This window comes from Ochotona curzoniae, unplaced genomic scaffold (genome assembly GCF_017591425.1).
Source record: "Ochotona curzoniae isolate NIBS_2020 unplaced genomic scaffold, NIBS_Ocur_1.0 scaffold_4506, whole genome shotgun sequence".
Classification (NCBI taxonomy): domain Eukaryota; kingdom Metazoa; phylum Chordata; class Mammalia; order Lagomorpha; family Ochotonidae; genus Ochotona; species Ochotona curzoniae.
This window is the reverse complement of record NW_024467119.1, coordinates 73,156,227-73,645,594: the sequence shown is the minus strand read 5'-3', so window position 1 is coordinate 73,645,594 and position 489,368 is coordinate 73,156,227. Positions and strand designations below refer to the sequence as shown.

Here is a 489,368-nt window from a genome sequence, read left to right as displayed (position 1 = left end):
CACTGTCCCATAGCCTAGGCCCCCATTACTTGTAGGTCTTGTAATAATCCTAGAATGTGCCAGCAATGCAAGATTGTAAGAAAAGGGGAAACTGGTTGGATGACCCCAGACTCTGTTTCATCCCTGCTAGCATAGCAATGTATTCCCCTGAGCATAAAAGCCCAAGAACAGACTATAATTTGAGGCTCCCTTGGGTAGGGCTGTGCACTAACAGAATAAGACATATTTACCCTGGAAAATGACCCTGCACCTTTGGAGGTAGGCTCACCATGAACCCTAGGTTTCTGTTGTCCCTTGCTGCTAATCTAGGAGTAACGAATTGCTTCATTTAGTGTGTGTGAGTGTTGCATATCTCAACAGACTTGTACAAAGTGTACAAAATGTCCAAGGTATATTGTTGAAATGAAATCAAGTGATAGCCATAGACCTAAATCTAAGAGCTCTAACCATGGGGCTCACATGTGGTATCATCATCATGAGTTAAACCATGAGTTAAAACATGATGACTATGACTATGACTGCCTGCTATGCCATATGGGTGCTGGTTTGAGTCCTGCCTGCTCCACTTTGGAGCTCGTTTTTTGTTTTTGTTTTGTTTCTGTTTTTGCTAATGTGCCTGGGAAGGCAGTGGAATATGGCCCAAGTGCATGGGCTCCTGCATTCATGTGGGAGACCTGGAAAAACCCCTGGCTTCAGCCTGACCCAGCCCCGGCCACTGTGGCCATTTGGTGGGGAGGGGAGGGGGGAGCAGTGAGCCAGTAGAGGGAAGAGCTGTCTCTATGTCTGTCTGTTTCTCTTTGTAATTATGCCTTTCAAGTAAATGAAATAGATTCTTAAAATATTTATTTTTATTGAAAAATTACAGAGAGGGGGAGAGAGAGATCTTCCATCTGTTGGTGCACTCCTAAAATAGCCACAACAGCCAAAGCTGAGCCAGACCGAAGGCAGGGATCCATGATTTTCATCTGGGTGGGTGCAGAGGTCCAAGGCCTTGAGGCCATCCTCCGCTGCTTTCCCAGGCCAATAGCAAGGAGCTGGAGCAGAAGTGGAGCAGCCAGGATAAGAACAGGCAAACAAAAGGGTTGCCAGCACCGCAGGAGAATTAGCTTGCTATGCTATCATGCCAGCCCCTAAAATAAATCTTTAAAAAGCTAAAATAAGAAAATTTCCAGAACAATATTGCTATAATCCCAGGCTAGCCAAAGGACAAAAATATGTAAACTATAAAAGTAACATGTATTTTGTCAAAATAAAAATGTCAGTTCTTCTAAAAAAATTATAAAAAATAAGAAAGATTATTAGAAAAAGTAAAAAAAATCAAAAGTTCTGCTGAGAATGTGGAGAAAAAAGAACCTAATATATTGTTGATGAGAATAAAATTCATTGCTTTTATATAAAACAGTACCAAAATTATTCAAAAACCTTTCGTTTCTGGGAATATATTCTGAGGAAATTAACTCAATATATGAAAGAGATCCCTGCACTCCCATGTTTATTGCATCTTAATTCATAATATTAAATGCATAGAATCAGGCTACACACATCAACAAGGAAAATGTGGTATATATACATGATCACACTATTACTCCCCCATAAAAAGAGGAACTCTTCTTCCTCATTTTATTGTGTCATGAACCCCACTCTGTGTACTGACATAGCCACCTCTACTTTCAAATAAACATGTACTCATACACATGTGTATTTATTTACATTATATACAGACAAATATGACAACATATTTTGCATGGTTGAAATTGTGCTGAGTGAAATTTTCTTCACACTTTATTTGAAAGAAAAAAGCTATTAGTATCTATTAGTACACACTGGAATATATTTGCAAAGCAACTCTAATAGAGGACTTGTATTAGGACTGGATCAAAAAGCAAACATTATAACTCAGTAATAAGAGAAAGCATGACATTTAAGAAATGGATAAAATCTTTAGACAGGTAATTTAGGAAAGAAGATACACATACAGCAAATAAATACATGAAAAGATTGTGAATATCATTAGTTATTAGAAATATATATGCTAACGCCATAATGACACAACCCTGCATAGCTACTAAAATGTGAAAAATTAAAGCACCAACAAAGGTACAGAACAAAATGTTTAGAATACAAAATTGAATGACTTATTAGAAAACATTTTAACATTTCTAAAGATACTCTCAAACACATTATGACCCATAACCATAATCCACTATTAAGTATTTACTGAAGAGCTATTAAACTATATTCGCACACAAAAATTTATATGTGAATATTTATGGTAACTTTATTCCTAATTTCCCCAAAACTGGAAATAACTCAAATGTTCAGAAGTAGTTGAGTGGGTAAATGTAGTACAGTTATAGACTAAAACAAAGCTTCACTATAGAATGAAATAACTGCTGCCAAAAGATAACAAAGCAAATCAAAGATTATAAATACAAAATACGTGTTTATAAATATTCTGGAAAACAGAAAATCTTAGAGTAGCTCTCAGACCAGAGCATGCCAAGAGCAGGAGTTGAAGTAAAAGCAGTAACTATAGCATGAGGAAATTTTCTAGGGTCACAGAGTTGTCCTATACTTATCCTGTAATAGCAGTTGTACAATTATATAGATTTGTAAATGAAATATTGTTGCATACACTGAACCATTCAGGATGTATTCATTACAAGTCAATAAACTTATGTCTAAACAAATGAAACAGGGACATTTGGTGCAACAGTTAAGACTATGTGGGAAAGTCACTTTCCATAGCAGAGTACCTTGGGTCAGCTGCTGGCATTGCTTCCAATCCCATCTTTCTGTGAAAGAATAGTCATGTAGGCAGCAAGCACTGGCTCAGATACTGGGGTCCTTCGCACACACATGGGATCGCTGGACTGAGTTCTGAGAGCCTGGTGTCAACTTGACGTAACCCTGACTGCTGCAGGCATCTGGGGTGTGAACCAGCAGATGAAAGATCTGTTTGCATTGTTCTGCCTTCCAAATGAATAAATTTTAAATGAAACCAAAAGGAAGAAGAGACTATGGAGCAGTTTTAGCCTGTTATTTAAATGTACATGTTTGTGTATTTAAATACAAAAATGTTATTTAAATACACTTTTGCACTTGTGGTTATGTTTTTATTTACGTATGAACAAAAGAGATTTTTAAATCATTTAATCCTAAATGTGAACTGTAATCTTCTGGAGAATAAGTGTGGGACAGTTTTGCCACATATACAGTTACACGTTTGAGTTTTTGTTACACACAAATCCAGATAAATGTGAATTCTATTCAAATATGAATGCTAAAGGCAAAAGAGTATCTTCTTTTGTGTGAAATATTCCTTGACTATATTCTAAAAGCCTCATGTCACTATATGTATGTATATATATTTTTTAATTTAATGCAAAAGAGAGCAAGTGGTTCCATCTTCCAGTTCACTCCCAGTTGCCCACAGGAGCCTGGCATTCGGTCTAGGTCTCCCAAGCAAGTAGCAGGGCCCAAGCACTTGGGCCTGATGCCTCCATAAGTGTGCATCAATATCACATTGGATGCAAGCAGCAGTGCTAGGATTTGAACTATGCATTCTGATACGGAGCTTGAGCTTTCCAGATAGTGACTTAACCACTGTGCCCAGTGTGTCCATGTCCTCTGTTCCCTAATTTAAAAACAAGATTAACACAAACGAGACTTGTTTCCTGTTATTTAAAAAAAAAAATCCTGGCTTTGATTTCTAAATCCAAATAACAAAACTCATTTTTCTCCTTTGAATCCTTTGCTATAAAAACTCCCTTTCCTACAATGTCATCTTAAATTTATTGGAAGAGCCCTTAAAAGGGGGCCTGAAAGTTTTTATGAGATATTTTTAACAAAAATGCTCACATCTTTGAAAACACTATTGGAAATTGGAGCCATCAAGCATAAACCTGTTGGGAAGGTCAAAAGAAATCAGAATTTACAACCAAATGCTAAGCAGCCACATTGCAATACCACCTGAAAGACCTAATCAAATGGACTCTGGTGCTTTCTCCTTAAATTCCAATTTGAGTCATTTTTCACTAGTGAAACCAGAAAAGAATCTGAAAAAAATTCAAGGTTTTATGGATGACAGATGCAAATCTCAATTGCCTCAAATGTTGGTTTTATCCATGAAAGGTTCCCCCATAAACAATGCAGCAGGACCTCTCATCAGGAATAGCTAAGTATTTACAACAAGCCCGCACTTACGCTTCTCAAAATGACAGTAGCTGAAATTCAACACTCTATTGTGTCTTACAATTAGTTATGCCTTAATTTGTTCACCTTAAAAAAAATGTGTTCCCCAACTGCAGGCAACAGCTTAGGTTGCATTGTATCTAGGCAAGTGTTACACTGATGGGAGATAAACAGCTACTAACTGGCAGGCATCCTGGGCCTGCTTAATGCCAAATTTGTATTAACTATACAGGTATGCCAGCATAGCTGCCTATTCTTATTATTTTTTTAACATCTGTTGAGGGCAGATGCTAGCATGTCAACAGACAGGGTCTGGTGACCTGTGTATAAGTGTATGTGGGCCCTGGGTAGGCAGGCAGAGCTCCAGGCTGGCACAGCACAGCACCAGTGGACTGTACACAGGGAACAGTGGATTGCTCAGGGATGTGGGTCTGGAAATGTGTGGGAAGGAGAACTGTTGAGGGAGAACAGTATAGCTGAGGAGTGACTTTTGAGAGACTTCTACCAACCTGACCACTATACTTGTAGGTAAATAAGGGGGCTGAGATTGGGTAGTTTAGAGAGGAAAACTCAGGAACCTTTTGGGGCCAACATAGTAAATCAGCTTATGTGGGAGACCTGGGCTGGGAATGTGGTATCAACCATCACCTACCAGCACACACAAAAAGCCATGGCTGGGGAGCCTGCCTGACAAGGCTCAACCACACTACTTGTCAGGGGTGTTGCAGCAGGGGACGGTCCATGTTAGGCTGGGCCAGAACACTAACCAACTCACAAGAGGACTGGGTCTGGGAGCAAATTCTAAGGGGGATCATGGGCTCACTTCTGTGAGAGTGCTATACTGGCTGGTTTTCTCAGGGGCTAGGGTGGTGACGAGCTGAGCTAGGCATGAACATGAAAGTCACCAACACCCATGGGTACTGGGGCTGGAACAGGCTGGGCTGGTCCAAGCTATAGCACCTACAGGTGCACCTAAGAATGGGCTGTTGGGTGGGCCAGGCTGCAATATCCACCAGCACACTCAAAAGCTGACACTGGGGAACAGACTGGATAAGAGCATAGCACCTGCTGGCAAGCATGAGATCTGGTTCTGGGAGTTGGGCCTGGAGGGGCAGAACTTGGGAACACTCCTGATGGGCCATTATGGCTCCTGCTGATGAAACTATAAGTTAGGGCTGGGTGTTGGTCAGGCTGGGCAGGGCTGCTTCACTTGTTGGCCAGTGTGTGGGTTGCTTCTGAAGGAGAGTGAACCAGGCATGGCTAGGCCAAACAGTAGCACATTGGCAAGTGCAGGAGTCAGGATGTGGTACAGCCTATGCCAAGTTAGGCTAGGCTTTCACACCTACTAGCTTGCAAGAAAGCTAGGAACGGCGGCAGGCTGGGCAGGGCTAGGCTGCAATACCCACCAACAAGATTGAAACTAGGGGTCTGTAGCCTATGAAGGCAGTAAAGAACAACCCAGAGCTTTGGGACCCTGCATCTGCATGGGAGACCGGGAGGAAGCTCCTGACTCCTGGCTCCTGGCTTCAGATCAACTCAGGTCCGGCTATTGTGGCTACTTGGGGAGTAAACCAGTGGATGGAAGATCTTTCTCTCTTTCCTTCTCTCTGTGAATCTTACTTTCCAATTAAAAAAAATAGATATATGGGCCCGGCGCAGTGGCGCAGATGGTTAAGTCCTCGCCTTGCACGCCCGGGATCCCATATGGACGCCAGTTCTAATCCCAGCAGCCCCACTTCCCTTCCAGCTCCCTGCCTGTGGCCCGGGAAAGCAGTCAAGGATGGCCCAAAGCTTTGGGACCCTGCACCCGCGTGGGAGACCCGGAAGAGGCTCCTGGCTTCGGATCGGCATAGCATCGGCCGTTGCGCTCACTTGGGGAGTGAATCATGGGACGGAAGATCTTCCTCTCTGTCTCTCCTCTCTGTATATCTGCCTTTCCAATAAAAAAATAATAATAAAAATAAATCTTTAAAAAAATAGATATATACTTCTTTCCTAAAATCTTGCTTTTGTATCTAACTCTGCAAGTTCAAATCCAACTAAAACATCTTTGCAGAATCATAGTTATGAATCTGTGACATTGCAATTGAGCATATTTAAGCTTTTCCAGTTTCTGAATATATATAAAATACCTCAGGATTTTAAGATCACTCTTATTAGTTATTGAATTAGGTAATTTACACTTTCCCAGGCTGAATAAATATGGCCTCACAGAACAAAATGCTAACTATAGCATCATCTCAAATTCTTAAATATGTGCTGCATCCACTAGTGATCAAGAAATACAGAAAAATTGCTTCACCATATACTGTAAATTATAAAGTAATCATATCATTAAAACTATAGTAGTTATAACATCATTATCCCTTCATTTGATCAAGATATGAAACAAAGTTTTCCAATGATACAGATACAGATATTTTTTATTTTTTGTTTGCTTTTTAAATTTTTATCTCACCTTTATAAGGAAGAATATGCATTATTTATCCTTCTAAGTCTGGCTTATTTCACTCAATAGATATTCAATTATTGTTTATAGCCATTGCCTGTGCTCCCTCTAAACTGAGGTCTGTCTGCTTTTTGGGTGTTAAACTTGTTATTTGGTGAAGTTTTAGGACTTTTACTGTGATCTAAGTGAAGAGTGTGTCTCAAAAGTTGAGAAAAGTGATAGCCCAGTTGCTAAATCCTCACCTTGTGTGTGCTGGATTCCCATATAGGTGTTGGTTCATGTCCCAGCTACCCCACTTCCCATCCAGCTCCCTGCTTGTGGCCTGGGAAGACAGTCAAGGATGGCCCAAAGCCTCGGGACTCCACAACCACGTGGGAGATGCAGAAGAAATTCCTGGCTCATGGCTTTGGATAGGCTCAGCAATGACCATTGTGGCCACTTGAGGAATGAATCAGCAGATGGAAAATCTTTCTGTATCTCCTTCTCTGTAAATCAGCCTTTCTAATAAAGATAAATTTTTTTTAAAAAGCAGTTTTAAAAATGGAGGAGAGAGGGAGGGCAGATGAAGGGAAAAAGGAGAGAGGAACATCATTATGTTCTGAGAATTGCATCTAACCTGTTAAATATTAATTAAAATTAAATTTTAAAAAGGAAAAAAATCTAAGGAAGTTTAAGGTTTTTTTAAAAATTACCCAACTTCCCCTCATCCTACACCCTGAATGATGGATAGAACTGGGAGAACTGGGATAACATCAGGTAGCCAACACCCATCCCCAGGGTACAGGGCTCAGTGGCTTCTCCGCTGATCTCCCTCCTTCCCCCAGACACAGGAAGAAGAAAAAGGAAATTTGGAAACAATGGTCTTACCCACTTTCCCTTAACCCTCGACCCTTCCCACCCTAATTAACTATGTAAAAATCATCAAAAATGAATTTTAAAAAAATGAAAACACAAGTTCTGAGAAAACATTTAACTGCTTCAGTTTTCACTTTGTTTAAAAGGCAGAGAAACAAAGATAAAGACATCATCCATTCCCCAGCTGCTCACATCTGCAGCTAGATCAGGCTGAAGTCAGAATTCAGAAACTCTATCCAGGAAGATCTGCATGGGTCATACTGATTACCAGCCCACATGGGAGTTGTGAGATGGGCTTGTTAGTGCAAAGCATTGCTGATAGTCACACGCCAGCCCACATGAAAGCTATTGCTGGGGGCCTGTCTAGCAGGGTTAGATCCCAGCAGCTGACTGACTGTCAGAACAGACGATGGGTCGCTTTAGGCATGGCCATGACACCAACCAGTATGTGAGAAAACCAGGTCCAGAGATAGATTCTGAGGGGGATAAGTGGGCCCAAACCCGTGGAAATACAAGTCCTGCTGGTTGGCTCAAGAGTTGGGGTGATGATGAGCTAAACCAGGTGTCATCATGGAACCTGCCAACACTCATAGGAACTGGGACCAAGAATAGGCTAACCAGGTATAGGCTGCATCACCCACATCTGCATCCTAAAACAGGGTGTGGGGTGGGCCAGCCTGCAACATTCACCAGCTAATACAAAGGCCAAGATGGAGAGGCAGGTTATGTCAGACAAGGGCCTAGCAATTGCTGGTGCATGTAAGATCTGGGTCTGGGAGTTGGCCAAGTGGGGGAACCTGGGAAAAACTCCTACATGGTCAAAGCTCTAACTGGTGAGCACATGGTCCAGACCTGGGGTTCATGCAACCTAAGCAAGTTAACTCCATCTGTTGGCAAGTGTGTGGGTTGGTTTTGGAAGGGTGCAGAACAGACTGAGCTGAGCAAACAGCCCACTGGTGAGTGTTGAAACTAGGCTGGCACACAAATCATGCTGGACTAGGCTGTCACACCTACTAGTTTGCATGAGCCAAGAATGGGAACAAACTGAGTAGATACAGGTGCCAATACCCACCCACCAGTGAGAGTTGGGGATGGGGGCAGGCTGGATCAGGTCAGCGACAGCATCCAAAGGCAAAGGCCAAGACAGTGAGGGACTGCATCAAGTTGGGTCAAAGAAACCACTGGCATATAAGATCTATAGCTGGGAACAGGCCTGGTTGGGGAGTTAAGGGGACACACTGGCTGGGTTGTGGTTACCACTGGGTAAGTGCACAGGTCAGATTGGGGGCTGCTGTTGGGTCTGGACATGGCTACAGAGTCCCTTGGCACAAGGGTGGACTGGATCTGGGATGCACCAAACTGGGCCAAACTATACCACTCACTGGTGCTTGTGAGAACCAGGGTGGGTATAGAATGGGCTAGGCTAGGTCTCTGCCCTGCTGAGCCATGTGTGAGCTGTGTCTGGGTGTGAATCAGGCTTGGCTGAGCTATAAAGACCAGAATGGGTGAAGGCCAGTCAGGAAAGGCCACGATTCCTGCTAGGACAGGAGGTGGACTACATAAGGCTGGCCCATGGACCCACTGATGGGAGTGAGATCTGGCACTGGGAGAGGTTCTGATGGATGGGCTTGGGAAACTCCTCTGTTGGAACACAGTATCTACAGGTGAGCACAAGAACCATGATAAAGAGCAGCCCAGACCAGGCCAGGTAATGGTATCTACCAGCATATATTTGGCTCAAATTGGGAGCAAACTAAGCTGGGCCAGTCCATATCACTCACTGGTGATTCTGAGCACCAGAATGGAGTGTGGGTCAGACTGGGTTGGGCCACAACACAAGCCAGTTCACATGAGACAGGACTGGGGGCCAGCTGGGCTGGGCTAGTCTATAGCCCCCAGCAGTGGGAGCTAGAATTGGGGGGGGGGGGCAGCTCCAGCCAGGATATAGTACCCACTGGCAAATGAGGAGAGGTGGGCCATGCTAGACTAGGCTGCAACACTCAACCACCACATGTGAGAACAGGGGTAGAGGGGCAAAGCCAATAGTGGGGGATGTGGAGGGCTGGTCAGACTGGAGAATGTGAGATAAATGGAGGCAGATCAGGCCGGGCAGGGCTACAACACCTGTGGGCCTACATGTAAGCTGGATCAGGGAAAAGCCAAGATGGGTTGACTGTTCCTACTGGAACACACATGAGACAGAGTGGGTGAGGGTTGGTCGGGCTTTGCCACAGCATCGGCTGGCAGATGCTGGCACAGGGGGCAGATTCTGTCAAGTTAAACTGCAGAACCACATTGAGAGTACAAGGTCCAGAAGTGGGCCCATTAGAGAAACAGTGGGACACCTCCCTCCAGGGTTGTCACTTCAACTGGTGAACATGAGAGACCCAGAACTGGGGTAGACAGGGGTAGACAGAGAGGGGTACCTGCCAGCAGGGTATGTGGACTGGATAGTGGGGCTGGTTGGGTTGAACTAGGCTTCAGTGCCCATTGACATGTATGAGAGCTGAATGGGATGTGTGACCAACTGGACCAGTTTGCAGTACATACCAGCAAACATGGGAACGAGTTCAGGGGTTAGGCCTTGTGGGGTTATTGCTGGTTGCTCCAACTAGGTTTGTAACACCCACTGGTTTGCATGAGGGCTGAATGTGAAATGGGCATGTTTGAAATGGACTCTAACAGTCATTGATTTGCATAGAAGATAGGCTGGAGACAGAACTGACTCAGCAATTGTAAGTAACTAACAATGCGTGCAACAGACTGTGCCAGACTCTGTATTGGCAAGCACACAGAAGAATCAGGTCTGGGATCACTTCAGATGAAGTTTTTGTGGGGATCTCCCCTACTGAATTGCCGGACTCAGAACCCAACATGGAAAGGACTGCAGGTTCCATGGTCTGACTGTGGAGTGCATGTGTCAGAGCTGTCTCCTCAGTGACTTAGAATGGTAAATGGCATATCCAGGTGCACATGGGGAACATGGCAATACATTGGATCCTGCAGAGGACACCTGGTACCATAACAAAGAAAAGAAGACAGAACAAATTGATCAACTACCACAACCAAGTGTTGCCACTAAATATTCAGTGGTTGAACTATGCCAACCAATGGATTCTGGAGAGATTTCATCGTGCTTGGAGTAGCGAGATCAGCAGTAATTCAGAACTGTGGAACTATCAAAACCTCTTGAGCAGGACCCTTGGAGCTCATCCTAATCTGGGACTCTGGGACAGTGTGAGATGGCTGTCCTTCATCCCAGGGTACAGAGGTGTTTGGGAGGCTGGGTGTGGCTTCTCACCTTGTATTCCCGATTCCCCCAAAGGCAGCAACAAGAACAACAAGAGAGATTGTGGAAACAATGGTCTCACCCACTTTCCTGTAGCCCTTGACCCTTTGCACCCTCTTCCCCCAGATGCAGGAAGAAAGAGAGAGAAGGAGAGAGAGAGAGAGAGAGAATGTGGAAACAATGGTCTCACCCACTTACTTGTAGCCCTTGACCATTTGTACCCTAATAATCTATGTAAAAATCAGCAAAAATGAAAATTTTAAAAAAACCTTTGATGGAGTTCAGAGCAGAAATAAATAAAACCAAACAAATGAAAAATAAATAGGAACAATACTACGAAGATCAAAAAAATGAAAAAGTGGTCTTTTGGAAAAGTAATACCTACAATTTTAGGATACACTTAAAGAACTGTTTATGAAAGACTATACTATTGTACTAATATGGGAGAAATTAGTGGAGGGGAGGCAATATGGGGGAGTGGGGAGGGAAATCCCAGAGCCTATAGAACTGTATCATAAAATAAAAAAGATTTTTAAAAAGAAAGAGGTTTTTCCCCAAAACAAACAAAAATAGACAAACCTTTACCACCCCACAACAAAGAAGGGAAAAAAACCCCTCAAATTAGAGGTGACAAAAGCTATCTTCTGATACCACAAATTTTTTTAACAATCACTTAAATAACAGGATGATGGACATGTGATTGCTGTTGAAGGACTATACTATTGAAAAAATCTAGGGGAAATCAGATGGAGGGGAGGGGGAAGGGAAGAGGAGAGGGGAAATCCCTGAGCCTATGGAATTATATCATAAAAAATTAAAACATGAAAAAATCATTAAAAATTGGGAACTATATGCTAATCAATGGGAAAAAGAAAACTGAATAAATTCTTGGGTCATTGAACTTAACAAAATGAAATAAAAATGTAAAAAATCTAAATAGATCAATAACAAGTAATAAAGCCGAAGCAGTAGTTAAGTCTCCCATCAAAGAAACATCTAGAACATGATAGCTTTACAATTTAATTCTACACAGCACATAAAAATTTTTCAAATTTCTCAAACTATTCTGAAACAATGAAATAGATCAAAATTTTCCAAACACTTTTAATGAAGCCAGCATTACCAAACCCAACAAAATACAATGAAAGCAGAAAGCTCCAGAGGCAGGTATTTGGCATATTGGCTAAGATGCCTCTTGAGACACACATTTCATATTAGAGAGCCAGGCTAAGAGTATGAGTTTCACTCTCAGTCCCAACTTCCTGCTAACACAGACTCCAGAATGGATGCAAACACTGGGAATATACAACCATGATCACATGCGATTTATCCTTGAGGATGCAAAAGTTATTTGAAAGGCATTGTTAAGTCACAATCGACAGAACTTACTGATGTGTCCAGTTGAAATGGTAAGAGAAAGGAAAAAATCAAGCTGGATCTTAGAGTTTTTACTGATACCATTTGCTAAGAAAGAAAAGGCTAATGAAGAACAGAGTCGTGGATGTACGACCGCTTATGAAGGACTATTGCAATAGTATGGGGGAAATCAGTCATGGGATAGGAGTTTGGGGAGGGAGCAAGGAAACCCCAGACCCTATGGAATTGTATCACAAAATCCAAAACTAAAAGCAACAACAACAACAAAAGAAGAGTTGAGGGTGAAATCAAAACCTATATTTCACAAACAAATTCAAAGTACTCCATCACTCTTACAAGTGAGACCAAAGTGGCAGTTGGCCATAAAAGCTCAGAACTCAAGGTAGAGTTCAAGCTAGAGATAATAAATAGGCAGTCCATTGAATAAACATGGCCATTGGACAAAATGGCCAAGGTCAAGCATGGACAACTCAAACTTTAATTATGGTATGCATGAGTATGGGACAAGGAAATCAATTATATTAAATATCTTTAAAAAGTACACTAGTAGCTCTCCCCTCCCAAATCATTAATGATACGTAGAAAGGGTTTGGAACTAACCTTTTGGAACTAAAGTTAGAATCCAGGATTATTAGATCAAAATGAGAAAAAGATAATTCATTCCCTGAGAGAGAAATTAAACTCGTTTCTTATCATAGAATTACTTACAACTGAGTAGAGGTAACAAAATTGTGTTAAGAAAAGCCATCATGAGCCCTACAGTCCCTGTGAGCCCAGCTCTGCCCAGCCTAGTGTTTTGTGATTGAATGTAGTAGCCACTGGGACGTTAAGCTAAAATCCTTGACAAATTTATAAGTAATAGATAATTACAGCAAATTCATAATGTTCTTAATTCCAAAGACATTAGCATGTTTTATGTGAAACATTTATATACTACAAATGTCTAAAATATGAATGCATCTTAAATGTTTAAAAATGAAATACAATGAATTCTATAGACATATATGAGTTGATGACTTAGTAATAGATTTTTTTCTCTAATTTTCAGTAGATCTATTATTGGGAGATATTTCCAAAATTCAAATTGTCTGACTACTTTGCAAATTAACATCAAATGTTCAGCTAACCAAACTTACTTCTTAAAGTTTTAACTATATATATATATATATGTAGTGACAATATTTAAGTATCACCTCAAATATGAATTGAAAACATTAAATTTGGGATATTTAACATATTTATATATGTAATTTTACATATGTAATATACTTCAGAGTATTTATATGTTCATCTATCCAAAATTCACTTGAGTACCTTTTGAGTAAAGCCATGTGCTAAACACATAGAGTACATAAAATACAATTCCTACCTCCACAAAGATAAAAATATTAACCACTTTTCTTATAACCAGAATTTGAATCTGAATATAAGTGCAATTAATAAGCATAGGTCATATTACACAAAAATCTGTATTATAAGTACAACTTTTTTACCATTCTGAAAATTTTCAAGCATTCAGTGTGACTTTTTGCCATGATGTGTTCCTTTAGAATACCAAATTCTAAATTTTATCCTGTTTTTTTTTTATCTTGTAACAGATAACTTGGTAAGTACACTGCACTAAAGCAGAGCAAGGAGGAACATTGCTAAGACACAGGTACTACCAATCTTAGCAACACAGACTCCATTGCCAGACTATCTATGCTTGCATAATGGCTCTGCCTCTTGGGGGCTAGGTAACTTTGAATAAGCCCTAACCCTCACTATGGTTCAACTTCCTTATCTTAAAAGATTAACACATAAAGAACTCTTACAACTAAACAATAAAAATTACCAATTTTAAGGGAGCAAATAATTTAACTAATTTAAGTATTACCAAAAAATCAGTACATCTGAACCACAGTGAGATAGTGCTTGATATCTATTTGAGTGGCTATGATCAAAAATGATGGACAGGACCTGGCATGATAGCCTAGTGGCTAAGGTCCTCACCTTGCATGTGTGGGGATCCTTGTGGGCACTAGTTTTTGTCCCGGCTACTCCATTCCCATCCAGCTCCGTGCTTGTGCCCTGGGAGGGCAGTGGAAGACAGCCCAAATCCTTGGGATCCTGCACCTGCACAGGAGACCCAAAAGAAGCTCCTCACTCCTGGCTTTGGATGGGCTCAGCTCTGGCCATTGTGACCACTTGGGGAGTAAACCAGTGAAAGGAAGGTCTTTCTCTCTGTCTCTCCTCTCTGTGGTTCTGACTTTGCAATAAAAATTTTAAAATAAATTTAAAAAATGATGGACAATAGCAAGAAGGGTTGGGGAGGATGATGAGAAATTGGTGCCTTCTTAGATCGGTGATAAGAATATAAAATGGTGGGGACAGTGTTATGACACTACAGGTGAAGCCTTGGCTCGTGATGTCAGCATGCCACATGAAAGTGCTTCCTTAAATCCTAGTTGTTCCTCTTCCAATCCAGTCTCTTGCTAATGTACCTGAGAAAGCAACAGATGATAATCAAAATATTTGGATCCTTGCTGCTCGCATGAGAGACCTGTATGGAGTTCCCAGCTCAGGATTTAGCTCAGCCTATCCCTGGCTATCATATACATTTGAAGAATGAACCAGTGAATGGAATGTATCTTCCTTTCTATACATTATTCTTCCTTTCAAATAAGTAAACAAATCACTTTATATTTGTGTAGTTATTTGCTTGTTTTAATTTCTTTAAACAGCTGCTATGGCTGGGGCTGCACCATGCCATAGCCAGGAGCCAGAACTTTCTTTGGATCACCCATGTGGGTGCAGGGTGCCAAGGACTTATGCCATTCTCCACAGCTTTCCCAGGTGCATCAGTAGAGAGCTAGATGGGAAGTGGAGTAGCTGGGATGCAAACCAGAACTCAAATGGTATGCTCGTACTGTAGAAAGCAGCCCAACCCCCTATATCACAGTACAAATCACTTTTTTAAAAAGAATATAAACTGTTATGACTCAATGGAAAGCAGTTTGGTAATTCCTCAAAACAGTCAGTTATATAACTTACAACCCAACAATTCCACTACTAAGTACCCATGCAAAATAACTAAGTACATGTTCAAACAATTTTACACATACATGTTCACAGAGCAATAATCCATAATATGTGAAAAATGGAATGATGAAAATGTCTGTGAAGTGATGACTCAATAAACTAAATTAGCATTGGCCATACTGAGATGATCAGCATCAAAGAGGAACAGATAGCTGATGGATACTATGACATGGATGCACTCTGAAACATTAAGTGAAAGACACCAGACAAATCTACGTTCTACCAGTCCACCTGGTATCCAGAATGGGCACATTTATTCAAGCAGAAAGTAGGTTAGTGATTTGTTGGAACTAAAGGACAGAACTTTGAGAGAAAGCAGAGTGATATCATTAGTACAGGATTTCTTTGGAGGATGATGAAAACTGTGTGAAAGCAGTAGTGATGGGTGCACAGCTTTATATATGAACAATTCCTGAATTCTGCACCTTTTGAAAAAATAATTGTTTTATTTATACTTGAAAGTCAGATCTACAGAGACAAGAGAGACAGAAGGATCTTCAATCCACTGGTTTACTCCCCAAGTGGCTGCAACAGCTGGACCTGAGGCTATCTGAAGCCAGGAGTCAGGAGCTTTTTCTGGGTCTCCCACATGAATACAGAGTCCCAAGGGCCTGGGCCATCATCCACTGCCTTCCCAGGCCACAACCAGGGAGCTGGAAGAAAAGTGGAGCAGCTGGGACATGAAGCAGCACTCATATGGGATCCTGGTGCATGCAAGGTGAGAATCCCAGCAACTGGGCTACTTCACTGGGCCTGAATTCTGCACCTTTTAAAGAGTAAGTTTTGGGGCCAGAGCCATGGCTCAACAAGCTAACCCTCCTCTTCAAGCACTGGCATCCCAAATGGGTGCCATTTTTTATCTGGTTTCCCTGCTTCTGATCCAGCTTCCTACCTATGGTCTAGCAAAGCAGTAGAGGAGGGCTCAGATCCCTGGATACTTGTACCCACATGGAAGATCTAGATGAGGTTCCTGGCTCCTGGCTTCACATCAGCTTAGTTCAGACCACTGCAGGGACTGAGGAGTGAAACAGTGGATGGAAACCTTTCTGTCTCTTCTTCTCTCTGTAAATCTGCCTTTCTAATAAAAACAAAATAAATCTTAAAAAGGTTCATGGTGTGTGAATTGTATCTCAATAAACTGTGATTTCTTATGTAGATGAGAATGGTACCAAACTCTTGAGTTCTTATAAAGACTTAAGTGAATTAATATTTATAGAATGTGTAAAGAAAACATTTGACCCTTTATTGTGTAATATATGCATTAAGTAAAAGTATTTTCCATCAAGATAAAAGTTCATGTTTTTGCACATGCCCACTCATTCCCACTACATAGCACTAATAATGAAACATGAAACTAATGTGCGACACATGTAAAAAATCATATGTCCATCATTGCAGTCATGGACAATGGCAGAGTCCAGCATATTGTTAAAATACATTAAACAGTTTCATTGGGAGTCCATCTTTGATCTGAAGTAGAGATTCATACTGCATTGTATCCTAGCATCTGGATATGCTAGTCTCCATTACACAGTTACTATAAATCCCCTTAAATGAAATACCACAAAACGTAATCAACACAGGAAGAAAAAAGAAATTAACAATGCCATGAATTTAAATAACATGTTTATTTGAATTAAATTGAGTTAATTGAGTTAAATGAATGGCCAATGTGTCGCTGAAGAAATGAAAATCAAGAATCTTCTTGAAGAAAATGATGCTAGTATGACCTATGAATCAGTGAATATAATAAATGTTTTGAAGAGATGAAACTAAAAAATTATACAATCTATGAGATATAGTTTCTGCTAATTTTTGTTCAAGTGCATCTCTTCTAGACAACAAATAGATGGGTTTTGTTTACTAATCCAGTCTATTAATTTATGATACTTGATTGATTGATGCATTTAAGCCATTTACATTCAGGGTAAATATAAATGAATGGAAATTTGGTCCTGTCATTTTAGTAATGAGTTGTTCATTGAATTAGTCTTCTGTTGTTATTTCACAGGGACGTTCTTCAACATGTTTGCAAGGATGCTAATCCTCTTCTCTGACAAGAGAACATCTTTATATTTGTAGGACAGGTTTGGAAGAGGCATATTCTTTAATTTTCCTTACTGTGGAAGAATTTCATTTCATTTTCAAAGACAAAGGAAAGCTTTGCTAGGTATGTTATCCTGGGCTGACAATTTTTTGCTTTTAGAACCTGAAATATGTTGCTCCATTCTCTTTTGGCCTGTAGAGTTTCCTCTGAGAGGCCAGCTATGAATTTAAATGGCATTTCTTTATATGTCAATTGATTTTTTTCGTGGGCACATTTAAGGATCTTTTCCTTATATTCAATTGAAGAGAGCTTGATTATCATGTGTCTTGGTGAAGATCGCTTTTGATCAAGCCTGTTGGGAGTTCTGTGCCCCTCCTAGATTGGATGTTGTTTCCCAATTCTTTCTCTAGATTAGGAATTTTCCTTTATTATTTCATTAAATACATTTGCAAACTCGGCTTCTCTTTCTGCACCTTCTGTGACTCCCATAATTCTTACATTTGATCTCTTCATAGTGTCTTTCAATTCTTGAATACTTTTTTTAGTTTGACCCAGCTCGGCTTCTAGCTCCATAGAGTAGAATTGGGTAAGGATATGTTTGAACAAACAGAGAAACATTAGCCAGTGTAAAGCAGAGAGGGAACATTCTAGGAAATAGGAGAGGACAGAACAGTAGAGGGACAGCTGGAGACTGACAGACACTGGAAAGCGTGAAAACAATGGTGTGGTGTTGCAGTGATCAGTGGCATTCAGTGAACAGTGATCTGAACTGCATCAGTAGCCAGAACTCCACCAGCAAGAAGGTGGGATGGGACATTCCCCAGGAGCTCAGGAGCTGAACCCAAAGAACTGCTTGTCTTGCTGGTCTGTTTGATTTTACCAGGAGCAGAGACAGAGCAGCAGGTCCTAGACAGGTGGTGTGGGAACAGGTTGGATTTCACAACCCAGTCTGTCTCCTAGAACCAAATTAGGCACTATTTCAATTAGGGAGGCAAAGGATATGGGACAGGACTGCACATGCACGGAGTTGAGCGTGAACTCATTTCTGACTCAGTGAACTAACTATAACAATGAGGCATCCTACAGTTGCCACGCAATATAGGTCTGGGTAGCCCTCAGACCTGATGGCCAGTAGATCAAGAACTCTAGTAATTGGCACATCATGTGCCATTTTGTACAGTGTGGCAAAGGTTTTTAGACTGTAGGGGCAACAGTGAGCTGTGCATGTGCTGAGCTGGGAGTAAATTCACTAAGTGCGGTTTGTTGCACTGGTCCTACATTGAAAATAATATCAATTCCAGCATCGTAAGGTTCAAAATAAGTCTGTGTGGCCCCCAGATCTAACAACCAACAGGTTCAAGCAAAATTAGCACCACCAACAATCTAGTTATGTAGGGAACCTGGTGTCCCCCTAATCCTGGGAACTTCAAACCAGAAGTGGGAGAAAAGTTGTAGAGAACGTAGCATCAGCACAGGATCACAGAGGTGGAGACTGGTGAGCCAGGAGCTGGGACTATGGAGACCACAGTGGAAGTTTAACATAAGATCCCAGACCTGGAACTCACTGGAGGGAGTGGCACAAGTGACTGCAAACCAAGATCCATGTAACAACCACAGTAAGTAAAATAAATTGTAGATGTGTGGGTGACAGAGCTTCAAACCTACCCCAAGGAGAAGAATCTGATAACTAGAAGTACAACAACCAAGAGCAAAAGAGGAGAAAAAGTTACAATGAATATTACTAAAGACTCCCCTGCAAAGGAGCAAAAACCTTTGCCAACCTCAGAAGTTAGCTGAGGAATAACAGAGAAAATGGGGGACACAGAATTCCAAACATTTGTTATAAAGCTTCTTACCAACAATGAGAAGCATGTAATACAGAAGTTCAATGAATTTAAGGAATTTGTCACACAGGAAATGAATAAAATGGAAGCTGATGTATCAGAATTAAGAATAAAGTGGAGCAAATTAAAACTATAGTGGAGAGTCTCCAAAATAGAAGGAAACAGAAGAATCTCAAATTTTGAAGATTTTTCCTGTCACCAGGGGAAAACATATTTCTTTATACCATATTTTCAAAACTCACATTCACTAAGACAAGTTGATTGAAACATCAATTTTATAACACAATACTGAAGTATTGGAAAGCCATCATGCTCATGACGGCAAATGTGTATTCCAAAAATTCTAATTCGTTCTTAAAAATTCAAATTTTGTCACTGGTAGCAAATACTATCAATTAGTCTTCTCGATGAGACAGACTTACTGTGTTTATTTGAAGAAAATGTCTGCTGGTTGCTAATCATTCTTTCAAAATTGGGGTTCTATGAATATAGAGCAGCTAGATAATCCCACAACTGAGTTTATCAAATGCTTTTGCTCAAGTCAGCCACTGCAATGTGATATGCACAAAGGTTTTATCCATATTTTGTTTTGTGACACAGCATATTTCATAAAACCGATGAGGATTGAAATTTAAACAGAACTCAAATATTTTAACGTTTTATTGTAAATATTTCTAGTTCAGAAATATATTCTCCTCTTTTAATGTGAGAATAACACGCTGCCTAATAAAAGGGTCCATGAGGCTGATATTTTGGCTCACAGGTTAATCCTCCAGCTTCAAGCACTGGCACCCCATCTGGGCATGTGTTGGCTCCTGGTTGCTCCACTTCTTGTCCAGCTCATTTATGGGCGGAGAAAGCAGCAGAGGATAGTCCCCATTGTTTGGACACTGAGTCCACGTGTGGAAGAAGAAATCAGTCCATCTCCAGCCATTGAGGCCATTTGGGAAGTGAAACAGGGAACTAAAGATTTGTCCCTCTCTGTCTCTGAAAACCTGGATTTCTAATAAAAATAAGTACCTTTACAACAAATAAACAGATGGTTCATTCACTGAACATTCATATCTTTTTCTCCTCCCACCCTTCCCCATCCTAGAAGCACAGCAAATGGGTTCTCGCCAGCTGAAACCTTTGTGTTGAATTTCTAGCCTTAAGAACTGAGGGGGCGAAATGTTGCTTATACACTGCCAGTACCAGGTACTGTGTTAATGCAAATTTGAATGACTGAAACAGAATGCCCCTTTTGTTATATGAAAGAAAAGAAACAAAAATATTAACTTGTGTTGGTTGAACTTACATAAATAAGCAATGGGAAGAAACATAAGAAAATGATAAAAATGTTTCTGAAAAGGGGATCTGATAACTGGAAGATAGAAACATAGCTGAAAGCTATACCTGACAAAGCATATTGTATTAGATTTTTAAAAGTACAGCACAAAATGTATTAATAAAACACAACAAAATAATTAACATAAAACACATAGTATGAACCTTTTGTAAGGACACATAGCTAAAAGTCTGGAAGAAAATAGAGTAAAAGGTTAATGGTTCTCATCTCTTCATGATTTTTGTCTATTTACTTCTTTGTAATTTTCATTCTTGTTGCTTACCTGCATGTATTTTCTGTGTTTCGTACAATAAATTTATATTATCTGTGCAGTCTTCAGTGTTTTAAACAACCTGTGATGCCACTTTCTCAAATTACTGGGAAATAATTTATGCAACAGCGTAAGCATTTTCAGTCACTTAAGGAGCACCAGGAATCCCTGAACTCCCGAGGAAATTCTTTTTACCTGTAACCTACTGAAGCATACCATCAGAGCCAAACACTGTGTGCTTAATTTAAAGGACAAAATGCTCAAACTAAAAAATGCACCGTTTAATTTAATTACAATCAATTTATATTTTTTCTGAAGTCAATTTTTCTAATATCTAGTTACTGAACAGAAAGTTACACTGTACTCCAATGACATATTTTCTGTGTCAAGAGATAACCCCAAATATCTAGTTTTTATGGATTGTCTTCCCTAAAATGACTTTTTTGGTTAATCTCTTCTTTACTGTTTCAACTCATTTAGATTCTCTTCCAATACATGTCCACACATAAAAAAGAAAAGTGTGAAACTATTTTATTAGAAATATTGATTTTAAATTTAAAACCATTGAGAATAAATTGCTTGTTTAAGAAAAGCCAGAGGGGAAACAGCGAACCAGGGTGTTCTGTGTAAATAAGCACCATTAGGGCATGCCATTCCCTTAACAGTCTCTATGAGGAGAGACTGCGTGATCAAGTGTAATTCATGTCTCAACTTGAGCCGAGGAGAACTGCGTGGCACAGGATTGTCATATTTGATGTCTGTCAACAACTTCAATTCATGGCACACATAGAATACCTACACATTCATCGTGCTCCCTCCTCGTCAACTAAACATACTGATAAATAGCATTTGACCAGAGGAAGATTAACAAACTTTGCAACATCATCTGTGGAAAAGCAAAAGGAACTTTTAATCAAATCCAATAAGTGGGGATCCGACCAGTGCCTTCAGCAAACACTGCTCTTGCCTCCAAAGACCCGTTAGTGGCCAGAAAAAGAGTCACCTATGGAGTGTTCAAAGGAATCCTGATTAGGAAGTGATCAGAGCTCGCTAGCTTCTACAGCCTTCAGGACAGAGACAAGCTCTGTCTCCAAAAGCCTGCGCCAGAGTCCATGCAGCAGGGGTGGGAGCATTCAGAAACAGCACACGCTTAAAAACAGCACTTAAACACAGCTCACATTGCAGAGGCTTAAGGATAAAATAGGAATTCATGCTAATATTCAGGCTAATATTGTTTGCCTGGAAATACTCAGCAACTATGAAAATATGCAAAGGGATGTTTGAAGTGTAAAAAATGAAATTAAAAGATAATTTTATTTTGTTGTATGAAAGTTGAAATCCATGCATATTTTTTCATAATGCACATTTCTCCATGAACTTTTCAAGCTCTCAAACATTCAGGTTCCAGTTAGCAGTCCTATGTAAGTGAGTATTACCACAACATAGGTCATTATCTCAAAGCTACATCTCTTTTTATTTGAAATACATTAAAGGAAAAAAAAATTATGGAGTGGGTATTTAGCCTAGCACTTAAGATACACACTTACTGCACTGGAATCCACGGGTTCAAGGACCTGCTTAAGCTCTGATTCAAGCTTTCTGGGAGGCAGAAATGATGGCTCAGGTAATTGGGTCTCTACCAGCTACAAGGAAGACCTGAACTGAATTCTCAGTTACTGAGTCCAGCCAGGCAAAGCCCTGGTTCTTGATAGCATTTAGGGAATGAATTAGAGGATCAAAATTTCCCTCCTTCCCTCCCTAACCCCCTGGTCTCCTTTTTTCTCTCCTTCACTCGCAAATATATTTAAAAAAATACTTTTGAAAAACTTATTGTAATATACCTTTGGTTTGTAAAAACAAAAGAGTATAATCAAAATGTTACTGTTTAACTCAGACCAAAGCCACCATGCAGTGGCTGAGTCCCTGGCTTCTCTAGGCCCAGGAGCAACCATCCCTCAGGGTGAGTAACCATAGGAGAACTTGGGAGCTGGATTAATGTCCTAGCTCCTTCCTGCCGCCAAAAGCTTGCAGCAGGACAAGTCAGAGTGGATTCTGATCTTGGGGCTGGTTGGGGGGGAGCTCTGAAAGTGCTCACAGGGTGGCAGCTGTGGGGGATACTCCTGTCAGGCTGGATCCTACTGGGGACTAGGGCAAATGGTGCCAGGCTCCGCCTGCTGGCCACCCAGCGGCAAGCTCTGGGGTTTTTATGATATGAAATAGCTGCTTAGGGACACCCATGACTAAGGCCAGCTTTACTGTAGGTGAGACATGAATTCCTGGTGATTCCCACATACAGGGAAATGAAACTTTAGGACAAGCATGAGACTGAGACCTGAAGGTTGGGAGGGGAGCGCCCATAAGAGCTATTTGAGCCAGATTGAAACACCAGCCAAATTAGGAATCCTGAGAATGGCTATTAGCATAAGAGTTCACTGACTGCCACACACTGGTCCACACCAAAGTTATGGACAGGGGCCTGTCTAGCTGGGCACCATCACTTCACTGGGTAGTGGAATAGTGGACTGATCACATTTAGCAGGGTCCATACACTTACCAGCACATGAGAGAATTTAGTCCAGGGGTAAACTGTATGGGGGAAGTATGGGCCTAACCAGGTGGAAATACAAGTCCTGCAGGTTAGCTCGCAAGCTGGGGTGGTGAGGGGAGAAGCTAGGAGTGACCATGGCACCTGCCATCACTTATGGGTAAAGGAAACAATGGCAGCCTGGGCAGGTCAAGGCAGCATCACCCGAAGGAGCATCCTACAACAGGATGTGGAATAGGCCGAGCTACATCTGGAAGAGGGCAGACTGGGCAGGGCCAAACAAATTTCACCTCAAAATAAAAAGAATAGAAATCAGGATGGAGCACATGTTGTTCCAACCTAGGCTCTTACACCAACTGGTCTACAGGAGGCAGGGATACCAGGCTACAACATTGAAGGCAAAAGCTGAGACAGATGAGGGGAACACCTGTGGGCCTCATGTAAGCCAGATTGGTGAAGGGCCTGATTGGGCTGACTGTTCCAAATGCTGCAAGCAAAATTAGAGTGGGTAAGTGTTGATAGGGCTTTATCACATCATCAGATGGCAGAGACTGGCACCGGGGGCAAATTCTGTTGAGTTAAAAGCCAGATCCACCTGCAGAGTGCGCAATCCAGAAGTTGGAGTGGCCTGGTAGGGAGATAGTGGGCACCTCCCTTGTGGATAACTACTCCCACTAGAGAGCATGAAAACCAGGACAGGGGCAGGGTTGCTAAACAGAAGGGCGCCTGCCAGTATGTGTGTGGGCTGGATAGTGGGCTGGTTGGGTTGAACGAGGCTTCAATGCACACTGATAAGTATCAGAGCTCAACGGGAGAAGGGGCAGACTGAACAAGCCTGCAGTACATACTTGCATGCATGGGAACTAGGGAAGGGAGCAGGCCTGGTGGGTGTTATGGGGAGTCATCCCAGCTGGGCTGAAGCTCCCACTGGTTTGCATGAGGACCGAGTATGAAGTGCGTAGGCTCAAGCTGGACCACAATACCCATTGGTACAAGTGGATGACAAGGCTGGAAACAGAACTGACCCAGCGGAGACTGGTCACATTAAGCAGGACCATGAGATTAACAAACACACTAGAGAAGCATATCCAGGGAAAGAGTCTGTGGGGGATGTGTGGGCCAAATCCTATGGAAATTCTAACCCCACAGGTTACTTCAAGAGATGGAGTCATGGTGGACTAAGCTAGGTGTGACCAGGAGCCTGCTATCGATCACAGATTGGAGAACGGACGGCAGTCTGGACTAGAGGAAGCAGCGGTGCTCGAGTGTACATCCTGAGAGAGCTGTGGGGGGTGGGGGGGGGGGTCCGGACTGCAATGTTCACCAGCTCATGCAAAGAGGATGAGCCAGACTATGCCAGGCACTGGCCTAAAGCCCAGTGGCATGTATGAGAACTGGGCCTGGGGGTATCGGGGGAGAAACTTGGGAAGATCCCCTGGCGAATTATAGCTCCCTCTGGTGAATAGGTGGTCTGGACCAGGGGGTAGGACAGCCTGGGAAAAGTAGCACCAACGGCTCGTCAATGTATGAAAAAGCGATGGAATGGGTGCACTGGGCAGTATTGAGCAAACCTCAGCCCACAAGTAAGATTGGAAACCAGGGTGGAGCACAGGACATGCCCAGCTAGGTTTTTGCACCAACTGGTCTGCATGAGCCACAGTATCGAAGGCAGGGGTCGGGACAGGTGAAGGGCTGTGCCAAGCTGACTCAGAGCAACCACTGGCATGTGTGCAATGTATGGCTGCGAACAGGCCCAGTTGGGGGCTAAGGGGACCCCCTAGCTGAGTGGATTTTCCCACCAAGGGGCGCACGAGCTGTAATTACAGTTGTAGTCTCCCTTGGCAAGTGTGTACTGGGACATGACTCAACAGGCCAGGCCAGATTGCAACACTTTCTGGTGTTCTGGAGGACCAGGGTAGATATGGGACAGACTAGGCTAGGTCTCAACCCCTACTGAGCCAAATATGAGCTATATGTGGGTATGGACGACCCGTGGCTGAACTTGCAACATCCAACAGCAAGAACCAGAATGGGTTGAAGGCCAGTTAGGAAAAGCCACTGCTCCGGCTAGGACAGGAGGTGAACTGTGTAGTACTGGTTTATGGACCCACTGGTATGCACAAAAGCTGGCACTTGGAGGGGTTCTGATGGAGGAGCCTGGGCAACTCCTCTGGCAGGACACAGATCCTGCAGGTAAGCACAAGAAGCATGATAGAAAACAGCCAAAAGGTCATGGAATGTATCCCACTGGCATACATTTGGCATGGGTTGGGGGCAGACCAGGCTGAATCAGTTCACGTCATCCACTGGCAAATCCAAACACCAGAACAGTGTGGGTCGAGCCAAGTTCGGTCACAACAAAAGCAGTACACAACATGGAATGCCAAGGTGAGGGTGCCTGTGCCAGATGTGACCGCATAACCCACCCAGCACACGCAAGAACCAGGAAGGGAGGAGGCAGAACCAGCAGGGGAATAAGGGGTGGTTCCCTTGCTGAACAGCTACTCCCATCAGAGAGCATGAGCTAGGATGGGGGCAGACCAGACTAGGCAGGGCTACAACACCTGTGGGCCTCATGTGGACCAGATCAGGGAAAAACCAGGCTGGGCTGATTATTCCTACTGGTGCAAACAAAATTAGAGTGGGTGAGGGTTGTTGGGGCTTAGCCACAACATCAGCTAGCAGATTCTGGCACTGGGGGCTAGTTCTGTCAAGGTAAACCACAGAACCATCTGGAGAGTGCATAATCTGGGAGTAAGAGTGGCCTGGGAGGGAAATAGTGGGCACCTCCCTCTTGGGTTACCACCCCCAAGGGAGGGCATGAAAACTAGAACAGAGGCTGGGGTGCCTAGACAGAGAGACACCCAACAACGTCTGTGAGGCTGGATAGTTGAGCTGGTTAGATGGAACAAGGCTTTAACACCCATTGACATATATGAGAGCAGAATGGGATGTGGGACAGACTGGACTAGTCCGCCACACATACTGGCAAAACAGGATAGGGGGCAGGCCTGGTGGGGGTTATTGTGGGTCACTGTGGCTCCCACTGGTTTATGTGAGGGCCGAGTATGTGCTGGGCAGAACCAGGCTGGAATGCAAACACCCATTGGTTCCAGAGGAAGACAGGGATGGAAACAGAACCAACCCAGCAACTGCAACCACCAGCTGATTGGGGCGAAGGACTGCACTGGGCCCTGTGCTTGCATACAAGAATCTGGTCTGGGAACACTTCAGACAAAGTTTCTTTGGGGACCCCCCCAGTCGAGCTTCCAGACTCAGAACCCTGACCATCAAATGACAGAGGACAGAACAAGTCAATCAACCACCTCAGCTATATGTTGGCAATGAAGCATATACTGGGCAAACAGAGACACTATGATGGACTATGTCGATCAGTGGAATTTCCAACACACGCATCATGCTTGGAGTGGTGAGAGTGGCAGCAATTCAGAACTGTTGAACTATCAAAACCACTTGAGCAAGACCCTCGGAGCAGGCCCCACATCTGGGACCTGGGGTGGGTGGGAGACTGAGTGGGGCTTCTCCCTTAACATCTCCTTTTACATCAGATACATTAAGAAAACAATATGGAACTGATTGTCTTACCCATCTTCCTGTAGTGCTTGAAGCTTTTTATCCTAATTATGTCAAGATTGTCAAAAATAAATAAAAATAAAATAGAAAAAAATGAAAAATAAAAAATATATTACTATTTAAATCTATGGAGACTCTTGACACTATGTTAGCCTGCAGCATGAGGCTTGCAGTGTTAGCTAATGAGTGCTATACAGATATGACCACTAATGACAAAGCTTTTATCATTTTCCTTTCATCTTTTTGCATTTCCTGCCCTTCATATGATGTGTGCTATTATTTCAAGTGATACATGAACTTCTGTTTCCAACATGGAGCGAGGGTCTAATGGCATTCTAGACCTTCCTAACAGAGTCAAATGCTGGTGCTTGGAACAAGCCTTCAGTGCTCCAAAATCTCAATCAATGACTTCCAAGGTTAAGAACAAGTACATTACCATTCAAGTCTTACTTCTGAAATAAAGTGATGCATTTATTGAATATACTATCATTTGTAGTTACCATTTGAACATCTTAATCTGCATCTTGTCTCAAGAGGCAACACCACATGTAAGCCAAAGTCCTACTGTATTGTCTGCTCAATGTTGTTATTGTGTGTCACAGTGATAAAATCAGCCAGTTTCTTAGGGTGCAGGTTACTCGTATGGGATAAGGTGAGAAGCACTATATGACCCTAGTATGGGGGCCATTGCCCTGGGACCTCCCCAGTCAATACATAAATACTCAGAAGTCTCTCCAGCCTAGTTTGGGTAGCATATCCTTTTACATCAATTACTATCAATTGCAGGGGGCGTACCTGCTGCCCCAACGCAATTTGGCGCAAGATAAATCAAAACAGGGCAAGTGTTCTTACCAGAAGAATGACTCAATAGCTGATAAAAATTCAGATATCACAACCAGGCTTTACATTTCAGTAAAGCAACAGCAATTGGACAACATAGTATCAAGAATATATAAATATATACTTCTTTCCATTCTAAGAAAAAAAATTCACAAGGCTTCTGTATCCAAAATTACACCATGATATTTTTTATAATACTAAAACTTATCAATCTTGGGAATCCAATAAAAGGAAAACATAGGTAAGTAAATTATGGTACAGTCTCAAATATATGATATTGCCTTAATATGGAAAATTATTGGCTACCTGGAGCCTCCCAATCAGTAGGTCTCCTGACCAAATGAAAAGGAAAAACTAGGAATATACATATATATCTGTGTGTGCATTTTCATACTCATATTTTCTATAGTAGACATAATTTAAAATTTGAGAGTCAGAGAGAAGGGTTGTGAGCAAGCATCAGAGAGGCGTGATCTCAGCCATTAGTTCATTTCCCAAATGGTCACAACAGGCAACAATTGTGACTGGGCCAGACCAGAGTCACAAGAACCCAAGCCCAGTATCCCACATGGTGCCAAAAGCCCAGTAATCTGGAGCCATTACTATTAACTCCCAGAGTTCACTTCAGCAGGAAGTTGGAAGCCAGAGCTGGGAATCAAAGCAAATGCTCCAATAGGGCACACAGATGTGTTAACTGCTAAACTAAATGCTCACCCTAAACTTCTATAAGTTTAATAATGAGAATGCACTCCCTTCTGGTGCCAGCACTGTGGCATAACAAATGATGCAATGTCTGCAATATAACCATTCCAAACAGCTTGTGGTCCAAGTCTTGGCTGCTGTCTGCTAAAGCACCTGGGAATGCTGCAGAAGATGGCTCAGGTTCTTGAGCCCTGCACTCACATAGGAAACGTGGAAGAAATGAATCAGCCCAGAATTGGCCATTGTGGTCTTTTGGTGGGGGGTGGGGGGCGGCGAACGAACAGATGAAAGATCTCTACCTCTCCATCTGTCTCTCTAGAAATCTGTATTTTAAATATATAAATAAATATTTTTAAAGAAAAACATTCACTTAAAGATTTTTTAAAACATGATAAGTATTAAATGAGCAAACTTTGAATTTCACAACTTCCCAGGTTTACAAGGCATACCTCAACATCATTTATATCAAACTACTGTTGTAAATGATGTGGCTCCAATGGCCTTTACCTACTCTCTGAAGAAGAGGAACATATCATTCTATATTAGGTAGTCAATTATAAGACAAAGGAATACTTGCTTCCTCAGTCTCTTAAAATCCATTCCATTCAGAGAAAAACACTGTTTTAAGTCAGCATGCACAGCAATCCAGCTAAGCTTTTTTTGTTAGCAGAAATTTAAAGTATGTAGAATAGAACAGATATTAGGCCTTTTTATGAATAAGGCAAGGTCTAGAAGCCATCTCCCACCCATGCCTTCGAGCTCCTCTCTCCTGACCCCGGGGTCCCGATGTGCCGACATCACCAACCTTTGTCGCGATGCGTACGCGTCCCTCTTCACTCTCAACCTCAACATAACCCTTCTGCATTGCGATTCACATCACTCCTCAGGTGTCTACTCCGGAGGATGAGGAAGGTCATTAAGGATGATGTGCCAGTCAGGAGGTCAACAAGGCTAAACGGGGCAAGAGGGAAGAGAGCGCTTTGGGAATGGCGGTGCACTCAGAAGCTGCCCCATTCTCATTATGCTACCCAGACAGAGACCATTTCCTTGCCATGGTCTCTCAGAGCTTAATCTCACTGTCAGCAAGACAAAAAAATTGCTTTGACACCGAATCTGATGAAGGAGCAGGGACAGTAGTTCATATCATAATCATTATTTTGGCTTTTCATCATATGATCTTATCACGTAATTATCTGAAGACACATAACAAAGACTCATTTTTATCTAAATTATAACATAACCTATATGGCTAAGTTGCTATATGACCTGGGATAAGTCACATCATCTCTGTTCCTAAAATGTGAGAACTTTGAATTAAGTCATTGCTTAGACTTCTTTTGACTATATCATGTTATCCTTTTGTAGAAAGAAAGAAAGAAAGAAAGAAAGAAAGAAAGAAAGAAAGAAAGAAAGAAAGAAAGAAAGAAAGAAAGAAAGAAAGAAAGAAAGAAAGAAAGAGAAAACGAGTTTTCAAAAGCAATCTTTGGTCCTAGTGTGGTAGCTCAGCAGCTAAAATCCTCACCTTGCATGAGCTGGAATTCCATACAGGTGCTAGTTCTAATCTCAACAGTCCCACTTCCCCTCTGGCTCCTTGCTTGTGGCCTGGGAAAGCAGTCGAGGATGGCCCAAAGCCTTGGGATCCTGCACCCACGTGGGAGACCTGGAGGAGGTTCCTGGCTCCTGACTTCGTATCTGCTGAGCTCTGGCCATTGCAGCCACTTGGGAAGTAATCAGTAGACAGAAGATCTTCCTCTCTGTCTCTCTTCTTCTCTGTCTATCTGACTTTCCAATTAAAATTTTAAAATCTTAAAAAGTATTGTGATATGGCAGATAAAGCTGCCACCCATAATGCTGGCATCCCATTTGGGTGCCAGTTCAAGTCCCACCAGCTCCACTTCCATTCCAGATTCCTGCTTAAGCATCTAGAAAAGCAGTGAAACATGTCCCAAGTCTTTGGATCCCTGTACCCATGTGGGAGACCAAGAAGAACCTGGCTGTTGGCTACCCTGGCCATAGTGGCCACTTTGCAAGTGAGCCAGTGGATGGAAAGTCTCTTTCCCTCCTTAACTGTCTCTGTAATTATGTTTCTCAAATAAATTTTCTTTTAAAATAAATAAGCAGATATTTGCTTATTTTTAGGTATTTGAGAGTAGAAATAGAAAGATAAAAACAGAAAAAGAGAGATCTACTCTGCGGGTCACTCTATAACTTCCCCCAGGACTAGAACCAGCCAAAGCTAAGTGATGCAGGCTCCATTCTAGGAACAAACGGGTGGCAGGGACTCAAGCACCTGAGCCATCATTTACTACCTCCCAGGATGCATTACCAGGAAACTGGATGCAAGTGGAATAGATGGGATTCAAGCTGGCATTCCAATATGGAATGCTGGACTTCCGGATAGCAACTAAATCCACTATTCCACCATCTTGGCATGCTATTATTCTGTGAAATTTTTCTACAAAAATGAATGTATTGTGTTTGAAAATAAAGGGTACCATCAGCCTAACATCTGTTGTTATTGTTTGCTGTTTCTCCAGGGCCCTTCCCACAGAAGAGTTTTGGTCTTCTCAGTTTTCTCATGTGCTTATTACATATACTTAGCTTTTACAGTCAAATATAAACTTAAAATGCAAATACATAAAAAATAGAAACATTTTCATTTAGTATTTCACAGAAAATTGGCTATTAAAATTATGACTAAAAATAGCTACACTAATGTAAAAATCGGCTTCAGATAAAAATTTGTGCCAAGGAAAATAAGAAAGAATAGTGATTTTGAAGTTCCTATTCTACTTTATTTTAATTGGCATAATATTTGATATTGTGGGAACTGAACACAAGGAGTCAGAGCAAGAGGATGTGTGGGGCCTGGCACCGTGGCCTAGCAGCAGTTAAGGTCCTCACCTTGAACGAGCTGGGATTCCATAGGGTTGCCGGTTCTTATCCCGGCAGCTCCACTTCCCATCCAGCTCCCTGCTTGTGGCCTGGGAAAGCAGTCAATGATGGCCCAAGGCCTTGGGACTCTGCACCTGTGTGGGAGACCTGGAAGAAGGTTCTGGCTCCTGGCTTCGGATCGGCATAGCATCGGCCGTTGTGCTCACTTGGGGAGTGAATCATTGGACGCAAGATCTTCCTCTCTGTCTCTCCTCCTCTCTGTATATCTGACTTGGTAATAAAAATAAATAAATCTTTTTTAAAAAAAAAGAGGATGTGTGGAGGGAAAAAAAGGAGCGGAAAGGGACATAGTTCACCTTCACACAATTAGGAAGTGACATTTCTTAAGGTTATTTTTTCATTTGTTTTTATTTACTCAGAAGACAGAGCTAGAGAGGAGAAAGAGATCTTCCATCCACTCATTCAGTGCCCAAATGACTAAATGACAGCCAGAGCCTGGTCAGGCTGAAGCCAGAAACCAGGAACTCAATCCAGTCTCCCAAATGAGTGACAGGGGCTCCAATACTGGAGCCCTCATCTCCTGCTTCCCAGGGTGCGTTAGTGGGAATCTGAAATGGAAACCGAGGCAAGACTGGATCCTTGTACTCTGAAACGGGATGCCAGTGTCCATGGCAGTCACTTACCTACCCACTGCACCACAATGCATCCCCCAGAACACGCATTTCTAAACTGAATCACTGACATTCAGTAAAAATTCTGAAGGTATTTGAAGTAAACACAGCTTATGTCAATTTTTTGTCACTTATTGTATTATACTAAGTATCTCTAAAGCCCCTAGGCAATTCACAGATCACATTATCTTCACCATACACATACTCTCCCCTACTCCCTCCACCTCTCAGCAACATACAGAAGCCACTTCTCCCCTTCTAGTGCCTATACCTCGGACTGTTCTATTCCTATTGGAAGATCTGGAACTACTATCACAGTACTGCTCTATGGATAGCACTTCATAGTGCACTAGGCACTTCTTTCCTTCCAAGGACAAAATCCCTTCACAAAGAATCAGTCAACATCAGGTCACCCTGCACCCTCACTTTCAGGGCTTCTCATGATGACAATAAATATTCTTATTGTTCTAAAAAAATTGGAAATTGACTACAGAAAGGTGATCACTTGAGTTTATGACCTCAACCAGTGATCTATAAGAAATAGGGAATTTAAAAGGGGTTTCTGTAGAGACCCTCAGACTAACCCAACAATGGCAATAACCCACAGGTGTAGACATTGAATGTATCTGGATGCCTCCAGGTTAGGTACCTACAGATGTGTAGTAGGCTCAATGAGCTCAAAACCCTTACTGCCTTGATAAACTCCACGTGTGCTGTCCATACCCAGCAAAGCAGCCACCGTTAGGGCCCTCAGATCTGTGCATAAGCCTCTTTAAACTCTTGTGGCTCTGGGATCTTGCTAGTTGTTTACACTATCATGCTAAATTGTTTGACTGTTTATTATTTGCTATTAATATGTGGCTCAATTTGAGCATTGCAAGAGTAAAATTCCATGTATCTCCACAACAAGAAAAAGCAAATTAATTAAAAGCTTAACAGATCCTTCTCGCTCGACATTCTCATTGACTTCTCTCGTGGCTTGGCTGTGAGCCAAGTGTGGGCCCCAGGTACCAGAAATGGGGACAGCCGCAGTGGCCAAGCTTTTCTACAGCAAGAACAACATCAGATCTTCTAGATTGGTTAAACAGGTCACTGGTTCTGAGTGACATGCTTTCATTTTCACTAACAGCACTCTAACATTCTCATCATGCAAAATGATTGTTCACATTGAAATTGTTAAAGCATTCAATAGATGCTTCTCCAATATGACATTTTGCAAAATATTGAAATGGAACTTTTTTTTAAAAGGCGACCTATCCTTGAAGCAGTAGCATGGAAAAAACATTTTCACAAAAAATAAAATAGAAACTTGTTTTCTAGCTTGCAACCTACTAAATTCCTACACAAATGTGTATTGATTCCAAAGCAAAACAAAACAAAACAATGCAAGCTTTGAAAAAATAAGAAAACACTTTTTCCTCCAATTCTAACAGTCTGCTTTGTGGAAACCAAAGAAATGATCTATTTTCATTGAAGGTTTAATGACTAAAGTATTTTCATCTGCACAAACCCAAAATCTCAAGCAAAAGCATCAAAATGTGCATGCATTGAAGTGGAAAACACACTCAAAGCTCAAAAGCCAAAGAGATCTCTCCTTGAACCATGACTATAATTATCTCACCATTTCAATAAAGTATCATGGTTTTACACAGACCGAAACAGTCTCTGAAGAAAATCTCCTCATTCTACCTATGTCAATTCAGGATGTGTGGTGCAAAGCTGGAGGGTCAAGTGGGTTTACCATTGCTTGGTAAAATATAAATTCTGGCACTAGTCTCTAATGCTGTGGTATAGTAGACTAAATCTGGCACTATTTGTTCACCCCTTTCCTCAGGTGTCTTCCTAAAAGACCATTCGCTTTTTAAGGTCTCACATTACAGTCAAACCATGGATATGGCAGCAAAATTCCCTAAACAATAGCCACTTCCAAAAAACAATTTCTAACTTAAATTCACATATAAAATTCAAGAAGTATGAAGGAAACCAGAGAAAGATACTCCTCCCATTTCATATCTGTGCTGCTTTTCACAGTTTATATGCTGAGCCACCGTAAGTTTCCATTTTCTGAGCTCTTCCCTACCTGGAACAGGTCAGCTTCTTCTCCCGAAATCTGGTCTGTTAAAGCATGGATCCTTGCTCATACCTGACACCTGATTCCATTGGAGGCCTACATAGTTCTGTTTGGCTGCTATTTAAATCTCATCATTGCATTCCCACAGCCACTCTATATCTCAGATTTAGCCCTACAGCTGAAGAGTGATCCATTTTATATTTCTCTATAAACAATACAACCATTTATTGTAGCATAGCAGGTGAATCATTTTATCTTTAATCTTCTCCAATAAATGTGATGAACTAATGCCTAAAACACTAGTAGAATCTGTTTTTAATTTACTAATGCAAAATCCTGAAAAGCATATCAAGCAATCTCTCCTTAACTCAAGCAATGTGTGCCTTTTGAGATTATATGTTATGGGAAAATCAAGAATATATTACAAAGTACTTTTCTGAGATATTTAAGGAAGATTATTTTCTGAATTTTATAGATAAATTTAGAATTAGATTTTTCTTAAGTTTCCAAAAAATTAAAAACGTTACAGGTTCAGCATAATAGCCTAGTGGCTAAATCCTGGCCTTAAAACCACCTGGATCTCATGTGGGCACTGGTTCATGTCCAGGCTGCTCCACTTCCTATCCAGTTTCGTGGTTGAGGCCTGGGAATGCAGTAGAGATGGCCCAAGTCCTTGGAACTGTATGCCTACATGGGAGACTTCCTGGCTTCTGGCTTGAGATCTGCTCGGCCCCGGCCACTGAGGCTACCCAGGGAGTGAACCAGTGGATAGAAGATGTTTGTCTTTCCTTCTCTCTGTAAATCTGCATTTCTAATAAAAATAAAATAAGATTTAAAAAAAAAGTAATAGCACAATATTTATCTTGTTGTCATGAATCCTATCAATCTCCAAAAAGATTTTAAATTTCATATCATAAATGGAAATAAGGATAATATTCACTTAGTTCCTAAAATATGCTAGAGACTAAAATGCATAAAGGAGAATTGGTTAGTCTCCTTCAGCCAATGAGAAAAATGAGAGACAGGGAAGTTTCTGCTTCAAGATCATGCAGCTGCGAAACGTTTAGACCCAAATTTGTTCAGAATTTGAACTTAGGCCTATCCAAATCTAAAAATCCATGCAATCCATTTGCTAGGTAGTGTGCTGACTCACATGTGAAAATCAGAAAGCACATATTTCCAAAGCTAAATGGAGCTAAATAATTTTAACAGCAAGTTATAAAAGGCTAGAAGCCAAGAAGATAAATATTCCAAAGATCTTTATTGAAAGATTTTAACCCAAATCTTGAGGAGTGCTATTTTCCAACCAAGGCAAAAGGGGAAATTCTCAAGGGACATAGCTCTTATTGAACAAGAAGACTTGACTTACCATGAAGGAGAAACAAATTACAGGTCCTAGGAAGAATTCCTTGTGTCATCACAAACTGAGCCTCTTATGGAGTAAATCCAAACTGTGTCGGGAACAGGTGAGCACATCAGATCTTCCCTGCTCTAGAGTGGAAAGAAATCACCGAATCCCTTGAGTATTTCTAGCCAAACTTCAGTAAGCGCTGGGAAAGCATTATAAAGTATTCTGAATGTCACAGAGAGGCTGTGTGAGCCTGGGGTGAAGGCAGACAAAGGGGGCCTGCCCAGAGTAGCCACCAACAATAGTACTGCAGACAGAAAACAAGTGTTCTGAGAACTCTGCCAGGGTGCTCTGCCTGCAAGGCAGCAGTTGATCAAAAGCCTCAGAAGCAGGTGTTGATTTTAAGACTTGTTGGAGGTCATTAGGGAAAGTGGTCAACAGCCAGAGAAGGGTCTCAACTGACCAATGCCAGGTGTTGGAGATGGAAGCTGTAAGAGAGAAACGCTGTGTTACAAGGTCTGTGTTGGCAAGGCCAGAGCCCCAGGCAGCACGTTCCTAAAGCAATTGGCCACCTGTTCTTTTCTCCTCTTCTCTATGGGCATTCAGTGATCTACCTGAGGACCTCCTGGCTGGTATGGTGATTAGTCAGGATAAAGAGTCCCACCTATGAACTAAATTGATATGAAAAAAGGTTTCCCAGATGAATAACAGCCACTGGGACAGGCATTGAATAGTTCCTCTCTCTCAAAGAGAAGTCCTCTAGTGTGCGCTTTCAAAAACTTCTTGTATCTTTTTTTTTCTCTCTCTCTCATTGCGTGTTGCCCCCTCTTCAAACCCTGATTTTGGCTACGCAGGTCACAACACAGCAAGGCCAATGTGTGTTAGGACAGTAGCAGCTGATATGACAAACAGGTTAAAAAAATTAAGCGGGGAAAAAGAAATCTGACTAAATCAAGGAGATACATGAAAGATCAGACTTGGCTTGTTTAAGCACAGAATTAGCCACCTGCCTCTATCAACGGACATTTCATGTGTTTAAACCCACGCTGTAGACCGTGAGGTAAACAAAGCACCAAGTACACATCTCTGAAAGAGTTCAAGTTCAACTTTTTAAAAATGTAAATTGAAAGTTAGTAATACAGCAAAACACAGAGGAGCAGGAAATAAGTTAGCACAAATAAGTTCTCATGTGATAAAGAGGGCTGATAAATCACTAGACACTGGTAGAATCCATAGGATTCTCAGAAATGGTAATAGATGAAATCTTTGCAACAGTGGCTTTCAAATGCTTTTGATTAAAACTCGAAGTAAGAAAAAGACTTTACACCAGGGCTCAGGAAATCATACACATAAAAATAAAACTACATGTAAAGGGTAGTTATTTGGCCTCGCATTCAAGCCATCAGTTGGGATGGCACATCCCATACTGGAAAGCCTAGGTTTGAGTTCCAGCTGCATTTCCATTTCCAGCTTCCTGCACATATGCACCCTCAGAAGCAGCTAATGCTGGCCCTACTAGGTGGGTCTCGGTCTTTCATCCCCAGCTGCTGGATATAACATGGCCCTCTCCATCTATTGTAGCATTTGGTGGTAGTTGGGGTAGAGGAGTGGGCATAAGATGGGAAAGTCAATCTCTCCTCTTTCTCTGCCTTTCAAATAAATATTTAAAATGATAATAATAGTAAGAAGAAGAAGAAGAAGAAAACATTTAAAAGCACACACACACACTAAAGTTTCATTAAGCAAAACTGGCTCAGGCTCAACATATGGCTCAATTGGCTAATCTTCTCTCTGCAAGTGCCAGAATCCCATAGGGGCACTAGTTCATATCCCGGCTGTTTCACTTCCCATCCAGCTCCCTGACTATGGTTGAGGAAAGCAGCAGATGATGGCCCAAGTCCTTGGGACCCTGTACCTACATGGGAAATCTGGAAGAAGCTGCTGGCCCCTGGCTCCTGGCTTAGGATTAGCTCAGTTCTGGCTGTTGCAGCTCAATGGGAAGTGAACCAGTGGACAGAACTTTCTCTGTCTCTCTTGTCTGTAAAAATCTGCCTTTCAGTAACAATAAATTTTAAAACAAATACTTAGGGGATGTGGTGTAACGAGTAAGGCCAAAGCCTCGGGTGCCATCATCATATCTGGCCACCAGCTCAGGTCCTGGCATTGGGCCCCTACACCCATGTGGAAGACCTGAAAGAAGAAGCTCCTGACTCCCTGCTTTAGAACAGCTCAGCTCCAGCCACTGTGGCCATTTGGGTAGTGAATTAGCAGATGGGAGATTCTCTTTCCTCTTTCTCTTCCTGCCCCTCTTCTTGCTTCCTCTCCCTCTCTTTCTTTGCCTTTCAAACAAATCTTTTCTTTTTCCTTTATACTGAGCACAACCCACTAAGTTCTCTTCATTATCAACTAATGAATTACAGCCTAAAGTTTGAAGCTTCCATGCACAGAAAAGACCCTGCACAGAGGAAAAGAGAAAGAATGAAGGGATTCTCACCTGGTACAGTAGAAGCCCAGTACACACAGACTCATTCCCACTCTTTCTCACAGCTTTGCCACTCCCAGACACAGAGCCATGTGGAAACTGAGCTTTTATATCCAGCATCAGGCAACAATACCTATATCATTAGAACTGCCCCTGGTTCACTGCATGTAGTACGCGTCACCACCATGGGCATCCGTAGTCCGATTCTTAGATGGATATTAAGCTTCCTCACACCAACACAACTGCAGGTTGCCATCACGGATATAACTAGTTCAGAATCCCAGATTGGAGCTAACTTTCATATCCTGAGGCTACACAATGAGGTTTTAAGATTATCTATGTTTCTTTTTTTTTTTTTCCTCATAAGCCAAATGTCATGGAAACAGAGATTTGTCAGGCATGTATCCTCACCATCATTCATTCTTAGTCTCAGTTTTCCAAAGTCAGTATTTTTATAATGGCTCAGATACTCGTCTTATATAGATAGAAAAATGTGTAATCCTGTAGAGTGGGTCACCAAGCTCCCATGAGCACTATGGTGATTCCTACTCAACACCCACCAAGGTTGACACACTTCGTCCAGGAAACATCTTACTCTTCATTCTACAGTTTCGTAGCTATCTAGAAACTATAGATGAAACAAACAAACAAAATCTGACCTAAAGATTTGACCAATGACGTTATGAGTGTTAGTGCCTAGGAACACTTTACAGATAACCCTCAGGTTTTTTTTTTTTTTAAGGAAGAGATGATTTTTACAGATTAAACTGTTAGCTCAAACAAGATAATCATCAGTCTGAACCAGGTGGGGAACAGGTGGAAAACATTTATTGAAACAGGTGATGAAAATATATCTATTGATAAGATATTAAAATGAACCTCAAAACCAACCATCACAAATCTGCTGTCTCAAGATACAGCTTATTTTTTCCACCTTACCATTGACAAAACTTTTTTCCTAAAAATCTTAAAAAAATGATCTTTTTCCTCCACAAATGGGCATCACATGGGTAATGGGAATTCCTCGGCCGGGCTCTTTGAGAAGTCCTGAAGGCACCCAGTGCTCTAAAGGGAAAACGCTGCCTAAGCCATATCCCACTGCCCTGGAAAAAGTGGCAGCTCTTTCAGTGAAACCGCAACCCTGAATAGGCCCCAATTTCCGACCCCAGGCCCCTCTCAGAAAGAACAAGAGGGTATGACGCCTTTTGGAGTTTCAGCTATTCCTCTTGACATCTGGCTCCCTGCTAATGCACCCGAGAAAGCGGTGAAAGATGACTCCAATGCCCGGGCCCGGCCTCCATCCAGGCTCCTGGCCAGGCCCTGGCAGGCAGGCCATTTGGGTAATGAATCATCAGATAGATTTTTTCTGTCTCTCCTTTTTGTATCAGTGCCTTTCAAATAAATAAATCTTTTTTAAGGGGGCAGTGTGCCAGTTTTGATGTCTACTTTGTGAAACTTACCTATGAGGTCGCAGTGATTTGGATCAGAGTTGAGTGTTCCTGCCCTAACGCCAACTATAATGGAAAAAGGTGCACTGTGCCATTGTCTAATCACAGGTAAAAAAGTGAGAAGGAGCGCCTCAACACCCGGACATCCCTGAGACAGAACTAGAGCTCTGGCAGGTAAGACTTACCACACTTGCCTTGCCCAGCACCGGGAGACTGGTACAACAGCTTTCCAAGGGCAAATCACTAGGGCGCCATCTTTTCACCCAAAGCGAGGACCTTGTCTTTCCAGGATCTCCCTCCAGCTACTTCAGAAAACTTGTGGGACGATTGAGTCTCTGGACTGTCTCAGAGGGGCGCAAATGAAGGCCACGGTGGGCTTCATGGAAGGAAAGGAGCTGTGAGCCTAGGAACAGATGGGCTTTGGCCCATGGCAAAGAGCCGAGCCTTGAGCTTCCTCGGCCAAAGTCGCGGGTACGGTGCGAGGGTATGGGGGATGGAGGAGGCATCTCCTGGGTATCTGTGCTACGAAATGGGAGAAATTCCAAATGCAGCAGAGTGTAGGATAGGGCGCAGAAGTGGCTGCGTGCTCAGTCCCAGCGCCCGTGCCCGTACCCTCGCCCGCGAACCGCTGCAGGACGTAGCTGCGGTACGCAAACCACTGGGCGCCCAGGTCGCAGGTCTGGGCGCTGCACCGCGCGGATCAGCGGGCGAACGTGAGACTCGCTCGGGACGCCCCCTGAGCGCCTGGCCAAGCCGGCTGCAGGGCTGGCGCTGCCCGCTTGCAATTTTGACCGGTGTGTCCCGGCCGGCCGCCTAAGGCCACGAGGAGCGGGAAGAGGCCGCGAGAGAAAAGGAAACGGGATGGGGGAGGGGGCCGGGAGCCAGGGAGCGGTGTCATTTCCACCAACTGGGCTCTCCTGACCCAGCCGCTCATCTGTCACCGCTGTCTCATTCCTGTTATTTACATCTGTCTTTAGCATTCTAATTACTCGCTTTATTACTTTAGCCTGGAGGAATCCTGTAAAAAACAACGGAGATGAGGATCCTACCACACAATAAAACTGCCCAAAATCCCCACTGCACATTATACAGAGCACTTGAGAATATTTGTGCTGTTATATGACCTCAATATGTCCTTAAATTGATCTTATTATATCTTTCTTTCTCTCTTCTCTTTCTCCGTGTGTATGTAATGAACTATTTAAGGTGCAGAGCACAGGAATAAGCTGTTCTACAAAGATGAAAATGAGATTATTCTTTAAGGGGGGGGAGGGTTAAGATGAGTGGGGATGGGGAAGACTTGTAAGGATTTGGACCAAACTCTTGGAAGTCTTACGACCTTCTGAGAAAGTAGGGCCATCTTCATACTCGGGCTTCTAAGGCTGAAAGACTCTTGGAAATTTAGAAGGGAAAAGAAAATGTTATCTTTCATTTTCTTGTATTCATCTCCAAGTCCCCAGAAGGTCTCAGGAGGGGAAGTGAAATTAGAGCAAGAATTGAAGTGGGTTCAAAAATCTTGGTTCGAATGTTTTTCTTTGAATGGAAAAGGGTGCTTGGTTTGCAAAATCCAGCTAAAGCCCTGATAACAGGATTCACGGTTTCATGCAGTCTTGGAATAGAAAGAGGCTGATGGAAGCCACCAGAAAATCCAGGACAGTTCTAAGTGTTATTTATTCCTGCTAGTGGAATTATTGTAGCACTCAGTTGCAATTTTCTGTCTGTGCTAATGGTTTTCTTTATTGTGTTACACTAACATAATCTCCTCCAGAAAGAAAATGACAAAATATATGGATTTTCAGATAAATAACTGAGGTAATTTATTGGCCTTTATACTCTTGTGATGGGATGGTTGATAGATAATGTAATAATATGCACATAATTAAGCAGGTTTAGTGTACCTCAGTCAAAATAGGTTCAGGGGCAGTATTTATGTCTTTAGGCCTTGCTTCCCACCACCTTAAGTACCCCCACCCCCGTGGATATTTCCACCCAGTGGAATAAAGAGACCAAGCTCAGGAAGCAGACAGCACAGAGATGTTGCACAGGGGTGAAGATGTCAAGTGAGGACAAAAAAGGAAAAGTGGTGAGCTCTCTGGTTAAAAAAAAAAAAAAAAGTTAGGTGAGGGCCATCTTCCCACCAACCCGCTCCCTTCTGGGGGGTCACACAGTAAGGCACAGGATAATGACTGAGAAGCAAAGAGCCCACGGTAGCCAAACAGATCTTCCTGGAGAAATCAATGAATCATACCCAGAGTGGAGACTGGTCCTTCAGGACTCAAGACACCTCCTGTCAGGACAGCATGAGGACTTGTGGGAAATCACTCATGCTGGATTGGTCACCACGTGCCCCCTTGCCTTGGCTTCTGGAGGTTGCCCATTCAAGGCGTGGCAAACTTGCTCTTCCAAACTCATCTAAATTACATCAATAACAGAGCGCACTCTTTAATGAGCTCTCAACTTTAAAGACTTGAAGGATATTAACAAGCCGCTTGACAAATGGTGCTTAGAAGCACATTAAAGACGCTGCTAATGGAGCGCATAATGACGGCTAATTTTCGATCAGATATAAATTAGAGCCCCAACAGTTATTTGCCTTAAGGACTTTATGTAAATGATCCTGTTCTGTATAAACTGAAAAAGCGAAGAGAGCCCTGCCATTTTGGCAATCCTTATGGATATGATTAATAGATCTGCAAAAGACTGAGCAGAGACAACTGATGGCATTTCCATCTAAAAGTCAGTGTGTTTGGGTAGTAAATATGACGTCTTCTGAAGTAGGTATCTGCTGCTGCTTCACGCAAAAGAGTAACAGTGTCCTTGGCACCTCCTCCAATTGGTTAAAGAGACTCACATAGAAGCAGCACCCACGCAGTCCCCTCTCCCTTTCAGCTGCACCTTACATACCCCAAGGTGCCCAGAACAGCCACACCTGTCTCCAGTACTAGGTCCCAGATTGCTTCTCAAGTTTTCTAACTTCACATCCCCCTTCCCTCTCAAAGACACAGAAAATCTCACTGGAAGCCAAGGCCTATTTAGCCTCTTTTGGTATTCTCCCACTGTGAGATCTTGTTCCTGGCTTTGCATGAAATTCACATTCTTTAAGAATATGCTAGGACGGGGATAGAAGTGGGAGAAATAAGCAGAAGATACAGGGAAGGGTTAATGAGGCTGGTAAGTACCAGTGAGAAAGGAACAAGAGAGGAAAAGAGTCTAAAGAGGAAGTTCAGATAGGAAGGCTGGGAGAAACTGCCCAGTTCCAAATGGAGAGGACACCCTGTTCCCATATTATAAGAGTCAAGTGTCAAGTAATTAGAGTGCACAAAAAAAGAGAGTCCAAAAATTAATTTCCTTCCAACTTATTCCTCTTCTGGTTGTTAATCAGAAGGTGAAAAGAGACACGTTGCCTAGGACAGTGTTACCTGTGCTCAATTTCTTCCTTATCCCATCTGCTTGTTAGGAATCATGACATTATGTCACCGTGGGATGGTTCAGAGCTGCATTTGGTGCAAGTTGAGGGATATAGCATCCTTTCCAGAACAAGCAGAAAGAGTTTGGATGAGTAGATTTGCAAAACCTGGAGGACAAAAAGAGCCAATTCTTACTTGTCACTGGCTTGTTTATTATGAATTGCAAGCGAACAAACCTCAGCCTCACTGCAGCCAGAAAGCCAAGCATGATTGCATCCCAGGCTCGTTTTCTCTGCCTTCCAGGTGTAAGAGAAATATAGATGGGGGTAGAGGTATCATTTTCATAAGGTACTCTTGAGCAGCATTAAAGTTGCTACTGAAATCCAGCCTCAATAACTGAGCTGTCTATACTAGTGACACCAGCTTCTAAGATTTCCTCATGCAAGCCATTTGAGCAAAGAGAGAGTGGGGGGAAGGGGTGGAAAACGGGAAGGGGAGAAGGAATTCAGCATTAAAGAGATTGCTTCTAGACTGATTAAATCATTTCAACTCGCAGTAACTGATACCTAATGGCCACAGGTTAAATGCATTACAGAGTTAAGAAGTAGTTTCAAAGTGGAGTACAATAAATACAGTTTTCCTTTTCTTCCAGTAAGTCTGTTTCACCCTCCCCCTTCTTCAGAAATAATCCAGATGCCAACAGGACCTATGGCGAACACCTCGACATTGCCTGTGCTCCACCCATTCAGAATTCTGTAGCAATGGGAATTAAGAAAAAAGGGCAGTGTTGGCTTCCCCTTTGACAGCAAAATCCTGCTCCTCTGGGCTTCCAGCTGCTTGGTACTTTGTGCTGATATGGATCTGTGGATAGAGTTCTGTTCATAGCACAATCAGTGGCAAAGGCATAGGAGTCTGGTCTCAACTGGTTTTGAGAGGAACGGTGGCTGTGCATTTCAGAATGAAAGGCAATGTGTGCCAGGTGACAGCTCAGAGAACTTCTCTGCTTATTCCTCTTCTGCTGCTGCCCACCGAGAGTGTACATTCAGGCCACCAGGGGGAAAATTTTGTCATTTTCCTTACAATGAGTGAGTGCATATTACCATGACTAATAGCCAGTTACTTCTGTACTCCTGGTGTATGTTGAGGCTACCTGGGGAAAGAGGATTAATCTGAGTCCTTGCACCAAAACTTTTCCTGTTTAATCACAGCTCCATTTTCTCTGTTGTGCATCCACACTGAAAGATCTGTGGCAGAGGGAAACAGCTTGTGTGAATTCTTTTTTCTTTCTCCCTTTCCCTGGGGAAAAGGCAGACATCTCTCTTCCTTTTAACCAATTGTCATGCCCTCACACACCCCCTCTTTACCTTATTCACCTCTCAAACTGAGCGCATCCCAGAGGCGTGGGCATGGGGGGAGTAAGTCTTACCAACCAGGAAAGCTGCATGATAGAAAAAAAAATCAATGAAATGATTTAAGAAATTGGAGAGTGGGCCCCTTTGACAATACTGTAATTAAACTCTCAGGACTACAAAGTGAAAAGTTGATGAGCAAAAACAAGTTGCCAATTGATCCTTACCCATCCCATTAGGACTAACTCAGAGAAACTAGAGACAATCTAAGGATGTGGACCCCAGAGCCCTCAAAGCCACCCTTCTCTCAGTTGGGTCATATGTCCTTCTGATCAACTTGGTATCCAGAAGCTGGTTTCTTTCCCTTTAAAGAGCTAAGACTCTGGGAAGCAAGTGGATTACTTTTGTTCTGGTCACTTCAGGAACTGAGATAGACAGAGACACTTTAACGGAGCACCATAAATCACATGGTACAAAAAACTTGAAACCGGTAGCTAGGCTACCAGTTCTGGAAGCCACCACAAAGCTCTGACAGGCTCAGAGCTGAAGCATTGAACCCTGACTTAAGAGAGAACCCTTGCTGGAATGTCAGCCTCTCACCCCTGCCGAGCCAGCTGCACTGGATCCCTGTATTCTCCTAGAAAGCACAAATGACTTCCAGAAGTGATGCTGACAAAACATCTCATATCAGGCTCTGTGTGAAGAAAGGAAAAACTGGCATGTAGGACACCTATAGCCCACAAGTGGCCAAAGTCTGCAAGGTGCACAAAGCAGAGACACACATCTTAAGTAGCTTCCTAGACCACAAGGGTCCTGGTTAGACTACAAAAAAATGACATTCTGAATGAGTCTGAAATTTTTCAGTAAGCACAGTGAGTCAGGAGCAGGACCCCTGTACCTGTGTGTTGCTTTGTAAATGTCTATCTGTGCTACCACATATGTATATGCGACAAGGAGAGAGTAAAACAGAAAGGGAGAGAGACACAAACCCAGGCAAGAAGTTTAGAGGTGAATGCCAGAGATGAAGTAGAGGATCTTGGCAACTACATCTCCGCCAACGTGCAGCTTGAGGCCAGATACACAAAGAGTTCTATATACTCTGGCCCTCTTCCCTGCTGTAGCATGATTCAATTTATGGCACTACTCAGAGAACCTCTGTGCCCATCAAGGGAAAGGTGTCCCACTCTCCCCTCATTGCAACCAGTAGGAGACCCTGAGGTTGATTCTAGGAAAGTCAGAAGAGAGGATTGAAGCAGAAAAGATACTTGTCAGGAGCCTTCCTGGAAATCTTTACCCAAATTTTTGGGATCCCTAAATTGCTGTTGAGATTTGAGCACAACATGACTGCTTGCAAGAAAGTACTTCACACATCAGACCTACAATTTAACAAAGCAAGACTATCTGGCACTCAGCGAGTGTCCATCGGGTTTAACCAAAATGAACAGTAATTGTTGCCTCCCAAAACAGTAGCAGTCCTCCAAAGAGGAGAGAGTGTTCCACCTGGGTGTATTTAACCCTTCTGGAGATGAGAGTAGGAAGCCCAGAGCAAGGGGGAGTGTAGCATGGGGAAGGACCTTGGGAGAACACACCCAATGCCCTCAGCCAAGAGTGCAGAGGGCATTCAAGTCAGCTTACTTCCAAGCATATCAGTAACTTGTTCTGCAGAAAATCAGACCCCATCAGCTTGACAACAGCTTTCATCTCTTAAGCAGAAGCCAGTTGGTTGGTTTGCTTTCAAAATCGTGGAGATACATAGTTCTCATTTTCTTCCTGCCTTAAATATCTCAGGGCAACCCATAAGACACAACAGCACCTCGATGTCATTACCAGAGGAAAGTGAAAATTGCAGACTGGTACACACGGGCAGGACTTTGCATATGCTGCTGGTTCAGGAACATGGAAAAGTTAGAAGGCAGGGAAAAGAGGAAAAATTGTTACATAGACCCTGGGCAAGGAGAGGAGGGGAGTCCTGGCTTCTGTGGGTACAGGCTGAGGGTGAGAGGAGGGAGCTCGCTTTCCGCCCACTGACAGCTGGAGTAATGGCTGAGGACCCCAGACCCGGGTGGGGGCGACGAGACTGGGCCGGCGAGGAGTGGGGATGGGGGTAGTAATTACCAGGCGGGCTCCCCCGCCTCCCTACGAGAGAGAGAGAGAGAGAGAGAGAGAGAGAGAGAGAGAGAGAGAGAGAGAGAGAGAGAGAGAGAGAGAAATCTTGCTTTTTGAGAGTCCAGCTGCGAGCCGGCTTGCTCCAGGGCCTCGGGGCATTCTGGAGCCCGGATGGGGGTGGGGGGTGGGGTGCCTGCTGGAGGACTTTAAACGAGGTTCCTAAAAGACTTCTGAACTTGAGCTGGCCCTAAGGCCGCACACCTGTAAGCCTGGGTTGCAAAGGAAGGCTGAGCGAACATCGCTTCACGCCAGCAGTCCTCAACCACTTAGGGCTGCACCCGGACCTGAAAAAAAGTGAAATCCGGGCAGTGCCAACCCGGGCAGTAGCGCGGGCCCGGTTGGCCTGAGTACTGCGGAAGCCTTTCCCCGCGGAATGAAGGCAAAGAGAGGCCAGTGCCAAGCTACTCTCACCCCCATCTCTCCCTGTGCCCCAAAGCGCAAAACCCTAGAACGCACGCAAGCTCCAGACGCACACCCAGGGGTGCGCGCGGGAGAGCTGGTGCGGGGCTGGGTTCTGCGCCTCCTCCCATTGCCTGCCTCCCGCAGGCTGGAAGCCTCACGTAGTCTGGGATTTTTTTTTTTTTTTTCAGAATAATTGATGGGTCCAGTTCTCCAGAGCTTTCCCGGTGAGAGCGCGGCAGACCGCGCTAGAATTTAAATAGACGTGATTAGTAAAATGCAAGGGGGCGAGGCGCCCGGCCTCTCTTACGCGCGGGTTCCTGGCTGCGTGCCTGGTGAGACGCCTGCTCCCCAGACTCTGGGGGACGCACGGGGCCCAGACGAGCTCCTCCAGTTCGGGGTGACGGACTCCTCCGCTTTCCACCCCCACCCTTCTTCTCACCCCCTCCAATTCTCCTCTCTCGGTTCCGGTTCCGCGTTCCGGAACCGGGGCGAAGGGGATAGAGAGGCACAGTTGGCACTGGCTGGGAACGCCAGGGCAATGAGTTGGGAGCGAGGATCTAGATTGGTGCGCACAGCCTATAGGAAACCAGTTGGAGATCGCTGTCCACGCACTCTGCTGGTTACGCGTACTGGTCCGCCTAATTCCCTGCGTCCTTCTGGGTCAGCCTCTGTCCAAGCCGCGGAGCCAGAGAGGCCGGACGCAAAACTCAATGCGCCTCTTGACTTACCCAATGCTCCGTAGGTCCCCACTCGCCAAGGAACGCCCCAGCCTGGGAAAAGCCTTCGCTTCCGCGCTCTCCCCTATCCTTGCCTCATCGATTTGTTCCTGAAAAGTGGGCTGCGTATTCTTATAACATCTAAGTCAATTAATATTGCATTAACTCTATTAAAAAAAAAAAACAACAAAAGCACCAGAATACTGCTCCCTATCAAAGCCATCTATTATTCACAGAAATGTAATTGGAGACCTGAGATATGTGTGTTACAGGGCAATGGTAGGAAAACAGAGTCGTGACAATATTTCAGAAAGGAAGGGGATCCGAGGGTGTCTAATATTTAATTTCAAGTCTGTGGTTTTCTAATTCGAGATTAAAAGCAGTCACGTCTTTGAAGCCAGACAGTTGGTATAAATGTACAGTTAAAATATTCTATTCCACAGTCCCTAGACAGAGCTCTCTGCTCGTCCCAGGCTTCATTAAATTTTTATTATCATCCCAGACTAGAGCAGGGAATGAGCGGAAAGACTGTCCATCTAATTGCAATTGATAAAAAAAAAAAAGAAAGCTCTTAGATTCCTCCCCCCTCCCTTATTTTAATACATTAACAGCGGTTTTCTTGGTATGTCCAGGTTTTCGCAACCCTGTGATACACATGACCACATTATCACACAGATACATTTCCCACTTTCCAACAGGCACCAGATTTTGCCCTCTTCCCTGCCCTTTGAGAAGACCTGGGGGAGTGGTAGCTGTGAAGGGAGAAGGGACTGGGGCGGCTGGCTTCAGGCAGTGATGCTGTAAGGGGAAAAAAGAGAGAGCAAAAGACGTCAGTTCTTGAAGCATCTGGTGAAAGATCAACCGGAGACAACATTTGCACTAAGCTGGTTCTTCCTGTGGCAAGATGAAAGCATATTGTTACCCAAACAAAACAAACAGATTATGAGACCAGGCTGCACTTTTCGACAGCATTTCCACTGTGCAAGATGAAAGCAAAGAGCAATATTTTTATTTTATTTATTTCTTTTTCACTGCTCATCCCCACCCCCGCCCCCACCGTGTGCGTGTGCCAGAGAGCACAAATCGTTTGTTCTTGAGCCTTCTTCGTGGGTTGCTAATTTGTCACACCAGTCAACTCTGTGTGTGTGTGTGTGTGTGTGTGTGTGTGTGTGTTTTCAGAGAGCCCATCTCAACAAGGGTGCTTTCAATTCTTTTTTTAAACTGGTGTGAACAAAGATTTTCATCTCCAGGCATTGAAAGTACAGAATAAAACGCACAGTTTGCTTTCTGAGCAGCGTCCTATTATCACATTGCCACTTAATTTTATTTCTATTCTCTCCAAGTTAAATAGAAAGACTGGCTCACAGGGGAGCTGCCATGTGCCTACAGACTGGGGATGTCAAGCAGAGAGACTCACTGTGCAAAGTTAATTTCAATTCCCGCCGAGGATTTCACATTCCGGCTGGCTCTGACCCACAGTAATTAGCTGAGATAACTAATGATTACTTACTTATTCCTTGTAATTATCTGGATTTAATAATTCGTTGTGTAATTTATTAATTCACCATAATAGACTTTCAGTACTGGGAATGGCTCCTTTAAAGGGGCAAAGCAGAAGAAATTTAGCAATTCCTTTCTGACTGCCATAAATCTGTCTCCTGACTTCAGGATCATTGTAACTATGTGCAAACCTATGTCTTCCTTTTTGTCCTATTAGGATACAAATCCAACTTCTGAATTTCCTTCTACCTCCATTGCCACTTGACATGTACAGTTTGGAGATCTGTGTGAATTCCTTACCTTGAGATAGAAATGGTTTTGCCAAACAAATGCCAAGACAAACAGCTAAACATACTTCATGGCTTATCTAGAAAAAACTAAGTTTCATTCTCTAATTATGCATTATAAAATCAAGTGCATTTTAATGCCTTTGCCACCATCTCCCAAAGATCTCCCACAACAGAGAGAACAAAATAAATGGATTGACTTAAAGTTTGAAAATAAGTATTTTATCTCCCAAATTCCAATTCTCTTGGTACAGAGAAGTCCCAGGATCTGTTCTTGATAGTAAAGAGAGATAGCTATATAATGTCATTGAGTTTTAAGTGAATGTTATGGAAAATAATAAAATTTTCAATTGTATGTAAATCCTGATTATTTTCTTTCTTTCTCATACGTTTATTACCCCTCCCAAGCCACGTGTCAATGAAACTTTATCTGGTGAAAAATTTACTGTTTGTTAACTAGCCAGAAGAAACAATGTCCTTCCTGATGGTATGATAATATTTTGGTGGGTAGAGTAATTAAGTATCAGTCCAGGGCTTTCATGATCTTTTCCCTTGTTCATTCTCATTCTATTTCAGTTTGGATTTAGATGATCACTTTTAGGGAATTCTTTTTTTTTCTTTAATGAGTAACCTAATTTTGAAGCATAAAATTTAAGATGGCTAGGTGAGCTGCTAAGTTAACTCACAATATATCTCTTTCCAATAAAGCAAAAATTAAGGACCTTGAGGGGAAAATAAGAAATGAATCATGAAGGCAAACAAATTTGATTGATAGGACACAGGCTTTTAGGCATGTTTTCCACTAATTGAGTATTTTAAGTAATTTGAGTATTTTAACTTATTTATCAATAATTTATATGGCTCTTACCCTTAATTTCTTCTTTAAGATCAACTGTCTTTTTTTCTATATCAGTTTAGTTTGGTGAGGCTCTGCTAGTATATTTCATAAAAACTTTCATATTTCTTTTTAAAACTCTGCTTTTTCCATAAAACATGCATATGAACATTATCTAAGAATGGAAACATGTAGCCAAGAAAGTTTATAAAGTCTTTGTAGTAATAAAGCAGTGAATTTAAAACCTAATGTAGTTTTAAAAGCCAAGAACAAAGACTGCTTGATGAATTAGGGGGAAGCATAAGTCTTCACTCTCAAGTGTTGAAGTAAATGGGCAGTTGCTATTAAATCATTTCCTCACAATCTTGCACTTGCAGGCACATATGTATTTCAAGACATTCCAGAAAGAACAATAACCTGTTTCATTTCTCTTTATTGTGTTTCTAGATTTCTAGTACTTTTCCAGAACTCCTTGTGTGTGTGTGTGTGTGTGTGTAAGGGGCATTTTTGTATAAATAAAACACCAGCATGTCTGTGCCTCTTTCTCTTCAACTAACCCTTCTATGGCATAAGGATTGGGGAAAGTAAAACCTATTTTAAAATCATTTTATCCAGATCATCAAGTTGTGTATGTCACATTTTAAGTCATTTTATTCATTTTCTGCACTCTGAAAAGCGTAAGCAAGCAGGAAGCTCACCAGCTGGCTATAATTGTGTGATCAAGTTTGTGCTGGATGAGGGTTAAAACCAGAAGTGGGTACTGTCCATGGTGCTGAAATACAGCACTCCACATAGTGACATGGGGGACTGTCTCTTTCAAAATACTTTCAGAAAAACTGGGAATAGGGAAAAATGTAAGAACGACATTTCAGCCTCCAATTATTAAACCACCAAGAGCATTATAGCTGCAATCCCATTCCTTCTTCTAATACTCCACAAGTTTCATCATTTTCTTAGGTACCTGTGCATGGTTTCTCATTATCTCTAAATGGACATTTAGATATTTGTTTCTTCAGGCATCTTCCTGATTTTGGTCATAGAAAAGAATATTCCATTCATTCTCTGCCCAACATTCAAACTTCCTTTGTTACAACTGGAAATTACAGTTTTTCAATACCATTTAATCCTAATTTGAGCCACTATAACTATTTTCATTGACTCAAAGAATGCTTCTTAACCTGTTTCCCTTAGACAGTTTCACATGTCAGAGGAATCACAGCTAGAAGTATTATGATTACACCTTTAAGATGATCAGGTTTCTACCTTTTGTTTTATTTGTAGATTAGCATGATGTTCTTGTACCAATTAATAGTATAAACTATTAATAATGGAAATGTCCAAACCAGAAGCTTACTAGAAAAGAAAATTTGTAAAGCCTAATATATTGATCACTTGTTATAGAGAGACTGAAAATATTAAAGTGAACAAGGAGGGGTCTTTAAAGTAGGATCAGAAAAAGAAATATCTGTATCAAGTGAGCAGAATTTTCTTGTGCCAGTGTCAAGTCAGTGTTATACAGACTCTGGTGTCAGGGCAAATCACAATGGAAAACAAAAGTTTGCTACTCTTAACCACCTAGGATTTCTTTCTCTTTCGGCCACAATCCAACTGTTACAGAAATTTAAGCCTTCCTTAAAGTTGAGAGAGGGCAAGCTTGTGCACGTGCGCGCACACACATACACACACACACAGAGGTTTTGGGAGGTTGTATTTCATAATTCTAGCAATCAAAGTGCTTGCTAATCTGTCTTGGTGATTTGGGTCATTGCTCTCCAGAAGGTGTGAATAACCTCGGAACTGTAGTGGGTCAGCCTCTGGGATCCAATCAGGGGCTCTACTCCCTTAACCAGACTTTGACTCTTGCCACTCCCAATTACTTAGGGCTCCTGAAAAATGAGATAGGTTCCTTTCCCAGTTTTTACTCATGAGATATGGAAAAAAGTGGATGATGTATTTTTCATCTCTAATTACAAAGTTCTTTTTTTCCATTAAAGGTGTTGGGAAAGGACTCCAAGGGAGGTATTTGGAGTCAAATATCATTATTCTTTCTGGACAGAAAAGCAAAGCATCACATGAGATAAGCTCTGGCTATTAAAATGCTATTATAGTCCCTGTTCTTTTATACATTGCCAGAGTAAAATCCCTATTAAGGTCAAATCATTCTTTAATAACAACCACTTCCAATAAATGACCACCATGTGCTTCCACCTTAAAAAAAACCCACCAAAATAATTCCCACATAAATGATTAAAGCAGCATCACATTTAAAAGTCATTTAATATTAATAGAATATTTTAATGAAAAAAGCAGCATACTTTGCCAATAAAACATTAAAATGATCTCTTCAATGAAAGACAATCAAACAACACCAAAATAACTTAACACATTGCTATAGTAAATAAACTATTCGCAGAAACAAGAAAGCAGGTCATATACAGAAATCAAGACTTTAGAGAGCCTCAAATGGAACATCAATACAGCAAAGTCTGTAAGAATATATCTATATGTGCATTTTTGAATGAAATATTTACAATAGATAAGGTAGCAGTTATCATGTACCTAATTTTTTTGTTGTTCCAAAAGAATTCTACTAAACAATGTGAACTTACTAGCAGTGCACCATCTTTCACATAGTTCAAATTAGTTTTCTACAAACCAATCTTCAAAAGGAAAAGCGGAAGGCCTCCCATAAATGTCAAATGCAGTCAACAAAGCAATTGAAAACTGGAAGGTGAAATCTCGGAATCTGGAAGGGCAAACATCAAGTGACAGATGCACCTAAAGCTAGGGAAGGAGGCATCAGTCTTGCCTCACATTGCTGCTTCTCAAATGCTGGATGTGTGTTTGCCTGTGTGTGTCTGCGTGGGTGGTGAGGGGCCAAAGCCCCAGAGCTTGCAGAGTGGAGACAATGTGGGAGTCCCCATTAAATATGTAGCGAAGTAAACAATACTTTGGACAGTGCATCAGGTCTACGCGATCAGGACCTTCATTACTGAGTGCTGACATACAAATCCAGAACACTAGCAGTAGAAACAAAGAAAAAAAAAGTTTTCATCCAAAGTGAGAATATACACATGGGCCAAAATAAACACAGTAGTAAGAGAAATCCGTAAAATTTCAGCAAACTCATCAAACAAAAATTCTTTTGAACATCACTAGCTATACATTTCCCCCGTCTTGTTAAAACTAACGAAGTTTAATCAATTAGGATGTGCACAAAATTAAGTTGCTGGAGAGATAAATTAATAATTTACACAGGGTTGTTCTGCAGTAATCTAATAATAGCTTTCAAGATCAGTGAACACAGCAGGCGCGACTCCTGTCTTAAGCATTAACACTCCAGAGGAGGAAGGGGAGGGGGTAAGAACCACAATAAAAATATATATATCATATACAGTGTAAATGCAGAAAATCTGCCATCTTTTTTTAAAATTCAAAATACTTTAGAGATGTCTATCACATTTAGCATCAACTCTAGTTTAAAGTTTCAGTCCTGAATCACTTTCTATTTCTGAAAAATAGCTGCAATGTGTACTCTTAAACTTGAACAAGGGTGATGTCGGTAAGAATAAAAACAAATCTTACTTGGTCGATCTCGTGGACTTGGAAAAGGCTGTCTTTCATCTGCCTTCCTGCAAACACACACACACAAAAACAAAACAAAACAAACAAACAAACAAACAAAAAGCCCAGCTCTGAAGAAACTGAGGCAGGGTTCATAGGAACAACTTTGTTACAACTTTGACAAATCCCATCTTTTGTTTTTCTCTGCTTCTCACCGGTTTGGGGGAGTGTGGGGGGAGTCTCTTGCTTTCACGTTCGCGCCTTCCTTCACACACGCTCTCTCTGTATTCACATTTTTCACGGAATTGTTCCTGGTCGCCAAAGGTGGAAAGAAAACAGACCGGAAAAGAGAAAGGGAGTAAGAAGCGGGCCGCGGCGAGGGGTCCGTCCCCGGAGAGGCCAAGGGTCTCTTAAATGCCGGCAGAGTATTTCATTCTTTTCTGTTTCTGCCTCTGGTTGCAGAACCAAACGCGCACCACGTTTTTCTTTAGGTCCAGCTTCTCGGCGATGGCGGCGATCTTCTCCGAGGAGGGCCGCGGTTGGATGGCGAAGTAGGCTTCAAGAGAACGCTTCTCTGGCGCCGCGATGGACGTGCGCTTGCGCTTCTTCTCGGCGCCGTTGAAGAGCTCTGGCTTGGTGAGCTTCTCACGATGGGACTTCTCGGCCTCCTCCAGCCACGCCTGTAGGATGGGTTTGAGCGCTATCATGTTGTTGTGCGACAGCGTGAGGGACTCGAACCTGCAAATGGTGCTCTGGCTCAGCGAGCCCACGCCGGGAATCTTAAGGTTGGCCAGAGCGGAGCCCACATCTGCCTGGGTCACCCCCAGCTTGATGCGTCGCTGCTTGAAGCGCTCGGCAAACGCCTCCAGGTCCCGCGGGTCGGCGTCCACGTCGCTCATGCAGCCCATGTGCGAGGGCAGCCCGTGAGCGTGGGCCATGCTGAGCGCCGCTTGGTGCATGGGGTTCATGGTGGCCATGTGCGGCGCGTGAGCCGGCGTGGACACCACGGCGCCGTCTGGGCCCGCCATGGCACCCAGAGCCAGTCCAGGACTCAGGTGCTCCAGCAGCTCGCCCTCGAGTGCCTGGTGTGGCTGGTGGTGATGGTGATGGTGGTGGTGGTGGTGGTGGTGCGTGCTCGCCAGCGCAGACGGGTGAGAGATGGGCACGGAGGAAGAGGAAGCGGCGGACGTGCACGGGATGGTGTTCATTGTGTGGTAGGTGGCGTCCGGCTTGAAGGGGCTGTGGTGGGGCGGATGGTGATGGTGGCTCTTGCTCTGGGAGACGATGTCCACGGCCGCCAGAGCCTCAGCGCGGGCCAGCAGACTCTCATCCAGCCCGCCGAATATATTGCTCTGCAATTGCAAGTAGAAGGCACACATTACGCTCAGCAGGGAATTGTGCGCGCGCTCTCCGGAAGCCCCGGCCCAGAGCTCCAGGCGGCCGTCGCGCCTAGCACATTTCCCAGGACGCTAGAACAATAATAATAGTAATCGTGATAGTAATAATCCTGCAGACAGGCCGTGAGGAGAAGAGGGGAGCCTCCGAGAGGAGCTCAGCGTGCAGGAGGTGGGAAGTGAGGCTGCAGCCACAACACAACACAACGCGGCACAACACGCGCACAGGCAACATCCCAGGTCATAAAAATTAATATGAAAGGCAAGAGCCGCTGAATACTTAAGAGAGAAGTGGGGGGGGGATTGGTTGGAGGTGTGGGGTGATTTGCTGTGCAGACATGAAAAAAACATCAAGCAGATAAAGGAGGCTGTCAAAATGTGCCTTTAAGCGGTGATTATGCAGAAATACGCACCGGTGGGGTTGGAAGACAAGCTCTCCGCATCGCCTCCGAGCCCCCGCCGCCGCCGCCGCTGCTGCCGCCGCTGCTACTGGAGCTGCTGCTCCGGCCTCCGCCGCCGCCGCCACCACCGCCGCCGCCACCGCCGCCACCTCCGCCGCCGCCGGCGTTGGTGGAGCCGCCGGGGGAGCTGGCCGAGGGTGCCGCGGGCGCCGAGGAGGCAGGCGAGGCGCTGTGCAGCGCCGAGTACTTGGGCTCCACGTGCAGGCTGCCGCCGTGCGGCATGCTGAACGCCTGCTTGCTGTTCAGCGACATCATCATCATCTTCCTGCCCGCTGGGGCAGCGGTGCACTGCGCCGGACCCGAGCGGGAGCAGGAAAGGGCGCTGCGAAGTTGCGCTCACCCGCAGTCGCCTCGCGGTTCAGCTCTGCGTTTGGCGCTGGCTGCAGACCTCGGCGCCCGAAAGTGCCCCCCGGCTCCTCGGGGCCGCCAAGTTATACTCCCCTCTCCCCGCGCCTGCCCCCGCGCCCCCGCCCTCCCCCGCGCCTCCTCCCTCCCCTGCCTGGCTCCACGTCTCGCGTCGCCCCTTCTCCCACTCTGTCCCCCCACTCCCAACACACACACACACACACACACACACACACACACCCGAGACTCAGGTCCTTTCTCTCCTCCCCGCACCCGCCTCCCGCTCCCCCGTCGGGCTCCCCGCCTCCCCTTCCAGCCCCCGCTCGCTCTTGGCTGCCGCCGCCAGTGCTTCGGACGCTGCCCCTATCCCCCACCCAGGCGGCCAGGTCCGCGCTCCAGTGGCCAGCTGGTGCCTACCTACGGGCAGCCCCTCAGCCCCTCCCGCTTATCCTCCGCTGTCTTCGTCTCGCCAAGAAAAGAAACTCCTAAATAAAGTTACAGCCCATGCCAATCTGGGATGGGTATCCCCACCCCCTCACTTCCCACTGGACTAATCGGACCACCTCTTACCTCCCGGTTGCCTCCTCCCCCGCCTGATGCTTACCGCTCTAACTCCAGGCCTCCACCCCCGCTCGGCCCGCCCCTGCTGTCAGCTCAGGTGACCCTGCTGCCGGGCTCCGGGTCCCCGCTGAGGACACGGACGCTGCGTCCAGCCCGAGTCCTGAGCGCGGCGCTGGCCTCCCGCCCTGACGCTCACCCAAGTCCGCACTCGGCTCTGCGCCCCCGCGGCCTGGCGAGTGCGTGCCGGGTGCCGAAGAGACATGGGGTCGGCGGGGCTGTGGGGCTTTCTCTCACTCGATTTCTCGCAGCTCTCAGCGGATTGGACAGCCCCCCAGCCGGCTCCGGTCGCCTCTGCGCATGCGAGGCCCCCCTCCCAAGCCTCCCCACCAGTTCTGACACACTCTCTCTCTCTCTCTCTCTCTCTCTCTCTCTCACACACACACACACACATCAGCTCTCGCACCCTCTTTTCGTTTCCTCTCGATCTTCCTCCTCCTCCTTGTATCGACTATAGTGTGACTTAGGTCTTGGGAGGCTCCGCCGTCCAACCCTGCCATCGGATTTATAATTCTTCATTAGCAGCAATCAAAAGAAGGGGCAACTGACAGGCAGAAGGAGGGCTAGAAATTACAAAGCGCATGTGCTACAGACCTCCCCCCCACACACCCACCAAACATACACATACACACCCCTCGGGGGGCTGACACAGCCCCACTTATCTTCATTTCAACAGCGTTGAGAGAGCCTATTTTTAGATGACACTTGACTCCCACTTTTGTCCCACGGCGCACCACTTTGTCTAGAAATGGGTGCACATCTTTAGTTCCAGTTGTAAGAGGAAACAGCCTACCTTATACACACATTCCTTACACACTTACACACAGGCACAGACACCCCTCTGCTTTCCGCTGGACTTCGTACGCGGTTGGTGTTAGTCCTGCTAACACCTTCCCCAAGTGCGGATGCAGCGGGGTGCAGGAAAGGGCATGAAGGCCTCCTCAACCTGTACCCGAGAACTCGCGGGTGGCCTGATCCGGACTGGGATGACCGGGAGCAGGTGCAGATCTTGGGCGCCTGGGGAAGGCGAGCAGGTGCGAGAGCAGGCGGCAGGCCTGAGAGGAGCTGACGCGCGCTGGGACAAAAATAGAGTGAGAAAGAGCGTGGAAAAGGGGGATCCTCGGGTGGTCAGGATGCAGAAGCCCCGCGGCTGTGACGGCTGCAAGTAGAGGGTTGCCTGTCCATCCCTGACCTCAGCAGGGTGGGAGGGCGCGTGCAAGTTTAGGAGCGCTGTCTGCTAGAGCCGCCAGGGTACTGAGAAGGAGTCCTCCAGTAGCGCGCGGCAGGCTCTGTCCATGGTCCTTAACCCCCTTCGGTTCTCTTTCGCCTGTCTCAGGCTTCCATTTCGCTTCCCTTGCGTGCAGGAAAATAATAAATAGTGGCCCAAGGGGGTATCCACGAGCAATATTCCCAACTGTGAAGCCAGAAAAAGCCTGGACAGAGGGCTGTGAGAAGACTGTTGACATGAATGAATGTAGCTTGTACAAATGGTTCAAGTAAACGTTTAGGTGTTTAATTTCTACTTCAACAACATCAGGGTAATTTTCAAGGAAATAAAAAAAATGACATTGTAGAGCTCTCCCTGTCTCAAGCTCCGAGAAATGAAATAAATCAAAGTTAAAAGCTTGAGTATCATTTAATTATAGTGCGAATAACGCTTTGAAAGAAGTAGAACAACATCTCTAAACAAATTATGAGTGGGCCAGGAAGGAATTATTAGATTGAAATTTCATTTAGGCTCGGGAGACACCGCGCTTCACTGTGTAGTCTGCTATGCCTCATCTGATTTGTATGCTTAATTCAGCTTGACGAATTTATTAGTTTTCATAATAGTGAAAAAATTGAGCAGCACTATGGGCTAATGCATTGTGTGTACTATAAATTGTATGTCATCATGGAAAAACTGAAGTCTAAAGAAATCTTTTATTAATGTTGGTGGAGGAAGGAGAGTTTTTCTATAAGCCTTGAAGAGGTTTATGCCAAACTCTTTTGCCGCTGCATCTCAGTGGTCCATTAATACATCGTCATACTAATTAGACCACTTCATCAGTGATATAATTTCAAACTTCAAATTATGTTCTAATTAACAAGGGTTGTCCAATTTGCTTAATCTTCAAAAGGCTTCAGATGGTCTAATTAGTATAAACTGTTGAGCATCTCAAAAGCCTAATATAATCCATTAAAATATTTTGGGTGTGTTTTCTATCAGAACTCTGTAAAGGTCAAAAGGCTAAAGTTTATGAGAGTGGGAGAGGAAAACAACTGAAAGACAAATTCCCCATCCACATGGTTCCCTTGGATTATTAGAATGAGTCACACAAGAAACTGTTGGCCATTGCAACTCCTAAACAATGTGTTTATGTGTTTAAATAAAGGCAAAGGACTATCAAGGAGGGAAACCACATGGGGGAAAAATTCTTCTCTTTCATTAGGTGCCTAATTAGATGTAAAGTAAAAAAGCAACCCTGAGGAGTTTCCTAAGCATTGTTGTGGCAACAGTCTGCTGAACTTGAATTGCAAAATCAAATATTTGGGGTGTTTTGAACCTCTCCTTGTACCCTCCCCCTTCACTGAGCTTAATTACTTGCAATGGTTGTTTTAATGTATGTTGTCACCTGGGAGTATTGAGAAATGCATATCGTTAATATGAATTAATCTTGATTTTAATGGCAACTGACAACTGATCTCCAAGATGCTAAACACTTGTCACCACTTCATATGGTAAATAAGGTAGTATAATAAATTCATGAAATAGAGAGGGCACTGTTGGAATGACTGGACAAACTTTGTCTGATGTCAAATTTACTGGCTAGAAACTCTCATGAGAATATTACCGTGATGATAAAACTTGTATAGCATTAAATTAATCTTAATATGGCTTTGTTCATCTTGCTCAGATATTTCTGAGTGATATCTCTAATCGCTGAAAGGAGAAAAAAAGGAAATCCTTATTTTCTAATTATCGCATTGTACTAAATTACTATTCAGTCGTAGAGCAAATCAAGAGCTTATTTGCCCGAATTACCTTCTCTCTAGAAAAAAAAAAAAACACATGCATTTTTAAAAAGTCAAGTCACACAGAGTTAGACCTTTCCCCACTCAAAGTGAAAAATGAACAACAGTGATTGTGTTGCATTAGAGGGAGAATAGAATTCTTCCTTCACCACCACGACTCGCAATCTTGCAACCTCTCCTTTCAGGAGTGTCCAGAATACCAACGTCCTTGCGGTGATATCAATAAAACCCATTTCGGTTTGCCCGCAGGCACCGCTGCAAAGTGCTCCAGCTAGTGCAGAAGCTGCCTTCTGACAAAGAAAGACTCCGGTCTCCACCCCCCACCCCAGCCTCAGTGAGACCTAGGCAACAACTGGAAAGTTGCCACCAAACCCAGGCGGTGGAAGTGGCCCCAAATGCATAAGATGCTTTCTAGCTCTTCAACAGATCCGTGAGGTCCTTATCCATACCTGTACCTCATGTACTTAGAGATCTGCAGAGTAAATGGAAAACGGAGTGGAATTTTCAAAGCAGAGAGACTGAGAAATACATCAGCTGTGTGACTGCAAGAGGAGCTCCTTTCTTCTCGCTGTGCCTCTTTGTTTGACAATAGCTTGCGTCGGGTCCGTGGGCAGAGGTGAACAGATGTGAACGGCCTCCCTAAAGCGAGATGTTCTCGGCTGGAGGTTTCACCGGGGCTTCCCTGCCGCTGGGTCCGGCTTTAGGAGCCCCCAGCCCGGAAATCGGCCCACGCGCCCAAAGCCATCCTGAGGGGGCTGAGTTTACAGTCGTTTTCTTGTATCTGGGTTCTAATTTACTCTTGAAATTTTAAGCAGTGCATTCATATTTTACCAGACCTAATGTGTTTGTATTAAATTTTTAACTATTAAGGGCAGTGTGATTTCTTCGTATTATAAACAGAATTGGATTGAGCTACAAGAAAAATGTATTCTTAAAAAACAGATCTGGTCTCTCCATTCGCACATCACTTCGAGCATACACGGCATAGAGACAGAGCAAAAAGCCCGGTTATGGGGATTTCAGGGAGATCAGCTAAGCTTTTTTAGATTCTTAGTAGGACAGGAATGCCCCCAGAAGACCCCCAAGCTCTCTCTTAGGATGCCCTGGCTTTGGGCAGAAGGTTAGAGGTGGGGCATTAACCCTGACCTCGACTACTCAGAGGAAAATTCAGGTGAGAATCAGAAAAAATTCTCTCTGAAACATGGACTTAAGGGAGCTGGCAGGATTGTGGCCCAAGCGAAGGGTACTGGAGGGGGGCGGGGGCGGGGACCCCCAGGCTAAAGCGTGCCTCGGGGCCAGGATCCCTGAGTGATCGGTGCGTTTCTTTCCAACAACCGTTCATCTTCTGAGCGTGTCCACCAGGATCACCACTACTACTCTGAGGTTTGCCTCTAAGGCTTTTTCTTCAATACCTCTCCGTGAACCCCCAGCTTCCCTCCGCCAAAAGACTTCAAGGAGCCCCATTCCATCCAGGAAAAATGAGGCTACGGAATCTCCAGGCGGAGAGCAGGGCCTTCTGGGTTAATACTCTCAGCCTTCTAGTGCAGGGAGCCAGTGCGTGGACCTAGAAATCCACATCTTCAGCACTTTCCGATTCCTCCCAGATTCGGACTACAACCTCCCTCCCTAGCAGGAAGGCCGCACTAGGCTGGGGGAGGGGCAAGCGATTCTCCACCAGCTCTCCCGAGGGCTTGCTCCAAGTAGGGAAAGGCAAAGACTTCTCCAGGGCCATGGTCGCTGCCGGAGCCAAGTCGGGGAACTAGGGAACGAACAGTAGAATGGTAGACTAGAAAAGGTTTTCTCCGTTCCCGCAGAGGTTCCCGGAGGAGGAAAGAAAGCAAAGTTTAATTCAGCAATAGACTGGAAAGAGGGGAACGCGTGGTGCCACCGACCCCAGCCCAACTGGGTGTCTTCGGGGCTGTGGGACTCCTTCACGATTCGACCTGGTGGATTTGCTGACGCTCACCCTAGCCAGTAACCCAGCGGTGGGGGAAGAGAATTGCACCCGCATTAGCGACTAAGCTTTGGAGTAAACATCACAGGCACCAAGAAACCAGCATCTGCCTAGGGGAAGAAAGGATCAAGGTCCGCAGCGCGCGGCCGCGGGACACGAACTCAAACACAGACACACAGAAGCACATTCAACCGACACGCTCTCACATGCGCGCACGCAGACACACGCATGCAGCCACCAGCGCACCGGCGCTCAGAGACACACTTGCTGCTCCCTTACTCTTCCTCTTTCTGGACCGCCGCTTGAAGGGAATAGGGCTGGGAGGCGTTTAGGAGACAGCGGACAAACAAATTGTGGCCCCAGGCAGGCACCCCTGGTGTTGATTTGCACGAAAGAAACTTACTTTTTGTCGCAGTGAAATTCTTTAGTTGGTGCATTTTCCTTTTAAAGTTAAGTCCAGTCACGAAATCAAACTTGAAGCATTGGAACAATCAATGAAGACTTTTGCAATCCATGGCGCCTTGCGCTTCCTGGAACTAAAATAAATGCAAGAAATCGAAACTTAATTACTTGAAAGAAATCCAGAAATCCCTCTGCATAATTTATCCAGTCATTCTTAGTAGCTTTCGTGTTTGGTGTGGTGTGTGTTAACGCTCTATCTTTGACCAATACTTGGCTCTCTCCTCCATCCCAATTTTGCTCCTGGATTTTGCCCAGAGTCAGACTTTCACCTGCTGTTCCTCTGAGCAGATTAAGAAACGAGTCTGTGCAGACATCACCAACTGTAATGGTGCAAGCACCCGGTGGAACTGAGTGTTGTGTATCATGAATGCGTTTTGACTCTCAGCCATTCTGTCTCCTGTAGGTTTGGGCTCGCTAGGGTTGATACTTGAATTTGTATTGAGTTGCTCAAAACCAGATCTGAAACCAGGCCTCTAAAGTAAACACAAGTAGGGCTACTTCTTGGAGGGAATCATGCAACTTCAAGAAGTACCATTCTGCTTGTGATGGAAAAAATTGATTCCAATGTCAACAGGGAGATTCTTTTGTGTGGATGTGTTGTTATTTTGCTAATGATTAAGTGTGAAGGATCTGCTCTCACTATGGTACTCTTCAAGGTATTTAGATGAAGCAAATGGTCTGGACGTGGATTTTTTTTCTCTGACATCAATTGCTATCAAACCTGCTCCTTTTCTGCTCTCCTACAGCTTCTAATTAACCGAGAGTCTTCATTGAATAAAGAGCTAAGAGGACTCTCACCCTGGGGCACTAAATGCATAGATGATTCTGTATTCAACTTCAAGATACTGGATAAAATTGTGGCTTCTGTACCTATCCTGACTTTGACACTGGGCACCAGTGGGAATTGAGAAATTTGGTGATTACTAGTGCCAGGATCAGTGGATTTGCACGACTGTTACCTCAATGTTTTAGTGTGGTGATGGTTCCTCCAGAAAGGCAAGCTATTCCATACATGCCTCATAAAATGCTGAAGTAATGTTATGAAAGAATGAAAAATACATTGGGGAACTGCTTGGAAACTGAAGTACATTTTGATTTAACTTACATTAACAGAAATATAATGTAAAAGTGAAAGGATCTAACAAAACCATTAATAATTAAAAAATAATTACAGATAGTCTGTCCTTACTATTCATAACCACTCAACAAAGAAAACGGAATATTCTTAATGGGAATGAGATGAGAGCAGACTGCTAATGACAAGTTAACCAAGGACTGTGCATTTGTCAAAGGAGATGAGTTTCCTTAGTTCCACACCTGCTGTTTTTATTTCTTCGGAGTTAGCTTGGGCCTTCATCTTCCATCAGTGTACACATTAAGTGTCAGAGTTTATGCAATAAGAATATTTGGGGCAATAACAATACAAATCTTACTGAGTTCTAAAGATCAGGGAATCAGATGCCCTGTCAATTAACCATCCTCATTGACAAGTGCCTGAGAAATATGTGACTCTGTCACAGATTTTGCTTGGATATTTCATTCTCTCCAAACTTCACAATGGCACTTAAAAAGGAATAGCTTGTTCTGAGTGCTTATTTGAAAGCTCTTTCTTAAAAACAAAACCAAAAAGGCCAGTCATCCTTTAAGAATTCATTATAGATCTTAGTCTTGTACTTTTTACCAAAAACGTGTTGAGCCCCACTATATTTCTTAATAGATACATGATTGTGTTTTTCTGATACCTAAATGACACTTACTTTTCACTAATCATGGATTTTAGAGTAGTGTCATACACATGATCATATCATCAACCTTTAATCATGCAGCAGATCTTTAGAAAAAGTGTTAGGAAGCATAGCCAGTGACTCAATTCTGATTTTGACTGCATATTCTCCTTTATTTTGTTTGAGAGATGGAGGACTTCCCCTAGAGTGCTCTGCTGATGTTCAAGGCACAGGGAGGAAATCAAAGCAGCCTGGCGGAAAGCAAACTTCACTGCCTCTTTTCAGAGATAAAGGGAAATCTTACAAAAGGAGAGATTTGCAGACACACAATTGGAATTCAATGAAGTCATGGCAGAGGCATCTGCTGGGAAGCCACCAGGAAGTGGAGACCCACAGCCCATGTCAAATCTTACGCATCTGAAGAATTTGCAGCCTCCTTCCTTCCTTTCCCATCCCCAGATGAATTTGAAACAAAACAGCAAGCCTTTTGTAGGAGACAGAAAAACCTAAGGAGAAATGCTAATAGGATGGCTGCAAAGATTATAAATACTTCTTAGCTATACAAATATGAACTGAGTGCATAAAACATGTTACATTCCTCCTAGGCATACACTCGTCATTTTCTTTTTTGATTGCAGCAGAAGGACCTTACAACAATGACAACAAACTCACCTCTCAAAGTTACTCTTTTGTGAAGTTTAAACATGGCCTCTCATTTATACTGTCTCATTTATACAGATGTGTATGAATTCACACAAAAAATTGTAATATTTATACCCAGATATATGTTATTGTCCTTTTCTCCCCATGCATACACAGGCAGCCATGATATTCAACTCACATAGAATGACTTACAAATGTTTGCAGAAAATGGAATTAAAAACTGCTTATTTTACTGCAGAAAAATGTTGAAATCCATGCACAGATGATCTTAACAATGTACATGGAAATGTACATTGTGATTTTGCAACTAAGTAAACTTGCACTTTAATTCCATGTTTCTTTTTTAGTATTCAGCCTATTTTATTTTTATTTGGAAGAACCTCGGAGCATACCCTACATGCGGGACCTGGGGAGAGTGGGAAATTGGGTGGGCCTTCTCCCTTAATACCCCCCTTTAAACATGAAGAAAACAATATGGAAAAAATAGTCTTACCCACTTTCCTATAGCCCTTGAACCTTTTTACACCAAGTAACTATGTAAAGATAGTCAAAAATACAATAAAAAAAAAAGAAAGAAAGAAAGAAAGAAAGAAAAGAAGGGAAGGGACAAAATTCCTGAAAAAAAAATTATTTATTTTTATTGGGGCAGAGTAGATTTACAGAGAGAAGAGATGTATGGAGAGGTCCTCCACCCTCTGGTTCACTCCCCAGATGGCTGCAATGGCTAGAGCTGAACTGATCTGAAGCTAGGAGCAAGGGCGTTCTTCCGGGTTTCCCATGTGGGTGCTGGGGCCCAAGGATTTGAGCCACCCTCCCCTGCCTTCCTAGGCAATAAGCAGAGAGCTGGATTGGACAGAAGTGGAGCAGCTGGGGCACAAGATGGAGTCCAGAGGCATGTGGAGGCTTATCCTATTACATCACAGTCCCAGCCTGCTAATTCCATTTCTCTGTGAACCTGAAGTACCCTCACAAACTCCTGCAGATGTCTTGATTATTTTTCCTCCTCACAAGACAGTTTACCCTAGTGAAGATCATTCAAAACTTTCCTCTTCAAAGCACAAATACTAGGTTTGGGGTTGATGAATACTGGGATCAGAATGTGGCATAGTAGTTAGGCTGTTACCTGAAATATCGTCAACCCATGTGAACACTGCTCACATTGTTCTTTTCTATCCAGCTCCCTGCTAATGCACCAGAGACAGCAGTAAAAGATGGACCAATTATTTAGGCTTTTGCCACCCATGTCAGAGACCCAGATGGAAATGCAGGCTCCAGGGCTCAGCCTGACCCAGCCTGGGCCATTTGCAGGCATTTGAATAATAAACCAGTGGATGAAAGATTTTCTCTCTCTCTCTTACACTCTCACATATACGCACACGTGTGCACACACACACACACACACACACACACACACACACCCCTCTCTCCCTCTTTGTAACTTTGCCTTTCTTGTAAATAAATAAATCTTTTTTTTTAAAGATTTTATTTTATTTTCATTACAAAGTCAGATATACTGAGAGGAGGAGAGACAGAGAGGAAGATGTTCCATCTGATAATTCACTCCCCAAGTGACCACAACTGCTGATGCTGAGCCGATCTAAAGCCAGGAGCCAGGAACTTCTAGGTCTCCCACGGAGGTATAGGGTCCCAAGGCTTTGGGCCATCCTCGACTGCTTTCCCAGGCCACAAGCAGGGAACTGGATGGGAAGTGGAGCTGCTGGGATTAGAACCGGCACCCATATGGGATCCCGGTGCCTTTAGGGCGAGGACTTTAGCCACTCAGCCATGGTGCTGAGCCCAATAAATCTTTTTTAAAAACCCTAATATTAATACATATTTTGTATGTCAAATGCCCACTGCTCTTTGGCTTGTAAGAGTGCAGCATGTATTATTAACCTTCTACTCATTTACACATTCGTGTTTCATCGATGTTTTCTGGCCTCCAGTAATGATTTACATAGTTTGGACCATAAGATAATTCATTTCTCTCTTTCTTTTTCAAAAATTTATTTTATTTATTTGGAAAGCAGTTCCAGATATACATAGACAGTGAGAAAAAGAGATCTTCCATCTCCTGACTCATTCCCCAAATGGCCATAACAGGGGAACTGGGAATATCCAAAAGCAGGCGCCCATAGCTTCCTTTGGATCTCCCACGTGGGTAGCAGGATATCAAAAACCTGGACCATCTTCTGCTCTTTTCCCAAACATGGTAACGGGGAGCTGGATTTAAAGTGGAACAGCTGGGGATGCGATTTGGGATGCCAACCCCCACAGCCTGCAGTTTTATGCATTAAGCCACTGTGCTGGTCCTAAGATCATTCGTTCCTATAATGACCTGGTGAGATGATTTGATCTCTTCATTCCCCTGTGTTTAAACCACCCATTTCTCCAGTTTCAATCACAGAATGCTGTGGTCACTGGAGAATAAGTAACCTTTTCTTTAAATTGTAGTTACTACGTAGCTCACCCTCTGCATCCACAGCCTTAACCAAATACCCATGGAAAATATCACAATAAAAATTGCACCTATTCTCAGCACTTAAAGACCCTTTTCTTGTTATTGCAGTCAGAACAATACAGTATTCACAATATGACATTTATGCTTTATTAGGTATTATACATTAAGTAGAGGTGACAAAATATGTGAGAGAATGTGTATAGGTTATGTACAAACACTATTCCATTTTATATAAGAGGTTTCTGTATCCATAGATTTTGGATTCTGTGTAAGTCCCCAAACCTAGCCCTCATGGATTCAGAGAGATGACTATACATCCATGGTATCTGAGAATGAGATGCCCTTATATCAATTCTTTCCTTCCATAATACTTATGGTAGTATGGCATTCAAATTCTCCTCCAAACTCCTTCTGATATAAACTAAAAACCCCATTTCCCAGTCTCTAACATCTCAGATACTGGCTGTAACCAAGTCCCAGAAGTGTTTGTTATTCATTTGCAGCTGATACAAGTCTCAGAGGTGTGGTTCCTTGAGGTTGACAGTGTATGCACTGAATTGGTGTGTTCCTGGACTCTGTCATTTCTCTGGTGTTTCCTTCCTCTCCTGCTGCCTGGCTGCGACGGACCTCCCAGGTTTCCTGACAAGCTCCTTTTACACGGTGGTTCTGGGAGTCATTCTCAGAAATTCAGCCTTTCCAAAGAATCTCTCTCTCTGCTTAAGATAAAGCGGTTTCTGTTCCATGCAACCAAACTTTTATTCTCTAGCCTGATCAGCACTTTTTTTCTGTTGTTCTGCCACCCTTAACTGATGCTCCATTTCATTGCCTACAGAATCTATTGCAGTTTCCATTTTTGCAGCAAGATTCAGAACACCCCGTCTCAGCCTTGCAGCTTACTAAGGAGGTAGTTGACTGCCAGGATTCCCCTAAGTGCTCTACTACTAACTAATCATTCTTCCTGTGTTTTCACCCAACATCTCCACCCATAAGTATCAACCCTCTTCCCTCAGATTGGTCCATGCTCTCATCAATTTTTATCCTCCTACCTCCTTCAGAACCTTGTCCATCAACTTATTCTTTTCCTTGCATCTTCAATTTTCCTCCAATCTTTTCTAGCACTACAAATATATTCAATAGGGATCAACCAGCAGATTTCAACAAAGCCAAAACTTCCTCTAAATCTCTGTCTTCCATTTCTTTCTTCATTCAACATCCAATTTTGGAAATGATCAGTCCATTTACTGCTTCCATTTTCTTATCTCCCAATAATTTTTAACCCTTTGTTGACACTGCTCCTATTTAGAGTATCAGTGAGTTCCCAATTTACAAATCCTGTGGTATTTTTCAGTACTACATATTCCAAGTCTTGTGGTGGAGTCTTGTGCTGACTTTGCAGGTTGTTGGCTCCGATTTTCATTTGTCCCTCTGAAAAACATGGACAAAGGGATAATAGTATTCTTCCCCCAGGTTATTGAGTGGATTAAATGGCATATGGTATGTAAAAAAACCTAGCCCATTTCCCTGTATGTATAAGTACTTAATAAATGTCTTCTAAAAATACAACAGTTTTTACAGAATGTGACAGCTGCCATGATTTTCAGCATGTACCTATAAAGGCCACCTGTGCCAACCTCAGATGAATCATTTTTTTAAACCATATGGGATTCCTTCTTGGAATTCTTTCTCTACCCTTTCTTGCCTATCAAATAGAACTGACTTCCTAAAAGTTCACATCCCCCAAGGCTATTATATTAAAATGTAGGCTAAAGCATAATTTATTCATTAACTCAAAGATCTGATGAAGAAGCAAAGTGTTAATTGTTATTGGCAAATGATTTATCTACATCAGAGAGACCAAAATCTTTGTGATCAGGCTTCCCCTACAACTTTAATGTCATTTCTAACTTATTCTCCCTCAAAAAACATTTTTTTTTTCAGAAATCTGATGCAATTTTGACAAGGGACTTTTGAGTCATGCAAACAATCCTCACAGTTAGGGATGGGGTAGAATGCCCATCCAAGCAAATATTCAACTGCTAGAGTCATTAAAGTCTTAGTCTACTGTGGTGCTGCAACAAAATATCTGAGACCAGTAACCTGTGAAAAACAGAAATTTATTTCTCATAGTTACAGAAGCTTTGAGGGCAAGATCAAGGCAGAGGATGACGAGGGTCTGTGTCTTGAAGATGGCATCTAGCAGCTTTCTGCTCAGAGAAGGGGAACTATGTGGAGCCACTCCCCCAAGCCCTTTGTGAAGAGCTGTAATCTCACCCATGTCTTAATCATCCCTTGAAGGACTCACCTATTAAACCCATTACACTGATGACTATTTCAACATAGAGAGGCTGGAGAGAAAACAGTCATGGAAGCCAAGATAATAAATACCATTCGCTCCTGGGAATGTAACTGAGAAATTATATCATTAAGACATAGCATAGACCTGGAAAGATAGTTTTCTCATATAAATCCTATACCTAGAAATAACTCTTTTTTTTCTTCCTCTATTTTAACTTTTATGGTACAATTTCATAGGCTCTGAAATTTCCCCTACCTCCTCCCTATATTCCCTCCCGTCAACGTAAAAAATAACTCTGAAGCAAACAATAAAATCTGGCCACAAAGATGAAAGGTACTGTTGCTTATAGTAGTGAAAATTAGAGGCATTGTCACTGTCCACAAAGAGCTTAATAAATTTTAGTGTAATAATATCATTAAGTGTGTTCAGTAATGACAATTTATGTTTTCTGAGAAAATTTAATGACATGGGAACATATTTGAATTAAAGCTATCATGATGCAACCTAAAATTCTTTTTGTTTGAAAGCAAAAACAGCAAAATTAAGGTTGTGGTTTTATATTTCATGAGAGATTTTAATTGTCTAAATTGTCTACAATAAGTTTCCATTTCTCTTACTGCTAGAATTACATATAGATAAGATTTAGATGAAGTTACAGATGTAGTTTTCCTAGGTGGCATACTTTTCATTGTAACATTCATTGTTATGTGTTATTTAAAGCACTGTGTGAACTGCCCCATCAGCTGAACTTACTTGTTGTCATTAGCTGCAGTGAATATTTACAAATTGGATATATATTTAACTGACACAAGAATGTATTTTGTCATCTAAGTTTTAGAGTGTATCTCTAAAATGTGAAAAAAGCTCACAGGCTTATTTGGGGGAGCCAGTTTTAACTGTCACACATATGTAATAGGTGAACTGATAAAATGACCCGCTAACTGTAAGCTCAATCCTTTCTACTGCAATCCATATTTGCCCCTTGCTTAGTGTTGGACCCAGATGCTCCTGAGGCAGTTACAAAGCAGGACAAAAGGGAGTATATTATCAAACTCCTTATTCTCACCCTTCTCAGTGCATTATCACAGGAAAGCTCACCTATTTGGTTACTTGAAGCAGGAAAAGACACATTATTAAGGTCTAATTAAAATAATCTCTCTACTCTCAGAGGGAGGAGCCACTGTACTTTCTAGTTTGGATCCCCTGGATGATAAATAACTTGGAAAATTCTTGTAAACTAGGTGCTGTTGTTGTCAATTGAAACTACAATGTACTGTATGCTGGATTTATGTTCAAGATGACACAATAGTTTTTCTTGGACCACTCTGTCAGCTGCAGAGTTAATGGGGTAGGAAATCAGAACTTCCATGACACTCTGTGCTACCATGGCAAACTGAAACATGTAAGCCCTAGAGCCAGTTTTTTTTTTTTAAGGCATCTCCTGCTGTCCTGTAAAATTCAAAGGCCTTGAGACCTTTTGGATTTGTTGAATAGATGGCCAAAGAGCTAAATTCAAAACTACTGACAGGCAGAACTTTGAGGGGACTGGATAATGAAACCCCAGGCTTTTGAGCTATGTAGGGGCACTAGCACGTATTTTGTAGAGGGCTTTACCTATACAAATCATTTGTGTAATACACATTACAAGATTCACAGACCCATGTGAGGTAGGCACACAAATTTATTGGTGAAGACTGGAGTGGAGAAGAGATACTTCCCCACATGCTTGCCGTACAATCAGTGCAGGGGTTATCCATTCTTCATAGGATGCAGGCACTGTTTCTTTTTGTTCATTTTCAGTAGTGTTTTCTTCACCTTCTTCCTTTTTAAAAATATAAGATTCTTTTAAACCACATCACACTCACACAAAATAAGTGGGTTGTTGTGTTTTTTTTTCTCTACAATTTCCTATTATAATTGATTAAATACTGGTTGCATTGTTGTTGGCGTTCTCCATAATCACTCTACTGTCCACAAATACAGATCTGGGCTGTGTCTCCCAAACATCATTAGTGTGATGTTTGATGATGACCTCACACAAAGTATGCAGAGAAACATGATGTACTATCTGGTTTTGGATTATGAAGCTAGACACAAAGAAAAATTGTTAAGGCACATTGTAAAACTTGAAAAAACAAAAAGAAGGGCAAAGTCTGAAGATAACTAAAGGAAAAAGTATATATGAATTCTGAAGGAACAAGGAGACTATTCAGTGACTTTAAGAAAAGTATGAAGATCTTTAAACAGTAATTATCCAATTGCAAACCAATAACTGCTTTAAACGAAAGTTACATAAATATGTAACATTGTTTCAGACATACAATGAAGGACTTTTCACCAGTTAATCCATGTTGAAAGAAATCCTAAAGTGAGTTCTTCAGGAAAAAGTAAAATAAACCAAGAAACAGTCATTGAATTCATGAAGAAATCCAAAAAACATTAAAGGACTAAAATGGGAGTAAATGGTTAAATAGAGATAAACTGCTCCAATATCTTTCCATTACCTAAGAAGTGATCCCAGCAGCGGCAACATGAAAACGACGAGGCATGCTCACTGCTAAAAGCGGCTGCGTTTAAATCCTTCTCTATGCTGGCCCTGTCCCCATTGGCCTTAGCTTTCCTCCCAGCTTCTTTGGCCAATCTTTCCGCCACCCTTGCTCCTGTTCTTCTTCCCATTCTTTCCCTGTCTCCTTTCAGCCACCCTTCTTCCTGCCCCCCAAGTCTTTCTCATCTGCCTTCCTCTATCTATCTGTCTGTCTGTCTATCCGTCATCTGTCATAGTCGTCCTATCATTCATCCATCCATCCGTCGTCCCATGGCTAGCTTTACCGGCTACTTTTATATCATTATCCACCAATCACTTTTCCCCATCGGTCCACTTGGCACTATCTGATAGGCCAGTAGCAAAGACATAATCGCAGTTGGGGTGTTAGTCTATCCCTGTGATTTCCTGTTTACCTGCTGGCAAGACCAGCTCCTCTTCCTGGCCCTGGGACAGCTGCCATCTTGCAATAGTCTCTATCAATTCTGGAGCAGCTTCAGCACCCTGCTACCCACACATACTACACTGCATCCTCATATCTGGATGTTAGTCTCCATTTCACAGCTATTGTACATCCCCTTAAATGAAAAGTCATGACACAAAATCAACAGTAGAAAGAAAAATCAAAATTTACAATGCCTACAATGCCATGAAGTTAAATAACATGCTACTAGATATGACAGTCTCCATTACACAACTACTATACAACCCCTTAAATTTAGAGCCACAAAACAAAATCAACATCAGGGAGAAAAAAACACAAAGAAGTTAAACAACATGCTATTAAATGACTTACGTGTAGCTTAAGAGACGAAAATCAAGAACCTTCTTGAAGAAAATGATGACACTGCATGATGTATGAGTCATTGAATGATTTAATCAGAAGAAAGTGTTTTTGAAGAGATGAAACTAAAAGAAAACAACAAAACCCATGGGATATAGTTTCCGCTGATCTTTGTTGAAGTGTTTCTCCACCAGACAATTAACAAATGGGTTTTGTTTTTTAATCCAGTCTACTAATCTATGACATTTGATTGAGCTTAAGCCATTTACATTCAGAGTTTAATATGTATGGGTGTTACTTTGGTCCTGTCATTTTAGGAATGGGTTGTTCATTGGTTTAGTCTTCTGTTGTCATTTTACTGGGATGTTCTTCCCATTTGCCTTTGGTTTTGGTAGGTGCTATTCCTCTTCTCTGTCAAGAGAACATCTTGAAGTATCATTTGTAGGGCAGGTTTTTCCAAATTTGTATCATTTGTAGGGCAGGTTTTGGCAAATTCTTTTAGCTTTTCTTTACTGTGGAAGAATTTCATTTCATTTTCAAAGACAAAAGAAAGCTTTGCTGGATATGTTATCCTAGGCTGACAATTTTTTGCTTTTAGAATCTGGAATATGTCACTCCATTCTCTTCTTGCCTGTAGAGTTTCCTGTGAGAGATCTCCTGTGAGCTTCATTGGCATTCCTTTATATGTCAATTGATTTTTTTATGTGCACATTTAAGGATCTTTTCCTTATGTTCAATTGAAGAGAGCTTGATAATCACGTGTCTTGGTGAAGATCACTTTTGATCAAGCCTGTTGGGAGTTCTATGCCCCTTCTGGATCTTGTTTCCCAAATCTTTCTCCAGATTAGGGAAATTTTCCTTGATTATTTCATTAAATACATTTGCAAACTCAGCTTCTCTTTCTGCACCTTCTGGGACTCCCATAACTCTTATATTTGGTCTCTTCATAGTGTCTTTCAATTCTTGAATACTTTTTTTGGCCTGATCCAGCTCTGCTTCCAGCTTTTTTTTTTTTTTTTTTTTTTTGCTTCCTCCTGGTGACAGGAAATATCTTCCAATCCTGAGATTTTTTCTTTTGCTTGCTTCATTCTATTTTGGAGATTCTCTCCATCATACTTTTAATTTGTTCTACTGTGTTCTTAATTTCTGATATACCAGCCTTGATTTGCTTTACTGCTTCCTTAAATTCTTTGAACTCTTGCATGAGCCTCTCATTTTTTATCAGAATCTTTAAAATGAGTTTTATGGATTCTGTGTCACCCATTTTCTCAAAGTCTTCCACAGTGAAATCTGAGGTTGGCAAAGAGCTTTGCTCCTTTGCAGGGGCGTTTTCGGTAATATTCATTGTGCCTTTGTCTCTTCTTTTGCTCTTGATCATTGTACTTCTGGTTAGCAGAGTCTTCTCCTTGGGACAGGTTTCTAAGCTGTGTCACCCACAGATCTATAGTTTGATTTTACTTATTGTATTTGGTACACAATTTTTTGCTTGCAGCCACTTGTGCCACAACCTCCAGCGAATTCCAGGTCTGGGTTCTTCTGTCAGATTTCCACCGTGGTCTCCACAGCCCCAGCTCCTGGCTCACCACTCTCCACTTCCTGTGATACCATGCTAAGGCTGCACCATTGTCTCTGCAACCTTTCTCCCATTTCTGGTTGGAATAGGTCCCAGAATTAGAGAGACAACAGGTGTCCTATCTAGTTAGGTTGTTGGTGGCACTGATCTTTTTGGAACCTGTTGGTTGTTAGCCTGGGTGTCACATGGACCTATTTTGACCGGTACGATGCCACGGTCGGTATTATTTTCCTGCGGGACCTCAGTGAGTTCTCACGAGTTCAGCACATGCCCGTTTACTGTTGTCCCCTGCAGTCCCAAAGCTATTGCCTCCATGTACAAAATGGCGCCTGATGTACCACCACTATAGTTCTTGATCTGTTGGCTGTCAGATCCCAGTGCAACCCAGACCTGCCCCAGGTGGAACCTGTAGAATGCTATGTTGTTGCAGTTCACTGAGTCAGAAATGAGTTTACTCCTAGCTCAGAGCATGCTCAGTCCTTTCCCTTGCTCTCTCCTTGTTATGCAAAATGGCACCCAGTTCATCTCTAGGGGGCTGACTGGGCTATGAAATCTGCTCTGTTCTTGCACTGCCCATCTGAGACTTGCTGCTCTGTCTCTGCTCCTGGTCAAATCAAATGGATCAGCAGGGTGGACAGTTCTTTGTCTGGATTCACCTTTTAAGCTCCCAGTGAAAGTCCCTTCCCACCTGGTGGCTGGTGGAGTTCTTGCTACTGATTCTGGAGTATCAGTCACTACAACACCACACTGCTGTGCCTGCTGCTTTCCTGTGTCCGTTAGTCTCCAGGTACCCTTCTGCTGTTGTTCTGTTCTTTCCTATTTCCTGAAATATGTCCTCTCTGCTTCATCCTGATTAAATGTTTTTCCATCCATTTAAACGTGTCCTTATCCTATTCTGCCATCTTGATTCTCTCTGGTCCTTAAACTCCAGCACCTTCTTGTGCTCTAAAGGACCAGGGTATATGTGTGACAGGCTAGGCTAGGTCTCAGTCCTTACTTTGCCATGTGTGAGCTGTATGTGGGTATGCAAGAGCCGTGGCTGGGTTGAAACATCCAACAGTAAGAACCAGATTGGGCTGAAGACCAGTCTGGAAAAGCCACTGTTCTTGCTAAGATAGGAGGTGAACTGAGTAGGGCTGCTCATGAACCCACAGATATGTGCAAAATCTTGCACTGGGAAAGGTTCTGATGGAGGAGCTTGGGCAACTTCTCTGGCAGGACACAGTCTCTGAAGGTAAATGCAAGAGGCATGAAAGGAAATAGCCCAGAACAGGGTATGGAAATTATCCCACTGGCATACACTTGGCATGGGTTGGGGGCAGACCAGGTTGAACCTATTCACATCAACCGCTGCTGAATCCAAGCACCAGAACAGAGTGTGGGTCAGGCCAGGTTCAGTTGCGACACATACCAGTACACATTAAGGAATACCAAGTTGAGGTGAGCCGTACCAGATGTGGTTGCAGCGCCCAAACAGCACATGTGAAAACTGGGGGGGGTGGGGGGGGGGGAGGGCGGGGAGCAGGCAAAGCCAACAGGGGGAATCTGATCTCCCCTGCTGGACACCTCCTTCCATTGGAAAGAATGAGTCAGGATGGGGGCAGGTCAGACTAGTCAGGGCTATAACACCTGTGGGCTTCATGTGAGCTAGATAAGGAAGGGCCAGGGTGGGTTAACTGTTCCGACTGGTGCAAGCAAATATTAGAGTGGGTGAGGGTTGGTTGGGCTTAGATGGCAGAGGTTGGCACTGATAGCTAATTCTATCAAGTCAAATGCCAGAACTGCCTGGAGAGTGCATAATCTGGGAGTAGGAGGGGCCTAGTAGAGAGATAGTGGGCATCTCCCTCGGGGTTACCACTCTCACTGGACAGCACTAAAACCAGGGCAGGGGCAGGAGTGGCTAGACAGAAAGGCACCTGCCAGTAAGTGTGTGGGCTGGTTTATAGTAGGTTGGTTGAGTTGAACTAGGCTTCAATGCCCATTGACAAGTACCAGAGCTAAATGGGGTGTGGGACAGACTGGACAAGCCTGCAATACGTACTGGCAAGCATGGGAACCGGGGTAGAGGGCAAAACTGGTGGGGGTTATGGAGGGTTGCCCCAATTAGGCTGCAGCTCCCACTGGTTTGCATGAGGACCAAGTATGAAGTGGGCAGGATCAAGCTGCACTACAACACCCATAGGTTCATGAGGAAGACAGGGCTGGAAACAGAACTAACCCAGCAATAGCAATGTGCAGCATGTGCATAAGCTGATTGGTGTGACAGACGGTGTCAGACCCTGTACTAGCAAACTCAAGCAAGAATCAGATCTGGGATCATCTCAGATGAAGTTTCTTTGCAGATCCCTCCAACTGAACTGCTGATCTCAGAACCTCAACCATGAAGAGACTATGTCAGCCAATGGACTCTGAATAGGTTTCATTGTGATCGGAATGGCAAGATTGGCAGCAATCCAGAACTGTTGAACTATCAAAACTGTTTGAGCAGGACCCTTGGAGCTTGCCTCATGTTGCGGATCGGGATGGGTGGGAGGCCAGGTGGGTCTATTCCCTTTGTTTCTCCCCTGACCCCAGATATAGGGAAAAAATGATAATATTAGTGTGGAAACAATGGTATTACCCACTTTCACCCTGTAGCCCTTGACCCTTTGTATCCTAATCAACTAAGTAAGATTATTAAAAAATATTAAAAAAAAAAGAAAAAAGAAAAAACGAAGACAGTGCTTCAAGACTTTAACATTCACAAATTCACATACAGGTAAGATCAATGGAAGGAAACAATTGCAAAAAGAAACCTATTCACTTCAAACTTGTTCCTTAGATTCCTAATAAAGCCACAGCAAATAGTCATCTAAAATGATTTGAATTTCTACCCACAATGATTGACTGCCTCACTGAATTCTCTACCATTTGTACAATTTGAGCAAGATAATTGAAGGAAAAAACATGTCTTTAAAATGGTTAAAAACAATACGGAGTATAGCTGGAATTCACCTCTTAGGAAAGGTCTTTTAACATTTCTGCAGTTCAAAATGACAGCAAGTTGTTTCTTAGTGGGACATAACCACTTGAATAAAGAGTAAACATACATGTTTAGATTCAGAACTAGCATTTGACTTGATTGAAATAGCTACAGGGCATGGGTGGGCCAGAAGTACTGAACCGTGAATGTAAAATGTTGAGCTTTGATTCAGCATATAAATAATTATTAGACTGTGCCATATGGTGTTTTTGCGTTCTTGTCTCTCATTCTTTGTATCTTCAGGTTATTTTATGGAGTTTAACTGTGGGAAGGAGGGCCAGCTGGTGTAGGAGTCTTGTCCTTGTTTACTTCTAGTTACAAAGATTCTGAATGCCTTCATTCCTGAAGTCAGGGAGTCAGCAGTAGATAAAATGTGTTAACCTTTTGCAGATTCAAGGACATTTTACATCAAGCTCCTTTTGTCCCCATAAAAAAATAACTGTATATAATTGTATTGTGTGTGTGTGTATGCCAAAATTATTGGGTAATGCAGGCTTTTCTTTAAGATTTATTTATTTTTCTTGTAAAGTCAGATTTATGGAGAAGAGATACAGAGACAAAGATCCTAAGTGCACAGGTTCACCCCCCAGGTAGCTGCAATGGCCAGAACTGAGCCTATCTGAAGCCAGCAGCCGGGTGCCTCCTCTAGGTGTCAGACTTGGGTGTAGGATCCTAAGGCCTTGCGTCATCCTCCACTGCCTTACCAGACCACAAGCAGGGAGCTGGATGGGAAAGTGGAGCAGCTGGGACATGAACTGGTGCCCATATGGAATCCTGAGCATGCAAGGTGAGGATTTAGCCACTAAGCCATTGCACTGAGTCTGATGTAGGCTTTTTTTTTTAAACAGATTTTTTACTTATGGAATGAATTTTAATCAAGTAACCCTTGTGTATATCCTATGGTATAAAGCAAATGCTTTGTATTGTAAAATATTTTTAGCTTATTTATTTGAAAGGCAGACTGGTAGAGACAAGGAGAGAGAGAGAGGAAGATTTTCCATCTGCTATTTTATTCCCCAAATGGTTATAATGGCCAGGACTGACCCATGCTGAAGTTAGGAGTATCGAAATTTCTTCAAATTCCACATGGTAATGGGGATTCAAGTATTTGGGTACCTTCCACTGACAGCAAGGCTCCAAACCCTAGGCTAATCATTTGCTGCTATCCCTTCATTAGCAAGGGTATGGATCAAAAGTAGAGCAGCTGGGACATGCACCAGTACTCTGATATAGGACAGTGGCAAACAAGCAGTAGTTTAACTTGACATTCATTTACAAACAAAAACTCGCTGGTGCATGCATTTAACCATCAAGATGTTGCACTTTGCAGGACCTGAGTGTGAGTCCTGACTGGGGTTCCAGGATCCCTTTTCCTGCTAATGCAGACCCTGAGCAGGAGCAGTGAGGGCCTCAGTAACCACAGCAACACCTGTATGTAGTTTCCAGCCCTTAACATTATCCTGGCCTCTCTTTGGACTGTCATTGCAAGCTACTGAGCAATAAACGAACGAACAGGACCTAGCTGTGTCACTTTCTATCTCTCCTTCACTGTCTCAAATTGAAGGATGGAAGGAAGGAAGGAAAGAAAGATGGAAGCAAGAAAACAGCTCTTCACCTACTCAGGATTCAAGTAACTCAGGTTAACTGTTGTGCCTTCTTTTCCTGATCTGCTCTTCCTTTGTAAGGGCCTCATATTTAACTATTGCCTCAGTTGTATAGACTTACTCATACTTCCTGACTTTTTTGTTTACTCATCAGTCATTAAGACAGAAATGTTGAAATTTTTTATTTGAATTGTGTACCTATTAGTTTATCTAGTTTCAAACCCTTCTCTTTTTATATTTTGTAGCGAATTTATCATTAGCGGCATATGGCATAAAAATTGTTATGCCTTTCATTTATAATGAAGTCATCTTTTATTACTATATAATGATGACCTTTATTCTTTTATAACATTTTTATTATTCCTTTGGTACTAATATTTTTTTAAAGATTTATTTATTTTTATTGGAAAGGCAGATGGACAGAGAGGAGGAGGGGAGGAGAGGAAGATCTTCCTTCCCATGATTTACTCCCCAAGTGACCACAACGGCTTGTGCTGCACCAATCTGAAGCCAGGAGCCAGGAACTTGTTTCCGGGTCTCCCACATGGGTGCAGGGACCCAAGGCTTTGGGCCATCCTCGACTGCTTTCCCAAGCCACAAGCAGGAAGCTGGATGGGAAGTGGAGCTGCAGGGATTAGAAGCGGCGCCGATATGGGATCCCAGGCATGTTCAAGATGAGGTTCTTAACTGCTACAGTATCGTGCCGGGCTTGAGACCAGTTTTTGATAAGAAGTCCATTTTGTCATATTAATATAGAAATCAGCCTTCTTTGTGTTTTTTTTTATTCTTTTATGAGTTGATTTTAACTTTTCCTGTTTGGTTTTCCCATTTTGTTATTTTTTAAAGAGGTAGTTCTTAAAATTTCATACTGTATACTTAACAACTGGAATTGTTGTTAAGAATACACTCAGCTGGGGCCAGCGCGATAGCATAGTGGTTACAGTCCTCATTTTGCACACACCAGGATCCCATATGGATGCCGGTTCGTATCCTGGCGGCTCTGTTTCCCATCCAGCTCCCTGCTTGTGGCCTGGGAAAGCAGTCGAGGACAGCCCAAAGCCTTGGGTCCCTGCACCCGTGTGGGAGACCCGGAAACAAGTTCCTGGCTCCTGGCTTCGGATTGGCGCATCACCAGCTGTTGTGCTCACTTGGGGAGTGAATCATTGGACGGAAGATCTTCCTCTCTGTCTCTCCTCCTCTTTGTATATCCACCTCTCAAATAAAAATAAACAGATCTTAAAAAAAGAAGATATACTCAGCTTTCTTGCGAAGTCAGAAGCACCTTAGTTTTCATTCCAGTTCGTTTTTATTCCAATTCTCTCTTGCCAAAATTGTATTCATTTATTTTCAATGGAATAACTTGATTTGTGTGTAGAGAATGGAGGAGAAGAAGGGCAAAGTGGATATAAGGAAGCCAGTCAGGAGTCCCTGGCATGAGTCCATGCAGTCATTGATGCTGGCTTAGATTGATGGGTTGGATGCAGGAAGACAGTGAGGGGCAGTTGCTTCCCAGCATAGGATGAAATCAAAGTCCTATCTCATGTAAAATAGCTGGTTTCCATGTGCATTACAATTAATAACCCTAAGATTTATCAAAGACTGCACAGAAGCATTTAAGATACATTTCTCTCCTAACTCTCACACACAAAGAGAAAAACCCTGTGTTTTTTGTTTGTTTGTTTTTGTTTGTTTGTTTGTTTGCTTTGCCCAGACAGAGAGCCAAGATTGCAGGCTAAGTGTGTGGCTGCCCTACAGCACGAGAGAGGCAAGAAGGACACGTCGTGGACAGCTGAGCTAACATGCTGTGATGCAGCATGAGACAATCATGTGCTGGAGGACAGCCATAAAAGTGCTTTGCTTTGCTTGCTTGTTTGTGTTATATTTCAAATAGGTTAACTCCCCTTACCTTTCTGTACTTGAAACTACAACGTATGTTATACAATTAGAGTAATTGAGAAAAATAGAGGTCTTCTTTTTATTTTCTTCGCGCCCCCCCCCCCGCACTTGTTTTGGTTGTAAGGTAGAGAAGCATATATCCGATTTTTCTGTAAACATATTCCACTCTTGCATGATCGTACAGTGCCTTTTTCACATGTCATGACAACCTCTCAGTTAATAGATATTGAGAACTACCCTCTATAGCTTACCCTCTGTATTGTGAGAAGTGCACATTATCTAAAATCTATGTATGAATTTATTTTAGAAATTATACAAAAATAAACTGAAAATTTTGAAAGCTGCCTACAATCTGTCCTACCTTAAATATGGGTTTTTGGTCAAATAAAGCTTATAAGTAACCAAGCATTGTTAGTGAAGTATTAACTATTGGAAGCCACAGTTTATAAGAAAGTAGTGTTCCTAAAAGATGTTTGCTTTCCAGGGGGCACATTAGCAGGAAGTTGGAATCAGAAATTGGGTTAGGACTCAAATCCAGACACTCCAGGATGGGATATGAGCATCCCAAGCAGGGCTTAACTGCTGTGACAATTGGTTGCTATACTGAAGAACTTAAAAAAGATTTGTTTGAGGGACTGCATTGGCAGGAGGCAGTAGTTAGGAGCCGAGTGCGGGGATCACACTTTGACACTACACCGTGAGAAGTGGGTATTTAACCGATGAAGAGTTTTACTGCCAAGGATCACAGGTTGTTTAGCTTTATATTCCCATTACCCAGCATAGACTACATTTTCAACAAATATTTATTATTGAATTGTATATCAGAAGCTTGTTGGGTAAATGAGCCATAGAAATTGTAAGAACTGGCTCTTTATTTATTCTGGCCAATTCAGAAGCAGGCTAGATGTATAAAAGATGAATCACAAAAATAATAGAATTAAAAATGGATAATAAAAAGTAGAATGATGTTAGTGATTTCTTAATATGATACAAATCATTTTATGGTAAACAAATTGACTGTGTCATTTATTCCTGAAAAGAGGTTTACAAAAGACCCATCCCAGGAGCTAGAACATGATTTTGAATGAGAGAGACAAGGTTTCTGCCTACCCAGCTTTCACTGTTAAGTGAAACAAACAGGCGTGAGCCAGATGATCACAAGGATTATTATGTCAATAAGTAGGCTGCATGGTAAGCAGCGGAGGGTGCTCTGAGAATGTGAAACAGGAGGAGCTAAGGGAGTCTGGGGAACCAGCCAAGGCTTCTTGAGGGATGCTGTTACAGAGAGCAAGAGGGATCACATCAGACCTTTTATTTTTTTAAAGATTTATTTATATTTATTAGAAAGGTAGATTTCACAGAGAGGAGAAGACAAAGAGAGGTATTTTCCACCTGCTGGTTCACTCCCCAAATAGCCACAAGGGTCAGAGCTGAGTTGACACAAAGCCAGGAGCTAGGAGCTTACCCCAGATTTTCCACATGAGTGTAGGTTCTCAAGGCTTTGGGCCTTCCTCCACTGCTTTCCCAGGCCACAAGCAGGGAGCTGCATGGGACATGAGGCCACTGGGATTATAACCAGTACCCACAACGCAGAGTACTAACCACTATACAATCATGGTCATTTCTTTTTAACATTTATTTATTTTTAATTTTTATTGCAATGTAGGAGAGACAGAAAGATCTTGTATCTGCTGATTCAAGCCCCAAGTGACTGCAATGGGCAGAATTGAGCTGATCCAAAGCTAAGAGCCAGGAGCCAGGAACTTCTGGGTCTCCCAAGTGGGTACAGCATTCCAAGGCCTTGGGTCCTCCTCCACTGCTTTCCCAAGCCATGAGCAGGGAGCTGGATGGGAAGTAAAGCTTGCAGGACATGAACCAGTATTAGCATGAGAGCTAGGATGGGGAAGATCATGACAGGCAAGGCTACAACACCTCTTGGCTTCATGTGAGCTGGACCAGGGAAAGCCAGGATGGATTGATTGTACCTTCTGGTGCATATGTAAGCCAGAGAGGGATTGGGCTGGTTGGGCTTTACCTCAGCATCTGCTGCAGATTCTGGCACAGGGGGCAAATTCTGTCAAGGTAAACTGCAGAACCACCTGGAGAGTTCAAGATCCGTAGTGGGAATGGGCCCATTAGGGAAATAGTGGGCACCTCCTTCTTGGCTTGCCACTCTAACTGGTGAGCATGAGAATCAGGACTGGGGCAGGCATGGCTAGACAAAGGGGGCACCCATCAGCATGTGTGTGGGCTGGAAGTGGGCCTGGTTGGGTTTAACTAGGCTTCAATGCCCACTGACATCTATAAGAGCTGAACTGGATGTTGGACAGACTGGACCAGTTTGCTGTACACACTGGCAAGCATGGGAACAAAGGCAGGTTGTGGGCCAGATGGGGGTTTTTGAGGGTCATCTGACTAGGTTACAGGACCCACTGGTTTGCATGAAGGCCAAGTGTGTGATGGGCAGTGTGTGGTGGGCAGGATCGTGACGGGCTCCAACACCCATTGGTTTGTGTAGAAGACAGGGCTGGAGACAGAATTGACCTAGGAACCACCAACATGTGCATAAACTGATAGGGGTGACAGCCTGTGCTGGACCCTGTACTGGCAAGCACACACAAGAACCATGTCTGGGATCACCTCACATCAAGTTTCTTTGGAGATCCTCCCAATTGAATTGCTGGACTCAAAGCTCCATCCATGAATAGAATTGCAGCTTCCATGGTCTGACTTGCGGAGTGCATGAGTCAGAGTTGGGCCCCCTCAGGGGCCTAGACGGAGCAGTGGACAGTATAGCCAGGTGCACATGAAGGATTTGGCAGTACATTGGAGTCTGCAGAGGACACCTGGTATCATAACAGAGGACAGAGGACAGACCAAACTGCTTAACTACCCCAGCCAAGTGTTGGCAGTGAATATCCAGGGAAACAGAGACTCTAAGGTAGACTGTCAGTGAGTGGATTCTAGAGAGTGGCGAGATTGGCAGTAACTCAGAATTGTTGAACTATCAAAACCTCTTGAACAGGACTCTCAGAGCATGACCCACATCAGGGACCCCGGAGTGGTGTCAGGTGATTGCCTTCCATCCCAGGGTACAGAGGTGTTTTGGAGACTGGGTGTGGCTTTTCTCCTTATCTCCCACCTTCCCCCAGATACAGGAAAGAAAAGAAGAGAAGGTGAAAATAGTGGTCTCACTCACCTTCCTGTATCCCTTGATCTTTACCACTCTAATCAATCATATAATAATCACCAAAAAATAAAAATAATTATATTAAAAAAAGAATCTGTGCCCATACGGGATCCTGGTGCATGCAAGGCAAGGACTTTAGCCAATAGGTTACCAACCTGGGTCCTCTATTAACATTTCTTTCTCTGAGTTTCTAACAAAATGAAGAAAAGCAAATGAGATAATTTTTAAAGATATGATTTCTACTTATATTTATCATTATACAAAAAGAAGAAGCATACTTATATTTATTTTCATATTTTGTCAAGAATACGATAGATAGCCAATCAAAAAGACACTGAAACTTCACGTTTGTTTAAAACAACTGTATCAGGGGGTAATTAATCAAGAAAAATAAGTAGGATCCAGAACATACAGGGATACAGGAAAAATAGTGAATATATATGATGAAGTTAATAAAATGAAGATTAATAAACTGGAATAAAACATCAGACAAAATTAGCAAGACAGGGGCTTGTGCTGTGGTGTAGTAACCTAAGTGGGTTCCTATGACTGACATATATGAATGTTAGCTCTGGCTCTGGCTGCTCTGCTTCTAATCCAGCTCCCTTTTAATGTGCCAGGGAAAGCAGTGGAAGATAGTTCTAGTCCTTGGGCCCTTGCCACTCCCATAGGAAACTTGCATGGCGTTTTGGGCTTCTGGTTTTATTCCGGATCAACCTTGGTCATGACAGCCATTTGGAGATTGAACTAGAGAGAAACATCTCTGTCTCTCCCCACATCTTACTATTATTCCACCTGTCAAGTAAAATAAATAAATCTTTAAAAGAGAGAGAAAGATCATGTAATTCAGCACTATGCATAGAGCATCCTCCAGAGACCCATCAGCCAGGGTGTCTGCTTTGGGTAGCCCCTACTTCAGGTGCTCTGGAGACATATTAACCACATTTGACTCTTTTGTTGTGCTTTCTGCCATTGCACCCTGAATGGGAGCACCTCCCCATCAAATAATCCAAGCTGCAATACACTGACTCAATTTGCCAGGTGCAATGGCATTCCAGCTCTGCCTTTGTGCAGCCGACACCCATATCACTCAAGTTGGATTGGGATTTCTGGATCTCCTTAGCCACACATTGTGAACAGTCACTTTATCTGTTGTAGCTAGTCATTTTAGGCATTATATTTGTGCTTAATAGATTTGCTTACTTAAAATTGAATGATATATATATATGTATATGCTTTTTAAAACAGTACAAATGGCCATGAAAATGGGGGTGGGGGTAGAATCAAGAGATCCTGCCCCTGGAACAATATCCATGGACTTAGCCATTGCCTTTTTTTTACTACATACACTCTGGTGGAATTCAGAAGTATCAATGATTGTGCAGTAGAATCTCAGCAGCTCTTCAGTCTCTGGCACCTGTATTTTTAAATCTTTCTCAAGTTGTAAGATTTGTTTGTTTCTACTGCTGGTAAAATAGCAGCTACTTGCACCTAGGAAGAGTGCTTAGAAAATACTTTCTGGCTTGGATTCCTCCCAGGTGTGTTTTCCAGCACCCTATACTCTCTCCATCCTTTATATAGACTTCTGGTTTCTTGCTTATCTCTACTATACATTGTGCAGCTTCTGAAGATTATCTCATCTTTCTTTTATTCCCATCATTTAGTATAGTGGATGTACCAAGTGGTGAGTTCTTGGTAAATCAGTGTTTGTTGAGGAATAAATATCAAGACTAAGTCACATTTACTAAGTACTTACCATAACATGGAGTAAGATAGGTGGAATTAAATCACTATTATAGCAGATGTTGCACACCCCATATGTCCCACCCATATGCTCTATGTCCTTGCTATTTCTGTACTTATAATGACAAGTTCCGAAGATATTTCTTTTCCTGGGGACTTCCTCTGATCACCTGATCCCAAAATGCAAAGGAATCACTGGGCTCACTGCCACCACTACCACCAATAACTCTCAACCCGGCTAATGGAAGTCAGGGAATAAATGCAAGCTTCTTTACCCCAGGGAGGATAATTCTGAGGCATGGATCCTACATTTGCTTCCAGGATTTCTAAACAAGATTATTAAGTACCGTCACTTACAACGGTAACTTGCTTGGTAATACAGTAGCTGACCCCAAAGTCTTTAAGACATCTTGATGTTTCTGACTGGCCTGGCTTGGCTTGGGTTATCTGACCAGCCTGAAGTCATTAAGAACAGAGGAAGGAGGGATTCAAACACTGGAGTCACAATAGAATAAATTCTACCAGAAACACAAATATTGAAATAAGAAAGAAAAGAAGTATCAGAAGCTACCTCCCAAAAGTACTGTGATTAGATATGGAATAGTTATAGAACAGCTGAATTCTATCACAAAGGACTGAGATTCATTGAAAAAAAGAATAAGATGTCTTTAAAATTGAGATTTATAGGTGGTCTGAATTATTTATTAGACCTTCTAAGGAAAGTAGTATTTCTCTATTTCAAATTTTCTTGAAAAGTGCCTAAAACAAGGGATACTTTTCTTAGTTGGAACATGATAACGTACTCTTCCAATAAGGTCATTGGCCAAGCATCTGGACTTTTATACATGTATTTAAATATTTTTCACCACTAAAAGTATTCCTGAGTGTACAAAATTTTTCAAAATAACATTTTAAGGAATTTTTTAGGAGATAAATATGGAGGAACCATCCCGAGAAGCTTTGAGGTGTTAGAAAATCAACACACCTGGAATTCTTACATTAAAAGGTGTAAAACTTCCGAGCTTCCTTTCTGAAAGTATTCGTTTCTTGCTGTCAATGAATTCCTCAAACTTAAAGAATGAACTTTTCTCTGTGAACATTACTATTCTTTTGCTCTCGTAGTTTCTATTGTCCTAGGACTACTGAATTGTGTCTATTCAGTCATTTTAAACATAGTAATGATAATGTCTCACATGTTTAATTTACAATCTGGTTAGTTGGTGAATCTCTGGCTCTTGGACTTGAATGGGTAGCTCAGTTTTCCTGAGAGTTGTGATATTAGGGAATCCATCTTTTTAATCAAGATGTCTAATGAAGTCTCCAGTACACATTCTGAATTTCTTCTGAGTGTGACAAATTGGAAATACATGATACACTACCACTAAAAAGTTCAAGAACTAAAAACACTAATCACTTAATGTTTCACTGACTCATTTTTTTCTTAAAAATAGCTCATGACTACATACGGAATGTTGCTAAGGAAATGGCGGCTAGGAGTTCAGAGAATTGGTTGATTGGTGCTTTCATTGGAAAGGGTCTTTGGAATGCAGGTACAATGTTGAGGTAAGGCAGTGACAGTAACTGAAATCTACAGACTACAGAAACCAAGACATTCTAACACATTCTACAACAGGAACAAATTCTGAAAATACTGTAACAGAAATGAACTTATCATAAAAATGATATTTTGTATGATTATGTTTGTATGAGATACCTGGAATAGGTAAATCTCTGACCCATTAGCTTTTATACATTCTCTAGAGAAAATGCACATAACAAGATTTACCATATTAATCATGTTTTAAAAGCTTTACATATTTCAAAGCAGAGCTACTGGTTTTTCCTTCTCTTAGTCATTGGTAAACATTCCATTCTCTGTGTCCATGAACTTGACTATGCTAAGCACCTTATTATATATGTTCTTCTGTGACTGGTTTGCTTCACCTAGCTAGCGTAACAGCCTCAAGGTTCCTTCATGTTGTAACATAGGTTAGAATTTCCTTCCTTTCTGAAGCTGCATATTTCTACTCCATACATGGAATATGCATGGAGACACGTTTTGTTTTCCCATTGGTCAGTGGATACTTGGATTGGCTCCACCTCTTGGCTCTTGTGAATAATACTTCTGCAAAGTCCAAAACTAGCAGAAATATCTCTGCGAATCTGCTCTTAGCACTGTTGAATACATATCCAGAAAGGAAATTGCTGCATCACATGCAAATCCTGTTTTTTAGTTTTTCTGAGGAACTGCCACACCCTTATCATCAGCTTGTTTTAAGTAGTCAGAAGAGCTTACATCCAATGAAAGCTTTCATCCTTTCTGTTATTTGCATGTAGTCAGATAAACCCTGCCTAAAACACATCAATTCCAGGCTCCCAGACAATGAAATGAGAAACAAGCAGTCTACATTCTCTATCAGTGTTGCTGTTTGTAAACCAGTAAGTTAATGAAAGGCCTCATTTTAAAAATTCAGTGGCTATCATGGATTTCAATCTCACTTTACCATCTGTTAACAACAAAACTGCAACATCCCTGGAACAACCCTTAACGACCCTGGAAGTCAAACTCGTCTTCCTGCTTGAGTTGAATCTGCTCATGAGTGTTCAGGGAAGCAGCCCATTTATGAATGGGTGGTTTTTGCATAGGGCCTGAACACTATGTTGTACATTGAATTTTACTCAGGGAGGATTCAATTTGCATCCCCTAATGGTTTAGTTGCAGTCATGCCTCAAGGCATAGGAATAGACTGGTTTTGTATCACTTTATTTTTCTAACTCATGAGGGAAAAGGCAGATTGGAGCAGATTCCGATTTGGAAAGGAGGAGATTGCCCTTTTTGTTCTACCCTTAAGTGCTTTCTCCTTTCCCCCTCTAAAATGTCACCCTCCTGGGGAGAAAAAAAAACTTCATACCTCCAATCCCTCAATTTATTGCTAACATTTTCTTTGCAGAGCAAAACCATCCAGATGATTCTGGTCCCCTCACCCCCATGGGGAGGTCACTTTACAATGTGAATAACCTTCCTGCTTTAGGGGGATGCACTTCATGCCCAATGCCTCATATAGGTGCGTTTTTTACAAATCATGTGGAAGTGACCTTGATAAAACTTTGACTAAGCCATCTCAGAATTATTCATCTCTCAAATTCCAAACCAACATTATGTCCCTATTGGATACTTTTTGGATTACTTATTTTCTGACTGAAGATGCTCTTCTCCCTTATTGTGTAGAGTGATGGATGTCTTCTTGAGAGTATTGAATTAGGGAACATTAGAAAAGACATTTGTCATTTGATCCTTTGTGATGGAGAAAGCAACTGTCCATGCATGCGAAAGACCATTAAGAACTTTCCTCTGTTTATTGCTAACTGAAGTCTTGAAGTATAAATTCACTGTGGGAAAGTACCTACAGGCCAGGCCTCTAGTGGCACCATGTTTGCCTGCAAAGCCACCATCAAAGTGACAAAGTTCTGCTTGTTGTGTGTGTAAGCCCTGACTTCCCTCTTCAATGCATTCCACTCTCTTCACTCCAATCCATGTCTTTAAATGCTGTCTACTAAGGCCCTCCAAAATTGAAGCCCTATGCCTTATCTTTTCCTCAAACTCCAAATTCATGTAATAACTACATACTGGAACCCTTCCCATGGGTGTCTAATACAATCTCAAATTTTCAATCAATTAAAAAAATACTATTTATCTCCTGTCAAAATCTATCTCTTCTTACAAAATGGCAATATCAGTTAGCTAGTAAGGCCCAAAATGTTGGCATCATTCCAAATTGTATATAATCTCAAATTAATTGGTGCTACCTTTGAGATACTTCCAAAGCCTTACTAACTTTAGTACTTGCATTGGTACCATCATGAGTTACTGCTGATGGCGGCCAGCAGCTTCCACACTGGGATCCTGGTGTGTGCAAAGCGAGGACTTTAGCCACAAGGTTACTGTGCTGCAGGCTTTAACTGGATTTTGCACATGAACTTGAGACAGGCTGTTAAAAAAATAAAGGAGTTAAGAATGTCACCAATGTGATTGACCAATGCAGTTGGAAGGAGGGTATATCCTATACCAGGTTGTAGAGACTGCAGGAGAAGGTGATTTTGGAAGAATTATCAGGAGCTTAATTAGGTTGAGAAGCCTATTATTCATGTATACAATTAAAATGTCAAATGTCAGTTGACTATGTGATCCTAGACAAGGAATTTTTGGACTTTACGTCTAGTAGGTTATATAATTGGTTTTTATCACTGTGATGAGTCGGAAGCAGCCTGTACCTGTCATAATAATATAGAAATTTCAAGCCGAAATGAATTATTCCAGGGAATTTGAAGCCTACACAGTTACTTAAAGGAATGTCAGAAAAAATCTTCAGAAAACAGAAAAGTGAGAATCACTAAGGAGCATTACTGATGATCACCTCCATTTTCTTGATGAAGTGTAAAGTGAAGGAGCATGCTGAGAACAAGAGAGACAAAGAAAGTCAAGTAGGGGCTTGAGGAAGCAGTAGAAATTGAGTTGATCATCATAAGATGCTTTGGGGAGAGATTTTTGGTGCAGTGGTTAAGATGCTTGCTCTCCACATCAGCCTCTCTATGTTCAAATCTCTCCTTTGTTTCCACGTTGGCCTTTTGTCGGTGTGCACCCTGGGAGGCAGCAGGTGATGGTTTAAGCGCCAGGAATCCTGCTACCACAGCAAACACCCAGACTGAATTCCAGATTCCTGGTGTAGGCCTGGTCCGCCTTTGGCTACTGTAGATCTTTGGGCAGTCAACCAGTGGATGAAAGATCTCACTGTCTGCCTTTCAAATAAAATGCTAATACATTTGGAAGATTCCTAATAAGCCTGATTGTATTAAATAAATAACTAGGATTGTAACATACTGCGATTTCACACTCTTCTCCAACTGTAGTATAACTCTCTGAATATTTGAAGTAATTCTGTTTTAGTGTTCTTCCAGGAAAACGTTTGCACACTAGTTGCCAATAAGAGATGCAAGCTGATTCAACTCCACTTATAAATGCAAATCAGCTTACCCCAGAGATTCTGATTCATTAGAAGTAGGGTGAGTTCCAGGATTCTTTTTTTTAGAATTATCTATTTTTATTACAAAGTCAGATATATAGAGAGAAGGAGAGACAGAAAGGAAGATCTTTCGTCCGATGATTCACTCCCTAAGTGACCGCAACGGATGGCACTGTGCTGATCCAGAGCCAGGAGCCAGGAACTTCTTCCAAGTCTCCCACGCGGGTGCAGGGTCCCAAAGCCTTGGGCCGTCCTCAACTGTTTTCCCAGGCCACCAGCAGGGAGCTGGATGGGAAGTGGAGCTGCCGGGATTGGAACCGGCGCCCAAATGGGATCCCAGGTGCATTCAAGGCGAGGACTTTAGCTACTAGGCCACGCCGCTGGGCCTGAGGTCCAGGATTTTTAACAAGTGTTATGCATAGACAATCTGGCATGCTGTGATCAATGCTGCTGAGTTGTTTCTAAGCTGGAATGGCTGCTAGGAACAGCTATGGAAAATGACAAGTACCCTTGGTTCAGGCTAAGGAGCCATAGCCTCAAAGCAGCACTTGGACAAGCATGCTGCTGCAGCAGGATAATCCTCTGCCATATGAGCGCTGGTTTAGGTTCCAGCTGCTCCATTTCTGATCTTACTCCCCGGGAAAGCAGAAGATAGCCTTGAGCTCCTGCACCCACATAGGAAATCTGGAAGAAGCTCCTGGCTCCTGGCTTTGTATTGGTCCAGCACTGGTTGTTGAGGCCATCTGAGGAGTGAACTAGTGGATGGAAGCCCTCTGTTTCTCCCTCTCTCCGACTTAACAGAAGAAGAAGGAGGAGGAGGAGGAAAAGCTGCCCTTGGAAGCAGTAGCCTGCTTTAGCACAGGGAAGAAGTCTTAATGCAACAACATTCTGAAGATCATGGTCCTCCATTATTCCAGAATGAAACATCTTTTAAAAAATCATTTTTTGAAGAAAAAAAAAAAAGAACTACAAAGCAGGGGTGAGAGAGAAGGAGGAGGAAATCTTCTATCTACTGGATCACTCCCCAAATGACCAAGAATGTGCAAAACCATCCCACTTCTTCCAGTGGGTAGCAGGGTCCCAAGTCCTTGGATCATTTTCTGCGCTTTTCCCAAGTACTTTAGAAAGGAGCTAGATTAGAAGAGGAGCAACTGGAACTCAGAATATTAGTGTTGCAATTTGCAACTCAATCTGCTGCACCCAACACTGGCCTCATTGAATCACTTTTAAGGAAGAAATATGTAACAATTACTATCTAATAGCCAGTGGGAAAGTAGTGAATTTCTGGGCATTTGATGTAATTCTCAGCGATAAAACAAAAGCAAACCTCCCAGGTTAAGCTCATAAACTCTGGCATTGAATGCTTTAAAAGTTTTTGTATGATAACCTAGTCCTGAATTGTCTAGCAAGGACAGGGTGTTCAAGGGATACATGGAAAATGATAATTTCCTCCCACCCCCCAGGCCTAATATTAGCTTTGAACTATTTTTGGCTAAATAAGGAATATGGGCAGAAAAGAAATCATATTATATTGTTAATGTTCAGATAAATATCACATAGCCAAACAATCACACAATTACAGATTTTTCTTTACAGAGTGATTTCATTATAAATAAGATCATATTTCCCAGAAGGATTTTTTAATCAAAATGTGTCTATGCCAACATTAAGGTTTCGACCATATAAATAAACCCAGTTTGTCAAAATGTACTAAGTATAACATCCTAAAAATATTTAAACTTTATACTTAGTATTTGCAACTACTTAGCAATCCATATTATTCAGCTCAATCAATTAAATTAGTCTCATGAAATAAAATGTAAGTTAGATATATGAAATCATTTTTATTCATGACTAGAGACTCTGAAGTTTCTTTCAACAAGCTCTGTAAAATCTTGCGGGTGATGTTAAAAACTTCACTGGTCAAGTTCAGGCTCAGCTGGGGCCGAGGGTGGGGACCTTTTGATTTGACATGGTCAACGTGACATAGGGAACGTGAGCATAGGAAGCCCCAAGCCGCACAAAGGAGGCCGGAATTTGCACAGGCTCGTTACCTGAATTTTCTCCTGCTGTACAACTGAGGAATATGAATATGCAAAGCTCATCTGCTCTCTATTTTAGCCTTCCTCCTTCTTTAAAGGAGGTCATTGTGCCTTTGGCTTTCTCAGCTCTGTGCCCTAAATCCTCGGAGTAAACAGTAGAAGGGTGGGAAAGGTAAGTTTTTTGTTTCTTTTTTAGGCAGAAGCAGAATTCGCCTTTTTCAGAGTAGGGGCTTCTGATAAAAACCAGAATGTGGCCCGTGAATCCCCATGAGTTTGCCTATCATGTAATTTGTGCACATGGTTGTCACAGAGGCAAAAGATGTGACACCTTCTTGGCATATGATCTTGAATTGTCTGCAGTGGCTTGAAAGTTCTGATGATTTTCTTCTTTTACTGTTTTTGATTTACTTGTTGTTTTTGTTTTAATCCAAGAAATACAAAATAAAAGTTCTGCCTTTTACATTGTTTATATTCTCGTAACTACCTCTGTTCAAAATTTTTGAAGTCCCTGTCTTTTCTGAGAATTAGTATTTCTTTGTTCATGCTATCAAACATTAATTTTGTCTAGAAATGATTGATTCAGAAAGGCAGATCTCCAAATCTACCTTTGCTATTTTTCCTTTCCCTCATATTCAATCTAGACCTTATTTATCCTTTCCTGCTGAACTGCCACCAGCAACCAAACTATCTTGGGCCAACATCACCACCTACTGGTCATGATGATAAATTACCAAAACTGCGTGGGAGTAAATAAAACTGACTCATACTCAAAATGCAGTAAAATTTCTTTCAAATTTTCTTCAGTTGAAAATTATATGCATCACGCTATCTAGGTTTTCAAAAGAAGCTCCAATCACTTTCTAATCTGTAAGTCACATCCCTATATAATTCTATACATCCCTATGTAGGATCCAATGTTGCACTCTTACCCACAATAAATTCTTGCACCTGCCCTTTGGAACACAGTGTCTGTGAGTCAGTCTATACATTCTCCCCACTTCTTTATTCCATGTGAGACTGTTATTCCTATACCATCGATACTGTCAGCTCTAGAGTCCTTTCCTTCTCCTAAACATCCTTGCTTCCTTGGAAGTGTAGCCACACCATCCCTGTGTCAGTCATTGGCAGATTTCACTCATTTCCCACCATTCCTTCAAGGTTCTCACACTGACCCACTGTCACGTTCTAGAACAGAATTCTTCCCCTAATTCTTGGTGGTTTCAACATCACGGAAGTGATCCTCTCAACAGTCTACCGGGGTGAGGAATGTCTGAACCATTCACCATAAAACGTCTGTGAAGTCAGTTGGTCTGACCCAGCCAAGGCAATTGTAGATGGTACTCCAAATTCAATAAATCTGCAGCAGGCTAACTTAATATGGCAATTTTCTGTGTCCCACAAATGTTATGAGTATCTAAATGGTCTTTGGCAGGAAAAAATGTCTCCCACCCCTGCAGATTCTGGATGCCCTCTCCTTTCATGATCTTGCTGTCTGCATCACTCCAGCCACCTATTCTGCCGGTGGTACCCCAGACTTCCTTCAAGATCTTAATCTCAGACACTTTGTACTCCAGTCACATCTCCATCCTTCTGTCTCACACTAATCATGTTCCAGCTCCAGGAGAAACACTTACCTTTAGATCCCATTGCCTAACTCTCGCCTCTTCATGCACCTATGCATGATAATCATCACTTTCCCTTTTTTCAAGATTTGCTTTATTTTTTATTGAAAAGGAGAATTGACAGAGAGAAGGAGAGACAGAGAGAAAGATTCTCCATCTGATGGTCCACTGTCCAAATGGCTGAAAAGACTGAAGTTGAGCAGATCCAAAGCCAGGAGTCAAGAGTTTGTTCTGGGTCTTCCACAAGGGTTCAAGATTCCAAGGCTACGGGCCATCTTCTACTGCTAAACTTCTACCAGTTTCCCTCTGAGATGCACATGAGCCTTCGCACACACTGGTAATTAAAATCACTGGGTCAGTTCTGTCTCCAGCCCCATCTCTTAACATAAACCAATGGATGTTGTGGTCCAGCCCACTCTGCCTATCACATACATTCGGCCCTCATGTGCACCAGTGGGAGCTGCAGCCTTGTTGGAGTGACCAACACTAACCCCAAGTAGGCACATCCCTGTCTTGTTCAAGTGCTTACCAATATGTACAGCAGACCGGTCCAGCTTGTCTCACAACCCATTCAGCTCTCATACATGTCAGTGGGCGTTGAAGCCTGGTTCAACCCAACCGACCCCACTATCCAATTCCAGTCTGTCTAGCCAGGCCCACCTCCAGGTCTGGTTCTCATGCTCACTAGTGGGAATAACAACCCATTAGAGAGGTGCCACAGTTTCCCTGCTAGGTTCACTCCCAGTCATGGATCTGGCACTCTCCTGGTGATTTTGCAGTCTAGCTCAATAGAGCTTGACCCCAGTCCTAGCAATTGTCAGCTTATGCTGCAGCAAAGCCGAACCATCCTGCACTTAATCTGGCTCATGCATGCACCAGGAGATATAGTCGGTTAGCCTAGCCTGGCTCTCTCCTAACACAGTTCACAATGCTGGCCAAGTAATGTAGTAGCCTTGCCCAGCCTCATCTGCCCCAGTCCCAACTCTCACACTCATTAGTGGGAGCAGAAGGAAAGCCCTCCTCAGTATTCCTATTGCGATTGCATCCCACCCCCAGGTCTCATGTGTGCTGGTGGGCACTGCAGCAAGTCTGATATGGCTTGCCAAGGTACTTTGCATTTGCTAGTGGCTACTGTGGCCTGACCTAACCCAGTCTTTCCCCAGTTCCAGCTCTTGCTGGTGTATGCTACAGTCTAACTCAACCCAGCCAGCCCCAATCCCAGCCCTAATGTGAAGTGACTGGACCAACCCAGCCGATCTTGCACCCTGACCTGGTTCTCAAATCTGCCACTGGGTGTTATGAACTGGCCCAACCTGGCTGGCCCCCACTTATTGACCAGCACTTATTCCAGCAGGTACTATAAACTGGCATGGTCTGGGATGCTCCCAGCCTTGTTTCTTGTGCTCACCTGCAAAGACTGTGTTCTGAGAGTTCCCCAAGCTCCTCTTCCAAATCTCTTCCAAGTGGCAAATATTGGGACTTAGCCCACCTCCTGTCCTGGCAGAAACAGTTGGCTTGCTCAATCAGCCCACATCCATTGTGCTTCTTACTGTTGGGTGCTACAGCTCAACACTACTGGTCCATGCCCACACACAGCTCTCACGTGGTTCCGCAGATGCCTCGAGCTAGCTCAGCCTATCTTACACCCACCCTGACTCTCATGAGTACTAGCAGGTGCTGGAATTTAGCCCAGTTTGGCATGCCCCAGACATAGCCCATACTCATGCCATGGGACACTGAGTTCATGTCCAGCCCAGTTCAACACCCCCATTCCAGCTCTCATGCTCACCAGTGGAAACCACTACCTAGCCAGGTCCTTGGCTCCCCAACCAGGCCTGTTCCCAGCCACAGATCTTGCACATGCCAGTGGTTTCTCTGACACAGTTCAGCTACCTTATCCTCTGTCTTGGCCTTTGCCATCAGATGCTACAGGCTGGCATGACATGGCCCATCCCAAGTCCCAACTCCACTGGTGGGTGCTGCAGCCTAGCCCTGCTCAGTCTGCCCCCAAACCTTGTTCATGAAAACCAATAAGTGTGTGATAGCCTATCCCAGTATGACCCTCACTCCAGCCTGGCTCCTGCCCATGTCACTGTGCTAAGATTGGCCTAGCCCTGACTGATCTGCCCCCTCCAGAACCAACCCACACACTTGCTGACTGGTGGAGCTTCCTGGCCTAGCCTGACCAACACTCAGACCTGAATCACATGCTAACCAGGAGGAGCTATAGCCCACCAGGAAAGTTTTCCAAGTTCCCCCACCAGGTGTATTCCCAGGCCCAGATCTTACATGTCCCATTGGGTGCTAGGCCCTAACCTGGCATAGTCTTCCCCCTCTGCCCTGGCCTTTGTATAATCTGGGATGTTGCAGCCTGGTCTTCCCCACAACCTATTCTTGGGTGTGTCTGCAGATGCTACAGGCTGGACTAGCCTGGCCTGTTCCCAATCCCAGTACTCAAGAGTGTTACAGGGTTCCATGGTCATGCCTTGCCCAACCCATCACTACCCCCTACTCTTTAACAAATTAGCAGAATTTACAGTTCTTCTGAGGTGAGCCCACGTATCTCCCCCACCCCCACAGAATCTTCCCCCACACCTGGTTTTTTGCATGCTGGTTAGTGTCATGGTCCAGCCTAAGGTGACCCATCCCCTGTTCCAAGTTTCACAGGCAGGTACTGTGATCCAGCCCTGCCAGGTAGGCCCTCAGCCCTAATTATAGTGTGCACCCATGGGTGGTGGTCAGCAGTGGTCCTTGCTAACTAGCCCAGCTCAGGTCTCCTATGTGACAGGTATATCAGTCTGATAAGAAAGGTCCTCTAGCTTCCTCCCTCCCTCTAAACCGTTCAACTTCAGCCCCTTCGCTTGCCTGCAAGTACAGTAGCCTTGTCAGTGGAAGTCCTTCAGAAGTCATTCCTCACCTGTAACATACTCCCTTAGTGGTCCTCCCTTCCACACATCCCTTTATCACTTTCCCTGATCAATCCACAGTCCCTGTGTCTAGGTTCCCCAGCTAGTCTTCAGAAACCCAGTCTTCAGGGGGGATGGTGTGCTGGCCTGGAGTTCTGCCTGCCCACTAGGGGCCCAAGCTCTGGCATATGTGCTGGCCAGGGAGGGACCTTACTCCTCTGCCAACCCAAGATCCAAGCCCATTCAAAATTCCGCAAGCCCAGTCCACCAGCACAGCACTCCAACATGCTAACCTAGTGCTCTTTGCTCTTTTACACCACCCCATCTGGGGGTGGGGAAGAAGCACAAGGGGAAACGCCCAGGTTTGCTCCACCTCCTGGGAATGAACCCCCAGATCTCCACACACCTCTACCAGTGTCACGGTCCAGGCCTCCTGTAAGGCCATACCCCTAAGTCCCTGAGCCCACTGCTTGTCACTGGCACAAAGTATGGCAGCCACTTGGTGCACTGGTGAGTCTAGCATTTAGTCATCCTTGGCATACACTCTCTTTCTCTTTTAGTGTCTGTTATGAACATTTTAAAGGCCACACATAAAAACTCTGCATATTGTCAAGTCCCACGTGTTATTTCAATTCATGTACCCCTTGTGTAGTGTTCAAATCAGCACAACCATACTTATCTCCCTGAACATTTGACATTTCTTTGGTAAAACATTCAGAGTCCTTTATTTCTTTAATTTTCAAAAGAAAAAATACAGTACATTTTCATTATGTATGGCCACCTACTGTACAATAAAATTCCAGAACCTCTTTTTTTCCTGTTAGGATTCGTTAATGAGCTTTTCTACATCCCTCCCTCGCCTCTGTACTCATGAGCCTCTGATAACCACCGTTATACCTTTAACTTCTATGAGATCAGTGTTTTCCAGATACCACAGGTTAGGGAGATTATGAGCTACTTTTCTTTCTCTGCTTAGCTTATTCCATCTAATACGATGGCCTTCATTCTTTGTGTATAGCTGAGTATAATTCAAAATTGTGTTTTCCTCAAGTACTAAAATTTGAGGTGTTCTCTCTAATCTTTTGCTATTTTCTTTCTACGCTGACTAATATACAATTATTTGCACACCACTTTAACAGTGATTTGGGTAGTTAATATGCAGCATTTACTAAGGTAACACATTCCCAAATGCAAGCATTTAGGGACTCTTCCACAAGAAATAAATGAGGTTAATGGGCCATGATGAGTGTCCGTTTTTTCCTTAGCGAAGTAGACCAAAATGAGTGTGTTGTTTTTGAAAAGACAGGACACAAGGAGGAAAAATCATATCATGTGTGAAAATACCCAACTTATATCAAAACCCTGCTTGTTCCTTTCTGTTTCTATAAAAGAATAGAGGAACAACTGCCCATCAGTAGTCCCCACAATGACAGAGAACATTGGATGCTCACAGGACCACAAATTCTGTCCTAAGTAAGGACTAAAATCAATCAACTTAGCACCCCACCCCACCTTTGTACAGCCCTTTTGCAAGTCATCACCCAGATATACCGATAAGTCATGGACCATTCTTTGTTGTCTCTTCAAAAGTTGAATATTCCAAAGTGCTTGGGTCACGTTGACAAGAAGATATTTCCACCATCAGGTGAAAGGCTGAGTGTCATTGATTTCTGGTTGCCTTGGCTAAGGCACACTGGAGTAATACTACTCTAATACTGTTGGCCAGCAATCTGTTTCACTGAGATTTTTTTTTTTAAAATCATACCGACTTCACTCTCAATGGTGCTTGCTTGATCCCAGGTGCTTGTGATAACGTTTTGCCTCAAATGTAACTGGAAAATAAGAGGCAAGCAGTTGGTTATCTATAACTTCAAAGAATGGTCCAAGCTTACGTGGAATCTTTCCCAACAGGATCAAAATCCATGGTAGATTTTTCTAGTCAGCCAATAAACCAAAGGGAGGAGAACTGAGCACTCACACACATTTTCTCAGGGTACTAAGTCCCCCTACTCCCTTCCAAGATAATTAAGATGTTTGAAAACCATGGGAACTTTTTTCAATGGTATTTTTTTTTCTTTCAATAGCACAAACTAATGTTGGAGACAAAGATGTTTGCAGAGTCAGTCAGATACTACCCAAGCTGCATCGTGGAGGCTGTTAGCCCAGAAGGTCCGGGGCAGGCAGAGAGCCCCTAGGTGGCGCCGAAAGCTCCCTACTAGACTCATTTAAAAGGAGCCAACCAATCACAAGGCAACGCGTACCTCTACCTGGAGCCCCCATCACCACCACTACTATGCTAGGCGCGTATCAGTCCAGACGCGATTTCAGCGGTCCACTACTTTGCTGACTGGTGAACCTCGCCCAGGGACAGACCCCAATAAAAGCCTGGTTTTATCATCATTCTGGTCTTGGTAGCCCTGCCGTTTGGTGCGATTTTTATCTAACAAAGGAAGCTTAGAAGCAAGTCACTCCAAAACAAATCTTTAAACTTAGGATTTAGATGATAAATCTTGAATAAGGAAATTGGCTGACTTGTGAAACATGTTATAAGACTTCACTGATATTGGCTCTGGCTTCTGAACTCAACCATAAAATTTCCTATTCCTGGAAAGAGTTCTAATAGGCAAACAGCAAAGTCAAACTCTAAGACTAACAGGAAATTGTATCTTCTCAGAGGTCACATTTACTGCAACTTTTGAATAAGGTACAAAAGGGCAAGAGGACCAAAGACCCTGGTGCAATCAGGACCCTGTCCCCTGAAGCCAATGACGGAATGGGAAAATAATTTCATATCCTCATGCCTGGATTTTAAGTGCAGAAAGCAATATAGTGTGGCAAAAATATAGGACATAAATTTAATAAAATGAGTTTTATTAGATGGGACACTGCAGAGCTTCACCTAATTAAACTTCATCCACATGTTAGTGGAATCTTTTTCTTTTGGAGTTGAGCCTATTCTTTATTTCTTAACTTCCTGTCATTCTTTTGTTGGGGAAGCAATTATTTTTACTAAAACTAGCAAACAGAACGCATAGAGTGGCATTGTTTTATCCACACCTTGCATTGTTGAATGATATAAAGAATAAACACACACATTGGGAAAGGAAAAAAATTCTCAATGATTACTTATCATTGTAGATTGTATAATTATTGTTATAACTTTAAGTCTTCTGAAAAGATTGGGAAATATCAATTTCAATATAAAAACAAGACTTGCTTTAGTAGACATCATATCAAAAAGATTTCAAGTTGAAATATTAACTCACAGAACCAAGGGACAATGACACCAGAGATCCTTAAATATATATTCTCTAATGCCTGAAAACTATACCTAAACCAGCCTCAGTTGTTACAATGATTTAATCAAAACATCTCAACATAATTTGCTAGAAATCACAGCTAATTTTGCTACCTGTAAATGTATCTGCAGGGAGAATAAACATATTGTATAAGTCACCAGAAACATTTACAATAAAAATGTGTATCAAGTTTCATTATTAAGTAACTATCTCAGCTATTGAAGATCAAGGGGCAGAGCTGGTGTGGCTTGGCAGACAAAACTGCCACATGCAATGCTAGCATTTCAGATGGCTGCTGGTTCAAGTCCTGGTTGCCCCACTTCTGATCCAGCTCCATGCTAAGGTACCTGGGAAAGCAGCAGAAGATGTCACAAATCTTTGGACCCACTCACCCATTTCAGAGTTCTGGAAGATACTTGCTTCTGGCTTTGGATTGGCTCTCCTCTGGTCATTGAGGCCGTTCTGTGAGAAAATCAGTGGATAGAAGATCTTTTTCTCAGTCTCTTCCTCTCATTCTGCCTGTCTGTAAACTTTATCATTCGAGAAAGTAAATAAATGTCTGAAAAAAATTCAAGGAGCTATTGAGCACTACACAATGGGTAAAGAACAGCACCAACAGTCCTTTTATAATTTACAGAACAATTCACATGAGAAGATCTTAGTGACAAATGTTTACTCACAAATCACTAGTATGTTGATTTGAATAGTGAGGGAGAGTGAGATTTAAGAGAAATTAGGAACAATGAGCTCCAGTTCCGTCAAACACAGTTGTACTGTCATTTGTAGAAGGATGAGGCAGAGTATGTTCTAAACAAATTTATTTATTATTTATTTTTATTTTATGTAAAAAATCAGAAGGACAGAGAGAGAAACAGACATTCACAGACAACATTTTCTAACTGTAAGTTGACTCTCCAAATGCCAAACCAAAGCTGGGAGGCTGGAACTCAATCTAAATCTCCCACTTGGGGAATAGGAAACCAAGTGCTCAATTACTTGAACTGATATCTGGTGCCTCCCAGGGTTTCTATTAGCAGGAAACTGGAATCAGCCTCTCAACTGCCTTGCCAAACACCTGCCCTCTTGCTGTTTCTTTCCTCCTTCCTTTAAAATATTTCTTTTTATTTATTGGAAAGGCAGATATACACAGAAAAGGAGATACAAAAAGAAATATCTTCCGTCTGCTAATTCACTCTCAAAGTGGCTTGGCTGCAATGGCTAGAGCTGAGCTGATCTAAAGCCAGGAGCCAGGCGCCTTTTCTAGGTCTTTCCCGCCACAGATGCAGGGTCCCAAGACTTTGGGCTGTTCTTGACTGCTTCCTATACTACAAGTAGGGAGCTGGAAGGGACATGGAACAGCCAAGACACAATCTGGTGCCTATATGGAATCCTGACATATTTAAGGTGAAGACTTTGGTTATTAAGCAATCATACCTAGCCCTACTGTTTCTTTATGGTAAAACAAACACTTTGAACTGTTGAGTTTTCAAGAGGATAGATTTTTGAAGAGGACCTTTCCTAATTTGTCATTGTATCTACCTGTTGCACTTCTATAAAGAGACACCCAGTTTTGTCTGACAGCAACTGCAGTCTGTTTTTGAAAAACTAAGAATGATTCTCCTGTTCAGATTCTACACTGAGCATAGGGGACCATGAATACTCTGAAGCTGCTTATTCTACTAGGAGTAGTGAAAATGTCTCTGTCAAATTAATTAGCTCCCACTAACGGGTTTTCACAAACTAAAATGCTGCCAAGGATTTCGTCATTCTGAAGGGTTAGAATAGCTAGCTATACAGGAGGAAGGTCACCAAAAAAGTAGAAGTCAAAGGGGTGAAAAGAATTTCAAGGAAGGGATTCTGTTTGTTGTTGTTATAAAATTTTTTTTGCTAAAAATAACTTTTTATGTACAAATATAAGCCGATGATAACCTTTGGACTATGTTAAATAATAATAAATTAATGTCAAGTGTTGATTTAGTGTCTTTTAGCATTGTCATAAAGGAATTGTTTATTTCCAAAATCAGAATAGAAAAATGTTTCACATTTTAAAATGCTCAGGAATATGTTACTATTTTAATAAGCCTTTGTTTATGCTTTGGAGTGCCATTAAGTTACCAGGCAGACACGCCACTATTTTGCCCACTGGGAGACTAGAAAAGTGCAGTGACAATTGCCGAGTAGCTCATTTGGGGCTCACTCACTACTGTGTTCAGACACAGGAACTGAACAAAAGTTGAGAAAATTAAAGTTGTGTCTCATTTATACCCCAAGATTGCTCTTTCAAATATGGGAATGAATAGCTATTTATGATATTTTCAAAAAGCCACCAAAGCTGGCTTTAAAAAGCTCACATTTAATTCTTAAAGTATTTTGTGGTTATAAAACAGTATAATTTAAATTTCTATTTTTTCATTTGAAGGAGTGACTGAAAATAGGTAGTTAATATTGAATACCATGGTTTGCTCTGTTGCACTTGATAGTTCAAAATGTGGCATGGAGTCCAGGTAAGGGACTGCGCATGCCTAACAAAGTAACTAGGAGTCACTAGTTTCCACCTGCAAAATCAAATGTCAATCATTATGTCATTTAGGAAATCGATTCGAACATTGCTATAAGATCCAAGTCTGAATGGATTTGCTATGTTAACTTTAATGAATATAATTAAGTTATAAATAATTAATCAGTTATCAGCACAATGGGTTAATAGGATTATGTATGCTTGATGGATGATCTTGATTTTTTTTCAGCATTTAAAAATAAGAACACAAATCAGAGGTTAGAAATAGTATTCAGTGATTGAAAAGTGACTTTTTATATACTTTCAGATGCTGGAAGCAAATATCACATCAATACAATGAAAATCAGAAAGCAATGCTGGCAAAATTGAGGCATTTTTCTCTGCTAAATGCAAGAATGCAGAGAGCATTCTTAACTCTAAGATTTAGTGGAGATAAATGAGTAACTTGCCCTGGAGGCTTTGTGGAGCAGTGGCTGACAGCTCTAACTATGTCCTTGCTTGGCATGGCTTTGGAAAGACAGTTATTGAAGCCTTCATTCACTTTTTTAAAAATGTTTTTTTTTATTTGAATGGCAAAGCAACAGGAAAGAAGAAGGGAGGGATGGAGAGATGGAGAGGGGAGAAGGAGAGAGAGAAAATCGAGAGAATCTCATCTATTTGGTCCATTCCCCAAGTAGCTGCAGCAGCAAGACCTTGACCAAGAGCTGGAAACTCTGTGCAGGTCTCCCATGAGGACAGCATAGGCTCAGGTATTTAAACCATCTTTTGCTGTGCTTCCAGGCACGTTAGCAGGAAGCTGGAAGAGTCAGAAAGCCCAGGACTTGAAGAAGTTACAAAGTAGCTCACCGTCATAGCAATGACCACTGATATTTATTATCTATCTATCTATCTATCTTTAAAGTTTTTTTTTAATTGAAAAGATAGAAACAGAGAAGAAGGGACAGAGAGAAAGATCTTCCATGCATGAGTTTACTCCTTGAATGGCTGAAATGGCCAGAGCTGAGCCGATGCAAAGCCAGGAACCAGGAGCTTCTTCCGAGTCTCCCATGCAGGTGGAGGGTCCCTTTATGACCAGTGTTCCAGGTAAAACCCGAATGATGTTTGAATCTTTCTGGCATTGATAATAAAGAAAGAAGTCTCTTGTCATTAGCCCCAGGTTATGTGTGCATGTATGTGCATAAACAATACAAGTAAATTCAATAAAATTTTGTAAAGGAGAAATGAATGATGCTAAAGTCATCTAAGAATGCAATTCTGGCTGTATCTATTGAGATTACAAGTACGCACACTGCTTCTCCAGCAACTTGGTAAAGAAAGCCATCAGCACACAGAGTGCTCCTCACCAGAACAGCAAAGGAAACTGGTTTGCTTGCTACAGAGAACGTGTAAGATCTGAAGCAGTTGATTCACAGGGATTTTTTTTATGCTGGATAGTCAGTGAGTAGAACAGTTTTCTAATTTCTGGGGTGAGGACATCCGGATAAGAGAGGGAGGGGAAAGGAATCAACAGTTTAGTGAAATGGTTTTGGAAGTGTTCTCAGTAACAAATATAAAATGAGATTCTATCCAAAATATTACAAAGAAGTGAGTCTCTGCATGGCTGAGGCAGAGGAGATATGTGACAGAAGTAAAGACATTTGGCTCATTTTCAAAATAAGGTGTGTAATTCTGAGTAGACACCTAACTAGCAATAACAGCTTGCAGACAAATAACTAGTTAGCATAACAGCCGGGTTACATGCACCTGGAAAATTCCTAGCCTATCAGGATGTTAGAAGCGGCCAAAACAGCTGAAACAAATGCCAGGTGTTTTGGATCCCGTTAGTACTCAGCCAATGAGGAAACAGGGGAGGGACCTGCATGGTCCAGAATAAAGAAGCTTGTTGCAAACCACCCTGGATGTGCCTGCCCATGTGCGAGACAGTCTTGCACGATCATTAATAAATTCTCACTGCATTTCCCAAGTCTGCTCCCATCTTTTGAGCTTATTTCTCAGGTATCAACTTGTTAATGATGCTTATCATTGGCAATTTATATTATCTCATGTATTTGTAACTTTCTAAATTTATTTTTTAATGTCCTGAACTATGATTCTCTTTGCTTTTTAAAAAGATTTATTTGTTTATTACAGAGAGAAGGAGAGGAAGAAAGATTTTCTGTCTGCTGATTCACTCCCTAAGTAGCCCCAACAGCCAAAGTTGAACTGATTTGAAGCCCGGAGCCTGGAGCTTCTTCCAGGTCTCCCATGACAGTGCAAGGTCCCTAGGCTTTGGGCCATCCAAGCAGGGCACAAGCAAGGCACTGGATAGGAAGTGGAGTCGCCAGGATATGAATTGGAGCCCATGTGGGACCCTGGTGGTTGCAAGGCAAGGATTTAGCCACTAGGCTACTGCGCTGGGACCCATATTTTTTAACATTTGAATTCTTTGCAATACAATTTTTTATTTGTATAGTGCAATACAAATAAAGGTTTAAAGAATTATCAATACAATAAAATCCTCTATGTAACCTTTAAGAAAAAATCTTTGTATATCTGTGAAATACAAGACAAATGAATAGGTTTTTGGAAAGCCAATGTGTTTGTTATGTTTTCAAATGTGAGACTGCATACATATTCCAGAAAACTAGTGATTTTTTTTCACATTTGTCATATTGAAAAAAAAATGCATAAAGGAATCATATTACATTACTCTGGTCCAAGTACAAAATGTACACAACTTGCAAGCCCCAATTTTATTCAAGGGCCTATCAACCCACCTAGACTCTGTCAAAATCCAGTACTTCAATTTGAAAGATAAGGCTTTGTTTAAAAAAATCAGAATGAACAGAAAAATCTGTTACTTCTGGGTAAGATTGCCAATGCCCTCCTGATTCCAGGGAGAGAACGAACCAGCACTTTGGCAACGCCTAAGTTATAACTCCTTGTTTCGGCCACCTGAACATCTGTGTTACAGTGTGGTGGATTTGTCTCTGTTTCGATAATGGTGAAATGAATATCTCACTTGCCGCCTGGAAAGATATCCTAATGTCCACCATTTGTACCATTTGTTGATCATTGGCAGTATGCTAAGTGCCAAGGTAAGTGCTTTCTATGCATCATCTGATGTAATGCTTCTGTAACAAGGAGGAGACCATATCTCTGAATGGCATGCTTGCTCACCTCATTCAGATTTCAAGTGGCAGCACTTCAGAGGGGCTTCTCCTAGTCATCCAGTCTAAGTGAGAATATCTCACCCAGGTGCATTACCAGGGGCTTGGTGGTCCCAGTCCAGAGCCTCCTCTGCTACCTAGAACACATTTAGTAAGTGTTTGTTGAAAACAAAGTTATTTTTACTTCTCAAATGACATAAGGTCATTGTGCTGATTAAGTGACTGGGTTAAAGAGACATTGAAATAATTGGAAAAACATTATCTCTGAGTGTGCCTGTGAGGGATGAGCATTTGCATTAATAGAATGAATAAAGAAGATGTAATGGGGCCCGGTAGCGTGGCCTAGTCGCTGAAGTCCTCGACTTGAATGCGCCAGGATCCCATATGGGCGCTGGTTCTAATCCCAGCGGCCCCGCTTCCTATCTAGCTCCCTGACTGTGGCCTGGGAAAGCAGTTGAAGATGGTCCAAGTCTTTGGGATCCTGCACCCATGAGGGAAACCTGGAGGAAGTTCCTGGCTCCTGGCTTTGGATTGGCACAGCATCAGCCGTTGCAGTCACTTGGGGAATGACTCATTGGACAGAAGATCTTCCTCTCTATCTCTCCTCCTCTCTGTATATCTGACTTTGCAATAAAAATAAATAAATCTTAAAAAAAAGAAGATGTAATGTGGTGAGTGTTGTCCAATCTTTACAGAAAGGCAGAGGAAGGGGGAACTGACTTTCTTGTGCTGGGGCATGCATCTCTGCAGACACACACAGCCCTGGCTCTCAGACCTCCGGACTCAGTCTGAGTCACACCACCAGCTTCCCTGGCTTTCCAACTTGAACATGGCTGATGTGGAACTTCCTACTTTTGACAACATAGTCCAGTGAACACATTTTATATCAAAGTGCATCTTGCATACCTATACATTAACTATGAGGTCTGTTTCCCTGGGCAAGGTTAATATAACCATAAGTCTCAATTTTCTTGCCTGTTTCTTTTATGCATCCATTGGTTTATCAGCAAATATTTATTAGTATCAATTAATTTCCAGAACCGTTCCAGGCCTTTAGAAAATGCCAGCAAGACAAGGTTTCTGCATTGTTGGAGCTTACCTTTGAGTCACGATAGCGTTTTTCCTCATGTAATTTTCATGGATGGCCAGAAAAACAACAACAAAAAAAATCAATGCTGCCTTAATTTCCTTCAAGGGTGCTTAAAAAATACAGATATGCTCCTATCAAATGATAGAAATGAAACATGTCCTTACAGTTCACATATGCCATTCATGTGGGAGACCCAGATGAAGATTGTAACTGGTCTGGCTTGGCCTTGGCCATTCTACTATTTTAAGCATGGATCAATAGATAGAAGGTCTCTCTCTCTCTTCTTTCTTTGACTTTCAAATAAATAAATACATCTTTTTTAAAAAATCAAGGCAGAAATAATTTTTGAATCCATCTTCCCCAAATTTTTGGTTGTATCAATAAATTTTGATGCTTGAAAAATATTTTTTTCCAAACTTAAAATACTAGATACTATTTCCTTATTAGGAGCAAAGCATTGCTCTACAATTGCCTACACGTAGCCCGAAAATTTGATTGATTTGCTTACTTGCTTTTTGTTTCAGTGATAAGTCTGCACAAATGTAGCCTCAGACCACCATGAGTTTCTGAATCATTAAAATGGTAATAATAACTTCTCTGCCCAGATCTACAGGTCTGTGGGAAGAAACTGAATTCCTTTGAGTTCTCATAACTGTCATGTTCTACTTATGTGTTACATTAAAATTTCTACTTGGTATACTTTTGAGAATGAAACATTACATCTCTTAACAACTTCTAATATGCTTTGTAAATGCATTCAACCTTCTGTATCCATGCTTCAACCTCTGGTTCCTGGTCCCCAGATTCAGCCAACCATGGAGAGAAACAAAGTGGTACGGCTGCTGATGTATCCTACATGGTTAGGCCTAGGAAGCCTGCATTTGCACTGAATTTGTAAGCACTTCTTGCTATTCTCTAAGTAACACAGAATGAGAACTCTTTACATATTCATATATACATAAAATATGCAATCTAGAAAAAATTTAAAGTATACAAGAGGATGCACGTAAGTTATAAACGAATAGTATAGCATTTTATAGAAGAGACTTGAATCTGTGGGTTTTGGTATGGTGGGGAGGAGTGGTGATACCTGGAACCAGTCTTGCTCAGACAGTGAGAGACAACTGTGGCTTTATCATGGGAAAATTAAATTTAGTGATAATTCCCAATATGTTCTACCTCAATGAAGTAAATGTAAGACTAAGAAAAAGCAATTTTAAGTCTATGTTTGTCTTAAAGATGGTGAAAGGATAACTCAAAAATGGAATTCACTGTCAGATCAACTTCAAACTTCTTGAAGAAAGTCATCAGGCAAACTCAAGTTTGAAAAATTTGAATTCTTTAGGCATTCTCTCTTAGAAATGTGTGCAAATTAATAGAATTACTTAAAAGTAGTATATCATATTCAAGGAGGATATTATTAACAAGACATTTTAATGCTCGATTTTATTTTTATCTACTTTTAAAGGCAAGAGTAAGCATGAGAGCAGGTGTAAACAAGTGGGAAAGAGGTGTTCTGTTTTCTGCTTCACTTTTTGAATGCCCACAATGGTTGTGGCTGGACCAGACAAAACCAGGATCCAGGAATTCAACCTTGGTAAGAGTCCAAGCTCTTGAGCCATCATCTCTCTGCGTTACAATATGCATGAGCAAGAAGTCAAATTCAAATTGGAGGAGCAAGAACTTGAATCAGTATCCCCAATATGGGATGCTGCTTTCATAAGTAGTAGCTTAACTCACTGTGCTTCAACAGTCACCCATAAAAAGAGATTCTGAATCAACAGCATACGATTAAAATGTTTGATGCTAATGGGATAAGCATCAAATTTATAACTCAGGCAGGAAGGACTTGCTCCACAACTCTGCTGAGTCTGATTTCACATTCCAAAGTGCTCCTTAGAATCCTTAGAATCAATAGCTCCCTTAAACACAGACTCATCCCTTCTGCAAAAGAGGCACAGCAACCTTTAATCTGTTGGTTGAATTGCTGGGTTTTCTGCACCTGAAGCACTGGGGAGCTTGAGAGATGCAATAGGAGAGGCACCTCACTTATTGTCCTGGGGAGGCAGTGTGAACTTCTTAGGGGAGGACAACTGAAGTGAGCCCAAAAGCATTAAGTAGAAATTGTCACAAGGAGCAAAGCTACTAGGAAAAGAGATGAAATTTTGCTTTATAAGCAAAAGGAATCATTTTATACCAAGGAGTTTGGATGCACCTGAAAGGGAAAGAGCACCTTGATTGGTTTTAAAAGTGAACAGTTGTAAATAGACTTAGATCCTAAGTATGCAAGGAACCTCAGCTGACAGTTTACTATGGAAGTGCTGGTGGGTGGTTTATACAGAAGGCCTATTGACAGCTTATGTAACCGTTTCAGGCCTCAGTGTCTTAGAAGAGAACTAAGAGATGCTGTTTCCCCAAATCCAGCATGAAATGAATTGTACAGATGATGTTATCCAAGAGTCCCTGGTACACCACAGACCCTCACTTCTTGGAGAAAGAGAACTTACTGTCAGCACCCTTCCTCCCCAATTCTTTTTGCTGAGGTACATATAGTTATCAAAATTTCTACTGAGTAAAGGGTCAAATCAAACTGATTAATCCCAGGAAACAAAGGTTCTTAGTGGATTATCCTAATTGTTTGAATGTGCTATAGAATAAAACCCAGTGGTGTTTGATCTGGAATCCATGTGAGTTTTAAAAGCTTGCAACAGGATTGACAGTTCCTAGTTCATATTCAGTTACCCTGCACTTCCCTTTCCTGCACCTAGGAAAAAAGCAAAGTAGAGAGAAATGGTTTTCAGCACAATGGACTTCTGCTTCCTCTAGCCACTTACTGTCTATAAAATCCACTCTGCTATTTTTGTGGGGTGAGGGGATGATAAAATTATTCCCCCATCCCTTTCCTAGAGCCTGGGCTTCCCTCTACAACCCTAACTGGCTTATTCTTGGGCTTGTGTGAGCTGCAGTCTGGCCTCTGGCAACCCTCTGAGTTGGACCTTTGAGTGCTTTCTTTGAACAAGAAAAGTGGTGATAATGGGAGAAGGCAATATGGACCACTTTCCCTCACAGAGATATTATCAGGATAAATGAAATGATATTCATACAGCACTTTAGGATGTTCTTCTGAAATGCACCTTTGTAAATATGAAGCATTCTAAAAGGCCAGTGGCTGCAACGCCTATTTAAAGTGAAAATTGCTGACAACCATTTGCATCCTGGAAAGCAAACACATCAGCTTGAACTTGAAGTGCACTCTGCTGGGGAGCAGCAGGCTGATGGTGTAGGTGGGTGCTTACCACAAATAAGGCTCACTGTTAGCCTGCATTGTTGGGTGCAGTTCCTCGGGATTTGCTCATCATCTGGTATTTAAAAGCAATGGGAGGCAAGTGCTCAATTCTCTGTTCTTTCTAATGCAGTGAAATTGGAAAGTGTGGTTCAGTCTTAGAACTTGCAAGGACATCCTGGTCTATCTTGAGAAAGCCAGGGCTAGAGACACCTACAGATCTGCAGCTACAACAGGTTCCCAGGCTGCTCCTGCAACTGACCATGCTGTGCTACAATGGAAGCAAATGAAAGCCATTCCTTGGGATTTCACGAGAAACCAAATCAAAATGACTTTCCGAGAAACAATCCACCTACAAACATGAGCAAAACTCTCGGCTCTTGAATGGCCAAGGTCTGGGATTTAAGCCTTGTTCCTGGACCAGGTTTGGAGTGGAGCACTTGCTTCTGTCATTTTACCTTTCAAATAAGTAAAATAATCTTTTAAAATTTTTTTTGAAAAAACAGTACATTTGGATTTCAGTACTGTTTGTTAATTCATATATAAATATATCAAATAAGAATTTTGATGTTGAAACTTGAATATTTTGATTTTTTTTATCTGTCCTTACTTGGCCTTATGGACAGTGTTAGGATCTGGGGGCTTATACATCTACTTTTGTTAAGGTGAGAATCATTGTGTAGTATTTTCCCTATACCAAGATTCTAGAAAAGTCTTAGATATCTTCTCATGGCTTTGTTTACTGTTAACACAATTGAGACTTTCATCCTATTTTATTTCCAAATCCATTCTGAAAATACTGATGTTCAGGATCACTGCGAATTTGTCTCTTCTTTAAGGATAGAAAAAAGAATGAGATACAAGAGTTAAAAAATGAATACTTATGTTCTATCTATATCTGTTCAAGACCACTTTATAAAATCAGTATTGCTAGTTAAGACACATCTTACTGGGGGGGGGGTAGAAGAAGCACTTAACTTTTATTGAGAGGATAATATACTTTTATGCAATTCTTAAATATAACAGGATTCTGGGCTTCATATGATTTTTTCTTCAAATTCATTCAAAATTTTATTTTAACAATGAAAACTTAAAACTCACATGTGTGCATGTTCTTTGTATGTAGTTCTCTATCGACCCACATACACATGCCCAGTAGGAAGTCCATGGCCTACATCAACTTGCAAATGCTAATTTGGTAGGGATGGGCTAATGGAATTTTATTTATTTATTTTTTTTAGCTTAGTCTTATTTAATATTATTGACAGAGTACAATACAAAGGTTATATATATATTTGATTTACTGCAAATGCTTTTTTTCCCAAAGAAAAACAGGTAGGTATGTTTTGGGGGGGAGGGGGTAGGATTATAAGTTCCATATTGTTTCCTTCATATATCTGAGGTAGAAGGAGATTTTTAAGGGAGAAGCCCCACCCAGTCTCCCACCCACCCCAGGTCCCTGATGTGGGGCATGCTCCGAGGGTCTTGCTCAAGTGGTTCTGATAATTCAACAGTTCTGAATTGCTGCCACTTTCACCACTCCAAGCACGATGTGGTCGTTAGAGATTTCACTGATTGACATAGTCCATCATAGTGTCTCTGTTTGCCCAGTATATGTTTCATTGCCAACATATAGCTGAGGTGGTTGATTGACTTGTTCTGTCCTCTGTCATCTGATGGTCAGGGTTCTGAGTCTGGAAGCTCGATTGGGGGGATCCCCAAAGAAACTTTGTCTGAAGTGTTCCCAGACCAGATTCTTGTATGTGCTAGCAAGCACAGGGCCCGGGTACAGTCGAATGCCCCAATCAGCTGGTGGTTGCAATTGCTGGGTTGGTTCTGTTTCCATCCCTGTCTTCCTCTGGAACCAATGGGTGTTTGCAGTCCAGCCTGGTTCTGCCCAGCACATACTCGGCCCTCACATAAACCAGTGGGAACTGCAGCCTAGTCAGAGCGACCCACAATAACCCCATCAGTCCCGTCCCCTACCGTGGTTTGCCAGTATGTGTGGCAGACTAGTCCAGTCTGTCCCACATCCCATTCTGCTCTTATATATGTCAATGGGTGTTAAAGCCTTGTTCCATCTAACCAGCTCAACTATCCAGCCCTCACAGAGGTTGTTGGGTGTCTCTCTGTCTAGCCACCCCAGCCTCTGTTCTAGTTTTCATGCCCTCCCTTGGGGAGTGGTAACCCAAGAGGGAGGTGCCCACTATTTCCCTCCCAGGCCACTCTCACTCCCAGATTACGCACTCTCCAGGTGGTTCTGTGGTTTACCTTGACAGATTTAGCCCCCAGTGCCAGCTTCTGCTAGCTGACGCTGTGGCTAAGCCCCAACAACCCTCACCCACTCTAATTGTCGATTGCACCAGTAGGAATAATCAGCCCAGCCTGGTTTTTCCCTGATCTGGTCCACATGAGGCGCACAGGTGTTGTAGCCCTGCCTAGTCTGGTCTGCCCCCATCCCAGCTCATGCTCTCCAATGGGAGTAGCTGTTCAGCAAGGGAACCACCCCTTATTCCCCTGCCAGCTCCACTTCCCTTCCTGGTTACACATGTGCTGCTTGGGCACTGCGGTCACATCTTACACAGGCATCCTCACCTTGGCATTCTGTGTTGTGTACTGCTTTTGTCGCAACCAAACCTGGCTCAACCCACACTGTTCTGGTGTTCGGATTTGCCAGTGGATGACGTGAACTGATTCAGCCTGGTCTGCCCTCGACCCATGCCAAATGTATGCCAGTGGGACACTTTCCATGGCCTGTTCTGAGCTGTTTCCTTCCATGCTTCTTGCGCTTGCCTGCAGGATCTGTGTCCTGCCAGAGGAGTTGCCCAGGCTCCTCTGTCAGAACCCCTCCCAATGCCAGATTTTGCACATACCAATGGGTCCATGAGCCAGTCCTACTCAGTTCACCTCCTGTCCTAGCAGGAACAGTGGCTTTTCCTAACTGGTCTTCAACCCATTCTGGTTCTTGCTGTTGGATGTTTCAGCCCAGCCATGGTTTGTCCATACCCACACATAGCTCATACATGGCTCAGTAGGGGTTGAGACCTAGTCTAGTCCATCGCACATCTACCCTGGTCCTCCAGAACACCAAATATCTGTAACAGCCAGATATGGGCCAGATTCCATCCTGGTTTCCCACAAGGGTGACAGCCCAGTACATATGCTATCTTTTGCTTCCTTTTCAAGTGAATTTGTAGGAAGCTAGATCAGAAACAGAGCAGCTGGGATGAGAACCAGTATTCTGACATCAGTTGACAGCCGTACAAACAGAGGCTAAATACTCTACCACAGTGCTGTTATTATCTGACAGTAGCACCTCTCAGATAATAACACTGCTCCTTTACCACTCTGTTCTAACAGTGAAGAATGAGGCCTGTAACTGTGGGTAGGCAAATTTGCAAATGGTAAACATATAGTTTGAAGCTCCCAGGTTTTCACTCTGTCTTGATTTCTTGAGTGTTGTGAAGTGGGACATTTCAACCTTGTTTTAGAAGCACATTCATCTGCAATCACCACTTACGCTTCAAAATAAATCTTCAGGTAGACGGCTAAAGTGATCACAAGCAAGTCATAAACCATGTAAATGGAACTATTTAAAACACATTTATTCTTTATCTCTTTGTTGATTTTAGAGTTCTGATTTCAGAAGTTCAACAAGTGAGAGTAACGTGGCATAGCTGTTTGTAATGTGGTGGCAGGTGAGGTAGTACAGTATTTCAAGAAAAAGGGGGAGGAGGAAATGGATTGCTTATAGTACTTTCCTTTTTGCTCTTTTCCATATTCTTTTAGAAAGTAATTGAAAAGCATACTTATCTTGACTTGTAGTTAGTTATTGCTCAATTATACTTTGATTTCTTGACTTAGCTAGCTGATGGCCTTAGGAATGCTCTTTATAATGCATCCTTCAAGTATAGGGACCCAAGTTGTGAAGAGATCAAAATATTTCTCAGATATTCCCAGCCTGCCTTGAAGCTAAATTGGGTTACAAAGATTTTATTCTTTGAGAAACTCTCAGTCTTTCTATATCTTCCACAAAGCAAAAAATCAGAAACAGTTTTTTTTTTTTTTTAATAGTGGGGCTGGCATAGTGGGATAACAAGCTAATCTTCTGACTGCAGTGCTAGAATCCCACATGAGTGCCAGTTTGTGTTCCAGCTGTTCTACTTCTGATCCAACTCCCTGATTATGGCCTGGGAAAGCAGCAGAGTATGGCTCAAGTCCTTATGTACCTAACCTGAAGGAAGCCCCTGGCTTTGCATGACGTCAGTTCCAGCCATTGTGGCCATTGGGAGTAAACCAATGGATGGAAGACCTCTCTGTGTCCCTCCTTATCTCTAAGTTAGTCTGCCTTTCAAATAAAAATAAAATAAATCTCTAAAAACAAAGATCGCTAAAAAAAATAACTGATGACAAATCTGGTTCTGGGTCTCAGAGGAAACCTTTATTTTGAAGGAAAGTTGATGATATTCTCAGCTCTCCATGTTTATTGTTAAAACACCATTTATTGGTGTTTTAAACACCAATAAATAAATAAAACACTATTTATTGGTGACTAATGGCTAATAAACAGAGCTCCTTGCCTTTCCTCCAGCTCTGAACAAAGACGAATTCTATCAGTCTCTTTTCCAAAGCATTTAGGACCATGCACCTGTACTTAGCTGAAGAGATACAAAAACCATTACCTGCTACTCACATAGAAATAAAGAAGTGAACTTGGGCAGAAGATGTACTATTGCAACCACAGAGAAACATGAACATATAAGTGCTAATTAATATTGCTGAAGATTGACAGTAAGGCTTCTAGCTTCTAGAAAGAAAATCTCTAATAGATTTCATATTCTCTCATGTGGCTTCACAAGGAAGTATGAGAACACATTGGTTGAGACCACTTTAAGGAAAATAAATATCCAGGTATATAATATAGAAAACATGCAAAAATAAAGGAATAAAGAGAAAACTTAATGACTGGGAGTTTAGATGAAAAGAAGATTACACGCAATTCAGGAAAATAACCTCACAAGGATATAATCATTAAAACAGGAGAAAAATGCTAATGAGGCTTTACTCTTCTTTAATCTTAATTGTAAGATATATTTGAGCTATCATAGTACTGTTACGTTACATTCATTTGGCAACCAGTACATACACACTTAACAACTAACTTCTTGCAAATGAGCTGAAGACTGATTCTCCAATTGTCAAGACAACTCTAAGTCTATAAGGTTTTGCCCTTTTCTTTTTTAAAGCTGTTTTTTTTATATATAATAATCTGAACCATCAAAACACCTTTTCTGGAAGGATTTTTTTCTCAGTGCAGTGAAGGGATAAATTGTAGTGCAAGAAAGAAGTAAGGTACTAGGTAATTTGTTAGTTACATCACTACATAGCCTACAATTTTATAGCAGGGGGACAATGGGTCCTATTTTAATAGGCATATTGGATTAGAAATATTTTAACACTGGTTTTCAATTTTAAATTTCAAAAAATTCCAGGAAAATGGTGGTAAATTCAAATGGAATACTTCACTGACAATTTTTCCTTGATAAACACTCATACCAGAAACATGTGAAGATAATTTAACAGAAGTGAATAACTAGATTACAAAAGTCTAACTCTTTTGCCTTATCTGAATTAGTTTTGCATACCTTGTTAGGCCATCTTGACACTTTTCCTTTGCATACACACATACATACAGACACACAATACATATAAACATTTATATATATTAAACATTTTACATAGTTATGCATTCTCTAAATATATGGAATATATTCTATATATACATGTATATCCATATATCAATATATATGTATATATGTGTATGTTTTATATATATTCTACATATACATATTTATATATCCACATATTTTTATAAAATTCCATTCTGGGAGACTTATGTTTGTTTAGTTTGAAAGGCAGAGCCACATAGAGGTAATGAGAGGAAAAGAGAGGGGGAATGAGAAAAGGAGAAAAATAAACACTTGCAACCTCCAGGGCTGAGCTAGGCTAAAGCCAGGAGCCAAGAACTCCAACCAGGAGCCAAGAACTCCAACCAGGGATCTCATGTGAGCAATAGATACACAAATCTCTGAGTTCTAACCTGTTTCCTAGATGCACAGTGGGAAGGAGCTGGCTTAGAAGCATAGCACCAAGGACTAGAACCAGGCATTCTGATCTGGAATGCAGGTGGCTCGCTGAGGGGAGACCTAACCTTCTGCACCACAATACTTCCTCATGTCATTTTAGTCTGCCAACATCTGTAACATATTTCCCTTAGCAACACATTTGCCTACTGAATTCTTTGTATGTGTTTGTGTCTTCAATCTTCTGTTGGTTTCATTGTCCTGCAGTTTTTCTACATCTCAGAAAGTAACACAGATTATGCCATGGTATTTTCAGGCTACCCAAAGACATACTTTTCAGATAAAGGTACTGAGTTCCACTAGTAGATTTTTTTTTTTATCAGAAAGAGAGGGGGAGGTTGGTGGTTCAGATGCTTGCATTGCATTTAAAAGGTGTTGCCTGTTTTGTGCCCCAGCAAAGCATGAAAGCTGCATACTGGAGTAGAAAGATCTGGCAATTATCTTGAATTGGGAATGAGTTACACGTTAATTTAATTTTAAGGATATTGATCTTTTTCTTTTTAAACTTAAGGTAATGTCGTATACGCAGGGAACAGCAAATTTCCTTTTTAAAGCAACTCTATCACTGGCTAGATAATAAGTATTTTGGCTTTGCTGAATAACTGTTGTGATTCTCAATCCCACTATTGTAGCAACACAGACTTCGGTAATTCATAACAAATGGCCATGGCTGTGGCCACATCGTAGTACTACTTGTGAAAAAAACAAACAGGATTTGGCTCAAAGGTTTTAGTTTGCCCATTCTTGGCTTAAGATAAAGATTTCTGGGCTAGCAATGAGGGTATAAATTTAAGAACTCTCTTTTGATAAGCTATGTGAGTTTGGAAATATTATGAGTCTGGTTATTCAGTCCCTTGCTTCCAGGAAAACACACGTACAGCAGTGCTTAGGGTAAGAGAAGAAGGTGCTGCTTCTCTTAGAGAGTACTAGTGGCACTTACTCTATAGAAGAGTTTCAGTGCAGTTCTCAGTCACTCTGAAGTCAAATGTCAGCCTTGTCACTAATGCTAGGAGATGCAGTATCCTCAAAGAGAGAGTTGGTGGATGCCTGACTCAGTATTTTCTGAGGTGTCTTTAGCTATGGCCTCTGAGAGTTTTCCTGCCCCAATTGGGTGCGAATTTTTATTACCAAAATAGGTAGGCCAATCACAACAGCCAATTCCAACCTTACTTTTCTATTTGATAACCATGCTTCAGCAATGATTCCTTTTCAGCTGAGCTGTAACTTCAAAAGATCATATAGGGGCCAGTATCCTGGTGTAGTGTGCAGCAGGCAGCCTGCAGTGTTTTCTACTATTGGAAACCTACAGCCCTTCTCAGTCAGTCCACTGTGTTCTTTGAAATGTGCCCTAGTAGGGCACTCCATGAACCCATGGAGTAGCACATGTTGGTCTACAAAGCACAAAGACATGTCTCTCCAAGTTTTTTATATTTTTGTTTCTTCTTCAGTCGGACTGTCCAACTGATGCTCCACATTAGAGGATGCTAAGAGAGAGCAGCTATATATACCTCTCTAGGAGGAGAGAAAAATCCCCTCTGGAGACTTTTAATATGTCTGGCATTTCTCTCAGGAATATGAAGTAGACTATCACTCTATAAATGATCTTGATCTACCCAAGAGGATTACAGGAAACCATATTTTCCCAAGAAATCAGCATTAAATAATTATGCTGGCAATTACCAATTTTTTGATAATGGAAGGCAAGGTTGAATTCATATTTTTAGTTAATTTTAAGCAATAAAGCCTATATTACTCTAACTATTTTACACACACACATACACACACGGGATTTTGCATTTTTTGTTTATCTCAGTTATCTTTGACTAACAGTGCCAAGTTGTGCCTTTGTTTTTAGTTTAGCTGGTGTTTCCACGTGCTTCTATGACATTGATATGCACAGAGTGTGGGCTTAATTTCTTTTATTCTTCCTATCCTTCATCATTTATTAATGACACAGATTGTGTGATGAGGAGTTGTCAACATTATCATCTTTCTATATTTACAGGTATAATAACTGCCTGGAAGTAGATTTGTCATCTAATAGCCCTAAATGATCTGTCTCCTTCCAGTTGCATTTCCCTCCATTATTTACTGTGCTTCTCCATAGCTTATCATCCACTGCTGTCTATTCTCCTCTTTCCCTTTAATTTCCTGAGACAGATTTCCACTTAAGAGACCAAGAAACTATTAGCTGGAGAGATTCCACAAACCACCAGAGCATTACAGTCCTCGTCAGAGGGACAGGTTCACCCATGATGGGTTAAAGAAAGTAAGTAGCACTATACCCTCCCCACGGACAAACCCAGTCTCTGGCAATGAAGGAAGGCAACAGAATTCCATTTGAATGAAGGGAAGCTGCATGCATAATGCTCACTAACACAAATACCAAGGAACTAAATGCCTAAATTCCAATGCCGAAGGAAGAGAAGTGCTTGCACTTGTAGTCTAATGTAAGGCATGGCTTCCTATATTTAAATATGAATTTTAATAACTGTTTAATATTAGTCTATGAGTTGTTCCAGGGAGAGACAATATCAAAGAAGAAAATAGTACTCTATCTCTATAAAACATTTTAACAGTGCTCTGAGAAGAGATGACAAATATTTATTTTGGAAATTACCTACCTAGCTACATTATATGCTTTGAAATCATGCATGCATGGTTAGCACTCTATTGGAAAATGGCAAGACCACTATATGTCTTTAGTATATTTTGAGCACAGAAAAAGAGATGAGCCTTTTCTTTCTTGGTGATATTTTGAGGCTAATGGCATTCACTAGAATGAAAGGCATTCTTTGAATAAAACAGTTGTTCTTAAACATTTGTTTGAAAATCACTTAGGCTTTTGTGGCTTTTGCATGTGATTTTTATTTACTTCCATTGACAAGAAAAACAAAAAGCAAATGACACACACAAATACACAAAACAAATTACAAGAAAAACAAAACCCAAACCAAAAAACTGAAATGAATTGATCCATATAAAGTTTAACTCTTGACATGTGATGCAACAATAACAAAAATAAATGAACAATAATAACTGCAGAAGCATAAGCAACCATCATTTCTATCACTACCACTCATTTCTAAACATGTATGTCACAATATGTATTTTGTCACCGATTTCTAAATATTTTCTCAAGGTACGTATTTTATATAACTTTTTAGAGCGTATGTCCATAAACCACATTTTCATTGGTAAAAAAACTGAGTCATAGTTTTACTGGGCCACAAATTTATTTTTCCTGATGAATAAATTGACATATGAGTCTTCATGAGCTGAGAACCCACAGTTCTTAACCAGTTATGCTAATATCATTCTTGGTTTGCCAGTGAGGTCCTGGTTAGGTGGGAAGGCAAATCTGGATGCATAATTGCATTACATTTTGAGTTCATTCTAAGCTGAAAAGATGCTCAATGTTTATTTGAAGGTCACAGCTGGGGAGAGCATGTCTGTGGGGTCATGGTTAGAACATAAATATGTCTTATACAGCCTCTACCATTCCCTTGATTACTGTTATTTCATGATAGCTATGATCATCCAGGATACTTTAAGGCATCTAGATGTGGGGATCAGTAATAAAAATGAAAAATCACATTTTCTTGTCTTTTTTTTTTTTCTTGGAGTGTCAGAGAAGATGTGGGAGATTGCTCTTGCATCTCCACCTGCCTAGCCCATATGGGAGGCCATAGGCACATGGCACACTGTGTCCTTGGCTGACTGAGGCCCCAACATGGCCTGTTCACTGGGCATGAAATAAGAGTGATGGACTGCACCCCAGATTCTTCTGTGCCTCTTTAATGATCTGTGCTCCTTTGTAAACAACTCTAGAAAGTCAAATATTACATTAATCCTACTTTTCAGCAGGTAACGAGTTTGCCCTGGGATACAGCTTCCTGGGCTTCCTGTGCTTCCTGATCTTTAACTTCATTGAACGTTCCAGAGAGATAGATATATCTATTAGCCAGTCACAATGTTGTTGTTGGGTGAAAGTACTGTCAGGGTCGCCATTCTGCCTGCCTTCTTCTCCTATATAAGCTTGTGACTTCTTTCAAATAAACGGGGATCCTTCACCACCAGTTTGTCTCCAGTATCTCTGCTGCAGAAGCGCACTGTCACCTAACCATTCAGTGGTCTTGAGGTCTGCTGGATAGAAGACCACTGAGAAGTGGAGACAGAGAGAAAAATCTTCCATCCGCTGATCCAGCCCTCACGGATGTTGTTGGGTGTCTCTCAAGCCATCCCAGCCCCTGTCCTAGTTTTATGCCCTCCCATGAAAGTGGTAACCCAAGAGGGATGAGCCCATTATTTCCCTCCCAGGCCTCTCCCACTCCCAGATTATGCACTCTCCAGATAGTTCTGTGGTTTGACTTGACAGAACTAGCCCCCAGTGCCAAAATCTGCCAGCTGATGCTGTGGCTAAGCCCCAACAACCCTCACCCACTCTAATTGTCGATTGCACCAGTAGGAATAATCAGCCCAGCCCGGCTTTTCCCTGATCTAGTGCACATGAGGTGCACAGGTGTTGTAGCCCTGCCTAGTCTGGTCTGCCCCCATCCCAGCCCAAGCTCTCCTGTGAGAGTAGCTGTCCAGCAAAGGAACCCTCCCTTATTCCCCTGCCGGCTCTGCCTTCTCCCTTCCTTGTTCTCACACTTGCTGCTTGGGCACTGCGGTCCCTTCCAGTATAGGCACCCTCACCTTGGCATTCCGTATTGTGCACTAGTCTTTGTTGCGACCGAACCTGGCTCGACCCACACTGTTCTGGTGCTTGGATTTGCCAGTGGATGACGTGGATTGATTCAGCCTGGTCTTCTCCTGACCTCTGCCAATTGCATGCCAGTGGGACACTTTCCATGGTCTTTTCTGGGCTGTTTCCTATCATGCTTCTTGCGCTTACGTGCCAGGTCTGCATCCTGCCAGAGGATTTGCCCAGGCTCCTCCATCAGAACCCCTCTGAATGCCAGATTTTGCACATACCAATGGGTCCATGAGCCAGCCCTACTCAGTTCAGCTCCTGTCCTAGCAGGAACAGTGGCTTTTCCTGACTGGCCTTCAACCCAATCTGGTTCTTGATGTTGGATGCTTCAGCCCAGCCATGGTTTGTCCATACCCACACATAGCTCATACATGGCTCAGTAGGCGTTGAGACCTTGCCTAGTCCATCGCACATCTACCCTAGTCCTCCAGGACACTAGATGGTGTTGGGGTCTGACCCAGTTCGGTGCATCCAATCCCAGTCCACACTTGTGCCAAGGGAGACTACAACCGTTTCCCATTCAGAACGCAGCCCCCATTCCAGCCCCATGCCCCTTGGTGGGAACCTCAACCCAGCTAGGGCTGTCCCCTTAGCTCCCCAACTGGGCCTGTTCCCAGCCATAGATCACTTGCATGCCAGTGGTTGCTATGACTCAGCTTGGCACAGCCCCTCACCTGTCCTGACCTCTGCCTTAGACACTGTGGCTTAGCGTTCCTGGCTCACGCAGACCAGTAGGTACAAGAGCCTAGCTCGGCATGACCTGTGCTCCATCCTGGTCTCTAGTTTTGCTTGTGGGCTGTTTGCTCAGTCCTGCCTGATCTACCCTGTTTCATTACCAATTGACACATTTGCCAGCTGTTGGAGCTATTTTTCTCAGCTTGTCCGACCCCCAGGTCTGGACCACATGTTTACCAGCAGGAGCTATGACCCGCCAGGGGAGTTTCCCAAGTTCCTCCACTTAATCCACTTCCAGACCCAGTTCTCATACATGCCATTGGGTTTAGGCCAGTGCTCAGCGCAGTCTGGCCTTGCATTTGGCCTTGTATGAGCTGGTGAACATTGCAGTCCGGCCCACCCCACATCCTAATTAGGATGCACAATCGGGTGCTGCTGCCCTGACCAGTCTAGACTATTGGGGGTTCCTTTACCTGTGATTGATGGCAGGCTCCTTGGTCACAGCTAGCTTAGTCCATCACCACCCCAACTCATGAGATAACCAGTGGGGCTAGAATTTTCACAGGATGTGGCCCACACATCCCTCACAGAATTTACCCCTGGTTATGGTTCTTGAGTGCTAGTTAATGTAATGGCTTGCTTAATGTGACCCTTCTCCTGATCCATCATCATGTCAGGCAACAAGGTATAATTCTGCAGGACAAGCCCCAAGCCATAACTTTTGCATGGACTGGTATTTGGTGGTCAGCATTGTTCAGTGATTACAAGTTTTACAAAGGAAGAGTTACTGCCAATGGGAATCTTTACGAATGCTTCACGTCCTAAAAGCACAATGGGTTCAACCTGGAGCTACCTAAGCAGCGACTCAAAGAATCAAAACCCCAGAGCTCTTCTGCCTGGCGGCCAGCAGGAGAGCCTGGCACCAAATGGCACACTGGCCCGGGGACAGCTCACCACATGCACATGGTGGCTGTCATCTGGGATAATACATTTATGTTGCTTGAAACAACCAGTTTTGGGTGTTTGTTACATCACTCACAGCATATGAACACAGGGCTTAACAGGACGGAATGCACAGAACAAGTAGGACAGAGTAAGCAGATGAGTATTCTTTTCCATTAAAAACAGAACAAAACAAAACAAAACCTTTTCATGGGTTAGACTGCTCTAAATAGTTGACTTAGTAAACAAGAATTTGTGAACAGCCATAAAGTTGAATCAGCTCAATTTCTGTAAACATGTTTAATGATCTTTTAGTACAAAAGTATCTCTTCAATGAGTCAGATGTATGAGTTTAAGAACAAATTACTATAACAAAGTAACTGTTGGAGCCAGCACCATGGCTCAATGGTCTAATCTTCCACCCTGTGGTGCCTGCATTCCCAATGGTTTGTGTCCTGCTTCTCATCCAGCTCCCTGTTTGTGGCCTAGGAAAGCAGACTAGGATGGCCCCCTCTGCCCACCAAAGCCTTGGGGCCTTACAACTGCATGGAAGACTCTTCTCTCCAATATATCCTCTCTAAACTTTCCTTATAAGTAAAAATGAACAAATCTTTAAAAAAAGAAAAAGAACTGTTATAAACGATCATGTACCGCCACTTACCTTGAGACTGATAATTATTTTATATAAATCTTATCACACCTCGTATGCTGATAGTTTAATGTGGTCTGTATCTCTCTCTTAAGTTCTTTTTATCTTGGAACTAGCTTTTCTCCATGCTGCCTAATGTATAATCACACACCAGGCACTGTGCAACCTACAATCGGTAGCCCAATTGCTTACTCGCAGCTTGGATTTTGGGATTGCAAGTCATGCCACCAAGATAGAGTAAACAAAAAATTTAAAGATTGGTCCCTCAGTCTTTGAACAAATTCAGAATTAAGGATCGGCATCAGCCAGCAATTCCTTGCATGCCTCCTAAAGTTTCAGAGTTAACCATTTCAGTGGAAGGGCTCATGCTTATTCAAAATACCACAGGATGTTTCACGGCTTCCTGTATTAGGGTGCAAAGGAGAGGAGGTGACATTCCTGCGAGGTCTCCCTGTAGTAAGCCCATTCACCACACCACCAGGAAACATTGCAAGGAAGAAACCGGAGGGTGGGCAGCCAACAGGCCCCTCTTTCCCCGGGCATCACCACGTTTGCGCAGGAGCCTGTAAGCCCCTTTCCTAGAGTGTCCCTGCTGCCTCAGTGGGTCGGTTCTGGGGGTGAGGGTGGGTGGCTTCGATGGTGAGGCGGAGCCTTCAGCACCCAATCACCGCCTGGGAGGGAAGAAAGACTTTCAGACCCCTGCAATCCTCCCACGGGCTGAGGAACGGAATCCACACGCAGGCAACTGACCTGATGAGGTCTGGCCCACCTTCCGCCGGCTCCAGCGAACGCTGGAGGGCGGAAGGCCTGAAAATGTGGGTACCCAAGTACCACTCCAAGTCTGCGCCTCAGGTCGGAGAGCCGTCTTCCTCAGAAGGTGTCGAAGCGGGACGCTCCGGCCCGACCCGGGAGACCGCTCCCCTCTCCTTGCGCACACGTCAGCGCCAGCGCCGGGGCAGCGCCGTAATGCCTCGACAAAGTGTACCCTACAAAAAACCACCCCCCACCACTGCAACTCCCAAGCTCACACCTGCCAGTCTCAAGGGATCAAGGCAGAGAGAAAGAGAGTCTGCTGGTCCCCTCCCCCCCCACCCCCCCAGAGACGCGGGCGGCTGTCTGAAGGTTTGTTTTTTAGTGAGACTTCTGTCAGTCTTCGTAGTTCTGACGTCCACGACGCATCACCACCCCTTTCTTGCGAGTCTACAGGTCTTGCAGGTGGTGGGCCTGTTAACCCTGCCCAGTGGCTAGACATCTCTTCTTTGATGGCCTGTTCTTGTGTGCCAGGCCCCAGCCTCCATTGCAAATCCCCTTTGCTTGGGAGCCCGCGGCTGGAGCGAAGCGGGTGTGTGCGCAACTATAAGAAGGCGCGTGGTAGAGATGGCGGCGCTCTGTGAGACTTTCCTGTCACTGGATACTACTACTCCCGGCACCTCCTCAGCGCGGCCGGAGCAAACCCCCAGGTCTTTTAGTTTACAAGTGGCAATTTGACTGGCTCTGCTGCATGTCTGGAGGGACCGAGGAAAGTGTGGACACGCCCCGGGGATTCAGGGACCGCAGCTTCAAACGAAAACAAGCCAAACCAACCAAGCAAACTCACCCACCCTAAGCCAGCATGAGGCTGCTGGAGAGAATGAGGAAAGAATGGTTCATGATCGGAATTGTGCTGGTCATCGCCGCCGCGAAGCTGGAGCCCTCGATGGGGGTGAACGGGGGTGAGTGCTGCCCCCGCCGTGCCCCCTTCAGAACTCTTCATTTGTGAGTTGGGCGCGGAGGGGCGAGCCGGCCAGTGCCTGCCTCTTTGGGGGTCGTGCGGGTGGGGGGCTCTGGCCCCGGCGTAGATTCACCTCCCAGAGGGGGCGGCCGAAGGAAGTGGAGCGCAGGTGGCCTGGGCTGACTTTACTGTCAGCAGTGGGGTTGCCAACGCTGAAACTAACTCCTCTTGCTTTCCAAGTGGCATCCTGCCCCCTCCTGGGACGCCGGCAAGCGGGGAGTTCCTTATCTAGCTTTGAAGGGACCTCGTTGTCCAGGCTGTTTCTGACTTCGGCTCCCGGGGTCCCCCTTCCCCCTTCAGTGGTTCCTGCTCCACGTGTGTTGCAGTCGTTGCCACTCCAGGAGCTCCTCGGCGGACTGACACGTTGCACTCTCTCCTTAGAGGAGCCTGTTACTTCCGTGTGCTGCAGGGAGGTTGCAGCTGGCCCAGGCGTTCTCATTCACACAGCCACTGCGTGGACCACAAGTGCATATTTTGGCCAGGAAGTGTGGAGGTTCCCCCCGACACCCTTTCAGCACACTCCGGTCCCTTGAGAGTGGCACTTTTGTAAAGTGGCCAGGGGATGCTGTGGGGAACCCGGGGACTGTATCTAGTGTCTTGGGTGCCTCCTCCTCCCCAGAAGTCTTACTCTACTTCTCTGAGACACGGGTTGACCTTCTGAATCAGTTTCTAGGCTTTTTGAGCTTGCAAAGTCAGACATACCTAGGGCAGATTGGGACAGAAGTGAACACACACACAGAGACGCTTTCTGGTAGAACTGCTTGTAAGTGAAGTCAAGTGAAGTGACTTAAAACTCACTGAAATGAATAAAATGAAAGTTGTCTAGATTACCTTGTTTTCTTCAAACCCTCCCCCCCCCCATTTCGTAGAAGCATATTACAAGAAATTGTTTCAACAAAACTGGAGATTAAAACTGTGTTTGTTTTAAAGAGTTTTCTTCTAGTCTCAAGCTCAGAAAGGGTGGGGTATATGACAGGGAGAATGAAGCCGCCATTCGTTATGGTTCTCCCTTGGAAAATACGTTGCATTCACACAGTGTCTTTTTGAGCCTCTGGAAAACATTTGGGGAAGATGATATTCCAGGTTCTGTTAAGTGAGGAGATTCCCTCTCTCCTGGGAACCCATGGAGCAGGCAGATTTAAACTTAGCATATCTTTGTGGTGGTCTGCAGTACAGGGCTCACCACCTGAGTGATTCCTGTTAGAGCTCTTGCTGGCTCACTTTTGCAGGGAAATGATAGATAGGTATGTTTGAAAGTTTACATTTGCAAGGATTGGATTTGACAAAATGCAAGGGTACTTCCAAAAAATTCGTGGGAAGTGAAATTGAAAGTAGGTTTATTTTGTGGCAAAAAGTTGAAATCAATGTATGGGTAACGTGGATTATGAAAAAAGCCTAAATGCATGAATTTCAACTATTTTTTTGTTTTGCACCAAAACAAGCTTATCTTTTAATTGCATTTCCCATAGGTTTTTGAGAAGCTGAAGGCTTTGGGCACGAAAGTGTTGTTGAATGCTGAATCCATTCTCTAAAGCCACAGAGATTCTATCCTCTTGTTCCCTTGGACTTGTGCTTATTGAAGTTCTAATTGGTTCCCATTTTCCCTCATCCTTGTGCCAGTATCCTAGAGGACTTCATTTCTTTAATTGTAGCTGAGTAGAATAAGAGCTGGTGGAATTTTCAAAATTTATTTCGCCAGGCTGCCTCTCTTACAGTTGAAAAAGGCCTGAAGCCCAGTAACTCACCTTTTTAGCAGCTTTGGGAACAGGAGCCTGCTTCTGGAGACCAGGGCTCCCCCATGTCTCATACCATAGGCAGGATCCATACTGATTGTTCTGGCTTCAAATTCAGTAAAATGAATATTCCTTCAACGTAAGGGCTTCCTCCCCCTTCCTCACCACACACACACACACACACACACACACACACACACACACGCTGAGCATTCACCCAATGGAGCACAGCAAAATCGGCCAATGTCAGACAGCACTGTACCATGTGCTGTCTTTGAAAACTATTCCTATGTAAAAGTTATTTTCTGTAAAAAGCAAAATTTGCATGCTTGCATGGAATTTCCGGTATAGTCTGTCAGACTAAGTTTTTAATGGATCTTCACACCTGTTATGCTCGTGAACAAAACCCCACCTTCAAATTTTAATACGTTTACTTCCCTAGTTGAAGAAAAAAAAAACAGTAAAAATTTAGGAAGAAGAGGAACAGCAGCTGAAGTTTCTTTCATATTTTTCTCTTTATAATGGTTTAAGCTTTTTTTCTTGGAGCTTTAAGCTAAAAATTTTCATTTATGGCCTTTGTCCACTAATAATGTAGTTTTTATACATTTACATAGGCAGGATGATTTTCAATTGAACACTCTACTAGACATTTTTAAGTAAAACAAGTTTCAGCAGTCTTCAGTTTTGTTGTGATGTTTATAGTACCTTTGCCTGTGTGAATACTCTAATGATCACACTGTATTTAAAGTATAAGTTTATTTACTTAAAATTTCATAAAAATGTGTAGTCTGACTTTCCTTAAAAAATCTTTGCATCTGGCTGGTGAGTTAGTGTGGCAGGAAATGTATAGGCGTAGGAATCTTAAAATTTGAGACCTTCAGTTTCTGAATGGGAAGAAGCATAGCAGACTGCAGCTTAGATTATTTCATTGTTAATCCACGGCTCTGTTGACATTTCACTTTTAAATGCTTAGGAGGAGTTTGAAAATAAATGGCCCCACAAGATGGCTGTTTCTAAAGACCTAGACATTGATAGTCTGTCCTAAGAGACACGTGGCAACCCTGAGCTAAGGAGTACTTTAGAGTGCATGCGTGTTCAGCAATGTGCTGTTTCTCTTTGGGAAATGAAAGGTTTATTTCTTTGGAAGTGCAGAATAATTCTGTTACTTCTACCTGAATCTTAACCTACGTTATTGCCCTGCATAAGTCATTAAACCTTTTTCCATTAAAATATATCCTGAAACATTCTATGAGCATTAAGAATGTTATTAGCATGAATACTTTACATTAGGTTTAGAAGGGAAATTTACTTTGCTGATGAGGTGCTTTTGTGAAATGATAATCATTCCTGGCATACATATGCATTCCAAAACGTTTTCTTTCCCCCTCTAATTAAAAAATCATTGGTTTTGGAGTCCAAATATTGTTTCTGGTTTTAGAACCAGTTTTTTTTTTTGCATTGTGCTTCCCTATTTTGTTTTTGTTGATAAACGTATTGAACTTTTGTTTAAAGGAACGCATACTTCTGCCTTGAGCTTTGTAGCCATCTTAAGATCTGAATCTGGTTCTTTTTTGACTTGGAAGATGTAATTGTTAGCATGGGTTGGGAACAAATAAAATTTCAACCGTAACTTCTGTGCAAATATTTGGCAACTTTTAATTTCAGTCCTGGGGGATTTCCGGTTCCACATTTCCAACTTGGGCCAGCTGTTAGCTTCTCAACTGATGACATTCAGAGGAACCTTAATTTGTTCTAAATAAAGATAAACTCCTGTTTTCCCTTTGCTGGTACCTTCTAGGTAGTCCTGGAATGTCCTCATCATGCCTTTGATGGATTATTTAAATGTGTTGTTAACATAAGAGATAACATAGCTTGTGTTTAGGATTGAAAACGTTAAAGATCAGGAATCATTACATTGACTTATGCCAATCAGTTGTGTATGTGTGTGTGTGTGTGTGTTTGCGGGGGGGGATCATCTAAAGTAGATGCTTCACTTACCACTAAGAAACATATAATCTGAGCCAAAGCCAAGTGTTTGCTTTCGAGTGCAACCTTGACTGTGTGCTCCAGGCTCATCTGCAGCCACGTTGCTGACTCTAACCCCTTCTGTACAGAAATTCTGGGACATCACTCTGGGCAAGACCACAGTCACCAAGAATAATGGTCCACAAAGCAAGTAGGGGACTCTGAGGAAAGAAAAATGTGAGTCATGAAACAGGGCATTTAAAAATTCCTAGGGCCCTTCTGTCTATTTTCCAAAGAAGCCAGATTTCTTGATGCTGAGATCTGCTTCTGAATTACCCTCCTCAGCTGTCATAGAAATATTGCTTCTGACAGTGAGCTGCTGAGACAGACTTGCAAGTATAAACATTACATACCTTTTTCCAAGGTTTTCACTGCCCTGAAATGAAAAACCTTTCATACTGGCCTTCACCGATTTGCTCCCTTTTCTCAGATCTCAGCAAAACCATCGGTGTGAAGGGCAAATATATAAGAGCATTTGTGGACATGTTTAAGGAAATGGGCTTGTTTGGTTTCACAGTGGTGCTACAAATGCCTGAGATGTAGTAGATGTTGCAGAAATCTTTTTTGAATGAATGCGTGATCATTTTTTTCCCTCCATGCTTGGATTTCAAGGCATTTATTGAGCAATGCCTATAGGCACGGGCAAAGGATTTTGTGGTCCTGTGGTTTGATTTAAGAGGGAAAGGGCAAGAGTTTCTTGGGCCTGTTAGAAAGATGACCATGAACTGGGTGACTTGAAAACAATAGGCATTTATTTCTGATGACTCTTGCAGGCAATAATGTGAAGTCAAAACACCCTTTGAATGCTCTGTAGAGGTGTCTTTCCTGGCTTCCTCTAGTATGTCGTTGTTGCCAGCTGTCCTCAGCATTCCTGGGTGTGTGGCAGTCGAACTCTGGCTGTTTTCCTGTGGCTAACCTCCCTGTGTGTGTATGTGTATGTGTTTGTGTGTGTCCAAATTTCCCTTTTCTTGGAAGAATGTCAATCATTGGAGTAGTACCCACAGTAGTCTAACAAGACGCCATCTTTACTGGATTGTGTTTACAGAGACCCTATTTTCTGAAAAGGCCACATTCATAGATTCTGGGCAGACATGAGCTTTGGTTAACAAATCAAATCAGGCAAGATTGCTGCACAGAATGTCAAATATGAAATGATCTTGGGGTTTAAAATATTGGGATGCACCAGCATTCCTCAGCCTGAGCGCTAGTGATATTTTGGATGTGATAATTTGTTTCTGGAGGTGCTGTCTTGTGGCTTCCAGGATGCTTAACAGAATTCCTGATCTCTACTTACCGGATGTTAAGTAGCACATTGCAGATGTCTGTGATGGCTCAAATTGCCGCCATTGGAGAACCACTGACACAGGCATAAAGTGGCATTTGTGTCAGAACTGCATTTGTTGAAGGAATGTTACTCTTGTGCCGATGGTTTGCAATTCACACAAGATGCTTTGAATATCAGGATCACCCCTGTTGTCCTCACAGCATTACCATATTTAAGCTGATGCCCTCATGTCTCCAGACAGGTCTATCCTTGTGGGATTATCACCGGGCTTAGCAAAATTCAGTAATAACTATGGTCATGGAGCTATATTTGTAAGTTCTCTCTAGTTACTTTCTCTTTTTCCCATAGTAAGTACTTAATACATACTAGTAGAATGGATACTCTTGGGCCAAACTGAATGCATACATGGACACAAACTTTAATTTCTCACATCCTATTGCCAATAAAAGTATTTGCTAAAGAGGAAGAAACTCCATTGATTCTCTTCTTTGGATTTGGACGGAGGTATTTTAGTTATTATAGCAGCAGTGAGCCTAGTGATATGGTTAGGACTTGTGTAGAAGGTGTTGGTCTATCTCCTCTGCTGTGAGCTTTTCCATTCTTCTCTGCTTGCTGTGAGTACTGTGCTGATGCCATTAGACATGGTCCCTGCAACTGGAGTGTACTCTCTGGAGCTAGGCTGCGTTGTTGCCAATGCTTCGCTCTGTCAGCACAGTGGGACACGAGAGGCAGCACTGGGATCTAAAGTACCACTGCCTCTCGTCCAACTGCTCCTTATCTTATCTCAAGTTATCTACTGGAAATCCTTTTCTAACAGTAACTAATTTCTCTATTTTTTAGGACCACTGAAGCCAGAAATAACTGTATCCTACATTGCTGTTGCAACAATATTCTTTAACAGTGGACTGTCATTAAAAACGGAGGTACTGTCACCTATGAGACATATGAATAGCAGTGATGAAAATTTAATTTATACCTATTGGTTTGGGATTATAAAACCATTCACAGCTATGGTCCAAAAGCTTCTCTGTAAGGAAAGATAACGTAGACTTATGCAAAGATTATGTGTTATGTTCTTATGTCTGAGGATGTGGTTATCATGAATATTCTGTGTGTTTGTGTTTAAAGATTTATTTATTGGGGCTGGTGCTATGGCTGAGCTTGCTAATCTTCTGCCTGTTAGCACAGACATCTCCACTTCCAATCCAACTTTGCTTATGGCCTGGGAATGCAGTGGAGCATGGCCCAATATCTGGGACTCTGCAGATGCATAGGAAACCTAGAAGCTCATGGCTCTTGGCTTTGGATTGGCTCAGCTCCAGCTATTGTGATCATTTGGGGAGTGAGAGAGTGAATGGAAACCTCTTTCTCTGTCTCTCCTTCTCTCTGTAAATCTGTCTTTCCAATAAAAATAAATGCATCAAGTGTTGGTACAGTAGCCTAGTGGCTAAAATCCTAGCCTTGCGTACTCTGGGATCCTACAGGGGCACCAGTTCATATCCTGGTGGTCCTGCTTCCCATTCAGGTCCCTGCTGGTAGTCTGGGAATGCAGTCAAGAATGGCCCAAGGCCTTGGAACCCTTTATCTGCGTGGGAGACCGGGAAGAGGCTCCAGGCTCCTGGTTTTGGACTGGCTCAGCTTAGGCTGTTGCGACCATTTGGGGAGTGAATCATTGGACGGAAAATCTTACTCTGCCTCTCCTCCTCTCTATATTTCAGGCTTTCCAATAAAAATAAATAAATCTTTAAAAAGAAATAAATGCATCTTTGAAAAACGATTTATTTATTTATTTAAAAGGCAGAGTGACAGAAAAGGAGATGAATGAAGTGAAAGGTCTCTCATTTGCTGGTTTTCCCCTAAATGACCATAGCAGCCCGGGTTAGGCCAGGCTTAAGCCAAGAGCCAGGAACTCCATCCAGATCTCCCTCATGGGTGGCAGGGTCACTGGCTCTCAGGCATTCTTCTACAGCTTTCCCAGGCATATTCACAGGCTGCTGCATCAGAAGCAGAGCAGCCAAGATTCAAACTGATGCTCCAACAAAGGGACGTCATGGTCACAAGCAGATACTTAACCCACTATACCAAAATGCAGGCCCCTGTGTGTGTTTGCTTATTAATTTTTATTTATTTATTTGATTGGTAGAGACTCAGAGAGTACTCAGTTCCTAGCACATTTTCCAGTTGATTCCAACACCTAGCTGGGATCCTGGAATTCCTCAACTCAGGACAGATCTCTCCCATGGATGGGTGGTAGGGAGCCTACCAGTTGAGCAACAGCTGTTGCCTCTGATGGCATTTTCAGGAAATTGGCATCAGGAATGGAACTGGGACTTGAAACTAGAGCCTGCTTATGCATGTGAGCATCCTAACAAGAACCAGAACTACTAGACCAAGCACCTGCTACTTGAGTCTGTTTTTAATGATATGTGAACTGAAGCATGTACTTCAGGTCATCCTCAAAATTAGAGTGATATTTCATGGAGTTTCCTGTGTTGGGGCACATTTGAGTTACTAAGCTTAGTTTTATTTCTATTAAGTTTTGTGAATCACCTTTTATTATCAGAACTCATGCTGTGCTGCTAAAGCTTATTATGTCATAACCTTTGACTACCATTTTTTGAAAAGCATATTCCTGTTTATCATATTGATTAAGTATTAATAGATGCCTCAGGACAAATATTGGTGATTTTTCAGAATGAGTCACAATCTATCACGCAGACATATAGGTAACACTACTCATTGATCCCAGTGAATGTGAGATTTTCTTGGGAGTTAAGAAATCTGAACATTTTATTTGTGTGGGAAGTAGGATTTAGGATTTTTATTTGACATAATAAAAGAAGAAAATATACCCATTTGATAGGAAGAAATTGTTTAAAATTATCATTCTAACATGCTTATTCCATATAAATAAGAAAATCTTATTGTAAGTGAAAATTATGGTTCAGCATCATGTCTTGTTTTTATGTATTTTGAGCTTATTTTCTTCTAAGTATGATTTTAATGAAAGCCAAATTTAGTTATTTCCTTCTGGATCACCCTGGTGGCAACATGGAAGAAAATAAGATTTTGCTAAATTTATGTATTCAATAGCAGATTGATATTAATTTTTCATTGTAGCATGTATGTGTCTATGTTTAAATGCATGTACAAAATCAATGTGTAGTATCTACACATGGTAAATTATGTCTTTAAAATTCTAAATATTCTGGCTGATTTCCTGATCTTTTAAAAGTAATCAGTGTGGTATGAAATGTGTAGTTGTGATTTTTATAAATCTATATAGACATCAGTGGGCCATGGTGAGTGCTAACAGGGCTTGGGCTTTTTCTGTCAGCACTCAGGTACTAACATGGTTCCTCAATGTAGGACTCAGTAAAATAGAAAAATAGCATAATTCCATGACCCCAACATGGTGGTGCATTCTCTTGCTTGGCAGTCTTAATGCTGGCCTTGGCTAATGTTCTTTGTGGAGCAAGTGCCTTACCCCAGGTCTCTATTCAGGGCAGCTCCCTAAGTGTGTCCCCTGATGACGACAGCTGCTATTTACTCCATGAGAGACTTGGCAACAGATGTGTTTTCTCTCACTGCTTAGTTTCTTTCCTAATGCTGTTCTGTATAGCAGCCAACTTCATGGATGTAGGGTTGAAGAAGGAAGATTGCCACAACCCCTGTCAGCATTTCTGGAAGCGCCTGTGTAAGCATCTAGGAAACCTTTAGATTCATCAGCTAGTTTGGGTCTAAGGATGAAATGCTTTGATCCTGTGCTTTATTGTGATGTCTAAGGAGCCGTCAAAGCCATTTCCTCCGTCTAAGGTTCTTTTCAAATGAATACAACATTAAGTCATTTTAAAAAGCCATTTAACTTGAGATGTCCTTCATTACATCACTGTGTAACATTAAACTGTCTATAAACCCTGCTAATTTCCTGGGTGACCAAACAGCTATAAGTTAGGAGGCAGCAATCTTGTTACTTGATTTCTAGTTAAAAATGCTGCTGGGACTGTGGTCTATATCTGGGTAGTTCTAGAATTACACTTTTCTTTTTTTCCATAAAGGAGTTATGTAAATTAATGCTGATGTGAGTATTTTTGTTAGTTCCATTCAACTTACCCTGAACCTTTCATGTAGTATTTTTTACATATTGGTTTACTGAAGTATATTTTAAAATGTTTTACTAATTTATTAAGATTATAAAGGCAACTGTACTAATACAATACCAAATCTTCCGTATCTAGTTTCTGAAATATCTGTTGGAATGGTTTCTGAAATTTTGCTATATTAAAGTGAAATAAGATTACATTTTCCATTTATTTTATATTGAGCTACCTGCAGCTTACAGTTTCAGACAGACTTTGAAGCCTCTTCATTAAAAGTAGTACCTAGAAAATGCCTTTGGGTACAAGGCACTGTGCCTGGTGCTGGGCCTGGAAACAAAAATGAGTGGGAGGTGCAGGGCCTGGAAAAGAGTTCTGAATACTCAATTTTTCTAAGCAGGTTATTACTTTTTTAATCCCATTAGCTGCAAAGTAAATACAACAAACTTCTAAACTGTGGGCCATGCTGCTTGCTTTAAGCCCAGAGCTATGAGGCCGAGTCTCTGAAAGTGAATCAGATAAAGGTCAAACAAGGGCTAGAAGGGAAATTGGTATGTAATGAAAATATTTCTACATCCCAGGCAAAGCTCTGGGTTTAAGCCATTCTTGATGCTGTCAGTGAGACTGTGGTATAATCAGTACATTCTGTGAAATATCTCCCTCCTCTTATTTTAATGGAATCTGACCTGTACTACATGTGAATAAACAAAATGTCATGCAGAATCAACTTTTCAATTTTTCATGATGGTATTTATTTGAATATGTGGTCCTACATTTTACATGGAGATATAGGAGTAATACTATTTGAGATTTTATAGAGTTTGCTTCCTTTTCTTTTCCAGTGTTGCTTTTATTTTTTCTTTGTATCTATTGAAAGAATTTACAGAAAATATGCGACACTGGGCTTTTGTAATGGACAACCTGGAGTCTTTTTCTGGGAGGCACTTCATGCCTGTTACTTTCCAGTCATTAAGGACATGGTCATGGTCTATCATAGGCTGTTGGAGCTCATTTTGCTAGGTTTTTGTTTTTTTTGTTTTTGTAAAATTAATTTAATTTATGCATTTGAAACGCAGAGTGGCAGAATATGAGAGAGAGAGACAGACAGATAGACAAACAGAGACAGAGAGAGAGAAGAGAAGAGATCTTTTATCTACTGGTTCACTCCCCAAATGGCTGCAGTGGACTAGGCTGAAGAGAGTTCCATCTGGGTCTCTTATGTGGGTGGCAGGGATCCAAACCCTAGAAGCCATTTTCTACTGCTTTCCCAGATGCATTAACAGGTACTGGATTGAAAGTGGAGCTCCTGGGATTTGAACTGGTGCTTCGGTATGGGTTGCCTGTGTTGGAGGCTGCAACTTAATGTGCTGTGCCATGATGCCAGCCTTTTTTGCTGTGTTCTTCAATGTACCAATATGCTGATGCAGTGTCAATTGTTTCTAATTGTCATTTACTGAGTCAGCTAGTGTTTATGACTTCATTTTAGTCTTCTACCATTTTTTCTGATTATAAAAACAGTGCTTAGTCTGTGCAGAAAGATGAAAAGAATAAAAATTGCTGCTGTTAACAATTTGGTTGTTTTTGTTCCTTTTCTCCACTAAGCAATTTTCAGATTTCTGTTGGAGATGGAGAGAGAGAGAGAGAGTTTGTATATGCTATTACTTTCCCCAAATGCTTGTGAAAGTAGGGACTGGATTGAGAGCAAGGCCAAAGCTAAAGATGGGAATGGAATCCATGTCTGCTGTGTGGTTGGCAGGAACCTGGCTGCTGGAGCCTCACTCTGCCTCTCAGTGTCTGTATCTGCAGCAGCTGCAGTTGGAGCTAGAGGTCGGTTTGGAGCCAAGGCAGTCCTAAATGGGATGCCGGTGTCTTAGTTGGAGACTTAACTGATAGGTCAAATGCTTATCCTCTGAGACATGGGTTTATATGAAATATAAAAAATACATATATATTAAGGATTTTGTTTATTTTCATTGGAAAGGCAGATTTACAGAGAGACCGAGAAAAAAGTCTTCCAACTACTGCTTCTCTCCTCAAATGGTCACAACAGTCAGAATAGCGGGAGCTGAGCCAATCCAAAGCCAGGAGCCAAGAGCCAGGAGCTTCTTTCAGGTCTCCACATGGGTGCAGGGTTCCAAGGCTTTGGACCATCTTCCACTGCCTTCCCAGGCTATAAGCAGGGAACTGGATGGGAAGTGGAGTAGCCAGGACATGAACTGGTGCCCATATAGGATGCCAGTGCTTAGAGGTGGAGTATTAGTCAGTTGAGCCATTGCGTTGGCCAAAAATAAAATATATTTTTTAAAATAAAGTTCTGTGCACATCTATTTCCATGTATTTGCAAACATATATATAATCTTATCCTATTTGTTCTACCTAGTGTTTTTCATGTACTTAATATTGTCCATTTTTCTTCATGTACATATTATTTGTTTACTTTTGGGAACATAGATTTGTTTTTATTGTTTTCTTTTTTTTACTTTTGCATTGCTTTCTTCACATGGTTCAGAATTAAAACATACAAAACTGTACATGACAAGGAGCTTTCCTTTCATCTCTCTACTTGATTTGTCTTCTTTGGAAACAAGGAAGATGAACAGCTTTTGTGTTCTTTTCCAGGTAATTTTATGTAAAATACAGGCATTTAAATATTAACTGACACTTTACTATATCTTATTATTTTAAGAATTATTTATGTATTTGAAAGGCAGAGTTACCGACAAGGGGTGAGAGAGAAAGAGCGAGAAAGTGTGAGAGTGAGTGCAAGAGAACCTTCATGTGCTACTTCATTTTGGTCTGGCTGGGCCAGACCAAAGCCAGGAGCCAGGATTCTGAACCTCCTATGCTGGTACAGGGACCCACTGACTTGGGACATCCTCTGCTGCCTTCCTAGGGAACTGGATCAGAACTCAAATTAGTGCCCATATGGGATACAGATATTGTTTTAACCTACTCTGCCATACCACTGGCTCTTGTGACACTTGACCATATTTTATTTAAAGCATATTTTTGCAGACTGTTTCATATGATGAGATAGAGAACACAGTTTCTGGGCCCAGCGTGGTAACCTAGTGTATAGAGTCCTTGACTTGCATATGCCGGGATCCCAGTGGAGCTGATTCATATCCCAGCGGCCCCGCTTCCCATCCAGCTCCCTGCTTGTGGCCTGGGAATGCAGTCAAGGACAGCCCTAAGCCTAGGGACCCTGCACCTGCATGGGAGACCCGGAAGAAGCTCCTGGTTCCTGGGGTCGGATCGGCTCAGCTCCAGCCATTGCAGCCACCTGGGGAGTGAACCATCGAATGGATCTTCCTCGCTGTCTCTCTTCCTCTGTATATCTGCCTTTACCAAAACAAAAAAAAAATCTTAAAAAAAAACCTCAGTTTCTTTCTGTGTGCCAGTTAATATTTTCTTGTATAGATATATCATGATGTATTTTACTTTGTCCTCTGGGCTCTTTATTTTAAAAATAAAACCTTTAAAAAATATATAGTAGATGCCATTTAAGTTGTGTTAGACATTCTAAGTGCCTAGAATGGTGCCAGGTACTCAGTGAATATTTCTCGAATTATGAGTTGCCAGATTGCTCTTTCTTTTTTTTTTTTTTTTAAGATTTATTTATTTTTATTGGGAAGTCAGATATACAGAGAGAAGGAGAGACAGAGAGGAAGATCTTCTGTTTGATCATGCATTCCCCAAGTGGCTGCCACAGCCAGTGCTATGCTGATCCAAAGCCAGGAGCTTCTTCCAGATCTCCCACATGGGTGCAAGGTCCCAAAGCTTTGGGCTATCTTCCACTGCTTTTCTAGGTCACAGGCAGGGAGCTGGATGGGAAGCAGGGCTACTGGGATACTAACCGGCTCCCATATGGGATCCAGGCATGTGCAGAACCACAACTTTAGCTGCTAGGCTACTGTGCCGGACCCTGCCAGATTGTTCTCTACAGATTGTGTCAATTTCCACTCTTTTTGGTAAAGTAGGTGAAGTAGAATCTCTATTCCAAATTCTCACATGGTCATTATGGTTTTTATAGCTGATAACACTATCATTATTTTTTAGCTTACTGAATTCATCTCTAATTTTTGGACATTTGTTTCTAGATTTTGGCTGTAACAGATAATGTTGCACATCAATTCTGTGTGTAACTGTAAAGACTAAACAAAAAATTTGGGGGTCTAAGAATATAAATTCTATGGCAGTCCTTGATATACATTCTCGAGTTACTTTGCAGAAAAGTTGTACCATGTTATATATGAGCTCTTTAGAGCTCTTACAAAATATAGGCATATAGTGAAAAACCTGTGCATAGATTCAACTCTTTGCACACAAGTGAATCCATTTATTAATTTCATCTTCCAAAACCTTTTTGAAGTATCATCCTGTTCCTGTAAGAAGTATTTTCAAAGTCTAGCCGGGACTTCCATGAGTGGCAGAGAACCCAGTCCTTAGGCCATCTTCTGCTGCCTCTCAGGGTGTGCCTTTGCTGGAAGCTGGATTGGAAATGGAAGTGGGACAAGATCCCAGACACTCCAGCAGGAGATGCAGGTATCCCAGTGGACAGCTCGACCCACTCTGCTGCAGGACCAGCCCTCTCCTACCCAGTGTGAAAGCCCTGAGCCTCGGCCAATGAGTCTCGAAAAAGCTCGCTCAAGCTAGGAGGCCATTACAGTTCCATGTTTATAGCCAGTGAAAACTGATAAATTTGAAAATACCTATGTGATGATTTGCCTGTTAATTTTTGTACCACGTTAAAAATTTGTTTTATTTCAAAATAAGCACAGAACAAATTCAAATATAAATGCTTGTTATTTCTATATGTTTGAACCCCACAGAGTAGGTAATTTTTCCCTTTTAGCTGTGAGATCTGTAACATGTGCTTAGTTTGTCATGTTGACTGCATTCTTTTTACGCTTGAGGCAGCTGTGTGACACAATAGAATGAGCAGGGGTGGGTTTGATCACATCCCAGAAATTGGTTTAGTTCTGATCTTTACTGAGGAGGAGTTCATATTCTAAATGGATTGTTGTGAGGATTAAATAAGATAACATGCCTAAAGAGACAAGCTCAGGAGCCGGCCTGATGGCTAAACAGGCTAATCTTCTACCTCCAAGTGTTAGGATCCTATATGAATGCTGCAGCTGCTCCACTTACCATCTAGCTCCCTGCCTGTGGCCTGGGATAGCAGTGGAGGTTGGTCCAAAGTCTACCTATGTGGGAGACCCAGAGAGGGCTCCTGGCTCCTGACTTTCGATTGGTTCAGCTTTGGCTGTTGCCACCATTTGGGGAGTGAACCAGGAGATGGAGGATCTTTCTCTGTCTCTTTCTCTCTATAAATCTGCCTTTCCAAAAAGACAAAAAACAAAACAAACAAACAAAAACTTTTCTTTTTTAAAGACAACTCAGAGCCTAGCATTTAATTGATATTTAATAAATGTTAATAAAAAAATTCTGAGGAATAGATGGTAGAGGCAAAAGCCATCTTAAGTTGTAGACTATTAGGAAAGCATTGAAAAATTATTGTTCATAGATTCAGTGAGATAATGTCAATTGAAACCTAATTTTGCTGTAATGGAAATATGTTAATTATTATATTAAGTTAAAGTGGAATAAGTTGTACTAATGTTTTTTTAAGAAGATTTTCTTTTTCTGTAGGTAAATGTGCCCATTTGTTTATGGCACAGACAATTCCCGTATGATGTACAAAGTCGTATACTGGTGTAAATATAGTTAGTTTAGTCCTGGCATTTTGAAATATCAGGACTTACTTTTTGCAAGAAATTGTACAGTCTTTCAGATATGGTATGAAATATTATATAAATCATCACGAGTAATATTTTTATTTTGAAATTGGCCCTTTATATGTGTGCTTGTAGATACAAATTTTAGCTATAAGTAAAATTAAAAATGAGCTAATGATATTATTTTAGTAGTGATCCCTCCAGCAGTAGTTTTCTCACCTTTGTTTATTTTGTGCCCTTCATATTTTCAGGAGCTGACCAGTGCTTTGGTTCATATAAAACTGCATCTTTTTATTCAGATCTTTACACTTGCATTCTTCCCTGCAACAATATGGCTTTTTCTCCAGCTTTTATCCATCACACCCATCAATGAATGGCTTTTAAAGGGGTATGTATGTTTAAATCTTTTGATGAGTCAAAGGGGGCATCTCTACTGATATTATTGCTTTATGGCAAATAAATAAAAGGTCTTATATGCTTTTTTTCTGAGTTTTAATTAATCAATTTTTATTTAATTTAAAATGGAATGGGGAGAGAGAGAGAGAGAGAGAGAGGGAGAGAGAATGAGAAAGAGAGAGAGAGAGAAAGATTGGGCCATGTGTGGTAAAGCCTAGAGCCCAAACGTCATGCCTGGTTTCCCACATGGCATCAGGGTTCTGACTACTTGATCTACTATGACCTGCCACCTAACATGTGAATTTACAGTTTTCTAGAACTGGAAGTGAAGCTGAGTCTTGAACCCCATGACTCTGTGGATGCGGAGGTCTCATATGTGTTATAAAGAAATAAAAATCACTTTTAACATTAACAGTGGTATTTCATCAAACAATTTTATCATGGAATTGTTGAAAAGAATATTCTAGGATGGACACTTTCTAAGGATTTGAAAGAGTGGTCTTGAGAGAAAAAGGCAAGGAAGAATGCCATGCCTGGATGGTGTAGGCTGTCCCCTGGATGCTTAGATTTCGTATTTTATTACTTCAAAAATGTGTGTAGATAATGGCTGACTCCCTGTGCTTTTAAAATGGAAATGAAAGAAGGAAATGTCTATATTTGAGATATTCAATTTTTCATTTGTTTAACGTTGGATAAAATGGTTGAAGTAATAGTAGATTTTTATTAGAATATTTTCTTTCATTAAACATGCTAACATGTTTGTTAAAGGGATTTAACAATTTAAAAAATTATTCAAAGGGTTTTGTAGCTAACTGCATTTTAGTTTGATATTATAGCCCAAACTATGAACTGTCCGAAGATTGAGTTCTGATTTAACTTTGTCCTGAGTCTTTGACTTTGAGCAAAATCATTTAGTAGTTTTGAACCTCAGTTTCCAGGTTTGTAAAATTAAAATGATCATTCTTTTGCTGTCTCCTTAATAATAATATTCAGCCTATCAACTGAGATCACTAATTCATTGATTTATTCAGATCAATCTGTGGCTTCTTGTGTGTGTTACAAATGATTATGGTTGTTCAGAGACCAGTTGTGACCAAAACTAGTAAATTGCCAGTTGATTTTACATGGAGGAGACTTGGAACCTGTAATTGTCAATAAACAAGCAAATAGTTGATCAAGGTAGAGATAAATAATGTAAGAAGATTAAAACAGTGTGATGTAGTTGAAAGTGGCTTGCAAGGCAAGTTACTGCTTAATTTAGATTACAGAATTCTAGGGACAGAATGTTCTAGGCAAAGGAAGTGATGTGCGAAAGTCCTAGGGGCGGGAACAAGTCTGATAGTTGCGGGTCAGTAAAGTAATAATGGTATCCAGAGCTAGGTGGTGTGGGAAGATAATATGACATGTATTTGGAAAAGCAGACAGGAGCCAGGCATATAGAGACTTGTGGGCCATGTTAAAGCATTCCAGTTTCATTTGGCATGCTACAGGGAGCTTCATGGGAAAAGGCTTGAATTGAGGGTTTATGCATTGTGGAGAAGAGAAAGTCAGGGGGGCTGGAGAGAAAGCTAATAAGGGCCCAGCCTAAATACTAGAGTGGAATAGAAGCAATGCATTATAGAGAAATGAAAATGTATAAGAGATTTTAGAGGTAGAGCTCTCTGAAAATGTAGATGGAGAAGATTGTAGGATGAGAAGGAGAGGGGAAATCAAGTATGTTATTTTGGATGTTTTATAGGAAATACTGGGTAATTATGGCATCATTTACATAACTAGGGAGAAATACAAGGTGGTGGCAATAGGGTTGTTTTTGTCATCTGGTGTTTGAAAGAAAAAAAAACATGAAATTCCAACAAAAAGCAGAAAATATCACCTGAATATGATGATGTTGTTTTAGATCAACATGTGTTATGATTATTAAGAGCCAGTGTTTACTGAATATTTAACATGTGTAAGGCACTCAAAGGATCTGATATTAATTTCTCTTCTTTTGTCCTCAGAGTAAATCTAATGTAGTTGGGTATGTAGGTCATACAAACATACGTACATACATATATATAAGCTTTAGACGTACCTAACTAATTACTTAAATAACAGCCACCAAAAATGGGTTAGTGCACAGTATACCCCTTGAATGGTATGATTAGGTTAGCAGAGTTGGATACTGCTAGAGTTCAAAAATGAGTCCAAAGTGGGAGACAAGCTGAACTTGCAGATGACCTAGACCCCTGGAGTTAGAAGTTTACCTGTGAAACTATGTAGATGATAGAGAGAGAGCCCCTAAGGGTCTTTGAATAAGAGAACATGGTAAGAATTACATGTTCAAGATTAACCTGGCAGTAATGTACTGGGTTTATTGTTAGGAGAGTAGTACTTACAACTTCAGTATGCTAAATGAAACAGATGTACAGTTCTCACCTTAAAGTATTAAAGGAATCACACTGGCCCTACCACAGTCACAGAAAGCTCTTTCATTTTGTTTCTCTCTCATTCTCGTGATATTTGAGAGTGCACACTTAGCATGTTAACTTGGGGAGGTACAGACTCCTTCTACCTTAGAGTCATGGGTAAGTAGCCAAAATGAAGATGCTCTGGGTACAGACTCCCTGCCTTTCTTTGCTGAAGGGACAGTGTGGAGGTAAGAGAGTATTCTGCAGGTCTATGTAAGTGTCCAGAGACATGTGTGAAAGCATCTGAACAGTCACGAAGAAGAGTGGAAAGCTGATTGTTTTGACCAGTTGTGTGTGAGGAAAAAGTGGAGTCAAATATAATCACAAAGATTCAAACTAGATAGTTAAAAAAACAAAGTAAAACAAATGAAACAAACAACAACAAAATCCAAACAAAACCAAAACCTGATCTGGAATAAATGTTTACTACTTGGGAAACCCATGTCTCATTTCAGAGTACCTGATTTTAAGTCCCAATTCTGTACTGTGTTCTAGCTTCCTTGTGCACACCTTGAGGGGGCGGGTCACAGATGTTGCCTCAAGTCCTGCTCCTGTTTCCTGATTTTGACCTGGACCAGCTACAGCTTCTGTGGGCATTTGGGAAGAGAATTAGTACATCATTGCTTTCTGCCTGCCAGTCTCTCTGTTTTTACAAAAACAAAACATATCAAGAAACCAAAATCAAATGAAACTAAAAATGAGTCTCATTGACAGAATAGCTAAATTCAGAGTGAATGTTGCATTTTTATAAAATACATAAATCTGTTCTGGAGACCTGCTGGATAACATACTAGCTATAGTTAATGTATTTTATATGAAAAACCAGGATGGATAACTGAGGGAATGAATGCTAAATTACTTGATTGTGCTGATGATTTTATAATTCTTATAGGTAAAAAATGTTCTCTGCAAACATACACAATATTAACTTGTCAGTTTTACATCAGTAAAGTTAGAGAAAAACCCACATACTTATTATAAAAGATGTGTTTAGTTTGAAGTCCTAATTCTAGACAGCAATAAATTTAGGAATAGAGGTTAAGGCAAGACATACATTTGAATGTAGATATTACAGACAAGAATGCGATTGAAAAGAAAACAAAAAAGAAAAATCAGCAAAAAACCAGAATAGAAGGAAAGAAGATAAATTAGCATGGTGATGTATGATACTAACCAAGCAAAGACAATGTCCCGAGAAGCAAAAATGGTAGCAGAATGAATATCAGGAAGCAAACCTTAGATTTGAGCATCTGAAAATCACTGATTACTTCTTAAGTTGTTACTTTTTTTTCTGGAAGAGAGAACAGAAGTCCCATTCAGAAGAGTAAGGAAAGAAAGATGTGTGGCAGGTGGTAGAAGCAGAGCATTCTTTGAAGTAGGCACATAGAGAGACTGTGGTAGAAGGAGGATTCTGTCTTGAAGAGGCCATGGCCCAGTTTCTCTGTTAGTTGTGCACATGTTTGTATTGAGTCTTCTGGCTCTTTGAAGGCAGGAATACTTTCTTTTTTATACCTTTGTGTGTCATTCTACCCACAGATGGCATATTTATATTTCATATATATGTGTTTTTTTTCCTTTTTATACATAAAAGGGACAGGGCCAAAGAGAAAAAGCCAGAAAGATTAGAAGTACACGAGTGCCCCTATCCCTGAGTTGTAACCTTCGTCCTGGTCTGCCAGGCCCTTAAACCCTCTCCACTGCCTTCTAGGGTCTCTGGTTGCACAAAGCCAACACCAGGAGATGGTCGCTGAAGTGTCAGGAGATGCGGCTTGGGGGCATTCTAAGTGGTCCCTTCATTGCTAGATGAAATACTCATCCCTGATTTTTGAGTTTTACAGAAACAATTTAAATACCAAAATCACTTAAAGTCTGAGGGATGGAGTGAGAACTTTGAGCCCTACATGGCCTGTATATTTTGCATCATCTTCAAGACCTTGTTGCCTCATGTAGAATGATCTGAACCCCTCAGGGCATGTTGTGTCAATGAATTCCATCCTGCTTTCATTTTTTGAGGTCTGCTATTTTTAGGGTAAATGTAGTAAAAGCTATTTATGATCGAAAAACCCTATAATTGAATGTTCTTTTATTTTTCAGTTTGCAGACAGTAGGTTGCATGCCTCCCCCTGTGTCTTCTGCAGTGATTTTAACCAAAGCAGTTGGTGGAAATGAGGTGAGTCACAAGGGCTTCCTTTCCATTTCAGTGCATGCTGTGTTTTGAACGTAGTTTAAACCTGAATGAGTCATGTTGCAGAAAACTCATAATCACAGCCACTGATGAAAGGAGTGGGTTAATTCATGCACCAAGGGGATGCTAAGATTGGTGGTTATGCGTGGAATTTAGAATTTGAAAGAGAGAAGCCAAGGAGATAAAGAAGCCTTCATGATTTCCTGTACTTTAGTGGGAGCTTGGGACACACAGGACTGAGGAGTCTGAGGAAAAGGACTTTTGTTGCAAGACTCACAGACTGAGGACACCTGCGGTGGCCATTCATTAGTTCTTAGGAAACTAAAAGCCATAAAATTGGTGGGGAAAGGTTGGTAATGATGATAAAAAGAAATCTGGCTAGTTTCCTATGACAATTTTAAAGAAATTTTCCAACTACCGGGGGCTATTGACAAAGTACACTTTTGTATTGGAGTAGCTATGACCCATCTCAGAAGCTGCTTACGGGCGTTGCTTTGTGGTAGAAGGCTTACTGACTTCATACTGAGGGACTTTGGGGACAGCATATTCCTTCTTTTCCACTTTTATCCTCTCCTTCAGAATACTATTGAAAAAGGAAGATCTGTTGGGACCCTGCTTCAATTCATTGTTAAGGTTATGCTGCCTTAGCATCTGTTTTCATTTTTACCAACTTAATCTTTCTAAAAATAATTGTGAAGCATCTGCTGTATTCTTTTATTATAGTAATTTTATTAAAGTATGATTAAAACTATTGATGGACAAGCCCTTGGCTCCATGGTGATTTGGGATGCCTGCATTCTGGGTGTGGTTTGAGTTCTGGTTTTGCTGTTGATAAAGCTTTCTGTCAATATTGTACCCTGGGAGACAGTGGTGACACCTGGCGTATGAAGGCCCTTGCCACTCACTGGGGAGACCAAGATTTATTTCTAGGCTCTCTGTTTTGGCTTGGCCCAGTCTTGGGGACTGCAGGTATCTAGGGTCTGAACCAGCAAGATCTCTTTATCTCTGTGCCTTTTAAGCAGATTGCCTTTTAATTTAGAGTTCCTGTTATATTCTTTTTACAAGTAGGCTTAATAAGACATACAATAAATGAAAAATTGTAAACAATTTAATGTTTTGACATATGTATATACCTGTGACAGTGCCACTGAAATCAAGATACCCAGTCCCCTCTGAAGTCCCCTGCACCCTTTGACATCCCTTCCTCTGGTGCTCATGACTCCTCTTGCTTTGGTTTTGGTCATGACACATTTGTTTGTGCGTTTCCTGGAGTTTTCTATAAGATCTTCATACAAGAAATATTCTTTTTCCTTTTCTGACTTCTTCTACTCAGCACAGTTATGTGTTTTGATTCAATATTACCATTGCGTTTTGGTAGTTCATTCCTCTTTATATGCCACAGTTTATTTATCCATTTGCCTGTTGATGAACCTTTGGACATTTCCCAGTTTTATGCTGTGGGTATCAGTGGACAAATATTTTTGTGGATATATGTGCTCATTTCTCTTAGGAATTGGTAGGACTGGGATGGCTGAATTATCTGGTAGATTTATGTTCTAGAGCAAGGAAGAATCACCTTTATAAATAGCTACAAATCATATGTAAAGACCTTCTGAGATGGATGATTTAATCAATATATAAGCTTCTTTTATCACAGATAAATGTCGATTTTGTAAGAAGCTGCCAAACTATTTTCAAACTGTATCATTTCACATTTGAATTATGCTACATAGAAGTTACCCATTACATTGGCCAGAGTGGTTTTGGTAGAATGCTGTGTCACAAGCTTGGGAGTAGGCCAAAAAAAAAAAAAAAAAAAAGAGAGAGAGAAAGAAAGAAAGATGAGAAGACTCATAGGTAGCTTTGAGGTTCTTAATGATAAAAAGGATTAGAATGGGAATGTGTTTGGTAGGGATGTGGGATCAGGATTTTTTTCAAGTGCGGCTATGACAGTATATTTTCATGATGGTAAGAATGGTACAGAGAGATAGAATTATTGATGGAAGTGTGAGAGACAAAATAGTGGTATAGTATATTTGGCCAAATGAGAGAGAATGCTATCAGGTTTCATGAGTTTCAGTAGGGATTCAGTAGGAGAGAAGCTGGAATGTACAGGCATAGGTGCATGTAGATGGACGGAGCGGCATACTTGGCTGTTCTCTGTTCTCTTCCATGGCTTTTTTTTTAGTGAAGTGGGAAGCAGGGTCAGCTGGGGAAGAGGGAGGTGAGGCAGTACCAGTGTTTGAAAAGTGTTTATTTTTATTGCAAAGCCAGATATACAGAGAGGAAGATCTTCCGTCCAATGATTCACTCCCCAAGTGGCCGCAATGGCCAGCGCTGCACCGATCCGAAGCCAGGAACCTCTTCTGGGTCTCCCACATGGGTACAGGGTCCCAGGGATCTGGGTGGTCCTCAACTGCTTTCCCAGGCCACAAGCAGGGAGCTAGATAGGAAGTGGAGCTGCCGGGATTAGAACCGGTGCCCATATGGCATTCCAGTGCATTCAAGTCGAGGACTTTAGCCGCTAGGCCACGCCGCCGGACCCAATCACATAATTATTTTTATTTGCCAGTAATTAATGAGAGATAGAGGATTTGCATGTGTTTTGTACTAGAAAAGAAAACTATGTTTTGTTTTCCTTTTTTTGTTTTGCCTCGGAAGAGTTTGATATTTAGGTCTGTTAGGGTATGTGTAAGGTAAGTGTTAATTGGTTTGAGGGTGTCATTTATTGCTTTCTTCTTAATGTAATCCTTTAAGAGGTGTATAGTCTATACTGATGTAAATTAAAAGATTAGAAAATCTTTTTGTTCCCAAATGGCTTTGGCACAGCTTCAAAGTTCATCCACTTTTCTGACATTAAAATGTAGCATTAGATTCTCCTGGAGTGTATTTGCATGTAAGTTCATTAGTAGATATAGTATTACCTCATTAATATAAGAACTTAATAATGTGGAATTTAGAAGTGGCTTTTTTGTTTTCTAAAATTGTTGACTTACTACTTTAAATGTTTACATTGTGCAGCCTCAGGACATCAAGCTGTTTTGTAGACTGGAAGAGCAAAGTACAGTTTTTCACCAACCTTGATAATCAACCTTCAGAATCAAGTCTGTAGGGGTCAGTTTGGTCTCATCTTCTGATGTGAAGTGAACAATTTCACATGTAGATTATGGGAGGAAATGGTGTAAAAGTCAGGGCAGTAGATTTTATGTTTATTATGCTTCTAAGTATGTTGGATAGTTGATTAAGTGCTTTTATTGAAGTAAAGTTAAGGGCCAATTCATCTTTTGTATAATGTATTGGGAAAAAAATCTAATCAAAGACTGGAAAGTGGATCTGTTGATGAGTGTAAATGAAGCAATCCAAAGCTGAATCTTGTGCCAGGTGATCAATCAGGGGTAGTGAACCTATTTTCTGCCGAGAGCCATATGGATATTTATAATGTCATCCAGGGACCATACAAAATTATCAACCTAAGAAACTAGTCTGCTGTGGATTGATTGAATTATGAATTCTGCCTGCAGTTGCCTAGCCAGGGTGAGACCAAATGCCTTTACTGGTCTTTCATGTCCCTTGGGCTGGGTGGTCCCCATCCCTACTAGATGAAGGCTTGGATCTCACTCCTTGTGATTTGCTGTTTGGTCCTGCAGGCAGGTTTTTTTGTATGTACATGAGTCTTACCATGATAGTGAAATTGCCGTGGCACATTTCCATGTTGCACTGTCTTCTCAACATGAGTGTGCTTGACAGTGTTTACGACATGTGCAAAAAACTTTTTCCCTCTTCACCAGTTCCTGCCATGTCCATGGTGTGTGGGGACTGGGGCTTACCATTGGTACTGTATAGCTGTTGTGACATTTAGACACCTCTCAGTTAGGGTGAGGGGGTCAAAGTTCCCTGCACACATGACCCAAGATCACAGCCCTAAACCACCACCCTCCTCCCATTCCCTTCCAACAAGCTGGCTGTTGTTTAAAAGCAAAATTGGGAAAGGACCACAGCTCTGGGCACTCCAATTGTGCCAACAGCACTACCCAAAAATGGCCTTGAACACCAGAATGCCAACTGGCTGGAGACCTTCCAGGCCTCACTGGGATGGTCTGAGCAGGGGCTGTGGTTTTACCACCTGCCATCCTTTCTCCAGGGCATCACACACACAACACACACACACACACACACACACACACACACACACACACACACACACACACACACACACACACACTCTTTCTCTCTCTCTCTCTCTCTCTCCAACCAATCCTTTTATCCCATAATAGGGCACTGCCCAGGATGTCAAGGTTGAAAATAAAGGAATCCTAAGTGCTGAAAACAAAACAAAACAAAACAAAACAAAACAAAGAACCGTTTTCCTTCAGGATTCTGAGTCAGTAACTTCTTTATGTTATGTTTATGTTCTGGTGTAAGTACGTACCACAACTTTATGTAAAATATGTGCATGTTTATTGTATACACTTAGGTAGTAAGGAAAATGTATGGTTGTGCAGCATGTTTGTTTTTAATGGTTTGGGGATATATACACATATAATGATATTATTTGAAATGATTTATTTATTTTGTTAAGTGGTTAGTGTAGTGTAGTGAACTTGCAGTTTAGATTTTGGCAAGAAATAGCCTTCTTAGTTTTTGTTAAGTTTAAAAAGTGATTTCTACTATTGTAACTTAGGTTATTTTTGCTTCAGTGAGCCAACTACAATTTATGATTACTTTTGTATCAGAAGGAACTTAATGTATGTTCATAGTTCATAGCACTACTTGTATCTCTTTTAGGTATTTATGTGAAACTGTTTTTAGGACTGGCAATCTTGCTTTGTGCCTTTTCAATTTTAAACTGTTTTTACATAAATACTTGATAGGCAAGTTCTTTTCGTGATTATTAATATTCATTCCATTTTAATTCAGTTTTGAAAAAATACAGAATCACCCAGTGTACTGCTGACATAGGCTAGCTGGTGAAGAAATCGTGAGGACATGAGCTTGGGGATAGTTCATTTTTTCCCCCATTTTTCATACATTTGAAAAGATAGAGTGTGTATATATATTTCTGTGTGTATGTGTGTGCACATGTGCGTGGAGAGAGAGAGAACAAAGGAGAGAGTGTGAAAGAGAAAGAGAGATCCCATTTATGGATTTATTCCCGAGATACCTATGGTAGCAGCATTGGGCTGGGCAAGACTGAAGCTGGGAGCTAGGAATTCAATTTGGGTTTCTCCCATGGATTGCAGGTACCCAACTACTTGAGCCTGCTGCCCCACAGGAGGCATAATGTACAATTAACATGTACATATTATAAATGCAGATGTGCTGTGTTCATACTACCATGATGACCCTAGGTAAGGAGCTGAATCAGAAGAGCCGTGGCTTTAACCCAGGCACTCTCATGAGATTCAGGCATACCAAGAGGTTTCTTAACTGCTACGCTACATGTCTACCCCTACTTCCTTTAAAAAATATTGTAGCAAGTAACAAAACTTGGCAAATCCTAATTTTATTACCAAATATGAGAAAGTAGATGAAATATTTTTATGTATTATTCTAACCCGGGAGACGTAGAATAAACTCTTATTCATTGTTTAAAGCCATGTATTAGTTTAATATAAAATGTTATTGTAAAATTTAGTGTTTTCCAAAGGTTTGTAAAGTGTTAAACCTTGTGAGACTTTTTAAGAAAATCATTGCATTTACATTACAGTTACTCTGCCTTAATATAATTACCAAAGGGATTCCTTTTTTGAAATTAAATTTGACAAGGGGAATAAGAGAGAGAAAGGGAACACACCCATTCCCCAGGTCACTCCCTAAATGTCCTCAACAGCCACAGTAAGACCAAGGTTCAAGGTGAGAGGCAGGAACTGAATCCAGGTCTCCCGTGTTAGGGGGCAGGAACCCTGTTAATTGAGCCTTCGGTGCTGCCTCTTAGACACCCTGTGTCAGATCTGGGCATCTTAACTGCTCAGCCAGATGTCTTTCCCAGGGTCGCTTTTCTAGAAGAAATTCATTTTTTGAAGAAACTTCAAAGTTAATTCTATGTGTTTGGGGAGAGAGTCAAGTGATTTTATTAGTTACAATAGAAATGTTTCGTATCTCTATCATTTCTGTTGCTGTTTAGTGAGAAAGAAGGTAGGGTTTGCACTAGGAAGCACTGAATTCTTCTTTTTTATTTTTCTTTAAGAATTATTTCTTTTTATTGAAAAGGCAGAGTTACAGAGAAAGGACAGAGAGTGATCTTTCATCAGGTGGTTCACTCCCTAAATGACTACAACCTCTAAGCTGTCCTGCTTCAAAACGAGGTGCCAAGGTCTTCCATGTGGGTGCAGGGACCCAAGGACTTGAGTCATCCTTTACTGCTTTCCCAGACCATTAGCAGGGAGCTGAATCAGAACTGGAGCAGTGAGGACTTGAACTGGAGCCCATATGGGAGGCTGGCACTGCTTTGTCTCAGTGCTTCTTACGGAAGCTGAGAAAGAGAAGGAATCAGCTATGAGCTATTGCCTAAAAATGTAAGAGAATATGAGACCTTAACTCTAGAATAAAGTGGCAAAGCTATATAGCTTTGTGAACTTTTGAAATTCTAGACATTAAAAAATGTAGGAGAGAAATATAATTATGGATCTATCTGCAAATTGTGGGATGAAAACAAAAAGAAAGACATTAAGGATCATAATAGATATGAGGCAGGCCAGGTTATAAAGGCACTCCCAAAGAGATCTAGGGGTGATATTTAGCTAAACTCTATGTTTTCAGTGTTAAGATGTAGCCTAGTAATTTAAGCTGTGAAAATGGGCAGGTTGACCACTACAGGTATCATGCTGATTATAGACATGTTACTTATATTTATTTGTGTCTCAGAAAGAATTGCATGGATGTCTTGAATTGGCATTACCCAAGCAACTGGAAAAATAACTTTCAACACTGCATGTCTACCCTATACTATTGAATTAGAATGTGGCAAATGGACTCCAATCTTTTTTTTTTTGAAAATTAAAAAGCCTAATTGTATCTACAAAAGCTGTGTGAAACTCATGTGAGCAATTTAAAACATAATAAGCACTTCTGTGCCCACCAATTATCTTTAGAAATACAGTGTGGAATTTAGCTAGTATGCTGTTTTCTACCATGGAGAATAAGATTTGTCAAAGAGAAAAAGTTGTCTCTTCCTAACCCATCACAAAGGTCCTGATAGACTGATTAACAACAGAAAAAAAAACCCAGAAGTCATTTGTTTAACAAAAGTTTTATGTAAAAGCAGTGGATAGCGGTGGGTGGGTGGAAAGTTTTATGAAAAGGCGGTGGGAGATAATATTAATACACGAGGGTGGGGGACTTAGCAGGGCTTGTTTGTTCAGATTCTTTTCTGTATTTCTGCAAGAGGTTCCTTCTTTCCTAATCCCGCCAGATACGATGGGAAGGGCACACTAGGATTTTCAGCTTCTATGTCTCATTTTCTGGGAGAGGAATTTTAGTTTCTATGAGCTGCTCAGAGGGTAGAAAGGCAGGCAAGACTGGAGAGCCATAGAAAGTCATGGGACCTGTCTTCAGCACTGAACTAGCCAGCATACCCCGGTTTGTGTTCTGAATCCTGACTGCCCGGTGCCTACGTCTGAGAAACTTACATTTAGTGTGATTTCATAGTATTCAAAAACCTCTGTTTAATTCTAAACCTTATAAAAACAGGCAGCACACATCCCAAGTGAAGTCACATCTCCCAGCTGTGCTGACAACTGGGATATCAGCAGAGAAGTTGGGGTTGTGGTGCTGCTTGTAAGCATGGGGCTGCCATCTTGCCTCGTCTAGGATTGAGACAGTATGCGTGTTTCATGAAACAGATTTTGCTGGCATTTTTAAAATTGTATTTCATTTAGCAGCTTGAAGCATTTTAGAATCCTTTGATAGTCATGTCGAATTTGAAGTACATGGTTTAAAAAGTTTTGATTTGGGCTGGAAAAATTATACATGTGAAAGTGCTGTGTGTATGTGTGCACAGGTGTGTGTGCACTTATGCACTTGATTTAATCAATAGAGTCAGTGCCCAAATCTGTTCAAAGTTAATTTCATAATGTCTCCTGAGCAATGAAAATTACCACATGTGGTGAACTCTTTAAGTCGTAGATGAAGGTCATGACAGTCCAAGTGTATTGAAAAAAAATAAAAAGATTTTCTATCTGCTTGGAAAGTAAATGAACTCTCATTACTAACTTTAAAAGTATAGCTATGAGATTTTTGCTAGAGGTGAAAGATTAAATTATCACAGACCAAAAGGAGACTGAAAGTTCAATTTCTGGCTTATCAGAGAGGCATGAACTATTTCAGGGTTATTTTGCATTATCAGTAGGGAGTTAGTCTTGCTAACCCAATGCATGAAGATAAGATTCATTGAAACATTTATAAAGGTAGTTTGAGTAGATCTAAGCATCAGAGAGAAAAGGAGGGAAGGAGGGAAGGAGAGGAAGAGAAGGAACCAAAGGATTTGGAGGGAGAAGGTCTGACCTGTCAGTTACTGTCTTCCCCAACAGGAAGCACTTGACCTTTTGTTGCCTTTTTCTTCTGTTAAAGGAAGTTATTTCTTTTGGGAAGGTTCCTGACATCCTGGAGGTGTCTGGTGTCTGAAAAAGGTTGTCAGTATTGACCCTTTGCCTGCTGGCATAAGTGTAGTTCAGTCTCCTGTTGCTTACGCTGTTTGGAAAAGGCAACATGCTTCCCTGTTTAATAGGTAAAAAATACAGAAGTTAACAGCAGTAGCAACAAGAAATCTGGCCCTCATGCTTCCTCCTGACCATTCCTTCAACTTCAATCTTACCTTTTTAGCTGCATTGGAGTTCTTTAGGGACACTAGAAAGACTGCACTGTGCTTGTTTTAAATTGCTATAAACTTTGGAACACCTCAATTTCCCAAGGTTTTGTGAATTGTATGATTCTAGTATCTCTCAAAATTGCTTTGCTTTCTGCTATTCTAAACCCAAAAGGTCTTAGTAGTGATCCGCAGGGGTTTATGGTCACTGAGGCCGCTGGCCAGTTTTCAGTTCTCATCTTCGCTGCCTTCACTGCAGTCTCCTCTTTCTGCTTCCCTAATACCATTCTCTACTGATTTTCTTCTTGTATCACATTACTGCCTTTCTTCTCTGGCTCCTTTATTGTCCCAGCGAAATGCATTCCAGTAGACTGGATTTAGACTTGAAAGATCTTGTGTAGCTCAACACAATTTCTGCTTCTGAGTTTCCCTTTTCTCTACAGCTAAAACCACATGACCTCTGCTGTTGGTCCAATGCTGACATGAAGACCAGGCTTAATCTTGGATGAAGTGTTTTTAAGCAACTCCAGTTCAATGTCCTGTGGCATGACATCAGCACCTTTGCTGATAGGCCACCAGACCTTGAGCCGAGGTCATTGTTGCCTTGGGATCAAGCCTGAACTTGGGTCCTGCTTTCCTCATCACTCACCTATTGGTCTCCATGAACTCAGGGAAGCTTGGTGTCACTGTGTGAGGAGCCATATTTGCATATTTACTTCATAGGATTGCTTACAAGCATCTTATGGATTTGCACAGGGAAGTACTTATAAACTGTGAGAGAACATGGTGAGCAAGTATCCTGCATGATCTAATGTTTTTGAGTCGTTGCCATTGATTTCTCAAGAATTTTTTCTTCATCCACTCATTTATTCTCTTCAGTCAAAAATAAATATTGAGTATTGATATATATATGGCTTGGTACATATCTAGAATATTGAGTTTTCTGTTTAGCAGGAGGTATAAGATAGAAAATTGCAGTTAAATATGCTATTTATATTGACAAAGTGAAGGCTATTTCAATAAATTTACTGATCTGGATAGTCTGGGCTTATTAGCCTGTGCTTATAGTTCTTGATATTTTGGACCAAGTATTTCTTGCCATAACCTGGATTACTTGTGTCAGAAATCCAAGTAACTCCTTCTAGTAATAAAAAGATATGGGAAGCTAAATTAGTAGTTGGAAGTTTGCTTTAAGAACTTAGAAACAAAGATAGGGGCTTGGATAGATTTATGCACTGATTCCCTTAAACTATAAAGCTTGGAGAAGTAGCCCAATCCCTGTCAATAAACAGCCAAGCTACAAAAATGATCATATACCATGTCCCGCTTAAACAGGTCTAAGTAAACATTGACAACTTGCTGCTCATCTCATTTGTGTTAAGCATCAGAAAGTCTGTATGTGTTATTATTGGAAAGGCTTTTTGTGAGAATTTGATTTAATAGAATGAATTGCATTTTAAATATCAGATTTCCTTTTCAAGTAGTTCCATTAGTGGTTTTGAAGAAACACTAAATATACTTGTTTTTTTCTTATTTTTTCCAAAATAGATTTATTTTATTTTTGATGTTTACATAGTTGAGAAAGGTGCATGCCCCTGTGGACCATGGATTAGAGGGGAAGGCGTAGCGAAATGGGGAAAATGCATGAGACAACTACTTCCAATCTTCCCTTTCTATCCTTCTTGCATTTTGGGGGAAGTCTCTGAGTTCTTCTTTTTTATTTTATTTTTTTGAGTTTCATAGAATCTTTCATTCTTTCTTTTTTTTTAAATTTTTGACAATCTTGACATAATTAGGGTAAAAAGTTTCAAGCACTACAGAAAGATGGGTAAGACAATCAGTTCTGTATTGTTTCCTTCATATATCTGATGTAAAAGGAGATTTTTAAGGGAGAAACCCCACCCAGTCTCCCACCCACCCCAGGTCCCTGATGTGGGGCATGCTCCGAGGGTCTTGCTCAAGTGGTTCTGATAATTCAACAGTTCTGAATTGCTGCCACTTTCACCACTCCAAGCACGATGTGGTCGTTAGAGATTTCACTGATTGACATAGTCCATCATAGTGTCTCTGTTTGCCCAGTATATGTTTCATTGCCAACATATAGCTGAGGTGGTCGATTGACTTGTTCTGTCCTCTGTCATCTGATGGTCAGGGTTCTGAGTCCGGAAGCTCGATTGGGGGGATCCCCAAAGAAACTTTATCTGAGGTGATCCCAGACCAGATTCTTATATGTGCTAGCAAGCACAGGGCCCGGGTACAGTCCAACGCCCCAATCAGCTGGTGGTTGCAATTGCTGGGTTGGTTCTGTTTCCATCCCTGTCTTCCTCTGGAACCAATGGGTGTTTGCAGTCCAGCCTGGTTCTGCCCAGCACATACTCGGCCCTCACATAAACCAGTGGGAACTGCAGCCTAGTCAGAGCGACCCACAATAACCCCATCAGTCCCGCCCCCTACCGTGGTTTGCCAGTATGTGTGGCAGACTAATCCAGTCTGTCCCACATCCCATTCGACTCTCATATATGTCAATGGGTATTAAAACCTTGTTCCATCTAACCAGCTCAACTATCCAGCCCTCACAGATGTTGTTGGGTGTCTCTCTGTTTAGCCACCCCAGCCTCTGTTCTAGTTTTCGTGCCCTCCCTTGTGGGGTGGTAACCCAAGAGGGAGGTGCCCACTATTTCCCTCCCAGGCCACTCTCACTCCCAGATTATGCACTTTCCAGTTGGTTTTGTGGTTTACCTTGACAGAACTAGCCCCCAGTGCCAGCTTCTGCTAGCTGATGTTGTGGCTAAGCCCCAACAACCCTCACCCACTCTAGTTGTCGATTGCACCAGTAGGAATAATCAGCCCAGCCTGGTTTTTTCCTGATCTGGTCCACATGAGGCCTCAGCTGTTGGAGCCCTGCCTAGTCTGGTCTGCCCCCATCCCAGCTCATGCGCTCCAGTGGGAGTAGCTGTTCAGCAAGGGAACCACCCCTTTTTCCCCTGCTGGTTCTGCCCCCTCCCTTCCTGGGTCTTGCGTGTGCTGCTTGGGTGCTGCAGTCACATCTTGCACAGGCACCCTCACCTTGGCATTCCGTGTTGTGTACTGCTTTTGTTGTGACTGTACCTGGCTTGATGCACACTCTGTTCTGGTGTTTGGATTTGCCAGTGGATGATGTGAACTGATTCAGCCTGGTATTCCCCCGATCCATGCCAAATGTATGCCAGTGGGACACTTTCCATGACCTCTTGGCTGTTTCCTTCCGTGCTTCTTGTGCTTGCCTGCAGGGTCTGTGTCCTGCCAGAGGAGTTGCCCAGGCTCCTCTATCAGAACCCCTCTGAATGCCAGATTTTGCACATACCAGTGGATCCACGAGCCAGCCCTACTCAGTTCAGCTCCTGTCCTAGCAGGAACAGTGGCTTTTCCTAACTGGCCTTCAACCCATTCTGGTTCTTGCTGTTGGATATTTCAGCCCAGCCACGGGTCATCCATAGCCACATACAGCTCATATATGGCTCAGTAGGGGTTGAGACCTAGCCTAGTCCATCCCACATCTACCCTGGTCCTCCAGAACACCAGAAAGTGTTGCAGTCTGGCTTGGTCTGGTGCGTCTTGTCCTAGTCCACACTTGTGCAAAGAAAGACTACAACTGTATCCTGATCAGAACACAGCACCATTACAGCTCATGCACTCTTTGGTGGGAACCTCCACTCAGCTAGCGTGTCCCCTTGGCTCCCCAAACGGGCCTGTTCCCAGCCAGTGTTCAGCATGCCAGTGGTTGCTCTGACTCAGCTAGGCACAGATCCTCACCTGTCCCAACCCCTGCCTTAGACACTGTGGCTCAGCATCCGTGGCTCACACAGACCATTTGGTACAAAAACCTAGCTGGGCATGTCCTGTGCTCCAACCTGGTTTCCAATCTTACTTATGGGCTAAGGTTTGCTCAGTACTGCCTGGTGTGCCCATTCTATTACACATTGCACACATTGGGCAGCCATTGAAGCTACTGTTCCCAACCTGTCCTACTCCGAGGTCTGGACTACCTATTCACCAGTGGGAGTTATAACTTGCCAGGGGATCTTCCCAAGTTTCTTCCCCTGATCCCCCCAGACCTAGTTCTCATACATGCCCCTAGGCTTTAGGCGAATGCCTGGCACATTCCGGCCCTTCTTCTGGCCTTGCATGAGCTGGTGAACATTGCAGTCCTGCCCACCCCACACCCGACTCAGGTTGCACACTCGAGCACCACTGCCCCGACTAGTCCAGACTGCCGTCAGTTCTCCAGTCTGTGATCAATGTCAGGATACTTGGTCACACCTAGCTTAGTCCACCATGACTCCATCTCTTGAAGTAACCTGTGGGGCTAGAATTTCCACAGGGTTTGGCCCACACATCCCACACAGAATCTTCCCCCAGATATGCTTCTCTAGTGTGTTTGTTAATCTCATGGCCCTGCTTAATGTGACCGGTCTCCGCTGGGTCAGTTCTGTATCCAGCCTTGACATCCACTTGTACCAATGTGTATTGTGCTCCAGCTTGAGCCTACGCACTTCATACTCGGTCCTCATGCAAACCAGTGGGAGCTTCAGCCCAGCTGGGACGACTCCACATAACCCCCACCAGGCCTGCTCCCTTCCCTAGTTCCCATGCATGCAAGTATGTACTGCAGGCTTGTTCAGTCTGTCTCACTTCCCATTGAGCTCTGGTACTTATCAATGAGCATTGAAGCCTAGTTCTACCCAACCAGCACCCCTGCCTCTATCCTGGTTTTTGTGCTCTCCAGTGGGGGTAGATACCCACGAGGGAGGTGCCCACTATCTCCCTACTGGGCCACTCCAACTTCTGGATTGCACACTCTCCAGGTGATTCTGGCATTTAATTTAACAGAATTTGCCCCGATGCCAGTCTCTTCCATCTGATGATGTGGCAAAGCCCTACCAACACTCACCCACTCTAATTTTTTTTTAAAGATTTATTTATTTATTGGAAAGTCAGATGTACAGAGAGGAGGAGAGACAGAGAGGAAGATCTTCCGTCTGATGATTCACTCCCCAAGTGAGCACAACGGCCGATGCTATGTCGATATGAAGCCAGGATCCAGGAACTTCTTCCAGGTATCCCACAGGGGTACAGGATCTGAAAGACTTGGACCATCCTCAACTGCTTTCCCAGGCCACAGTCAGGGAGCTAGATGGGAAGCGGGGCCGCTGGGATTAGAACCAGCGCCCATATGGGATCCTGGCGCATTCAAGGCGAGGACTTCAGGCGCTAGTCCATGCCGCGGGGCCCTAAACCCACTCTAATTTTGCTTGCACTATTAGGAACACTTAGCCCAATCAGGCCCTTGCCAGATCTAGCTCACATGAGGCCACAGGAGTTCCCCTCACCTGTCTCAGCCTTTGCCTTTAATGCCGTGGCATAGTATCCCTGCCTCCTGTAGACCAGTTGGTGTAAGAGCCTAGGTTGGAATGACATGTGCTCCATCCTGATTTCTATTCTTTTTATTTTGAGGTGAAATTTGTTTGGCCCTGCCCAGTCTGCCCTCTCCCAGATGGAGCTCAGCCCACTCCACATCCTGTTGTAGGATGCTCCTTCGAGTGATGCTGCCTTGACCTGCCCAGAATGCCATTGGTTCCTTTACCCATCAGTGATGGCAGGTGCCATGGTCACTCCTAGCTTATCCCCTCCCCACCCAAGTTTGCGAGCTAACTTGAGGGACTTGTATTTCCACAGGCTTAGGCCCACACTTCCCCTATAGAGTTTACCCCTGGACCAAATCCTCTCATGTGCTGGTTAGTGTCTTGACCCTGCCGAATGTGACCAGTCCACTGTTCCACCACCCAGTCAAGTTATGGTGCCCTGCTAGACAGGCCTTTTTAAATTTTTTTTAACGTTTTATTTTATGACTCAGTTTAATAGACACTGGGATTTTTTTGTCCTCCTCCCCAAGTTCCCTCCCATCCCACAGATTTCCCCTCTAGTTGTACAATGGGAGTCTGTCATGAGCGTTCATACGTCCATCTTGTTGCCATTGAAGTGTCTCCCAACAATGCAGGCATGGATAGTGTCGGAGAGTCCAACATCCGACCATCAGGACGTGAGCTTATCTAATCTGATTATTCATTTTGTTCTTGTGTTTTTTCATAAAGAACTTAATTATTTTACTTATTTTTAAAGAAATGAACCTTGTAAGGTTTAGTGACAGGTCTGTAGTGACTGTATGCTTGTTACACATTTCTGTCAATAAAGGGATACTAGGGATGGATATTGTGGCGCAGTGGCACTGCTTGAAATAGCTGCGTACCATATTAGAGTGCTAAACTGAGTCCCAGAAACCCTGCCTCTGATCCAGCTTTCCACTAAGGGATCTTATGTGCTTGAGTCCCTCCTATCCACATGGTAGATCTGACTGGGATTTTGCCTCCTGTCTTTAGCCTGGTGCAGTCTTGGCCTACTGTACACACTAGGGAGTGAACTAGTGGGAGAAGATACTTCTGTGTTTTCTTCTCTCTGTCTGTTGCTTTTACTTTTAAGTCAATGAAAATAAATAAATAAACACTTTTTAAAAACTTGCAGACTTATGCTGGAAATTTGGTGAACCATAGACTCATGGAAATGCCAGTAAGTTAAACTTCAGATGATTCAACATCTTTTAGCTCCATCCTTAACAAGCCCTGTGACCTGGGATATTCTCTTTTTTCAGATTTTTAATCAATTATATGTAGGCAGAGTTCTTTCAGATGTAAATATTTAGGTGAAATATAAATAAGAACCTATTTTAAATGATCTGTTACTTTCAACTATGTATCTCTTGGTGAAATATAATCTCCTTTATTGTATAAATTAAAGATCTTTATGTGCTCTAAACACCTCAGTGCTGCATTATACGTGTGTCTTTGGCATGAACACATTTGGCATGTATTACAGCGTTTATTAAGAGCATGGGAGTTATGGAATAGGCTGACAAAAGCAGGCTTGAATTTTACTGCACTGCTAAGAACAGTGAAAGTGACCTTTTTAAACTTCCCTAGGTTCGTAAAGACAGCAGATTCTGTCTTTGATGTACTTAACGAGAAGATCCAGCTTATTTTACTAAGATTAATCATGGCCAAGAACACTTGGCTCCAAAATAATGGCTTGAACATACTTTGTGAGCACTCTAATCAAGTGCCAGATTATTGGACCCACTGGGTGCTGTAAATGAATGCTTTTCATTAAAAACAAAAGCAAAAAGAAACCCATTAGCCACAGGTAGTATCTGAAAAGTTTCTCAGAGTATAATTACCCTGTGCATAATTCACTCCATTCTCTCCTTTCTTTCCCTCTTTTCCACTTGTTCTCTCTGCATTTCTCCTTTTTTTCCCTTATTTTACCTTTATTCTCTTTTATTTCAGAAATAAAAACACCAATCCATATTCATAGAATTGATCTGTCAGCTGTGGCACTGCCCTAGACCGTAGGGGATACTTGCCATCCACGTTGCCTTTGTCACCTCCTGTGCTGAACCTTTGCTTTATGTTCAGGGGACATTTCTGGCCTCCATCACGTGCACTGAGTTTTTTGGTGTTGGCTTTGACAACACTCTGAATGTTTTAGTCTTTGTGATGAATTTATCTGCTGCTTGTGGTCATCTCATATGACCTGATGCATTTGTCTGTTCTCCTCTTCCCTCATATCTACCAGTTGGGATCCAGGCCATTAGGCAAGGCTCAGCTCAGGCACCACTTGAAGACAGAGATCTAGGCAGAGTTAGTCTTTTCTTCCTTTTAGTACTATGTTTGTACCTCTGCTGTGGCACACATCCTCACATGTTTTTGTTTATATTTGGCTCCCCAACCACTTTTGAATGTTCTTAGGAAGTATGTCTTAATGTAACCTCTTAGTACAGTAAAGTAGCATCCATAACAAAAATGGCAAAAGAGGGCTTGGATGAAACTAGAGGATGATTCAGTTCTCTCCTACTCCAAATATGGTCCTAAGTGTTATTCAGAACAGTATTGAATATTGCCATGAACTAATTTCCAAAGCTGTATTTTCATCTCTCATTCCATGATCTTTTCATGTGTATTTATTGTTCCAGGAAAAAAGATGTGACCTATCTTAGCACTGTCCTGGTTTAGACATAATTATTCTTTGGTGCAAATCCCCTGTAGATCCCATTAAGAAAACCTACTTTGGAAATTATTAAAAGGTGATGATTTGTTGTGCTTTGTATAGAATGATCCACTAGATGTAAGCCCTAAGCAGTTCAGTTATTGGATAGAAAATGGTACACCTTCACAAATGGACAGGCCATGAGAAATAATCTGAGAAAATTCAAACTACAGCATACTTAATGTACTAATTTTTGCTTAAGTGCATAACATTAGTCTATATATTTTAAAAAATTTTATGGCCCTCCTCATCAAGAATAACAGGGACTGATACGTCAAATCCTTATTTGAGTTTCCAATTAATTCTTGTCAAAATAAACCATTATAAAATCTCCTTGCATTTTTGTAATGGGGTTATTAGTATGTACTTAACTTTTTTCACTCCTACAAATCTGCTGTACTAGTTCCCCTACAATCGTTAACCTGATTGTCCTGCTGTGCGTCTTTCCAGATGCTGTCAAAGGTGGTAGTAGATATATTTTGATATTAAAGATGAAAACTGGCATCATAATTAACAAACATCCAGATTCAGGTAGTATACAAAGGAAGACAGGAATTCTGCTGTTTGACGTTGTAACGTTTTTATGGATAACAAAATATATAGAATATTCCTTGGGGAAATTATGTATTTCTTTTAAGAAGAATTTCATCTTAAAATTGTGTTTGAAAATACATTGAAGAGTAATGAAAGAGCCTATGTTAAGGAATAGTTAGTGTGTGATTTGATAAAGTTTTACAGCTTTAGGCCCAATTCATTATACATTGATTATCAATAGCAAAAAGGGAAAGAGATTAATTGTGTTAGAAGCTACTTTTCTAAATAAAACAGCCTTTTACTGACTGGGAAAATCTGAACTCCACATTTTGCAAAGCTTCTTAGAGACACACACTGTTAACACTTTTCTGTACTTTGGAAGGAAAAAGATGACAGTGGGATGAAGGGATAGTTCAGGACTGTCATATTGCATAGTTCCAGGAACACTTTTTTTTAAAGATTTTTTTTATTGGAAAAAAAAATACACAGATATACAGAGAGGAAAATGGGTAGAGAAGAGGAGAGAGAGAGAGAGGAAGATCTTCTGTCAACTGGTTCACTCCCTAAGTGGCTACAATGTCTGAAGCTGAGCTGAGACAAAGCCAGTAGTCCAGAGCTGCTTCTGGGTCTTCCACACGGGTGCAGGATCCCAAGGCTTTGGGCCATCCTTCACTGCTTTCCCAGGCCACAAGCAGGGAGCTGGATGGTATGTTGGACTATTGGGATTAGAACCAGTCCCGTATGGGATCCTTGCATGTGCAAGGTGAGGACTTTAGCTGTTAGGCTACTGCTCTCCAGGAACACTGTTTTAGTTTTTGTTTTTTTTAAAGACTTATTTATCTTCATTACAAAGTCAGATATACAGAGAGGAGGAGAGACAGAGAGGAAGATCCTCTGTCCGATGATTCACTCCCCAAGTGACTGCAACGGCCGGTGCTGCACCAATCCGAAGCTGGGAACCAGGAACCTCTTCCAGGTCTCCCACGTGGGTACAGGGTCCCAAAGCCTTGGGCCACCCTCAACCACCCTCCCAGGCCACAGTCAGGGAGCTGGATGGGAAATGGAGCAGCCAGGATTAGAACTGACGCCCACATGGGATCCCGGTGCGCTCAAAGCGAGGACCCTAGCAGCTAGGCCATGCCACCGGGCCCATAGAAACACTTTTAATATGAGTAAATAATTCCTCTGCTCCATGTGGATCCAAAAAGTGAGAAATGATGATAATCTTAGCTTTTGCTGTCAAATTGATAAGAACAGCCAGTGCTGCCTTGTTTTCAGCAATTCACACATATCACAGTCTTCACGCAGCACTTTAAATGTATGTTGCCTTATTTCTTGTTACAGTCTTTTGAGATAGGTACTGTCATTATTCCCACTTTATAGATGAGAAGATTTACACAAAAGAGATTAGGAAGCCTGTTACAAGCTATGGAGCACAAACAGCCAGGATGCAAATGGAGGAATCCTCCCCGTCCCTTCCTCCCAATCTCTGGGTTAGTAATGAAGGTGCTACAAACCCTCAGTCCACCCAATCATGTAGGTGGGAAAAGTAAAGGTCTGCACTGAGGGTAGACCAGAAAGCTAGTAGCCACATTTAAAAATATCTCTTACAAATTATGGATGTATGATATTTATGATTGATTAGAAGGCTCTTTTTAGGAAGCTTTTTTCTTACCTCTCAAGGTCATTCACATAAAACACCAACTATGCTTGTGTATCTTATTGGAGTGCTCACTTCATGCCAAGATATGTCCATTTCTGATTTACAGTTGTGTCATCTGGGATGTATCCTCTTTGATGTTATATCAGATTAAAGGAATTACTATTTTTGAAGAAATTTCTTTAAATCTAGGACTAGATTAAACTTGTAATATTAAGGCAGTCATTTATAGTCAGTTATTCTTTGTGCTAGGTTGAAAAAGCTTTTTTTCCCCCTTTAAAGATTTATTTATTTATTGGAAGAGAGCAGAGACAGAAATCTTCCATCCACTGGCTCACTCCTCATGTGGCTAAAATGGCTAGGGCTTAAACCCAGCTAAAGCTAGCAGCTTGAAACTATATTTGGATCTTCCACATGGTTGTGGGGGTCCAAGTACTTGGACTATAATCTACTGCTCTCCCAGGCATGTTAGCAGGGAGCTGGATTGGAAATGGAGCAACTGAGATTCAGACAAATAGTGGTCTGTAACTTCCACTCTATAATGCTAGTCCCCATTCTCCTCCTCCTGCCCCCAAAGAAGGCAAGTTAGGGCTTTCTGGGTAAATCAGATATACAATTCTTTGTGTTTTATAATACCTGTGTAGTCTCAGTAATTCATGTTCATTCTGTTTTGTTTGAACCTTATCATGGCCAGTCCTTCAAATGGCAAGAATAATGCCGAGAAAGGAACTGAAGCCATGTACTTAAATGAAAATATATTTTATGACAAAAATCTTTTGGACTTCACAAGACATTATTAAACACTTGATAAATATATTTTGATGAATGTTGAGGTAGAAATTCTTTCTGATTTATAGTGACTAATGATTTCTCCATGGAAATTTTGGGATATATGGAATTTAAATATATATGAGAATACTTTTAGATCATTTCATATTTTGACAAATTTGTTTTAAATTTTTGTGTCTGTTATGAAATGCCTTTATCTTTACAGCTTGAGTATTTGTAATCTGAAATTCACCATGCTTGTTTGTCAAAAAAAATATTTTGAACTTTGGAGCAATTTATGGTTTGGATTTTTAAATTAGGATGTTCAGCCAGTAAAGTGTATGCAAATCTAAGAAAATGTAAAGAATGCTGAAATTTGAAATACTTCTAGTTCTATGAATTTGGATAGGAATAGTTAATTTGTATTTTTTCCATTTAAATTTCCAAAGATTGTATGAAGCAGGTAAGATTGGTATTATATTATGCTGATTTTGTAGAGAAGCAAATATTGACCCCCTTGCCCATGATACCCCTGTCTCATTATGCATCATCTGTAGTCAGATCTACAGAAATCCAGAAATCATGTGGGTAAGATCAGGTTTTGTGCTGATTTCTCATGAAAATTGAGTGACTTGAGAATTTTCTGAAGGATGAATGTCAGTGCTCTGTACACTTAAAGAAATTATTGCGCGGTTGCACTTTTCAGAGGTCTTTGGTACATCCTGATGGGTTGGGAGCTAGAGGACAAAGAGGCTCAGACCTTGACTGCTTTCACAGAGTGGTGATGAAATGCAAGGGAGCTGCTGGTGAGCTTGTTTACCGGTAGAATGAGTAGGGAGAGGGCTGGAGAAGTCTGTAGAACTTGAAGCAGGTGTACCGGTTCTGGTTGGAAAGTTGCCTCTTGAACATAAAAGGCTTTTAGCTTCAGTGGTTAGGACTTTATGTAGATGGGAATGAGAAGGGGGAAAGAGAGAGAGAGAAACAGATGGAGGAAGAGCTCCAATCTACTGGTTCATTCTCCAGATCTCTAACAGTCCCATATGGCGTTGAAGCTGGGAGCTGGGAACTTGCTCCAGCTCTTCCATGCAGGTGGCTGAAATGCAAGTACATGGATCATCCCCTGCTGCCTCTTCAGTGTGCACATAAATAGGAAGCCAATTGTGGCACTGATGTACTCTAATGGGGAATGTTACGTCCTCACTGACATTTTAACTGCCAGGTCAAATGTGCATCCACAGGGCATTTTTAATAAATTCACCTAAATTATATTGTGAAATCAAATTAATGATTTTTCAAATGACATATTGGAGTAATAATTACTTAGGCAAGTTAACAATTAAGTGTATTTGTTGAGACTTAACATTTGCCACAGAATATCCATGGGCCTCTGCTTTTTAGTTTCCTAACAGTCACTACTTAATCACCGTTTCCCTAAAATTAGAAACAAAATATATTAGTCATCTACAAGAGCATTATGCTTTTTATATCAATAAATAATTGAAAATATTTGACCAGCTGTTTTTTTTGTTTCCTAGGCTTTTGTTATTTTGATTTTTTATAAAGTGAACAAATTTCATGAATTTCATGATATAGATGTAGGAGCATAGTGTTCTTTCCACACCTCTCTCATTCCTTCTTGCAATCCCCATCTTCTCTTCTCTTTCCTTATTTACTTTTATTTTTGTAAAATTTAAGAAATATTTATTTATTTATGTTGGAAAGGCAGAGTTACAGAGAAAGCAGAGACAACATCTTGTCTTCTGCATGGTTGTACTTGTTTACATTCGACCAACAGTGGGTTAGGGTACCTTCTTTCCCACATCCTGCCCAGCACTTGCTATTTTTTGATTTTCGAGTGAAAACCATTCTGTCTGGAATGAGATGAACCATCATTGCGGTTTTTATTGCATTTCCCTCATGGCTAATGCACCTGAGTATTTTGACATGTGGCTATTGGACATTTGAATTCCATCCTTTGAGAAATGCCCGTTTAAGTCCTTTGCCTGTTTCTTAACTAGATTGTTTGTTTTGTTGTTGAGTTTCTTGAGCCCTTTGTGGATTCTGGATATTATCCCTCTATCAATTGCGTAGTTTGCAAATATTTTCTCCCGTTCTGTTGGCTGCCTCTTCATTTTGTTAGTGGCTTTCTTTGCATAGTGCAGAAACTTCTTAGCTTGATATAATCCCATTTGTTTATTTTTGCTTTAATTGCCTTTGCCCACTTTTAAAAGACCTTCTCTTATGTGGTTAAGACAACAAAATGGTTGAAACATCCTTGAATTTGGGGGTGATAAAAGATTTTGTTCCAAAATCTTGTTCCTCATCCTGATCAAGGAATAGAGCTACTTTCCTGAGGAGAAGATAAGCTGACAGAGAAAGCAATTGCAAGTGAACTGATGAGTTGATGGAAAAGTTTTATGGTCACTTCTTGGTGGAATTATGCTGTTTTGTCCCCCAATAAATCTTAATGTAATAACCAAAGATCGGGTGCTTTGGAATGGTCAGGGGCAGAGGTGGTTGTAAAGTTAAGCAGTATCACTTGCTTAAACACAAGGATATTGTCCCTGTCCACCTTGGGGACTGCCATTCCTCTTAGAATGAGAAGGTAAGAACAGAGCTGAACTTTCTTCCTATCCCATTCAGTGTGAAAGGACTGTTGTCCTGAATCGATATTAGTCCCACAGACCGAAATTCTACTAGGAAGCCAATCCCACCCAAGAATGCAGTCATGGGTATCTCTCATTCTCACAAACATCAATGCCAACTGGAAGTGTTAGACACTATGCACGAGTTTTTACTTTCATTCTTGTTAAGTAAAAGGAGAAAATTAAGTGCAGTGCTAGAAACTCGTTTGGTAGGCAACCACTTTCTCCCTAAATCCACACCATTGACGAGGTCACGTGAAGTGTTTTCTGGCAATAAATCCATTTTTCTTAGCATTATCCTGTTAAATGATTACATTAACATGTGTGAACATGCTTTGTGAATTGCAAAACATTATGCAATTACCTTATTGCCATTGCTGTCATAGATCTAGCTTTTAAAGCATTTGTGATTAGAATGGTCTACTGGTTGCAGTTAATTGGTGATAAATTAATCATTGGTTTCTTGCAGCTTATTTGAATGACCTACAGTTTCTAGCTGAGTATTGAATTCTCTTATTGAATATTATGTTATTACTTTATGGGTTATGAATTAAATGTGGTATTTTCTATCTCACTATAGAAAAACTAGTTTTATCATGATGCCTGAAGACTTAATATTTTCTGTCTTTGCTTAAATTGCTTCAGCATTTCCTTTTGTCTTACACAACTGAAGAGAAGGTTCTTCATTTTTTCATCTTATTTGTTAAGCCGAAGCTTCTGTCTATTGAATTGCTCTCTTTTTCCTTGTCCCCTTTCTCCTTTTCTTTTGTCTTTCTTGCTTTTCTTTTTTCTTGTGATTTATAGTTCCTCCACTAACCAGGTCTCAAGAAAGTAAGAATCTTTGAAGGACATTTTTTTTTTATTGTCCTCTTTGGCAAACTCGTCATTGAAGTCTCCTTCCTGGCAACTGTTCTTCAGTCCACAGAGGAGCCATCCTCTCTGATGTCCAGTACTCAACCTGGACTTGTAAAGTATGTATTTCCTTGATCCTGTGTCTTGTTCCAGATGCTGGGGTCATTGGCCATCCTGCTATGGCAGTACTGCTTTCTACAAGGTTTCTAGGACAGAGGGTGGCCTTCAATGTGCTGTGTACAGAGGGGGCACTGAAGCCCTTTAAGGTGTTCTTCCTTCAGCACTAAGTTTGTTCCAAAATTATCTGCTGTTGATAGTCACTTATCTATTCTTCCAAATTATGCTTCCTCAAAATCAATCATTATAGTCATACCTGGATGTTGCTGAAACTAAGGGACTAGAAGATCAAATGAGAGAAACTTGGGCTGTGTGTCTAATTAAAAAAAAAATCTCTGGAGTCAAATGAGATCATTTTATACTCCCTCTTGGGTGATTCCTACATTTTCCTGGTTTTTTTTTAATTTTAATTTTTTTTAAAAGATTTATTTTTATTATTTTTTCATTGGAAAGGCGGATATACAGAGAGGAGAGACAGAGAGGAAGATCTTCTGTCCGATGATTCACTCCCCAAGTGAGTGCAACGGGCCGATACTATGCCGATCCGAAGCCAGGAGCCTCTTCCGGGTCTCCCACGCGGGTGCAGGTTCCCAAAGCTTTGGGCCGTCCTCGACTGCTTTCCCAGGCCACAGGCAGGGAGCTGGAAGGGAAGCGGGGCTGCCGGGATTAGAACCGGCGCCCATATGGGATCCCGGGCGTGCAAGGCGAGGAACTTTAACCACTTGCGCCACCGCACTGGGCCCTTTTTTTTTTTTTTTTTAGTGAAGGCAGGAGGTGGTAGTGGAGTTGTAGAAAATCATTGAGTTCATTCCAGAGGTTACATTGAACTCTGTCTAAGCCAACAGTGAATGTTAATTCAATGGAGGGATCTGCTTGGTTCATAAGTACTCAATTCATATTTATGGGGATTCACTTTGATGCAAGGTTACTGAAACCTTAGTATCTTTAATTGGATTTTAAATGAACACAGTTTTAAATTTCTTATTCTCATTATAGTGATGTATTGGTAATTGCCAATCTTTCACTTATGTTTATCTGATTCCAAGAAGGGTAATGAATTTGTCTTCCCCCGTGCCCCACTTTCAGGATACTTCTTTATTTATAATAATAATTGTGGCTAATTGAGTATACTAGATAATAATATATATGTATATAGTATATAGGTAATGTATACTATATGTAGGTAATATACTAGGTAAAATGTGTGTTGGAAACCTTAGGTTATATTTTTATATCATCCCCCTTCACTTTTAGAACAGAACCCTAACTTTCTGCATATATACTGTTACACACGTAAAATAGCAAGTTTACCAAAATTCCTGGTGTTGTATTTAGCCACGTGGCTAAATTCAGTGAAATCTAAATGAAAGTACTATATGCTGTACTCACAGTATCTCCTTCAAAGGAGGTGGTATGACTTTCATTTTTCTTTCTCTTCTTGCTTACTGGACTGTTGATTGATGACTAGAATTTTAAAATCCTTCTTGGGCCATGAGACTGGTGAATTGACAAAACTGACACTTCACATCCTTTGGACCAAGGAGCTGCCGACTAGCCCCGGATTGCCTACCTCTTTGGTTCTTTTATGTGAGAGGGAAATGGACATCCTTCTTATGTATGATATTGTTATTTTTTTCACTTTCTTTTGCATGTAGCTAAGACTTGAACATAACTCATGAGCTGTGTAATGAAATAACTTTCAAATAGTAACATATAACAAATTATACTTAACACTGAAACTATACTGAATATAATTAAAAATATACAGTTGGTACATGGCTCTTTGTTTGCACTCAGTTGTGCTACTCCCTCCAGCAAGTTCCAGGTCTAGGTTCTTATGTTAGATATCAACCATGGTCTCTGTAGCCCCAGCTCCTGGCTCCCCATTCTCCACCTCCTGTAATACCATGCTGAGGCTGCACAGTTGTCTGTACAACCTTTGTCCCACTTACTGTTGGAGCAGGTCCCAGGATTAGTGAGACACCAGGTGTCCTATACTAGGTTGTTGTTGGTGGTGATCTTGCCAGAATCTTTTGGCCGTTAGGTCTGAGTGCCACACAGATCTATTTTGACCTGTACAATGCAGTAGTTGGTATTATTTCCTGTGGGACCAGTGCAATGCACTGAGCTCAGTGAGTTTGCTCCCAACTCAGTGTATGCACAGGTCATTGTTGTCCCTGCAGTCTTAAATTCTTTGCCATGCTGTATGAAATGGCACCTGATGTGCCCACTATTAGAGTTCTTGATCTCCTGGCCATCAGATCTGAGGGCTATCTTGGGTGAAACTTGTAGGATGCCATGTTGTTGCTGTTCACTGAGTCGGAAATGAGTTCACTCTCAGCTCAGTGCATGCACAGTACTGTCCATAGCCCTTGTCTCCTTAAACAAAATGGTGCCTGATATGGCTCTAGGTGGCGGACTGGGTTGTGAAATCCACCCTGTTCCCACTCATCTGTGATCTGCTGCTCTGTCTTTGCTCCTGGTCAAATCAAATGGACTAGCAGGACTGGCAGTTCTTTGTCTGGGTTTATTGCCTCAGCTCCCGGTAGACGTCCCTTCCCACCTATTTGCTGGTGTAGTGCTGGCTGCTGATGCAATTCAGATTGCCACTCACTGAATGCTGCTGAAGTATCAGTCACTGAAATATCACACCATTGTTTTCGCTGCTTTCCTATGTTTGTCAGTCTCTAGGTACCCTTCTGCTGTTGTTCTATCCTCTCCTGTTTCCTGGAATGTGCCCTCTCTTGTCCACACTGGCTAATATTTTTCCATCTGTTTAAATGTGTCCTTACCCTATTCTGCCATTTTTATTCTCCTATAATTAAAAATATGATAGCTGTCAGAGACTTCAAGGGTTGGGTTGCTGTTTGAGTCTATTACAATTTGATAGTATGTAGATATTTTAAAAATATTTCTTTGTCTTGAATTTACTAATGTTTTGAATTCTTCTAGAAATGCAGATTAAAATTGAGAAATCAGTGTGTTGTTTGACTGTAGTACTCTTACAAAACCAAGATCAGAACTGCAAACATCTAGGGTAGTCTTTAGAAACATTCTTTCTGAAATCTGTTTTGCTGATATATTCTGGAATTACTTTTGTACTTGTCTTTGTTTCTTGGGTAGCGTTACAGAATTGTATAAGTGTGATTGTGAAGGCTTCCATAATTTTGTACATCTTTACCAATGGAGACAGGAAAAAAAGCTCTAATTCTCATTGTCTTGAATTTTTATGTTATGTTTAATAATTTTTAGGGAGCATTGGTAAAATATATATAATGTAAAATTTACCATCATAACCATCTGTAAGTCAATGGCATTACGTGTATTTATGTTGTAGTGAAAGTACCACTGCCTCCAATCTCCGTAACTTTTTTTTTTCACTAAGTCTTAGTGTATTTTTCTTTAAACAAAATGAACTGACTCAAACTCTACTTTAAAAATAATTCAACTCCAATTTGAATCTGTTAAAAGGAGTGGCACTGTAAGGTTATTGGGATATCTGTCCTTTTTTCAAAAATTATATTTATTTATTATTTTCCACAGTATACAGTTTCATTAGCTTAGGGCTCCGTCCTTCCCCCTCTTCGTTTTCTCTCCTCTTAATTCTCTCACTGCTCATCCCTAAAACTTTTTTGTTTTCCTCAGTTGAAACACTGTACCCCTTACATTTGGTAATTCCTTGTCTACTTTCCCTGTGTTTCTGTTTGTATCAGTTTAGTCATGTAAGTAAATTCGTTCAAGGATTCATTCATTTGTGAGTGGCTTATTTCACTTAACAAAATTTTTTTCAATCTACTCAGAAAATTGCTATTAGCACAATTGAATGTTACTGGTAAGATTGTGTAAGGTTGGCCTTCTAACATTTTTCATCATAGTAACTTCAGTAGGTAGTTTTTGCTGGCAGTTTTAGTAGATGATAGTGTTACAATAAAATAGGGTGTTGAATTTGTTAATCTCTGAAATATTGGTACTAGGTAGAAAAGTCCCTATAAAGTTATGATTTTTATTGTTATAAGGATAATTGAATCAAAAACCAGAAATTTCTGATGTTTTTCGGCAATCAGGTGAGTTTTTCAGCAGCTGTAGAACAATATAAATACCATAGTGCAATGTAATTTGTGATTTCACATATTATCTAAATCTTTAATCGTGTTTTAGAAACAAATAAAATGTGTTTTTTAATGGTAAAGTATCAAAGCGTTCAAATGAAACAGTCATTCATCCCCCTTGGCTTACATTCTGTGTGTATAGCAAATGGTGGATTATTGTCTTTTTCAGATTTTATGGATTGGTGAAGGGTTGAACAACTATCCTATAATGGATAATAGCATGTTGGTGATTATTTGTTGCCTTGGGGAAAATATTGCTGATATTGTCATCACCAAAAATAACATTTTATTCCTTTTTTAAAAAATTCATCTCTTGATTCTTTCTGGTTTCCTTAGTATAACTTCCTCGCAGTTTGGAGGCTAAGGTTCTTTAAAAAATTCCCAGTGAGCCCTTTCTTTCTCTTTCTTTCTTTCTTTCTTTCTTTCTTTCTTTCTTTCTTTCTTTCTTTCTTTCTTTCTTTCTTTCTTTCTTTCTTTCTTTCTTTCTTTCTTTCTTTCTTTCTTTCTTTCTTCCTTCCTTCCTTCCTTCCTTCCTTCCTTCCTTCCTTCCTTCCTTCCTTCCTTCCTTCCTTCCTTCCTTTCTTTCTTTCTTTTTTATTTTTTTAAAGATAGGTTTATTTTTATCATAAAATCAGATACACATAGAGAAGGAAAGACAGAGAGGAAGATCTTCTGTCCATTGATTCATTGCTTAGTGGCCACAATGGCCAGAGCTGAGCTGATCGGAACCCAGGAGCCAGGAGCCTCTCCTGGGTCTCCCATGTGGGTGCAGGGGCCCAAGTCCTTGACTGCTTTCCCAGGCCACAAGTTGGGAGCTGGATGGGAAGCAAGGTGCCGGGATACGAACCGGTGCCCATGTAGGATCCTGGCATGTGCAAGGTGAGGACTTTCCAATAAAGTAAATAAATCTTAAAAAAAAATTCCCAGAAAAAGAATCCGAAGTTGTCATAAAGGGAGGCATGCAACTGTATTTGCAAAACTTATACTTTGTCCCATAGTTTTGGTGTAAGCCTTCAGCTGACAATTAAAATCTTTGTTTTATCAGTCATCACCCAACCCTAACAGATGGGTGAAGAATTAATCTGATTTGTATTTTTCCCCACAACTTTCTCCTACACATTGTAATATCCGATGATTAACATTCATCAGATTCTTAAAGATGATGGATGGGCCTTAAAAATCTACACCATGCATCCTATTGAAATTATACCAGGGTAAAACCACAGACCAGAGGTGTTCCTAAGACCCCGGTAAAAATTTGAAGACAATTTTAATACTCTCATCTACTCAAAAAGAAATCTGCTAATACAGTAATGTTTTTTTCCTTGCCAGGACCTTCCTTGCCTGGTGTCATTTCTTGAGCTCTCCTGGGAGGAGATTAGTCTAAAACAACAAAGTAGCCAGATGTCTGGTTCTGAGAGAGTCCCAGAGGCCAGGCTACCGTAGGCAACAGAAACCGCGTGGGGCTGAAGATCAAAGATACCTGAGAATTACTTATGGGCGCATAGTATGTGTCGTTCCCATTATTAACAGTCTGAGAAAATTTGTTTCCCTAATTAACCCCTTTGTTGGAGTAACCTTAAATTTTAGTTATTATATTTCTATTTTGATATGTTTTCTCTTCATGTAGTTTTGAGAGGAGCACATAGGGAAAAAGACGAGTGAAAAAGAACTCATGTGATGGAAATTTCTAAGCTGTTTATTTTTACCCCAGATAGACAATTAAGTATGACATTATTTATCAGTAAATAAGAGAACATTTTGAGTTTGAATTAAAATTGCATATCAGTAGTTAGGAAGTACATAATTTATTTGTACAAGAAGCTGTTTTAAAATCCTGAATCTTTGTAAGCACTGTTATTGAAACTTCACTTTTAAAGGAGAGATTTTAGATCACAGTTTCCTGGTCGTTAAATGAATTCAGGCTAAATCCCAGTGGTGGGAAATCTGTACCTTATTAATAGTTGACCCCTTTCTTTTCACATTGGTATTACTAATGAAATGCTAATTAAAAATTCTTGTTATTCATTACCTGTTTGCTTCATAGGTCCAATTTTATACTGCTTCAATATATAAGTTTGAAAAATGCAACATGAATAAGCCATTTGCTGTTTAAATATGTCTTTCTTAATTCTAGAACCTCTAAAAGCGTTTAGCTGCTTATATTACAAGGATAGATTAGCGTCCAATTATTACTTTTGATGTCTTAGCCTCTGGAAGAGAATCTCAAAAGAGAGAACAAAAGATTTTGGCTGACCTGGTTATTTGTTTTTGTTTCTTTCCCTATTACTATGTAACAGCACAGGCGTGTATAAAACTCCTTTCTGCTTTCTTGAGACAGTCATGAACCATTGTTATCAAGAGCATGATTAGGCAGCTTTAGTGTGTTTAACCGCTACAACCCATTCTTTAACATCTAGCAATATAAACTTGGCATAACAGCTGTAAAAATGTCTTGAAGCCTAATAGGAGATATGTGTTAGCAATTTAGCTCAGAGATTTCATATTCTTTGTGTAGTGGTCAAGGTTTCTTTAACTCCTTGAGGAAAATGGAGCTTCTAGGAACAGCTTTTAAGCATTAATTGACTTATCTCTTTTTCTGTAGATTTGAGTATTGAAACCAGAATAAAATCAGCTTCTTGGACAAAGAGCTCAAGAGCCAGGTGCTTTTTTTTTTTTTTTTTTTTTTTTTTTTTTTTTAAGAGCACAATTTGCTATGACTTTGACGACAAAAGGTGGACTATTTCACTTTTTCCACCTGAGTTTCTGATGTTGGCTACCCCTATGATGAACAGTAACACTCACTCCCATGGAACTAGTTGGTGATCTCTTTTCCTGTTTTGAATGCAAGATAAGTCACTTTTGCCACTGGGCCATCAATATTGCTCAGCCCCAGTTTGTGGACTGTTTTAGGCAAGTATTATTCGGGGTAATGATCAAGTCCTGTACAATACCATCTATGCTTTAGCATTGATTGCTTCAAGATTTGATCTGAGGAAATGAGAGTTATAGTTCCAGGACCAAAATGCACTAGTAGATGCAACAAAACGCTTACTGTGGCTCAGGGAGCTGTTCTTGTTTCTTGTCTTAGGGGAAGTCCACATGGGCCTCCTGTTCCTCCTTTTCTGTAAGACACTCCCTCAACTTTCCCACACTTGCAAACACTGACATTTTCTAGTGGGGAAGGTCAAACAAATCACACTACCTCTCTGCCAACAAATTGCCCATATTGCCCCACAGCAACATTAACCCTTGAGACGATTGCTCTCTGTGTCATCTCTTTGTGGGACATCTTTTTCACAACACTGTGCACAGAGAGGTGTTTAATGACACTTAGATACCCAATTTCAGGTAGTGAAGAGTGTTAGTTTTCTGTTCTCTGCCTAGTCTGCTTTCATATTCATAGATTTCTTTTTACATTGATTGTTTCCTCTTCTACCCTATCACAGTTCCTTTTTATTCATCATTTGGTTTTTACTGATATTTCTTGGTAATTGGCTTTCCAGGAATGGTTATGATTGGAACTAAGGATTAGATTATCACAGCAGGTAATTAAGAGCTCTTTTTAAAGTTCTTTTAGCAACAGCACATAATCGCTTAGTACATAAGAGAATTTGGAGGTTGTAATCTGGGAACTTTCTTGTGATAGAATTATGTGCTAAATAAAAATGCTTGCAATGTAAATCAAGTTGGCTTTGTGTGAATGTGAGGATTTAACATGCATTTTAATTTCTCTTAATTTTCAGAGCTTCATGGTTTAGTGTATAAACTTAACACTTTTTTGCAGATCTTGAAACTCTGGGGATTATTTTGAGCCATTTATTTACTTTTGATCAATTTCTCAGTTTGAATTTAGTTATATTCTTCCTCACCTGGGGTTTGGAGTAATATCCTTGGAACATCTGTCACTGTTTAGAATGGTGAACTTGACTCGAAGTTGCCTGGGAAGCTGAGGTTGCAAAGTGATGGGTTGAGGTCTTGGCAGTCAGCAGAGTCCTTTCTCCAGTGCCAAATGTGGGGTAGCATACGACTCAGAGGGCAGCCCTGGAATGAAAATTATATTTTGGACACAAAAATGATTAGTTCTGAGTCTCTTAACTTCTAACTCTAATGCTAAAATAAAACTCCACCTTTTAAAAGGAGATGAAATATTGGTGACCAAATGCGTTGATTTGACAGAAAAGAAACATTTTACGGTGAATTCAGTTTTCTTTTTCTCAAGAAGGGTTACATGACTAAATATGAAATGAAACTACAGCCAATAGATAATCAGATACTGAAGAATCATGTTTGGGAATCTGAGTTTCCTCAAGATATGAGGCTCAGTTATTTTAGCCTGGGGATTTTGCCTGGGGAAAAATGTATGTGCCTCAACAGCTGAAGGGCTATTCAGGAAGAAACAAAGTGAATGGCATCTTTTCAACACGTAATTTCATTTCAGTGTCTCCTACTTAATCATATCCTTGGCAGAAATGTCAAAATATACGAGCTGCACACCAACTCTGAAGTAGTATCTCCACTACCAAATTAACCTGGGTGATAAGTCCTTAAGAAGCAGATCGTTCTCAGTGGGGAAAGCAGAGTCCTTTCCAGGTGATTCTTGGGGGAAGGGGGAAAGGAAATGTGGTAGAATCAAAATGAAGATGTGGATTATTCAAACACAGCCAAAGGAACCTGATGGGCATGGGAGCAGACTTAACTGATTTGCAGCTTTCCGACCTAAATATTTTTTTGACATGATTTCCTGCTTGTACTTCTTCCTTGTAAAAATTTAAGTGACACTTTCCTTCATGTGTGTTTAGTTTATTAGACGTTTTAACTTTTAAGCATATACTACAATTCTTTTATTACTCTCTGTGTTATCCTTTAGAGTCCAAATTGTTCCTGTTGAATCAGTTGCTATGGAAGTTAAAATGAGCTTCTTCATACTGGAACCACTGGATTTCTTTTCTATGGAAATACTTTTCTTTTGCTAAGTCCAGAGTAGAAATGTACCCCTTTAAGGAATTAAAAGTGGTAATCTCTAGGCCACTATTTTTCTTGACAACAACATGGCTGTTGTTGATTGTTTTTAATCAAAAATCAAGTTTCTGTACTCAATAAATAGGAAGATGCATTGAATTTTGTCAAAAGCATTCAAATTCCTGAAGAATTAAGATTCCCTGGTATCTCCAAAAGATCAAGCAGGGGATGTGTATAATTGTGTTACTTACCACATATGTAAGCATTAATATTTATAACAATTCTGTATTTTCTATTTGTATTCCCATTAACATATAATAGAGTATACTATTTAGAAACTATTGAATAAGTCATGATTTACTCACAGAAAAAATAAGTTTAAGGTTTTTTTTCTCTTTCATTTGAACTTTATCATAGATTGGATAATAAGGAAGCACAATTTTTAATAATAAAATAGAGAGCATCTGTTTTATCTCTGGTGTGTCTAGAAATAATGCAGAGAGCTGGAATGTTGCTGAGTGGGCATCGTCCTCTGTTAATGTAATACAGCAGCCATTAAGGTGGCAGTTAACTGTGTCAGTGAAAATCTGTGCTTTGTGCAGATGTTGTCCTCAACACTTAACTTTTACTTAATTATTACAATGCACATAAAGTAGATCAAACTGGTCAGCTTCAATAATAGTGTTAGTTTTCTAACATTTAAAATTCATAGAAATGCTGGATAAATGTACTTTTGTCTGACTGGAGAACTCATTTTTTATTAAAATACCAACACAAAACAAAATGTAAGATTTCTAGAGACTCATTTTTTTAAAGAAATGCTTGACCAGCAAAGCATGCTTCCTTAGCCAAATTGGTAGTTTTGTGTTCTTTTTAAAAAGCATTATTTTGAATACTCAAAAACACCTTTTTCTGTGTTAAACATGAAATAATAAACCGTCTTTACCACCTTTTTGAAGAGAAATTTTAAGGCAGAAGGCTACTGTGTGTAATTCACTGAAGGTAATTATAATTTCAGATATCTGTTAGGGAGTTTGAAGGTGATCTTGTGTAACACATGGTAATTGTACCTTTTGGGTAGAATAGGCTCCTTGGCTTTTCCTTTCTTGATAGATTTGGTAGCTTGGAAAGAAAATTACACAGAGAGTAAAGGAATCAAGCAGCATTGAAACAAAGCTCAGATTTCTTACATGCAAGTGGTAAGAAGCATAACAATAGGCAAAAAAAGGTTCCATGGTAGTTTGAGACAAAAAAATAATTTGTAATTTGTGTCATTTGCAATAAAAAAAACAGCTTTGTCATACTTGCTTTGGTTCTTGACTCTTTCAGCCATTTGTGATGCTAAGTCCTCAAAAGGGAACAGTAGTAGCAGAGGTTGGTGTTTATGGAACACCTGTGAAATCCTTGAATTAGAGTCAAAGCTACATTTAAAGAAGATGTTGGTGAAGGATTCTCTTGACTTTTGTCCCCAGGAGGCAGCAGATCAGGTCTGTCTCACACCTTAGTCCTTCTGCTGTGGTGACTGAAGACTTCAGACAGCTGGGGACAGGCAGTTAGCTTCATACTAACTTGGGTTTTTATTTATTTATTTTTTTAACTCACATTTCAGTTACTGCAACAGAATGGCCTTTAGACAACTAGACTTTAAAAAGTTAAATGTAGTAAGTCAATCCCGTGGAAATGGTGTAGAAACATAGATTCAGATCATAAATAAGGAAATGCATTGAGTACATTAAACAGACATAGAAAAATGGATTTCTGTCTTTTGTAGTAAGGTAATTGGGCACCACTGCTTGGCAGGAGCTGGTGCAATTGAGCCAGTGATAGCTGCCACAGGTTGATAGGCAGGTGATAAGGCAGCTTCCACCAGGGCCTGCACAGGAGGCCTACCTAATATGCTGTCTGCCCTAAGGGCCTATGGGAACACAGTTGGATTATTATGTTAATGCATGAGCCTGCTGCCCTCTTCCTATCCCAGCTGGGTTCCCTGTTGTTAGGAACTGCTTTGCACTGACAGTGGAGTAATATGCTTCATGATTGAAAGGGCAAAGGGGCTTGGAATAAAAAAAAAAGAAGAATAGGCCTGCACAGTTATGTAAATGAAGCAAAGAAGTCTGTAGGACGATTTCACTCTCAGAGAGAAAGTTTGTGATGAAGTACTTCTCAGAGAGCTGTAAGAAGCCCCTCATTTCTTAATTAATTTCTGGGCTGGCTTTCCTTGGGAATATTGGTGTGTATGGACATGGTGCATGAAAGTGTTTTCCCAAACAGGCATGCAGGTTGACTGTGCTTAACTAAGACACTCTCACATGACAGTTTCCAGCTATAAGGCCTGCAGTGGTGAGTATGTTTGCCCTTACTCTTTAATAATCACCCCCCAGTTTCCACCATATTTTATAGATTCTTTTAAAATATGCTAACAGACTTCTATTTCATGTTAATGCATCACTTTAATTTCCTCTTGTTTTTGATGTAGGTTTAGAAAACGACATGACATTATGTTCTGAGCGAGGAAGGGAATGGAGATGAGGAAATTGCTCGATTGGTCACAGGGATATTTTCTTGTGTTTAGGAATTTGTTGAGTGTGATGGTTCAGGCATTTCGTACTTAGTTGAGGTTTTTCTTGTTTTCGTAACATGATAAAGAGCATGAACTTTTGGTGCTTTACAGGCCTATTCAAATGTTGAGATTACTAATTTCTCTCAGATGTTAGAAAAATTTCTTTATCTCAGATGTAAAATAGGCATAATTTGAGTGTTAAAAGTGATGATAATGAATATGAATCTCATGTTGTGACAGAGAGTGAGTACTCATTAAATGTTACCCATAATGATTGTACTTAATTGCCTTTGTAACAACTGTCACTTTCCGTTATGAGGCCATTGCTTTAATATGTATGACTGTTTATTCCAATAGACTGACGACTGTATCTGTCTTTTCTCGAGCAAGCCTGAACAAATGGGAGTACCTTTACCTTCCACTAGAACTTGATACATAAAAATATCCAGATAGATATTGTTTAGCTTCAAGAGTTAAGATTCTTCAAAGAAAATGTGGGAATATGTTCCTACACAGTTAAAAAAAAAAAACAGCCTAGTTACTTAATTAATCAGAAACACACAGACACATACATGACAGACACTCATGGGTTCACTTTCTGAATGACCCTATGACCCTGACTCAATGCCTGGGGCTAGGTCAAGCTGAAGCTGGGAGCTTGAGAACGTGAAATCAGGGTTTCCCTTGTGGCTGGCAGGGATCCAGGACTTGAGCCTTGCTCATGTCTCCCTGAATCTGCATTTGCAGGAACTTGAAATCAGAAGCAGAGCTAGATTTCGAATCTATCTTATTTGGGATGTAGGCATCTTAACTGCTAGAGCAAATGCCTGGCCCTTGGTACTAATTTAAATGTACGTATCTTATGTTGCCTACTTCATTGGCATATATATACATACATACACACATATAAAATTGTGTATTTATTCTACATATTTAATGCCTGGCACACATTAAAGAGTGCTGGTCATTGCTATGAGTGCATTTTCCTATAGACATACCAGCTTGCATTAGCCATTCTTTGCAGATGATCAAGGCCAGCAAATGCTGCAAGTTTGGTCAAGTGTAAAGGCCATAGCTAATAATATGATTTTCATATATCTGGTGAAAATGAATGTGCATGATTGCTTTCATTAAAATATAAATACACAAACATCATTTTAATACCCTAGTGTGAATATTGCTGAGGTTTGAAGTAAGTGCCTTGCATTATGTTGGAAGAGAGACTCTTCTAGAAGGGAATGGTGCTTGTGACTTTGGATATTTAGAGTCAATGGAAAGAAACCAGTCCTATCTAAGTAATTCTTTTTCTAGTTATAGAATAAATCTCGTAACCTATCTGTACTACTCACATAATTAGGGTATGTGTGTATGAATGATATGTATAAATGGGAGTGAACAGGTATGTGTGTATATTCTTTTATGTATGAATGTATGCAAATATGTGCATCCATATGGCTATGTGCAATATATACATCTGTACCTCAGGGTCAGAAGTGTATACATTGATACTTTTTTCTTCTCTCTAAAAATCTGTTTATTTATTTGAACATGAGAGAGAGATTTTATATCTATCCGTTCACTCAGTTGATGGTTGCAATGGCCTGGGTTGAGCCATGCTGATTTTATTTGTGTTTCTCACATGAGAGGCAGGGATCTAAATAGTTGAGCCAGTTTTTGTTTTTATTCCCAGGCCATTTGCAGGGAGCTGGATTAGAAATAGAGCATTCAAATGGGATGCTGGCATTACAGCAGTGGTTTTATCTGCCATGCCACAGGGCTGGCCACTTTGGATGCTTCTAGAAGTGCTTATATTGAGTGTGTCAATTGAATGTGTCATTTTAAATAATCCGGTAAGTTTGAGCAATAGTTGTTAAGTTGTCAAGACTTTGAAGCAAAGGCATTATTGGAAAGTCCGCGGGGTAGGTAAAGATTACAAAGGATTTTACCTTTCCCTTTTTTTCTTTTATATATTTGATTTCTACTTGAGAGCTAGATTTGACAAAGAAAGAACATGAGAGAGAGAGGGTAAGGGAGTGGAGAGAGAGAAAGAGAGAGAGAGAGAGAGAGAGAGAGAGAAGAGAGAGAAAGAGAGAGAGATAATGAGAGAGAGTCTTCTGTCTGCTGGTTCACTCCCTAAATAGCCACAATGATCAAAATTAAGCAGATCTTAAGCCAGGAGTGTATTCTGGGCTTTTGCAAAGATGCAGGGCCCAAGGACCTGAGCTGTCCTCCTCTGCTTTCCCAGCCACAAGGGAGCTGTATCGCAAGTAGAGCAGCTGGGACATGATCTAGTTGCCATCTAAGATACCTGTACTGTAGATGGTGGATTAGGCAGCTATGCCATTGCACGAGCCAAGGATTATACCTTTTTTACTGCTTTGTTCTTCCACCATGCAGATAGTTCAGCCTATATACACTAGCTATTATCCAGATTATAGTTATTCTTCCATCTCAGGCAAAGCCATCGCACATAGGAAGCAGCCCATTACTAAGAAAGTAACCCTATCTTTCCTTTCCTCTTCCCTTCCCTTTCCTTCCCTTCCCTTCCCTTCCCTTCCCTTCCCTTCCCTTCCCTTCCCTTCTTCGTTCCTCTTGTCTTTCTTTCTTCTACAGATTTTTTTTTTTAATTGGAAAGTCGGTTACATAGGGAATGAGATACAGAGAGAAAGATTGTCTGTCTTCTGGTTCACTCCCCAAATGACCGCAATGGCCAGAGCCCAGCCAACCTGATCCGAACCCAGGAGCCTGAGGCTTGTTTGAGTCTCTCACGTGGGTGCAAGGTCCCAAGGCTTTGGGCTGTCCTCTATTGCTTTCCCAGAAGGGAGCTGGAAGGGAAGTGGAGCAGCCAGGATTAAATCAGCACCTATATGGAATCCCAGCGCATGTAAGGTGAGGACTTTAGCCACTAGGCTGTTGCGCTGGGCCCCATGTTTTCTTTCTAGTCGTTTTGGATTTGATTAATGCTGTACTCGATTGGAGGTTGAAATCTTTTAAAAATATGATTTATTTATTTTTATTTGAAAGACAGATTTACAGAGAAGGAGAGACAGCAAGAGAGCTTCCATATGCTGGTTTATTCTCCAAATGGCCACACAGGCCAGAGCTAAGTTGATATGAAGCCATGACATGGGTACAGGAGCCCAAGGATCTGAGCCACACTTCAATGCTTTCCCAGGCTACAAAAAGGGAGCTGGATTGAAAATGAAGTAACCAGAACTAGAACTGGTGCCCATATAGGATGCTGGCATTGGCAGGTGGAGGATTAACCTGCTGAGCCAACACACTGTCCCCAGAGGTTGAAATATTTTTGAGGACAGGTGCCATATACTTCATTAACAGGGTATTTCTCGATTTCTTTTCCATGGGAGGAATCCATCAGCTGCCTGCTGACTAAATAATTGAGTTGCTTTTGATGATAGTTCTCAGAGACAAGTGTTCTCTAAGTCCCTGGGTCCCAGTGCACCTGGCTGTTACCTCTCCCTGGTATTACTTTCCACACATCTTCTGCATGTGTTGTTTGGTGTCTTTGAGAATTGCCAGACTAAGATAAATTTCCAACTTCTCTGGCATGGGTTGTAACTAATGCCTCTCCTGACCGCCCCCTCCTTCCTGCCTCCACCAATCTTTTGTGTTTCTTTATATGCTTCCCAATGTTATTATTATTTCTCAGTGGCTCAGAAAATGCTGAAGTTGGAGAAGCAATGCTTTTTTCAAAAAAGTTCTTCCTGGCAAACAGAGAGATTAGTTTTTATTCTCCTGGAGGCTGTTTACATCTCCCATGACTGTACCTTCTTTCCGGTTGGATTGTGCACTCAGCTTTTTAGGAAGTTTCAGAGCACCTTGAATGATTCTTTGATTCCGGCCCATAATCCCACTCAGGCTGTAAGGACACCATTTTTCAGATGGGAATGTTCGCCCTCTGATTTTACTTTCAGAGTTTGATTTTATCCCTAAAGCATCGTTAAAACAAAATTGTTACTGTTGAATATTTTTCTAGGTTTTACCATCTCTAAATACTAAAAAATAGTTCTGGGATGAGGGTTTGATGCAGTGGTCAGCACGCTGCTTGGATGCCTGTGTCCTATAAAGCCCTGTTGTCTTCACTGCTATGTTGCTTCTCAGTGCAGCTTCCATGTGATGTGGTCCCTGGAAGGCAGCAGTTGATAGAACAAGTGCTTGGGTCCTTCCTGTCCATGTGGGAGACTTGGGCTAGCAGCTTCATTCAGCCTGATGTATCCCTGACAGTGTGGCCTTCTAGAGCATTGAAACAGTAGATTTTCAAAGCAACGTAAATTATAGATTAAAGTAGAAAGGAAGAGGTTCTATGTAACAGGCTATGATTTCAACATTGTGGTGAATTACCTTGTCAAAAAGAAAACTGCATTTTTGGAAGGCTTACCACAATAACTGTGATTCCCAGTTCTTCTTTCCACCTTCAAGTGTTTATTTGACTTTGTTTTCAAATTTACTAGAGACTTTATATCTCTGTTTCTGGATTGGTAATCTCTCAAGTCATTGTCTTAATGGTTCTTACCACTTAATAGTAATAGTTAACTCATAGGGTTATCTTGAGAATTAAATGAAATAACTGTCTGATACATAGAAGGACCTCCATAAATATCTTCTTTTGTTTATTTCTGCTTCTGAAATGGTTTTTGCATGAAAAAGAAATTAATAATTTCATTGTATATACTTGGGTCAGAAAACCAGAGTTTGGCTCCTGCCTTTCTGGAACTTTATCATCATTTCTCATTTAAGACTGTGTAAGCTGCTGATTAAAGGGAAATAAATGAATTTCCACCTTGCTAATAAAACTGAAGGTAGGCTAAATGGCAGTCAAGTGGGGCCGTTTTCAGGGTATTTGGAGGTGAGGCAACTTGTTTTTATACTTGTCTCAGTACTTCTATTTTTTTTTAAATCTCATTTTGGTCCCTCAGGTTTCATAATAAAGTCTTCAGTATTATACATTTTTATTAAACATCTTTTTTGGATTCCAATTTGCATTTCAGATAATATAACAATGTGTGTTTCAAATATTCACAGTGTAATTGTGATTACTACATGTAATCCCTCAAAAGATGTTAATTGCAATTTAAATTTACACTGCATTTAATTAAGTGAGCTGGGGATTAGAAAGTAGGTGTAAGGAATAGGTAAGGGAATACCTTTTTAAAAAGCATTCACTTTTTAAATAAAAACATGACTCTGTTTCAACTTGAAGCATAAGAAAATGAAGGAAATAATAAAGAAGAGGAAGCAGGTTAAAGGATATCTTTAAGAAATCTTGAATTGTTTCTACAGTTTGGATTTGAAGTTAATTCTGGTTAGAAAAGAGGGCTGGTTTAAGTAATGCTCTCATTTATATTCTTGCAGAATATCTCAGTACCTCTTAACATACTAAGTATAAGTTAACCTGAAATCTTTAAAAACAGATGAAGATGATTGCTGGGGAATGGCAACAGAGCTTATGGTCCGACTGATAGCTGATGCCTCAGTCTTCCAGTCTGCTTACCAAGTGCTGTTTTATGAATAAGTAGATGCAATGGGAACTTAGTGCATAGAAAATTTGCATTTAAGCATCTCTTCCATATGAGGTCTGTATATTACTGGCTTTCTTCTAATAGTGAATTCGAGATTTAAGATTTTAAAAAGTCTTAAAAATTCATTTTCTTCCAGTCATTCTGAGAAAAAAATTCTTAAATTACTTATTTGAAGTTGAATGAAACAGCATTTTTTTTTTCAAAAAGCTACCTCATTTTATTAATTAGTATTCTTAGGAATAAGTTCTAAATCAGAGACACTTTTAAAAAAACATTATTTATTTGAAAGATTTACATATTAAAAGAGAAAAGAGAAGAGAAGAGAAAGAAATTTTCTATTAGCAAGTTTACTTCCTAGGTGAGTTAGTGGCTGGGTTAGGTTAGGTTAAAGGCAGGAGTCTCCTCCAGATCTGCCAGGGGGCTGGCACACGTCCAGTCTTTCACTGGTTTTTCAGGTCATCAACAGGGAGCTGGATTGGAAGTGAAGCCACCAGGACTGGAACCTGTACCCATTTGGAATGGCTGTGTCCTAGGCGGGTTTTTACCCTATTCACCTAACACCAGCCCCTAAACTCTATTTTATAGGCAAATTTAACATTTTAAGTCATTTCTTTGTTTTCCTATGTGTTTGGAAGAGGAACAAATTAATTTCATTAACCTCTTTTGAATGAGTCACAGCAGGAATATGGAACACATGTTTCTGGCGAAGGAGCCTGAGTGAATGTGTGTGTGTTAGCTATACACATTGACTGCCCAGTGTTAAGGTGAGAACGTATTACTTTTACTGGAGATATTTCATGTGAAGATTCTGATAAGAAGTTCTGTCCTTGTATCATAAGGAACTGAGCATGCTAAAAAGGAAAAAAGAACCATGGGGTGGTGCAGATGCCTGAAATTCCATATTGCTGGTACTTGGTTTCCAGCCCCAGCTCTTAATTCCACCTTCCCGGGAATGTGCACCCAGGGAAGAAGCAGGAGATGGCTCAAGTCCCGCCACACACCTAGAATGCTTGGATTGGCTTTCCAGATCTTGGCCTACTCCTGTCTGTTGCAAGCATTTGGGAACTGAATTGGCAGATGGGAGCATTTTCTCTTTGTCTGTCTCAAATAAAAAAAAATCATCAATCTGATCTTTACCTCTTGATCACAGTTCACTGTTTTTATTATAAGGAGTAGACCAGGGAATATATTTTTCCAAAAGTGAATAAATAATGACTTCCCCTCTAAGGAAATAAGAACTCTGTTTTTTTTTTTTTCCCAGATATAATCAACAACTTTGTTTGAACCCTCATCTGTTCTTCTTGAAACTTAAAACTGTTCCACATAATTTCATCATTCTTTTGCACTTGTTTTCCCTAGAGATGTCTTTTCTGAAAATGACTGCCTTGATTTCTTTTTCTAATAATATAAAATTACTGTTACTTCTAATGAAATAACCTTTTTCCTCCTTTGGTTAGCTTTTTGTTATCTCAGTTTTTAAACAATGGTATATGAAGGGAAAAGCTTCCCGTTTATTCACTGTCCTAAACCACATTGTGTTGTAACATCTCCTTGTCCCAGTCATTACCTGGCAGTGCCTATATAATAAGATTTTGTGTTCTTATATGATTGACAATTTTTTTTTAATAACTCATGAGGGGCTGGTGTTGTGGCATAGCTAGTGAATCTGCAGTCTACAGTGCAGGCATGATGGTGGTTTGTGTTCTAGCTGCTCCACTTCCCATCCATTTCCTTCCAGTTGTCTGGGAAAAAACAACAGAAAATGGCCTAAGTATTTGGGCTCCTGCCACCCTCCTGGCTGCTGGCTTCAGCCTGGCCCAGCTCTTGCTATCATAGCCATTGATGGATTGAACCAGTAGATGGAAGATGAATTTTTCTCTGTATCCCCCTTCCCACTGATACTTTAAATTACTTATTTTTAGTGATTTGATAAAATTTTCTTGGAAAAATTTCTTCTTGGAATCCTGTCATTTTCTTAAAATAAATTCTTAGAAGTGGAAATCCTGGGCCAAATGATAAATATAGACTTTAAAAACAGATCTATTTTTTTTTATTGGAAAGTCAGATATACAGAAAGAAGGAGAGACAGAGAGGAAGATCTTTTGTTCGCTGATTCATTCTCCAAGTGGCCGCAAATGCTGGAGCTGAGCCAATCCGATCTGAAGCCAGGAGCCAGGAGGTTTTTCTGGGTCTCCCACACAGGTGCAGTGTCCCAAGGCTTTGGGCTGTCCTTTGTCCTTGACTGGTTTCCCAGGCCACAAGCACTGAGTTGGATGGTAAGTGGAGCTGCCAGGATTAGAGCCAGTGCCCATATGATCCCAGTGCAAAACGAGGACTTTAGCCGCTAGGCTATGGTGCTGGGCCCAATATAGACATTGTTAATGGTATTGTTGCTTACTACACTTCTAGCACATGGTGATCAATTGTGTGCAATTACACTTTTCCTGAATTCTTATCAGTTACATTCATTGCTTTACCCTTTTTTTTTTTTAAATCTTTGTTTGGTGGCCTTTCTCCCCGTTTTGCTTTTGTTTCCTACTTTTTTTTTTTAAAGATTTATTTTATTTTTATTGGAAAGGCAGATATACAGAGAGGAGAGACAGAGAGGAAGATCTTCCGTCCGATGATTCACTTCCCAAGTGAGCGCAACGGGCCGATACTATGCCGATCCGAAGCCAGGAGCCTCTTCCGGGTCTCCGCTTTGGGCTGTCCTCGACTGCTTTCCCAGGCCACAGGCAGGGAGCTGGAAGGGAAGCGGGGCTGCCGGGATTAGAACCGGCGCCCATATGGGATCCCGGGCGTGCAAGGTGAGGACTTAACCACTTGCGCCACCACGCCAGGCCCTTGTTTCCTACTTTCAATGCAAGTCGGCTTGTGGTGTAAAGATGAACTATGAATGTGTGTGTCAAGTGAACCTTTGAAGTTCAACCTCCCCCCATGCTGTTTGTATTTCTTATGTCTTGGACTAGAATCTAGAGAGCAACCTTTACGAAGTTTATCTATTCCTGTATTTTACTTCAGCCCAAAGAAATACACATGGGGCTTGCTGCTGAGTATGTTGTTTAACTAGATCTCTAACTGTGTTATAAATGGTACCTGTGGAAGGGTCCAGGGACAAGAGCTTTGAAGATTTTTTCTCTTTGTAATCACATCTTAAGAATGTGGATAATCTGAACTTCTAGGACAATCGCTGGCTTACTGTTATTGCAGCAAAACCTTTTGAGAGTGTGTTCTCAGGCAATTTGTTGTTGTTGTTGTTTGAGAGAGTCACTTACAGATATAAAACATTTGACCGGAAGGAAGCCTTGGGTTGTCAGAGTTACTTATATACCATTGCTCAGCTGGGCCTCTTTATTAAATCATCTCTTGGCAGTCCATTAGTTGTGGTGCTACGGCTATTGCATGGCCCACAAAGCTAATAGACCTTCAGTCACGAACAGAAGGATCGCCTTAATAAAAACTAGAAGTCGATTTAGTGCTTCACTGCTTGCTGAAGAGTGCTCTTTGCGTTGGTGTGTCGGTACAGTTCTCACGCTGTATCGTAGGCAGGTTACCTACACAGTGTGTTGGAGCCAAATCAAGACGAATGGCCTAGAGGGGCCTCGTAACACTGACTCAGATGCTGTCACATGCGGGGTGATTTTGAGCAAGTCACTTCCCATGCTGGGCTGCTGTCTAATCTTTACATATAAAATTAGGTAACTGGCAAAATGTCTTCTGATATTTCTTTCTGTTACTCTTTTATAAAAAAATTTATATTAGCTTCTGTGAGTGTAACACACACTTAAACACTGATTTTTTTAAACTTCTTATGACTGTATCGGACAAAGAATAGCTATAATCTGCCCTACATAAAAAACTTGAGTTCTGGAATAAAAGAAAAAGAGATCAACATTATTTGATGGTAAGTGGTGAGGATAAGAGCCACCGAAAGTCAATTAACTTAAAAAAATTAGAGGTAGACTTTGGGCTGCCTGTATCCTCTATTGTAGTGACTAGTTTGAGTCGCTGCTCCTCCCTGCCTTCCTTCCTGCTAATATTCACCTGGGAGGCAGTGAGGATGGCTCAAAATAGTTGGGTCCCTGCCACTCAGGAAAACCTTTGATTTGGTGTGGCTTCAGCTAATTTGTACAACTGGGGAGTAAACCAACAGTTTAGCTTAAATAGCAAAAATGAGGGAGTTTTGCCTTTATGATGTCTAGTTACAGGAATACGTAGTTCCAGATAACAGGGGACTAATCGATAGTAATTATTTTTTGCTATTTTTAGAAGTACCTTAACATTTTTGTTTCTGGTTATTAAAGGCATCTGTAAAAAATAACACAGGTTTTGTAAGTTAGGCAAGCATAATGCTGCTTCTGTGGCCTAAATTGCTTAGTCTGCTTTTGGAACTCTTGTTCCTGATCTTCCTTTGCTTTTAGTTTAACAAGGCCAAGAATAGAAGCAGTAGTGAGAGCAGACATCCTTTGTTCCTGATGTTTAGGAACACTAGTTGTTTTCCACTAAATATGTATGAAATTAACTGGTTTTGGAAAAGATGTTCTTTATCAGGTGGAAGAACTTTCTACTTTTTTACTTTTCTGAGTTTTTCTCATGAATAGACTGTATTTTATTATTTTTAAAATATCTATTGCAATCATCTGTTTTTTAAAATCTGTTGATAAAGTGAATTGGCCTTGATTGGCTTTCAGATCCTTACCCTTGCATTCCTGGAATAACCTTCACCTGGTCATTTTGTGTTATACTCCTTGTATATTTCTAAGTTCATTTAATTCAAATTTCTAAATAATTTTACGTGTTCTAGGCAAATGAGGGTTACTGTAGTTTTCTTATGATATTTTATGTGTTTTGAAATTTATATTTATTTATCATCATTTATTTGAAAGGCAGAGACAGAAATTTTCCATTTGTTAGTTTCACTCACCAGATACTTGCAAGAGCTAGGACTGGATCAGGTGAAAGACAAGAGCCCAGAACCTAATCTGGGTCTCCTGAGGCTGGGGAAGTGGCAAGGACCCAAATGTTTGAGCCATCAGTGCTGTTTCCCAGGGTCTGTGTTAGTAGGACACTGAAGGTAGGAATCGAACCTAGGCAATCTGATATGAGATGTCAATGTCCAGGCTGACATCTTGACTGCTGAACCTAATGCTGGCCCCTGGATTTCTTTTTTAATTTTCACTAGCTTATATTTGAGGGAGAGAGAGAGAGAGATTGACTCCCATCTGTTGCTTTATTAGCCAGATGGTTGAGACTAGACCAGAGTTTGGAGCTGAGTGTGCAATCTAGGTCTCCCATGTAGATGACTGAAATTCAATAATTTGAGTCATCACTGCTGCCTTGCAGGATCTACATCATCAGGGAGGCTGGAGCCGGCAGCTGTGCAGATAGGCATCAAGCTAAAACTCTTCAAAATAAGATGTTAGCATCTTAACTGCTGTCACGGGCTGTAAGCAGCCACCCCCTTAGGATGTTGTCATCAGGCTTTGGTGTCAACGTAAATGCTGACCTTACAGAATGATTTGATATTATTTTTTTTCCTTTTATGGTATTTTCTGTTATTTCATTATAATTATTAGTATTTCTGCATTTGGTAGAATTTACCTATGAAGCTATTTGGTCTGTGCGGTTTCTTTTTGGGAAAGTTTTAACTATCTTTCAATATTTTTCCTATTTAATGTGATTTTTAGGCCATTTATATTTGAGAGAGTTTTGGTAGTTTGTATCTTTCAAGAGATTTGTGTATTTTATCTAAATTATCAAATTTTGGGGGTGTATTTTTTACATATCTGAAGTCTTTAGGATAGACTTAATTTTTTAAGATTTATGAATTGTTAAGATATTTTTTAAATATCCAAGTGTATTTGAAGGCATGGCGTGAGGGCTCAGTTAAGTAATCCTTGCCTTGTGAATGCTGGGAAGTAAGTCTGCCTCTCTGTAAGTCTTGCCTTTACAATAAAAATAAATAAATCTTTTTCAAAATGTATTTGAAAGTCAGAGTTGCAGAGAGAAAGGGAGGGCCTTCCATCAACTAGTTCATGTTTCAAGTAGCTGCAATGGTCAGGGCTGGTGCAGAACAAATTTAGCAGCTAGGAGCTAAAGACTGGTCACCTCAGTTTTTCATATGGATGGCAGGGTACCAGGCATTTGGATTACTTTCCGCTGCTTTTCCTGGAGCATTAGTAGGGAGCTGGATTGGAAGTGGAGCTGCCAGAGCACAAACTGCCATCTATGTGGGATGACAGCTTCACTGCCAGCAGTTTTACCTGCTGTAGTACAATGCCAGCCCCGTGGAAAGCCCCTATTCATGATTCATGTAGGTTTTTCCTGTTACCTCTTTCTTTCCAAGAAAAACAATGGACAAATTATGACTTGCAGCTCAAATCAAGCATGCTACATGTTTTTGTTTGGTTTGTGAGTTAAGTGGATTATTTTGTTGTTGTTGATTGTCTTGAGTCTTTACAGATCCTGGATATTAACACGATCACTTGAATCATTGGCAAATATTTTTTCCCACTCTGTCCATTACCTCTTCCCTTTGTTGTGTGTTTCCTTTGTAGTGCAAAAGCTTCTTAGCTTGATGCAATCCTAATGGGCTACTTTTGCTTTGGTTGCTTGTGCTTCTGGGTTCTTTTTGAAGATGCCTTTGCCTGTGTCAGTGTCTTCCAGATATCCCCAATGTTTTCCTCTGGTAATTTGGTGGTAGCATAGCTTAGATTTAGATCTTTGATTCACTGTGAGTTGATTTTTATGTAAGGTGTAAGGTGGGGTCTTGTTTCATACTTTTGAATGCAGACTTTGGCATGCAGTTCCCAGCATCGTTTGTTGAATAGACAGAACTTTTCACACCTTCAGGAACTCCTAAGACACATATATTTGGTTGTTTGCCAGTATCCTATAAATTTGGAACTGTATTTTCAGTTTTTCTAATGTTTTTTCCTACCCTTCCCTTTCCTTCGCTTCCCTTCCCTTCCTTTCCTTTTCCTCTTCCTCTTCCTCTTTCTTTCCTCTTCCCTTTCTTTCTTTTTGACTGATATATTTCCAAAGATTTGTCTTCAAGCTTGATATTCATTCTTTAGTACCCTGAGTCTTATTACAGTTTTTGTGCTTTTTATTTTACATATGGAATTTGTCATTTCTAATATTTCTGTTTGATTCTTCTTCACTGTCTATCTCCCAATAGAATTTTTTATCAATGTCATGTATGGATTTCTTTAACTCACGTATGTGCTTCTCTGTGGTTTTGAGCAATCTTAGCATCACTTTTTTGTCTTCACATTCTAATATTCAAGCATTATATTCCTTTTGGGGCATCTAATGCCTCCTTGTTTATGTTGTATTTGAATATTTGTTTTTAGTCATTTGTAGAAACGCTTGTTTTCTTCTGATCGCTTTTACCTTTGAAATATACTGCTGTAACATAGTTGAGTGTCTACTCCTTCAGTGGGTATCCAAAGACAGATGCTGTGTTGAGCCATGAAGCTCAAGTCAGTGCTTGAAGAAGGGGCAAGAGCTGAGGGTATCACCCAAGTTGATTGTCATCGATTTTCTCTATTGTCAGCAGAGGAGAGGATATAATTATATCTATCAGCTGTTATGATCACAGTATCAGTCTCTCTATATTTTTGAAGATTTATTTATTTATCTGAAAGACAGAGATACAGAGAGGTAGAGGCAGAGAGAAGGTATTCTATCAGGTGGTTAACTCTCCATATGACCCCAGTGGTCAGGTCTGGGCTAGGCTGAAGGCAGGAGCCAGGAGCTTCATCCTGATCTCCCTAGAGGGTTCAGGGGCCCAAGTACTTGGGTTATTGCTCACTGCTTTCCCAGGCACATTGCTAGTGGTGCAGCTGGGACGATTCATTTCCTTCCTATGCTTATTTTGTGCTTAATTTGTCCTTTCTCCAGTGTGTTATTCATTTAAACTTAAATGTATTTATTTGAGAGATAAAGAGAGAGTTGGGAGAGTTTCCACATGCATTTTCATTCCCCCGTTGCCTGCAATGATAGAGGCCGATCAGGGCACAGCATGGACCTGAGTGCTCTAGCTAGGACTCCCATGTGGATGGCAGAAATCCTTTTACTGGAGCTTTCACTGCCACTTGTCAGGAAGCCAAAGTCAGGAACTAGAGCCAGGCATCAAACCTGGGTACTCTGACGCATGATGCAGGCATTTTAGCTGATAACTAAAGCTTTAGGCTAAATGCCCAACCCTGGATGTCTGATTTCTTATGCCATTGGAATTATGCCATCTTTTCCATATTGGTATCCAACAACATCATGTTTACAACCAGAAATTGACCTCAGTGGGAGTATTTACACCATGAAAGTCAGCACACACCACAAACTGGTGTTCTCTTCATTCTGGTAGCCACTTGTTAAACTTGCACATTCCTTGAAATGGCAATACCATCTGTAAAATGTTCTCAGGGGACTTCCCATGAAAAAATGATTTCAAATGAAAAGTTAGCTCACAAAAATGAAGGCCTTACTAATGCAAAATGTGATTTAAGACAGATTTTAAATGTAAAAGTCTAAAAGAGGCTATGCGTGTTTGATCCCAAAGAAAGAAAGATCAGGATAGGTAAGTACTGTTAGTGAATTTAGTGTAGCCCTTTTTGAAGAAAAGTGACTTGATTAGGTGATCTGTACAACTATGTTGCAGTTCTGTGTGTGAATATATGGTAAGTTATTTTCCAGAAGATGACAGAAAAACTATTTTATTGCTAATGAAAAGCTGATGAGAGAGTTATTGAGGAGGGATTGATCTGTTGTCCCCTTAAGAAGCTCTGAGATTCCCCAACCTAATGGCTGGAAAAGAGCAGAAATCAGAGTTAGATAGCTAGAGTCCACGATTTGTAAGAAACATGAGATGCTTTGACAAAGGTTGTCACTTAGGTGTTGTGGATGGCCATCTAAATAAACTGCTAAGGGAATTCGTGGCCAGTTCCTGCTCGCTGTGCCGAGATTTTAGTTCCTGTGTTGTCGTTCAGAGGAGCTTCCATTAATTGATTAGAGGAGTGCTCCCTGCATATCACTAGGAGATATTGAAAAAGCCTGTTTTAAAGGAAATCTTAGTAGTTCATTTCTCTGCTGCCACTACTCTTGGATGCCATTGATCTTGCTTCTCTCTATTACAAAGTCTGTTTCTAACCCTAAACTGTGAATTGGTTCTCTGTGTAGCTTAGTGAATTTGCATTGAATGGGTGAATAATAGTAAATTCAGTTTAATTTGGGATATTTCTCTATGATTAACATACTGTTAAGAAGTTCATAGTATTTACAGACATTTTCAGCTTACGAGTTGATAACCTGGATTTTACCTGCATTTTGTTCCTCTGTGTGATAACAGGCTTTTTTGGTAGTTTCTTCTTGGTGTTATCTTCCATTTTTGCAGCTTTTGGCTCGACATTGATTAAGCACCTAATATTTGCATAACCTCATATCAGGTTGTCCTAAAAATGAAGGAAAGAGCCTCTAAGATTTGTATTTTACTTAACATATTGTCTAAATTTTTAGATAAATACATAATCAGGACAAAATCTTTGAAAAATCAAGGAAAAGCACAAAAGAAAAACAATGCCTTGTCTCATTATCCTGGTATAATCAGTATTATTATTTTATCATACACCCATTTACTTTTTTTTAGCATATATATTTCTCTTCTATTTTGTTTTCAATTTTACAGTACAATCCCATAAGCTCTGGGATTTCCCTTAGCCCCTCCCCATATTACCTTCTGCCAAGTTATTTCCCTCATATTATTACAATAGTATAGTACTTCATAAGCAGTCGTAAGTCCATCATTCTGTTATTTAAGTGAGCCCTGACATTACTGATACACCCATTTTCTAATACAGCTCCGAGAGGCTGTTTAACATCGTATGTGAACTGTGCAGTGGTAGTAGAGGAGACTGGGGAATGTCTGGAGTAAGTGCTCCCCTGGCTTTGCTGCTGACATGACCTTGGGAGAGATCTTCTGCCTCTCTGGAGTCCTGTTTCTTGATTTATTAAGGGATTGTCATTGTATCTGGGAGCCCTTCCCACTTAAAAATTCTTATTTCATTGAAATTGAACACCTTGGAAGACTCAGATTTCTGAAGATTAAAATGGAAAACAGTTAAGTCCATATTTATGTCAATTAATTAGATGGAAGATTTAAGAAATCTTGAGCAAGTATAGATATTTTCTGCTAATATCATTAGGTTTTAGGATTATGAACCAGGAACACCTCAAGTTTTGTGGAACTGAAGCCACAATCTGAATGAATAATGTGAACTGATAAATGTGTTTCTAGGAATATATTCAAGCAATTCTTTTTGGCTGTTGAGTATGTTACTAGAAAAAAGAATCGCCATCATTGTAAGCCCATGATATTTGATCCAAAATGCATACCAAGGAGAAAATCAAAGCAGCTGTGTTGCTGGATTCTTTTTGCACCTCAAGAAAATTGATTTTGCCTTCCATCTCCTGCTCTGCGTGTGTTGTGAAAACGTTGATTGGTATGCAAGAACTATTGCATATTAGGCCAAGGCTTTAAAAGTGTTAAAAGGTGTCTGGTTTGTCTTAAAAGGGTCAGTTTGTATATTAAACAATTTTTGTTGAACAGTTCAGATGTCCTTTTACTGTTTCACACGAGGATATTTTTTGGTATGCATTTTAATGGTTATTTAAGAGTCCCTGTGTGCTTAGGAATCTGAATATATGTGCCTTTTTTTTTTTTGTAAAGCCTCAGCACAATGTAGGTTACTCCATCAATACCATCAAATGACTGGGAGCTGTAGTTGGAACAATATGTAAAAATACAGCTTGTGAAAGATTTCCTTTATTAACTGTCATCATGTGCAGAATATATGTTCAAATAAACGTTGTGTAATAACTAAATTTGAGATTAATAGGCCCCTTAAGAAACAGAGAAGTCATTCAGAATAGTCAGTGAAAAATAGGCTGTAAGACTGTAACATGCACATATTGTCCTGCTTACGTGCTCTCTCTGGTGTCATTCCCATTTGTCACTGTCGGCCAGCTCCGTTCTCATTAAAACACTCTTGCACAAAAGCAACTTAATTTTCTTAAGAGGAGACGACACCTGATTCGATTTAGCACCCAGGAACAGAAACTTGAATATATTTTTCCTCGCCTGAATTGAGATGAATAGTTATAAATAAAAATAGCAACCCCACGCTCACTTCAAGATTGAGGATATTAAATATTTTTTTCTACCAGTATCATGAAATAGACCTGTAGAAATAGGCAGGGAAGGGAGCTCATTCTTGCAAAAGCAGCTGATGTCAAACATTTGCTCTTCTTTTAGAGATACATAAATACAGAGATAAACTTCTGCTCATTCATGTAAGATTTTTAACTCAAACAATTGGAGTGGCTGTTTGGAAGATAAATTTTAATGGCATATGTTCCAAAATCAGTCTTTCTTAGATTAGCGGATGCTTTGTAGCAACACTGTAGTCTATATTTAGATTTCCTTGTAGAGGATAAATATTACGTACTGGTTTTAAAACAATATTCTGCTCCATGAGCTATTGCTTGTTTAAAAATATTGCTACACATACAAGGTGGAATCAAATGAGAAGTGTCCTGTTAGTGTTCAACATGCAGTATAAACAAATATTTTAACTGATTTCCTATGTATTTTCCTATGGTATGTTTCAGTAACAGAAATGTGATTAAAAATTACATTTGTCTTAAGAGTTACATATTGAAATTGATGGTAATTAAATAAATACTGAAACTAGCAACTAAAGCACATACACAAAAATTATCATTGGCATTGAAAAAGAATAAACTTTCTTAATTTTTTAAATTAAATTTTGCCTTTGTATGGCCCTTTACAAAATCCATTCAAATAAAAAGAAAACATTTTGGGTTTCCATATTCATTTGAAAACTGAAGATTGAATTGAAGCTTTGATATTTTAGTTTTTATGTGGTTATTCACACTGAACCTACGCTTAGAAAGGAAATAAGGATTAATGACAGTTCTCCTTCCTGTGAATCAGAGGTTGGTGTGATGTAAATTCACATAATTGAGGATCTTTTTCAGGATAAGGCAATTCAGCTTTGATCTCCAACAGTCATGACCAATAGTCTGTTTTCCTTTCCTTAGTATGCAGTGAAGTCATATGCGATGAGAGCAAGAGATGTTGCTAAATAACCCCTACTACACTTGTGTAAATTTGCATTTCAGAAGTAAGACTTTGGATTTTTCCAGGCTGCCCAATTAGTCCTTTCTGATTGTCTTCTTTGTTTAGGAACACGAATGTGTCTGTAGACTTCAAGTGCTAGAGAACTGAACTAAGAGTGGCCTGAGCAATTAGGGACTTCTTTTTTCTCCTGCACCTTGGCAGCTAGATGGAGCTCAGGTGTTAGTTGTGTGGCCTAAGGGTATTGGTGTGGCTGTTTCTGTGGTGTTCTCATGAGGGCAAGGATGCTTCTGCTGTAGTCAGGATGCAAGGAGAAAAGGGGCCAGTCCCAAAAGCTAACCCTCACAAAATCCCATTGTCACACAGGTATCCATTTACATCTCACCAGCCAGAACTGCATTGCATGGCAACCCTTAACATTTTCTTTTTTTTGTGTATACCGTTTGTTATCTGGAGGACAACAGTCTCCTTTTTTGAAAGCAAAAGGGTAGTTTCATATTTCCTTCTAAAGGTTTCAAATGTTTTGTCTTCCACATTGAGATTTTTTAACTGTATAGTATTTTTCTCTTTAGTTTGTGTGAAAAAGCCCATTGTTTCTCCTTCCCTTGCCACTTGGCAAAGGTGGCCTTGCTAGACACAGTGTTCTGTTCTGCCATTGTTTATGGCTTTTGATAATAAGTGTTCTTCAGTGGGGATTGTTTCATCTGGGAATCCACTTCACTCTGGGCTGATGAAGCGACCCCTGAAGGAGTTTTGCGTTGGCTTCTCTCAGAACTTGAGGAGTTCCATTTTTGATCCATCCTGAATTTTCTTTTCTTTAAATTAATATTATTTGGAGTTTCTTGAGTTACATGGGGAGTATACACTGAGCCCTCACACTCACCGTGATATAGGTCTTATTTGTTTCTTTTTTAAAAGATGTATTTATTTTTATTTGAGAGGCAGAATTATAGATAGAGCAAGAGAGAATCTTCCATCTGCTGGTTCACTCCCAAATCATCCCCACAACCAGAACTTGGACAGTCTGAAGTCAGGAGCCAAGAGTTTTACCTGTCTCCCACATGGGTCCAGGGGTTCAAGTACTTGGGCCATCTTGTGCTACTTTCCCAGGTACATTAGCAGGGAGCTGGATTGGAATTGGAGGAGAAACAAAAAGAACTGGCACTCATGTAGGATGCTGGTGTTGCAGACGAGGCTTAGCCTGCCATGCCACAGCTCCAGCTCTTGGTGTTCTTTCTGGACTTTGTGGGTAGAGTCTCTTTCTCTCAGAATTCAAACACCATCTATGTTACACTAACAACAAAGACCTTTCATCTGTATTATGAACACCCTCAATAGCCAATGCTATTGTAATAATTACAGGTCAAGCCAAAGCTGCCTATAGCTTCCATGTGAGCTATAGGAAGCCTAGTACTGTCTCCTAGGGTGTGCATTACTAGGAAAATGGAAACTGAAGCAGAGCTGGGATTTATACTCAGCTATACTGGTTAGTGAACTGCAAGAAGGCATCTGCATAAGGCAAAGGAGATGGCTATAAGGCTGCCTCCATGTTGAAAGTTAATAGAGAACCATTCTCAAAGGTGAGGCGGGTGTTTGGTCTGGTGTTAGGATACCACTAGGGACACCAGCATCCTTCACTAAGGGCCTGCGTGCAAGTCCCAGTCCTGCTGCTGATGACGGTTTCTAGGTGTTTGGGCACTTAGACTGTGGATCAATAGATGGGAGATTTCTGTCCCTTAGCCATGTTCAGCAGGGCAATGAGTATGCTTGTCATGACAGAGGGTGCTGAGACAATATTACAGAAATGTCTATAAGGTGAGACTGTCCCACTCCATAGGATGCACTTGTCCTACCCCAGCATGAAGAGGCTAGACGTAGTGAATGCAATGAACTTTCAGAAAACAGTGAAACAAACTTCATCCCCATTGGTTTGACTTTAAATTTGTTTCATGCATCTATCTTTATATATGTTAAATATATAAGTATACTTTTTTATGTTTAAAAATAAAGAACAGGTTGGGAATTTGAAGTATCAGACTGTTTGGAGTTAGTTATTAAACTATAGGTTTATCCTAATTATGATTATGTACAACTATTTTTTATAACTGAAAGTGACCAGAAAACCAGGATTATGTAACAGGAGCAGGAAGGAGATGAAGGGGGCTAGGTTAGGAGTATTTAAGAAGGCATTTCAGGTATGGAATCCATCATTTTAAACTGTTGGATACATAAATGATAATACAATGGAACATTTTAAATGTGTAACTGAGTTAAAATGAAGAAGAACCAGTGGATAGATACTGGGATTACGATGGTGGCAGTGCTGCTCTACATGGAGTCTGTATACATAGCTTGCTCTTTAGAATGTGGGTCGGGGATATGCATTAGACGGGGCTTATTACCTTATAGGTACTACAATAATCTGGGTCACAGTGATCTTTGTCATTTCAGGTATCCATATTGGACTGGTAAGGAAAGGTTGTGTTGTCTTCTTCAACTCTTATCCTTATTCCTACCATCTTCAGCCTCCTATTGCTGGCTGGACTCTGTCTGGGAAATGGTCTGCCAAAATGAGTCAAGTCTGAAGGTGACCCTCCAAGGCATCTTCTTGGTGTGTACAGAATACACCACAGCTTGCTCTAGCACCAAACGGAAGTTCATCTGGTCCCATTATTCAGCCTTTCCTTTGGTCCTATCCTAGTGGGCACCTCTAGGCAGCCTCCTAGTTGTTTTGTTTCTTGTTGGGGATTTGAAATGATTTCTACCAGTTTCTGGTTCACTTATACAATGTCCCCATCTCTGTCACTCCAGTTCCAGAGAACACACCATGGTATTTCCAAGACCTTTTGTGGAGCACACGCTTTGCTCTGTTGCAGCTTCTGCAGCAATGTCTAATGGGGGACAGCAATGCTGTGCATGCTGCTCTGTGGTTTCCCTGATCTCCACTGTGGATTCTTTTGCAGATATCATCCCTATCCCTGATTTGTGAGGCATCGACCATCTGCTGGCTTGTTTCCCAAATGGGTACATTAACTAGGGCCTGGGCTGGTCCAAAGCCAGGAGCTTTTCACAGCTCTCCCACATAAGTTTAGGGCCCCAATGACCTGCATCATGTTCCACTGCTTTCCAGACAAATCCATAGAGTGCTAGATGGAAGTGAAGCAATGGGCACCCTATCTGGCACTGATATGGGATGCTGGCATGCAGACAGCAGCTTTACCCACTACACCACAGTGCTAACTTCATAGACACTGTTTTGAAGATCATTTTCCTCATTGAAAATATCAGCCTGCCTTCATATGTTTCAGCATGTATATATCATCATCTTCTAACAGTTGCCAAATGTTCCTTGGTAATTCTAGATGTTTTTTTTTTTAATTACATTGCTATAATACAGTTTTGAAAAAATTGTTAATGGCAGTCACTTATGTGACTATTTTATAATAGCAAATTTTATGTATGTCAAAAGATGTAAAACAGGATGTGGTGGGAGATGTTGTTATAATGGATGGAAGACTGAAACCCAGCTGTACTGTTACTGCAAATGTTTAGTTATGGTACCATTCCGTAATGGGTATGTTAGTCCTTGGATGTTGCCAAACACATGGAATCACGCATTAAGAATGAGGAGTTTGGACATGTCAGGGGATCCTACTTATTCAGCAATTCAGATATATAGATGCTTAGGATGAGTTCATTAGATCCCTTCCATATAAGACATTATATTGTATTGGTGGAGAAAGTCATCTTCCTACGATCATTTCAATTCTGAGTGGCAAATGTCAAGGCAGAATATTCTGGCAGAGTACACACAGAAAGGTATTCTGGCAGCAGCTGTTGAGGACATTCTGTCCACTTACCGGAGTAAATGTGTGTGTATGAAAAGGAGAATGTGGGAGGAAATGATTGAAAACATCTTAAAAGCATGATGGCCAAGCCGATGGCTAAGATAAATGAAAGTTAGCTAGGAAGTCTTGCCAGGGAAGGGCGTTTCAAGTCAAGCAGCAAAGATGTAAGAAAGTACCTGAACAGTTTTGGAAAATGCAAGAAGTTAAACATTGTCAAAATGGAAAATTTGAGGTAGGACATGAGATAAAACCTTATCATGTCAAAGATGAAGCAATATACTACAGAACTGGAATTATTCAAGTTAAAGGCATGCACGATTTTGTATGTCAATTAAATGATTTCTGAATATTTGTCATTACCCTTTGAAACTCTGGAAATCAGATTCTCTCAAACACTTCCATTGTAGATTTGAGATAGCTGCTAGCTTAGCTATTATTGAACACAACTTCCTTGGTCCAGTGTTTCTTCTCTTCTGGGACTCAAAGTATAGCCCTGAAGTTTCATCAACCAATTGACAAACTCATGGACCCAACACAACAGCTCATAGGCTAGTCTTCCCCCTTCAATTGCCAGGAACCCATATGGGCACCAGTTTATGTCGTGGCTGCTCCACTTCCCATCCAGCTCTCTGCTTAAGGACTGAGAAAGCAGTAGAGGATGGCCCAAAGCCTTGGGACCCTATACCCAAAAGAGAGACCCAGAAGAAGCTCCTGGCTCTTGGCTTCAGGTTGGCCCAGCTCTGGCTGTTGTAGCCACTTGGGGAGATGGAAGATCTTTCTGTCTTTTTTTCTCTGTATAGCTATCTTTCCAATAAAATAAATAAATCTTAAAAAAAAAATAGCTCACTGCACAGGAGGATAGTGTAGTTGAGTGAATTCAAATCCATCTGCACTGTCAGGAAACAACTAAGACTGAGTTGGCCTGCCACATGCATCTTCGAGTACCCTATTACTTATTACTCATATTCCGTTACTGACATCACCCTCATTTTATCAGATGTAGGAACACAGCCAGTTCATATAAGATATACTGCTTTTATATACTGGAAATTTGGTCTGGTGAATGCTTCTTGGTACTTATTAGACTTTTGGCTATTTTGATTTCTAATTATTCCCGATTTCATAGAATGCTAGGCCAAACCATTAGCTATCCGAGATAAGATCAGTGAAAAGCACTGGAAAGATGTGAATTTGGAAGAGGGGAGCTCAGAGGGCAAAGGATTTATTCCTTTATTAAAGAAAAAGAAGCCCATTTTCAACACAAAATAGTATCTAGATATCACAATTATTTATGGGAAAATCCATTTTTATAAGAAAGCAGCCAGTATTCTCTATTGATTTCAGCACAATTCATTTATTTCTACCCTTTAATTTACTTTTCTCCTTACAAAAACTTTCTCCTGGAATTATCTACCATTGAACTCCAGAAAGATGTGGTCACTATGTTACTGTAGTTGAAAATTGTCATCTGCAGTGTTTTGTTTAGCTGTGTCTTTGTTTCCCCCACTGCTTCCAGTACAACATGGAGCACCATATGCCATTGTCCCTGTCAAGAAGCAAAGGGTTGCCTGGTCTGGGCCTGTGCCTGTGTTTGTGCCACCGAGGAACTGTGGTCCAGTGCCATCTTTTATTGATAGGGCCAGCAAAGGAGAAATCTAATGAAATTATCAAGGCTCTGAATTAATTATGAACTGGAATAGGAGAGCTAAGCTCTCTGGAGCCAAGGATCTCATTACCCATTCACTCTCTTTGCGTCCTCTCCCGGAGCAGAAGGCGTTTTCAGCTACAGCTCTTAGCCTGGCTTTGGACTTTATTCAAACTTACTAAACTGACGTCTTTTTATGACATTGTGGCTGCTAATGTCCATGATGATTAATTTCACTCTGCTGAGGATATGCAGGAGGTATAAATAGGTTTTCTTTATCACTCCATTTTGCCTTTATAATTTTTTCTTGTTTATTGACTTTCATCGAATTGGATGTTTTATACATTTTTCTCCTTTTGGGGTGATGTGAGAAGCTTTCAGGACTGTGGGTGTAGTTTCGTGGAATATAGTGATTAACATTAAGAACTATGTTACGTCTACTATGGGTACCGTGGACATTTAGGTAAGCACAAAGTCAAACGTTTCTTCTTTGAATTCTGACATCAAGTCCAAGTTTTTTTGCTCGTTTCTACCTTAGTGTTAATGGTTTAGCAGTAACTTTCCTGGTCTCCTCAGCACTGTTCATACTTCCACTGTATCATATGGGGGTGACACGTCTCACCCTGTGGTTGTAGTTCGAAGTGACTCACTAGCAGGGAACAATTAATGTTTGCCTTATAATACCATGTTTCATCCTCCAAGGAATGTAAACTTATTTTGAGAAATAAATCAACTTCTGATTGTTCTAAGCCTAGTGGCAAAATCAATATCAACATGGTTTTGATTTACTATTGGTGACGATTCTTTGGGAACTGTCTTATAGATTTGAGGCATCTCCTGGCAAGCTAATCTGCCTGCTTTTGAGACTCATCATTTATGATTTTCTAAGCTACCGCTCATTCATCTTAGTAAACTATAGGCCGCTGCCAGTAAGCAATGACTTACTCTGCTTATAGAGTTACTATTTAAGATGCTGATTAGCAGGGGTTGGGGGTGGGGATGAACCCCTCTACTTTCCTATTCACTTTCAGTGAGTTATTCCTCCTCATTTATTTTCTCTATAGGCAGCTGCAATATTTAATTCAGCCTTCGGAAGTTTTTTGGTAAGTAAATATTACTTTGTCTACTATAATTTTTGCTGCGATATTGCTTGTATGAAATATTTAGTAAAAGCTTGGACTTCTTAATTCCTTGGTGGAAAGTTCTTGAATCTTTTCATGTGCTGTTTTTCTTATCATGTAGAGAAAATCAGTTAATGAAGTGAATTTTCTCTTGTAACATTTTGGAAGTTCACATTTAATATCTCATGTAATGCATTCAAGGAATCAATTAAAACACTGTGTGTCTCCTTATAGGGGTTATGTCAATATATCGATCATTTAATGAGGTCTTTTAGATTATTATTATTAGGTATCAAGGGATGGAGGATTTCGAAAAGAAACATGACCCAGCTGGTCAGAAAGGAAATGCTAATTTCCTCGTTGACATGTCATTTATTTTGTACATTTCACTGTCAAAGAAGCTACTGTCTTAGGTCCTTCTGAGAAATTTATTTGAAAAAAATTTGAAATGAGGATCAAACTATTGAGTATTTTGTAAGAAAATTGTAATATTTTTGAGAACTATAAATTATGTGTAAAAAATTCAAGAGGTGCTTCAACTTTCATAAGTGATCGATATAAGAATCTTATTTTAGCATTTTACTCATTATTTTAAAAACAGATAACAAAAACTTCATTTGTGTTGTAAAAAATAGAAAACATTAATTTTTTTCTGCTAGTACTTTTATTTATATTCTAAAACTTTACTAAATTTGAAAAAATAAATCAGGATATTTTTAGCTGCATAACGATTTACACATGAATGGTAAAATCACTGGGGTCTCTTATTGTTATCTGTATTTACATACAGATAAAGGTATTAAACATTCTATTACATATGATTAATTCTGTGTAGTACTACACAGCTATATGTCATATAGCCTTACAGAAAATGTCATATAGCCTTACAGAGCTTTTAGTATACAGCTTATTTAAAATACATATTTAGGAAACATTCTATTTTTAAAGATGTGTGGCATTTTACTGTATTATTGTTGGGTTTTAGAAGACAGATGATAAAGGTTATTTAACAAAGATAATCTCTTATTCCACTTTTTTGTTAGGTCTCTGTTCCATGTGTCCAGTTATTCTATATGATATCACAGTTGTTTGGAAGAATAGAATAATATGTGTAAAATATGATGCTCGTGAAGGCTAGTTTTTTGTATGGCTTGGAATTGTGCACATCCCCTATCAATGCATGGCTTCCAACACTGGGTCCTTTGCTCTCTAAAATGTCTACATTAATAAAGAAAAGAAAGCTAAGACAATTTGCCTTTGGGTATTTGAAGCAAAATACTGTTGATTTGTTGGAAAACATGCTTACTCAGCTTGATGGAGTCTGTAGTGATACTGATTCTGCTAGGCCTGAATGGTGATAAGATCCAATGGTAAAACTTGTTCTAAGGGTTCCTTAGGGTTTTTATTATGCTCTTTCATTTCTAAGAAGCCATGTATGCTCACTCTTTAGTGTTCTACTCTTCTTTATTAGTCTACTTTTTTCTTACTATAATTGAATGAATCAATTGGAAATATTTGTTGATCTGCTACATGGAGGTGGTATGCTAGTAACTCTACCGGATGCATAAAAATATGAGATGGGTTCATTGGGCTGTGGAGAGGACACATAGAAAAAGAAATACAATGTGAAAATTAGCAGGCTGTGTAAGAGATAATACTGGTACAGTAGGTGAATCTATAGACCTGGTTGAGTGGTTCTATGAGCTTGACTTTGAAGTAATGGTAAGGTTTTGCTAGTCTAGAAAAGAGGATGAAATGGTCTTAGTGATTGATGACAGAGGGCAGAAGTGCTGTTTGTTTTTTGTTTGTTTGTTTGTTTGTTTTTCCAGCCCTACTCCTCCTTTATTTTTCTTCCTATTTTTCAGTTTCAAAGTTGAAAATTGCCAGAGAGTATCAGGATTAAACTGATTGAGCATATTTTCCTCCAGTGTTATGAGAGATACAATTTTATTTCTTGTGGGTATCAATTAGGCTCAATGTATTGAACAGGAGAAAAGTAATAGTAATGTGACCAATACGGAATTTTATTTATTTTGTATCTCTGGAGAGAAGCTGTCCAAGCACAATAGGGTGACTTTAGAGTGCTATCAAGGGTTGAGACTGCCGTTCTCTCCCACTGGCTATAGCATGTGGCTTACTTTCTTAAGATTGCCTCATAATCCAAAGTAGCTGCAGGAGCTCCAGCACAAAGAACTGGATAGCAAAGCAAAATGGAAAGAAGGGACAACAGAGCTCCCTAGAAGCTAAGTCCACTTTCTTTTAATAGTATTCCTGGAATTCTAGCACCATTCTTAAAACTAGTAACAGCCTGAAAGATTTAGTCATAGAGTCACAACTTGCTAGATGGGAAATGGAACCTTTTATCAAGAGCTGAAAATTGAATTTCTGTTAGTAATGAAAAGGAGGAAAAGGGATATTGAAAGAGTGTTGTATAGTAATCATCACAGATAGGAAGAAAGAGATTAATCTTAGTTGAATGATGCAAGAAATTTTTTCAGAAGTGGTACTTCAGTTGCTTGGGGGAGGTTTGTTTTAGAGAAGAAAATTCCAAATCATTATTTCTATGGTTTTTTTTTTTTGTATTTAGAGGATGATTTTTTTTTACAACTATTTGTGCTTTTTTCTTTATGAATGACAAATATTCACTCAATTGCAATTTATGATTACGAGTACTAGTGTGATGTCCAGAGAGTCAGGCTGCCTGAGTTTGAATCCTCACTTTGCTAAAGAGATGTTTAAAAATATAAATGCTCCTATATAAAATGGAGCAATGATTATGCCTATAGAGTTGTGGTGAGAATTAAATGGGATAGTCTAAATAAAAGCTTTGTACAATGTGGTAGAAATAGCTTTGAGCTAAAACTTAGACATGGATTTTGGTGTAGGCTCGCCTGTGAATTGTGGGTATGCATGTGTTTGTGTACACATGCGCATGTGTGCTGATGGACATTTGTAAAATGGAAGCTGCACAATATGCTAAATCATAATTCTCTGATTATGATTGACCATTTCTTGTGTAAAAGCAATCTGAAAGGGATATCTGTTTCAGGTTACCTTAAGACTTTAAATAAATGACTTTTATTAGCATGTTTTTTGATGAAAAAACTCTAAGAGCATTATGTTGATTTTCAGACATCTGGATATGGCACAAAAATTACTCTCTATATGTATACCTTGTTTAATAATATCCCAGATTTAATTAAAACACAGTGTTTTTAAGAACTTGTTGTTCCATAAGATTTTTTTTTTAATGTAGCTGAGTTGGTGATAGTTACTGATAGTTGAATTCAATTTACATATATTTCAAATTAAGAGAATATTTTAAGTCATGCCAAAGAGGATTGGTTTAAGTTAAGGAATTAGTGTCATTATCTCCTCTTATTTAAATTTTTCAGTTTATAACTGTAGAACATAAGTGATTTGAGATTCACATCTTGATGTTTTAATAAAATTTGATAAGCACTTTGAATAAAAGAAAGCTATCAAAATTTATATTTCTGTGTGTATGCATATATACTCTATATGTTGCTTCTTTGTCAGAAGAAAACTTTTTACAAAATGAATAATGGCAACTTTTTAAAAAATTCCAATTTCGGAATATGTGTCTATGTTGAAAATATTTTTTCAATATTGGATTTAGATAGCATGATTTGTTAAAATTTTAGCATGCTCGATCTGGAAGAAGTCAGTGTTTTCTGTGTCCCCAATAATTAATTAGAGGTTAACGTTTAAAAGGAAAAGACAAAACTGTTAAGATTTTTCAGCCTATTTTATTATTAAGTAATTCATGATCTTAAAGGGAAAGCTAGTCACTAGCAAAGTAGAACATACAAAATGGAATTTCTCATAAATGTGCTATACATTAGAGTAATCAATGGCAATATACAAAGAGATCAGTGTAATGATAGGGTGTTGAAAAAGAGTGTCAAGAATCGTCATGTAGGAATAGACGCCAGTGTGTGTCCCATGTGGCACTAAGGAAAGTAAAATAAGGACTAGAGCATCGTTAGTTATGGGCAGTAGCAATAACGGTCGTAAAAGGGACATTAACAATCTCAGGTGATTGTAAGCAATCAGTCTCTTAAGGATGATTGATGAATTACATCACAAGATCTTATTACAAAAGGTACAAATAACTAGGAAGTGCAAAAGGATAAAATTCACAGGTAAAATCCTTAGATTTGACATCATATTATTATAAATTGAAATAGGAAAGAGTCATTCCCTGAAATGATGTACAAAACTCCCCCAAGCCATGTTAGCATTGAGCCTCATCAGGGCACAGTCTCTTACAATTAGATACATTAGATATATGTCTACCTGCATTCTTTTTCAGAAATGTATTCTGTTGCCTTTCCTTGATTCCTGGAATTCTGTGCTCTGTTATATCTTTCAATTGTGGGGTTATATGTATTTATTTGTTTTCTTCTTTGTTGTTGTTTGTATTTTTAATGGCTGTTATATTAGAGCAAACATATGATATCTGACCTTTTTGGATTGGCTCATCTCTCTTAGCATAATGGTCTCCAGTTTGGCCCATTTGGCCACAAACAGTTGTATTTCTTTCTTTTTTTTAATAGCTGTGTAGTATTCCATAGAGTAGATGAACCACAGTTTCTTTATCCAGTCTCCTGTTAATGGGCATTTCAGTTGCTTCCATGTTTTTGCACTTATTGATTGTGTTGCATTGAGCATAGGGATGCACATTCTTAACGTTTTGTATTTTTTCTCATAGAGATCTTCCACATCTTTAGTTAGATTTATTCTCAGATATTTTGTTTTCTTCTCTGTTATTTTGAAGGGTACCATGCTAGTTAGTTCTTTTTTAGCCTTGGAATTGTTTGCATGCACTAGGGCTATTGATTTGTGTTCATTTATTTTGTACCCTGCCACTTTACCAAACTCTCATATAAGTTCTAGCAGTTTCTTCATTGAGACAAACAAGTAGTTTTAATGTAACATTTAGTTCCATCTTATAGAATTCTATTTCAAGGTCCTTGTATCCCTAAGTGCTTGACAGAACCAGGATCTTATATGACCCATTATGAGTTTAGAATTTTGAAATTTACCTGTTTTTATTTATTTGAATGGTAGAGAAACAATGAAACCAAAACAGACATTGTCCTTCTGCTGATTCACCTGCCTGGCTCCGCTCTCTCCCCCTCAAATGCCTGTAACAGCCAAGGCTGGGACAGGCCGAGGCCAGGAGCCTGAGTGGTCTGCCACATAGGTGTCAGAGAACCAACTGCTTCAGCCGTCATTTCAGCCTCCTGGGCTGTGCATTAGCAATGAGCTGGTATTAGAAGCAGTGCTGGGACTATAAGCCAGGTATTTAGATATGGGATGTGGGCACCCCCTGGTATCTTACTGCTATGTCTAATACCTGCATTGTATTATTTGACTTATGTTTAGGTAAGGTAACTGAGAGCTGGTCCCACATCGACTGAAAGGAAACCATCATTATGTCACGTGTTTCATTCAGTTTCCTTATGGGACAAATGAACATCTTAAGTGAGGACATAAACTTTCTTTTGGTTCAGTCAGCAGCTTGCAGCAAAACAGGAAGACAGAGAAAAAGCAAACCAATATATAGTCAGAGCCAAGGCACTTGTGTAAATACTGAAAAAAAATACAAATCTGAGAACTGAATCAGTAGCAGCTGAAGGTTTGCGAAAAAAGAAAGATGGGAACTGCCTTCAATGCAGTGTTTTCTATCCATTGAGGCATGATTATGACCATTTCAAGAAGATGAGAATTAAATAAGATTCACTTAGAAATTTTTTTGTTTGTTTTAAATTTTAATTTTGATTATATTTACATAGTTGATTAGGGGTAGAAGGGTTGATGATGATTAGAGGAAAGCAGGTGAGATCATTGTTTCCAAATTTTCTTTTTGTTTTTGCTGTTCTGGAGGAAGAGGGGAGATCAAGGGAAAAGCCGCACCCGCCTCCCAACAGCCTCCGTTCCTGGGGATAGGGAACAGTCACCTGATGTCATCCCAGGGTCCTGATGTGAAACATGCTCTAAGGCTTCTGTGCAAGTTGTTCCAATAGTTCTGAAATGCTATCAGTCTCGCCACTCCAAGGTTGAGGAAATCCTTCAAGGATCATTGATTGACACAGTCCAACTTAGAGTTTCTGTTTGCTCAGATATTTGCTGTTAATGCTTGCCTGGGGTAGTTGACCAATTAATTCTGCCCTCCTTCCTCTGTTATGGTACTAGACATTCTCTGCAGGCCGCAGTGGACTTACATATCCTTTATGTGCATCTGGTATGGTGTCCACTGCTCCATCTAAGTCACTGAAGAGGCCCAGTTCTGTCACATGTGTTCTATGATCAGATCATAGCTCCTACGATTCTCCCTCTGGTTGGAGCTCTGCGTCCAGCAGTACATTTGCAGGGATCTCCAAAATACTTCCTCTGGAGTGATTCCAGACCTTACTCTTGTGTGTGCTTTCCAGTACAGGGTCTGGCTCAGTCTGTTACCCACTTCACCCTATGCCCACAGTGGTAGTTGTAATTATTGGTTCTGTCTCCAGCCTCATCTCTTATGTAAACCAGTGGATGCTGTGGCTAAGCCCAATCCTGCCCACCACACACTTTGCCCTTACAACTGTGGGTGGTACTTTACAGTGGTCCATGTTAACTAGTTCAGCTCAGGTCTCCCACTTGGGCAGGTGCATCAGTCTGACCCAGAAAGGTGCTCTGTCTGCTTATTGCCATTACAGTGACCTTTTCAGTGGAAATTCCACAGAAGTAATTCCTTACCTGAAACATACTCCCTCATAGTCCTTCCTCTCCCTCGTCCCCATATCCCCTTCCATGAGCAATCCATACGCCCTGTGCCTGGGAGCACATGCGTTCCCCAACCTGGTCTTCTCAAGCCCAGTCTTCTGGTTGAATGACATGCTCTGCCTGCCTACTGGAGACCCAAGATCATAGACGAGTTTCCAGACCCAGTCCTCTGGCACACATGCAAATCTGGGATCTTACCTCTCCACTTGCATGCAGGAGACCCCAGGCATGGCCCATGGGCACACACCATGCTAGTCTGGCACCTTTCCCCCATCCCCATCAGCCCTTGGGACTGAAGCATGTGTGCCATCTGAGGCCCACTCCAATAACCCCCAGCGCGAGTCCCCAGAGCCCAGAGCTCATGGAAGACAGCGAATCCTCTGGCTCCTGCTCCATAAAACCACTTTTAAAATTTAAATGTATTTTAAACTTCAAACTGAGTTTATCTATAAAAACTGTCTAAGAACAAATAGTTACAGAAATTAAACCTAATGGAAAAAAGCTACTGTTGGTTTGTGGTTAAAATCTGCTGCCTACATAAGGCTCTGAGTTTCTACAGAATTTGTCCTTTGATAAAAGGCAACACTAGCAATGGTATTAATCCAGGTGTGAGAAGAGAAGTACTTATTCTCACTACATGTCCTTAAAGCCATCTTGCTTTGACTTGTTAGAATCTGGCAAAGGTTATTCTCTGAGATTACCAACCACTTCATCTAAGAGGTGAGTTGAAAACTTTTCTGATAGGTTAATGAGGTGATGGATATGTTAATTAGCTGGATTGACTCTTTTTACAATGTATATGTGAAGAGCAAATAGTTCACTGTACTCCATAAATACACATAACTATTTGCCATTTAGAAAGGAAATACATTTTTAAAAGTTAAAAGTATAAATGTATACACACGGGCGTGCGCACACGCACACAATGTTTAGGAAGTCAAATGAGGTAATCTCCAGGATCTGGGACTCACTCAGGTAGTCTGAACATTTTCATGTTGAGGAGAACATTTTCTACATAGCACCTGTCCAGAAAAGCAGTTTGTACATGTTAAAAATACATTAAGATGCATACTGTGAGGAAGCCCTGTGTTTGCTGCATTAAGAACTGTGTCTAAAACGAACTGTTTATGATACATTCATTGTAAATTGTTACAATGTCTTTGTTACTTAATACAAATGTATAGAATTTTTTACTCCATTTTAGCAGCATAATCCTCTATGCTGTCTGACAGGACTTGTGTGGTAAGTAAATGCATTAGTCACACTGACCATTTTTCTTGCAAATTTGTGACATAGATTTAATTATAGGAATGACCAGCAACTTACAAATCTAATTTTGGTGGAGGCTGAGGCAAATTTTTTTTTTTATTTTAATAATGATGGATTTTTTAACGCAATGATTTCATTACTATTTAAAGAAATCTACTGGTGTAGAAGTAGCCAATTGACTGAAGTTATTTTATTACCCTTTAACAAATGCCATGTGCTTTCATTTTTATTTTTATTAATTTTTAAAATATCATCATTGCTAAACGGGAAGTACATTTGCTCTTGTACCCATTTTGGTGAAAATAAATACATAGAAGCGATTTTGGATCAGAATGCTTATAGCAGGCTCACAAAGAAAAATGATGCTGGCAGTTAATTAAAACCAAGATTAAATTTCGAAGATTTAAATCCAGTCCACTATAGAACTCCTTAGGTTAGGGTCTTCACTGCAAGTTGCCCACTGATGTGAATTGATAGTAAGGCACCCAAGAGTTCTTATTTGTCTGCTTGTTTCTCTGAACTAAAATTTTACCATGATTAATCTATTTACTGAACTAAATATCAGCCAGTTAAGCTTCTTGCCTTCATCTGCTTTGCTTTACGGAGTCCTCAGGTCTCAATTAGAGATGGGTGTCTGGGTGACTGGGGAAATTGTGCTAAATATTTGCAGAACACTCATAAAGATTATGATTATTTATTCATTTGAAAGGCTGAGTGACAGAGAAAGTGAGGTAGAGATGGAGAACTAGCTTTCACATGCTGATTAACTATTCAGATGGGCTCTATGGCCAGGGTTGTACCAGGCTGAAACCGGGAGCCAGTGACTCCCTCATGTCTGTCACATGCTGATAGGGACACAAGACCTTGGATCACGCTCCATTGTTTCCCTGCCACCTTAGCAGGGGACTGAATTGGAAGCAGGGCAACCAAAGCCTGAACCAGCAATCCACTATGGAGTGCCTTTGTTGCAAATAGTAGCTTTACCTACTACACTGCAGGACCAGCCCCTTCCTAGAGCTTCTTGTAATTTCTTTTTTGTTATTATTGTACTTCATGGATTCAAAACCTACTGCCATTCAAAAAGTAAATCAGCGTATGTAGACAGAGGCAAGAGGGAAACTGAAGATTCCTAAACCTCAAACCCCTCTAGGGACTTCGGCTCTCAAGCATGCATCTGTCACTTTCTAAAACAACATTCTGTGTTATTGAAAATGGCAGATTGTCGTTTGAAATAAAATCAATTTGATTTTTGTCTTTTATCTTTGCTGTTTGATGCCACATTAATTTTTTTGAGTGAAACGTTTGTGGACTTCCTACTGTGTGCTGGGCTAGCTCCTGGAATAGATAGAGTGATTGACTGAGGATACATAGATTGATGATAGATAGATTGATGATAGATCTAAATTTATATAAGGATAGATATAAAAGAGTTGCATATGTATATAAAATTCTTGTCCTCAAGGAGTTTAAAGTTTTAGGATTCCAACGATGTCTTTCACAATGTAACTCCACAGCCATCTTGATTCTCAATTGCACCCAGATGATGTGGTGCTGCAGCTTGAGTTAAGAGACCTCAAGTAAAGTAGCAGATTATCATCTCAATTAAAAACCAAAAAACAAAATAAACAAACCAACCAAAGACCCTACTATATTTGTTGCATCCATTTGCCAGTTGATGGCGTTTGGGTTTTTTCCTCCATTTGACAATGGTGAATAAAGTTGCTATGCATAACTGTGTGTAGACTTATATCTGTATTAGTCCATTTCCTTGTTGAATCATGTGGAAAACATGAAGAAACCACCATCTTGTTTTCCAAAGTAATTGCACCATTTAGCATCCCTCAGAAAGTATGTATAAAGGATCCAGTTGTTCTATATGCTTACCAGCCCTTGACAATAGCTCTGTTGCCCTCTCTCTCTCATACATTTATATCTATACACACACACACACACACACATATATATATATATACTTATCTACATACATTTTATTTGTAGCCATTGTATTGGTGTATGGTATGTTATCACAGTGTGGTGGTTCATCATGATTGACACTCTTTATGTGCTTGTTTGGCATCTGGATTTCTTACTGGGTGGAATTTGTTTGAACCTTTTTGTCTGCTTTTAAAAATGGGTTCTTTGCTTGTAATTGGATATTAGTTTTTAAAAATGATTTGAACATCATTTGTCAGATTTGTGTTGTCAAGCATTTTCTGCCAGTCTATGGCTGCTGTTTTTTTTTTTTTGTTGTTGTTGTTGTTTTGCCATTCAAAGGAATTTATTTTCCCACTAAATAGGCTAATTTGAGCTGCTATTCCATCCAAGATTTCTGTAAGATTTTTTTTTCATCAAAATTAAGATTTCTATGGAAAGAAAACAAAACAACAAAAATACTCTCTCAAGGGGTGTGAGTGGGGGGGAAAAAATCAAACCTCTACAGAACAGTTACAATTCACTCACATCTGGAAAGGATCACCAGCACCAGCTATGGACACCCTTCGCACTGACCAGTACAGGGCAGGCCTGCCCTGTGTGGGCTCTGCCTTATGCAACACACAGATTGAGGGATCTGACACAGGGAGCTTTCCCCAAGAGGTATGGACAGGCCCAGAGCATGTCACTCAACTGTCTGGCTGGCTGCGTGTGGAGAACATGCCTAATGACAGGTGCACTTGTTCGCTATCCTGTCTTTATACCCTTTGTAGGCAATTGAGCTGCGGGCTCGATGGTCAGGACGCTCAGGGGGCTGTATTTGGCGGGACACATGACGGTCTTGGCACCAAGGAGTCTAGCTTCTCATAGATGATGTTCTGCATCATTGTGTGGACCAGGGAGCCGTAGTGATGCAACTTCTAATAGTGACTTTTGAAAAGCAGAAGTTTTCAGTTTGTATGAAATTAATTTGTTTTCTTTTATGAGCCATGCTATTGTATCATGGCTAACACATCCTTGCTTTACCAAAAGTAGTATCTATTTTTCTCATGTTTTTTTCTATAAGCTTTAATTTTTTGTTTTGCAATTATTTTATATTCCATTTTGAGTTAATGTTTGTAATTGTAAATTGAGTTGGTGGTCTTTACTTTTCATATGGTCATAGAAGTGTGAAGTTTTTATGTCTGTTCAATTTATCCATGTTTTCCTTTATGGACATTTCCATTGACTTTGTACATATAAAGCTCTTTCCTGAAACAATGTCAAATAAAAATTCTTGTGTCTTTTATTTTAGTTCTATAGTCATATACATATACATGGGAAAATCAAACTTATCAACTGGTTTTAAAAAGAGTACAAATAGTAGTTTGAAAGCAGTTCACCAGTGGATCATTGGTTTAACAAGTCAGTGTCTGTGGTTTCTCCTGCTGGTGTTTTTCCCCATAAATCTAGTCTTGTAGCATTATTTTCGCATCTGCATAGTAATGTATATGCTTGTCCCAGAAAATAATTGGATCGGTATTCATGACTGTTACAAATTGTTTCTCTATCTTAGGATATCACACATGACATTAATACAATTACTTAACATAAAATTGTTTGTTCAAAATGTAAAATGGGAATGCATTTTGAAGAGACTGAAAATTGTAGGAACCTCATTTTGATCTCTACCAATTTAATTTGAAATATTCACAGCAAAATGTTCTGTTTGGAGGATTATGGACTAAGGTGAATTGCTCTCTTAGTAACACTTGCAGATAATAGAGGACTTAAGAAATAACATTTGTCATTTTTAAAAGGAAGGAGCCATGAAATTTTAACTTTTGGTAATTATACAGACTGGTTAGGGGGAAAAGGTCTAGTGATTTGAATCTGATGTCTCGGAAATTAGAGAAAGCATCACTGCTCTTCAGAATTGCTTGAATATTAATATTTTATCCAGTGATTAATATCAGTGTCAATAGTTATACTCTGAGCTTAGAGTTTATACATTTTCTTTCTTTATTGCCAACACCACACAATTCTTTAGTTTTCCTGAGTAATGTCTTTAAGGCATTATCTATAATAAGTAGAGTAATTAGATTAGAAAGTCTTACACAGTTACTATATAAAAATGTTTGGTTTACTTGGTCAAGATTGGTGTTTTCTATTATTATTATTATTCAGGTAATTTTCTTGTAAGTAGTTATTTTCTAAAGTGCTCCCAGGTTATCACTATAAAAGCTTAAACTGATATTGATATGGATCCATTTAGAAAGAAAATGCTTGTTAACATTACTGTGCATTTGCTTTCTCAGAAGCAAGGTAATGCAGCCTACCTTCCACTAATGTTGTAAGATAAATTATCATCTTATATTACTTTCACATGCCACTTTCATGCCCTTTTGTTTTCACCGATTCTTAATTGCCCACCACATAAAATAGCCACGGTGGTGGCCCCATCCTTTCTCTCTGTTCAGCACTTCTCGTCCCAAGAATAAATGTTGATTCTCTCTTCCACCTCCTCTTCAGTAACATTTGATCATTTTTCTGTTCCCATCCCTACCTGTACTCCCTACATCCTCCCTATGGTCTTAGCCATCCTGAAAAGGTTGCAGGAATAATGTCTACAACTTTTCTTCTTCGGATTTTTAGCTTTTGGAATAAATGTGCATTGAGGTAAGTAGGATAGTATATTTAGTTTAAAATTCTGACCTTATTTTCCTGTCCTCGTTAGGCTGCTTTCTTTCTTCTTCTTCTTCTTTTTTTTTTTTTTAACAGAAAATTTATCTTCAGACATATAATATGATTTATTACTTATTATGTTCATTGTCTATCTCCCCTTGTTCAAATGAAAGCATGCTTTGTTTGTTTCACTCTTTTATCAACAGTACCTATAATACTTGGTGCAAAGTAAGCACTCAGAAAATATTTGTGAAATGAATAAATATGACTCATGCTATAAATGCTACTATAGTTTCATATACCTAATATTATAAAATATATTGTATTTGGTATACACTTACAATATTTGCTAATTGCTACAGTTGTATTGTGAATTGGCTAGATCATTGTCCCAGCATCACTTTAATTCATCATCATTTATCTACAAATATTTCTTTTCTGTGTTAAAGTGATTTAAAATTGTGTGCTTTTGAATATCAATAAAACATATGCTGCAGCTATAAGAAATTTGCATTGCTTTATATTCAGTGTTGATTTAGGAAAAAAAAGTGGAAACACATTTCCATACCTAAATTTAATTTGGATGGTTTGACAGGTTTTCCTCTTACAATAACTCATGTGAGGTAGATTGGGGAAGATTATCCCTGTGTAGTACATCACCAACACATAGACTTTTTCATTAAAATTTTTGAGTGCAAATATCTGAGAATTTCCCATGGAAATTACAATAAGCATGATTATTATGTTCCTTTAGATAACTAGAGATTTATAGATTTATAAATAAGTGATATAATAAGTTATGGTCATTCGGCAGCATTTTACACAATATTTACACTATTAGTATTAAAGAAAGTACCTTTTCATTAAAGTTTTTTTTTCTTTAAAAAAGATTTCTTTCTTTATTTGAAAGAGTTACACAAAGAGAGACAGAGAAACATCTGTCAGCTAATTCATTCTCAAGATGACTCGAAGGACTAGGGCTCAGCCAGGCTGAAGCTAGGGTCTTGAAGCTCTGTGCTTCCCTCGTGCGTGGCAGGAGCCGGAGCAGTTGAGCTATCTTCCAGTGCTTGCCCTAGTACATTAGCAGGAGGCTGAATAAAAATGGAGTATCTGGGACTCAGACCTGAACACCCTTATGGGATGTAGGCATCACAGATGATAGCTAAACCTACTGCATTACAATGCCATCACCTGAAGTTGATTCTTTAATAATTTTTTTAAAAAGGTAACATAATTAAATTGACAGATAAAAGCTTAATCTTCAGACAGTGCTCAGAAAGGGACTGTATAGTATACCTAAGAAGATTTAAAAATAGTAGGTCTAAAACATTGTTTAAAACCAATTTAATAGTGTATGAAAACGAAGTCAAACTCATATCTGAGAAGTATTAGAAGTACTTAAGAAACAGAAGAGAAAGGGGGCAGCTCAGCAATAATGAGGAACCAGATAACTGGAATTTGCAGTATGGTGTGACAGCATGTGAAAGCTCACACCGTTCATCCGGAGAGCCATCACATTACAGTCCCCTGCACTTGAGTTGCATACATTCAAAGTTTACTGACTTTGGTCTTATTAACCTGTCAGAGGCTAATATTTGTTGCAAAAAGAGATATAGAAAATGATGTTGATGTCAGTGGGGCTAGGGGAGCTTTGGAAGACAAGATGTATCTCCAAATAATGGAGAAAGAAAAGATAGACTTTTAATTTTTAGGGTTTTTTTTATATTTCAAAAATATTTATTTTTACTTGGACAGCAGTTGCAGAGAAGAGAGACAGAGAAAGAAGTCTTCTGGTCACCTTTTTACTCCCCAAACGGTCCCAATACCCAGAGCTGACTGATTGGAAATCATAAACCTCTTCTGGGTGTCCTACAAAGGTGCAGGGGCCCAAGCATGCAATCCATCTTCCACTGCTTTCCCAGGCTTATACAGGGAGCAGGATCAGAAGTGGAGCATCTAGGTCATGAATTGGCATCCACATGGGATGCCAGTGCCACACTCAGAGGCCTAGCCTACTATGTCATGGTGCCAGCCCAAGAGATAGACTTTTAAGGTACTGAAAAAAAGGATGTATGTCATTAATCAGACATGATTTCTTTTTTTTTAAGATTTATTTTTATTATTTTTTTATTGGAAAGGCAGATATACAGAGAGGAGAGACAGAGAGGAAGATCTTCCGTCCGATGATTCACTCCCCAAGTGAGCCGCAACGGCTGATGCTATGCCGATCCGAAGCCAGGAGCCTCTTCCGGGTCTCCCACGCGGGTGCAGGGTCCCAAAGCTTTGGGCCGTCCTCGACTGCTTTCCCAGGCCACAGGCAGGGAGCTGGAAGGGAAGCGGGGCTGCCGGGATAGAACCGGCGCCCATATGGGATCCCGGGCGTTCAAGGTGAGGACCTTAACCACTTGCGCCACTGCGCTGGCCCCCAGACATGATTTCTTAAATGAGAAGACTGGCTCCATTTCCTTATATAAACCCTTCAGGTATTCAAAATCCAGATTAGTAACTACTGACATGTACTTAGTAAGTAAAATCAACAATAGGAAAGGTTATTTCTTGTTTGCTAAAAATGTAGACTTACTTGCCTTTTCTCTTTTTTCCTTTACTTCTTGTAAACAGAGGAAGAAAACAATGGGTAGGGACGATGAAAAACATTGTATAAATGTAGAGGCTCCCATCTTTTTAATTCATTGGTATTTTTCCTTAGAGACGGTTGAGTCACACATCTGCATCATTAAATGTCTATAGAATTTTGAACCTATATCTCAATGTAGTTTCAAGCCAAACAGTTGTTGAGGTCAAAAGATTAAATTTTCAGTTCTTAAAAAATGCATAAAAACTCCCTCCAGTACAGAAAAGTGATTATAAATAATAAACAAAAACCAGGTGTCAAGCATGTGATCATGGAAAGAATCCAGATTAGGAAGAACACTGCTTTTGCCATGGATTGTTACCAAGCTTTGCGGTGTGGTTTTCTGACATGCACTGAATAGTGGCATCATGAGCTCCTGAAAGAGTCATCTCAACATCCCTTAGTCCTGATATACACCTTTTTCTCACATTTGACCTTTTTTCTGATTCTCTTGAGATAGATATATCTTAAATGCATGGAAATCTTAGATAGCATTGTGTATGTATTCATTTGCCCAGATATTGATAAATTCCCCCTTTTTATATGGGAACCTTAAATAATGGAAACTTAGATAATATATCTAATTGTTATATATTTTTAAAAAGACAAACCGAAGTGGAATTTTTTTTTTTCCTTTTAGTAAGAGGACTTGAATGCTGTGTAGTCCTTAAAGAACTTTTTCTCACTGTGCTAGAAATAACTCTTTATAATGGCTGAGTAGTATTCCAAAGAGTAGATGTACCACATTTTTTTTTTCCTTACATTTTATCTTTTTAATAATGATTACATGGTTGATCAGGGTAGGAAGGATCGAGGTTAGGGAAAATTGGGTTAACTCATTGCTTCCAAATTTGCTATTTCTTCTTTTTGTTTAAGGGGGAAGGGGAGAGACAAAGAGAGAAACCACTCATGACTTTCCACACATCCCAGTACCCAGAGGTGAGGAACTGCCACCTCATGTCAATCCAGAGTCTTAGTGTATACATATTCCTAGGGTTCTGTCCAGGCAGTTTGGATAGTTTTGAAATGCCGATTTCACCGATCCAAGGATGATGTCACCCTCCCAATGTATGTTGGTTCCATTCCCCTAGATTTTTGCTATCATCATTTGTTTGGTGTAGTTGTCCAGTTAGTTCTGTTCTTCTGCTACAGCACCAAATGTGCTGCCATATTCTCTTTTTACAATAAGACCTGTGTCCACTGCTCCACCTTTTTCATTAAGTAGGGCATGTTCTTGTAGGCGAGTCCAAGTAGCTGGGCCAGGTGTCCCAAGCATCACCAGATCCACCACCCCTAGGGCTCAGGAATCCAGTACCCACCTAGTAGGTGGGCCCTAGGGCCTGGGACAGGAGACCCAAGCCCTGCCTAATTCCCACCCCTGGGGCTCATAAACTCAGCACCCACCTTACAGGTAGGCCCCAGGACCCAGGCCAGATCCCCCACCTCCAGGTTTCACAAACCCAACACCCACCTAGAAGGCAGGCCCCAAGATCTGGGCCAAGTGACCCACACCCCACCAACTCCTTCATCCCTGGGACTCAGGAACTCATCCCCTACCACAACAGTGGGCCCTATGACCTGAGTCAAGCTACCTGAGCCCTGTCAGATCACCTGTCCCTGGGACTCATGTACCCAGCTCTGCTGGGCCCAGGCTGACAGCTAGCCTCACCTCAGCATCTGCAGTCTTGTTACGCAGCCTGGCCTAGTCTATTCTGCCCCCTGTTTCAGCTCCTGTTGGTAGGTGCTACAGCCTATCCCAGCCCAGCCTGATTGCTGTCCTAGTCCTAATGTGAACTGGCTGGTGTTGTGGCCTGATCTGGCTCCTCCTGCCCCGTGCCCTGGATCTCAAATCATCAGTGAGTGTTATGTGCTGGCCCAGACTAGTATGTCCCCAGATCTGACCCATATGGATGTCAGCAGGTACTGTAACCTGGCATTGTCTGGGTTGCTCCTTGCCTTGCTTCTTGCGCTCACCTGCAGGAAACTCCAATGAAGGGGTTTCCTAAGCTCCTCCATCAAGTCTCCTCCCAGTGGCAGTTCTCTCACACACCAGTGGGTCATTGGCCCAGGTTGACTTTATGCACCTCCCGTCCTGGTAAGAACAATGGCCTTGCTCAATCAACCATGACCATTCTGGTTTTTGTTGTTGGTTGTTGCAGCCCATCACTTATAGCTTCCATGTAGTTTAGCAGGAGCCAAGACCTAGCCTGGCCTGTTTTACACCCAACCTGACTCTCACAAGTACCAGTGGGGGCTGGAGTCAAGCCCAATCTGTTGCCCCATCATCCCAGTGCACACCCACATAAGTGCAGTCTGTAGCCATGTACAGCCATGCTTGCTACCCTCAATCCTACTCTGATTCTCACCAGTGGGTACCCCAACCAAGTTGGGATGCCCCCTTAGCTCCCCAGGAAGGCCTGACCCCATCTGCGGTTCTTGGGTAAACCAGCAGAGATTGCAGTTCCACAGGGGTGAGCCTGTGTTGCCCTCACAGATTCTGCTATCAGACCCACTTCTCTCACTCTTGTTCTCCACTCCAAACCAGTTTTGTGTCAGTCACCTACTTACATACACATGTCATGGTCTTCTCCATGGAAGTCCCCCAGATGTAATTCTTATCCTGAGCATAAAACCATAGGTCATTGCCCACTGCCATTTGTGTGATCCCATCATCCCCATGTATTCAAGACTCTCTAATCATGAGGGTGCGCCACTGGGTGGCCTGAGGGGCTTTGCCCAGCACCTTTGGTGCCTGGGCTGCCCAGCTACAGCTGCTTGTTTACTAAAATAACTGTTCATCTGAGGATATTAGAAAAAATAAGGTGCATATCCAACTCATTTTTAATGGTTAAACTCCAATTTATTATTTTGACTTTTTATGTTGGTAGAATGCATTCTTTTCCCAACACTGTATTATTTTTGTAAATTAAAAATACTCTTTCATGGGGCCACTGCATTGCCATAACAAACTAATCCACCCTGTGGCACCAGCATCCCATGTGAGTGCCAGTTCATGTACCAACTGCTCCATCTGCTGTTAAGCTCTCTGCTTATGGCCAGGGAAAGCAGTGGAGGATGACCTAAGTCCTTAGGACAATGCACTAGTCATGTAGTGAATGAGGTAGCATATAAAAGACCTCTTTAGGTCTCTCCTTTATTGGTAAAAATCTGCCTTTTAAATAAAAATATATAAATTAAAAAAAAAATACTCTTCCAGAAGTGCTGACAGTATCAGGGAAATATACAACCTCATTTGCATATGAACAACCTTTGGAAAATAATATGTTGTTGGTAGAAAACCTTGAAATTCAGTTCAGTGTCAATCTAGGTATGGTTTTATTTTTAAATCTTATGCCTTCTCTTTAGCCAGTAACATTTTTTTCATCCGATTAAGCTTCCTGCTTTGGTTGAAAAATTATTTTCAGTAATATTGTTGCTACATGGTAGTTTGATTAGGTCAGGAATTTTTTTTTTTAGTTAGATTTTGCTGATGAATAAAAATTTCAAAAGAAATTTGCAGAGGTCTCTTATCTTTTCTGGACTTTATCTTGTTTGACACTAGGCTATTATTATAATTTAATGGAAGAATGAACATTTAAGCATATAAGCATATATTTCAGAGTAACCTGAACAAATTTAGCTTTATAGCAGCCATATTACCTCCTGGTTTTTCTGTTTATTTCTTTACAGCTATTAACAAGTCTCAGATCTAAGCTTCTCCCTGTCAAAATTCCAACCTTTCTTGGCTTTCTTTTTCTTCATTGGCATTTTTACCACCTTTGGTATGTTGAGTTGATATTCTGATTTGGATTATTAGATTCTTAAACAAAATCTCTACTGAGGAAATTTTGTAACAATTGATGCTGGTCAGAGCATTTGACAAATGATGGAGACTTATCAAAAAGATACTCTACAATTTTCTCCATGCCAATGGTTGATTAATTGTAACTTGTTTGATACATACTCTGTCCAGTTTGTAGCCAGTATGGGTTGGGAAGATGTGGACATCTTTTCTAAAACTGAAAGAAGAAAACAGAAAAATACTGAGAAAGCAAATTGTTGATTAGATCTAGGCATGAATTTGAAGTAAAAGTGTATAGATTAGACTAATATAACTCACTTGTCTGGAAGTTAGAATTTTAGGAAAAAATTACTTAATTCTGATTGCCACGTTTTAAAATAAGATTTATTTATGTGTTTGAAAGTTCAGAGTTACAGAGGGACAGCAAAAGACACAGATGGAGAGACAAAGATTCTTTTATCAATTGATTCATTTCCCAAATGGCTGACCTAGGCAAAATCTAGGAACCCAGTGCTTCATTCTTGTTTCCAAAGTGATAGAAGGGCCAGACTGCATGGCCCATCCACTGCTGTTTTCCCAGCCATGTTAGGAGAGAGCTGGATTGGAAGTGGTATAGCTAAGATAGGAACCAATATTCATACAGGATAATGGAATCACAGGCAGCAGGTTAGCATTCATGCCATACATCACTGGTCACAGAAAACTTCATTTTTAAGGTGATGTTTAACAATGCAAATGTCATTTTCAGTTGTAGAGTTTTCTGGTTTGGTACTTGTCAAAAAAAGTTCTTGGGTTATGTTTATATATACATAGATATATACTTACTCATATATATTCTTGTATTCAGTTGTTCTTTCCATGAGAAAAGTCACTTTTTATTGAGTATTTAGAATGGGTTCAGTGATTAAGTATATACAAGAGTATATGTGGGCATACCACATTGGCCTATGAGCTAAAGTCTTTGCTTTTGAATGTGCCGGGATCCCATATGGGCGCCGGTTCTGATCCCAGCAGCTTCACTTCCCATCCAGCTCCCTGCGTGTGGCCTGAGAAAGCAGTCGAGGATGGCCCAAAGCCTTGGGACACTGCACCTGTGTGAAAGACCTGGAGGAGATTCATGGCTCCTGGCTTTGGATCAGTGCAGCACTGACCACTGAGGCTGCTTGGGGAGTGAATCATTGGATGGCAGATCTTCTCTGTCTCTCCTCTTCTCTGTATGTCTGACTTTGCAATAAAAATAAATAAATCTTAAAACACTGATTAAAGTCTGAGAAAAAATTGGGGAAGACCTCTCAGAAGGTAGGATATATTCATTACAAGTTCAATTCATCTTACTACAATGGATTCTCCATGCAAAAATGTACTTCGTTATGAAAACCTACAGAGCTCATGTCTTGTAGACAAAATGCGATATAGACCAACACAATCTAAAAGGGACTAGTGATATATAGAAGAAAACTTGGTTTAATATGACTGAATTTTTGTCATGAAAAATTTATGCATGTATTTATTAGATTTTTTGGCTATACATGGTTAAGCCATATTGATATATTTTTAGATAAATGTTATATATATAAACTGAATACTAATCTTTTCTTATTCTGAAAATAGTTTTTCTTCTAAATAAATAAAGACTTAATTTGCTCCTATCAATATTATTGATGCCATAGTGGAGTCCTAATAAATTTGGTCTACTGTAATTGGTTCTGAGTTACAGATACTACAAAAAGCGAGAATTTTAAGAAAAAGATTGATGTTTTCTAGAACGTATATAAAGTATTGTGCATTATTGGAGATAATTTACTGTACTGGGAAATCTTCCTCTTTGTACTTCTCTCTTTTTATGCATACCTATTTCTTTCCTGCCTATGCCTGTATCATTGCATTCAGACATGATTTGTTTTTAAGAGTTAGTATAACTGAAGAAAGGATATATGGATGTGTAAGTAAAACACTTGAAAGAAACACAGCAAATTGTAATTTAGTGTTCAAATGTGGGCTATCATCAATGAAAGGAAGGAGAATATGGGAGGTTCAGGCAATGGTTCTGAGTAGTTATTACGAGGAAGATCTTGAAAATCTTTAAAATCTTCAAAACAGCAGTGATGGAGAAGTCCAATCTGAGAGGGACTGAGTCACAGGAAGGGCGCCTTGATGTCCCACTGTTTATATTTGCAATGGCAAATACAGGGTCTGGAACATAGATTGATGACAACATAGAATAAATAAATGAATGTATTACCAATTGCAGGCAAGAAAATTAAAAGATATGAACTGGTGTAAGCCCATTCTTGGTAGAAATAAAATGAGGCAGCATTATAGGCAGTTTTCCATGGAAAACTCAACTTGAACCTGAGATGTTTTCAAGGACTGTATCATACCATCAGTGTCTACTAGGAGAAATGTCCTGGATGCAGTGTTTTTGTTGGTGTGTTTGTTGATGACTTGCTGAGTTGTTGAAAGACTGATGTGCATACAGACAAGCAATAATGAACACCCTGGTTACAACTTTTGTATTATCTTGCAAAAAAAGAACCACAAACATGAAAGAAAAAGGAAAATGTTTTAAATCATTTGTTCATTATTTGTACATTTATTATTAACCTGGTCCCAACTGTAGAAAAGGCTGTGATACAGGAGGAGGAATATCTCTATTGCATTTTGAAATAGTGACACGTGCCTCCTAACACTGATAAAGAGAGGTAAGACAGTCCCTGAAAACTTAAAGAGAGGGCTTGGTGTAGTAGCCTAGTGGCTGAAGTCCTCGCATATGTGGGGATCCCATATGGGTGCCTTTTCTAATCCCTGTGGCCCCGTTTCCCGCCCAGCTCCCAGCTTGTAGCCTGGGAAAGTAGTCCAAGACAGCCCAAGGCTTTGGAACCCTGTGCCTGTGTGGGAGACCCAGAAGAAATTCTAGACTCCTAGGTTCAGATTGGCTCGGCTCTGGCCACTGAGACCACTTGGGGAGTGAATCAGTGGAAAGAGGACCTTCCTCTCTGTCTCTCCTCCTCTCTGTAGATCTAACTTTCAAACAAAAAAACAAACAAAACCAAACCAAACCAACAACAACAACAACAAAAACAGCAGAGTGTCAGACTTCCTATCAATCACCTGTAAGAGGCCCCCTGCTAAGATTATTCTTCAGGCTTGTAGCTAGAGTGCCACTTGACCCTCTCCATTCCTATGGCCGGAACCCTCTCTAGCACTCATGTTCTCTTTAAAGAAACAACACATGTACAACAGCCACAGGATTGTTTTGGAAGCTTTAAATCATAGATTGAGTAGATACAATAATAATGTCATGGAATCCTCTATATGCACCTCTCAACTCCAAAAGATGTCACCTCTACCCAGTGTTGTTTCTTGTGCACTCCCATATACTTCCCCACTCTCAGATATTAATTTGAACCAAGCCATCACCTCTTTTCAGTGTGGGTTTCTAATAGGTAAGGACTCCATCTTTATTTTTTGAGCTTCACCATGCTTCATTTTCTTACTTAAATACTTAGGCTGGCAACGTTTTTCGTAAAGATGTGTGTGATATAAAATGGCAGAGAGTTCAGAAAATGCAAAGAATATAAAGAGGAAAGACTCAACCATTTTAATTGCTGCGGCGTTATGAGCAAAAGTTTGCTTTTGTAGTTGCTATCAGCTCCTCCTTCATGAATGAAGGACACATTAGGCTTAAGGCAATGGACTGGTCATTTGGATTGAGGATTATCTCACCTCCCTTTTTTTTTTTTTTTCCCTGTGATTTAATCTTTTCCATGGCCCAGCCTCCAACACACTTCTGTTACTCCCTTGTGTTCCTATACATTGGCCTGGGTATTTTGTAACCTTACTTTTTTTAATTACTAATTATGCTTGTGCAAGTTCATTATGTTAAAAACAGCTCACTTTTTTCTTAAAGAATAAATTTGGCCACTGGGATAGTACTTACAGTCAGGTGAGCAGGCAATAAACAAATATTTAAATGAAATGGAGGATCACTTTAGTTTTGCTTTTATGTCCACTTCAGCTAAAAGACATTTTTCAAAGTAGGAATATGAAATAATATAATGGATAGAATTTTATTAATGAAAGAAAACCATAACTACTACTGATTCCTGACATAAATAAGGATTAAAAATGTTCATAAATTTAAAAAGTTAATTAAAATTTTTTTCTTAGCTTTCAAGATATTCCTTCCTGTTTCACTTTTGAAACTAATCCACTCTGTTTAGCTTTTAGACCAGAGATCCTATTATTCTTTTTGATACATGGGTATCATCACATTAATGTTAATTTGGGTAATATATTTTCCTCAATAGTAAAAATCAGGCTCATTTTAGAGCCTGATTTAAGCTTCCAGCAGACATTCACATCAGCGTTGTAAACCCTAAACATCAGAAATTTGGCTTTATAACACACTGGTAATTATTAGTGATGGGATCTGAGCTGTTTACATTGGGCACTGTTTGAATGTTTTGTTATAATTTATAGGGTTGATTACTCTAGCCTCAAGTGGAAGCTTAGAAAGAAAAGCAGCAAATGGTAAATCTTTGTGACAGTCCCTGGAGCAACATTTCAGTTGGAGGGTCTGAGTTATGTGGATCTCAACCTCTTTTCCTCCCCCAGCCTTTTCTGTGGATCCTCCTCCTCCTCCATTCAGATAATATCTGTTGAGAAATCACAGGTCCCCAAGGAGGAGACAGAGGGTAGAGTCCTTTTATAAGCATACTTGCGGCAAACCTTTCACCTTGCTGTCAAGGTGACAAATGTTTGTCCTTAAGGGAACACTGGAGGTTAAATCACCAATGTTTCTCTCACTTATCTTCTTTCTCATGCTACCCAATGTCTTAGTTGAATTCGTAGCTAAAAGAGTCTCAGAAAATTAGGCATTTCAACCTTTCTGAGCAGTGTTCAGAAATATGTTTCGGATAAGCCAAGAGTAATCAGAATTTGTTAATGGTATCAGAACATTTTTATCTCAGTTGCTTATGCAAAAGCAAAATATTTGGGAAAGGTTTAAATGTTGAGAGATAGTATTGAGTATTTTGTAAATGAAAGCAATATATTTTCAGTAGGAGTATCTTTTTCAGCAGTGACATATTTTGGCATGACTAAACATTGAGGGTGTAGATATCTTCTCTCAGACACCAAAATTTCTGTTAACAATTACATGAGAGTTGCTCTGGACTTCATCTCCTTTTTTTGGCATGTTCCGTTTTGTTGAAGTAGTTAAAATTATGTTGAAGGACATAAAATGATCATGTCATTTTTCTTCTTGCAATCCTCTACTGGCTCTCTAAAGATAAGCACTAAAGTCATTTTGCAGGCATGATTTACAAGGCCCCTCATGGTCTGGTCCTTTTCCTGACCCTCCAGCTGCATCTCATGGCCCTCTCTTCACCCATCAGCCAACTGCCTGCCACAAGGGCATATGCAGCGTTTCACCAGTTCATTCATTTAACGAATACTTTCCCGACTTCCTACTATGGAGTGAAGCTACAAAATGTCCAAAGCAGATGAAAATTCATGGCTTACATTCTGGTGATATATTTATCAACTAAGTATGTAGTTTTGTAATTGGAAGACTATATATGCCTAGGATTGGTGTTGTGTCATGGTGTGTCATGCTACGACTTGAGATGCCTTCATCCTGTATCTGGGTACCAGTTCAAGTCACAGCTACTCCGTGATTCTGACCCTGTTTCCTGCGAATACAAATAGCAGACAGCAGAGGATGGCCCAAGTGTGTGGTGCCAGGATGGTGGTCCTGGTTTCTGGATTCAGCCTGGCCGAGTCCTGGTTGTTGTAGGCATTTGGGGAATGGGCTGGTTGATCAAAGTTCTTTTTCTTGCTCTCTCTGTCTTTCAGTCTCCTACCCTTCCCATCACTCTGTCTTTAAAATAAAACAAATCCTTTTTTTAAAAATGATATGTGAGTCTGCTATTGTCTACAATGTCTTGATACACTTAAGTAGCAGAATGATGGACTTATGACTCATTTTGAAGGACTTTAGTATTGTAAAAGTATAGGGGAAATCAGTGAAGGAAGTGCAGTTAGGGAGGGAAAGTCCCTGAGCCTATGAAACTGAATCATAAAATAAATGAATTTTATATCTATCATCTATCTATCTATCTATCTATCTATTTATCTATCTATCTATATCCATATATGTTTATATAGATATAGTTATGTCATGTGGAGAAAATGATCATGTGTCGATTGGCAGTTTTGTTATTTTGCAAGCAAGAATCATAGAATCTATTTGCAGGACTAAGATAACCGTGTTGCCACTAGGTGATGAATTGTTGTGGGACTGCCAGCATTGGAAGCAGCCTGGACTTGACCAAAACGTTGCTTCTATGAAGTGAGAAAAGGAAAAATCTAGAGGAGTTGCAGTTTTCAGAAAGGGAATAGATAATGATCTCAAAAGGGAATGTCTGAGTAGACTATTAAGAGGTGAAGGATTTACACAACCCCGGGGGGTGGGCTTATTTAATTTGATTAAAATATTATAAACTACATTGTATGCATTCAGATTTTCTGAAACTGCTTTTTGCTAATGCCTTTGGTTGATCTTCTCTGTACTGACAATCGTTTGCACATGAACTGTTAAACCAACCATGCTACGCAGTAGCATGGTAAAGTGAGGGTTTTGTCTTCATATTAAATTGTTCTACCCGTAGTGGTTTTTGAGTTGGGGTTTCTATGCTTTAACTTTTGACAGCTTCTTTATTCCAGAGTAATTATTCTCACCCATGCCCCACCAGTAGACACCCAGCTTAGGATCCTGCACACTCCTGGCTATAGGGGTGGCACACCAATGGAACTGCCCATTTTCCTTCTGTACACTTGAAACCCAGTTTATTAGAAGTGAATTCTAAAGAACAGTTCTGAATGAGAGTTTGATGAGTCTTTCTCCATGTTTGTAAAGTGTTCTTTGTGTCCATGAGTTTCACTAATCTGTGGCTTAGAGTATTTCAAGCTGGGCTGAATTAGGTATAATATCTCTGTATTCCTACTACAATTAGATTCATGGCAGGTTTTTTTCATAAAGACTCAAAGCATTGGACTTTTATTCATTTAATTAATGGAGGCCATTGCTATTTGTTAAGGAATATTGTCTATTTATCTAATACTCATGATTTCTCGTACATGTGGAGTGTGATGTTTCAAAACACTTTTATGTCTATTTCCTAGAGAATGCCACATCTCTCTTGTGAGGCAAGCACAGTACTGATGAAACTCAAGTTTCTAGTGAGACTGATCCTTGAGTCAGATTGTCTGATTTTATATACTGTGGTACCATTCCTCTCTGTACAGAAATACAGGAAATAGCACTTGTGTAAACATAGATTGTTAATAGAGTGTGTGGCATGTTAATGGCTATGCAATAGATATTAGCTGTTCTTATTTTTGCCATTTAATAAATAGCAAAATTAGTCTTCAGAAAGGCCAAGTGGTTTGTCTTAGCTTATCCATTTGGTAATGAGAATACCCCAGCTGGGACCCAGTTCCTAATATTTTCTTATACAGTCTGCTTGCTATGATATCATGTACACCTGAAGAAATTTCATTATAAGCCACAGATTACCTCCTTATAGGAAGTAGTATTGATTTCTTTAAAAATATTTCATAATTTGATCTTCCCAGTACTGAATTCTGATTCACATTCCTTCCTTCTTGTTAATTCATTTAAAGGAGATTTCCAGATGTATCTATTAGTAAAGCTTTCATTTCCTTGAAATAGTCCAAAAGCTTAAATCTGTTGAAGTGTTAATTATCCTCTTTGGAAATTGCTTATAATCTTTTTTTATTTAATAGTCTTCTCTGCCATATTTTTAAAATTAAGAATGAATGTACCAATCTGCAAGTTACTAAATTAAGATTGTGAGATTTCTGCTCCCTTACCTGGCATGTGTACTTGTTTGGTCTAGCCTTCACCTTCAAGTATTTTATTGATGAGTGACTGACTAGGTTTTTACAGTAGATCCCTAGATATTATTTTCATAGTGAATTCTCTACATGGATGTACTTCATCTCAACCCCTGTAAGAATCTTAGAATAGACTAGAAAGTTTGTGAAAAGATCTTATGACTGCTTCTGAATTGCCATAGTTTCCAGGTGGTACCTTGAAAACTTGTTTCTTTGCTGGACCACACGGGTATGTTTGATCCCTTGAATACAATCTAGGTTTAATGTTTAGCTATCAGAAACGTCCTATTGTGTATACACCATGGTGGGGCGTCCTCTTGGCTACAGCTGACCAAGCTGGTGAGTAGCTTTAGTGTTCTGGTTTCTGGCCATCTCTACTTCACCATCCCACTTAGGCAAGCATCATGGTAACAGACCTCCCTTTGCCCTTGCCCTCCATGTCTTTCTGGATTTCCCTTCCTAAGTTCAGAAGCACATTCCGCTTTCTCCCTTGGTTCACATTCTGAATTTTCTCTCTATTACTTGTGTTAAAGATTGGATTTGACCCTCAATCTATAATAGAAATATGAAGATTTTAGAATACCCTTTTTCTAGCACAAGGATATTGAGAATCTCATTCAAGACTGCTTTCCTATAGAATGCAAATAAACAATTTGATCATCAAAACTGAATATTAAGTTTTATTTCATAGACATTGTCCCTTCCATTCTGGGTAATAGGCTTCATACCTTAGCCTGGATGGTAAGGCTGCAAGGAGGTGATATTTACAATTGAATAAAAGCAAAAAGGTATAATTTAATATTTGCATAACATTTCTGTTATAGGTTTTTGATTTAATGAATAAGACTGAATTAGAAACCTTTAATTTATAGTAAGTAATAAATTACAACTTATTAGAAGCAGGAATCTGGTTCTAATATGAACTGAAGGAGCAGTTAAAATGTGAAATACTGATTATTGAAAACAGAGAAGGAAAGAACAGAATTGTTAAATATGGGTTTATACTGCTTGGTCACTTTGATGTAAGAACAGATGACCTTTCCTATTTTTTAAACTTTGAGAGGATCACGGTGTTATATGGTAGAACATAAGAGAATATTAAATATACTCACATAATTTTGATTATAAGGTGTCAATAAAAGATTATGTGAAACCTATTTTTAAAATCTAAGGTAGTGAAATGAATAATGATATTTGAATTAGTCATAATTGAAACACAAAATTATAGTGTCTTAAAGGGGTCATTTTTGACTATCCTAAGAAAATCACGTTAGGTTGAAAATATTATTTAAAATAATTATAGATAAATGAGGTGTTTTTTCGTGTATCTCTGTGTGTGTGTGTGTGTGCATGTGTTAAAGGAAACAGAGGAGTTTAGATTGTCCTTCTGATTCCCTTGCATTTTAATGGAATTAAAAATTTTAAAATTGTATAAGAGAAAATAGTATATGAAATTTTAACTTAGGTCATGGCAGGCAACAGGCTAAGCTGGAAAAATAATAATGGCCAGTATAATAATATGAACTTAGAAGAGATATTTGTATATTATAATTTATAATGGTATCTGTTATTATACTTTTTTCTCTTTCTGCCAAAAACAGATACTAATTGCAGAAATATATGCTATTATTTTCACAATACGTAATTTGTGTGAGAATTAATGTTTTAAGGAGATGTAGTTTATAAAGAATGACATTAATTAGTAACTTATTTCAAAATTGCCTTTTGATAACAATAAAGAAAAATATCTTTCAGAAGATTATTTTAATTATTTCCTATCTCTTTAAGGCAAAGTAATTATGTTCTATAATGTAATTTTTTGTTAGATGGACAGAGCAAAGATAAAAGCCGACTATAGAGATAACAGCACACTTCACAGCTGACTGAAGCAGGTGTTAGAAATGCAGATGAAGTGCACTGACTAAAGACCATACAAATTTGAAGTGAAAATGCCAGTGGTCTGCATGCAGTGTTCTGCACATATGAAGTTTCAGGTAGTTAAATTATTCATGTTATTGTGTGAACTAGTTCAGGAGTTAGGGAAAGGATACCTTTTACATTTAAACTGTTTCTTCCCTTCTTCCTTTTATCTGCACTTGACAAGCAAAATTAACTTCATTTTGTAGGTTTTATTTCTGCAAGTAAATGACTTATATCTATAAAAAATGGATACGTAGAAATAGATAACTCATAGCATTAAGTGACAATGTAAAACAAAGAAACCAGCAATCATTTTCTTTTTTGCTCCTGTTGTAATGGAGGCCACTAAAAACAAAGAGAGGTAAAAGTAGGTGCCTGGCCATCATTGCCATCACCTTTGCCATGAGATAATTCTCAAGTGTCCCTTTTTGCATCCACTTAAAAATGTTGAGTATGTAATTGTAAAGCAGGATTACATTTTTAAGGGAAATGTCAATTTCTGGAATTACTTATTCTTTCCTTTTACCCTTTGCTTTATTGATCTTATGGGTTGGCTGACTTTGCTACAAGGCATCATGCTACTATGTGGAGGTTGGCCCTAGGTTCAAAACACCTGTGTTTGGTGAACAGGATGTCTCTTTCAGGCACCCAAATAATTTTGACACTCGTCTAAGAGAGTACCATAAATACTTAATCCTCTTTTTAAAAGGTGAAGAAGGTAAACAAGATATGCCTATGAAAGTATTTTTACACCTATTGAGATTCAAAGTAAAGGAAATACTGAAATGTTGACAGTCTGTAAGAGGATGCTAGGAGTTCAAGTGCAACGCCCTGGACCTGGCATGCGGTAGAAACTTCATGTGTGTTTCCTTTCGTTTCATTACAACAGGTACTTTCCTTGCCAAAATCCTGACTCTACTGTATTCTCACTGTAGCTTGATAGAACCATTTAAGAAGCTATAGAGCTGTATTTGTCGGTCTGTGTCATCATTTTAAAGTTTCAGTTGACTTTGCAGTTGGAGATTTGGGCAAGATTTCTGAAATGCATTGACTTTAATTGGTAGTCTGGTTAATGTTAGGCTTGGGAATAGATTATCCTAGTTTCTATTACTCACATAATAGTCACCATCACATGAGACATAGTGTTTTACTGAATTCATTTTGTGAAAAGTATGTTATTTTATTTTATTTATTATGTTTCCTTCCTTAAGGCCTATGAACTTCTTCAGATCAAGATCTGTGTACTATGTACGGTTTCTTATATGTGGCTTAGTAAAATATGATTGAATGCTGACTTATTTTACAGATGAAAATATTCTTATCGTATTTCCATATAAATATTTTAAAAGATTGATTTTTCATCCATCTTTCTGTTGTTTGTAGTAGTAGATAGGGACAATGGATAACTCAGTAAAACATGGAATAAGTAATGAAAAATCTTTTTTCAGGATACTGTACCGTTTTGAATACTCTAGTTTTCAATCTGTTCCATTTCCCCATTGCAGCATATTTTATCATGAGAAAGGCTGTAAAAGTAATAGTCACACACAAATTAGGAGTATCTTGGCTCATATCTAGATTCTCGTGGTACTAACTTTAGGTCTATATTCAAGTCATCTCACTGGGCTTCTATGTTCTCATCGTTAGTGTGGAGGAGAATACTAATTCCTGTCTAGCCCTGCTGAATTGCTGTTACAAGCAGAAGAAATTGTGTCTGTGCGATGCTTTATAATTCCTAAATGTTCTTAAAAGTTAAGTAAATTGTTATCATTTGCATTTCATCATTATCAGTTATATCATGTGTGCCCTCCTTCCCACTGGAAGGCACAAGTAAGCTCTGAAATATTAAGATGAATTGCTAATCTCCACAGCAAAGAGTATTGCTTTTTGTGATACATTACTAATAATTTAATTTTAAAAATTGATATGAAAATTATGAAATTAGATATAAAGTTGAAACATTCTATATATATATATAAATCCTAAATTACAGTATTACTTTTGCAATAAATGTTTATAGTTTTAACAATAAATAATATATGAGGCTGATGTGGGATAATTAATTTATTTTTAATCCAGTATCTTGTCACATGCAGGTACAGAAATACTAAGCACAGAGAATGGTGTCATGTGTAAAACAGGAGTAGAGTATATTTGGCAGTGAGAGAAAAAATGCATTCACATGCAATTGTGGACCATCCTGCACAGAGAACTATACAACACAATTGGGCCAAAGAGTTGCTGTAACCTAGGGAGAAGTGGGAAAGCAATAATGATATCAAGTGTAGGGAAGGTCTTTCCATAAACAGGAAAATGGAAAATGGAAACATATTTCAGAGGAGCACAGTACCTTCAAAGGTGATACACAGTGGGGCATGCTGTCCTATCGTCTACCTTTTTATCTCCAGGTGCCCAGTTCTTTGTGTAAGAGGTGTCTGGGAAAGCAGACACCATACCTTCCAAGTGGGAGGTTAACATAATGGGCTGGGGAGGAGTTGCTTGTAATTTCCAGCTCCACAGACCCATCTAGTTACCTGTGTGGTTTTTTTTACATCCACATAATTGATCTGCTTCTTGGGATTCCTGACTAGTTAACATAGCATAAATGAACTCTTGTGGAATAACCATGGTTTCCCATCAGTTCATAAGCATGGTAGGACATTTTACCCACTTTAAAGTTACAGGTGCAGGTATTTTGTTTAGCTGTTAAGATACCTGTGTCCCACATTGAATCTTTGCACCTAATTTCGAACTTGGACTGCTGGCTCCAGCTTTCTGTCAGTGCAGGCTGTGCTAGGTAGGCAGTGTTGATGACTCAAATAATTCTGAGTATGAAAAACCTTGTGTTGCAGCTTAACTTCCTGCCATGCACCTCAAATAAACAAAGTAAGTCTATGGAGGACTCGTTTTTCCACTGCTTTCACAAGCTCATTAGCAGAAAATTGGATCAGAGAAAAGCAGCTGGGACTTGAACCAGTACCCTTATCTCAAATGCCAACATTATAAGCTGTGACTTAACTACCTGAGCCACAGCATCAGCCCTCAAAGTTTCATTTTGAGAGCGCTTTTCATTAATTGAGAAACAATGGTTAATGTATTTGACTCATTCATAGATAGCTTGAGCATATCTAAGGATTCTTAAGAAGTTGCCTATACGTGTTCATCTAAAATATCCTCTCTGTTTCATATGTTGAAAAAATAGGTTATTTTTCAGAAGTCTAAAAATATATTTCTTTGTGGGTTTGCGTGTCAGAATTTTTAATTTTAATATTTTTAAAGGTTTATTATCTGTACTGGCAATTTCAGGGCACACTTAATTAGCAGAATGATGGACTTATGACTGCTTAAGAAAGGCTATACTATTGTAATAATATGGGAGAAATCAGTTGGGGGAGGAAGAACTTCTATGTAGTTGTAGAATTAATATCCAGTACTAACATGTATATTAAAGTTCCTAGTAGACTTAAATTATGAGCATGAACAGTCCAATAGAAATTAGCAGCATTAAATGTGGTGTCACCCCATTTAGGCTCAAAGTGGAAAAGACAGAAAGTAAAACATAGGTAATCTGAGGAGATTGGGAGTGCTTGGGTATCCTACAAAGTTTAGGATTTTGGTTGCTTCAGAAAAAAAAATAGTGCTCACTTAAAATCTTCTACTCACTAGTGTTTATCAGTCAAGTTTCAGTAATATGATTTCTTGATCCCCATTAAAAAGAAAATATGAAGTAGGCAAGCTCTTACCTCGGTACTGATGTTCAAAAATGCAATCAAGTCTCAAGTTCTTGCCATCTTTCTGATCTTTTTCTTCCCCTTTTTAAAAAAAAGATTTATTTATTTTCATGTGAAATACAGATATACAGACAGAAGGAAAGACAGACAAAAATATCTTTCATCTGATGGTTTACTCCCCAAATGGCCACAATGGCCAGAGCATGGTTGATCCAAAACTAAGAACCAGGAGCATCTTCTGGGTCTCCAATGAGGGTGCAGAGTCTCAAGGTTTTGAGACATTTTCTAGACCATAGCGGGGGGCTGGATTGGAAGCGGAACAGCCAGGACATGAACCAGTGCCCATTATGGGATGCTGGGGCAAGTTGGCAAAGTATTAGCCAGTTGAGCAATCATACAGTCCCTGTTCATTCCTTTTGTAAGTAAGAGGAAGCATTCTCATGAGGCTATCAGTACACTTTTCTTAATATTTTGTTGACCAGAATTGAATCACAAGATTACTGCTAGCTGTAAGAAAATGAGAAGAATTGTGTATTTATCAAAGAAAATGAAATTTGGCTTGGAATCATGCTTTCCTCTTTCGAATACATAGGAAGTCACATTTAATGAACACACTGTGGGTAAATAGAGAGCTTCTGCTGCTTCTGGTGGAACCTTTTGCTCTGAGCTTGAAGGAGAATCTATGTCTGTGCTGTTTGTCATGCATTTATTGGAAGTACATGTTGGTTAAACATGGGAGTGGTTTAGTCTAATGGTGAGCCATATCCTAGGCTGGGATTATTCTTGACCCCAAGAAATCCAGTCCTTTTGACACAAAGAAAGATGACAATGGCCATTTCACAGGCAGCTAATAGAGTCTAACTCATTACTATTTGTTTAAGAATTTTTACTTTGTTTTTAAAAAAGAAATTTTAATTTGATTTTAAAATGTGCTGTATTTGGATTTGAATAAGTGAATATCTGTCAGAAAAGTCACATTTTCCCCATTAACTATGCAACAACTGGGATGTAAGAAACATTAAAAACTGTTGCTGTGAAGTTTTAGATGTAAGTTTTAGTGATATACCATATAATCTAATACCTACAGTTGGCAATATGCCATTGTACATGTCAAAACATGTTGGTAGATCTCATGTTAAGTGTTCTTACCACACAAACAAAGAGCAGCGAAGAGGCACAGACAGCACTTGGACCTTGTATAGACCTGTTACCTTGATTGTGGGAATGGTATCACTGATGCTTACATAGGTCCAAACTCAACAAATTGTACACATGAAGTATCTACAGTCCTTTGTGTATCAATTAGAAGTTGGACAAGCTGTTTCACAAGTAGTTCTATTGTACTGTGAGAGAGGACTGTAGCTGCAAAGCTTCCTTATTATTTTAGATATACTTTTAGCCTCCCTTGTGATAGCCTGACTCCTACATACACTGAACCATCCTTGCGTCCTGCAAATGGAGAGTGTGGGGGAGGAAAGGACCTATCACCAGAGTGAATCAGCTCTGTTTAGCAGACCTGAATCACATCACAATCTCATCAGGGAAGGATGGTGAGAACCAGGGATTGAGCTGACGGCAGTAGATGACTTCCTGTTTGCTCTGGCCAATCATTACGTCTCCAGTATAGTACACCTGGACATGACACTCCTTGAGAGCTGTCCATAGCTGAGAACAGAGAGGGGTTACCCTGCAAAACATCATTGAAGGGCTTATGAATGATAATGTATAAGTTTTTGCTATAAAATGAGCAAGAGCGCTTCAACAATTTTATGGTAAAACAAGCTTTAAATATAAGCATATTTTGGTGCAAGGACAATTTGAAATCCATGCTTTTTTTCCATAATAAGCATTTTTCCATAAATTTCCCGAAGACCCTAATATAGCTTATCTAAAGTAGAAACAGATTAGTTCATGTATTAGATATTTATTGATTTAAAGCACAATTTAAAAAGCCCAAATTGATCTAGAGAAGTTCCCTATCCTGAAGACTTATGATGTTAAAAACGTCTGAGAATTCATATTCAAAATTTGTTCTGGTTTTGTGTATGGAGCTTTATAGAGAGAAAGGCTATAGCTTTCATCTAATTTTCAAAGATTCAGAACTGTAGCTCTATTGAATGTTTAATTAATCAAGATTTGAAGTAGTTCTCTGGATCTTATAAATTATTTTGAGAGAACTACAGATGTTAATTGTTTTTTAACCTGATAATATTGTTTAAGCAACAGTCTTCCTTTGTTGTGCAAGCCACTATGCAATATGCATACTACAAACCAATTGCTGCAAGGAATATGACATGCTTTTCTCTGAAATATGCATCTGTCTTAAGTTCACAAATTCAATTTTTCTCTTGAAGGAGTAAAATGCATTTGATAGACTGAGCCTTGTTTTGTAAGCAATATTGCTTAAGAGTCAAAATATTCTTCCTTCTGTTTCTATGATTATATAGGGCAAATGTTTAGTTAATGTATTCTAACATGTGATTATTTACTGGTATATCTAGCATTTGATTATCCAACATGTTTACATATCTACCTATTAAGGCTTATAATAATACCAAAATGGAGATAAATAATGAAAGTTATTCTTTTTCTCTATTTAAAAAAGTTTTAAATTCCTCATTACCTTCCTATATGCAACAGTCCTTTAGATGTGTATGTTTAAATAATTTCACCCCATGGATGAAGCTGACAACATTTTCAGCATTGATTTTCTATCTGTAGTATTCAAGCCGTATTTCAAACCTCATTAAAGCCCTTTTCATCATTTCTCTGACTCCATTAGCTATGGCAGCATCTCAAAATCTGGTTTTCTCTGTAAATTTCATTATTGTGGTTACCAATTCATAATGATATGATCATAGAACAAGGAGGGTGGGAGGAGGAATTGACATATGAGAACAAAGTGAAAGATTAGCACTCTTAGTCCTAGAAAGTAGAAATCTATCAAGGCAGGAAAGGCATGGGTGAGGGAAACACGTATGTAAATGGAATACCTGGGAATAAAAAGCTGATGAACCTTGCTTCATAAGCTTTGTTGAAAAGTAAAAAGTCAAATTACACAATAGTGGTAGAAAACTGAGGGAATTTACTACAAAGCCAAAGGGAAGCTAAGACATAGCAAATCTTTTTCTGTAAAGTCTGGACAAATGGTGTTAAATATTGTTAAGTATTATCATACTAAACTTCATTTTTTATGATCATATTATCCAAGACATCTTTTAGGGATAGATTTTCTTATATACATAACATCATGCATCTTTGAAAAAAATAAAAGATACATTTATTTATTTTGATGGAATTACAAAGAAAACCCAGGAGGAATGGAGAGAGAGAGAGAGAGAGAGAGAGGAGAAGAGCTGCCATTTATTAGTATAATCCCAAATGGCTGCAGTGGCAGGGCTGGATCAAGCCAAAGCCAACAACCAGGAGTTCTCTGTGGTGTAAGGACCTAAACACTTGGGCTATCTTCCATCATTTTCCCAGGCAGATTAACTGGATTGGAAGTGGAGCAGCTGGGACTCTAACCATATGTGCATGAGGTATTGGCATCACAGTTGGATACTTAACCTGCTATGCCAAAATGCCAGTCACTCAGTGACAAATTTTTGTACTAGTTAGGCTAGATGGAGTCTGACCTGGCAAAGTAATCATTCTGCTGTACTTGTGTGAGGAGTTCCAACACTGAAAACCCCTTTGCAGTTTTTGCTTATATGGTATGCCAGTGAATTCATCCTCTGCAAGCAAAATTCTTTTCTATGTAAAGTTCACAGAACAAGTAGCACCAAGTAGAAAAGAATGCTTCCGTTTTTCATATATGAAACATTTCTGCAAATGAAGAAGAAAACAATACATGAGCAAGGATCTTAAACTGGTCATTCATAGAAATGCAACCGAAATAAACTCACAAAAGACATGCCAATGTTGTAATAATCATATCTGTGCAAATAAAACTAGTTTGCCTCTGTAAAATGAGCCAAGTTTAAGAAGGCTCACAAAGACCTACTTCTGATCAGAATGGAAACACAGAAGTATATGCTGTTAGTAGGTTTGCAGAATATGTACCCAGCTCCCTACTAATTGCTTGGGAAAGCAGCAGAAGATATTCTAAGTGTTTGGGCTGTATTACCCACATAGAACACCTGGAAGAAGCTTCATGCTCCCAGCATCAACCTGGCCCATCCCTGGCTGTCAGGGCTCTCTAGGGAGCAAACTAGCAGATGAAAGAGCTCTGTCTCCTTTTCTTTCTCTCTAACTCTGTATTTCAAATAAATGAATAAATAAATAAATAAACATTTAAAATGAAAAAAGTTAATGATACCATGAAATTAAAAGTTAACTTTACTTTTATATCAAAAATTGAAATCCATGTTTCTTCCATAATATGTACATTTCCATTAAATTTTGAAGACTCCCCTCATGTACATGGATTTAAAAAATGCATCACAATAAATATAGTTTTTTTTTTTATTTTAACAATCTTTACATGGTTAATTTGTGCATAAAGGGTCAAGGGCTACAGGAAAGTGGGTAAGACTATTATTTCCATATTGTTTCCTTCATATATCTGAGGTAGAGGGGGATATTGAGGGAGAAGCCACACCTGATTTCCCACCCACCCCAAGTCCCGCATGTGGGGCATGCTCCGAGATACTCATTGAAGTGGTTTCAATAGGTCACCAGTTTTGAAATTGCTGCCAATCTTGCCTCTCCAAACATGATGAGGTTGTTGAAAAACCCATTAATTGACATTATCCATCATAGCGTCTCTATTTTCCCGGTATTTTGTTGCCAACCTATAGCTGAGGTGGTTGATTAACTTGTTCCATCTTCTGTCCCTTCATGGTTAGGGTTCTGAGTCTGGCATTTCAATTGGGGAGATCACCAGAAAAACTTCATCTGAGGTGTTCCCAGGCCAGATACTCATATGCACCAGCAAGCACAGGGCCCAGCACAGTCCATCACCTGGTCAGCTGGTAGTTGCAATTGCTGGGTTGGTTCTGTTTTCAGCCCTGCCTTCTACTGGAACCAATGGGTGTTGCAGTCCAGCCTGGTTCTGCACAGCACATACTTGGTCTTCACCTAAACCAGTGGGAGCTGCATCCTGATGAGAGTGGCCCACAATAACCCCCACCAGGCCAACCCCCTACCCTGATTTGCCAGTATGTGTGGCAGACCAGTCCAATCTGACCCACATCTCCCCTGGTTCTCGTACATGGCAAATGGCATTGAAGCTTGGATCCATCTACCCAGCTCAACAGTCAAGCCTTCATGGGTGTGGTTGAGTGCCTCTCTGTCTAGCTACCCCAGCCCCTGTCCTAGTTCCCATGCCTTCCCGTGGCAGTGGTAACTCAAGAGGAGGGAACCCATTATTTCCCTCCCAGGTCTCTCACTCCCGGATTATGCACTTTCCAGGTGGTTCTGCAGTTTAACTTGACAGGATTAGCCCCCAGTGCCAGTTTCTGCCAGCTGATGCTATGGCTATGCCCAAACAGCCCTCTCCCATTCTAATTGTAGGTTGCACCCATAGGAACAATCAACCCATTTTATCCTGCTTTTTCCTGGTCTAGTCCACATGAGGCGCACAGGTGCTGTAGCCCTGCTTAGTCTGGTCTGCCCCCATCCCAGTTCATGCTCTCCAGTGGGAGTAGCTGTCCAGCAGGGGAACCTCCCCTTATTCCCCCGCTGGCTCTGTCCCCTCCCCTCCTGTTTCTCACGTGTGCTGGATGGGCACTGCAGTCACATCCGGCACAGTTAACCTCCTCCTGGCATTCTGTAGTGTGGACTGGTTTTTATCGCAACCAAACCTGGCTTGACCCTTACTCTGTTCTGGTGCTCAGATTTGCCAGTGATGATGTGATAAATATAAATATAGTTTTTAATTCCCTTTTTACCTTTTCAATTTCCTCATTCATATACGTATACAAAATGTAGCCTTGGGCAGTTCAAAGGACTTAGCTTGAGTTGAGACCACTGAATAAACCTTGGGAACCTGAGAGGCACTCTCCCAGTAAAAGCGGTAATGGAAGAACTCTGATCACTGGCCAGAATTAAGGAGAGTGTCTTCCTAGTCCTGAGGCTTTGAATAGGAGAAAGAAAGTCTCCTGTGGTGAAAATGGACATACTCTATCTATGCCATAGTTTTTATGGAGCATGAATTTTCAGTCATTTTGTGGAGTCAGAAACAGGAAGCCTAGAAATCAGTGTTCAAACTAGTTCCTTAGAGTTCTAGAAAGAGAGGATCATAAGAATGGCTGAGTAATTTTTAAAATTATTAAGACATCAATTCCTAGATTGGAGAAGTTTACAAATGAGACTGCATTCATATACATTGTCATGGTGTCAATGCAGCGAAGACAACTATAAATAATAACAAACACTTAGACAGTGTTTACTTTGATATATATGTGTATACACGTATCTATAAATACACACAAAATCTATGTATAATGTATAGATATTAGTTCATTATTTACCCCCCATGGTGTTGAAGAGAAAAGTGTGGCACAAAAATATTGAAAAATGTTCCCAAGATCACACATCTAACATGTGGCTAAGCTGGAATTTGAAGCCAGATAACATAGTTGCTGCAAGTCTGGGCTCCAAACTAACCCACAAACATTCAAAGACAAAAATCTTCAAATTAGCCAGAGATAAAAGACAGGTTTCTTTAAAAAATGATTAATCTTTTAAAAAAGATTTATTAATTTTATTGGAAAGGCAGATCTACAGAGAGAAGGGGATCCAGAGAGAAAGATCTCCCATCTGCTGCTTCATTCCCTAAGTGGCTGCAACGTGCAGAGCTGAACCAATCCAAAGGCAGGAACCAGGAGCCAGGAGCTTCTTCCATGTCTCCCACATGGGTGTAGGGTCCCAAGGCCATAAATATGGAGCTGGCAGGAAAGTGGAGCAGCAGGGACATGAACTGGTGCCCATATGGGATCCCGTCGCATGCAAGGTGAGCATTTCGCTACTAGGTTACCACACTGGGCCCTTGATTAACCTTTTTTTTTTTTATTATTTTTTAAAGATTTTTTTTTCTTTATTTTATGATACAATTCCTGGAATTTCCTCTACCCCTTCCCCAAAATTGCTCCCCCCGCCCACTGATTTCCCGTATATCATTACAATATTAGTCCTTCATAAGCAGCCATAAGTCCATCATTCTGTTATGTTAATGTATCCTGACATTGCAAGTATGGACAATGGCAGATTGTCCAGCATCCTCCTGTCAAGATAGGTTTAACAGTTTCGTTGGGGGGCCAACATTGATTTGGAAGTAGAGAAGCATACTGCATTGTATCTTCACATCTGGATATGATAGTCCTTACTCACAGATTAATCTTACTGCTGACTTCTCTAAAGCAGTAGCAGGCCAAATGAAAATGCAGTATTTTGGGAAGGAAGTGGAAGAATGACCAGAAGCCTAGAGGATTACTCCCAAATAGATGGCCATACAGGAGTGAGGGTTTGCTCTTTTCCTCTGCTTCCTGTTCACCCTTCTCCCCTTCTCCTACCCCACCCAGTCACTTTTCAGTTCCTCTCTTGGCTTATCCATACCTCTTTCCTTTTACTTTCCTTACTCTTTTTTCCCCTCTAAGTTGTATTTTGGTTCCTTTCCCACCCTTTAAGGAAGCCAGGGATGAAGCAGGCTGAGAAGGTTTTTAGAACCAACTTGAATGTTGATCCTAGGAGATGGTCAGAGATGAGCAGGTGGCTAGTTCTGGGTACAGGGAGTTGGGGAAGACTTAGGCACTTGGGACTGACAGGCTAGGAGTGAAAAGGAAAGAAATTAAGTGTATCAGGAGCCTGGTTTCTTACTATTGAAAGTTACAAGTATCGGGAGAGTGAGGACTAGAATAAGTATGGTAGTATGGACTGAAGTGGAGGTATCAGAGGTGTCAGTATGGCCTCGTGTCTATATATGCATTGAAGTTCATGCAGAGAGGAAAGACTGTGTGTGTGTGTGTGTGTGTGTGTGTGGGTGTGTGTGTGTGGGGGTGTGTGTCTGTGTGTTGGTGTGCACATCTCCTTTCAGCCTATGTCCACCAAAAGGGCCCAAAGTCAATCTCATCCCAAGAGCAACAAGCATCCCCCAGCTCCGCAGTTCTGGCTTTTCCAAGTGCTATTCTCTACCAGTGGCATTTCATGTCTGCAGCTACTTCTTGTTAGTTTGAAAGCTGAGTGTGTGTATGTTTGTACTTCCTATGCTATGGTTATGTAGAGGTTCCGTTTCATTCCATCAGCTTAGTTGATCTTTGAAAATGGAACAATAAAAACACATATTCAAAGCACTTCCATATATAGTTAAGTTATTGGCTATTAGCTCACACAACTTCTCTTTTTGATAGAGTTGAATCTGTTAGAAGTGAATGGTATTGAGAGTCACACACATTGGACTTTTCTTCTTCAGTGCTCTTTCTCTGCAGTTCTGTGAATTTGGGCAGAATTTTTACGTGTGTTTTGTCTCAGTTGCTTTCTGTATAGGTGACAGTATTATTCCGAAACAGATGTTCCAACAGGAAAAGCCTCAGCAGAGTTGCTGGCATGAAGGAGGCCTACAGCAAGTGTTGCATTCCCTCACTTGGCTCTTTCTTTATTCCTTCTGTAACCAAAAGTGGTCATGCAGAACTTGTGACTATAGGGAAATGTGAAGCTTATTAATAAGGGGATCGTGTGGTAAAAGGGCTCTGTCCTTGCCCTTTTGTTCGCAATGTTTTTTTTCCTTGTATGTAATTTTTATAATTAAGTCATCCATCATCATCCAGAAGATGAACCAAGCAAGACTGTGATGATAATTTTGAGGAGGGTATGGATGGAGGACAGAGAAGATGGGAAAATTGTGGGCTGACGATTACTGAGGGACCACGAGCCAGTGTACGTGAGGAACTCTGAATGGAAATGGTCTCTCCAAACAGTAGATGATTACTGTGTGCTGTCAGAGCGGTTTGCAATCACCAAGAACGACACTGATGTATCATAGCCAAAGGACTCTTAACTGCCACTTCTGTCTTGACTCAGCAAGTGGATTGTAGCTGTTCTGATTCATGAGGCCATGCAATGATTGCTGTTACTTTTCTTTAACAGACAGACTAACTTCAGGGTACATTTTAAAAATTATTTTTATTATTACTAATCTTCACACATTTAGAAATTGGTAAAATTTCCCCAAATGTCAAAGCACATTTTTTTGCAATTTCAATTGCATTATGTGATCTGTTTGTATTTCTTTGTATTCTTCTTTTAATATCTGTAAGACCCAAAAGGTCAACTTGAACTTTAAGTAAATATGGTGAGTATGTCAAGGTGGAGTAGCTTTAATTCACAGTCTGCCTCCTCATGTTTGTCATTAGATGTGAGTCATAGAGTTTGGTCTACTTTTTCTTTCTTGGTCATTTGGGACAAAAAGATCTACTAGTCTAGGACTAGGATTCTGCTTCCTAGCAAGAGTTCAAGTGCTGCAATTTGGGGCCCATGTTTGGCTCTACTGCAAAATTACAATTTCTACTGCAGTGGCCCATACCTAGAAATACAATAAATATTTCAACAAGTATTTATTATATCAATGAATCAATAAAAAACTGAAGGTCTTGCTTCTCATTGCAGGTATTTGTGTTCAGGCCTACAAATCAAAATAGGATTAGCTACGAACCTCTGTTCGGTCTTTTATAAAGATTCATTTATTTTTATTGGAAAGTCAGATAAACAGAAAGGAGAAACAGAGAGGAAAATCTTCTGTCTACTGATTCACTTCCTAAGCGGCTGCAATGGCTGGAGCTGAGATGATCCAAAGCCAGGTGCCATGAGCTTCCTCCTGGTCTCCTGTGTGGGTGCAGGGTCCCAAGGCCTTGGGCTACCTTCAACAGTCTTTCCAGGCCACAGTCAGGGAGCTGGATGGGAAGTGAGGCAGCTAGGCTCAGAGCTAGTGCCATATGGGATCCCAGCACATGCAAGGTGAGGACTTTAACCACTAGGCTACCGTGCCAGGCCTGGCCTGGGTCTTTCTTGCTCTTGTAACACCACCAATCACTTTCCCAGGTCGCCTCCAGCCACTGGCCCATTTCACTTCTTTTCCAAACAAGATTTAAAACAATATGATTTAAACAATAAGATTTAAGATATGCTTTAAACTGCAAGATTTAAAACAATATACATGTCTAGCATTCCCACCCACCCATCAGTTAACTTGGGTAAGTTTCCTTAACAGTCATGTAGCACTTGACCCTAATCTTCTCAAGGTTACCAATGACCTTGATCTTATTCTATCCAGTGGTGATTTCTCAGTGTATCAAACATTTGCAGCCCTAGCTACAACTTGCTGCTCCTTCCTTTTTCACTCCCAAGATACCTTCTTCTTCAGGGGTCTCCATCTGCCTCCCCAAATGCCTCCACTATTTTATAGGTGGGTTTTGTGCTCTGTGGAAATGTGAGAATATAGCAGGGCTTGGTGTGGCTTCTGTCCTTGTCTATATCTACAACCCCCTAGAGGAAAGAAAGCTCACTTGATTTCATGGACTTTTGTATAGCACCAGGATGCTTGTTCTATTGGATTGAAATCCTCAGTTCTGACCTTATACTCCAAATGGCACTCAGAAATCAAGGCATATCTCAGCTAGCATTCGTCCTAGGTCTGTTGAGTTTGCCTTATGCAGAATGGATGTATTGAATTCCCACTCTTAAACCAGGCCTCCTTCAAGATTTCTCATTTCTTGCAGCCATCGCTTGGAGTCAAGATGATTCCTCAATTTCTCTTTCCACATTTTTCCCTCTCCTAATCTTGCTAATCAGAAAGTCGATTGGATCTACTTTGAAAATGTATCTTGATTTCAGCAGGTTTTCATTTTTCCTGCCACTATCCAAATCTAGGATGCAATGAACTTGTCTGTTGTACTACAGTTATTCCTGCACTGGTCACCCTGCTTCTGCTGAATCCCATTAGAAATGATGACTGGGGCCCGGCACGGTGGCGCAAGTGGTTAAACGTCCTCGCCTTGCACGCCCGGGATCCCATATGGGCGCCGGTTCTAATCCCGGCAGCCCCGCTTCCCTTCCAGCTCCCTGCCTGTGGCCTGGGAAAGCAGTCGAGGACGGCCCAAAGCTTTGGGAACCTGCACCCGCGCGTGGGAGACCCGGAAGAGGCTCCTGGCTTCGGATCGGCATAGTATCGGCCCGTTGCGCTCACTTGGGGAGTGAATCATCGGACGGAAGATCTTCCTCTCTGTCTCTCCTCTCTGTATATCCGCCTTTCCAATAAAAAAATAATAAAAAAAAAAATAAATCTTTAGAAATGATGACTGTATCCATTAGCCAAACTAATCTTTGAGGTTGTTTATCTTTTGATGTGTCATCAATCTCTGTGGTTTTAAAGCCTCTGTTATTTTCCAGTTGGCCTTAGGATGAAATTAAGACCCTTGTTCCCAACCAGTGAGAACTTATGCACAGCCCAGCCTTCCTCAGGACCCCATTTTATGCCCCATCACTTGTCCTTTGCCACTCCTCAGCAACATGGGCTGTGTTTCCTCAGAGGCACCTATTTTCTTACTGTGGCCTTTGTTCTAGCCATCCCCTACCCCTGTCTTAAATGTTTTTTTGTTCAATTTTCAACAGGATAGCTCCTTCTTGTCTGTTCGAATGATAGCTTTGCAATGCTGCTCCCTTTGCACCAGTTCCACCAGTTCAGTACTTCCCATCACATCCCTAACACCAGTTATCACTGTTAAAAGCTATCTTGTTTATATCCCTGCTATCTATCAATCCCTAATGGGGTGTATGCCCTAAGGGAGTTTGGTCTTCTGCCTTTTTCCTTCCATGTCCTTGCTGCTCACATAGGGCCTAGGACTTAGTATGTGCTAAACATGCTAAACATTAGTAGGATAAATAATCAATTTTCAATGGTCAGAACATAAACCGTGAGAACTGGGGCGGGGGAGGGATTCTTGCCTCTCTGTCTCTGATCGGTGATCCTTTTTGCATGTAGGGTTTCACTTTTTTTTTTTAAACAATTTGGCTATTTTTTTTCCTCCCTTCTTTTCTGCTTTGTCATGCTGAACTTGTCCTTTGCTTCCATTTCTTAACTACCTTTACAAAGCCACATTTCATCCTTCTTGTCTTTTGACATTGCTGAGAGAGTCTTTTTCTGAAGTATAATGATTTTAGCATGCTGTGGTCCCTAAGTCTGTTTCTTATTATGTCAAATTAAAGAGCTTCCTGATCACTAGTCCAAGGCGTGTCTACTTTTCTTATAATAAATGTTCTACTGTTGGTGATATGTAGACATTGTATAGATATTCCTTTTGTGTTCTCATTTTCTTTTTCTTTTCCCTTTTCCCCTCTTTTAAAAAATTATTTTTCCATGATACAATTTGGTAGGTATAGAGACGACTCCTTCCAATTTCCCTTTCTCCTTCCCCAGCCCATTCCTTTGCTTTCCTCCATATTGTTAAAGCAGTATTTGTCCTTCAGCAACAATCACAAGTCTGTCATTCTGCTATTTAAGTGTACCATGCATTGCAGGAGTACAGCATGGTATAACATCAAGTATCAAATTATCAGGGCATATTTAACAATTTTATTGAAAGTCCTTCCTTTGATTGGTAATAGAGCTGCATGATGCAATGTATGTTCACTTCCCAATACGCTAGTCTCCATTATTTAGTTCATCTCTGAGAATGTATCTATATACATGTTTACTTACGAATTTATTTGTATTCTGTTTTGCATGAAGTTTGCCTTATATCAGAAAGAACATATGATATGTGTCTTTTGGGAATTGGCTTATTTCCAGTTGGGGATATTTTGTTGCAAATGATAAAGTTATATTTTTTTGAAATGGCTGAATTGTTTTCCATGGAATAGATCTACCAGTTTCTTTATCTATTCTTTTGATGGGCATCTGGGTTGTTCCCATATCTTTGCTGTTGTGGACTGCGCACCTATAAATATAGGATTGGCCCCAGTATAATTGTTCAATGGCTAAATCCTCACCTTACAGGATTCAGGATCCCATATGGGCACTTGTTCATGTCCCAGATGTTCCGCTTCCATCCAGCTCTGTGTTTGTGACCTGAGAAATCAGTAGAGAAAGGTCCAAAGTCTTTTGACTCTGCACAAGCATGGGAAACCTAGAAGTAGTTCCTGGCTCCTGGCTTTGGATTGGCTCAGTTCCAGCTATTGAGATCAGCCGATGACACATCTGTTTCCTTTTCTCCATAACCCTGACCTGCATTTCCAATAAAACAAACAAACAAACAGGCAAATAAATAGTTGCAGGTCACTTTCTTATATACATATTTCATTTTCTTTGGACGTATTGTTTGAGCAGCTTCCTTACTAACTTCTGTAGGTTCACCTAACCTACACTCCCACCAATAGTGTAGCAAGGTGCCTTTCACCCTACAGGCAAACCAGCAGGTGGTGTTAGTAAATTTCCAAATGTAGGCCAATCTCACTGGCATTAAGTGGAACCTCAGTGTGGATTTTATATGTATTTCCATAATAGCTAGGGAACCTGAGCATTTTTCATATTTCCATTTGTGTTTTTGAAATTTTTCTTTTCTACCTTCTTTCATTAAGGAGAAATTCTTTGATACCTTGTTTACTTCTTCAACTAGGACAATAACTGAATATTTAAGCTATCATGAATGTCGTACATTCATTATGTGTGCATATCTGTGTGTCTAAGTGTGTTTGACTTTTAATTTTTTTTACATGGATCTTCCTTGTACCTCTGTAGATACTTTTTTTTTTTGACAAATGTCCAATGGTTGGATATTACATTATTAACAGAGACTTTTTCAGTTCAAAATTGAATCCTTTTCCCCCCTCTATCTTTGTAGACCTTTACTCATGCATGCACATACCCCCATTTTCTAAAATCTCACAATACTCCTGGGAGTTACTGTGTTCTGAATACATGATGTTGCTGCGAATACCAGTGTTGTATCAACACTTTGCACACCTGGGCTGCCTAAGGAGCTAGGTGTACTACATGACTCTTACTCTTTTAACTTCTACTCCCCAGGGTCTTTGCCAAAACAAGCAACGCCTTTTGTTGTTGCCCAATATGGTTTTTCTCAGCTTTAGTTTCTGTTCTTTATTATCGTTAAATCTTTCTCCAGAGACTTTTTAGAGATGATTCTTCTCAGCTCCTGTTTTGAAGCTAGGTCAGATTTACTCAATGTACATTGACTAACTGCTTGGGCATGCTGTTGTAGTTTTCCCTTTGGTTGCATAGGGTTTTGAAATAAACCACTTGGACTTCATGCATCATCATTGTCTCCAGGTTGAGTGGATTGGCCATGGTGATGGCAGTCTTTGTAGATGATCTCACTCCTGAGATCTGAAGTTCAAGAGGCATATAAATGAGGAATTCCATGAAATGAGATGTAGAGGAAAGCTTCAAACTCTCCAAATGCTGCAGATCCTGTGCCAACTGTCTCTGGAACATACAGGAACATGGGTGTGGTTTCTTCAAGCTAAAGGATTTGATCCCCAAAGGGAAGACCAGGAAAGTTATGTATGATCAATGAATCTGTCTACATTATTTATCTGTATAAAATGAAGTATATAAACATTCTCGTATATTTCTAATTTTTGTTCAAATTATTCTATATGCTACTTGGCATATAAATATTTAAGTAAATTTATGTATAAATTTACACGTAGTTTTTATTATTTATGTTTTAGATTTATAATTTATATGTTTTATTATATGTTAACATATAATTGTGTTTCTAAAACAAAGCACACTTGCGTCATTCTGCAATTTCCACATAAGTTGGTATTGCTTGTAGTTGTTTACTCAGAAGAAATGTTCAGATATCTGAACATTATTTTTACATTATTTTAGTTGACAAATGGTGTTCCAGTGGCTCTGGTTTAAAATAAGGATTATTTAATCCACAATAAACTATCTTTTAGTTCTTACATCAGTTTTAACATTATTAAAGTCAAAAGTAATGTTTAGGGAGGGTAAAATCATAAATATAATTCATAAATACTTAAAACAACAACAACAGTGGAGTTCCTAGTTGAATAGAAATCTCATTTAGACTTGTAGTTTATCTTTGAAAGAAAAACTTCTGGGATTGAGGGTAAATCAGTTTTTTGAAAGAAATCAGATATTATAGAATTTGAAAATCTAATTTGGCAGATATTAGATTAACGCTCAGTAAAATTCTAGAGTCTGAATTCAGTTACAGAGTGTTTGACTTAATTCTCTTGTTTCTTTTCCCTTTGTTACTTATGTTTGAATCTTGGTGACTTTTCTTCTTATTGCTTTAAACATTTAGTACTGATTTTATACAGTGGCTGATCCCTCCCTGGTTTTCTGTCAGTGAAGTTTGAGGAAGTACTGGTTGGAATGTGTGTGTGTGATGTTCTTTTTTTGTATGAATGTGTGCATGATGCCACTGATTTACGACTGTACATGATTTTGGCTTGCAAATAAGCAGAAATTTAAAATTTGTATGCACAGAATAAGGTTGAAAAGGTCTTTTCATATATTTGTATCCTAATGTGTTTTGCTTTTTGAAAATATACTGCAGTTGATTGAAATAAATTTGATTGTAACTTGTGCCATAGAACTGTAATTCCTTCAAAAACATGTCAATATGCAGCATATTCAAGGTGCTGTCAGCAGCAATTCCATCTTTATTTACAGTAATGTAATCCAAAGCTATCCACACTTTTTACTTGCATGAGCTTTTGACTTTCATACCATAATGCACGATATCATTCATTTTGTTTAGAGTTTCTGTTAAAATGTCCATCACTGGAGGGAACATATTTAAGGACATATGTTCCAGTTACATAGACTTTTCTACCACTATCTGTATTTTTTCCCCATGCCTGACCTCTTGGAATTAATTTGATTTATTTAATTATCTCTTCTTAAGAGATTACTTATTCATTGAGGAAGCACACACACACACAGAGGGAGAGAAAGACAGACAGACAGATGCACAAAGTTCCCATGTGCTGATTCACATATCTATAGTCACTTCTAGTGGGGCTGAATCGTAGAAGTGGGAACTCAGTCCAGATCCCACGTTTGAGTGCCAGGAAGCCAAGGATTGCAGTCTTCTCTGTTGCTTCCCAGAGTGTTCATCACAGGAAACTGTAATCTGGAGTTTGAGATGGTATTCTGATATGGGATGTGCTCTGCCTCTTTTTTATTTAAAAGTTAACATAATGGTCTCCTTTTGTAGTCAAGTAACTGAACTGTGTGTGAGTCACCTCAGCTGAGAAACAAAATGTTAAGTGACATTAAAGTCTAGTTGTTAGTTTATGAACCTTCTTAAGATGTACCTGATTAATCAAACTTTTGTATATAGTAGATGTGAGCTGCAGAGAATGAATAACTAATTTTGGAAGTACATAAAGGGAAAAACCTTATTGATTTTCCTACAGCAAGGACAGTTCATGATGCATATATGAGAAAGAGAAGAGCAATCAGTGAAATTCTCAATATCAAAAGCTAGCTTGTTTTATTTTTGTATAAGAACAGCTCATTGATTTGTATGAACATTAAGTTCTATGGATTCCATACTGAGCAAAGAAAGCTAATGACATGCATAGTTACTTGTACGTACAAGTTGGGGAACACTCAAGGCACAGAATACATTAAGTTATTGGTTGTTACTGTCAAAGCAGTAGCAATTCTTTGATTACAATATTTATGCTGTGCATTATGTGTACACTTATGTTGATTATCCATTTCAGTTATTCCATTTTGATCCTAATGAGTATATATAAGGATGGTGATTCAGAAAGTTCATGGAAAAACACAATTAGAAGATAAAGTTACGAGTAAACATTTGACCTAGTGATTCAGACACAAGTTAAGATGCCTGAAACCCACATCAGAATACTTGGGTTAGATTCCTGGCCTAGTTCCTTATCCCGATTTCTTCCTTCCTCAGATCTTGAAAGCCAGTGATGATGGCTGATGTGACTGGGCGCCTGTTACATACCTGGCCAGTCATAAAGTTGGAGTTCCTGCCGCCTGACTCTGGCTAGGCCTAGCCTGTCTGTTGTGAGCATTTAGGGAGTGAATAAGCAGATGAAGCTCTGTGTATCTCTTTCTGTCTTTCAAATAGATAAATAGACAGATTTTCAAAAAAAATATGTTAATTTTAATGCAACAAGTTTTGAAATTCATTTACATGAGTAATCAAATGTGCGTATTACAAAAAATATACCTTGATTTTTATAAAGTACCAAAATAAATATAAATTTTAGTTTCCTTTTTCCCATGAACTTTCCGCACTTCCAGCCTTTATCGGAACCAAGTACGTGTGTACATCACCACCTCACTCGCTCTGACTTCCTTCACAAGCAGCCATGTTCATGGACCTGTGACATGGACTGTTGAATCTATTGTATACATGCAGTATGGGAATTGTTGGTGATGCAGAGTGGAAGACACACAATGTGAGCAGATGAAACACCTGTTCCCACCCCATGAGCTGATGCTGAAAAAAAATGTGGGTATATATACACAGAAATACACTAAATAGCAGATAGTGGAAGCATGTAATGGAGGACAGCAGTCGTGGTAACATGGAGTGACTAATCAGAGAATTAGATCAGGAGAGAAATGATCATGTAAGGCTTCGTGGAACAAATAAGATGCTAATTGAAGAACAATGCTGCAATTAAACATTTCTGGTATCTGAACAATCTTATATGTGGTAAGGTATGACATGGATTCTTCAAAAATACAGATTGTTCATTTTAGCTTTACATAAATGAGATTGTGGAGAAATGTGTTCTCTGTCCTCATAGGCTTAGAAGGAAGTTGTCTGTGAATCCTTTGCTGGTTCTTCCATCTTTCATTGGATCCTGTGGCTCCTTATTTTGATTATGTACCTGGTTGTACTCGGCTCCCTAAGTTGGCATATTGTGTTGTTAAGTAGATGCTGGCATAGACTAAATGGCCTTTATAAATTTTTAAAATTTATTTTATGTTTATTGGAAAGTCAGATATACAGAGAGAAGGAGAGACAGAGAGGAAAGATCTTCTGTCTGTTGATTCATTCCCCAAGTGACTACAGCGGCCGGTGCTTTGCTGATCTGAAACCAGGAGCAAGGAACTTTCACCAGGTCTCCCACGTGGGTGCAAGGTCCCAAGGGTTTGGACCGTCCTCAACTGCTGTCCCAGGCCACAAGCAGGGAGCTGGATGGGAAGCAGGCCTGCCAGAATTAGAACCAGCACCCATATGGGATCCCAGGCGTGCAAGGCGAGGACTTTAACCACTACGCTATTGTGCCAGGCCCGGCCTTTGTAATTTTTAAATTTAAAGTACAATACCTGTACTGTTTAAACATGCTTTCTCATACCTTTGGCTGTTTCAGTATTCATTAAATGCTTTTGTTGCAGAAAGGAAGAATAAGAAACAATGCCTATTAATCATATTCTATAGATATTTAACATGGAGGGATAAAAGATTTAATGAGGTAGGTTTTGAATTAAAGACTAAAAATAAAGAATGCAATAAATAAGGTTTTCATTCATCTTATAACCATGAATTATCTGGGCTTGAAATCTAAGACTGGTCTTCATCAATCCCCAGAATCAGTGGAATTGGCCATGCTTATTAGGGTCAAGAAAATTTGTAATCAGTAATTCTATTTCCTAAAATCAAATGCAATAACACTGATTCTGCTTTGAGGGAAGAATTAAGCTGTATTCATTGAAGATCTCCTATGAGTTTTTGAAACAATTTTGCCCTAATTCTACATAGCTTTTAATGAGTTTAAATGTGTTCATACTTTGAAATTGTAGTTAGGAACCGGTAAGCCTACCCTTGAAAGCCATAGGGAGTGAATTTCCAAAAGATGCCCCCAAATAATCGCTTTTTTGGATAGGTGCCAGTGCTCCCTAAACAGGAATTTCATATAATTGTATAATTCAGATTGTATTTACTGTGGGCTTGATGAGATTTCATGTAGGGCTGAATAATAATGTATGCCTATGTCCACTTTCCATACTAGCCACCTGAATTGGATAGGTAGCAATGTATCACAAATCCTTTCAATTTAGGCTTCATTTTCCCTGCATTAGCAATTACTAATATGCCAATCATTCATTCGTTCAAGAAAAACTTGTTCCCATATAGGTTCCCAACATTGAGTTCTTTTCCAGAGTGATCAGTGTAGACCAATCTTCTGCCTACATTTTAGTGTGGTACTGATGATGTGATTTAGGTACTGATTATGTGATGAGTGTTAGCTAAGGAATATAGGATGAGAAGAAAGAATGTAGCAGGAGGACCTGCTTGCTGGGTTCCCTCTCCACCCTATACAAGCTGTATAGCCTTGCACTCATTCCTTAATTTTTTCTGGAACTCAGCTATATATCTGTAAGGAAGATAATGATATTGATAAATCAATGGGGTTTTTGTGAATAATAATTTTTAAAATGCATGTAAAGACTATATCATAGTACCTAACACACAATACCGTTTTGCAATTATTGTTAAATTTATTTATGCTAAAATGATTATCTAGTTTTTTTTTTTTTTGGTGGGAGAAGTTCAGAGAAGTCTTCTGCTAAGCAGTTGATTTTTCAGCTGACATCTGAATGATGGTAGGAATTTGCTAAGTGTAAACCCTTGTAGAAGAGAAAACACAACATTCAAAGGCTTGAGGCAGGATGGCCCATGATGTTTTCAAGTGACTGGAAGCCATGTTATCATACAGTGAAATCACAATGGCTCAATCAGCATGAGGCAGCATGGACAAGGGTGCTGGGACCATGTGGGACCTTGTGAGCCCTGCCGAAGAGGATTGAGACGACAGAGGGCAATAAGAATAACCCCACAGGATATTATTACATGATCTTACTACATTAGAGTTTTAGAAAGCTGATTCTGGCTTTAGTATTGAGGCTTGTTGGAACTTTCATCAAGAACTGAGGGTCCAGGTAGGCCATAATGGAAATTTCTGGGGAAGTACTGATGGATATTTTTTCCTCATGCCACCTTTATAGGTGATGGTCCCAGGACAAGAGTGAGTGTTATAACTGAATTTGCTAATTTCATCTTTTATCAGTCAATCTGATGATCATAGTTAGGTGAGTGTGCGGGGACATGCACATCTGTGTGTAGTTACATAAACATAAAAATACACAAGAACACGTGTAAGAATGTTTAGGAGATGAGCGAAAGAAAACTGACTTATCAATCCCTTTCACCTTTAAGAAATAATGGCATGCAGTGATACTGCTCATATGACAGACACAGAGACTTAGAAATTGTGGAGGCCCAGCAGAATCTGTGTTCTCTCTGTGTGTTGTGATGAGCAATGCAAGAATAGATCATCTCAGGCATCCCCAGATCTCTGTGTGCAGACAAGTCGTACCTCCACCATGACAAAATTCCCACAAGATTTTGAATTATTAATGTCTAGGAATCTGTGGTACTCAGCAGATATGTTTGGCGTTTATTGATGGCAAACTTTATCTCTCTTCTTTCCGAGACACCTAATGAAATAGGGAGTCCCTGCAATAACCACAGTGAGTGTTTAGGCTAATTTTGTAGGGTGCCACTGGGCTTTTGCCTTAATGTGAATAAATATGATTTTTTTCTCTCACAGCAGATTGCCTGGTGGGTGGAGAGAGGGTGAATTGGCACTAATTTATGGAGTCTTCCAGCCCTCTCTATGCAGTGCATCCTGTGAGGAAAAGATGCTCTAATTACGCTCATTTCACCTAATGAGGGATTTAATGACAATTACTGATTAGAATTAGGGATGCGTGGGGACTTCAGAGAAGATGGATTGACTTTGCAAAGAAAAGACTTCATCTACCTTTTACATATAGCTCAGTCCCTAACAACTGACCAACCACTGGAGGAATTCTACCTCGACACACTTGCCCCAAATTTCTGAGTGGGTTTGGAACTCCAGAGCTGAAGTATGCTTTATTTCTCAACTCAAATCAGGTCAAAGAGTTCAAGAATTCTGTTTGCTTTTAGCGATGTTTTTGCTTGATGCTCTTTTCTCTTCCTTGGTGATGGTCGCACAGACTGTTTTTGTGTTTGGTAACAAGAATAACCCATAGACCCACTTGCTGTTTTTAGAGACATTGATTTGCACTGTCACAAATGGATACCTGACATTGTTTTCCTCTTAACACATTTGCACTGTTCAAATTTGTGGTGCCATATTTAAAAGCTCTGGTATACTTTATATAATAGTTACACATGAGAACTGTAATAATGAATTAAAAATCAAAAACCAACTGTTTTAAGGGCACAACTTGATGTGGCCTACTTGTCCTTTTTTTAGGAGAGTAAACATCTTTAGTATGTCAAGATGACATATTATACATACATTATGTACAGAACACACCCCTGTTTAACCAGTGGGATAAAAGTACCTTGTCTACCTTCAATTTCAGTCTCTCTTCAATGAAAATACATCAAGATTTGTTTGTGTGTCTGTGTGGTTTTCTCTTTAAAGTGCTCTAAACATTAGTTAATTCTAAAGCCCCTCTTGCTTTTATGGTTCCATTTTTAAACATGCTTTGTATTTTGAATTTTTTATCTTTATGTCTGACAAATATGAAGTTTGAATTAAAAGCAAAAAGCACTTCCAACGCTCCTAAGTGCAAACTGAGTTAATTCAAGTAATGTCAGTGAAGTAGGAAGGGAAAGGGCTAGAGTTTTCTTGGCTTTTCCTCCTTAGGAGCTTCTAATTCTGATTCTAACTCAACTATCTTTTGTATAATCTGGATTCTCTCACACAACCCCCACTTGAAACCTTTAGCAAATGAGATTTAGAAGTATAGCAATCATTCATTGAAGACATAAGAAAAAGATTGTCAATTTTAGTAGTTTATCAGTGAACGGATCTGTCTGTAACTACAGAATGTGTGTATTTGAGTGAAGAGATGTATTCATGCATTTTTTCAGTGAATGTCTGTATTTGTAGATTTACCATTGTGGGTGAGGTAGTAAAATAAAAATTTAAGTAGTTCTTTAATTATAGAATCCAGGATTTCTTCTATAAATCTTACTCTTATACCCCAGTACTTTAATGTTAGGGTGTACTATTACAATTTTCATTATCATTATCCCTAAAAGCATTTTTTGAGCCCTTATAGATTACGTTGAACTAACACGAAGGACCTGTTAAGCTCAGCCATTGTGCAGACTGCTGTTACATCTGTTACTTCACAAATACTAGGTATGATTATCTGCATTTATAGGTAAGGGGCTTGTTGAGCGGATTTATCTTCTTATAACTGGGAAGGAGCCCACTAGACCTCTCAATTTCAAGTATGAGATTTATGTTTGTTTAACAGCCATTGCTATCCCCTAGCCTATTGTTTTAGAAGGTGAACACCTATCCTTGATTGGTAAAGTTGTTTAGACCACAATGGCCAGTGTTATACCAGAGCTTCATGCAGATCTGCATGTCTGTGACAGTGGCCAAGCATTTGGGACATCCTCTACTCCCTTCCCAGGCCTTAAGCAGAAAGCTGGACCAGAAGCAGAGCAGCCAGAATACAACAGGCTCCCATATGTGATGCCAGCGTTGGAGGCAGCAGGTTTGGCTGCTGTGCCACAATCTTTTCCCACCCCTACCCACTTGAAAATTTTCCCCCAAGGTCAGATGAAATGTTTAGTAGAAAAGCGACTGATTCCCACCTGAAGAATTTGGTAAAACTGTCAATTAAAAAGGTACAATGGCCTAGCAGCTGAGGTTCTCATCTTGAATGTGCCGGGATCCCATATGAGCACTGGTTCTGATGCCGGTGGTCCTTCTTCCCGTCTAACTCCCTGCTTGTGACCTGGGAAAGTAGTCAAGGACAACCCAAAGCCTTGGACCCTGCACCCGTGTAGGAGACCTGGAGGAATTTCCTGGTTCCTGGCTTTGGATTAGCCACAGCACCAGCTGTTTGGTCACTTGGAGAGTGAATCATCAGATGGAAGATCTTCCTCTCTGTCTCTCCTTCTCTGTATATCTGACTTTGCAATAAAAAGAAAATGAATTTTAAAAAGAAAAAAGGTAGAGCTAAAACTACATAGCTTATCACCAGAATTCCCTTTACCCCCAAAGAAAAAAATCAGTAATTTTGCATGTTTTTGGCATATGCCTGTCAACATGCTGTTGTTGATCACAGTTAATGAAAAAAATCAAAGATCAAATCAATCTATTAAGAAAAATTACAGATCATAATGTCATTATTTGTGAAAGTATCAGCTTTTCATTATCTATTATCAAATCTGAGTTATTTTGATTTTGTTCTTTTGTGTGTATGTGTGTGTGTGTGAAATAATCTTGACATTGAATTCACATATTCATAACCAAGTGTAGACACCTGATTTTAAGCACATCATTTTACAAATATTTCTTGAATACCCTAGGTAAAAGATATAAACAGTAGAAAAATGAGCAAATCAAATGTTGAAAGGCAATGTCCTCACATGTGACCTTGGTCATGGCACTTGATCTCATCATGCTTTAGCTTCGTGTTGCACTGTAATAATAGTAGCTACTTCATAAAGCTGTTGTGAGGGTTAAATGACACAGTATATGTAAAATGCCACATCTTAGAAAAAAAAGTGCTAGCATTTTATCACTAACATCAGCTCTAAAGTTAAGCAGTTTATACAAAATCAAAAAGTTGCCAAAAGGATTAGAAAATATGCAAATACCCCTGCAGTTGTCTCAGAATCATGCATTTATGTTCAGTGACTTCGCAGCTGTTAATGGAGCATCTCCTGACTGCATGAGGCTTTACCTAGCTTGAGAAAGACAACTTGCTGTTTGATGTGCTCCCTGTCTCAAGTGTTAGGGGATGGGAGACATACACATACATAACTTCTCTGCCAAGAACCAAGTGATGAGTGGCATAAAAGAAGCACAGATTACAAAAGACAATGGCATCTAGGGACTTTGATTTGAGCTTTGAGGGAGGGATGGTTTCTGAACTTAGCAGCAGTACATTTCAGCGAAAGGAAACCATAAATACATGATAGATACAGGAAGTGCTAAACGTTCAATAAGGCTGCAGAACAGATGTCTGAAGAGCCAGGGAGGCAGAAAGCCTTCACAGGTACAGAATCTGTAAGCTGGACACATGTTGGAGGGGTATCACCCTGTTCCAAAGTCTGCAAGTCACAGGGTAGAGGGTTAAGAGAGGTGGGAAATAACAGTCACTGGTGAACAAAATGAAGGACCTGTAGGTATTCTTGATCCTGTTCTTGTGCGTATTTTTAAAACGTCTGTAATCAAACAGCAAAAGACAAAACCCTGAGTTTAAAACTGGTGAGCATGGGGATGGGAGGCTGCACATTTGATGAGAACTGCCACAGAAGAATTTAAAAATAACCAACAAACATGTAAAAACCCATTTATTTGAAAGCACTGCAAAACTTATTTTCACTCATATGGTCATATCATTTTAGAAGTATAGTCTTATTGTGGATTGGTGAGAAAAAGGATTTGAATGTCAACCATTTGTGATTGCTTGAGAGACTCCAGCGCAGTCATGCACTGTGGGGAGCGGGGTGCTAAAGCCACTCCTGGGATTTGGGAGGGGTCGTTGCAAGATGGCAGCTGGCCCAAGGCCAGGAGGCGGAGTTGGTCTTGGCAGCAGGTAAACAGGAAGTCACAGGGATAGGCAAATGCCCTCGCTGTGAATACTAGCTATCAGATAGCACCAAGTGGACCCACGGGGAGAAGTGATTGGTGGAGAACGACATAAAAGTAGCTGATAAAAGCCAGGCGACAAACAGACTACAGGATGACTGTGACAGAGGGTGGACAGACAGACAGACGAAGACGGACAAGAAAGACTAGGGGGCGGGAAGAAGGGTGGCAGAAAAAGGAGACAGGGAAATTAGGGGGAAAAGAATGGGAAGAATGGTGGCAGAAAGATGGCCAAAGAAGCGGGGAGGAAAGCTAAGGCCAATGAGGACAGGGCCAGCAGAGAGGATTTAAACACAGCCGCTTTTGGCAGTGAGGAGTCTGGTTCCGGCTTTTCCTGGACCCTCAAGAACGTCGTTTTAGGGTCGTTGCTGTTGGGCGGCAGCAACAATGCACAGTGCCAGCCACATGGAAGAACGTTATAACAACACCAGCATCTATAACCACTGTGTCATCTTAGAAAAGACGACGAAAACTTAAAAGTTAGGCAGGGTGAGTGGAAGACAGTCTACTGGATTTGGCAACTAATTGTGTTTGAGGGAATGAGGAGGCGGAAGCAGGTCAAGACAAACTTTATTTTGTTGCTCTTGTTGATAAAATGAAAATTTCTTCCAAGAGGAAGACATTGTCTTGGACAGGAAGAAATGGCTCCTTAACAGAGTTGCTTGCTTGTGGAGTGGAACACACTTTGGTTGTTGAAAAGTCTCTTGGAGGGAATCTTTTCAGTCACACTGATTGATTCTTAGAAATCATTAGAGAGACCCATCCTTCAAGATTGCCTCTGTGGAAGTGTTCTATTTCTAAGAAGTACATTCTGAAATATCTGATACAGGCATCATAAAGAAAATGACAGTACCTAAATGAGAAAAAGGAGCCTCTCCAACCCATCCTTATGGGTAGCCATTAATACGTTTCTTATATTTCCTGTCAGAAAACAACTTTGCCGATACTAGTATAATATGTGTATGCACATGTAAGTATAGATGCTGTTAACTGTTCACACAAATGGTAGCACATCATATAAAAGTTATTGTGTTGGGGCCAGTGCAGTGCAGTGGCATAGCAAGGTAATCTGCTACCCACAGTACCAGCATCCCACATGGGCCCCATTTTGAGTCCCAGCTGCTTTATCTCCAATCCAGCTCCCTGTTGATGTCCTGGGAAGAAGGCAGAGGATGGTCCAAGGCCTTAGACCTCTGTATAAACACGGGAGACCCGAAAGGAGCTCAGGGCCTCCAGCTTTGGGCCTGTCCTCTTCTGGCCGTTTTGGCCATTTGTGGAGTGAACTAGTGAGTGGAAGATCTTTCCTCCCCCCCGCCCCCCGTAACTCTTTCAAGTAAAATAAATAAATCTTTAAAAAATGTTCTGGTGTTTATTCTTTTGTTTATATTTGAGTTTTTGAAACATACTGAGCATGGATTCCTAGAAGTAGAATAGCTGGATCCTGGATCTAGAAGTTTATTTATTTATTTTTTAAAGATTTATTTTATTTTTATTGGAAAGGCGGATATACAGAGAGGAGAGACAGAGAGCAAGATCTTCTGTCCGATGATTCACTCCCCAAGTGAGTGCAACGGCCAATGCTATGCCGATCCGAAGCCAGGAGCCTCTTCCAGGTCTCCCACATGGGTGCAGGGTCCCAAAGCATTGGGCCATCCTCGACTGCTTTCCCAGGCCACAGGCAGGGAGCTGGAAGGGAAGTGGGGCTGCCGGGATTAGAATTGGTGCCCATATGGGATCCCAGGTGTTCAATGTGAGGACCTTAACCACTGCGCCATCGTGCCGGGCCCTAGAAGTTTATTTTTAAACATTTGATAGATAAATTTCTTCTACAAAGACTCTATCATTTTATTCCCTCATAGTGCGTGAGAATACTAGTCTCCCCATACCATCAGCAAGGGTGGCAGTCGCCATTTTGTAAATTAATTTAGAGAAAAGATGGTCTTGTTTCAATATATATTTTTAAAAACTATTTCTTATCAATTATTTATTACAAATAAGATTGTGTGATTTGTTGAATGTTTGTTGACTTTTCCTTTTGTAGTATAATATTCTGATTTTATAATTCTATACATTTAAAAAATGTACTTCTATCAGTGATGTTTTGGTCAATGAAATGCAACAACAATTCTGAAAAATACTATTGAAGCCTAATGATATCAAACGTCTTAACATCAGAGCACGATGTATCTATCACCTAGGCGTTTGAGGTGATGTCAGCATAAACTAATCAGCTGTGCTGTCAGTCATGTAAAGGAATAGTGGTACAATTATATAATATACCTACTAGGTGATTTCGTAATAACTGGCCATGCTACTGTTTCCTGCATTTATTTTGCTATATTTCAATCATTGTTACATATACTCCTCCTATTAATGCCAGTATATTGTAAAAGGGCCACAGTCTCATACAGCTTGTGTATTTACATACATCTTACATCTCTTGATTGTGTCTTTTTCTCATATTTTTTATTCAAGCTCATGTTATTTTCTTCATCCTGGTCCTAGGAACACTAAGCTACTTACTCTATGTGGGTCTGTGTGTGTGTATACCTCATGACTCAGGTATGTAATAGGTTATACCATCTATATTTGCATGAGTACATTGTATGATAATCTAATCATAGATGTTCTAAGATTATGGATGGGTTTTCTACCTTAAGCATACAGTCTGGGGCCCAGTAGAATAACTTAGGAGCTAATGTCCTTGCCTTGGGATCCCAAATGGGTGCCAGTTCATATCCTGGCAGCCCTGCTTCCCATCCAGCTCCCTGCTTGTGGCCTGGGAAAGGAGTTGAGGACAGCCTTGTGCACCTTAGACCTGCAGGAAGCTCCTGGGTCCTGGCTTTGAATCTGCTCAGCTCTGGCCGTTGCAGACAATTGGGGCATGAAAGATCGGACGGAATATCTTCCTCTCTGTCTCTCCTTCTCTGTGTACCTGACTTCGCAATAAAAAGAAAATAAATCTTTAAAAAATACAGTCTGATAAAGACAATAATAGCATTTCCAAGTGCAAAATTGTCTTCCTTACTATCTGTTCTCTCAAGGAATTAGGATAGGCACCAAGGATACAAAGAAATATGTGTTTATTCACATGTTTTAATTTATTTTCTCCTTTATTCTTTTTACACTGACTTTATAAGCTAGTCTGATATCTGCATTATAAATATTATTTCTAGTCACTTATCTGTTGGCTATTCTAATTTTTTTGTCATCTAGGGTTAGAAAGTTCTGATTGAGTTTATTAATCTTTTCCCTTATAGCTTCTGAGAATTACTCTTTTTTAAAAAAAATCATGATTTTTATCTTACATGGATAGTCTGTGTTAATCTACAAAATAGCAGTCCTGAGCACTGTATGAGATCTTTGTTCAGCTTTTATCATGACATGGTTGATAGATATACAATTGTTTTGAGAGCAGAAATACAGAACTTGAGTGTTCATATATCCATCTTTCTATCCTCTTTTGCTGCCCTTTTTTTCACATGGGAAGACTGTAAATATGATGTCAGCCTCAGAGATAATTTAGCACAATACCTTCAAGGTGTTTCTATGGAGACTGGTGCAAGAGTGAGTCAAGTGACGTCGCCTAAATTACACCATTAATCAGCAGCAGTATTCAGACTAGAATCTTGGGGCTGGGTTCTCTTTGACTTCTGATCTAATGTCATTTCTTCAGTAAGTGAACCAATAAGTTTAAAGTGCTTAGCCCATGCCTGCACTCCTAGGTGTTAGATGTTGTCAATTTGGCCACAGAATGCAGTTCTAGAGCCAATTTGACATTGAATCTCAGTTGTTATCCTGTGAACACCATGTTCCTCATTTATAAAATGGGGCAGTGATGCAATGTATGTCACTGGATGTGGAGAGAATTAAGTAAATTTTTATATGTTCAGGACTGCCTTGGTCAAAATCACATTGTTGTGATGCTGTTGTTATTGTGGAACCTTTCAGGTTTTGACTTTCCTTGAACCTCCTTGTCTAGGTGCTTCTTTCTGTCTTCTGGATTTGTAATTGTAAGCACAATCTAAAGTGGCTCCAGAAACAATAAAAATTCTTCATGTATATTGTGTGGTAAATTTGCAGAGCACAATATATAAGGTGATATATCAAGAGCTTTAAAGCACTTTGGAGGACTTTCACAGATTCAGAAAAAAATATCTTAGAACTGTGCTTAGAAAGGTTGTGCCAAGAGGATATGAGAAAGTACCCTGGAGAACTCACCAATGCTGTCTGTATTAAGCCACCACCCCCTGCTAGGACTCATGTAATATCCAGGGTCTGTGACAAAGAAGTTTTGTGACAAAGAGGAGCCAGGACTCAGTTTTGGGTTTTTCTCAATTACAAAACCATATATGTTATGAAGAAGAAAGCCAATACATAAGGCAACAATTTGATAAGAAGCTTGAAAGAAGTAATATGACTTTAAACAGCATGGCATGTTATTGATCCTTGGGTTTGAAGTCTAGTAGGTCATATAACTGTACATTAAAAATGTCTCTATACTTGGATTCGTCAGCCCCTTGACAATGTCTTCTCTTCACAAATAGCTCCATCAGCTGTTGTTTAGTAGGCTGTCATGACTCCTGGAATACTGGGCTTCTTGCTATTCACTTTTTTAAAGATAATTTTTAAAATCAGCAGCACAACAGAATCTCTGGAAGGGAAATAAATGCCACTGAGTAATACTGCGCCAGTTTTTATCAATATCAGGTCTTCCATGGTTTAGATATATAGGCAAAATTATTCTACATGAGTTTGTTTATAATTACTTTATGGTATCAATGTTAAAATGTTCCTCGTAGAAAAATATTTAAAAGTTAACAATTTTTACACATACTGCATTGTTTTCTTTCAGATTTCTCAAAAACATTAACACAACAATACATTGAGAATCTAGAATCCTTTCAGTTTCCTTTTTTTTTCTACAGGTCATTCTAATATTACTGTTACATGGAATGTACTTTTATTTAAAGAGTTCCACATTGTATGTTTATTTGAAAACATCATGTTGTACACATTTAAACTGAAGGACACAGTTTAAAGTCAATTTTAAAAACATGTAGACCTCGGCATTTAATATTTTCTACTGCATGACTCTCCTCAGTAAATTCACTCATTGAAAGTTGGCTATTTCAACTCCACCTGTTCACATAGGATACAAAACTGACACCAACTCCAGTCCCTGGGAGAGTCAGTGGTCTATGAAGTGTAATAGTCATGAGAACCAATAATTGCAGCACAGTTTAGCGCTGTGAAAGTGTGCTTTTTAATGATGCACAAAAGAAGAAGTGAAGAATCAGAAATAGATCACAGGGTGGGGGGCAGTGTCGTGTCACAGCATGTTGTGCTACCGGTTATGCTGCTGGTTAGCATTCAATGCTAGAGAGGCAGTTCAAGTCACAATCTGAGGCCCAAGGGCTTTACTTCCATGCCAGCTGCCTGCTAATGTGCTTAAGAAAGTAGCAGATGAGCCTTTGCCACTCATGTGAACTCCAGCATGGAGTTTCAGGCCCCTGAATTTGGCCTGGCCTGGACCCAGGCACCATTAGGGCTATTAGGTAACTGAGCAGGAAGGTGGAAGATATCTCCCTCTCCCTCTCTTTCTCTCCCCCTACCCCCACTGTTCACAGAAAGAAATCATTTTTGAAAATAAGCAGTAAGTAAAAAACATCAGCATAGCTAGAGATCTTTATCCATTCACATTCATAGATATTCTTTCATACTATTGTTAACAGAACATGTATATTCTTTATCTTATGATTACAGAACGCAGACTATTTAAAGAGTTTTTATAAAGGTGAAATAACCCTTTGCAACAAAGCCCTTGATTGCATTAAGATAATTTTTTTCATCCAGTGAATTTAGAGAGATCAAATGGATTCCCTAAGGATAAGAATTGTATTTTCTTTCCAGGTTTTAAAAATCATTATTTTCTTTGTATTCTTCAACAAACCATTGACACTACAAATGATTCTTAAAGACTCCTTGAAATGTCTGCCTCTGTAGATGTTTGAAGCTAGGGTAAGCAGTCTTTTGACACATAGAGAGCAGGCTTAGAAAAAGGTATCAATGCTGTCTAGGTGATTGATAATATGGCTGTTTGTCTCAGGGCCTAGCTTCTGGAAAGGGCCTTCCAAGGGTGATTTTATGAACAATTGCCTAAGGCTGTCTTGGGCTAAGTGTGTGGTAGAAGCAGAGCTGACTCCTTTGGGAAAAGGAAAAGAAGGCCCTGCATCCCCGAAGACTGATGGCTTTCGCTTTGATGAAAGAGTGGCATTGACAGAGTGCAGAGTGGATGATAGCAAATCTTACTTGTCTCCAGTGAAAATTTTTCTTTAGCTTGGTGGAGAGATTCAAATTGTGAAGTCTATTTGGGATGAGTTATCTGTAATCTCTCTCTATCCCTGGAGAGAATGAGAATGACTAATTGAAGCATCCCATAACAGTAATTGAGACAGATTGAAAGGGGAAATGAGTGATTAACCTTGAGCCTTCTCATGGTGCCTTGCTTGATATTGTCAGAATAGGTTTGGACCAGTGCGGTTGGTGGGGGATGCTGGGGGTTGGGGGTGTTCCTTAGTGGTTCAGTTTCATATAAGTTCACCTCTCTCCTATAATTAGCTTTCAGAGAAGCGTGCTTCCACCCCAATTTACATTTCAGATACTTGTTGCCCTGTTTCACATCATGCCATTAATGAAAGTTTGTTCCCTATGGCTGAAAACCAAAAACAGGTTTCCTTAGAAACTAATTATACTAAAGCTTCTGGGCCCCTCATTTGCATGGGCCCCTTCTGAAACTCTGAAACTAATTTTATATTCCTTACTAGACAATGAACCCCAAATTGTATGGACTTCAAGTTCTGTCCCTCCTGATAATGTTCCAAATGTAAATGAGTGGTCTGGCACAATTTGAAAAGTTTGACAAAATGATATGCAATGTTTCTAAAATCCATAGAGATTTTTGAATGATTTGTGTTTAATCAGTGCTTAGATTATATGTACTTTCTCTGAATTTTATCTTCTGTTATTTAAGAAGTTTAGATCAACATTGTGTACCTAATTACACATGTTCCTAAATTAGAATACCTCAGTTATTCCCACTTTATCATCCTAGTAATATTAAAAAGAAGTAAAATACCCTCCCTCCGACATACAGTACCATATGACATAATGATATAAAGTGACCAGTGTTTATATTTATATGTGCTGGTATATCGGTGATAAATAGGAATCACATGCATTTATTTTTAAAATCTCACAGATTTCGTATTTTGACTTGTTATGCAATTCATCTTAATGTCCCTTTGCAACGCCTAATGTAGTTCCTCACATGTAGATGGTAAGGAAGTATTTATGAAATTCAAATCAAGTATATGTGTTAAATAAATTGCTTTTCAAACTGAAAGGAAAAATTAGCACGATCTTTCTTTAGTTAAAAAAGTATAAAACAAGAGTGGATGCTGTAGCTTACAGGGTTAAGTCCCTTATTCAGATGTCTAAATCCCCTATCAAAATACCTGATTTGAATGCAGACTGCTCTAGTTCCAATCCAGCTTCCTGCTGCTGTGATCCTCAGAGGTTTGAGCTGGTAATTGACCTGGCTGACACCCTTGTGGTTCTTGGTTTTGGCCTGGCCCAGCCTTGTCTGTTGTGACTATTTTGGGGACTTGAAACATCAGGTGAAAGATCCTTCTCTTTCTTACTGTTGCTCTGCCTGTCAGGTAAATACGTGTAAATAAAAAAGAAAAACATAAAGTACATATAAATTGATTTGTATGTTAATGCCAAGCAGTTTTATAGAGCACCACCCTGTTTTCCCAGAAATTAAAGAATCACTTTTTGGTGAGTACAACCAGCATTATGTCACAAATCTACCACCACCTTATTACTTCATTAGTGAATTCCTGGTTAATTCAAAAAATCTATATGCCTTATCTCAAAATTCACTTATATTTAAAAGGATGTGTGTTTTTTTTTACCTATTATTATTGTTGGTGGTAGTTTTTTTGGTTTAGGGAAGATTGCAGATCAACCAAAATAAATGAAAACTAAAATATGCATTCTTTGAAACATATTATAAAATTGACCAGTAGTACTTATTATATTATATTTGGAACTTAGCCTTTGAATGATTTTCTTCACAATAGACACCAAATTTTGCTTTAGTCTGTGTGTGTGTCTTACTTCTCAAAGACTCATTTATAACGATAATCATCTTGAGAAATCTGATCAGTCTGCATTAGTAAAGCTTACTGTATTCATCAGTGAACCATAGAGCTGGGGTAACCATAGGTTACATGTGTTACAGATGATCACTTTGGATAGCAGTAAGAGATAAGTAATTGTTAAGAACAATGAGTCTCCCCTGAAACACAAAATATAAGCTGTTGGACCAGCATATATATTTGAACACGTAGGACCCTAATGTTTCTGTGAGGTAGAAGATAGAATGCAAGTAATTTGAGCAGTATTCCTAAGTCTGCATCTTTGTTAGGCCAGTTCAGACACTCTCCACAGGAAGCGGACACTGAGGTCAGAAGTTGGGTCAAAGCCTTTTAATTGTGAGCCTCCATGATGCCTCTGGGCTTGGGTCAATAGCCTGAGAGACTGTGTTTGTGGTCCTGGAAAGAGTACATTATGGGGGCTCAGGTGGTCTACCAGACTGCTGTAATACTCCATTGTGAGAAGCAGATTATCTGTTTTTCAGATTATCTCATCTTTTATCATGAACCATCCCATTGGGCTTTCAGTTTCCAAGAACTAAAATGTGAGGTGCCGGAAGTTAGGCCTGGATTCTGTGGGAAATCCCATTACAGACCCATAAATCAATCAAGCGCTGCTTATTAAATGGTTTTGTGTTGATTTTGGTTTGCCATTTTCTGTATCTTAATCTGTGTTTTCTAAAATTGCCTAAACCTCATTTGTTTTATTTGCATCTTCTAGAAATATTTAGATAAAAACCCAGACAAGTCATGAAAACCACACAAAATGAAATAACTCAAGAACTCCTATAATGTAGGTGCAGGATTGTTATATACTTTAATTTCTTCTCTGGGAGCACATGAAACTGTTCCAGCCTAGGCTGTCCTTGGTGCCCTGTTTGTCTTAGTTGATTGAGCTCCTTCAAGGCAGCTGTGGTTCAGTCAAAACAATTGTTTCATCCCTGTGAGTCAAGTTCTATGGTTTAGGAAATACAGGATGTATTGCAAACTAAGTGTGTATTGAATATGAAAAGATTATAATCATTCTCCTAGGTTTTCTGAAACAAAAAGAAAAATGGAGGGAGGAGAAAAAGGAGGTCAGACTTGGATTAGTAGCCTACAAGGCTCTGTTTGTAGGCCTGAAAAGAAGGGGAGATTAAGAGACAGAGAAAGTGAGAGCAAGAGAGTTACTACTGAGAGTATTATTTTTCTCTGTGGCTGGTCAGATAGACAGATTGTATTTGTGATAAAATGTTGAAAAATACAAGTATAGGAAAGCATCCCCACACCCATGGAAGCAAAATGGCAAACACAGTGCTGATATTTTTCTCTCATAAGTAGGTTATTCATTCCGCCCAAAATATGGCTTGTAATGCCAGATTTCTTTGCCTAAAACATACTGAATTTCATTACCAGCTCTGTCAAAGATGCTATCAAACAGAGAGCATCAGCTAGTATGAGTGAACAAAATTTTTTGATGAGTGAACATCATCAATCGTGTCACCTCATTTTTTTACAGAACTATTTTATTTATTTGAATGGCAGAGTCCCAGAGAGAGATAGAGAGAGAGAGAAGGAGAGAAAGAGATCCATCTATTGATTTACTCCCCAAATAACCTCAATGGTTTGGGCTGAATTAGAGCCTAAATCAGGAGCCTGGAACTCCACTTTAGTCTCCTGTGTGGATACAGGGCCCTAGGCACTTGAGCCATCTTCCACTGCTCCTCCAGATACAATATCAGTGAGCTGGGTTGGAAGTGGAATATCCAGAACTTGAGTTGGGACTCACATAGGATTCTGGTGACCCAGGAGGCAGCTTAACCTGCAGAACTATAATGTTGACCCTCAATTCACCTATTTTATTTTAAAGATTTATCCATTCCCATTGCAAAGTCAAATATACAGAGAGGAGAAGAGACAGAGAGGAAGATCCTCTGTCTGATGACTCACTCCCCAAGTCACCGCAAATCCAAAGCCAGGAGCCAGGCACCTCCTCCAGCTTCAGGCCTATTTCACCTATTTTTTTTAATTCACTTTGATGATTTAGTTTTTTTTTTATTTCATTTCATCTTATGACACAGTTTCATAGGCTCTGAGGTTCCCCCAACCCCTTCCAGTACCTTCCCCCCATGGTGGATTTCTCTACCTTGTTGCAGTATTACAGTTCAAATCCAATCATGATTCCTTCATTGCAAGCATATACCATGCATAAAGTCCAGCATTTTATTGTCCAGATAAATTCAACGGTTTCTTGGGGAGACCATCTCTGGTCTGAAAACAGAGCTGGCAGAATATCATCCCGTCCAATGAAAAGCCACAATGTAACATGAACAACAATTTACATTATGGAGTTATTTGATGTGGTATTGAATAACCGATATATCAGAAAATGCAAGTTCTTAACCACATCCTGTGACTACTTCATTGACATTTCAATTTTAGTTTATACACAATCAACTGCTATACACCCCAAAATGGCCATAGGGTACTATTCAGCTGTCTTGTGTCTATTTTCATTTTTATATTTAGCAGTTTATAATATTGAAGCATAATTTTTTACTGAACTTGGTGCATTTTAAGATAGTCCAAACAGGCTTATAACTTTAACAAGGTATTTGTCAACACTGAGGAGCAAAATGGTTTTAGGAGGGGTGTGCAGAGAAATCTTCAATACTTTAGTGAGGAGTAACTAATCTTTGTGTCCTACCTAGTAAGGTATATGTAAATCTGAGCTGACCGTTTCCTGTCTGGTTCTAAACATTTTTTATTAGTCTCTGTATATCTAATACTTTTTTTTTGGGGGGGGGGGACAGCCCTCTGGAGCAACCCTGATTGTCATTGCAGCAGAGTGTGGGGATCCAAAGTTGAAACTAAGTAAGGACCAGAGAAAGCTCCTCTCCTAACTCCTGAAGGAAGTTTACTGTTCTTCTGTTTCTGAGGTCTGCTCAGGGCTCCCGGCTATTGTTCTGATGACATTAGATCCTTTGAGGAAGGATCTGGGCATCTTCCATCTCATGTGGGAAATCCGAAAGGTAATGGATGACCTCAGAGTTCTTGGCCTCCGAAGGCACTCCAATTCCTTGTGGTCTCGTTGGCAGTTGGGATATAGCTCTTGGTGCCTGTGCTGATATTCCTTGGTGAGGATCCAGGAGTCTCCACGTTTGGGATACAAGCCTCCTCCTGTCCTCCTGCTCCACTCCGGGGTGCCCCCTGCTATATGCATATGACCTCCTGTTAAGAGGTTGTCAGGATCACTCTCGATTCCCCCATATGTCTTTATAGTTTTGCTAATGTCAAATGCTGAGTCTGTTATCTATAAGTTACCTGTTATATTCTTGATAGGTTATACTTAACGTCTTCCTCAAACATTCTAAGGAGGTGGAAGATTTCTCTGCTCTCCCACCCCATTACGGAATTACATAGGGTATTAAAAATATATTATGTTTTATAATTCTTTGATATAGATCGTAAGTAGTCTGACTTACACTGATTGTTGGTTCATTGGTTACATCACACTATTTTATTGCATGTGATACAGGCTATTTGAGGTTGAAATAATATTGTAGTTTACAGGTACTGTTTCTCAGATTGACATCATTTGTCTTAAATTAAGGCAAACATGTGGTATCTAACCTTTTGGGATTGGCTTATTTCCCTTAGCATTATGGTTTCCAGTTGGGCCCATTTAGCCACAAAGATATGCATTTCGTTTGTTTTAATAGCTGAGTAGTATTGTATGGAGTAGATAAACCATAGCTTTCTTATCTAGTCTTCTGTTAATGGGCATTGCGGTTGATTCCAAGTTTTTGCAATTATTGATTGTGCTGCTGTGAACATAGGGGTGCATGTTGGTTCCTCATGTAACAGGTGTTTTGGATATATTCCTAGAAGTGCTTTTGCTGGATCATATGATATGCAAATTTTCAGTTGTTTGAGTGTTCTCCGTATTGATTTCTATAGAGGCTGTACCAAACTGCAGTCCCACCAACAGTGTAGGGTTCCCTGTTCCCCACATCCTCATCAGGAAGTGTTGTTGGTGGTTTTTTGTATGTGAGCCATTTTACTGTGGTTAGGTGGTACCTAATTGATGTCTTAATTTGGATTTCCCTTATGGTCAGGGAGCTTGAGCATTTTTTCATATACTTGTTTGCCATTTGGGTTTGTTCCTTTGTGAAGTGTCTACCCATTTCCCATGCCCATTTCTTTAGTGGTTTGTTTGTTTTGGTTGCTCTGGAGATCTTTGTATGTTCTGGATATTAGCCCCCTATCACCTATGTAGTGTGCAAAGATCTCCCATTCTGTGGGTTACTTTTTTACTTTGTTGATTGTTTCCCTTGCTGTACAGAAGCTTCTTAGTTTGATGAGGTCCCATTTGTTTAATTTGGACTTGATTGCTATTGCTTTTGGAGTTTTGGTTTTTTTGTTTTTTGGTGTTTTGTTTTGTTTTAAGGAAATCATGGCCTACACCTAAATCTTGTAGGGTGTTTCCAACATTTTCTTCCAGAAGTTTGAAGGTATCTGGATCTAGGTTTAGATCTTTTATCCATTTAGATTTGATCTTAGTGTATGGTGAAAGATGTTGGTCTATCTTTTTGTTTCTGCAGACTGTTAACCAGTTGTCCCAACAGCCTTTATGGAAGAGACTTTCCCATTTGCCTAGATTGTCGTCTGTTTTGTTTTTTTTTTTGTCAAAAATTCCTTGGCTGTATCTGTGTGGGTTCCCCTTGGTTCCTTCTATTCTGCTCCATTGATCCTCCTCTCTATCTTAGTGCCAGTACCAGGCTGCTTTGATAACCACTGCCCTGTAGTATGTCCAGAGGTCCAGAACTGTGATTCCCCCTGTTAACTTCCTATTCTTCAGGATGGTTCTAGCTATTCGTGGTTTTTGTGTGTGTGTTTCCAGATGAACCTTTGTATCATTTTTTTTCCAGTTCTATGAAGAATGTTTTGGGTAATTTGATTGGGATTGCATTGAATGTATATATTGCTTTTGATAGTATGGACATTTTAATGATATTGATTTTACCCATCCAGGGACATGAAATATTTATCCATCTTTTGAGGTCTTTCTCAATTTCTTTTTCTAAGTTTTTTTGTAGCTTTCTTCAAAGAGTTCACCTACATGTTTGGTTAGGTTTATTCCTAGATACTTCATTTTCTTCTCTGCTATTTTGAATGGTACCCAGCTCATTAGATTTTTTTGCCATCTTGGGGCTATTTGCATAAACTTGGCTGTTGATTTTTTGTTTGCCACTCTACCAAACTCTCATATAAATTCTAGCGGTCTCTGTATTTCGTCTCTTGATTATTCTATGTAAAGGATCATGTCATCTGTGAATAGTGAAAGCTTGACTTTTTTATTTCTCATTTGAATTCGTTTGATTTCTTTTTCTTGTCTAATGGACTCTGCGAGTACCTCTAAAACTATGTTGAATAGCAGTGGTGATGGCGGACATCCTTGTTGTTCCACAACTCAGTAGAAAGGCTTACAGTTTTTCTCCATTCAGTATGATGCTGGTGTTGGGTTTATCATATATTGCTTTGATTGTGTTGTGGATTGTTCCTTCTATGCCTACCTTGGTTAGGGTTTTTAGCATGAAGTGGTGTTGAATTTTGTCAAAGGCTTTTTCTGTGTCTATTGATACTAGTATATGATTTTTATTCTTCAGGTTTTGAATGTGGTGTATTACATTTATGGATTTATGGATGTTGACTCATCCCTACATTCCTGGGATGAATCCTACTTGATCCGGATGAATGACCTGTCTGATGGTTTGTTTTTTTTTTTATTCTATTGGCTAGGATTTTTTTGAGGATCTTAGCATCAATGTTCATCAGGGAGATTGGTCTGTAGTTTTCCTTCTCTGTTAATTTTCTATCCAGTTTTGGGATTAAGGTAATGTTGGCTTCATAGAATGAGTTTGGAAGCGTTAGTTCCTTTTGTATTGTTTTGAAGAGTTTGTTGAGGATTGGGGTTAGCTCTGCTTGGATGTTTTGTATAATTCTGCATTGAAGCCATCTAGGCCTGGGCTTTTCTTTGTTGGGAGATCTTTAATCACTGAATCAATCTCTGCCTCGATTATGGGTTTGTTGAGGTCTTTTGTTGCCTCTGGGCTAAGATTTGGTAAGTGCTGGGAGTCTAAGAATCTTTCCATTTCCTGGTGGTCTTCTGATTTATTGGAGTACAGTTCTTGTAATTTCTAATTATTTTCTTAATGGTTGCAGTGTCTGTCAGTATGTTGCCTTTTTCATCCTTGATGCAATTAATTCTCGCTTTCTCTTGTTTTTTCTTTGTCAGTCAGGCCAGTGGGGTGTCTATTTTGTTTATCTTCTCAAAGAACCAGCTTTTTGATTTGTTGGTTTTGTGTATAGTTTTTTTTATTTCTATTTGGTTTACTTCCTCCCTTGTTTTGATGATTTCTTGTTTCTTATTGTTTGTGGGGTTATTTTGCTGATGTTTTTCCAATTCTTGGAGATTTGTGTTTAATTCTTTTCTTGGGCTTTGACATAAGCACCAGTTGCAATGAGCGTACAACGTAGCACTGCTTTGGCAGTGTCCCACAAGTTTTGGAATGATGTATTTGAGTTTTTGTTGGTTTCCATAAGTTTTTTGATCTCATCTTTAATTTCTTCTCTGACCTGTTGCTCATTTAATAGCCCATTCTTCAACCTCCAAGAGTTTCTATGTTTCCTGAGGCATTTTGAGTTGTTGATTTCCAGTTTCACTCCTTGGTGGTCTGAGAAGGTGCATGGTACGATTCCAATTTTTTTGAACTTAGTGAGACTTGCTTTGTGCCCTATCATGTTGTTGATCCTGGAGAAGGTGCCTGCACTGTCAAAAAATGAATATTCTGTGTCCATAGGATGAAAGATTCTGTAAATATCTACTAAGTCCATTTGATTTATTGTTTGTGTGAGTTTTGTTGTTTCTCTGTTGACTTCTGTTGTTGATCTGTGTATTGGTGTTAATGTGGTGTTGAGATCTCCTTGGATTATTGTACTTGCATCCATGACTCCCTCTATGACTGTCAGTAATTGCTTCAGGTACCTCGGTGCATTTGTGTTTGGTGTGTAGATGTTTATGATAATCACTTCTTTTCAATAATATAGAATGCCCTTTCCTCACGTTAAAGTCTATATCATCTGAAATTAGGACAGCTACACCAGCCTTTTTTTCTCATCCATTGGTGTGAAATATCTTTTTCTATGCCTTCACTTTCAGTTTTTTAGCATATTTTCTTGTTAGATGTGTCTCTTGTAGGTAACAGATCATTGGGTCCTGTTTGTTCATCCATTCTGTTAATCTGTGTCTTTTGATTAATGAATTTAGGCCATTTGTGTTAAGAGTTAATATTGAGAGGCTGCAATTTTGATCTGCTATGCGTGTGTGTTTTTGTGGGTGTTGGTAGCTGTTTAGTTGTCCTTCCTTGTGTAGATTTTATTGCAGAGGTCTTCCCATTTGCCATCTTCACTTATGGTTTGCATCCTTTTTTTCTGGGTTTAGCACACTTCTAAGGAGATTTTATAACGCTGGTTTCATGCTGACATATTCTTTTAGTTTGTCCTTTCTATGGAAGTATCTAATTTCATTCTCAAATACAAATGAGATATTTGCTGGGTACATTATTCTTGGTCGACAATTGTTTCAGTATTTGGAAGATGTTACTCCATTCTCTTCTTGTTGGAGGGTTTCTTCTGAGATGTAAGCAGTGATTCTGATTGATTTCCCTCTAAGTGTAGTGTTGTCTTTGCTTCGTAGTTGTCTCAGAATTCTTTCCTTGTATTCATTGGAGGGGAGCCTCAGCACCACATGTCTGGGTGAGTACCTCTTTAGGTCAAATATGTTGGGGGTTCTCTGTCCTTCCTGGATTTGGGCTGGATTCATGTTCCAAATGTTTTGGAAGTTCTCGTGTATAATTTCATTGAGCACCATTTGCATACCTGACTCTCTTTCCACTCCTTCAGGAAGGCACATAATTCTTAGACTTGACTTTTTGAGGTTGTCTTTTATTTCCTGTATGGCCTTATTGACGTTGTTCCTATTTTTCTCCCGCTGATTGATAATCTGCCTGCTTTCATTCTGGGAATCTTCCAATTCGGAGATCCTGTCTTCTGCTGCATTAATTCTTTTGGATAGGCTCTCAACTCTGTGCTGCAGGTCAAGGATCTCATTTTTGACTAATTTTGTTTCTGTGATCATGTGGTTTTTCAATTCCTTAAGTACCTCCCATTGTTTTTCATTGTCTCTGAAGAGTTTTACAATTATTTTTCTGAATTCCCTGTCTGATAGTTCATCAGTTTCTTCATCTGTCATCTCTGCGATTGACCAAGACTTTTGGTGACTTTTTTGGGTGGCACTGGGTCCTTCCTCTCTCATTTCTTTTCCTTCAACCTTGCCCCATGTCTTTGTGTTGTCTGGTATTATGCCCTGCTGTATTGTTGGGGTACCTGAAATTTACTGCTCACTTCTTTATAAGTACCACATGCTAGCTGATTGTGCCATTGGAGCTCTTTTACTGCTTACTTCTAACCCTTCACCTCTGCTGCCACCTTGTGCATGACCAGAGTTATTGCTGACCTTGATTTTTTGTTTCTTCTTCCTGGTGAGCTTGCTTCCCCTCCCCTTTCTTCACTCCTGCAACTTGCAATCTTGTGGGCAACTCAAACCAGGATGATATTAGTGGTAGATATTATGTCTCCAATTTGTGAAGTTCTTGTGACCCTGGGATTGGCACAGCCCAGTGCAGGAGGGGTCCAATTCCCAAGTTTACCCAGCCTGTTTGTCAACGCCCTCTCCTCTGGCCCAACCACCTAGTTCTCAGCCTGCTGCGTATTGCTCAGTTCTGGCACCCTTCACTGTATTTTGTTCCTAAGACCTGCCTGCCCCTCTCCCCCTGCTAAGGGCGGGCTCTTCCCTTTGTCAGCGGCTCACCAAGGTTCACTCCCCAAATTTCACTCACCCAATTTTGCTCCTGTCTCCACAGCCTGGGACGCCCTCCTTCACCCTTTCAGGTTGCAGATCACAGTCTTTTGAGTCTATTTCACTGCTGTGTGCCAAATTTCTCAGTCCTGGTGGCACTGGGGAATTATCCAGATAATCGGGGAATTATCCCCGAGATTCTCTTCCCCTTGCACTCACTTCTGTGTGCTCCCGTCCCTAACTTTCCAGAGCCCCGGTCACATTGGTCTATCTCTGTCAGCCATCTTGACTCCACCCCCCCAGATGACTTAATTTTATAGTAGGAGAAATTTTATAATATTGATCTATATGAACTGTGAATTTTGAATTTTGTTGGTAACTTTAAGATGTCATTACTTAACAGATACTCATTTCATTCCTGCTGTGTAACACCCAATGATCTAGGTAGTTGGATTATTATACACATTAATAGACAGACTTAGGTTTCTACCCTTGTGGAGTTGGCAGCTATGATGCTGTGTTAGAATGTGTTTGATCTCTGATACCTGGGAACAAGCACCTAAGGTTTCTGTAGATAGGTGTTTTGGGAGAACCTTTTGTTCTAGTATTTGGTCTTCATCCCCAGGTTCCTGATTGGAACTTTGAGGACTTCGTGATTTCCTGGGTAACTGGTTTCTAGTGAGGCAAACCTGTTGGGTTCCTGAATAGCCTCAGGATGAGGACTGGTACCAAGGGAACTGACCTTGTGATTAGAGGAATAGAGCTTTGACCCTCCATTCTGCTGACCTCTGGGAGATGTGGGGGGACTGAAGGTGGGGGTGATCATCAATGGCTAATAATGTAATTAGTCATGCCCCTGCAATGAAGCCTTCATAAAAATTCAATACAGTATTCAGAGAGCTTTTGTATAATGACTCATGTCTACAGCCATAACACTGTCAATGCACCCAATCTCATCCAAGTAGTGGATCACTTGAAAAGCTCTCAAGCATTAAATGCCTGCAGGAGATGTGGAAGCTCTACGCCTCCTCTCCTGTATCTCCTCAATCTGTGCACCCATCTCTCCCTTATGACTGTCCTTACCCTTTGCAATGTCTTTAATAAATGACTGAATATGGTTTCCTGAGTTCTATGTTATGTAATAGTAACTCAACCAAATCCAATGATGAAGTTATAAACACCACTATGTATTGTCAATTGATTACAAGTAGTGGTTACAGCCTGGGGTTTCCAATTAGCATCTGGGGTAACTGGCAGTTTCATGGTCTGAGCCTGTGGAATCCAATGCTATCTCCAGGAATTGAGTAAGATGACACTCAGTTGTTGGCTGGGTGTGTAGAGAAGTTAATATCCACATAACTGATATGACAGAGAAAGAAAAAGTATTGTGATTTTTTTGAGTCATGCCAGCATCCTGTTGGGAAGAGGCAGATGATAATTATGTAATAATAATAACAATAATAAATAGATTATACAGTTTGTCAAAAGGAGGTAAGGAGATAAATACTAAGGAAAAAGAAAAGCAAGAGAAAGGGAAAAGAAGAGTTTGGATCAAGGGAGCCAGTATGCAATTTAAGAAGATTGATGAAGCTGGCCTCATTTAGAAGGAATGAGGAATTAAGGACCTTGGTGAAATCAGGCATGAAGAAACCAGGAAGAAATCAGAATGTTCTGGAGAATATTGCAGGTGAAATGAATGGTGCAAAATTGAAAGAATTCAGAGACTCTGTTCTTAGAACCAAGATGCTTTTCCTAAAAATCAATCTTCCATTCTCAAACTCATGTCTGTCTTTAGTATTTTTTAAGGGTAATTAAACAATGTTATGAATTCTTTCCATATATCTGTGTGTCTAGAAATGCTTATTCACTTTTTCAAACATCTGAGGCATCTTTTTAAATATCTTACACCTTTTAAGAAGTATAAATCATGATATTGGTTAGAAAAACTGTTAAAATGATTCTATAAATTGAGCCAATTTCAATTATTTTAAGCAAGTACATTATACTTTTAATAGTAGCTACATCTATAGTAGCTATAAAGGAAAATATTTATTGAGCATCTTTTGGTTAAGCAGCAATAGGCTAGGTCCTTCATGCATGTTATTATTTAAACTCTCTGAAGTGTCTCCACATGATAAATGTTATCCTTACTATGTGGAGGATTGGTAAGATCAAGTAACTTGCCAGAAGCCTCAAAGTAGGGAATGAGGAAACCACATCCAAACCCAGATCATTAGCATCTGAGGTTATTAAATATCACAATAATTTGTCCATTTTCCTAGAAGACTCATGTGGTCATTTTTTTGCCCCTTCGCTTCCATCACTCTGCATAAGTAACCAGTTGAGCAATCCTGTTGTTTTTGCCACCTGAATATCCAAGAAGATAAATCCACATTTTCCCATCTCTGCAGAAGCACTTAGAGTTTCAAGCAGTCTAAGGCAGTCATGGCTGATCTCTTGGCTTCCCTCTGAGCAATTACCTTGATTTTTTATTAATATACTTAAGTCATTTTTTCTTAATTGTCACTTTTGTGAGCTCCAACTCTGGACTACTAAATTGGGATCCCAATGTAGTGGAGCTTGCACACTGATTTATTTTTAAACATCCCTTAATGAGTGAAGCTAATGTGTACTCAAGTCTGAGGATTACATAAATGCCTGTGACTTATCATAGTCCAACCTAATGATTTTTTTTATATCACCATAGTGCAAAAGGAATGCTCATTGAATAGCATTGTACTTCAAAGTTAGAATTTTGACTTTTTTCTCAGACAAGTAAGGTGAACTACATGACTGTTTTGCAATGCTGGGCAGCAGCTGTGATTTACAACTCCCTATCAGTCCCATACTTAAGAGGGGAATTGTCAGAGCTTCACTGTGTTGCTATGTTGGGATATATAGTATCAAACACATCCACGTATTACAATGCTTTCAGCTTCTGATGAATTTGTCAGGATAAAATCCCTTAGTAATTTGAGAAGCATCTGCACTGTATTAGACCATTGTTTGATGAAAGTCTCTCACTGGAGCCCTGTCCCCCTTACATTCAGATACTTCCTAGGACACTTCTAGATCTGTTCCTGGCAGACCTGCCCAACCCTTTTAGGTCACATCAAATTATTTCTGTATTGTAACTTCAGAAATGTTCCTTTGTGTTTTTTCTCAGTCCAAAAGTGTTCTTCCAAGTTCTGTTGAATGATGATCAGGAAACTGTTAGGTGCACTTAGAAACTATAAATGAACTTCATGAAAGTGTTATTTTGGAAAGCAGATGGGGGTCTCTGATATATAAAATGATATTCTGTAATAAAGACACAATGAAAGAAAAGACAGACCTTGACAAACCCTAATCTAGCTCTTCCTACTAATGCCAGAACCTGCATGGATGGCTGGACTTTCTCTCTTTGTAATCTGTAGTGCAAAATGCTATGAGCATAAATAATGGAAAAAACAATTTACCTGGACACTGCTGTGATATATTATGGAAAAATGTTTAAAATGTTTTTTGAAATATAAAGTTAATCTAACCCTCTGTCATTCCCTGCTTCTTTACCCCCTCAACCTTGTGAAATGTTTCAGCAACCAATTAAGAAAGAAATCATACTCTTCTCAATGCGTTTCTTATAGGAATCAGTGCTTTTTTTTTTTAAAGGAAAAATAAAAAGGAGATAAGTTATGCTGTGAATCTGTATCCGTGCTTATTAGGCAAGCTGAATGTTATCTTAGTGGGCAATAAGAGTGAAAGAGTCATCTTGCTTCCAATACACCTGAAACATAATCTCCAAATTTTACTGTTCAGTAGAATCACTTGGGAAGCTTTCTCAAAAACACAGATTTCTCAGCCCTTCCTTATATTTACTAAATGAGAGTCTCTAGGTTTAGGCCCAAGAGACGTTGTATTTGAGAGATTCCTCAGGAGGTTCTCAGGCATAGTCAGGTTGCAGAATCACTGGAACAGAATATGTTGAGTAATAGGAAGACAGCACTATCCTGTTAGAGGCAACACATTCACCCATAGGAGATAAAACATTGCTTCCAGAATAATTACTAGCAAGAAGCCTTGGAGTCACATGGCAGAATGAGAAATATTTCTCTGAAAACCCATACTCTTCTGTGTTGTACTTCAGGTACTTCTCTGATGTTAACAGTAACAGGTCTCTCGTAGCAATGATTCTAATGATAGTGGCGATTATATTTATAACATGTGGGTATGCCAAAATGTCCACGGCAGATGGAATTCAAGCTGTTTGTTGTAGTTCAAACATCTTTGGAGTCCATGTGTACAAGGTTGTCTTTAAAAGTTAATGGAAAATGCATGTTGTTGAAAAATTGGATGGATTTCAAAATTTGTGTATTCATGCATTAATTCCAATTGCCATGAACTTTTTCAAGTACCTTTGTCTGTTTGTGTGTGTGTGTGTTTATCTGAAATATCTCCATTTAATGTTCATTACACCCTATGATTTAGCTATTCTTCCTGTGTTAACATAACAGGTGGTGTACTTTAGGTCACCTCTAGTAGTAGAGTGGTAGTCCCAACTCAGGCAGGCTAACTCATTTTTGCTCGTATCCACCGTATTCTGCAGCTTCTAAACAAATGATGTACTTGTCACACCTGTATTTCTTTTCTCACAACACTCTTTGGTAATACACCATTAGGTCCTGTTCTTTAATGAAATCTACTTGTTCCACCAAACATAAACTCTATGCTTTCTTTTGCCCACCCCCCTTTTAAAAAATAACATTCACTGCTCTTAGATCAGGTTATTTGTTCTTGACTTTGTATACAAGAAGGAAAGCAAAATGATCACTGTTGACTATCAGGAGCATTTTAAAGGAAATATTAACATATTTTACTCTTTTTTTGCTAAGATGAATCTCAAGAAAGAGGACATCTATTTCTAGAAAGGAGACGTCAACCTAAATTTTCCTCTGAAGTTCTTTATGCCATGACACATTGTTCTGTCTGGTAACATGTCACATCACAGCATGCAGCACATAGGATAAAGAATTGTGAATGCTCTGGGAGCAAGGGATGTACCCAGCTTTGAAACTAGTTCTGCAGAGTCTTCATCTGTGTGCTCTGAACTTGGGCTTGATGAATAACTTTGGAGGTTCTTGCATAAACCAAACCTGGGGAGATTTTGTGGTGCTGCTATGCCCACAGTTGGCTAATGTGGTTAGGTTTACTCTCCCTTCTTTGGAGTACACAGTCATCAGGAAAATGCAGTGTGGCTGCTGAGGGCAATTATTACGTGTTGTAATTTCATTATTTTATTTATGTCTTGGAGATTCTGTTTCTTGGAATAAACATTTCAGAAAGAAGGAAGAGAAACAATAGAGAAAGAAAGAAAAAAGCATAGAGAATAAAATGGATGACAAAGTCATTTATTTTTCCAAAGCCAAGTTTTCTTCCTTGAAAAGTATCTCTGAACTGTGTGGGGTAGGGAGGGATGATACAAGCAAAAAAACCCCAGGATATTGGTGTTATTTTTGCACACTTGAGAATTCTATATTCTTCTTAAACCTGACAGTTTAATGTGGAAACACTGACCATTCTGACTTGACCTTTCGTGCCTTACCAGTCTGCCCAGGGGACTCCCTTTAGGAACATAAGCTGACACCACCTTGCCTGGGCTTCTTTCGATCAATACCATGCAGAGTGCACATGATCCGAACAGGCAGACCGATAAGGAAAGGAAGCATATCTGTTGGTACAAATGGAGTGATAAATGCCCTGCTTTCCATCCAAGGACTTAAGGACTTTGAAGGAGAATTCAAGGAGAGAAAAGATGGTCAAATGTGAAGGGGAAGCAGATGAATTTGATGCTTTTTTCCTAAGGAAATAATTCATTTTCATTACTGTAGTTCAGAAGAAAATGATCAAGTTCTTTTGTGCCTAAAAGGAGTTCGTGACTCTGATTGCTGAAGCAAGCCTCTTGGGAGTGTACATTTTGTGACTGTAAATCTCAGTGGCAAGATTGCGTTAATTTGAGTGACTAGAAATATTAACCAAATTATATCAAGTAACTGCCAAGAATCATTCTCCACCATGTCTTGTGACTTTATTTTAATTGATTTTTGGTTGCTTCAGCTTGTGTGATTTTTGTTTATTTTGACACATATATATTAAATGCTCAAAGAACATTGTTTTACAAATTATTTTCAGTATTTTTTTCTTGGTCAAATTCAGGGAGTTAACTCTTTTTCTTCAAAATTCTAGCTGTTTTTGTTTTCTAGACGTAATAGTGGCAATTCAGCACTTTATGCCCTCTAATGGTGCCGTTAACCACATCAGCAGTCTGTACAATTAAGCTGTGTGCTTAGCAGTAGTGTTAGATGTCTCACCCAGGTTTTTAAACCAAAATTGAATGTGATTGATTGCTGCAAGATATGTTAATATTAAGATTCTTGGGCTGAGTTATGGAATAAATCATTCACAGTAATAACACAGGTAATGCCTCTATATCACTCATTTTATGGTCTTATCAGTAATCAGGTCTTAGGAGTTAGCTTCGTTTGCTGTAGAGTCTTCATATTATATGAATCACATGGTGAAAGTTCAACAGAAACATCATGTACAATAGTAGGCCCTGTCAGTTATTACCAGTAGAGGTATATTCAGAGAAAGATAACTTCATCTCTTTCTTCAGCCCAATCTTTTCTTTCTGTTTATCCTGATATTTCAAACCAAAGTTTTTTTTTAATCTACTTGTCCCTAAGATGTTCTATGTCACTATGTATGATTCTGTGAAGATTAATAATAGTAATGCAAACCAGCATTCTTGAATGTTTTCTACACAGTGTAGTTAGGAAGTAAGATTTATTTGATCCTCACAATCATGCTAGCATGGAGCAGCTGTTGGTTATCCCTCTTCCACTGAGGAAACTGAGACCCCCAAAACATTATAAAACAGGAAGTGGTAGAGCAGTATTTGAACCCACAGTGTCTTACCTCAGGGGCTGTTCCTAATGATGTACACCCACTGGAAGGCATACATGTGCTCTGTAGTCCCTATCCTCAGAGATTTGCTTTCTTATTTTAATGAAATTGAATATAAATTGTTATAATAGGGGAGGCTAGTAAGTAGCACAATATTTGACTCCTGATAGGTGCTATAAGTATTCAAGGGAAAACAGGTAGAAGCATAAGGCAGGTGGCCAAGTGACTCATAGTAACTTATTTGAAATCGAAGTACTTTGAAAAGTTTAAAATTCTGGGCCCGGTGCGATGGCGCAAGTGGTTAAGGTCCTCGCCTTGCATGCCCGGGATCCCATATGGGCGCCAGTTCTAATCCTGGCAGCCCCGCTTCCCATCCAGCTCCCTGCCTGTGGCCCGGGAAAAGCAGTTGAGGACGGCCCAAAGCTTTGGGACCCTGCACCCGCGTGGGAGACCCAGAAGAGGCTCCTGGCTCCGGATCAGCATAGTATTGGCCCGTTGCGCTCACTTGGGGAGTGAATCATCGGACGGAAGATCTTGCTCTCTGTCTCTCCTCTCTGTATATCCGCCTTTCCAATAAAAATAAAATAAATCTTTAAAAAAAAAAAAGAAAAGTTTAAAATTCTAAAACATTACTGGAAGCACTTTGGTATACTCTAATATCTTTGTTTTTACATGTAACTCCAGATATTGGTAGTTCTCTCTTACCGATGTTCGTATACTTCCAAGTTATTATGAATAAAAAGGCTTTTTGCGAAGCTTTCTGTTTGTACTGACATAAATTGAATATAAATTTGGTTAAAGACCTATGCTGAACAAACACCGCTTTACAACCCTATGAGTTTATTCAGGAAGGATCAAAGTGACACAATTGTATTCTTTTGGGTCTTTTAGTCTTACCTCTTACAATGTTTTAGGCTGGACAACATGATCTTATGTTTTTTTTCACTCAATATAGGGTTATTTACTACATAAAAATATTTGTTTTCTAATTTAATATCAAGGCCTAGAATGAATTAATTTCACATGATTGGTTGTCAATAGCTTTGGAGATCTCTGGCAGTTCCAGTTCAGGAAATTTCTGTAGCAGCACCAGTGACAGAGCATTTGTGCCTTTAAGCCTTCAAACTCTTACTCAGCTGTCAACACTTGGGCACTTTCTGGAGCCAGATCCTTTCACGCTGTGCACTGCCTGCAGCTCGCTGGAAGCTCAGCTTTGACTAAAAGGGTTGATTTCTCTTCTTTCACCCTTGTTCTCATTTAGTGTTAAAACCTGTGTAAAGTCTTTCTTTTATTCTGTGAAGTACACATGCATGTGTCATCTCTTAAACCATCCTCATGTCACAGGAAGGAGCTCCAAAGAAATGCTAGACATCTTAACGAATAATTGATTAGAAACGAGTCTAGGAGTGTTAATTGTGAACTGCAGTATAATGAATGGTGAAACATGGGTTTTTGGATTTTTCCAAAAATTGGGTAATATATCTATTATTGAGCAAGGGAGGCAGTGTATTAAAGTGAATTTCAAAGGTTTTTGTGTTCACTTGTTTGTTTACTTCCTACAGTGATAGATTTTTAAATTGCTTCTGTCACTTGGTAGTCCTTTGATAGGAATCTCATTTGTGATCGACTATGCACTTTTTGTTGTTGTCTTATGTTTGTCCGCCTGGAACTGCTGTGTGACTATTTGTTTGCTAGCTATAATTAGTGTGGCAGGGTGGATAGAAGATCCTACCCTAGTAAAAAAGAGAAGCACAAATGTTGGATAAAGTGATAAATTCTCTAGTCAACTATCGCAATGATTAAGCAGAAATTTTCATTTATGAAGGCTCTGGCAATTCATATTTTAAATAATGTTTTAAAATAAGATCATAGAAAGGAACTCTCATATTCCATTAGAAACAAAGCTTTATAAATCATTTTAAAATAGAGCTGATATTCAATGTCTTCACTGAAAAGGAATGCATAAACAATTGGGGTTTTGTGAACCTGTATTGCCTAACACATTAGCAAATAGCCACATATGACTAACTAAATTTAAATTTTGATTAATCAAAGAAGCCAAATAAAATTAAAAATTTAGTTCCTTTTGCCCTTACCACCTTTCAAGTGTTTATTATCTCTAGGAGGCTAGTGGCCATCATAAAAAAGTAAATCTTTTCTTTTTAGTTTTTTTTTTGAACTTTCTTTTTTTATTTGAAAATCAGAGTTACAAAGAGAAGGAGGGATAGAGAGATCCTTCAACCACTGGCTCATCAAATAGCCACCAATGGTCAGAGTTAGGCCAATCTGATACCAGGAGCCAGGATCTTCCTGCACCGCAGTGCAGAGGCCAAAGGAATTGAACCCTCTTCCACTGCCTTCCCAGTCTATTAGGGAGCTAGATTGGAAGTGAAGTCTCTGCTACTAGAACTGTCATTCCAATGGGATACTGGCACCACAGGCAGAGGCTTAGCTTGCTTTGCCACAATACCAGCACCCAAAAAGTAAATTTGTTCTGATGTAGAAATAGATACTTCCTAAGTTTAATAATGCTACTTCTCTATAAAATAGTACATGTTCATCGTATAGACTTTGTAAGCGTATAAACAAGATAAAATTCATTTATAATCCCATGACTCAGCAATGATCAGCTCCACCAATTGGATGTGTTTTCAGGTGTTTCCAGACTTATGTTGTCCAAGATGACTTTGATACCTAAGCATGGCCAACTTTGTGCCACGTCACCTTTGTGCATTTTATCATTAATGTGCATACATGTAAAGTGGGAATTTTAGGTTTTCACTTCTTTTCCATATTCAGAAACTGAAAGTCCCTGAAAAGCAAGAGGCAAACCTAGTCTGTTTGGGTGAGGGTGGTATCTGACTTGAGTTGACACAGGCTGCTTTTGTTCTTCTCTCAGTTACTATCAATGGAACATTAAGCCTGTGATTATTAGGTCAATTGAAATTATGTTTTTGCTAAAGTTAAAGAAAAAGGAAAGAGAACAGACTTGAGGGAGTGAGAGGAGAAGTGAGGGGAGTATGGCTATCTTCTTAGAATTGTAACCATGAAACATATGATATCCATTACAGAAATTTTAAACAATTGAAGTACCATGCTGCAAAATTTTTGAACAAGAAATATAAAGCTATTATATGACTTTAACTAAAGAGTACAAGGACATTGTACAAATCATGGTTAGCTAGTAGGAAATATGGCAAAACGCAAACTGACTATTTAATTTCAGAATTTGAGTGACTGCTACATTGTTTCATCTGAGTGAAGTTACTGTATATTGAGGAATCGTAAATGCAAGCCTAACTTCCTTTTGGAGCCTGAGCTGAACTTTCAAATATTGATAACTTCATAATATTGATTTATTTTTTTCTGCTAATAGAATAATTTTGAAGCATTATCCACCAACAGTAAAGCAATTCTTATATAATAATTTTGAAATATTATTCACTGCTTTTATTCATGCTTATGGAGACATTTAAAAATTTTATTTTAGTACTTAACAATTTTTCACTTATTTATTTCATATCCAAATATTAAATACGTATGCATATATTTTTCTTTAGCACAAAGATTAATATCACATAATGCGAGATTCATGTCAATGATCATAAAGTTAAGGAAAGAAGGCATTATTGTCATATAAGTGGTATAACTCAGTAAAGATAATGTTTATAACTATATGCCAAATAAAATGACACCCACACAATTTTACATGTATATATATATGTATGTGTATGTTTGTATATACTATGACCCATGAAGCTGAATATTCAAGTAAAAATAACGGACAAATCAGTCTCAGTTATTTGATCTAGCACTTGAGTTCTCCTTTCAGGCTCCCAAGGCCTATATCAGAATACTCCTGAGTACCCATGTCTCTGATTTCTGACCCCAGTTTCTTCCTGATACAGACTGGGGAAGGCAGAGGTGATGCCTTGTCTAATTGGACTTCTGCCACTCATGTGGGATACCTGGGTTGCATACCAAGATCCTGGCTTTCATGCCAGTTTAGCCCCAGCCATTGTGGACATTTGAGGAGTGACCCAGTAGGTAGGAATTCTTGTACTGTCTACCTATCTCTTCCTTTGGATCTCTACCTCAAGTGATTAAATAAACAAATACTTAATTATAGATACTTGACAAAAACGAAGCAAGTATCTGTATTATTACTAATGGCATTAGTATTTGTGCTTTCTAGGAATGTAGAAGTTAAAATTTAGGAGCAATATTGTAAATATTTTCAATTCTTTTATTTAACATAAGCTTAAATAATGTGATTTTAATGAACAGCTATCAAAGTTTTAATTAGTTTCCTTTGAACTTTGATCAGTTTGTGTACCTCATGACTGAAACCGAAGCCCAAGATTGGCAATCTGTTCATTGGAAATTCTATGACACAAGTGGTGTTTAAAATGAAATGGAAGAGATTTCCACTGTGCTTTGGATTTTTCTCTATCTTAAGCATGCATTTGTCAGAATCTTAGAAAAACAAACAAGAATCAACAACCTAATTTTTTGTGCTTCTGCTTAGCCATCCTGTTTTAAGTTAGCTTATCATAATAATTCTTCTAAAGCTCCAAAATTCACTTTTCTAACTTACTTATAGGACATAACTTTGACCTGTGGTCAATTTTGAAGTCTTTTCCTATCTTTAAAAAAAAAAAATCTGTGACTTGGCATTTTCTCTTTTTTAGAAATGTAATCATTCTTTAACCTTCACAATTATTATTTACTATGGACCAGCAATGTTTGTAAGGCATTACTATATCTGGCAGTGTGGAAAAGCTGCAAAAATATTCAATAGTGCATATACTTTCAAAGAGTTCAGAGAAAGGTTAATTTCAATAGGAACCATAGTAGTAGCAATAGCAGTAACGGTAGCAGTAGTGTCATAGCACTTTCTCTTTATAATGCCATTCTGATACTTTGACAAGCCCATTCAATCATTGCAGCCATATTTTGAGGTGTGCCTGATTGTTAGCTCCAGCTCACAGATGAGAATATGGAAGTTGGTAAGGACTTAATCATTTACTAATATCATGACTGACATATGGTCGAAATGGAAACTGAACACAGGAGTCTGACTCCAGAATCCATACTGTTGTATGTGTTCAGATAAATGGGGGCTGAGGAGGGGGAATCATTCAAAGAGAGGCACTGTGGTGAATAACTCCAATTTAATGAATGCTCATTGCAGACAAGACACTATTGTAATGGATAAGATCTGTCAGTTCCCTCAAGATCTGATAGCAGATCTTGGAATCATCCTGATGATTTGTTTAGGAAAGCTATTTGAAAAAAGATTATCATTTCTACTGGTGGTTTATTTTGGAGTTTTGGACACATTGTGTTTCTCATTTAATAAGAAATAAATCACAAATATTTCTCCACATTTTTTCTTTAACATTTTTGTGTAGTTACCAAAAGTCAGATGCCATGTGAAGTTGCCAAGGACAACAAGATAGATCACTCTGCTCCCTCACAGAGTTTGCATTTAATGGAGAAGACAAAGAAATATTAAAATAGAATGTGATAAATGCTATGACAGAGGAATATTGGAAGCCATGAGAATGCATGTTGGAGATTTTGACCCATTCTAGGGACCATTGGAGTGCTACATCTGGGAAGACAGGGGAACAATGAAAAGAAAGGGGTGTAGAGAGTAGAGAGCAAGGCGAATTGTCTCTCCAGGCTGAAGGAACAATGTGCCTAGGGGGCCAGCACAGAGAATACATTTATTTAATGAACTTAAGGATGGGTGGGCTGGGTGGGTTCATACAATCCATACAGTTGTAAATTCCTGAACACTGAAAACCTACTCCCATGCTCCAAATCCTGCTTTACTCCTTCTTTGCTAATGCCCTGAAGAAAACACTTTTCCCTTTTAAACTCCAGTGACTCCATTTGAAGAGAGAGGAACATGCAACCCTCTTTAGAATTGTCTAGGTATTAAAGACAGTTATGAAGTATCAAGCATGGAGTAAGAACCACAGGAAACCCAACTACTAATTGAGAAAAGAGTCATCTGATGGTATGTGGAAATGGATGGGAGAAGGGCTAAACTGGAGGTCAGAGACAAATTAGAAGGCTGATACAGTGACTGGAGGAAAGAATACTGGCATAGATTAAGGTAGTTAGAGTGAGAATGAAGAGAAGCAAATTTGTATTCGAAATTGATTTAGAAGATAGTTCACAGTGAGTGGGTATGTGTGGCAGGTGAGTGGGAGAGGAATTAAAGATGACTCCTGAATTTCTCATGTACAGCAGCACAGAGTACAAGTCTAAACCCAGCGGTGTAATCTGCATTTGTGGATATGAAGGAGCCATCCAGAGTAGTCAATGACAATGAGACCAGAAGCATTTGCAACTTCCTGACCTGCATCATTTCACCAAGACATACAAACGCCAATAGCAAAAACCATGTCTAAGAAAATCAAATTATAAGAAAAGTACATCTTTGTGTGGATTGCCGTGGGGCACTCAATGCATATTCAATAATGAGAAGTCTGATTCTCTATAACTGTGTCATATCTATAATAAACTTAGCTCATAAATCAGGCATGTCTCAGATACTCACTAGGAGGATTGTTCATTTAAAAAAGAGACATGATATATGTACTGACTTCTCAAATGAATCTTCCTAATCAAGCCAAGTATAACTGATTTATTGAATGATCTATTGGGTTCAAGCAGACTTCATTGTTCCTGTCACTCATTAGCATCCCATTACACTTGCTCTGGGGATTCACTCCATGCTCATTTGGGTAAAATTTTAGAATGAACCACAGGTTTTGTGGTTGTATTCAAGTATTTTAAAATATCAAATCTATCGCTTCTTGGGCTTTTGGCTAAGATCAAGTATAAAAATCTGCTAGAATAAAACATAGGAAGACACCTGAAACCCAAAAAAACAACAGCCATATATGAAAAATTTAAACAACTGAACTTTGTTAAAATTTAAATCATCTGTTTATCAAAAAAAAAAACCCATTAATGGAATAAAAGACGAGCCACAGGGTCTATAAAGATGTTTAGCACGCACATCTTCTGTCAGTTATCCTCTGAAGGAATTGTACCCCAAGAAAAATAACTCACACAAATCAATAAAGATGATGACAAATTTAAAAATGGGCAAAGTTTTTTAATAGACAGTTCAAACAAGATGATATCCAAATCTCCAATATGCATGTGAAAATGGGATCAAAATCAAGTCACCAGAAAATTGCAAATTACAATCATGATGAAATACACATCATGAGATGTGTAGTAGTACACATGCATTAGAAAGATTGTCAAGGGTTGGTGATGTGGCACAGTGTGCAAAGCTGTAACCTGTAGCACGGCATCCCATGTGGGCACTAGTTCTAATCCTGGCTGCTCTACCTCCTATCCAGTTCACTACTGATGGACCTAGGAAATCAGTTGGGATATTGTGCTGCTACTGTATATCCCCATGTGAAACCCAGACAGAGTACCACACTCCTGCCTTCAGCTTGGGTCAGCTCAGACAGCTTTGACCATTTAGGAAGTGAATTATCTCAGATTTCTCCTCTCCTCTCCTCTCCTCTCCTCTCCTCTCCTCTCCTCTCCTCTCCCGCTCCCTCTCCCTCTCCCTCTCCCTCTCCCTCTCCCTCTCCCTCCCTTTCTTTCTCTTTCCCTTCCTCTCTCTCTCTCTCTCCCTCCCTCCCTCCTCCTTTTCTCTCTCTCACTGTCTGTGTGTGTATGTGTGTTTGTCCCTGTAACTCTACCTTTCAAATAATTAAAAAGATCGTCAATGCTAAAGTGTTAAAGCATATATGCAGAAACTGGAACTCTCTGGTGAAGAGTGGAAAATGTTTCAAGTCCTCTGTGAATCCCCCTTAGCACTACTAATACTAAATAAAGGTGTACCTTGTGCCTCAACAGTTCTGTTGTTAGGCATGCACCCAACAGAATGAGTGTATATGTCCACCAAAAGCCAAGTTCCGAAATGTTTATATAAATTTGTAAAAATTCTATTTTATATAAACCAATATAGAAAAGATCTCAGCCTGCACCACTCATGCTAAATAATTGTGTTGTATTCATACAGCAGAACACACATGTAAACAGCAAAGATGAGCTGTTATCCCTCACACTCTATCTCTGATAATGCTTTTGGGAAGATGGCAGAGGATGACCTAAAGGCTCAGCTTCCTTTTACTCATGTGGGAAACCCAGATGGAGTTCTAGGCTTCTGGCTTCAGCCTAGCCTATACCTAGCCATTGTGGCTATGTGGGGAGTGAATGAGAGAACCAAAGAACTCTGTCTTTCCTTCTCTCTTCCTTTCCCTGTCTCTATCTTGCTGTAGTTCAAATAAATACTTCTTTAAAAAACAAAATAGTGGTACCTTTGACACAGAGTAGAAACTAACCAAGGAGTATGAGGGAGGGATCATTCTGGAATAATGGGAATGTTTTTATGCACAGGTATTTAATTTGCATGCATGTGATACATAGGTAAAGTTTATACTGTTGTATTTCATCATCCAAGAAGCCTATCACTCTAATGTCAAAATGTCATTTCTTATCCAATTGAAAGCTTTTTCCCCTTCTTATGCCTCCCCGCAAGGTCAACTCATAATCAAATCTACAGTAAGGAAAGGAACATATATTAAATTTCTCTTTTGTCTACCTCCTGCCTCATTCTTGAACCACTTGTGATGCCTCCCAAGATCAGGTACAGGGGGGCTATGGTGGGGTTAAAAAGGATGAGAAAAGTCTTGTGTGTGTTGAATTGTAATCTGACTTTGATGTCTTTTGAGAGTGACAAATCTGCGCAAGTTACCTTTTTCTGGTATGGACATACTTCTGTAGGCTTCCTCCTTAGGAGCATTCCAATGCTAATACTAATACTAATAACAATATTAATACTATAACTAATACTAATGCTAACTCTAACACTAACACTAATACTGACACTAATAGGAACATTCTGATTCTAATAGGAACATTGGACATGGATAGTGATCCTCTTAGAAATCTAGCCAAAGCTCTTGGCTCCTAGTAATCTACCTTTCTAGATGACATTTTCCTAAAATAAAATTATTCATCTGTTTAAAGTGGTAGTGGTAGTGGTTTTCACCTACAGGACAAAAGCATGGTCCCTGATTTTCTGTCCCTCCTCCATTTTACCTGCTTCCCTCTTCCCTACCACTAATTAGGAGCATTTAAAAAAATTTTTTTTTATTATGTGATCCATTTTTATAGGCACTGGGACTCCCCCCACCTCTCCCACAACCCTCTCCCCATGGTGGATTCCTCCACCTTGCTGCATAACCACAGTTCAAGTTCAGTTGAGATTCCTTCATTGCAAGCATATACCTAGCATAAAGTCCAGCATCTTATTGTCCAGATAAGTTCAGTGGCTTCTTGGGGAGGAGCATTTTTTTTTTTTAATGAAAACGAGTTTCTGGATCATTAAATACTGTGCAATTGCTTTCTTCTGTAAATGTTCCCCTTCAGAAATATTACAGATTAAAAACTGAAGATTGAGAAATTCTTATACAAACAAAGGCACACACATTTCCATGCATCAAGACTTTCAGGTTGATTGAAAATAATTCCATGAAAATCTATTTCCATATCTGAAAAATAGGCAGTAAATATTACTGTTTGGGGTCACCATCGTAAGAATAAAGTGAATCATGCACATACATACACTGTATGTGTGCCTGTAGACACATGCATGGGATGTACATGTATCAGAACAAAGTAAGCGTGCAGTAAGTGCTGGTTCCTTTCCGCCTCCTTCCTGGATAATGTGACTTCCCATCCCCTCCTTTGAGTAAAGCAGGATTTTTAATTGTAGGATTTGGGTAGAGAAGAGAGGATTATGACTGCAGGTTTTATTATAAAAATAGCTTTTTCAAAGTATATGTTTGGAGACGTTCAATTAAGGTGTGCTACTATTTAGTTAAACCAGGTGTGGTGAAAATGGGCATAGACCTGGAATTTTAAAGTCTCAGTTTTAAAAATCAACTCCATAACTTTTGGCTATTTGATCAGTAAATTGATGAGGCTTTACTTTGTGGCAGTTGCTATTGTAAACACATAGTGACGTATGAGACCAAACAAGATCCCTCATTGAGTTTAGCCGAGGCCGGAGGTGGGAAGAGAGTGAGGGAAACAGACCATGAAGAAATCATTCAGCATAATGTCAAGGGATGGGAAGTTTTGTGCAGAAAAATAAAGCAGGAAAAAGAAATACAAAGAAGCAGTGGGAGAGAAGGAAGATATGGCAGTGAGATGGACAGAGTGGGGTGGGAGGACTGTGCCTGCAGGACTGTTAAAGAAAAGGCCTTATAAGAGACTTGAATGAAGCAAGGGAAGATCTAGGGAAAGAAGGTAAAAGAGAGGAATGTAAAATTGCAGAAATCAAACTGTTCCTGAAGGAGAAAATCAAATGATTTTGAGGAATAGATTAGTATGAGGAACTCTCAATACCATGTGACCCCTGGCAAAGTTATTTACCTTTTGCAGCAATGGCTGATAATATATTTTTGAGGAGTTAAGTGAGCACCTTTCACATGGTAGGTAGGTAGCAAGATTTATTTCAACATTTCATGTGTGTAATATAATTTCAAAATTCATAGTGAAATTTTAAAGTGATCTTAAATCAGTTGTCATTGAATTTGCAGGATATTTAGTTAGCCATCTATCTAAACCAAAATGTATAAATCAATGCATTATCTACAGCTGTAGAAATTTTAACTCTATCTTTAATGGACTGTATTAGTAGCAAGTGGTTAATGTGATATGCCATGGGCCTAATTTCCCATATGTTTAAATATCTTAAAAATCTTTAAACTCAAACTAGTGAAAGTCATTTGTTTTAAAAAAAACTAAAAGTTGAGAAAATCAAATATTTCAGCATTCATTGGAGTATAATTTGTTAAATTACACTTTCAGTGAATGATCAACAAATTACAGCCATGTTAAATCTAAGAAATAAGGGAATTGATTAGCTTCTCATCTGTTTCAGGCATTTCCTAATGTCTTAGCATTGATTTTTAAACATGCTTTCAATTTTACTGAATTCAGCTGAATAATGGCTTATGAACTAACTTGCATTGCAATGACAAAATGCAACTGTTACATGCTCTTTAGAGTAATATATAATTATGATATCCTTAGATTCCACACAATATTTACATGTCAACCAAATTATTTTACAAACATCCTGCATCAAAAATTCTATCTAGAGAATATTGCACAATAAGGATATTTATTCAAGAACTTGAAGCTTAGGAAATTTTACATAAATCTAAATGATAAGGTCTTATGTGTTGTGGTTTCCTCTGGAAGAAATCTGTATGCTTTTTGAAGACATTACTCATAGGTGTTTAAAAGCTTGTCAAATACCTTGCAGGGAAGGAAATAAAGTCATTTTGTTTAAAGTAAATCATTTTTCCAAATTTTTTCAAGCACATTCATGTAGGAGCAAGAACAAGAGTTCTTTTTCATGTTTTAAATACAGAACACACCAGCTGCTGCCCCAGCTATCCACCAGAGAAAGGGGGAATAACTGAATTTTTGCATCAACGTGTAGAACAAAATTTATTGAAATCCCAGTGAAAGCTTTGGCTATGTTTGCCATAATAGGGAAAATTTCATAAGATCTCTTAGATTACATTTCCTTCATGTTAATCTTACCAGCCCTTGTGCTCCCAGGTCAGTCTGTATACATGTTTCATTCATTTAGAATGAAAACTCACCCCTCAGAAGCCAACCAGGTATAGTAATTGCAAGACATTTAATTTCAAATACTGTGACTACTCCTTGTTGCAGACATTAAATCTATTGAATTTGGAGTGTGGTGACCCCATTTGTTATTTTTTTCCCCATGTATATAAAGGATGAATTTGTGTTCTGAAGTGCGTGGTTTTGATGAACCAGTGTCAGCCTTTCTGGTGTCTGTTTCCAAGGCTCTTTATCTAATTGTATTTTTATTTTCATTTCAAGTGCTTTTAAAGCGTTATTTTTCCATTTACTATGAGAAGCCAATTTTTGTACTGAGCTTTGCTCCTGTTTTCCCTCACAGATCTTCCTCTTTCGTCTGTCCTGTGTTTCCTGAAAGTAGACACAACCAAATGTTTTTGTTTCTCATAAGAAATCCCTGACAGGCCCATGACACCGGCTACTGCTGTAGCTGTACATTTCTATGTATAATTGATGACTCGGGGCCGAGCAGACAGCATCGGTACACAAGCAATATAGATTACCATACAGTGAAAGGTTTGGGGTCTTTGAATTTTCCACTTCTGAATAGAAAGAACTCATTTCTAAATAACAACGTTTCCAGAAAGAATAAGTTTAGGATAGGAAAAAATGTTCTTCTAAGAACAAAGCGTTTGCCCGCAGTGGATTTAGACAGTCTTGAGAGCTTCATTTTATCTTCCTATTTCTAAACATAGCAGCCCTGATAGTGTTTAGTTTTGTTGAAATTTTTGTAGTGATATTTTTATTTAAAATTTCAGTTTTAGGGCATAATGAGATGTTTCATAATTTAAGAGCCCTTTTTGTTTCTTGGTGTGATAAATAAGGCTGATAGGTAGATCAAGTTCCCTTCCTGGGGCCTGAGAGGACTATACCACGAGTGCCATTTGATAGTCTGATTTCACCATACTCTTTAGGTACTTCCCACTTCCACACTTAGTCGATTGGCCATTCTTACCCATCATCCATGGTTCATTTTAGATGTCACCACTTTCAGAGTCCCTCACTCCGGTGGACATAGAAAGCAGTCCTAACATCTGACCTTCGCCCTTCTCTTGGCCACAATTAATTTAGAAGATGCTTTAGCATAAAGACTAGGCCTCCTTTTGCATTGTTTCCCCAACCTCTACAGTGTGCCTGACATACTATAGGTGCCCCAAAATTATTTAGTTGGATGACATTAGGCAGCTTTTAGTAATATAAAATTAAACCTTAAGCATAAAAATAATAATATGGATAATTAGACTTCAGATGATAAATTGCTGACAACTATAAGCTTCTGAGATTTTCATTTTGTTTTTCTCGTAGTAGTATATGAAAACACGTTCAAAAGTTCATGGAAAATGGAATTAGAACATACAGAGATGAGCATTTGGCCTATGATTAAGATGCTAATTTTAACATCTACATCCCACTTCATAGTTTCTGCCTTTGAGTCAGGTCCTAACTGCTCACCTCAGCTTCACACTACTATAGAAATTAGGAGGCAGTGTTGATGATGTAAGAAGTAGGTCCCTGCCCCACACAGGGAAGACCTAGATTGAGTTCCTAGGTCCTGACTTTGCCCTGGCCCAGCTCCAGCTGTTGAAGGCATTTTGGGGAGGGAAGAGGTAAATCAGTGCATGGGAGCTATTAGTGTCTCTGGTTCTGTGTCATCAACTCAATTAAATGTTAAATACACACACACACACATACACATATATAGATATATGCTTATTTTGAGGGAAAATTTTGAAATCTGTGCTTATGAATGACCCTCAGAATGTTTATGGAAATGGGGCCCTACGTGGTAGCCCAGTGGCTAAAGTCCTTACCTTGAACTCACCAGGATCCCATGTGGTGCCAGTTCTGATCTTGGCTGCTCCACTTCCGATCCAGCTCCCTGCTTGTGGTCTGGGAAAGCAGTGAAGGATGGCCCAAAGCCTTGGGACTCTGCTCCCACTTGAGAAACCTGGAAGAGGCTCCAGGCTCCTGGCTTTGGACCAGCTCAGCTCCGGAGCTTGTGGCCACTTGGGGATTGAATCAGCAAATAAAGATCTTCTCTGTCTCTCTTCCTCTCTGTATATCTGACTTTCCAATAAAAAATAAATAAATCTTCAAAAAAAGTGTATGGAAATGGACATCAAGGAGCAAATAAGTATGGATGACAAGGGTTTTTTGGCATCAAAATCAGTTTATATTTGAATTCCTACCCTCTGAGATTCTTAAGAATAGTGCAATAAATAAGAAAAGAAGAGATTTAAATTGTGATTATTGTATTTAAATACTCAAAATCTGTTGTGTAGTTTTAAATGAGATTAATGGCAGTACAATTTGTGTTAGGAAAGAAACGTAGCTGAACAATTGTAAATCAAATTAACGCAGTTGGGAAGAGGGAACAGATATGTATTTCATTCCAAGATTTTCAGGCTTTTTGCTTTATTTTAATTTATTGATTCTTTAAAACACAATTTCTCAGGAAAGCAGCACATCTTTTTAAATCTCTATGTCTACAAACTAGATGTAGATATCTACAAGAGAATGGTTTATAATGATTTCTTGGACTGTGCTAATACTTTCAGAGAACATAACGCAGAGAGATCTTTGCCTTTAAACCATAAGCATGGTCTCTACCCTCATAGAACTTACAGCCCAGTAGAATAAATATAATGTTCATGAAAGTAGCACACAGACAGAGGTAAAATTGCATCTAGCAAAGGACACCCATAGTGTGGTGAGAGTGCATAACCAGGAGCAGGAAGGCAGTCCTGTTTGACCAAGCGCACTGCTGTGTGCAACTAGGAGGGAGCATAGCTCTAGTAAAGGACACAGAGGAGGGGCTCCATGACAAATGTGGAGAGACAGACAGACGGAAGATAAGAAGAAATGGGAAAGGAGAGGTAAGCAGAAGCAGATCACAGAAATGTTACAGACCACAATTAGAATAGTGATCTTTAAAGACTGGTGGAAAGCAAAGAAACACTGCTCTTCAGTACGGAATATGGGTTGGAGTCTCTTAAAAGGGAAGAGAGGATCTCGGAGCAAGGTGACCCTGTCCCAGATGCAGCAATGATCTGAGGCCACATCTGCTTCTCAAAGAAGTTTTACGCTCACACAGCATCTACAGAAAAGCCCACTGAGCAAGATATGAGCTGCTGATTGCAAGGTTGATGCTATCTTACTTCAGCTTCTTAAAATTAAAATACCCCCCTTCACCCTCTTAAAACTTGCTGAGGACCCCAGAGAGCTTTTGTTTCTACAAATTGTAGTTATCTATATTAATCCTATTTGAAACTTAAGCCACAAAAGTGTTAATTCATGTAAAAATGATAAACCATGTGATATATGAACATATATACTTTTATGAGTTTGCAATGTACACACATATACAACACTAATAAAAAAGTATCATTGTTTTATGCTTTGCAGGAATATGCTTTGCAAATTCCTAATATCTGTCTGAATGCAAAAGAGCTGGAGTTTTCTGTCTGCTTTTGTGTTGACTCAAATTCATATCCTATAACCATGCAACCTCTGAAAAACTCTGCTGCTCAGTGGTGGAAAAAATATACCGTGACTGGGAACGTGGTTTTTAATCCACCGATTTGCCAAAAGGGCCTTAGGGACTGTTGAGTCCACAGACCACACTCTGAGAACTGCCACACTGATGGAAGGCAGGCAGTTGTGAAGCAAGAAGCATGTGGAAGTCAAGGCTCTTATCTGAGATGGCCTTCCTGGTGATCTCACGAAAGGCACCAAAGGAATTCGGGCAGCATGTGATGCTGATGTCCGTCCACCATTCACCCCCTTCTTCCAGGTATCTGCAATTCAAACCTGTTCAATCTTCTGAAAAATCCAAATGATTTTTAAGTGCTGGTAGAGATGCCAGTGAGTATTTAGACAACGGTTGAAATTCTAGAAGCATGACACTTGTGCCTTGGCTATTGGGATGAGGTTTGCTCCCCATTCAGAGTGAATTGTGCTCCCCGTGAGCATCAGATCGCTTAGCTTTCCTGCCACAGCCTCACCCAGATACGGCCGCTTCACCGTGTCTTTCAAGAACTGATGTGGAAGTTAAAGTAGTGAAACGGCTGTTCATTTCTGTGGGCTCCCTGTTCAGAAGTGACACACTTCTAGGCTTTCTTCTAATATGACACACACATGCTTGCACACAGCAGCTAAACATGTTTGGGAGGATGCATGGCTTAAAAATGAGCTCCCTGACAAACTTGAAAAACAGTTGTATGGGTCAAAATCCCATTTCCATTCCTCTTTCTTGTAACTTTTGCCTATGATATGCAGTTCTGCCATCACTACTAGTGTGAGTAAATTCTACCTTTTTCATTTATGTCAGTAATACATTTCTACACATTGGATATTAAATGCCTAATTTTTCCCCTGTACGATCATGCAGTTACTTACAGGGAAGAAGATCGTGCCAGTGGGTATCGTCTGCTGACTTTATGCCCACCTCTGAGCCAGGAATGTTTCATGTACAGGTCCATCTCTTACCATTCTCACAAGGAGTTAGTTCATTTCTGAATTTTCAGGAAGAACTTAGGCAAACAACAAGACATTTGTGAGTGGCAGCTCAAGAATCATTTGTACTCCTTCATTTGAACTGAAATTCCTGGGTTATGTTTCAGATGCATCACTTAGAGGTCACAAATGAGTGCTGTACAAGCCACAGGCATACCGCAGATGTGTTTTCTTTAACTTGCATATTGGGGTTTGTGTGAGTGTGTGTATAAGTGTGTGGGGGGGATGGCAGTATGGGATCATGGGTGTGTTTACCTGAATATGAATACATATACTGTATTCTGTGTTTCCTGTTACCCCTGCTTGTTTTATCTTACACGGGACCCCATTCATATATTTATCATGCCATTCTGTTCACTGGCAGCGTGTGAATTAGCAGCTCTACAATAAGCAGTCACATTTTTGGGAAATAGAAAATTTAACCCCTCAAAGTGATAATAGCACATTTGACATAAGAAAATCACCCAGTAAAAAATTATTTGATAAGAAGATATAAATAATTGGCTCTTAAAATCTTTGCACATAGGGAAATAACTATAAAATTAAATGAAAAATAGTGGCAGATTGAAAACCACCCCTGAAAAACAGCTGTTATGTAAAGATTTTAAGTATCTCAACATAGTAACTCCTAGTAATTATGTAACTCGGCAGTAATTATGTCTCCCTGATAGAGGCCATCTATAAAAACTTTGCATTTGTATTAGATTACTTTCACTATTTATGTGACATTTGCTTATCTCTGAAAATATTTAGTGCACATTTAAGTATATAGAATAAACCACACAACTGATTTATCAAGTACAGAACTATGCCGGGTTGATTTATCTGGAAGGTCCCACAGCACCACCTAGTGTTCTCTTTCATTTTGCACAATATTTTTGTAAATTTAAAAATAAATGTGATCATAGTTTATTATCAAGGAACTGAAATAAATGTGTAGTGCAAGCAATATTCTAAGTAGGGTGATATAAGCTAATTATTTTCTGTATAACTACAAGTTCTAAGAGGCACTCTAAACAATGACTATGTAACAGAGCTGAAATAAAAATTGTGAACACTCTTTAAAATATTGTTACATTGTGTCTGACCCTGTAGACTTTTTATCCAAAACAGTTGCTGCTTGTTTCCATTTTTTTGTTGTTGTTTGCTATTCTTTAGTAAATTATAGAACATTCACCAGCCTTGCTCCTAAGGTGTATGAATCCTTAGCCTGGATAGAATGTATTAACACCATGCTCCTCAACTCTTATGAATTTCAGACAAAGTTGAATCATCACTTTTAAAACTAGAGCAGAGAGGTAGTTATATATTGATGAAGTACACTAAGAAGTACAATTAATCAATAAAAGAATGAAATACACTGATAGTGTTATTTTTTTAATAGAAAGATCTCCAAGAAATACAAAGATGTGAGAAAAGATAAAGCCACCGGCAGGACACTGTACATAGTACAGCTGTCTTCAGAAGACTGCACACCTTTGAATGATGGCTAGATTGTGAGTGGACAGAGGGATGAGTCGATGCTTGTTGTTTTCTGTAAGGAGTCACAAAAAATCGGCTATTATCTCTGGGTTAGGGATACTAGAAAATGTTACTTCTCTCTTTTTTTTTTTTTTCCTTATGCAACACAAGCTTTTTCTAATGAAATCCACATGTTACATTATTTAGGCCAACATGCATTATTTGGCATATTAAGATTATTCACTATTTCAATTTTCCTTATCAATTTTTTCTGTGCTAAATTCAGACTAACTTTTTAATTGAAAAAAAAAAACACTGAATCTACAATTCTGTACCAAGGTAAACCGATTTTTAAAGGAGGCAGCTTTATGAGACATTATTTCTTCATTTTAGAGCATGGACTGTCCACAGAAACAGAAAGTTTCGTCAGAATTATAGCACTGAGTCATTGACCTCATAGGAAATGCTCAGTAGATAAGTTGAAGGAGCAAATGAATAAAAATAGATTACATTGTTTCCACCTACCATATAGTATACTAGGTGATAATAGGAAGCATTGTAGACAGTCTCACTCTGTGTACAGTCACCTTCTCCTGTGATGTCCTTAAAGTATGATACTCATAAGTGTTAGTCCAAGGTTTGGGCTTGGCACAGTAGCCTAGCAGCTAAGGCCCTTGCCTTGCACGTGCCAGGATCCCATATTGGCACCGGTTCTAATCCTGGTAGCCTGCTTCCCATCCAGCTCCCTGCCTGTGGCCTGGGAAAGCAGTCGAGGACGGCCCAAAGCCTTGGGAGACCTGCACTCACATGGGAGACCTGGAGGAGGCTCCTGGCTCATGCCTTTGAATCAGCACAACTCTGGCCATTGTGGCTGCTTGGGTAGTGACTCAACGAACAGAAGATCTTCCTCAGTTTCTCCTCCTCTCTGTGTTTTTGACTTTCTATTTTTTTAAAGAGTGCAAGATATTATGTATCATAATGCCAAAAGCTCTCAGTTATACCTTTGAATATTTGTGCATGGCTGCTTTTGTTTGGGTTTGGCTGTTTATCTGTTTTTAATTTAAGGCCGTGCATTCACATTAGCTGTGTTTAGAACTGACATAAAATTCAATCAAAATTACTACTAAAGGACCATCTTCAGGTCATTTCCCTTTTATATTCCAGTTACTGATAATTCTATCATAGCATCCTCATGATTGCTACTTTTAAAGTTCCTGCAAGCAATATTCATATTAATCATAGAATGCTAATTATTCATTAAATATACTCAGTTCCTAGTTACTTATTTAAAATTCCAGGGCATTTTACAGTTGATTGTTAGTGAAAATCCAATCATAAGTGTGATCGGTATTATTTTATTTCAAACATACTGTGGTTCTTGCGGATGTGTTGTGAACAGATTTTTTTTTTTTAATCTGTCAACGTGTGTAGAAGTTGCCCTCTACTGGGGAACTAGAAAAATTATGTTGACATAGATTTTCAATTTCCTTAACAACTCTTGGTTAAATTCATTGACGTATGTGACCTACTAGATAATCACTTGTTCTTGTGAACTATTATGTTACAAAGATCTCTAAGTGCTTACTTGAGTTTATTTAAAACTCTAATATGAATATACCTACAGCTACTTCTGATTGAAAATATTGATTATTCCTCTTTAAAATTTCTTCATAACAATATCCATTAGTAAAAGTCTAGAAGTAATTGTTCTGTGATGAATCTTTACTGCAATATTAAGGGACATTAACTGCATAATTATGCAACCCAAAATAGGTCAGTATTGTTTGAAGATTTATCCTAAGAATTTTCAATATAAAAATCTAAACACTCTAAACGATTTTTACCCAGCTCCTTTGCAATCTCCTGGGTCGTAGGATGCAATTTGATTATGATAAAGTGATTTACTTGTGCCATTTGCTGTTAAACTTTGTATACCAAAGAACACCATGATCGTAAAACAGCAAAGTACATTTATCAATTCTTCCAGCCTGAGGAGGCAGTCCTTTCTGGTCACATCACTGCTTTTCCATTTGCCTCCACCAGTTCAGTCAGACTTTGGGTAGCACTGCCCCATTTCCAGATCATTTTTGTTTTTCTGACCACTAATATTTAATTTAAAAAAAAAACATGTTATCAAGAAGAATCACACTTAGAATTGGCATTGATGGTTGGGAGTAAGTAGAAAAGAAAGAGATTCCCCAAGTCAGGTCACACTCGCTAATCCTGCTGTCCCTCTCGACTGAGGATGGGGTAAAAAAAAAATGTGTGGAATAATGATGATCACACGAAGTGCAAACCTTTCTTAGGATTGTTGGTTACTCCACCTCCTTTTGCCAACTGAAGACCTTCTGAATTACAAAGGGCCAAGTTTTCTAAATTGCAGGAATGGCTCTGACCAGAAAAAAAAAAATGAAGATCAGAGTAAATCATTTTGATATATGAGATGAGGCAAGTGGAGTGCAGCTGTCTCTATTAATTTTGTCCATCTTACACCCACTATTGATCGTCACAGCTAGCTCTAACAGCAGTGAGTACTGTCAGTCAGACACATACAGAGGGAAATGAAGAAATGGGCCAAACCTATTTGTTCCTATATGGTACGATCTTGTGAACTTTTTTGTCTGTTTACGCTAAACTCTAAGCAATAGTTTTAATTAAGCCATTGTTTTGAATGCCCTACTTAAAAGAAAATCATTTTTCAGTATCCTGAAAGTTTATTTTAACATCCTGCTTTAAAACCTCCTTTCCCAAGTATCTCTCAAATCACGTTTCACTGCCTTCTTTTTTTGTCCTCATCATCCGTCATACTACCCCACACCTCCATTTTCCCCATCTCTGCATTGAGTTTGCTAGTCTTTCTAAAAATATTCCCTCATAGCCTTGTTGGCAATTCATGAGAAATTTTTCCAGGGAAAAAGGTATCTGTTTCAAAAATTGATTTCCTTCCAAAAACCCTTACTTACTGTGTTCTAAATTCATTTTCTGTGTCTCTTTGGCATTTTGTATATGATAAACAATACAGTGCTAGTAGGAAGATCTTTCATACATGAGCTGTGCTCTTCTCCATGTTGGCAGCAGGAATTGTACACTGAGAGGTAAGGAACTAGGCAATGACCCTGGAACTCCAGTGCTGATCCTTATGTTTCTGCTCACTCCGTCCTTTAGTGTCTGACACCATCAACTTAGGCCTCAGCATCACAGTGTGTAAAGTGAGGGTATAAAGTATTCCAGAATCCATTGCAGCTGGACTTCTTTGGTTTCTCCAAAGTCTCAAATAACTCTTAACCAATCTGGAAACCTATCATGGCGGATTAAAAACCATGGATTCTGGAGCCAGACTGCCTGGTTTGCTTCTTGTGCTGTGACATACTACCTCTGAATTCTAACTAGTATTTGTGCATCTCCATTACCTGCTCTGTAGATTTTTATTGGAAGACCAGATCAGATTTATGGAGAGAAGGCGAGACAGAGAGCAAAACCTTCCGTCCCCTAATGGTTCACTCCCCAAATGGCCACAATGGCCACAGCTGAGCCCATCCAAAGCCAGGAGCTCTTCTGGGTCTCCCATGTGGGTGCAGAGACCCAAAGACTTGGGCCATCCTCCATGTCTTTCCCAAGTCAAATGCAGAACACTGGTTAGGAGTGAGAGCAGTTGGGATAGATCAGAAGTAGAGCATTTGGGAAATGAATGCATGCTCATATAGGATGCCAGAACTTGCAAGCTGAGGATTCATGTTTTGAAGAACTGCACTGGCTCCAAATCCTATGAACTCGTGTATAAAGTTTGAACCATAGGAACTGAGGCTGACATTAGATGACTTGGAACCATTCTCTTGGTGTCTCAGAAGAGCTGTAGCTTTGGTGTACAGTGTTTGATGCTCAGGTGCTCTATGTGTTATCACGGAGAACAAAATCATTTGCAGCTCTGCCACAATGTACCAGCGTGACCCTTGCAGACTTTGCCTCAGCTGTGAAAGTCTTTATACTCTTCTCATCCCCAAATTAATTCTTTTGCTGTCTCCTTGTTTTAGTTTTTTACTCTACCAATAAACATAGTTTTTTGAAGCTCTAAGTATTTATTTTTATCCTAACTATCAGTATTTGTGAAGTCTGTTGGCAGCACTAATATGTTTTTCAGTTTTTGTCAGCTAAACGTTTTCAAGAAGCTCCTTTGGAAAATTAGTTATTGCAAGTTTAAACAATTAACAGAAAATATTTATATGAAAATTTCTTAGAAAATAACATCATCCATCTGCTTCGGACTTTAATTGAATTTCAAATCACTTTTGTCAGTGCATAAATGAGTGCAGTCTTTATAAGATGTATTTTTATTTATTTGAAAGAAAGAGTTACAGAGAAACTGTAGACAGTTAGAGTAGAGGTAGGGGTTAGAGGTAGACAGGGAAAGATACTCCATCCGTTGGTTTACTTCCCAGATGCCCACAGTAGCCAAGCCTGGGACAGGCCAAAGCTAAGGACCAGAAGCTGCATGTGGGGTCTTGTGTCTGTGTGGCTGGGACCCACAGATTAACTCATCACCAGCTGCCTCCCAGGGTATGCTTTACTGTCTTTGCTGCATCTCAGGGAGTTGATATTTTTGTTTTTATTTTTATTCATTAAAAAAGAAGTTTTTGTTTTTCTTACTAGTTTACTCACCGATTCATAGGTCACACAATAACATCATTTGCTTCAGGAAAGTTTTTTATTTTCTTTTTCATTTCGTTAGCAACACATTGGTCATTCAGTAATGTGTTATTTAACTTCATGTTGCTGTAAATTTTCTATGTCTCTGTTGTTGATTTTGTTTTAAAGCTCTTCATTTAAGGGGATGCATAGTAACTGTGTAATAGAGACTATCATATCCAGATGTGAAGATCCAATGCAGTATGCATCTGTACTTCCAATTCAAAGATGAACTTCCAATGAAACTGTTGAATGTATCTTGACAACAGGATGCTAGACTCTCTGCCATTGTCCATGCCTACAATATCAGGATATACTTAAATAGCAGAATGGTGGACTTATGATTGATTGTGAAAGACTATACTATTGTACTAATATGGGGGGATCAGCTGTGGGGTGGAGAGGATTTGGGGAGAGGAGAAGGGAAATCCCAGAGTCTATGGAATTTTGTTATTATGGAATAACAAAATAAATTAAGTTTTGAAAAAAATTGAAATTGTAAGCAGAGCTAGAACTCAAATATAAGTCTCGAACATGGGATGCAGGTGTATTAACCATTTACTGTATGCAGATTTTTTTTTACTGTTCATAGTTTTAGCCCAGGTCTATGCGTTTTTTTATAGTCTGAAAAGAAGGGCCACATTTTTAGCAAACAAACAAATAAACAAACAAAAAACTGAAGAATAAGCAGTTTTGAATGCTGTTTCACATGTTTAATGTTTATCTCTGCATTTTTTCTTTTTTGTTTTTTTCTGTTTACTCTTTATCTTTTATACAATTCTGGATATTAGGACCATTAATTCAATAAAGTTTATCTGCCATTTAGCATCATCATTTCTTCTTCCCTACCGGTCCCTTCTCTACTTGTGTCATTTTTGGAAGACTAGAAGTGTGAAATAAATATCCATAAAAACAAAGCAGGCCTAAGTTCTGTGTGTAGGAGCCTAAAAAAGTAATATATGAGATTGTAGAATCACTATTACAAAAAATCTTAGAGAAAAGGAACAGAATTAATAGCTAGGATGTCCAGATGTCAGACAGGCATCAGAAAGAGAAAGTGGTATTAACTAGTAATTCTGGCATCAGCCTAAAGAATTATTGGATAGTTAAATAGTGTGTTATAAGATCTTAAGGAACACAGTGCTATCATGACTAGAAGTCAAATTATTTTTTAAAAAAAAAAGTCTGTCATACTTAGTTTCTTTTGAAATATAATTGTGACTTCAAAGCTGCTAACTGCCGCCCTTGTCCATTGTTTCCCGGCTGTCTCAGAGGCCATCCAGGAAAATAACATAGTTGAGAAGCAACCATAGTATGGCTTATATAACCCATAATAATTGTTATCTAGCCCTGCACAGAGGAAGTTGACCAACCTCTGTTCTGCAGTCTGAATCCTTCAGTTTGACCTTTAACATATCTTTAAATTACCTGTAGATCTGGCCAAAATGTACATGATGCGATTGTAGCTCTGGGGTAGAGTCTAAGATTCGATGATGTTAGACAAGCTTGCTGGTGAGACCAATGGTCCTCAGACCTCATTTCAATATATTGAGGATCTAAATTTCAAGAAAGCCTGTAGCAGATTCTTGCATTTTTAAACGAGAGGAAAAAAAATACATTTGAATAGGAAGTCAAATCAGTTGGTTGGAATCTGTAGAGGACTGATCTCATCTTAAAGGGATATTTTTTCTGGACATTTTTAAGTGGTTATCTGGTCATTATTTCCTTATATCAGGATATTAACTCAATGATGATTTTTGAAAGGAGCAGTGACGAACTTGATAATTCCTGTGTTGATTGATCGTACCAATATTGTTGGAATGACATGCTGGACATTTCTGTTAGAAGATGGTTTGCTCTGTGTCTCTGAACAGTATGTAAGCAGAGAGACTGAACCCCCTTTGTTTTCAACTGCCTTTTCAGATATGTGTATAGTAAACAACTTGAAAGATAGAAGAGTAATCTCTTCTTTAAGAGCAGAGGTTTGCTTGCTGCACATAATAAAAGATTGGGGTTCCTTAAGCCCAATATTCCTTTCTTGAAACGCAACCTGCTGTTTATGTAGGCATCCTTCTGAACTCTTTCCTGATAGTGATAATGCAGGTTTGCAATCACTGACTTTCCTTTTCCCAACAGTTACTTCCCCCTCAATTTATTAAACTTCTTCATATTCTACTAAATATAGAAGAGAAGCTCTTAACTAAATAAAGAGATGGTTTTAAATAAAATTGTTTAAATATGCAAGCTTCAAGCATTCAAGCCCATCTGTATCTACACCCACTTTATCCTGTTCTTGACCATCTCCTTTCTACAGTGCAGCCTTCACATTTGTCCTGGAAGGCCGTGTGTGCTGCCTTTTAACAGGCAATGGGTTTGATTTCATTTCTTTATCTCTATTCTGCTGGCTCCCTTTTATATCTTTATTCTTAATTTTTAGATTCTTCTCTGTTATAAAACAAATCAAATAATAAAACTAACCACAGACTTCCTTTACTGCACATTCTTCTCAAGTTACTGCTGTGTTTCTCTTCTTTCTACATAGATTTCTCGAAAATGTTGGTTAAAGTCTTTTCCCTCTTTCTTTTCAGCTCTCAACTCACTGTAGTTTAACTTCTTCACTAGTTAGTCCATTGAAATGTTCCCTTGTAGGTTTCCTCTGTGAGTTTCAAACTATATTTTATAAATTTCTTATCTTTTCCACAGCAACTATATGATAGGCTCTCACTCAGCTATGTCCATTGTCAAGACTTTCTTCTAGCCTTCAGCCCCACACTTTGACAACCAGGAGCTTACAGTCTCTAACTGGTGTATACTTCAAATTCATCGTCTTTCCCAAGAGCAGAAATGTGACCATTTCACCCCATACAATAAATTTTAAAGTAATCACAGATCATTGAAACAATTGTGATGTAACCTTCTTAACCATTGGTGTGACAGACACATAAAACAAAGCTTGCCAGAACTGTATTTGCAGCAACACTGATGCACACAGACAATTCCACTTCTTTTGTGATTTATATTTTTACATTTTAAGTAATTCACTACATGTTTATTTGCCATAATATGATATGATATTTTTTAATTGTTAAATTTTATTTTATTTATTTGGAAACAGACAGACAGAGAAAGACAGGGATCTTCCATCTGGTTCACTATCAGAGGTACAATTGCTAAGGCTATGTCAGACCAAAGTAGGAGCCAGGAGCTTCATTTGGATCTCCCACACAGGTACAGGGGCCAAGTACCTGGGTTGTCTTTATGCTTTCTCAGGCACATTAGGAGGGAGTTGGCTCAGAAATGAAGCAGCAGGGACATGAAGACGTACCCATAGGGGATGCTGCGTTACACGAAGTGGCTTAACTTGCACATCAGCCCTAATAATTCACTCTCTCTCTCTCTTTTTTTTAGATTTTATTTTATTTTTATTTGAAAGATACACAAAAAGGAGGAGAGACAGAGAGGAAGATCCTACTCCCCAAACAGCCACAATGGCCAGAGCTGTGTCAATCCAAAGCCAGGAGCCCGGAGCCCAGAGCCTCCTCTGGGACTCCCACGTGGGTGCAGGGTCCCAAAGCCTTGGCCTGTCTTTGACTGCTAAAGCTGGATGGGAAGTAGGGCCACCAGGATTAGAACCAGTGCCCATATGGGATCCTGGTGTATATAAGATGAGGACCCTAGCTGCTATGCTACTGTGCTGGGCCCTAATAATTCATTCTTAAATGACAAGCTTTTCTCTAAGTTATTAAATTACATTTGTGTATGTGTGTTTATATAGGTATATTGTGTATGTGATTTATTTATTTATTTATTTGAAAGGCAGATTTACAGAAAGAGAAAGGGAGAGCCGGAGAGATGTGCTGTTCACTGATTCACTCTCCAGATGGCCACAACATCCAAAGCTGGGCCAGTCTGAAGCTGAGAACCAGAGATGCTTCTGGGTCTCCCAGATGCATGACAAGGAATCAAGGACTTGGGCCATCTTCTGTTGCCTTACAGGTGCATTCGAGAGCTGAATCAGAAGTGCAGCAGCCAAGACTCCAACTGGTGCCTTCATGGGTATGTTGACACTGCAGGCAACAGCTTCATCTGATGTGCCACAGTGCCAGCCCCAATACCACTACAAATCGGCTACAATTTGTAAAAAGTGTAAAGATAGTCTGGCTGCATTTTTTGTGGGTATTAATCTGGTCTTTACTAAGAAGGTTCGGAGGAGAGGATTTGTCAAAGTATGATTGACGAAAGTTTAACAACAGAACTTTCAAACTCAAGAATGATCATGTGTCAACCATATATTTAAATAACAGAAAATCAACAAAGATGACCAAGTTGTTAATGAAGAGTTTTTAGAGGTGAGGGTAATACAGGCTATCAGAAAAGCAGACTGGAATAAGTGTACTGAATTAGAAACAAAACTGTTTAGTGCTTATTATTATGGGAAAATGATTTTATAGACTTTATGGTTATTTTTTCCACTAGGCAGAAATTTTTACCATCACAACAAGCTAACATGTAATTTTATAGTTTGGGGCCTGAACTAATAGCAAATAAAAATCAAGCACAGTTGTATAGCCTTTTTCTTACTTGATCTGTAAGTCTTTAACAAGCTTAGTTAAGTATAGCCTTTTTCTTACTTGATCTGTCTTTAACAAGTTTAGTTAAGAGAGTATAATTTTGTTAAATTCATCAGAATGAGTGTATATCTAAGACTTTGAAACTTTGGGGGAGGGGACATGATGGCACGATGGCTCTGGATAAATCCTCACCTTGAAAGTGCCAGTATCCTATATGGGTACCAGTTCCTGTCCCGACTGCTCTACTTCCCATACTCTCCCTGCTTACAGCCTGGGAAGGCATTAGAAGATGATCCAAAGCCTTGGGATTCTGCATCTCTGTGGAAGACCTGGAAGAAACCCTGGCTCCTGACCTCAGATTGGCTCAGCTCCAGCATTGTGGCCATTTCGGGAGTGAACCAGCAGATAGAGTATCTTTCTCTTTGTCTCTTCTTCTTTCTGTACATCTGATCTGCGTTTGAAATAAAAAATAATTACAGGAAGGAAGGAAGGAAGGAAGAAAGGAAGGAAGGAAGGAAGGAAGAAAGGAAGGACCATATATACATTAATTCAGTGGGAGCCATAATGGGAAGAACAGGATTTTTTTTTATGCTAGAAAAGGCTCTGTGCAGAATCCAAGGTGCTTATCCCAGAGGTACTCTTAAGATACAAAGATTTATTTGTTTGTTTATTTATGTATTTATTTATTTACTTATTTATCTTACTGGGAAGGCAATACAGACAGAAGGAGAGACAGAGAGAAATACCTTCCACTGGTTCACTCCCCAAGTGGCTGCAATGTGTGGAGCTGAGCCGATGTGAAGCCAGAAGCCTGGAGCTTCTTCTGGGTCTCCCACGCAGGTGGAGAGTTCCAAGGCTTTGGGCTGTCCTCTATTGCTTTCCCAAGCCACAGAGAGCTAGTTGGGAAGTAGAGCATCCAGAATACAAACTGGCACCCACAGGGGATGCCGGCAGTTACAAGGCAAGAGTTTAGCCACTAGGCTACCGCCAGACCCAAGATTTATTTACAGCATTCAGGGGCACCAGTGGAAAGGCCACCACCAGTGAAGAGAGTGATACTCTCCCTAAATTACTCCAAAGGAAGACGGGGTAGCATGATTTTGGTTGGTGTCAGAAGAAAGAACATCCTCCTTGTGTGAGATGGTAATTCAGCCAAGGCATCACTTGCCTTGAGAGCAAAATCACATCACTGATGAGGAAAGGACAAGGGAGAGTGAGAGAGGGGTTCACATTTCAGATGAGGACTCCACCAGGGGTGTTTCCAAAATGTCATGCAACAGAAATTCTGTGGAAACATAACTAGTGCAATATCCTGGAGCAGAAGCCGATGAAATCGGTGTGAGCACTGTAGCTGTTGCAGCAAAAACAATTGTTTACATGTTCTACTTTTAAAACAGCATGTGTTCACTTCAGCTTGGCCTTTTTCTTTTTACAAAACCTGTTTCTGAGACATGTGCAGTCACAGTTTTGGTATTGTTATTTGTTGTTTCTTATTTGTGTTTTAATGCAACTAAATGCATTTAGATCTCAGTGTCATGTTTGACACGTTTTTCCCTTTTTACTAAACTCACTGAAATACACCCACTGGGTCATTCACGTTAGTGGTGTGAATGGATTTTCAAAAGTTTTCCAGGACACAGTGAAAGCTGGGCATTGACTTCTACAGATGCTGCAACCAGAAAGCTTTATGCCCTTCCAATTCCAGGATGCTAAAACTGTGTCCTGACCTCAAATCTGTAAGGCAGAGTAAACATCTTTTGCTAGAAGTACTCTATGTCTTTATTTTTCTCCATGTCTTTATTTTTCTCCATCTGAATCAAATTTATTTAAACAAAGGAGACTGAACTAAATTGAGTCTTTAATATACCCAAGAGAAAAAATATGTTTATTTGACTTTTCAGCTTTCAGTGATTGTTGCTGTCAGAGTTTAAATTTTCATCCTTTGATATCTGCAAACACCTGATTGTTTTAAATGGCTTGGTCATGTCACACAATGGCTTATTTTTCAATTTATTTCATGTCATCAGTAAGACATACCAAGTTGGAATAAGAGTTTATAAGAGTTTTGCTCTTATAACCCTGAATAAGTAGCTTAATATCGCAGTGATTTTGTGTACTCAAGGAAGTTGAGACTCAGCTTCTGGCATCACCACATTCTGTCTTACTCGTTGACTCTGGAGCCCAGCTGCTGCGTGTAGTCGGTGGGAACAATACTGCTACTTAATCAACTTGGATTGTTGTGAAGATTGCATAAAATCATCTTGAAGCCTTAGTTCAACATCTGACATAAGTTCTCTACAAGTGACCATTACTTAATTAACCAAAAACTTAATTATAATGCTCTTGTCATTTAGTGGCACTGTGGCTGCCTCATCCACTAGCACAACTGAAAGGTAAATTTCAGCATTATATACTAATTCAGTCTTAGTGAATGAACTTGAACAACCATTCTTGAGAATATAATGAGGACTAGTATATCCAGATGAGAAAAATGCATCCTATTTACTTGGGAACTTTCAAATAAACATTTTTAATTTTTATTGTAAAGTCAGATATACAGAGAGGAAGATCTTCCGTCTGATGATTCATTCCCCAAGAGGCCACAATGGCCCAAACTGAGCCAATCCAAAGCCAGGAGCCAGGAGCATCTTCCAGGCCTCCCATGTCGGGTACAGGGACTTAAGGCTTTGGGCCATCCTCCACTGCTTTCCCAGGCCACAAGCAAGCAGTTGGATGGGAAGCAGGGCTGCTGGGACATGAAATAGGATCCTGGCACGTGCAAGGCAAGGACTTTAACTGCCAGGCTACAGTGCCGAACCCAGAAATTTCAAATATTTTAAGAGTAAATATGGCAAGTCCTTGGAAGATATGCAAAGGAACTTTGGTGTGCTGGAGACTGTGGACCTAGAGAGTTATGACAGGAAGAGCTGCAAGTGACAGTATTCTGCTTTTTAGAGTGAGACCATTTTAAGGATTGGGTACCAGCTTGAGACACAGTTCATAGAGCACACACACACACATCATGAACAGAGCTCCACAGACAACTAGGTGTTGCTGAACTCTGCTCCCCAGTGATGCATGATATGCTGGAGACATGGTATCTGGATTTAGAGTTAGATGAAGTATACGTAAGTCCATGACTTGCTGCTCGTTGATTATGTCACTTTGGTATCCCTGGCTTCTTGGAACCACAGTTTCCTCATCTATAAAATGGTTTAATAAGTAACTTCTCTCTAGGCTGGATCAAAGAGAAGTCAGATTTTGTAATGTACATGAAAATGCTACAGTAAATGCTACTCATATTATTTACATGATTGCTGATATGATGACTGCCTGTTATTCCTAAGGAAATTGAAATGGGCATCACACATACACCAAATTGGGATGCACAGTGTGATGTAGTGTGTCACACTGACTCCTCTGTTACAAGACGATTGTCCTTGGAGTGCTGACAATACCCAACTTCCTCTGTGGAAATTCTTTTCCTAGCACAGATATCAGAAGTTACTGGTACTCTATAACATTCATGGAAGTGTCTATTTCCCTCTATCTAAATTTAAATAACTAGATAAAAATGGGATGACTAAATTGATAAATTGATAGCCTATGGAATGACTAAATTGATAGCTGATAGATAAAACTATTTTGGTGATGAGGTGCCATGTCAAATCTACCCTCCAAATTCTGTTTACCAACTCGTTATACCCTCATCTTTCCTTCTTTATTAGCTCGTCATTAAGCATTGGATCAAGTCCAAGCTTCAAGGCCATTGCTGATACAGCCTAGTACCCTTCCACTTCATATTTTTCCTCCTGTTCACCTCAGTGTTCCATATTTTTTGGAATGGTGCTTTCTCTTCCTGAAATACCCTTTCTGTGTTTTGCCAGGTTGGTTTCCATTCATACTTACACTGTGTTCAGTGTTACCCACATCTCATGATCCTCCAGGCAGAAACAATACTCCTCTTTCACTTCACCCTTTCCTCTCACACCAGTTTATTTATTCATTCTATCATTCTGCATTAAACTTTGTGCAGAAGCCATTGTCCCCTATTGAGTTATAAGTTAATTAAGCATGGGGACTATGTTGTATTTAGCCTTGAATCTCCTGTGACATGTATAATGCCTGGTATTTAAGTGGATGTTCTCTAATGTTAAAACAAATTGGCTTAGAATCAGATGTCTGTTACATAGACAGAAACAGCTAGGTATTAGAATACTTTAGAAAGTTTATGGCAAATGGAATTAAAGGATAATTTTCTGGATTAAAAGGAATGAAATCTAGGAATACTTTTACATAGTTTTAAAGAAAAACATTTACTTATTTATTTGAAAGAGTGGCAAAGAGAAGAGATAGAAATCTGACTCACTTCCCAAAATGCTGCCACGGCCAGGTATGGGCTAAGCTAAAACCAGGGATCAGGAACTCCATCCTGGTCCCCCAGATGGGCCAAGAAGCAGAGCACATGAGCAAGGAGCTAGATGCTAAGTGCAGCCCCTGGAATTCAAAGTGGTATTCTCCTATGGGATGACAGCATTGCACCACAATGCTGGCCTCTCCATGTGGTGTTTTTATTGACTGCATGGATGTCAAAAATTTTTGAGCAAAATGAAGTTATCTTTTAATTCTGTTTTTCACTTTACCTTTAGTATTTTCATTTCCACATTTTCTTCTGAGTTTTTAATTTCCTCCTAAAGTCTGAACATATTATATACAATTGAAGGATAATATTTCTAAATTAAAAGTTATTTTCAAATTTGGCACAATTGGCTCTCCATATGTACTAATGAGAACCTGTTTCATAGATACCAACAGAGTTGATAAGTATCAATACATGTTTTAGTAAATAGATTTTAAAATATGACCCTTAAATTAAGTGCTGTATTCTCTTTTGCAAATTGCAAAAGTTTGCAAAATAAAGGATTTATTCTATTTTTTAATAATAAAGCAAGTATATGTGAAGATATTCACACACATATATGTCCAAGAAAGTCATTGTTGGAATGTTTATATCAAGTAAGTCAGTCCCTCCTGGGCCACATGCCAAACAATTTAGTTTCTGTAAAAGGACTTCCATATAAATACCAGAAGGACTTGTTTTTGAAAGCAGTGAAGTGGTCCCAGGCTTGGATCCTGGGCACAAAATAGTCTGTCTCTCTTTCTCTCCATCGCATACAGATTCATGTGCAACCTCACACTGTGAAATTTCTAAGTAGAATTTATTTCCAAGTGGAATGCATTAATAAAAATATGAAATGTATTTTCTTGTATAAATCATGAAGAAATGATGAGAGATAAAGAAAGAACTAAAGGTGGTGAATAATCATCTGCTGTTCAAAAACTGAAACCTGTCATGTTAACTCCCAACTCAAGCATTGTGTTGTAAAGATTAGCCTTCAAGAAACCTAAAAAGCGTGTAGGCTGCCTCATCGGCAACAGCCTCAAACTGTTCCCTGTCATCGAAAAAAACAAATCTTTTGCTCGTTTCAGCCTAGGGGAGGTGGAGGGACTGAGGTGGTCCTGTGTGGCTGAATTAGATGAAAGACTTGCCTTCCACCATGGAGACGTGGAGTCTAATCAAGTGAAATGAGTTTTGAGATCCCAGCTCATTTCCTAGGAGAGATCAGTTCACATTAGAAAAGCACGACTTCTCATTCATCACACCTGACGTGGTCTTTGCTCAGGAGAGGACCCCAACTGGGGCAAAACCACCTGTCTCCCCTCCAAAAGGGGCACTTTATCCAAGTTAGAACTGAAAGCTGTGCAGTGCGAAAGTTTGCCATGCACCAGCTTCCGTCTGTGTAATGTATGTGTAGGGTGGAAGGGAATATGAGTTTGAGGAAGATGAGTGTTTGTCTTTTTAATGCCAGATACCATCAGATGCTAAGCCCTGATGGTAAGGAGAGTCCAAATCAGGACTCCTTCTTCTTTATTTTCTAGGTTCTATTCAACAGAAGTGCAAAAGATAACGTTTCCACCTCTCAGGTTCAAATGGCGAAGCAAGTGTCCTCCTTTGCCCCGACTGATAAATGATCATTGTCTCTTTTTCCTTCCAGGGCATTGTTGTAACACCTCTGCTACTGCTGCTTTTTGTGAGTATTGTGATGTTATCTCTAATATCTTTTGTGAAAAGTCACCTACAACCCTTCAAGAAAGGTCATTAAATTAAATTTGATAGTTGAATTTTAAACTGCTCTCCCAGTTGATAGTAACACAGAGACACAAAGAAGCCTCATCATCTCACCACAGCAGGACAACATTGGGACCCAGAGACCAGACTCCTACTAGTGGATAAATCATTAATTAACACAAAGCATATGACCTGTGGCACAGGTCATGAATGTGAGGCTCTTTATTTTCTCATTAGAAAATCTGAAAGTGATTGGTAATGACTTGGTGTTTGATAGTGTTTGACAGGAAGGACCTTAGATCAAGGGAGCAGAGGAAGCCTGATATTCAACGCTAGCACTAATGGTAGTTACTTTCTTTATTTTACGGAAAGCTGCCTCGATTTTGTCATCTGTATAATGGGAAATAGCAATGCCTACTCCATCCAGTCTGTCTTGCGGGGATAATGAAATGTGTTTTAGAAATAGAAAATAAAAGCTACTGGTTAACTCAACAAAAATGTTCCGAAAGTAAGAAATGCTAATTAACTGTCTTATTTCTTTTGGAACAAAGCATGTGAGAAACTAGATGAAAGATCATAATAGAAATTAATGTTATCTCATGCTGAGCAGAGCATATGTAATCATGAATGATATCTAAAATATTTTATGAACTGTGCCTTTTTTCATACAGACATCTTCCAAATATTAATCATTCCACTGATCACTGAAATGTAGTGGGGATGCATTTCTGGGAGTGAAGTATAGCTATTTGACTAGCACTATTTGTCAGTGAATTAAAACTATTGGGAGAATTTATTTAATTATGGTGTAATTATCCAAGTTGGAATTCAATTAGAGTAATAGAGTGAGGGACTTCATTTCCTACCAGCTGTGTAGGAAATAGAGAGGGCTAGATATACTACTGAACAGTTGGGGTCTGCATCTTTCATGCAAGGCATTACCTTCCTCTAATAAACCTCAGCCTTACCCTCCCTTCTGAAATGCCAACTCCATTCTGACAAAGTAGGAAGAGTCAGACAATAGGACCACTTTCCTCAGCAGAACAAGCCTCATTAATTTGAACTCCACCAGTTCAGAATCTGCAGTGAGTCAAATTGAAACTCAAGTGAACATTGCAGTAATTTGAAAGAAAAGAATTGGCATGTATCTACTCACTAGCTGTAGATAACTGGAGGCACCAAGAAGTGTTTCTTTTTTTTTTCTCCAATTCCTGGGATCACAAAGATAGGTTAACCTTTATGAGCATGAGGTCCCAGGGGCCAGTCTGAGAGTCAGGAGACCAGACAGAGCATGGCACCTAGGAAGTGCACCACAAATGGCTGTAGAGCCTAAGTTTTCTCTATTCTAGCAGGGGGACATCTATTACTTGTGTGACTCATGTCAGAAGAGCAGAAAACACGAAACACAGGTTGAATAACAGTTACCAAAACAGAGTCAGTTACAGGTAACAAACTCTAGTGTTCCACAGCACAGTGGAGCCAATTATAATTCACAGCTGTGCATTAAATTCTTTAGGCAGGATTGCAAAACAAAGGAACAGATAGGATCTAAATGTCACAAGGAAATGAAAAGGCTACTTGCTTGATTTGATCCATTTCTACTGTTATATATGTGTTGAAAGATCACATAGTACTCTATAGTATGTACAGATATTACTTGTGAATCAAAAATCTTAAAAAATTAAATAGCAGGACTGATTTTACAGGCAGGATCTACAGATATAGCACGTTGTTCTACAGTCATAGTATCCTGTTCTAGCTCATGACTAAAGAACCTGAAAATGAGTCTTTCCTTCCTTTCCTTCCCATTTCCTGGCCATAGCAAGAAATTCTTCCAGCCAATTCATGCAATAGCAATACATTATTGCAAGCTTTCATCCACTCAGACCTGTGGAAAATAGAAAGGGCTAGATTTCCTTTGCTCCTATGGTATAATTTTTATTCTACATTGAATCATTTCCAATATTATATAAGTATTCTTAAGCTTTAGTTGGCTCAACAGTTTAAAATAATAAAGTTACAAGAATAGTGGAAGGTGCTCTAGGACCCTCAACTTAAGTTTCTTGCTTTTCTTCCAAGTCAACTGGGCTGTCCCAGTAGGTTTAGTCACATTGTCCCATAACATCAACTTTTTCTATGTTATATGATTCCAGATCACATACAATATGTTTGACCTTTTTTTTTTGTCTGTTTAGGTTATCATGAATTTATTTAATAAAAGTAAGAATTTCTTAAATGTTTTGGTTCTAGGCCTCAACTGTTGAGCCAAATAAAAACCTGAGCAGCTTAAAATTCAGAGACATCCCATTCCTTTGCAAATGTCCTGGGTTTTTTTCTCAACACCTCTATTACAGGTTAAATCTTTCCCCTAAAAAAAGTTGAAATCCTTATTACAGTCCATTGGAATATGTCCTTATTTGCAAATGGTCACTAGAGATGAAATTATTTAAAATAAGTCATCCTAGAGGAGGTAAGCTCTTGCTCCAGTAGGATTGTAGTCCTTATAAGAAGAGGAGGCAGAGAAAACACAGAGAGCCTCATGGTGATGGAAGCAAAGATGAAAGAGAATGATGTACAAGTCAATGGAATTGCAGAATTGTTAGCCGACTAGAAGAAATGAGGAAGGATTTTTTCCTTCCAAATTTAGGAGGGAATTTTGTTCTGCTTGATTTCAGACTCAGAGCTTCCAGACTATGAGACAATAGACTTTCTGTTGTTTTAAGCTTTCCAGTTTGTGGGTTTGTTACAGAAGTTTATTATAATAATTCTTGAAAATTTCATTAATTGTATCCTATCTTGAAATTGGAAATTACGGGGTCATCAGGTATAATAGTTTGTGAAGGACATTTTTGCAATTGGAATCTCAATTACCTCCATTTTTCATATATTAGAATTTTTAATCTTTCATCTACACATACTTTGAGATTTTTATTTAGATTTTTTAAAGACTTATTTTTGTAAAAATTATTTGAAAGGCATAGTTACAGCGAGAGGAGGAGATACAGAGAGCTTTGGCATCCACTGTTTAACTTTCTAGATGGCTACAACAAGCTGGGGTTGAGATGGGCTGAAGCAAGAAACGCAGAGCTTTTAGTGCCCAGGCACCTGAACCATCCTCCACTGCTTATCCAGGTAACTGGCAGGGGAGCTGAATTAGAAGTTGAGCAGTTGATTCTTGAACTGGCACAATATGGTTACTAGTGGCAGCCCCCAGTTACCTCCATTCTTAATCTCTTCTCTGAAAATACTTATCCCATCTGAAATCTGAACTCTGATTTATGCTTCTGTTGCTAGTATCTTTCATGTCACTGAGCCTTGAAATGGGTCAAGTTGTCTTTCCTATACCTCATGATCAATTCCAGATCATTTTCCATGTGTTCTCCAGAAGTTAAGTCAAAACAACTATACCTCTTTGTTGAAATTATCAAGAGAATCCCACTCTCAAACAGCCCAAAACAATGTGAGTTCTTTCCCATTGTTTTCTGTTTAACAGAAACTGAATTAAAGCTTGGTGTTTTCAATGTCCATGTGGTTGATACTTCCACTATCTTGGCCTCTATCTTTCTGATTTTTTCCCTAACAAACTTGTGTTCCATTTCATCATAGCCAATTATCTATGAGATAAGAGCCTTGGTTTTGTTATTACCAATGACTTCATCCTGTCATAATCCCAATTTCAAATGCCCGATCTAACCAATAGCTCCCGTGTTTGTGGCTTATTCCTCAAATTAAAAATTCCTAAAATTGACTAGATCAGCCAGTTCATTTAGCTGATCAGTTTTACAATGTCTTTATTTACTTTATCACATATGTCATACACAATCTTTCTCATCACTTCTGCTTCTATTTGCCTGACAAAACAGCAAGCATACTGAAATCCAACTCTGCATTCTTGTATGTGAATATAAACATGTGAGAGCAAACATAGGAAAATGCTCACTAATCTTATTTGAAATTCATGAAAACTAAGTGTAAGCTAGCACAACCATTCTATATCTTTCCCATAATTAATTCTTCCACTCTCTCACAATCATTTTATAACATCTGCTTGCCTCTCAAATCTCTGATGTCTGTTTTTTTTCTATCCACTGATGTGTAAAGAAATTATTTGATAAGGAAATTAGAAGGAATCGGAGAAAGAGTCCCCACACCTGCATATGTAGCCATATTCTTTGGTTTCCTTTCTGTTGCAATAGAAAAATGTTTTGCTACCCTGGAAGGCTTTTCCTCCAGTTATGCCATGTGATTCATATAGATGTACTTTGTTCCTACGGTATAATTGTTACTCTACATCGAATCATTTCCATTACTATGTAAGCATTCTGTAATTTTGAAAAAGGTTTATTTTATGTTTATCTATATTGTAAAGGTAGATATACAGAGAGAAGGAGAGACAAAGAGAGAGACCTTTCATCCACTGGTTGACTCCCCAAGTGACCACAATAGTCATAGCTGCACCAATCTAATCCGAAGCCAGGAGCTTCTTCTGGGTCTCCGTAATGGGTACAGGGTCCCAAGGCTCTGGGCCATCCTCTACTGCCTTCCCAGGCTACAAGCTGGGAGATGGATGGGAAGTGGATCAGCCAGCAGATAAACTGGCACCCATAAAGGATCCTCGTGGTTGCAATATGAGGATTTAGCCACTAGGCTACTGCCCTGGGCCCAACTATTTTGTAGCATTACACCTCTTAGGAATTAAACTTCACCTTATATCAACATCATTCCATTTATGTGTCTTTTTATAGGAAAATTTTTCACTGTTAGCTCACCATAATCATCATTCATCCAACAAAATACATTGAGTTCTTCCTATATGCCAGACACTGTCCTGAGTTTCAGGAATAGAGCAACAAGCAAAAATAAATGTACCATTGCTCTAGTGGAGACCATGCATTAGTGGAAAGAAACAACTAACAAATAAGTAAAAATGTAGTGTGCAAAAATAAAGAGAATTAGAAGTGCCAGATAAGATCAAGAGCACTCAGAGTAAAATGGCCATAGACAACCTACAGAATGGAAGAAAATATTCATAAGCTGTTAATGTGGCAATGAGTTAATATATCAGGAGATTACATGACTTAATAGCAAAAATCCCACAAGCATTCCTAATTAAAATGGACAGTCAAATCTACACAGATGTTTTTCAAAGGAAGACATGCAAATGGCTAAGGGCACCTGAAAAAAAGTGCTCAACATCATTATTTATCAGGAAAATGCAGGTCGGATTTGCATGGCTTCAAGAAAAAGAAATGTTAAATGTTTGAAGATAAAGAAATGGACATTATACCATGTATTCGTGGACCAAAACATCACATAGTGCCTCATAAATATGTATATAATTTTAAAACGTGTAACAAAGGGATTAGGGAGAAGGGGCTGCTATTTTAAATAAGGTGGTCAAGTTCAGACTCAGTGAGAAATTGGTAATTAAGCAAAGGGATGGAGGAGACAGTGGAGTGCTGCCGGTGGAGAGCAGCAGGTGTAAAGTTCCTGAGTGTGTACCTGGTGTCCTCAAGAAATACCAAGCAGGCCAATGTGGCTAGAACGAAGTGAGCAAGAAGAGATGGAGATTATGTCAGAGACAGAGCAGGCTCCACATGTGGTAGGACCTTAAAGTCCTTTGAGGGAACTTGAAATTTTGAGAGGGAGATTGGAAATGATTAAATGGGTTTTGTTTCAGAGAGGCATATTCTGATTACATTTAAAAAATAGTTTTGGGTGCTGGATTAAAAGATGGTAAATGGATCATGGCAGAGAGGCAGGACCAGTTAGAAAGCTAATATAATTGAGGCCAGCATTGTGGTGCCACAGATTAAGCTGCTACTTTTAGTACTGTAATCCTATATCAGAACAATGTTAATAGTTCCTGCTGCCTGCCTTCCCAACCAGCTCTACCTTTTCCCTTTGACAGGCAGCAAAAGATGGCTCAAGTATTTGGGTCTGTGTCTCCCATGTACAGAACTGGCTGGAGTTCCTTGGCCCAGCCCCAGCCACTCTGGACATTTTGGGAGTGATCTAGTGGAAGGAAGATTATCTATCTATCTACCTACCTACCTAGCTACCTATCTCTGTGTCTGCTTCTTTTAAAACTATTAATTTTTAAAAGAAAAAGCCAGTACAAAGATTAGTTGGCTATATATGTGTGGGCTCCATTCTGGAGTTTCTATTCTGTTCCATTAATCTTCTTCTCTGTTTCTGTACCAATACCAGACTGTTTTGATGACCATTGCTCTGTAGAATGTTTTGAGGTATGGACTTGTGATTCCTCTCCAGCTTGATTTTTATTCTTCAAAATAGTGTTGGCTATTCATGGTCTTTTGTGTTTCCAGGTGAATTTCTGTATCTTCTTTTCTTTTTCTGAGAAGAATGTTGTTCGGATTTTGACTGGGATAGCACAATCTACAATAACAAACACATGGAAACAACCAAAATGCCCATCCAAAGAGGAGTGAATAAAAAATCGTCAACACATATACTCCATGTAATAATATTCAGTCATTAAAAAGAATGAAATTCTATCATTTGCAATTAAACGATACCAACTAGAGACCATTATGGTCAGTGAAATAAGTCAATCCTGAAAGGACAAATACCTTATGTCCTTCCTGATATAAGGCAAGCTTCATGCAAATTATAAGATCAATAGCCATTTCAATACTGGTTTTGCTAGATCTCAGAAAGTTTGACATTTTTTTTTAAAGATTTATTTTTTTTATTATTTTTTCATTGGAAAGGCGGATATACAGAGAGGAGAGACAGAGAGGAAGATCTTCCGTCCAATGATTCACTCCCCAAGTGAGCGCAACGGGCCGATACTATGCCGATCCAAAGCCAGGAGCCTCTTCTGGGTCTCCCACGCGGGTGCAGGTTCCCAAAGCTTTGGGCCGTCCTCGACTGCTTTCCCAGGCCACAGGCAGGGAGCTGGAAAGGAAGCGGGGCTGCCGGGATTAGAACCGGTGCCCATATGGGATCCTGGGCGTGCAAGGCGAGGACTTTAACCACTTGCGCCACCACGCCGGGCCCGACATTTTTTTAATTTTTATTTTCATTTCTTCAAAATAATTTCCTTTGTCTTCTCAAATTCTTCACTGACTCATAGATCACACAGTAGCATCATTTTTTTGTTTTCTTTTTCATTTCTTCATCAATACATTGGTTATTCAGTAGCATGTTATTTAGCTCCATGGTGTTGTGAATTTTTTAGACTTCATTCCTATTGCTGATTTTGTTTTATGACTTCTCACTTAAGGGAACGTATAATAACTATGTAATGGTTATCATAACCAGATGTGAAGCAGTATGCATCTCTCCTTCCAGATCAAAGATGGACTCCTGATGAAACTGTTAAGCATATCTTGACAAGAGGATGCTGGACTGTCTATCATTGTCTTTATCCACAATATTGAGATACACTTAAATAGCAGAGTGATGGACTTATGACTACTTATGAAGGGCTATACTATTATGATAATATGGGGGAAATCAGTTGGGTGGAGTTTGAGGAGGGGTTAAAAGAAATCCCAGAGCCTATGGAATTGTATCACAAAATTAAAAATAAAATAGAAGTGGAAAAAAAAGCCAGTATGCTATCATGGCAGGAGATACTATTAGCTTGGACCAAGATGGTTGAGTATATATTTGAGAAGTAAACTGAGACTGTGTTAATGTTCTGAGGAAAAAAGATAAATTAAGAATGACTTCAAGCCCAAGCAACTGGGGCATAGTGTTGTCATTTAATAAGGTAGGGCACTCTCTAGGTTTGAGCAAGTTGGAGGAACTTATAAAGAATTCTGTGTTGGACACATTTGAATAGAGCTGCCTAGTAGGTGTCCTGGTAGAGACATCAGTTAAGCAACTGACTACATGACACTGGAACTAGGGCAAAAGTGGTTAGCACTGAGATGGGTTTTTTAATATGGGTCAACAGAGATTGAGAATACAGAAGGAAAAGCAATTAAAGGGACTACAATTTTAAAACAACAGTAAAGAAAATCAAGAATGGCCAATTTACTTAGAAGGAAGACCAGGAGATTTGGTGTCCTAGAAGTGTATCAGAGAATGTTTTTCCAAAAAAGGGAATCAATAAGCGACTTCACATGGTGCTAATAGTTTGAATAAGCCAATCCCAAAAGGTCGGATATTGCATGTTTGTCTTAATGTAAGATAAAATTATGTAAAACCTAAAAAAAAAATGAAGTCTGAGTCTTGACCATTGGTTTTTAAAACAATGGAAGTCAGCAGACAACTTAACAAGAGCTCATTTAGCAGTGCTGCATCATTAAAAGCCTGATTAAAGTGGATTCAAGAAAGATGGAAGAAAGTTACAGGTAACGATAAATGGTATCTAACTCTTTGGAAGAACTTTGAGGGATACTGAAAATAGGACAGTAATGAAATTATTCCACAATCAAGAAAGGTTTTCTTTTTTATTTTCAAAATTAGAAAATTGATATTGTATTGCTTTCAATAGGATTAATCTAATAATAGAAATTTTGCTACAAAAAATAATAAAATAATTTATGGGCCCGTGTCCTTGACTAGAAAAAGGGAGAGAGTTCTGGTACATAAAAGGCAAATATAACCTCCTAAGCACATGTGATTTGACCATAGCAGCAGAAGGAAAGCCATAGTATGAATGCAGAGATGGAAGCAAACTGGTTAATGTAAGGTAGGAGTTAGTTAGCCTAAGTTCTTTTCTGATTGTGTTTTCTCAGTGAAATAATGTTAGTGATAGTGGACACTGAAGACTTGATAAAAGAGAAGGTATGAAATATTCTGGGGAAAAGTACAGAGTGAATGAAATGGGCAAATATAGTAGCATGGCCTAACAGCACCAAGGGCCATCTTCAGCATCTACATGTGCTAGTGATGCAGCCTGCATTTTGCCTCCTAGGTATCCATCTGCTTCCCTCTTCCTTTCTATCTGCTCAAATGTCATTTTAGCAAAGACACCTTTCCTAACCACTTCATCTGAAATGACATACTCCATCAACTTCTCCCTACCTACCATTAATTGCTTTGCATTTGTTGATGTTCCACTGAAAACCAGAATCAATATGTACACACACACATATGCAGGTATGAAATGGGAACTAGCCAATGTGATTAGGTGTCTGCCATCTATAAGCTGGAGAAACAGGAATGCCCCTGGTGTAATTCAGTTCAAGTCCAAAAGACCTGAAAAGTTTGGGCTGGGTTGCTAATACAAGTCCTGGAGCTCAAAGGCCCAAGCACTAGGAGTTCTAAGAACTGAGGTCAGATGGAGATAGATTTCCAAGATGAAGGAAAGAGACCAGTTTCAGCCTTCCTCCACTGTTTTGTCCTCTTCAGGCTCTTAGAAGACTGGAAGATGCTCATCCACACTGCTCAGGATGAGTGCTCTTCACTGAGTCCACCAATTCGAGGACTGACCTCTTCCAGAAACACTTTGAAGACACACCCCAAAGTGATGTTCTCTCAGCTGTCCGGACATCCTCTTAGCCTACCACTGCTGATGCAAGGCTAATTATCACGTGTTCTTCCTGGCATTTTTTAGCTCATGGTATCTTAACCATCTGCAAATTTGTTTACCTATCTTTTCCAACCATAATGTAGGCATTGTGAGAGAGCAGCAACTTTGTCTTGACCACTGCTTTAACTCCAATGCCCCTAAAGAGTCCCTGGCCCTGGGGCCCACCAAAAACATGATTTAAATGCACGGTTAGACAAATGAATAGATGCATCTGAAGAATTGGTGTGGGGCTATTTTTTATATTGGCATTTTCTTGTTATATGTTTCAACTACAGGGACAAATCTATTATGAAGGCATCTTGCAGACACTGAGTTGACTTTTCCTCTCACCCTGGAGTGAGATAGCACAATATGGTGAAAATGCATAAAAGCTGGTTTCATTTGGCAACTAATACCTGTTATGTCACTTATGAACCCTTCTAAGCCTTAGTTTTTACCTCTACAGAAGGAGAATTATAAGTAAAATGAGTTCTTTTATATAAGAGTATGTTGTAAACTATGAAAACCATGTAAATGTTAGTCATTAAATTTGATACTTCAGAGGGGGAAAAAAGGATAATATCTCCAGGAAGGAGTTAATGATTGGATGATATTGAATCTTAGTCATGTTCTCAAGCCCACAGTTCTACAGGTTACCAGTTTATGTAAATAAGTTCATGCTTGGCAGAGGGAGGAAAATATCCCTTCAGGCTCTGGCATTAGAGTGACAAATCAAGAGCTTTCTTCCACTCTACTATGAAGTCAATTGAACATCAGAACTCTTGAAACATGTAGGACATAAAGATTTGACCACTATTGAAAGCTATGTCTCCAGAATTCATACATGACACCATATTCATATGTAGGAATGGTCAGATGGATACTTTAATATATTTGACTTTCTTCTATATTCAATATCATGAGAGAGCATCCTTTAACAAGTAGGGATTCCTTTAGTTCTGCTATTGTATCAGCTGCTCTCTAATATTATTGATTTGAAAAGCAGAGAGGCATCAACAAAGAAGCCTCCTATCCACTGGTTCAAATGCCCAAGGATATGAAACTCAAAGTTTTCCACATGCACGGCAGAGATGCAGATGCTTGAGCCATCACCTGCTGCCTCTGACAGTGCTAGAATCTTGAGTAGATCCAGAACTCAAACCCAGGCATTCCAATTTGAGTTATGGGTGTCCCAAGTGACACTTTTTTTAATAAAATGATTTACTTGAAAGGGATCGAGAAAGATTATTGTAGAGAAAATTCCATTCCCTGTTTCTCCTCCAAAAGCGTACAGGAGTCAGGATTTCTAGCCTGGTCTCCCACATGGAGTGGCCCAGATCCTTGGGGCATCTCCTACTGCCTTTTCAGGTGCATTAACAGGAAGCTGCATTGAAATGGAGCAGCCCATACTCAACTGACATTTGACATGGAATGTTGGCATGACCCACTGCACCAGAACTCCAGTCCTCAAAATTACTTATTGCTGTTACCACAAACACCTGTCCCGTAATTGATTTTTATATGATATATTTCTTAGTAAGCTGACCCTCATGAGGTAGATACTTATAAAACATTGATGGTTGACTAGACATATGTACATTTAAACATGTGTGCACACAAGCAAACACAGGTACACACAGTGAATACATACCAACCTGTGTCCATAGCCTTTATGTTCCATTGGTCTGACTTTCCTTTTTGTTAGTTTCCACTTCAGCAGTTGTTAAATCCAGTAGGCTTGAATTCCCACCACAGCATATTAGAAATCTTTTATTTTCTGAGGAAAAGAATGAGTAACTGTGATTAGTTCTTTATACATAATCTCATGTGACAAACATAGCTTCAGAGGCAGGTTTAGTTTTACTTTGTAGGAATAAACAGGTTCAGAGAGGTTTCATAAATCAACTGCAAAGCTAGTAAAGAATTTCAACTAGGAGCTGCTTCCCTCTGAATGTTTCTACCAAGTTATGCCCATGATGTATGTCTTAAGAGACTTGCTTAAAGAACTGTTATTAGACCTCAATATTTCTTAAACATTTGTGATCTTAGTAACATAGCTTACATGAGACAAAAAAAGACTAATGCCTGGGATGTGGACATGTGGTGCATCAGTTAAGTTGCTGGTGGAGATGCCTAGTGTTCCATGTCAGAGTGCCTGGGCTTGAGACCCACCTCCTTCCCAATTCCAGTTACCTGCTGGTGAAGAGCCTGGGAAGCATCACTGATGACTCAAGTAGCTCCATGGGCCACTCCAGGTGGAAACCAGGGTGGAATTCCTGGCTCCTGGATTTGGCCTGGTTCCGATCTGGCTGCTGCATGCTTTTGGAGGTGAAACAGGGAATGGAACCTTTCTCTACAATAATCTTTCTCTATCCTTTTCAATTAAGTCATTTTATATATAAAAAAAAAATGTCACTTGGGACACCTGGGACACCTGGATTGAGTTCCTGACTCTGAGCTTCAGCCACAAGCATTATTATAGCTCTCTGGGGAGTGAATCAGTTATTGGGAGCTCACATTCACTCTCCCTCTCTTTTTTTCTCTCTCAAGTAAAATATACAAATAAGTTATTGAAAGAATAATTCCTAAAAATATTTTCTTGAACAATTAAATCTTCTTTTGGTAAACAGGAATAAATGTAAAAGAATGTTAGAAGAAAAAAAAAACTATATGATGTGATTCAGACTTAGTAGTTCATAGAAGAATGAGGTCCAGGTCAGAGAGAGATAGGTGCAGCTTTTGGACCTGTAATCATCATTACTTGCTGTAGTAATTAGCTGTCTGTAATGGAAACGTCTCCAATTTTTGATCCCATTATCATAATCAAAAACAGTATACACTGCCATGAGTGTCATGTACAGTCCTCTGATATTTTTATCTCTTGTGGTCCCAGTTGTGGTTGCATAATTGATGATAACTCCTGAGTAAAATGTGAAGAAATGAAAGTATCCGAAGAGAAAGGAGCCACTTGATTTCCCCAGTTGTCTCACACTGAGCTGGTGTCTCCATCTGCTGTCTGAAAGTGGTTGTTTCTGAAGCACAGAAACATGGAGCATCTTGTCTCACTGCCTGTACAAGTCACACAGACACTGTTCTCAGAGCAGTCTGTGAAACAGAACAGCCTGGGGACTCTCCTAACTTTTCAGGCCAGGGTTCCTACCATGCTGGATTACAAGCAAAGTATATGGTATGCAGTTCCAAATGCACTGGCGATGACATAAACTTTTGCCCCAACCAATTCCCACTTAAGTAAAGAACTCAGCTGGTCTGGGATATGAGTGAGCTGGAGAGTCACAGTGAGGTCCAGCAGAGGGCAAGTGTTTGGCACAGTGGTTAAGACACTGATTGGGGTGCCTGCATCCTGTGTTGGAGTCCCTGGGTTCTAGTCTCAGTTCTGCCTCCTCCTAGCTTCCTACAGATTTGCACCTTGGTAGGCAGCTTAAGTAGTTGGGTCCTTATGACCCACATGGCCACCTGATGGAGTTCCTGGCTCCTGACATCAGTCCACCCCAACCCAGGCAATTTCAGGCATTGGGGACAGCAATCAGTAGATGAAAGAATTTGTTCTGGCTGGCTGACTGTATCATTTTATATGTCTCGAATACAGACAAATGTTCAAAATCTAACCCGATTAGTTCAGGGTAGCACTCTCTTTACCAGTCCTTTCTTGTGTTACCTAGTTCTCTCTCCAGGACCAGCTGCCCAAGTGCTTCACAAGCATGCAGGGGCTAGCCAGAGTTGAAAGGACACTTCTTCCTTGCTCCTTTCCACTTTTGTAAAGGAGTCAGGGACATGGGGGGAGTTGGGTCCAAGGGTACAGGTGAGAGGTCCTTAGATGGGTAAGTCCTGGGAACCTCTTGTGCAGCATGTTGAATACAGATAATAATAATGTGTTGCATACTTAAACTTGACCAAAATGAGATCTTAAGTGTTATCACCACATACATAAAAAAGGCAACCATATAAAATGATGGATATGTTATAACCCTGATTATGGTAATCATTTCATAATGTATATATTCCTCAAAGCATAAGTTTCACATAGTGCACCTTGAATATATACAATTTTTGTCAATTATACTTCAGTAAAGCTGGAAAAAAGCAAAGATAAACATATAAATAAAAGCAAAACCATGTTTTACATACTTTTTAAATAGATTTTATTTGTTTATTTATTTATTTATTTTTAAAGCCAGATATACAAAGAGGAGGAGAGACAGAGGAAGATCTTTCATCCATTGATTTACCCCCAAAGCAGCCACAATGGCCAGAACAGTGCCAATCTGAAGCCAGGAGCCCAGAGCCTCTTCTGGGTTTCCTGCAAAGGTGCAGGGTTCCAAGGTTTTGGACCCTCGTCTACTGCTTTCCCAGGCCATAAGCAGGGAGTTGGATGGGAAGTGAGGCTGCTGGGATATGAACTGGTGCCCACATGGGATCCCAGTGTGCGCAAGGTGAGGTCTTTAGCCACTAGGCTACCATGTTGGGCCTACTTTTCTTACCTTTAAAATTTTTTTCTGGCTATTTTGTTCTTTATTTCCAAGTGAAACAAAAGACCATGCACTTAGATACTTTTTTAAAAAAAATTCTCTACTAAAAAGTAGACTTTACATATAATAACCCAGTTTAGTTTGATGAATGTAACTGAATCGATATAGGTATTTAATAACCATATTCCTAATTTTGATTTTTTAAAAATATAGTCATTTTTACATTAAGTCTGTCACCTGGTATATATTTAGCTCATGAATTCTGTGCAAGTAATCAAATTAGTTTCCATGTACCCCTATGAGGGAAAAGGCAGCATGGGATGAAAGAAAAGCCAAATTATGTTTATGGAGGAAAATGAAATTCTGAAAAGGCTTAGGAACCTGGGGAGACTCTCCCTCCTTCTGTGCAAATGCTGGTGTTTGTGACAGAAAGGACAAAAGTTATTTATGAGTGTATCTGTGTATAGGTGCTGGGACATTGGATCTGAGAATGAGCAAGGCCCTCCCCTGTCTCCATTTTCCCTGGGCTGGGCTCCATAGAAGGTATCCGAAGGGTGGAACCCGGAAAGAAGGGAGCAAACTCTGCTTGGTGTCTGAAGTTGTTTGTACCTGATTTTCTAGCAAAAGTGATTTAACAGCCCTTACTCTACTATCATACCTGTAAGTATATGTTCTTATTTTTCCCTGAATTGCTGCTAGTGAAAGCAAAGACCAATCATCAAGGGTGAATTATTTAATACAATAATGTTTTAATAGCTGAGAAGAGACACAAATAGTGGAGACGCCTGTGGCTAATGGATTTCCCTGATAGGAGATAAAAGGCTGATTACACAGCAGAGCCAGGGAAGACCCAGTGCATTAATGACAATTTACAGGTCAGCTCACTTACAGGAGTGATTTAAAACGCACCATCTGTTTTCTAACTGTAGGTTGATAAATGTGATTCCACAGACAGGCAACAGCTCTTCCTCAGGAATTGGTACTTGTCTTTTCTGAATTTGGTTCGTATACACCATCATTTTACTGATTAGACTCCCAGCTTCTTTTGAAATTAAGTAGTTTCTAAATTGAACAGATTGATAGCAGTCAGTCTTGCTTCCATTCAGCCTTTCTCTGGTGCGTTAGAAATTAAGCCCTAATGCCCTAAGGCATCTGTTGCATGTATCAAATTAACTTCTGTCCGCTGTATCTATCCTGATTTTAGATATGTCCCATCCTTGGAAGAATCAAGAAAAGAGTTGCTCAGATACGTTTCGGTGTCCAGTGATTCAAATCACGCACCCCATTTGGAAAAGGCTGTACCTTCAACTATTCTTCCTCAGATGCCTCATCCCGCTTCTCTTCTCCTCCCTCTTTTGCACCTCCATTTTTCATGGACCAAAGCAGTTAGAAAGCCTCTTTTTCTTCCATTTCTCTCTTACCCCGTTTTAACCACTTTGTACTTTTTGTAATCAATATACAGTAGAGTAAGGATTACACACAGGGCTTTGGGCTACACTTTTGGTTTAAGTCTTGGCTCTGTCAGATTCTAGCCATGATGACCTTGTCCAAGTTATTTTTACTGTTTTGTGCTATTGTGCCACATATGAAAGTGGTGGAGTAATGTGACCCACCTCCAAGGACTGCTGTGAGGAATTGAGTTACTCAGCAGATAATGAGCCCTTGTAAAGCAGTGCCTGGCACATAGAAGTGCACACTGAGTGTGGTTATTGAAACTGTAGTAGACAACTGAGTGGAAGATCAGGATTATATGGTGCTTTTCTTGGATCTATCAGTCAGCTTCCTGAGTGAAATAAGAATGGGGGAAAAGTTGACGAACTTCTTTCTATGTGTTGTAGTTATTCGTTAATTTTTTTTTTAAGATTTATCTATTTTATTTATTTGAAAGACAAGATGACAGAGACAGTGAGAACTTCTACTCATTGATTCATTCCCCTAATAGCTGCATTGGCTGGGGCTGATATGGACCAAAAGCAAGAGATAGGAACTACATCCAGGTCTTCCACAATGGTGACGGGGTCCAAGCAGTTGAGCCATCATCTGATGTCTACTCAGGTGCATCTGCGGAAAGCTGGATTAGAAGTGAAGCAGCTGGTGGTCAGACCAGCACTCCAGTATGGGATACCTGCATCTCAGGCACAGGCTTAGCTCACTGTACCACAATGCTGACCTCATCACTCACTAATTAGCACACATTTCTTGCACAGCTTTTATATATTAGATAAGTAGTTCTTTAGGCATGAACTCAGCAGTGGTAGGTACATCACCTGGAACCTTGTTAGAAAAGCAGCTTCTCATTCTGTTTCCTCCCTGCCGCCCAAGAAGATCAGATTCACTGCCTCAGAGGGCAGAACCAAGCAACATGTTTCACCAAGCCCTTCAGATGTTTCCAATGGGCCTCAGTCTGAGAACCACTGTCCCAGACACAAACATACAGACTGTGGGGGATATGTCGGTCCTGAATGACACCAGCCAAGAGCTGTTGAGAGGTTGGATGGAAACAGGGAGAAGTGATTTACAAAGGATGGAGTGAGCAACATATCATGTTTTGAGGAGGGCTTGGAAAGAATTCCTGGAAGAAGTGTTGCTTGAACTAAGTCTGGGGAAAAGGCAAGAACTTCTCTAATTCTAAGTGGGGGTAGTTACAATCCAGATAGCACAAAGGTGCATTTGGTGATGGGCAAGCCACTGGAGTTCCAGATTTTGTTTACCATTGTATCCGCAATGCCTAGAACATGGCTCTGGGTCACAGGAAAAGTATTCAGTTACTGTTTGAATGATGAAATGCAAAGGTCTTAAGTCACTGGATTTCCAGTCTTTGCAGTGTTTCTTCTAAGGTATGAGACATTTGTTATAAACGTACCTCACTGTGACTTTTTATCTTATTCTGTTCCTGTAAGTAGCTGGCCAGTTCTGGGTTGTGTAACACACTGTGTCTGAAAGCTTTATGAGGCTCACATTTGTTTGACACAAGCTTATTCTGAATCTACAAACTTTATCTGCAAATTATTGATGCTTCTTCCAAACACATTGGTCTTTGCAATTAGAAACCTTGACAGATTCCTCATTAAAATATGAAGAACCAAATATCCCAGGCAGCACATTTCCTTCTGCTTTAGTTATAATCAAACCTGCATACAAAATCACGAGGTCTTGTAGTTCCTTGGTCATGTTCTCATTTACTGCCCTGCGCCAGATGCTCACTCGTCTTTCTTCTGGCTGCCAGGGCATACTTCATAGCATCAAACACTTCCCCCAGGGCACCTCTGCATCTTCACACTGACCACAGCGACAGGTCTGATGGCTGATTCAAAAGAAAAGACTTATGCCAAATTAGACTCCAGTGCTGTAGTTGCTTCATCCTTTCAGAGCCACTTCTAAAAGAGTCATCCTATGGGATTTCTTCCTTAGCATCCCTGCCATGCTTCCTCTGGCTTTCAGTACCCAGCTAATTACATCTCTCTGGTCAGCTTGTTCTGCTCTCTGATCCCACAAAGCCTCAGAGGAAGGTTACTCTCACCTGTGTTCCCAAACAAGTTAGCCAGAGGTCAAAGGTATTCTAGAGGACAAAGGGACCTTGGGGAACATGGGCATCCTACTCCTTCTGACTGGTACCTCCGTCTTCTAGGGACATGAGTTCTCCAATTGTTACACAGGCCACGATGATCTATTACATGATAGATTCTGAACAAAATGCATAGAATTGAGAAAGCAAATAATTTCTCTGGTCTTACACAGGGAATAACGTGTGACATAGTTGTTCATTAAAAAATGTTACAACACATAATACACTTTAATAAGGTTGAAGTTTAAAGAAGAGTAGGGAGATGGGAGATCACCCCTGAGGCTCCAGGCAGGAACTGCTAATCTTGCACATGGATGTTCTAACTCAGAATCCAAATGCCTCTCTCCATACATCACAAACCTTATGAATAGAGCATTGATCTGGATGTTTTTGAACTTGAAAGCTTTGTTCTGTAAAATGTATTTTTCTGCACATCCCATTCTTTGATTTCTCTACAAAATGCGTTTTTCCTTTATTTCAGTCTTGCCCCCAGGAACATCCTCAGGCTTAGTACTTGTGCAGGAAAGATATTTGTTAAGCACTTTGTGCTTCAAAGATTTTATTGATGTAGAATTGGGTATAATTATTAAAGCCTTGGTTTTGCATAAAAAGCAACGTCTAACTGCCATGTAACACTTAACACAGTAGGAAACCTGTGTGTTCTTTGGCAATTTGACTTTTTCCGCTGGGCTCTTCGTGGCTTTCATTTATTTGGTTGTGGATGAGAAGGGCTAGCTGGCAGCCATTAGCAGTACTGATGTCAGAGGTAAATGAATACAATGCTACAGATGGGTAAGACACATGTTCTTGGCTTTTTGGGTACACGTAGACTAGGGCTGAAGCCAGGAAACAGAATTTTATGAAACACATCAGACTGAAGAATTTCATAGCCAGTTGTCAAAAAAAAAGAGAGAGAGAAATTGATGAAAACACTTATCCAACATACTCTTATTCTGAGCTGTTGACTTCATTTATCTAAATGTTTGTAGATTTTTGTTTTTCATTCTATCCCTTTGATCATTTCCAATTTGATGTCCTGTCACAGAATTATTTCTGAAAGATACTTGCAAATTTATCTAAATATGGGTAACTATGAACATCAAGATTTAGTCTACATTAGTCCACAAGGGAAGGACTAAAAGGTAAGAAGCAAGGGCCAAAGCAGATGGTGATTGATGGTTTGGAAGAACTTTGGTTAAAGGGAGACACAGTAAAGAGCTAGGTATCAGTCAGACAAGTTATTGTTTATCCAGAGAGGACTGAAAATCCAGTCTTCAACAAGAGCAAGTTATAAGAAGACGTAGTGATTCATTGTAAGTAAGACTAATGAGAGTGTGTGTACGCAGATGAACACGCTTGTGCTCAGGGAAGCTTTATGAAACCAAGACTTTAATCATTTATTTACAAATAGTCAAAACGTGAGGAAAGGAAGAAAGTGAGAATTATCAACAACACTAAAGTATACAAATTTAGGAGATATAACTTGGATAGTTTAATTTGAAAAATACGTTGTTTCAGGACTTCCTGTTTGCTACATCTTATATAAGCATAAGTTTAAGGCATCTTACATTTATATTAAAGGAATACAAAAGTTACAGACTATTTCCTTTGCATAAATAAAAAATATCTTCACAAGAATGAGATGTGCTTGTTTATTTCATGAATCTATAAACAGGCAAAATCAAAATCACATAAAACGTGATTGTAGGCAAAATACTATGACGTTTGACTGTAGGCAATATGAATGTAGAATGACAACTCTTCAGGAATACATTTATAAGTAGTTTAAGTTGATTGAAAATGATTAGTTATAATCTTTTCTCAATCATGGAGTCTCCCAATAAATTATACATACAGATATTTAACCGCTTATTTTGTGTTAAGTTTAGAAAATCAGCAGTAACTTTACTTATTCTTTGCAGATAGCTACCAAATTTCTGGAGCATGTGATCAGATTCATTTATCAAATTACTGAATGGATTACAATATTTGGTAACCAACTCACAGTAATTCTCCCTCACCTTTCCTTGTTTTACAGCTCGGCTCATCCTCTTCTGTGCCTTTTACATCTATTTTTTCACAGCTTTTCATGACTGTTGTGGCCCCTCTCATCATTGGACAGGTAAGGGTTCCAATGTTATCTTATTGCTTCTTGGTAGATCACATTGTGAGTTCTTCTACCATGTCAGGACTGTTCATTTAATTGTTTCTCGCATATGAACACATAAGACTGTAAAATGTAACACTTCATCGAAAGATAATAAAAGATGATATTATCATCTTTTAATATTTAAATGAATGTTTTTATTTTTGAAAGATTTATTTATTTTATTGGCAAGACAGATTTACAGAGAAGGAGAGACAGAGAGAAAGGTCTGCTGTCCACTGGTTCACTCCCTAAATGGTCACAACAGCTGGGACTGACTTGATCCTGAGCTGTGTTTTTGTGCACATGTTCCACCCTGTACCCGTCCCTTCTTTTGCCTCCTTTCCTAGACTCTCATAGTATATTCTACTTTGCTTCTATGTGATCAACTGTTTAGTTTCCAGAAATGAGTGAGAGCATACTATATTTGGTTTTCTGTGCCTAGATTATTTCACATCATTCCATCCTTTTATGGCTAATATTCCATTATATATCCACAAAAGCCAGGGCTAGGTCAATCAGAAGCTAGGGGCCAGAAACTCATTCCAGATCTCCCTTATAGGTAGTAGGGATCAACTACTTGAGCCATCACCTAGCTGGAATTGGGAATGGAGTCAGAACTAGAATTCAAGTGCCCTGAATGGGATAAGGGCATCCCAAGAAAGTAGACCAAATATCTGTTCTAGTATGTCACTTTTAAAACCCATTCATCTGAAGCTATTTGTTACATATCTGGCTGTACTGAGTAGAGCTGCAGTAGTCACGGGCACACAGGTGTCTTTTGGTGTGCTAGTTTCATTTCCTTGGGGTATGTACTCAGTAGTGGGATTGCTACATTGCATGGTAATTCCATTTTCAGTTTGTTGAGGCCCTTCCATGCTGTTTTCCATAAAGGCTGTACTGATTGATATTCCCACCAACAGTATATGAGAAACTTCCCCCTTTTCTGCATATTTGTCAGCATTTGCTATTTGTTGTGTTTTTCACAGTAGCCATTCTGACTGGTTTAAGATGACACTTCATTGTGGTTTCAATTTGCATTTCCCTGGTGGTTAGTAATATTGAGCAGTTTTTCCATATACCTTATGGGTTATTTGTATACCTTCTTTTGAGAAATTTTTCCTCAGACTATTTGGATCTTTAAACTAGATTATTATTATTATTGCTGCTATGTTCTTTATTCTATCAACCACTTGTCAATTAAATGATTTACACATTTGTTACCCACTCTGTATGTTGTCTCTTGATTTTTTTTTTAAAAAAAGATATTTTTATTTAACTTGAAAATGAGACTTAAAAAGACGAGGGAGAGAGATCACCCACCCTCATTCCCTTGAATGGCCACAATGGCCAAAGCTGGGCCAGTTTGAAGCTCTGGTCCTGGAACTTCTTCCAGTTCTCCCACGTTCTTGTCCATTCTCCTCTACCTTTCCAGGCCATCAGAAGGGAGCTGGACAGGATGTGGAACAGCCGGAATTCTAACCGGGGACACTTGGGATGTTGGTGCCACAGTGTGCAGCACCACCAGGCTACCCACATGTTGTCTCTTGATTGTATTAATTGTTTCCTTTGCCGTGTAGAAACTTCTTTTATTAAGACATCCTTTTCCTTTAAAAATGCTTTAATATAAACAGGAAAAATGTTGTGCATTCCAGGTAGTTTCGTATAACCACATTTGTCTAATTTCTCTTCCATTCTAGAGTTTCATTGCAAAATACTTGCCCATGTCAATGTCTTAAAATATTTTCTTTTGGTAATTTCATTGCTTAAGGTATTTATATTTTGATTATCGATACATTTTGAGTTGAGTTTTCATGCATGAACTTGTTTTAAAGAGTTTATGGAGAAATGATACTAAAATATAAGCTTGATTCTTTTAACTTTGAAGTAGGTACATTTTTTTCATAATACATGTTTTCATGCACTTTTTAGTGCCTCTTTTGTGCATGAATTTTAAACTTTTTTGCACCAAATCTTATCTTTCAGGTCCATTGTCCATATACTTTTCAGAACACTGGCATATGATGAGAGGAAGGAGTCTAGCTTATTTGTTTACATAAATATTTAAAATGTACATAAGGGGGCCCAGCGCAATGGTGTAGTGGTTAAGGTCCTTGCCTTGCACGCCCAGGATCCCATATGGGTGCCGGTTCTAATCCCGGAAGCCCCGCTTCCCATCCAGCTCCCTGCCTGTGGCCCGGGAAAGCAGCTGAGGATGGCCCAAAGTTTTGGGACCCTGCACCCGCTTCTGAAGTCCGGAAGAGGTTCCTGGCTTCAGACTGGCTCAGCTCCAGTCGTTGCGGCCACTTAGGGAGTGAATCATTGGACAGAAGTTCTTCCTCTCTGCCTCTCCTCTCTGTATATCCGCCTTTCCAATAAAAATAAAATAAATCTTTTTAAAAATTTTTTTTAAAGTTTTAAAAAATGTACATAAGGGAAACAAATTTCATGTGTTTTATAAATATAATTTTAAGAACATGCTGCTGCTTCCTGTCTTCCCCTCCCTCCTTTACTCTCACCCTTACTCTTCTGTCCTGGTTTGGTTTTTCTTTAATTTTCACAGTGACATCCTTTTACTTCATTTAATAATTATAAGCTTAACTCTCATTAAATAAAGAATTTAACAAGTAGTGAGTAGAAAAGTCACTGTTCTAGAGAATATAAATAAGGGCAATGAACAATAATGAAATATCAAAATGTCAATTTCGCTCATGTATATTGTTTTTTGTACTCTGTATATTAGTTGCACAAACCACAGAAAATATGTAATATTTATCTTTTGCAGACCAGCTTATTTCACTAAGCATAATTGTCACCAGTTGCATCCATTTTGTTGCAAAAACAAAATTTCATTTTTCTTACCTGAGTAGTATTCTACCATCTATAAAAACCACAGTTAGTATCATTCTTCTGTAAATGTTTATCCACATTTCCTGGCACCATTTGTTTAAAAATCTGTCTTTTGTCCAGCGTAAAAAACAAATTGGCTATGAGTGTGTGGATTATTTTCACATTTTTTCTGTTCTGCTTCATTAGCTCATGCATCTGTTTTTATGTCAGAAATATTTATTTTTATAAATTTACATGTCTACTTTTAAATTACTTAATAATTTTATGTATTTCACACATTCAGCTTTAATAGCATAGTGATACCTCCTTTCCTATTCTGCTATCATCCTTTTTCCTTCTATCTTTCTTGTATTTTCTTTTAATATTTGCAAGGATATACTTCTAGTTTGTTTTATAACCACATGCTTTACTTGCCACTAAGCAAATAATTTTTGTAACTATGAAACCGTTTTGGGAATATCAATGAATCATTATGGTTTTTTGATGACTTTTGGTAAGGTCATACCCTTCACAAAGGACCTTTGTTTACATTGGCATAGATTGCAAAGCATACAACGCTGCTGCCTCTTATAGAAATGTGCTGTCCTTATAGGCATCAGAGATCTGTGTATTTATCACTAGAATTTTCTAGCTGGAAGAAATAAGGTGCATTAAAGAAGGGACTCCCTTTTCTAATGCACAGAAAAGTGTTACCAGGGTAGCAGTAGGCATCTTTGACCTGGTCACCAACCTCAAGCTGCCCCTCCTTTTTTTTAAAGAATATATTTATTTTCATTGTATTTGAAAAGTATAGAGACAGAGAAAGAGATGTAAATGCACAGGGATTGTCCATCTGTTAGGTCACTCCATAAATGCCTACAAATGCAAATCTGGACCAAATCAAAGTCAGGAAACCAGAGCTCAGTCCAAGTCTCTCATGTGAATGGTAGCAATCCAACTACCGAAGCTATTCTCTGTATCTCCTCAGTCTGCTATGTCAGGTGGAGAGTAGTGAGCACTCAGGTATGTGTGGGGTCTCAGGTGGCAGCCCAACCCCTATGCCAAGTATCTGTGCCCCAAATTTGTTTTTTTTTCACTTTTAATTTGAAGTTGATTGAATATTTGGGAAAAAAAATTGTACAAAGAGTTTCCATGTCTATTTATAATCCAGTTTCCTCTCCTTGCTTAGAGAAAAGTAAGAAATCTGGCTCCTGTTTCTACCAGTACTTGTTAAAGCCAGTATACATGTGTAGCAGCTATAGAACTGTTAACACATACCCTTATAGAAAACAAGTTTATCATAGTTCAGTGCTATGTATAATTCCTTTTTCCTTTAGCCTTTTTTTTTTTTTTGCCTCGGCCATCATCTTCTAGTCAACTTAATTCAGAAGTTTTTCAACATCAACACGCCTGATCAACTGACCCTGCTCTCTACCCACCACCATCTTTAAGACTTGGCTTTTCTTCTTTCCCATCACAGAGTCTGTAGTCCATCTTTATAATCATGGCTTCTGTAATTATTCTCAGTTCATTGTGCTTGCTAGGAAAGGCCCAAGCTTTGGTAAATCTAATTCCTGCCTACTCACACATGCCACTGAACTACTACTCACATTTCATTGTGTTCATTAGCCTCACTCCTCTCAACCTCTTGAATGACTTTCAACCTCTTGAACTCACTGTGACCATTTGACTTGCCAAAGATCCAATCATGCTTCCAGCAGAACAACTGAGCTTTTCTTGTAAGAGAGCAATACACACTGGTCTCATTTTATTTTATATAAATGAGCCAGAATTTAAAATATGGCCCAATACCTTCCAGAAACCCTACTCCCTTGTCATTCCATTTTTCATTCTTTAACCCCAGTCTCCATTTTCAACTCTCTTTACCTCTCCTGCACTGTACCACTTGCCCATCATGCTTGACTCTGTTTCTCAAACCTGCCAGCCTTGTTCTTTCCTTTGAACCTCCACAATGACCACTCCTTGCACCTAGGACATCTCGCCATGTGCCTCTTTCACTGGCCACCTGTCACCATGGTGATACCCAGTTTTAACTTCTTCTGAGTGTGTGTCATTGTTCACTTGCTTATTCTGTTTGTTGTTTTGCTGTTCACTTGACACTCAAGTTGAGTGACCAGAAGTTGAGCCTCGTGACAACAGGCAACTTGTCCCTTGTTTATTTTGCCCTTCTTTGGAAAAAACACAAGCTTGCAACTAGACTAGCCAAAGTATGGAAATAAACATGTCTCTACATGTATATGCATTTTAAAAAAAGATTTTTATCATTATCTGTGAGATACATTTTGGGAACTGGATGGAGAAGAAGATGACCAGGTAATGGGAACTAAGTATATTTTTCTTAATTGCTAGACAGTGATAAAAAATCACTCAACTTTGACTTTATAGTTTTGAAGAGTGAATTCTGTTTTTCTGAGTTTTCCCATACAAAAGTCATCATCCACAGACCTCCTATGAAATGAGATTTAGCTTGATGTTCACTGCCTGGCTGCACATACACCTTCTAGACCTTACTCGTCTCCTGTGTCTAACAGGGACTTCCTTTGTGAGAGTCCTGTTCTGCAAATGAGACCAGTGGGGTTCAAAAAGTTGGTCAAAAACAGAATTGAAAGATAAGCTTACTTTGGTGAGAATTTCTTTTTATTTAAATCGTTAGTATTTAAGCATCTTTTTTTTTTTTTGGTAAGATGTAGCTTTTAGAAAATTTTCACGACCCCATATCATATGCATGTATTTCAAAAAACTTTTTTACTAAAACAAACTTACCTTTAAATTTATTTTTCTGTGAGCATTCTGAATTACCTCATTTATTTTCTAATCTGAAGATGCTAAGACCCTGAGATATAAGATTACCTGTTCGTATATGATTAGGAGATTGCTCCTCTTATGCAGTCTAAAAAACAAAATGTGTGCCACTGTAGTATTTCCTTTCATTTTTCCAACAAATTCTTTCTAATGCTTCTAAGAGCTTGTGGCTAATACTTATTTTATTAATTTTATTTAATAACAGTTTACAAATAAACATTAATGAAATGAAACTCCCACCAACTTTCAATGTTTCCTATCACCTTTTGTATTTTTCAAGAGAGGCCACTGAAACGCATTTTTTCCTGCTGTGAATTAATAATAAAACAGTGAATCATGTATTATCATTCAGGCATTCTCTCATCTTTCCATTAGTGATTTGTTTCACGACTTGAGATTGGCCTTTCATATTAAATCGTCTTTAGCTACAGCAGAAGTTAGCATTATTACTGCTAGCAACATTTTGTACTTTCATCTGAAGTGTTTGCACAGCTTCACCTGTGTTACTCTGAGAGCTGGTGGGATGTGCTGATAAGCAGTAATGGAAAGAACACAAAACCAGGACCTGTAAATAAGAAAAGTGATAGTTCATCATGCCCGAGCCCTGCTTCTTAAGCATTTCAGAAGGTGAGCAATTTGCCCAAGATCAAAAAGTAAGAGTGGAACCAGTTTCAAGAACAGGTGTTCTGTGGTTTGGGGGTCTATACCCTTAATTGCTGCACTTCAATTTGCTCAGGAAGTAGAGGCCTTTTTCCTCTCCCCCACTTGCCTCATGTTTCTGGGTTTCTCAGTAAGCAAAAGTTGTTTGGATTCTATGCCCCTGATTTCAATCATTAACTCGGCAGCATAGTTCCTGCACCATCTTTTTCATGAGAATTAAATAAAAGAGTAGTGGAAAAGACTTCTCAAAAAATGAAGTAGATAATGGGTGTTTATTGTACCCATTTGTTATTATTTATCCTTTTTGTAAAGTATACTAACATTTTAAATGTATTCAACGTTTCATAAAAACATTTTTTAAAAAGTGTTACATAAATTGGATTTGGTTTCACATCTCTATATGTTTCAGTAGGATATTTATGAAGATTTGAAATACTTTATGAAACTATATGATTCAATACAATAGAGAATAAAAACTAAAGGCATAATTCAAAGTCACTTTGGAGAAAAATAGGTTGTAAAATTCAGGCTTCATATGAAAAACAATCCATTACATATTCTGACTCAGTAAACAATTTATAAATGTAAAAGCAAAATAGGATGAAAAAGCAAGGAAATACTTTGGCAAAAAGTAAGAAAACTGAGATAATAGACATTATCTTTCAAGTTACTTGGATGTATTGATATTCTTCGTCTACAATGTATCATTTTTAAAGGTTTCCAACTTGGATGTCATGCAGTAACTTTTTAACTCTGCTACCTAACTTAAAATATTATCAAAATGTTATAGATGTGACATAAAATAAAAGCCCCTTGGGAAAGATTTTTTTTTCCCTCACAGGGGAAAAGGGAAAAGAAAACAAGTTAATGAGAACATGTCATGTGATTTTGATTCTGAGTTTCTCTGAGTTATGTGGACAAATGAATTGTTATAAATTCTGAATAAAGATTGAATTGCTGCCATTACCAGAATGACCTTTTGTTACTCATCTCATTTTTCTTCTCTTCCTAAGAAAGAGTTCCAAAGTGTCTATATCAAACTGCCTTGATCTCTGTCTAGCAATGTCTTTTTTCTATAAAGTTATTAGAAGTTTCTATAAGACAATGGAGTTTAGAGAACTTAAAAGTGACATGAATTCTAAACTAATGTGGAGAACTTCTATTAAAAAATGGAGTAACTGGGTCAGATGTTTTGTCCAGTAGTTCAAATGCTTCCCTCCACATCAGGTTGTCTGGATTCAATTGCTTAACTCCGGACTCTAGCTTCCTGCTAAGGCAGAGACTGGGAGCCAGTGATAAAGGTTCAAGTAGCTGGATCCCTGCCAACCATATGGGAGAACTGGATTAAGTATCTGGCTCTTGGCTTCAGCCTGGCCCATCCAGCCTCTGTCTTGTCTGCCTCTTATTCTATTTCTCTTCTCTCAAAAAGTAAGATACAGATACAGAGATACAGATATTGATATGTTGCTAAATATATGAGTTTCCTAGTGCTTATATCCAAGGCCTGTCTTGGAAGCATATCAACACTTCTTCACTCAGTCTGTTTATGAAACATTTTCCACCTTTCCAGTCACAAAAGAAAATGCTTTGTGCATTTAATTGTAGAGGAGAATGTAAACGCTCTATAGAGCCAAGCAAGCTATTAAATTTTTTGCTTAGAAAATACAGACAAATATCCTAAGACTGAAAATGGTGCAAGATAGTCTGTTTCCTTCCAGGATAGTTATTTCACCTGAGGGTTTACTCAATTCCCAACTTTTCAGTTGCTTTTTATATTAAGTATCAGCCTTAATCATTGACATGCTTAGGACAGCATTTTGACCAGAAAGATTCTGGACTGAAAAGTACTTGTTTCTTGCCACACTGAAACAATTCTACTCTACTATGAGACTCTGAGTACCCTGTAATGGAGATATCATTAGGTTTACTAAATCAAATTACTGCTAATAGAATTGATTGTTGATTAGAGATTTGTCTTGGCTTTTGAATGACTGCAACGGTCATCTGGATAATCCCATTCAAACTAACTGGTTTACTTTTTTGGAGAGAGATGAGGGTAGTGGGTGAAGAGGACAATTTCATTGTTGAAATTTGGATCTTGACCTATTGCAAATAGACCATTTGTGTTTTTAACCATTGCAAATTAAAATACAATTAAAGGACAGTCTTGACCTCTTTTTTTTTAAGATGATATTTTATTTTTATTTGAAAGGTGGAGTTACGGAGAGAGGAGAAATTCAGAGATCTTTGATCTACTGGTTCATTCCCCAAATTGCAGGAAACCAGGAGGCAGGAGTATCTTCCAGGTCCTACACATGTGTACAGGGGCCCAAACACATGTTCCAGCCTTCACTACTTTACCAGGCCATTAGCATGGAGCTAGATCAAAATTGAAGCAGCCAGGGGTTGAAGCTGCGTTCCTGTGGGTTACTGGCATTACAGATGGAGGCTGAGCCCACTATGCCATGGCACCATCCCTCAAACATGATTTCAATAATGCGGTGTCTTTTTCATTTGTTTCCTAAAGGAGTTGATTTGCATTAAATTTGGACAGCTAGAGCCTATGTGGTAACAGAGCAGCAAATCCTCTACCTGCCAGTGCCAACATTGCATATGGACACCAGTTGCTTTCCCGGCTGCTCCACTTCCCAATTTGGCTTCCTGCTTATGACCTGGTGAAGCAGCAGAGGATAACCTAGGTTCTTGGGCCCCTGCACCCACGTGGGAGACCTGAAAAGTGCTGCCAGCTTTGGATCAGCCCAGCTCTGGCCATTGCAGCCATTTGGGGATGAATCAGCAGATGGAAGCTGTCTCTCTGTAACTCTAAGTAAAATAAATAAATCTTTTTAAAAAAATGGGGCAGCTGTCAGTTTCATACTACCAAACACGAGAAATAATGTTATGACCCTTTAAATGAAGTCCCGTTGTAACCTTTTAATAATTAACTACCCCTGCAGTGACATACAAGGGGATACTTCAGAAAGTTCATTGAAAGTGGAATTTTGGTGCAAAAAAATTGAAATATATGCTTTTAGGAATATACAGAATATTCATGGAAAATGTATATTTATGAAAAATTACATGTGCTTCAAATTTTTTTTTGTACCAAACATTTCTTTTAATGCTGATTTCCCTGAACTTTTGGAAGCACCCTCTTATCTGGACATGCAGCCATCTGGGTAACCGACTGCTGTCTAAGACGTGTCCTTATTCATCAATCGATAGTGCTGTGTGAAGCAACTGTTTTTATTTCTTTATACCCCACTTTATTTTTAACTGTAAGAAATGAGAACTAAACTACTCCAGGAATGGTCACTAGCACCAAAATCACAAACATCTTTCATCAATCTAGTCGTAACTTCCATTACTAAATCTACTTTAAAACTAAAGAGCAACCACTATGTATCTGTATATAGCACATTTCCATCTTCATTCCCACTCCACCCAACTTTCCAGATTTTGTGCCTGTGCCTTCCACCACCACTGGGAGCATTTTCTGGCAAGACTCGCTGCATTCACCTCATTCGTTCCCTTAGTTACTCCTTAAAGAATTGCTGAACTTGATCCAATAGCATTTGTTCAAAGGTTCCATTGATAGTGCAGGAGTTGATTTTGTTCTTGAGTGTCTGTAAAGACAGGCTCTGTTGTGAAGGAAGCCTTTTCAGTGACAGAGCAGATGATGACAGAACCCCCTCGCCTTATCAGGAGAAGTTTCTTGACCTCATTATTGCTAATGGATCCATGCTAATTCAGCCTGTTGTGAAAATCTCATGTTCAATTATGCAGGATAATGAGTGACTCAAAACATAATATGTCTCAACTATCGTGCTCATAATGTGGTTTGTACAGCTTCTTTCAAAAGTGAAGGAGGTTTTAGGGAGAGTGGCTCACTTTTATGTCCAACAGAAAGTTATCACCAGTAGTCAGGCTGTCCTAATTTTCAATATCTGATTTGATTTTAACATAAGAAAGGATTACTGTATGACTTTCTATTTCACTAATCCCTCTGTAGGACAGTTAAGACAGGTTTATTCATTTTTAAGTGTTAATTCTGGAATTCTAAAAGCATGCAAATGGCATTTGTCTTTAGATTCACTAAAACTCTAGATATTCAGAGTTTGAATTATTTAAACTCCCACAACACATGCACTTTTGCTTTTCAAGCATGAGTTATAATTTAATTAAAAACTTCTGGTGCATTGCTAGCATTTTAAATATTAATATGTTCCATGGATCACTTTCGATTATCTGCCGTCTTGAAATTCTTGAAGATGTCAGAGTTTTAAGATTCCCAAAGTTGCATTTGGACTTGTCTGTCGAGGCAAAGGGGACTGTGATAATTACACACATCCATTAGGATCAGCAGAGGAGATAAACTTTGGGGAGGCTCAATGGGCATGTCTCAGTGACAGCAAGCAAAGAGCATTTGGCATGATTAAGGATGGATTTGAATGTAGTTGAAAATATACTGTCATTATGGACGCCCAGTGGAAGTTGCACTACAAATGCTAAATTCCCCAGAAGAAGACTGGTGTGGAGGGAGGTTTTGAAATCCACTGTGGCCATCATCCAAATTATTCTCTTTCCTTTATGTCTTTCTGCTGTCAGAATCACTTTGTGATGCCCAAATAAGCTCCCTACTTCCCTGAAAAGAGGCAACCTGTTGCTGTCTGTGTTTCAGATTGTCCGCAGATACATCAAGGACTGGCTGGAGAGGAAGAAGCCCCCCTTCGGTGCCATCAGCAGCAGTGTGCTCCTCATGATCATCTATACCACGTTCTGTGACACGTTCTCCAACCCCAATATTGACCTGGATAAGTTCAGCCTTGTTCTCATTCTGTTCATAAGTAAGTGGAAAAACAGGTTATCCTGGCCTCCTCATCCTCTCCCCAGGAGCAGTGTACAACAATTCGTGTTCTCTAAATTCATCCCTAACATGAATCAATATGCAACTTTATTTACTTGGTGACATGTGTGTGTTCTGCAAAAAGACATCAGTTATGCACTTGTGATCTTAATCTCTTTTGCTTTCCTGTGTCTGATATGCCGCTTTCTGATTTACAGTAGCTGATGTCAGATGCAAGAAACCATACTATCCATCAAATTCAAATGTGACGGATTGAGCACTTCATCACCAATTTAATTTCCTGTATCTTTAAACTGATCTTATCCTTATTGTGATTTAAAAGCAGGTTTTATAAAATCTATGATATTATAACAATTTGGCTACATAGGTTAAAATGTGAATATTTCCATCTTCTTTTCAAATGGAATATACCCAAAGTAATATTTCATCTGAACATTCAGGGGACTATAAATTGCAAGTATCTGCTAAGACTCAGAAGTCAACCTTTTGTTATCTGATAATGCTAAAAACAACTTTTATTATTATATTCATATCAAAGAATGCTTTATTATTGAAATGAAAATGAGTTATTCTGAAGTATTATATGCTACTTCACTTGTGTGACTTGCTGTGAATACTCTTATGATAAACCGTCACTTTCCAAGTGGAACAAATTTCATAACTGAATTTTAAACCCTGAAGAGTAAATTTCATACAATGGTTCTGACGATATTATCAACAAGAACAAGTAGGGTCACTTTAATGTGAATGATTGTATCAGCTTAGCAATATGTATTTGTTTGCTTTATTCATTTGTTGTTTTATTTGAGTTCTCATAATGTTTTAGATAACACTAAGCATATCAGTAAGTGTGTTACAGATGTTGCTTTTATAGTGCTAATTTAGATTCCATCTCTTTTTTTTTTCTTCAGTATTTTCTATTCAACTGAGTTTCATGCTTTTAACCTTCCTCTTTTCCACCAGGTAAGTGATTGATCCCTTATTGCTGTTATTTTCTAAATAAGGAATCACACTCTTTAGTGGGCTATTCTGACACTAAACTGTTCTGGTTTTTTCTCTTCACTTACCACTTGGTCTCATTCTTGACATTTCCAAAAGATTTGTCATTGGCCCTTGTCTTTTTTATCCACATCTGTCCCTAGATAACCCCTCTCCATCCATTGGCTTGAGCTGCCCACATGCTGATGATTTTCAAGTCTGTTCCTTCTACTCCAATGTTTTACATGAGTCCCAGCACTGTTTTGTACTTACTATGTAGATATCTTACTTGACTGTCTTAACAGAATATTAAACAGAATGCCTGGAAAACTTACCTCTTCTTCTCCCCTATTTTTGCTTTTGTTTAATGGAACCAACATCTTTAGGTTTACTCCGCCGGGATCCTTCAAATCATCATTTTTGTGTAAACATCTGGAACCTGGGTCACTAATACTTTTTTTTCTGCTTCCAAATCACTGTGCTACCTTAGATTTTTGTTGTTTATTTTATTCCTAGACCTTTTCAGTGACTGTTTTGTTTTCGCCATTTCTAGGCCAACCTCTCCTATGCATTTCCAACTGGTTCAAGTGCTTCCAAGTTCTGATAGTCTCTCTCGTACTCAGAAATCTTGGATAGGTGGCCAGTGCCTGCAGAATAGAGATTGTGTGGATGGGCTGATTTCAGATCTTCTCCAGTTTGCCCATCTCATGACTCACTTGTAGAATTCATGTTGGCTAAACTTGAGGATAGATTAAAATCTTGGCTGTTGACTGAATGTTCTGCTTTCTCATTCATGTCTCTGTTCTAGGCTGTTCTCATGCCCAAATTGGACTCCCTGACCTCATTTATTCTTCTGAAAGTCACCTCAAAGCCATCTTTATCCTAAAACATTACACATTCTACAAGTGACACTTAAGCTTTTGGTATAAAAAGGTTGCCAAAGTAGGTGCCACAAATAAGAATTGATCCCACTGCTACATGAGTTTATAGACCAGATGTGCGCATTGATACCCAAGTGTCCTCTGAGGGATCCAGTGAGCCAAACTGCCATCACCTCCCAAAAGGGCAGCAGAGCAAACCCTCCTGAATAAGACAGGGTTTGATGTGAGTCATGAAATATAGCTAGCTGTTCAGCAAACAGGGATCCAAAGAGGATGTTCTTTGTAAGAGAAACAGTAATGCAAACAAGGACACATAAATACAAAACAAGACTTGGTGGGATAATAGGAATCAAAGAAGATTACAAATAATGATTGCGCCTGGAGAGGGCAGCTTGTGGCAGATTGCAAGGGCTTTGAACACCAGATGATGGCAATGGGGTCCCACAAAGAGAAGGGCCTAAGTTGTTGATTAAATCTAAAGTGGTGTCAGAGCAATAGGTGTTCCCAGGTCTCCCATTAGGCACTTGGCTACTACAGTGCAGGACTGATTGTAAACAGTCAATAAAAGTGAATTGATTGATGTAATTGGAAGCATTTTCCCCAAGCTTCAGGCTGTGATTTCTGAAGTAAGAGTAAAACCTGGAGCCATTAAGTCACAGAGAAAATTGTAGCTTAATTGGGAAAGTCTGAGAGTAGCAGCTATTTTACAGTTCCTTTTATAAATGGCTTGCTGTGTCACTTTAGAAAGGACATGTGCCTTTCAGTGGCTGTTTGTTAGCTGATGCTCCTGGCAGAAATGATTATCAGACCCACTGTGCCCATCAGGCTTAGTGGGATGCAGATATCCTGTGAGGGACTGAAAAGGCCCAGCACAGAGCAGCCACCCCAGGATTGCTGAAGGGAGCATGCGTGCCAAGGGCACAGAACTGTCATAACCAGTGGAATTGAATTTAAATTAAGATTTTCAGCATGGAGTAGATAGTACTTGAGAGCCTTATTTTCTGCCTTTCCTGAGATACTCTCGTGTTTCTAACTTCCTTGGGCCACTGTCAGATATGCACATTCTGTGATCAGCACTGGAACAGCCAATGGTTGTCATCTTATTCCAGAATTGTTTTTTTTTTTTCAAATTAGATGAAATCTAGAAGATGCTTTTTCATTCTTTCTTGATATTAAAAGAGCCCATGGCTCCTGAGGATTTTATTAGAGGAATGAAAGATACTAACATTTGTTATTTGCCTCATTATGCTGTGTACTGACTTAGGGATTGTAAGTCTTACATTTCATGTATATGTGACAGCAGAGACTGTGATAATATGCACCGTTACTGCTACTTGCCAATGAGGTCCCATGTTTAGAGAAAGTGAGTTAAGGAAATTGCTTGAAACTAGATGATGGTAGTTAAGTAACTTTTAAAATCAGATGGCAGATAAACAACTAGAATTGAAACACACTTCTTTCTGACATTTCCTGAAGCATTTGCCCAATCTTTTCCCATGACACTAAACGATTTCAATTACATTTAAATTCCTAATACTTGTTTTGATTATAAAATTTATAAAGGGCACTTAACTAAATTCTCAAGTTCACAGACATACGCACACATACATACAAAGTAGTCAGAAATATTGAGAGTTTCAACAAGGGCCTACTGGTAAAGCTATTAAATTCCATTTTCTTTTCATGCATTTTTTTCCTTTCTACTTAAAATAAGAAACATTTCTCTGTGTGCATGTGTTTCCTTGTCAGTTTACGAAATCTAAAACTAATTTGGCTATCAAGAGACAAAAATCTGGGGCTCGTATTTGTCCTGGCAGTTGACACCCCGGTGTCTCACAGCACAATACCTTGCTTCAAGCCCCAACACCACTCCACCACTCCTGACTCCAGCCTCTTGCTAATGCAGAGCCTGGGGTGAGTGATGGCTGTGGTGATGGTCCCAGTAGCTGAGTCTCTGCCATCCCATGGGAGAACTCAATTGAACCCTTGGCTTCAGCCCTGGCCCAGCTCAGCCATTTGGGGGAGGGAAGAGCAAGTAGGAGCTGTCTCTCTGTCTCTTTCTCTACCATCCAACATTCTTTTTTAGAAAACCAAAAAAGCCTAACATGGAAATTGATCTTTTTTTTTATGCCATTGCATTTTGGCGATGGAAATGTAGCATGAAACCAGGGATGAGTCAGCCTTGAATATTCAACTTTCCTGCCACACCTGCTTACCTGATTAGCGTTTCTTAGAAAGACTGCTCCTCCTTGTTACTGTGCTAGTGAGTGTTTAAAATAAATTTCAGAGTTGTTATTCTGCCTTCTTGCTTCTCCAGGTAAAGGAAAGAGTCAGGGTTAAAAATTCTGATCCCAGAGTCAGATTTATATACATTTAACAAATGATCATTTCTGAGATGAGACCACTACCAAGTGTTAGAGCTCTGAGTAACTGATTTAATGCCGCATATCTAATGACAGATGTGATCATCTCAGAAATGAGCCAAGACAAAACCATGGTACAGGGTTTAACAAATGAAAATATTTCACAAGGAAGTTTCCTCCTCTAATAACAGCCGGCTCAGACACAACAACCTCAGAGGACCATGCCTGCTCCATATTCTGAGGCTCTAAGTAGCAAACCCTGACATGTTTTCCTTTGTGGGTACTGCAAAGGAAGGCAAAGTAAATATTATGTGGAAAACACTGATTGAAAGCTTTGTCAAAGAGAATAAAAAGACCAGCTGGGACGAAAAGGAAATAAACATCTCAGGGGAAGCCCAAGTGATCAAAAGAAGTATGAAAACAGGATAAAAAGAAAATCGATATTAAAAAGAGATAAGGTAGAGTGAGAAAACAAACAGTAATATGATTCCTTTCGTGAATGTGTCCAGACACAATAGAAATGTCAATCATGGGAAATAATGATAGCTGTTTCTGTTTAAATATCATGGCTGAGTCACTTGGGTACTGTCATGACCTGGGGAAGTTACTCAGGACACAGAATGACTAAGGACAGGTTACCTGCCAGGAGAGCTGCTTTTTCCCATTACACTGCAGAGTGAATTTGGCTCTTATTTCTAGTTTCTTTCTCAGATAGCAAGCCAATCATCATGATTTGGGGCAACCTACTTCTCAGCTGTGAGACTTTAGGGAAGCTATTAACCTCTCTGTGCTTTCCCTTTTGGAAAGAGCAGGACAATCCTAATGTTTGACACAAAGGAAGAAATACTAAGCTCTGAAAGAAGTGTTCAGCACTGCATCCTGCTGTTACTACACATCATCGTCGTGGCTCATGGGTAGGGGGAACTACCCTAGGAGCTTTCCCTAATAGCCAGGACTTAGGATCCTCTGTTACAATATAGCTAGAACACATGTCACCCTGCTGAAAAGGAATGTTGTCTCTAAGCTTCAGAGTCCCAAGTGTATGGCTCTAGGGCCTAGCCCTCCCTTCCCGTGCATGGACTTTATGTCAACAAGATTGAGGTGCATGAGCCAACTTGCCAGAATCCCAGTGCAGGCCCAGCTTCCGCCTCCTTGCCTGAAACAGGACAAGTGAGCATTGTTCACAGTTAATCCTCTTTTAGCCTGCTTGTGCACGTTGGCGCTGCTAGGGGTGATAGTCAAGGGCACGCAATACTAGAACCTTCTTGACCAGAGCTCCCAATGGCAAAGGCCTCCCCAGGTTCCCTAGGAAGGGAACCATCAGTACTCACTCACGGGTAGCAATGACTGGCTAGCAGCAAGGGCAGCAACGGACTGCAGTGGGCTGTATCATGTTGCTAACACCATAGGTATTGCAGGAAAACATTTCCAAGTTTGGCCATTTGGCCCCACTATGTGCTGTATAGTCACAGGGGCATTATCTCCTGCATGGAAGTTTACTGCCTGTTGCAACCATTTCTAATTTCCTTGGTTGCTATGTCTTACTATTCCCCCCTAAACTCTCTGGTATTGAGTGAATTATCTTATACCTTACAAAGAAACAGAAGAATCTTTGCTTCTGCCTTTCCAATCTTCATCTGAAAATGACCCTATTCTTCACCCAGCTGCACAAATCAACAGAAGCTTCCTCTCCAACTAACCCTTCCAGGCATCCTCCCAGGCCTCGGGAAGCTGGACTTAGGGGTTATTTCATCTGCCACATCTTCACTCTTCATAATCATGTTTAGATCTCCCATGATCCTTGTCTTGAACTCACCATCTCTTCTCACTGCTCAAACCCAGTAAATTCAATGTACCAGCCTGCTCCACTGCCTCCATTCTTTGTCTCTATAAATGCCTTTGTGGACTATGCTCAATGTTTCCAGTTTCTCTTGGATTCTTCTTCCTCTCTCAAAGCAATGAGAATAGCCATGCAAATATGAAACACTCACAGGGAGCAACTCTTCACAGACATTGGCATGTGTCCTTGCAGTGACCCCAGGAGTCCAACTGTATCGTTCTCATTTTCTGTGTAGGCAAAAGGATGTTCTGGATTTGAAATTGAGTGTGCTTCTACCAAAGCCCGCTCTAAGACTATAGGGATATTGCGTAAAAGCTAACAGAAGACAAATCCCTTCCACTGAAGAATCTAAAATTGAGTCTGATCATGTTGTTTTACTGGCCCAAGTCCTTCAGCCATCCCTTCCACTCCTGTCTTCTCAAGTCTGCACTGCTGGTCACAGGCCAGCGTCCCAGTACACAAGTCAGCCTGAAACATTGCTCTTTGCCTACTGGCCCTGACCTGCCACACTGCATCTCTGCTCTCCCTTATGTATAATACACATCTGCTCATGTGGCAGCCTGTTCATGAAGGACCAACCTTATTGTTATATCTTCCCAGATGGTTCAGAGTTCAGCAAACCTCCTCTCATCTCCCTCCCCAGGCCAGGCCACACTTTGTCCTCTCCATCTCGCCCACATTTCCCTGTGCCAATTTCCCTTAGCCTCTGAGCTTCAAGAAACTCTCAGAGCCTCCATCCCTTTTAGACCAACCCATTAGAATAAAATGATGAAGAAATTGATCAACCATAGAGTGCCATGTTTAAGAAACAGGAGTGGTATCTGAATATAAATGTGAGCATAGATCGTGGAAATAGCAAGGCTATTATATTATAGTCAGGTAGGACCAATCCGTGGAGGATCTTCTATTTTGGCACAAAACACCAGGAATTCAGTGTGGGGTGTTGTTACTAAGTTGGAGCCAGCAGCCTGACTGCTTAGGCAGCAACAACATGCATGCCTTTCCAGAGTGCTGGACACCTACGGGCCACTTAAATATTCTCTTGATGCAAATAGGGAGGAGGCTAAGGAGAAGGAGGAGCTGGTTGCTCTCCCTCTGTGAGCCAGTAACAAAGGAAACAGGATGCTGGGTCTATTTAGGGAAGATTTCTCTCTCCAGGCAAAGGTTATGTGCAAGGATGTGGTTACTAAGAGAGCAGTGGGATCTCTTTCCTTAGTGACCCTGAACAATTGGTACATTGTTGTACTGGCAACTGTGTACACATGCTCAGCCTGGGGAACAGTTTTCCCTTTGCTGACTCTCTTGCCGGAATTCAGGGCTGCGGATCAATAGGGTTACTGTATGGCCAAACTCTAGTCCTACAGGAAGGCACAGGTTCCAAAATAAAAGGGTGCAGTCATAATACTTGCATTCCTAACCATTTGAGCTCATGGTTCTCCAAACCTTAATAACCTAACACAGGCAATCTGATGGTGACACCCAACCTCCAGGACTGCTCCCCACCATAACATGCAGTCAGCCTTCATGAGGCAGGGATTTCTCTCTATTTTATGCTAAACATATTGGATAACAAAAGTTGAACGTGGTCAAGTGCAGAGGTCTGGAAGCCAGACTCAGTCTGAATCCTGGTTCTCACAGTCTGAACTAGCATTGAGCCCCTGGGTAACTGGCATGGGGGTTTTGTACCTCAGTGTTTTCATCTGTAAATAGGGATATTGCTTGTGCTGCCTTTTGTGGTTAATACTTTCCTATTTAAATACCTGATACACCAAGATACATAGTAATTGCTGAAAACTGATTATTTGGGTTTTTTAAAAAACGAAAAAGTTCAGATCATGTCCTTCTCAGAAGTGTGTTTGTTGCCAAGAAGATGTTTTACTCTTGAAAAAGTACTTCTGTTGATGCATTCTTTTTCCAAGCCCTGAGTAACAGCAAGTGAGATGCCATGGATTTGCCCAGCAGAATTTCTTGCTGCTCTATTTTCATAAAGGCCGGCTCCACAGCTAGACTGCATACATGCTCTTAGGAGAGCACACTTCAGAAAAATGTTTTTATTTTTGTTTTTTTTAAGGGTGATCCTTTTAATGAGTAAATGACTCAGAAGTGATTCCCTAGCAAGAATTCCCACACTTCTGTACCTTTGGGTATAATATGACTTCTGTCACTGGGACTGATCAAGGGCAAGTTAACATGAAGGAAGGTGCTGTACTTGACTTGGATGTATGCAAAAGGGTGTTTGTCAAAGTGCCTATAAATACCTATTTTTGCTCCTAGGGAAAACTCGGGTTTCACGCCAGCGGATACAGTGGCTATCATTTTCTGTTCTACACACAAATCCCTCACGTTGGGTAAGTGATTCACAGAGATGAAAACCATACCCTGCCCTCCTTTAGCTTCTGCTTGTGATTTTGAAATGTAAGGAGTTCTTCAAATTAGAGGGAATGGTTAGAAAAATAGCAATAGCCATGTAAAGGTAGGTCATCATTTGAAATACTGCAATTTCATTAAACCAGGTGATGAGGGCCTCAGCTAAAAGTGTGGGTTTAGTTTAATTTGCAGTAATGGTTTCCATTCTCATAAAGGATTGCCAGTGTAAAGTGTTAATGCTAGCACTGGGGTAAAGGGCCAGAATGGAGAGATTTGGAGATTGCTTCTGAAAAGAACTGGAAAAAAATATTCGCTTTTGGAAAGTTCTAGAATTACCTCTAAAAAATGTTAACTTGTTTTTCTCAAAGCAAGGTGGAAATAATATTATCATTCTAATTTGCTATCGGCATTAATCTGAGGTTGTTTTTCAAATGTTGGATGATTTCTACAAAGAAATAGTATAATTGTCAGTAGTTCAATGGGATTAGCACTAAAAAATGAAATAAGTATTTACTTAATAGACAAAATAGGCTACGAAGATAAGTTCTATTTTCTACTTTCTTATATCCAGTTTAGTGGCTTTATCACAATAACCTGTTAAACAGCCCAAGTCTATGCAGGTATTCATAAAGAACTATTGAGTAACCAGAAACCTGATTGAATTCCACATCTTTCATAGCCTCCTTAGTGTGAAGACATCTCCTGGCAGAAAGTTACATGAGACCCTTCCTGTTTTGACATGTGATTCATTTAAGAGAGTGAGCATGACACGATTCTAAGTCACTTTGAGGAAATTACCTCTATAATCTAGAAAATGAAGTCATTTCATCCTGTTTTTCGCTCATCTCAAATATATTTGTCAGATAAGAGTGTTTCATCAACCTTGTCACATTTGCAAAATGATTTAGAAATGGGGCAAACTTTTTAAGGAGCAGTTGTTATCTAGGACTTTTAGGGATAAATTATGTATACACTATTTATGCATTGCAGTCTGTTTGATTTTCTCTCTTATCATCATCAAATTAAAGTTGAAGGAGCTTTGGGAGCCATATTCCAATCGTGATTCTCTGAACTTGGACAGTTGAGTTCATCATCCTGTAACTTAGATTTCCATACATAATATTAGCAGAATAATACTTTACATGGGTACTGACTGATTTCATTGTGGAGAATGATTATTTCGCTGTGAAGACTACAGATTAAATTTGCTAGGTACTTAACCAACATTTAGTGAATAAAAAGTGTCAAAACATGACCAAACAGGTATAATGATTGTTCTGTACATATTTGCTGTGAACTAAATGAATGGTCAACTTAGAAGGTCTGCAGTGCTACCTGGTACACAGCAGGCAGTCTGTAAGCAGCAGGTATTATTATTCATCTTTGTTAGCAATCATTTTACTATGAGACACACTTCCAAGATTCTCCTTCCCTGACCCCTGTCTTACAGATTTTCACTCAACAATTTTGATTTAGTTGATAGCCTCAAAAGAAAAAAAAATAATCTTGCACTTCTTTCACTTGTGTCGTATTATGATGTGATGTCAGGTGTCTCAAATCTTCTAGAACCTAAAGGACTTCTGTAAGATTAGGGAGTCCCTAGTCAAGTGCTGCCAGACACTTTGGAAGTGCAGAGAGCCGGGGCAAAGTAAGGCCATGGCTCTGTAGCAACCTACTGAACTGTGGCACACAGAAACGCTGCATGTCTGTCGCAGGCTCTCCAGCCTGAGGCAATCCTGGGGGTTTGCTCTGGACAGGAAAACCAAAATGGCTGTTTTGTTGTTTTCTGTGATGTTCTTCTGTGCTGGATAGAGCTGGCTATATGGAGCAGAGTGTAAGAAGCATCACTGTGCACTGGAGTGCAATCAGTATTGTCTTCTTTACAAGAAGCAAAAATACCTATCCAGTGGCTATTAGTTTTCTTTCACTGTGTACGTTTTCATTTATCTTAATCCCACAGCGGTGCTCTTCTGTTCTTTATGCTTTCTATAAGCTAACTTCCAGGAAAGCAGATCACTCAAACACCAATCAAAAGTAGTTATTTTGTTTTAAAAAAAGGAGGCGGGAGGTTGGGTTAGCTTGGATTTTTCTTGACTTTTGCAATGTTCTACCATGAAGTAGATTCTTAGTCCATCAGTAAGAATCTCCAGCAAGGTACTAGTGTGCCACCAAGGAACCATGGCATAGGAGTCCTTGGTTAATGCAGGAGCATAACGGATTTGAACTCCCTTGGAATAGTCGGACTTAAATCCTCTAGCTGGCCTCAGTTTCCTTACTTTGAACATTTTATTTCCACTATTCCTCAAAGGTTCTATCACACTTTGGTATGCCTAGCTCCTCTCCAATAGTCTCTTAGGTACTATTGATAAAAATGCCCTCCTGGCTGCTCCCTTTATCTCGGAGGGAATACCCTTGTTTCTGCAGTTAACAAACAATGCTTGGATGCCACTGCTGGCAGGGATTTGTCAAGCCCTATAAATTTGCTGTAGTCATCTTTATGAGATGCAGTGCATGCTTTCACTGTTTATGACCTGACATCACTGGTCCAGAGCATGTACCACAACAGTGACCTGAGCTATATACACTGATCATTATCCTAATAGAAATTCTTATCTGAATGAAAATGGAAGGCTATCACACGGAGTGGGAGGAATTTTTATGTCAGAAAGTAGGGGGAGGTTTCGCGTGCTTTCTCTTGGGGTGATATTGTCTTCACCTCTCACACAGGGAGAGAATACAACAGATTATAATGTACCTCTTTGGTACGTTAGAAGTATATTTTCCTTTCCTTTTTTGCAATCACTGTTGTAACACTTCTTCCAGTAATTTTACACATATCTACATATCTTAACATTTGAGTAGAGTTCATTAAAAGAAACTAAAAAGTTCCATTCATTATTATGTCCAGTATTTGTATTTTAAGAATAAATCATTTTGGGCCGAGTAAAACCCATGAAGCTAACAAAGCAGAGATGAAGACTCTTGCTCGAGAAGCTTTCTGAATAGTCTCATATATACACCTTCGATTTATTTTATTGTTCTTGCTTTTGCCCTGTCTCACTCTCTTCCACGTGCTTGCATCCACACACATACTGAATTTGATTCATTGCTTTTATTAGTGCATTTGCCATTGATTGATTAGTTCTTCGTATTAGTACTTTTTCTATTGATTGATTGCAGATGAAGTGACTATTTGACCTTTAATTATGAGGCTTCCTATTGGAAATGACATTGAGCTATGGCTTCACATAATCCATCTGGAAAGCCTGACATGATGCCATTCCCTGGAGTTCGTTCAGGAAGAGAGGAGGCCCGAGGAAGTGCAGCACTATCGCTGTGCCTCATCTAAAACAATACTACAGGGCTTGTTTACTGCTCTCACATAGTTTCGACTCAGCCTGGCAGGGAGGTTTATATTTTGTCAAGACAGCATCATTGGCTGAGAGCTGCCAGAAAGCCGTGAACTTTCTCAGATTATTCCCTCGTTTGATGATGATTTGTGTGGAATCATGAAAAGATACTTTACATAGAAATTGAAGAGCAGTTAGCCCCTTGGTTAGCAGTGGCTCAGTGGAAATTAGATCCAAGATATCCTTCAGAATCTGTACTTTCATTTTATTGTTGAATATTTAAGTCTGTTTGCATATCTACAGCTGTAACAAACACCAAAAGCTTTCCCCCATTACCTAAAGAAAATTTTCAGGATGATCAAGGAAATTAAGTAGACTGTATTTCATGGTTTAAAATAGCAAAAGGAAAGTACATCATCTTTTAACATCTCAACTATTCACAGTCAAGAGTAAGACTCCTGGTTTTTTTATTTGCAAAAGCAATTCTGAATTGAAGGAATACTATTTAAATTTTAAACACAGTTTCATGATCAGCACTTGCTACAAGTTCACTCTGTGTCCTACAACCTGTAAAAACAGATGCAAAAGACAAAGTAGCAATTCCTTGTGGTCTTTATGTTTCACTATGGGTTCATGCTCAAAGTTACAAAACTGAATGTGAGAAGGAACTGCACATTTAGCTCAAAAAGTATAGCTTTTTTTAAAAGGGAGGGAAGGGAGAAGCAGAAGATTCTATCATCTGGTGGCCAAGACACACGCTTGCATCCTCCAGTGCCTAAGTTTGACTCCCATTGCTGGTTCCTGGCTCCAGCTCACTATTGATGCAGACTGTGGGAAGCACCAATGATTGCTGATGTAATTGGGTTTCTGCCACTCACATGGGAGACCTGGATTGAGCTGGTGGCCCAGCTCTAATGTGAGAGCCATTTGGAGAAGTTAACCAGCTCTGGTTAACGAGCTCTGGTGTCATCTCTCTTTCACATTTATGATTGTTCCCGTAAAAAAAAAAATCTACTCTGATGTGGCACAAAACTTAAAGTGGGTTGTGCTAGCCCTACTTTCATGAGTAGCATTGTCTACACAACATTCCTACAGACTGAGGCACAGTGTTATCTAACAACAGCTGTTTGAGTAGGAGTTGAAATCCAGAGGACAAATAGAAGACTACCTTTAAGGTGTCGCCGTAATATATGTCTGTCCGACAGTTTCCTTTGAGATTTACCATTCTGCAAGCAAATGTAGAGTAGTGACTTCTGACATTTACAGATGACTAAAGATACCATTAAAGTTATAGGCCCATGGATTTCACTACCATGTGAACAGAAGTGAAGGAGGGGTGGGTACTTCGCCCGGCAGTTAAGACATGAGTTAAGATGCCTGAATTCCATAGCAGAGTGGCTAGATTCAACACCCACTTCTGACTCCTGCCTGGAGCTTCCTGCTAACGTTGGAGAATCTAGATTGTTGCCTGGCTCTGGCTTCACTCCGGCCAACCATTTTGAGTAGATGAGGAATAAACCAGCACATGGCATCTCTCCTCTCCTGGAGGGAAGTAGGAAAGAAGGAAGGAAAAGAGAAAGAGACTATCATTTTGTTTTGTGCTTTCTAAAAAAAAGGAAAAAGTTCTCTCAGTGATAACTTTATTTTCCAGAGAAAGTCTCCAGGGCTCGGGGAAGCAAGTAGAAATTCAAAGAAAAGGAGCTTCTGTGAAGGCACCCAGCACAGCCTCATGTGGCATGTATCCTAACCGTTGGTCTGTCCAGAAGATCAACACCCTGACGCCTCCACATCTCTCCTCATAGTCCTGTACATTTTCTGTACCAGGGCATTTCTGTCTTAACTACAACTTACAGTTACAAATACATGTTGTTGTGCCCAATGCAGTAGCCTTGTGGCTTAAGTCCTCGCCTTGCATACGCTGTGATCCCATATGGGCACCAGTTTGTATGCTAGCTGCTCCACTTCCCATCCAGCCCCCTGCTTGTGGCCTGGGAAAGCAGTAGAGGATGACCCAAAGCCTTGGGACCCTGTATCTGTGTAGGAGACCCAGAAGAAGCTCCTGGCTCCTAGCTTTGAATTGGCGCAGTTCCAGCTGTCACGGCCACTTGGGAAATGAACCAGCAGTAAATCTGCCTTTTGCAAAAAAATAAATAAATATTTTAAAACAAAACAAAAATCTAAATATGTGTTGTGCAATCCAAAATTTATCCTGCACCTCACTAATGGATCATAATCCAACATCTGAAAACGAGGCCTTTGTACCTTGCTTAAGGAGAAGGGTCATCCCCTGCCATACCTTCTTACTCTCTAGGCTGTGACTTCTGCTGTCTTTCTCTTTCTCTAAACTTCAGCCCAATTTCTGATACCAAATAGAAAAAGAGCAAAATTATTACCTAAATTCTTGATTTACACGATGGCTTTCTTTCAGGTTCTTATTTTAATTTATTCATGTTCTATGACATTTTCTGTACCTTTTCTTGATTTATTCAACACATTTTCAATAGTAATAATAATGGCAACAGCTAACATTAATTGGGTACTTAATAGGCCTACATGTGCTAAGTGTTTGTTACATGGAATAATTTATTTGAAAATGCTTTTGTGTTGACACTGTGGTAATTACGTATCCACTAGTTAATTTAGGCTTCAGCACCAGGGACAGCTGGCTTTTCTAATGGAATATTCTTACCAGAGTGTTAACTACCATTTCATCAGAGAGTAAATTCTTTAGAGTCTGCTACAACAAATAGTGTTATCTATATCTTTATGAAGCAGAGACTTTACCGGTTAACATAATCAATTTGGAAGTAGATTTTGATTGGGGAAAGTACTGACTTGTTACTTTGCTTGATGAATGTAATGAATGAACTCTTAGCGATGTACGGACTCCCTAAGAGATTCAGAGGCGCCTCCAACTTGCTAAAATAATATAGCAAATCTAACTTGCGTATGAAATCCTCAGACATGTACTGGATGCTGGGGCCCTCACTGTTTTTGCGCAGCTACTATTAGAGGAATCTGTAGTTGCCTGAGGCTGATGGAAGCGGGTAATCATCCTGTAGTTGGATGTGCATTGAGACCCTGCCCTGCAAGGTACCTCTAAAGGGAAGTGCTAGAACTACCAGTTTCCAGCTAATGTAGCAGCAAATGTTTTTGTGCTTAACTGCTAACACATGGTAAATTAAAAAAACATTTGTGAGAAGGTCAGCTTATTTTCCTTAAAATCTGCTGGCAAGGTTATGGAGGTCTGACTAACTTTCACCGACCTTGGCTGCTGCACATTTTCTGCAGAGAGGAATCTGGAATTGATGCATGACTGGTTTCGTGTAGATCATATTACATACACCAGCTCACATGATTCCCAGTCACCCCAGATAAAGAAAGTGAGGTTCCAAAGTAATGAACACCTTGCTGTGTCACATGACCCCTGTGGCCACTGGCCACTATGCTCAGCTGTCTTGTGTTCTGCAGAGAGGCCTATACTGTGAAACCTCCCAGTCATGGAGTCCTCTAGCTAGCCAAGGTTCAGATTAGATGATTTCTAGTTCTACCACTAGGGAATTCTCTACTTATGAAATACTTACGTATTGAACTTTGGAATCTTGAGCTACTCAGACACCATAAGATCAATATCCTTCAAAGAATACATTGTAAAATTATAATAAATTTCTTACTAAAAAACTAAGAATTTTTAAAAAACACATCTTACTTAGCCTTAGCCCAGGTGTACCAATGCATACAATTGAAGGTTGATATCCTTGAATCAGATATTTGTAAAGTACTTTTAAAAAGGTAGTAATGTGCACATCACCCCAATGCACTGGTCTGAGGATCATTCTTGACTTTCTGGAGGCAGCAGGCCCTGCACCCAGGATGGCCAGTAAGCAAGACAAGACGGCCATTCAGTTAGATGCTATGCAGTACTTGTTGCCAATGTTGGGAACCAGGCATGGTAACCCCTTGGTGTGTGTTTGGTATTGTTCTTTTTGAACTGAAAGGAACATAACCTATTGTTCTAGAAGTTATCCTTTTCTGTGAGTTCTTTCCCATGGCCAGGAGAGCTGACAGTGGCCTTTTATCTGGTACATCATGGTCATCTGTGTGCTCACTGTCAGTTGCAGAAGGGTTTGTTGATGATTATGGTTATTATCACTTGGAATGTTTGCCTCCAGCAGGCCCAAATTGTGTGTTACTGAACAACTCTGCTTTACTACGTCTGAAGTAAAAAAAAAAAAAAAAAAAACCTCACCCTGGAGATCTCATTCACTTAACACTTGTATCTCTTAATCTTAACTCACAAACAGGAATTGATGAATAACAATCATCCTCTTGAAGTTCCATCTCTCCAATTATTAATTTGGTCATATCTATTCCCAGAATTTGGCTTAATTGCACCAGACACTTTAAACCAGGGGACAGATATATAATACCAGCCGGCCCTCTGTTTTTATACAGTAAGGAGCAAATTAACCTGTAGCTACAATCCCAGAGGTGCCAACCTGTGGGGAGAAGGAGGAGATGTGGATACTGGAAGGACAAATCTTTTACTGGAATGAGAGAGGAAGCCACTGGAGAGGTTTGAATGGAAAGATCCTATTTTCAGTTTAACATGATCCCCATGGCTGCTGGCCACTCTGTTAAAATCCGTCACCCAGAGTTGGGTGGGTGGGTGACAGGGAGCAAGCAAGCAGCAGTGAGGTTTCAGTCCAGAAGAGCTGCTGGGGGGCTTGGTCAAAGGCACTTTAGTGGTGGACGAGGTGAGAAGCATTGGGTTCTAGATGCATTTTGAGTGCAGAATCAAAGGATTGTTAATGAACTGGATATATGTGGAAAAGAGAAACTGAAGATGTGTGACCTTTGGGGTTGTAAGGGCAGTGCTGCCATTTATTGGATTGGGGAAGACCACAAAGGGGCAGATTTTCGTGGTGGAAGAGGGAAGTAGAAGCAGCCCAAGACTCCAGTTTGGCACTTGTTGACTTGAATGTCTTTTGTCACATTCAGAGGAGCCTAAGATTCTGATCCAGGCTGGAGTTGTCAGCCCAAACATGGTAAAGCCATGAGACAGAGTGAGATCACAAAAGGAGCGGGTAGATCACCAGGAAAATAGTCACAAGAACTGAGAGCATGTGATTCTCCAGACAATAATCAGGAGCTGGAATTATCTTAATAATCAAGCAATCTGGAAGTCTGACTCTGCATCCTAATCCTCAAGCCCTCACTTTTCTCCTGTCTCACCTGGTGGAGGTGAACACTGTCTAGCAAAGTAGGTGTGAAGCCACTAAAGCTTTAATAGGAAGGCTGTGCACTTATTTGGCACCTACTGTGTGCCAGGTACTGCATGAGGCACCTCACTTATCTTTTTGTCTTGTGTAGTCTTTCCAACATTCCTGTATACTGATAGTTACTGATATCATCAGGCAATCTAGAAAATCACACCTCATGGTGGACAATGAGAAAATGGCAATGCCAGCAGACAGGCTGTCTACCTCCAGGGTCCTTTTGCTTACCTCACCACGAGCCCTGGCTTTAAAACCTGCCTTATCTGAGATTCAGATTGCCCAATCACAGATGGGCTAGGACCCCTCCTCACACATGTGAGTTCAATCAGGCTAGAGTCATGTGCCAAGTGTTTAATAAAGCACACAGGTGATTGCAAAATGCAACTGAGGTTGAGAACCAAGTGTCAGACCTGTTTCCTGCACTTTTACCATGTTCTAAAGGGGATACAGGATGGGACTGTGATTGCTCATTTGTCGAAAAACATTGACCACTTACACTGGTGTGTAGAAAAGCAAAATTAAAGCACTCACAGCCCTAAGCTAGGCAAGTATTACACTTGTAGCTAGGCAAGTATTACACTCCTGGGAGAAAAATAGCCAACGGCTGGCAAGCATTCTGGGCCTAGTTAATACCAAATTTGTGTTAACTATACCAGTGTGCCAGCATAGATGCTTATCTTTTATCTTTTATCTTTTATCTTTTATCTTTTATCTTTTTTGTTTTATTATTGTTAGTTTTAAAAAATAAGTGGGGAAGCAGGAAATTCCAGGTCTGGACACACCACTCCAGGTCTGGATGGAGAGGGGCTGTGCTGCAGATTACCCAGGTAAGGAGAGTCTGGGGATATTTTAGAATGGGAGCAACTGAAGGAATGTGCAACAAGTGAGGGATGATTTCTGGGGTCTTCCACAGACCAGACCACTGTAGGTAGGCAAGGGAGCTGAGATGGAGAAGAATAGAAGGGTAAATGGGGGAGGGGGAGGAGAGGAGATATGTCTAGGTTAGGCCAAAGCACCCACCCGCGTGGGAGTCCTGGGCTGGACTAAATAGCATCTCACACAGCCCACTGGTACATACAAAATCTGGGGCTGGGGTGGGGGGCATGTTTGGCTGAGCTAGGCTATAGTACCTATTAGCAAGTGTCAGAGCAGAGGTAGGCCACATCAGGCTGCGTGGCAGCACCCACAAAATGCAAGAGAACCAAATTAGGGGGTAGATTCTGCAGGTGAACTGGGGGGTAGCCTCTGTGGAACTGTAGCATAAAAAAGCTTACAAAGAGAACTGGGCATAGTGAGAAGCCAAGCCAGGCTGGACCTGACAGGGACTCACCATACAAGAACCCATCTGACTCTCTCAGGATCTGGCATTGGGAGGAGGCTGCAGCACCCAAGGCTCATGCAAACGCTGAGACTGAGGTTAGATCATGCCAAGCAGAGCCATTGCACCTGTCAGCATATGTGAAATATGGGTCTGGGAGCAGTTTTGGTAGGTGAACTTGGGGAACTCCCCTCATAGGACACAGCTCTAGCTGCTGAGCGCTAGGGTCAGAGCTGTGAGCAAGCCAGTCTATGCTGGGCTACAGCACCTGTTAGCTTATGTATGTGCCGGGTCTGGGAGAAGATTAGGTAGGATCAGTCCACAACACATGCTGGCATCAGAGAGAGCCAAGATGGGGTGCTAGCTGGGCCAGTTGGACTGCAACACCTACCAGTTCACATGAGGGTTAAGGCTGGGCCAGACTGCACTAGGCTGCTGCACCCATCTGTGAGAGCTGGGACTGTGGTGGGCCATGCTGAGCTGGGTCGTAGCATCTGTTGGCAAATGCCGAGACTGGGAGCAGGCTATCTCAGCCCGGCCACAGTACCTGCTGGCCTGCATAAGACCTGGGACTGGGAATAGGCCTGGCAGGGGAACTTCAAGGACTTTAGTCCAGCAGCTTTGCTGGACTGCTGTTTCCACTGGGAGCATGAGAGCTGGAACTGAGCATGGGCTAGGCTAGGCTAAGCTAGGTTAGGCTAGGCTAAGCTAGGCTAGGGTGGGCTGTAGAACCTAATGGCATTCACAAGAGTCAGAATGAGTGTAGGCCAGCTGGGCTAGGCCACGATACCTGCTGGTATGCATTAGGACCAGCTCTGTGACTGGCTGGCTAGGCTGGGCTGCATCACCTGTCATATCACATGAGATTTGGGCTAGAGTGGAACTTACCAGGAAGCTGCATCCACTAGTATATACACTGACTGGGGCAGGTGACAGACTGAACCTGACCCTGCACTGGCTGGCACACAGAAGTCAAATCTGAGGTTACCCCAGTGAGATTTCTTGGGGGATTGTCCTACCAGATTGCTGGGTTGAGATCCCAGCCACTGCAAAAAAATCACAGGATGTGTGGTCCAACTTTGAAGTGCACGTATCGGAACTGAACCTCAATTGCTGATACCTATGCAGTAGACAAAATGCCCAGATATACTTGGGGGATATGACAGCCAGTTTATCTAGGCTGGCAGGGAATGCCACCTGCCTTGAAATAGGATGGAGGACAGAGCAGGTTGAACAACTCTCCTGGTCAAGCTTTGTAGCATGTTCCTGGGTCCGTGGCACACTAAGGTGAACTTTGTCAACCAACAGGCCTTTGAAAGATTTTCTCAATCCTGGAACAACAAAATTAACAACTTCTCAGAACTATCAAAATCATTCAAATAATATCCTCAGAACATTCTTCCACACATCAGCATCTCTAAAGCTTCATCAAATGACCATTCCACATCCCTGGGTGCTGATATAGTTAGACAGCAAGAAGCAAGCTCCTCCCCTTCCTCCACAGTGGATACAGGAAGAAAAAATTAAGTAAAACTGAAACATTTGTGATACCCACCTTCCTCCATTCTTGACCCTCCCCACCTTAATCAGTCTCCTATGGGCACGTATCCCTCTCAACTGTGAAAAAAATAAAGTTCATACAGGAGAAAACAGATTAGAAAAAATGGAAGAAAAATGTTTCAAAAAATAATTTTTTCTAGTGTTTTGCTCATTTCTTCCCTTGCCTAGAGGTTTTCTAAATGGAGTCCTACCTCTCCAAATTTGTATACCACTGTGAATGAGTAATAGGAGTGGGTGGATAGAGTATCACCTGCTACGATAAACCACAAGAGAGAGATGGAGCTAAGGTTAAGTAACTCTACTTTATAATCCCCAAATCCAAACTGCCTTAATTCTTTCATAGTCAAGAGACCACCTCTTCATAGTACCATCAAGAAAAAATGTCTATTGGAAGCTGATTAAGGACATGTTGGCAAAGAAAAGTATGCAGTTAAAGTGGCTAGTGTACATTTTGAGCATGGTTTACATTTGTCACATGACTAAGATTTGGAAGCCTTCCAGAAGTTCCTCTGTCTACTTATAGGATTATCCAGGCAACATTTTAGGCAAAACTGAGTTTACCCAACAGGGGCAATGGCAAAATCAGTGAGAACTCATGTCACACAAAATCCTTTTCCTCACTCTGAAAAGTTCAACTGTATTTCTTTTTATATACAAAGACATAGACCAAAAAAATTCTGTTAAATTGGACCAGGCTTTCCAGAACCAGGCAGATGGGGCCAGGCATTTGCTGGTGACCGAGTTAAACGCTTGTGACCTTGTGTTATTTTTGTCATGTGAAATCATCCTTCTATTTCTGAGGTTTTCACATCCTGTGTCGAGTGTGATTTTCCCTTTAGATGATGAACAGCTCTTCCTTCACAGCCTAAAGAAAGGAGAAAAAAAAAAAAGGAAAAATGTGTCCTCATTCCTTCTTGCCCATCCTGTCCCCATAAATGTGGCAACTCCTCCTGGAAAAACCGGCCAGTGTTTTAACAAAGGCTTCCTGGCTCAGTCCTTTAATTCGTTCTTGATTTCCCTGTCTGCTAATTACTCCTACAAGGCTTTCAGACAGGTGAAGGTGTATGTACCTAATCTTCCTCGGCAGAAGCCTTCAATTGCTACAGTTAAATGTTTCATTGTCAGCATCTGGTGAGTCGCCCAGGCCATTCATTAAACATCTCTTCCAATCAGAACATAGCTGTTTCAAGCAAAAATAACACCAGCGGCTCATTTGGGGTCTTTTCTTGCATCTTTATTTACATAAAAGTCTTAGTAAAGCGATAGGATTACAGCCCAGGTAACTGAAAGCTAACAATTACCCTACTGGGCTGAAAATGATCGCCAACCAACTGTGATTCAAAGTAAAAGCCTACTTAGGCCACAAACACCTTTTTGAAAAAGGTTTCTTTCTTCCTTCCAGGCCCTTCTTGGGAAAATATTATTTTACTTGGGTTTTCCTCCCTTCAGTGCTCTGTGCTGCTGTTGGAAAGCATCCCTCCTCAAGGGTCCCAAAAATCCTCCCTCAGATAATCATTTCATTTGTATAGGGGATGAGGAGTGAGCACTCATATGCAGGCACACACACGTACTCACTCACGCCATTACATCCCTGTTGCTGGCCAGGAGTGGCGCAGTCCAGGGCAAACAACCACGTATCCACCACCTCACTTTCCTGTTCTGTAGCATAGAACTAATAACGGTGACTTTGCTCACTGTGGATGTGAGGAGTGACGAGATTGTTGTGTGTTCTCAGAACAGTGCCAGGCACATTGTAGGCACTGGGTTAAGTATTTCTTGTCATCATCATCATCTTACCAACAGCAAATGAAGACCCCAAATGGGAGCCTTAGATTTAGCTGAGGTTTGGTGTGTGGTGAGATTGGTAAAAGTCTGCTACATGCCCAAAGATCTGTATTATTGGAAAAATGATTCCGTTCTCCGAGTATCATTGTTGGTTTGTAATCTTCTATTTCATCATTTTCCTCATCTTCCATCCTAATGCTTCTTTTTAGGTAAAGGAATGTTTCTGAATTCTAGTTTGACACAAGCATCAAGTCAGCATTGCTAGGTATCTCCTGCATACCCCAGGAATCCACGCTGAGGGTGATTCTTGTAAAAGGTGGAGCAGCAGGAGAGCAACACTGGCCTCCAGGGGAAGCATCCGTTAGTGGGATGCTCTGTTCCTGTTTGTACATTGTGTTTGGTTGGTGCCTCCCATCTGGATCTCACAATATCCTTTTTCTTCTTAGAGGTTACCTACAGAGATAACCATATGACACTTTTCAGGCTTCAGAGGTTGGACATTAAAATTCCATGTGTACATACCTATTAAACTGCTTTGAGTTATCCTGTTATTTTGTGACAAAGGGGATTTGTCACACATCCTTGAGGTTGGCTTTGTATTCAGCAATTGCAACATGCTAAATCCACATGGATTCCATGAGTCCAGCCATGGGACACTGTGAAACCCGCTAGAGTGTTCTAATTTGCATGTATCATTTAGCTGTACCTCATATGGGATGACTTTTTGTAGAAAAGGTATCAAATGCTTTTTCTGCATCCCATGAAGCAACAATGCAGGCTCTGTTTCTGAGATAGGATGCACCCAAAATGACATCGCAGGAGTTTTCAATTGAAGAAGGAATCAGAGACACAAACCAGCAGGGAGTTGAGGGGAATAGTGAGGGAGTAAGATGTAGGTCATGACAGGGAAAAGACTGCACCATCCACATATTAAATTATCTGAGAAAGAGAGAGGATGTGTGGCCTCGTGGTGAGGATACCCCCATCCCCTGGTGGAGGATCTGACTCTGGCTCTGGTTCCTGACTCCAACTTCCTGCAGACCCAGACAGACAGCACTGGTGGTTCAAGTAATTGGGTTCCTACTACCCACTTGGAAGACCTAGATTGAGTTTGTGCATAGTGGCTTCAGCTCTGGCCCAGCCCCAACCATGGCAGGCATTCGGGGAGTGAACCAACAGACTAGAAGGTGCCCTCTCCCTCTCTCTGCCCTTCTCCATCAACTTTTCCCTCTGAAAATTTTAAAATACCTCAGAGAATTTGAACAAAAGGCCATTTGTTCAGGTGTGGGACAATGGCACCAGGTTGCATCATCTATGGCATCCTGTCCTCTTTCTTGGGAATTTGGCAGAAATTTGACTTGCCAGCTATGGAAGCTTCCAGAATAGGACTGGGGAAACTCCTGACATAGTGAAGATTCTGTCCATAATGGAATTCGAGCACCCATCCAGACTAAACTGTAGCACTGACCTGTTCTGGCAGACCCTTGACAGACAGCAAGCCATGAAACCCCCATCCACAGGAATGTAGATCCAAATTCCTCTTTGAGTTTAACTATTTCCTCCCCTAGGTAACTGTTTACAATTGCTCACTGCTCTGTTCCCTGACTTTATTATTGAGAGCAATCTGCTTTTTGCCTGGCTTTGACCTTGGACCCTCCATCTCCTTCCCCTTGTTTATGAGTAAATCTGACCTCCATGAGGGCAAGGGCTTTTGTCAGTGGACTCAGTGCACCCAGAACAGTGTCCGGGATATAGCAAATGAATACATACTTCACAGCAGATATTGTATACTATTTCAGTTTAAATTGAAGTAGCTCAATTTCACAGATATGAAAACTGAGGTTAAATAATTTGTCTTACCAAACTCAAACGTACAATAAATGGTGAATTAAACAAGATAAACACAAGATTATTGATCCTGTCCCAGGCTTCTTAAAAATATATATAAAATTGGTATTTGAGAAAGCAGAATTACAGAGAGAATGAGAGATAGAGAGCTTTCAACCCCTCTTTCACTCCCCAAGTGGCCACAACAGATTGGAGCTAATGTGACTAAAGCCAAGATTCTTCTGGTTCTCCCATGTGGGCACAGGGGCCCAAGAACTTGAGTCATTTTCTGCTGCTTTTCTAGCCCATAAACAGAGAGCTGAATTGGAAGTGGGTTGTCTGGGGCTCAAGCAGCTGCCCATGTGGAATGCCGGTGCTATGCTACAGCGCCAGCCCCTGTAACAGGGCTTAACTGCCAAACTATACATTAGGTGCTCAATAGAATCCTTGTGCAAAACAACAGCTATTATTACTGAAATGGCCTTGCTTTAGGGTCATACTAAACTGAAAGCACGTTCTAAGCAAATACCAAAAAACTATTTCTGACACAGCATGGCTTCATTCAATGTTCCAGAAACAGTATAATTGCCATTTATTTATTAGTAAATTGAGATAAACCAGTGCCAGTAAATTTGACTTTCTGTGGCACTTTTGCCTCAAAAAGCAGGTGTGTGTGTGTGTTTGCATGTGTGATAGTGTGTGGAAGGGAAAGGGACAGCAAAGTTGGTACTGAGTGGCATCTTTCAGAGACTGCCATCCTGAATCCCATTAGGGTTGCAGAGCCCATCTCTCCCGGGGACTTTAAAATAAACAGGAGCTTCTCTGAGAAAGTCACTAAGGAGGAGCTGGAATTCCAGGAAAATGCTTTGGACATTGAGACAGTAAACTTATGGATGTTGCTAACTAAAAACAAGCTGAACAAAGTGGAAAGTCATCATGACAATGGGAGGAGGAAGCCACTGGATTCCAGTTTGCCAGCCAGCAGTAGGAGAACTTAGTGAAAAGTCAGGAAAGCATTTAAATGGAAAACCAATCATGTGAATTCAAGTGAATGAAACTCTTGCCAGGCAGGGAAGATCCAGGTGATCGGGGTATACCATCTCTTAGTAAAGTAGGGAGACACATCTAATATTAGCCTTCAAAAGACTGCAAGGGTACCTTTCAATGTATTTCCTCTCTTAGTCTACACTTAAATATTCACCACAAATTTTGCTTTCCATGGCTAGCCCAATTTTTCCTTCATGCCCAATCAAATAAAGTTTTTGCATTAAGAAATTGTAATCCTTTCCCACAAGACTGTACAAATGCTTTCTCTTTAAAAATTCAATAAAACACTAGTATTTATTCTGAATCCTGTCTTTATCAAACATTATTGTAGCACCTGTTCTTAAATAATCTATCATTTATGTATCGAGTAGCAGTTTTGTGCTTCAACATGGCAGGGCATTTGGAGAAAGATATTGTTGGGCGGCACAATGCTCAACTGGCTAATCCTCTGCCTGCATGTGCCTGCATCCCATATGGGCACTGGATAGTATTCCAGCTGTTCCACTTCCATCCAGCTCCCTGCTTGTGGCCTGGGAAGGCAGTAGAGGATGACCCAAGTCCTTGGGACCCTGTATCCAGGTGGGAGACTGAGAAGAGATCCCTGGCTTTAGATCGACTTAAGTCTGGACGTTGTGTTTATTTTGGGAGTGAACCAGCAGGTGGAAGATCTTTCTCTCTGTCTCTCCTCTCTGTAGATCTGCCTTCCTAATTAAAACAGATTAATTTTTTTAAGAAAAAAAGAAAGATATCATACTTAGAGTATGTTCAGGCTAAATGCAAAGCTACACATAATAATAGAGAGATAATCAACTACTAACTGATAACGCCAGGAAGAATGCTTTCATTCTTCAAAGCACAAATCAATGGGATGACCCCCTTGATGGAGAAGGAAAGTATGAAACTGAGTCTCTGTTTGCCCACAGGACTTAGGTACACAGAAAGGATGAGATCAGCCAGAGCTCAGCTGTGACTGAGACAGCAAAGTGGTAGGCCTGTGTCAGTGTCAGCAGTGGGCCGTTGAAAGCTTGGCTTCATACAGTCAATATGATGGAGTGAGCATGCACATATCCTACACTGGCATCCACTTCTGTCCTTCCCACTCAACATCTAGACTGGGTTAGACACTTCACTTAACTGCCCTACAATTATTCTCATCTTTTTTTTTAAGATTTATTTATTTACTGGAAAGTCAGATATACGGAGAGGAGGAGAGATAGACAGGAAGATCTTCCATCTGATGATTCACTCCCCAAGTGAGCACAACGGCCAATGCTATGCCGATCTGAAGCCAGGAGCCAGGAACTTCTGGGCATCCCACACGGGTGCAGGGTCCCAAAGCTTTGGGCCATCCTCGACTGCTTTCCCAGGCCACAAGCAGGAAGCTGGATGGGTAGTGGAGCTGCTGGGATTAGAACTGGCATCCATATAGGATCCCGGCGCCTTCAAGGTGAGGACTTTAGCCGCTAGGCCACACCGCCAGGCCTTGTTCTCATCTTTAAAAGGGAACATTGCTACCTACTTCATAAGGCTGTTGTAAGGATTAAGTGAGATAATGCAGGCAATGCACTTAGCAAGCAGGAGAACTTAGAAAGGGCAAGAGTAGTCATTGTTCCTCCCCGAAGTTGAACAGGCCGAGGAGTTGATGAATGGGCATGGGAAAGCCATCGCAGCTTTTGAGCAGAGGATTGGCTTTAATTAATGTGGGCTTGGGGGAAGATTAATCTGGCCGTGGTCTGTAGGATTGATGAGGGGAAGAGGCTGCAGACAGGGCGCCTTGTCAGGAGGCAGAAGGGTAATCTTGGCTTGATATTATAAGGAAAGGAATTAGGAAGATGGCAATGCAAACTGAGGGGAAGTGGTAAATGAGGAGAGAATCTGCAGAATTTGGTAACTTGATCTAGAGGTAGGAAGACAAATGGGTTTTGTCAAAGATGATCCCTGAGTTTTGAAGTGCAGAAATTGAGTAAGCCAGTGATAGTAGAGGTTGCCCAGGCAGATGGCCGAAAGCTGATGAAGCTGGGACACAGGGGAGGGGCGGGGCAGAAAGTTTCCAGAAGACAATGCCCAAGATTGCAGAGCAGTTGGCTGTGTTATCCTCCTTAGAGCTCCCATTCAGGACAGTATCAGAGATGGCAGAGGCTCCAAAGTACTTTCTGCATGAGCCAATGAGTGGATGGGCAGATGGATGCTGGAAACTGCACCTACACACCAGTGAACTTTGAGCGAGGTGATGGAGAGGAGTCAGTTTCTATATCATGCCCAATAAAACAGCTTCTAGTGGGGATTAAATAAAATGTTTGTATTTAATCTAGGAAGAAAAAATATCTATTTCTCAAGGAAAGATTGGAAAAACTCCCCATGCACTAGGAAGTAGCAGTTGTTAAAACTTGAGCACTGACACAAACAGAATTTTCTAATTCAGGGAACATAAAATAAACATATTTAAAATGGGAGGGGGAAGAAACTTGCTCTTGTACATATTGTTTTATCCGTTCCATCCTGGGTATAGGATAAAAGAAAACCCTTCCTTGCTTGTTAGAAGAAGAAAGCTCCTGCTTGAAGTTCCTACTTGGCAGATGTCAGTTGAAAGCTCTGCTTATGGAATATGCTGCAATGTCAAACCCTGTTGGATAATTTTAGACGAATGTGTCATGTGTGACATGGAAATATGGCATGCTGTACATTAGTGATTTCCCAAGTGTTTGGATCAGGTAGTAATGTGCTGAGAAAGTGCCCTTTATCTACCCACACAGTGTACTTGTGGAGCAATGGGAAAATGCCTTTGCTGGAAATTACTTTAGTCAGAGAAAGAATCCATTTACAACATGCGCCTTCTAACATCTTTCAGACAATGCATTGTATTAAAGAGGCATTTTTTGATTAATGTTTTATAAACATTTTTCAGCATGACAGCTTAAAGTCCCTGTAAAATTGTAAATGTGTGCATAGTGTTCACTTCCATAAAGTCAAATGCCATCTCATAAAGTCTAGTTGGAGCCTGTCAACCATGGTGACACAGAATCAGTACCTGGGAGCATTAAAATTAATTTACTTCATTTATATTACTGCAGTGATAGCAAGATGAAAAGAATCTTTTATTTAAATTTTACTTGAAAAAGAAAACTCTTCCTAGCAAGTTTGTTTGGCTCTGTAAATTTTTGCTATTTTTTTTTCCTAATTAACAAAGGTAGTAAAAAAAATGGATGCTAGCCTATATAGTTACTTTGTGCTGGTATCTGAAAAATACAAACCCATTCATTCAGTGCACTCCTTTTGAGCGCCTACTGTATGCCTAAAGATGAAGAGAAAACAGCTGCAGACCTGAAGAAGCTTATAGCTTGATTAGGGAAACCCCAACACACAAGCAATGATGATCAGTAGTGAGCTGGCAGCTGCAATACCATGCTACAATAATCATGGATAAGAAAGAATCTCTAAGTTCCAGGCTTGGGACTTTGAAGATGACTTCCCAGAGGAAGCAGCTTAAGAACTTAGGGCTAGCAGCCATAGAGAAACTGAACAGATCAAACAGTGGGTTAAGGACATGCAGGGTACCAGGGGCAGCAGTGAAAATACGTAGAAACAAACCAACATGGCACCAGCGCAGAGCAATGTAGAACCACAAGGTGCTGGCAGTGGCTAGAAGGCAGGGGCTAAGAACAAAGGAATGGTGAGATTGAGAGGAACGAAGAACAAGAGTTGGGGACAAGGACATCAAGTCCTTATATGCCCTCCCCCCCATGCCCACCCTTAGGAGTATCTCCAGTGTGGTCAACTCCTGTGCAATTTGACTTCATCAGCTTTTCGCAGTACAAGGTTCACTGTGTTTCCAGAATAGAAAATGGCTTAGACAGAACAGGGCTGAGAGTAGGGAAACTGGTCTGGAGATAGAGTAGGAAGAGCAACTGAGAGCTGACAGTGCCCTGTAGGGCAGTGCTGGGAACAGAGGTGTAAGTGACCACAGATGCATGCCCTGGAAGTAACATCTATTTAGGGTTGTGTCACATCCTGCATTCTGGCTTGTCTAGCCCTTTTCAAAAGTATCTAATCTGTTGCATGAGTGCTAACTGAATGAATGAATGGGTGATCATGAGAATTATTAAACAAGTGACAGAAGAGGACAAGAGTGGTACATTACATAGGCTTCCAGGATAAGAGGTATGACTGATTTTCTCTGACTTGACTTGAATATCAGGTTTTGCCAAATCCATGGCCAGGTGGCAGTATCACAGTGTGATATATACAGTGACTGCTGGAAGATTCCCATCCTCTCACTAGTTGAGTTTTCGTTTGTTGTCCGGATAGTCCTGGAGACACGGCAAAGTTGCCCCAGGGTAGAGAGGCTGACCTCACAGCTCCCAGTGCTTGCCCCCAGAGCACCCTTCTTGTCTTCCCTTCTGCTTCAGCTGTGCCCTAGATAAAATGCAAACACACTGGGAAGCTCTGCTGGGATTTGGAAAGGGCAGGTGAGAAAGAGACTGAAAGGGAACAAGAGGATGAAAACGTAGTAATCCAAAAGCAAAGTAGACATTTGAATGGGTGAAGAGTTAGGTAGGTTTTGAAAAGCTAACAGAGTAGCACATGACTCAACCTGCTGATGTGTCCCACCCTCCTAGTGACTGACTGGTGCATCCACCACTAAGGGGCATGCAAAGGACAGCTGCAAGGGCCTTGATCTCTGGACACTAAGTTTTTTTCTCCAATGTATTATTTTCAAACTCATTTTTAATGTTAATCCCTTGCTGGGGTAAGGGATGGGGGCAGGGTAAGGGGAGTAATAGATAATTTGATTAATGACTACTCTGCCAGTGTCACAAGCACACCGAGTGCTGGGGAGCAATTCCTGTTTAAGTTGACAGATGTCTGCAGCAGCTGAGAGTCATCACGGAGCCCGGCTCTGGTTCAAGAGAAAAGCAAACCACTGCCACACAAGGCCAAGTCAGCAAAGGGCCGCCTAGGTCCCTTAGAAAACCCAAATCCCCCCATCTCACCACAGGGAGTTGGAAAACCAAAAAAGCAAAAGAAGAAAACAGGAAACACACAAGTGAAAACAACAGGGGACAGCTAGAACTTGGGAGACCACAGCGGGCATCCAGGGTCCTCAGGACCTAAAGGTGGCAGAACGGGGGCTCAGACTTCTAAGGAGGGTGCTTGTCCTGCCACAGCCCCTGGCTCTGGGGGCAAAGTAAACTGTCAACTGGAGCCAACTTCTACCCTAGCGACAGAAGCCGTGGCTGGCAGAAAGTCCAAGCACCTGGGAAATAGCCTCCTCCAGCTCTCAGCCTCCCTGCAGTGCCCCCATTGGCAGAGCCTCATGGGGACCAGCTGGCTAGGAAAACTGATATTTGACAAGTCCAGGTCCCTGCAGGAAAGCAATGAACAAAGGGTGAATTTGAAGATGAGAGATAACAGCTCAAGAACCAGCGCAGGACAAATCAGAACTAGGGTCCAAAGAAGACAGAGCTCACTGTGCACCAAGAGGCTTATTGAGGGTCAAAACATAACTACATCTATGTTCCAAGGCCTCTTGGCATGACCCTAGCTGTTGCTTAGCTTTTCATCCACACGCTGTCACAGGCCCATCCTTGAATGTATTGCAGGAGCAGATCTGCTGCCCAAGAGGTGATTCTGCAAGGACCACAAAAGGCTAAAGCTATCCAATAGGGTATGTGGGCTAGCAAGCTTTTTACATCCTAATCTGTCTTTTGGCTGTCTAGAGCTACAAGACCCATGCCATGCTGAACTGACCTTAACTAATGTGGAGAACTGGAGATGCAGCATTTCTGGACTGCCCTTTGGATTCTAGCACTGGGAAAGATTTATGGACCACTAGATGATTGCATGTCATAGTTAGTAAAATGCTGCAAGCTGCAGTTCTCACCCACCTCTCAGGGTCCTTGTGAAGCTTACTGTAACCCATACAAGGAACACTTGACAAAAGGAAACTCATGGCAAGCCCCGAATCCACCCAAACCAAGCTGATTGTTATTAGTGCTCTTTTAGCGATTCCAACAGATCATACCAAAATGAAGTCCCCATGTTGCTTTCATTTACATTGCTCATGTTATTTGCAGTGGATTTTTTGTTTACTGATTGCTAACAGTAGCTCCCAGGAGGCATATCTCCAGGACTCCCCTTTAAAGCCCCTTTAAGCTTGTTGAAGAGTGACTCACAGCCCAGCTTCTGAGCCACCAGAGAATAACCCTGGGCATTTGTTTCAAGATCTGGAACCAGTTAGGGATGTCCACACCCGCCACTCTTATTCAATGTAGTGCTGTAAGTTTGAATCAGAACTATTAAGCAAGAGGAAAAAAAAAATAGAAGTCATACAGCTAGGAAAGGATAAGTCAAATTATCCATGTTTGTAGATGATACGATTTTATGTATAGGAAAGCCTAAAGACTCCATCAAGAGTTCAGCGTAGTTGCAGAATATGAAATCAATACATATAAAAGATTTTAACATTTTGTACATCAATAATAAACTTGCTGAGAAAGAAATGATAAGATCGGAGAAGGGAAGATGGCCGACGTAGGAGAAAGGCTATGAGGGAGAGTTCAGTGAGAGAAGGTTAGAGTGCTGCAGAGGCAGCGAAGAGGAGCGGCAGGAAACCGTAGGGAGAGGTCCGTGAAACTCCCTGGGACAGTGTGGAGCCAAAAAGTTCCACACAACTCGGAAGAACAACGAGAACGGAGCAGGGCAAAGGTAGAGAAGCCGACATCCCACTCCAGACCTGCTGAGTCACCTTTGAGAGCGGCCTGACGGGAGACGCGGCCAGCTTGGAGACAGGGAAATCGGAGGGATCGTCGCCGGCGGAATTCTTCAACAACAGCAGAAGCAGACTGCAGCAGCCGGACTTTGGTGAGCTGGGGATTAACGTGGCAGCCTCCGCATTCCCCACCCCCTGCTGAGGCTCCAGCCTCTGAGAACACAAGGGGCGCAACCTGAAACTGTCAGGTCTGTGCCTTGGGAACAGCGGTGCGTGTTGGTGGCTGAAAAGGTCCCGGGAAAGCGCCTCAGATCTTCCTGCGCTAAGTGGGCCAGTGCATCTCAGCGCGCGGAGGCTGCTGGTGGGAGTCTGGAATCCCCGACACCCTGAAACCCTGTGGGTGGGCGACAGCACCAGGAGGACTCTGAGCGCCGCGCCGGGCTGGGCTAGGCGGTCCCGCCTGCAGCAGCCGCCTCCGTAGCGCAGGAGTCAGGAGGGTGCTGAACTGGGAAGTGTAGCGCTGTGTGTCCCTGACACGCAGATGCCACTCCCATAGTGTGAACTGTCCATTCCTCGCCTCCCACCCCGCAGTCCTGAGTGTAGGCGACACACCGGGAGAGCTCTGAAATCTCCTGTGCCACACTGGCACTGTGCGATCCCGCTGAGAAGTTATTTTAACAGGGCGCCTGGGTCACACCTCCTCTACGGTCCTGTGAGGAGGAGCCACACACACACCACGAGTGGTGGAATCACTGCACAAGAGCCACGCCCAGAAAGTGCCTCAACCACAGTCTTGTGTGTGGGAGACACACCAGGCGGGCTCTGAAAAACCCTGCAGTCCCTGACAAGGAGAACGCAGGGAGAAAGCACATAAAACCTTCTACGTCCTGTGGATTCCCGTGCAGGGGGCGCGCCCAGAGAGCGCCTCCATCCCTCCACGCCCTGCGGTGGCACACCTGTAGAAGAGGTGCCCAGAGTGTGCCTGGAATCCACTGGGCCCCCAAGGTGGTGCTCTACAGCCCCGGGCCCTGAGAACGCACCAACGGTGCCTTGAAAATTACCACGCCCGGCAACACCACGCTTGCAGGCTCCAATCTCTACAGGAAAGCACCTGACAGCCCCTCAACACACGGGTCCATTTGCCTTACCAGAATACACCAACGCAATGGGAAAAACCACTAGAAAGAGCTGTGCTCCAGATGAAAGAGCCAGCACCCCACCAAACATGGGCCAAAAGCCATTATCAATATCGGCGATGCGAGATGAAGACATGGACGTGTTACCAGCAAAGGAATTGATGAAAATAATGCTAAAATTTCTCAGAGACGTGGACACAAAGCTGGAAGACTACCAGAACCGCATAATCACCGAAATACAACAAATCAAAACCAAACTGGATGCCCAAGAGAATAAAATTGAAAGCCTCATCAACAGAATAAATGCGGCAGAGGAAAGGATCTCTGAAACAGAAGACACACAAAATGAAAGTGCCCAGCGAATTAAACAGCTAGAGACAAACCTCAGCAAAACTAATAAAATGATGCAAGAGATGAAGGATTACCTTAGAAAATTGAATATTCGGATCATCGGCCTCCCCGAGGGAGTAGAAAGAGAATCTGGGATGCAAGCAGTGCTTGATGAAATTATACAGGAAAACTTCCAAAACACTTGGAACACGAATCCACCCCGCATACAGGATGGACAGAGAACTCCCAACAGACATGATCCAAAGAGATCTTCACCCAGACACACGGTGCTCAAGTTCTACTCCAATGAAGACAAAGAAGGAATCCTGAGACAAGTACGAAGTAGAGAAAAGATCACATACAGGGGAAAACCCATCAGAATTACTGCTGACTTCTCCGAAGAGACCCTACAAGCAAGGAGAGAATGGACAAAGATCTTCCAAGTCCTGAAACAAAACAACTGTCAACCAAAAATAATCTACCCAGCAAAGATCTCATTTGTATTTGAGAACGAAATCAGATACTTCAATAGCAAAGAAAAACTAGAAGAATATGTCTACACAAAACCAGCCCTGCAAAGTCTCCTTAGAAATGCGCTAGTCCCGGACAAAAAGGAGGCAAATCACAAACAAAGTTGGCAAATAAGAAGGTCTCCAAACTAAAGGCCGCACAAACAAGACAACTACATAGGCAACAACACATACACAACACAAACACATGGCAGGGCAAAATTGCAACCTCTCAATTTTAACTCTCAACACAAATGGTCTAAATTCACCAATCAAAAGACAGAGATTAATAGAATGGATCATCAAACAAGACCCAACCATCTGTTGCCTACAAGAAACGCATCTAACCAGAAAGGATGCAAAGAAACTGAAAGTGAAGGGATGGAAAAAGATATTTCACGCTAATGGACGAGAAAAAAAAGCTGGGGTAGCTATCCTAATTTCAGACGAGATAGATTTCATTCTAACTAACATCAAAAGAGACAGGGAAGGCCATTTTATACTGGTGAAAGGAATGATCCATCAAGAAGCAATCACCATCATTAATGTTTATGCACCGAATCTTAATGCACCTAGTTACGTAAAGCAATTACTTACAGACTTAAGGGAAGACATAGACACCCGCACAATTCTTGTAGGCGATCTCAACACACCTCTAACAACAATGGACCGGTCTACGAAACAAAAACTCAACAAAGAAACAACAGAGCTCACACAAACAATAGAACAACTGGACTTAGTAGACATATATAGAACTTTTTATCCTAAGGCCACAGACTATACATTCTTCTCAGCGGTGCATGGCACCTTCTCCAGAATCGACCACATGATAGGACATAAAGCGAATCTAAACAACTTCCAAAACATTAGTATCATACCATGTACCCTCTCAGACCACCATGGGATGAAACTGGAAATCAACAACTCAAAACTCCCCAAGAAGTATACGCACTCTTGGAAATTGAACAATATGCTATTAAACGAACATTGGGTCAGAGAAGAAATCAAAGATGAGATCAAAAAATTTATGGAAACCAATGAAAACTCTGATACAACATTCCAAAACTTGTGGGACACCGCCAAAGCAGTGCTACGAGGTAGATTCATCGCAATCGGAGCGCATGTCAAGGCCCAAGAAAGACGCCAAATACAGGAACTAACCTCACACCTCCAGGATCTGGAAAAACAGCAGCAGAAGAGTCCCACGCACAATAGGAAACAAGAAATCATCAAAACAAGGGAGGAGATAAACCAAATAGAAATCAAAAAAACTATACATAAAATCAACAAATCAAAAAGTTGGTTTTTTGAGAAAATAAACAAAATAGACACTCCACTGGCCCGATTGACCAAAAAAAAACAAGAGAAAGTGAGAATTAATAGCATTAAAGATGAAAAAGGCAACATAACAACAGACACTGCAATCATTAAGAAAATAATTAGAAATTACTACAAAGAACTGTACTCCCACAAATTTGAGGACCACCAAGAAATAGAAAAGTTCTTGGACTCCCACCACTTACCAAAACTCAGTCCGGAGGCAACTGCAGAATTAAATAAACCCATAACCGAGGTAGAGATTGAAACAGTCATCAAGGATCTCCCAACGAAAAAAAGCCCAGGCCCAGACGGCTTCACTACAGAATTCTACAAAACATTCCGAACAGAACTAACCCCAATCCTCTACAAGCTCTTCAAAACAATAGAGGAGGAAGCAACCCTCCCAAACTCATTCTATGAAGCCAACATCACCTTAATCCCAAAACCGGACAGAGAACCATCAGAGAAGGAAAACTACAGACCTATTTCTCTGATGAACATTGATGCTAAAATTCTCAACAAAATCCTAGCCAATAGAATTCAAAAAATCATCAGACAGATCATTCATCCGGATCAAGTAGGATTCATCCCTGGGATGCAGGGATGGTTCAACATTCGGAAATCCATAAATGTTATAAACCATATCCAAAAACAGCAAAACAAGAACCACATAATAGTTTCAATAGATGCAGAAAAAGCTTTCGACAAAATCCAACACCTCTTCATGCTAAAAACTCTAGCCAAAGTAGGCATAGATGGGAAAATCCACAACATAATCAAAGCAATTTATGAAAAACCCAACGCCAGTATCATACTGAATGGAGAAAAGCTAGAACCCTTCCCACTGAGATCTGGAACAAGACAAGGGTGCCCGCTATCACCACTGCTATTCAACATAGTCCTAGAGGTACTTGCAGAGGCCATAAGACAAGAAAAAGAAATCAAAGGCATACGTATAGGAAACGAAGAAGTCAAGCTTTCACTATATGCAGATGACATAATCCTATACATAGAAAAACCAGGAGACTCAATACAGAAACTGCTAGAACTTATACGAGAGTTTGGCAGAGTGGCGGGGTACAAAATTAACGAACGAAAATCAACAGCCATAGTGTACGCAAATAACACCAAGATGGAAGAAGATCTAACCAACAGGATACCATTCAAAATAGCAGAGAGAAGTATGAAGTATTTGGGAATAAATCTAACCAAAAGCGTAGGAGACCTATTCGAAGAAAACTACAAACTATTTAAAAAGGAAATTGAACAAAACCTCAAAAGATGGAATAACATCCCGTGCTCCTGGATAGGCAAAATCAATATCATTAAAATGTCTATACTACCACAAGCAATATACATTTTCAATGCAATTCCAATCAAATTGCCCAAAACATTCTTCACGGAACTGGATACAATGATTCAAAAGTTCATCTGGAAGCACAAAAAACCACGAATAGCTAGAACCATCCTGAAAAATAAGAAGTCAGCAGGGGGAATCACAATCCCGGACCTCTGGACATACTATAGAGCAGTGGTTATCAAAACAGCCTGGTACTGGCACAAAGACAGAAAGGAAGATCAATGGAATAGAATAGAAGCACCAAAAGGGAACCCACACAAATACAGCCAATTAATCTTTGACAAAAAGACCAATGACAGCTCAAGCAAGTGGGAAGGCCTCTTTGGTAAATGTTGTTGGGACAACTGGCTGATAGCCTGTAGAAACAAAAAAATAGACCCACATCTATCACCATACACTAAGATCCAATCTACATGGATAAAAGACCTAAACCTACATCCAGAAACCTTCAAACTCTTGCAAGAAAATGTAGGAAATACCCTGCAAGACCTAGGAGTAGGTCCCGACTTTCTAAGAAGGACACCAAAAGCAATAGCAGTTGAGAACAGAATAAACAAATGGGACCTCATCAAACTAAGAAGCTTCTGTACAGCAAGGGAAACAATCAACAAAGTAAAAAAGCAACCCACAGAGTGGGAGAAGATCTTTGCACACGATATAGGCGATAGGGGGCTAATTTCCAGGATATATAAAGAACTTCAAAACAACCAAAAAACCAAAACAAACAAGCCACTCAAGAAATGGGCACGGGAAATGGGCAAACATTTCACAAAGGAACAAGTCCAAATGGCAAACAAACATATGAAAAAATGTTCCAGCTCCCTAGCAATAAGGGAAATCCAAATTAAAACATCGATGAGGTACCACCTAACACCAGTAAGATTGGCCCACATAAACAAGAACACCAACGACGCTTGCTGGCGAGGATGCGGGGAAAAGGGAACCCTACTCCACTGCTGGTGGAGCTGCAAATTGGTACAGCCTTTATGGAAATCAGTCTGGAGAACACTCAAACAACTCAAAATCTGCATACCATATGACCCAGCAATAGCACTCCTAGGAATATATCCAAAACACCTGTTTTACGACAAACCAACATGCATCCCTATGTTCATTGCAGCACAATCAGTAATTGCAAAAACATGGAAGCAACCGAAATGCCCATCAGCAGAAGATTGGATAAGAAAGCTTTGGTTCATCTACTCCATGGAATACTACTCAGCTATTAAAAAAAACAAAATGCAGTTCTTTGTGGCTAAATGGGTACAACTGGAAACTATAATGCTAAGGGAAATGAGCGAATCCCAAAAGATTAGATACCACATGTTTGCCTTGATTTAACCTGTAATTTTTTGTTTGGTTGTTTGTTATTTTTTTTTTTTTTTGAACCTGTCATTGATACTGTCTCAACCCAGATGTTTCGAAGAAGGGAACTTGCATTATTTTTAACATATTGTTTACCCAATACTATGTCAATTAATTCCATAATGTTGTATATTGATACTGTGGCCTCGTTGGGGCTTTTAACTGACTGGATCTTTACTCTGTTAGACCTATTTTCAGACCATAGAAGGTCTCCCCAAGAGGCCACTGAACTTATCTGGACAATAAGACGCTGAACTTTATGCTAGGCATGTGTCTGCAAGCAATGAATCTCAACCGAACTTGAACTATGGTTATGCAACAAGGTGGAGGAATCCACCATGGGGGGAGGGGTATGGGAGGGGTGGGGGGAATCCCCAGCGCCTATGAAACTGTACTACACAATACAATGTAAGCAACAATAATAAAAAAAAAAAAAAAAAAAAAAAAAAAAAAGAAATGATAAGATCAATCTCACTCATAACAGCTATCAAAAATTAAACTGAGTCAAAAATCTCAACGTGAGATCTGGAACTGGGAAACTACTAAAAGACAACATTGAGGAGCACTTGTCAGCACTGGCCTAAGCAGTGATTTGGGGGGTCATGCTTCAAAGGCACAGGCACGAAAAGCAAAAGCAGACAGAATTATAGCAAGTAAAACATCTCTGTGCAGTGGAAGGAATGAAAACGAAACCAAGGAAGACACACACAAAAAAAGCATACTCCTGAACCAGCGAAGAGAAAACCAACAGAATGGGAGACAATATTTGCAAAGTATACATCTGACAAAGCCAGAGTGTATAAGGAACCCCAAAAACTCAGCGACAGAATCAACTAATCCAGTTAAGAAATGGGCAAGATATCTGAACAGACATTTCTCAGAAGACACACAAACAGCCAACAAATAGCTGAAAAATGCTTAATATCACCAGCCATCAGGAAACACTAAACAAAACCACAATGAGGTATCAGATTACTCCAATTAAAATTGCTAGTATCTGTCAGTAAGACAAAAATGTGCTGCTGTGGATATGGAAGAAGTAACACCCTTCTGTGCTTTTGGTGGAAATGCAAATTAGCATAATCATTGTGAAGAACAATAGATCTATAATTTGACCCAAATATCTCACTTCTGGCATATATCTGAAAGAAATAAAATCAGCCTATGAAAGAGATCCCTGCAATCCCCAATTCATTGCTGTGCTATACATAATAGCCAAGATATGGAATCAACCAAGATATCCATTGATAAACTAATGGGTTCAGAAAATGTTATCCTGGCCTGGGTCCCTCTGTCCAGCTGCAAGGTGGGTGCTATATTCATGAGCCCAAGGGGGAGGTGATCTGGCAGGGTTCAGATCACCTGGCCCAGGTCTCTTGGCCTGCCTGTGAAATGGGTGTCAGGTTTGTGAGCTCTGGAGTCAGGGGAGATCTGGGGGGCCGGTTCACCTGACTCAGGTCTCTTAGCCCACCTGTGAAGTGGGCGCTGGGTTCTTGAGTCCCCGGGGGTGTGGGATCCGGCGGGGCTTAGGACACCTGGCCCAGGTTCTTAGGCTCACCTCTAAGAACATGTCCTCCTAAGTCAAAAACGCAAAGCAGTGGACACAGACCCTGATGCAAATGGAGAATATGGCAGTTCATTGGGTACCATAGCAGAAGAAGAACAAACAAATTGCTCAACTACCCCAGCCAAACAGTGACAGCAAAAATCTGGATTAATGAAGACTTGAGGCTGACCTTGTCAGCCAATGAACATTAGGAGGACTGCATCATCCTTGGTTCAGTGAAGTTGACAGCATTTCAGAACTATCCAAACCACTTGATCAGAACCCTCAGAATATGCACATAGGGACCTGGGTTGATATCAGGTGGTGGTTCCCCATTTTTAGTATTGGGTCATCTGGAAAGTCTTGTGTGGCTTCCCCTTTATCTCTTCCCCCTGCCCCCTAGAAACAAGAAGAAAAAATAGCAAACTTGGAAATGATGAGTTCACCCAATTTTCCCTAAACCTCAGTCCTTCCCATTCTGATCAACCATGCAATCATTATAAGAAATGAAATAAATACTAAAGAAAAGGTGATTCATATGCACAGTGAAATATTATTTAACTATAGAAGGAATTAAATCTCAACATTTGAAGCAAGATGGATAGAACTGGAGATCCATTATATTAACGGAAATAAACAGGTACAGAAAAACAAATGCTACATGTTTTCTGTCATTTGTGCAACTTAAAAACATACTCAGTCTGGGCTTAGAACAGTGATTGCTGTAGAGAAGTTGGGGAACAGTCACCAAGCATAGAAGTGGTAAGCTCTGGTGTTCCATAGCACAAAGAAGTAAGCACAGTTCATAATACTGTGGGGCTTCCAAGGGTGAAGTGATGACTTTTTGCATTAGAGTAAGAAATGAAAGTTCCATAAGATACATGTAATAACTAGGGGGATATCCAGTTCAGAATAGAGAAATAGTCAAGGAACAGAAAGTAAACTGAACACCTCCAGATAGGTGGATAGCCCAGTGGGGATTCAGCTGCCCTGGATCTTTAACCATTTATTTGTTTGTTTGTTTGTGTTTGGTTGTTATATTTTCTTAACTTAGTAATATATAGAGAACAGATTTGATGAATTTCATAGATCCAATTCTATGAATACAATACTTTCCTCCTTTTCTTTTTTTCCTTTTAATTTTCACAATAGCATACTTTGAATCTATAATCATAGGCTAGGTGTGTTAAGTGCTTATGAAGAACTGGAAGAGGATCCAATAGGCTAATGAGCTCCAAACACAAAGAAGCAAGACGGAAATTACCTTGGTTGATTTTCTCTCAGTATATGTGTTGGAATGTTACACTATGCCACATAAAAATTTACACACAGTGCATACTAATTAAAAATGTGTTTAAGTGCCATCATTTTTAAAAATTATTTTTGCAAATGGTTCATGATTTAACCATTAAAACCTTTAAAAAAGGAGAATCGTTTTGCCGATGCATGGTTGCACAGTATCATGTCATTAATGCCATCAAACTTTACACTTGGAAGGGTTAAATGGAAAATTTTATGTCATGTATAAGACTGCATTTTTGAAAAAAATGTGGAAGAGGAGACAGAAGGGATAACTCAAATGATTTAGCCTTGCAGCCACAGTCCACCATCGTGCGGACACAAGACATCTCTGACATCATACTTTGATCACTTGCTCTGTTTTACTCCACTCCATTCCTCACCCCAGTTTCTTAACATTATCCCTTTGGGCCAGGGAGTGAGCAAGATTTCCTAGAAACAGAACGATGTTCAGGTTCTGATACTTTCTCATAGTAAGTCCAAAATGATCATTTAAAATGCTATAATGCTAAACCTATCAACAGGTGGGTTTTTTTTTAAACTTACGATTTTAAAAAGAGAGCGAGAAAGCCCTTCTGTGTTTGATGTTCATGTGAAAGTTGTGTAAAATCAAAACTGTACTTGGAAGCTGCAAGATCTTGTGTGGGGGAAGGGTTAAGTGTTTTCGGATTGTGACAGTGATGGGTGAGACTACAAAACTGAAAGCAGCCATGAAATGCATTTTTGCAAAAAGGTTTGGGGTTTATTAGAAGTTAAAAATAATTGAAAAAGCTGTGCCTTTCTTGTTGCATTTCAGTAAACAGTTATTTATGTGCTACACCATGCATGTTTAGGAGCTGGAGTCCTTTACAGAGGCCGTTCTCAGAGAAACAAGGAGAAAGCTAAGCTATTAAAGCAATTCAGCTGAAAAAGTTGACATATAAATGCTGCAGTTCTGAAAACTGTAGCCATATTAGAACGAGTGATAATAATAGTTAAATTGCTGGTGTCTGAATTTTGTTAATTATAGCTCCAAAGGTTCACTCTGGCAGCTGCTTACAAAAATATGCATACTCCACCCTTTTGTAATAGAAAGGTAGACGTACAAAGTTGTATTCATTTATTTAGGTTCCACTGAGACCATCATCATAAGCTTTAAACATTCAACCCTCATTTTACAATTCATCTGCCATGCACAATATTGCATATGCGCCTTGCCTGATGCATGCAAAGCTCTTTGAGCTCCTTGGCCAAAAGAGAACATACAAAGTATTATCTTACATTATTTTACTCTATCCTTTCCACTCCCAAATAGAGAGCTTTGATGAGGATGAGGAGCTTTGAACTTGTGCCAGAAAGGTCTCCCTAAAGACCAACAGACTGCCTTCACACTGAAGTAAGAAGAGATTTTGTGAACTTCTGCTTACCCATAATACTCCCCTGCCTTCTGACAGCAGCACCTTCACATACAGTCTTCTCTCCTGCTTTCTTTAGCCAAGCTGCTAGTGTGTAGTCCAAGTTACCAATGCCCTTGAATATCAACCACTCTTTTCACTTTCGTGTGTTCTAGTTAGAGTTTAGAGCTTTTGGAAGACACTGGAAGATGGGAAGATTGAGTGACTCACTTGAGATGTGCCCATTTAAGTTCTGCTATCATCACTCACCCCGCAGTTCTGACATTGACAGTGTATGTATGTCTTGAATTTGGAGAGCTTGCCTCTCACCCGCCTGTCCCCCTTGCTCCTCAGGAATTCCAATGCTGAAGATTGTGTTTGCGGGCCATGAGCATCTCTCTTTAATATCCGTCCCCTTGCTCATCTACCACCCAGCTCAGATCCTTCTGGGGAGTGTACTGGTGCCAACAATCAAGTCTTGGATGGTGTCGAGACAAAAGGTGAGGTTCTAGAAAGGATACAAACCAGATTGAAATGCCTTTCCCAGGTCATGCTAGCAAATCCCCTTGTTCTACTATATATTTGCTTAACTAAATATGATAATAAGAGGAACATAATCCGTTTCATTTGAACAGACAGGTTGAGAGTCAATTGTTTTGAATTTTTATAAAAGAGATTTAAGGCCTAACATGCAATTTGTAAAGTTCTTTCTGTTTCATGAGGTAAAAGTTAAATAAATATGCCCCAAATATGTGCCTCCTTCACCATCGTATACAACACCTTTGTCCCCCCAATCTTTTATCTGTATCCTAATTTTGCATACCTTTTTCAAAATGGCGAAATTTGGCTTGATGCAGATGCCTTTTTATTTTAATTTTTCATAGGCATAATAATTTCTTTGAACATTAAAAATTAAAATTTAGGAATGAAGGTGTCCACATGATGTTCGTTTCACCACACTTAGCTCAAGTTTTATCACATATTATAAACTTTTTGATTTTCATTTCCTCAATCCTTAACCACAACAAGGTAAACCTGGCGATATACAGCAAGTTTAGACATGGATGATGGGTGTAACATAGTTACATCATCAGTGCTGGCTCATTTGCAATGGCTTAAACCTACTAGGACTTCTTTTTGTCCCTAATCAAAGTAGCTACCATTATCAGCATATGTGTAGGAAGAAGACACCCAAAGGCAAAGTATCATGCTGTGTCCTTCCTGCCCTGCAAAGAGAAGCCCACAGGACCACTTGCTGAGTTGTGTGTGCTAAGCATGTAAGCATGGGCTCTCTGCTGGTCCAGAAAATGAGTCGCAAGTTCTGTTGCCAGTTCTACCACTTTCTCCCTGTGTGACCTTGGGCACACGTCACTTCTCTGCACTCACTTTCAGCTACTAGAAAACTAAGGGCAACATCTACATCCTGGAGCTGGAGAGGTATGATAAAGGTAGCTGCTGTTGTTACTGTTAACTGCCATGCGGTTCATTAGCATATATGATAATGTTCAAAGTTGATCTTGCTTTGCTTTCATCAGACAGGTTAGAAAACAAGCTCAGGATTGAACCATTTGCCCAACGTCCTATGGGTAATTTACATTAGATGGTGCTTTTACACTTGAACCTGGTCTATTGGGCCTCCCATATTTTTCCAAACCACCATGCTAACACTCCAGACAGAAACAGAAAGATCTCTTTCAGGAGGCACACCCAGGGCTCCCAGAATTCTACCTGAGAAGTTGAGGTCATCCCACATGACTACTCATTCAGCTGTTTAACAAGTGATTCTGGGTCTCTGCCAGGTACCAATGTAATCTATGGGCTGCTACTCACACAGAAGAGGAGCAGTTTGGTATCCCCTGTAAAAACTTCTGTTGTGCTTAGGATGTACAGTGTTGGCCAGAATTTGTTTATATAAATTTTGACAAAGGATATAAATAAATAAAATTTTTTTAAAATCCCAATCCTCATCAATGGTGTGCAGTCATCATGAACAGCAAATTAATCAGAGTGAATTTTTCTTCCAAATCTTCCATCACTCTGGGGCTCAGTCTGCAGGGAAACAGGGATATTTCCAAAAGGGAGACTAAAGAGGGTTTTGTTGTACATTTCCCTATGAAAGAGAAACCCTCTAGGCCAAGAGTCCATCCTTATGGCAACATTGAGTGGCCCCCTCTGCTTTGTAGAACACTCCAGTAGACCTCAGGTCGCCATCTTGTGTGCTGTGGAACCCAAGATCACTATCTTGTGTGCCTGGAAGTGTAAGAGTAGTTGAGGAGGGCAGATGACTGTAGAAAATCTGGTTGACACTCAAGGTCACCGTCTTGTGTGCCATGGAGCTTTTAGTGTGGTGGAAAGCAAATGGCAAGTCTGCGGACCAGTGAGGTGGGACGTAAGTCTGTTTGTATTTAGGCTTTGTCTTGTTGGTCATGCAGCGCTGTTAAGGTAGGTCTCCTGATCCTTCTAGAAGCATAAATTCTCAGCTCCCAAAGCTGCCTGTCTCTGACCAACACTTTTCTCTTTCTCACAGGGAGTGAAGCTGACGAGGCCAACGGTATAAGGAAGGCAGCACACTCTACGTACCAGTGTACATATGTACAGGATTGGACCTACGGATCATTCTGAAGACTTGTACTTGTGAATGTTGTTCCAATGCACATTTTTATTTTTTTATACAAAAACACGACACACCTGTTGAAGTGCCTTACATTGCATTTGACTAGAGCGTTATTTCCAAATGTGCTTTGTTGGTGACTGCTAGAGGTGGTACAATATTTTGGAGTGAATTTCTTTTCTCCTGATGCAGGGAAACAGTCGTAGTAAAGTGACAAAAAGCTCACGTGCTTTCCCAGTGCCACTTTCTGTGCAATGCAGCTCCGTGTTAGCTGCTGTCATGCTTGAAATGAGGTCACAGCATCAGGAAATCGCCCTCCTGATGACAGTGAAAACTTCCAAAGTCGGCTTCACGTGTCCTTTGATTTGCTGTTGAGTCTTTCTTCCTGCAACTGTGACATGTCTCTCCCCGATGAGCTCAGCGGGAATAACGTCTCTAGTAGACACTGAAAGGTGGAAGGGAGCTTTGCCTCGCCTGACATCATTTTCTCAGACATTCCTTTAGGAGTTGGCACACAGAAACTCCTCAGTCCCATTACAAGAGAGCATGGTGTTCTGTGTCTTAAATTTATTATAAACCTCTTCAAAGACGGGGCCTAATGTTGGAGCTATGAGTGAAGTTTTGAGGTAAGCTGCAGGATTCAGTTGGCAGGGTTACAGTTACATCTCCATCTGTTTTTCCCTGGCTTTGATGACGTCTTCCTTACCTGCTCTCCAGCCTACCTGCGCACTCATTCACGAGACACGAACGAAAGCATTACTGTCACTTTGAGAGCAGCAACAGTTGACGATAAGTTACATTCACATTCCACGTCTGAGACCAACATTTCTTTTTCTGTTACACAGATGTGCCAAACACTTTCCAAATTGCCCTTTCCATAGCCAGAAGCAGCCTGTTACATCCTGGAATTACACATACCTAAGGTACTCGAGACAGTTTGCTGATGAGAACTTCCATGGCAGATTTCACAAATGCTTGCAACATTTTAAGACAATGTTATTAAGAATGTTATGATTAAGAAAATCATATTGCTTTTAGGAATAAATGGAAATATGCAGGTCATCAATACAAACAAATATTACAGACACACATTCTGTCCAGCCAGATGGAGAGAACAAACATTGCCTTGTCAAAATATCAAGTAAAATTACTTCTCAGTTGGGTATTAGATTTCCAAAGATATGCAGTTCTTGCTTGTGTATGAGTAGAGGAGTATCAACGGGACCCCACATAGAGAGTAAAGCAACACAGAGAATCAAGGGGATTGGTGTTCTATGTCTGCTGCACACCCTCCTGCCATGTCCCTTCCTCAAGTCCTTTCCTGATAGGCCAGTGGAGATTGACTCCCTGCGTCTCACACTTGATCCTCAGTGGGTGTCTTTGTTGTGGTTCTACTGCCCGTAGGATAACCGGTCATTCCTTAGGAAGCTCCCAAGCTTACCAATTGTGTAAATTGTAGATTACTGTTAGCACCTGGTCTTTTTAAAATTTTTTCTGCTTGTAATTCCTTTCAATGTCATTGAACTTCATACATTTCCCAAGAATTAAACTCAATGTAATGTCGAGGCTGATGCCAGACCCTGTAGGGATCCATACTCAATAACTCAACAAGCTGTAGTACACACTGTTACCAAGAGTTTCACTTCTAGCTAAAAACTCTGGTGACTGTACTTCGATATGTGAGGCTTACCTAGGGAGCAGAAAGCTGCTCAGGTTTTGTTCCTACAGGCTTCTCTGAGTTTTAGAGTGAATGGGAGTCTGTCCACTGCCTGCCTGCCGGTCTAAGCTGTCTTAGAGCTTTTCTTCCTAGCATTTGAATACTGATTTCCTCCCCAACTTAACTACCTCTATTGTCTAACACCTACAGTAGGTGTGATTATGGAATATGAATCAACTGAAAAAAAATACTATGATAACATTTTATCTGTTGCTTTAAAACTGTTTTTTTTGTATTCAAATAATCTTTACTTGGTGAATTGTGATGACTTTTGTGACATGTTTATGCATATTTCTTTTTTTTACACAAATGCCATGGCATATTTTTCCATAAAAAAACTAAAGTCAAATGTATTTGTAATTCATGCTTATTGGGATTTAATTGTTCAGAATTTAAATTTTTTTTCATGTTTTTATACTGTCAAGCCATCTATCTTATGTCTTTGTTTAGTTTCAATGTATTTATGAAAGAAATACATTAGATTGTATTTATGTTTATCCACTTCCCCACTTGGTTTATTTTTCTTAGTGGTTGCTAAAAAATTTGGGTTTTTTAGGGGTGGTAATATTTATCTTTTCTTGTGTTCTTTGTTTTACATTGTTTGTGGGTTTTTTTTTATTAAAATGTTTCCTTTTTCTGTTTATAATTAGCACACCTCTGGCTAATGTTCAGTGTTTGTTTATGCTAAATACCAAAATTTTTTCGAAAGGACTAGTTGAGTAAGGAAGCGGATTATTTATGGTGAATGGAAGATGAAAACAATTCTATGATTAAACAAAGAGATGTTTCCAGCATCAGAGAAGAATCTGTGGCTTATTTGTAACCTAATCTCAGATACTCACAGTGGGTGTTGGGTATCTGATTGCTGTTGCTTTCACAGCAGAGCTGTTCCATCGTCTGTGTTCAAATAGACATCAACTTCATAGTCTCCTTGGGTATCCGCAGCAGAACCTTCATCACGCCACACTGTTAAAATCCAGAGTTTACCCTTGCATTTTTATCAGAGATATGACTGCTTTGCTTCGGGGTTGAGGAATCAGAAACAGGCAGCAGGAGGAACACCATGTGGGTGTTGTGAACTGATTCCACCCTGGACAAGTTTTGAGGAATGAAACAGACAGAACCTCAGCATCTCCCCACACTCCCCATTCCTCTGATGAGTAAATCACTTTATCTACAATTCCATATCATTGTGCTGTCCTGTTAGCTTGGATATCTGCAGGGTCCAGGAACCCTTCCTGATTCCCCGGTCAGTGCCAGACTTGCTCCTTTTTCCACGCCCTTAGAATCTATGCCTCAAGTCTCCTGAAAGGGTTGCATTAGCCAATCATGAACTTAAGCTCTGTCTTCCCCCATCGTCTCGTTTCTGTTTTTGTACTAGCAGAGCCTGGTTCAAAGCAGTAATACCTATCCCCTCATCCCCACCAAATATATATATATATATATTGATTTGACAAATTGTGCTCTTAACAATTTCCAACTTAGGTGATCCATCCCCAATGTGGAATTCGCTACTGATTTAAAAGGAAAGCTAACTTTTCCTAGTCCTTCCCTCCTGAGTAGAGCTGTGATGCACAACTGTCAGAAAAATGGATCTCTCTGCAACTGTGCGTTTCTCCAAGGTTTTTATCCAAGGTTTTTGCTTGGCTCTGGCAAACCAGCCCTCTGCAAGGCGAGCCTGCTCATGGGATGTGCAAGTGATTCTCTTCTGTGCTCAGTGAGGTCGAACTGAACTATTGAATCTATTTTGTATATAAACAATTCCTCGTAGAAACTGCGACATACTGTGAAAAGCTAGCTGGAAGGGATTATCATCATTACCACTAGATTGTCTACAGTAAATGAAAATCTTAAAAGACTATTGTCTCTTCCAAATCTTCTATACACTATAGGGCATCTTTTTTTCAAATGTGAAAAAACAGCAACCCCATTTAAAGAAAATGCATTCCTATAGACCCAGGAGAACTTACCATCCTGCACCATTTTAAGAAACTCTGCATTCAACACTAAATGAAATAAACAGATGCAATATATACAGAAATCAGCCAGGGATCAAGCATGTTTACACCATAGAGATGGGTAAGCTACAGATGGCAGGATGGAGCCTTAGTGAGCCTCCCTACTGCATCTGAACCCAGGTTCACTTACATTTGAATGTACAATAGTATGAGAATGAACTCCACATTCCATGAGAAGTATTTGCTCCTCAAGCTTCCCAAAGTTTCCATTTTTCTGATCGTTCCCCTGCCTGTGACTTGCTCTGTACAACTGCGGCTCTGTAATTGATCTCCCCATATCATTTTTTAGCAAATGTTGAACTTCTTCATTTCCTCCCAGGTAAACCAAAAACTCATTATTGAGGCTCAGTTTTGCAAAGCATTGCTTTTTCATGTTTGTGTGGGTGGAAATACAGATATTAGAACTAAAAAAAAAACTTCAGATATGATGATAATGATAAAAGTTTATATAGGTTACAAGGTCTGTGCCCAACTCTTCTATAAAGATATTTAGGTGGATTAAGATGTGTTTACATGCATTAGCCTGTTTGGTAGCTGTCTTCAGAAAGCCCTGGCCATTTTGCCATCATGTGGCCTGGCATTAAAAACCCCAAATAAACTATTTTAAATGCTTACATCAAATGTAAAGCCAGGAAGTAGATGCTTTGGGACTGGATTGCTGGCTTCACCCAGCTCCCAGGGCACAAGCCTCCTGGTTTCTTATCTCATCACCATTCCCAGAGCAGGGTGACCTGTGCCTGCTGGGTCTCCTGTCACCTCCTGTGGACTTCATCGGCCACCATGACCTAACAGGGAAGAATGCACCAACACGCAGCTAGTGACACCAGACCTACGGCTCCTTTCTGATTTTGCCATGCCAGCATGGCTTTCCATGGAACCTCGTGGAACACCCAGAGCACCTGATTTTAGCAGTCGTTCTTAAGACCCAGAGGTTAGCTACTGTCTCATCGGTCAACAGATTCCATGTTCTCTTTCCTTCACCCCTAAACCTGGTGCTCAGTATTTGCCTTTGGCACCAGGAGCCACCATGGAGCTTTGGGTAAACAGTCTTTTCTCTCTGGGTCTTCCCAGTCTATGTGGTGTGGGTCCCCTTCTTCGTGTACTGCTTTTACCCTGCCTGGGACTCCTCAGCCCCATTTCCCACACTGCCTGCTCTGACTGCAAATCCCTCTCAGCTCAACATGCAGACCCATCTGAGTCTCAGGTTTACGTTAGTGCCTCCAAGATGTAAGTGATGCCATTCCTTCACAGGTCACCCAGGGAGGAGCAGTTTCTGTTACACGTTTATGATAGCCCCTCCAAAGTGTGACTAAAGTGAAATGAAAAGGTAAATCCCTCTTCTGGATTCCTGCTTCCTTGGAATGACCACTGTTGAGAACTAGTGTAGTTAGAACGCTTTTGTTATTAATGTTACAGCCTTGGGAAAGTCACTTTTTGTGTGACCCAAGTCTGTCATTTGTAAAATGGAAAAATTACTACTTACCTCCAAGCATCATATATGTTGCCTTCCACAGTGCCCAGCATAAAGATTTAACAAATGGTACCAGGGGGCCAGCATTATGGAGCAGACCCCGCTGTAACTCACCATCCCACATGGGTGCCAGTCTGAGTTCTGCTTCCTGCTCATGGCCAGGGAAAGCAGTGAAAGAAGGTCCGAGTGCTTGGGACCCCACATCCATGTGGGAGACACAGAAGACACGCCCAGCCCAGCCCTGGCTGTTGTGGCCATTTGGGTAGTGAACATGTGCAAAGAAGATCCCTCTCTGCTTTTCCTCCTGCCTCTGTAACTACATTTCAAATAAATAAGTAAATGCGCAAGATTAGCAGTAATTACCCTTCCTTTTAAAAAACTGCACAATACAATAACCGATGCTGAGGTGAGGCGAGCCATGCCAGCCTGGGGTCAGTGAGTGCTGTATTTATGAGCCCTGGGGACCAGGCATCCAGTAGAGCTTGGGTTGCCTGCCCTGGGTCCCGGGGCCCACCAACTAGAAGGATGCTGGGTTCACGAGCCCCAGCGGTTGGGGAACTGGCAGTGCTCGGTTGGCCTGGAGCCTAGGCCCATCTGCATGGTGGGTGCTGGGTTTGTGAGCCCTGGGGGCAGATCTGGTGGGGTTTGAGTTGCCCGGTTCAGATTTTTAAGCCCACCAATGAGGGGATGCCAGGTTTGTGAGCCCCAGGGGTGGGGACACCTGCTGGGCCCAGGTCACCTGGCCCAAGTCCCTGTGCATGCCTGTGAGGTGGGTACCAGGTTCATGAGCCCTGAGGTTGGGGGATCCATTTGGGCTCGGATCACTTGGCTCGAGTCCTTGGGCCCACCAGCGAGGGGGTACTGAGTTTGTGAGCCCTAGGGGGTGGGGGATCCAGTGGAGTTCAGTTTGCCTGGCCCAGGTCCTTGGACTCACCTGCAAGAATATGTCCTCCTTGGAGAAAAGGACAGAGAAGTGGACACAGACCCTGACGCACATGGAGAATAAAGCAGCCTATTTGATACCATAGCAGAAGAAGGAAAACAGAACAAATTAGACAACCATCCAGCCAAACAATGTCAACAAAAATCTGAGTGAATGGAGACTTGAGGTTCACTATGTCAGCCAACGGACTCTGGGAGGGTTGCCTTGCTCTTGGATCAGTGAAATCAACAACATTTCAGAACTACCCAAACCACTTGGGAAGAACCTTCAGAACATGCACACACTGGGACCCTGAGTTGATACTGGGTAGCAGTTTCCCATCCCTGGGTACTGGGACATTTGGGAAGCTGGGTGTGGCTTCCCTCTGTAGCTGTTCTCCTTCCCCTAGAAACAAGAAGAAATAGCAAAGAAAGAAAAAAGTCACCAAAAACTCAGGCAGCCAAGGCTAAAATAAATAAGTAAGACTTTAAAAGAAGGATTTAGCAATTATTTGAAAGGAAGAGTTACAGAGAGAAAGAGGAAGAGAGAACCAGAGAGAGAATCTTCAATCTGCTGGGTTGCAAGCACTTGGGCTGTCCTCTGCTGCTTCACCAGGCACATTAGCAGAGAGCTGGAAGGAAAGTGGAGCAGCCAGAACATGACCAGGTACTCATATGGGATTCTAGCACCACAGGCAGAAGCATAGCCTAAATGCCACAGTGCCAGGACTAACCGCTTAGCTATTTTTCCAAGGCAGATTTCAGAAATGAGATAACTTGGTTAATGAACCCCTATTCTTAGCTTGTTTCAAACAATTTAATTTGAAAGTCAGAATTACAGAAAGAAAGACAGAGAGGTCTTCCATCCACTAGTTCACTGTCCAAATAACTGCAATGGCTAAAGCTGAGCCAATCCGAAGCCAGGAGACAGGAGTGTCTTCTGGGTCTCCCACATGAGTGCAGGGTCTCAAGGCTTTGGGCCTTCCTTCACTGCTTTCTTAGGCCACAAGCAGGGAATTGGATGGGAAGTGGAACAGCCAAATCATGAATCAGAGCCCATTTGGGATGCCAGTGCTACAGGCAAAGGATTAGCCTATTATACTGCAACACAGGCCCCACTACATCTCAACTTTTGATGGCACTGTTTCATGGTCCATGGGTTCCCCAGTCTGTGTTCCCACCAGGAGGCCCTGAGCACTTCTCCTTTGCGTCTTGTCAGTATTTGGAAGCCATCAACTTTACATTCAGAGACATGATGGTATCTGGTTTAAATTTGTATTTCCAGATTCATGATGGATTTTTGTTGCCCATTCTCCTGGTGTGCATAAAAGAGTCCCACATTCCGTTCTCTCTGCCCTGAGCTTTGGGGTGCAGCTTGTTCAGGACAAACACAAATCTTTGTGTTGCAGGAACCACAGTGGCTCCCTGGGTGTCCTTGATGAAGACTGATCAGGTCCCCACATCTTTTCCTTAGCTTACGATTTTAGCTTACAAGTTCCTCTAATAGGCTCATTAGGTTAGGGTTAAGGGGTCCTGGCTTGAGCCTGTCCCAGCCCTGGCTGTTGAGGCCATCTGGGGATTGAACCAGCAGATGTAAGATTCTTTCTCTGTATCTCTGACTTTCAAATAAATAAAATCTTTTTTTAAAAAAAAATGCTTGTTTCAATGCAAAACTGTTTGAAATTCCTGCATAGCTTAATCATAATATACATATTACATGAACTCCTAAATTTAAAAAACAACTTATTTGAAATGCATTTTTTTAAGAGTTAATGATTCCTTCAGCTATTTTTGGCTTGCAGCTGTGTTGGTGGGTGCTCACTGCTGGCTGTTCTAGACTCTGTGTGCTCTGAGTACTGTTCTTGGTCAGGTCTCTCAGGCTGGTTTCACTGACATAGCAAGAGCAAAACGTGCATGTTAACACACGTTGATGAATGTGCACCAAGACTTCCAACCCGAGATCCCCTGCCACTTATTGTCCCATGTGATGCTCTGCCAAGGCCCCCTCACTGTCGCAGCTACTCCACCTCTGTGCCTAAGAAGTTCCAGGTAGGTTGGAGAGAAAGCAAAATGCCATTGGTAGGTGGTGATGTCACATTATAGTGTTGCAGTACATTTGTTGTGGGCCTGCCACTTGATAAGAACTAAATGGACATTTGGTAGGAACTCAGTGAGCGCCAACTATGATGGTCATTCAATACAGGACCTGGGCACAAGGCATTGGATGTGTGGAGTCTGACACCTGTTGGTCAGTGTCAGGTTGACGTCTAATCTGCACTGAAGATCTATTACAGAGTTTATTCAGTGTCACCAATAGAGCCCGGAAACGACTAGGGTGTCTGTGCATTAGGATAAACTGAGCTCTTAACTATGTTTACACCTCCTTTTTGAAGTGCCTGCCTGACACCTGGAGTGATTGTGTGGGTCTGTGAGTGGTGGAAGACTCCCGCTGTGCTAGGCCGACTCCTCTGCCTGGAGGACTACTTTTGCACAAGTGCCTGGTTCTCTTGCCCATTAACCTCTGAACAGGAGGAAGCAGCGCACTTTTGGGTTTGATTTTTAATTTTTTCATGCAAACTATCTGTACAATTCCCGATGGCAACGTCAACCTCGGAGGAGTTGAAATCCCAAAGACTCTCGACCACAGGAGCCGTCCAGACTCACCTCATTTGTGGGCCCCTCCATGGCTGGAACTGAGTGGTTTGGTCATGTGCAATGGTTGGGGAGGCATCAGGCACCCGGCCCGGGAAGAGCCCGGGGCATTTGTCAACAGTCAATCAGACGGCAGGTCCTGCCTCCCTGTGCCTCCGGAGCCTTTTGCCCAGCCCCCAGGACGGGGACATATCCTCTTTCGGAATAGATGTCATCCACTCACCGGCAGCGTTCAGCCCAAAACTCAAGCAGACTAGGAGAGGGCTTGGGCAGGGGGCAAACCGAGCTCTCGGCTGGGCCTAACAAGCCACAGGCAGCCAATTCTTGTCAAGCGAATCCCACACCTGGCCGTTTTACCTCTGGGTCACAGGTGCAAATCCAGCCAGGCCTCAGCTGACAGAAAATCATTACTGAGGCTGTAGCGGGTGACTAGACAGCTGGGAAATGAGTTTCTGTGTCAGTGCAGGGGGCGAGTGTCCATGTCCCCCTGGGCACTTAAGCAGCTCCGTGAGGGTCGCCCCAGGTCCCGGACCTCCAAGGTCAGCCCGCAGTTCAGCTTCTGTGCCTAGGTTCTGACACTCCCTCGCCTGGTCCCTTCGCGAGCACTTCCTGCCGCAGGTGGGATTGTCCCTCCGCCCCAACAGACCCAGTGGAACAACTGGGAAAAGCTGATTCCGCAAGCGCATGTTCTGAGTGAAGAAACTGCGTTCCTTGGCTGGAAGCTGAGTGCACCTCCGCGTCTTAATAAGAAACAAAAATGATGCCGAGGGAACTGCAGGGCGGGGCATGCTCACCCCTCTCCCAGCTCTTCCCCCCTCTGTTCTTCCTGGTGGCCCCCAAAGGGCACACTCAGGCTTGCTGACTGCAGAGCAGTGGCCCTCACAGGTGGATCTGATCCTCCATGCAAACACAGCCTGCCTCCCAGAAGGCAGAAGCATGGAGAGCAGTGAACATGGCGGACTAAGGGCAAGAGAGGCCCCTGGCCTCAGGAGCACCGGCCGGGTGAGGCTAGCCTGTGCATGCCTGCCAGCATTCACCTGCTCTGGGGGTGTTTGTCCGTGAGAGCTCACCTCGGACTCCACACCGACCCTGGGCTGAACTTGCTCTTTTGTAGCTCCAAGAACGCTGAGGGTTGGGCCTGGCAGAAGAGCAGGGCGGGGCCAGACTGGATTGCCTTAGTCTTGACGGGGTAGGCAGGACAGCGTCTACGGGTGAGGACTCTTAAGGAGCAGCCCCTCTTGGCTCTGTTCTTTTCCCTTTCTTCTTCCCTGTTAGAACCATATGAGCATTTCTGTTTCAGAGAGACCCCTCTCCGCTTCCTGTGACCTGCCAACTCCCAAGAGAATACCTGCCAAATGCCTGCCCACTCCTTACTGGGAGGCCTCAGCCTGCCATGGATTGTTCTCGCAAAGCCAGCATGATTTGACTCGGCTATGGGGTCCCATACCCTGTCCCCACCCTGGGGCCTCAAAACCTGGCAGCCCTGGCATTGGTGATCTGGGCCCCGGGCAGACATCCTGTAAGAAGCTGCTCTCTTTCATCTCCTCCCAGGGCAAGGCTGTGGAGTCGCTCCTTCCAGGTCATTGCAGCAGCATCCCCAGAGTCCCGAAGCATTGGCTCTGGCCAGACAAACCCACTCGGTAGCTGAGCTAGCCCCAGGGAACCTGTTGCCCAGGGACATCCTTGGGCAGCTGGGGACAGGCTGTGCTGCAACTCCTGTTCACCTGACTCATGAGAGCCTGTGTCAGGTGCATGGTGGACCCTTCTGAGCAGTCCCCAGGAGCCAAGAATGTCTGTCCCCAAGGAGCCCTCACTTGTCTCTCTCCCTTTCCCTCTAACTCTGCTTGTTAGCACCAGAGCCCCAGCTTACTAACCTTAGCTCTGGCTCATGTCTCTTTCAATTGAATTGGGAAGAAGAGATCAGAGAAGGGGAGAGAACCCCCAGGAATACTTGAAGCAGACCAGGGCCTCAGCTCTCTGCTAGCCTATGCCCCCCATCTCCCTAGCAAGCTCCTCTACGTTTCTGCAGCAATCTGGCAACAGAAGCTTCCAGATCTGGCCAACATACACCCTTCTGCTACTAAACAGAGACAGCTCCGAGCGTAGCTCTTGCAGCAAGTATGGCATGCAGCTAATTTTGAGTTGCTAAGTCCCAGCGTCCATGCACACAGCCACCCTCCCAGCGTTTAGCACTCCTTTCCCTGACAGTGTGACAGGGCTGGTTCCATGCTCACGGAATGCATAACACAGCACAGAGCAGAACGAAGCCCAGCAGAAGCCCAGCACTCCGGCAGTAGCCCGTCCCACCTCCTCTCTTCTCACCCCTTGCTGGCCGCACCTTCTCCAGGTGGGACAGCTCTGAAGGCCTCTCAGCTCCCTTGCTTTGCCTAGGGCCGTCAGGGTCATGGAGGTTGCTGCTTCTCGCTTTCCCCACATGGAGGACACAGAAAACAAGAGGGCTTGCTCATAGGGACAACCAAAGAAAGGATGGAGAGAGACAATGAAGGTGGGCCAAGGAGAGTGGTTCCATGACGGACAGAATTGTGCAGCACAGTGTGGTCTTTGTGGCCCTGGTCCAGGGGGTCATCGCTACCTGTGGCCTAGTGGGAGAGGGAGGTTCTTCCCTGGGAGACCTCCACATGAATAAAACCTTGCGTCCTCCAGCTCCCATCTTCAGCAAAGCTTCTGGGAGAATAAGGGAGTTTTGTGTGAGGGTCAAGGGCCTACCTTGACATGAAGAGAGCCTGTTTCCTGGTACAGCTGATGCTCTGAGCCCAGCCCTGCTGCCTCGGCTGTGTGACCTTGTGAAAGTCACTTCTCCGCCCTGAGCTCCTATTTCCTTCTCTAAAGGGCAATGATGATGATGTTATATCTGCCTCATAGCCTGTTTCCCGGATAAAGTGAGGTCAGGCATAGGAGGAAATGATGTAAGCTCTTAAAAGGTGACATGAGTGTCAGAGATGGGAGACTTTTGGGGAAATTGCCTAAAGGACAGACACCACCTTGTGTCTTGTATCACATGAAAGAATTCCCATGCAGACAGCACAGTGAACACGAGGAAGACGTATGAGAGCCGGAAAGCCAGTGCTGCAGGAGTCAGAGGCGGGCTCCGAGGGGAGACGTGGACATCTGCTCGGAGTGGCTCAAGCACAGTTTTCTTTCTCTTTCGCTCTTTCTTTCATTTTTTTTTGCTTCCTTCCTTCCTTTCCTTCCTTCCTTCCTTTTCTTTCTTTCTTTCTTTCTTTCTTTCTTTCTTTCTTTCTTTCTTTCTTTCTTTCTTTCTTTCTTTTTCTCTCTTTCTTTCTTTCTTTCTTTCTTTCCTCTTTCCCTCCCTTCCTTCTGTCTTTCCTTCCTTGCTTCCTTCTTGTCAGAGTTGCAGAGAGAACAGATCTTCCATCTGCTACTCTCTCCCCCAATACCAACAGCAGCTGATGCTGAGCTAATCCACAGCCAGGAGTCTCTCCTGGGCCTCCCATGTGAGTACAGCATCCCAATGCTTTGGGCCATCTTCTATTTCTGTTTCAAGCCATAAGCAGGGAGCCAGATGGGAAGTGGAGCATCCAGGACATGAACCAGTGCTCATGTGGGATGCCACTGGCCCTTTCTTCTTTCTGTTCTTATGAAAAGGGCCCAGATGGTGGGATCGCTGCTTCCTTGCTGTTACCTTGATAAGACTGGAAACCCAGGGGCTAGCATGATGGCTCAACTGACTAATCTACATACAAACACCAGTATCCCATATTGGTGCCAGTTTGTGTCCTAGCTGGTTTACTTCCCATCCAACTTTCTGCTTATGACCTGAGAAAGCAACAAAAGATGGCCCAAAGCATTGGGAACCTGCACCCATGTAGGAATCCCGGAGAAGGCTCCTGGCTTCTGGCTTCAGATCGGCTCAACTACAGCCATCTGGGGAGTGAACCAATAGACATAAGATCTTTCTTTTTGTCTCTCCTCTCTGTAAATCTGCCTTTTCAATAAAAGAAAAACTTTAAAAAAAAGTTTGTACACATTTGTAACTGCCTATCAGTTGCTATTGTCATGACAAACCTGGAAACTCCTGAGCAGGGTTCTGCTGAATGCGGCTTTGGGGGCACAGAGAGGGAAGGAAGGGGGAGAAGCAAGCATGTTGTCCTCTTTTGAAGTGACTCTTTCCTTTGCTCCTTCCACAGGGACTGGCCCATTCACCTGTTGGTCCTCTAACGCCTTACAGAATCTGCTCTGCAGAGCAGGGCTGGTGCTGCAAGGAGCGTGAATACAGCTCCAGACATCCCTCTTTTAGCAGGGTAAGCCATCCAAACTGCAGGGACAGCTTCTTTCCTTCACACCCTCACCTGTGCAACTCAGTGAGACAATTTTTCACTGAAGTAGAAAATGTATTTATTTTCCCTAAACTGTACTATATAGGGGGAAAAGGTACTTCTCACCACCTTTTTGGCACTGGCCTCCCACACCTTGCATGTCCTTGCATGTGGTTGGTCCCCCAGCATCCAGACTCCATCTTACTCACATAGCCAGCTAGATTTCCAGGGATGCTGCCTGGGAGCCCTGCTTTGCATTGTTCCACTAGTGTCTGAGCCATTCTCTGTTCTGAGGATTTCCATGGATGGCTGGCCCTGGGGGCCGAGGCAGAGGAGGCCTCCCCACAAAGTGGTGCAGACTTCCCACCCAAGGCCTCCAACACAGGACATCGCAGCCCCTTCCACACTGATCCTCTGGCCACCGGGCTGGGCCAGTGTGGAGACAGAGATGTGGTTCCCACAGGTCAACCTCGCAGCCCAGCTGTCCACTGCCTCCCAGGTGGACAAAGGAACTTGGAAGGGGAAGAGGCTGCCTTGACCCTCCCTCCAGACTTCCTTGTGTAGCCGAGTGCCTGGAAGAATGAGAAAAGGTTCCAAGAGAAGGCCAAGGTCTTGGCCCGATATTTAAATGGGCTGGGGTGTGTATGTGTTTGTGTGTGTTTCTTTTTAAAACAGTTTGCTAGACTGAGCAGTGACATGGATTTGTAAGTATTTTCCAAGACTGCCCTCTAGTGGCTGTGTGGAGGCAGTAGCTTGACTCTAGCGGCTTCAGAAGCCAACGTGTGAATAAACACCGGAACATTTACACGCCATCTGAAAGCCCATCACGTTTCTTTCAGAGTCAACAAATTGTCACAGGTCTGGACTAGAAACGGAAAGCTGCCTGGAGTCTTTCAAAAGAAATCTCGCTCTTCTTTTAGACCTGAAAGCAAGGATAGTTTGTGTTAGGATGTTTTAAGACTTGAACCGCTGAGAAGGGACAGAGAAGAGGCTGGACAGTTGCATTCCGGGCTGTGTGTGTGTGTGTGTGTGTGTGTGTGTGTGTGTGTGCGTGTCTGGCCCAGGGCTTTTATTTTGGCTGAGGAAACTGCCGGTGCTGCAACAGCTCCCAGCCCCTAAGGCCACACACACGGCTGGATTTTTTTTTTTTTTTTTTTTTTTACCTTGGAGGATGTGGGACAATGAGTCATTTGTGCCTCTTCCTGGTTCTTCCCGGCCAAGGTCAGCTTTCCCACTGGAACCAAGCAGCCTGGCCTGGGGCCAAGCTGTCTGCAGACTTTGGGGGTTGGGGAGCCAAGGGAGAGGGCGTGGTCTGACCCCTCCTCCCGAGGTGGCCCCAGTGCAGGCTCTGAGGCAGCCTTTGTCCACGTCTTAAAACCCCATTCACTCTGCGCAGCCTGGCACAGGAGCCCCCTGAAGCAGGCCTGGGGGAAGGAAGCACCGCAGCCCAGCAGAGGGCCGGGAGGAGCGTGAGGAGCGTTTGGCCAAATCCTGACGGTTCTCACTGACTTCTCTCCAGAGAGGCTGCAGTTTTTGTCTGTTTGGGTTGCTTCTGCGATCTTGGAAAGCGCTGCCACTGCTAGTCGGAAGAAAACAGCTGCCCTTCATTTACTTGCTCATTTACTAGACATGTTTTGGGCGCCGATTCTGCACCAGGCATTGTTCCAGGCTCTGACCACCAAGATAGACACGATCTCTGATCTCGTGGAAATGAAAGCCTACTGAGGAAACAGACACTAGACAAGTGAATTCATCATCCAAGGGCCTTGCAGGAAAGCAGCAGGGTGAAATGGGTGAGGCGAGAATGCTGACTGGGGCGGAAGTTTGAGCAGAGCTTTCTGAAAAGGTTTCATTCAGACCTACTGGGTGCCATGTATTTACCTACTGGGTGCCATATTTTCTCCACCTTTGGGATCGAGGGCCAGATTTTAAAAGGATAATTAATGCCTTTAAAGAATGAGCAACCTCATGGTGACCTCTCCTGCCTTTTTGAACAGCTGAGCTCTAAAATCTATAGCTCATGTAGGAGTTTGCTGAGTAAATCTTGTCATTCCCATTTGGGAAAGCTGAGTCTGTGGGTGATGAAGACACCCAGCAAAAGCTGTTGAGCTCATCAGTGACACTTGTCAAAGTGTAACTTAAGACCTATTTTACCCCTCCATAGTCTGTTGTTTTTGTTTCATTTTTTTCTATGTAATATTATTTACCGAAACAGCAGAGCAAATTCCATGAATTCCCAACATTTCTCTCATCCCAGAGGCCTGATTCAGGCCCACTGCATGGCTGTGGGCACACTGCTCACTTGATCTTCCAGCACCTGGATGAGGAACTACTATTGGAGTGCACGGAGAGGGCCCACGGGCAATGCTGGCTATCCCTCCAACCAGCTGTGTGGTTTTGCCAATTGTTGACAGTGGTCTACAAGCCATTGATGTCCCTCAGCGCACATCCTGGGGAGAGGCAGAGATCTCCTCCCTCAGACTAGCTCAGATCTGAATCCTCACTCAGGGTTCCTTTATGGCTTCTCCTTTATCAGATGCCTTCTCACCGAGCAGGCAAAAGAACAAATCTCCTGGCTCCAGAAAAAGGACATTCTGCACTTCTGCACTTCTGCATGTACAACTCACCAGCAGGCCCTGACCCAGAAACAGGGAGTAGACACCACCAAGAGCCATGGTGACTGCTGCCCTGCTGCTGGTGGACAGCCAAGCCCCAGGGGACCCAGGCAGAGAGCAGTGCAATAGTTTGAGCTTCCTGTCGCAGAAAACCCGTATTATGACATAATCTACCCAAGGAAAGCAAAAGACAACAATTGGATCAACTGCTTGGGTGATGAAATTGTTGACTTGGTGCCACTAGGTGGCCTGGATCTGAAGAGATGAGGATATTTGAAGCAGTGGTGATCAACCTAGATTCTCTGCTCCCAATGACACAATGAAAGTATCTATGAGGACGGTACGGAGAGGCTGAGAGCAGGGGTTGCCTCCGCTCCAAGAGCGGCCATACTTGGATGTGACTTATGGATTGGGTTTGCAGAAAGAGAAGATTCCTTCTGGGAAAAGGGGTCCTAGTGCTTGGAAGAGATATTTTGAGATAAATAGCAGGGTGTGTAACAACTGCTAGCCCAGAATTGGCTCCAATACTCAACTTACAGATCAGACCACGCTGCCACCCTGCTTTTGACTCAGATGCCAAAAGTCCACACCTTACTTTCCTTTGTACCATGAACTTCCATTACTATTCCAGTCAATGGGTAGCTGTTCACTGCACAGGGCTCCTAAAGGCTTCCAAATCTGGATTTACTTTGTCTCATCTATTTGTCTAAGTTCTCTCTTTTTTTGCTTTTATTTCTCTATGTGCAATATCTCGTCTTCCAAATTAGTGCTGATCAACCCCAGAGAAAACTGGAGATGATGCAAAGGGTTTTTGCCAGGCCACAAAAGAACGTTTCAGGAAGCTCTGTCCGTGGAAAGGGGTCCACCCTGCCTACCTGCGAGTGGTCTTTATAGACCTTGTTGGGCCACAGCACATCTTCTTCTTTACCACTGGGAAGAACTGTGAACAGGCTGTGAGTCTACTGGTACTAGAACAGTGAGGAATAGATGTATGTTTGACACTATGACACCTGGAGGCCCAGAAGTGACTCTCCTCCACAGGTGGCTTAAGTAGCCTCATAAGGCACAAATGTGCCTTGATTCACTCACTACCCTTCAGTTCAGTTAGTGTATATTCATTTTCTACTATGTGCCAGACACTGTGCTAGAAGCTAGGGGATATCATTGAAAATATAGTCTCTGTCCATGGGGGATATATATTCATCAGAACCCAAAGTAACAGTTCTGAACCCAGGCTGCACATTCTAATCACCTAGAATGTTTTAACCAGTAGGGACGAGGATTCTGCTCCCGAGAGGTTTGATTGAACTGCACCGTGACTCTCATGGAAGAGGATCTGGAGATCTTGGAGAAGCATCTCATCTGGGCAGTTGTGCACCTGGCCCATCTTCCTTGAAGTCAGACCTCCATCTGGGGGGCGAGGAAACTGAGGCAATGCGTGTTTTGTTTCCTCTGGATCTGCATCTCACAGCTTAACCTTTGGTGTGACTTCCTTCATTTCACACATCAGGAGATTTTTCTTCTGAAAATTATATCTTGGCATGTGAGGTCAAGTAAGCAGGATTTCAAAGGTGCTCAGCCTTCCCCTTTCTCCACCCTGGGTCCTGGTTGGTTGCTTTTGTCTTTCCTCCTTCACTCATTCTCTTTATTACCCATTCAGCAGCATTTCTGTTTTGCTTATGGCTCTTGTAATCAGCAATGAGCCAGGAGCAGGAAGGAAGCCCCCTTCTTCTCTAATCTCTCAGAGCATTTCTCTCTTTTTTTAATCCTCCTTTCTTTCTGCTACGGATAGAGCCTTCCTCCTGCCCCATCTCCGTCCTTAAACATCTAGAGCTTTCTGCTACTGCGTTGTTAAAGACCTGGAGGAGAGGGAAGGCAGCCTCAGGGGTGCAAATTGAACTTCATAAATCTCCCATCTTCCATGTCTGCTAGACAACCAGACTTGCTAGGTGCCCCATTAACAAGCATTAAAGAGAGAGAGGAATGTTAGTTGTGTGCAACCAAAAGGAGTTGATTTTCAATCCCCGAGCATTTGGGCAATTGAGACTCAGCTTATTCCGAGGGCTCAGGCTTACATATGCCCTACAAATAATAATAATAATAACATAATAGTACTAATGCTTATGCTGGGTTTGGAGCTTGAAATGATCGGTGACATTTCCCCTGATGAGGTTAAACAGCCTGGCTTCGGGGGCGGTACATTTGCATAATAAAGATCAGGAGTCTCTGCCTTGGACGTGACATCTCTCTGGGCACCAGCTGCCTGGTGTCCTTGATTCAGGGACACCCCACCCTAATGTACTTCCCTATGCAGTCCTGGGCAGTGATTCTAATCTTTGGCTTGCATGTGAAATGTCAGCCTTTTTTTGGGGGGGGAGGTCTGGGAGAACAACAAATTATGCTTCTAAATGAGAAGGTGCTGCCTGTAATGGATAATATAATCTGAAAATGCAGCGGCAACATCTGTGACCCATGGTGCTAACCTAGCAAGCTTTGGTCTATTTTTCCAGCCTATCAGTTGATAGGAAAACATCACTTTAGAGATAATAATTAATCATTAGTCAAAATGGATATCCCCAGTGGTTTTTTTTTTTTCCTCTCAGACAACCCTGCCTAGCCTGACTATAAATCAGGAAAATATGCTCTTTAATATCCAGTGGAATATATTCCCGTGCAATCTCTTTCCTCTATAAAGTAACAAAGCATTTTGTAGAAACTGTCTGTCACCAGCTGAGTGGAAGCGGCTCTCAAGGTGCCATTTGAAGGGAGGAAAATGCAGAGTCCAAAGAAAGGACTCAGCAAGGTCAAGGTGGAGGCTGAAACCCCTGAGAACTATCTTCTTACAGCACTGGACTCTAGCTGAGTCGTCGAATAAGGATGGTTGGCCCTTCCCCATCCCGGTCTGTGGGCTCCTCTTTCCTTTGTTCAGCCAGCACAGAATCCTGGTCACAGCCTGGCAGCTCAGTTGGCTGCCATGAGTCCCAAGCTCCCAAGATCCCATCATTCCCCTGGCAGATGTAGGTTGATCATTCCCAATGGACCTCTGCTTGCTGCAGGCTCTCTTCGAATCCATTGAAATATTGACAGCATCCAATATGCTCCAGGACAAATGAGCTATCAATATGGCTTAGAAGTCATGTTGAGACAAAGGAATCCAAAGACTGCCCTAGAGTGACTTGTTGTCTGGTTGTTACTCCTTATCTACAAAGAGAAGGCATTGTTCGTGGTTGGAACCTTAGTTTCTTTACAAAAATAAAAAGTGATGTTGGAGATCTTCCACCTGTTGTCTCACTCCTCCGAAATGGTCACAATGGTCAGGGCTGACCAGGCTACAGCCCAGAATCCCATCTGAGTATGTGGCAGGTGCACACAAGTGACTCATCTTCCATTGTTTTCCTATGTGCATTAGCAGGGATTTGGATCAGAAGCAGAGCACCCAGAGTTCTAATCGCCACTCTGATAAGGGTTACTAGTGTCATAAATTAAGCCCACTGTTGCCCAGCACTGGCTCCTAGAGCCCTCTGCTGCTTAGGCAGTGCTTCACTGTGAAGCGAAAGGGAGACCGAGGCAAGGAAAGAGGAGGGCAAGTTATCCACAAGCTTCACCTGGAGCACTCAGCTTTTATTTTTCTACTCATACAATTGCTTAAAATGTGCATTCTGGTAGGAAGCAGGCGATGGCACAAGAGGTTGGAAGCCTGCTACCCATATGGGAGACCCTGATGGCATTCCCAGCTCTTGGCCTTAATGTGGCCCTGCCCTGGGTGTTGCGGGCATTTAGGGAGTCAACTAGCAGATGGGAGATCTCCCTGATTTATCTCTTCTTTGCTTTCCAAATAAAGTTAAATAAAACATTCAATAAATAATTACAACTTTGAGTGGATTCAAGTGGATGCAGTCCGTACTGTGAGGTAGTTCAGCTACAGTTACTACATTGTGAGTCACCAGAATCATATCCATGGGGAAAATTAATTGGTAAAATTCCAAAACAGTCCCTGAATGTGAAAAGCTTAAGGCCCACCCTTACCCCCTGAATTGTGGTTACTACATTAGCACAACAGATGTAAAAACATTTGTTTAAAAGATAAAAAGAGTTTTTAGTCATTGTCTTTTCACTATTTCTCCTTAACTTTGTGTTTAGCCCTTAAGCTCTTTTCCTCCGAGAAGAGGTCACCAGAACAATTTTGCAGTTGTTCTTACAAACAAAAATGCTATTTTAAGATGTTACATTAGAGTCCCTTTGCCTTCCTAGAAGTTGCATGGCTTTGTGCTTTTGTAACAGTGGTCCAATTGAGGGATACTTCGTTCTCTCTCCCCTCTGGGGCTTCTCCAGGTTCACAATAGCAGAGGGATTTTATGTGACTGGACTGCAGGCTGTGACTCCAGCTGCTCTCTGCAAAGGAACATTGCTGCAGGAGTATCTGACCCCCAGCAGGGTTACAGCCAGAGGATACCATGGTAACCATGCCCCGAATGCCTCCAGTTGTAGAAAACGGTGGAAGGCAGGGGTGCCAGGGAAGTTGTCGAGGAATGGAAATGTTGTTTTCTTGCTAGTCCCAGGATTTCTCTATGTAGCCTAATTTAAACATAGTGCTACAGTCACTGTGAATTGACACCAACCACAACTTCAATCAGATGGTTTCCGACAGATATCTGCATATCTGCATGTCACAACAACCCAAAGGACCACATTCTGATCCACTTTTCTCTGATAAGGAAGCAGAGCTCAGAGGTCAGATTAACCTTGCTGCATCATGTCACTATTTTGCCTGAACTGGAAGCCCAGGTGGAAAGGAAGAAATGCTTCATCCTGAAATTTGGAGATTTCCCTCCATTCTCCTGTCTGCTTTGAAGCACTGCAGGGAAGGAGTCTTGGGGTACCTTCCCAAGGATGAGCAGTCTCTCCTGTGACAGGATGGCAGTGTGGCCCCAAGTTGTCATGAATAGACACAGTTGCTTCTCTTTTGCCTTTCTTCTCATCCCAAAGAGAACTGTAATATCTTTCCCTCTAATTAAAGAGGATCAGTGCTGTGACTTGCAAAACCATCTAACTTCTGAGGCTGATCTTAAGAGACGTGCAGATCCTGGTCAAGTGGCATGTTGCTTTTGGAAAGCCATGGTACAAGAAGCCACAAAGAAGAAAACCAAATTTCACCCCAACTCTATTAACAGCCCTCAGGAAGCTTCTGGCTGCCAATCAGCACCTGCCAGCAGTCTGAACAAATCATCTCAGATGCTCCAGCCCATTCAATGACACACAGAGCAGAAGAACTGCCCAGATGAGCCCAGACAAGGCCTCTAATTATGAAAGACCATGAGCAGCAGTGGTAAAGGTTGCTTTAAACTGATAAGTTATGGGGTAATTTGTTTCACGTGAGTAGGTAACTCAGTCTGTTCACAAAGGAAACTTGCCTCTTGGATGTCAAATATGTTGAAGATGTTGTTTTTGTGGTGCATGTGGCTTTAACATAATGTGGGCAAGGAGCCTTCATTTGTGTTTTGGTGAAAACGTCTCTGAGGACAGTGGGTAGGAAGGGAGGCTATTTGTAAGGCCCATTGAACACGGCACATTTGCTTTCCATGGCATTTCTAGAGCACATTAATGTGTGAACACACAAATCACCCAGGTCTCCATGTACCTAATGACCCAGGTCTCCATGTACCAAGGAACACAGTGACCTTGTGCAGAAACCAGGGGCCAGGGTCTTGTGACATGCCCAATGAGTTACAGGAAGCTGGAAAATAGTAGAGACTATTTTTTCACATTGAATTTCACAAAGATTAAACGTAAAAATAATGCAAGTCTCTTAGCATAGTTGCTTATATACGAATTAGACACTCAACAAACACTTATTTCAAAGCTGTCATGATTTTTGATTCCACGTTAAACTGGATCATAGCTTTGTAGCATGTTTACTTCTGAAAAGGCAACTAATTCCACTATACTATAGTAGCTGACTATATTTAAGATGTTTTGACCTCACACATAGTATCTATGGAATTAATACTAAATCAAAGACATCTTCATGAAGTTATGGGAACAGATCAATGACTTCTGTGCTTGATGGTCTCTGCTGGCATCCTTTGAGAGAACACAAAAGGCTGCTCTGTAAAGTATGCGGGTTAAAAATAACTTTTTTCAGCCTGATCTTTGGCAAAAGGTCATCTGTGGACTGTTGGCATAGCCTAGTCTCCCCATCAGGTGTAAGTGGATGAGAGGTCCCAGCTCCACTTGCACCTGTTGGAGATTCTTTCTTATCCACCTGGTGTTCACAGCCTCATGCTGTATGGATCTTTCTGAAAAGGGGGTTTGCTCAGTCAAGCACTCTAAACCTTCCCCTAGTTTGGATCAATTTCCATGGTGGATTTTCCAGGCTACCAAATTTCTAAGAAGCCTGCATATGATTGCATTCACCCAGCCAACTGCCTCAGACCTCCAGCTAGCTTTGAATTCTTCATTTTGAAAACAAAACAAAACAAAACAAAACAAAACAAAACAAAACAAAAAAACAAGAGAGGCAAGGTGGGTGTTGAAGTTCTTTTTTTCTAGCAAGAGACACGAACTTCACATTAAATCTTTTGCAAAAGTTAGGGGAGGTAAGGCAGAGACACCAAGTGGGGACAGAGTTTCTATTTCTGCAGGTTCCTCAAGGCAACAGAGGAAGCGTAGCGGCCACAGGAGTCTAGTTAATGAGCAAGTTATACAATATTCATTGTGTTGAGTTTAACTCTTCAAACAGAACGCCTAATTGCAAAAAGAATAAAAAAGTGAAATTACAGATGTTAAGACAACAAAGCTCGGGAAGCACTCCCTGTGTTGATAGAACTGTCCGCTCGCTGCTTCCTCCACTGGCTGCATGCTGACAGGGGCCCCCGCCGGTTCCTATACTCATCAGGGTTTCTCATTAGCTCTGTTCTGACTGAGACACGCTACAGGAGCTGAGGAGACCACTGAGAGATAGGACAGCCTTCTCAGGGGCCTCTGGCTACCCACAGAAGGAGCAATCTACTTGTAGTCTGCTTGAGCCAGAACAAAACTGTTCTCCCCAGTCTTCCTGACATGCACCGGCTCACCACCATCACTCCCTACAACAGCTTCTGCAGCAGGTTCCCTCAGAGACACTTGAGTCCGCTTGCGGTAACACTGGGTGTGCAGATAGCAAATTCCCGCAGCCAGGACCATTCCCAGGGTAGCTGACAGGCAGAGCAAGATTCCCAGCTGGGAAGTTCTGAGCTGGATCCCCAAAGGAGCACTGCCTCCTTCTATCCCAACCTCTGGTCTGAGGTTGGTCTTCCTAGGGGTTCCCATGCCAACCTTTCCCTTGTTCTCTTTGACTCTGGGCTCCTCAAGCTTCAACTGAGGTAAGAAGCTGGCAGAAGGCATGGGTGCCTTGGCAGTGCAGGAGGTACGGAAGACAGGGGTTGGCTTGATGGTAGCTTCATTCCCAGTGAAGGTTTCAGAAGGCCAGAGGTACTGAGGATAGGTGAGCGTGACACTGGCCAGAGGCAGCCTTGTCCCAGTTCTATTAGAATCCTCTGTCTTGTCCTAGAAAAACAGAGAGGGGGAAAAAAATGCTACTAAACTTGCAGCTAATTTGTGCTTTTTAAAAACTCTTGAACAGCAGTTGCAACCCATGTCTCCATGCCTGCTCCTGCAAAAGTGCACAGCAAAATGCCCAGGTACATAAATATGCACTTATTATTGATGGGGATGGCATGACTAATGGGAACCCTGAGCACAGAGTCCAGTTACAAGAACAAACTCAGGGTCCTTTAAGAGAGAGCTAAGCAAATATAGGTGTTTGCATCATCTGCAACAGCTGAAAGCTTTCAGTGTGTCTTTATGGCAAAACCAATGAAAGAGGGATCACTTAATCTTACTGTAGCTTCCCATAAATTTAAGTAAGAATACTATATCATGTTTTATTTTGTGTTCTAAGATTTCAAAGGAATAGTAAATCAGTGGGCGTGTATATTTTATATTGCCCATTGATTTAACCTCTGGGACCATACGTGGTGTTTTGAAGCTGATGCTATGAAGGAGGGGTTGAGAAGGAGAGAAGAAAGGAATTATTAACCAAGGCTAAGTGGGGAAATAAATCACCAATTTCTGTAATTACCAATAGCTTCAAAGATATTGCATATGATGGAAAGGCTGGTATTGATCAGGAAAAAGACAGTGTGTACATTGCACTCATGCCTCCTGCTCTCTGACTTTGGTTCTGATCACCCAACCTAGAACTCCTCACTCTGATGAGATCAAATGGGCCGGCCTCAGCCCCAACTTACCATGCACACTCCTACCTGTGTATCCATATCTGAGGAAAGGCAAGTGCCCAAGGAATCAAAGCTTGGATCATTCTCAGCCCTAAATGGAAGAATGCAAAGTCTGAGAGGAGGAGTCCCCAGATATTTGGACCAAAAATCAATGTTTCTTACTGCTATTGTATATACTGATGAAATAAGGTTTCCAGATTTTGACATCAAGAGTCATGGGGCAGGTACGACATGAAGATAGTGACAAAGAATTACAAAATATCATCATTTATTATTTAATGGGAATTACATTTCTCTATACTATGATATTATAAATACATTTAACATATTAAAACACTATATTTTACTTGTAATGATGCTTGAGAGACCCACGCAGTCTAGGAGAGTATAGTTTCCCTGGGTAATTATGATACCCAGCCATGCTGATCAGTAGTTCTTCAATAATCAGGTGCCCACACATTTAGAAATACATACAGTTGAGATCATTTTTTTTTTTTTTAGCCAGTGTTTTCCCTGGCCCAACACCCACACTGGTAATCCAATATAACAGCATTACCCATGGTGGGTGCTCAAGCTGGAAGCAAAATCCTCTGGAGAGAATCTCCTGGGGGTCATATGCTGCTCCAGCTCACGGACATCCAGGGATGGTTCTGGGAGTGGGATGCTGTCTCTGAGATGTTGCTGCCCATCACTGCCTGCAGTCACCGTGTATGGAGATGGTTGGGACAGAGTATCTGCCTCCCCAGGAAACTCAGTCATCCAAGTGCTGGTATGAACAGGATATAGGCTATCTTCTTCCACAGTTCCAGTAAAGATAACAGCTAAGACATCTGCGCGCTGCTGAGGAAGGGTCGTGGGGGCACTGGGAGCTAAGCAGAGACCCAAAGACACAGAGAGACAGGGTGAGACATGTTCCCTGAATGGATTAGAACAAACAACTACAGCAAGAGGTAAACAATTAGTGGAAGCTTTAATGTGAATTAAACATTGACAATGAAGTGTGAGCCACTCAAAGCATCCAATGATCTGCCAGGCTGGAGCTAGAAAGGGAGACATGTGAAGGTTTGACCCTGTAAGCATCTCAGACTGGCATGTGTGATATACAGGGAAGGGGAAAAGTTTTCCAGTGAGGTTAGGTATTGGAGATGTCAAAGGTTAACCTGATACCAACTTTTATTTATATCTATATTCTAGCAAACATGATTTCCTTGGGATTAGAATGCAACACTTGCATGATTTATAAAATAAACCAATAGACTTTAAATACCTGTTGGGTTTGTGGGATCTGCTCCAGGCCACACTTTTAGACCCCAGGGTCTTTGCTCTACTACGCAAAGTACCAGGGTAGAAAGATTGAAGAACAGGTACCAACCAATGGGAGAAGATGAGGGTTTTGGGTAAAAACAGAGAAACTGTTGGCCCCAGGTGTCTCTGTGTCTGCTGTACTGAGCAGCAGTGGTGGCTCTGGCCAGATTGTGGCCTTCACGTATTTGCAGACATGGAAGGCCGTTGGTGTCGGATGGGTTAATATGGGACCTTCCGTGCCAAGCTTGGGTGCTTTTTTATCAGTGCTCTGCTCTGGGCCCTTAACCAGAAATGAATGATGAAAACAAGTTCCACAGCACCAGGAATTTTCAGTTAGGTCAAACATTCTCTAGCTGATCAGGATTTCTTTTCTCTGTTTGCTTTTCTTTTTTAGAAGTTCATGCACCAACAGAATGAAAGTCACATGGTGAGCCAGGGAAAGGTCTGTTCCCCTTGAAACAACCTCTTCTCCCTGACTTGTTCTGTGACCCAGGCTGTAAAGAGCTTTCTTCCTACCAAGGAAAGTGACAGGAGAACCTGGTTGAATTTTTAGTTTTTAAAAAAGTGGAGGGACTATGTCTTCCTTCCTTCATTTCTTTTTTTCTTTCCTCTATTTTCTTTCTTTCTTTCTTTCTTTCTTTCTTTCTTTCTTTCTTTCTTTCTTTCTTTCTTTCTTTCTTTCTTTCTTTCTTTCTTTCTTTCTTTCTTCTCTCATTTTTGTGCTTCGGTGTGGCTTCAGGGGGTTAAGGAAAAGAGCTACAATTGTGCTGAATACAAGGGTGGAAGAACATGTGCCCTGTGTTTTCATTTTGCTACACAGGTCCGATTGTCTGCTCCAGCACCCAATTTAACTTTCTAGGCTGAGCCGCAGTGTGTTTGGCTGCAATGAACAAAGCATGGTGAGCCTTCCTCTCTTTCACAGGTAATCACAGCCCCAAGAACTGCTGCAGTTCAACCCAAGCAGGTGTTTCATTATTGTTTTGTATGGACAGAACACTAACCATAGGAACTTATAAATCAATACAGATGACTGTAAAAATAATGATGAGAATCAAACAAGTGAACATAGTGGAAAGCCGTACCTGAGGCAATTGCTTCTGTATCATCTGGTCTCTGCCGAGGGGTGGGCATCAAAAATCTGGGCTCCATGTGGTCGCTTGAATCACCTCTGCTCTGTGTATGTTGAGACACAATAGATGACTCAATCCTTGCCCAGTAAATGAAATAGGACTGGACCACTGATAAACTGTGGTGAAAGAGAGAGCTGAGTGGGTCACAGCTTTAGTACCTTTTGAGTAATACCTCAGAGCAGAGTAACAGAAAGGAAAAAGCACACTCAAAGACACCTGCATGAATAGAATGAGCAAGAGTTTATGTTATCATCCTTTGAGTGACTTTTTGCTTCTTAAAAACAGAAAGTCAACAGCAACAACTCGTGAGAATAAGAAAGGATGTGGACAAATCAATTACCCCCTGAATAAAAATAGTCACTGAAAATATCTCATTTTGCTCAAAAGTTGTATTCTTGGAGTATTTCACCTCAAACAAAAAGCTTCATCTTCAACTTTATTATTAGTCATTACTGACATACTGCTCACTCCATTGTTTATCGAAGAGTCCATATTTTATCATATAATTCTATTGTAATTGTGAATTGAAAGTGAGAATTAAATCAGTTATAAGTGAAGAAATCTTTTGAACACCCAATGCCTTTCCTTGCTAAAAGTCACTTTCAGTAACATCCTATTTATAATTCCCAAAGTTTCAGAGTATAGGTTCATTGACAAGTGTCCTTTCCCCACCGCCTCCTCCCTGTAAGTATCAAGAAGGTAGACCCAAAAATGTGACTCATTTAGGCGAGGCCAACCAGAGAGCCAAAGCGCAGAAGGAATGAGAGGTCAGGTCTCCAGCGTGTGGTTTGTGGACCCAGCTGATGATGCTTTTGTGGGACACTGGTGTGATGATGACTCAGCACCGTTTCCTGGCAAGCGGAGATCGTAGTTTCCGAAGGATATCCATGTAGCACATACCAACTGTGCTGGGGTATTAAAAAAAAATAGCCACAGGAGCTTTGAGAAATCAAAGTGACTACAGACTTAAGGACTTCAAATGGCAAAGATCTTCGGCACCGAGTAAGGATCAAAGCCATGGGCAGAAGCTGGGTTATGGCAAGTCTCTCAAGCGTTTATGAGGGTGGTAAGGGCAAGCAGCTGAGGGATACAACTTTCTTCGTGAAATCAGACAGACGGACAGACAGACACACAAACACTACTACTACAACTTTGCAGGTAAGTGTTCCATAAAAATGGCAAAGCAAATATCACATTTTGATTAATAACGATGCTCACTTACACAAAGGGAACTTCAAAAGGTTTACAGAAAAAATGGGATTGGGTTTATTTTCATGTGAAATGTTTGAAAGCCATGCATAGTTTGTTCTCATGATGTGCTTTCCTATGAAGTTTCTGAAGACCCTTACTATATCTGGGTTTCAATATTGCTTCACCAAAATAAACTGGTTTTTTGTTGCCATTTTTCATGTGTTTTTGTGTTTTTGAAATATATATATATTTTTAATTACATTGAATTTTTCATGTGTTTTTGAAGTGTCCACATGTAGCAGGAACTGTTCCCAGGAATTGCTCTAAGCTCACTGGCTCTTTCTCCCTCGCAGAGTGCTAACAGGCAGTTGTTGTCACCATTATGCCCATTTGACAGATGGCCAGTGAAGGCCAAGCAAGGTAAGTGGGTCTAGGGGAGGGTCCGTCTGTCCACCTCTGCGTCCATCAGCTCTGTCCTACTATCCTGCCACCAACCCTAATGTCCCTTCATTGGAATTCCCTGGAGGGATTGGCCAATATCACCTGTGCCTAGGGAGGAAGAGAAGTGACACTGTCTTTCACCATGAATCACGGCCAAGGGCAGGTAGTGGGGGAGCTGTGTGTGTGAGGTGGAGGCCAAGTTGCTTGGGTGGCCCTCTGCAAAGTTTTTCTAGTCCAGGCAGCCCTGGTGTTCAACGTGAATAGAATTGGAGGTGAGGGATCATGGGTGTTCGTCTCTGTTTGAGGCGGAGAGCTCAGATGCTGGGACAACATCATGCCTCACTCTCTTACAGGAATCTGATGTCCCCCACGGGCTGGGAAGGAGCCTTCCACACAAACGAGAGGTTTCTCTTTGGGGACTTGTCGGAGTGGGTGACTGCGTCGGCTGCTGCAGAACAAGTCATCTGTTTAGAACGAGGAGGGATGAAGACGAATGTGCCAGCCACTTGATGATCAGACACTTTTCGGGCTTGCAGCAGAAAGCCCATGAAATCACGACTGCTTCTCACGGTCACTGCAACACAAGACACGCCTTCAGGGTGAACAAGCTTGAGTTGAGTCCTGTTCAGTGATTTGATATGCATATTTTCAAAGCTAACAGCTTGGCAAGGAAGTTTGGTGCAGTGGTTAAGCCAGTGTTTGGGCCTCCTGCAACCCTTATTAGAATGCCTGGGTTTGAATCCTGGCTCTGCTCCTTACTCCAGCTTCCTGCTGAGGCGCTCCCTGGGAGGCCACAGTGAGGGCTCATGCACTTAGGTCCCGGTTAGCTCACATAGGAGACTAAGATGGAGTTCCTGGTGACTAGTTTTGGCCTTTTCCAGCATTGGTTGTTGCAGGCATTTGGAGACTAAACCAGCCTACAGAAGATATTTGTCTGTCTCTTTGCCTTTCCAATAAGATGGAAATAAAGAAACGAATAAGTAAAATATAAAAATATGGGGTCTGCATGTGGCACGTAGGTAAACCATGGCTTGGGACAGGTTAAGGAGACCTGAATGGAGTTTTGTTTCCTGTCTTCAGCCTGGCTCAATCCTGCCTATTGCAGGCATCTGCAGAGTCGATGATCAGATCCAAGACATCTCCCTATCTCTGTGTCTCTCCATCTTTAAAACAAATGAACACATGAATAGAACTTAAAAAAAATTTTTTTTTAAATGCTTCAAACTAACCCCTAGAAAGTGGAAATTCATTTGAGGGAAACATGATGAATGCTGCTTCACACCAAAAGAAATTCCATCTGGTGCAAAGGTACATAAAAATGAAACTTTAAAGAATCAGAAGCAGTGTTTTATTTTTTTGGTTGTGTGTCTGGTTTTTGTTGTTGTTGTTGTTTTTGTTTGTAGTATTGGACTTAACAATGCCTCTGTATATGGCTGGCACTGTGGCATAGCAAGTTAAGCCACTGCCTGTGACACCAGCATCCCATATTGGCACTAGATCGAGTTTCAATTTCTTGTCTTCCAGTCCAGCTGCCTGCTAAGGTGCCTGAGAAACACAGCAGGAGATGGCCCATGATTCTGACCTCTGGTCTTGTCCTCGCCTAGTTCTGGCCATAGCAGCCATTTGGTGAAATAACTAGCAAACAAAAGATTTCTCTTTCTCTCTCTCCATCTCTCTCTGCATCTTTCTCTCTCTCTTTCTGTAACTCTGTCTTTCAGGTAAGTAAATGAATCTCTTACAAACAAAATTAAAAAAATAAAATGAATGCTTCTGTCATCAAAACCCAAGTACCACAAAGGAAAAAGAATAAAAGTGTTATTTTAAAAAATATAAATACTGATGAAATCAAAATAGGTAAACTAAGAAAAGTACTTAGAAGACACAAAAAATACAAATATTCATGTCATTATGGCCAATCAGAGAAATAGTAACCCCTTTCTTCTAATGATAAGACACAAACAGAAAATAAAGTTTGAGCATAGCCTAAAAAATAGCCGCAAATGAGACACTATTTTATACCTATCATGTTAGCAAATATTAAAATGTGTAATTGTAATTAGCATTGAGAACACTATGCAAAAACTAGGACACTCACTAGTTCTGGAGCTAGAATCTCTGTAGCTGATAAGCATCCCCATCCCCCCCACCCTCCTGCGGCTGCCTAGGAGACAATAGCCTCCCAGAGTCCAGACACCCATAACAGGTCCCATCCCTAATGGATGTCACCCTCGTCCCATGAGCCCCTGCTCTCTTCCTCACTTACACGTCCCGCCGTCATCTCCCACACAAACCAACTGCACTCAAGTTCTTTCCTGGCTTTCATCAGCACCTAAGCTAGAAGAGCAGACACTGCTCTCTTCCTCTTTTTAATTTTAGGGTTTTATGTAAATTCATTTGAAAGGCAGAGCAACAGAAATATATCCATTATCTAACCTAAGTGTCTATCAACAGAAAACATTGTTTCAAGTAATGAGAGAGAAAGTGTATTTTTCACACACACATACACACACACACACACGCACAATACACAAAGGTTATTCTAGGTAACTACGCTTTCATGATCATATACATTTATGTCTTACGATAATGACATTTTTAGAACAATGCTGTCTGTGCCTTCTTCTCTTGCATTTATACAAATGACTAGCAAAACAGAGATAGATTATCCTGTTTTCCTGACACATAATTCATGCCTGGTTTTGGCTAAGTCACTGTTTCTTATGACTAAGCTCAGATGCAGTCCAGGACGCCCCTGCCTGGATCACAGAAGATTGCCTGGGGACTCTGGGTTACTGGGTTTCCCAAAACCTTCCAGCACATACCTGAAACCTCATCTCCTGGAGAGTAGGAAGACCTGCCAGTATGGATGGTGATGTGCGGGCTTCTGGAACGCTGAGGCGGTGCTCCAATATGTCTGGGATGCATGTCTTCACAGGCCCCAGTGCCGGCACCATGGGAAAAGGCGGACAAGGTGGAAGCCAGGCAGAGGGTGGCACAAGTCCAGCTTGCAAGAGAGGCCAGGACTCTCATCTGCTCTGTCCTACATGGTGACAAACAACCACCTCAATATAGATGATTTCCAAGAACAGATGAGGCCCAACATGGTGGCACAATAAATTAAGCCTGTTCCCACAGTACTGGCATCCCGGTGGCTGCTCCACTTCCAATTCAGCTTCCTGCAAATGTGTGTGGGGAAGAAGCAGGAGACGGCCTGCATGCTTGGGTCCCTATCACCCGTACAGGACACCTAAGTGGAATTCTGGCTTCCTGGCTTTTGCCTGGCTCAGCTTGGACATGACCATCACAGACATTTGAGAAAAGTGAGCCGGTGATGGATGGTTTCTCTCTCTCTCTCTCCCTCTTTCTCAGTCACACTGACTTTCAAATACATAAGTTAAATCTTAAAAAGGAGAAGAATGATGAGGAAGAGAAAAAGAAAAGAAAATATCCGCATTCTTTAGTTGGGATTGGCTCAAATCCCACTCACTCCGCCTTCACACCTGAATACTGTTCGTTCTGTCTGCAGATTTTAAGTGTTCCAGGTCAAGCCCAAGATGACACAGCGGCCTATAGATTGTTCGATTTGTAAACCCTTGGCTTCTTTTTTTCAATCACTTATTTTCATTTAATTTGGCATACAGAGAAACAGAGATTATTCATCTGCCACTTCAAATACCTGCAACAGCCAGGGCTAGGCCAGACTAAGGCCAGAAGGCAAGAACTCAATCTGGGTCTCCTACACAGGTGGCAGACACCACTTCTTGAGCTGTCTGTCGCTGCTGCCTTCCAAGACATGCCTTAGCAGGAAGCTGCAATGGCAAGTGGAGCTGAGACTGACAGAAGACAGCCTGATAGGGAATGTGGGAGTCAGCAGCAGCTGCTTGACCCATACTGCACAGGCTCATCTTAAATATTTTCTTAACTTGCCTCTTTATAGCTTCCTCATAACAGAAGACCAAGTGGCTTTTTTTTAAGTCACAATTTAATGATTATTGGAAAGCTAGATATACAGAGAAGAGGATAGATAGAAAGATCTTCCATACGTTGATTCACTCCCTAAGTGGCCAGCGGTTAGTGAACCACTGGTGGAATGATCTCGATTTCTACGCTGCTCCCCGCCCTCCCTGTAATTCTGACTTTCAAGTAAAATGAACGTCTTTTTTACATTTTATTAAAGATGCAGTGCAATGAAACATAAAAAATAGTTGAGTAGGGAAACAATCTGTACAACTAGTGACAAGTCACCTGTTGCCTTCCTCACTGTCGCACACCTTCACCGCTGCCACCTCGTGCAGAGGCACAGCAAGATCCTGTAAGAGGCCTGTGACAATGCCTTCCTTTTCTAAGTGTGTTTCCCACCAGGGACTCAGAATTGAATACTACTATATCCCAGCGTCCCAGACACATTAAGAAATATGGACCACAAGTCATGGAGTCATATTCTTAGTGGAGGGGCCTGGGGGCCATGGCACTCTCCTTCAGAAGGGGCACCGGAAAACACCCTTGGGAGGCAGAGGTGGTCCTTTCTCCAAAGGCAGATCAAACACAGAAGCCCACAGAAAAAAAGTGAGTGGGCTCTGTGTCTCCCAGAACACATCAAGGTCACAAGTCCCACCCTGCCCAGTCTTAACTCTTAGAGCACCGTTGGTACAATGCAGTCAATTCTAAGGTGTTCCTCTCCCACCAGCACCTTGTCCACTTGCTACAGCATTCACTTACCAAGGAGCACACTTCCCTTCACACTGGATAGAACTGCCTCTTGGTTCAGACTTGCCAAAATGTGTCCCTTGAAAGAAAATCTCTTCTGCCTCCAATTTTCTCTCGAATAGACAGAGTAACAGCTGTCACCAGTAATCATTGGCCTCCACAGGAACCATACTTCCGTCTCTAAGTCCAGGCTTAATCGTATTAGTTTTCTTTAAGATCACTTGGATACGCTCACATGTGGTTTCCAACCATGCCTTTGTTCAAGTTGCTGCAAATGGATACACGGAACTGGAACTGGCTTTGCACACGACTGACACCTGTATCCAAAGGCTCCATTTTGACCTCTTGCTGCAGAGCATGCATTTGCATCAAACACATCCCAGCACACTCTGCTTCTGGGGTCCACACTGGCTGAGAAGTGACCCCTGATGACATAGGGTTGACATCAGGGTACTGTTGACAATGTTTGGTGTTGGGAAGTCTCACCTAGCCCACTCCCTCCAATTCCAATCATATTACCACTGGACCGTACAAATTTACAGATTCCTAAGAATAATCAGAGACATCTGATAATGCCAGAGAGCTATTCAACCAGTGGCTCTCAGCAAGTGAACACTCGCAACAACTGCAATGAAAATAAAGAGAAATGGATGGAAGAATTTATCAAGATTTGGCAGCTGCCTGAATTCAAGGTATTCCAGACAGAAGTATACTAGGATGCATGGGATAGGGTGCTGGGGAGCAGGGGGCTCGAGAGTGAGCAAGGCTCTGACCATTAGGCATTGCTCCACTCCAGAAAAAGCATAAAGAAATGAGTGATTTACTAGGCAAGGCACTGGCTTAGAGACCAAGCTGTTCAGCATTCATTGCAAGCATAAATGAGACTATGCACTCTGGAAGCACCAAGATAAGTTGAATGCCCTTGGCCTAGGACCCCAATATCTCCCACAGTCTGGAATGAAGCACATTTCATCTGCTTCTTTTAAGCCTCTATCCTGCTAGGATGGAGAAAATCTCCTTCTACCACTGAATCTGACAAAAGCTGGGAAATCTGGGTGAGTATCATCCCTTGTTGCATCCCCAGCTTATGTAGTCACTTGAAAGCTGGTGGCTCAAAGGCTTCAGAATGAGCCTGCAGCAGGGCTGGGGGCTCAGCCTCCCCAGGGCACCCTGGGTCTCCATTCACTGAGTGCTCCTCTACAGCCCTGTAGCTGGGGAAGAGTGCTCCTTACTCCCCTCTGCTCCTGGCCCAGTTGTAAGGACAAATGTCTCCTTCCTCTCCTTCTCCCCATGCACACGCACTCAGCTTGGGGTTACTTAGGCAGAACCACCTACTGCACAAGCTTGCTCTTTGGGTTTCGAACCCATTCCCCTGGCCTCCCAGGCTCAACAGGCCCCAATGCCAGATTGGAAAGGGAGAAGAGAGAACTTGTGTACATGGCTTAGTGACAACCCTCAGTGAGAGTTCACTGCTGCAGTATGTCTTGTTGGAAACCAGAGATACCTCATCCCAGGCCCTGTCCCTTACCCAATCAGCAGCATGGGCTGAGCCTCTCCTCCCCAAAGCCGATTGTACCAGGAAAGTCACCTGACTGATCATTGAAGGACACATCCTCCTGCAGCAGGGCTGACTCAGAAACGCTGGGGAATCCTTTGGGGAATGCATGGAAGACAACTGTACGCTCGTGCTGGCCAATGGAAGCATACATAGACCTGAACATCTCACAGCCAGTATTTCATAGAAAAAAATAAGCTGGAAAAAAAATCAGTCTTTTAGTTTTTAAATATTTGTTTGGAAATCAGAGCAACAGAGAAGGAAAGGGAGAGACAGAGAGAGAGCAAAATCTCTTACCTAGAGAGTCAATTCCCAAATGGCTACAATAGCTGTGGGCTGAACCAGGCTGACACCAGGAGCCAGGAAATCCATCCAAGTCTCCCAGCAGGGTGGAAAGGGTTCATGCAACTTGGACGATCTTCTGCCACTTTTTCAGGCATGGTAGCAGAGACCTAGATAGAGGCAGAGCAGCCAGGACTGGGACCAGAGCTTTGCTATGGGATGTTGGCACTGCCGTCAATGCCACAACACAGCCTCCATGATCCTTATTTTAAGTATATGTCTATATATATGAAACATTATAACTTCAAATATAACAATTAAAACATTATTAGCTGGATACTTTGAGTGCTGTTTTTCTTTGATGCCTAGCATGTATTTTATACTTGGAGCACACCTTCAGTGCACAGGTGTCACGTCGGGGAGTTGCTAACAGCAACAGGGCTTGCCCAAGGAAGGCAGAGAGCAGAGAGGCGCTGACGCAGGATCATATCTGAAAGCCGCAGTATACTGCCTGTAAGTAGCCTCCCAAAACTAATGGGAAATGAAATTAAAAGAAATGAAATTAAATGAAATTAATGAAATTAAATGAAAATTTAATGAAATTAAATGAAATTAAAAGAAAATTTTATTACAATAGAAAAAACTTCTGAAATTTGGAAATAATTTTGCATAGTATGCATTTTTGCATGAACATTTTGAAGCTCATTTCAATTTTTTTGTATTAAAATAACCTTATCTTTCAATCTCATTTCCACTAACATATGAAGTCGCTCTGTAACTTGCTATGGAAAAGGCAGCATGGCTTGGGGGGAAGACAGCATTAAACATACAGCATATTCACGCAGTAGTTGCGCAGAGTCACCCACAGATCTAGCCAACTGTTGGGGACATTGCCTTGCTGATATGCACAAGAATACGATGGGGTCTGCACCATTATTATACCATTTTATGTGCAAGCATGGGTTGCAGTGTTTCTGTAACTTTCCAAAGTTCGTGCAGTTTCTGGCTATGATCCATACAGCTTTCCCCCACACCTCTGCACCGGATAGCTTTGTTAACCTCAACCACAAGATGTGGGTAATGACATTCTTGTACTTGCAACCCAGAGTGCTTGTGGAATTTCATTGAGGTCATCAATAATTAATAAACAGGCTGCACCTGGTGTGGAGTGTGGCACAGGGCGGGGTTCTCAACCACAGTGTGCCTGGGAACAGAGAGTGGTTAAGGAGGTGATGAGGACTGTGTGCTCGTAAGAGATGCCATGCAGCACAAGACAGGAGGACAGAGCAAATGGAGAGCAAAGACCTGGCCTCAATTTCAGCTTCACTCCTGTGCGAAGCCGCCCAGCTGTGGGCACGCAGACAGCAAGGAAAAAAAAAAGTCTTATTGTGGGTGTGAGCCTGCTTGAGATCACATCACACCAGCAATTTGATTGGACTTGATATATTAACAGAACACCTGTCGCGTTAGCATCCCATGGTCCCAACCAGGACAGTTAGTTTCCAGCTCAGCTACTCAGCACAGGTCTTGTGGCACATTGGGCACTCCGGCTTCTTTCGTTTGTGGCTGTGCATTCACTCTCTGCCCCTTCCCAATAGCCCGGCAGCCAAGCAGTGGGGGACTGGAGCCCAAGAGCAAGTGCCAAGGATGTCGGCTCCACCTGCTCCTGCAAGTACAACCGCGCAGCCAACAAAGCAGCAGGGGAGGAGAAATCTTTGAGACCAAATGGTGCAAAGAAAAGAGGAAAGGAAGAAGGGGGAAACGGGCTATAGTATCTCAACACGAAGTGAAAGGTTTGTCAGCAGGGTGTGGAAGAAGTAAAACCAAGTTGAATTCAGGCCCGGATGAGACAGAAGCGAAAGGCAGGTCTGCTGACTGCCACCCATGGCCCTTAACTCCAGAGGGATGGGTTTATGCACTGTTTTGTAAATGCAATGTTTTGGTAGCTATAGAGATCTTAAAAAAAAAAAAAGATTTATTTTACCTGAAAGTCAGAGTTACAGAAAGAGGAAAGGGGGAGAGAGAGAGAGAGGGAGAGAGAAAGAGAGAGAGAGATCTTCTAGCCACTGGTTCACTCCTCAGATGGGTGCAATGGCCAGAACTGATTTGATCCAAAGCTAAGAACCTGAAATTTCTTCCACCTATCCCACATTGGTGCAGGGGGTCAGAAACTTGGACCATCTTTTTGCTCCTCTCCCAGGCACATTTACAAGAGACTGGATCTGAAGCTGGGCAGCTAGGACTTGAATTGATGCCTATATGGGATCCAGTAACACAGGCAGAGGCTTAACCCACTATGCCTTGGTGCTGGCCTTTTACATTTTATTTAAAAGGCCTCAGGGAGAGACTGAGGGAGAGATAGACACAGAGAGATCTCCCATATGCCGGTTCACTTCTCAAATGTCTGCAGCAGCCAGGGCTGAGTTAGAACAAAGCCAGCAACTCTGATCTCCTTTTGAGTCTCCCACATGCGTGGCAGGGACCAAATATTTGAGCATCACCTGCTGCTTCCAGTCAGGATTTAGAGGAAGCTTGAGGTGAAGCGGAGAAATCGGGACTCAAACCAGGCATTCAGTATGAGATGGAGGAGCCCCAGTTAACAGCTGTACCAAATACCAAGCTGACAAAATTTTTTTTAGGTGCAATCTCTTGGCTGGTTATTTATATTCAGTGAGACTAGAAAATGGTGGGGTGTTGAGTTATGAGAGGCCTTACATATCTACACGTCAGTCTAACATTCCATCGGTAGGCCTGGGTAACTTTTACATGCTATCATACAAAGCATGCTAAGTGGCACTTCGGATTCACAGCTTTACATTTAATATGTCTTGAATATTCTCGATGGTTCCTCCCATGCTGCTGCTAAATAGAGTTGCTTCCTCAAGAAAGCTTCTCCCTCACGGAAGTGAGACCCAGATTGAATTCCAGACTGTGGTCGGAACACGACCCGGTCCTGGCTGATGCGGGCATTTATGTCTCTCCCTACATCTCCATTTCTCACTTTCTCTGTCTGCTTTTCAAATAAAAAATACACACACACACACACACACACACACACACACACACAAATAAAGTGAGCATTTGGCCCATTAGTTAAAATGTAATGGGAGAGCAGGGGTGGCATGATGACTCAATGGCTAAATCCTCACCTTGTAAGCGCCAGGATCGTGTATGGGTGCCAGTTATGTCCTGGTTTCTGCACTTCCCATCCAGTTCTCTGCTTATGGCCTGGGAAGGCATAACGGAATGTCCTAAAATCTTAGGACTCTGCATCTGTGGGAGACCTTGAAGAAGCTCCTGGCTCCTGGCTTGGGCTCAGCTCACTCTGGCCAGCCACTGTGGCCACTTGGGGAGTGAGGCAGCAGTTGGAAGACTACTCAGCCTCCGTAATCATGTGAACCAGTATCTCAGAATGAATCCTGCTCTGTATCTATATGCTTATCCCTGTGACTCCACATATGCATCTCTGTATATATATCTATCTCTTTCTCCATAGCTCTTATTGGTTTCACTTCCCTGGAGAGTCCTAATATAAGCATGAGTTATTTATGAGCTATATTACTTTTACTTATTTATTTTTAATTTGAGAGGCAGACAGAGCAAGTTTCCATCTGCTAGGTCATTCCCCAAATGCTTGCAACAGTTGGGGCCAGAACAAGGAGCTGGAAAACTCAGGCAAGATTTCCCATTTGAGGCATTCTGGCCACCTCTGAGGGTCTGCATTGGCAGGAAGCTGGAATCAAAAGCCAGCGACAGGAATCCAATGCAATGACTCTGATACGGTGAGGCATGGACGTTTTAATGGTCTGAGACCCTTGAAAATGGCTGATTGGGCCAGGCTCTGAGATTCCTGGCAGCTAAGTGGGAAAAAAAAAAGGAATACATAATCAGTAGTTCACTACCCATGATCTTTTAAAGGAAAGGGGCTAGAAGAAAGCATGGACAGATGTGTGAATTCCAAACTTCCTGGAGGGCCTCACCTAAAAGATGCTGGTGTTTCTGTGAAGTGGACAGGGGATCCCGTGGCCCTTTCCTCCTGTGCTGTGTGAGGAAGGTGTGGTGGGCACGTGAAACTGGCCTGTGGGCCATCAGCCACTGGGAGGAGCAGGTGGAAGAGAGCATGATAGGATAATGATGAAAAATGATCTTGACAGGCCAGAGCAATGAGCTGAATCTAACAAGATGAAATTAAACAAGGACAAATGTTAAGTGCTTTCTTAGGTCAGAAAAAAAAAAACAACAATGGCTTAAACACAGAATGGAGGAGATACAACTCACCAACAGGCACTCAGAAAAAAAAAAAATTATGGTCTTAAGCGCAAAACAAGACCAAGTTTTGAGGTGCAATTTTGCTTTCTGAAAAAGAGATCTAAGCATCTGATTATATTCTGAGATGACTACTCACTTTGAAATTAGTCAGAGGTGTACTCTACTTCAGATCTGTGAAAACAGGGTACCTGATAACTGAAAAATATGGTTTTTTATATTTTTAATTTTATTTTTGATGATGATTACATAGTTGATCAGGGTTGGGAGGGTCAAGGATCAGGGGAAAGTGGGAAGACCATTATTTTCATATTTTATTTTTCTTATTTCTGTATCTAGGGGATGAGAGGCTTCAATGGGAGAGATCATGCATAGCCTCCCCAATACCCGATGTCATCCTGAGACCCCCCCCCATTGTAGAACATGTTCTGGGGGTTCTGCTCAAGTGATTTCAATAGTTCTAAGATGCTATTCATATTGCCACTCAAAGGATGAGGAAATCTTTTTAAGGTCGATTGGCTGATATAGTTCACTTAAAAGTCTCCATTCACCAAGAACCTTGCTGTCAAGTTTCCCTGGGGTAGTTGATCAATTTGTTCTGTCCTCTTTTCTCTGCAAACCAATGGGTGATGTGTCCCAGCCCAACCCTGCCCACCACACACCCGGCCCTTACATTCACTAGGGGAAGCTGAAGTCCCATCAGAGCAACCACCAATAACAACCACTGGACTGGATCCCAGCTCCAGTTCCTGTGCCTGCCAGCATGTGCAGTGGACTGGTCCAGTCTGCTCCACATCCCATTCAGCACTCATACGCATCATTGGATGTTGAAGCCTAACTCAATCCAGCTGACTCTACCCTCCAGGCCACACTCGTGCCAGTGGGTACCGCAGCCTATCCAGCAGGGCCTGACCCCAGTCCTGGTTCTCATACTCACCAATGGGAGTTGTAGCCTATATAAGAGAGGTGTCTACAGACTCCCCACTGGACCCACTCCCTGCCTCAGATCTTGTACTTTCTAGGTGGTTCTGCAGTCTAGCTCAACAGGACTTGCCCCCAGTCACAGCACTTGCCAGCTGAAGCCTTGGCAAAGCCCAATCCACCTGCCCTTATGCTGGCTCATGACTATACCAGTGGATACAATTGGATACCCCAGCCTGGCTATACCCCAACCTAGTTCACATGTAGGCCAACAGGTGTTGTAGCCCTGCCTGGCCTGGTCGCGCCCAGTCTCAGCTCTCTTGCTCACCAGTAGGAGCAGTGGCCCTGCAGGGGAGTCCTCAGTTCTCCACTGCCAGGCTTGCATATCATTCCCTGTCTCACATGTGCTGGTGGGTGCTGTGGCACAGTATGGTATGGCCCATCTCACCTTGGCATTTGCCAGCAGGTGCTGTAGCCTGGCCCGGTCTGATCTGCCCCCAGTTCCAGCTCACATTGGTGGATACTATCTCTCAACCCAGCCCTGGCCCTGATGTGAATTGGCTGGTGATGTGGCCAGATCCAGTCTGTCCCACACTCCATCCTGGTTCTCAGATCTGCGAGTGGGTGTTATGAAATGGCCCTGCCTGGCCTACCCGCAGACATGAGCCACACATATGCTGTAATCTGTTCTGATCTAAATTGCTTCTTACCTTAGTTCTTACATTCACCTGCAGGGACTATGTCCTGACAAAGGAGTTCCTCAGGCTCCATATTGGGTCTCCTCCCAGGGACAGATCTTGTGCATACCAGTGTGTCCTTGGCCTGGGCTGACTTAGTCCACTTCTTGTCCGGGCAGGAACAATAATCTTGTCCAACTGAGCCACTTCCAATCTGGTTCTTATTGTTGGATGGCATAGCCAGCCATACCCAGTCCACACCCTGTTGCAGCTCTCATGTGGCCCAGTGGATGTCAAAACCTAGCTCAACCCAAGCTAAGGGGACAACCCTAGCTGGGTTGGGGTTCCCACTAAGGGGTGCAAGGACTGGAATGGGTGCTGCGTTCTGAATGGGAAACGGTTGTAGTCTCCCTTGGCACAAATGTGGACTGGGATTGGATGCACCGAGCCTGGCCAGACTCCAACACCCTTTGGTGTCCTGGAGTACCAGGGTAGATGTGGGATGGACTAGGCAAGGTCTCAACCCCTACTGAGTCATGTGTGAGCCATATGTGGGTATGGACAAGCCATAGCTGGGCTGAAACATTCAACAGCAAGGACCAGTTTGGGTTGAAGGCCAGTAGGGAAAAGCCACTGTTCCTGCTAGGACAGGAGGTGAACTAAGTAGCGCTTGCTCATGGACCCATTGGTATGCGCAAAATTTGGCATTGGGAGAGGTTCTGATGGAAAAGCCTGGGCAAATCCTCTGGCAGGACACAAACCCAGCAGGTAAGCACAAGAAACATGATAGGAAACAGCCCAGAAGAGGTCATGGAAAGCTACCCACAGGCATATATCTGGCATGGATCGGGGGAAGACCAGGCTGAATTAGTTCATATCATCCACTGGCAAATCCAGGCACCAGAACAGTGTGGGTCGAGCCAGGTTCGGTCGCAACAAAAACTAGTGCACAATACGGAATGCCAAGGTGAGGTTGCTTGTGCCAGAAATGACCACAGTGCCCAACCAGCACATGTGAGAACCAGGAAGGGAGGGGGCAGAGCCAGCAGAGGAATAAGGGGTGGTTCCTTTGCTGGACAGCTACTCCCACTGGAGAGCATGAGCTGGGATGGGGGCAGACCAGACTAAGCAGGGCTACAACTCCTGTACACCTCAAGTGGACTAAATTAGGGAAAAGCCAGTCTGAGCTGATTATTCCTACTGGTGCAAACAAAATTAGGGTGGGTGAGGTTTGTTGGGGCTTAGCCTCAACATCAGCTGGCAGAAGCTGGCACTGGGGGCTAGTTCTGTCAAGTCAAACCAGAGAACCACCTGGAGAGTGCGTAATCCGGGAGAGGGAGAGGCCTGGGGGGGGAAATAGTGGGCTCATCCCTCTTGGGTTACCACTCCTATGGGAGGGCATAAAAACCAGAACAGGGGCTGGGGTGGAATGGGGTGTGGGACAGACTGGATTACTGCTACACATACTGGCAAACCAGGATGGGGGGGGGATCCGGTGGGGGTTATTGTGGGTCACTCCAACTGCAGCTCCCACTGGTTTATGCGAGGGTGTAGAATGTGCTGGGCAGCACCAGGCTGGACTGCAACACCCAATGGTTTCAATGGAAGTCAGGGCTGAAAAAGAACCAACCCAGCAACTGCAACCACCAGCTGATTAGAGCCAGGGACTGAGCCGGGCCCTGTACCTGCTAGTACATAGAAGAATCTGGTCTAAGAGCACCTTAGACAAAGTTTCTTTGGAGATTTCCCCGATTGAAATGCTGGACTCAGAACCCTAACAAAGAAAAGAGAGAAGACAGAACAGGTCAATCAACCATCTCAGCTATATGTTGGCAGCGAAATACGGGGCAAACAGAGACTCTAAGATGGACTATGTCAATCAGTGGATTCTTCAAAGACCTCATAGTGCTTGGAGTGGCGAGACTGGCAGCAATTTATAACTGGTGAACTATCAAAACCACTTGAGCAAGACCTCGAAGCATACCCTACATCTGGGACCTGGGGTGAGTGGGAAATTGGGTGGGCCTTCTCCCTTAATACCCCCCTTTAAACATGAAGGAAACAATATGGAAATAATAGTCTTACCCCCTTTCCTGTAGCCCTTGAACCTTTTTACCCTAATTAACTATGTAAAGATTGTAAAAAATATAATAAAATTAAATTAAAAAACCCTAGCCCACCCCCTCTACACCTACTCTGGTTCTCATGAGCACCAGGGGGTACTGGAGTCTATCCCAGTCTGGTGCACCCCAGACCAAGTCCACACCCATGCTGAGGCACACTGCAGCCATGTCCAGCCTAGACTACCACCCCCATTCTGTCTCTTGCACTCACCAATGGGAACCACAACCTAGCAGGGGTATTCCCTTAGCTCGCCAACCAGGCCAGTTTCCAACCATAGATTTTGCACATGCCAGTGGCTTCTCTGACCCAGCCAGCATAACCCATCCCCTGTCCTGACCTTTGCCATCAGATGCTGTAGTCCGGCCTGACCTGACCCACACTTAGTCCCAACTCTCATTGGTGAGTGCTACAGTCTGGCCCTGCCCAGTCCACTCCTATCCCTGACTCATGCAAACCAGTAGGTGTGATAGCCTAGCCTGGCATACCCTGTATTCCAAACTGACTCCTGCACTTGCCAATGAGCTAAGGTTGGCCTGACCTTGCCAAGTGGACTAAATTAGGGAAAAGCCAGTCTGAGCTGATTATTCCTACTGGTTTATTCCTACTGATTATTCCCTCTACCCCCTTCCAAAACCAACCCACATGCTTGCCAATGGGTGGAGTTACCACTGCCGGTCTGACTAATATCAAGCCCTGAATCACATGCTCACCAGAGGGAGCTATGGCCCACAGGGGAGTTCCCCAAGTTCCCCTAGCAGACCCATCCCCAGAACTTGATCTCACACATGCCATCAGGTACCAGGTCCTTACTGATCACAGACTACCCCCTCTGTCCCAGCCTATGTATGAGCAGTGGATGCTGTGGCCTGGCTCAAACTACACTGTGTTCATGGGTATGCCTGTGGGTGCTGCAGCCTGGGCCAAACCAGCCTGTACCTAACTCCAGTGCTCATGAGTGTCAGAGGGTTCCATGATCATGCCTCGTTCAGCTTGTCACACACCCAGCTCCCAAGAAAACCAGCTGAAATTGCTCATCACAGAGGTGAGCCCACACATCCCCCACAGAATCTGTCCCCCAGTGTCGCGCCCACGTGTCTTACCGCCCAGCAGTAAGAGGCAGACGCGATTGAAGCCTTCTGCGGTAAAGTTTATTGCGCGCACAAAGATGAGGAAGAGGAAGGGGGGCGGACCCCGGCAGTCTTTCTGCTCTTATGTGCTGACTGGCCCCGCCTCCGCCGATGATAGGTCAGCGTCATGATCACGCAGGGTCCTGGGCGACTGGATTCGTCAGTCCCCAGTGTTCACGTGCCGGCCACGCCGCAGCTCACTGCGCATGCGCTAGGCTACGTGACACGCACGAAGGTGTGGCTTCTCCGGCCGGCGCCATTTTAGGCACAGCATGTGGCCAGTGCATACAGATGCGGCTTGCAACATCTCTCCCCTTCTTACACAATAGAAAAAATAAGCTGGTATGGGCCTGTCTTAGGTTGTAGACTCAAGGCGCACGATCCGTCATAGGGAGGCTGCGTAGCTTGACGTAGTCCCTGTCTTAGACCGATAATTGTCTGGGTCTATCTTACCCGTCATGGGCTACAACCGCGGTGGTTGTAAAGAGCAATGTCTCGACAAGGCAGTTATAAGAGTGACTACCCTCTCGCGTGCAATGGATAAGTCCTGCGAGGTGCAAGGGCTAGTCGGGTGCATCATGCTCGAACTCAGTGCAATGCCATAATGGCCTGAGGTGCAGGAGCCATGATGTCCATGCTCTTAACTAAGCCTGTTGAAGCATGCTCAACCATACCATGGGGGAGTCACCATACTGCATGGCTAGTAGGGCTTGATGTATTGTCACACAATCTCGCTGAGCGCGGTGTCTCAGACGACACAGGCAAAAAGGCATAAGGCACAGCCTGCACACAAGAGCAGAATCAGCACAACCACTCCCACCCATTCCTTAATATGGGAAGTGATGTTCCAAATCCAAGTGGCTAGGGTTTCAGCAACAACAGGATCCACCCGTGTAGAATTAATCTGGACAATGGCAATTCTCAACTCCGACTGTAAAATATCAAATTCTCTCGTCCAATTTCCTAAAAGATAAGAAGAAAGCTGGCAAGAAAGATTAGCAGCCGTTGAAACATTCTGAAAAGGAATGGAAGTAACACATAAACCTTGACACTGAAATTCTCAGGAAATGCTTGAAAACAAAGCGTGTCCTGTAGGGGGAATAAAAAATTACTCACATTCTCCTTAATATCATCATAAGGGAGAAAAGGCAAATCCAAAGAAGAAAAAATCAAGGAAACACTCGGGCTGAGTGGGCGACCGGTAAGGGTCGTGGAAAAACACTCAAAACTCCTCATCGTGGCTCAGCAATCACGGTCCTCACAAGCGCCATACAGACCATTAGTTGCACCATCAGCTGTGTTTGCACTGGGCGGGGCACCATTGTCCTGTGGGATTGTAGGAGGAGTTTCTGATTGCGGGGTTGCATGAATCTTCCCCAAGTCAGATCCTGGTGTAAGCACTCCAGCGGTTGCAGAAACGTCAGAAGGCGGTGATGGACAGGAACGAGTCAATCGAGCTGGAACCCAAACCGGAACTGGGGCGTCCTGTGGAAACACACAAATGGCTCCTCGAGCCTGCCTAATAACTGGGTCTGGGCCCTTCCATTTGGACTCCAGAACATCCTTCCACTTGACCCAAGATTGCTCTTGCGCCGTGTTAAGGGAATGACGATCTGCAGCACTAAGGCCTTGCTCATCCAGCTGTAAAAAATTGATGGTGAAGAGAGCCAGGGCTAGAGTGGCCCGAGGGCTCTGACTGGTGAGGCCAAGTAATTCCCAGGTGGTTTTTTGTTTTTGCAACAATTCCTTAATAGAGCGGTGAGCACGTTCGATTATCCCCTGACCTTGTGGATTATAAGGGATGCCAGTCACTAATTTGACGCCCATCTTCATGCAAAAATCACGAAATTTGGCTGAAGTATAGGCGGGACCATTATCAGTCTTAATACATTCAGGTTTACCCCACTCGGCCCATGCCTCCAAGCAGTGTTGGATTACCTGCGGGGCAGATGGCGTCACAGCAGGAGGAGCCATTAGTGAAATGGCTCCAGAGCCCTGAGGCCATGGGCCGAGCGTGGCCGGCGCAGTAGCACCGCCATTCTCTTTCTTCTCCTTTTCTGATCCTCCTCTGTTTCCTGCGGGTTGTTTGCGTTCTAAACACCTATCCCGCTTGTACCCTTCCTCCGCGTCGGACGTCTCCGAATTTGATGAGGAAGATACTGCTTTCAATTTCACCTCTATTTTTTGCTTCAAACCGGTTCTCCTCTCCCGCTCTGTTTCTGAGAGACTATCCTGGGCAGACTGAAGGGCTTTGTCACTCTCTCTGACCGCTCCCCTACGGAGGGCATAAACCCTCTGCAAAAATTTCACCAGAGAGAACCGTGCGCCCATGTCTATAACCAGAAGCGGTGGTTCCTATACCTCCGATTTATGCTCCTAGTCACCCGAAAGTTCTCCCTCTCAGAGCTCCTTACCTGTCTTTTGGCCGCAGTTCTGACTTCCACCCGTTCGAAACGGGAGGCCCCCTCCAGGTCCCGGGTTCCCGGCACCAGTTGTCGCGCCCACGTGTCTTACCGCCCAGCAGTAAGAGGCAGACGCGATTGAAGCCTTCTGCGGTAAAGTTTATTGCGCGCACAAAGATGAGGAAGAGGAAGGGGGGCGGACCCCGGCAGTCTTTCTGCTCTTATGTGCTGACTGGCCCCGCCTCCGCCGATGATAGGTCAGCGTCATGATCACGCAGGGTCCTGGGCGACTGGATTCGTCAGTCCCCAGTGTTCACGTGCCGGCCACGCCGCAGCTCACTGCGCATGCGCTAGGCTACGTGACACGCACGAAGGTGTGGCTTCTCCGGCCGGCGCCATTTTAGGCACAGCATGTGGCCAGTGCATACAGATGCGGCTTGCAACACCCCAGAACCAGTTCTCTTGGATGCTGGTTAGTGCCATGACCCAGCCTAACATTTCCTGTCACTGTTCTAACTCTCACTGCTGGGTACTGTGACTTAGCCCTGCTAGGTAGGTCCCCAGCTCAAATTTTAGTGTGCACCAGTGAGTGGTATTAGGCATTGGTCGATTCTAACTACCCCAACTCTGATCCCCTACAAGGGCTGGTGATTTAGTCTGATCCTTAAATGTTCTCACATCCTCCCCCTGAAAATTGCACTGCTGGATAGCCCAAGAGCTTCACCCGGTACCATTGGCACCTGGGCCACGTGACCCAAGCTCTGCTGCCTGGGACCCCACCTCTGGAGGTTACCAAACCTTCCACCTCTGAGCACCTGGCAGGCTAATGGGCCCAATCCTTAAGACCCAAGCGCCACCTTCAGGACGAACTGACTCACCTGACTCCAAGCACATGCCTGCCTGATGTGCCCAAGCCTTTAGACTTGAGCCCTGCCACCTGGGAGCCAGCCCCGGAGCAGATCAGTTCCTCCAACTCTGAGGCGAAAAGTAAGTTTTAAGAAAGCAAAGTCATTATCTATAAGGCCCTCCATCCAAGGCAGCTCTTTCCATTGACTATCTGCCATTGATCTTGTTGCATATGATAAATCCCATGGTGTTTATGGACTCCAAATCACATGGTTTAGTTTTTTTTTTTTAAATTGTTACTTATTATTTGTGTAAGAGGGACAGGGGAAATGAGTGGGAAATAGAGAAAGAGAGTTCCCATTTGTCGATTCACCCCTCAAATGCCTGAAATGGCTGGGACTGGGTCAGGTCTAAGCCAGGAGCTGGGAACTCAATCCAGATTTCCCAAGTAGCTGATTAACACCCAAGCCATCGCCACTGCCTCTGTTTCCTGTGCCCTCTATTAGCAGGAAGCTGGAATTGGGAGGCAGAAGCAGAACTTGAACCCAGATACTCTAATAGCAGCTGAGAATATCTTCATTCACACCTTAATGGCTGTCCCAAATGCCTATTCCTGAGTCAAGCAGTTGTGAAAAAAGTTTAACAAATTGGATTTCATCTAGAAGGGAGAGGGCTCAGGATAGCCTCTTCTGTAAATAGCTAAAGGTTTGACAAGAAAGACTTAGACTGTACAAAGCAAACTTAGCAGTAGCATTTGTGAAATAGCATCTTAAAGTTTTTTTTAAAAAAAGATTGACCCTTATACCAGTATTGTAATGACACTATTTTATTAATAACTTTCTATTTCCCAGTTAGAAAATCTTATTTTAAAGATATAAAATAATTTCAGGAAGACCACATATCCAATATACTTCAAGGGTAAGACACAACCTATGGGCTCAAGCTAAAGTTGAAATTCAAACTCAATACTAAAAAAAAAAAAATTGTTTACTAGTCATATATATACAGAAGCAAAGTAAACATGTCAGTTCCAGTATAGATGCTGCCTGTTAAAGAAGTAATAAGAAAAGGTATTTAAGGATTGGTCAAAAATGTCTGAGTTTTTTCAGTCATAACCTGTGGTAGAAAAAAATATTTCATCATGCCTCCAAATGCACACACACACACAAAGAATAAAATGAAAAGCATAGCACAATGATATTCGTATTTATTGTAAGTGGTATACTTTGATTTTACCCTAGCTTATATATATATATATATAATGCTGACCTATACCCACTAAATTAATTTCAATTCCATGATGCATCATGCAGGTTGAAAAGCATTTCCAAGGTGAGCTGGAAGACCAGAAATTCCCTCCACAACCATGAAATTAAATACATTTTCGTCTCCCCTGCCTGGATTATGTAGCTTTAGAAAGCATACAAACAAATGCGCATTTGTCCTAATGCTTAAGACACTGTTTAGGACACACACATCAGGCAGAATGTCTGAGTTTGCATCCCACTTCTATTCGGGATTCCAGTTTCCTGCTCATGTGCACTCAGAAAAGCAGCTGACGGTCCAGATATTGGGTCTCTGCAGTTCAAATGGGAGATCCAGATTGAATTCCCAGCTCTTGGCTGCTGTCTAGCTCAGTCCCAATCACTGGGGCATCTGAGGACTAAACAAACAGATGGCTGTGCGCTCTCTCACTCTCTGGGTGCTCTCTCTCTGTGTGTCTTTCTATGTCTTACCTTGCAATGGGAAAAAGAGAAAAAACATAAATAATATTGGCTTAAAAAACACACTAAGTTTAACTGTTTTTAATGTCCAGTTTATTGCTTTCATTCTCTTTTTAGCCTACCAAAGTCTTTCTCTTTTGATTTTATGTTGTCTAGTATTATTTGTTCTAACCTATTTTACATGTGAAAAGTCTTTTATTTACTCAAGTAGTTGATGGGACTATAAACTGTACAGAACCCAAATCAGAAGTTTGTAATAGATCTTAAGTAAATTTCACACAGCTGGTTATTCCCAAACAACCAGTTAGTTACTAATCCTCCCTTCATACTAATAAATACTGTATATTTGTTGTTGTTGATTACAAAGTTGAGAAATTTCCTTCGATGTGTTGATAAGGCTCATAGAGATCCTATCTGTGACACAGGGTACTTGGGTCCAAGAATGAAACCAGATGAAGGCTGAGTGTTGTGGACAATGCAGGTACATGAAACCACTCAACAATTGTCAGCCAGGGTGATGGTGAAGATGCTGATGGTGGCGTTGATGGCAATGATGTGTAGTAGTTTGAAACTACACTGAGGGGAAGAGAGAGGTCTAGACATGACTTCCTCAAGGGCTGCTACAATAGACCTTTTCCTAAGTCTTTTGTTCACTACGGTATTTGCTCATGCCCTGTCTTCATCTATCTCTTTTTGGCTACTGATGTTGGTTTTTTTTTAAATATTTTTGTTAATTTTTACATAGTTGATTAGAGCTAGAGGAAACTGGGTGAGATCATTGTTTTCATAGTCTTTTTTCCTTCCTGTATGTGGGGGAAGGAGGGAGATAAGGGGAGAAGCCACACCCAGCCTCCCAACCATCCCAGGGTCCTCAGCATGGGGCATGTTCTGAGGGTCCTGCTTAAGTGGTTTGGATAGTTCGACAGTTCTGAATTGCTGCTGATCTCGCCACTCCAATTACGATGAAATCTTTCCAGAATCCACTGGTTAACATAGTCCACCTTAGAATACTTGTTTGCCCAGTTATTCACTGCTAACTCTTGGCTGGAGTAGTTGATCAATTTGTTCTGTTCTTTGTCCTCTGTTATGGCATCAGATGTCCTCTGCAAGCTCCAATGTACTGCCATATCCTCCATATGCATCTGGATATGCTGTCCACTGCTCCATCTAAGCTACTGGAGAGGCCCAGCTATGACACATGCACTCCACAGTCAGATCGTGGGACCTGCAATTCTCTCCATGGTTGGAATTCTGAGTCCAGTGGTTCAAGTGGGGGGATTCACAAAGAAACCTCACCTGAGGTGATCCCAGACCTGGTTCTTGTGTGTTCATGACAACACAGGGTTCAGTACAGTCCATCACCCAAATCAGGCTATGCACACATTGGTAGTTGCAATTGCTGGGTCAGCTCTGCATCCAGCCCTGTCTTCTACACAAACTAATGGGTTTTGCAGTCCAGCCCAATCCTGCCCACCACACACTCAGCCCTCATGCAAACCAGTGGGAGTTGCTGCCTAGTTACAGCAACGCACAATAGCCCCCGCCACATTTACCCCCTGCCCTGGTTCCTGTGCTTGACAGCATACACAGCAGATTGGTCCAGTGTATCCCACACCTCATTCTAATCTTGTACATGTCAATGAGGATTGTAAGCTAGTTCAACCCAATCAGCCTCATTATCCAGTCCACACTGGTGCCTGTAGGTGCCACTCTCTGTCTAGCTATGTCTGCCCCTAGTTGTGGTTTCCATACTCACCAGTACGAATCGCAACCCATCAGCGAAGTGTCCACTATTTCCGTAATAGGCTGACTCCCATTCCTAGATCTTGCACTCTCTATCCAGGTGGTTCTGCTGTTTGGTTTGATAGAGTTAGCCCCCTGTGCCAGCATCTGCTAGCTGATGCTCTGGCAATGCCCAATCAACCCACTCCCACTCTAACTTATGCATGTACTGGTATGTACAGTCTGCCCAGCCTGGCTTTCTCCCAAGCCAGCTTATATGCAGGCCAACAGGTGTTGTAGCCCTGCCTGACCTGGTCTGCCCCAATTTCAGCTCTCATACTCACCTGTGGGAGATATGGTCCAGCAGGGAAGCCCCCCTTAACCTCCCTATCGGGTTTTCCCGCTTTCCCCCAGGTGTCACATGTGCTGGTTGGAAGCTGTGGCCCAGTCTGGCATAATCTACCTCACCTTGGCATCTGCCAGCAGGTGCTGTAGCCTGGCCAGGCCCAGCCCGCCCCTAGTTCCAGCTTACACTGATGGGGACTATAGCCTAGCCAGCCCAGCCGGCCCCCAATCCCAGCCCTCATGTGAAATGACTGGTGTTATGGCCTGACCTGGCATGACATACACACCATTCTGGTTCTCGGATTTTTCAACATGTAATATGAACTGGCCCAGCCTGGCTCGCCCCAGACCTGAGCCAAAGACATGCCTATGAGTACCATAACCTGGCCTGATCGGGCTGCTCTCTTTCTTGGTTCTTGCACTCACCGGCAGGGACTGTGTCCTGACAGAAGAATTCCCCAAGTTTCTCCATCAGGACCTCCCCCATTGCCAGATCTCGCCCACACTAGTGGGTCCACGGGCCAGCCCTACTTAATCCACCTCTTGTCCTAGCAGGAACAGTGGCCTTTCCTGACTGGCTCTCACACATTCCAGTTCTTGTTGGATGCTACAGCTTAGCCAAGCCTAACCTACACTCAGATACAGCTCATGAATGGCTCAGCAGTTGCAGAGACCTAGCACATCCGGTCCTACACCCATCCTGGTTCTCACGTGCACCAGTGTGTGCTTAAGTTTAGCCCAGTCTTGCACACCAAAGACCCTGTCCACACCCATGCTGAAGGACATTGCAGTCATGTCCAGAGCAGAATGCAGCCCCCATTCCAGCCCCTACACTCACCAGTAGAAACCACAACCCAGCCAGGGTGTCCCCTTAACTCCCCAACCAGGCCTATTTCTAGCCACAGATCTTATACGTGCCAGTGGTTGCTCTGACACAGCTTGGCCTAGCCCCTCATCTGTGATGGCCTTTGCCTTTAGGTGCTATAGGTTGGCATGGCATGGCTGGACCCCAGTCCCAACTCTCACTGGCGGGTGCTGTGACATGGCCCTGCTCAGTCTGCTCCCATCCCTGATTCATGCAAACCAGCAGGTGTGACAACCTAGCCCTGCATGACCTGTCCTGCAGCCTGGTTTCTGCACTTGCCAGTGAGCTAAGGTTTGCTTGGACCCAGCTCAGTCCATCTCCTTTCAAAACCAAGCCACATATCTGCCAGCAGATGGAGCTACCTTGCCCAGCATGCCCAACCTCCAGGCCTGAACCATGGGTTCACCAGCCTCAGCTTTAACCTATTAGGAAAGCTTCCTAAGTTCCTCCACTCAGGCCACTCCCAGACACAGATCTCACACATACCAGCAGGTGCTAGGCCCTTACCAGACATGGCCTGACTCTTCATCCAGGCCTTTGTATGAGCTGGTGGGGGTTGGAGGTTGAAGCCTGGACGTGCCCCACCTTTTCCTAGCCCCAGGACCTGTGAGTGTCAGTGAGTTCTATGGTCATGCCTAGCTCAGTCCATCACCATCCCAACTCTTAAGCTAACAAATGGGACTTAGAATTCCATAGGGTTGGGCCCACATATCCCCACAGAATCCACCCCTGGACCTAGTTCTCTTGTGTGCTGGTTGGTGTCATGGCCTAGTCTTCTGTGACCCATACCCTCATCCAACACTCCCTGTCAGGTACTGGCATCTAGCCCTGCCAGAGAGGCCCCAAGCACTGGCTTGTGTGTGGGCTGGTGTGTGGTAGTCAGCAATGATCTATGCTAACAAGCCCAGCTCAGTTCTCCTATGAGGGTTGGGATATTGGTCTGAATCTAAAGGTCTTCTATCTCTCCCCTCCAAACTACCAGGTCTCAGTTCACTCACTTACCTGAAGTATAGTGGCCTTGTTCTTAGGAGGAATTCCTCACCAGCAAGATATTTCCAGGACGGTCCTCCCTACCCCCCATATCCCCTTTCTCCTTTCCCTATTCAATCTGCAATCCTTGTGCTCAGCCCAGCCTTCAGAAGCCCTGTAGTGGTGTGCAAGTTTGATGCTCTGCTGCCCATCAGGGTCCCAAGCTCCTGGCATATGTGCTGGCCTGTTGCCTTCCCCCTCTACATACTCAAGATCCAGACCCACTGAAGTCTCCAGGCCTGGTCCACCAGCACACCAGAGCAGTGTGCTGACCTGCGGCTCTCCCCTCTGTTCTCACCTCACCTAGGACCAAGGACATGGGGAAATCCCCAGTTCGCTCCACCTGTCTAGAGGTGAGCTGCCTGGTCCCCACATGCCCATCGGCATTGTCCCTAGCTTCCCCCCACCCAAACCTGCATCCCCAGGCCCCTTGTCACCTTTCTCCAGCCAGCATAGGAGCATGGCAGTGAGTCGCCGCCTTCCACCCCTCACCCCCAGCTTCTGACTTTGTTTCCTGTGTCACCTGTGGGTTGTTTTGTTGTTTCAGTGTCCTTAGAGCCTGGAGTCCACCTAGAGGGCATAGACTTTCATGGTTTTCTGCATTCTGTTTCTCTCCTTGGAATATTTTCAACTTGAAGTTTATTCTTTTTGGATAACAAACAAAATAATACCTGTGCTATCTAGCCTTTGTATAGCTTGCTAACTCCATGCTGTCCTCAGTAAGAGGGCCTGTCCCAAGCCTGGCATGATGGGTCAACTGAGTAATCCTCCCCTTCTAAGTGCCAGGATCCCAAATAGACAATGCTTTGTATCTAGCTGTTCCATTTCCCATCCAATTCTCTGCTAGTGGCCTGGGAAAGCAGAAGAGGATGTCCCAAAGCTTGCCACCTTGCACCACATGGGAGGTCTGGAAAAAGCTCCTGGGTCTTGGCTTCAGATTGGCTCATACCTGGCCATGTGGTCATTTGGGGAGTGAGCAAGCAGAAGGAAGATCTTTCTCTGTCTTTCCTTCTCCCTGTAAATCCACCTTTCCAATAAAAAAAAAAAATAAACCTTTAAAACAAAAACCAAAGAACAAAACAAAACACAAAAGCCCCTGATCCTTCTGACACATTGAGGAGTTTGGTAGCTTTAGTCTCTAGAGTCCAGCTGCTGGGATCCAACTGCAGTGAGCTGGTCACCAAGTTGATGTGGCTTGAGCAAGCTCTTTCCCTCTCTGTGGAATACTGATGCATGCACAGGATTGCTGAGACCAGAAAACAAGTTGCAGAGCCTAACATAACATGCCAAGCAAGCCTTGAACCCACATCAACTCGTGTGATCTCCATTTGGAACTGAGGGCACTCCGTTTCTTTCTCTTTGGAGGATTGTACAGGATGAATGCTTGTAAAGTTTCTTAACATTTCCAGGGTCTCTTCCCAAAGACAGTCGAACCCCAACCTCGCCCACCCCCCCCCCCAGTAACTGTGGTTTCTGCTTTCTTCTTCTTTTTTTAAAAGATTTATTTATTTTTATTACAAAGTCAGACATACAGAGAGGAGGAGAGACAGAGAGGAAGATCTTCCATCCGATGATTCACTCCCCAAGTGAGCGCAACAGCTGGTACTGCGTCGATCCAAAGCCAGGAACCAGGATCCTCTTCTGGGTCTCCCACACGGGTGCAGGGTCCCAAAGCTTTGGGCCATCCTCGACTGCTTTCCCGGGCCACAGGCAGGGAGCTGGATGGGAAGTGGAGCTGCTGGGATTAGAACCGGCGCCCATATGGGATCCCGGATGTTCAAGACGAGGACTTTAGCTGCTAGGCAACACTGCCAGGACCAGTTTCTGCTTTCTTAAAAGGAAGAAATGTGGGCCCGGCGTTGAACGTGCCAGGATCCCATATGGGTGCCGGTTCTAATCCCAGCAGCCCTGCTTTCCATCCAGCTCCCTGCCTGTGGCCCGGGAAAGCAGTCGAGGACAGTCCAAAGCTTTGGGACCCTGCACCCATGTGGGAGACCCGGAAGAGCTCCTGGTATAGGATTGGCTCAGCTCCAGCCATTGTGGCCGCTTGGGGTGTGAACTATTGGATGGAAGACCTTCTACTATCTCTCCTCCTTTCTGTATATCTGCCTTTCCAATAAAAATAAATAAAATATTTTAAAAGGAAGAAATATGTCTGACTCTGGTTGATGTTTAGAACCTTGTTCTCTGTCCCGCACGCCCAGCAGAGCAGTCATTCTCTCTCCTAAATCCCATCACCCTCATGTTCATGAATATTCCCTCCTTCTTTCAGCCATTCTTGCTGTTTCTTCTGATGTCTGGGCAATGAAACCAACATCCAGACCAGCCAAAAATACACCAGGTGGTCAGCGCAGAGCTCAGTGAACTTCCAGCAGATGCAGAGAATCAGGATGCTGAATGCCCTGGGACTCGCCTCTTCACTGGCATGCTTAAACTTTCAGATGACGATAATGCGCCTCATCCAGAGGGAAGAACAATCCATCCCGGTTGAAAAAAACACTCGCCAAGGAACCAGGTAAATTATTTAAGAACATCAGGATTGTGTTTATCTACTTCCCGGTCAGCAGGAAAGCAGAAAATGAACACCAGCATGCCCAGGCATTGGAATAAAACGTCAAGCAGAACACAGCTCTGTTCTTTTGGAGACTATGGTACAAACCAACTTTAAAACTGGACTAGTCTCTCTGTTGAACATCATAGTACTGGATCTCATACAGGCACATGCAGGATAGGAAGCTGCTGCTGCAAGTTGTCTCACATTCTTAAAGCCCGTACGTCATCCACCAGCTAGCTGCCCATGAGGTCCCCAAGTATGATCTGAACACTACAACTCCCACTGAGATACAACTGACCCTACCCCCCCACCCTTCCTCTCCACTCAGAAAACTGGGGAAAAGTCAGTTTGCTCAAATAATTTAGAAAGTGATATGAAGGGAGTGTGTTTGGCACAGTGGGTAAGATGTCACTGGGGATATCCACATGCCATGTCAGAGTCCCTGGGTTCAAGTCCCAGTTCTTATTCCAGATTCCTGCTTATGCACATCTTGGAAGCCAGCAAAGATGGCTCAAGTTGCTGGGTCCCTGTCACCCACATAGCATACCTGAGCAGGATTTTAGGCTGCTGGGTTGCACCTGGCACAGCCCACTTCTGGTGAACCAACACATGGAAGACATCTCTGTCTCCACCTCACTACCTTTCAAAGAGATTTAAAAAAATTTAAGCATTGATAAGAAATTCAGAAGCAAGTCAACTTAGACACAATGCTCAGATAATTCAGAAGACAAGAGTGATGAGTAGGAACTGCCTTGTCTAAAAATGATCCATACACAGAAGCATAAACAAGACCCCTACCTTACACTATATAAAATAAGCTCACAGTGATGCAGGGACCTAAACCCAACATGCAAAACCATTAAGTTACTTGAGGAAAACAGAGATGACACTGAAAGGCATTGGAATAGACAGACTTCTTGGTTAAGACTCTAGAAACAGAGGGCATAAAGGTAAAAGATTAGACCAATGGGATTACATCAAACTCAGGAGCTTCTGCTCTGCAAAGGAAGCACTCAACAAAATCAAGAGGCTGCCAGCAGAAGGGGAGAAGATATTTTCAAATTTTACATTTCACAAAGGGTTTATATCCACGATATAAAGAGCTCAAGAAACTCAACCATAACAGAACAAACAATCCAATTAATAAATGAACAAAGGATGAAATTCAAATTGCCAATAGGCACATGAAAAAAAATGCTGAGGCTTACTACCATCAGGGAATTGCCAATAAGAACTACAATGAGGTTTTACCGTACCACACTTAGAATGGCTGTCATTCAAAAATCAAAACAGGACCTGGCGCGGTGGCGGCACAGTGGTTAAGGTCCTCGCCTTGCACGGCCAGGATCCCATATGGGCGCCGGTTCTATCCTGGCAGCCCCGCTTCCCTTCCAACTCCCTGCCTGTGGCCCGGGAAAGCAGTCAAGGACGGCCCAAAGCTTTGGGACCCTGCACCCGCGTGTGAGACCTGGAAGAGGCTCCTGGCTTGGGATTGGCATAGTATCGGCCGTTGAGGCTCACTTGGGGAGTGAATCATTGGACGGAAGATCTTCCTGTCTCTCCTCTCTGTATATCCGCCTTTCCAATAAAAAAATAATAAAAAATAAATCTTTTTAAAAAATCAAAACAATAAAGGCTGGCAAGGATATCAGGAAAAGGTCCCCTAATCCACTGTGGGTGGGAAACACAAGCTAGTACAAACCAGTATGAAAGTCACTATGAGAGTCCTCAGAGATCTGAAAATAAATCTACCATGTAACCCAGCCATTCCACTCCGGAAAATTTACTCAAATGAAATGAAATGAAACCAGTATATGAAAGAGCTATTTGCAGCCTTATGTTTATAACTGCTCAGCTCACAAAAGCTAAGATTTGGAATCAATCCTGATGTCCATGGACTGGTAGCTAAATAAACTGTGCTACATGTACATGATGGAATACTATGCAGCCATAAGAGATGAAAGCCCGTGTCTCACAACACTTGCAAGTGCAGACCATATGCTCAGTGAAATAATCCAGTTCCCAAAAGACAAATATCATGTTTCCCTGATGTCTGACAAGTAAAAAGTATAGTACAAAAACGTAACTACATTGACACTTTGAGATTTGATTATTATTTACAGTCCTTGTGTATAACCTTGTGGAACAGTGGTTTTTCTACTTACTTGCTGGGGTATGTGCAGTAGGTGTGAATACCATGAAGGTGTAAAGAGAACAGCTCCCTGCTTGGCAGGGCCCAGGGAGAACTTCCAGCTGCTTGGCAGGGCCGGGCGGACTTCTCCGACCACCTTGATGCAGTTTCACCCCCGTTTTGCATGAACACTCAACCACCCCACTAAGAATTTTTTTTAAAGATTTATTTTATTTTTATTGGAAAGGCAGATATACAGAGAGGAGGAGAGACAGAGAGGAAGATCTTCCGTCCTATGAGTCACTCCCCAAGTGAGCACAACGCCGATGCTATGCCGATCCGAAGCCAGGAGCCTCTTCCGGGTCTCCCACGCGGGTGCAGGGTCCCAAAACTTTGGGCCATCCTCGACTGCTTTCCCGGGCCACAGGCAGGGAGCTGGATGGGAAGTGGGACTGCTGGGATTAGAACCGGCGCCTATATGGGATCCTGGCATGTGCAAGGCAAGGACTTTAACCACTGCGCCACCACCACGCCGGGCCCCCCACTAAGAATTTTGTAATTGATCGGGACATTGTTTGTCCCTGTGAGATGGCTTTTATAACCAACATGAGCTTGAGAGTTAATGTTATTGATAATGTCTTGGTGAGTGGGCCTTTAGCTGCACACAGGAGTACAATTAAACCCATGTCATTTCTGGACACCTTATTGTGTGCCTACCCATTGCCCTGAAATCTGGCCCAGACATATAGCATGCCTTCTGGAAAATGGCTTGATAAGAATTTTTCAAACTAATGGAAGTGACGGGAGTATGGGCTGAAACTGCTATGACAAGAAATACAGCTACTGGGATCCTAAAGGCTAACCCGTTATTGGGACCCTAAAGGCTGTTCTGCTACTGTGACCCTAAAGGCTATCCCATTACTGGGACCCTAAAGGTCATCCTGTTACTGTGACCCTAAAGGCTATCCTGTTACTGGGACCCTAAAGGCCATCTTATTACTATAACTCTAAAGGCCATCCTGCTATGACAAAAATATAGCTACTGGGGCCCTAAAGGCTATCCTGCTATGGCAAAAATATATAGTTACTGTGACCTTAAATGTTAGCCTGTCCTTACAATTCTTTAGAATGTAGTTGTTTCAGCTGCTTTCATAATTTTTTTTAACTAGAGGAAATATAGGATGATTTTACTAACATCATAAAGATATACTTTTGATTATTACTTGATTGTTTATGAGGGTGTAGAGCCTGCAGTTATAGGGGGATCTAATGTTTGAAACTTTTTGTCTTAGATCTTTGTCTTTTCTCTTCTAATGTATTTCTCCCAATAAGTGATGGATAAGTTGTGAAATAAGAATTGTAGCAGGAGTGTATTACTGATTAATATGTGTTGTCTACTGAGGAATTACTGGCTGCAACGTCAGAATGGATAATTCCCTATCTTAGGGTGAAACAATGTGCAGAGTTGTCTTCGGAAGCACCCACTTGTCCATTGTAGAGTTGAAACCAAAATAGAGTAAACATGGCTCATTGATAACTGCAATTCTTTTTGCTGTTGTAACTCCTGCTTTCCTTGCTCAGTTAACAAACGGTGTGAACTTACAGGCCTAATGTGCAACTAATGCCAATGAACCCAATCCTCATAAACCAAGACCCCAGCCTTACTAACCCACAGATAAATTCAAGGTAGGGGTCTGGTTGTCACAGGCAGTGCCAAGGTTAGAGCCCAGACCTGAGGAGAGCAGGTGGGGGGCAGGGGGAGGGGCTGGCAAGTTGAGATAAGCAAGATATGTGTAATCCTTCCTCACTCACCTCTCAAGCTGTTGTAAATGTGTGTCCCCCTCAAAGCTATATCAAACTGCCCCTAAAGCAAACTTTGTAATTTTACTACTTGGGGCCACACTCTGCAGTCAAGTAGATGCAACACCATGACGTAAAAGGTCTGTGCCAGAGCTTGTGACTGCTCCTGTATAAAGTGACAGGTTTCTTGTATTGTCCACAATGATCTTGGAACTGTAGTGGTCCATTTCTTCTCCCTATGCCTATTTCACACCCCTTCTGAGCTCCGAACTCAGCTGCAGCAGGACTCCGGCACTTATTACTTGCTGAATTCTGCATCAAATGGAGGGTTAAGCTTGCTGGGGTCCGTATGATGGGTGTGGAAGTCAGGAAGGTGTCAAGAGTATTGTTCCATTGCAGGCAGGGCTGCAAGGAACTTCCCACTGTTTGGCAGGGCCCAGCAGATGTCTCTATGACCACCAAGAAAAGACAGAGGACAGAACAAGTCAATCAACCACCTCAGCCATATGTTGGCAGTGAAAAACTGGGCAAACAGAGACTCTAAGATGGACTATGTCAATCAGTGGATTCAACGACTTCATCATGTTTGGAATGGCGAAATTGGCAGTAATTTATAACTGGTGAACTATCAAAACCACTTGAGCAAGACAAGCAGAGCATGCCCAACATCAGGGACCTGGGGTGAGTGGGAGACTGGGTGGGGCTTCTCCCTTAAAACCCCCTTTACTTCAGATATATGAGGGAAACAATGTGGAAATAATAGTCTTACCCACTTTCCTGTAGCCCTTGAATATTTTTATCCTAATTAACTACGTAAAGATTGCCAAAATTATAGTTTAAAAAAATGAAAAAGTTAAAAGTTTTAATTGCCAGAAACAGTATCTATTCTCTTTCAACCTCTCACCCACTCTCTAGTTTAAATTCTTATAATACATGTTTTGCTTTGTAACTGAAATGCAAATACAATACAGTGTTTCTATCGAGGCCTAGTACATTTTTTGACATTCTGGACATTTCTCTCACAGTTCTTGAAGTAATCAATTTCAATAAAAATGTGTTTTTCCATTTTTAAGCTTCAGAATAAACTAAAAAATGAGAACAGCCAAACAGAAGTTGTAACTGAACTTATCAAATGAAGCCTATTTAACAAAAATATAGTATGACCTGGTTGGATTTAAAATGGTTGCAGTCATTTTAAGCATGTCCCATATATGCTCAGGATTGGAGGTGCAGTGGTCTCATGGTGTGTAGGTGCTTCAGGGGTAGGGGCTGCAGAAGTGCTAAGCATGGGCCCACCCAGCACAACGGCTTGAATGGCTGGTTCCCCCCACCCCCCTTCAAGTGCTGACATCCCATGTGGGCACTGGTTTGTATCCTGGCTGCTCTTCTTCCCATCCAGCTTCCTGCTTGCGGCTGTGGAAAGCAATAGAGGATGGTTCAAAGCCTTGAGACCCTGCACTCACATGGTAACATGGAAGAAGCTCCTGGCTTTGGACAAGCTCCACTCCAGTCATTGTGACCATTTGGGGAGTATACCAGTGCATGGAAAATCTGTCTCTCCTTCTCTCTATATATCTGCCTTTCTAAAAAGTTTTTAAAAAGAAATGCTAAGTGTACACAGTGAGAGCCAGAAGTACAGAATAAGGATCAGTGATTCGGCATACCTTACTGGAGAAGTCATCAAATAATTTTGAGGCATCTGAGTCAACCAGTATTTGACACATATCTGCCTTCCCCCACCACCACCAGGAAGACTCTGTGGGAGCTGGGACAGGGAGAAGACCATTCTGGTTGCTGGCCTGCTTCCACACATTCACTGAGTATTCACTGGGTCTGATGACACACAGATCACTAACAAATGGCTGCTGGGTGCTTGAAGCAGCCTGTTGTGTAGGAATTGGGATTAGGAAGACTCTGGGAGCTGGAGATGTAGAAAAATTTTAAGAGACCATCATCTCAAAATCTGTAGGCATCTGCCAACAGTGCTTGGAGATGGAAGTCACGGAGCAGCTCTCTACCTCGGCCCAGTGTGTACAGGGCTGTGGGCTGCCTGTTGATCTTCCCTGTCATGGCAGAGTTGAGCAGCAAAACTTCGCCATCAGCAACGTCATCTCTGAAGGCAGAGGACAGCAGTTCTGGTGCACACCTGAGGACATTGCTCTTTCAACCATTTGGGGGATGAATAAGAGAAGATTGAAGTATTGAGGGAATACATTACAAGAAAGAATAGAGCATGTAAGCACTTGACAACACAGCAGAGAGAACAGTTTTTCCAGCTGCAGTGATCCCTCTCGGGGAGCAGGAAAAAGCTGTGTCCCTTCTTAGCTCAGGTGTCCTCAGCTGCAAAAGGGGACTGTGATGTTTAGGAACTGTGCAGGGAGGATGGGAGGATGAGGTAAGGTGGCAGTGAAATCAGAGGGGCTCCATTCCCTCCCAAGTCCTCTTCTGCCCTCCCCATCCTGGTACATTCCAAATGTGTACATCTACACCAGTGCCAGGGAGCACAGGCGGGCACAGGAAACAGATTCTGCTGAGGATGCCACAAGGAGGGAAGAGAAAAAGCCAATGGTTCGATCAGATGGTCAGATCCTACTGATGGGACATCTGCGAACTAGACAGGTAGCATATGCACTTTCTGAGCATGAGACAGAACACACAGGAAGATCCTTGAGCAAGTCAGACCCATCTAGCATATCAAAAGTGATCAGGTCAGGTAATGGATGTAGTGCTCACATACCCTACACCTTTGCAACACATCTTGGAGGCCGAGCATGCTTCTGACATATGCTTCAGGTCTCTGGGAGCAATTCACCACAGTGTGTGGAGATAGGGCACATATTTGTTTGGTTCAGGACAATGGCTCCTGGGTCTATGGAAAGGTAGTTCTCACTTCTGCATTTCCTTTTAAATAATAATAAACAATTAATTTGGCAATCTGAAGGTTAAAATGCAACAGCAAAAGCAAACCAAAGCAAGGCATCCAGACCCAGCCTCTGAAACCATGTACGGACTAACGAAGTTTTTCTTTGGAATCTGAAGAACTAAGACTCCAGGAACACAGCTCCCTCAACTCCCATCTCAGCAAAGAAAGGATTCTTTCTTCAATATAATAAAAAGAACTCATGATGTACTTCTGTGTGTTTCACGAGGAAATTAAAAAAAAAAATGATACACAGTGCATGGTTAATGTAATATAATTTCCATGTAAACTTGGCTAGACTATATTATACTGATATTTGATCAAAAGTATTCAACATGCTGTGGGGAGGAAAGGCATTTTTTTAGATGAGACTTAAATGAGGCAAGCAGACCTCCCTTAATGACGTGAGTGAGCCTCACTCAATCAGTGGAAGGCCATATCGGACACTGGCTTTTTTGAAGGAAGAGGACTGTTCCAGCAGGCAGCCTACAGATGCAGACTCCAAGACTTCCAGCTGGCTGGTCCACCCTGTACTTTGAACTTGCCAAGCTTCCACAATGACATGAACAAGTTTCTTAAGAACTAACTACACAAACACATGAGATCACACACAAAACACACTTTTGTCCACCAATATTTGTCTCCTTGTGGGACATGACAGAATTACACCTTCCTGAAGACCATGGTCACGTCCCTTGTTCTGGCCTATAAAGTCCCACTTTCCAGTCCCTGTGGATCTGGAGCCAGAGTGAGAATGTGCTTTCACATCCTGGAGACATGCGAGTTGTCTGTGACTCAGGCATGGCCTTGGGGGTGGGGGGGGTTGGGGCGGGGAATGGGATAGGAATAGGCTGTTCTGTGACCTAGCTAACATTCACTCAACTATTTGTTATAATTATTATTTTTAACTTTTATTTTTCATATTGGTCCTTAGGCTCAGGGGTTTCCCCTTCCATTTTCCCTCCATTGTTTTCCTTTATATTTATTAAAATTTATTAAAACAGTCACAAGTCCATCATTCTTCTATTTAAGTGTATCATAACACTGTAAGTACAGACAATGGTAGAAAGTGCAGCATCCTTTGTCAAGATGCATTTAAGTTTCACTGGCATTCCATCTTTTCAAAGTAGATACATTCTGTACTTTATATTCACTTCTTGGTAACTTGCCTCTATTATACAGTTCCTTCTGATAAATGTATATATGTACACGTTTACCTATATATCTATTGATCTTGTATTTTGCATGAAGGCTGCCTTATATAAGAGAGAACATATGATATGTCCTTTTGGGATTGGCTTATTTCACTGAGCATAATCGTCTCCACTTGGGACCATTTGGTTGCAAATGGTAATTTCATTCTTTTTAATGGCTGAGTAGTATTCCACAGAACAGATGGACCACGATTTCTTTATCCATTCCTCTTTTGCAAGCATCTGGGCTGTTTCCATGTCTTTGCTACTATATTGTGCTGTTGTAAACATAGGATTACAGATCACTTTCTTGTATGCACATTTCATTTCTTTGGATATATTCCCAGAACTGGGATAGCTGGGTTATAAGGTAGATCAATTTTTAATTGTCTTAGCATTCTCCATACTGACTTCAACAGTGGCTGCACTAGCATACATTCCAACAACAGTGAAGCTGAGTACCTTTTCCCCCACATCCATGCCAGTAGGTTTGTTGGTTGAGCTCTGAATGTAGGTCAGTCTAACTGGAGCTAAATGGAACCTCAATGTGGATTTTATTTGAATTTCCCTGATAGCTAGAGACCCTCAACGTTTAAAAAAAAAAAATAGAAAATGAGATTAAAAGACGGAGAAATTTACCATGTTCCTGGGTCGGAAGGATCAACATCGTCAAAATGTCCATATTACTGAAAGCAATATATTCAATCAATCCCAATCAAAATCCCAAGAGCATTCTTCTCAGAAATAGAAAAAATACAAAAATTTATCTGGAAACACAAGAGACTAAGAATAGCCAAAGCAATCCTGAAGAATAACAATCAAACTGAAGGAATCCCAATTTAAGACACACTACAGAGCAGTGGTCATCAAACAATCTGGTGCAGGTACAGAAACAGAGAAGATCAATGGAACAGAACAGAAACCCCAGAAGGGAGCCCACACATGTACAACCAACTAACTTTGACAAGAAAATTGAAAACAATTTGGGGAAAAAGCTTGGTCTCTTCAACAAAAGCTGTTGGGACAATTGGACAGCAGCCTGAAGAAGCAGCAGGAGGCAAGATCACTACCTATCACCTTATAAAAAAAAAACAGCTCTAAGTTAATCAAGGACCTAAATCTACACACAGAAACCATTCATTAGAGGAAGATATAGTAAGCACTCTACAAGATACAGGCGCAGGCAAAGACTTCTTAGAAGTTACCAAAGACACAGGCTGTCGAAGCCAAAATAAATAAATGAGACTATATCAAGTTAATAAGCTTCTGAACATAAAAGAAATGATCAACAAAGTGAAGAAGCAACCAATAGAATGGGAGAAAATTTTTGTACAGAACACAACAGATAGGGGACTACTAGGACTCACAAAGATCAATCAAAACTCAACAACAGTAAAACAAACAGCCTTGTGAAAGAATGGAAGGTAACGAACAATTTTCAAAAGTGCAATTACTGAATTCCATCACTACTGTAAATTCTGTTAAGACTGATTTGGTATTAACTGTGAACAGTGATTGGGAATACTGGATACACTGCTCTTTGATCCAAACAATTGGCCTAAGAGTTTGTTGAACCCACCACAGATTTCAAGATTCTTGGCACCAAAACATCTTTTCAAATCAATTTTTCTACACTTTGTAAATTCTCTTATAGTCTCGCACACGTGCTGGCTAAGCAGACTCTCCAACAACACGTCAAAGCCAGTCAGTCAACAGCAGAGACATCCAGCTGCATTGCCATGTATCGGCAGACAGGTAGTATTAGTTGGAGTTAAAAGTATAGCTGGATATGCAGAGCCAAGATGTCTTGACTCCAACTTTTTTTTCCCTTTTTTAAGATTCATTTATTTTTACTAGAAAGGTAGATTTATGGAAAGACAAAAATCTTCCACCCACTAGTTCACTCCTCCCATGTCCGCAATGGCTGAAGCTGAGCCAATCCAAAGCTGGGAGCCACGAGCTTTTGCCAAGTCTCCCAGGCAGGTGCAGGGTACCAAGACTTTGGAATGTCCTCAGCAGCTTTCCCAGGCCATAAACAGGGAGCTGGAAGGAAAGTGGAACAGCTGGGACAGGAACCCATGTGGGATGCCACCCTTGTACCATCACGGCAGACCCATGACTCCAACTCTCACGGGCAGTCTAGCTCCACTGTGACTGGGGCAACCTGGATGCAGGCAGTCAAAGGTGAGCTGCTAAGCACAGTCTACCAAATAGGCAAGCATGGCTGGGGCTAGGATTGTGGAGAAGGGAGACCAACAAAAACTGCCTTTGTCTTCCTCTCATCAGCAATTGCTTTTCATGGATTAGTGATTAGTGCAGTCTGTCCACGAAGAAGAGTGAGACCACAGTCCCGGCTCATTTGCTCTGAGGACAAAGGTCAGGGCCACAATAGGTGGAAGCACAGATGGGACCTTCTGCCCAGACTGCTGGATTGAGGTTACTCATGAGTCACCCCCCAGAGGGTGCTGTTATTCTTAGAGACCATTGTAGCCTCTGGGTTGTAACCTTTCTGCAGCAAGTCTAGCATGCTGCCCTGTTTTAGGTCTTAGGGAAATCTGTGAAGCATTTGCTGCTATTTGTCACATAATTAAGCACTCCTAGCATGCATTCCATCCATACTGCCTTGAATGCAAAGCTTAAGATATAAACCATCTCTCAATAACATTTCCTTTCTGGATGCTGAGATGAGAATCTTACCACATTTCTGCCATCTGTATTTGTACTTGTCAACAGCTCTGTTTGGGGACAAACAGTTTCAAAGTAAGAATCAATTCAATTTGTTGGAGGATTAGCCAAAGACTAGCTCAAAGACCGAAACAGAATGTGATGTCAGACAGTCTAACAATCAAGCACAAATCTGTTTCTCCCTAAACATTCTATTTTGCCACAGCCCAAGAGAAGAGTGGGGCAGCCAGGGTTTGGGGGTGGGGAACAGCTACAGGGAAAGTATACTTACCCAAGTGCAAAATTCTTCAACATAGTATAAATGTCTTTGCTACAAAGCAACTGGAAATCACTCACTGACCTCTAGGAGTCTACAGTTAAGGAATAAGTAATTTTAGCATTTACACTTTGTTTCACAGTTCTACCATGAGAAGTGGATGCACAGGGGACAACTTACGCTGGTCCAAGTGCATAATACAGTCCTTTATTACCATAAAAATGGTAGCATTTCCCAAAATCGATCCTGATTAGAAAGAGTTCCATGGTCGAAAACACTAGTCTGCCGAAGAGCTATTAAACTGGAGAGATGGCAAGGGGAAAATAAAGACGTGCACACCAATGGGGTCAGAGAGGAAGTTAGCAAAAATAGAAAGCTACAGGTTGGTGGGAGATAACCATGGAATTGCTTCTGTAGGTGGCTGATGTGAGAGAGTGAAAGGACACGGTAACCTGGCAGCCACACATATTCTACAAAACAAATGAGCACATGTATGCTCCACTAGGAGGACATCCATTTTCTCCCTAAGAGAAGTCATTTATAAAAGAGCAAATTGGCGATTTGTACTTACCGCTTGGGCCCTTTTCAAGCCCCTGTCGAGAAGTGATAAATTATTTAAGCATAGCATAAAGTGTTGTATTTTCCGTGTGCACACAGCAAAACCTTGTGAAATGTTGCTGTTCACCTTTCCCGAGTTACTAATTAAAAAATAACTGTTTCCAATTACTCTCTGATCTTTTGAAGAAAAGCAAGATGAAACCGGACACATTCAGCACCCACACCTTCCCTGTCTCCCTCCCCACATTCCTCCCACCGGGCCATTGTTCCATATCCCACTGCTGCTGTTGGCTTCTTCCACGGGAATTGTTTGGATTGGGGAGGGAGGGAGGACGAAGGCCACAGGACGTTCACACAATTGTCCACTGTTCATTCAGCTCCAGTACCCAGGATCTATTTGCTGTTCCTCATGCCAGCGTCAAAGTGCTCAGAGAATGGAGCTGGGCTGTGGGAAGCTCATTCATAAACCCCGAGAGCCCTCACAGCAGGAGTCACAGAGCCCGAAGGGGCTGCCCTGTGCACAGCACCCCGAAAGCCTGGTGCAGTGCTCGGGACAGTGTACCCGCCAACACAGCTCCAACACAGGCTAGAGAGAAGGGATTCCCTGAGCCAGCTGCTAGGCAGAGAGGAGACATTCCTTCCCAGCCATAGCTTAGCAACTGGAGCCTGGGTAGGTTCAGAAACTCCAGGCTTTGCTGGAATCGCACTGCCAGCCAGTGTGCACAGAATGGCTCCTGTTGTATGGTGTGTGACAGCTGAGGGAGGGACGCTGATGCCAGGGTAGCTGGGAGGGAGAGAGGGGAGCGAACGTAAGGAGCTCACTGCTGACCTCAACCCAGCCAAGGCCATCTTCTGAGGTGCCCCTGCCATCCTGGCAGGCCTATTTCTTTGGTGGCAGTGGCACTGTCACATGGCTGATGCTGTTTTCTCGCTGGGTGACAGAAGCAGGAGCTGGGTGTTGGGGCTGCTTTCTACGGCATCCCACTGAACCTGGGGCCTTCAGAACACTTCCACCCAATGGAGCCCAGCTTAACAGGCACTGCAAATTAATCAAATGAGACTGCTTTTTTTTTAATCCATTTAGCACTCTGGACGTTGCAATCGAAGTAAAAGAAAATGACTGAAACTTAAATTGGAAAGAACTTTTCACAATTAATTCCACAGTTTTATACATGTATCTTGCTTGCATGTCATTGAAAAATCACTATTATGAAACCAGGACAAATGACATCACAAAAAAGCAGAAATGATATCTTTTTAAAGAGTTAAAAAAATAAAACAAACCAAAAAGAGACTTCGTGAAACACACATCCTGCTCTGGAAGGACTGCTTTCCATGTTTCTTCACATTCTTCTCTTCTGCGTACTTATGTACAACACTGAAAAAACAAAGACAAAACAAGCTGAAAATCAAACCTGCTCCTAAGACTCCAAGGAGCAAGTTTAAAAAGCAAATAGGCTTTGGGGTTTCCATTTCTGCAAATTTGAACGAACTTTCTATATCATATAATGAACCAATTCCAGAACAACTGTAACACCAATTCTCTGACTTTAGACCTGCATGTGATGCAACACGGCCTCAACCTTGTCTAGGTACCAGACTGAATCTGTAAACTGTGATCACAAAAAAAAGCTTCCTGGAAGTCCCTGGAATGTGAGAACGCTTTACAATGAGCAGCTTAGTAACTGCACTTTGAGGAATGTGAATCAGTAAATCTCCCAGGCTAGATTTCACATGAAGAATAAATATTTCCATCCATCTTCTCAATATAAATGCTAAACTTGCTGTTTACGTTTTTAACTGAAAGAGAATACATGGGAGCTGAGGTGTTCTGTTTCTGAGATATCCATGTTCTTCGTCTGAGTTCCCTGCTAGAATTTCAACGTTGGACATTATCCAAACTACAGGGCACATGTGAGTATAAGCAGAAGAAAAGGCTGGCTCACTCCCTATGTACCTCTCTGAGAGCCTCGTTCACAGAAGGCAGCACAGGCCAATCCAGTCAGATGAAAACTGGGAGGCGAAAGGTAAGTGTTGCTAATTACACCACAGAATAAACTACGACTAGTCCAGGAGGAACTGGACGAGGCTGCAGGTGCACTGCCCCTCACTATTCCCAGAACTTGGCCTTGACTGCTGTCTTACCTCCTCTCAACAGTCTGGAGAGGAGGGCAAGACCATAACATTTCCCAGGAAAAGGAAAAAGTCAAGAGCAATATGGAAAGTAGGAGAAGAAATTCTACACATTAGAAGTACTAAAAAGCAACCAAAACATACATGCACTATGCTATGAAGAAATGTGATGCTATAAAAACAGAAGATAGACTATCCAATATAAAATTCAGGATGTTTATTTCACAGTGAAGGGATCCGGCTGTTAGGCAAGCTAAAAGCAGACATGAAGAAATCAACAGAAAATTTGAATTCAAGAATCTCAGAGTTCCATTCAGGGGATCAAAAAGTGGGGCTCAGTCCAGGAATAATCCTCCTAATTTTAGCATTTTCTATTCCTGCCCAAAATTCACATAACTTGACTGATAATCTAGATTTTAAAACCAAGTACTTAAAAATATCCAAAATAGGGCCTGGCTGAAGTCCCAGCAGCTGAAGTCCTTACCTTGCATGCACCAGAATCCCATATGGTCGCTGGTTCTAATCCCAGCCGCCCTGCTTCCCATCCAGCTCCCTGCTTATGGCTTGGAAAAACAGTTGACGGCCCAAAGCATTGGGACCTTGTACCCGCATGGGAGACCTGGAACAGGCTTTGGGATCCTGGCTTCGGATAGGCTCAGCTCCTGTCATTGCAGCCACTTGGAGAGTGAATCAATGGACAGATCTTTCTGTCTCTCCTCCTCTCTGTATATCTGACTTTCCAAATAAAAAGGAAAAAAAAAAAAATCCACAATAAAGACAGCAATATATTAGCTGTTAAAAAATTCAAATAACTTCAGAACACGGTTCTGATTGTGCCATGTTGGCCAAGCTAAGGGATACAGATCTCCACAAAGGCACGTAAACATTTAACACAGAAGGAACAGAACTGACTAGGGAACCAACGACATCACAGAGATGGTGCTTATTCTTACAGTTCCAATTTCAGACTGTGAGAGGAAGATTATGTGGTAGAAGACTAAAAGAGTAGATTCAAGAGAGAGGGATGTGGGTCAGTATGCCCTTGCAGAGACAGGGTGGGAAGGAGAGAATTTCTAGTTTTGTAATTCTTAGAAACATACAAATAAAGCACTGCTACGAGTATTTAAAGCTACAAATAAAACATTCAAATAGGTGGTGTTGGTTCTCAACAAACACGCTCCCTTGGGATGGTGTGCAGGTGTGTGGGGAAGAAGTATTACCATTGTTTCCTCGGATAAATGCATCCCCATACTTATTCTTCAGCTGCCCATTGACGTATTCTTCTGTCTGCTCCAGGGCTATATTCATGTAGCCATCCAGGCAAGCCAGGACCCCTGGAGATGGGTTTGGTGAAGAAGAAGACATTCAAAGCATCTAAGAGTTGAAAATTACAGAGCACATCATAGAGCTGACAGCCCCTTTATTCATTAGCTTTTAGGTGCTCAATGTAAAAATTCACACTGTACATGAAACCCACTGGACCTAAGCAAAAAATAATTCTTTACCCTGTGCGGACCTAATAAAGGTTGGGGAGGGTGTGAGAAATAGGCACCCACCACCATCAGGACAAACAACAAACCATCCCTTCCCTCACAGCATGTAGGTTCACACATGGTAACTCGGAAGACCTTTACCAAAGTCACCAAATAAGAATATGCTTACTAAAATTGCACTTTTTGAAGGCTAAGGACAGGAGTGGACAATTAATTATGCATGAATAAATCATCCTCAGATCCTGTGGCACTTCTCACTTTAGCCACCAAGTGAAATAGGGTCTGACAGGTAGATTTCACTATTTCACAATATCTACTGCAGCAGATGAATGTACTCCAGGGTTAAGTAGAAGTCTCCACAATCTGTTAAAATAATAGAAGAGGAGGCAGCAGGTGCTCCTGAAGGAACATCTTAAAACTGCGACTCAGAGGGAAAAGCAGCTTGAGAATGCAAGGCAACATATTGCATCCTAACACATCCCATTCGGTGTTACTACAATTAAAATAACTCCAAATCAAAACTAATGGAGACGCCAGTGGCGAAAACCCGTCTGGGGAGCTTTCAAAGAAACAGTTTGTGCAAATCTTTCTAATTGTGTTATGTTTGTATAAATTCTGCAAAAATTTGACCCTATGATTTTTTTTTTCAAAAGACAAAAATCTGCAAGCTTGTAACACTTAGTCTCTAAAGTGGCATTTTCTAGAAGGGGGAAAAAAAATAAAAACAAGCACAGATCTGATTTGATTAGCCAAGTCAATCGTTTCATTTATCTTAACTTCATTAATATGCTCCCCACTCTCTGCCTCTACCCCCATTATCCTCTAAACAAAAAAGGTTCTTTTCAAAACTGTGTGTGTGGAACGACAGCACTAGACATTCATCTAACAGAATTCTGCTGGAAGCTATAAACTTTCAAAAAACCAGAATACACTGTGAACAGTGTGTAACAACTATTTCTTAGCAAAAGAAAGCTCAAAATACAAGTTGTGTTTGCTTCCTGCTGTCTTCTTTTACACCTAAGCCACAATCAGAAATGAGCAAGAAACCTTTAAGACATGGTGTGCAAATATGCCTGAAGATTAATTAAAACAAAATAGACTGCTAATGTCTATTGTTACAGTAAAGGCTTAAAGGCAACCAATCTGTCAGGGTTCGAATTCCACCCTTCTCCCTTCCCGTGGAGATACACTATAGTTTACAGAAAACAAAAGGTTTTCTTTAAATCTAAAGAGAAACTGGTATGAGAACTGCAAGCTTTAAAAACACTATTTAACCGTCATATTAGCACACCCTTTCGAAGGTGTGAACAGTTGCTTCATCTCCTGAGTAAACAAAGAAAACATAAAACAGAAACAGGACACTGCTTGTTGTCAATTACATCAGGAAAGATGAATGAGAGCACATCTATGGGGGGTGGGAACTCAGGAATGGCACGCCTGTGTCCTGGTGGAAGGCCACTTGGTCCCAATGACTCAGGCCTACCCCAAGGAACTCCCTCCAACAGAGATCCTAGGAAAAGCGCTCAAGACAGATGTGCAAAAGAGTTATTCCTTACAGCCCAAACTGGCAAATGTCTAAGTGCCCACTAACTGGAAATTGGTAAAAACAAAACAAAACAAAACAAAACAAAACAAAAAAACAAAAAACATGGTCCTTCCATACACAGGATTCTAATGCGACCATTAGAAATCTCTGGCTTGTCATAGAACTAAATTTTTCCTTTAGCATAGGTACTTCAAAAAAAGAGTTTATTTTGTTGTGGAAAAATTTTTTTCCAATACGTGGGAAATGCATACTACGAAAAATTGATGGGTGGATTTCAAAGCTTTTGGCAGCAAAATCAACTCACACTTTTTCCTCTATTGTTTGCTTTTAAAATTCCTAAATAGAAAGCCAAGCTGAAGCATGTACCACCTTAATACAAAGCACATTTCCTCTAAAGAATTCAGACCAAAAGAGCATGCTGATTGAACTCCTCAAAAAGTGGGTCCTGAGACCATAATGAACATGACATCCCATCCTAATTAACTGTGAAGCACTCTCAAGTCCTAGAAGTTCATGGTTAAGCGGCAAAACCCAAGTTCATCTCAGTATTCATAATGAATCCATTAGTCTAACTGTAAAAGTCAAAATAAACTGGTTTGATGTTAAAAAACTGAATACGTGATTAATGTTAGGAAATTAAATCACTCCATAAAAATGGCCCAGTGACCTCTTAAGCCTGAGTCTGAATTCTAGAACACCCCTTACTACGGGGGACAACCGAGCAAAGACTTTGCAGGCTTTATGTGAAGACACATATTGATCACAGAGTAAATAAGCCCTCAATAGTTAGGACTGTATACATGGGAAAAGCTGTCACAGCTCAGAAAAAACCAAAAAATAGACACCCCAAAGCGAGTTCGGTCTTTTTATTGATGACATTTTCTAGGTAATTTAATCTTAATTTGAAGCAGCAGGAATTCAGTAAAACACACACACATCCCACAGAATGCGGGCAGGTCTGTATCCTTACTGGAACACCAGCGCTGGATCCCAGTTCCATCTCCTGACTCCCTTTGGAGAGCATCATGAACTGAGTCTCTGCCAACCCTACGGACAGCTGGACTGCCTTTCCCAGCTCCCAGCTTGATCCTGGCACAGTCCTAATTGTTGTGGACACCTGAGGAGTGAACCAGTCGGGGGTGGCTCTTTGTCTCCCACACACTAAAAAAAGGGTGCATTTTTTCTTTTTTTTTAGAAATTTATTCACTCGTTTGAAAGGTAGATAGAGATCTCCCATACATTGATTTACTCCCCAAATGGCAGTATCAGCCAAGATTGGTTCATGCTGAAGTTGGGAACCAGGAAGTCTGCCCAGGTATCTCACGTGTGGGTGAGCTTTCACTGCCTTCCTAGGCACAGCAACAGGGAGCTGGATTAGAAGTGGGGGAGGAGGAACTCAAACTGGTGCTCAGTTTTAGCTGCTCTAACTACAGTGGCAAACCCTGACATGCAATTTCAAAACCTTCCTTCCAGTAACTACAGAAATATCACAAGCTCTTTAAAAGAGCATTCTCCATAAGAACCAAAAAGCAACTGTGGATTAATGTTATATTAATATTTCAAAATAGTTGCTTGCCAATCTTGAATACTTAAACAAAAACAAATGCCACTATACCAAAGTGCTCTTCAGTAACCATGTTTTCAAGCCTGAGTTGACTGCAATTCTCCTGGCGATTCCCAAAGAACCAGATACATCCAATCTCAAAGCTGAGACACGAGAGAGCAGTTACACACTCTGCTTCCACAGTTGTCCCTCTATAAGGAACCACTGCTGGGTGCACAGCCAATCAGAAAGCAGCTTGGGATGGCTGGGTTTGAGTCCTGGCCACCATGTAGTGAAGACACAGACTGAGTTCCATGCTCCTGGCTTCAGCTAAGAACCTAACTGGTGCAGGCATCTAGGGAGTAAGCCACCAGATAATCTCTATCTGTGTCTCTCTCATTCTTTCAAGTAAAAATAAATAAAAATTATTTTTAAAAAGGAAGCATCTGAGAGATAGAAAAATAACTAGGCAAAAAAAACTGTCGATGTTGGTGCTTTTCTGGTCCACTGGGTATATTTAAGAGGTTAATAAAAATCAGTAAGCCACATTTACTTATTTAGTTACACTAGTGAGGATGAAACATGAAAATATTACCTCGATAATCCACTCCAGAATTTAATTTTACCACAACTGGTCGTCCGATGATTTGCTTTAAGAAGTCACTAGGGGTTTGCTTGCGCAGACTCATTTTAACTCTCCTGAACAGAAATGAAAATGGGAGGGACACATGTAAGACCAAAGTTACATACTCAAGAGAAGCCCTGGAAGGTTCTAACATGGTTCCAGGAAATCAAGTATCAAAGTGTCATGTATGAAAACTCACTACAGGACAGCTAACATGTTTTCAGTACTGAGCCGTTAACCAAGCATTTACAGGCATCACACAGCCCCGCCACTCCCACCCAACCCAGACCCAACAAACCCAGTGACTTGTCTCATTAGAAAGAGCTGTTTACAGAGCACCAACTCTTGTCACTTGTCACCACGGCCTCACATATTATTACATCCTTTACAACCACTGCCACTTCCACCCAACGCTGAGCATTCTTCTCTTTATAAACACTACCAAATTTACTATTTATGGGAACCCTGGAGACAAAGTCTTAAGATCCCCATTATGCTGAAAAAAAAAAAAATAAAGACACAAAGAGATTAAGTAATTTGTCCTAAACTGTGATGAAACCAAAATCTGGTGAAACTGCCAAACTTAAATCGGAAATACTACATGGGTTATACTGGGTAGAGCAGGTACATTCAGATCTCCAAACAACTGTAGCTGCACTTGGGAGCTGCCACTCGTGTCCACACAATACTAGCACCTTTCCAAGCACATTACCCCCGCTTAAACCTCACAGTGCTATAAGGTAGGTACTATTTTTACCCTCAGCTTACAGATGACAAGACACAAGAAGCAACATATCTTATTCAAGTTAACATGGCTGGCAAGTAGACAGCCAGCCCATGCTCTAAAGTACAACATTAAATAGTCTTCTGAAAGTTGCCAATGTACCCAGATTCTGATTACTTGATTATGATTATTGCAAATATGTACTCTAAAAATAATTTGAAAGAAGTCTTGCAATTCAAATATAATAGGAATCTGAAATACATGGAATCCCATGCTCGTACTAGTCATATCAGACATGCAAAACTGTTCATCATTCCTTCAAAACTGTTACACAACTCTGGGTCTAAAACTCATGGTAAGGGGTGGGTATTTGGCCTAGAGATTAAGATGTGGTTTAGGATGCATACATCCCAAGTATGAGCGTCTGGGTTCAACAGCCCATTCCAGCTCCTGACTCCAACTTTTTGTTAATGCAGGTCTTGGGAAGCTGTGCTGATGACTCAGGAGGCTGCATTTCTGCCACCCATGTGGGAACCGAGTTCTTGGCTTTGGCCCTGTATATTCTCTGTCACCATGGGCATGTGAAGAGTGACCCAGGGCCTGGCACTGTGGCAGACCTGACAAAACCACCCCTTGCAATGCTGGCATCCCATATGCGTACAAGTTCCAGTCTGGCTTCTCCACTTCAACCCAGCTCCCAGCTAATGGCCTCAGAAAAACGTCAGAAGATGCCCCACGTGTTTGGGCCCTGCCATCCACATGGGAGACACAGATGAAGCTCTTGACTTTAGTTTGTTCTCGCCCTGGCTGTTGCAGCTCTTTGGGGAGAAAATTAGCACTTACAAGGCCTCTCTTTGTTAACTCTTCATTTCAAGTAAGTCTTTCTTACATAGAAGCAATACAGCCCAAGATTTAAACATTAATATGGATACACTCTTTTCAGGACTCTTAAAGTTGGTTGTACTTAATCAAAATGTTCACTGAATATCTTTCCACTGAACAACCACTGCTTATTGGTTTCCAAACACATGCACTCAATCTTCTCCCTTCAGGTTTAATACCATTGCTTGGTGATATTCTCAAAGTGGATATGTGCTAGGTTACTGCCTTTCTGTTTGTTCAATAAAGACGCACATGCGTGGTGACCAAGAAAATTCAAAATTAAATGCTACACAGCAAGCAGCCGTCTAAGGACCACGGCTTCCATAAGGAAAATCTGAAGTCATCTTTAAGGGACATGAATAAATAAAAGTGATCATAATTGCAGTATAATTTTTTAAAGAAAAGTCAACATCCTTTAAATAAAATGAAAAACAGAGAAGCTCTCATTTGAACTATACATATCCTTTTATCCATAAGGCTTGAAAGATTTTGTAAAATGTGGCCAACTGGTTATTTCGCTCAGCAAATTTAATTTTTCCACTGTACTGGTATTTTTTTAGTTCTACAGTCTCAACAGATGTCTAAAATTACAATGATTCAGAACTACTAATAATCCACACCCAAGGCCATAGGGCAATTCATGTTGTTTTTAAGCAAAAAGACAAATTACAAGGTAAACACTGTAACAGATTCAATACCTTTCATGAGTTCAGTAAAAACAAATCTTCCTATTCACCTTATTTATGTCTGAAACACATGCTGGTTTGTGGTCAGACACTTTTAGGGAGACTGTTAACTTTGCAGGGACGACAGAGACTTGACTCCTGCGTTTTAGAATATTTCCTTAACGGTCATATCACATTATGCCAGTTTCTTCAAATACAAAACTGAGATAAGACTAGCTGTTTGTGTTAGGCAATCATTACAATGTACTGGGATGTGCAAACCCAGTTCAGAGAAATCATGAACTATTTCAGTTACTGGTTTAGCATGGAAAAGGAGAAAACTGGAAGAGTTAAAAGCCAGTGACAGAATAAGAGTATCAACCCAGTCTGTGAGCCGTTTGACAGTGTAAGGTATTTTCAAGATGGTGTTAACCTTCCGCACCTTTTTAAAAAGCACAAGTAAGTTTTGCTGGATTCACCAACAGATAATGCTTCGATTAAGTCTCATCTTTATTCCATCAATCCCTTGTGAAGGCAGTCAACACATCACACACGGGCACCTGCCAAGAGTCAGGCACACAGGGCTGGGGCTGAACACAGAAGGCACAGCTTTCAGAGTGTACACTCCAGTGAGCTTTAAAAAGATGAGAACGGAGAAGCTCACAAATGCTCTATTCATTTGCACCCAACTCCGTACAGAGACAAGCACAAGAAGACTTGTTTAGCCCAGGCATGGCAGATCAAAGGAGGGTTTCTAGAGAAGAAGCCACCCGAGCCACGCTGGAAGGAAAACCAGCCCACCAGCTGAATCCAGAGAAACGAAGGGCCTGTGTGCCTGGAACTGAAGGTCAGAGCTACCCACACAAGCAAGAGAACAAGCTGTGCAGGGGCACCAGGGCACTGTGACCCAGAGCACAGGCTCAGCTTCTAGGTCACTTTTCCAGACCTGAGCCACGTGGAGATTCTAGTCCCTGATTCCAGAGTAGGACCCAGGAATCCATCTACATTACCCTAGGAGATTTTGCCAACAAATTCTGACAAGCACTGTTGTCAGTAACTGGGAGCTGGGGGTGTGAGGAAGAGGAAGGGTGTTGAAACAGGAACTTCCCTGAGTTCTGTGTTCTGCTTTGGGGAGCTAAGTGCAGAGAAGCCCTGCCACTTAGTTCTACGGACCTGACCAGACCAGCGGTGTAGCACCTGGTTGAAGCTGAAACAACCTGTTACAACTGAAGCTCTTTTATAGGCTTACTCTTTTACATGGAGCTTTTCTAGCTGGAAAAAACAGTGAAGTCACATGAAAAGACAAAGCACCAACAAGCTTCTCCTTTGTCCTCCAGGACACCTGCAATCTGCTAGAATCTCTTGGTGGAAAAAAAAGTTGAAGCTATTTGGATGCACCACGGTTGCCTCAAACACATTTTACACAGTGCTTTGGGAGCGCCGTATCTTTTACATTAGTCTTCATTAGGCTTCCTTGGTACTCCGTGTTACTTAATGACTTGCCCATAAATCCATTTTGTATGAGTAAATTGGTCTTGACACCACAATTTTTCCTATCACTTGGCTCAAGTAATTTTAAGTTTTCATCTTTTAAATTGGAAAAGGCAGAAGGAACAGTTTTGACAATTTCTGAAGCAAGAGATAAGGCTTTTGGACCACGGACACATAAGGAGAAAAGCCTCTTCCTTCCGCAGGGTGACCTTGCTAACATGTCCCCCTTCGACATGAAAGCCAGCATCACTGCCCATGCCTCGACCTCCCCCAGTGCCTGTGCAGCCTTGTTTTAAAGCACCTATTTTCATAAATGCTATGGGGGTAAAGGCAGTGCATCTCCCATCAGAAGTTACTAGGGGGTCTGCAAGCTACCCTACAGGGTTTTTTTTGTTGTTGTTTGTTTATGTGTTGTCCTGGTAAAAGAATGAACAAAACAGGCACCGAACTCTACTCATGTAGAGTCAGGAGTAAGTCACACAGAAAGCCTGTGGGGTGGAAGGCAGGAGTAAGGCGCACCCCAAGGCCCCAGCCCTTCCAGAGGTGTACGCAGCGGCCCTTCTGACTGCGCCCGGGCCATTCTGTTACACCTGGGGATGAGACAGCCAGAGGCGACTGAGCTGGTCAGACATAGCACTAAGGGAGAATTTGGTCAACCAGGCCAACAGCAAGAAACATCCAGTGTGATTCTGAGTTGCACTAGACACAAGTCATGAAGAATCCTTACTTCTTGGCAAAGGTTACCAGTGTGCCTTTCCCTAGTCCTAGAGTGTTCAAACCCACTGCGAGGCAACTTCCCGTCACATCCCAAGGAAGTGCAGGGTGGGACTGGCATGCCCACGTCTGAAGAGGGCCTGCACACCACGTGAGAACTGCTCCCTTAAGCACTCCCTGTCCAGCGTGCCTGGCTTTCCTCAGAAGGTTGTCCACAGGGGCTGCTGGCAAGGGCCACACAGTCTGCTCACAGCACCCCGGTGCAGCCCTGATCAGGCTGTAACTGCCGCCGGCTGACTTGTCTTCCACAGTCTGCTCGGAGTTTCCTGGGCCGCAGCATGGCCTTGGTACCTAAGCACACTGCTCCAAGACCAGTGCCAAGGAGAACCCCTGTCCTACTAGCCCCAGTAATGGGGACAGTGACTAGTATGTCACTGTAGCTTCAATAGCTATTAACTTAGTAACACCTCTACTATTGCCCACCAAATAAGAGAAAAATGGGAGAGAACAAATAGTTCAAGTTTCTTTAGAAGGAAGAGCAGCAGAATCTACAGAAACTCTTGTTGAAAATGCAGATTCCTTAGGCATCCTCGGGCCAGGAATCAATGCAGCTTCTATTTCATGAAGCTCCTCCCGTGGGCTTGTATCAGGATGTCCGGAAGTGTCTGATAGAGGGGGTTACTACAGCTGGTGCTGGGGGGACCGCCTGCCAGAAACACCCCACAATGCAATGCACAGGGCAGCCCCCACTGCAATAGCTCGGCCAGTTTCAAATGTTCACTGAGCCTGAGAAACCCTCCAATAAAGCCCCCAAATTAAAAAAAAAAAAAAAAAAACAACTTCATTCTTCAGTCTTCGAAACCGGAATTTTAAAGAAATTTTCCAGGTGTGGCAAATGAAAAACAGTTCACTCTTCAGATGATGAAGTATAACTTTCACCTTACGGGGGGTATGTTATTCCTAGATACACAGAATCTGAAAACAACAATCAAGACCTTGAAGGTGTGGCCAGCCTAAATAACACTTCTATTCCAGCTTCGAAAATGGCAACTTTTCCACTTATCAGGGCTTTCACTATCCCCAACAATTAATAAAACTAACAATCACTGGGCACAAGGACAAAATGCAGGTGATACATTGCAGTATCGAGCGTGCCACAGTTCAGCGGAAGGCTGTCCCATGCCGTGGGAAGGGTGCTCAAGAGCTGGTAAAACCGAGTTCTAATCCCAGTTCTGTTGCCTAATGAGCTGTGACCGGGACAACGCATCTCACACCTCTCCTGGCGGGATTCTCCTCTGCAAAATAAGCGAATTACGCTAGAGGGCCATGGAGGGTCAGTTAGTCTCAGCAGTAACTCCCCAAAACACACAGGTGCACGTACACACACACACACACACACACACACACACACAACTTTTGAAGGCTGCTGCACAAAGTTCAAGCTAGCACAACTATACCACAAATCACAATGAGACGCCTGGCAGGTGGATAGGTTAGAAATACATTACGAGCTGGTGACCCAGTTATATTAGAATGACATAAACTACTAAAAGATAAAACTATTAAACTATAAGCTATTAAAATTTTTTTTGCGGACAAGTTAGCAACGTGCATGGAGAACCAAGAAGCACCTTATCAGATTACGTAGTATGGAATCTAATAACTTTACTTCTGTTGCAATACTAAAATCAGAGAAGAACTGAAAGAAAGAAAGAAAAAAAACTAGCTTTTTCCACGTTAGGGGAATGGCTAAACAATATATGGGACTCACATGACGGACTGAATGGCCAGAGGGAAATACCAAAAGAGTTTTTTAAAGAGAAGTGGAAAACGTTACTGTTAAGAAAACAGGTGGTCTTCGCAGCAGCAGAAAGTAGCACAGCTATAGGTAAGAGGCTGCGGGCAGGATGACTACCTTCTCCACTGCCCCTTCGGGATTCCCACGTTTCCCCAGTATCACACACGGGGAGCCCCTATCCGCGGCAGGTGCACCTCCGCGTCTCGGTCACCAGACTCGAAATTCCCGCTCTGCCTGCACGAGCGCACGGACAAGCCCCGGAGCTGCGGCGCGCGGGGGACGCGCGGGTCCAGCCCCGGCTCCCCGCCGCACCTCCCCGCCGCCCCGGGCGCGCTCCGCCAGCCGGGCCGTCCCCGGGGACCCGCGGCCGCTCCGGGCACGGGGCACGGCGGGCTCCCCGCGGGGACGCGACCCGGGGCCTGGCGCGGCCGCCCCGCTCACCTCGCCGCCGGGTCCCGATCGCGCACGGCGGGCGCCGCACCAGCCCGGCCTCCACCGACGCTCTCAGCGAAAACCGAAAGCGCCCAGGCCGCGGCACTTCCAGGCTGCAGCCAATCAGGACTTTCTCGGCTACGGGAGCCCGCGGCGACCGAAAAGGGCAGACCTCGCCGGCGCGCGCAGATCTGAGAGTCCGTGTTTGACGGCAAAATTGGTGCAATTGGGTGAAAGCGCCAGGCTTCGTCTTTGAACACAAAGCCGAACGCTGAAGCGAAACAGACCTCCAAAAACAAACAATACGGCCAGAGATCCTCTGAGCAAGACCTCCTTGCAGAAGTGTGAGGAGAAAAACCTTCAAGTCATAGGAAACTGTGGTTTACTGCTGAAACAGTGAGGACACGTAGGTAAACAGAAATATCCTTGAATAATTTACGAAAAATAAATAACCAGCCTCAAGTCTTTAAATCCACCTTTGGATACCGAGTGTCTGAAGACCAAGTCATTGTTAACAAGAGGATTGTTTCCATGGCAGTCTTAACTGATACAAAGAAAATAAAAGCTCTGGCATAATTGCAAATCATAATGGCATGAATCGAATTATATTACAAACTAGTTCTAATTGGAAATAGTGTTCAGGCCTTGTTTAAGTGCTGCTATGGGAACTTGATTTGGACTTGAGCATGAGTTCTCAATATTTTTGCTACTAATAGGAAGAGGAAAATGGAAACTTAACCAATGAATTTCTTGGATTCAATGCGGTTACACCCTCATCAGCCTGAGATCTGCACATTCTACTCAGGATTTGTCACACTGTGAACAAAAGGGTAATATCTCCCGTATCCCTGAACCTGTCATGTGTCAAGGGATATAAAATATGTAATTTTTTTTCTGAGATAAAAAGACAAGTTTTTCCTCTAGTGATCCGCCTCTTAGCTAAAGGCAGAAGAACCGTTGATTGATTTCCTGAGTGGAGAACAACTGGGTGTGATTTGGCAAAGAAGAAAGGTTTCTTTATATCCTTCTATAAAAGCTCAGTGCGGATAAAGACCAAACCAGTTACAGATTTATGGGCAGGGCTGGTTTTGAAGTTCCAGCAATGTGGAACATAAATAAGAAGAAATGTTTAAGCACAACACCATTTAAATCGAAGAATGAGTCCCAGACGGCAAACACAATCAGATGCAAAGCCTTGTCCTTAAAAACTTTGTGTCCAAAAGACATCACATGGCACCACGTTCCTCACTGGTTGTTTTAATTACTCAGAAAATCAGTTTTCAGCTCGCTGCCTTCTCTTTGCCATGGAACTCCAAGAAGCCCCTCGGACCCGTGTTGTGTGGATTGCATGGTGTGCCAGGTTAAGTGTCCAGTTCAAGGGCCCTTCAGCTGCAGGACAGCTGCAGCCTTCTCCACGGTGAGGCCCCAACAGGACAAGTGGGTTAAAGTCCACGAACCAATGTCTCTACCAAGGCATGGTGGCTCCCAGAATCCCTTCTGCGACTTAGAATTCTGAGTTTTACAAACTCGGAAGGAAACTTTTCCATATGTCACAGTTTTCTGCCCCACAGTATTTTTCAACATCCAAGGAAAATATGTGTGAGACATTATCTGAACACTAGTTCATCAAGAGCGTTGTCTTCAAAGCCCCGAATGTAAACATTAGCTTATCCAGGAATTAGCGTAGCAATAACTTTACAAAGTTTAATTGTGTTTTCCTATTTAGTTTTTGTCATTGATGATCCTCTGCTAACAGTTGACTATCATCCTAATTCATGATTTGCATGTGGGGGGTTACTCTTGGTGTTGTACTTTCTGTTGTCTTTGATAAATGCATAGTGACATAGATTCACAACTATATTATTGTACAGGATAATCTCACTGCCTTAAAAATTCTCTGTGTTCTGTGTATGCATACCCTCCAGCTCCATCCCTGGCAAACACTGATCTTTTTTATTGTCTCCATGGTTTTGCTTTTCCCAGAATGTCACAGAGTTGATGTCACAGCACATACAGTTGGTGGTACCTCCCCACGGGACCACCTTTTCTGAATGACTGCTTTCTCTTAACTATACACATTTTTAAGAATTCTATGTGCTTTGTGACTTGATAACACGTTTCTTCTAAGCATTAAGTAATATTCCATTGGCCCAACCTGCCATAGTTTATTTATTACTTAATTGACTGGGGGACGTTTTGGTTGCTTCTGAGTTTGAGCAATTACAAACAAAGCAGCAATCAGCATCCTTGTGAAGATTATCATGTCCATGGAAGCTTTTAGCTCATTTGGGAAAACGTCAGGGTCTGCAATTGTTGAATCAAATTGTGAGAGTAAGTTAATTTTAGTTACTTTTTAAAAAGATTTACTTGAAAGGCAGAGTGACAAAAAGAGGGAAAGATAGAAAGAGGTCCTTGGGTTCACTGCCCCCAAGGCTGCAACAGCGGTGGCGGAGTCAGGCCGAAGCCAGCAGCCAAGGCACTACAAATGGGCCTCCCATGTGGGTGACAGTGCCCAAACACTCGGGCCGTCCTCCCCTGCTTTCCAGGCACATTAACAGTAAGCTGTTTGAAAGTTGAGCTCCTGAGACTAAAGCACAGCATCACACGCAGTTAGTAGCTCATCTTACTGCTTCACAACATCAGACCCAGAGAATGTTTGTGGTTTAAGAAGCTGCTGAATTGTCTTCCACTGTGAAGGTTCCGTTTTGCATCCCTGTTGCTCCTCATCTTCATTAACATGCTGTTTCCAGTGTTTTGGAATTCACCCGCTTTAACAAATGTGCAATGCCATCTCCCTGTTATCTTAATCCGCAATGCTCTAATGACATATAATATGGAGAGCCTTTTCACATGCTTGTTTGCCATCTGTGCATCTTCTCCGCTGTCTCTTCTGGTGATTGGCCCATTAAAAAAAAAAAAGATCTATTTATTTTTACTGGAAAGTCAGATTTACAGAAGGAAAGAGAGACAGAGAGAAAGATCTTCCATCTGCTGGTTCACTCCCCAAGTGGCCAGAAGCTAGGAGCTTCTTCCAATCTCCCATGTAGGATCCAAGTCCCAAGGCTTTGGGTCATCCTCTACTGCTTTCCCAGACCAAAAACAGAGAGCTGGAAGGTAAGTAGAGCAGCTGGGAAATGAACTGGCACTCATATGGGAGTCCCAGTGAGGGCAGTAGCTACTAGGCTATTGCATCAGACCCCACTGTCCCTTTTTTTTTTTTTTAAATCAGTGATTCTGTTGTCATTGCTCAGTTTTGGGTAATACTCCCTTTTTCCCTGTCTGTGGCTCACCTTCTCATCCTCTTGACGCAATTATTTTTAAAATAGATGGGTGCTAACATAAAAAAGTAAAAGGTGTACTCTAGACATGTGTTGATCCATGCTTGTGCAGCTCTTTGCACCTATACCTTTAAATAATCACGTCCTTCAATGTTTCCTGATCACAAGAGAGGGTTATCATCCCTAGCTTACTTTGTACAATACCCAGCAGGCCCTGTGAACATGTGCATGACTGTGCGATTGATGACGATGACAATGATGGTGGTAAATACAAACATGGAACTGGATTATCCAACACTTTCCAACATATATGCCATCGAGTTAAGCTTCTAGGAAAACGGGCTGGCTCTTTGAGCAACACCATAGCTAATATGAACTGTTGAAATAGCTATGAACCTTGCTTGGGTCTTCAGACTGGACTATGAGATCCCACGTTGGGGTACACTGAGCCACTGTGGTCTACCTAGTGTTCATTACTGGACATGGAATTATTTGTTAAAGAAGATGAGAAAAAAAGACACTCTCTGATTACTGAAAGTCCTCTGAGGAGTAATATAATTTTCACTGATGAGAAAATTGCATAGGAAAAGCAACCTGGTTTTAATTTTTGTACGAAGAAGGGATGTACACCACATCCCGGGCACTTGCTTTCAGATGTACCGTGTGAGATGTTCAAACGTAGGGTAGGGCTCCATTTGCCAGCATTTCCCTCCTGATTGGAATCGCAGATGAGAGGAACACGAAGTGTGATCTCCAGCAAGAAGGGTCTCCCAAGCGCTTTGATGGTTTCTGCTTCCCTGTGAACTCTAGAAAACCCCGCTCAGTTGTAAAATTCAGGGAAATCGGTGTGAAGCTGCCCTTGTATTTTAATCAAGATGAACTTGAAAGGTGAACATTATAAGTGGGAGAAATTATTTATAATTTGGTAATAAAAGTTTATGTCTAACACTCCAGATTTCATACATCTGCTACGCGCTGGCCCTGAGATATAAAACAATTGAAGTTGCCTTTACAGTTGGCTTTATATGAAAGGTTATAAATTAGGATGATAACGTTCATCCTCTTTCCTAGCTCACAAAATTTCCATATTAACATCTTCACCTCAAACATAAATGGTTACCCAGCTACAAAGAAAAGAGTTACATTGGCCTTTATAAATTACAGTTGATGTTAGAAATTGGTAATACATAGGTTGCTAGACAGCTTGGGGCATAGCACATGTGCTTCAGTGAAGCTAATTTTACCACGGTGAAACTAACTAAGGCCGTACAGCCAATTGGCAGAAAATAAAGTGCAGTATACAATCATTGAGGAATAGTTTATCACCAAATGATTGCCAAGGTATGTGATTCTTTTAACGCTTAAGGATGAATTTTTACATTTTCAAGGGATGTTCTTTGCAAGAATACCTACTACCAAGTTTATTTGAAATGAACTTTGTGTTTAGTTTGAAAACATGCTTGTAATGTGGTTTTGAATGGATAATGTGAAATTTTTTATTTTTTTTTCAGCTACATCAGAAACATATGGTTTATTTTTTGTGACACAAAGTAAATTTATTTGAAAATATTGATGATTGGGACTAGTGCTTTGTGTTTAGACTTTCAAAAATGTTTATAGCAAACACCAGATGTTTTTGATTTTCCAGGATGGTTTATCAAACCCACATGCTATTTTTGCATGGATTTCTTTCACCAGCCCAGTGGTGTAATTAACATGCAGCACATTATATACTAGCAGGATCCAGTTCAAGAACAGCTTTAGAGTCCAGAAAGAATGCACAAAACTAGCAGGGTCAAGTTCATGAACAAATTGAGTCTGGGGAGAATGCAAAATTATAAGAGCAAATGTTAATTCTCAGTAACTTTTAGCACTAGAATCTATTTTTTACCATTTCTGGATTAGTGACCAGAATGTGGTTAAACATTATTAACATGGTAGCATGGCTTTGTCCCTTCAAGTTGCTGTAACAAAAATACTGTATGCAAGAGAAATTAATTGCTTTCAGTCTTCCGGGATGGGAAATTCAAGATCAAAGTGCCAGTGGATTTGGTGTCTGCTAAAGGCTTGTACTCTGCTTGGTGGGTAGTGGCTTCTGACCATGGCCTCATGGATTGAGGCCAGGAGCTTGCCCATGCCTCCTGTGAAGGAACACAAACTCTGTTGATGAATGTGGGGTACTCATGACTTCCTAATTTCCCAGAAACCCCGCCAATCAACACCATCACAGTTGATGTTACATTCCAGGATATGAATTTGAGGGGGGTAATGGTGGTATTCAGACAATAGCATGACACAAACTCTCATCTTGATTTTATTTTTTCTATGTAGTTAGCTTTTCCCTTTTTCTGGTATCAGGAAAAGTTGACGTTTCTGGAGTCGCTGAATTCTTCACACTAAGAAGCACATCTACTGCCACAAAAAACTCTCAGATACGACACTGGAGCTGTTTCTATTATCTATCTATCTATCTATCTATCTATCTATCTATCTATCTATCTATCTATCCATCTATCTACACCAGTGTCTGGATACAATTCTTGGAGGTCACCCACACATAGAGGATTATCAACTGCCTCAAAAGCACAGATGCTGTCTTTTCACATCTGTTCCCAAAAGAACTGGTGAATTTACAGCCATCTTCATAAATTGTAAGTAGTGGAAAGAATAGCTCCTCTGACCTTGAGGGTCTTCTGTACAAATACAGTTGAGAAGGAGCCTGGCAGCCTTCTGCTACAGTTTGCCAGGCATTCTGATTTACAATGACTAGTCAAGGCAGACATCAAGTGTGAAGAAAACAAGCACAGCTTCTGATTGAGTCCAGGACAGAATGGACATTACAATTGCTACATGGACGTTAATCACTCTGGGTGATTGAGTTACTGACAAATCAGTGTAGGCATTTGCTGGATTAGGATCCATCCTGATACGTTTTCAGTGCCTGGCCAGGAAAAGATGCTTCTAAGCAGAAATGACTGAACAAGCAACTGAATGGATGAGTCTTCCATTGATTCCTAAATAAGATTCTCTGAGTGCCAATGATTGAACAAGTATTCAATGAAATATGAAAGAAAACCAAGTCCTGTGATGTAGATTCTATAGGAATCAAAATCTTGATGCTTCTCTTTATCCCACAGAGTTAATTAATATTTCTCTCTCACTGATTAAATGCCTGAAACATGATTACAGTCCAAATCTCGCTTTTTTTGCATCGCCTCTTCAGCAGGATTGAAGATGGCTTTTTATTGCCCTAGCAAAGGACACATGTCCAACTGCAGCATGTAAGTGAACAACTGATTAAAGAAAACGAATCTTGTAGTTCTTATTACCCTCCTGGATAACTCCAAGAGGCCTTCCAAGTATACTTTATTGCAAGAACAGTTCAGTAGTACAGTTATAAAAATTCAAAGGCCAGGAGAAAAGGAAATTCTGAAGCAATTTCATTGTAGAGAAAATTGATTGCTCTTTGGAAACAGACAGGAAGATAAGTTTTGGATTCTCAGAATGTGTATTGGTGTTTAAAGCTTACTGTTTTATTGCTCTCCACTCTAGGGCAGGAAAAGCCTTGGCTAAGCTCTGCATGCAGCCTCTTTCCATCCCTGCAGTGCTTTCATTCTTAACTGGAAATTTTCCATTGGCACAATAGTACTTGCCTAACTTCAGTTTTATCTGACAAAGTGTAAGGCCATGCATTTTCACATAGACCTATGCAAAGTGTAACAGATGTTGGCCTGGGCAAAGGTGTTGAGCAAAATGGAGACAGGGATCGTTTTCATGCTGGAAGCATGTGCAAGACCTGCGCCTATTACACAGCTACCTATGTGTAGGCTCTTCAAGAAACTCAGAGGAAACATGTAACATGAAAAAATGATACATAGATTTCAAAAATATTTTTGTGCCCCAAAACAATATTTTAGTTCCATTATCCACTTACTCTCATACACATATACAGGGATCTACAAGGCATTGTATGATTGGCAGTCATCATAGGTAAATTGCCAGAGTGCATTCATCCTTTGGTTGGGGATGGATGGGACAAGTCAGATACAACTTAGAACAACAACAATGTGTGCTGGAAGCCAAGTTCCTAAAGCAAAGCAAACCTGAAGAAGGCACCTCCAGCCTGCTGTGGATTGCTGAGTGTGGGCGGACAGGCATGGAGCTGTTGGAAGAAAATTGTCTTTGATGTGTTCCCAAAGACTCCCTGCCAAGGTGCTTCTCCTACCCAGACTCTGAAGTCATCCCCTGACCATGTTAAGATGCTCTCCAGGGGTTCTTTCTTCAGAGTGTTCTCACCTAAACAAGTCTTGGCTCCAGGTTCTGGACATCTGCCCTCAAAATGTTCCTCTGCGATGATTTATGTGTTTTTCTGTTTTTTTTTTCAGCTAAATGTCATCATGGCAAATATCTAATAAACTTGTTCTGATAAGGGAATAATAGAACAGGTCCAATATGGTCTTTAGCCCAGGTGCATTTTAATATGGTGGAGATTCTTGCTAGCTTCCAGTAGTACATTTCTTACTGGGAAATGTGTTCATCAGTTCCTAGTTTAGGGAGATGGTCCAGGTATGTGTAGGTATATAATGACCTTCCCAGACAAGCAGTTGTACCTAGGTGTCTAAAGGAACAGAATAGCCTTGCTGACTAGCCTTCTTTTATAGGTCTAGCACCAGGCTACTAGATTCTATCCATCTCACCCAATAAAGGACTAAGGGTTTAAAGCAGCAGCTGTTTTCCAAATAAGTTGATTTAAAAATGGGCAAAGAACTTGAATAGATGTTTCTCCTTAAAATTCATTTATTCATAAGTGCTAACAGATACATAAACAGACATTAAAATAACTAATCCTTAAGAAAGGCAAATCAAAGCCAAAATGAAGTAATATCTGACACCTGTTAGGGTGACCATTCTAAAGATAACAAGTTTTAAAAAGTGTTGGTGAGGATTTGAAGATATTGGAAACCCTGGGTGCTATTGTTGAAAAAGTAAAATAGGGTAGCTACTAAGGAAAACAATATGGAAGCTTCTCAAAAATGTTAAGATAGCACTACTATCTGATTTAGCACTCCCATTTCTTGGTAATTATTTCTTTTCAAAAACAGTGTAAATCAGGATCCCTGAGAGATAGTGGCTCTCTCACGTGCGCTACAACATTAATATAATAGCCACAATGTAGAATCAGCCAAATGTCTAATGACAGGCTATTGGATCAAGGAAATCTACATAAATAGAATGAAATATATATTAGCTTCTAAAAAATAAAGAGAAGCAAACTCTGTTGAGTAAAATAAGTCAGACACAGAATGATAGATATTGCATGAGTCTACATATATAAGGTATGGTCAAATACGTACAAGCAGAAAATAGAAGAACAGCAGCCAGAAGGGGAAATAGAGAGTCAGTGTCCAATGGGTAGCAAGTTGCAAGCTGAAAAGAGCTCTGATACTACATGCTACACGTAGGTAGTAAACCTGCAAGGCATCCTTACGTGTTTGTTTAGAGGGTAGAGCTCAGGCAGTGTATGACTTGCAGTTTTGTTTTTACCCTAATAAACAACGATCATCTTTTAAAAGTGGCCGTTTTAAAAAATGAAAGGGGAGAACAGAAGGACGCTAAGGTGAAATGGAATATATTTTATTCAACTTGAACGCGCCACCTGTTTATAAGTTGAAAGATTTTGCCCACTCACTGCCAGCTCCAAACCCTGAAAGGTCTCCACTCCTCTGACAGACCAGAATAGTGACAGCTGCCCCTGGAAATAAAGGCACCAAAGATTGACAAGCTGAACTGACCTATGCTTATTTCCAAGAACATCAATCCAGTTCAACCACACAGGTGGCGTGGCGCTTCATGTCAACGCAGCATGTTATCTCACACTTTGGGATGAAGTCATGTTTTGCTTGTAGACTTGGATTTGGAAGGGCAACAGGTCTTCCAAAAAGGATTGTGTCTTAGCTCATGTCCTGTTCTGGCTAACAAACCTATGTTAAACTACTATTCTAACACATCCAAATCCAAGCCAGAAAGTTATTCCAAGTCTGGAAAAACTGATGGCTTGTTAACTATGTGTTTTTATTGAAGATGGATCAAGAACTGAGGGCAAATATGCCCCTTGAATGAGACAGCCTTATAACTCTTAGGAAAGAGAATCCTGAGTGAGATGTGGTCATTTCTTCTTTCTTTTTACATTTCTTCACTTTTATAGCACATTTTCTAATAATTAAGTTAGGACTTACAGATGAATTTACCAAAAAAAAAAAAAAATCAGAGCTTCCTCTAGTTTCAGTACTCACAAGAAATCAGCATGCGATCACAGAGCTTCCTGGTCAATGCCCACCTCTGTGTCCTTATCTCACTCTTGCTCAATCTTGTGAGACACAGGGTCATAGAATCAAAGTTTCCAATTTAATTGTACTTTATGAAGACTTTTCCATGTCTGTGAATATAAATTCATTTTCCTAGCAGTCTAGTACTGCATAAAGACATAGTTAACCCCTAACAAAGCAGTGAATGTAATGAATACAAAATACAGTGATGTGTTTTGAATTATTTCCCATTAATGATAACATATTTAAATACATGTGAACATGTCCATATCTATCTATCTATCTATCTATCTAGAGAAAGCACTTTTCTCATGATTTCCTTAAATAAATTCTTTAATGCTTTATCTAGTAGTCATTATTTTCAAGTATATGCGCTGTGGAAATGACACTTTTCTGTATGGAGTGTCTGTATTTCTCCCTAGGAAAGTCAACTTATTCTCCTTTCAGAATTGATGATAGTGCCCCCAAAACAGCAGTTTTCAGAAATGGTCTGACTAGCCTATACGTATTTGCCTTTCTGTCTTCAGTTATGGAGTCTAAGCTCTGTGGGAGAACAAGAATATTAAGGCATTATGATTAGGTCCCTTGCACCTGTGACATACCTCACCCTATTATTTCAAGTTCTAATGATTGTACATGTTTGTAGTAGGAAATCCCAATCTGTACACACTTCAACCCCTACAGAATCTGGAACCCTTTTATCTTATCACTATTTCCTATTTGCCATATACTCATCAATGTATTTATGAATATGAATTCATTTTTCATACACACTTTATGAAGTTACTACCACTAACATCCCCAAGCTGTACAAAATTTGGATGAGGATAATTTGCTCACGGTTAAATGGCTAATATGTTGGGAGTTTGGAATTTGAACCGAAGCAGCTGATCTTCACAATCCATGATCTTTGACTGTTTCAATTTTATTTGCTAATTGGGCAGGTACTAATCCGTACCATAGGCAACCCAGCAGTCATGGGCTAAATAAAGAACTTCTTCCCTCTAAACTGTCAGTAGGTAACAAATCAGCTGAAAATGTAGGAATTTGGCATAATTGGTGAAATCACCATTTGATTATCTCCAGTGTCTGTGAGTTAGCATTTGGAACAAGCTTGAAGGCCTCTGGCTCAGAGTTTTACCCACAGTGCTAAAGACACACCTGCAATGAGCTTAGGCAGGGCTAAGCCATCTTTCTCTCTGACTATGATGTCATGAGGTCACTAAAAATGGTCTTATTGCATGAGCTAGTTGTGCTTCCTCGCAGCATGTCAGTCCCAGCAGTCAGCACCTGCTTGGCAATAAAAGACTTTGAGAGGACATTCCAGCAATCAAACTCCTTATGCCCCAACCCCAGATACTGGCTGTATTCCATTGATCAGTCACAAAGCACCTCCGGTTTCAAGGGGACATTGGCCCACCTCTCAACTATGAAGGATATCAAAGTCAGGCTGTGAAATACTGTGGGATGGAGGGGCTTGTTGCCACCCTCTTCGCAAAATGCAACCTGCCCCATAAATGAAAATGTCAACAGTCTATGGAGCGTGCTTCAAAACTCATCCTCCTTTTGGAGCTGATAATGAGTGTGCTGATTCATTTTCACTGGCTAGCAACCCACCGTTTTGATTGACAGACTAGACTTCTAAAATGGCAGGCTGGCTGTGTCTTACAAGGCAGTGGTGCAGTTTATGGCTCTTGGACAAAAATGCACTGATTGGCCTGGAAGCAAATTGAGCCCAGGACCTTGGCTTCAATGTTCTGGATTTTCCAGTTGTATGAGGAATTCCAAACATGTCTGCTACTGCTTCTGAAGAATTATCCTAGAGTGGAGAGAAGATAGTTAATGGATGCAGGGGTGAGTTTTTATAGCACAAAAGTGTAACTGGTGTTGACAAATAATTAATTCTATACTTCGTACTAGCTAATCAAAAGAACGTTCTTTTTGCTTCTTTACAAATGTTTTTTAAAATGTTTAAAATTTTATTTTTTTTAACACTGTTTTTCATTGTTGAGAAGGTGTACAAGCCCATGTGGGTCTCTCATTAGGGTGGGGAAAATCAAGGTATGGGGAAAGGTAGGTAGGACAAATGTTTCAATTTTTTTCTCTTGTGTCCACAGAGAGGGGCTACTCCTTGATGTCAAATTACATCAATACCTGGGACTAGGGGAGCAGTAGTCTGATGGTGCCTTAGAGACCTTAATGTGGGAAGAGTGTTCTGAGGGTATTACATGAGTAGTTTTGATAGTTCCAAAATGTCGTCAGTTTTGTTGTACCAGGGTTGAGAAAAAATTTCCAAGGTTTATTGGCCAATCAAGTTCACTTTAGTGCATCTACAGGAACCTGTTGCAAGGCTTGGTAAGGAGAAGTGTCCAATCTGATCTGCTTTCCATTCTCTGATGAGGCACTCAACGTCTTCTGTTGGCCTGGATGAGCTGGTTTTCATGTCCTCCATGTGCATGTGGGTATGCTGTCCATTGTATAGGCAATGGAGGAAATGAGGAAGCCTAGTCCTGACACATGCACTCAAAGGTCAGACCACATGTATTGTGATCATCTCTGTGGCCAGGGTTTGAGTCTAGCAATATAGTTGGGGAGTCTCCCATGAAACCTTGCCTGGGCGACCTGAGGTTTGACTCTTGTGTGCACTAGACAGTGCAGGGTTAGGTTCAGTCTATCACCTGCATCACCCAACACACATATCATGGATGTAGCTGCCCGATCAGTTCTGCCCCAACCCCATTTCTCATGTGAACTGATGGGTGCTGTGGTCCAGCCCAACCCACCACAGGCCTGATCTTGACGTATACCAGCAGGTGCCAAAGCCTGTTCAGGATGTCCTACAATAACCTCTGCAAAGCCCACCCCCAGCACTGGTTTTAGCATGTACCAGTATGTGCTGTGGCCTAGCTCAGTCTGTTCTGCATCCCATCTGGCTCACATGCACACCCATGGGCACTGTAGCTCAACCTCACCTGACCTGACCAAGACCCAGCCCACACATGCTGATGGGTGCTGCTACCTTGCCCAGCCTGGTCTACTACCAATCCTGCTCTTGTGCTCAGCAGTGGCAGATGCAGAAGAGTAGTGGCCACAGTTTCCTCACCAGGCCCACTTTCAGCCTCAGATTTTATGCCTACCAGGGAGTCCTGGAGTTCAGCCTAACATACTTCCACCTAGTCCCATTACTTGTTGGTAAGTGCTGTGGCCTAGCCTGGATGGCCCACCCATTTCAGCTCTCATGCATGCCAGTGGTGTGCAAGGCTAGCCCAGACTGGCCCACCCACAGTCACAGCTCTCATGAAATCAGTGATCTCTTGATCACCAGTGAAAGCAGCAACCCACCATGACAGTCCCTAAAGTTCCCCTACCAGGCCCACTCAAGTCCTGGGTCTTGTGCATGACAGTGGGTGCTGCAGTCCAGTCTGATATGACCCACTCCTTTTGGCATTTGCCAGCAGGTGCTGCAGCCTGGTTTAGCCAGGCCCGCTCCCAGTCCTAGCTCTCACTGGCGAGTGCAGCAACCCAGCCCAACCTGGTCAAATCCTAGTCCTCATGTGAACTGGTAAGCGTGGCGGTCAAACCCATCCTGGCTTATACCTCATCCTGGCTTTCAGTCATGCAGGATATGCTGTGGCCTGGCTCAGCCTAGCCTGCCTCCAAACCCATGCGCAAATGCTGACAAGTGCTGCAGCATTGCCTGGCCTGGCCCCAGCCACTGTGTTTCCCACTGGGAGATGTGGCATAACGTGTTCCCCAAGTTTCCCAACAGACCCAGGATCTCACACTTGCCAGCTGATGCCACGGCTCTTGGAATAATCTACCTTCAGTCCTGGCCTTTGCATGTGTTTGTGGGTGCTGCAACCTGGCCTAGTTCAGCCTCCTCCCAGACCTGGCTCCTGTAAGTGTCAGGTGGGCTCCTGTCAGGTGAATTTTATGATCTAGCCTGGCTTGGCCCATCAGCACTCAGGTCTTGCACAAACCAGTAGGTGCTGCAGTCCCACAGCGGTGAGTCTACCAGTTCTCTAAGAGAATCTGCATCCAGATCTGGTTTCCTTACATTTTGGTGGGTGATGCAGCCCGGCCTGATGTGGCCTATCCTCTGCTCTGGCATTTGTAGGGATATGCTCCCCAGCCTCAGCTTTGGCATGTACCAGCAGATGGCAGATTATGCTATTTAGCCCAGCCCAGGTCTTCCATGTGGGTGTGTGTCCTGGCCTGACCCAGACACACCCTTCAGTTTCTCTCCTCCAAATCACTCTATTTCAGCTTCTTTGGTTACCTGCGAATGCAGTGGCCAGGTCTATGGAAGATCCTAGAAGTCATTCCTCCCTGTGAAACATGCCCTCAGACACTCCTACTCCAACATGCCCCCAAATCCCCTACCCAGGCAATCAGCTGTCCCCTGGCGGGGGCCAGTGTGGTATGTCCCCAGCCTGGCATTTCCCACTTTCCCCACATATCTTAACAACAACAAAAAGAATAAGCAAGTATGATGGCAAATTGGCACAGTTAACACAAATTTGGGACTAATCAGGCCCAGAATGCCCACACATCTTGACTGCTTTTCTCCCAGTCTTGTAACACTTACCTAGGTACAAGGCAGCCTAGCCAGTTGCCTATAGCTGGGGAAAATGAATTTCAGATGTTTCCAAGCCAAATCATAAATGCTGGGATGAAGGATATGCTGATTACATTTATTTGAACATCGTACCTTGCATAACTGCATTGAAATGTCACACCCTACCCCTGTAAATATTCATATATGGTCATTTTAAAAACATTTTCAAATATACTCATTGTGAAGCTGGTTTTTATTCCATGCATGAGTTGCCACCCATGTTGCAGCCTGCTGTTGTGTTGTGGTTTCTCTCTGGGGTTGCTGAGACCTGGCTCAGGGTCTGCCCCTGGCAGCAGGCCAACAATAAGTGCTGGGAGCAGAAGGGTAAAGGCAG

General features: G+C 41.2%; 4 protein-coding genes across 7 annotated transcripts; 1 reads left to right on the top strand and 3 right to left on the bottom strand.

Moving 5' to 3' along the window:
• Window positions 1-53,966: 53,966 nt before the first annotated feature.
• POU4F2 (POU class 4 homeobox 2) lies at window positions 53,967-55,690 on the bottom strand. Its single transcript, XM_040967261.1, has 2 exons — window positions 55,364-55,690; window positions 53,967-54,908 (listed from the first exon to the last, which is right to left on the bottom strand). The coding sequence occupies exons 1-2, from the start codon at window positions 55,670-55,672 to the stop codon at window positions 53,967-53,969; spliced, it is 1,251 nt and encodes a 416-aa protein (XP_040823195.1). The 5' UTR covers window positions 55,673-55,690.
• Window positions 55,691-124,780: 69,090 nt separating this feature from the next.
• Window positions 124,781-396,586, top strand: SLC10A7 (solute carrier family 10 member 7). Of its 4 annotated transcripts, XM_040966853.1 has the most exons (12): window positions 124,781-125,110; window positions 131,053-131,135; window positions 140,299-140,435; window positions 144,988-145,063; window positions 204,479-204,517; window positions 318,949-318,984; window positions 338,603-338,686; window positions 349,704-349,869; window positions 350,801-350,852; window positions 358,226-358,299; window positions 391,786-391,931; window positions 393,959-396,586. In XM_040966853.1, the coding sequence occupies exons 1-12, from the start codon at window positions 125,011-125,013 to the stop codon at window positions 393,986-393,988; spliced, it is 1,023 nt and encodes a 340-aa protein (XP_040822787.1). In that variant the 5' UTR covers window positions 124,781-125,010; the 3' UTR covers window positions 393,989-396,586. The 4 variants fall into 4 exon arrangements, with proteins under 4 accessions (XP_040822787.1, XP_040822788.1, XP_040822789.1 ...); XM_040966854.1 differs by lacking the exon at window positions 204,479-204,517; XM_040966855.1 differs by lacking the exon at window positions 338,603-338,686.
• A 20,153-nt stretch (window positions 396,587-416,739) lies between these two features.
• Window positions 416,740-425,107, bottom strand: REELD1 (reeler domain containing 1). The gene is made up of 6 exons (XM_040966934.1): window positions 424,900-425,107; window positions 422,429-422,651; window positions 420,398-420,561; window positions 418,567-418,879; window positions 418,038-418,101; window positions 416,740-417,279 (listed from the first exon to the last, which is right to left on the bottom strand). Exons 1-6 carry the CDS (start codon window positions 425,105-425,107, stop codon window positions 416,740-416,742), a joined length of 1,512 nt encoding a protein of 503 aa, XP_040822868.1.
• Window positions 425,108-461,902: 36,795 nt separating this feature from the next.
• Window positions 461,903-474,922, bottom strand: LSM6 (LSM6 homolog, U6 small nuclear RNA and mRNA degradation associated). Its single transcript, XM_040967094.1, has 4 exons — window positions 474,822-474,922; window positions 468,077-468,180; window positions 464,120-464,233; window positions 461,903-462,144 (listed from the first exon to the last, which is right to left on the bottom strand). Exons 2-4 carry the CDS (start codon window positions 468,168-468,170, stop codon window positions 462,110-462,112), a joined length of 243 nt encoding a protein of 80 aa, XP_040823028.1. The 5' UTR covers window positions 468,171-468,180; window positions 474,822-474,922; the 3' UTR covers window positions 461,903-462,109.
• Window positions 474,923-489,368: the final 14,446 nt, after the last annotated feature.

Coding starts and splice junctions, on each gene's coding strand:
- POU4F2 (XM_040967261.1), bottom strand. CDS start 55,672: ATGATGATGATGTCGCTGAACAGCAAGCAGGCGTTCAGCATGCCGCAC. Junction 54,909..55,363: donor CTTGTCTTCCAACCCCACCG/GTGCGTATTTCT, acceptor TTGCAATTGCAG/AGCAATATATTCGGCGGGCT.
- SLC10A7 (XM_040966853.1), top strand. CDS start 125,011: ATGAGGCTGCTGGAGAGAATGAGGAAAGAATGGTTCATGATCGGAATT. Junction 125,111..131,052: donor CTCGATGGGGGTGAACGGGG/GTGAGTGCTGCC, acceptor TCTATTTTTTAG/GACCACTGAAGCCAGAAATA. Junction 391,932..393,958: donor GGATGGTGTCGAGACAAAAG/GTGAGGTTCTAG, acceptor TCTTTCTCACAG/GGAGTGAAGCTGACGAGGCC.
- REELD1 (XM_040966934.1), bottom strand. CDS start 425,107: ATGAGAGTCCTGGCCTCTCTTGCAAGCTGGACTTGTGCCACCCTCTGC. Junction 422,652..424,899: donor TCCAGGAGATGAGGTTTCAG/GTATGTGCTGGA, acceptor CTTGTGTTGCAG/TGACCGTGAGAAGCAGTCGT. Junction 417,280..418,037: donor CCTCAGATATGGATACACAG/GTAGGAGTGTGC, acceptor CTGTTTTTCTAG/GACAAGACAGAGGATTCTAA.
- LSM6 (XM_040967094.1), bottom strand. CDS start 468,170: ATGAGTCTGCGCAAGCAAACCCCTAGTGACTTCTTAAAGCAAATCATC. Junction 464,234..468,076: donor TTCTGGAGTGGATTATCGAG/GTAATATTTTCA, acceptor ACCCATCTCCAG/GGGTCCTGGCTTGCCTGGAT. Junction 462,145..464,119: donor ATTTATCCGAGGAAACAATG/GTAATACTTCTT, acceptor TTGTTTTTTCAG/TGTTGTACATAAGTACGCAG.